At 43.5% G+C, this 469,174-nt stretch overlaps 1 protein-coding gene and 1 long non-coding RNA gene across 5 annotated transcripts; both read left to right on the top strand.

Moving 5' to 3' along the window:
- Positions 1-57,995: 57,995 nt before the first annotated feature.
- On the top strand, positions 57,996-416,977 carry NEDD4L (NEDD4 like E3 ubiquitin protein ligase). Of its 4 annotated transcripts, XM_073006275.1 has the most exons (31): positions 57,996-58,302; positions 58,333-58,384; positions 182,194-182,267; positions 260,558-260,639; positions 264,002-264,040; positions 267,070-267,123; positions 335,554-335,604; positions 341,921-341,982; positions 342,380-342,482; positions 344,160-344,326; positions 348,155-348,287; positions 349,930-350,106; positions 353,319-353,393; positions 360,607-360,738; positions 361,258-361,377; positions 362,484-362,681; positions 369,236-369,313; positions 370,689-370,743; positions 376,897-376,955; positions 383,941-384,006; positions 385,659-385,888; positions 387,410-387,531; positions 390,010-390,080; positions 392,805-392,900; positions 402,898-402,971; positions 405,183-405,243; positions 407,079-407,138; positions 408,754-408,861; positions 410,615-410,711; positions 411,453-411,525; positions 416,448-416,977. In XM_073006275.1, the coding sequence occupies exons 2-31, from the start codon at positions 58,337-58,339 to the stop codon at positions 416,548-416,550; spliced, it is 2,868 nt and encodes a 955-aa protein (XP_072862376.1). In that variant the 5' UTR covers positions 57,996-58,302; positions 58,333-58,336; the 3' UTR covers positions 416,551-416,977. The 4 variants fall into 4 exon arrangements, with proteins under 4 accessions (XP_072862376.1, XP_072862375.1, XP_008012155.2 ...); XM_073006274.1 differs by having other exon boundaries at positions 57,996-58,384; XM_008013964.3 differs by lacking the exons at positions 57,996-58,302; positions 58,333-58,384 and adding an exon at positions 59,542-59,705.
- A 42,518-nt stretch (positions 416,978-459,495) lies between these two features.
- LOC119620524 (uncharacterized) lies at positions 459,496-464,829 on the top strand. Its single transcript, XR_005237012.2, has 3 exons — positions 459,496-459,570; positions 462,875-463,106; positions 464,374-464,829. It is a non-coding gene; the product is annotated as an uncharacterized lncRNA (long non-coding RNA).
- The last annotated feature ends 4,345 nt before the right edge of the window (positions 464,830-469,174 follow it).

The raw sequence follows: 469,174 nt of genomic DNA, 5'->3' as shown, positions 1-469,174 counted from the left end.
CATCCAACCCCTGACTAGCTTGTCTTTCAGTGCAGCAGAGGCCAAGAAGCAGAAAATGACAGGTGAAGCCAGGTCCCCATGTGTAATTTAGTTCCTGCCAATCAAATGCATTCATGTGAGACTGATTATAGACTGAGCTACAATGGGCAAAAGGCAAAGGGCAAGGCATTCATTTTGCTAGAGTGGATCTTGGTTTTTAAACTGTCACAACAATCTCCTCAGTCAGACAGATCTATCTAGTGTGTAGTCCATTTATATTTGTAATGAAAAAAGAAAAAGAATGAATGTAATAAAACTGCCCTCTTAAAGGTTGTTTGTTAATAACCTCCAAGACTCAATTTCAATTTCCATCCACTTGACTTGTTAACCATGACTCTCTTACTTTTTCAAAGATACTAGGTTGTGCATTGCCGCATATTTAGATCAGAAATTCTTTTAAATTTGTCAAGAATTCCAGCTATTAGAAAGAGAGTGGGAAATAGCAATGGAGAAAGACAATGTAATCAAAAGGAAGGATTACTGCTGGGCAGCAAAATCCAAAAATGTCCACTGAAGGTTTGGGCATGGTGGCTCATGCCTGTAATCCCAGGATTTCAGAGGCCAAGGTGGGGAGGATCACTTGAGGCCGGAAGTTCGAGACCAGCATGGGCAACATAGGGAGACATTGTCTCTACAACAAAAACTAAAGAGCTAGCTGGACATAGTGGCACACGCCTGTAGTCTCAGCTACATGGGAGGCAGAGACAGAAGATTGCTTGAGCCCAAGAGGTCAAGACTACAGTGAGCTATGATCTTGCCACTTGTATTCCAGCCTGGGAGACTGAATTATATCATGTCTCAAAAAAAAAAAAAAAAAAAGGAAAGAAAAAGAAAAAAAATCCACGGAATCCCTCAAATCAAACCAAAGAGGCAGGAATCCAGGCTTGCATACAGCACTTGGCCTTATCTTTTATTTGTATGTTCTTTACTACGTATCTCTCCACTTCTAGGATTCTGTGCATCTACAATATCTCTGATGTACCAGAAAACTGTAAAATGCACAGGAAAGCCCCTGTGGGGAGCAGAGTGAAGAGTGAGTAGGAAGTCCTGGTAGAATTTTATCAGTGAGGCAAAGGGAGGCTCAGGGATTGATTGGAGATCTAGTGAGTTGGCGACCAAAACTCAGGCAAGTCTCCTGACACCCGCTCCATTGTTCCTTTACTGTGTTCTTTATAATTGACTTCTCAGTAACAGCTGACAACGGCCATAGCAGGTGCCCCAGAACCAAAAAGCTGAGTCTCATGAAAACCTGCCCAGCTCCAGGGGCAGTCAGATGGGGACTGGGAATGATAGAGGATGGAAAGTTTTTCATCACAAGGGTTTTGGTGCATCGTGATGGGCAGTGGTGCGGAGGACGCATCAACAGTTGAAAGAAACTTAGTTTAAGAATTGCGTAGGCTGAAAGTGATTGGTCCTTGACAGCGCTATACCCACTGCTAAAAATAAAGTCTTAATTTTGAGGTGGTGCCAACAGTTTGCTCCACTAGGATGGCAGGGAGCGTCCTTCGGTTTAAATATTTACATTGCATTTTCGGCACCACTCTCAGCCTTACTGTAGCAGGCAACCACTTAGTGGGTGTTTGAAGATGACGATGCCCCCGCACTCAGCCCTTCTTTAGCATTAATGGACAAGAGCAAGCTGTATGGCTTCTTAAATAAAACAGCAGCCTTTTGTGACCTCCCCTTTCGCAGGCAGCACCAACTCAATTATTCACTCAGAATTGCAATGAACATTTCAGACGTTACTCAAGTATTCATCATCCACCTCCACCCCCACAAATGATAGAAAGGGAAAATAATCAAAGACATTTAAATAATCACAATTTTTTTAAAGTATAAAGCAGAACAGACAGTTTTATTTTAGATCTTAAGTGAAAGTGGATTAAGGTTTTCCTTAGAAAACATTTATTGGAGAATTTCGGGTGAATTTCAGTTTTGCCACCTGGTGTCGAATCCTGCTTTTTAAACTTTGTCTCTGCAGAGTCACCCCTTTTTCTCCAGTCCCGCTCTCACTGCTGTTGGTCTGACCCTGTATGTCTGTGATTGTATAGACAGCAACTGTCCCTAGGGAAGGCGTAGCATGGGAAAGTGTGGATGTCTCAGTGTCCCTCCTGAAATTCACCTCTATGACAACGACTGCATAGCCACCACTATGGCCAAACCGCACCCATCCTGCAACACCCAGCCCCTTCCCAGGCCCTCCCATCAGCACCTGGGGCTGCCCATTCTCCATTCATGGCTTCCCCATTGCCTGGGTCTTTGCTCCAAGGTCTTTGCTTTTCTTACTAAGGACTTCGCTTTTCTTAGGCGCATCCACATTTTAAAAGCAGGATTCTTATCCAAATAAATAAAAGGGAACTATCCAGAAATGTATTGAATTATAGAAGTAATGAGTTGGTATAAAAACGAAAGTTCAAATGTTGTAGAAGGTTCTTATATAAAAATAAAATGCCCTCCTCCCTTTGCCCCTCCCAGTCTCACTCCTTAGGCAGCTATTAATACTTTTGACCATTTTTTTGGTAAATTATAAGAAAGTACCCCATAACTCTAAATAATATGATATGCCCTATTTCTTGATTTCTCTCTTTAAATAGTATCTCTCCACTTTTTACCATGAAACTGAAGAGTTTGGTTCATCTTCTCCCTTTTCCCTCCTTCATTCAATTTTTGTTTATTGTATTTTTATCTTTTGGTCCTTCTATGAGTCAACTATAAAAATAAATAAAGACCAATCACATGAGCAAAGTAAAGGCTATTTATTCTGAGCTTGCTGTAGCAAGGGAGTCGGCCACCCACCGTCACTTACATTTTGGCAGAGACTCAAAGGCAGGCAGAGGAGTAGGAAAGCTTTAGATTAGAGAACAAGCAAGGCTTCAGCCACGGTTGGATTGAAGGCTGCTGGAGCGCAGAAGCTACAGGTGGACTAACTAGAAGTAGGGTGTCCTATGTGACTAGGTAGGGGTGCATATTTGGCCTCCTCTGGTTGGTCCTAAGTTGGAAGCAAGGATAAAAATTCGGGAAGCTCTAACAAGTCCTGGCCATTTGGGGCTGACTTATGCTGGCTGGCTTCTGTGTTGTTTACGGTAGAAAAGGACATTGGTTTCCTGGGCAGGTTGCTGCAGATCATGGGTCAAAGTTCATCTACATACACATGGCCTGGCCATTGCCTGCTTGGATATTCAGTCTCTTACAACTTCGTAACTTTAAACAATAGAGTTAAACTTCTATTTCGTGATCTTCCAAATGTAAACAGTATTTCTCCCCATTCTGTAAGATACCCACCTTTACCACCAGCTAATCTCCCTCCCTCTACCTCTCAACTTCTTCCAGCCATACCATTATTTTTATATATGAAAACTTGCTATCATATTATCCCTTTGGCATATGTAAATATTCCATGATGTGTCTATAGGTCAATTTTGAAAATCAAGAGCCAGTAAGCAGCATTTACAATATCATAATTGTATAATATAAATATAAGTAATAACATAATTTTTTAAATTTTATTTTATTTTAAGTTCTAGGATACATACATGTGCAGGACATGCGGGTTTGTTACATAGGTAAATGTTTCACGGTGACTTGCTGCACCTATCAACCCATCACCTAGGCATTAAGCCCCTCATGCATTAGTAATAACATAATTAAATCATACAAGTGTTATTTACTAGTTGAAAAAAGCAATGAGATTTCATCCATAATTGAACTTAGTGAAAGTAACTTTTTGTCTGTAAGCCTGTACCACTGGAAGCATAATATTTTAAACATCAAGGTAAAATTGGTTCTCCTTTATGATACGTTTTTATTTTTTTTTCCTCAAAGGCCTACATGTCAGATAAACTGTCTTGGTCTTGAATATCTGAAAATGTCAGTGTTTCTATTTCACATCCGATTGATAGTCTGGTTGGATATTCAATTCTAAGTTCCAGGTGTAGGACTTTGAAGACATTGCTTGATTGACATCTACTATCCAATATTGTGGATGAAGTCATCTGATATCAATCTGATTTTCATTCTTTTATAAGAAATTCATGGTTTTCTTTCTAGAAGCTCTCAGGATTGTCTTTTTATCCTGTTGTTCTAGAATTCCACGTGGATGTATCCTATGGACTAAATCTTTGTGTCCACCCACCTCACCCCCAGTTCACATGTGGAAATCCTAACGCCCAGTGGGACACAATTTGGACGTAATATTTGGGAGGTAATTAGGTCTTGCAGGTAGAGTCCTCCTTAGGGGATTAAGGCCCTTATTAGAGAAGACATTGGAGAGCTTGCTCTCTGCCGTCTGCCATGTGAGGAATCAGTGAGAAGGCAGCTGTGTATGAACTAGAAGGAAGGCCTTCACCAGGAGCTGACCATGCTGGCACCCTAAGCTCAGACTTCAAAAACCATGAGAAATACACGTTTGCTTTTTAAGCCACCCAGTCTTTGGTATTCAATTATAGCATCCCAAATTGGCAAAGACAAGGTATCTAGGAAATTAATTTTGGATAAAGCCCTGAAATCCTCCTACCAGTTATTCCACCTGTGACCGAGGTTGGCTGTCTCACCAGCATTGCTATAATCTCCTCCCCTCAGACAAGGAATCTTCAGATATTAATTGGCAAGCTTGTCTTCTAACTCCACGCTTCAACTATGCCAATCCTATTTTAAGTAACTCTTCGAGAGGCAGCTTGTTATATCAGAAGGAGAACCCTGTGTGATCTCGAGGGAAGGTTATTCAACCTCCTAAAACCTCAATTTTATTATCCATTGGATCAGCAGTCCCCAACCTTTTTGGCACCAGGGACTGGTTTTGTGGAAGACAATTTTTTCCACCGATGGGATGGCAAGGGAATGATGGTTTGTGGATGAAACTGTTCCAGCTCAGATCATCAGGCATTAGTTAGATTCTCATGAGAGCATATAACCTAGATTCCTCACACGTGCAGTACAATAGGGTTCGAGCTCCTGTGAGACTCTAATGCTGCTACTGATCTCTGAGGAGGCAGAACTCAGGTGGTAATGCTTGCTTACCCCACTGCTCACCTCCTGCTATGCAGACAGGTTCCTAGCAGACCACAGACCAGCACTGGTCCATGGCCCAGGGGCTGGGACTTCTGTGTTAGATGGACATAACAGTACTACCTCTTAAGATGTTTGTGAAGCATAAATTAGAGTAAAATTTGAATACAACTCACCACAAATGATAGGAGTTATTAGGAGCTAATGAAGCGAGACAACATACAAATAGATATGTATATATAGATGGTAACTGCGGTGTGTGTGTATGTGTGTGTAATAAATGTTTGTAAACTACCATCATATACCCTTTCCCCAAAACAATGTACATATAAGAAGAAAAACTGTCCTTGTCCCTATATAAATGGAAGAAAACTTAAATACAGCATTTTTAAAGTGTAGAAGAAGCTTATTAGAGTGGTTTTCAAAAACATAAATGAGGCCAGGCATGGTGGCTCATGCTTGAAATCCCAGCATTTTGGGAGGCCAAAGCTGGGAGGATTGCTTGAGCCCAGGAGGTCAAGATGGCAGTGAGCCGTGATAGCACCACTGCACTCCAGCCTGGGCAATGAAATACACACACACACACACACACACACACACACACAAAGATTGTGGAGCTCCAAAGCAGATATAAATGGACAAGAGAACCACATACAGGCTAAGCTGCAGAAACTACTATCTGGGCCAAGTGTGAGCAGATAGTGTCTGGGAGGGTATGCAGACCCTCTCTAGGAATAAAACAAGTGCAAGAAGATGAGGGAAGGGGGCGTTGAGAAAGAAAGTGACCTGGGAGAGCAATAACAACTTCTAAGCTGACAACAGCTAAGATAGAGAACATAGCAAGTTTGTGTGTGCACTTGTGTGTGTGTTTATCAGTATGTCACAGGCCATGTCAAGGGAAGAGAGAAAGAAAATAGCAATGAAAGTAGAATGCAGTAAAATAAACGATGGCAGATAAAATGTGAAATAGATTTGGTGTTTTTGAAACATTGTTGACAAAAAAAAAATGACTAGTAGCCTCTAAAAATTTTGTGTAAAGGAACATTTTCAGGCCGGGAGCAGTGGCTCAAGCCTATAATCTCAGCACTTTGAGAAGCTGAGGTGGGCAGATCACCTGAGGTCGGGAGTTCAAGACCAGCCTGGCCAACATAGTGAAACCCTGTCTCTGCTAAAAATACAAAATTAGCCAGGTGTGGTGGCACACGCCTATAATCCCAGCTACTTGGGAGGCTGAGACAGGAGACTCACTTGAATCTGGGAGGCGGAGGTTGCAATAAACCAAGATTACACCACTGCACTCCAGCCTGGGCAACAGAGTAAGACTGTCAAAAAAAAAAAAAAAAAAGGAACATTTTCAGCATATACAGAATTATAGAGAACAGTTCACCACATATATTCACCACTCAGCTTCAAAAACTATCAACTCATGTCCTGTGTCAGCCATCATCCAATATTTGGTCTTTTGTGACTGGTTTATTTTACTTAATTTAATGTTATTGAGGTTCATCCATATCATAGCCTGTGTCTGCATTTTATTCCATTTTAATTGGTGAATAGTATTCCATTGTTTGGAGCTACCAAATTCTGTTTATCCATTCATCACTTGATAGATCTTTGGGCTGTGCCTGGTGTTCAGCTGTTACGAATAATGCTACTATGCACATTCATGTATAAGTCATTCCTGTGGACATATGTTTTCATTTCTCTTGGGTGGATTTTTTGGGTGGATTCTTGTGTAGATTTGTTGGGTATGTTTGTGTTTAACATTTCAACAAGCTGTCATGCTGTTTTCCAAAGTGGCTGTACTCTTCAATATTCCTGCCAGCCATCTATGAGGGTTGTAGTTTCTCTCTGTGTACTTTGCATTCTCTCTTTTATTGTAACCATCCTAGAGAGTGCAAAGTGGTATCTCAATGTGGTTTTAATTTTCGTATTTCTAATAATCAATGATGTTGAGCATATCTTAATGTGTTGATTAGCCATTCCTAGGCTGTCCTTGGTGAAATGTTTGCTCAAGGATTTGGGTCATTTTTAATTGGGTTGATTGTCTTCTTATGGAGTTGTAGAAGTTCTTTTTAGATTCTTGATACAAGCCCTTTATCAGATATATGATTTGTAAATAGTTTCTCCCAGACAGCTGTCCATTTCCTTCATGATATTTTTTGAAGTCAAAGTTTTTTAATTTATTCAACTTTAATTTATCCATTTTTTTATGGCTCATGGTTTTAATGCTGAATCCAAGGATCCTTTGCCTAAAGGTCACAAAGATTTCCTCCTATGTATTTTTCTAGAAGTTTTTACTTTTAGCTTCTACATTTTGGGCTATTATCATTTGTGTATGGTGGAGGTACTTTTTTGTTGTTGTTGTTGGTATATGGATACATAATTGTGCCATTTGCTGAAAAGAAATCCCATGGAAATGTTTTGACACCTTTGTCAAAAATCAATCAACCATAAATGCCATGAATGCAAGGATTTAGTTCTAGACTCTAAACTGTTTCATTGACCTATTTGTCTATCTTTACATAAATACCACACTGTCTTAATTAACAGGGCTTTGTAGTAACTTTTGAAATGGGGCAGTATTGCCGGGTACCGTGGGTCACGCCTGTAATCCCAGCACTTTGGGAGGCCGAGGTGGGCAGATCACGAGGTCAGGAGTTCGAGACCAGCCTGGCCAATATGGTGAAACCCTGTCTCTACTAAAAACACAAAAATTAGCCAGGCGTGGTGGTGGGCGCCTGTAATCCCAGCTACTTGGGATTACTTGGGAGGCTGAGGCAGGAGAATTGTTTGAACCTGGGAGGCAGAGGTTGCAGTGAGCCAAGATGGTGCCATTGCACTCTAGGCTGGGTGACAGAGCAAGATTCCGACTCAAAAAAAAGAAAAAAGAAATGGAGTACTATAAGTTCTCTAATATTGTTTTTTTTTCCCCAAAATTGTTGTTTTGTGATAAGTGATTATTTATACCAGAATTTCAACTTGCTTTTAAATTTGGATGCCTTCTCTGAGACAAGCACCGTGTCTGTCATGATTGTAATTCAGTCTATCACCTCAGGCAGAGACATACATGTTCACAAATAGCACGGCCCTGGTTCAGCCCTCAAGTTCAAGAGCGCACAAGTCACACATACAAGATGCCATGGCAGACAGGGCTAAGAACAACTCAATCTGCTGGAGTTCGTTTTCGGAGACTTCACGTAGGAGACGGAGGCTGAGAGGGGCCTTGAAAACTGGGTCATCTTCATTAAGATGACCTGAAGAAACTGATCCAGGGCTGGGAAGGAAATGGGAAGAGGCAGCAGGGCTTGAAAGCAGATCGGGGGGTGATTTTGGAGAAGTGGCTAGAGGGAGAACACAAGACTGGAAAAGTAAGGTGTGTGCCTCGGGCTCAGAAACCTCAGGCAATATTTGGAGCAGCTGAGGGAAGCAGGGACCCAAGGGGGTGAAAAGGCAGCCAGGTCATTTTTCTGCTCTATGTAGTGGATACATCTTGCCAGGTGCAGTGGCTAATGCTTATAATCCCAGCATTTTGGAAGGCTGAGGTGGGAGGATTGCTTGAGCCCAGGACCTCAAGACCAGCCTGGATAACGTGGTAAGACTCCATCTCTACAAAAAATAAGAAAATTCACTAGGTATGGTGGTACATGCCTGTAGTCCCAGCTACTCGGGAGGCTGAGGCAGGAGGATCTCTTGAGCCCAGGAGTTGGAGTCTGCAGTGAGCTATGATCACCTTGCTGCACTCCAACCTGGGTGACAGGGTAAGACACTGTCAAAAAAAGAAAAAGAAAACAAAAACAAAAACACATTCTTTGCCCCTAACCCTGTTCAATCCTCTCAAAGAACACTGTATTCTGGTAGGAAGGGGACAAGGAGGGAGCGTGAGCCACCCACTCAAATCTTCTGCTCCTACAGGAAGAATAAATAAAACCCTACCAATGTGAGTCACCAATACCATCTTCAGCCGTAAATGACAAAGCATTTTTATTGTTCTTTACCCTGCATGCTTGAAACCTGGCAGGTCTGAGGATTAACACGAGCCACTGTCCTGCCTGAGCAGAGGATGATCTTTGCACTACCCTGGCAACTCCTATTAAAGCCTCAAAGCTGATGCCCTTCTCTTGCTCCTTTTCCAAGTTGGCTGGGTATTTTTAAAAACTTAACTTTGCCTCTAGAGCCTTCCTATCAACCCCTGGTATGGGCCAAAATGACCACCATAAATGTGATGTCTCCTTTTTGCTAAATTTTCAGACTCTGATCTAAAATGGAATTGATTTGTGTAATGTCTGAACCCTTGAGACTATTTCTGCTTGGAATGGAGATTGACTCCTTTCACGTTTTGGGAATGGCAGGCTCCCAGAAATCCAACAGTGTCCTCGTTATAGATTCCTGCCAACATGGCTCTGCCTAATAAATACAAACCCAAGCGCTGGAGACCATTGATCCCCATTTCAGCCTTCTGGGAGTCTCAGAACATATGTACAAGCAAAGCACCCGCATCCTGGTGGCTCTGGGTGCAGTGTGTTGAGATGGGATTTGAGTGAGATGTGTAGGGAGAGGAAGTGGGGCAAAGACAGAGAAATCCTTTCTCCATTTTTATCAGATCTGCTACCTTTCGCTCCCTTGGAGATTCTGAGAAGATATAGTTAAACATTTTTGAGTAGTCAAGAGTTATTGATACACATGGTCAATTGGCCAACACACAGCCACGCCAGCCTCTTTCTGTCATGAGTGACATCCTGTAGCAAAGCTGAAAAAGTGAGTCCTTCCTCACCCAGCCTTCCTTGCAGCTAAGGACAGCTATGTGACCCAGTTCTAGCCAATGAGATATAAGAGGAAGGGTGACAGAATCTTTTGCAAAAAATGTTTTCTTTACTGATGAAAGAAAAGAGGCATTTGAGGAAAAGTTATTTTGTTGTTAGTTCAGGCCCCTCTCCCACTACTTCCTGTCTTGGAATTCTGTTGCAATGTCTGAAGCTGTACCAGCCATTCTGTAATCAAGAGGCCTCAAGCACAAAGATGAAAAACCAACACACGGAAGATGGTGGAGAAGAAAAGATAGAAAGAGCCCTGCTCTTTGATGCCATCCCTGAGCTGCTAGTCCAGTGCTGGTCTGGATTCCTCCAGACTTCTTGTTCGGTCAAATAACAAGATGCCATCATTGTTTAAGCCATGGTTAACAGAGTTTTCTATGGCTGGCAGCCAAATATATTCAAGATAGTGTAGATTCTACTACTTTCTCTCTCCTAACCTCTGGAAGTTGCCTTTACTTACACTGAAATGTACAGAATTTTCCTGGTCCCTGCCCAGAAAATCAATTTAGTAAAAAGAATGGCTGGACTTCCAGTAAAATGCCCTAGCAATAGATGACTATTAGATGGATGATGATATAGTGGTGGTAGTGAAAAGGGCAGGTGCATGGCTCGGTGTACAGCTAGCAGGGTGTCCCCCAGAGTCTCAGCCGTAGCGCCTCCCGCAACCTGTGTTTGGAGGGTGAATAGGTGGGTAATAGTGTAGCACCAGGAAAGGCAAAGTGCAAGCGGAGTTACAAACAACGTGGTCAATGATTCAGAGCTAAGGAGAAGACACTGAAAAATAAAATGGAATTAACTATGTCAGTGGCAGGCCAAGGGGGAGCTTTGGGGAGGGGGCCTAGCACCTCCATAGTCCCCACCACTTTGTTTTTTGTTTTGTTTTGTTTTTTGTTCTTTTTTTTTTTTTTTTTTTTTTTTTTAGCCAGTGTCTTGCTCTGTCACTCAGGCTGGAGTGCAGTGGCACAATCTCAGCTCACTGCAACCTCTGTCTCCCAGGCTCAAGCGATTCTCATGCCTCAGCCTCCCAAGTACCTGCGACTGCAGGCACCCACAACCACGCCCGGCTAATTTTTGTATTTTTAGTAGAGACGGGGTTTCACCATGTTGGTCAGGCTGGCCTCAAACTCCTGACGTCAGGTGATCTGCCCGCCTCGGTCTCCCAAAGTGCTGTGATTACAGGCGTGACTCACCATGCCTGGCCACTTTATTTTGACATGGGCAGTTGACTGATGTCTCACATCATGTAAAATGATCTATATATTCAGCCTTCAACCTTGAGGCACAGCTGGTTTTCTTGGAGCAACCTGTATTCCAATCTGTATGCCAGAGCTTCCATAGAAAAATTCCACAGACTGGGTGTCTTAAACAACAGAAATAAACTTTCTCACTGTTCTAGAGGCTGCAAGTTCAAGAGTAATGGGTCAACCAGTTTGGTTTCTTCTGAGGTCACTCTCCTTGGCTTGGAGATGACCACTTTCTTGCTGCACCCTCACATTCCCTTTCCTCTGTGCACACACATGTCTGTGTCCTAACTTTTTCCTCTTACAAGGTCACCAGTTGTGTTGGACCAGTTGAGGTCACCATGTGACCTCATTTTACCTGAATGACCTCTGGAAAGGCCCTATCTACAAATCTGGTCATATTCCAAGGTAGCGGGAGTCAGGACTTAAACATGTGAACTGGGGCAGGACACAATTCAACCCATAACACCCCTCTAACAAATTGCCACAAACAGTGTCTTAAAGCAACACCAATGATTCTTACAGTCCTGGAGAACTGTATTAGTCTGTTTTCATGCTGCTGGTAAAGACATACCCAAGACTGGGCAATTTAAGAAAGAAAGAGGTTTATTGGACTTACAGTTCCGTATAGCTGGGGAGGCTTTACAATCACAGTGGAAGGCAAGGAGGAGCAAGTCACATCTTACATGGACGGCAGCAGGGAAAGAAAGAGAGCTTGTGTAGGGAAACTCCCATTTTTAAAACTATCAGATCTTGTGAGACTTACTCACTATCACAAGAACAGCACAGGAAAGACCCACCCTCATAATTCGTTTATCTCTCACTGCATCCCTCCCACAATTATGGAATTATGGGAGCTACAAGATGATATTTGGATGGGGACACAGAGCCAAACCATATCAAGGACAGAAGTCCAAACTCAGTTTCACCAAGCCAGAATCAAGGTGTCAGCAGGGCTGCACTGCTTCTGCAGGCTCTCAGGGAGATCTGCTTTCCTGGATTTTTCCAGCTTTGAGAAGCCTCCTGCATTATTTGACCCGGGACCCTTCTTACATCTTTTAAGCCAGCAGTGGTTGGTCAAGTTTTTCTCACAATGTGTTACTCTAACACTCCTGTTCTGTAGTCAAATCTCCCTCTGCCTCTCTCATTTAAGGATGACATTTAAGGCCCACCCAGAGAACCCAACATAATCTGCCCATCTCAAAATCCATAATTTAATCCCATCAGGAAAGTCCTTTTTGTCATAAAATAATATATTCACAAGTTCTGGGGATTCAGAAATAAAACTTTTGGAGGCCATTATTCAGCCTATCATGTGTCATAAATCCACATCTGCCCCCAACACCCCACAGCCAATCTGCTTCCTTCCCCTAAGGACCGTCCACACCTTCCAGAGGTGCCACTGGCATGTTCTTGAGGACTGACCCAAATGAGGACCTTCAGAACGTGGCAGCCAAAGAGATCACGTTTAGAGCAGAGAGGTGTGGGTCCAATGACTCAGATGTTTACTTAAACTCCATTTGGCGCTGTGCACACTGTAGCTGTACCCCTGAGCTGGCCTGGTGACATCAGAGCTGGTGCCGCTGGTGCTTTCCCAATCACGAAGAGAAGAATCTGATGAGTGTGTGTTGTGTTCTGGGGGGGTGAGGCTGAGACTAGTTAATAAACTCGATTCCTCTAGTTCTATAATCCCCATACTTGTGAATTAAGTGGTTTAAGGAACTCCTTTAGGTCCCTGGAGCCCACTAAATGGCACTCTCCTGAAGACCCCGGAGATTAAAAAGTAATGAAGAAAAACAGTGAGGAGAGGGGGGTTTGCTTGTCCCTAAAGAATGAGTCACACAGCTCAGCAGTCAGCAGTCGTAATGGAACACCGAGAATGTAGCACTTTGCTGAGTCAGCATCCGCAAATCTGAGCTGAACTGCTTCTCCAGCAAAGACTAGTTCCCAGGGTCCATCCATCCACACACTTGTTTTAGGACCTCATTCCTAGGTGTGCCCAGGACCAAGGGCAAGCCACATGCATCTTTATGTTGATGAAATTGGGTGAAAATGAGAGAAGATTGGGAGATGCTGAAGGTAGAGGAATAGGCTCGTTTGCTTTTCTTTGATGATAGAGAACTTTTGAAATCAAATGTATATATAAAACCCCCATGTATTTTTTTAAAAGTTTCACCTAAGAGATATCTATGATCTTTTTCTATTTTAAAATATTTTAAGCATTCAGAAAATTTTAGAGAATTATTAAACACAGATACACTCAATCCAGCTGTCAGACCTTAACGTTTTGCCATACACAATTCATATCTCCCTTCTTTTTAATAAATAAAGTATAACAGAAGATTTTTGGAGTAGTTTATTCTATATGATACTATACTAATGGATACATGTCATGATGCATTTGCCAAAACCCATTGATTATATGACATTAAGATTGATGCTAATGTAAATTATGGACTTTGAATGCTAATGATGAGTCAATATAGATTCATCAGTTACAACAAATGTACTACTGTGGGGCAGGATGTAGATAGTAGAGAAGGCTGTGAGTACCTTGGGGCGGGGAATATATGGGAAATCTCTGTACCTTCTACTCTATTGTTCTGTGAACCTGAAAATACTCAAAAATAAACTTTATTTAAAATATATATGTAGACCGATCATGGTGGCTCACACCTAAAATTCGAGCACTTTGGGAGGCCGAGGCAGGAGGATCGCTTGAGCTCAGGAGTTGGAGGCTGCGGTATGATCATGCCATTGCACTGTAGCCTGGGCAACAGAGTGAGACCCTGTTTCAAAAAATAAAATAAGATAAAATAAAATTATATATATATATATTTATATATAGTGCATACACACACATATAAAACAGTTGAAGTACCTTGTTTACCTTTCTGTGATATCATATTCCCCTAGAAGTATCTGAATTTGAAGTTTATTATCCCTATTTCTGTCTTTATAATTTTACCTTATGTATAAATATCTGTAAATAATTAATTGTATGTATACATATACACTTATATTGTATATTTATGTTTTATTTATTGTATAATTATGTTTTGCATCTTGTTAACTTTGTTTCAATGGTATACTGTACTTCACTGTATGACAAAACCACAGCTTATTTATCCACTTCCCTACTGAGGGAAATCTAGGTTGTTTCTAGCTTCTGTGCTATCGCCAACCACACTGCAAAAAACAATGTCGTACATTTCTGCTTCTCTGACACAGACTCTTAGGAGTGAAAATGCTGGATTGTAGGAAATGCACATCTTCAACATTAAAGATGTGACCAAATTCCTTTCCAAAGTGATTGTACCAATTTACAGTCCTGCTACCAGTACATGATAATCACCATTGCTCCACCAATAGACCAACACTTGCTGTTGGCACTCTTTTTAGTATTTACCGATCTGTTCAAAATAGAATGGCAGTTGGTTTTAACAACCATTACCTTGGGTGTTAGTGAGAGTGAGCATCATTGCTATGTGTTGGCCACTCATGTTTCTTCTGTGAATTCCCTGTTCTTGTCCTTTGACCATTTTTCCCCATTGGGTTGTTTTCCTTTTTCTTATTGATTTGTAGGAGTTCTTTATATAATCTGGATATTAATCCTGTATTAATTATATTCATTTTAAATATTGTATTCTATTTTAAGGCTTGTTTGTTAATTTTATTGGTCCTTTGTTGCACAGAAGCGTTATTTTTTTATGCATTGAATTTTATCAGCAAGTTTATTTATTCATTTATTTATTTATTTTTAACAATAGAAGTGGGGATTTTACTATGTTGCCCAGGCTGATCTTGAACGTCTGGCCTCAAGGGATCATCTTGCCTCAGCCTCCCAAAGGGCTGGGATTACAAGCGTGAGCCACCTCTCCCAGCCATGTTTATATTTTTTTAAGGATTATTTAAGAAAGCTCTCTTGGCTAGCATGTCTTAATGATGTCCTTTTAATTTTGAAATGATTTTTGCTTTTTTCATTTAGATGTGAATCTCCTTGGATTGATTTTGGTGTAGGGTTAGGGACCTAGTTGTATTATTTTGCTTATGAAAAACCAATTGTCTCAGCATCATTTATTAATTTTAAAAAATATTTCTCCAGTACTATTTGTTAATTTTTTAAAATCCCCCAATTACTTTAATGCCCTGCTTCTGCCATTTATCAAGTGGCCAGAGCGAGCCTATTTCCATGCTGATTCTGTTCCATTGGTCTATTTGCCTGTCCCTGCCATCACGTCTTTTATTTATTGCTGTGGCTTTTTAATGTCTTATCTGATAGAGCAAATCTCTCTACCTTGTTCTTCTACATTTGTCTTTCTTTTTTTGACCCTTGTTTTATCAAATAAATTTTGGAGTTGGTTTGTTAAGTTCCAGAGAGAGAAAAATTATCTGTTGGGATTTTAAAATTAATTTGGGGAAATTTGCCGATAAATTAGGGGAACTGTGATACCTGTACAATACTGAATCTTTGCCATACTATCTTACTCTTTAATTTTAAATTGTCTTTTTATTAACATGAGTCCATAATCATTAACTGAAACTGTTAGGGTAAGCATGTTTCAGAATTCAGAAATTTTCAGATTTAAAAAAGGCAAAAGGTAGTATTATCTCTGTATAATATGTTACGTATTATCTCCCAGTGTCAATGCTATTTACAATTTTCCTCTTATTTTGGTTGAGCACATTCTCAGGTATAGTGCTGTGCAATAGAAATTCTGCAGTGATAGAAATGTTCTGTATCTGCACAATCAAATTAATGCTCGGGCTGGGCGCAGTGCCCTGTAATCCCAACACTCTGGGAGGCTGAGGTGGGTGAATCACTTGAGCTTAGAAGTTGGAGATCAGTCTGACAAAAATGGTGAAACCCCATCTCTACTAAAAATACAGAAATTAGCTGGGCATGGTAGCATGCACCTGTAATCCCAGCTACTCGGGAGACTGAGGCACGAGAATCTCTTGAACCCAGGAGGTGGAGGCTGCAGTGAGCCAAGATCTCACCACTACACTCCAGTCTGGGCAACAGAGCAAGACTGTCTCAAAACATAAACATAAAAATAAAAAAATTTGATGCTCACTAGCCACATGTGGCTATGGAGCATTTGAAATGTGGGTAATGTGACTAAGGAATACAATTTTAAATTTCATTGAACTGTAATAAATGTAAATTTAAATAAGCATCTATGACAAATGCCTACCATATTAGACATCACGGCACTAGTAGTTTCCAGAGAAAGGGTTCATAGGAGGGAATGTTTTGAGTCCTTACACTCCAAAAATATATTTATTCTACCCTCACACTTAATTGATGGTTTGGCTGAGAATAAAATTCTAGGCTAAAAATAATTCTACCTTAAAATTGTGAAGGTATTGCTTCATATCTCCCTAGCTTCCAGTGTTGCTTTCTGCTTTTTTTTTTTTTTTTTTTTTTTTTTTTTTTTTTTTTTTGACAGGGTCTCTGTCACCCCCAGGCTGGAGTACAATGGTGTGATCATAGCTGGCTGCACCATTAACTCCTGGGCTCAAGTGATCCTCCTGCCTCAGCCTCTGGGGTAGCTAGGACCACAGGTGCATGCCACCACACCCAGCTAATTTTTCTAAATTTTTTGTAGAGATGGGGATCTTGTTATATTGCCCAGGTTGGTCTCAAACTCCTGGGCTCAAACATACCTCCCACCTTGGCCTCCTAGAGTGCTGGGATTACAGGCATGAGCCACTGTAAGCAGCCTAGTATTGCTTTTGAGGGATCAAAAGAACATCCTAATTCCCTGTTGCAGGATTGTGATCTGCTTTTGGCCTCTGAAAGTTTTAAGGTTTTATCTTTGTCCCAAGCATTTTTGGGCTTCCTGATGCCATGCTTTGGTTGTGGGTTTATTCTCAATCAGTGTCCAGGGCATTTGGTGGGCCTTTTCAATCTGGAAATTCATATCCTTCAGTTCTGAGAAATTTCCTTGAATTATCTCATTGATGATTTCTTTCCTTTGTTATCTTCTGTTCTCTTTCTCTAGAACTTCTGTTATTCAAATGGTGGATAATTTTAATTTTCTTATATTTTTCTCCTCTTTCCAGCTATTTGTTTTACTCTGCTTCCTGGGAAAATTTTCAGCTATATTTTCCCAGACTTTTTATTGAGTCTTAAATTTGTGTCCTCATATTTTGAATTTCTAACAGGTATTATTTTTGTTCCCCAAGAGCTCTCTTTTTATAACATTTTTTTCTTGTTTCATGGTTGTGATATTTTCTTACCTCTCTAAGAATACTGGTAGATTTTTAAATGTTTTCTTCTACCTGTTTCCTCCTTTTCTGTTTATCTGCACTGGTTTCTATACATCTAGCTTGAGGCTTTCCTTGACAGCTGGTAATCCTTGGTTGTCAACTCATATACATAAGAGTTGGGGAAGGCAATGTTCTTAGAAAGCTCTGGGTATGTGCCTGGGGTTTGTCACCCATTAACCTCACTGTGGAATGATCCGGCTACACAATTTAGTTGAGAAACCTGATGTCATCTGTGTCTTTAGGTGTTTCCTCCTTGCCTGGTGAGATTCTTCACAGCCAATGGTTCCAGTCTCATGCCAGGGAGGCATTGGTCCAGCTGCTATTTTTCTGTTACTCCAGAGAAGAACGAGGACAGAGGGCTTCAGCATCCAGTACATATGGCTTACTAAGTCCTCCCTCCCCTTTCCATTCGATACTTCTGTACTTACTCCAGAGACTATCTTGAGTGGAAAAACCTTGAATCTTCTGCCAGCATGAGGGGATTGTAGGGGAAGATCTATGGATCTGACTTTTTTTTTTTTCTTTTCTTTTCTTTTTGAGACAGGCCGTCACTTTGTTGCCCAGGCTGGAGTGTACTGATGCAACCATGACTCACTGCAGCCTCCACCTCCCAGGCTCAAGCAATCCTCCCATTTCACCCTCCTGAGTTCCTAGGAGCACAGGCATGTGCCACCATGCCTGGCTAATTTTTAAAACTTTTTTGTAGAGATGGAGTCTCACCAAGTTGCCCAGGCTGGTCTCGAGCTGCTGGGCTCAAGTGATCCTGCCACCTCAGCCTCTCAAAGTGCTGGGATTACAGATGTGAGCCACCATGCCTAGACACTGATTTTTAAACAGCCTTTCAGATAAACCTCTGTTCTTTAGCAATCTTTTTTTATTCCATATTCTCAAAGGTGCCTGATGCCACCTATTTTGGGGTCATTGGGTCATTGGTGTTAGAGGCCAGGTCTCAATTTTATCCAGTGCCAGCTTTGAATTCAGTTTTTTGTTTTGTTGTTTTGTTTTTTTGAGACAGTCTTGCTCTGTTGCCCAGACTGGAGTGCAGTGGCACAATCTTGGCTCACTGCAACCTCCGCCTCCCAGGTTCAAGACTGAATTCAGTTTTTTCGGCTCTGCTAAGCCTATTTATAAGCATTTCTCCAATTTCCAAAATTTGGAAATTGTTATCTTCTATTGTTGTCTGTTATCTTCTCTTCCATGCTCTTCATCCTTATGGGTTTATGTCTTTTGAAAACAATCTCTTTATTGCCGTTTTTGCAAAGTTTTGAGAGGAAGAAAAAGTCAATGCATTTGTTTCCCGTTTTGTAAATGCCAGATGGCAAACCAGTTTCCTTTCTTCCTCCGCCCTGCAAAATTGGCTGATTCCACAGCACAGCATGCTTAAATGCACAAACATTTTTATTAAACAGCTACTATGGGTCCGTCCTGTGCTTGTCACTAATCAGGGACAAATGAATAGACATTGAATAAAAGGTTGCTGCCTCATGAAAGTTCTAAAGCAAGACATTTAAGCTGACTGTTGGAGTCTCCTGACTCCTGAGGTCCCCCTGACTCTTGTCCACTACCCTACGTGGCCATGATTAGCTCTTCTGGGATAGCAGCCTGTTCCAGGTTCTGAGCTGGTAGGGATCAGACACATTTTATCTAAATCTTATCAACACTCTGCTCTGACCAAGTGCTCCAGTGAAAAAGTATAGACTTTTAATTCTTGCTCGCCACAAATATTTCCCACAAACATCAAATGAAAGAAAAGCGCAGAAGCAAAGTATGTTAAATATAAGTCTATTGAGTCACTCTCATTAGTCACCCGGTTTTTTGTTTTTGTTTTTGTTTTTTTCATTTCAAACCCTATTGAATTGAACTGAGTCTTTCTAAACCAAAGTAAGCCATAGGGTCCTAAGGACCCATTGTGTGTAATTCATATGAAATGTTGACGATTCACTTGTTGAAATGGCATATTCAATGTGACATAAAATATAAATGAACTTGAAACTAGATCGATTGCTGCAGACTATAGGCCACTCTGAATGGCTGTTGTCTGAAGTCTATTTTTAATATATTTACTCTATATCAGGCAGTATTTAAGTACTTTACCAGTGTTGTATTACCTGATTCAATCTCTGTAACATGATGAGAGAAGTACAACCAATATCCTCATTTTACATATTTAAAAAACCAGGCCCAGAAAGGTTAAGTAACTGCTCAAGGTCACACAATTAGTAAGAGAAAGAGCTGGGTGCAGTGGCTCATGCCTATAATCCCAGCACTTTAGGAGGTTGTGAGGTGTGAGGCTCGCTTGAGGCCAGGAGTTTGAGACCAGGCTGGGCAACATAGAGAGACCCTGTCTCTACAAAGTAATTTAAAAATCAGCTGGGTGTGGATACACATGTCTGTAGTCTCAGCTCCTCAGGAGGCTGAGGTGGGAGGATCACTTGAGCCCAGGAATTGGAAGCTGCGGTGAGTCATGATCATGCCACTGCACTCCAGCCAGATGATAGAGAGACCCTGTCTCTAAAAATAAAATAAAATAAAATAGCTGAGATTCAAACCTTAGCAGTCTAACTCCAAAGCCTAGAAATGTATGGACTCATGTGCATTACTCTAAGCTAATAGTTCTCAACTGGGGACAATTTTGTCCCCCAGGGAACCTTTGGCAATGTCTGGAGAAATTTTTGGTTGTCACAACTTGTGGGAGGGGATTCTACTTGCATCTAGTGGGTAGATACCAGAAATGCTGCTAAACATCCCATAATGCCCAGGATAGTTCCCCACAACAAAGTGTCTGGGCCAGATGTCAGTAGCGCCAAGGATGGGAGAGCATGCTGGTGTGCTAGTCACTGATGCTCTTCTCCCAGTTTTACAAGTTCTTCTTCCAGGCATATGGTATAATTTGCATTTGTTAAAGTTGGTATAGGAATATATCTTGCTTTAGCCAATATAAAGTCGCTGCACTTCTGGACAAAAATTTTAAAAGCCAGGGCATAACACTCTGCATCCTTTTTTTGGACTTTGGCCACTTTGGAAATCTTGGAAACACAGAGATGGGACTTCCGTCTGCCTTCATCCTTATGTGAGGATAAAGCAGAACAGAACCTTAAGAACGACCCATGACAGAGAAGTTGCCTGAACTATAAATACGTTGTATTAATAGTTTTAAGCCATCGGGATTTGGAGTTGTTTCTGCAGCATGACTCAGGCTACCCTGTCTGACGAGGACTCCATCCTCATATAAGTACATATGTCCCTGTCTCATGTAACCTGACTCAGGTCTTTCTACTCACTTCCCACGTTCCTCATAAAGGTGAATGATTTCCTGCTATAAAGCCTGCGAGGCATCATTTCTCCAGTTAGAAGTGTTGCTTTGTCATTGGACTACATATATCTAGATACCATGATGATAATGGACTTGCTTCCCTTTTAATTTCATGGTAAGCCTCCGATGGAAGTTGCATAGTACTTGTTGTCATAACAACCATGCAACTCAGATTTTCCAAAGTAAAACACATACTTGCTAGTCTCACTATACTTCAACCAGAATTATTGACATCAGAATTATTGAGGTCAGAATTATTAATATCATCAAACCTAGGATTACATGAACCTTAAATCCCAGGAGGTGTGGGCAGTCATTAGTCACAGTATTCAACTTTATTCACAAAAGTTCTCAATGCTTAAGAAATCTAAGTGTTCTGGCTGTTTGCAGTGGCTCACACCTGCAATCCTAGCACTTTGGGAGGCCAAGGTGGGTGGATTGCCTGAGGTTAGGAGTTCAAGACCAGCCTGGCCAACATGGTAAAACCCTGTCTCTATTAAAAATACAAAAAAAAAAAAAAAAATAGCCAGGTGTGGTGGCACACACTTGTAATCCCTGTTACTCAGAAGGCCGAGGCAGGGGAATGGCTTGAACCTGGGAGGCGGAGGTTGCAGTGAGCTGAGATTGCACCACTGCACTCTAGCCTGAGTGACAGAGCAAGACTCCATCTCAAACAAACAAACAAAAGAAAGAAAGAAAGAAAAGAAACCTAAGTGTTCTGACTTTACAATTTGTAGACCTTACTTCATATATCAAATGAATCTACCTAGTGATGAATTGGAATTTCACTGGAGTTTCACCCAGTATGATTGATGTGAAATGAATGTATGGCAAGCTGGCAACATAAATTAATAAATAATCCATATAACAGTGTATTGTTTCAACTAACGAAAAATCTCGATACTCAGTGTAAAATGTATCTAGATTATAAAATTGGTATCAAATGGATATACAAAATTTGTGGAATCCAGTAGCCATGGAAAGATAGTAGAAGAAAAAGACCATTGTTACTACTTCTCCATGGAAAAAAAGCTTCTGCCAGGGGTGTCTCATTAAGGTTCTTAAAATGCCAGTCTTCTCCTCTCTCCAACCTCTACATAATTTTGTCATACTGTTCTTCTAGTTTGAAATGTCATCCTGTCTCCTCTCCTCTCACCCAAATCCAGCAAATCCCCCCTTAATGTCAAGTTCACGTTCCTCCTCTTCTGTGAAGCATTTCTTTCCTTAGCATTTATAATATGGACCATGTATTTTAGTACTGGACTGTAAGTTCTTTAAGGGAAGAGTTCTTAGCATATAAATCTTTGATTTCCACACAGCAAGATAACTTATATTCATTCATTCCACATATTGAGCATTTATATCCTGAGTTAGACCCAGACTGACAAAGGCACTGACATAGAGGAGCTCATGGTCTGATGGGGCTAACAGGTATGGAGGTGCATAAATACATTATGGCAAGTATATAAAAGAGCTAAGGCTGTCTTGTGGCTGCCTGAATTTTACTTGTGTTCCAAGCATAGTTCTGTTGGGTCAAAGTGGGAACAGCATGCAAAGTATGGGACACCACCCAGAAGCCTGACAAACATAACCAAGGGGTCCTGAAGCCAAAAAGCAAGAGCTGATGAGTGATCAGTGTCAAGAGGATAAAAGCCATCATCAAAAGTTACAGAAAGTCAAGGAAATACACCAGGAAAGGCAGGTCAAGGTGGAAGCAGGTCTGGGAGCTTACCTATACCTGTTCCAGTTACCGTGGCTGCATAACAAATTACTTTCAAAATTTAGTGACTTCAAACAACAGATTTAATTTTGCCCATGAGTCTGCAATTCAGACATGGCTTAGTGGGGATAGCTTGTCTCTGCTCTTCTCAACATCATATGAGAGGGCTTGAAGGCTGGGAACTGGAATCATCCGAAGGCCCATTTACGAGCCTCGTGGTTGATGCTGTGGAGACTCAAACAGCTGGGGGCTGGAACAGCTTGGACTCCTGGAGCTGTCTCTTTGTCACAATGTGGCCTTTCCAGTGTGGTCTCTCCAGCATGGCACCATCAGGGTAGCCAGGTGTTTTGGTTCCCTGTAGCTGCACAGCAAATCACTACAAACTCAGTGGTAAACCATGCACACACATGTCACAGGTCCCGTGGGTCAAGCTTAAGCCATATCTTTTAACTGGATCTTCTGCTTAAGGTGTCACAAGACTGCCATTAAGGTATTGGCTGGGCTGCATTCTCATCTGGAGACTCAAATGGGGGAAACCTGCTTCTAAGCTTTTTCAGGTGCTTGGCAGAATTCATTTCCTTGTGTTGTAAGGGTGAAATGCCCAGCTTTTGCCTGGTTGTCGGCTGGAGGTCGTGCTCAGTTTCTGCCCAGATTCAAGGGAATAGACTATAGATCTCACCTTTCAGTGGAAGGAGCATCCATCGTGTCATAGGAAAAGCATATGGGAGTGGGAATCTACTGATTTAGTTACCTTTGGAAAAGACAACCAGTCACTGTTTGCCCTTTGGCCACAACAATCCACATCACTCCCACATGCAAAATATATTTATTTCCTCTCCCTCCATCTTTGATTTATCTACCGAGATATGGTGCAAGGGAGTGCTGCTATAAGTTAAGAGTCAAGTGGAAAAGTTTTACTACTACAGTCTGGGAAAAAACATTTCAAAAGAGGATTTTTCACCTGAGTTGAATTCAGTTAGTGCTATATAGGAAGGAGTTTGTTGAATGAGTGATATTCACTTTAGCACCATTGTTTGTAAGGTCTGGTATTGCTCTCTGCTTTATTTGTGTCTGTTTTATCTCCCTGACAAGACTATATACTTTTAGAAAATACAGACATTGCATTTTGTGTCTTCTGTACTCCTTGAGTAGTGCTAGTCCCAAGGGAGCGACTCAGCTCGTTCCTACAAAATACGTGAATTCCTCAATTCCCTGAGGCCCCAGTGTATAAATTACTGCCAATCCTTGGAAAAGTCTAACTTGAAAAGGCCTCTATTTATCAAGTCCATGAATCACAACAGCCCTGTACATCAAGAAATGCAGTGTGATTTTTCAAGTGTCTGTATGTCCAGTGAAATTTCTTCCTTTTTGAATGTCTCCACAAGGAGAAGAAGGAAAAAAGACAAACATAACAAGGAATTTGACTGTGCTCACACAACATTTGGATAGCTGAGGGGAGGTTTAGTCTTGCAAAATGTCTTCAAGGACCTCCCTTCTCCCATCCCACCCCATCCCCAGTGGAGATAATTTGCAGTTTGAGGAGGTGAGCTGGTGAGGTGACTTAAAGAACAATTCCATTTGTTCATTGTACAGAAACATCTTAAAAGGGATGTTTAGAGTCTTAGATATCTTTAAAGAAGATTTCAAATAAAAGCTAACCAACCGTGAGCAGAGCTTTGATGAAAAAATTTTCCCAGCTGCCATGGTGGCTTACGCCTGTAATCCAAGCACTTTAGGAGGCTGAGACAGGAGGACTGCTTGAGCCCAGGAGTTTGACATAAGCCTGGCAAAACCCAATCTCTACAAAAAACACAAAAATTAACAAGGTGTGGTAGCGTGCATCTGTAGTCCCAGCTACTCGAGAGGCTGAGGTGGGGGGATCACTTGAGCCCAGGAGGTCAAGGCTGCAGTGAGCACTGCTGCATTCCATCCAGCCTCAGTGACAGAGCAAGATCTTGTCTTTCCTCAATGCATTCTACGTTCTCACTTGTGTTATTTTTTTAAAATCTCACCTCTCCCCAAAGTCACCTCTTCCCAGACCTTACAAAATACCCTTCTGGCTGAATGCGGTGGCTCATACCTATAATCCCAGAATTTCAGAAGTTCGAGGTGGGAGCTTGAGGCCAGGAGTTTGAGACCAGCCTGCCCAATATAGTGAGCTCTTGTCTCTACAAAGAAAAAAATAAATAAAGTTAGCCAGTCTTGGTGGTGCACACCTGTGGTCCTAGCTACTCCTGAGGCTGAGACAAGAGGATTGCTTCATCCCAGGAGTTCAAGGCTGCGGTGAGCTATGATTGCACCACTGCACTCCAGCTGGGGCAACAGAGTGAGATTCCATCTCTAAAACAAAATGAAAGCAATCAAAATATTCTCCTAAATTTAACCATAAGTTCTCTTCTTTCTTCCTCTTAAATATGTACAATCTATAGTAAGGAAAGAACTTGAATTTTATTCAGGTGAAAGTGGGAATGACTGCAAATTGCCCTAAGTTATATTCTCAAACTCAAGAGTGTCTAAGAATCATCTAAGCAGCTTGGTAAAATCACGGGTCCCTGACCCTACCCCAAACTCCTGAAGGAGAATGTGTGCATGAAGGACCTGAGGAATATGTGTTTGTTGTTGTTGTTTTTGAGATGGAGTCTCACTCTGTCGCCCAGGCTGGAGTGCAGTGGCACCATATCGGCTCACTGCAACCTCCTCCTCCTTGGTTCAAGTGATTCTCCTGCCTCAGCCTCCTGAGTAGCTTGGATTACAGGTGTGCACCACCACATTCAGCTAATTTTTATATTTTTAGTAGAAACAGCATTTCACCATGTTGGGCAGGCTGGTCTAAAACTCCTGACCTCAAGTGATCCGCCTGCCTTGGCCTCCCAAAGTGCAGGGATTACAGGCGTAAGCCACAGCACCCAACCAGGGATATGTGTTTTTAATGATCACTGATCTAGAGGTGGTCTTCTTCTCTGTGTTTTCCCAGGGTCACCACCAAGTCTGAGGGGAGTAGCTTCCAATGCTTGCATAGCTAATTTTCTTTTCCCTCCTCCACATCCTAAGTTTGCCTATGAGAAGAACAGAAAACAAAGGGTGAACTAATTGACAAGGATCCTTCCTGCTCTAACAGCTATGATTCTATTAATTATATCTGCCCACAATTCCCAGATGTTCATAGTCTCCCCAAAAGAAGGGATTTTTCTCTTGAAACCAAGCTAGGCAGCTACAAATATGTTCTAAATTTCACAGGCCCTGTTCCCTATGGAAACACTTCTGATTAAACCCAATTCCCAATTCAAATTAAAATTTAGCATTAGGGATTGAAATGAAAACTAAAGAGAATGATCTCAAAGTTGCTGATTTTTCTTCCCTCCCAGGGTCCTTAACACCATTGCCATTTTGCTAATAACATCCTTTCCTGACTCATCTTGCATCCTGGGTAATCTTGGCCCTATAAGCATCCAGGGGATAAAAACACTTTTCACTGCCCCTCTGGTCAATAGCTTCTGTGCTGTCCACTATAGACCCATGTGTTACAGCTCCTGGGCAATCTCATCGACAGCACTGACCTCAATGGATCTGGCTGTTTCCTATTATTCCTGTGGTACAACAGCTCATTCATTCGTTCATTGTGCCAACTATTCAAAGGATGACAAGGGAAAGCTGGAATAGCAGACATGCCTCTGTTCTTCAGGAGTTCATAAGTCCTCTATCCATAAGAATAGGGGGCATGGTTGGGGACCCACTCCTTTCATCATGGGTAAAGATCAGGGACAAATGAGAAAGGAAAGCCAGGTTCAAGAAATTTGTTAACTGTTTCCATTTATTATATGGATCCTTAGTACTAAAATAGAGCATCAGTCTCATCATTTTGCAGATGATGAAACTGAGACTCAGAGAGATGGAGTAATTTGCCCAATATTACATAGCATGTATCTGCAGCCTTCTAATGCAGGACTGCTTCTGCTATAGCAACAGGCTAAGAGAAGCCAATAGTTGGCTTATATTTGCCAGCTGTTTTCATCAAAATCTTCCTGGTTACCCAAAGGGAAAAATGGCTTTCTACATTTTGTGGTAGGTCAATCTAGAAAAGGAAGATGCTAATCATCACCAACCATAAAACAAGAAAGTAATAAGTCTTCCAGATTATCTCTTCCAACCATTCTCCTATAGATCTGGACTATGAGGCCTAGAGGGCTGGAGCTTCAGCTCTCAAAGCTATGTGGGAGAGGCAGAGAGATTGGATTCCAGGATCCCGATCCTTACCAAATGACCACTACCACACTGCTTCATCTCCGAAAAACATATCTTGGTGTTGACCCAAAATATATTTAAAAGCTTTGTCACATTTTTTAAATGTCTGTATGTGTACACCAATGATTGCACAATCAATACTGTGCTTTGATCTGTCACACTTTGGTCCTTAGTGCTGGTACATATCTCAATGGTGGCAGGCGTGACATTCAAGGAAAAATGACTCAAAGATGCTTTAAAGTTTCCTAAGAAGATGCTCTATAGATGAATCGCCTTCGCATTACTTCAGAATTCAAGAACTTTAGCAGATTTCATATTTAATATAATGTCACCACTAGTTTAAAATCTCTGTATCATAAGATAGAAGAGGGCACCACCGGTGCTGAAAATGTCACGTTGAAGAGAACAATGGAAAATACACAATCATCTACAGCCTTCTCACTCAGCGCAGTCAGGAACCAACAGCACTGGCACTACCAGGAGCTTGTTGGAAATGCAAAATCTTGGGTTCATCCCACATCTGCTGAATCAAATCTTTATTTTCACAAGATCCCTGGGGACTTGCATGCAGGTAAGGTTTGAGAAGCACAGGTCGAAGGTATTTCTCTATCAATGTATGGAGCTATGGGTAGAGCAGATGAGAGGCCCAGAAACTCAGAGTTCTGATGTTCCTTGCATGGCCATTGAAAACTGTCCCTCACCTCTCTGGGTAGCAGCTGCCTCAAGTATAAACTGAGGCTCTGGTTGAAAAGGCTGTTGTCATAAGCTGCTGGCACAGAGCTTTTTTCAGTCCCAATTGTGTAGGACAGCCTGTGTGATGAGAATTGAATGACATGCATATCACACACTTGGTATGCTCAATGAATGCTATTAATAAAATTAATCACAAATGTTACTCCCATTTCCTTCCCAGCTCAGGGAAGAAATGGTACGCATGACATGATTCACTGAACGGGGCAGCCTACATCTAGTTTGCCTCCTGAGAATATCCTGAGCATCAGGCCAGGGTTGGCTTCGCCAGGAATCCTGACTCAGGTTTTCAAAACAAAATTGTTGCTGTTAAAAAGGTGACATGGGATTTTTCTGTTTCCTCATTACATTGCTTTAGTTTCTCCCTGCCTGAAGCTTCTTTAATCTGTAGGCTTTGGGCACCACCTTTAAAGTTTTGACTCACATTATCTATCCCAAAGTAAATAATGACTAAGGTGGTGGCAAAGTCAACACATTCTTTGAAAGACAATGAATCCGGGTGTTGAATGAAATCAAATGCCAGGAATATATACATTTTTATTATGATGCTATTACACAACAGGCCTTGGAAGAATTCCCTTTCTCCAGGTAACAACTACCCCCATACCAGTTACTCTGACTGAGGAAAGGTGTCTATGTTTGGCAAGGACTAAGGAATATTTGACTTCATGAATCAGTAACTATTCTCAAAGCTGCTATTGACCTCTGATCTGCAAATCTGTCAGCAAAGAGAGATTATGGTAACCATACCACTAGTAAAACGCAAACCTGTTGGTTAAACATTTGCTGAAAGCCCTGCTAGTGACCCCTGTTAAAGTGAACCAAATTTGGCCATGTGTTCTTGCAATGTTCTGGAACATCAGAGAAAAATAACCGCCTGACCCAGCACAGCTTAGCTCCTGGAGAGCTAAGAGATTTCTTTGGGCCAGAAGGGTTGGCAGGGATCATCCCTTTCTCAGTCTCTCTCTTCTACCACTGGGCCCAAGGTAGTGAGATCTGTTAGGAGGTTTTTGAATAATGATGACTGTTCTTAACCCTTCTGAAGATTCTCAAAATCAATTTCTTCTCAAGAGTGCTTCTACCCCACACAAAGAAAAGATGCAAGAATGTTTTTCTTATTCCTTCATCTCCCTCAATGCCTATCATAGTGTTTGGCACACAGTAGGTCTTAAACACTTTAAAAATGAACAAAGTGTTCTTTCCACTGTGCTACACCTGTACATTGTACAACCATCTACTTGAACACTTGCCATACTGACTTATGTGGCTTATTTATATGGCTATTTCACTTTTTTATTTTTATTTCTCAAGATAGATTCTTGCTCTGTCACCCATGCTGGAGTGCAGTGGCACAATTATAGATCACTGTAATTGCAAACTCCTGGGCTTAAGTGATCCTCCCACCTCAGCCTCCCAAAGTGTTGGGATGACAGGTATGAGCCACCATGCCAAGCCAGCTATTAATCTTTCTGTGTTATGTCTTTCAAAAGAAAGATTCTTTGTCCTATTCATCATTGTTTCTCCATCACTTGGTATAGATCCCAAGGGTTGTGGGCTTGGTTCATCCTTTTTGAGGAAGTGGGGTAGCAGATGATAGCAAGACAACCCTGGTTTATAAATATCTTAGTGATGGACTTAACAATCTCTTCTTTAAAAATATAAGTGCAATAAGACCTTGACTAAAAGAGTAAGGTTCAGAATTTCCTCATAAAAGGTTCAGCTACATGTTAAAAGGAGAATTGGATTCCAAAGTTTAAAGTGATCTACGAAAGCCTTTATTAATATTTTCTGTGTTCACTGAAGGAAAATGAGCAGCTGAGAGCATACTAAATAAGAAGATACCAATGATGCATTACACATCTTTAATTAGTACTAATGCATGCTATGTAATTAATCCAATTTAGCATCCCTTCTCCACTGGAAACATCTCTCTTCCCTGCAGTCTCCACAGAATGGTATAAATGTGTCCTGATTTACTGCAAATAAGGTGCTTTCACTTCCTCACAGTGGTTCCCTGTCATGCAAATGCTTGCCACCTTCTGTTCTTATGAGCTGGGGCTGGTCCCTTGGGTCACCTACAGGAGACCCAGATGATTTGGGGTAACTTTGGTTTCCTCTAGTTGGCCTAGTTCAGAAGACATTTCTCAAGTTCCTTTTCCAAGATTATGCAGATTCAACTCCATCCCTGCTAACTTAAAAGTCCAGCTACAGAGGCTACCCGTTCCCCACTCGTATCTCAGCTCCTGCCTCATACTAGACACCAGAGTACACTCCAATTTCTGGCCTCATTTTCCTTCAATATAATTAGCCCCACATAAATACCCTTTTTTACCACTAGTTCCCATTCTGAGAGTTGTAAATGATCTCAGCTTGAATTGCCCCTCTTTCATAATATTTCAAGTTGAGCTATTAACCAACTACCATCCCTTATTCTCTAAAACCCAGGCAATATAACATGACAGTTGATGATATAGTGAATTCCTCGTTTGATCAGGGACTTCAGATAATACAGCATACAAAGTTGAGCAGTGACTATCTTTTGGATATAGTAGTTAAAAAAATCACTTCCATGCTTCAGAATGCAAAGCAATGTGCATATTGCGTTACATACTCTGCTAAGATAAAAAAGAAGATGAAATTCCCTTTTCCACCCCAAAATGTATTCAGGAAGGAAGAGAAAAGAACAAAAATGACTCTAGAAGAAGACAATAGCAGAGTCTAGATCAAAGACTAAAATTGGCTATAATCAATCTCACATGAAACAAAAACAAATGTATGTTAATTGTTTCTTAGGAGCATGACCTTTTGGTTGCATATGGAGAGAAAAGTCTGGAAATCTGACCCTTGGCAGAAAAGATGAAAAACTGATCTAACACCATTTTTCTTTGAGGAAAGCTGTTCTCTATACTACATCTGAAGAGCAAAACTTGAACTCCCCTATGTCAGGGCCAGGGCTGTGACTAGCCATATAACTTTTCTGTGGGAATTTTTTTTAAAAAATTGCTTTCTTTCTTCCAGCCAGATGCAACCCCTCACCAGGCATGTGGTCTGCTAGATTGAACACAAGCCACATTTTAGCCCCTTTATCCCTTCAGCCAAAAACCTTTGAGCAGTGACTAAAATGCACCATCTTTCATAACAATCCCCATTAATGTCCTACTCAAATTCTTTCAGTGTTTTTTTACTGCTCTCAAGATAAAATTCAGGTTTCATATTGCAGCCCCAATCTCACTCTCCTCACTTCTGGAACTCTGACAGACAAATGTGAGACTTTTTAATTCTGTGTTTTGTATCTTATCATGCCCCCTTTATATTTTTCATCTCTATGTGCTGCATTCTGCATAATTTCTCCAGCCCTGTCTTCCAGTTCATTAATTCTCTCATTAGCCATGCCTAATGCTTAATATACCCACTGAGTTTTAAATTTCAATCATTTAATTTTTTATCTCTGTAAATTCAAATTTTAAAATCTGCTATATCATTTTTATTATTTTCTATACCCTGAAGATATTTTCCAGCTTGTCTATTTGTTTATCTGTTTCTGAAGTAGTAGGTTTAGTATTGTAAGAAATCTTTTTTCTTCTTCTTCTTTTTTTTTTTTTCTTTGAGACAGGATCTTGCTCTGTCACTCAGGCTGGAGTGCAGTGACATGATCACAACTCACTGCAGCCCTGACCTCCCTGGACTCAGGTGATCCTCCCACCTCAGCCTCCTGAGTAGCTGGGACTACAGGGGAGCACCACCATGCCCAGCTAATTTTTTAATTTTTTGTAGAGAGAGGGTTTCACCAATGTTGCCCAGGCTGGTATCAAACTTCTGGGCTCAAGCAATCCACTCGCCTTGGCCTTCCAAAGTGCTGGGATTACAGGCATGAGCCACCATGCCTGGCTTTAGGTAATTTCAATATCTAAAATTTTGTGGGTCTGTTCTGCTGTGGGTTGTTTGTTTTTCTTTTTAGTGTTTATTCATTCATTAATTTATTACTGTGAGCTATGCATTTTCCTTAGAAAATTATTTGAGGGAATTGCTTGAGGCTTCAGATGAAGATGGGGTTCTCTGATATTTACATTTGCTTCTGCCAGGTTCCTGAAACTATTACCAGTCTCGGACAACTCTAAAATAAGTTTATAGCTTGAGGTTTTCTGGACTGCCTGAGTGATGTGAATTTGGGCTTCTAATCCATGAAAAGACTTGTTTTCCATTATAACGTCCTTGGGTCAGAGGATTAATTCCTCCTGTTGTGCTCAGGTGTGAGAAGACTTTCCTGGAAGGCAAGGCTTTTTCTGGTTCATCATTAGACATGAAGGGTATAGTCCTTTAGGACCTCAAGGTTTTGTGTGGAAGATCTTATATTAGATTCTTTGCCTGAGCAAGCTCTGGGCTTTGTTTTTTTGTGCTCCTTCATCCAAGGGACCTTGACAACTGAAGTTCAAGTTCAGAAAGCACTCTCCATGTTCTATATATTTTGGAGGGTTTCTCCCTTTATATACATTTTTAAACTACTAGTTCTTTGTTATCATGTCATGCTTTCAAGAAGGAAATCTCAAAGTGAGACCTTGGGCAAGTTACTTAACCCAGCACTGCTCAGTTTGCTTCTCTGTAAAATGACAATAATAGCACTAGCTCAAAGAACTGTTGTGAAGAATATAAAAAAATGGCAAATGTGAAGTGCTTAGAACACTTCTGGCACATAGTAAGCACTCATTTGGGGTTGATTTCTACTTTTTCAACCTGCAGTAAGCCCCTCACCACTGTCAGCTGCTCTTACTTGTCACTCTACTTTCCTTCTTGGCTTTTTGTCACAGTTGAACTTAATAGTGATCTCTGCAGCAATTATAGAACACCTGTCTTCTTTCCAGCTGGACTGTAATCTTCAGGAAGAAGGGACTGTAACTGTCTTATTCAATCCTGTACCCTAGTTTCTTCATATATGATATGACATGTGTTAGGTACTCAACAAACATTTGCTGAATGAGTGGTTATGTATATCTACATTTTTAAGAGAGCACAAGCAGAATGTGGACTCTCTTTAGGTGGAGAGGGCTCAGTGGGTAATTCCTAAGCAAATAAGTTCTGGAGTTGGGTCAGGTGCAAAGATACTAAGCTTTTATATCTCAGTTTTCTTTTCTATAAAATGGGGACAACAATAGCACCTATTCATAGGTGTCTAGTTAACAACTTGCCCAAGGTCTCATTTTGAGATTTCCTTGCTGATACTAAGGCTAGCTAGAGGTTTTGACTGCCCTCCTGGTGAAAACAACCAAAAAATACACCGGATTAAATTATACAATTTAAATAATAGGTTAAATAAGAAAAAACTACAAACCACTTAGTACAGTGTCCAGCATGTGGTAAGAACTCAATAAATGCTAGCTGGGCCTGGCACAGTGGCTCATGCCTGTAATCCCAGCAGTTTGGGAGGCTGAGGCGGGAAGATCTCCTGAAGTCAGGAGTTTGAGACCAACCTGGCCAACATGGTGAAACCGCATCTCTACTGAAAATACAAAAATTAGCCAGGTGTGGTGGTGGATGCCTGTAATCCCAACTACTTGGGAGGCTGAGGCAGGAGAATCACTTGAACCCGGGAGGCAGCAATTGCAGTGAGCCAAGATTGTGCCTCTATACTCCAGCCTGGGCAACAGAGCGATACTCCGTCTCAAAAAGAAAGAAAGAAAAAGAAAAGAAAATAATAAAAATAAATGCTAGCTGCAATTATTTCTACTTTTTTTTTTTTTTTTTTTTGGTTACTCATGAACACAGTCTACTTTTAAAAAGCACAGGCTAAAAAAAGAGGGGCTAGAGACTATCTGGAACAGTAAAGTATGTCGATGTTTTAGCTTTTCTTATTTCTGAAAATGTGTGTGATGTGTTTAGATGAGAACCAGAAAAAGGCTTTTCACTGTGTCTGTACTGTTATTCTTTTCATTCCATGGAGTGTTACTTTAGCACTTAACTAGAGAAAATGTACACACAGTTATAGAAAGAGCTCGGGGCTCCTCATAGCCCATCAGATTCCACCATTTGATTTACACTGAGTGAAATGGAGTATAAACATTTATAAAAGTCACCAGAGCAAAGGAATAAAGTGTCCTGAGGAGCACAAGGAAAGGAATCAACCTTTTAGGTGGGAAATATGCTCACAAAGCATCTGGGCAGTAAAATGCAAACCACAGTATGTGCAGTTTGGAAATATTGTATTTGTTTTATATATCAGCCTTTACACAGGTCTTCCAAACTTGCAGACCTAGGCTTTAGTTGATTTCCACTCATGCAGGCCTTATTCATCATCATTTCACATATTGCCATCACTATGTATTACCATCTTGCACTATGACTTATACATGATGCTGCCTGGATCAGGGATGTTATGGAAGTGAGTTTGCTCCTTCAGTGGATTTCAGGCCAACTTTTCCCATCTCATATCTAAAGTCAAAAAAAAAAAAAAAGGAAATAATGTTATAAAATGGGTAACACTTCCCTATACTGATGCTGCAGTATGGTAGTTATACGCATGGAAAAAAAAAAAAAAAAAAAAAAAACTGCAACAAAACAAAACAAAAAAATGAAAACTTGTTTTGTTCCTAGTGAGGTAATGTCCCTGGGCTGTGTCAGTCAGCCATGGCATAACTGCCAATGTGCTGTCAGTCACATCTGCAGGGAGAAAGAGCATGCCTTTGTTTATCTGCATGACTTGGCTATTTTTTAAGTCTCCTCAGGTTATTGTAACATGCCGGAAAGGCTGAGAACTGCTAACATAGACTCTCATTATTGTGGAGTAAATTTTAATAGCCCTTAGGCTTGACAAATCATTTTTCTAGCTGATAATAGGAGAGATATTATTATCCCCAACTTACAGATGGCAAAGCCAAGGCTCAAGTTATTTAAAGGCCTATTAGAACTTAAGATTAATCACTGCTTAAGTACCAAATGAAATTAATGCCTTTGAGGAGAGCACACTTCCTTAACTTTTCCTTCATCTTAAATAAAGGGCCCTGGAATCAGATACGCCTAGAGTAGGGAAGGACTTCAGCTGTAATGAGGAAACTGGGAATTAGAGAGCCAGAGCTTATCTTGCCCATCTTTATGTTCCCTGCACTCCCTTGTCCCATGAACTCAATAAATATTTGATACACTAAATGAAATGAGGCGACCAAGGTCACACAGCCCCCACACCTAGCTTCCAGTCACCAATGGAGCTATACCTGCTCCATACCTGCTCCCCCTGCAGAGGCCATCTGTCCCTGTGTAGCTGTGGAGACCATACCTCCTACCTTGTGTGGGTGAGTCAAGGTTTTAAATGGTCTGTCTCTTTCTTCCCAAAGTACACTTGTTTTGCTTTTCCAGCATGTGCAATGATTTTTTTATTCCAGAACTATAGTAGCTGTCCACGACAGAAATACCTGTCACTAAGTCAGGGTCTGGAGTGCCCACACATCGCCCTCTCCTTCCATTATAACACTTTTTAAATATGTAAGAAAAGCAAGCTGGCTCATGTTTGTAATCCCAGAACTTTGGGAGGCTGAGGTGAGAGGATAGCTTGAGCCCAGGAGTTTGAGGCCAGCCTGGGCAACATAGCAAGACCTTATCTCTACAAAAATACAAAAAAAAAAAAAAAAAAATTGCTGGGCATGATGGTGCATGCCTGTAGTCCCAGCTACTCAGGAGGCTGGGTGGGAGACTAGCTTGAGTCCAGGAGGTTGAGGCTGCAGTGAGCCAAGATTGCACCACTGCACTCCAGCCTGGGCAACAGAGTGAGACCCTGGCTCTAAAATAAACAAATAAATGAAAATTAAAAAGAAAAAAAAGAAAAGCAAGTTCATAAATACTCTCGGTTTTGTGCAGGAATTGTTTACTCATTCACACGGACCTGTCACTGCACCTGTTGCAAAGAGCCATGACCGGGAATATCTCTGCGGTTTTCTCATGTACTGTCAACTTTTTGGTTTCTTAGGAGTTGCGCTTCTCCTCAGGTTTCACATGTTATTCTGTTTCTCCAGCCCTGTCTGCAGGCAATGTTATCTCTCATTCACACTTTTGGGCTCTTAGGCACTGTGCAACATCATCCACTGCCTCCTCCCATACCTACCACCACGTTCATCCCCTACCCAGTCCAACTAGTTCATCTCCGAAGGCGATGGGAGTGAAGCTGGCCTGGGGTTTTCACTGTAGTAGACGGGAGAGTCTCTGAAATTTGGGCCACAGGAAGAGTGAGGAGTGGGGCAGACAGAAACCAAAGACGAGGAGAGAGATGAAGACTGTTTCCTAAGCTGTGGGGAGCTGCCAGGGCTTTGGGAATGTAAGGAGAGCTAGAATATTCTGTTGCTGTTGTCCTTGAGTGCAGCGCCCTGGGTAGGAGAGCCATGGGGGCGTCATAGGTCTGGATGACCCTGCCACCATCAACTAGAGAAGAGTCAGCCTATCGAGGAATCCAAAAGAAAGTGGATTAGCAGGCGGTGCAGACAGACCAGTCTTGAAGAGAGGGAGGTCTCTCAACACCGAGATGGCATTCATGGACGGTGCATGTGCCGCCACTCACCCTCCAACACAAACTCCCAGAAGACGACCACTGCCTTGGTGCTGGGCACACAAGCTCAGAATGTATGGGGGGTGTATGTGGCATGGAGTGCAGACACTCTATTGTATAGACACGGAGATAAAAACAATCACAGTGCAGACTGCATTAGGAGTATGGAGTCAGGCTTGCTTGGGTTCTAATCCTGGCCGTGTGACCTCAAGCTAGCTCCTTCATTTCTCGGGGCCTCAGCTTCCTTCTCTGTAAAATACTGCCTGCTGTAGAGCGTGATTGCTGCTGCTATGATTTTATACAAAAATATATTAAATTCCCCGGTATAGATTTTTGTATTTGGTACTAAGATAAACAAAAGAGATTTACAAAAAATATCACATTCTGTGCATGTAACAAAAACTCACATGAACCCCATGAATAAGTAAAATATTATATATGAATTTAAAAAAGACAAAGTAAATGTTCTTTCATTGTCCATTTTGTTATCTGGAAATCCATAACAGAATATGAAGATATTTACTATTAACTATAACCCTTAAGAATACTTTCTGCCAGGTGTGTTGGCTCATGCCTATAATCCCGGCACTTTGGGAGGCCAAGGTAAGAGGATTGTTTGGGATCAAGAGTTCAAGAGCAGCCTGGTCAACATAGTGATATCCCATCTCTACAAACATTTTAAAAAATTAGCCAGGCATGGTGGTACATGCCTGTAGTCTCAGCTACTCAGGAGGCTAAGTTGGGAGGAGCGCTTGAGACCAGGAAGTCAAGGCTGCATGCAGTGAGGCATAATTGCACAACTGCATGCCAGCCTGGGTGACACAGCAGCTCTATCTCAAGAAAAAAAACCCTTTCTGAATTGTTAATATAAAGAGTAATGTATTCAGTATAGTTTACTAATTGTTATATTTCTACTGAATTCTCATTTTTAGAAAATTAATAATTTGAATATGTTATCTAATGTGTTTCTGCTTATCTAAGTGTTTAACCAGAAAGTCAAATTTTGGAGCTGTGCTGAAGAATTCATAGTTGCACATGTGGTATTATGTCCTAAATAAGTAAAAAATTGAGTGGGAGCAAGAACTGGTATCAGACCAGGGATTCTGGTGATCTCCCTGGAAGACTTATAGTGTACTGTGGCTTTGTGACTGATGGAGTGTGTATACGTATGTGTGAGTTGCTTAAGCTAGGATTCAGGAGATACGAATAAAATAAATTCAAAATGACCTACGGCTACTAAATTTTAGAAGTAAGAGCTAAAATCCATAAATTTCAGGCACAATGGAGACAAATAAAATTTTGTAATATTTTTTATTTTACTACTTCAAAACACCCTTTACTAACATGATCTAATTAATCCTAAAATGACTCCTACATGAAGTTTACTATTATGATCTCTATTTCCTGCTGGGAGAATGGAAGATAGAGTGATTAAATTATATATTTAATTAGGATCCAAGAATTTTTTATATTAATCCACAATTTTAACTAATAATTAGAAAATTATTTGGGTTTTTTAAAAAGTTGTTGAATAACCTTTTTGACCATTATTTGTTTCAGAATGGCCTGATCATAAAAAGAATTCTAGCGTTTTCTTGTCTTAATAAAAAACTGTTGTCATGGAAATATTTCAGATCACTCTATCCTCCAATTGGCTGAATCTGAACAGTACATAAACAAGCAGATTAACTGAGGCTCAGTGAAGTCCTTTATGGTGGAAGTGAGGTCTGGAACCAGCTGTATTACAAGCCTTTCCAAAGTCCATCTCCCAGGATAGGGAAGAGAGAATAAAAGAACTCTTTTGGAGGTTCAGCTGTACTAACAATGGCTTCTTATCCCAACTTGCTAAGTTCTCTCACACTATCTAAATCAAATACACTAAATCAATTACTGTTTCTTGTGCAGAAGTCTTGTCTATTTTGATTGGCAAATAAAATGAAGTTGTTTACTAGGAATACTGTGGTATGACAATATTTTCCAGGCAGTTTGGGCCTGGGGCTTGCATTTAATTTTATCAAGTGATTTTGTGAACTGATAGTGCCATTCATTTCAGTCAGGTTGGGGGACCTGACCAATGCATGACTTTATATTCACAACAAAAATATTCTCCTTCATTCCCTCAATACAGGAACTCTGCATCAAATCGCATTCCATGAATTTGTTTCCATGCAGTGGTGTGGAAGAGCAATTATACAACTTAATTCAGAGCAGGAATGTTTTATATCCTGAATGAAGAAGAAAGGGGAGATTGGAGGTGCTACCTTAATGTGTGCCTGGATTCATCATTCCTGAACATACTGCTGTTTTATTTCATTCTGATGTGGTGTTTCTCCAAGCTTCTAAGCTCCTTTTGGCATATATCCTTTTGTAGAACTGGAAAAACTTGCAATGAGAAAAAATGAGTTGTGGGTGTTTTTTGTTTTGGTCGAAATGGGGTTTTAGCATATTGCCCAGGCTGGTCTGGAACTCCTGAGCTCAAGGGATCCGCCGGCCTCAGCCTCCCAAAGTGCTGGGATTACAGGCGTGAGCCACCACACCCAGTCTAAGAAATGGGTTTTGTTTTTAGATTTCCACAACCATACCAGAAGTGGCTGACATCCTGAGAGTGAGTGTGGAAACTTCAAGATTGGCTTTTGAGACCCTGAGTCTAGGAAGTGTATCTGGTGCTTCTTATGTTTTCATGCTGGCTTGTGTGGGAAGACAAGATATAAGACAAAAAGACACACATAGCTGCAGACACACACATACATATGTATACACTTTGCTGGTTTAGAAGGCCTTGAGCTTTTGGGAGACTGAGGCCAGAGGATCACTTGAGCCCAGGAGTTTGAAATCAGCTTGTGCAACATAGTGAGACCTTATCTTTACAAAAAATCTTTAAAAAATTAGCTGGGCAAGGTGGTGCACAGCTGTGGTCCCAGCTACTTGTGAGGCTAAGGTAGGGGGATCTCTTGAGCCTGGGAGATGGAGGTTGCAGTAAGCTATGATCATACCACTGCACTACAGCCTAGGCAAGATCCTGTTTTTTGTTTGTTTGTTTGTTTTAAAAAAAAAAAAAAACGAAGAAAGCAGCTTGGAGTAACATAGGAAAAGGATTATATTAATTCTTCAAGAGAGAGACAAGGACGGTTTGTCTAAACTTGGAGCACTTATAATTAATATGAAAAATCATTCATATAATTTCCTTTATAATGCTGGAGTTGAAGAACTAGAACAAATAGCTCATCCTATGAGGCCAGGCTGGTGGTGAATCAAGCCAGTATTCTGCCAGCAGCATGAAAGGGGTATGTCCTGGGACATCATAATTACCCTCATGCTAAAATGCTAAAACCTCAAAAGGTTAAAGGGCCCTAAGTGAAATCCCCAACACCTTGTGGCTTAATAAGGGTTTGCTGTAATGATAAATGATAAAAGCTGTCTCTAAATCTGTTGCTCACTGACTTAACTAAACTTTTTCTAATCTATTTTCATGCTGAGGCTTTTATCTGGGACTAAGTTTCATAAGCTTGCAGTCCATGGTATAAAGTATAAAATAACTTATTTTAAGCTTCAAAGGATGTTCTCAAACGTGGGTGTTCAAGAATTTAATGAACAGACTGAGCCTGTCCCTCATGCGTGTTTATGAACGGATAGAATTGCTTTATTTTAACCTGATAAACCTGGAGACTCATCATTTTCAAGAGTTTGTCTCGTGTGAAAACACATCTATATCAAGCTTTTACGCAATGCAGTTATTACATTTTGGGGAATGTGGTTGTATGTGTATCATTAAGCATATCCTAAAGTCTACCGAGTATTTGGAATTTATAAATACAGTCAGCCTTCAGAAATATCATCTAATTTACTCACATACCCATTTTGTGAGGCAGGAAAGGGTAGGCTTATGTGAGTATCCTCATTTTCCTTACTGAAGTGGGAAATTCATCCTGGAGGAAGGATCTACATGAGAGAGACATTCATTGCCTTCCAGTGAGTATCTTTGAGTCATAGAAGAGTTATTTGCCTTGAGGGGCCTTATATTGACTGAGAAATGGTGGTGGGGGGATGACGCATGCTGACTTGAAGTCAGACAAAGACAATAAACTCACTGACTTTTGTGATCTTCAGGCCTGTTTTGCTGTCGAGAGAGTACATCAGAATACTGTTTGGAAGCCCCTTAGTAAGTGCAAACTGGATCAGAATTTCAGAATGACATTTGCCACATCAGTTGCCAACATAATAATCACTTATTGTGTGATTATTTAATAGGTACCTCTTATGTACAAGGCAGAAGCTCTAAGCCAGGGCTACAGTGGGAAACTTAATCTCCACAGTCCCTGCCTCCTGGAGCTTACACACTGATGTTCCAGGGCACAACGAAAACTAGTATATATGTGCAGCTTAATCTCTATGCAAAGAGGTTCTTCTTTAACAACTACTAGTTTTCCCCTACAATCCCAGCAATTTGGGAAGCCAAGCCAGGAGGATCACTGAGGCTAGGAGTTTGAGACCAGCCTGAGCAACATAGTGAGACCCCTGCCTCTACAAAATATAGATATATTTTTAAATTAGCCAAGTGTGTTGGTTCATGCCTGTCATCTTAGCTACTCAGGAGGTTGAGGTGGGAGGATTGCTTGAATCCAGGAGTTTGAGAGCAGCTTTGTCAACAAAGTGAGACTCTAGCTCTACAAAAAATTTTAAAAATTAGCCAGGCATGGTGGTGCACACCTGTAGTCTCAGGTGGGAAGGATCACTTGAGCCCAGGAGGTTGAGGCTGCAGTGAGCCAAGATCACGTCACTACACTCCAGCCTGGGCGACATAGTGAGATCCTGTCTCCTAAAAGGACAAAAAAAAAAAAAAACCAAAACCAAAAACAAAAAACCCTGCCCCTCTGTGGTCTGATCTAAGGCCAACCTTTTCCCTTAATAATCTCAATTGGGAGATCCTGGGAGAGAAGTGGGGCCAGCAGGGGATGTGTTTATACCCTGTGGCTAAATGCTGCCTCTCCCACGCTCTCTCCTTGAACTCTACTCTTCATTTGTCTACTAGCAAACAAGACCAAGGACATCTCAAGTAACTCCTTGAGTTCATTAGAGCAGGCCAGAAGAGCTCAGAATCCAGGATTCCAGGAGCACATGATCGTGGAGGGTGGGCGGGGGGAGCTCTATCTGTGTTTCCTCTTTTGAGAAACTACAGGAATTGTGATAAGAGATAAAGAACTAGGACAGTGTCAATAGAGCAAGGGAGAAGGGTATAAAGAGAAGATAAACATCACGGGTATTTTTGTGGGGGATAAGGAAGGTGAAGTATCTAAAATGATTCCTTGCTTTCCATGCAACCGTAAAATAATGGAACTGATTCATAAGGAAACAGGTTTTGGGTATGATAAATGCTTGATTTATTCTGGCTATGTTTGCATTCACATGGAAATGTCTAATGATTGTTGATATATGAGTCTGGAGCTTCTAAGAAAAGCTTGGGCTGGAGATTACAAATTGGAGATCGCATGCCTCTTGCTTCTCCCTACCGAACTTCTGTGATACCTGCCATTTATGGTTTTTCTTCTATCTCATTGGCCACTGCTTTCCATTTTCTTTCATGAATGCATCTTCTAACACCTTCATTTACACGTTCTTCAGGCACCAAAACCCTTCAAACCCATCTATCCAAAATTAAACCAAATCATCCTCCATACCACTCCCAGGCCACTGCTACTGGCCATCTACTGCTTCCATGTTCCCTGTCTCGAGAATGACATAATAATCTGCTTAGCCAGCTGATCCAGAAAACTGGAAAGGGTCCTCATTCTTCCTTCTCTCTTGTCTCCAACTAGCTCCTTACTCTTGAGAGCTTACCACTCAGATTACCTTTCAGATATTTCCTCCTCTTTCTGGATCTTCTATAGCGATCTTAGTTCAAAGTCTTTACCTGGGTCACTACATCAGTCTATTGCTTTCACTGTCTTCAGTGGTGATCTTTCTAAAATGCAAATAGAATCTTATCATGCTGATATTGCCTTCTTAGGTACGTCATTCCCATGTGGTGGTAAAGATGATCGCCAGTAACACTAGACTTGCAACCTATGTCATCATCTTTGGAACCTCAGTGGAAAAACCAAGCTATTTAAACCGTATTCCAGTAAAAAGTTCAGCGTATGACTCTTACTGACCCACTTGGGTCATGTGCCCCTTCCTGAACCCATTACTGTGGCTGGGAGTCTGGAGCTCTGATTGGCCATCCTTGGGTCCAGTACCTTTCTTCAGGGAATGGAGTCGGCCCCATCCAAATCAAATGGATGGAGAGAGAGGAAGGGTCGACTCCCTCTACATAAAGAGCGATCTGGCTATGGAAGAAATAATGAATGAAGGGTGGGCCCAAATCACAGAGGTTTCAAAAATCTTTTATTTCACTTTTAAGAAAACCATTCCCCACATGTCTACCCTAATAGAGTCACATATGGCTCCTAAATTAGGCTTCTCACTCAGACTTTATGTGTCTGATTATACTACTTGTTCTGTCTGGAGTTCATTTGGGGGATAGCTGGGTGGGAGAGAGAGGATAGTTTCAATTGAGGACATACTGAATTTGAAATGCCCAGGCATGGCTATGTGGTCAGCTAGCTACATACACACTAACTTGGAGGTCTGGGACAGAGACATGTATTTCAGAGTCTTTGGTGAAGACATAGTGGTTAAAGACAGAAGAGAAAAGATTCTCACAGGAGGTATATAAAAGATAGGAAGAGAGAAGAATCTAGCAATGAGGTCCTCAGAGCTCGATGGACAGAGGGGAAGAGTCTATGATGGAAACCGAATAGAAGAAGCCAAAAGGGTAGAAGGGAAAGCAGGCAAGTGTGGCATCAGTGAGTGTAGGGAATACAATAGAAAGTTTCCAGAGAAAAGGGATCTCTGTGGTGGATACCATTAAGAGAACAAATCAAATAAATAGTAAAAAGCATCCCCTGGCTGAAGTGGCATATGTGTTTTCATTGAAGTTAATGAAAGAAATGTCAGGGGAGTATGAGAACCAGACTGAAGGTGAGGGGATAAATGGTAGTGAGGAAGTATAGACATTTGATTGTGAAGAGAAGAAGCAAAATAAGGTGATTATTAGAAGAGGATGTGAAGTACAAAGAGGGCTTTTTAAAATTTATTTTTTTAGGTTGGAAGTACATATCTTTATTTTCAGTTTTTAAAAATTTAATCTTTGCAAACTAGGGAGGCACAGCTTTCCATGTGAAATGAAGGTGAGTTCCCGGTTAGAAGAACATTTAAATGCTGATGGAAAGGATCCAGTGGGCAAGAGACAGCATGCCTGGGAGAGAATGCGTTCTAGGTTTCCTTGGGATGACTGAGCTCTAATAGGAAAAGGACAAAAAAGGAAGGAGTACAGGGTGTGGATGAGGATGCTTTCTGGGTGTGGCTGTGGAGATCTGTGTGATGGTTTCTGTTTTCTCCTGGAACTAGGAAGCAGAGTGAACTGTTGAAAGTGCAGAGAAGGGGAGGGAGCTAGGGATGATGGAAGCCCAGGTGAAGTTGGCAGTTGGGAACTCACAGGGAGTGGAAACTGCTGAAATCCTTTACTTTCTTCAGTGAGTCTCGGCTACTCAGATTCAAGCTTGGATAAAGCAGAAACAGCAGAGGACAGAGGGAAAGGTCATTTGGGAGTAATTTCAAGAGAAAGACTGGAACACAAGACTGTGGAATAAAAGCTCTATAAGAAAGGTAGTGAAGTTAAAACCAAGAGATCTCAAAATTAGGAGAAAATGGAGGGGATCGTGCTTTTGGTGAAGTCAAAGACCATGTAACACTGGTTGGGGCATGAGGAATCTGTGGTGAGTAAGCTGCTATTTAAATCCCCCAGTTTGGGCTGGGCGGGGTGGCTCACGCCTGTAATCCCAGCACTGTGGGAGGTCAAGGTGGGTGGATCACGAGGTCAGAAGTTTGAGACCAGTCTGGCCAACATAGTGAAACCCCGTCTCTACTAAAAATACAAAACATTAGCCAGGTGTGGTGGTGCGCACCTGTAATCCCAGCTACTTAGGAGGCTGAGGCAGGAGAATCACGTGAACCAGGGAGGCAGAGGTTGCAGTGAACCAAGATCACACCATTGCACTCCAGCCCAGGCAACAGTGTGAGACTCTGTCTCTAAATAAATAAATAAATAAATAAATAAATATCCCTGAGTTTGAAGGTAGAGCAGTTTGGAGTGTTGATAAGGTCCAGGGCATAGAGAAAGAGAGAGAAGGTCATTAGACATAAGGAGGTCAAGGACCCGAGAAGCCAGGAGGGTTCATTATATCATAGGTGGATTCTACGCCAGAATTTGAGGTCAATAGAACCTCACGGTGAACCAAGTACCAGTCTTCACCCAGTATAGCTGTGTTGAGGGAGGGGGATCTGTGGATGCCAGTGGCAAGAAAGGAAAAGCATACATGACATGAGTCTCCAAGAAGTACCTTACAGTGTCAAACAAACTAACAATAAACTTAAAATTAAAAAGAAAGGAAATGAATTTTCAGTGTGCTGCAGTTTTAATATAGGGTAATCAATGCTATAAAATAACAGACAATTTCTGATTAAAAACATGTTTTTAGAACAAGTGTTCTAGCCTGGAGTGCAGTGGCTATTCACAGGCTAAATCATAGCACTCTATAGCCTGGAACTCCTGGGCTCAAGTGACCCTTCTACTTCAGCCTCCCAAATAGCTGGGACTACAGGTGCACACCACCACACTTGGCCAAGATATCTGAGTTTTTAAAAAGTATGAGTTTGCATGATTACGAGAAATTTCTGCTATCAAAAAGCATAGGAGTTTTGCCAGGCACAGTGGCTCACACCTGCAATTCCAGCATTTTTTGAGGCCAAGGCAGCTGGATCATTTGAGCTCAGGAGTTCAAGATCAGCCTGGGCAACACTGTGAGACCCCGTCTCTACTAAAACACAAAAAATTAGCCAGACATGGTGGCATGAACCTGTAGTCCCAGCTACTCCGGAGGCTGAGGCAGGAGAATTGCTTGAACCCGGGAGGAGGAGATTGCAGTGAGCCGAGATGGTGCCACTGTACTTCACCTGGGTGACACAGGGTGACTCTGCCTCAAAAAACAAACAAACAAAAAACAGGAGTTTTGTTTGTTGTATATTAATTGGAGTTGAGGCTTCAATTAGCAGATCTTGGGGACCATATAGAATAAGAGGCCATTAGCTAGCAGGGCTTACTGGAATGATCTATGAAAAGGTAACAAGGCCATTTCCCCAGGCTCAGTTTCAATCATGAGAGACAGAAGATATCTCTAGCCATGGTCCAAAGATGTCCGGTTTTAGGATAAAGAGAAAGAAAGGAGGAGATATTATATTTGTAACAATTTATAACAGTAGTTGGTCTTAGAAGTCTTCATGCTGAAACATGCAGGAAAAATGTATTATTATAGAAGCCTTCATATTGACTGGGCATGATGGCTCATACCTGTAATCCCAGTGCTTTGGGAGGCCAAGGCCAGGGGATCGCTTGAGGCCAGGAGTTCAAAACCAGCTTGAGCAACATAGTGAGACCCTGTTTCTATTTTTTTTTTTTTAAGAAGAAGTTTTCATACTAAAACAGGTGGGAGCCTCCAGAAAAATTAGACTTTCTTAGCCATCACAGCCTTTCGGTGCCCAGAAATTTGCTTTCGTTTGGATGCTTTTGCCCATCTTCGAAAATTCTAAGATTGAGCAGGTGGCCTGGGTGGACAAGTCCAATGGAAGCGTCTCTGCCTCTCCCAAAATGCTTCTAAGGCCATTACTCTCCTTCCAATAAGCCATACTCACTGCTTCCTGGCAGATCTTCATTACAGCTGACCCCGGGGAATTCCAGAGGCAACCATGCTGGGGGAAGCAAAGGCTGAGCTCTCTGGGCATGAAACATAACACTGAAAGCTTTTTGTCCTAGTACAGGCGTGAGTCCTGATGTTTTTATTGCTCCTTTACAGTTCAGAATTCACTTTCTGAAACTCCTGCTTTGTTTCCTGAGGATGGACTTCAGATTCCCTTAAAAATCTAGTAGGCACATTGGAAAACCCAGAAATAAATTATAATACAACCCCTAATTTAATTCAATATATTGCGATGAGTCATTGGATATGAAGGATTAAGAAATGTTGACAGCTGCTTCCATCTGATACCCTGAGATAAGGAGGCTCATGGTGCCTAATATCTTACATATTTTATGTAGAAACGCGATGTCTGGACAAATGCAATAATCTCTTCCTATTGTCTCATTCTCAAAGGTCTCAGCCTGGACTGGGCATCTGTTGCCCTTGTGTGTTCAGTGCCCTCATTTTATCTGGAGACCTTTTCTTCCCTCACGCTATATGATCCCTGTGGGGCTGTCAGCTACTCTACCCGGTTCTCTTCTCCCCCGTGCACAGGAGTAGGCCGGTGACCCAGTCTACACCTTCCTTGTTTGGTCGAATAATTTGGGAGGAACCGGTTCTTCCCAGCACCCCCAGCTTTAGTAAGGCGTACTTAACAAAAACCAGGTTTTGTTTGTTTGTTTATGTTTTTGTTTTTTTTCAGGGAGTGGAGGTAGCTTGGGGTGCAAGTAGTCTCCTTATTTACTGTATGGAAAGAACCAGACTGCTGAATGAAGTCAAGCAGAAACACACGGAGCTGAGAGACACAGCCCTGATGATATCAGCTGTATTTCTAGACTCAGCCATGCTTTTCCACTTGTATACACATGGTAGCCCAGGATAAACGTGGTTCTGCACCTTGCTTTTTAAAAATTATTATTTAACTTGATATACCCTCAAGATTACTCTACATCAGTGCAGAGTGAGTGTCCTCATGGAGTTACACAGTGCTTCACTGGCTGGCTATACCAATAATTGATTCAACTACTTCTCTGTGGGTGGGCATTTAGGGTTGTTTCTAATCTTTTGATATTTCAAATGCACATGTCACTCCATATTTTGCCAGTGCAGACAGTCTTAGAAGTGGGATTGCTGTATTAATTAGGAATTACCAGTGTAATTTGCTAGACACAGACAAGTGTCTCTTCACAGGGGTTGCTTTGCATTCTCACCAGCAAGGTGTCTTGTTTCCCCACGAATTTGCCAATTAGGTATATTGTCAAACCTCTGGCTTTTTTTGATCTCCTGTATTTTAATCCTGTTCTCTTAAGTTTTCCCTTCTTGAAAAGGCAGAGAAGCAGCTCGGCTCCAGCCACAGTACCACCGTGATAAGATGGGAGCACTCCCAGGGAATATGTTCAAGAGACGTCGGTGAACAGAATCTAGAGTCTATGGAGGAATAATTTTGACATAGTCAGTGATACTGAAAGAATAGTTCATAGAACTAGAATATTATTATTCCAAAAGGGGTAGGAGTGGAGGGCGGACAGTGAGCATGATGGGGGTTGCATTGGGGGATGGGCGTTGGAAAAACTGTAAGGAAAAACGTAGATGTTTGTTTGCCACTATTAGCTGAAGGAGCTGGTTTTGTTACCTCAACTGCTAACTCATAAATTGTGAAGTCGCTACTGATCATTAAAGAGATTTTCCACTATGTGAATCCTCTTTCTCTTTTCCAATATGCACCCCCACCCATCCCTGGCACACACACAGCAGAAAGCAAATTCAATATTGTTGGAGACATCTTTGGAATTGCTAGTTGAGTCATTTAATAACTTTTTCTAGGTCTTCCTGCTTTTAAACAAACCATAAATTTAGAGAAAATCATCTAGAAGCATGCTTTGAAATTTTATTAGTGGAGTACTAAGTTTTAAAATGAGAAGACACATTGGTCACCTTTTAAATTAAGTAGAGATTTTTCAGACTACTAAAGACATTGCTATTTTAAAAATAAATAATCACTAAACTTGTCAAAATTGTTTATTAAAGCTGCTATTTTAGAATGTCTACCCTAGAGTTGAAGGACATCATTTATTTTGCTTTTCGGAAAATAAAAATGCAAAGGAAGTAGGAAAAAACCCAAATCATTTCCCTTATCTTGCAAAAATTGAACTCATATAATTGAGCATTTCTGTGGCATCTAGAAAAGTATAGACTAAAATTTGCCATCACACTTCTTGTAATTAGTTGAATAATGGCCTCCAAAGATATCCAGGTCTTCATCCTTGGAACCTGTGAATGTTATTATGTGGCAAAAGAGAGTTCGTATATGTAATTAAGGATCTTGAGGGGAGAGGGTATCCTAGATTATGTGGGTGGATTCCAAATATGATCATGTGTCCTTATTAGAGGGAGGCAGAAAGATATTTGACTGCAGACAGAAGAAAGAAGGCGATATCATGACTTCAGCAGAGAGAGAGCTCTGAAGATGGTACCAGCTTTAAGATGCAGGGAGGGGCTATTAGCCAGGGAATACAAGGAATCCAGCTCTAGAAGGCAAGGACACTAATTCTCCCCTACAACGTCCAGAGAGGGCCTTGTACCTTGGCCTGGTGACACTGATTTTGAATTTCTGGGCTCTAGATGCACAAAAGAAAAAAATTCTGTTCTTTTATGCCACCAAATGTGTGGTATTATGTTACAGGAGCCAGCCATATGAATTAATTAATGCTCTTCCCAATTTCTAGGAAATAGGAACTTGATGTCTGACTTTAAAATTCAGTACATGTGTTAATAGGGATGAATTAGAATGTAAAGGTATGATTTTAAAAAATGATAAAAACAAACAAACAAATATTTTAGGCTAGGCACTGTGGCTAACACCTGTAATCCCAGCACTTTGGGAGGCCGAGGCAGGTGGATCACTTGCCATCAGGAGTTTGAGGCCAGCCTGGCCAACATGGTCAAAACCCATCTCTACTAAAAACACAAAAATTAGCCAGGCATGGTGGTGCATGCCTGTAGTCTCAGCTACTTGGGAGACTGAGGCGGGAGAATTGCTTGAACCCAGAAGGCAGAGGTTGCAGTGAGCCAAGATCATGCCTCTGCACTCCAGCCTGGGCGACAGAGTGAGACTCTGTCTAAAAAAAAAAAACAACCAACCAACAAACAAAAAACAAATTTGGCTGTGTCTCTTTTAGGAAAAAAGACTTAACTGCATTAAATCTCAAATGCATCATTAATAAAGAACATCACCTGAGTTTCCTCGGCTGGCATTGTGGTGGTCTAGCTGTACTGAAGGGTCTCCCTGTTATAAGCCAACCTAACTTTTTAAATGTGTTGCTAGGCTTGCAGTTCATAAGGGAATTCATCCCTTAAGGTCCCATATATTACTCAGCTTTGGCTGTGATAATGATGTACAGCAAAAATTTCAAAATCTGAATGTTTACAACAGTAAGCATTTATTTCTAATTTGCATTGTATGTTGGCAGCTGTTAAGCTGAATAACACTGCTCCAGGCTCCAGGCCAGGTTCAGGTCTGTTTCATGGTTCTCCTCACTGATACTTAAGGAGCAATGCTCATCTAGGATGTGATGTTCTCATGGTGGAGGGCAGGAGCACAAAAGAGGTCACAGAATCTTGCAAACCTCTTATGATGTCTGTTTTGAACTGGCCACACTGTCATTTCTGCTAAGATTCCATTGGCCAAAATAGGTGCAATATTACTGGGGCAGGGACATTTACTGGGGGTGAGGAAGTGAATATTTGCCAAATAGTAATACGGTCTATCACATTCCTCCAACCTGAAAAAAGTTAGCTAAAACCAAAGAATGATGCCGTAAGCAGCAAGTAAATGCTATTAATATATGAATATTGCAGTTGAAGGGAGACTACCCCTCTGGCTGGTGGCTGAACCTGAGACTTCTGCACTAAATTGAGACTCTCAAATGGGGCTACAGTGGTCCTAGAGTGGTAGGGTCCCCTGCTTCTTAGCAGAAAGAAACATAAATCCACTTTGGATTCCCATAGACTAAGACTAACCAAATAAAATCTCAACCAAATGAATTCCCAATCAACACACATGGAACGAAGTTACTATGAGTAAGAGTCAGCGGAAACAATGGAAGACACACGCCAAGCTTTTAGATACGAGAATTAACAAAATAGAAAATAACTAGTTATGAAATGTTTAATGAAATAAAATTTGGAGACATAAGAAACTCAAGAATTGAGAGGCTGATTTGAAAAAGAATTAAATAAAACTTTTATTTATAATTCATTCATTAATTAAATTTTTTGAGACACTCAGGCTAGAGTGTAGTGGTGTGATCATAGCTCAGACAACCTCAAACTGCTGGGCTCGAGTGATCCTCCTGCCTCAGCCTTCTGAGTAGCTAGGACTATAGGCATGCACCACCACGTCTGGCTAAAAACCTTGAGATACAATTACCGAGTCTAATTGTTGTATTAAAAAAACTCAACTGATGGGCCAAACAGAACATTAGACTAAACTAAATAGTTATTTATCAAAGTAGACGGGAGGTTTGAAGAAATCACCCAGAGTGTAGCAGACAGGGAAACAGAATATGAAAAAGGTTAAGAGATACAGAGAATAGAATGAGAATGTCTAACATATAATTAATTGGAGCCCTGGAAGAACGGAATATAGACAATGGGGAAAACAGAATATATGAATAGATTAGTAGCTGAGCATTTTCCAGAAATAAGATTTAAATCCGAGATAGAAAAAACAAAAAGTACATTAGGTAGGATGGAGGAAAGGAAAGCCACATGTAGACAAATTATAGAAAGTTTAGAACACTGAAAACAAAAAGCAGCTAAAGATAAGGCAAATGACTTAAAAGGGACAATAATTAGACTAAGAGCTGACTGTTCATCATCAAATGGAAGGCAGAAATTCGAGGAGGAACATCTTCAGAGTGCTGAGAATGAAACAACATTATACCTGGGATAAGACTACCATTTTTTTCCTGAAGGGTTGTTCTGTCCCCCAGAACACGCCCCCGCCTCCGCCCTGCCAAAATAAGCTGATTATAAACCTGAGACTTCAGAGTGATAGGGGTTGGGTAAAACCAATCAAGGACACGAATCACATTAAGAACATTTATTTACATCCAGCCGTGTTCCACAACAGCTTTGAGTCTATTTCTAATATATAATTTCACCCTCTCTCATGGATGTGGATAGACATTTTCAGGTAAACAAAAACTGCAAGTTTATTACCAATGGATCTTTACTAAAGGAATTTAAAAGGATGTTCCTAGGAAGAAGGAAAATGATCCCAAAGAAACATCTAAGAAGCAACAAGGAATCCTTAGAAAAGAAACTGCAAAACATATTGGTAATGCTAGAAGAACTTGTATAATATAATAATAGCATCTAATTTGGTGGTTTTTAAAAAAAGACAGGAGGCAGGCATGGTGGCTCACACTCGTAATCCCAAAACTTTGGGAGGCCTAGGCAGGAGGATCGCTTGAAGCTAGGAGTTTGAGACCAGCCTGGGCAACACAGCAAGACCTTGTCTCTACAAAATATTTCTTAAAAATAAAGAAAAAACTAAAAAAAAAAAAAAAAAAAAAAAAAAAAAAAAAGCAGAACAAAACTAGACCTTGATCAAAATAGTTTTTAAGCTTCATGTTCAGATAGAGGATTAAGATACAAACTTTTGGTTTGCTACATTAGGCATTGTTAAAACAAAACAAAACAAAACAAAATGTCAGGCATATTAAATTTAACAGATTTTAATTGAGCAAAGAACAGTTTGAGAATCCAGCAACACTGTGCTTCCCTGGAACCAGAATAGGTTCAGAGACCCTGATGCTGCTGTGTGGCCAAAGACGGTTTATGGACAGAAAACAGGAAGTGACTTACAGAAAACAGAAGTGAGGTACAGAAATAGCTAGATTGGTAACTGCTCAGTGTTTGCCTTATTTGAGCACAATTTGAAGAGCTGGCCCCTTTAATTGGCCAAAAGTCAGTGATTGATACAAGAGTAAGTTACAGTCTGTTTATACCTCTAGTTAGGTTATAGTTCATTATGTATGAAGAAACCTTTAGGCTGTTAAACTCAAGTTAACAGCATGCATGTAAAATGTCAAGTGTAACCAGTAAAAGAAGAGAAATGCAGTGATTAACATCCCAACCAAGAGGAGGAAATAAATGCAATAAGAAAACAAAGAATACTATCATTACTCAATCAGAAGACTAATTAAAAGGCATAAAAAAGTGCGTAGTAAAAATGTGAAAACAAAGCCAGGTATTTTAGAGATGATGATTTTTAAGAGGTAAATCACTATTAGTAATAAACTAATAAAAGATATTTTATTAGTTTTAGAGCTCTAGAATAAATAGCACATAGGTATTCAAAATGTATTTCTTTTTTTTTTTTTTTCTTTTTTTTTTTTTGAGACAAAGTCTTGCTTTGTTGCCCAGGCTGGAGTGCAGTGGCATGATCTCGGCTCACTGCAAGCTCTGCCTCCTGGGTTCACGCGATTCTCCTGCCTCAGCCTCCTGAGTAGCTGGGACTACAGGCGCCCACCACCACACCTGGCTAATTTTTTTTCGTATTTTTAGTAGAGATGGGGTTTCACCGTGTTAGCCAGGATTGTCTCGATCTCCTGACCTTGTGATCCGCCTGCCTCAGCCTCCCAAAGTGCTGGGATTACAGGCCAAAATGTATTTCTTAAAAAGCTTGGCTATTGATATGATTTGGATGTTTGTCCCCTTCATATCTCTTGTTGAAATGTGACTTGCAATGTTGGAGGTGGGGCCTGGTGGGAGGTGACTGGATCATGAGGGTAGATCCCTCATGAACGGCTTAGCACCATCCCCTTGGTGATAAGTAAATTCTAGCTCAGTTAGTTCATGTGAGATCTGGTTATTTGAAAGTGTGTGGCACCTCCCCACCCACTCTTGCTCCTGCTCTCATCATGTGAAGTGCTAGCTGCTCATCGCCTTCCACCATGATTGTAAGTTTCCTGAGGCCTCCCTAGAAGCAAATGCCAGCACCATGCTTCCTGTACAGCCTACAGAACCATGAGCCCATTAAACCTCTTTTCTTTATAAATTACCCAGCCTCAGGTCTTTCTTTTCTTTCTTTCCTTTCTTCCTTTCTTTCTCTTCCTTTCTTTCTCTTTCTCTTTCTTTCTTTTTTCAGGGTTTGGCTCCGTTGCCCAGACTGGAGTGCGGTGGCGCAATCTTGGCACACCTCAGCCTCAGCCTCCCAGGCTCAAGGGATACTCCTGTCTCAGCTCCCTGAGTAGCTGAGACCGCCCCAAGCCACCAGGTCCAGCTAATTCTTGTATTTTTTGTTTTTAGAGACAAGGTCTCACTATGTTGCCCAGCTGGTCTCGAACTCCTGGACTTGAGGGATCCACCCACCTCGGCCTCCCAAAGTATTGGGATTACAGGTGTGAGCCACTGTGCTTGGCCTCAGGTATTTCTTCATTAATAGCACTGTAAGAATGGCCTAATATAGCTATTTTTATACAAAAAGATGAGCTATTTACAAGCCATTCTTTGCTACCCACCTCTGTATTTGTCAAAAATTTGAAGCATAATATAGCTTTCTTACATAATCATAAATGGCTTAAATTTGTTACATTTCTGTGCGTCAAGGAATGGTACTGAGTTCCAAGATGATACCAGTTTTTACAGGTTCGTGGCCGTCTTCAAAGTGTCTGCTTAATAGGCCTTCTTTTTAAAGAAGACAAATCATCACTGAAAATTGAAGAGAAAAATCGAGTGTTATTTATATGAAACTTAAACATGTGACATTATGTATTCTTCTTCTTTGGGTACTTCCCAGATGTGATTATGATCTACGTAGTTTTGCTAAGACAACTCAATAATTTGTAAAGAGGCTTAGCATTAAAATGTTCTCTATTTGTGATTACCCATTGTACTTTAAAATTGTTCTTGCTAATTTTTCGTTTCTGATGATCCAAGTGAAGAGTATTTGCCAAACATCCATAGTATCAAATCTAAGATGCTAAAGGCAGCCTGCAAAGGGAACAAAGGAAAATGAATTCTAGAGGAGACTCTACAAGTTAAGGTTCTACATAATTGTTGGGTAGATGCAAAATGGACTGGAGGAAACATTGCTTTTGATACACCTGCTGAATAGTTTCCTTTAAGAGTTGTCCTCCCTCACCCCCAAAGAAATTGGATTACTCATCTGAGACTGGAGAGTAGATGATGGGTAAACTGATTGATGATGCTAGTCACCTAAGTATGTTTGTTTACCTCACTCCCCAAAAGGTTTGAGTGTGTTTATAACCTGTAATTTCCTCTAAGTTGAAAAAAAAAAAAAAGAATGAGAAAACAGAGTGGTGGAAAATATATAAGGAAAACGAATATAGGCTGGACTCAGTAGCTCATACCTGTAATCCCAACACTTTGGGAGGCCAAGGCGGGAGAATCACTTGAAGCTAAGAATTCGAGACCAGCCTGGGCAAGGGAGACCCCATCTCTACAAAAAATAAAAAACCTTAGCCAGGTACAGTGGTGTGCTCCTGTAGTCCCAGCTACTTGGGAGGCTGAGATGGGAGGATCATTTGAGTCCTGGAGTTTAAGGGTACAGTGAGCTGTGACCATGCCACTGATCTCCAGTCTGGACAACAGAGCAAGACCTTGTCTCTCGGGAAAAAGGAAAAGGAAAAGGAAAAGAAAAAGAAAAGAAAAGGAAAAGAATAGTAATACAAATCTAGGCCAGATGTCTCTAAACTTGGCTGTGGTGCATTAGGATCACCTGGGAAACTTTTAGAGCTCCTGATGCCCACGTGGCACTCTGTACTAATTAAATCATAATGCTTAGGAGTGGAGGCAGAGAGGAGTAGTAGTAAAATTTCCCAAATGTTTCTATGTGTAGCAAAATTTGGAAACTACTGGCCTAAGCTGAGGTTCTTAGCCTTAAATGCACATTAGCATCACCTGGGAGGCTGTTGCAACTACTGATGTCACAATCCATTAAATCATAGCCTCTGATGCTGGTTACTGGGCACTTAGTCTATTTGAAAGCTCCCCAGGTGATTGCAATGTACGTGCAGCGTAGCGAACCACAGCACTGGGGAAAAGTTGGTATATAGTTACAAAAGGGATTCATTTTTTTTTTTAAATGGGTTCTTTCATGGCTTAAGGCTATGAAACTGGTTCTGAGCTTCCTGGTGGCCAAAGTAGATAGAAAAACACAGTCAGTTTTAATAATCTTGGTCATCTGCCATGCAAAAGCTTACCAGTTTCTTGAAAGCAAAAGAGCTTTTCTTCGTAGATCTGAAATAAATGTCTAGTTTATTAGTCTTCTTACAGAGGATGTTGATGTAATGGATTACGATTTTACAAACACCCCACAATAAGTGACATATGGCAAGCTTCATATTATAGTTCCTAATAACCATCCCTCAGGGAAAGACAAGGACATGACCCCGAGTGCAGGATTATAGGCTGTTGTGGTGGGTGTGTGGGAGTAGATGATAAAGGACAGGAAGATAAACTGCCACACCCCTCTACAGTTTCAAGATAACATAGCCTTACCCAAAGGCGAAGCCTGGAATTGTGTACCTTCAGGATGTGGAAGGAGTGTCCTGTGTAATTAGAAATTACAATTTTCTACCAGCACATTTTAAGAATTGATTATTTATTTATGTATGTATTTATTTAGAGACACAGGGTCTTGCTCTGTCACCCAGGCTGGAGTGCAATGGCACGATCATAGCTCACTGTAACCTTGAACTTCTGGGCTCAAGTGATCCTCTAGTCTCAGCCTCCTGAGTAGCTAGGACTATGGGCCCATGCCACCACACCTGGCTAATTTTTAAATTTTTTTAATTTATTTTTTTGTAGAGACAGGGGTCTCACTATATTGCCCAGGCTGGTCTCAAACTCCTGGCCTCAAATGATCCTCCTGCCTCTGCCTCCCAAAATGCTAGCATTATTATTCAATTACTTTTCTTCCTTTATAATATAAACTGTACACATTTTACAAAGGCTTGGCTAGTGAGGGTAGGTAGAGAAGCACTGACTCCTATCCATGAGGGTCACAGGCTAGGGAAGGGCATCTGAGAATGTGTGTGTGTGTGTGTGTGTGTGTGTGTGTGAGAGAGAGAGAGAGTGTGTACCTTTTGTTTATCAAAATACTTTAGGGTTTTTTTTTTTTTTTTTGAGACGGAGTCCGGCTCTGTTGGCCAGGCTGGAATGAGGTGACCCCATCTCGGCTCACTGCAAGCTCCGCCTCCTGGGTTCACGCCATTCTCCTGCCTCAGCCTCCCGAGTAGCTGGGACTACCGGCACCCGCCATCACACTCGGCTAATTTTTTTGTCTTTTTTAGTAGAGACGGGGTTTCGCCGTGTTAGCCAGGATGGTCTCGATCTCCTGACCTCGTGATCCGCCCGCCTCGGCCTCCCAAAGAGCTGGGATTACAGGCGTGAGCCACCGCGCCTGGCCAATTTTTTTTTTTTTTTTTTTTTTTTGGATACAGAGTCTTGCTCTGTGGTCCAGGCTGGAGTGCAGTGGCGCAATCTCGGCTCACTGCAACCTCCGCCTCCCAGGTTCAAGGGATTCTCATGCCTCAGCCTCCCCGAATAGCTGGGATTACAGGCGCCCGCCACCATGCCCGGCTAATTTTTGTATTTTTAGTAGAGATGGAGTTTCACCATATTGGCCAGGCTGGTCTCGAACTCCCGATCTTGTGATCTGCCCTCCTAAACCTCCCAAAGTGCTGGGATTACAGATTTGAGCCACGGCGCCCGGCCTTAAGACTGTAGGTTTGAAAGGTCTGAAAAACCTCAGTACTGAAAGAATGGACAGAAATCTGACTTTTAAATAGTCCTCCATAAATAGTTTTCATTCGGGGTTTTGCGGCCTGTAAGTACTGTGGACTTCATGGCACAAGACTTCTAGAGAAGGCTTCTGAGTAGAGTGTTGACTCCATGGGGCTTAGTCTTCAAAGGAAACCCATTCTGCGGCACAGGTTTTAAGCCAGTCATGTTGCAGGGAGGCAAAGGAGAGCTTAAGGTAGGATGGGTGTGCTCTTTTGAAAACCAACTAGCAGGCAAACAGCAGATATTTAGTTATGTAGCTGGCAACGAGGAAGATGATTCTTTCAGGTCACGCGAGTTCTCTCTTAACTTCCTTGAATGAAAATCCTAAATGCATCTGGTAATACCCAAGTAGGCACTTTGATGTTTCCTTTTCAAAGGCAAATGGAATGTTCTGCGTCTGTTTCTTTTTGAACTCACAACTGCACTTAACATCTAAATTTAAGGAAAGGCTTCCTGAAAAAGTAGACTGACTAATTTCTTTCACTTATTTAAAGTAGTCTCTTGCAGTCCTATAAATCGGAAGGATTAAATGAACTGCTTGCTAGAGAAACAGTAGCTGGGACGTGGGAAGAATCCTACGGTGGCTAATAAGACGTCTCGATCGTTTGCATATGCAAAGGATAACCTTAAGCTTGAGTTTGATATTTCACGTTGCGGCTCAAAAATGAACTGCCTTTTATTCAAAGAACCATGCTGTATGTTTTCGTGTGGGTGGGTGTGTACTCGGGGCGGGCGCTATGTTGGTTTTGTTCCCTACAAGGTTGACACAGGCAATGGCGACTCGCGGCCACACTGGGGCAGCCTCTCCTCGGCTGGCGGCCGGGCCGGGCGGCTGGCTCCCGGGAGCTGACAATGTAGCCAAGTCCTGCTCGCCGGGGCTGCAAAGAATTTAAAGGGGTCTAGAAACATCCATCTTTTCCCCTTTTCACAGTTAGCGAGCTCAGGGCTCTTGGTAAAAAGACCACCGGGAGGAAGAAACGCTGAGGGCGTTTTTGTTATTGTTCGCAAAAGCCTCTATCGCCCCCAAACGTCCAGTGCGCCCCCTCCCCAAAGCGGAGGGAACCCGGGAGGGGAGGGAGGGTCGGCGGCGCCGGCCAAGCCCGCCCGTACACGCCCCTGCGGACCCGCCTAGCGGCGGGGTGACCCCCACCGCGCCGCGCTGGAGGCCCCGGGCCGGGGTGGGCGTGGGGCTGAACTCCGCCACCCCCGCAGCCCGCGGCCCTCTCCCCAGCCCGGCTTGTGATTGGCTTGGGGGGCGCGTGCGCCCGCCCCGACGAGCGGGGAGGGTCCCCTCGCGGCGCCGGTGGGAGGAGGCGGAGGAGGGGGCGGAGAGAGCGGGGGCCCGGACGGCGCTAGCGAGGAGGCGGGCGAGCCGGGTCTCCCGGAGCGCAGAGGAGGCTCGGAGAGGGGCGGAGAGCCGCGGGGCGGGAGGGAGGCGCGGGCCGCAGGGAGGGAAAGCCCGGCGGGCTCTGCGCCGCTGCCGCGCGCAGGGAGAGGCGCCGGGGCTGCAGCTTGGTGCTCGGCGCGCTCTCGGGAGCCGCCGGCCCGCTGGTCCCGCAGCCTTCCGGGAGGAAGCGGCGCCGGCAGCGGCCGGGGCGAGCGCTCGGGCACCCTCACCTGCCGGCGCCCGGCCGGTTCCCCGGCAGGGCGTCCGCAGGGCAGGGTGCGGGACCGGGGGGACCTGGAGGCAGAGGGGAGACCCGGCCGCCCGCGCCGCAGCACAGCCGCCGGGAGCGCCTCGGACCCTGCGCGGGGCGCCGGCTCCATGGCGACCGGGCTCGGGGAGCCGGTCTATGGACTTTCCGAAGACGAGGTGAGTGGCACCCCCTTCCTGCCCGGGACTCCCCAGGGAGTTCCTGTCCCGCGCCGGCAGGGGGAGGGGAAAGGAGCCGCCCCCGGGGTGCTCGTGCCCGGCGTCTGCAGGAGCCCCAAAGCGGGAGGGCCCCGGAGCGGGATCGAGGGGAGCTTGGGTCCTTCCGCATCCCCCATCCTCCGCAAGCCGAGCGCATTGTTTGTAAATAAAGCGGCGCGACGCCCTTGGAGCTGGGGGTTCACTCCGCCGCTCCTCGCTTTTGGGAGGGGAGGGAGGGGGCACGCGCGCCTCTCTTCCCCCTTCCTCTCTTCCCCCTTCCTCTTCAAGCAGCGTCTCCTGGGGCTGTTGGGCAACTTTCCGCCTCTCGCCCCTGCAGCCCGGGAGTCCATGATGCATGTCACGTCTGGGTCGCGCGGCTGGAGACCCGGGGCTGCGGAGGAGCCGGATCATTTCCCCCTGGAACTTTCTGTCTCATGATTGTGTGGATCAGCAGGCGCTCAGAAGCCTGTGCGTGCTTATCCCGCCGGGAATGGGGGACACGCTGCGTGTGTCCCTCCCCTCGTTTTGCAAAGTCTACGGCCAGGATTGTGGATTTCGGAGCCTCGGTGGGGGAGGTGTTCAAGGCTGGTGGCAGGTGCTCCTGGAAACTTGGGGAGGAAGCTTGCAGCCCTGCCATTTTTTTCCTCCCGAGGATTCAAAGCCCGGCACCTCCGGGGTGGGTGGGGAGAGGAAAGCTCAATTGATCTCTTTTATTAATAAAGCGAATGAATAAGCCACGCCTTCCAGGCGGTCGGTTTCACTGGAAAGGGCTTTGTTTTTACCTTCACGCTCTCTTCCGTGCCTCCCACTCCCCGCTTTTGAAACAGTTTTTCTAAATCACTGCCTAGTCCTCTTTCGACCAGCCACCCTCGGCCCTTACTGGTATGTTGCTCTGCCAAAAAGGGGGGTGGGACCCTTGTCGCGGGCGCGGCGTGACAGGCAGGCTGGATGGAGCAGGTAGGAGTGGTTTGCCATCTGGCGGGGTGCGCGCTCAGGTCTGGCTACCCTTTGGAGAGGTGAATTTACAACCCAAGAAGCATTACTCAGCAGGGAGGTATTTCCTATCCTGGTTGTGCATTTCATGAAAAGTTGATGCCTGGAAATTCAGGCTTTCTCGATTTCTCTTTCTTTCCCTCCCTCCTTTCTTTTCAGAGGTTCTCTCTTTCTCTCGTGATGGGGGTGGGGTTGGAAGAAAGGCTATTATCTGAGACAGGCTCGCGTTATGGCTCCGCTCTCTGCAGTTCTCCTACTCTGGCATAGTGTGTGTGTGCCTGTGTGCTACGTAAGTGTGGAATGAAAGGTATTTTGGGGTGGGAAGGGTGTTTGGGGTATGAATTGTTTTCTTAGCGGTGCTAGGCAAAGCTTGATGTATTTATTTGATCAAAGAATGATCGCAGTGCAAATAATGTGTGATTTGTGTGTTTGATTACTTTGCCTCGCTGTGCTTTTGTAAAATAATTTCCCGTTTTGTGTAACTACCTGGGGATAGGTGAAAAGTAGCATTGTTTCATTGACCCGGGGGGATTCTCCTCTCCCTCCTGGCTTCTCTCTCTGAGGAGCTTTCGCTTGCATCCTTTACTTCTCCATTTAATTAGTGGCTGTAGAGGGCAGGCCCTGAGCTCTTAGAGTTGCAGAGACACGGACATTCCTAAACAAAGGGGCTACTTGGGTTGACGTATTGCGGGGGCCGGGGCGGAGGTTTGGACAGCTGCATTTCATCCTAGGTTCTTTTAAAAAATGTTTTAATAACATGATGATTTGTAAAAACTCCCCGAAAAAAGGATTTTAAGAGTGTTTTGAGAAGTGCAACTGGATAAATAAAACACGTTAATGTCACTGTTGTTTATGCTTTATTTACATTGGCAGTGAGTGTCAGAATCTACCTAGAGCACATCTTGCCACTTTTGTCTACAGGAGTCACTACTAATCATCATAACTGGTGTCTAGTGTGAAAGTGAAGCTTGGGTTGTAAACAGAGTCCGAGTGTGTGTTGGCATGTGACTGGGTTCACTCCTGCATGTTGCTAGAAGGGAATTTGGGGCTGTATAGGAAATAGCAAGAGGTGATGAAGACACCTTTTATTATCTATTTATTGCCATGTCGCTGGTAATATTTAGTTCCATACACATTGTATTACACAAGATGAGTCTCATCTGTCTTCCTTTTTCAACTTTCTCCTACCAGTGAAAAAATCAGCGAGGGCAGTTTTGATGACTTCACATTTCAGTGGTATTTGTTTTTCATGGGCGGTTTCATGCTGTCAGGTTGCCCTTCAGAGAATCAGGGAATGCCTTCGTAGAATATTAACGACAAATCGTTGAATTTGCACAGCTTGTTTTGTGTCCCTGAATTAGTATGTGTAAGAAAAACCAATGGAAGGTTTTAGCAGGCTCTGAGAGTAGAATGCCGGCTGAAGCAAACGGCAGGATTGTTCTTCCAAGGCGTATTAAGTATGGGTGCACTTCAGCTCGTAGGCCTGGTGTGCTGCAGAATATCCCATATGAAGAGATTTTGACCGCTATTTAGACGAGTGACCTCATAAACCTTTTAGCAAAGTAGACACTCATACCTACCACATTTCTTAAAAGTAGGTTTGTATTTTGATTTGAGATTGATGAAAAGCATGGTATGTTTGGAGTGCACCTAGTTATGTCCCAGCTCATAAAGACTGTTGAGCCCTCTGCACTGCTGTTGATGAAGCATTGCATGAACCCAGAAAATGGGGATGCCAAAGCAGAGGCTTTGGTGCTGTTCCCTGCATTATCAGCAGATGTCTGTCCACTTTGTAGAAGGTAAGGGGTTGAGATGTGGGCTGTGTTTGTGTGAATGTATGTGCTATTTAATTTTTGCTGTGTGTTTCAGGCGGAGGTTTCTCTGGTGCGTTACAATTCATATTTATCCTGATTTCAATCATGTCATTTTAGGTAGCCAGATTTAAAACCGTCAGATAAAGCACTTTTGGTGTTGGAGGGATTAGCAGTTTACAAAACTTCTGATCCATGGCCCAAAATCACATTTGGTTTGGAATCAGAACACTTTTGACTAGTTTCTGCATCTGGCTTGAGTCCTTGGTGGATTTTTTGTTTTGTTTTATTTACTTATTTTCGTCAATCTGTAGTGCATTTTGGCATAGTTTACTTATGAATGTTACTGCTAACTTTCTGAAATCTTTAATCCATTTTAGAAAGGGATAATTTATTGAAAAGATTTTTCTACTGATCAAAATACTGGGATTGAATGGCAGCTTCTTATCACATTAGATATGACATTAAGTAATTTCATTAGTAGTTAAAATGAAGCAAATGGCATACAAATGAAGGCCAGGCTGACATAGGATAAATGACACCTTCTCTCCTTATCCTATACAAACACGATAGTTGGCTACTTTTGAATGCCTCTTCTATACCAATGGTAAAAATCCGGCTTCATTGAGGCCACATTCTAGCCTAGTCACAATCAGTGGCTGGCATTATGTCCTTTGAGATGTGGCAGATCTGCTTATAGGTGCCAGTCACCACAGCTCCCTGCTGGCTTGCTGGCTTAGGGGTCTTTCTACTCATTTGCATATAATTATCTACTTCATCAACCTTTGAGGTTAACTTTTGGCATGGATACCATATGTTTTTCACTTTAAGATACTGTCACTTTTAAGGTGCGCCATGAGAGCAAAGTGCTGAGCCTTGTCACATACTGTGTCGCTTAATTCTCATGAGAACTGTATGAGCTGGGCTGTGATTTACAGATGAGGAATGAAAGCTCAAAGAGGTTACGTGACCTGGATAAGGACACAAAACAAATAAGTTATGGAGCCAGGTGTTTTGAATAGAAAGGCCTAGTTTTTAACATGCTGGATAATCCTTCCTTTCTGCCAAATGCCTGGAAAGGTCTTAATATCTAGATTATTCAAGATAATGTAAGAGAAATAAACACCACTGGTTGCAAACTGATGGCTACTGGACCAGATTTGACCAGGAGCCGTGCTTAATGTGGTCTCCAGAGTGTTTTAAAGCTTGGAAATTTCATGAAAATGGTAAAAATCTGGCTTAATTGGGGCCACATTCTAACCTAGTTACAGTCAGTGGCTTGCATTATGTCCTTTGAGATGTGGCAGCTAGTTGTGCTATGGTTGCAGTCACCACTACTCTCTATTGTCTTAGGGGTCTTCCTACTCATTTACATATAATTATCCACTTCATAACAAACCTTTAAGGCTAACCTTTGGTGTGGATACCATATTTCTTTCACTTTAAGATGCTGTCACTTTTAAAATAATGCCACTATTTCATGTACCACTAAGAGAAAAAATTGCTGTCAAGTTACGACATACTGTTCATCCTTATTTCAGAGAAGTTGAAATATGAAAACAAGGATATTTTAGAATTGATGAATTACAGTGACTAGAAACCTGGGAAAACTCCAAACCATCAGTTTCAGTAGCTCCAATCATTCAATACTTTTAAGTCAACGAGTAGTCAGATTTTTGCTTTTCTGTATTTGAGAAAACTGCTAGGAAAAGAGAAGTGCTCTTAAATAGGCATTAGCAAAGAAGGAACTGGGGTCCTAGATGATAGCCAACTGGATAGCCATCTGTAAGTGATTAAGAATAGTTGTTAGTTTTAAAAAGGGGGCCTGTGTGTATTTTCAAGAGATGACTTGGGAAACCCTATGTGCCATCTTTGCAGCTGTGCAAAACGGTGAGGACAAGATTGCTTTCAGAAATTGTGGTCTAGATTTTGCTTGGATCTCAAGGTGAATGCTGACAGGCTGTTTTCTGAAGAGAGAGAAGGCTTGCCCAGTCATGCCAAGTCCAAGGCCTGTGTCGGGTCTAGATGCTGGAAGGTAGACTGTATACCCAAGACATAGAGGTAATGTTTGAGAAAGAAATCTTAAAAGGGCCTAGTTTTCATGGTGACATTTAAAATCAGTTTTAAAAATTCTTGAATATAATGTGTTGTTTTAAAATTTGATTCTAGGGACCGGGTGCAGTGTTCAGTCCTGTAATCCTAGCATTTTGGGAGACCGAGGCAGGTGAATCACTTTAGCTCGGGAGTTTGAGGCCAGGCTGGGCAACATGGTGAAACCCCATCTCTACAAAAAATAGAAAAGTTAGCTAAACATGGCAGCATGTGCATGTGGTCCCAGCTACTTGAGAGGCTGAGGTGGGAGGATCACTTAAACCTGGAGGCAGAGGTTGCAGTGAGCCAAGATCATGCCACTGCACTCTAACCTGGGCAACAGAGTGAGACCCTGTTTCAAAAAAAAAAAAAAAAACACTACTGAATATAATTTATTTTCTTCACAGATGTAGTGTCTGTGGAATTTGTAGACATTGACATTTTAATTTTCATTGTATTTAGTTTTATTAAATCAGAATGTTATGATTGTTTATTTCATTATTGAACATCAGTTTCCTTAATTTAAGGAATAAAAATAATTTTGCTTAGGCCAGACTTAGTGGCTTACATCTGTAATCCTAGCATGTTGAAGGCCAAGGCTGGTGGATCAGTTGAGGTCAGGAGTTTGAGACCAGCCTGGCCAACATGGTGAAACCCTGTCTCTACAAAAAAAAAAAAAAAAAAGAAAAGAAAAGAAAAGAAAAAAAATTAGCTGGGCGTGGTGGTGGACACCTGTAATCCCAGCTACTCTGGAGGCTGAGGCAGGAAAATAGCTTGAACCCTGGAAGCAGAGATTATAGTGAGCCGAGATCGCGCACCATTGCACTCCAGATTGGGTGAAAGAGTGAGACTCTGTCGCAATAATAATAGTCCGGGGCAGTGGCTCATGCCTGTAATCCCAACACTTTGGGAGGCCGAGGCTGGAGGATCACTTGAGGTCAGGCGTTTGAGACCAGCCTGGCCAACATGGTGAAACTCTGTCTTTACTAAAAATACAAAAATTAGCTGGGCATGATGGCAGGCAACTGTAATCCCAGTTACTCAGAAGGCTGAGGCAGGAGAATTGCCGGGAGGCCGAGAAGTTCAGGCCATTGCACTCCGGCCTGGGCAACAAGAGCGAAACTCAAAAAAAAGAATAGTAATAATTTTGCTCCAAGGGTGAGGACGGTGACAAATGGTGATCCTCAGATGACTGCAGTTTATTTGCCATTACAGAATGCAATTCAAATGAAAACCATTGCACAGTATTCAGGTGTTTCTTCAGTGCAGTGTGTGTCCACATCACTAGGAAGCTTAGTTGGGAAAGCTTGTTTTGGGATTCTGGGGTACCTCAATATATCTGGTATATTTTCCCCAGAAAAATGAGTAATCTTCGGGGGCTGAAGTGGACAGATTGCTTGATGCCCAGGAGTTTAAGACCAGCCTGGGCAACGTGGTGAAACCCTGCCTCTACAAAAAATACAAAAACTTGGCTGGGTATGGTGGCACGCACCTGTGGTCCCGGCTGCTGGGGAGGCTGAGGTGGGAGGATGGCTTGAACCTGGGAGGTTGAGGCTGCAGTGAGCCATGATCATGCCACTGCACTCCAGCCTGGGTGACAGAGCAAGACACTGTCTCAGAAAACAAAGGCAAACAAGCCAAGATCACCCCAAAGAAGAATTCCCAACATATTAAAAGTCATTGAGTTTTGTACCCTTTAAATGGATGAATTGTGTTGTATGTGAATTACATCTCAATAAAACTGTTTGAAAATATTAAGAATGATTGACTAGCACCTTTGGGAGGCCGAGGCAGGCAGATCACGAGGTCAGGAGATCGAGACTATCCTGGCTAACATGGTGAAACCCTGTCTCTACTAAAAATACAAAAAATTAACCGGGTGTGGTGGCGGGCACCTGTAGTCCCAGCTACTCTGGAGGCTGAGGCAGGAGAATGGGGTGAACCCGGGAGGTGGAGCTTGCAGTGAGCTAAGATTGCACCACTGCACTCCAGCCTGGGTGACAGAGCGAGACTCCATATCAAAAATAAATAAATAAATAAATAAATAAATAAATAAATGAAAGAATGATTGAGTGTGACATTATTGCAGCAGTACCTTGGAGTTTCTGCTAAATTACTTTTGCACTCATTTCAAAAGGAAGGAACTGTGCTCATTGCTAATTTAATCACCTGTCTGCTTGTGCAGTGTTTAAAATGGCATCATGAAAACATGGCAGTGTGTGATAGATTAACAGCCAATTATATTTTTTATTTTAAGTTACAAGATCTGTATTAAACAGATTTTATTGTTGCCCTTAAATTTCCAGTCTTAGATGAGTAGCAGCAGTGAAAAAAAGAGATCCTAACTTAAGAGTTTTCAAGCTTTTTGATGTTGCAGGTATTTGAATAAGTGGGTCTGTCTTACTGAAATATTTGTTAACTGGCGATAGGGCAAACTATGTGTTGATCTTTTGGTAGTCCATGCTAAGGAGGATTAGAATAATATATAAATAATATAATGGTGACAATAAGTATTAGGGCAGGAGGATTAAAGAAGGGTGGGAGAAGTATGACAAAATGTTACTTTCTGTTTTTACATTGTTTCTCTTCCAGGTCACGATATAAACAAATGTATTTCGTTTTCAGACTATAGGTGGCAATGTTTGTACTGTTCACTGTTTAATGTTACTGTTGGCTTGGGTGTTGCTTGTTGCTGGAATATGGAAATGAGAGCATAATTTAGAGTTGAGAATAAAGAAACTAGATTTAGAAAACTAGAAACTAGATTTAGATTTAGTAGAGACTTCCTAAATAGTCCTAGTTCTGCTGTGTGGACCCTTCCATAACTTTCTGTTACTGACTCTGAGAAGGAGCTGATGATTATGACAACTACTGATGTTTGATTAGCAGAGACATTCTTGATTCCTGATGCAAGACTGTGGCTGAAGTTTTAGCAGGACGTTTGGTGGTCGGTGGTGTAAAGATCTGGGCCTCTTATTTCATGAATAGTAGAATCTCACTGTGATTGGAATACTTCGTTTTGAGTGGTGATTATTGTAATGCCTTTAGGTGAGAAAAGCCTTATTATGTAAGTGTATCTGGGGTAACTAGCTTAAATTTGACACCCCAGTCGACTTTTTGTCCCTGACTTCAGTCCTGTATTGATTCAAAACTCACCAAGTTAAATGGCAAGGCTCTCGGATTCCCTTGCTGTCATCACATTCAGTGTTTCGTGACTTCTTGGCAGGCAGACATCTACCAAGAGATTTTGTATTCTTTTCATACCTCCTATTCACCAAAAGAAAAGGGCCATTCAAAAGTGAGTTTTTCTTTTTTTTTTTTTTAAGTTTAAAAAGCTGTGATGTGGCCGCCTATGGTGGCTCATGCCTGTAATCCTATCTGTTTGGGAGGCCAGGGCAGGCAGATCACTTGAGGCCGGGAGTTCAAGACCAGCCTGACCAACATGGCAAAACCCCATTTCTACTAAAAATACAAAAATTAGCCGGGCGTGGTGGCATGCCCCTATAATCCCAGCTACTTGGGAGGCTGAGGCAGGAGAATCGCTTGAACCTGGGAAATGGAGGTTGTGGTGAGCCGAGATTGCGCCTCTGCACTCCAGCCTGGGTGACAGTGAAACTGTCTCAAAAAAAAAAAAAAAAAGGCTGTGATGTGAAATCTATCCTGTGAAGGTGGAACTTGGAAGGGCTTGTAAGGATAGTGGTCCCATGAAGAGCATGAACAAACCGAGGGAACTGTCCTTTTGCTGGTTTGGGTGACGTCCCATCACCCGTCACTTTGTTTGGGCTGCAGTGGACCAGTGATTTCCCAGGCACACTGAAGTGACATGTAGATGGCTTGTTTAAGTGGCTCCGGCATGTTTCCACCTCCTGTCTACCAGGCAGAGACCGTGTGCCCTGTCTTGAGGGGACCCAGTGGTGTGGTGACGAGGGCCTGATTTGCATCTCCACCCCCTGGACTTGCCTGTGTTAAGAATTTTTTTTTTTTTTCCAAATGAAGTCTCACTGTGTCGCCCAGGCTGGAGTGCAGTGGCGTGATCTTGGCTCACTGCAAGCTCTGCCTCCCGGGTTCATGCCATTCTCCTGCCTCAGCCTCCTGAGTAGCTGGGACGACAGGCGCCCACCACCACGCCCAGCTAATTTTTTTGTATTTTTAGTAGAGACAGGGTTTCACCATGTTAGGCAGGGTGGTCTTGAACTCCTGACCATGTGATCCGCTTGCCTCGGCCTCCCAAAGTGCTGGGATTACAGGTGCGAGCCACTGCACCTGGCCAACAATTTTTACATTCTAATTAATTTCCAGTTTCCACCCTGAATCAAGGCTTAGCTCTTGGTCTCCTTGGGTGCAATTTTGGATCATATCTTATAATGTGTATTTAAAAGCGTGTAGTAAAGCTGGAATTCCCATTGTGGGTAAATGCTGAGATTGTTGTAACAGTGAGAAGTGCACTTGGGAACCATGGCCAATGCTTCTCTAGCTGACCGGAGGTCACACTGAGTTGCCTCTGTTGAACTTCTGTTATGAATGAATGTTGGAAAATGCAAAGCTAATCATTTTTTTTAACCTGATCTCTGTGATGTTAAGTTTTAGATTTATGTTTTGGCAAGTGAGTGTTGGATGTCACTAATGTGAGGAAGCCTGTGAGGGCAGACTTTGGGTCAGAGGTAATATAGGAGATGAAGACCCTTTCTATCAATTTTTCTTGTTTAATTGAAGATGTTTGTGTTGAATGGGTTAGTTTTATTTACATGTGTAAGTTCTTTTTTTCTTAATGCTAGAAGTTACTTTGGTTTTTCAGAAAATGCAAGTAATCCTAATCTATTTAGAGAATTACTTTGCTTAGTAAGCACTCAGTACTATTTAGTAATGGGGAAACATGTGTTTGTGTCCCACAGCGTGACAGACTCCACAAACTTACTTACGAATCTCCTAACTACTCCGAGAACCTGAAGAATGGGACTTTGCGGAGAATCTTCTGCTTTCTTTGCTAGTCTCTATTTTTCCTTCTCAGTTATTAAGTGAGTTGTCTTTGGGTGTCCTTATCATGCTGACTTCATCTTGCCCAGTTTGTTTTGGGTAGAGGAAGGAGTGCAAGGTTTCAAGAAAAAGCAAAGCCTGTATAACATGGTGAGACCCCATCTGTACTAAAAATAACCAAAATTATCTGGATATGGTGGCACATGCCTGTGGTCCCAGCTACTTGAGAGGTCCAGGTGGAAAGATGATTTGAGCACAGGAGTTCAAGGCTGCGATGAGTAATGATTGCACCACCGCACTCCAGTCTGGGCAACAGAGGGAGACATAATTTCAAAAGAAAAAGAAAAAAAGACAATCAGTTCACTTCCTATTCTTCTTCTTGCTCTTATTCCTTTTGTGCTTCGTGCATTGTGTGTGACAATTGGATGCAGCCATAACTATTGTCAGTAACTTGGTTTGTAAGTTTCAAACTGTCTGTATTTCCTCCCCACTTGTTAACACCGGAAGATAAATGAACGTGGCTCTTGGATTGAGCTACATCTACAGGGAGCTGAACTTCCCCTGTTGACTTTGAATTCTAGAGTATGCTTATGCTGATTCTTGAGAAACTGGCATGTGCCGTGCCTTTGGAATCGATACCTTAATTTTCAGTGAATATTATTTGTGTTATTACTAAAGAGAGCACTTTAAGCCAGGAGTAAGAGCTTTTCCTCTTTTCGAGAAGTGAGGTACAGAAGAGTATACTGCAGCTGTGGGAGTGATGAGTGGGGTGGGGCAGTGTTGAAGAATAATACCATGAAGATGTCAGCAGTATCATATTAAATAGAAAAAGTAGGTTATAAGACAGTGGATGGAGTAGAACCCTATTGTGGGTAACAGTGTTTACATGTAGAGAAAATGACTAGGGACTGGGCGCAGTGGCTCACGCCTATAATCTGAACCACTTTGGGAGATAGAGGTGGGAGGATCACTTGAACCCAGGAGTTCAAGACCAGCCTGGGCAACATAGTGAGACTCTGTCTCTACAAAACAAGAAAAAGGAAAAACTGACTAAGGATATATTCCAGCATGTTAATGGAGGTTATCTTTGAGCAAAGGGGATTATCGGTAGTTTTTTATTGTCTCGTGTTTTGCTTACATGTGTTTTCTATATTTCTACAATAAATCTTTTTTTCTTAATATAAAAGTTTAAAAGTGAGTTTAAAAATCCCCGAAAGGCATGTACTTCAAGCTTCAAGTGAAAGGTTATAGTACTTGTTCAGTACAAATATTGATATGGTGTTTGTTCAGTGGAACATTTATTTATTTAGGGTCCGCCTTGTGTTTTGTATCTAAGGATCACAAGGTCATTTTCATGTTAGGAGCTCACCACTACGTTGGGAGTTGGAGGGATAAAGTCAGGATTATTTTAAGAAAAAAATGACTGGTAAATTGTATTTCTTTTTCCCCACTTGCAGTTTGCAAAATAGATATTTCATTTCTCTCCACTGTGGACACTTGAAGTTTGAATTTCTGTCCTTCTGTGCACTTCAGTTGCATGAAAGTAATTTACATTGCTAGTAGTGTTTTGGGTTCTCTGAAATTTTTTGTGTGTGCTATGGAAATTGTCTCCTGTAATCAGACTCAAATCCGTTTCTCCTTGTTTTTGTTTTCTTAGGTTTTGAGTTAGAGACCATCTCATGACTCTATTAGGTGTTGAATAGTTTTAGGTGTCAAAGTGATAGCTTTGCATACATAGCAATACTCACCTGTGAGCAGTCAGCTCTTCTTTGTTTCTTTCCACTGACTTGTAATATCCAGCCACTGTTGGGTGTGACCTAGAGTATATCTCTTCCCAAACAGAAGGGTGGAGTTGACAAACACCATGTTACATTTAATCAGAGACTTGTCCTTGTCCCCCTTCCCCCAGCCTTTTAATAATTCTGAATTCATGTTATAGTTGGTACGTGTTTAAAGTGTTGGTAGATTTCTTGTACTCACACCATCCTCCTCCACTCCCGTCACCCCCAAAAAGTGACAGCTGACAGTTGATGGCGTCTTAGAATTGTGAGACTTGAGTTGGTCCTTCTCAATTCATGTTTTATGGTGGCCTATAAATTGTGAAAGATAATTGATAGTTGTCATGGGAACTGGTTATGTTGTTTAGTTATGATGTCTCAATTAGGAAATGTTCACCTAGACAGTAAGGAAATGGACCAGCTCAGGGATGTCTTTAGGAACCAGGTTCATTGTTTTTTCTGCTTTCGTTTCTACAGCCTGGCTCTTTCCAGGGCTTCTTGGTCCTAGGCTGGCTGCCACTGACAGAGCTATGCATTTTTAAATTTTTTTTACTTTTTTTCGAGACAGTTTCGCTCTGTCGCCCAAGCAAGAGTACAGTGACACCATCTTGGTTCACTGCAACCTCCGCCTCCTGGGTTTAAGTATTCTCCTGCCCCAGCGTCCCGAGTAGCTGGGACTACAGGCATGTACCACCACACCCAGCTAATTTTTGTATTTTTAATGGAGATGGAGTTTCACCATGTTGGCCAGGTCGGTCTTGAACTCCTGACCTCAAGTGATCCGCCTGCCTTGGCCTCCCAAAGTGCTGGGATTACAGGTGTGAGCCACCGTGCCCAGCCAGAGCTGTGCCTGTTTTTTTTGTTTTTTGTTTTTTTGTTTTTAAGTAGGTACTTGGAAAGAGAACGGCCTCCTGTGCCTTTCTCTTAAAATTAAGGAAATCTTCCGTTGTGTCTCAGGGCCCACAGACGCTGAGATCTGTTCATCCTGCAACCAGTTGCCGTGGCAAGGAGGAGATAGAATTACCTTTTTTTCCTTACCTCTTGAGCTGGGGGTAAAATAGGCATGGTGACCCTGCATTCCACACCTTGGATAGTATGTCTACCTTCAGAAATGCCCCTGGCTTCGTGAAACGCACATGCTCCCTTTCCCCAGGGAGGCAACCCGAATATGCATCTACATATTGCGAGGATCTCTGGGTAATATTACACCTGAAAGGAGGTTTTTTTTTTTTATTATCTGGTGATTTATGACTAAATAGGTTATGTCTCTCAAAACATTGAACCTACAATGGGCAAGAAAGAACAGGATGACTACAATGAACCTTCTGTTTGGAGAAGGAGAAAATAAGACACTCACGGTGGGCTTGCTGGCTGAACAGGAACAGCTGGGAGTGTTTGCTTTGGTCAGCCGGTCTGGCAGCTTGCCTCTGCTGAAGTCTGTCCAGGGTGAGAATCTCCCTTGGGCATTGTCCTCTGCAGCTGCACCTGGATGGGGTAGGCACTGGCAAAGTTCCTTTTCTTGGGTGCTGCTTGGCATTAGTCTGGGGCTTCACGATTGGTTGTCTTGGGGTTGAATAGCCACAGGCTTGTTCCAGCCTTACTGAGAATGTCTTTGGCAAAACTGCTCCCAGGAAAACTCAGGCTCTGGGTTTTGCGTCTAGTCAATTCCATGGGCTGGTAATGGCAGCCAGTGATCTTACCTAGATGAAGTCTCTGGTTCTGGGAATTCCTGGGTCTTAACAGTAAGTCCCACAGCCCTGCTAATCCCCACCGCATCTGCCTTGAGGCAATTTAAAAATAGCCTAGAATGAAGAGCCACACAGTTTGGGTCTAACAGACAAGAGGGGCCATTTAACCCACTCTGCTTTTGCTCTCTGGTGTATCAAGAATGAGCAACTTCCCCACACTGGGATTGTGGGACTCTGAGTACCCACTTCCCTTCACTCAGCCATTCCAATTTCTTAAAGCAATTTTTAAAAAACAGTAGTAAGGCCGGGTGCAGTGGCTCACGCCTGTAATCCCAGCACTTTGGGAGGCTGAGGAGGGTGGATCACGAGGTCAGGAGATAGAGACCATCCTGGCCAACGTGATGAAACCCCGTCTCTACTAAAAATACAAAAATTAGCTGGGCATGGTGGCGGGAGCCTGTAATCCCAGCTACTCGGGAGGCTGAGGCAGGAGAATCGCTTGAACCCGAGAGATGGCGATTGCATTGAGCCAAGATCGCGCCACTGCACTCCAGCCTGGCGACAGAGTGAGACTCCGTCTCAAAAAGGTGGTAAAATACACATGACAAAATTAACTTTCTTAGCCACATTAAAGTGTATGGTTTGGTGGCACTACATGCATGCACATTGTTGGGCAGCCATCACCCCCGTCTAGCCATAGAACTCTTTCATCTTGCAAAACTGGAAATGCCATACTCGTGAACCAGTACCTCCCCATTCCCAGCCATTCCAGTTTCTTGTACCACATCTTCTCTTTGATACAAAATCTTTGATAGGGTTTTGATTTAAGGCAATAGCAGTTGAAGCTGATGAATTCAACAGAGAAGGAATCCACTGAAGGAATTTGGGGTAGCACAGGAGTACTTGTCACACTGAAGAGACAGGCCTGGACAGGGGTCAGGGACCAATGAAACCTGGGCATCCAGAATCATAGCTGTTAGTGCATTTGATTGTTTTTATGTAAGAGTCAGCTCAGAAGTCACTGTTCAAAGCTGGGCACTCTGTGTCTCCAACTATCCCTCTTCACATCCCAGACTCAAAGGCACCTTCCTGCATGGTTGCTTCTACTGAATACTTCACTGACAGCAATGAAGGATTATTTGTTTGTGTTCCTGTCTCATATAGATTAGGCACCTCTTCAGAGCAACAGCCACATCCCAATGATTTATCTCCAGTCCCAAGCACTGAATCAGACCCCTTGATGGTTTACTCCATTCAAGTGATGATCTCAGGTTAGACAATCTTGAGGTCAGTTGGTCACAGAAAAAACATCTTTTTAATGTATTTTTGAATTCTAATTTGTTTGTGCAATATAGATTACTCCTCCTATTTTCTTTTTCTTTCTTTTTTTTCCTTAAGAGATGGGATCGCAGTATGTTGGCCAGGCTGGCCTCTAACTCCTGGACTCAAGCACTTCTCCCACCTTGGCTTCCTAAAGTTCAGGGATGACACGTGTGAGCCACCATGCTCAGCCCCTCCTCCTATTTTCTAGTCTGTGTCATTACTGAGAATTTTACTCTTTATTCTTTCCTCAAATTCTAAGTGAAAAGACTCCCCTCCTCTCTAGGCCCCAAGAGAGGCAAATGTGTTCCACAGAAGAAGGTCGCAGACTCATGTTTGATTGCTTTATACCATTTTTTCCCCCAGAGGCTCTTGAAAGGGCAAAGAAGGTGTTGAAACTGCCACTACCAATACCAGAGCATCTGCTTGAAACTGATGTTTCTTTTGTGACTCCAGGATCCATGCTGCCTGGCTAAGAAGGGCAGTGTCCTCCTTGCCCAGGTGTTAAACCACAGCAGACCTAGAAAACTGAGATGTCACTCCTCCCCTGGAGTGACAGCAGTGTTAGGAAGTTTGGAATCTGCCAACCCACCTCATCCCGTCCATGAAATTGTCACTTGGCTAGATGTTGATGTAAATGTGCTGCACAAACAAACTCACCTCTTGTGGGACGTGTTGACTCTGGTTAGTAACAGTGTATTCTTCAAAATTGCCAAGAGAGTAGATTTTAAATGTTCTTTGTATGCAAACTTGGTAAGTATGCGGGGTAATGCATAGGTTAACTAGCTCAAATTAACCATTCCACAGTGTGTACATATTTCAAAATAACATGTACATGATAAACAGATACAGTTTTCATCAATTAAAATAAACATTTAAAAAAACTAACATAAATCCTCACAATAGCCCTTTGAGGTAGGTGCTATCATTTTATAGGTGGGGAAACTGAGGTACAAGGAGGTTAAATAACTTGCCCAGGGTCACAGGACTACTTAGTAAGTGGCTGAGCCAGAACTTGAACAAGCAGTCCGCATGTAGACACCCCGAGTGGAGCCATCACACTGTGGTGTGTCAGGGAGTGCGTCAAGCAGGGGTTGGTCGGGGGTGGGGTTGGGGTGGGGAAGGCACAGCTGAGGCCTGAGTGGCCAGACCATAAAAGCCAAAGGAAGAAGTGGCTGGATGTAAACAGCTTTGTGGACCTCATCTGGGTCTCAGTCTGGGACTATATTGTTTGAGGTACACGGAGAAACCTGTTGAGGTCTGGGCTTTTCTTATTAGTAAGTGTGTTGCCCAGACTGGTCTCGAACCCCTGGCCTCAGACAATCCTCCCATCTCAGTCTTCTGAGTCGCTGGGATGACAGGTGCAAGCCGTTGGGCCCGGCAATCTGGGCTTTTCTAAAGCTCACTGTGCAGCTTCGGGGAGATTGGATTTGAGTTGGACAACCCTAGGCAGTTGCACGAGCTATCCAGGCAGAAACGGAGGTGATGATGGTGAAATGTGCCAGGGGATGAGGCAGGAGGTATTTAGGAGGCAGATTCCATTGGATTTGGTTATGATTGATTAGGTACAGAAAAAGGGAGGTGTCTGGAATAATCCCTAGGTTTCTTCAGAGGACTAGGTAGATGGGAGGAGGGCAAGAAGCCTATCTCTATTAAATACTTAGTAAGGGGCTCTAAACTGGAGCCTGTCTTGCACCCTTCCTTCTCCCCTAGGGGACATTTGACAATGCTTGGAGACTTTTTATTTTTTATTTATTTTTATTTATTATTATTATTTTTTGAGACGGAGTTTTGCTCTTGTTGCCCAGGGTGGAGTGCAGTGGCGCGATCTCGGCTCACTACAACCTCCACCTCCTGGATTCAAGCGATTCTCCTGCCTCAGCCTCCCGAGTAGCTGGGGTTACAGGTGCCTGCCACCACGCCCGGCTAATTGTATTTTTAGTAGAAATGGGGTTTCACCATGTTGGTCAGGCTGGTCTCGAGCTCCTGACCTCAGGTGATCCACCCGTCTCGGCCTCCCAAAGTGCTGGGATTACAGGCATGAGCCACTGTGCCCAGCTGCCTGGAGACATTTTGACTGTCACAACTTAGGAGATGCCTCTGAACTCTAGAAGGTGGAGGCCAGAAATGCTGCAGAACATCTTACATGGCACAGTACAGCTCCCACGACGATGATCTCGCCCCAAATGCTGCCGAGGTTGAGAAACCCTGCTGTAGTGTAGTATCAGTTTTACAGGGTTATCTAATTGGATCCGTGAACCCGTCATGTTAGATCCGAAATATGATTTTTCCTGTTTTTCAGATAAAAAACTGAGGCTTAGACAGGATGAGTCACTTGGCCAAAGCTCTGCGGCTAGTGTTAGAGCCAGAATTTGAACGCGAGTCTTCCAGATGTCAAAATCTACTCCTTCCATTTACCCTGCTGCTTCATGCCTCACAGTGATGCCAAGGAAGATGCACATTGGACTATGGGTTTTTTTTTTCTTTCTGTCGTGGTGGCTCCAGACTAGAGGAGGCAGGAAGGAAGGTGGCTATTTATAGTCAGCTGTGCATAGGATCGATTTTTTGCAATCCTGAAGGACTTGCAGCGGGTAGTTCGAAGAAATCTCCTTTAGACCTTGGCTTTCCCTTGCAGTTATAAATATGGGAACATTTACCATTCTTTCCTTTAAAAAAAAAAAATACTGTTATAATTAAGATAAGGTAAAATGTAAAACTTACAACTTAAACACTTTATTCTCTGTGGATATTAACTATGGCAAGCTTCTCAAATTAATTACTATCCCTTTGGGAAGAGATAAGAGGCAAAAGGAAATTTGGAAGATCACGTAGGACCACTCTGGATTTAGAGGTAGCTGAACTATTAAAAGTATTTTGATTTGCTGGAGGTAAGGAGCCCTTTTGAGAATTAGTTTTAGTCGAGAATGATTAAAGGGCTAGAATGATATATAGCTCTAAATAGGAAGGTTTCTAATTCTTTCGGCTGCTCTCCACTTTTACTGGTTATTGTCCAGTTCTGGGAAGAGTCCGCATGTATGTAGCAACCTCCCTTGGTGATCCATGGTATTAGAGCTCTAGGGACAGAGTTCTCCCAGTTGAACTCTTTGTAATCTCTCATTATTGGTATTTTCAAAGTTATATGTGTATTTTAAGATAGTCTTTGGATGGTGTATTTTAAGATAATCTTTGGAAGGCTGCTTTGTTGAGATTGAGATAGTTGTTTTGCAGTTGTGATTTCTCTTTGTAAAAAGAAGTCTTTATGTCGGTCCCAGGTCTTATTTTTTGCTTGACCACCCAGTACCTGGGTGCACTTGGGCTGTTAGGACCATCTGGTGGGTGGTGAGGTCTCTGTACTTCACCTATGGAGTCTGTTGTCCTGAAAGGTGCCAGCTCAGGTGGTGGTGCTTTGAGGGGAACTTGTTTGCTGCACCTTCCAGTGTGCTAGAAAATAGATGCTAAGAGGGGCATTTCGGGGTGGAATCTGTTCTTGGAGCTTGGTAAGCAAACAGGGCCTCAAGCTTTATGTTGTGAGAGACAAATACTGAGTTTGTGTTTTAATTATGGCACAGATTAATACAAAATCAGATGAAAAATGGAGAAAAGGAGACCTTAAAACTTTGCTGCTTGTTGCTGTCATCTAAATGTAGTTGGTAGCCAGCCTAGGTGGGACCACAGCATGGCACTCAAGCGCGGCTGCTGCTTTTCAAATCCTGTGTTCATATTCACATGTGTATAGCATGAAAGTAGCAATGGAAAATTTTGACAAAGAAATTGAAGGGTTCGGCCAGGCACGGTGGCTCATGCCTGTAATCCCAGCACTTTGGGAGGCTGAGGCAGGCAGATCACAAGGTCAGGAGATTGAGACCATCTTGGCTAACACGGTGAAACACCATCTCTGCTAAAAATATTAAAAATTAGCCGGGCCTTGTGATGGGCACCTGTAGTCCCAACTACTTGGGAGGCTGAGGCAGGAGAATGGCATGAACCCGGAAGGTGGAACTTGCAGTGAGCCTAGATTGCGCCACTGCACTCCAGCCTGGGCGACAGAGCGAGACTCTGTCTCAAAAAAAAGAAAAAAGAAAAGAAAAAGAGAAAGAAATGGAAGGGTTGATTGTTATTATTATTTGTTTTTTGAGACAGGGTCTCACTCTGTTGCCCAGGCTGGAGTGCAGTGGCATTATCATGGTTCACTGCAGCCTTGACCTCCCAAGTCCAAGTGATCCTCCCACCACAGCCTCCCAAGTAGCTGGGACTACAGGCACTTGCCACCGTGCCCGGCTAATTTTTTATTTTTATTTTTTGTAGAGACAAGTTGTTGCTGTGTTGCCCAGGCTGGTCTCGATCTCCTGGGCTCAGGCAGTCATCCTGTCTCAGCATCCCAAATTGCTGGGTTTATTGTCATGAGCCACCACACCTGGCCAGGGTCAGTAAGTTAGAAGATCTCTTCTAAACTCAGCCCAATATTGAAGAGTAAACATAAAAATACATGTTTTGTCTATTATACTGATGTTACTATTACTCAGTGCTTAACTGATTGTGCTTATATTTTTTTCTTCTCCAAAATTTCTCTTCAAGGAGCACGTTATTCTGATATTGCTTTTCTTGGGAAGAACAATTAGTCATGAGATAGTACAGCTTTTTTGTTTTTTTAAAAGATGTGATCTTGCTGTGTCACCCAGGCTGGAGTGCAGTTGTGTGATCTTGGCTCACTGCAACCTCCACCTCCTGGGTTCTAGCGATTCTCCTGCCTCAGCCTCCTGAGTAGCTGGGACTACAGGCACTCGCCACCATGCCCGGCTAATTTTTGTATTTTTCGTAGAGACGAGATTTCATCATATTGGCCAGGCTGGTCTCAACTCCTGACCTTGTGATCCTCCCGCCTTGGCTTCCCAAAGTGCTGGGATTACAGGCGTGAGCCACTGCACCCAGCTGTAGTGCAGTATTTTTAAGCTTGAATAAGGTAGACCCCCTTTAGAGAAAAAACATCAGTGAGAAGCCATGTTGCCTTATTTTTACTATAATATTTCTTAAAATACATCCAAACATAAAAAGAACAAGGATGTTTATAGCTGCTATATCACCATAGCTAACCCTGTAACACCATAACAAACATACAAATTTGGTACAAATCTAATTCTCAAATGAATACCATTCAAATTAACAGCATGATTTTAATGTGACAGGTGATGCTATTTTATTAAAACTGTATTTATCATCTGTGCTCAGGAAGTCGTGGCTGCTAGGGTAAGTTTTCCTTTCCTGACCAATTATGTGCCAATTGGTGGTAACATACACTGTTTTCCTTTGTTTCGTTTATTCAGACTTCTTTTGTACTATGTGCAAGAGCATGAAGACATCTTTGACCTAAAGTTATGTTAGCTGGAGACACAGCAGAACTATTACTGTCATCTTGATCCTGAATACAAGGGCTGATGGAAGCCCCAGAAATCATGGGGGAAGTACTCATTTACATAAAGTGGTCATGTAGATGATCTAAAATTTGCCCGTTAGTGTATTAAGACCATAATTGCCTAAAGCTTCCTGTGCCAGGAGTGGTCTTAGCTCTCAAAGAAGTCATAGCCTGGCCAGGCATGATGACTCATCCCTCTAATCTCTGCACTTTGGGAGGCGAGAGGATTGCTTGAGGCCAGGAGTTTGAGACCAGCCTGGGCAACATAGCTTGATCCCATTTCTTAAAAAACGGAAGTCATATTCAGGGAGGGAAACCTTCCTGCTATAGTGGGGCCTCTTCAGATGGCTCATACATTTTGCTATGTATTGATACATACATAGAAATACATAGCTCTGATTCTTCAGAATATAAATGACTATCACCTGACCCCAATACCTTAACTATATTGAGATTGTACATTAGATCTAAAACATCCTGTGCATTTCTTGCTGTTTAATCATGCACAGACCTTGCCTTTACTTTCAAAGACAGTTTGGTACTGGAAATTGCCCTGGTAAAGTAACACAATTTATTTAATCTCTGATCTTTCCAATCTTTAGCAACCTTTTTTTCATTGTCACCATCAGATGACCTTGCTGAGCTTCCAAGTGGCAATTGCTTTTGTTGTATTTTTTAAAGGCAAACAGAAATCAATTATTACTGGCTCTAGAGTGCCTGGCGAGGTGGAGCTCAGTTCTTTGTGCATTGCTTGCTGTGCTGCTGGTGTCTCAGCTGCCATGCTTCGAGTTGCATTACTTTCCTGTCTAGCTTTGGTATTCTTGCCTTTAAAAATTTCTTTTTCCGTTTGCTTTTCTTAGCCAGCGATGACAGTAAAATAAGGAACGACCTGTTTATTGTTTAAAGAGATATGCTGGATGGTGCGCAGGCAGATGGGCATTGCCATTCAATGTGGCCTCTTGATAGACTGCGTTTACTCCGAATTGGGTGCCTATAGGTCAGTACATTTCTTGATCATCCTTACTCTGTCAAAGCTGCCTTGTTAGGCAGGTTAGTAGCCATACTAGTCTCATTACCTTACGGTAACACCTCATTCAAATGGCCTTAACCAAGTTGAACACTTAGCTTAGTCACTATGGTTGGCTTTGAACGTTTTCTAGAAGTTAAGTTTATTCCCTGGGAAAAAACATGTTTGCCACCACATGGAGTGCTGGGTGTACCGGGAACCCTGCTTCAAAGGTAACTACCCCAGTAGGGAAGGTAGAGGAAGGTGTCAAATCACAGCTCACTGCTGAAATAAGTGTTTAGAGTCCCAAGGTGGCTGTAATGGCATATGCAGTTCCTAGTGTTTAAAGAATATTCAGAAATAAGCAGTCATACTCTTTAATATTCATATCTCATAGAGTTAACATCGGGAAGGAAACTTGGTGGACTGAATAAAATAGCTGAAATTACTGCTGGATTTCTGTACAGTAGAAATGTATGCACGTTTTTCTCCCCCAATAGTCACTTAAGTTGCATATCCATTTCCTGTTACATCTCATGACATTTTTTTGGGTAAACCCATTTTGGAAGCCTCCATTTGCATAGAAGTTAGGTGGTTCTGAGTTTAACTTTGGTCACAGTTCCAGGCACAAGGAAATTAAATAACTGGCTGAATGAGAGCGATCTCATTGAATGCTGAGACTTGCTTGGGGATTGGGTTTAGTTTTGTGAAGTTTGTAAATTTAGATCTGCTCCGTGTTAGTCAATTTTTACACTCCTATAAAGACATACGTGAGACTGGGTAATTTAGAAAGAAAAGAGGTTTAATTGGCTCATGGTTCTGCAAGTTGAACAGGCTTCTGCTTCTGGGGAGGCCTTAGGAAACTTACAGTCATGAGGCAAGGTGAAGAGGAAGCAAGCATGTTGTACATGGAAGAATCAGGAGGAAGCGGGGTGGGGTGCTACACACTTTTGAATAACCAAGCACAGACTCACTATCATGAGAGCAACACTGAGGGGGAAATCCGCCCCCATGATCTCATCTCCTTGTACCAGGCCCCTCCTCCAACACTGGGGATTGCAATTCCACATGAGATTTGGGTTGGGACACAAATCTAAACCATATAACCCTCATACACATCCACATTGTAATTCAGAATTTGTCATTTTAAAAATATTTTTTAATATTAGCTTATCAATTTAAATGTTTCCAGCCCTGAACTCTCAAAGTGAACTTTAATGAGTTTTGATTTTTGCCAAGAAAGATCAACAGCAGAAGAAAGGAGAAGCATAAGAGAACTTAGCTCCACGGGAGCAAACTGGAGAATTAGAGTACTGGTTTATGATTTTGATCAGTTAAGCAGAATGCAGTCCTAGTTTAAATAAGACTGGATAAAAGTCCAAATTCAAATACCATTCTTACAAATGTTTGAATTTAATTTTGTCAATGTACATACATATCTAATACCATAGTGACCTCAGGCTTTGAAGAATGAAAAGCAAAAGAAATGATTTAGAGTCCTGGTCCAACCACTCAGCTATCTGATATCCTTTTGCTGTTCTCATTTAAGGGGTTATCAGGGAATGAGCTAATTTGACATTTCTGCCTAAAGTAATGGTTGGGGCTGGGTTGGGGTGAAGAGAGCTGCTCTGAGGAGGTGGTGTGGGGGGCCTGCGAGGACACACTTGGGTTACCTGGTACATCTGCAGTTTCCATGGAATTGGGTCTCACAACTGAGAAATGAAAGTGTGAGCTTGGAAGTAAGAGGAGTAGCTTAATGGGGACTTTGCCACACTTTTAGTGCTTCATAGCTGCACACATGTTGCTCTTTGTAATGCGTGATTTGTGTCCCAGTGGAGCACTTGAGGAGTGGGAGCTGGAGAAAGGAATGTTGTACAGTGTTGTGCAGATGTGGGTGTAATGAGGTGATCTGGGAAGCTGGCAGTCTTAGTTGGCCCGGGAATGCCAGGACTTGAGATGACAGCTGCTGGCAGCAGCAGGGAATGCAGCTGTGCCTGTGTCGAGGTTGGGAGTTGGGCTTTGAAGGGCTGGGACTTCCAGAAGGTGAAATGGAATTACACTGTTTGGGAGTAGGGTTACAGATTTTTTTGTTTGCTTTTGAGATAAGGTCTCCCTCTGTCACCCAGGCTGGAGTGCAACGGTGTGATCATAGCTCATTGCAGCCTCAACCTCCTAGACTCAAGCAGTCCTCCTTCCTCAGCCTCCTGAGTAGCTGGGGCTACAGACATGTGCCACTTTTCTTAGAGATGAGGTATTGCTGTGTGGCCCAGACTGATCTTGAACTCCTAGAATTCTTAAACATGAAGGACAGAAACATCTCTGTTCTTAATCATGATTTGCTTTTAGTCTCAGCAGATGGAAAAATGACTTACTTGCAAAGTGAGAGAGCTAGATGAGGAAGGAAAGAATATGATTTTGTACCTCTCAGAGAAAAAAGTGAGCACATCTCTGCTGTCTTGGGTTGGTTATTATCCATTAGTTCAAAATTGCTCTGCAGGAGACATTGGAGAAGCTTGAGAGATGTCAGCGGGTGGCCATGGCCCAGCCTTGACCCTCAGTGGGTGGGAATACTCTGTGAATGGGGCAAAGTGGAACCTCCAGGTCCTTCATGCTCATTTTGAAAAGAAGGGTTCCTGGCCAGACATGGTGGCTCACGCCTGTAATCCCAGCACTTTGGGAGGCTGAGGCAGGCAGATCATTTGAGGTCAGGAGTTCAAGATCAGCCTGGCCAACATGGCAAAACCCATCTCTACTAAAAATATACAAATTAGCTGGGTGTGATGATGTGCACCTGTAGTCCCAGCTCCTCAGGAGGCTGAGACACGAGAATTGCTTGAACCTGGGAGGTGGATGTTGCAGTGAGCCAAGATCGCACCCCTGTGCTCCAGCCCGGGTGACAGAGTGAGACTCTGTCTCCAAAAAAAAAAAAGGAAAGAAAATATGTGTTCCTTTCTGTGGCTCCCTGCTATACCCTCTTCTCTTGAATAGTTTATCAGAAGGGACGACCAGCTCCTTATGCCCTTCCTCAGCAAGTGTCAACAGTGTGTGAGTGCAGTTGTTAAAGCTTGATTTTCACAACTCTGCAAGTAGCTGAGCTCCACCAGTGTTAGAACTGAAATGGAGGTTATCTCACCAGGAATCAACTTTCAGATGTTGAAGCCAGTGGAAATTTAGTAGTGTGGGAAACTGAGAACTAAAAGTATTCCAGATTCTAATTATTTTGTCAGCTCAGTTTTAGGAAACAGTCCTAGGGATTCCCCTGGAAGAAAGTTTGACTAGATAGAGGGCAGTGATTGTGAATTTTCTAGATCCTTCGTGGACTGCTTCTGTTGTTAAAAAAGCAGCAGTGTCTCAGCACATGAATGGGAAGTGTTAATGCTGTAGCTGAGTGAAAGTGATACTGAGTTTAAAACAATAGTAAATATCCCACTGAAATTTCACCCCCGAGTACAGATTAGGCCCTTGGAATTCTGGATAGTGGATTAAGGATGTCTGAAAATCTCCTTCATCAAAGCAATGAGAACATCGGCGAAACCTATTAATTTCAAGTTTTTCAGAACCGTGGAAATTAGTTAAAGATTTCTAGCAATCTGAGGAATGATTGTTCAAGGAAAACACTGGGATCTCAGTAGGAACAGTGAACCTTGTGGTGTTTTAACCTGCTGCAATCCCATTCCCTGCCTCTGACCACTTCTTTGGTGGCCTTGAAAACCAGCAGCCTCACAACCATGGCAGCTGTGAAACTCAGAAGTCTGTGAAACCACTGGAAGGGACAGAACAGAACTGGAGCTCTTCAAGGACCATCCTCAAAGAAATGTCACAATTTGACCGTTTGGCAGCTTGCTTAAAAGGGCCTTTCTGAGGGCTTTGTCTTTGTTTCACCCAACACAGCTAAGCTCACATTGTGCAAACAGCTCTACCCACTGAGCATTTGTTGAAAACAATCAGTGGTAGTTGTTTAATCACAGCTGTCCGAGGTGATGTTGCTAATTGAGGCCAAATGGCTGACCAAAAAAATTTTTATTTTTAATTTAAAAAATTTTTTTGTTTTTGAGACAGGGTCTCTCTCTGTCACCTAGGCTGGAGTGCAGTGGTACAGTCATGACTCACTGCAGCATCAACCTCCTGAACTTAAATGATTGATCCTCCTACCTCAGCCTCCCAAGTAGGTGGGACTGTAGGTGTGTGCCACCATGCCCAGCTAATCTTTTAATTTTTTTGTAGAGATGGAATCTCCCTGTGGTACCCAGGCTCAATTTTTTTAACTGGGAGTCTAGAAGGCTCTGAGCATTCTGAGAAGGCTGTAAGTTCTCTGCTGTGGCTCATCTTGAGGCTTTATGCAAGCCTCAAGGAAGATTAAGGTAGAGTTATAAACCATTCAGCAGAGCGTTGAAGGCATGCCCCAATATCCACACCCACGCACCCTCTCACCTACCCACCCACCCACCCACCCTACTATTAGTAAAGGCTGGAAAATGTATTAATCGAGGCCTATCAGGAAATCTCTGTCCAGTTACTAGTGAACCACTAAACTAAGTGTCTTAGTGGCCATACGTGGCAAGCAAAAAACAAAACAAATGGACTTTATAGAATTTGTTCCTGAGAATCACTAATCAGACAGCAACAAAACAAACCCTGGGGTGGGGGAAGAATTTGATTTTTAGAATTGACACATTGTATTAGATAAAATTTCTAGTCTTTAACAAAAATTAGAAGCTATCTGAAGAAGCAGGAAGATATGTCCCTTATACAGGTTTAAAAAAAACAAAAACCTCAATTTCTGCCTAGTTTCTAGGATAGAAACTGTCCTTGATGAAGCTCAGATGTTGGGTGTACTTATAACTTAAGTCACTATGAAAGTTATGGTCAAATAACTATAGGGAAGCATGTCTAAAGAATCACATGAAAATGTGCTTGGGAGGTTGAAGCCAGGAGGATTGCTTGAGCCTAGGAGTTCGAGGCTGCAGTGAGCCATGGTCGTGATCAGGCCACTGTACTCCAGCCTGGGTGACAGAGCAAGACTGTATCTCTTAAAAAAAAAAATTGGGTGACCAAACAGAGAATGGGAATAAAGAAGTAGAGATTATAAAAAAAAAGCACCAATAGAAATTTTGGAGTCGTAAACTCAAGTAACTGAAATGAAGAATTCACTGGACGGGCTTAGCAGCAGGTTTGAACTGGCAGAAGAATCAGTGAACTGGAAGACAGGTCATTTGAGATAGTTCAGTCTGAACAGCAAAAAGAAAAGAATAGAAAAATGAACAAAGCTTTAGAGACTTGTGTGACATCATCAACCATACCCATAATGGGAGTCCCAGAAGAGGAAAGAGGTAAAGGGAGAAAGAAGGTATACTGTGAATAGTTGTGTATTTGTTTGTTCTCATGCTGCTAATAAAGACATACCTGGGACCGGGTAATTTATAAAGGAAAGAGGTTTAATTGACTCACAATTCCACATGGCTGGGGAGGCCTCATAATCATGGCCGAAGGCAAATGAGGTACAAAGTCATGTCTTCCATGGCAGCAGGCAAGAATGGGAGTTGTGCCGGGGAACTCCCATTTGTGAAGCCATCAGATCTCATGAGACTTGTTCACTACCATGAGAACAGTATGGGAGAAACTGACCCCATGATTCAGTTATCTCCACCTTGCCCTGCCCTTGACATGTGGGGATTACAATTCAAGGTGAGATTTGGGTGGGGACACAGAGCGGAAACCATATCAAGTTGTATGCCAACAAATTAGATAACCTAAATGGAATTTACAAATTCATGTAGATGCAAATGGCCATAACTGACTAAAGCATTTGAAAATCTGAATAGGCCAATAATAGGTTAAGAGATTGAAATAGCAACCAGAAAACCTTCCACAAAAAAAAAAACACAAAAAAACAAAAAAACAAAAACTGGGCCCACATGGTTTACTGGGTAAATTCACTGGGTGAATTCTATCAAGTATTATTTTAAACTCTTTCAAAATTTTATAATCAACCTGATACTGAACCAAAGACAACACAAGAAAACTATGGAACAATATCCCTTATAAGTGTAGAGGCCAAAATCCTCAGTCCAATACTAGCAAACTGAGTCCAGCAACATAAAAGAGGAATTTGTACACCATGTCAAAGTGGAATTTATCGCAGGAATGAAAACCTGGTTTACCAAAACCACTCAATGTAATAGGTCATATTAATAGAATAAAAGACAAAAACCACATGATCATCTCAGTAAATGCAGAAAAATCATTTGATAATGTTCAGTACTTTTTCTTGATGAAAACAATCAACTAGTAATAGAAGGAAAATTCTAAAATTTGATAAAGACCATCTATGAAAAACTCACAGTTAACATCATACTTTATGGTGAAAAATTGCATGCTTTCTCCTAAGATTATGAATGAGACAAGGATAGTCATTCTCACCACTTCTGTTTAGCGTTGTACTGGAGATTCTAGCTAGGACAATTAGTAAAAATAATAATATAAATAAATAAAACCTTTGAGATTGTAATGGAGATTGGAATAGAACTCTAGAAAACTATCTGTAGTTACAGTTGACATGATCTTGTATATAGAAAATCCTAATGCATCCACACACAGAGACACACACACACACACACACACAAAACTTGAACTAATAATTGACTTTAGCAAGCTTGTATGTACAAGAATATTGAAGCATCCAGAAATGAAATTAATAAAACAATTCCATGATACAGTAGTATCAAAAAGAAAATACTTGGGTATAAGTTTATTAAGTTTATGATTTGTACACAAACTATGAAACATTCTTGAAGGAAAGTAAAGAACACCTAAAAAAAAGAAAGGACATTCCATGTTCACGGATTAGAAGACTTACATTGTTAATATGGCTAATGCTCCCCAAATTGAGCTGCAGATGGAGTGCAATACCTACAAAATCCCAGCTGGCTTTTTTTTTTTTTTCTCAGAAATTAACAAGTTTATTTTAAAACTCACATGGAAATGCAAGGGACCCAGAATAACCGAAACAATCGTGAAAAAGAACAAAGCTGGAAGACTCACGCTTCTCAATTTCAAAGCTTTGCTACAAATCTACAGTTATCAAGACAGTGTGGTACTATTATATGGACAGCCATAGAGATCAATGGAATCGAATTGAGAGTCCAGAAACAGACCCTTACCTTTACAGTCAGTTGTTTTTTTGACAGGGGTGTTAGGACATGAATGGATAAAGATGATGTGGTATATCCATACAGTGGGATATTATTCAGCCATTAAAACACAAAGCTCAGATAAATGCATGGATGAACCTTGAAAACGTATGGTAGGTGAAAGAAATCAGATACAACAGGCCACACATTTATTTGAAATGTCCAGAATAAGCAAATTTGAGACAAGAAATAAGAATTAATATTTGCTGGAGGCTGGTGGGAGGGGAGAATAGGGTGTGATGGTAATGGCTATAGAGTTTCTTTTGGGGTGATGACAATTTTCTGTGATTAGCTAATGGTGATAGATGCATAGTTTTGGAGATATATTAAAATCAATGAATTATACATTTCAGAGGGGCAAACTTTGTGGTATATGAAATCTCAATAAAACTTATTTAAAAACAATATATAGTTAAGAGCACATCCAGATACACCTAAGGTATTAATAAAGCGGTGCATTAAGCTGAAATATCTGGCTTATGCAAAGTTGGGGCATTTGTACCTTACGTAGAATTCCAGAATCTACGTAGGATTTTCCCTGTCCACTGGACTGCCGCTGGCAGGGTCTGCTTCCCTGTGCCTGGATTGAGGGAGCAGCACTGGAACATCCCTCAATTCCTGAATGAGGAAGTTGTTTGAAAGGGTAATGTGAGCTGTAGGGCCACGAGTGCTCATCTTATCTAACAGGCGAGCTTAAGTTTCCATTGATGTCAGACCTGCCAGATGTTTCTTCCCATTCTCTCTACTTGTATTCTGTCATTTTGCTCTTATCCTCCCAAAAATCATGCTTTTTTTTTTTTTTTTTAAAGACAGAGTCTCGCTCTGTCCCAGATTGGAGTACAGTGACGTGATCGCAGCTCACTGCAACCTCTGCCTCCCAGGTTCAAGCAATTCTGCTGCCTCAGCTTCCCGAGTAGCTGGGATTACAGGCACGTGTCACCACGCCTAGCTAATTTTTTGTATTTTTGATAGATATGAGATTTGACCTTGTGAGCCAGGATGGTCTCCATCTCCTGACCTTGTGATCTGCCCGCATCGGCCTCCCGGAGTGCTGGGATTACAGGCGTGAGGCAGTGTGCCCGGCCGCTAAGAATTTTTAAAATAAGTAACACAATGAAGAACAAAGCTATAGAGATGATCTTGGGCAATTTGAGGGTATCAAAAAGTGCCTGATTGATGGCCTGAGACACTAAAATTGAGTAAATGATTACAGAGTAAGGAATAATCATTTGTTTTGAAGAATAAAACAGATTCTTGTCTCTGGTGGTTAAGTAGAGGGATACAACCGATGCTGTATATTAAGACAAGAAGATGAAACCCAAATGGCAGGGAAATGGAAGAGAAGATACAGGGGTATCCAGGCACAGGGTTGGCTGTGAAAGTTTTAATATGTAAAAGAGGATGGGCTCAAAGGAAGAGGACAGTGGAAAATACAAAAGAGGCATTGATAATTCAGGAGTGTGGCGTGTGAGAGAAACTTCTCCATAGGTGAAGAGTTGGATGGACAGTGGTTGTTAGGTCAAAATAACAATAATAATAACCCAGCACATATGTCAGATACCTGTTTGGGTTCATCTTACCCACCATTGTCTTGAGAGGGAGCATGCTTTGAACAAATCCAATTTATGATGGAGTTTTAGGACCAGAGAGCATGATAGTAGCAGAGACTTCTTGTCCTAGAGAGCAGAAGGAAAGTCATTTTTTAGTTTGTTTTTTTAGACAGAATATTGCACTGTTGCCTTCGCCTCCTGGACATTCAAACAGTTCTCCTGCCTCAGCCTTCCGAGTAGCTGGGATTACAGGCACATACCACCATGCCTGGCTAATTTTTGTGTTTTTTAAGTAAAGACAGGGTTTCTCCTTGTTGGCCAGGCTGGTCTTGAACTCCTGACCTTGTGATCTGCCCGCCTCAGCCCCACAAAGTGCTGGGATTACAGGCGTGAGCCACCGCACGCACCCAGCCTTAGTTTGTTTTTGAGATAGGGTCTTGCTCGCTTCATCACCCAGGCTGGAGTACAGTGGTGCGATCATAGCTCACTGCATAGCTCATAGCTCTCAAACTTCTGGGCTCAAGGAATCCACCCACTTCACCCTCCCAAAATGCTGGGATTACCGGTGTGAGCCACTGTATCTAGCTGGGAAGTACTTTTAAGAATTTTTTTTTTCAGGCTGGATGTGGCGCCTCATGCTTGTAATCCAAGCAGTTTGGAAGGCTGAGGCGGGAGGGTCACTTGAGAGAAGGAGCTCGAGACCAGCCTGGGCTAACATAGCAAGACCCCCATCTTTACAGAATTTTTTTTTTAATTAGCTGGTGGTGTTGGTGTGCACTCATAGTCCCAGCTACTCGGGAGTGAGGCAGTAGGATCGCTTGAGCCCAGGAAATTGAGGCTACAGTGAACCATGATTGCACCACTGCACTCCAGCCTGAGTGACAGAGTGAGACCCCTCCAGGTGATAGCTGGAGATCATGTTATGTTCTTACTGATTGTCCCCTGGCTTAGTCATACAAAAGTGATCATTAGGTTGGCACAAAGCATGATGGAAAATAACCATTGTTGGCATCAAGAGAAATCTCACACCGTTTGATAAATAGAGTGAACTAGATTACTGAAGAGCGATTTCCCTGGATTGCTTGAACCAGGGCTCAGTGAAAATGTTGCTGTTTGCTTTTTCTGTGGTCAGGATTTTTTGATAAATTGAGAAGCCCACAAATATGCACACTAGAAGATGTTGTATTTTGGGGTTAAGCCAGACTGTAGTAGGATGTTAGTAATTTGAGTTGTATAAACTAATCTGGGGAGGCAGAGTGAGTAGCTAATGTCACATGAAGAGCAAACCCTTGATTTCATTCATAATACGTAATAGGACACCTTCCTTTCTAAAACTGGGTGCAGTAAAGGATAAAAAAACCTTTAGTGGCCGGGCGCGGTGGCTCAAGCCTGTAATCCCAGCACTTTGGGAGGCCGAGATGGTCAGATCACGAGGTCAGGAGATCGAGACCATCCTGGCTAACACGGTGAAACCCTGTCTCTACTAAAAAATACAAAAAAATGTATTTTTTTTGAGGTGAGGTGGCAGGCGCCTGTAGTCCCAGGTACTCAGGAGGCTGAGGCAGGAGAATGGCGTAAACCCGGGAGGCGGAGCTTGGACTGAGCTGAGATCCGGTCACTGCACTCCAGCCTGGGCGACAGAGCGGGACTCCGTCTCTAAAAACAACAGCAACAACAACAACAAACCTTTAGTAGCTGATGAAAGATTCTGCCTCAGGTTTGGGCCGGTTAACAAGAAAAACTAAAACAAAATTAGGCAAGGTGGTAAGTTTTGCTTTGTTTTAGTGGAATATTAGGATATGCAGCAAATAGTAGCAGGACCACAGAGCGAAAAGGGTCAAAAGACTTTTTAAAAATCCTGTTTGAGGTTTAGATCCATTTTCTTGCAGTTTTAGACTTACCTTTGAGTAGCGGGTAAACTGAGAGCTGAGTGAGGTGAGACTGTGTCTGTCAGCGTGGGGTTTGGGGGGTGGGGTTGGTGTTGGAACTCCTGTTTCAGTGGTTTTCAAATCCTGCAGATCTTCAGAATGGCTCCAGTTCCCACACCCCTAATGCTTTATTATGAAAAATTTCAAGCCTGCAGATAAAGAAAGTACAGTGAGCACCCGTATACCTACCACATGGATTCTACAATGAACATTTTAATATATCTGGTTTTTTTTTTTTTTTTGAGATGGAGTCTTGCTCTGTTGCCCAGGCTGGAGTGCAGTGGTATGATCTCAGCTCACTGCAACTGCTGCCTTCTGGGTTCAAGCAATTCTCCTGCCTCAGCCTCCTGAGTAGCTGGGACTACAGGTGCATGCCACTATACCTGGCCAATTTTTGTATTTTTAGTAGAGACGGAGTTTTGCTAACAGGCCAGGCTGGTCTTGAACTCCTGACTTCAGACGATCTGCCTGCCTCAGTCTCCGAAAGTGCTGGGATTACAGGCATGAGCCACCATACCCAGCCTCATACCTGCCTTTTTTTTTTGAGACAGGGTCTCACTTTGTCACTCAGTTTATAGTGCAGTGGTGTGATCTCTGCAGCCTTGACCTCCTGGACTCAAGTGATCCTCTGGCCTCAGCTTCCCCAGTAGCTGGAGCTACAGGCATGTGGTACCATGCCCAGCTAATTTTTGTGTTTTTTGTAGAGATGGGCTTTTGCCATGTTGCCCAGGCTGGCCTGGAATTCTTGAGTTCAAGCAGTCTACCCACCTCGGCCTCCCAAAGTACTGGAATCTCTTTTTTTGGAATACGTTTCAGAGTGTGTGATAGGCATCGGTACAGTTCAGTCCTAAACACTGAGTGTGCACGTCGTTAACTACAGTTTAATATTTGTTTTGTTTCTTGATCTTTTCCAGGCATTTTTTTCAAGGTTAAATTCCAAGCGCCATCATAGAGTTCCTGAGTTAGAAGGATGGGGCAGGCCCAGAAATCAGTACTTTGAAAAGCTCCCTAGTGCTTCTTGTGATGAATCGGGTTTGGGATCCTCTGCCCCAGGAAGTGCTTCTCGGTGACTTCGTAGCTAATCCTCACCTACAGTGCAGAGGTGGGCAGTTATCTTCAACTTGACCATAGAGCTCCATTTTTGGTTTTCTTGGAATCTTTTGTTTCAAACAGTGGTTCTCAACCAGGGGCAGTTTTGTGCCTCGAGAGACACCGGACAATGTTTGGGATGGTTTGGTTATCACACCAGGGGGCATCTAATGACGAGAGATCAGGGATGCTGCTGAGTATCCTGTAATGCACCGGACAGCCCCACAAGATGGGGAGTTATTTGGACTGAAATGCTAATAGTGCTGAGGCTGAGAAACGTGTGTGTGTGTGTGTGTGTGTGTGTGTGTATATATATATATTTTTCTGCCTAAAAGAAAATCGCTTGCTCCAAATGACTCCAGACAAACCAAAAATAAAAATAAAAAGTAAAAAATGAAATGACAACATGAAATGAATTTTAAAGAGCCAAATGAGACCTTTAGAGACAGTCTCATCACTGCCTACCTGGTTTCTGTCAAATACAGGTTTATGCTCCAGAAAGTACCTAATTTATTAAAATAAACTGATTTCTGAAAGCTTATTAGATGGTCAGTAATCTCAAACTCTGAGTGAATTCACTTGAAAACGTAATGTTGCTGGTGGCCTTTAATTTCTTTTGATTTATCTTAAATATTATATCAAAGAAAAATAGAACATGATGCTTTGCGATGAATGTAATGAATGCAAAGCAGGATTCTTTTGCAGGTAGCTGTGTTCCAGGCCCTGTCCTGCAGGGTGGCAGGGATGTGCTGAGCTGGATGAGGGGAGACCACAGAGGGCTTCTCTTGGTAGTCGCTCCGTGTAGAATTTTCTGAGTGTCTTGATGGGGTTATTTTTCATGAAGGTCTCACTTGACTCCATAATGAATGGCTTTACCTGTCTCTTGATTAAGATGCATTTCTAGTAATGCTGTGACCACTTAGTCCACATTTTACCAGTTTTTAGGAAAACAATATGTACAATGGAGCAGAAAGAGAGCTTAAAAAAAAAAGGTCAGGTCTTTTCTTGAGGTGAAAGTGATGTGGGGAGCCAGTGGGTGACAGGATTTGCTCTGGCCCTCCTAGGGAGGAGGAAGATGAAGGTGAAAAGTGCTATTGGTCAACGCATTTCCTACTTGGTTGATTTCAGGGACCTGATGAGACATTCTGGTGGTGAAAACAGACTGCTGGATTGCATTGGGTGGAACTGGGCTTAGTCTCTGGATGGGTGTCAGTTCACTTCATATCTGTCATTGAGGAAAAATAATACCTGTATGGCTGTTGGAAGATTAAATGAGACTGTGAACGGGAACTGTGTGGATAAAATGTACCGTGTACTCCCAGTGCCAGAAGGTGCTCTTGTTACTTCTGGGTGTGGTGATGTGTGAAGACACCCGTGCCTGCAGGGTGTGTGTGAGCTGCAGATAACCAGCAAGTCCTGCTGATGAGGCAACCTTCTTGGGAGTCTTGGCTCAGCTCCGGGGTTTAATTACGATGTATCCTTGGTCAAGTGGCTTAATGTCTCTGACTGTAATTTCTTTCATTTTTTCATATCTAAAATGAAAGAGGTACTTGGATTTTCCTAAGAGTTCATCTTTAGGATTCTGTACTTCTGGTGGGAAGCTTTCTGGAAAAAGCCTTCTGGGAATCTGAAATGGCGGTAGTGATGGGCGTGGTAACAGCAGTGTGCATACACTTCCTTAGTAATTTTATGTAACAAACACAGTGTACTTACTGCCCCTAAGATCTTAAAAATACTCATTTTCAACTTTCATAACACCCTATAACTTAGGTACTGCTAGTATCCCCATTATACAGATGGGGAAATTGAGCCTCAGAGAGGTTGGTGATTTGCCGCAAGTCATAGCTGGGAAGTGGCAGACCTCGATGGCATGCAGGCACCCTGCCCTCTCTGGGATCTGAACGCTTGGCCACCTCCCCGCATGCACAACATGGGCTGTGGAGTTGGAAGCATTTGTGGGCTTCAAGAATGAGAGTTGGTGGGGAGTGTGTGTGAGGAACCAGAGGGGTCACTTCCCTGGGACTGGGATCCTGGAGGTTTTGATTTTGCTTTTCCCTTTTTAAACTGGGTGAGGTATGAGCATGGGAACTCTATATGGAATGTGTCATTGGAGAGGGAGAGCAAGGACAATGAAGGTAGTCCCCAGGGAAATACGAGGAGCTGGCATTCAGTGTTCATGCAGAATTCTCTGTTTTAATAATAATACAAATAATAACATTAATGTTATTTTTGGAGACAGAGTCTCACTCTGTTGCCCAGGCTGGGGGGTAGTGGCATGATCATAGCTCACTGTATCCTTGAACTCCTGGGCTCAAGCCATCCTCCCACCTCCCTCAGCCTCCCGAGTAGTTACCATGCATAACATCATGCCTTGCTAAGTTTTAAAGTTTTTGTAGAGACTGGGTGTCACTATCTTGCCCAGGCTGGTCTCGAACTCCTGGCCTCAAGCAGTCCTCCCACCTCAGCCTCCCAAAGTGCTGGGATTAAAGGTGTGAGCCACCACACCCTGCCTAGAATTCTCTTTAGATGGGGAGCCCACCTGGGCGAGACGCCAGACACCTGACTCTGGCATATGCACAGTGGTTTCACACGAGCGTCTCTTATTCAGGTTTCAGAGTTCTGGTCAAAGCCTTAGATTTGCATCCACCCTTTGAGGTTTTTGGTTCTCACATGTTTGATAACTTGAAGCTTGTGGGTTTGATACGGGCAGTAAAGTGGGATTATTTCTGTTAGAGATCCTTATTCCCTCGAGACTTTTCTGGTCTGGAAAGGTGGGAGGCTTTACATTCATTAGCTGGAACCACCGTGTAGATCATTTGTTGGAAAAACTGTTAGGAAGAAGACAGATGCTGCTATGGAGAGAAGGGCCAGATGAGCGAGAAGTCAAATGTACTTCATTCCTGTACCTGCAGGCTTACTAGGGACGGATGCCCCCAGGTTGAGATGTGTAGCCTCACTTGACTGCTCTAAATAAGGAGCGAGAGGGTGGTACGTGTGTTAACCATGAAGATTAAGCAAGCAAGAAAAAGACAAAAGAAAGCCATTATTTAGTAACTGGTGGAGTGAGTTGGAGCCTGGGAGCTGCCCCAAGAAAACTGTTATTTCTTTGATCTTCCTGAAACCCTACCAGGAAGCGAGGGCAACAGTTCCCTACAGCAGCCCCTTCAAGCTTTTAAGAAAGCAGTTTCGGCCAGGCATGGTGGCTCACACCTGTAATCCCAGCACTTTGGGAGGCTGAGACGGGCGGATCACGAGGTCAGGAGATTGAGACCATTCTGTCTAACACGGTGAAACCCCGTCTCTACTAAAAAATACAAAAAAACTAGCCAGGAGAGGTGGCGGGTGCCTGTAGTCCCAGCTACTCGGGAGGCTGAGGCAGGAGAATGGCGTGAACCCGGGAGGCGGAGCTTGTAGTAAGCTGAGATCCGGCCACTGCACCCCAGCCTGGGCGACAGAGCGAGACTCCATCTCCAAAAAAAAAAAAAGAAAAGAAAAGAAGAGAAAGAAAGCAGTTTCGTTGGGAGTGGGGAGAGGTAGAATTGGGAGGTGGTAGGGGGCTGGGGGGTATGAAATGTGAGGGCCGAAGTCCTCAGCATCAGAACTCCAGAAATAAAAAGTTGTCTGGGTCTTTGAAAGCCTCCTATGTGATAATGTTACAGTAATAGTGTTCTCTGCTACTTTCAATGAATAAAAAACCTAGGGTTTCTCAGCTACATTGTGCATTAAGGGACATTTATGGTCTAGTTTTGGCACTTCATTTCTGTTTGGGAATATGCATTCCGAGTTTTAGACAACTAGCTTCCAAATGAAATTTTGTAACACAACCCATTTTTTAAAGCAGAGAATTTATTGTTATTTGTACAAAGGGACGTTTGAACACTTTAGGAAATCTGGATGCTGGAATTAACTCGGTCAAAACAAAGCGAAACACACAGAATCTCATATCTTTTCCTGCCCTGATGCTGAACTGCAGCCTTGATTTGTGTTTTGTTTTTCCACTCTTGTTTCTGAACCTGTGTGGTGCAGGCTGAACCCTTGTCCCTGCTTCAGAGCACTTACCTTAATTATTATAGAAAAAAATTAAGAGTTGGCTGGCTCTGTGCTGAACTTTCTGGTTTTCTTCCAGGCAGTTTCTCCATAACAAATGTGTTTTGCATAGAACTGAAATTGCCTATTTACCTCAGTGACACCATCCTTATAGTTGGTGGTAACTACCTAATCTAATAATCCCTCATTGTGCGTGATAGGGCTATTTATTGTATTTTAGAGTAAAATGATGCATTTTTTTTTCATTTTAGAAAGGAATGGTACAGGAAATGATTGTGATCTAGGACTAAATGTAGTTTGCCATCTTTTTATTCTAATTGTTTTCTAATGAATTATTATTTTTTTTGGGCGGGGGATGGAGTCTTGCTCGTATCGCCCAGACTGAAGTGCAGTGGCATGATCTCAGCTCACTGCAACCCCTGCCTCCCGGGTTCAAGCGATTCTCCTGCCTCAGCCTCCTGAGTCACTGGGATTACAGGAGCCTGCCACAATGCCCTAATTTTTCTAATTTTTAGTAGAGACGGGGTTTCACCATATTGGCCAGGCTGGGCTTGAATTCCTGACCTCGTGATCCACCTGCCTCTGCCTCCCAAAGTGCTGGGATTACAGGCATGAGCCACCGTGCCCGGCCTTCTAATAAATATTCTTTTACACATTGAGATAGTACTGTTTATGCATTTGGTATGCTGCCTTTTAAATCTATAAGCATTTTCTTTTCTTAAAAAAAAAGCTTTGGGCCGGGTGCATTGGCTCACACCTGTAATCCCAGCACTTTGGGTGGATCACCTGAAATCAGGAGTTCAAGACCAGCCCGGCCAACATGGTGAAACCCTGTCCCTACTAAGAACACAAAAATTAGCCGGGCATGGTGCTGCATGCCTGTAGTCTCAGCTACTTGAGCGGCTGAGACAGGAGAATTGCTTGAACCTGGGAAGCAGAGGTTGTAGTGAGTGGAGGTTGCAGTGAGCCAAGATTGCACCACTGCACTCCAGCCTGGGTGACAAGAGCAAGACTCTATCTCAAAAAAAAAAAAAAAAAAAAAAAAGCTTTGGTAAGCACTGTATATGATTGCAAAGCATCCCATTATGTGGATGTTCACTTAGTTCTTTGATACATATTTTTGTGTTCTTGGGCTGTTTCTGATATTTCTATATTACAAATAAAGTGATGGGAAGCAGTTTTATTCATCAATCATTCTTTTTAAATGTCCCTTCCTATCAGTTTCTGTTAATCAGTCAAAAGCATATACGTTCTTAGCAGGAACTTAAATTCTTAGTAGGTATCTTAACAGGTTAAGATTTCTAAGGGTAGAGAGGGTACCTGTTTTGTTAACCGGTGACTTAATAGCAGTTAATACCAGTAAAGGCTCAGTAAATGTTTATTGACTGAATGAACATAAAAGATCAGTAATCATAAAGAATGTCCCAGTTAGTGGTATATATACAGGAAGGAAGTGCTGCAGTGGTTCACAGTAACATGACAGTAACTAATTGTGTAATGATTTAGCACCAGGTACTGATCTAAATGATTTATACATTGTTGCATAGGATTTTGGAAGGGGAGGGAGTATACCTCTAAATCAGTTCATGCTATGGGACGGAAGTAAGACTTTAAATTTAGGTGGGCTCAAAAAGCAGAAACAAGTCAGGGGCCGGGTGCGGTGGCTCACGCCTGTAATCCCAGCACTTTGGGAGACCGAGGTGGGTGGATCACAAGGTCAGGAGATTGGAACCATCCTGGCTAATACAGTGAAACCCCGTATCTACTAAAAATACGAAAAAATTAGCTGGGCGTGGTGGCGGGGCCTGTAGTCCCAGCTACTGAGGAGGCTGAGGCAGGGGAATGGCGTGAACCTGGGAGGCAGAGCTTGCAGTGAGCTGAGATAGCACCACTGCACTCCAGCCTGGGCGACAGAGTGAGACTCCGTCTCAAAAAAAAAAAAAAAAAACGGAAACAAATCAAATGTTCATCAGCTGGTGAATGGATAAACAAAATGTGTTATATCCATACTGTGAAATACTATGCTGCCATAAAAGGGAATGAAGCATTCATACATATTGCAACACAGATGAACCTGGAAAACATTGTGGGAACTGAACGAATCCGGGCACAAAAGACCACGTATTGTGTGATTACACATATTCCACATATTGTGTGATTACATGGAATGTTTGGAACGGGCAAATCCACAGAGATGGAAAGTAGATTAGTGGTTGCATAGGGCTGGAAGAGGAAGGAAACGAGGACTAACTGCTAATGGGTACAGAATTTCTTTTTCCTCAAGTGATGAAATATTCTTAGATTATGAGGATGCTTGGACGACTCTGGATATACTCAAAACTATTGTATACTTTAAATGGGTAAATTGTATATAAATTATATCTAAATAAAACCATGAAAAATGGGGTGAGCTTTAACATTGTAGAAGGAAGGATTGGGGTGGTAGTGTATTAGTTTTTGAGGGCTGCCATAGCAAAACACTACAGACCGGGTGGCTTAAACAATAGACATTTATTTTCTCACAGTTCTGGAGGCTAGAAGTCCAAAATCAAGGTGTCAGCAGCTTTGGTTTTCCCTGAAGCCTCTCTCCTTGGCTTGCAGGTGGCCACCTGGCAACCTTCTCACTATGTCTTGTTGTTGTTTTTTTGTTTTGTTTTGCTTTTTTTTTGAGACAGGGTCTTCATCTCTCACCTAGGCTGGAATGCAGTGGTATGATCATGGCTCATTGCAGCCTCAGCTTCCTGGGCTCAAGAGGTCCTCCCACCCCATCCTCCAGTGTAGCTGGGACTACAGGTGTGTGCCACAGTGCCCAGCTAACTTTTGTATTTTTGGTAGAGACTGGGTCTTCCTATGTTGCCCAGCCTGATCTTGAATTCCTGGGCTCAAGTGATCCTCCCATCTCAGCCCCTCAACATGCTAGGATTGCAGGTGTGAGCCACTGCACCCAGCCTGGTCTTGTCTTTGGGCACAGATACCTCCTGGCGTCTCATTGCATGTCCACATTTCCTCATCAGCCGTATTGGATTAGAGCCCAGTGTAATGGCCTCATTTTAACTTAATCACTTCTTTAAAGTCCCAGTCACAGTCCCATTCTGGGTACTGAAGGTTAAGGCTCCAACGTGAATTCTGGGAGAACATGGTTCAACCCAGTGAGAAAAATGGTTATCTGTTCAGAGTGAGAACTGATATGAGTGGCGATGCATCGGTGAAGGTGTGTGGGCCACAGATGTGACGCAGCAGGAGGTGTGCACGGAGGTATGGGATGGGGTCAGTGTGGAGGGCTGTGTGCCAGGCAGCAGTGTGGACTTGGTCCTCTACCCAGTGTGGGGGGTCATTCTGGGGGCTGAACCCAGGGTGACACTGTAAAACCATGCTTCAGGAAAATTCATCTCTGCGCCCTGCAGGATGGACTGAGGAAGGAAGAGGCTGGAGGGAAATGAGTGTGCAAGATCATGAGGCAATCTCAGGGCAAGTAAAAGGATTGGAGGCCTTGCAAAAGCAAAGTGAACCCAAGCTTCAGAACGGAGGCATCTGAGATGATGTCACAGTTTTGAACCTTATTTATAGAAGAAGGAGGGTGAAATGGGGCAATTAGATAAATGAAAATATAGGTCCCATTGTTGGTAAGATACATGAAATGTCATTAATTCTGTATTTAGTATGCTTTTCTTTATTTTAAACAGCTTTCATAACTTACTTCCAAACTGTATTTTTGCAACCAATTCTTTTTCTCTGTCTATTAAAAAGAGAATCTTTTATTTTACACTAATTAACTGCTGATTCTCCTAAGAGAGTTTTCAGGAACCTAAAGCTCAGAGTTAGATGGAGACGAGTGTCTTTGTTAATCATTTATGTTGGGTCGGATTGTACAATTTGTAACAGATTTGACAGCTGGTTTCGTGATTAAGGGATGGGTAGGATTCCTGCTAATTAATATTTTGAGTTTTACTTTGTTTTTAACCATTGAAACATGAGGGATGTACTCTTTGGTTTGGGTAGATTTTGCTTATAGATATTGAAGTTTCAGTTGTTGAATTTCATACATATTTTATTTTGACTTTTAATCCTTTAAAACATTTGACTCTAACTCCATTGAGCTCTGTAGAACATCTGTTATCCATATCTTTTGCCAGAAAATAGAGCTTTGATTGAACGCCTTGCCAGCTAATTTAAAGGTTCCCGAGATGCAAAATACTGTGTAAAATGTCCTACCTGTTGTGTCAGAAGGGAGAAAATAAGATGAGATTTTCATATTTGCTTGTGGATCCATAAGAAACTTGGGAAGAATTCCTGAGAAACTAGTGGTAGTGGTTCCCTGCAGGGTGGGGGCTCTGATGTGGGCGTGGCAGGGGGTGGGAGAGACTGGCAGGTTGAGGAGCAGGGTGAGAGACGGATGTTTTTATGGTGTACATTCTGATATATATATTTTGAACTATTTGAATGTATTACTCATGTAGGAAAACAAACCTTTACTCTCCAAAAATATTAGGGAAAAACTTTCAAGCCCCTCGTTTTTAGCCTTTTCGTTGTTCTGATATTTCCACACAAGACAGATGGTCACATGCCTGATATATTTTTAAGTATCAACAAGGCTGTAAATTGACTTTCTTCACTATTTTCTATTCAAAAAAGTACTTTTGAATCCAAGGGAATTAGACGAATAATCTTGAAAAAGATTATGTTTTAGGGAAAAATATATTATTGATATATTAGTTGTCTAATGTTGTATAACAAATTGCCTCAAAATTTAGCATATGAAAACAATAAGCATTCATTATGTCACACATTCGTTCTTTCTTTTCAGTAAAAGTTAACCTGTTTCCATCTGAGTAGATTTCTCACTCTGTATCCTGCCAGTAATAATTTTGTACTGTTTCTGTGCCTTTCAGTCCAAGAGTCCAACCTGATGAGGTTCTGCTGGTGTAATTCTTTTAAAAGCGTTGTGGATGTCCTATGAATCTCATTGGAGTTCACTTTTTAAACATTGGACTTCTGTGGAGACTGCTGAGGGACAACACCCTTACTTCTTAGGGCCTTTGGTTTGCCAGAATTGTTCTCTGAGCCATTGCTTTGGATTTTTTCCTGACTTCTTTTTTTTTTTTTTTGAGACGGAGTCTTGCTCTGTCGCCCAGGCTGGAGTGCAGTGGCCGGATCTCAGCTCACTGCAAGCTCCGCCTCCCGGGTTTACGCCATTCTCCTGCCTCAGCCTCCCGAGTAGCGGGGACTACAGGCGCCTGCCACCTCGCCCGGCTAGTTTTTTGTGTTTTTAGTAGAGACGGGGTTTCACCGTGTTAGCCAGGATGGTCTCGATCTCCTGACCTCGTGATCCGCCCGTCTCGGCCTCCCAAAGTGCTGGGATTACAGGCTTGAGCCACCGCACCCGGCCTTTCCTGACTTCTTAACAAAGGATTTCATAGGTGGGACCTTCAACACTCTGGAAATTGCCTTAGCTACATCAGCCATCTCCTTAGGTACATTTTCCATCTCCTGCACTATAGCAGGCAACAGCGTTGCTAAACTTCCCATCAGGAAATAACAAAGAACTCCTTTTCCAGTTACCAGTAACATTTTCCTCTCTACACCATCATCCACAGCCTCCCGAAAGGCCCTCCAGGTTCTAGCTTTTCCAGGACTCTTCAGGGATTTTCTAACTCTCTTTTTACAGTCTCTCTAGCTCCTGCCCATTGCCACGTTCCAAAGTCACTCACGGATTTTTTTTTTTTTCTTTTTAACAAGCATACCAATTCCAGTTACCAGAATCTGTTAGTTTTTGTTATATGTTGCAGTACAGATTGCCTCAAAGCTTAGTGGCTGAAAACAAGGAACATTACTGGCCAGGCACAGTGGCTCATGCCTATAATCCCAGCACTTTGGGAGGCTGAGGCGGGCAGATCACCTGAGGTTGGGAGTTCGAGACCAGCTTGACCAACATGGAGAAACCCCATCTGCACTAAAAATACAAAATTAGCCGTGTGTAGTTGCGCATGCCTGTAGTCCCAGCTACTCAGGAGGCTAAGGCAGGAGAATCTCTTGAAGCCGGGAGTCAGAGGTTGCGGTGAGCTGAGATTGCACCATTGCACTCCAGCCTGGACTAAAGCGAAACTCCGTCTCCACACAAACAAACCAACCAACAAAAATGAGCATTTACTGTCACACATACTTCCTGGGGATCAGAGATCCCAGAATGTCTCCGCTGGGTGAGTATGTCTCAGGTTCTCCTGAGGCTGCGGTCATTATGCCCGCTAGGGCTTGGGTAGGACTGGAGCACCTGCATTTAACTTGCCTCACTCACATACCTGGCAAATTAGTGCCGTTGCTGGCAGGAAGCCTGCGTTTCTTGCCAGATGGACTTCTCTGAGGGCTGTGTGAATGCCTTCACTACAGGGCAGCTGGCTGCCCTCAGGACACATGATTCAAGAGACCAGGGGAAAGCTGCAGTGTCTTTTTATCACATAGTCCCAGAAGTAACATTCTGTCATTTCTGCAATATCCTGTGGGTTACATGTCAGCATTATACATTGTGAGAGGCGACTACTGGATGGTGAGTCCAGGAGGCAAGAATTATTGGGGGCTATCATGGAGGTTTGATAACATAATTGGTATGAAATTCAGATACACCTCAGACTTGATTGTGGCATACCAGTGTGTTGTAAAACTTGTAAGAATGGCTTCTCTTTAAAAGACAAGCAGTCCATCCAGTGTCTTATTCTTATGTTAAATTGGGATTGCTATTTTGTTACCCTTGGGCCTCTATATACAAAGCCTCTCATAGTAATAGATCTAACTGGGTTGAAGTTTAGTATTATGTGTATGCCCTCTGCTTTTATTAATGGATTTTACTTTCGTGAAAGGAACATATAAACTTCATTATTGCATTTTTGTATAAATGCAGCTGGGGACATGGTTTTTATTACTCAATATCCATTTTGTAAATATTTAGAGAACATTTTTTTTTGCACCATAAATCAGTATAAATAGAAGCTTGGTTTCCATTGTTGCCCTGGCTATGAGGAAGCTGAGAGTGAAATTTGTCATTCAAGTGTGGCAATTATGTTGATCCTACTGACTGGCGTATTTGTATTCCCCTTTACTTGGTATTTTGCTATGAGATGTTCCAGTTTACCGGTGGGAAGAAAAGCCAGGTATTCTTGAATTCAACAAATATTTATTGAATTCCACTTGCTGGCCAGACACCACTCCATGTGCCCTGGATCTGGCACTGGACAGATAGATAAGGTCCCCACTTGCTTACAGCTTCCAACCTGCTCATAAGAAAATACGTTAGCTTTTGCTCCATAATGTGCAAGAATTGGCCTCAGAGAAAACCTAATTCGTATATATCGCCGTTTTACCCATTCAAATTTTATTTCCTAATTCTTTTTTTTTTTTTTTGAGATGGAGTCTCGCTCTGTCGCCCAGGCTGGAGTGCAGTGCCGCGATCTTGGCTCAGTACAACCTTTACCTTCCGGGTTCAAGCGATTCTCCTGCCTCAGCCTCCTCAGTTGCTGGGATTACAGATGCACGCCACCACACCTGACTAATTTTTTGTATTTTTAGTAGAGATGGGATTTTGCCATGTTGGCCAGGCTGGTCTTGAGCTCCTGACCTCAGGTGATCCACAGGCCTCGGACTTCCAAAGAGCTGGGATTACAGGTGTGAACCACCACGCCTGGCCATATTTCATAATTCTGTCTTTCCATAGAAAGAATTGGCTAGGGCAAATGTAACTAATGTGAGTTACTGATTTCAGAGGAAGCTTTTGGAAGTGGTTGATAGGCACTGAATGGGATGGGGTGATGAGTGGTTTAAAATTACACTTGAACCTTTGGATTCAAATGATTTCAAATGCATCTCAGAAAAGTGAAAGGTGAATGGGAGAACTGCATCCATTGAGAGCAAGGGCTTGTCAGCTATGGCTATGGCTTAAACTAAGCGGATATTCTTTCCTGGCAGTTCTACAGGCCAGAAGCCTGAGATCAAGGCGTCATGAGGGTTGGTTTCTCTGAGGCTCCCAGTCAGTCATCTTCTCCCTGTGTCTTTATTTTGTGTCTGCGTCCAAATTTCATTTTCCTTTTTTTTTTTTTTTTTTTTGAGATGGTGTCTCACTCTGTTGCCCAGGCTGGAGTGCAGTGGTGCTATCTCAGCTCAATGCAGCCGCCATCTCCCGAGCTCAAGTGACTCTCCTGCCTCAGCCTTCCGAGTAGCTGGGATTACAGGCATGTGCCGTCATGCCTGGCTAATTTTTGTATTTTTAGTAGAGACGGGGTTTCACCATGTTGGTCAGGCTGGTCTTGAACTCTTCACCTTGTGATCCGCTCGCCTTGTCCTCCCAAAGTACTGGGATTACAGGCGTGAGCCACTGCACCCGGCCTAAATTTCCTTTTCTTAGAGGGTGGACTTTATCTGTGATTCTTGGTTAGCCTCACCTTCATTCTTCTTCCTTTTGATGTTATGGTCTTGCTTACTGCTTTGGGGATGGATTTATTGAAACTGTATGTGACTGGTTTAGGGACCCAGTAGGAAGTTTTACTGTAAGTTTAAATTAACATGTGCCTTGGGGGGACCTTAAAAGTTTTTGTCATTGGGCCATGAGATCTGAGTGCAGCTGGTAGAACCTCCTTGTTTTCTTTGGTATGAGAACTCCTGGGCTTTTGTTGGTTCCTCTCGTTTTCTCTGATGTATTACATCACAGTGATATTATCCAGATAACACCCATAATTTTTTTTTTTTTTTTAAACGGAGTTTTGCTCTGTTGCCCAGGCTAGAGTGCAGTGGTGCGATCTTGGCTCACTACAACCTTCACCTCCTGGTTCAAGTGATTCTCCTGCCTCAGCCTCCCAAATAGCTGGTACTACAGGTGTGTGCCACCACGCCTGGCAAATTTTTGTATTTTTAGTAGAGATGGAGATTCGCCATGTTGGCCAGATGGGTCTTGAATTTCTGACCTCAATTGATCCACCCACCTTGGCTTCCCAAAATTCTGGGATTACAGGTGTGAGCCGATGCACCCAGCCACACCCGTGATTTATTTTATTGCTTTTGAGATTTCAGACTTTGTCACTTGTTCTTTCGGTAGAAGATTTTTCACAGAAGTATGCTGTTTCAAAAGCAACCTTCAAATAGTAGACTTAGCTTGGATGAGAATCTGTAAGTCTTTGAGTCCAACAACCAAGCAGGTCCCCTGTCCAGGAAGTGCCTTCTAGCTGATGTTTGAGTATTCCTCCTGACAGGGAACTCACTACCTCCTGAAGCACCTTACTTCATCCTTGGTATAGTAACAGAGATGAAAATATCCTTCTTTAATTTGAGGTGAAATCTGCCTTCTTGTCCATTTTACACACTGACCTTCCTTCCACCATGCAAGCTGAGAGAGAGCCAGGTTGAGCCTGTGTTCCTACAGCCTTTCTCAGACCTGCTGCCAGCTACCATACACTTGCTCTTCCCTGGCTAGGTTCCAGTTGCTCTGTATCTTTTCTAAAGTGTGGTGACCAGAATTTGGCACAGTGAGGGAAGGCTCCAGCGCCCTTTAGTGTTATCAGGGTCACAGAGCTTGGGTTTTGGAGTCGCTCAGTTCCTGAGTTCATATGCACTTCTTTGTCCTTGGGCAAATGATTGAACCTTCTTGGACTCTCAGTTCCTCATGAATAAAATGAAGATGAAACGAGATGAGATGGGATGTGCACATTTCCTGATGGGGGCTGGTATGTGCTGGTGCCCAGTGCATAGTGGCTGCTGGCAGAATGGTGAATCGCCAGTACCTGCTCCCTTCACTGAGTGCCTCCTCTGTGCCTGGCACCATTGCTCAGTGCTTTACATGGACTTACGCATTTCGTTTTCACTCCAACCTAGAGTATAAGTAAGTATTTGCTTTATCCCCATCTTACGAATGAGGCGTTTGATTCTCAAAAAGGTTTCATAGCTTGCCCATGTTCTAGCAGCTAGTAAAAGGAGGAGCCAGAGTGTTCATTTAGGTAGGAGTCCTCTAGAACCTGCTTTCTTAACTGCTGTGCTGTGATCTGCACTGTGGCATGAAGTTTGTCTTAATGTAAATGCACATATAATAGCGTTATTCACGTTGCCTGAGACTGTAGAAGCTCCTTTGGCAACCAGATACCACAGGGGACTCATTCCATGCTTTTAGAAGACTCAAGCCGCTACATGCCCTGGGAACTGTGTTGCTTCCCCACTGCCCTTCACTCTTGCTTTTGTAAGGGATGCCACATTCAGCCATTAAGTGTCATCTCTGGAACTCATGACTCTGTTATTCCACATATTAGGTTTTCTTCGTAGCTTTGTGTCAACTCCAAGCCAAGTAAATAAGCCCTGGAAGAACCAAGTTACAGATGTGAGTAAAAGAGGGGATGGCAGGGGGCAGAAGTTGGGGCAGGCCCTGTGACTTGTCACCAGCATCCTCCTTTTTTGGGGGAGATCCTTTCATCTGGACGCTAGCTGGAGGAGTTGGCAATGTAGGAGATAAAAGTGTAGATGCACCAACTGCACGTCTTGCTCTGTTTCCCATTTTACATGTAAGATGCGTGACGGCATGCTGCGTTCAGATCCCCATGTGTGTATTCAGGATTTGGGGTGGGGGATTGTGTGTAGAAGGCAGGAAAGATTGCCCAGCAACTCTCATTTGAATTGAGGGTGGAAGTGGTTCTCAGGCATAGTATGCCCAGGCCCGGGGCATCCAAGGGCCAGAGCAGAGATCACAGACGCTGAGCGGGTGGGGAAGGAGCACTAGGCAGGGCATTTCTGGTGAGACTTTGATTTGGGAGGTACGAAAGTTGTTTGAGGAATGTTGATAAACTGTTTAGAGTGAATGGAGATGAGTAGGAACCACTACCGTTCACGTACTGGCTCTGCAAGCCACTCAGCACAGCTCTGCACCTGCTGTTATGAAGGGGAAGACAAGCAGAAGACAATGTTCTGATCTAGAAGAGTTCATGTAGGAGCATGAAGGCAATAGCACTTGAGATGTGTGCACACAAGCAGAATTTCAGTTTATGTGGAATTTAAGATTCACAGATTAAAAGGTAAAATTCTTTCCCTGGTACAAAAAAAAAATAAAATAAAATCCATGTATTCCCTGTCTTGACTGATGTTTCAGCAGTTTTTGGACAGATTCTTTTTTAAGGTAAATGACCAGGGGCTTGTAATGTGAGTGTCACTTAGGCAACGGGACATTTCAATGAAGTGGTGATGGAAATAGGTTCTTTTTGCAGATTGTGAGCTTTTGGGAGCATGGATTTTGCTAAATATACTGATTTTTAAATTTTTTTCGACATGTAGCATGGTGCATTTCACATAGAAGTTTTTCAAGAAGTACTTATTTTACAGGCATTTTGAATGATAGATGTTTGGTGAGAAATGCATAAGACAGTGTATTAATCACTCATTCTCATTCAGCCTCCCAAGCTACCATAGTTGGTTAGTAATAACATTTCAAAATTGTATTTGTCCCTTAGGCTACCAGAGAATACTGTTTAACAGGTTTTTCTTGAAAAGTAGGAGTAGGGAACTAGAGTTGTCTCTAGGTGGGGTTAAAAAAAAAATCTCCCACCCCACCCAAATTGAAGCTGGATACCTTGAATTCACTACTGTGCACATATTTGTGTTTCATGCTGAGCAGTTGAAACTTTCTCATGGAAAGAAGTGCGGTACAGTTGGTGCTAGTCTTATATTTGCTACGTGCTCATGTGTTGTCTGATGATAGAATGCAGAGGTCAAACATTGCACAATTTACACCGGAGGAGGAGAGTTCTCATCAACTCTCCAAACATGATAAATACCCTGTTCCACAGAATAAGGAAATTGAACTTTTCAGAAGAATGATATAGAACATCTAAAATAGGTTAAACTTGGAGGAATTATACTGTCCCTTATAAAATTGGAGCCACTCTTTAAAAATGGCTACATGCCCCGCCGATTGCTAGAGCAGGACATGCAGTCCCAGCTCCAGGGGCTTCCAGAGTGATCGAGGCAGTGCTGTGGGCTGGTTTCCTGAAGCCTGACTCTTTTCTTTCCTCATTACACTGCCACAGATGGTGGCAGATACAGCATGGATTGGCATAAGTCACTTTCCACTACCTGCGGAATAAAGGCCCAATTTCCTGGTGCAGCTTGCAGAGTCCTTCTCATCGGCTACCTTCTTGCCTTTGTGACGTCTCCTCCTGGGACTCTTGCACCCTTTTTTTAAAAAAAATTTTTTCTTTTCTTTTCTTTTTTTTTTTTCGAGATAGGGTCTCAGTCTGATACCCAGGCTGGAGTGCAGTGGCACGTTCATAGCTTATTACAGGCTTGACCTTCTGGGCTCACATGATCCTCCTGCCACAGCCTCCCAGATAGCTGGGACCACAGGCACATGCCACCCCACCTGGCTAATTTTTTGTATTTTTTATGGAGACTGGATTTCTCCATGTTGCCCAGGCTGGTCTTGAGCTCCCAGGCTCAAGCGATCTGCCCGCCTCAGCCTCCCATAGTGTTGGGATTACAGGTGTGAGCCACTGCGCCTGGCCACTCCTGCACCTTTACCTTTTACCACCCTAGCTGGCTGGATGACTGCACCCATTTCAACTGGCATTCTTGTGCCTGACTGTGCCCTGGCCATTTCCTGTGTCTGGAATACCCCCATTCTCCCATGCTCAGCCCCAGTGGACTGTGCTCATTCGTAATCACACCTCAGAGCCCTTCCCCTTCTCCATGGACTCCACCCCTGCTGTGTAGATGGCCCCACCATCATTTTGCTGAGTGGAGTGCCTCTGCAAGGCACAGCATGGAGGAGCCTGACTGCATAGGTGGCTGCACCTTGAGGGCCTTACAAACCCCGCCGTTGAAGGTATGGCCTGGAAGACAGATGATTCCAAATTACAACTAAGAAATAGGTAGGCTGTACGACTTTATTGCCGTGAATGCCTCTAGAAAAAGCACTTTAAACAAAACAAAGAAGGGATTTCCCTGTTCATGGCCTGTGAGTTTAAAAACAAGCCCCCATGTCGTTAGCCCTTTGCTCACCACTATGCTGACACATCAGAGGGTCTAGGTATGTGTCTAAGGTTTTGGATGCCTGTTGATTGTGTATTCACTTAGATTTTGGTGCTTTTCTAGATGTTTCACAAGATGTTGTTAAGAGGTTCTCATTGTTTTATTCCTATATTCTTTCCTTCCACTCCCAGCTCACTCCAATGTCACTCATCTGGGTTCTTCTGCTCATGCATGGGCTGCTTGTCCAGTATTATTTATTGAGCTGCACACTGTGCTTGGCACCCAGGGCCATGGAGGCAGGCAAAGGGGGGGATATTTATTCAGCAGATTCTTACTGAGGGTCTGGGTGCCAGGTGCTTGCTCTGGGAAGGTGCAAATGACATGGATGATGGCTGAGCCTGAAAAATTCCCGGGTGAACAGCTTGGGGGAAGCCAGTTCAGGCTGAAGGAGCGGCAAAAGCTGCTGCTTAAAGTTGTTGCTCCCACTGCATGGGGAATAATTGGATCTGTCTGCAACAGAGAGAGGCAGTGAGAGACGCACCGAGGCCTGGATAGGCGGATGGGACTGGAATGCAGAGGGGCCTTGCACGGCTCAGTCGGGACCAAAGGGCAGAGGGGCAGGGCAAAGAGAGAAGCTGTGGCCGCCTTGCTGGGTCCCATGGAATCCTTGACCGTCGGGGTTGCGGGCATCGATGGACACTGTGGAGCTTGGAATCTCACCAGGTGGAAACATCTCTGCCAGCCCTGTAATCATTTCCATAGTTTCTTCTAGTTCTCTTCATGAACATTTTCCAATATTTTTATTTGAGCATTAATAAAAGATGTGCCTGTATACTCAAAATTCTGCCAGAAAGCTTTGACTTCCATGATCTAGAGCAACCTTGTCCAACCCACAAGCAAGTCACATGCAGGCAGGATGGCCTTGAATGTGGCCCAACACAAATTCGTAAGCATTCTTAAACCTTTATGAGCCTTTTGTGTGTGTGTGTGTGTGTGTTTTTTTTTTCAAACTCATCAGCTATCGTTGGTGTTAGTGTTTTTTATGTGTGGCCCAAGACAATTCTTCTTCTTCCAGTGTGGCCCAGGGAAGCCAAAAGATTAGACACCCCTGATTAAGAGTTTTAGGCCTTAGGTTTTGGGAATGCCAAATGTTTACATGGAGAGGCGCCTTCCATTAGGATGAGCATGCTTTTCCTCATGAACTCCTTGGTAGACCCTAATGTTAATGTGTGGCTCTTTTCACTTTATGATTTTCTTCTGTACAGGGTACTTTATAACCAATAGCTCTTTCTGAAAATATGGGAAAATTGTTTTTGAATATTGCATCAATTACATTTTCAGGGTAGTTTGATAAAAGGCATTTTGTGGTCATCTTTATCTAAAATGAATCCTCCTGGCCTTAGTGTGATTTATGTTATGTTATGTTATGTTATGTTATGTTATGTTATGTTATGTTATGTTATGTTGTGTTGTGTTATAGACAGAGTCTTGCTCTGTCACCCAGGCTGGAGTGCAGTGGTGCAATCTCAGCTCACTGCAACCTCCACCTCCCAGATTCAAGCGATTCTCCTGCTTCAGCCTCCTAAGTAGTTGGGATTACAGGCGTGTGCCACAATGCCTGGCTAATTTTTGTATTTTTAGTAGAGATGGGGTTTCGCCATGTTGGCCAGGCTGATCTTAAACTCTTGATGTTAGATGATCTGCCTGCCTTGGCCTCCCAAAGGGCTGGGATTACAGGCATGAGCCACCCCTCCTAGTCTTAGTGTGATTTTGTATTTTATGTTACGAGTTTTGTTTTAAAAAAGGAACATCAGTAAGTTCAGAAACCAACTCCATGCTTATTTACTGTAATGAATTTTTCCCTTACATTGGAAAAACACAATTCCATCTGCCCTGAAGGCCCATAAATCGCAGAATGCAGTGTGTTGGAATGTGAAATCTTTTCAGCCTTGCAGAATCTTTATCATTGTGCTACATTGACATGTGGAAGAATGGCAGGTGGCAGTTAGAACTTAGGGCTTTCTATTTATTCTCTATCTATTTTGCATTAGCTAGTTAAGGTTCTGATCTTCAGAGCATTAAAGTCAGTGCTTCATACCATTTTACATCAAACTGTGGCATCCCAAGAGGCAAACCATTTGGAATTCTTCCTTAAGTTACAAAAAGAAAAAATAAGTGAATGCATGAAGGCTCTTTTGTTCCCAAGACTTAGGACACAGCCCTCCAGCTCTGTGACTTTTCGTTCTGATGGGAAGGAAATGAGACCATTGTAAATGACTGTTCAAAATAATATTTTAATGCCAGCTCCATGCCGAGTGCTGTGAAGAACATGGAGAGAGCATTCCAGTGTTTGCCTCTGAATTTTTGCCCAGGCCATAGTTCGCAGTTGGCTAGCAGGCTGCAAGGGCCATTCCAAGTGGGAGAAGCATTCCATCCCTGGTACAAGTAAACAGAGAACCTAAAACAAACACATGTTTACTTGAAGAAATACAGCACCAGGCAAATTGTTCTACTTTTAATAAGTGAAGGACATCAGAAACAAAGGATCAGAACCCCCATGTTGCATTCTCAACTAATTATAGCACAATAGCAGGAATCCTTGGCCCTTTATCTGGAGTGAGTCAGAGAGTATATCATGCCTTATCTAAAGTTAATTGAGCCCAAGGCCCTTAACTTCTGAATAGACACATGCTGGAATCAGATGTACAGATGGAGTGGGAAGAGGTAAATGGTTTTAGATGCCAGCCTGGTATAGTTGCATGCTGGAGGGGACTTAAAGGAAACAGTGAGAAGTATTAAAAAACTGTAGTTTACCAGGTGTGGTGGCTCGTGCTTATAATCCCAGTACTTTGGGAGACTGAGGCTGAAGGATCAGTTGAACCCAGGAGTTCAAGACCAGCCTGGACAACATGGCTAGACCCCATCTCTACAAAAAATAAAAAATTGGCTGGACTTGGTGATGCACCTATAGTCCCAGCAACTTGGGAGGCAGAGGTGGGAGGATTGCTGGAGCCTGGGATGTCAAGGCTGCAGTGAGCCGTGATCACGCCATTGCACTCCAGCCTGAGCGACAGAGTGAGATTCTATCTCAAAATAGCAACAACAACAGAAACCAAAACTGTAGTTGCAGAGAATGGCTTTCCCTGCTTAGTTTTATCCAGATAATTATCAGAATAGTGGAGAAGAATCTGGCAAGTGGCAGAATGCAGGGCCACGGAAAGGGGGAGAGTTCATGCCTAAGGTCGCTGAGCAGCGGAGACTTGGAGAACTGAGAGGGGATCGCTCTCCTGTGTTTGTTGGAAGGGACAGAGCCTGTTGCCCAGCCTGCAGGTGTGGGAGGGACTGCCAGAAGTCCCTTTGGTCACCCTCTTCAGGCCTCACATTGCCTGATGAGGTTCAGACTCCCAGACCTCTAAAGGGTAATAAGGCCTGTCTATTCCTGCCTTCACTTTTCTTCTGTCAGTTTCTAAGCACTCTCAGCCTCCGGGCCTTTGATCGCGGAGCGCGCTCATATAGTGGCATTGTACTGAATGGTTAGGGGTGTGAATTCTTGAGGCCAACTACCTGAGTTTGAATCCTCGCTTGGCCACCTTCCAGCTATGTGACCTCTCTAGGCCTCCGTTTCCTCATCCGTATGATAGGAGTAGTGGCAGAACCTATTTCATGGTGTTATTGAGCTGTACAGATGCTAGCTACTGCCATCATCATTGTCATTTCTTCATATCTTTTAGACCCAAACTCTCACACTTTCCGGCCTCATTTCTGGAGCCCCGCAAAAGGAATTGGTCTCTTTTCTTCTAGATTCCCTAAGAGGCACAGAGGGATGCTAGGGTGAGAAGACAGTGGTGGCTCACAGTCATCACTCTGTACTTACCAGGTTTGAAAATGTATCAAATTGCTGACGTCTCTGAGCACCCGTTTCCCAATGTGTTCAAGAAGGATGGTGATACCCAACCCATCTCACCGGGTTTTGTCAGTAAATGCTAAACCATGTGGTAAGCAAATGTTCTCAGCGAGCACCAGGTCACTATTATTATGTTGCTTGTCACAATGAGTTTTACTTGCCGCCTTGTATTATACTTGTATGACTGTTTTTTCCAGCCCCACATTGGGACACATGAAATGATAGAGTTAAATGAACTCATTTGTAGATATTTGGAAATTGCAATAATCTTTGAATATCTGTACCTGTTTGTGTCCAGATTCTGGTTATTTCGACTTCCTTATACCCCAGTGCCTGTTTTTCTTTTTTTTTTTTCTTAGAGACAAGTTTTTTCTCTTGCTCAGGCTGAAGTGCAGTGGTGCCATCGTAGCTTACTGCAATCCTGAACTCCTGGGCTCAAGCGAATCCGAGCCTTATAAGCAGGGTTCCTCAAGGCCTGTTGTCTTATTCATCTGTATCTTCTTCATAGCATCTAGGACAGTGCCTTGCTTATAATGGGCATTTGGCAAATGTTTGCTGAATGCATTTATCATTACTTAGTAATAAATACTAAACTATTTTTTAATGGGAAAATAGGCAGGTTTGGGTTCTCCTACACATGACCTACATTTGTCGAATGTCTGCCGTGTACCAGCCAGCAGCTTTCTTCCTGTAGTGCTATTTCCTGTTAGAGTGGGATAGTGATATTTCAGGTCATCTGATGACCATTTAGGCCAATCACGTGTTAATGGGAATTGAATTTATGCATTAAACACAACACCAGCGGGTGCTATCCACATTAAAACCAGGTGGTCCGCTTCATTGGTTCTTGAGTATATTGAAAGAGTTGGAAATCTGACCTGGGCATTTCAGGTAGACTCTAAGGGGTGTAAGACGGCCCTTTGGTTTAGAGATTTAGGATTGGTGTGAGTGACTGGCAGGGACTGCTTTAGTGCCCAGACGTTTAGTAGCACACATGCAATATAGGAAAACTCTTCAAGGAAAACCAACTCCAAATAAGATAGTAGGTAATGTTCCACTTCTCTTGCTTTATTTATATTCTGCTTGCTTTACAAAATAATCTGAGATAGCTAATAATAAAAGTGCAGGCCCCCCAAAATGAAAGTGATTATCATAGAACCAGAAAAGAAGGGATAAAATACTGATTTCAATGACTCCTGAAGCCAGTGGCAGCTCTGAGTTTCCTGGCAGCCAAGACAAAGATAGAAGCATGCTGGTGGGATGATGCATCCTCGGGCTCTGTAAAGGAAGCCTGGGTCCTGCCTGCCGCTTTGGGCTCAGGGAAATGGTTGCTGTTTTCCCTGCCTGGGGCGGGGAGGAGCACTTGTCTGTGGTAGGGTGAGGAGGACCACTTCCTTGGGCAATCGGTCATTAAGGCCTCTTAACATCATGACCGATTCTGAAATTACCTCTGAAAGTTGAGATTTATGTTATATTGTAGCTCTCAAGCCAGTTCCCTTGGAGGCCAGAGTAATGACAGTGTAATTTACCTGCCACCTGCTTGAGAGACACAATTGGTGGTTAATGGAGTTTCCCAAGGTGATAAATTGTTTTAGCAAACAGATCCAGAGGACAGTTCCTTTCCCTTGGTCTGTATATGCCTTTTGAATGCCAAGACCTTATCCTAAACTCAAGTTTCACGAATAGGATTAAAATACCCTTTGGGGACCTTTCTCACATTGAGAACAGAGGCTGGGCCATAGCTTGGCTAAAGCATTCCAGATCTCTCTTCTGAGCAAGAGATTTTGACTTTTTCATAAACCAGGCTCTCTCTAATAGGGGGCAAGGCCTTAAAAACAAACAAACAAACAAACCTGCAAAACCTGAGGAAACATCTTCCTCCTACGTACTTAGCTGGTGTAGGAGTTGATAGAAATGGATATTAGAGTGGCAGGCTCCTTTTAGGGGGCAGAAAAGAAAGAATGTTTTTATTTTTAATTAAAAAAATATTTTTTTTGAGACAGGGTCTTGCTCTGTCACCCAGGCTGGAGTGCAGTGGCGTGAATATGGTTCACTGCAGCCTTGACCTCCTTGCTCAAGTGACCCTCCAGCCTTGGCCTCCCGAGTAGCTGGGACCACAGGCCCGCACCACCCTGCCTGGCTAATTTTTGTATTTTTTGTAGAGGTGGGGTCTTGCCGTGTTGCCCAGGCTGGTCTCAAAGTCCTGGACTTAAGGGATCCTCCCTGCTTTGCCCCTCAAAGTGCTGGGATTATAGGCGTGAACCACCGTGCCTGGATGAAAAAGAAATAACTTGATTATGGGTTATGGAAGTTTGGCAACGGCTTCAAAAAATGTCAGCAGGGAATGGATGTCTTTTTCTTTCAGATGAAATTTCAGTATTCAACTGATACAGCCAACCAGGAGAAGGAAAAGTACTAAGTGGAAAAGACTCAGATAAGTGGAATCGAACATCTCTGGGCTTAAAAGGAGCATCACTCCTGGCGTATTCAGCGTGGCCCAGCTGTGTTTCTCTGAGGGCGATGTCCTCTCAGGGTCTGTGAATGGCTGAACTCAGAACAAGGCTTTTGCAATCTGCGCCTTCTGAATACAGTTTTTGTTCTGTTGGTTTAATTTGCATTTGGTGTCTGGAGTGCCTGGTCATGGAAAGAGCCCGTTCTTTGTTTTGGGTAATGAGGGCTGAGGTTTCCAATAAGTATTTCTCGGTTCTGTCCGTGTCGAGTGTCATTTGAGTAACAAGTGACTGTTGCTCATTGCACTGGGCCTGCGAGCCTCCATTTGCACATTAGATTTTTGCATACCCCGCAATTAGTAAATTACAGAATGACATCATGAAATAGAAAACTGTATTCACAGATGGAAATGCTTTCCGTATTCTATGCATTTTTATTCTAGGGCAGATGCATTTTTAAACCTCTTTGGATGGTTGTTCTGCTTTTGTCAGTTACTTCATAGCAAATGTCAACTGTAAACCAAGAGAGAATGAGCCAGGATGGAGAACTGTTTTGTTTAATTGTGTCATCTTGGGTGCTTTTTGGAAAGTGGGTGAATTATTCATGAAGAAATGAATGGGGGTATTATTTTAAATTAGTGTAGAAGCAAATGGTTCACAACCCGTTTATGAAGACCCTAATGTTGATGTGGCTACCAAGAAGCTTTACCAGCAGGGGCCAATGTGTTGTCTTCCTTGGTTGGTTGGTTTTTCTACGTGCACTTAACTCCTAGCCTAATTTTATCTTTTTTTTTTTCCTGTTTTTCTTTCCCTAGATGTTGTTTTAAACTCTGATAAGTCATTTTCAGTGAAGGTCGGGTATGTAGTTTCCTTTCTTCTCATCTTCTTCCGCCTCTATTACTGCCTGCATTTGAATACATTTCCATTGTATGAGAGGCAGTAATGGTACAGAGGGGTGGGAGGTGGTGACTGCTTGGAAAACTGTGGCCCACTTGTCTCCAGAGACACAAGCCCTAGGAAGACTGATTAAAAATCAACTTTTAACTACTAGAACGGCTCACTTTCCTGAAACTTGTTATGCTGTAACCCCACCTATTGAAGACATAATCAGAACCAGAAAGTGAACAAAATTGACCCTGGAAATATGTGGCAAAAATTCTGTGCAATAAATATAACACTTTTCTTTCAGTGAATTCTCTCTTAGGGCTCACTCACAGAACCAATTTTGAAATCAAATTTTCTTCCTTTTAAAATTACAGTTAACCCCCACCCGTATCTTCGGGTTCTCCCTCTGCAGATTCAACCAACTGCAAATTGAAGATATTCAGAAATTTAGAAAAATGAAAAATAGATAACAATATAACAAAAAGTAATGCAAATGAACAATGCAGTATAATATTTATGTAGCCACCTGTGTTGTATTATGTATTATATGTAATCTAGTGATGATTTAAAGTATATGAGAGGGTTTGCACATAGGTTATATGCAAATCCTGTAGCATTTTATATCAGAGACTTGAGGATCTGTGATTTTGCCATCCTCAGATGTCCTGGAACCACTCCACCATCAACACTGAGGCACAACTGTATATAATATAAAATAAATAAAATATGTACTGTAAAATTGTGATCTTGAAAGTTTGATCCTGTGGCAGTTGCTATTTTCAGGCAGCTCAGCCTTTGTTTGCATGCTCAAAACCAGCTTGTGATTTGGTTTCCTTGATCACGGCTGACTTGTTATCTGTGCTGGCTCATCATGGCAGTGGCTCGGTGTTACGGACACAGTGAGCGTTTGGTGTCGATAGTCCCAGAATGAACTGAGTAGAGTGGATAGGAGACTGACCCTTATCTATGCTCTGTGTAGCAGTAATGCCACTAACTTGTTACAATGCTCTTTATCCTCGAACTATTTGCTATATATAGTATGCTTAAATTACATATATTATATATATGTGAATATATTATTACATATACACATATATAGATGGTGCTGACTTTGCACAGTTCTGATATGCATGAATTTCAATTACCATGATTTAAATAATGCCAGTTCCCCAACAACTCTAGTCAAATCTCGGTTACCCCTGTGTGTTAACTGAATTGGGTAATTGCATAAAGTACACAAGCTTGTTTCTAGTGCTTCAGTATACAGCGCACCATGTAAATAACAGATGCATGTCAGAATCCGTGGCCAATCACAGCACTTCTTTCAAAGCCTGTGGGTGGTTGGTCAGTGTACATGTTCCTTAGTTCATGCATAGACAGCAGAGGGTGTAGTTCTGTGGCCTTCTTGGCTCTCAGGGATAAACCAGTGTGACGTTTTACAAAAATATCAAAAATCGAGAGGGAATTGGTGAACAAAGATAAAAGTGCAGCCAAGAAGCTGAAAGTGATAATGCTAGAAGTGAAACCAAAACCTGCGTGGTACTATAGAAGAAATAGCTGACTGTGGGAATATTGGCAGTACAGCTGTTGGAGAGACCGCCTGTGCAGAATGCAGGTTTATCCACATAAACAAGGAAAGTGGTTGTGAAGAAAAGAATAAAATTGTCTTAGAGGAAATGACCTTGGCAAAACAAACAAACTTCACATTAAAGGATCTCTCGGAACCATTTCCCAGCGTAGAAAATGCAAAGGATGAAATGTATGCTTATTCAAACTTACGGCTCCTAGCAGCACTGTTCACAATCGTGGAAAGGTAGAAACAGCCCAGATATCCATCAGTGGGTAAATAGATTAACAAATGGATGAAGAGATTAAAAAATAGATTGTGGTATATTCACACACTGGAATATTGATTTAAAAAGGGATGAAGTACTGATACCTGCTACAATGCGGATGAACCTCAAAGATACCATGCTAAGCGAAAGAAGCCAGATACAAAGGTCACATATTATAAGGTTCTGTTTCTATGAACTACCTTGGTAAATCCATAGAGAAAGAACACAGATTTGTGGTTTGGTTTCTAAGATCACAGCAAGCTTATTTCTTAGATCAGGGGCTGGGGTGCGGTAGGGGAATGAGGAACAACTGCTTAATGGGTGGAGATTCCTTCTGGGGCGACAGAAAATGTTTTGCAACCACATGGATGTGGTGGTTGTATGACATTGCGAGTGTACTAAATGTGCTTGTTTCAAATGGTTATATGAATTTCACCTTGATTTTAAAAATGTGACATTTCACCATGTCATAGAAAAGATGCTTCTCTTGTATAAGTTATGTGACGAAAAGACAAGCACTTTTAAACATTTCTTGATAAGGTTTTTGTTTCCAGGGTTTTAAATGGCAATGTGCTGAATATTTCACTATTTTTCACTTCCCTATACATTTGTAACTGACAGTAATAGATTTTTAATGCTTTGACACAATTTTTAAGAAACTGTAGAACAATGGCCTTTTTTCTCTTTCATCACTAACATTGTTTTGCACAGTTTCAGCTTCTATGGGCATTTTTATGGTTTCATACTGAGTACTGCCCGTGCACATGTATTTCACTACACACCCCCAACCCTGCCCCACTCCCGCCCCCACCAACACATTCCATACCCATTACAACACATTGTTGCAGGGAGGATTCTGAGATGTGTCTTCTACAGTAGAAAAAGGTGTTCTGGGCTTGCTGTGAAAAAGCAGAGGAAGTTAGAGGTGGGATATTCGCAGTGAAGCTGTTGGAACCTCATCTTCTTCTAGGGAAGAGGGAAGGTAAAGTCAGCAGGCATTAGGGACCAGGGGAAGCCTGTAACTTATAAGGTATGGTAAATATTAGAGCAGCTTGTGGGATTGGCTAGCAGCTGTGTGGCCAGTAGCTAGAAGAACCAGTGGTCTGGACATGTCCTAGTTTCGGGAAATCTGACGGAAAGGAGAGCACTAGGACTGAAGGTATGATGCCTGAAGCCCAGAAATGCATAATGAGCTGTGACAACGCTGTTTCACTTGAGCTTATTGGATGCTTTCAAGGATTCAACTCATATCTCCCTGTTCTCCCTGCATTTTGACACAGGCCGTGCTTGTGTTGCAGCTCGGTTAGTGTATTCCCCTCTCCACCAGAGAATTGGGAGGGGCGGGAAATGTGCCTTAGTCATTCTCGAGGCTCCTGTGTCTGGCAGTGCCTAGCAGCAGCTTAATAAATACTTGTTAATGAACCTAATTATTATGAAATTAAGATTTTAATCTAAATCTTCTCAATGACTATGGGAATCTGTTTATTTTTGCTTAGGATCATTGGTAATGTTTTCTGGCCAAAGCTGCTTTTTTGTCTGAACTGTGTGTTTATTTTTCATTCCCATCTCTTATTTATACTGTGAAAATGATTAAGAAAAATAGGTGGTATGGCTCATCGTCTGTCGTCACGAGTCAATGAGTTGTTGTGAAGCCAACTCCACACGTAATGGTTCAGGCCCTCTGACTGCATCTTAGTTTTTAGTAAACTAAAATAGAATAACTCCAGATTTTCTCCGTCAATGTTGCTTGCATTTTTCAGTGGTACTTTTTGGAAGGAAGGAATATGAAAGCCAACCTGCAAAAGATCACTGGGTGGGGGTCATAGTCTGTGATGGTGACCGAATTATCTGGTCAGGCATATTTTTGCCGTTTCCAGGGGCCAGCCTTCAGCGTGATGAGATTCCAGAAATTGTTTTGAAAAAAGAAACCTTAGGTTACCCAGCAGCTAAATGATTACTGCATCAGCTAGCAGCTACGAAAGGGCCATTTAGCCCTGTAGAAACATCATTCCTGGGCAGGCCGTTGATGTGGAGAGTGAGAAGAGCAGCCGTTCTTTTACCTGAGGCCTTATCTGGGTAGCAGATGGTCCCCAGCTAGGCACGAGCCCTGTGTGGGGACATCCGTGCTGCCCAGGATCTTGGGACACTGCCCAGATCAACTGTCAGGCTGGGAACCTGTGTCCAGAACTGTAGATGGCATTCACTTTGGGGTTGTGGAAGTTGGTTTGTACCTACCCTTAAGTCTTGCCCCTTCCACTCCAGCTCAGGCTTTTTAACCCTAGTAGAAGCTTACTTATCTGTAGGTATTTAAGATAATTTGGAACCTACTGCTCTGTGGGAAGGTACCAAAAACGCCAAAAGCTGCGGCTCCTGGGGAGCTTTCAGGCTCCCCCTTGTTGAGAGTCTCCTGAGCGCGAGGCACTGTGGGTTTAAGGGAGGCCCTGCAGTAGTCAAAAGGGTGCCTGGTGAGGGGGAGCCGGTTCCCATACTTCTCACATGTGACTTTGGGCAAGCCACTTGCCTCCTGCTGCTTCTCTTTTTCTCGTCTGTTAAAAGGACTAGTGAAAGACCGTTCTCATAGGGTTGTTATGAAGATTAAATGATTTAAAGTATGCAGAGTGCTAAGAACAGTACCTGGCAGATGATTAAAAAAATTGTTACAGAAATACACTACAATAACATTTTTGGTCACATTTAATCCTTGCAGAATGGGTGGTTGTCATACCTATTTTGCATGAGAGACTCAACCACTCGCCCAGAGTCACAGTGCTAGAAAGGACTTGGGCCAGGATCTGAACCTGTCCCCTGAAACGTTCACCTTCTTTGCTTCTTGACACGGCAGGAGAATGAGGAGGAAGTGGGCTAGTCTGCTAGGACTGCTGTAACAACTGCAGATGGGTGGCCAAAACTACAGACATTTATTTATTTATTTTATATAATCTTGGATGTTGGAAGGCGAAGATCAAATTGTTGACAGACGTGGGTTCTTCTGAGGCCTCCCTCCTTGGCTTGTAATTGGTCACCTTCTTGCTTCTTCACATGGTCTTCCCTCTGTGTGTGACTCTGTCCAAATTTCCTTTTTATAAGGACACAGCCATATTGGATTAGGCCTACCCGCTTGACCTCATCTTATTTACTCCCTTAAAAACCCTGACCTTATACAGTCACACTCCGAGGTACTGGGGATTAGGATTTCAATGTCTGAATTTTGGAGGGGAGAGGACACAATTCAGCCAATACCAGTAAATGATTAGTAATCAAACACAGGGATTGAATACCCAGATATTAAGGATTGGAATGAAGCCAGAATTTGGAAGGACTAGAATTGATGGAGGCAGGTGCTTGGTCTGGGTGATTTTTGAAAATGATTTTCGGGCCAGGTGAGGTGGCTCATTCCTTGTAATCCCAGCACTTTTGGAGGCCGAGGCTGGCAGATCACTTGAGGTCAGGAGTTTGAGACCAGTCTGGGTAACATGACGAAACCCCATCTCTACAAAAATTAAAAAATATCAGCCAGAAGTGGTGGCTTGTGCCTGTAGTCCCAGCTCCTCTGGGGGCTGAGGTGGGCGGATCACTGGAGCATGGAAGGTCAAGGCTGCAGTGAGCAAAGATCTTTGCCTCTGACCCCAACCTGGACAACAGAGCAAGACCCTGTCTCCCGGGAGGGAGTGGGGAAAGCTTTCAACAAAGTCAGTCATGGACAAAGAGGAAAGGACTTTTTTCCTCCCCTGCAGCCATGACCTCCAAGGCGCATATGATCCTCCCACTCCAGCCTCTCAAGTAGTTGGGACTACAGGTATGCATGCCACTCTGCCCAGCTAATTTTTTTGTGTTTTTAGTAAAGATGGGGTTTTGCCATCTTGCCCCTGCTGGTCGTGAACTCCTGGGCTCAAGCAATCTTCCTGCTTTAGCCTCCCAAAGTACTGGGATTACAGGCATGAACCACTGCACCCAGCTGGAAGGTACTTTTTGTGTGGTGAGAGGAGGATCCTCAGAATACGGAGATCTGGGATCCGCAGACCCACTGTGGGACGCACATTGATTTAGTTAGATCTTGAGTGAAGAGGGACTGTGTTAGCTGACTGCGTGATGTTAGCCTGAGAAATCAGTATGTTATTTTGATAGGCATTTGAGTCATTTATTGAACTAATAACTGTGGGGTGCCTCATGTACTAAGCACCAAATCACAATACAGTTCTTATCAGGGGAGAGATCATTTGGGTGTCAGATCCCTAAAAGTAGCTTTTAACTCCAAAATTGTTTTAATCTATGTTTGTAGAGGAATATCAGGAAAATATTTTGAAATTAAATTTCCTAAGTGTACCTTACCTTTATACTGTTATTATTTTATTTCATTTTTATTTTCATTTTTGTGAGACAGGTTTCACTGTGTTGCCCAGGCTAGAGTGCAGCGGTGTGATCTCAGCTCACGGCAACCTCTGCCTCCCAGGTTCAAGCGATTTTCATGTCTCAGCCCCCCTAGTAGCTGGGATTACAGGCGTCTGCCACCATGCCCAGCTAATTTTTTTATTCTTAGCAGAGACAGGGTTTCGCCACGTGGGCCAGGCTGGTCTCAAACTCCTGAGCTCAGGTGATTCACCCACCTCGGCCCCCCAAAGTGTTGAGACTACAGGCATGAGCCACCGTGCCTGGCCTACTGTTATTATTTTAATTAGTAAATTGTGGTATAATAGATACTGGATGACTTAAGGCTATCTGGGTTTAAATCCTGGCTCTGTCACTTAATAATTTTGTCAGATATACCATATGACATAAATAGGCAGAGTTTCCATTTTATCACCTGTGAAAAGTGGATAACTGTACACATCACATTGGGTTGCCACGTGCAGTAACGGATGTCTAACATTGTGTCTTTCCCATGATAGGCACTTGTGATAATGCTATGCAAGAAGCTAGAAAGTTGAAAGTGGATAGTTAAAAGTGGAGGGAGGCCGGGCACAGTGGCTCACTCTTGTAATCCCAGCACTGTGGGAGGCTGAGGCGGGTGGATCACGAGGTCAGGAGATCGAGACCATCCTGGCTAACACAGTGAAACCCTGTCTCTACTAAAAATACATATAAAAAAATTAGCTGGGCGTGGTGGCGGGCACCTGTAGTCCCAGCTACTTGGGAGGCTGAGGCAGGAGAATGGCGTGAACCTGGGAGATGGAGCTTGCAGTGAGCCGAGATCGTGCCATTGCACTCCAGCCTGGGCGACAGAGCGAGACTCTGTCTCAAAAAAAAAAAAAAAAAAAAAAAGTGGAGGCAAATTAAGGGACTTCTTAAAATATATTTATTTAATAGAAAAAATATATAGCAAGAAAATTTGGATCAATTCTTTCACGCATTCAACAACTGAAGTCTGAGAACAGCCGTGGTTAGGTGCTCCAAATTAGAATAAGGCAAGGCCTCTGCGCTCACTGAGCTTCCAGGCAGGCGGGAAGCCCAGGAAGGCGTGGTAAGTGCTGCCATCCAAGTGTGTTCAGGTTGTCATGCAGGTATGGAAGAGGGCTACTTTTGAATTTATGCCGCGGGAAGAGTTTCACAGTTTCTGAATTTGTGCCCCAAGATGGGAGCAGGCACTTGCATTAACATTTGAATTAATCACCCAGAGAAGAGTGGAAAAGTTATTTCAGCTAATGGTAACAGCATGTGCAGAAGTCTAGAGGAATGGGAGAGGCTGCATGGCATGGATGGAAAAATAGCAGTTCAGGAATCCATTTGCTGTGGGGGTGGTGAGTGGAGGACTAGATTTGTAAAGGGGGACAGATCACACAGGCCTTGGGAACCACTAGGAGATTTTTTTTTTTTTTTTTTGAGACAGAGTCTCGCTGTGTCACCCAGGCTGGAGTGCAGTGGCACGATCTCAGCTCACTGCAGCTTACACCTCCCGGGTACAAGCAATCCTCCTGCCTCAGCCTCCCAAGTAACTGGGACTACCGGCATCTGCCACCGCATCTGGCTAATTTTGTATTTTTGGTAGAGACAGGGTTTCACCATGTTGGCCAGGCTGGTCTCAGACTCCTGACCTTGTGATCCTCCCGCCTCAGCCTTCCAAAGTGCTGGGATTACAGGCATTAGCCACCATACCCGGCTGACTGGGAAGCGATTTGATGATATTTACAGTTTTAGGAAGACCAGACTGATAGCAGCTTGGAGGCTGATTTGGAGAGAGGCAGAGCAGAAGGCAGGGTTGTTGAGGGTGGAAGTTTTAGAAAGATTTTGTGATGATTCTGCTGAGACTGAGGTTCTGAACTTGGGCTGCCCTGCAGCAGCCCAGGAGGACAGATTGCAGAGCTTTGAGATAGTTCTCATCAAGATGGGTGTGTCTGGGGTGGGCATGACTAGGTTTCTAGCTTGGGTGTCCAAGTGGATAGAGAGCCCTTCATATGGAGGCTGTGGGCATGGGCAGGTTGAGTATATGTCCTTCTTTCCCATAGGTAGCTGGCCAGCCATGGGAGTCAATCCACATGGGATGGAAGGATGGAGAATGCCGGCTCGTCTTTAAAGACTTGGTCCTGAAGAGCTTGCAGTTTGGTATCTAGGGTAGTCATTAAGATCGGTCACACGTTTGGATCTTTAATCTCCAGAAGAGAGGGTGGGGTGCTCCCTGCTCCCTTGAGCCCAGGTATGGTCACGTGACCACCTGTGACTAGTCAGGCGGTGAGCGGATGAGATTCATGTGGCTCTTGAGCTAAGCATTTGAAGCCAGAGCGAGACTCTCTGGCCCTCATTATCTCAACTGTGGTGCTTGGCATGTCCCAGAAGGCAGCCATGCTGTGGACCTGGGTCCCTGAGGGAGCACTGTGCCACGTCTACCCGTGATGGACCTGCCCTGAGAGAGAAGCCTTTGTTTCAGGCTCTTTAAGATGACATGGGGATTTTGGTGGTGTTTTTCTAGCCTAACCTAGCCCCTCCTGACTCAGGTTTTTGTGTAAAAGACCAAACCTTGCTCATTTCTTTTCCTTAGCTACAAATCAGTTTTGAACTTACTTTTCTTCAGTATATGCCTGTGCATGTGTGTGCCTTTGTGCACAGGCAGACAGATATAGCTAGAACCAAAAGCATTTCTGCTGTTACCATTATCCTTTTGTCCAAGGTATTTTTTTAATGAATTAAATGTCAGAAACACACATGCTTTCTTTAAAAAGCAGCTTTATTAGGATGTAATTCACATACCTTATAATTCACCCATTTACAGTGTATAATTCAATTACTTTTATTATATTCAGCGTTGTGCAACCATCATTATGATGTTAATTTTTTTGTTTGTTCCTTTTTATTGAGACAGAGTCTCACTGTCACCCAGGCTGGAGAGCAGTGGTATGATCTCGGCTTACTGCAACCTCTGCCTCCTGCATTCAAGCAATTCTCCTGGCTCAGCCTCCCAAGCACCTGGGACTACAGGCTCATGCCACTATACCCAGCTAATTTTTGTATTTTTAGTAGAGACAGAGTTTTATCATATTGGTCAGGCTGGTCTCGAACTCCTGACCTCAGGTGATCCACCTGCCTCGGCCTCCCAAAGTGCTGGGATTACAGGTGTGAGCCACTGTGCCTGGCTGATGTTAATATTTTTATTACCCATAAAAGGAAGCCTGTACGATACAACCATCACCCCCTAATTCTCCCACACATCCCTCTCCCCATCCCTAGGCAGCCTCTAAACTACTTTGTGTCTCTGTAGTTTACCTGTTCTGGACATTTCATATAAACTGAGTCATGCCATATATGGTCCTTTGTGACTGACTTCTTTCAATTAGTGTAGTGTTTTCCAGGGTCATCAATGTTATAGCAGGTATCAGCACTTCGTTCCTTTTTATTGGTCAAATACTTGTCTATTGTATGGGATATATTGTGTTATAAAACCATATGGTTTCTAGAAATGGAAGCCATGCTGACCCCTGTAGAGTTTTGTTTATCCATTTATCCATTGATGAACATTTGGGTTGTTTCTGCTTTTTGCTGCTGTGAACCTCTATGTAGTACATTCTTGTACAGGTTTTGGGTGAATATGTTTTCATTTCTCTTGGGTTTATACCTAGGAATGGAGCTGCTGTACTGTTTTCCAAAGGAGCTCACCTTTTGACATTCCCCCACAGCAGTGCCTGAGGGTTCTGGTGTATCTGCGTCCTCAACAACACATGTTGCCCGTCCAGTGATAGCCATCCTACTGGGTGTTCCTGCTGTTTTATGTCATTTAACACCAAACCTAGATCACATTTCTGCATTACTGACTTTGCACATACCGTCCCCAACTTGCAACTCGTGCTGTCGTTAACTTGTGTAGATTTATCCACGTTTGGCTGTTTATGAGGATTTGTCCGTGTCAACATGTATGTTATGTAAGGACATTCTTACCATCCATTGCCAGACCTACATTCTCAGTTTAAGATTTGATATTTTTTCAGTGTTTAGGTTTTCAGTTGAATCAACTGACAGGTTAGTGGCTTAAACTTTCAAGCTTAAACTGAAATGACAGTCTTGTTTTAGAGCGAAAATTACATCCTGTCTCTTAACTGAGGAACTTAGGTGGTGGTTTCTATTTGTCTTTATTTTTTATTTATTTATTTTTTGCCTGCTTCAGTTTGGTTGGTAAACAATCAAAGGTATTTTCAGTATGGATAGATAGATAGGTAGACAGATTTTTATTTTATTTTATTAATTTTTTTTTGAGACAGAGTCTCACTCCGTCGCCCAGGCTGGAATGCAGTGGCATGATCTCGGTTCACTGCAACCTCCACTTCCTGGGTTCAAGTGATTCTCTTGCCTCAGCCTCCCATGTGCCACCATGCACAGCTATTTTTTTGTATTTTTAGTAGAGATGGGGTTTCACCATGTTGGCCAGGCTCATCATGAACTCCTGAGCTTAGGTGATCCGCCTGCCTTGGCCTCCCAAAGTGCTGGGATTACAGGTGTGAGCCACCACGCCTGGCCCAGTATATATACATTTTTAATATAATGTGAAACCATGTGGTTTCTACTATAGACTGAATGTTTGCGTCCTAACCCCCAGTGGGATGGCATTAGGAGGTGGGGCCTTTGGGACGTGATTGGGTCCTGAGGGTACAGCCCTCATGAATGGGATTAGTGCCCTTATAAGAAGAGGCCCTTATAAGAAGGAGCTTATTTGCTCCTTCTACCATGTGAGGATATAGCAAAGAAGGTGCTTTCTGTGAACCAGGAAGTGTCCCTAGTGAGACACTGAATCTGCCAGCAGCTTGATCTTGGACTTCGTAGCCTCCGGAACTGTGAGAAATAAGTTTCGGTTATTTATAAGCCATGCAGTCTATAATAGTTTGTTAGAGGAACCTGAACTTAAAGGCAGTTTCTAAAGGGGAGCAATGCTGACCCTTCTGTGGTTTATATATTTGGTCAACACACTTTATTGAGTGATGAGTCTGAGTTTCATGCTTGATTGATGATAATTGGTGACAGAGTAGACAAGGTCCCTGCTGTCTAGTTGGGGCAATAGACCTTTAATGAATGAAGGCAGATGTGATTACAGATTGAACAAGGACTGTAGAAAGAAAGGGATTCCCAAGAGAGAATAAGAGGGACTTGTCATGTTGAGTTTGACTTTCTCTTTGGTGGGGGATGTGTCAGGAAGGACCTTTTTGAAGCAGGAAAAACTTTCAGCTGAGACCTAAAGGAAGGGGAGGAGCTTGCCTGGGAAGGACACTGTGGTGGCTAGAGGGGGTTTCCCAGGCGGGGTCACTCTGGCAGGTTAGAGGAACTGAAATAAAGTCTGTGTTGGAGTGCAGAGACTGCTGGAAGAGGGGCCCATAGAGGCCAAAGTAGGAGGGCTGTATGGATAATTTGGGCATTATTCAAGGTGGAGTGATATGTCATTGAAGGGTTTTAGCAGAGGGGAGGCAGTATCCAAGTTTAAAAAAAAAAAGGAAAACCCACTCTAGTTGCTGTGTGGCAGATGAATTGGGATTGGGGGCTTGGGGTTGGTGGCAAGAATGGATGCAGGGGGACAATTTATGAACTGAGACAGGGACCTCATGGGTCTTCCTGTCCAAGACCCAGATGGGTGGGGGTGGGGTCTGCAGCTGGGGACATGGGGCTTCAGTGCCCACGTTTTCTGTCCTCTGTCCGCTGTGAGGGTATGTGCACTCTCATACCAGCCCCCAGGCACTTTGGCTTGCTTGCGTTGCTGGGAGAGATCTCCTTTAATTTTTCGTGTGTGTTTTTAAAATACGAACGTAGCCCCTGGTAGAGACAAGGCAGAAACCACTTTTGAGTTTTTAGGTCCGTGCATTCTTAAACAACTCTCTGAGTGACCCGCCCTTCATTACAATTTATCAACTGAATTAGAAAACGTGCTTTCACAAGTTTCTAGTACTTGGGCAAATTTGTTATTTACACTCAAGATGAAGTGTTGCTTCTAGTGACAGTTTTGCTGTTGGGCAGCATTTGTAGGGTAAAGGTGTTTTTGCTTTTGGAATCCTTTGGGAGTAAAATATATATATACTATATACACACACACACATATACATATATATAAAAATTAAAAAGCAGGAAGTCTGTGTATGTGCCAGGGGATCTCAAACTCTTGGCCTCCAGCAGTCAGGAGATTTTTTAAAACCTTTATCTTTTACCCTCTTGCTTTTTAAAATCCAGTATGTCTTTCTATAGCACTTGACATACATGGGCAGAAGTCATTCTGGAACGTGAAGATGGAAGCATGGACTTTCTGGAGCATCCCAGGTGGGGTTCCTGTGGCTGCTGTAACACAGGACCACAGACCAGTGGCTGCAGACAGCGTGGATTTGCTATTATATCTCACAGTCCTGTAGGGTAGAGTCTAACATGGGCTAAACTCAAGGTGTCGCCAGGGCTGTGTTCCTCCCGGAGGCTCTAGGAGAGGATCCCTTTGCCTTTCCCAGTTTCTGCAGGGCATCTACGAGCCTCAGCTCATTGTCGTCCCCTCCCTGCATTTGCAAAGCCAGCAGAGTAGCATCTCTGTGGCATTCCCACCTGGTCACATCTTCTCCTGGGATGCTCTCCTTCTGCCTCCCTTTGCACTTTCATTGTGCCCTTGTGATTCCATTGTGTCCATCTGGATAATCCAGGATAATCTCCCTATTTTAAGGTCTGCTGATTAGCAACTTTAATTCCATCTGCAGCCTTAATACCCCTTTTCTGTGTAACCTGACCTAGTCACAGGTTCTGGGGATTAGGACTTGGGCATCTTGGGGGACCGTCATTCCACCTGCGGCAGTGGCAGGCTAAACCTTAGGCGTCTGATATTGTGAACCTGGCTCACTGGCCTTTGTTTTCTTGCCGATCCTATTGGTATTCGCCTGAGATGTTTTTCTTTTCTTTCTTTTTTTCTTTTTTTTTCTGTGCCCACAGTAGGTGCTTTAGAATCATGGAGTCCAGTTGCCTTCTGGGAATCCACTGTAGTAAGTGGTCGAGGTTTTTAAAGCAGCCGTAGGGGAGATGCAATTCCCTGCTTATGTTCAGGTTTTTCAGGAAGACGAGTCTGTTCAGGAAACATAGGAGGTTAGTTGCATTTTCCTCATTAATGCAGGATGTTGAAATACTCAGAGGGAACCCAGTAGTCCTCTCAAGATGAGTTTAAATTTCTTATACTTGGAGAAGTTGTTGAGAAATACTGGATTCTAATTTCCAGAACTCTGGTGGGGAAGGAGCCTGGGAACCTGGTCTGAATTGAGAATGAGGATTGAGGATTTTTGGACTTTTGAAAGACTGACTCGTGCTCTCCTGTTAATTCTGTTGAACTGCTGCCTAAATGGAGGGAATGTGTGTCCTGTCTTGTGTTGTGCAGCAATGCAGTGGGGACACCTGGGACATGAGCCAAACGTTGACAGAGGGGAGCACTTCCAGGAATATTATTAATACATAGTTAGTAAGTTTTAACTTCACCTTTTGTGCAAACTTGACATTATAGATGTTGGAATAGGATTATTTTTCCCTTGCTAAGAGGTTAGCAAAATCAATACAGTGTGTCTGACAGGCCCTAGAGAACACTCTACGTTTGTTAACTTGAAATTTGGGTTGGAAATTGATGTTGTTGGAGGAGCAAGGCATGTTTAGGCCTGATGATTTTTGGATAGCTTGACCAAACCCAGTACAGCCAACTTTTCCCCAAAACTACTGTGTCCTTCTCAGTGGTTCCCGTGCCTGTGCAAGGACCCAGCACTCACCCCAGTGTGCCTCTTTGGGCTGTGGCTAACTTAGGCTGACATCGATAGAATGCAGTGACCACCTGGTCATTTGATTACAGCGCTTCTTCCAGACAGCACGCTCAGAATTGCGTTTCTTACTTCCAGTCTTCTTGCCCTGTAAGCATTTTCTGTGAGTCGCCAAATCAACCATAAAATCATTTAATTTTTTGGAAGTGGAAAATCAGACTTATTAAAATGCTGTGTTTTTGTTTTAAAGCTCAGAGGTGTAGAGACCCATGAATTTTTTCCATGCCTTCTCATAATGTGGTTTTGGTTTAGCTGCGGTTCTTCCAGGTGCCAATTTCTGAGCCCTCTGCAGATATGCTGCGTCAGAATTTATGGCCTGGGTCTGAGGAATTTGCAATTTAAAATAACCCCTCCAGGTGAGTCTAATGCACCCTAAATTTGGGGCCAGCTCATGGGTTGTAAACTGTACTGCCCTACACAGCAGCAGCGCAGTTTTAGGCTCAAAGGACTCAAACTTTTGAGTTTTTACTGGTCCAGTAAGTACATTTCACCGGAGAAATAACAAAAGCATTTGCAGAGGGAGACCAGAGCATCATCTTTGTTAGTGCAAAGGCTTAACATAGGGGAATGTGGCTTCTATGGCCAGGCCAGTGGGCTTCCTAACACAGAATATGGAATTAGGCAGACTTAACCTCCCCCATGCCCGCCCCGGTCAGTGCCAGCATGGGCTTGAGCTGCGTCTTCACACTGATGGTCCATCCTTTGGACTGATCTCCTCATGGAGGATAAAATACAGCAAGGGGCGGGGCTTGGCTTGGCATAGTCAATTCTTTCCCCAAACTCCTGCCAACGCTGGCCCTTCTTTCTTCCCCTGGTTGGAGTGCGTGAGGGTGGGAGAGGCAGGAAGAATATGCTGGACAGAGCTTCTTCCATCTAGAAGGGAATTTCAAGAGTAAGAAAGCAGCAGCTCCTAACACACCTAGGAGAAAGCAAATGCTTAATCAACAGTTGAGGAATGAACTAAGAATTTTCAGACAGATTTTCCTCGTCTGGAGCATTTGCAGAACCGCCTCTTCTTTGCTCGAGTGCTTTGTTTTTTACGGATTCATTTAAGGTCATGGTTCCAGACACTAATGTAAATCAGCACATATATTACTGAGGATGTAGAATCCCTCCAGGCCCAGCTGCCTTGGAGCAGGAGAAACAGTTCATCCTCATTACCATCCAGAATATTTTATGTTCAAGATAATGCACAATCAATTTACTTTTTATCATCTTCGACTTTGATTTGAGTACACTTTTGAGTTTGGATGTCAGCCACGTTGCTTCTGCGTGTTAATCTTTATTTACGGGAATAAATGGGAGGCAGTCAGCCATTTTTCATTCTTTACTGGGGAGCCACATTATAGTGGAAAAGGTAAAATTATAAGCTAATGAGACCAGAGGTCTGTATGTAGGAAAACCATCCTCATCCATTCACAATTGTCTTTGAACCAGTTTCCCTGGGATTGTTTGAAATGTAGCAAACATGGCTCATGGTTACCCCAACAGCTTTGACCGTGACACAGAGCATATAGAATGTTTCCCGTCTTCCCTGTCAGTGCGGCCAGGAGAAGTCTTCCCTCTCCTGACCTCTGGGTAGTGGCTGCCTCTGCTGTATTCAGGCATTGCTTTCGTTTAGAACAGCTGCTCCAGTGTGGTTAGTGTGAATGACAGCCCAGCAGGAGGAATGGACTTGACACTGGAGACTGCACCACCCCACATTTCTTTGTCCCCTCAAGATGATTTAACTAGCTCCCTTCCCTTTTTCTTCGTGCAATAACCCCAGAAGCTTGGCCGGCATTGCCAAGTTAGAGTGAACCTTAACCTGTGTATGACTCAGAATTCACATCTGCTGTGTCAGTGAACACACAGATCTCTTTGCGAACACATGGTTATCAAGATGCACACGCTCTTACGTATCCTGCTGGATTCTGGTAAGGCGCTGCTTGCGCAGTAACCACTTGTCAGGTGCTTGTGATGCCTGTGACGTGAGGCTGTGGATGCAGAATTTGTGGTCTGAACGTTTATGAGTAGATAAAAATGGAAACTGAAATTGGTGAAGCAAACTTGTGGCTTTTCCTATTTTCTCATCTCGTTTATGGTTATAACTAGAAGGTCTGCTTCATCAGTGATTGTGTTATAACAATTTGTTTACAAAATCCTATTTATTAAAATAAAAATCGTAAGAACCGCACTGATGCTTTTCAGTGTTTGGCACTCTAGGGACCTGTATTCCTCCTCTCTCTTCTTCATCCTCCCTTTTCTTCTTTTTTGTTTTGTCGTCGTTGTTTGTGTGCGTGTGTGAGTGTGTGTATGTGGCGGGGTAGGGGTTGCCAAATCTTTTGCACCGAATCTTTGAAAATGTCCTGAAATACTTATCAAATCACTAGAGCGAAGAGAAGCCCGTCTGATTTCTTCATCTCCCAGCTGAGGAAGGACACACTTTCCTCCTCTCTCCAGGGAAGGCCTCTGTGTCCCAGCGGGTAGGGGAGCTGACGTCGCACTCAGTGCTGACATTTCTTGTTCCCTGGGTGAGCGCTGATTCCAGATCCTCTTCAGCCCCTCAAGCTGAACTGGGCTTCTCTTGAAGGTCCTGACCTTAGCTCACACCACCTGCTACTACCTTTCTGGGTCTTGGATTTTGTTCTTACCCAGGTCCCAGGGTCATCCTAAAGGCTCTTGATAGCCCTGTGGCTGTGCTTGCTAATACACTGTCCTCGTATTTTGTCAGTGAAGTAAATGCAATAATGTTTCCTTCTCTTTAATCCAAACCACTGTCTTCATTGAAGATACTTCACCTCTGAGCTCTTAGTCTCTGCAGTCTGCCCTCTCCAACCTTACCCCTCACACCCCACCTTCCTGTTGTCCCCATCTTTCCCTTCTGTTCCAGTCATTCTCACGGGGCGTGGAAGCCTGGGAGGGCTTTGCCAAAGTCCAGTCGCCTGCTCACTTTCCCAAGGGCCAGAGCAATGGGGGAGGTAGGGGGAGATGTGGGCACCTGTATACATTTGTGTTGAAAAAGGCACCCAGGCTATTGTGAGGTCCTTTCCTGCCCCCAGCCTGGTTTCTGGGCCTCCCTGGAGTCTCTCTGGTGTTTTGTGTTCCGGAATCGCTTATCAGCCTGGACTCCTTCAGCAGCAGCTGCTGCAATGCCTTTGTAGTCATAGCACACACGTTTAACCCGATCCACTGACCTGCTGTCCCAGATGGCCCTGGTGTGTTCTCTCTGTTCTTAGCTGCAGAAATTGCTGGTGAATATCACTAAGTTAAGCGGTGTAGCTTTATAACAAGTGGATGCAGCCAACTGGGGCTGGACCCTGTGTTTGCAGCCCCTGCCGTACCCTGTGTTACTGTTCAGTTCCCCTAGCTGTTGGTTTGGCTCAGTGGTTTTCAATTTGGGCTATACATTAGAATCACCTGGGGGAGGTTTAAAACCCTAGCTCTGCCCCCATGCCCTGGGGCTCACACCTGACTTCACTGGTCTGGGGCTGGCAGGCCTGGACATTGGCGGTTTGCTTAGAAGCTGCCCGGGTGGTTCTCATAGCAACCAGGGTCGAGCACCAAGGCCCATTCTTATCTGGCTCCCCAGGCCCCCTTTAATCTCCCTCTGCAGCAGGTTGGCGCATATCGCATTGTGAAGCAAGCCATCTGATAATCTTCCTTAATCGTCTTTGAAGATCTTCCCTCTGCCTGTTGATCCTTTAAGGAAGAAGTCTCCTTGCCAGGATCGGCCTCTCTGGTCTCTGGATCTTTCCTCGCCTGCTCTCTTCAGAACCCATGAACCCTCTCTGGCTGCCTTGACGTCTGTCAGATTGGACTGCCCAACTAGAAAGGTGGAAATCCATGTTGAGGCCAGACAGCAAGGATGGAGAGTGGCAGGGGGTGAAATGAAATGCACCAGGAAGAGTAAAGACAAGGCCTTCCGATGTCAGCCAAGAGCAGGTGTGGATTAGGCAGTCCTAAGTTTGAGTCCTGGCTCTGCTATTCATTGACCAATTGTATTCTCCCTCCCTCTATGATGAGGTTAATTAAGTTACCTCACTGGGTTTTGTGAGGATGGAATGAGGTAACAAAACATAAAATACTGTCAGTACAATGCCCAGCCTATAATGAGTGTTTAGCAAATGTTCACCCTTTAAAAAATGTCCCTTCTGGGCGCGGTGGCTCAAGCCTGTAATCCCAGCACTTTGGGAGGCCGAGACGGGTGGATCACGAGGTCAGGAGATCGAGACTATCCTGGCTAACACAGTGAAACCCCGTCTCTACTAAAAATACAAAAAAATTATCCGGGCGTGGTGGTGGCGCCTGTAGTCCCAGCTACTCGGGAGGTTGAGGCAGGAGAATGGCGTGAACCTGGGAGGCGGAGCTTGCAGCGAGCCGAGATGGCACCACTGCACTCCAGCCTGGGTGACAGAGCGAGATTCCAATCTATTAAAAAAAAAAAAAAAAAAAAAAAGTGGCTCTCTACCTTCAAATACAGGAAAATTTTCTTTAGTCCAACAGATGTAATCCACCCCTCACTCCCCCACCCCCTCTAGTATGTTTTTGTACTCGGGTGATTATTACCATATTCTGCTTGGGCTGTTTTTATAAATTGCAGATAAGTTGAAGATACGGACTTAGGTCGGTTTTTAGATTTATAATGGATAATTAAGTGATATTTTTCTATCAAGTGATGAAAATATCAACAGATATTTGTTAAAATTTAGTTTAGCCAAAGGGAGACAGGCGGTTTCAACAATATGATCTAAGTGTCTTCTCCTCTTTTTTTTGGTGGGGATAAAAGAGAGTAGAATGATGTTAGAAAGATAGAGAATTGATGACCAAACCTTAAATGCTAGCATTTTAGTAGAGGACGAAACAAAGAAAAGATCCTCACGTATTATTAGGATCTTGGATGAGAGTGGGGTGTTATTTTAATTTTGGCCCGTTGTTGGAGCAAATTACTCTTTGGGGGTCCTGTTTTCCTCAGGAACTACCTATAGAATTCAGTGAGGTGGATTTTGGAACCCTTGTGGATGCTGCTGGTTTGGAGATTCTGTCTGTAGCAAGTTTTGTTCCATCGTTAATCTTTCTTTTCTTTCATTCATTCATTCCTTCTTTCTTTTTTTGTGACAGGGTCTCTTTCTGTCACCCAGGCTGGAGCAGTGGTGTGGCCCTGGCTCACTGCAGGCTCAAGCGATCCTCCCACTTCCACTGCCTGAATAGCTGGGACCACAGGCGAGTTCCACTACAGCTGGCTAACTTAAAAAATTCTTTTTGTAGAGATGAGTTCTCACTGTGCTGCCCAGGCTGGTCTCCAAGTCCTGGACTCCAGTTATCATCCTGTGTTGGCTTTCAAAAGTGCTAGGATTGCAGGCATGAGCCACCACGCCTGGCCAACTATATGTTTTCTATGTTTATTATATTTTCTGATTTGTGATGTATTTTAAAATTATCCCAATAATATGTGAATGCAATCTGGAAGATACTCAGCATAACCTTTCGGCTAAAAAGTGAAGGTCTGCCATTTCTCTGCCTTGCCCCATTCCCTTCTCATGTCTTATTTTCCCCAGAGATGGGCCACTGTTACCAGGTTGGTGTGAAGCCTTTGAGACCTTTTTCTCTGCACACCCATATACGTGTTTTTTCTATGTTTTTATAGTATTATTTCATTTAAAAAAATAAACTAGGTTTTTGAACTTGAGAAATTTTAACTCGTTCTGCTTAGAGCTTTGCTTTATTAAAAATCAGTGCCTGGGAGTTGTTCAAGTCTTTGGGCTGTGTCGCCCTCTAGTGGTAGCCCTTTGGCTTAAAGCTGCTATTTGGCCCTAGGGCTGGGGTGGTAGCGATGGTTTTGTGCCCACAACCAGATGGCAGGGTTGGCAGTCTTCAGTTGCTGACAAGTGTCTAAAACGCAATCTGGGCCGGGGGCGGTGGCTGACGCCTGTAATCCCAGCACTTTGGGAGGTCAAGGCGGGTGGATCACCTGAGGTCAGGAGTTCGAGACCAGTCTGGCCAAAATGATGAAACCTTGTCTCTACTAAAAATACAAATATTAGCCAGACGTGGTGGTGGGCGCATATAATTCCAGCTACTCAGGAGGCTGAGGCAGGAGAATCGCTTGAACCCAGGAGGTGGAGGTTCCAGTGAGCCGAAATTGCGCCATTACACTCCAGCCTGGACAACAGGAGCGAAATTCTATCTAAAATAAGATAAAATAAATAAAATAAAATATAATATAAAAATCTAGTGAGCCCTGGAGTGGTGTTTGCCTTGCTACCTCCAACTTGCCCTTTTTAAGAGACTTAAAATTTGTGGTAACTTTTCAAATGATGTGTATTTAGATACTGCTGAGTTAATGAGGCTATACCTGGCTGATTGATTGTTTGCTATCAAAGCAGTTGTCAAGTAGTGTCCACTCGTCCCACTGATGGATTTTTTTTTCTTTTTTTTTCTTTCTTTTTTTTTTTTGAGACAGAGTCTTGCTCTGTTGCCCAGGCTGGAGTGCAATGGCACGATCTTGGCTCTGTGATGTTTGCCTCCCAAGTTCAAGTGATTCTCCTGCCTCAGCCTCCTGAGTAGCTGGGATTACAGGTGTGTGCCACCATGCCTGGCTCATTTTTGTATTTTTAGTAGAGATGGGGTTTCGCCATGATGGCCAAGCTAGTCTGGAACTCCTGACCTCAAGTGATCCATCCACCTCAGCCTTCCAGAGTGCTGGGATTATAGGTGTGAGCCACTGCATCCAGCCCCACTGACTGTTTATATCTATTATGCTGTTCTTTCCTCTGTGCCTTTTGGGTACCCTGTCATGGCAGCATCCTTACATCCTACATCACCTCTGAATATTCCTGCACCTTCTCTTTCTAATGGAAGCCTGGCCGGTCCTTGAAGACACCGCCAGCCCTGCTGGTCTCTTCACGGAGTATCCCCTCAGCAACCTGACCTGTCCATTCTTGACCTCTTCTGGTCCAGCTGCCTTTCTGCACCTCATTCTAGTGACCTTTTTTAGATCTCATCCAGGTTAGCCTCCAGAACCCAGGTTAGCCTCCGGAACCCTGATCTCAGGCACCCCACTCTGCGATCTTCCGTTCCTAGCCTTCTCACTTGAAATTGCCTTGGAAATCCCGGGCTTTGCCAATCTTCAGACCCACCACCTTTTCACCCCCTTTCCAGTGCCCTCAGGGGACTTTGCTGCAGCCTGAACCTCATGGTCCCTTCCTGTAAACAGCCAAACTGCTTTGTACTCCCTGAGGAGACCCCAACTGCGGTTGGACACCCCACCCTGATTAAACCCACTTTCACAATTATTCCAAAACTGCCAGCTGGATTCGCATCTCTTCAGATCGGCGCTCATCATTCACTGTATCAGGAATCTTATACTTTTCCAGCAGTTTCGTCAGTTCAGAGAAAACTCTTTCACACCTTCTGCTCATCAGTTCTCCACACCTCCCATCATTCTCCTAGCTAATGACTTTGCTGCTTGTCTCATTGAGGAAAAAAGCCGCTCGGTCAGTGAGACCCCCTGTCTCGCCTCCGCCTTTTCACCTACTGCAGCAGAGGCTACCCCAGCTCCTGTCCCACTCAGGCCCCTCGCCAACCTCAAGGCATCTTCCTGCTTCCCAAGGATGTCACTCCTGCAGTTAACCCTTTTTCCTCCTGCATTATTCGTTTCTTCCTTTCTTCTGCATCCTTCCAAAGTAGCTTAAAAACAGGCCTTATGACATTTCTTTTTAAAAATGTCCTTACCAGTGCCACGTCCCTCTTAGCCACTGCCCCTGTTGCGCCTCACTCAGTAGAAAGAAGTGACCTGTAGAGACCAGATCCTGTCCTCTCTAGCGCCTGCCTTCTGATTGCCCGTTCCAGTCTGGTACCTGTGTCTGTTCCTTCACCAGTGATCAAGTAACAAGCTGTCCCTTCTGAGAGTGCCAGAGGGTGTTTCCCGGGTGGGAGGCCGGATTTTAGTGCCAGCTGTGCTGTCCTGGGCGAGCCTGTTAGGGACCACATCTGGTCAGACTCGTGCGTGGCCTGCCCTCATCTTCCTCCGCCTGCGGTGAATTCGAGAGCTTGACTCCTCCACGAAGCCCTGTTTCTGTGTGGCGTGTAGTCTGTTCTTCCCCAGCCTCCCCGATGGCTCCTCCTTGGTCTCCCTCTGGCTCCTCTTCTGCTTCTCCGCTTCCAAGTGCTGCAGGCTCTGGGGTTCTGCCCCCATACTCTGTTTCCCTTCTGCGCTCCTCCGACTCCATCCGGCCCACTCTCTGTGAGTGGAATCTCACGTTGATGCTGCCAGCCCAGCCTCCTCACCTCTGCACTCCACCTTTAGAGAGTCGCCTCTCTGTGTGGTATTTCTGCTTGAGGACCAAGATGATTCTCCACCTTAACATGGCCCGCATGGGCCGCTGCTCTTCCTGCCAGATCTGTCCCCACTACCACATCCTGCTCACTGTCACTAAACAGTACCAGCTCTTACCCGGTTTCTCAGTAAAAAAACAAGTATCGTCTTCCCTCACGTTCTTTATTCAGTAATAATCACAAACATTTATTGAGTGCTTACTGTGTGTGTGACATCATTCTAAGCATTTGAAAAAGAGTGTGTTAACCTGCATGAGGAAGGCTATTAAAACCTATTTAATTAATGAATTAATGGACGGATGTGTGGATGAATGAATGTCACCCGAGCTGGAGTGTAGTGGTCCAATCATAGCTCACTGCAGCCTCAAACTCCTGGGTTCAGGCAGTCCTCCCACCTCAGCCTTTTAAGTAGCTGGGACTACCGCTGCTTGCCACCAGCTAATTTATTAAAAAACATTTTGAGAGACGGGGGGAGGGATCTCATGATGTTGCCAAAGCTGGCCTCGAACTCGTGGCCTCAAGTGATCCTCCCACTTTGACTTTATCAAGTGTGGGGATTACAGGTGTGAGGCATCGCACCTGGCCTGTAATAACCTATTTTGTGAATGAGAAAGGTCAGGCACAGTGAAGTTAAATAATTTGCTCACAGAAATGTCCTGTGTTGGAGCTGAGACTTAAATCCAAGCAATGGGATTCTAAGCCTGGGCTCTTAACTGTAACACTGTCCTCTTACCCCCACCAGGAGGGGTGTGTGTGTGTGTGTGTGTGTGTGTGTGTGTGTGTGTGTTTTCTGAATCTGACCAGTTGAGTTCAGCAGGCTTTCATGTCGTTCTGTCCGACCACTCCATTCTTTGTTCACCTCCAGTCTTTTGGAATAGTCAGAGCGATGTGTTCATGGCAGAAATGAAATCACATCAGGTCCTTAGTGGCCCATCACATTTAGAACTAAAGCTCACCCTGGTCTCATGCCTCTGAGCCCTTATATGATCTCGAGTCACCACCCCACTGCCAGCCTCTCCACTCTCTTCTGTGTGCCTCATGCAGGCCAGAAAATACAATGTGGACCACAAATGTCAGCCACCTATGTACGGTAACTTTTCTAGTAGTCCCATTAAAAAGTATAAACAGGTGAAATGAATTTTAGTACATTTTAGTTAACTCATGATATCAAAAATATTTCAACATGTAATCAATATTCACACAAAGATTAATCAAGTATTTAATGGTCTTTTCTTTTGATCCGGGGTCTTGGAAGTTTGACCCACCACCTCTCAGTTCAGGCAGCCACTTCTCCAAGTGCTTGGCAGCTGTTTGTGGCTACTCCATGCACAGGGCAGGTCCCGCCACCGGGGCATCCATTTGCCTGGCGTACACACCACACATCTGCTGTTGTTCCTTTTGGTCGGAACGCCCTTCCCCTGCGTCCTCAAGGGGCTGTCTCCCTTTAGCCTTGGAGGGGACCATTGCTCCAAGAGGTCTGAACACTCCCCCTGCAGCTTTCTCTCCAGTCATTGTTGAGATAGAATTTACATCTCTTACAATTCACCCATTTAATGGGCGATGCAGCACAGTGACTTTTAGTATATTCACACCCATGTGCAGCCATCACCATAACCAATTTTAGAAAATTTTCATCAACTGAAAGAGAAACTTTCAGTATGCTTTAGCTATGACTTTGTGATTCCCTGTTCTCCTGAGCCTCTGGAGAACCATGATCTACTTTCTGTCTCGTAGGTGTGCTGATTCTGAATATTTTGCATAAATGGAATCATAGTTGGGGGTCTTTTGCTTGGGGCCTCTTTCACGTGGTGTGTTTCCACGGCCCTTCCCGTGTGATAGCATGCATCAGTACTTCATTCCTTTTTATGGCAGATAATAGCCCATTGTATGGATATACCACCTATTTTTTTTAAAAGTCCATTCATCAATTCATGAGCATTTGGTTTGTTTCTACTTTTTGGTAGAATGATGCTGCCATGAACACTTGTGTGCCAGTTTTTATGTGGACATAGGCTTAGAAGTGGAATAACCACAGAGTTATGGTAACTCTGCATTTAAGCGTTTGGGAGGCTGCTGGCCTGTTTTTCATTTGCATTCCCACCAGCGTCAAGCGGGAGCTCCAGTCTCTCCATATCCTCCCCAGCACTCAGTTACCCTTTTCTGTTGCCTCTGTAACACTTTCTGAAACATGCAATGAGCTTATTTCTTTGCAGGTGTCTCTTGCACCTGCAATGTCAGTTCCCTGCGGACTCTCATTCTGCCTTGGTCACCCCCACCCCAGCACCCAGGGGTGAGGTGCCTGCCTGGGTGGCTCTGTCCTCACTTGAGGTTGACTGACCAGAGGACCCTTGTGATACTCTCTCTGGGTTTCTGTCTGCGTTCCTTTCGGGATAGGTGAGACTAGGGTGACGGCTGCTCGCTGCTTGGTCACCTTTTTCTCTGCTTATCTGTTCATGTTGTCTTGCTTTTCTCTTATAGCAAACCCTGTTTCCTGTCATCCTCCCTCCTGGTGGACCAGAGCTATACTGGCCCATAAAGGAGCGCTGGCCACACCAGGCTAGATTCCAGTTGAGCTTAAATAAAAGAAATAGAAAGGTCCTCCGTGGTATTAGCTGTATTGTAGGTGCTCCGTAGACACATGCGGCTAGTGGTCGCCCACAGGACACTGCAGATGTGGACATTCCCGTCATCACAGGACGACGTTCTGTGGGCAGTGCTGTATTTGTTTACAAACATAATTCTTTGGATGTGTGAAGGTTCAGAATGATACCTTTGCCATTATGATTCATTTATTCATTTCAGGCTAGACAGGGTGGCCATGGCCCACACCTGTAATCTCCATACTTCGGGAGGCCACGAGTTTGGGACCACCCTGGGCAACATGGCGAAACCTCACCATTATTTAAAAAAAAAAAATCGGCCAGGCGCAGTGGCTCACGCCTGTCATCCCAGCACTTTGGGAGGCCGAGGCTGGTGGATCACGAGGTCAGGAGATGGAGACCATCCTGGCTAACACGGGGAAACCCCGTCTCTACTAAAAAATACAAAAAATTAGCCAGACGTGGTGGCGTCCTGCAGTCTTAGCTACTTGGAAGGCTGAGGCAGGAGAATGGCGTGAATCCAGGAGGCGGAGCTTCCAGTGAGCCAAGATTGCGCCACTGCACTCCAGCCTGGACGACAGAGTGAGACTCCGTCTCAAAAAACAAACAAACACACACAAAAAGTCAACATTTATTTATTTATTTATTATTTATTTTTTTGAGACAGAGTCTTGCTTTGTCACCCAGGCAGGCACAATCTTGGCTCACTGCAAACCCCACCTCCCGGTTCAAGTGATTCTTGTGCCTCAGCCCAGTGTCACCATGCCCGGCTAATTGTTTTTTGTTTGTTTTGTTTTGTTTTGCTTTGCTTTGTTTTGTTTGAGGCGGGGTCTCACTATGTCGCCCAGGCTGGAATGCAGTGGTGCGATCTCGGCTCACTGCAACCTCTGCTTCCAGGGTTCTAGCGATTCTCCTGCCTCAGCCTCCCATGTGGCTGGGATTACAGGCTCCCGGCCCTGTGCCTGGCTAAGTTTTGTATTCTTAGTAGAGATGGGGTTTCAACACGTTGACCAGGCTGGTCTCTAACTCCTGGCCTCAGGTGATCCGCCTACCTCGGCTGGCCTCCCAGCGTGTTCATTTATTTATTTTAGCATCTCTTGTTGTGCCTGGTTGTAAAGTTCTTCTTATCCCAGGAAACTTAATAGGTCAAAGAACCCTCCCATTGAGGCAGTTTGGATGGGACTGGGTGAGAATTGGTATGTCCAGCTGCCCATATTGTGACCTCTGAGTCAATTATACAGGCATCTCAGCAACTTGAAGTTTTGAGTCCAAAACAACAGATTCCATACCATAAACAGTGCAATGTAAGTCCTGTCCCTTGTCCCTCTTCCATTGGATACCCTTGTTTGTGTTCTCTCTGGCAGCTGCTTGTAGCAGGGACGGATGCTGGAAACCCTGGCGGGGCCGCGTCTTTCTATGTTTTGTAGGCAGCTACGGCTGGATGATACTTGCTATTTCTGTGTGTAAATGTTGGGATTTTTAAAAGCCCTTCCCCACTTAATGCGTTGTGGTTGAACAGCACATTTAAATGCCTGAAGCGTAAGATGAAGTCTCTTGGATGCAGAGGGCAGTGGTGGCTTTTATTTTTCCTGGTTGAACTTGGCCTTTGGATTGCTGACTGCGATCTCACTGTACTGTTAATGATTTTCTACCTACAGTCACCTGCCGTGCTGAGCACATCAAATACAGTGCGGTTAGTTCCAAGCTGTGAAGTGCCTGTCACGCGTGTGTAATAGGCCGACCTCATTAGGAGGGGGCCTTGCATAGGGGTCACATTTTTCAGCGTTTGTTTTCAAAATGGAAATCCAGATCATGCATTTGAGATTAAAATAAAAAAGCGACCTGTGCTTTATCGTTTTCTTTAACTTACATGCCTGTTGGTCCAGCCCAGATTGCTGATAGAGGAAGCCCTGAGAAAGTTGCCCAGCTGGTTGCCTGTGCTTCAAGGTGCAAAAGGCTCACTGAGGCATCCATGCCTACCCTTGGCTGCTGCTGCTCAGCCTGCTTAAGTCTCATCTGTTCTCAGTTATCAGTGGTGTGAGAAAAACACAACAGTGGATTCAGAAGGAGAAACCAAGTCATGTGTGTTTGGACTCAGCGTATGGACTGCCCTGAAATTTGAATACAGATGTGTTCATATCCTGGGATTAGATAAAAAGAGGGGAAACACACAGTGAATTCTTACGACCTGTCATTTCAGTTGGCCATCTTCTGCCCCTCTGTTCTGGAAGCTTCTCCACTAAAATAGAGCACCCAACTTGGTTTTCTAGTTACTTTCTGGCCCATCTTGAGTTGGAAGAATCAAGTGTTTAAGAACTCTTGCTGCTGGTGGGTGGGGGATCAACAAATGATTTCATTAAGCTGTGTGTTCTTAATAAACTTTGGGAAGATTTGTCGCAGACAAGCTCAGGGACCTTGTGATCTTAGCAGTCGTGGTTCATCTTGTCCACACGCTTAGCTTCATTGGGATTTGGTTGGTTGTGATCTAGCGGAACTGTGGCAGTGTTGGGCTCTGTTGGGATTTGGTTGTGATCTAGCGGAACTGTGGCGGTTTGGGCTCTGTTGGAGTTTGGTTGACTGTGATCTAGTGGAACTGTGGTGGTGTTGGGCTCTGTTGGAGTTTGGTTGTGATCTAGTGGAACTGTGACGGTTTGGGCTTTGTTGGAGTTTGCTTGACTTGACTGTGATCTAGCGGAACTGTGGCAGTGTTGGACTCTGTTGAGGTTTGGTTGACTGTGATCTAGTGGAACTGTGGCAGTGTTGGGCTCTGTTGGGGTTTGGTTGTGATCTAGTGGAACTGTGGCAGTGTTGGGCTCTGTTGGGGTTTGGTTGTGATCTAGTGTAACTGTGGCGGTGTTGGGCTCTGTTGGAGTTTGGTTGTGATCTAGTGGAGCTGTGACGGTTTGGGCTCTGTTGGAGTTTGCTTGACTGTGATCTAGCAGAACTGTGGCAGTGTTGGGCTCTGTTGAGCTTTGGTTGTGATCTAGCGGAACTGTGTCGGTGTTGGGCTCTGTTGGGTTTAGTTGACTCTGATCTAGCAGAACTGTGGCAGTGTTGGGCTCTGTTGGGATTTGGTTGTGATCTAGCGGAACTGTGGCAGTGTTGGGCACTGTTGGGGTTTGTTTGTGATCTAGCAGAACTGTGGCAGTGTTGGGCTCTGTTGGGGTTTGGCTGTGATCTAGCGGAACTGTGGCGGTGTTGGGCTCTGTTGGGGTTTGGTTGTGATCTAGCGGAACTGTGGCGGTGTTGGGCTCTGTTGGGGTTTGGTTGTGATCTAGCGGAACAGTGGCAGTGTTGGGCTCTGTTGGAGTTTGGTTGTGATCTAGTGGAACTGTGACAGTTTGGGCTCTGTTGGAGTTTGGTTGACTGTGATCTAGCAGAACTGTGGCAGTGTTGGGCTCTGTTGGGCTTTGGTTGTGATCTAGCGGAACTGTGGCGGTGTTGGGCTCTGTTGGGTTTAGTAGACTGTGATCTAGCACAACTGTGGTGGTGCTGGGCTCTGTTGGGATTTGGTTGTGATCTAGCAGAACTGTGGTGGTGTTGGGCTCTGTTGGGGTTTGGCTGTGATGTAGCGGAACTGTGGTGGTGTTGGGCTCTGTTGGGATTTGGTTGTGATCCAGCGGAACTGTGGCGGTGTTGGGCTCTGTTGGGGTTTGGTTGTGATCTAGTGGAACTGTGGCAGTGTTGGGCACTGTTGGGGTGTGGTTGTGATCTAGCGGAACTGTGGTGGTGTTGGGCTCTGTTGGGTTTAGTTGACTGTAATCTAGCAGAACTGTGGTGGTGTTGGGCTCTGTTGGGATTTGGTTGTGATCTAGCGGAACTGTGGCGGTGTTGGGCTCTGTTGGGATTTGGTTGTGATCCAGCAGAACTGTGGCAGTGTTGGGCTCTATTGGGGTTTGACTGATCTAGTGGAACTGTGGCAGTGTTGGGCTCTGTTGGGATTTGGCTGTGATCTAGCAGAACTGTGGCGGTGTTGGGCTCTGTTGGGGTTTGGCTGTGATCTTGCGGAACTGTGGCAGTGTTGGGCTCTGTTGGAGTTTGGTTGACTGTGATCTAGCGGAACTGTGGCGGTGTTGGGCTCTGTTGGGGTTTGTCCGTGATCTAGCAGAACTGTGCCAGTGTTGGGCACTGTTGGGGTTTCATTGTGATCTAGCAGAACTTTGGTGGTGTTGGGCTCTGTTGGAGTTTGGTTGTGATCTAGCAGAACTGTGGCAGTGTTGGGCTCTGTTGGGTTTAGTTGACTGTGGTCTAGCAGAACTGTGGTGGTGTTGGGCTCTGTTGGGATTTGGTTGTGATCTAGTGGAACTATGGCGGTGTTGGGCTCTTTTGGGGTTTGGTTGTGATCTAGCGAAACTGGCGGTGTTGGGCTCTGTTGGGGTTTGGTTGACTGTGATCTAGTAGAACTGTGGTGGTGTTGGGCTCTGTTGGGGTTTGGTTGTGATCTAGGGGAACTGTGGTGGTGTTGAGCTCTGTTGGGGTTTGGTTGACTGTGATCTAGTGGAACTGTGGCAGTGTTGGGCTCTGTCAGAATTTGGTTGTGATGTAGCGGAACTGTGATGGTGTTGGGCTCTGTTGGGGTTTGGCTGTGATCTAGCAGAACTGTGGCGGTGTTGGGCTCTTTGGGGTTTGGTTGTGATCTAGCAGAGCTGTGGTGGTGGATCCCAGGAGCTGATGCTCCTTCTGTGCTTCAAAGTTGAATTTTGTGTTATTTTGCACGCAGATGCTTCTTGGAATCTTGCATCGCTGTATACCTGTATACCTGGAAAGTTGTGGGAAGAACAATTTAGGGTTTTGAACCAGTTTTCTCAACAAGTTTATTTCATTTGAGACATGTTCTGGTGTAAATATATTCTGAAAAAGTGAGATCAAACATCCACTTTTTATTCTAAAACAGATCCCCTTACCCCTCTCTGCTAGTGCATTCTCTTTCCTTTACAGCTCCTTCTCCTCCTTTCTGAAGTAGAGGAATTAAGCCCGAGTAACTTAGAAAGTGACAGCGTTAACCCCAGGGGATGGAAACCACAGACCCAGGGCTGAGGGATCAAGTTTTAAGTTCTGTTATTCTCCATCAGTGCGTTCTAGTCTTTTGATCTTACCCTGACTGGTATTATTACTTGAAAGTTGTTGTTGTTTTGATGGTAGTGGTGGTGGTTTTTTGCCACCCACAGGAGAGAGGGGATTAGAAGAAAAAGACCAATGGAGTTACCTCGGGATGAATTAAATGTGGGGCTGCCACACAGGAATGGATCCAAGGGCTGCTGTATTTAAATAACTTAATTATTTTGCAGAGGCGAATTTAACCTAACGTGTACTACTGTGATGGAGTAAACCTTTTCCTGTTTGGAATATCACAAAAGGCACTTCAACAACTGAGGGTCTTCCTTTGAACCCTCCTGTTGTCAGGTGGGGTAGTGAGTTCCTTGTTCCAGAATGCTTTTAGCAGGTTGATTAATCTGTCACGTACCCCAGTTTCCTCATTCATAAGGTGCATAATAATAGGACATAGAGTTGCTGTGAAGTTTAGTGAGTTGATGAATGTATGATGCTTGGCAAATGGTAAGGGCTCAAGCCAGTCATCGTTGCCTTTCTGAGCTTAGTGGGCCTTGGACCTGCTGAGGACTTTGAACTGAGCATTCCGTATTCTCTTTTTTGGTTTTTGTTTTTTTTAAGGGGGTGAGAGTGTGTGTGATAGAGTTGAGTTCATGAAAGTATTTTAAGAAAATTGTCAAAACAAAGTTCAAATGCAATGGATGCAAAGTGATTTTAACATATGGGGTAGCTGGAGATTTGAGATCAGACAAATCAATTAGGAGATCACCAAACCCAAATAGAGAACGTGAGTAACTCATACTTAGGAGATGAATGCTGGCTTTGAAGACCATAGCATGCATTCTCAAACCAGATGGAGAGGCCTCTTTTCTCTGCAGATTTCAGTTATTCGTGGTGTTAAATGGCTTCGCTTCTCTTACTTGCCTGGCATGTGGAACTGAGTAAATTCTGTCAAAAGAACTCACTGAAGGAATGTATAACAGCTGGGAATTGGATGTCTTTTCAGATTGGGGAGAGCCTGTGTTTTGACTCTGATAGAATTCTTATGGTTTAATGTGCTTAAATATTACTGTTTAACATTTTGACGTTTTTGAGGACAGGGATAATTAGGAGAATGCACTTACAAGTTTCTATGCCAGCTGTTTCCACTGCTCCCCTGTTTGCATGGTCCCAGGGTTTATACAAAGCTCTCTATAGCTCCACAATGAATCTTGCCCCTGTGAGCGGGCTCTCACCTCCCTTCTATAGATGAGATTGGAGCTCAGAAGAACATAGAGAAACCTGTGCATAGTTATTACGCCAGATTTAGTAGCTGGAACAGGACTGGAACCTAAATCTTTTTTTTTTTTTTCTTTAGATAATATGTTCTTTGCATTAATGAGTTTGTGGGTTTTTTTGGGAGGCGGGAAATATATGTAAATAAGAAGTAAAACTCCTAAATTGCAAGTTGATTTTTTTTCTTAATATAGTAATACTCATAATGCAGCAAACATATCATTTCCCCTCCATGCTTGCTAGACTGGCTTATGCGCACATCATGATGATAATGAAGGAGCTAACATAGCAAGCACTCATTCTCTGTTCATTCATAAGGCGGCATAATAATAGGACACAGAGTTGCCGTGAGGTTTAGTGAGTTAATGAATGTATGGTGCTTGGCAAATGGTAGATGCCCAAGCCAGTCCTTGTTGCCTTTCTGAGCTTAGTAATCATGGAATCATGCTCTAAGAACTTTATGAAAATGAGCTCGCTTCATCCTCATAACAACTCTAGGAGATAGGTGTTACTTTATCTCCACTTTAGGGATGAGAATGTGAGGTATGAAAGGAAGTGAACTTAATATTCCTTATTTTTGTTTTTCATTTTTATTTTTTGAGATGGAGTCTCACTCAGTGGCCCAAGGCTGGAGTGCAGAGGCATGATCCTGGCTCACTGCAACCTCTGTCTCCTGGGTTTGAGTGATTCTCCTACCTCAGCCTCCCGAGTAGCTGGGACTACAGGCGCGTGCCACCGTACCTGGCTATTTTTTGTATTTTTAGTAGAGATGGGGGTTTCACCATGTTGGCCAGGCTGATCTCGAACTCCTGGCCTTAGGTGATCTGTTCGCCTTGAGCTCCCAAAGTGCTGGGATTACAGGCATAAGCTACCGCAACTGGCCTAATATTCTTAATTTGGCTGTCGGTTGTCACCCAAATCAATTAAAGCAATTCCATTTCCTAAGTGAAAATCAGAATTTCTTTTCTTTTTTTCCTCTTTCTTTTTTTCCTTCTAGTTTTTCTTTTAATCTCTTTTTTTTTCTTTTGTCTTCAAGCAATTTTCATTTTTTTTGATATGCGGGGAACCTGAGGTGAATGAAGGGGAGGTACCTGGGAGCTACTGACTGTGATTACAGTGGATATTCACAAAGGAAGACCTTTAGTACAATGTGAAGTAGTGAGGGAAAGGTTGATGGAGTAGGAGGGATTTAAGTAAAACCTTTCAGGTCTAAGGTCAATGGAAAGCAAAGGAACGTTCTAGAAGGACGTTAGATTTTCCTTAGAGTGACATTACAGTTTCTGTGATTGAACTATACCCTTTAGTGCCTCAAATCAGGAGTTTCACATTTTCTTTTTTTTTGGAGGGAGGGGAATTGCCTGCTCGTGTATTTCCATCTCCTTAAAGGCAAGCGCTGGCCACCTTATTTGGCTGATATTAGCCTCCATGACATCAGCCTGTCCAGTGGAAGTCCTGAAACAGTATATGATGAATGGATAAATAAATGAATGAATGAATGAAATGAAATGAATGAGGGAAGAAATGAATATTGCGCTTCCAGAACGAGGAGAGAAGGGACGATGATGTGGCAAATTGGCTCAACTAAGATATCTTAAGATCCGTATTGACTTTGGCTTCATGTGGTAGTTTGGTGATACTCTCTCTTACTCAGGGAGTGTGCCTTTTAAGCTGTGGTCTGTGGTCAATGTGTGCACATCTCTGAGAGCGCCGGCTGTGTTGTGTTTGTGACAGCTCCCATGTGTGGTTTGCCCTTGTATCTGATTGTAAATTAACCTTGACATGTAGGCCACCTGACCATGTATGGAGAGAGAAAAATCACTTTCTTCTCTACAAGCTATGTGAGTGCAGACTGAAGTTCCGAGTTGTGATCTCAGGCAGTCTGCAGAAACTAACCTTTGGCATACTTGGCCACAGCCAACTTCTTTCTAGTAAATTCCCACTGGTTCTTGGCTTTTCTTGTAGAATTAACACATTTGCAAAGTTTTCTTCATTGGTATTCCTGGTACATGGACTGGAATATTCTTCATCCCTTGATTTGTGGGATCGTTTTGTCTTTGGGCCACACTTGTCATGGGGGGAAAGTCACAGCCAGACTGGGTATGGAAAGAATGGAAGTGTGTCTCCTGCGGGGAGAGCCCAGGTTATTGAGATAGTCTTGGCCCATGTTTCTTGAAGAAGACATGGGATTTTGTTTTGCTCATTGATAGCCATACGCCTTGTGTGGTTGGCCAGGAAGCTGAACGCTTGCTCCCCCTTGTGGTTAAATACAGGTAGTTCTGCTGGCAAACCCAGTGGTCAATTACTGCATCTGCTAGGGAATAAGAAGATTATAAATGTAAACCCAGCTTGAAACTTTTTGTGGCTTAGAGGTAAAGCAAGAAAATAATTAAGATAACAACTCACATGCTGAGGGTGTTTCATGTGTTATTATTGTGAACGTTAATAACAATTTGGGCTGTCTGGGAAGCTATTTCCTTCACTTGATCAGTTGGCAAAGAAAATACATCAGGGAAGATTGTTCACCCTGAGCCGAGAAAGTGGAGTTTCAAGTAAGAACCCTGCTCCTCATCCTGCCCCTGAGTTGAGATCATCTGTTTGATTTAGCTACTGATAAAGTGTTTTTAATTACAAATTGTCTGCTTGCTTGGGGACTGACACAAACACTTTTGTTTTATTTACAAAGTGCCTCCTCTCCCCAGTGTTGGGTTTGGAGTAGGGCAAGAGTAACACAGAGGTTGCAGTCAGTGTCTTCAAGCAACTTTCATTTTGTTTGATATGTGGGGAATGTGAGGCTAATGAAAGGGAGGAACCCAGGAGCTACTGACTGTGACTACAGTGGATATTCACAAAAGGAAGACCTTTAGTACAGTCACAGGTAGTGAGAGGTTGATGGAGTAGGATGGATTTAAGTAAAACTTAGCAAGTTTAAGGTCAAAGGAAAGTGAAGCAGCATTCCAGAAGGACCCAGAAAAGCCGAGCAAGTCAGGCCCTGAGATCTTGGGATTGAGAGGAGATGCCGGTTCAGACCCAGCACTGTTCTGGAACTTTCTTTTGGGTACTCTTTTGTTGTTTCATCAACTCCTTTAAAAGGTACAATCCAGAACTGAACATGTTATTCCACAAGTGGCCCAACCAGTGTTGTATACACTGGCTGGATAGGTTTTGCCACTAAAATGGAATAATAGTCTATTTTCCTAATTCCAAGGAAGGAAAATCAAGGAATAGATTTTTTTTTTTTTTTTTAAAAAGCATTTAAAGAATTTCTCCTGTAGACATTATCTTAAATTTTTGGTCCCTGCCATTGTATGTGTACCTTGAATCCAAGGGTAATGCGATATGCAGTCCAGCAAAAGCAGTCATTTTAAATGATTGAGCAATATTTAGTGACTTTCAAAAAGCAGAGAGCACAACTTGGCTACCATAGAAGCTTCACCATGATGGGTGCAGGGTTCCCTCAAGGCTGAAAGTTGTGTTCTGGTGATCTTGTGAGAGAAATGCATCCCGTGTGATTTATGTGGATTCGTTTATTCTTTTAGAAAATTAGATAAAAACTGTATTGTAAGGCCCAACTCATCTAAAAAGACAATAGAAATGAGTTCTGTGTGTTTTTCAGCAGGGCCTCATGGGCACCACATATGAGTCCAGAATCTCTTGCAAGAACAGGAAGTTTCTGGAGGGCAGTGGAGAAGGGGAGTGAGGGCTCAGCTCTGTGAGGTAGAGGAGGGTGTGAGGACCAGCACCAGCGGGGAGTGGGTTTGTTAGCTTGGAAAGGCCCTAAGGGCGAGGAAGAGAAGTTTGCATTTGAGAGGATACCAGGGAGGAAAAGTCTTAGAGCCCAGAGTGTGTGTTCACTGCCTGCTCTTCAGGGGCAACCGCTTCCACCTCTTTTGACTGATTCTTTCAACTCATCCTCCCGTCTGCAGAACGTGATTTTGGTGCAGCTGCTTGAATTTTCAAACTTGATTTCCATTTTAGAAGTTAAGGATTTGCTTTTTTTCCACCCACACACCCTGTGCCCACCACATCAAATACAGGTCTCTCCTACTGTTGGTCAGCTCCGTTTTCTGTGTTGACCTCTGATACTCTGTAAACGCTCTTGACACATGAGCTGGGTGGTACATACACCACCATTACTTTTCCTGCCCAACTTTGTCATTTTCTTCCTTGTATTTTATTTGTAAAGATTCCCCAGCTTGTCCCCAGTTGTATCAGCCTCTTTTTAGTGTGCTCAGACCTATTAGGTATAAGGCCTGTCCATATTCCTCAGGAAGTCTGGCTCAGAGCCGTCCAGGTGGTCTGATCTGGGTCCCAGGTCTGCCATCACCCAGTCTGTGCTCTCCTGCCGCCCTGCTGAAGTCTTCCTTCACCTCTTTCGGACATTAGGGTTTCTCTTTGATGGCTCCTCTCTTTTTCTGGGTTTCTGATATTTTCTGGTTGAGTGGTGCTACTTTGTTCTAACCTATTTTTATTTCATTAAATAAATGTGATCCACTAAATGGATTTCATACCTACGGGTTGTGTGACTTGCACTTTGAAAGGCACTGGGCTAGATGACCACTTTGAGTGATGCTGAGGCATTGCTGGATGACTTTCTTCTTTCCTTCTTCCCTCCCCTCCCCTCCCCTCATCCTCTCCCCTCATCCTCTCCCCTCCCCTCATCCTCTCCTCTCCCCTCCTCCTCTTCCCTCGTCCTCTTTCCTCATGAAGCATGTGCGCAGGTGTATCCCTGTTGTTTTGATCAAGTATGGCCTGAAAATCAAGCCATTTTAGTTAGTTTTGGATACGTTACGAAGTAATGTTGGAAGTAAGCATCTTCACCTGTCTCCCTTCCCTCCTTGGCTGAGGGATAGAGTCCTAGTCAGCTCCAGCTGCTGTGACAGAGTACCATGGGCTGGGTGGCTTAAACGAAAAACATTTAATGCTCGCAGTTTTGGAGGCTGGGAAGTCCATGATCAAAGTGCTGGCAGATCTGGTCTGGTGGGGACCTGCTTCCTGGTCTGCAGATGGCGGTCACCTTGTTGCATCCTTACATGATGAGAGAGAGAGCAAGCAAGCTCCATTGTGCCTTTTATGAGAGTGTTAATTTCATTCACGAGGACACCATCCTCATGACCTGATCGCCTCGCAAAGGCTCCACCTCCCAATACCGCCATCTTGGGGATTAGGATTTCAACACATGAATTTTAGGGGGACACAAACATTCAGTCCCTGACAGGGTTAGGCACTGTGTGGCTGGCAATCACCAGGATGCCTGGAGCCCTGCCAGGACCGTGCTGGCTCATTTCAGCCACCCTGGATGAATCATCCAGCCTAAGGCCCATGCCTGGGCATTCTGGGTCCTCAGTGCTCTGCCTTTATTTTACCTGATATAATCCTTCAAGCGAAAATGCTCATACTTATTTTTGGTTACTTAATATACTTGGCCATTTAACAATAGAAATCAAACTTGTGTTATTCTGTTAGAAAACGGATAGATTGTTTTCTATAGCTTTGACTGCTGTGCATAGTCTAGGGCTGGACTGGGGAGGGGAGGATAATTTGGCCACAATAGGATTCCTTATTATCTGTCTCTTCCCCCGCAACCCCTCCCCGCACCTCCACCCCATACAGGAGACCCTCAGATACATTTCTGTCAGTACCCTCAGTTATATCATTTGGGGGACGTAATACTTAATGAATCAAAACTCTGTTTTGCTGGCAGAGAAAAAATTGGGCTGATACAATCAAGATAATCCTATCTTTAATGGATGCATGTTTGCTAAAAATAACCAAACAAAATACAGAAAAAAGCAAAGTAAAAACGGACAACCCCCTAACTCTGGTGTTGGTGGTTAGGAAGAAGAAGGGTGGAGGGTGTCTTTTTTCTGTGTTACATGATAACAACAAAAGTCACTCTTCACTCTGGGAGAGCCATAGAGATCTGGCTAAGTGGAGGCAGCTCTGCCCAAGGAGCCTGACTTCGGATCAGCTGTGTTCATCCTTGCTAACCTCCCAAAGGGAGGAAGCTCAGGAAACCACCGTAGAACCCCCTAAAAGGGGAGGGTGGCTACAGCTAAGCAGGTGGGGGCAGGCAGGAGTGGAGAGAGGCAAGGATGAGTCATGCAGGTGGGATGGGGGCTTTGTAGGTTATGTTAAGGCTCCTAGACTTAGCATTTCGAGCAGGGATGTGACCTGATCAGATTTATATTTTGCGTGCATTGCTGATGGACATTGGTTCAGTGCTTGTTGTACTGGAAGGGTCAAGAATAGAGGCAGGGACCCAAATTTAGGGGGCTTCCCAGGGAATCCAGGGGAGAGGTATTGTGGCCTGGACTAGACTTGGAGCATCCAGAAGGGGACTGGAGCAATGACATCCCTATACCTAGTCCCAGAGGGCCTCGATCTAGCTAAGGACAGAGCTTGCAGTCTTGCAGCTGCTGGGCTGATGACATGGCGGGGAGTGTATACGTGGGAAATTCTGGTTCAGAGATCAAGGAACTGCTCAAGCCTCCACCTATGAATTTGCCTTGTGATTAAAAATCATACTTCCTAAGGTTTATAGAAGCCCTCTGTTTGCCCCATAAAGGGCCACCAGCACAAGGAGATACCTAGTGTGTTCGCTTGTCATTTGGTAAAAATGTAGACTAGTGCTGCCTGCTGTGAAAATGCCAATCGGGTTGCTTCCTTCATAGTAATCAGTGGATTCTTTTGTCCATTTCTGAGCGGAGGATTCCTTTCCATAGCGTGGTGTATCTTCAGTGTTTCTCTCAGAGGAGGAGTGCCTTTCTGGTGTCATCCGTCCCATTGGTAGCAGAGTTCTGCTGCTGAATTAAACCTTTGTGTCGGCCTTGGCCACTTGCATGGCTCTGCTGGAGGTAAAGCTGGTGGAGTGGCCTTGTGGCATTTGCTCCGAGTTGTCGCTCATTTTTCTGAGATTATCAGAGGCCTTAGAGGAAGCATTGCGGATTTCACTGTGCTCCGATAACCATCCCGTTGTTGATAATATGGTTCTGATAAGAGTGATGGGGGATGGTGGGGTTTTGTGAGTTGACAGACCTGGGTTTGAGACCCAGCTCTCCAGTCAGAAGCCGGCACCAGGCCTGTTTCTCTTCTCTGAGTTTTAGTGTCCTCAGGCGGAGGGGAGGATAATATTAATAACACCTTCCTGATGTGGCTCCACTGGGCTGGCCACACCATGGGCACCCAGCACGGGGCGGCTGCCCTGGTTCATATTAACCATCAGCAGGGTTGGAGAGCTCCTGTGGGAGGTCATTACCTGGCAGGGGATGTGGTAGATAAAGCACCTTTTATTGTCCCTACACAAGGCAGCTGTGGGGTAACACAATGTTAGTTACTCAGATTAGAGAAAATTTGAACTCTAGTTACAGGGTTATTGCAGACGGGCAAATATGGTTTATCAGGATGACATAAAAAATAAAGTCATTTTGAGTTACAGAATAAAATCAAACAAGTTTCCTTTAATCACCAGGGCTGGGATGGAAATAAGGCAAAATGTTGACTCCTTTGAAAGATTTTTTTTTTTTTTTTTTAAACTTTGTGCGATGATGGTTTACTCTGGTCTAGTCATTCCTACTCCTATTCTGAAAGCAGGCTTTGAGTTCCTGATTGTGTACAGGATTGTGTACAAACAATCAGGAATTCATCATTCATATGAAGAAGTTCCATTTTTCCCTCTAGACTAGTGTCTTGAATACTTTTATGTACGTATATGTTATGTGACTAGTGTTAGGAATGCATGTATTATATATGTGCATGCATCTCATTTACATTGAATGGAGCTAAAAGGCATATTTGAAAGGTATCCCTTGCCTGTCTCCAGTTTCTGAATTTCAAGTTAAAAATGGAAAATGATCTTAGGACCCATGCCTGTGGTTCATAAGCCTGGCTCAGCTCTTGCATTCCCAGCTACTGTCTGATGAAACTCACAGGAGCTGTGAAAACAACGCTGTCTGTTCTGTGAAAGCCAAGTAGGAGCTTAGGGTCACGGCAAACTTCAAAGCAGCGTAAGGGAGCAGGCTCTGTGGGTTTGTCTACCACCCCCACCTTCCAAAATTGCTTGCTCTCTTGCTTGCTTGCTTTCTCTCTTTCTTTCTTTCTGTCTCTCTTTCTCTCTCTTTCTCTTCTTTCTTTTCTTTCTCTCTTTCTTTCTCTTTCTGTTTCTCTTTTCTCTCCCTTTCCTTTCCTTTTCCTTTTCCTTTCCTTTCTGATGGAGTCTCGCTCTGTCACTGCGAGCTCCGCCTCCTGAGTTTACGCCATTCTCCTGCCTCAGCCTCCTGAGTAGCTGGGACTACAGGCGCCCGCCACCACGCCTGACTAATTTTTTTTTTTGTATTTTTAGTAGTGACAGGGCTTCACTGTGTCAGCCAGGATGGTCTCGATCTCCTGACGTCGTGATCCACCCGCCTTGGCCTCCCAAAGTGCTGGGGTTACAGGTGTGAGCCCCGCGCCCAGCCCCAAAATTTCTAATTGAATTTTAACCTTCCACTTTTAAGTTCTGATCCTGATTTATAAAACCCTGTGTAATTTTCTTCAGCTTTCAGAAGGAATGTTTTGTATCTTCTGATGGGAGTGTTGGGGGAGCTGATACTGACAGAGATCCTCTGACATTTCATTGCCTGGCAAATAGGCTCAAACATGTTCCAGACCTCAGAGGATGGCTGAGGACAGCTTTCAACTCAAGCTAGATCAAAGAAGTTTTGGGAATCTTACCTTGCACTCTGTTTTGTAGTAACAACTGTGTTTAATATGTTTCTCGGCTGGGCGCGGTGGCTCAAGCTTGTAATCCCAGCACTTTGGGAGATCGAGATGGGCGGATCACGAGGTCAGGAGATCGAGACCATCCTGGCTAACATGGTAAAACCCCGTCTTTACTAAAAAATACAAAAAAACTAGCCCAGCGAGGTGGCGGGCGCCTGTAGTCCCAGCTACTCGGGAGGCTGAGGCAAGAGAATGGCGTTAACCCAGAAGGCGGAGCTTGCAGTGAGCTGAGATCTGGCCCCTGCACTCCAGCCTGGGTGACAAGAGCAAGACTCCGTCTCAAAAAAAAAAAAAAAAAAGTTTCTCATTACTGGCTGAATGACCTGTATGTGTTCAGGAGGCAGTCTCTCTATTTATACCATTTTCATGCCACATATTTAATAAGCATTCAAGCCCAGACTGTGAAGACTCTGGAAATGAGAATTTTGTTTCCCATCTCCTGTGCTATAACAAAAGCAGCTTAAAAATTGCAGTTTACAGACCTCACCTTTTACCATTTTTTTCCCGATTTTTAAATATTAACATTTTAGAAGGGTCTTTATCTCAGATGTTGTTTATCAAGTCCTCAGTATCTGGACGCTGGCAGAGTCCTTAGCAATGGAGGGAGGGAGAAGGAATCCAGCCTGCGTGATTGGATCAGTGTCGAACCTGTCCCACCTGTGGGGACGAGGCGGCATGCGGAGCAGACAGGTGCCTGTTGCGGGTCAGGAGAGCTGGCCCCAAATCCTGACTTGGAAGGAAATGGTACATATTGATGTCCTTTAGCGCCAGGTACTGGCCTAGCTACTTTATATGCGTCTCTCAAGCCCCTGGTATCACTTCAGGATAGACAACAAGGGGAATGCACATCATATCCCTGTTCACTGGTGGGGAGACTGAGGCTTAATAATGTGCCCAGGTACACACAGCTGATAAGTAACCCTGCACCCTCAATCTCACAGCATGACATTGGAATCCACCTCATTAGACAGAGCTCAGCTGCCTGTTCTCTCAAAAACGTTGAGTTGTATCAACTACAGTAACTGTAGTATTCCTAGAGATTTCTGTGATTCTCATAAGTATCTTTGAAAGGGGGCCATTTAGTTTATTTCCACATTTCTCCCTTCTCTGCAGAAATGCCCGCAGGCTCTGGGACAAGCTGTAAAGCTGGCCGTGTTATGGTGTGTTGTAAACCCAGTGCCAGTAATGACGCAGAGTGCGGTGTAAAGATAAGAAAGCAAGCTCACTGAGGGAGAGTGCAGCAGGATGTTTATGTTTCAGAAGCATAAACGCACGACCTGTGCCCATCCCGTGTTCTGCGTCCAGGTCCCCAGAGAGACCATGGATGGGATGGTGCAAGAAACCAGCAGGAAGCAGAATTAATCCTTCCTGCGGCCGGTGGTGTGACGGACAGGCCGCAGCTGTCGAAGGAAAGGAGAAGAGAGGGACTGAGGGCCAGCAAGAGGGTTTTACAGCTACGTGCTAGGTTGTCTCACATCTAGGAAAGAAGATTGTTTATGTTATATATAAATGGGCATTGTCCCTGTGGCCTGATATGAGATATCCAGAAGATTGCTTTAGGTATTAAGTCCTAGGTTTCTGTTTTGATAGAAACCGCAGGTGCTTCAGTTAGTATTTTTGTTGTTGTTGTAATGGCAGCTCAGATCTCTTTTGTTTTTGTACTCTTTGGCCAAGACAGAAAATATTCTGCCACACACATTACTTCATGACTCTGGTTATATATTGAGAGCAGCATTTTTTTTTTTAAAAAGTCCAATTTAGTCTGTTAGGCCATTCTTGCATTGGTATAAAGAAACACCCAATACTGGGTAATTTATAAAGAAAAATGTAATTGGCTCACGGCTCTGCACACTGTACCGGATGACACAGGACGCGTGATGCTGACATCTGCGCGGCTACTGGGGAGGCCTCAGGAAGCTTCTAATTGTGGTAGAAGATGAAGGGGGAGCAGGCATCTCACGTGGCCAGAGCAGGAGCAAGGGGTTGGGTCACACAGTTTTAAACAACCAAATCTCATGAGAACGCACCATTACCAGAATAGCACCAAGCCACGAGGGATCCGCCCCCATGACCCAAACACTTCCCACCAAGCCCCACCTCCAACACCAGGGATTACTGTCAACATGAGGTTTCGGGGACAAACGTCCAAACTATGTCATAGCCTTAAGGGGGGGTCTTACGTCTTTGGAGCATTGTAGAGTTCAGAGAGTAGGACGGTTTGTCTACCGTATTTTAAAATACTAAATGTCCTGATTATAAAAGTCAGTCCTGGAGAAAAATAAAACAAACAAACAAACCTGAAACCATAGAAGAAAAGAACAAAATAAAAATTACCCACAGTCTCCCTTGCGTGTACTGCACAGTTCATGTTTTAGTGTGTCTACACACCATTTAATGCAGGTGGACAGACTCAGGGGCAGGTGTGCCTTGCTAGTGCTATGTCTCCATCACCTGGCAGAGTCCCTGGTACAGCATAACCGCTCAGCAGTTGGGTGCTGAGTAAATATTAATACATGTGCATGTGGTACCAGTCAGGGCCCAACAGAGGGACCTCAGGTGAGGAGTTGCTCCACAGGTGTGGAGGATGGAAGAACAAGCTGGGGCGACCCTGAGAGAGCCCAGAGACAAGCTCTGCAGGAAGCAGGCGCCACCACTGGGCTGGGTGACCTGAACCCAAGGGACACCCTCTGCTGCTGATGCCGGGACGGTGCTTCTCCTCCCCCTGAGGCTCTCCTACCAGGGCCCCATCTCATCAGGCCCCAGCTGGAAGCCAGCTGGAAAGGGAGTCGGGGAAGTTTCATTTGTGGGGTCCAAGTGTCAAGGGGCAGATAAGGGAAGGGTGGACTTGCAGCTGAGAAGATAGTAAATAACCAGACTACATGGCAGTCTGAAGAATCAAATCTGCGATCAAATTCTACTCTGCTCTAAGGTGAACCTGTATTTAACTGTGAATGATATACCATGGGTATCTTCCTTGCTTGATAGATACAGCTCCACATAATTTTTCTCAATGAAACAGATTCTGGAGCAGGCAACGTTTTCGTCTTTTGTAAAATACACCAAATTGTGAGGATTGAATGAGATAATGTCTAAGTATTAGTACTTTACCCTAGCTGATTGACAGTATCCAGTGATAGTGATAATAAGGGTAATTACTACTCTAGCCAATTTTATCAATCCTGTGGATGTTTAAGGAATTGGGGTTTTTTTCCCCCTTGATGAATACTCCTGTAAATACATCTTTGCCTGCTTGTCTGAGTCTTTCTGTGGGTTTTTAGAAGTGGACTACTAGCAGCAAAGTCTCCACTACTTAAGGCTCTTTGTATATTTTGCCAAATTGTGGTCTAGAAATACATCAGTTTCCAGTCCTCCTTCCCTCAGACCACCTGTCCCTCACATTTTCACCAGTTCTGGGTCTTGTTATTCTTTTTACTCTTTGTCAATAAGGTGATTGAAAAATATACATTTTTAATTGACATTTATTAGTGAGCCTGAGGATGTTTTTCACAGAGTCAAATGGAAACAGTTCTTTTTCATGATCAAGACCTTGGGGCCACATACTGGCTTGTTCGCCTGGATACATTTTCTGAATCTCTCTCAGAATCCTTTTTATCCCTGAAAAATGGGATTAGAAGTATTAATAGTAGTGCCCATCTCACAGGGTCATTGCAAGGACTAAAGAGAAGCTACATAGATGTATTGAATCGGTGCTGGGCCCTAGAGCTTATTCGCCATTTGATGTGCTGATCCTCAGGAAGATGGGCAGGAGAGACCTGGACATAGCCCTGGAGTTGAGGTTTCCAGAAATGAGGTGGCGCGTGGTGGCCCAGTCCAGCACGGCTCTGGGTGTGAGCACAACGTGGACAGAGGTGTGTGGGGCTCAGGGAGTCATTTGTGGATTGAGGGTGCTATGTGGGTGTGGATCACGGTGATCCAGGATGATGCCGAATTTGGGCTGGGGAGGAAGATGGCAACCCAGGTTCCATGCCATCTTTAAAGAGGGGATGGTTACTGGGGTGTCCAGTGACCAGCCAAGTGGTCTGTAGATAATAGGGAGGACTCTTCACTACGTGGAGGCTGAGGTGGAAAGTCCCAGAGTAGGGTTCAGCCCTGGCCCTAAAATGTGCCAGAGAACGTGTAGCCTCCTGGAACCTGTCCTGTGTGCAGAGCCAAGCTTCAGTGTGACAAGGAATGGTGGGAGCAATTTGGAGAAGAATGAAGACTTGGTGCAGTGGCTAGGGAGGCAGGCAGGGTGAGGACGTGGAAGGGTGCAGAGCTGCTCAAGGTCACCTTCCTGAGCCTGTGACCGGTGTGGTCACTTGCTTCACACTCAGAAGGGCCCGGTGTTTGGTTTAATGCTCTTTTTTCACCATCTTGAAATTCTTGATAATTTTCGAACAAAGGGTTCATGTTTTCATTTTGCGTTGGGCCTGGAAATTATGTCGCTGGTGCTGAGGGGATGTGCAGAGCAGACATGGGCGGAGAACTGGCGAGAAGGACACGTGGGTAAGGGTGGGATTAGCTGGCCTCAGGTTGTTGAGCAGAGCCCATGTAAAGGTGTTGGGCCCAGGATGCGTTCTCAGGCTGTGGTGGGAGGCCTGATGATGGGAGATTTCTCTGATTACAAACAGCATATGTAGCAGAGTGTTCATAGCTTTGTGTGTCTGTGTGTGCGTTGATAAGTTTTTATTTTGAAACTAAAATTATTTCAAAATTAGAGAAAGGCTGTGAGAGTGCGGTTGAGCTTGTGTTGTTTCTGGAGCAGGGTTTCCCAATGCAGGCGGCACTGGTGACTGTGTGGCTTGGATCATTCTTTGTTGTGGGGGCTGTCCTGTGCCCCCTGGGATGTTCCCTGCTCCCCTGGCCTCTGCCTACTAGATGCTGGGAGCACTTTCCCTGGTGTAATATTTAAAAATATCTCTCCATGTTGCCACATTTGGGGGGCAGAATCACTCCCCTCCCCGAATTGAGAAGCAGTATGATTGGAACACAGTGTCCTGTGTCTAAGCTCAGCTGCTTAGAGCTGCCTGAGCTTGGAGAAGATACTTGTTCTCTCTCCTAAGCTTCACTGTCCCTTTCTGTACATTGTCAGGACGGCTGTTAATGCCACTGCTCTGAATGTGCTCAGTTTTGCATAAACAGCAGCTAATGTTAAAATTTTAATCTCTGCTAATATAAGAGGCATCGAAGTATATGCGAGTTCAGTTTGCATACGGTGAGGAGGGAGACGGCCTCGTGTTGTATGTGTGTATTTGCCAATTCTGTATTGTGGGGTTGATTGCTCTTGCCTTTGTTCAGTTGTTTCATTCTGTTTTCCATCGGGGCTTTGAATGCTCTTTTCATGCCTATGGCCTCTCTTTACTATGCCTTTTCTTCTCTGCCAGCAAATCTCATCCGTTCTTCCAGGGCACCTCACTGCCCCCCAAAGCCCCAGTGAGTGCTCTGTCCACAGAGCTTGGTTTCTGTGCTCTGGCTCTGCAATGCACTGTGGAAGGGGCCGGGCTCAGAATGGGCTTGCTGGTCAGGCCATGTGCCCAGGGGAAGGACACAGGACCCAAGGAGTCCACCCCTTTCTCCCCCTTTTTTTTTGGTCACTGAAATATTTTCTTTCCAATTCTCCTAGCCCTGCTAGAGCTGCCATAACAAAATACCAGATTGGTGACTTCAACAACAGAAATTGATTCCACACAGTTCTTTTTTTTTTTTTTTTTTTTTTTTGAGGTGGAGTCTCGCTCTGTCTCCCAGGCTGGAATTTAGTGGTGTGATCTTGGCTCACTGTAACCTCTGCTTCCCAGGTTTGAGCGATTCTCCTGCCTCGGCCTCCCAAGTAGCTGGGACTACGGGCACATGCCACTGTGTCTGGCTAATTTTTATATCTTTTAGTAGAGACAGGGTTTCACCATGTTGATCAGGCTGGTCTCAAACTCAAGTGATCTGCCTGCCTCAGCCTCCCAAAGTGCTGGGATTACAGGTGTGTGCCACTTTGCCTGGCCATGATCCCGCACAGTTCTGAAGGCCAGAAGAAGTCAAGAGCAGGGGGCCGGTGGATTGTTTCTACCGAGGCCTCTGTTCTTGGCTTGCAGGTGGCCCCTTGCCGTGCCCTCACGTGGCCTTTGCTCTGTGTACACGTGAAGCCCCGGTGTCTCTGTGTCCAAATTTCCTCTTCTTAGAAGGACGCCGGTCAGATTGGATTAGGGCCCACCTGTATGACCTCATTTTACCGTAATAACCTCTTTCAAGTTTCTGTCTCCAAATACAGTCGCGTTCCGGGGACTAGAGCCTCAACATGGAAGTTTTGGAGGGAGGCACACTTCCATCCGTAACACCAATGTCATGTTAAGCTTTGTGGGAGAATAGACCAATACGTGGTAGATTCTAGAATCTTAGAAGAAAAGTGAATCCATATATTTGATACTTTACGATTTCCTTATTTGCTCTAAGCAGTTGGTAAGAATTTCAGTGTCACTTGGCTGAATGATATACTCCTGGTGCTCCCAGACTTACGAGGAGCCTAATATTTTTGTCTTGGTTGAAACAATGCAGATCCTGGGTTTTGGAGATGCTCACAGCCAGCTGTCTGATTACATAAACTGAAAGTGGCAGAGAGTAAGCTTTTGCACGGGGAAAACACGAAATATACAAGGGTTCCTTTAAGACAGAGTGTACTTGTGAACGTTTACTGAAGGTGGAGGGTCCTGGACAACTGTTACCTTATGCGGCGTTGTCTGGGTCAGATTCATTGCATTTCCTGAAGAGGTAACTCGGCGGTCCTCAGAGAGGCTGGACAGGTTCGTAAGACACCTGTGATTTGATGTGAGCTGGTCACAGAGAAAAGCCATTTCCAGAGAGGAACAACCGTGTGGTCTGCATTCCTGGGAGTCAAGTTAAAAACTGCTCTCCTGTGACCTTGTCACCTGGCAGTGGAAAGTTACCCTTGGCTGCAGCCACGACTTCCGCATACTCTTCAGAACTTGCTCTGCCCTTGAGTTTTCCAGCTTTCCTTTAATGCACTAAACCTTTAATATTGTACTCTTCTAAATGAGACATCTCGCATTTGAGCAAGTAACACTCGGTAAGACTTTGCTTGGTGGGGGAGGAGGTTTTTACCTTCCTGTGGCATTCGGAAGCTCTGCAAATCCACCCACAGCCGTGATTGTGTTATAGACCTCAAGATGCTGGAGCTGTAAATTCATCTTTAACATAATTGACCTGATTACTTCTTTCTTGAATAATTTTGTTCAAACCTCAGGGTTTATTTAGGAACAAGTCTCACCAGGCCTGATTGGTTTTCCTAGGTAGAGATACAGCTTGGGAAATAAATTAAGAAAATGAGTGGATTGAAATTGTAGGAACACCATGACTGTTGTGAATTTTTCTTATTGAGGGAAAAAAGGGTATCTGTGAATATTTCTCTTACACTGTGTAGTGAGAAATGACCCTCTACTGTGAATGGTAATTTATTTCTGTGTAATTGCCTGAGTAAGGCTTTCTCTGACATTAAATACTAAGTAGAATTGTTAGGTTATTTTTGGAAGAATTATGGATTTTCTCTTAGGTTTTAGAATATTTTTTGTTTGCCTGTTAAGAGAATTTGATGAAGATTTCAATGTAATTAACCAAATAAAATGGTATTCTGTATCCTGGGAAGGGGCGATGCCTTTCAGTTTTAAAGTCAATTCATCATTTACCTCCTATCTCTCTTGCTGGCTGAGCCATCGACCCTTCTGTTTTTCATAAATTTTGTTGTTGTTGTTGTTGTTTTGAGATGGAGTTTTGCTCTTGTTGCCTAGGCTGGAGTGAAATGGCACAATCTCGGCCCACCACAACCTCCGCCTCCTAGGTTCAAGCAATTCTCCTGCCTCAGCCTCCCAAGTAGCTGGGACTACAGGCATGCGCCACCACGCCTGGCTAATTTTGTATTTTTAGTAGAGACGGAGTTTCTCCATGTTGGTCAGGCTGGTCTTGAACTCCCGACCTCAGGTGGTCTGCCCGCCTCGCCTCCCAAAGTGTTGGGATTACAGGCATGAGCCACCACACCCGGCCTGTTTTTGATAAATTTTAAATGTCTTGTTTGAAACTTTTGTTTCCTGTACTTAAAAGGAGACAGTGAAAAGCACTGTGATTTGGACAGAATGTGTTTTAGATGTTAGATAGATCTAACCTTGAGTATTTATTTGCAGAGAAGTAGCAGGGAGGACTAGGAATGACTTTTTCTTAGGAGGTGCCATGCATTCCTTCAGGTGACTTGTCCCTTCGTGAGCTGTAGTGGTCAGTCCCAGGACGGCCCACACTTGTTGGCTGTCTTTGCCATGGTGGCTGTGGTTGGTGGGTACCTAGCCAAGGGTTTTCCATACTGGGGGCCTTGGTCCATTGGAGGGGGGTGTTGTACCACGACCCCCTTCTCCTGCGATCTTGCCTCACTGGCCCGGGTAAATTGATGGACGTCCTTGACTCCTCTACTTCCAAAAGGACTTTGACAATGTTGGGAGTTTAGGCTACACCTCAACCAGGCAGAGATTGGGATCTAAAAGCCCTCTACAGGGGATTTCGTAACTTTCCTGAGTGTTGGGTTCTGGTGATTAACAATCTTGACTTTTTGGAGCCCTTCCTTTGCCAAACATCCATCCCTCAGGTGCTCACTTAAAATGATGCTTCACAATATGCCTATAGTTGGGTCTGCCTGGTACAGCATCCTGGAGTGGGGTCGAGGGAAAGACGTGTGCTGCTTCTGCCACAGACGGACCATGCATGGGAAGAAACTATTTGAGAAAGGCTCTCCAAGGGGCTGGTCGGCCTTGTCTGCCCACTCCCTCTACCTTTCTTTGTTCTGTTTCTTTTTCTCCAATGTCGGTCCATTTTCCTTTTTTCACTGTTGGGTGTTAGCTCATCATTGCTCTTATCTCCATATATTTGGATGTTTCCTGCATCATGATGAGCTTCAGTAGCTCATGGATGAGTTAGTTGTTCTCATTCCAAAACGTAAAGTTTTGGTGTTTAGTGGTTGCTCAATAAAGCTTGAGAAAGATGAAGGTGAGGGCCCAGAACTAGTGTAAAAATATGGATACCACCGTAGCATGGTAATTAAAGGGGTGATTGTGAAGATGAGGTAGCTGTATGTGGACTTGTGTCCGCGTTTGTGTGTGTGTGTGTGTGTGTGTGTGTGTGTGTTGCCTGGAGAAGGTTTACCAGTGGTGCTGGACATGTGGGGTAGAGTGTTAATAGTGACTGAATTTGGAAATAATCTATGGGATTAAAGAGCAAGGAGGTAGCTGTGTAAGAGGATGGGGTGGGGTGGTGTGGGCGATGGAGCTCAAGGGCTCAAGGTGCAGGCCTGGACTGATGGCCACCAGGACCACCCCAGTGGCTTCAGGGTCAGGACAGGAAGGGAATGTGATTATTGCAGCAGGTAGTAGAGCAGTGTGAGTGTATTATTCATATATGTTTGATGAAATGGAATATCAAATAATACATCCCGTAGGATAGAAAGGCACAGTTAGTGAGTTTGGGTTAAAAATTCGATGAGCTAAAGTGGTTGTACCCCTTATGAAAGCAATTTAATTTCTTATTATGAAAGCGTTGCTCATGTTCTTTGGAAAAATTAAAAAAAAAAACAAAACTCAGTCATTATAGACAATTGTACTCAAGAAGAAAACACCCTGTACTGTCGCAACCCTGAAGTTCCTCTGTTAATGTGTGTGTGTCTTCTCACAGGGTGATTCTTGATCAGAGTTACTGAAACAGCAAGGCTTGGGAACAAGAGGCATGAGAGCAGCACTCAGGACCTGTTCAGTTTTCTGCAAGATCCAGTTGCTCTTCCAGCATTGCTGGCTCCAAGAGAGTCAAATATTCAGGGCTTGCATGCTGGGGAGGGAAAGGGGTTAGGGTTGGAGATACAGATCTGGGAGATCTACAGATACAAATCATCTGCATGTGGAAATTTTGTTTGCCCTTCTCACACATTTCCATCCAAGATTTCTTTGGGGAAGAGAGGATCCCTGCAGAGGAGTCCAGTTGCAAATGTGAAATCTTAAAAATGTATGCAAATAGTATCTTTCATTCCATGATACTTCCTTGTTTGTTTGAGTAGAACACTGTGAAATTTCACTGTGCTTCAGAATCAGCTGGGTGCTCACAAACATAGATTGCTGGACTCTGGTTCTGGAGATTCGGATTCTGGAAATCGGAAGTGGGGCTTGGGAATCTCCATTTCTTCCAAGTTGCCAGGTGATACGCTGATGCTGGTAGTCGGGAGTCCATACTTTGAGAACCACTCTTCTACCTACCAAGACTTCCAGAAAAATTGGTACTCAGGAAGATGCCCTGTGCCAGTCCTGTGGTTTCTTAGGCACATCTTCCAGCATAGACACTTGCAGAGATCGTAGTACCTGTCCAGTGTGGGAAATCTCATGACAGGCATCAACATTCCGTGACGGTTGACAGCCACCTATGGGGTGGCTGATGCCTTTCCTTGTGTCTTCAGGGTTTTGGGGGAACGAGAGTCTAAATGAGTTGTTCCAGGTTATGGGAAGAGCCTGGCTTTGATGTTCAGACGTCTGGCCACAGGCTGCATCGCCCAGACGTCCCGTGGAATGGTTATCATGAGAACTGTTGTCCTGTAGGTGAATCGTTGATTCCTCTCTTTGCACAACCTCTCATTTGATGATAATTTTTTTAAAAAATGATTCTTGGAAACAGAGCACTCACTTTATAGAGGGACCTACAGTACAGCGGCAGCTTTGTGGAAGGATACAAAATGTATCTGAGGCACTGTAGTCTAAGAGATTTAAATTGGAAGTGGGAAGAGACTGACTTTTTTTTTTTTTTTTTTTTTAATTAAAAAGACAGAGTCTTGCCCTGTGGCCCAGGCTAGAGTGCAGTGGCACAATCTTGGCTCACTGCAACCTCCGCCTCCCAGGTTCCAGCGATTCTCCTGCCTCAGCCTCCTGAGTAGCTGAGACTCCGTGTGTGAGCCACCAGGTCCAGCTAATTTTTCTGTTTTTAGTAGATACGGGGTTTCACCATGTTGGCCACGCTGCTCTCGCAAACTCGTGACCTCAGTGATCCGCTTTGTGTCTCCTAGGGAGCATGTTTGAAGAGTCAAAGGAAAACCAAGTCTGTTGTTAGCTTTGTGAAACATTGTGGGGTTTTTTTTGTATTTTTAGTAGAGACAGGGTTTCACCGTAGTCTTGATCTCCTGACCTTATGAACCGCCTGCCTCGGCCTCCCAAAGTGCTGGGATTACAGGCATGAGCCACCGCGCCCGGCTGCTTTAATTTCATTTCAGTTGATTATTGCATCCCTGATATTTTGAAACTGTTGTGAGTAGAAAACATTCTGATTTTTGAACAATCTGCTTTTCACTATGAAATCGATGGGATTGTAATTATTCCTGTGCTTTGTCTTAGAGAAGTTGCATACATGCATCAGGTATTGTGTGGTCTTGTATGGTTCTTCTCAGATTGAGTTTTTGGCTCCTCGTGTGCAGGCCTTCTAAAATCACAATGTCCCTGAGTTGGGAAGGAACATCAGGGGCCTCTGGTTCATTATCCTCCCCCTCACCGCCTCCCACGCCCCACGTTTCTGGCCGCCTACCAGCCTTTGGTCCCTCCCCAGTGCTACCTGGCCAGCTCTCAGCCTCGGGAGGCCACCTGCTCGTGTTTGACCTGGGTTAATGACTGCCAGTTCCTTCACCTTAATATAACTCATCTGCTCTCCTGCGTGCTCACTCCTTGGGTGAGAGCTGCCCTCTGCAACCTCATAACGGAAGATGACTTGACTTCTGCCACCTCTTCCTCCTTCCCACTGAAAGAATCTGGTCTTTTCTAGCTCTCTATTATTTTTACAGTCAGATTAGGTTGATGGTGGCTCACACCTGTAAAAATCCCAGCACCGTAGGAGGCAGAGGTGGGCAGAGCTCTTGAGCCCCGGGAGTTTGAGACCAACTTGGGCAACATGGGGAAATCTCTGCAAAAAATACAGAAAAAAAAAAAAAATAGCTGGGTATGGTAGCACACACCTGTAGTCCCAGCTACTTGGGAGGCTGAGGTGGGAGGACTGCTTGAGCCTGGGAGGTCAAAGCTGCAGTGAGCCTTATCACTCCGGTACACTCCAGCCTGGGTAACAGCAAGACCTTGTCTCAAAAAAAAAAAAAAAAAAAAAAAAAAAAAAATTGAAAAATAAGAAAAAACACATTAAACATTCCTAAGTCATTCTTTTTGTGACTTTTGCCTCTTTATTAACTATCCTGGGCTACTTAAAATGAATTTTTGAGTTATGAATACATTTAGATGGTTTTAAATTCAAAGAAGTCTTTTTTTTCTCAGTCACTTCCATCCCTAGCTAAACAGTTCTTGTCCCCAGAGTCAGGCAGTGTCACCAGTTTCTTGTGTCCATGCAGTTTGTTTTACGCATTTATATAAGCAAATATTCGTACACACACACACACACACACACACACACACACACCCTTTCTATCTTATGGAAAGGCTGGCATATCCTCAGAATGTTCTCTCTAATCTATGAGTCTGTCTTTAATTTTTAAACCTGTACATACAGAACACCATCATTCTTTCTTAAGGTTACATAGTGTTCTACAGTATGGAATTTGTCTTATTTACTTAAAGCAAAGCCCCAACCTCCCTCTTTAATCATGCCACCTGGGTTTGTACATAATGCTATCCCAGGGCGGAGTATGATGACATTACTTGCTCTGGACTTTTAGTAACACAGGTGGTTTATACTGTCATATTGTTGAGTCATAATGAATTAGAGGTAAAATCAAACCCCAAAGATTTCTTTCCCTACTCTTGACGTTCTCATTGTCATGTTTCTTGCATCCTGTGTTGTTTCGGGCATCCGAGTGTACATACCACTATAAAACCCCATCCTATGGGACTTGGCCCGCCACCCAGTCTGATGAGATCTTTCAGGATTCTAATTTAGTCATCTGACATTTTATCCAGTTGTGTAGATCAGCTACAGATTGGATTAGCCTGCCATCGATATCCTCATCCAGATTTTCCTGGCTCAGAACGTTGCACAGGATGCAGCTAATAATAGAGCCCCATGACATAACCCTCTGACACTTTCCTGGAGTTTTCTGATTACACTTTGCTTTTTTTTTTTTTTGTGGAGCCACACACTGTTGCCCAGGCTGGAGTGCAGTGGTGTGGTCTCAGCTCACTGACATGGCCGCCTCCTGGGTTCATGCGATTCTGCTGCCTCAGCCTCCCGAGTAGCTGGGATTACAGGCACATGCCACCACCCCTGACTCATTTGTTTTGTATTTTTTAGTAGAGATGGGGTTTCACCATTTTGCCCAGGCTGGTCTGTAACTCCTGACCTCAGGTGATCCGCCCAGCTCGGCCTCCCAAAATGCTAGGATTACTGGCGTGAACTATTGCAGTCGGCTGGATGATTACACTCTGGATAAGAGTTAGCAGCTGGGTGCAATATCCCACCTAGTCTTACCATTAGTTCATCTTCACATGATCATCTTGCCTAGAATAAATAGGAGTGTACTATTGGTGTTCCTGGCTGGTTGGCTGAAGTCTGTGTACCCTATCCAGGCAGCATATCTGGAGCTAGTAACCTTATCAAAAAAGGAAATAAGTTTGTCTGCGTGTCTTAGTCTTAGTGAACCTTAGCTGTAGATTATTCTCCTTTTCTAAATGCTCACAAACTATTTAGTAATTCTCTCTACAACTTTGGTTTGGATTGATGTCATGTATTCACTTCCCCTAAAATTATTTGGGTGCCCAGCTCTTTGCCAGAGTCTAGGAAGTCCATGTTGAGCAGGGTGAGGGATTGCTCTGTGGCTCTCTGGCCAGGAACAGTTGCAGATATCCTTTATCCTTGTCATTCCCTGTGATCTGCCCTGCCTCTGCCCTCCAAGAGCTCCATCTCCAGGTGTGACAGCTAATTTTCAAAGCAATGACAGTAAAGAGCAAGAAGAGAGCTATAGGGTACTGTGGGGCTTGTTGGAGGAAGACTTAACTAGTCCAGGAGCCCTGGAAAGGCTTCAGATAATGTGATACTTAGGCTGATCCCTAAAGGACAAGTAGGAGATCTGAGCAAAATTAGCAAATTGGTGGTTCTGGTAGAGGAAAAACCTATCATACGCTCCGTCTGTGTAATTTATAGAATCATTTCTTTCTGAGTTGGAACATTTTCCCATCTCTGATCTTTCTAATTCCTCTGAGATGACCAGCAGTTTCTCTCAGTCATTGCAGAATGTGACAGATGGCAGAACCAGTTGTAGAGCTTGGATATCGGGCCATCCTGGTTCCTCGATATTTCAGAGCCTTGGTTCTCCTAGTCACTTTCTTCCAGTGGCCAGTAAATGTTAGTGCAGGGGGCATCAAACTGTAGCTCAAGAGTGAATACTTAGTAGCAAGAACATCATAGCTACCCAGGAATGAGAAATAGTTATCTGATGAGGATTGGGCTAGTAGAAAATAAGGTATTGGCAGGAAAGAACCAAGAACTTATCTGTAAATGCATGGCTGAAGCATTTGGGAACATGCAGAGTTCCAGTGGAGGTGGTCACAGGAGGCAGGGTTGGGATCTGATTGCTGTCGGCAGAGGGGAAACCTTGTCAGTTCTGTGGCGCTGTCAGGACAGAGCCTGGGAATGGCAGCCTAGAGCATAGTAAATAGAAGCCCAGAGAGGATTCTGTTTGGCAGTGCCCTTCAAAGGCCTGTCCAGGGTCCAGGAACTCCAGCACCTGGGAGCCAGCAGCAGGAAGTCTCCCTGTTCGCGGAGACGGGCACAGCATGTGTTTGAATAATCAAGCTCAGCCCTCCTTCTGAGTGCATGCTCCCCATGCAGCCTGCTGATTGGTTAAAATTTGCTTACAGAGTGAAAATGCTAGTCATTGGTCCTGAGCCCTCAGATCCATAAAACAGGCCATTTTCTCATTTTAAAATTTACAACTCATTGCTTATCTTGTGTTTCTTAAGAGTTTTGTTCAGGCCAGGTGCAGTGGCTCACACCTGTAATCCCAGCACTTTGGGAGGCTGAGGCAGGTAGATCATTTGAGGCCAGGAGTTGAGACCAGCCTGGCCAACATGGTGAAACTCCATCTCTACAAAAATTACCTGGGCGTGGTGGCACAGGCCTGTAATCTCAGCTACTTGGGAGGCTGAGGCACGAGAACCGCATGACCCCGGGAGGCAGAGGTTGCAGTGAGTTGAGCTCATGCCACCGCACTCCAGCCTGGGCAACAAACAAAAAAGGGTGGGGGGAGGGGAGGACTTTGTTCTTGTGTGTCTTTAAGATGCTCGAAGCTATTCTGAGCCTACCCAGTGAGATCTAGATATGAAGCGACAGAACTCACCCCAGAAATGCCTTCTCGGGAGCCCTTGGCAGCTCCTACCTTGTGAAATCTAGACCTCTTCTAGTCCAAACTACACTTCCCATCCAGAAACCCAGAGCTGACTTTATGGAGAGAGGTCAGGGTTATGACTGCCATGAAAAAAAATCTAGAATTTTAGATCCTGAGCTATAATTCTTGGCTTTCAACAGAGTGGCATTGTTTATATGATCATTTTTAGAACTATAAACACCAGATAATGCTCGTCTTTGTCATCTTGGTGGAATTTAAAAATGTTTCCTGTCTTATGATTTAGAGATTCAGAACAAAAGAACCATTGATAAGTGGATTCTTTGAAGGCCTTTTTATGGGAGTTTTACCAGCTATTCTGGTAAAAGGAGAGTTTTTAATTAGCGGAAGAGAGTGACTGTGTCCTTTAAGCTGGAACTCTTGCCAGCTTATTTATATCACGGACCCTGCTCAGTGGCAGCCTCCTCCCCTCCCCCTAATCATTGAATTACTGCAGGTTCTTGGCATGCGAAGATCTAACATTTTTAATTGAGAGTCACTCTAAAAATCTGTCCACACATGGAAGAATTTGCATTTTGACCGAGATGCACACTTGAGTCATGGTAGATGTGAGGCTCCTGGGGGTGAGCATGCCCATGACTATGAAACTGATCCCAGCCTCCACCCACAAGTAACCCTGAACCTGCCACACCCCATAAACCCACCTGCTTACCTGCCTCTTCTTCAGTGATGCCTTTTATGGGCGAAATGACGGCAGAATACTGATACCTGCCAAGAACTCGGGAAAAACAGCTCAAGTGCTGTGGCCCTGCTCTGTTCCCAAGTCAGAGACAGACGCATCAGATGTCACTGAAAGAAAGAAATGTCATGCCAGCACTTTTAAGGCATGGATCAAAATACCCCTTCACATGCGTGCGGTTCAGTGCAAGCCATGTGGAATCAGCACTGGAATGGACAGAAACCCATTTGGGGCCTGAACGCAGTGCCTTTGGCATTGGCCTCCTGCAGCAGGAGGGTGTGGTCACGGCTCTCTGCCAGCCCCTCACTGGACAGATGTCCTTGTTAGAAGACCTCCTTCTTCCATATGAATCGCCGTTGGCTTCTCCCACAGAGCATCCTTGGGGACTGATGGATCACCACAGGGCCCCCAGAGGGAGTTTTCTAGATGGTCAGCCACTACCATTCCTTCAGCTCTTCTCCTTTAACTGAATTTCCATTTCTTTTTCCTACCAGCTCTTCCTCTCCGAAGATCTTCCAGTTCTCTTACAGGGACTGGGAGCCTTTACTGGGATTTTCTGTCTCCTTGCTTCCTGAGTACTCTACCTGGTAATGCTGTGCAAGATTTGTAACCTCGTTAGGATGCTGGCCTGTGCTGGACCCATCAAAGACTCCCAGATCTTTGTCACACTCTATCAAGCCACCTTCCCTACTGTTTATTTGCACAATGATTTTTAAAATGTCTTTGCAAGAATATATTTCTGCACTATTCAGTATTTGCTTTATTAGGTTTCATATTAAGTGCCTATTAATTGATAGGCACTTAATTTGCATACCAGTCTTTAATATTGCAGGTGAAATATTGATGTTAGAGCGTGTGGTTATAGTGAAGCCTGTATCATTTCCAGACAGTCATTTCCTGTGTCACTATAACTACTTCAGTGGAGTGACGCTGTAGCTGAATTCCAGTGTTCTCAATTGTTCTCAATTCCATAATGTTCTCAGTTATAATTGGGTGAAGTACAGGGGTCCCTCCCCTTCTTCTTTTCCTACCTTCTTTCTTTCCTTTCACAAGGGGTTATTCAAATCCTGCTGCACTCTTGAGCTGTGTTAGTGCCCTTAGAGTGGGGTTTTGCTGTGGAACTTTCTGGATTATGGAATTGTTCTCTATCTGCACTGTCCAATACAGTACCTGCTGGGAATGGGTAGAGATTGAGCACTCAAAATGTAGCTAGTGTGACCAAGGAATGGAATTTTAATTTTAATTAATTTTAATTACATTTCAACAGCCTCACATGGCTAGTGGATACTTTATTGGACAGTGCAGCCTCAGGGTCTAGTTGAGGAAATAAGACAACCTGTGAGAGAGAAGAAAAAAAAGACTCTACTGCCTCATTACTTAAGTACCAGAATACATGATTGGTCTGAAGGCAGTCACGAGCCAGGCCTCCCACACTGGGTCTATTTCTGATCTCTCGGTACTGAGCTCTGGTTTCTGACTTCTAACTGCCCTGCTGGCCCACTGGGAAGACAACCTCAAATCCAAGAAACCCCTATTCCTTTATTTCCCTTACCCTAAGTCCCACCGCTCCTCTTTATTTTCTACCAGCTATTAGCAGCAGCCCTCACTAATAAGAAAACTGCAAACTTGAGCACATTCCTTTTCTCTGGCCCTGTAAAACCAGTCTGTCACCCAACCACATTCTTCCCCCAGCGGGAGCATTGGAACCAGTCCCCTGTCCTCCATGCTTATCTGCCAGATGGTGGAGAAGACCATGTAATTAGCATCCCTGTCCTCTCCCTTTCACATGCCCTCTGTGCTGTCATCCAGGGTGATGGCACCCCCAGCCACCACTCAACTGGTTACTGTGTTTGCCCTGCATCCTGCAGAGGATGGAGCCAGGTGCAGGCCACACTCACTTCTTGCACCTGCCCCCTGCTTCCCTGGCACACCAGCTCCTCCCAGGACATCAACTTTCTCTTCTCCTCCCTCCTCTTTCCTCATTCTTGAAGGCCTGGCCCAAGCAGTCACTCATCTGCAGCTTTCTCCAACTTCCCCACCTTTCTCCCTCTCCCCACCCCTTGTGTGTATGTTACTTTCTTCCTTCTCCAAGTTCCTGAAGAATATTACTCATCACATTATTGAACATATCTCTTATGTGGTTACTCTCCTTATATGTAATAGAAAGTAAATCTTGCAGGCTTGAGCTCTGTGTGAGTCATTATTCCTTGTATGTTTTCAGCACAGAGCAGGCACTTGGGGTTGAGTCACTGTGTGGACTCATGCAGAGCGTTGGGGAATAGATGTTGGATGGGCAGGTACCAACTGGAAGAAAAGAATTGGGTCCCTGTGCAGAGCACAGGCTGTTCTTACAGCAGCAGTGAAGCACTGAAGGCTCATGGTGAGCCTTCAGTGGCAGGCCAGGCAGTTTTAATTAGATTCATTTGTTCCTAGGGAGGTCTCACCAGAGCAGTGGAGAGGGACATTTTAAGAAGACTGAACTAACGTGGTAGCAAGCAAATTTGGATGCAGAAACGCTGCCTCACACCACCAGCAGCTATACAGAGCATGGCACATAATAGGTACTCAGTAGGTTCTGAAAGAATGAACAAATGAGCTTAAGCCAACTGGTGTTGGACCATCCTGCCATTAGCGATAATGTGCATTGAGGCTGTGGAGTGGAGAACAGGGGTGAATTTAGAGTTATTTCAGTGGCACATGTACATATCTCAGCATCTCTTGATTGTCATTCTTTCTGGATTTTTTAAAATTTTATACTTATAAATGATCATGTATTTTAAGTTTTCTGAAGTAGCCTTGGTTTCACATTTTGACTGTATTTATTATGGTATCAGGTTCCATATTTTTTTAAAGGGATACTGCTGCTGCACTTATATTGAACAAGTCACCAAGCTCTGTTAATTTTGCCTGGAAAATGCCACTGCTTTGACATGATAGAAAACACAGGCAATAGTCTTTATTTCTCACTCTTGTTTTTTTCTTATTTTGAAGAATCACCCTAATACATAGGAAAATTTTGACTTAGCAAAGAGATAAATGAGACTCTAATTATCGCATTGGGTTTTTCACAATGTATGTTAGTTATCTGTTGCTACATAACAAATTAGTTTTAGAGTTGGCAGCTTATAAAGCAACAAATGTTTATTATCTCACAGTTTCTGTGGGTCAAGAAATCAAAAGTGGCTTAACTGGGTGGTTCTGATATGTGCCTTTGCACAGTGACTAGTGTGTAGCTGGCAAGGGTCTCTTATGAGCCTGAGTCAGGATGTCAGCTGAGGCTGCTGTCATCTGAAGGCTTGACTGGAACAGAAGGACCCATTTCTAAAATGAGTCACTCACATGGCTGGAGGCAAGAGGCCTCAGTTCCTTATCACAGAGATTTCTCCTTGGGGCTGACTGAGTGTCTGCACATCATAGCAGCAGCCGGCGTTCCCCAGAGTGAATGATCCAAAAGAGAAGAGGAAGCCTGATGTCTTTATGACCTAATCTCCAAAGTCACACACTGTCACCTCTTCCATATTTTATTAGAAAGGAGTCACTAAATCAGATACCCATGGGAAATGACCCACCTCATGAAAGAAATACTGAGAATTTGTGGACCTGTTTCATAACCACACAGCATCATTTCCTGAAGGTAGAGTCACCCTTGAGCATTTAAATTAGAGTTCTGCTCTAGAAGTCTATCCCTGTATTTTTTCCCATTTATTAACCCTTTTTCTACTTGGCATAATAGCAGCCACTACCTAGTAGGAGTTGAGAGATTTAGGTTGCACAGAATCCCGCAGTCTTTTCAGAAACTCATATCCTTGGGGCGTCTGCTTGTTGACAGCATTGTAGGACTGAAACTTGACCGCATATTATGTGTTGGGCTGCCAGTGGTGATCAGAGATGCCAGTGAGTAGTCCGGTGAGTTAGGGCTGTTTGCCTCTGTCGGTGTCATCTGAGTTTGAACTGGACGTGCAGTCCTGGTGGGCTGCTTTCATTTCCACTCTAGGTCTTTGTTCTCACCACTCACGTCTTATGCCTCTGTTCCACCGCTGTAAGAGGGAACTGTGCACACACCTCGCCTCTGCCATTGACTGTAAGCTCCTGAGAGAGAGAGAATGTGTCTAGTTCAGTTTCGTGGCCCTCCTTTTTGCTAGCACAGTACATCGAACATAGTATCATTCTGCATTTTTGTTGAGTGTATAATTAGATGGTCAATGTGGAGAACTCAGGGATTTTAGGAGGGGGTGGCAACAATATAAGGTTGTGGGACCCAACCTGAAGAGAGGGAAAGGTGTAGTGGGCTGGCGTTGGTGTGAGGAGGGAGAAGGTGAAGAGGATGCAGCCTGGCAAGAGTTGGAAGTGACAGGAACGTGTGTGGGGCGGGGAGGCGATAGGACAGTGTGTGTTTTTGTTTTTGGTTTTTTTAAATGCAGGCAGGGGAGGGATGAGTAGGCAGAGCATCGAGGATTTTTAGGACAGTGGAAATACTCTGTATGATACTATAATGGTGGATACATGTCATTATACATTTGTCCAAACTAATGGAGTGTACACACCAGGAGTGAGCTCTAAGGTAAACGATGGGCTTTGGGTGATTTTGATGTGTGAATTGTAACAGGGGTACTACTCTGGTGCAGGATGTTGATCATGGGGGAGGCTGTGTGTTGCGGTAGGGGGTACGTAGGAAATCTCTGTGCCTTCTGTTTGATTTTGCTGTGACCCTAAAACTACTCTAAAAAGAGTAGTCTTTAAAATGTATGAAATAGGGTCCTGTCTAAGGACTGCGGCAAGAGCAGGTAGGAATGGAAAGAGCGACCGTGGCTGCTGTGTAGCAAGCACACGATGGGCACGGTCCATATGCTGGCTTAGTTATTTTTTAAAGCAACTAAATTTAAGCAATGTATATATAACTTACATATTTATGTGGTCCAAAAAAATGTTGGTCATCTGTTTTAATCCAGAGAGTGTTTACCCTAAGCCTGCAAGTGTGATGGGTAATAGCTAGAACTAGGAAAGTACTTTAGAATATGGAAGGTAAATACATGAATTAATTTAGGTAAGAGTGACCGAACTGTGGAAGTCCCTGACTTAGAACTTACTGTCCACTTGGACAGCTGGTGTAAGTGATCCTGAGGTCACAGTGGCTCCCTGTGCAGGAAGAACACTATTTCCCAGCTCAGATATCATCTTTTTAGGAGAGTACTTTTTAGGAGAGTACCTGCCATTGTGGAAAATAAGGATAAAGGATAACAAGTTACCTCCTTAAGACAAAGTCATAGGAGAAATGGTAAATTCCAGTATCTCGAGTTTTGAGTTGGAACTTGAAATTTATTTTACCACAAGAGCACTGTTGATGGGTTATGTATTTTATAAGCTTTGTGGGTGGCCGTGGGAATCTAGTAACTGCTTATGCACAGTTTATATGAGTAGGCCTGCTGAATTTCCAGATGACGCTCTTGCAACTGAATCTTCAGGTTACCACCTGTTTCTCAGTTTGGACACTATTTATTCGTGTGCTGCTGTCACTTATGGCTTGGGCACCTTATCTTGTTTTGTGTCTTGATGAAGGATTAGAAAATTCAGTGTAAAAGAAAAACATATGTAAAGCTTATAGAATCACCCGTTACACAATAACAATGCAGACCAATAGATTAATAACAGGAAGAGACACTGAAAGTTCTCTTCAGCCTCGTTTCTACTCTGCTGTTTCTTCTCTGCATTGTACAATCTATGAATAATATTTTCATTGTCTAAGCAAAGCCACCTTAGCTAAATATTTAATTCTACTGGAGTCATAAACAGGGTTCAAAATATCACATAGATTTTATGAAAGTAATAAAATGCTTCAGAAAATACAATGGCTCAGCCTGGGGCCACTGCATCCGATGATTTGGTTACACACCTTGTCATGTGCTTCCTAACAGAATGACGATGGCTGCTTATCTGTGTTTAAGCTTGTCATTTTGAGGAAACAAAGATAAGACATTTTTGCTGTGTCTTTAAAATGCATGTGTAAACTGTTTTTATAGAGTAATGCTTCAGAGAGGAGTAAAATTTCCTGCAACAGGTGCTTGTAAACAGTGATTGCTCAGTAAAGGCCACCTCCCAGCTGTTGCCTACATGTTACATAAGAGAACCCCTTCACGTCTTCCATATTTGCAGCTCTGTACCTTTGTGAGTCACCTAAAAAATAACTCATAGGGTTGTTTATCTTTCTTTCTTTCTTTTTTCTTTGAGACAGGGTCTCACTCTGTCACCCAGGCTGGAGTGCAATGGTGCAGTCTCGGCTCACTGCAACCTCCGCCTCCCTGGTTCAAGTGATTCTCCTGCCTCAGCCTCCTGAGTAGCTGGGACTACTGGCATGCATCACCACATCCAGCTAATTTTATGTATTTTGTAGAGACAGGGTTTTCACCATATTGGTCAAGCTGGTCTTGAACTCCTGACCTCAAGTAATCCACCCATCTTGGCCTCCCAAAGTGCTGGGATTACAGGCATGAGCCACCGCACCTGGCAGGTTTGTTTTTCTTATGACAAAATCAAGCCTGGATGGTGTTGTTAACGGTGAAGTTAAAATTTTTCTTTTGTTTTCCTTAATATTTCCTTTTTTTTTTTTTTTTTTTTTTTTTCCCCAAACAAAAGTCTGGCTTCTAAACAAAAATATTTAATGATTCAAAAGGAAAAAATTCCAAATAAGCCCAAAGAAATGATTCATTTTCCAGAGGTAATTACTACTAACATCAACCTTTCCTGGTCTTTTTCTATGCAGCTATATCATTGACATTTTTTTAAAAATGAGATTACATTGTACTTGAGGGTAGACTGCTATAACAACTTTTGGTTTTGGATGGGAAAAAACAGAAAAAGTCTTATCTCCAGCTCATTTCTGGAGAGGGTTAGCAGGTGGGGGGTGCTTGGCTCTACTCCCTTCATATGGTTTTTGCTTCTTTATCTCCAAGATCTTCCCCATTTCACAGAGAGACATTAATGAGAATGAAGGCTGCTGAATGGGAGGGGCTTATGGGGCCAGTTTGGAAGAGGCCTCATCACTTTTGGCCACGTTCCATTGGCCAGAACTTAGTCACATGACTGCACTTAACTGCAAGGAAGGCTGGGAAATGTAGTCAAGTTGCGTGTCCAGGTAGAAAAGGGACCCTTTTCTGTGGAACAACTAGCATGTTTGTAACTCAATTGTATAAACCATTTTGAAACTTTTTTTTAAAAAAAACCCCTTATTTCAGGCACATTTTTATATGATGAATCTGCTCACCTCTCCATTTGTAACCTATTAAAAGCTCTTGCCAGAATCTCTGCCCAATTGTTCTCCCTCCTTCTACCCTGTTCCCTCACAGCAGCCACAGTGGTTCTTTCAAAGACTGAAGCTACATTTTGTCACTCGCCTGCTTAAAACTTTACAGTGCTTCCTCCCACAGTGGTCGGGACAATGTCCACCCTCTCCTGAGGCTGGCCTCTGTGGTCCTTGACCCCACCAGGTCCCACGGTGCCTTACATGGACTCTGCCATCCTTCACCAGCTTAGCCCCATCACACAGGGCTTGCTGTCAGCCCTTCCTGCAATTCCCAGCCCCGTCACACCACTCGGCCTCCTTCCTTCAGGCTTCAGCTCTGGTGTCTTTTCGCCAAAGAAGCCTTTCCTGATCACTCAGCCATAAATGTTCCTCTCCCCAGTTACTTTTTCCCTCTCCCTCTACTCAGTTGCTTTTGTTTAACTGTCATATTGTCTTTGGAGTACTTGCCAGCATCAGAAATTATCTCGCTTGCTGTTTGCATTACGTATTTTTAGTCTGCGTTCCGCCTACTAGATGGTGGGTTGCTTGAGGCAGGAACTCTGTCTTGTTTACATCTCAATCTCCAGATAATGTGTGTGGCACGTGATGGGTACTCAGTAAATACTTGTGGAATAAAGAAATGTCATTACAGATTCTCTATGCATTAACATTTTTTAGAAATGGGGTGTTGCTGTCGGGCGCAGTGGCTCACGCCTGTAATCCCAGCACTTTGGGAGGCTGAGGTGAGCAGATCACCTGAGGTCAGGAGTTCAAGACCAGCCTGGGCAACATGGTGAAACCCCATTTCTACTAAAAATACAAAAATTAGCCGGGCGTGGTGGCGTGCGCCTGTAATCTCAGCTACTCGGGAGGCTGAAGCAGAAGAATCGCTTGAACCTGGGAGCCGGAGGTTGCAGTGAGCTGAGATCCAGCCACTGCACTCCAGCCTGGGTGATAGAGTGAGACTCTGTCTCAAAAAAAAAAAAAAGAAAAAAAAAGAAAAAGAAATAGGGTGATGCTGTGTTGCCCAGGCTAGACTGCAGCAGCTATCCACAGGCATGATCATAGCGCACTACAGCCTTGAGCTCCTGGACTCAAGTGATCCTCCTGCTTCAGCCCCTCCCCGAGTAGCTGGTACTATAGGTACTTCAGATCTTGAAGCATGTGTAAAAAATACTCTTAGCAGTGACATCATTTGAGCTGAGCAGGCCATGGAGGCATCAGATGATTAGCAGCAGGGTACAACTTGTTGTGAGAACCAGAAAAGAGCCTTGGCCTACATAACATCCTGTGCTAAAGAAAGAACCCTGACTCCCAGCCTGTGAGTGTTCCGGAGATGGGCAGAGCAGTCCTTGCAGTGTTTCAGGGAACAGGGAAGAACAGCTAACCCCTGATGCTTCTGTAAGCACTTTCGGACACCCTTTGCTATAGTAGGGTATTGTTTTAGTTATCCCTGACTTGCCTGGTATTACTTTATATCCCTTAATCCTCTCATGAAGACTGGCAAACACATTCAGTCCTGCCAACTCAAGTAGGCCATGTTTGAAAGAACATTGGCACAAATGAGTTGAGAATGTCATCTTTACTATATTCATGTTCTTTACCATATTATGAGGACACTGTGCTTGCCACATGGGCAGTCTTGTGTTGGGGATTTGTGGTTGGATGGATGGTTAAGTGAATAGAAGACTCCTGGAGTGTGAAGTATCTCAGTCCATTGCATGGATACATGTTCAGTCTATGCAGCTAATTGACAAAGATCCACCATCCTATACCCTCCATGTTTTATTTTTGCCCTGCCATTGTTCTCTTCGACATTATATAATCATTGAGGTTTTCTTGCCCTCACTTAGGTCTTGACTAAACATGTAGGGTAGATGAATTCCATATTACTTCTTTCTTGCTCTGTCAGCTATTGTGTTCTTGGGGACTCCATCCTGAGCCTTTTTTTTTTTTTTTGAGACCGAGTCTCACTCTGTCACCCAGGCTGGAGTACAGTGATGTGATCTCGGCTCACTGCATCCTCTGCCTCCCAGGTTCAAGCAATTCTCCTGCCTCAGCCTCCTGAGTAGCTGAGATTACAGGCGCATGCCACCATGCCTGGCTAAATTTTGTGTTTTAGTAGAGACAGGGTTTCACCATGTTGGTCAGGCTGGTCTTGAACTCCTGGCCTCGTGATCCACCTGCCTCAGCTTCCCAAAGTGCTGGAATTACAGGCATGAGCCACCGCACCCAGCCCCTAAGCCATTTTTTCATTCTCATTCTTAGGCTAGGTTTCCTCAGACCTTGGTTATAACTGCCAACTCTACATTGATAACTGCTGAGTGTCTAACTCAGACCAGATGTTTCTCCCCATTTAGTGATACATGTTTTCCATCCGATTGCTTCACAGACACCTTGGACACAGTCCTCTATTTCAATTAATGTTGACAGTTCATGATCCAAACTAGAAACCTGAGTTATCCTGGACTTCTGCCTACCACCTTCTCCTAAGCCATCTCGCCTGTCCTAAATGTCATAGCCCTTAACTAGTTCTCTAAGCTGTCATAGGGTCCTATACTGCTGGGCTGCTTGTTGCCTTCAGTAGAGCCTGGAGCATATTCATGTCTGTATTTCAAGGCCCCGGGCATAAGAGCTTCTTAGGAAATATTGGAATAAATGATGAAATGATGAATAAATGAACAAATGAACAGTTGATTGATTTCCAAGACACTTTGGGGTGGTTTTCATTTAGAATGGTTTTTATTTCTTTTTACTGGAACTGAGGAATTATTTTTGCTTGTCGATGCCAACATTTTAAAAGCACTATAATTTTGAAATGTTTTACCACATTAAATTCCTTTCTATTGCAGGTCACATACAAATATGTCAACTTCAGAGGAGGAATTATTTGTTATATTTATGCAAACTTGTGGCACTTGGACATTTCTCTAGATGGTTTTACGTGTGTGATTGTGTTCTTGGTACAGCTGGAAAACCTAACTTTCAATGGCAGGAGTAATTGATCTTAATGACCTACTTTGAATTAAACTTGTGCTTAATTAACTTGGATGCTGTAAGTTTAGTCTAGAGTCATAGACTTTTAGAGCTGGAATATTGCTTTTTGAACTTCAGTGTAAGGAATAATTGCTTACGTTGAATTGATTTGTTCTGTATCCCAATACTGGACAGTAGAAATCAATGACTTTAATATTGGATGAGAGAGTGATTCATTGAAGATCAGTTTTTTAACCTCTTTTTTTGTTCTCCTTCTCACAGGGAGAGTCCCGAATTCTCAGAGTAAAAGTTGTTTCTGGAATTGATCTCGCCAAAAAGGACATCTTTGGAGCCAGGTATGTTGGCTTTGTTTTTATTTCTGTGGATTTCTAAAAAACGACAAGCAGTTTTCAAATTCAGACACGCATCAAAATCACCTGGAGGACTTCTTAAGGCAAAGTTGGCTGGGCCCCACCTGCTGGGATTCTGATTTAGTAAGTGATGCTGGTCCAGCTGGTTGTAGGACCACATTTTGCACAGGGCTTCTGGACTTAGCATCACAACAGTAGTTAACAGACTTGTTTTTCACATGGGCTAATTTTGTGAGATTAGCTTCTGGTGTTGTCTTGTTAATACAGTTTGGGACTGTGGCTGTGCTTATTTTAATACTTTAAAAATATTTCTAACTTAGGGAAACGTGAAAGTGTCATTTTGTTTCTAGGAGAACTGGATATTCTTGACATGTATAATCTGATTTAAGAGACTTGGTGATTTGGGGCGAATGTGGTGATTTCTGTGGCATTTCTAGAAGCACCAGCAGGGAAGCCGCCAGATCTTTCTGTGTGTTTCGGCTTTTTTATTTTCAGTATTGCACTGGATATTCCTGTATCTTTAAATCAGCCCTTTTGTTCCTGTTGGCTCTCAGTGATGTGTGGTATGAAGCTATTGGACTGAGAGCAGGGTGAGGGTGGAGCCACCTGGTACTAGAATTTAACCAGATTTTGGAGACCAAAGATCTTTTGAACTTTAGACCTAGAATGGACATGAGTGATGTTCTAGTCCACTGTTCCATTTTATGGTTGACAAAGCTGAAATGCAGAAAGGTTAAACCACCCGTGTAGGTCACGTGGGCCAGTGATGTTTGAGGACTGATGGGAACACTCCTCCTGCCTCTACCCAGTACGTTTTCCTTTGTGGCACGGTGGCCTGAAAATACTGTGGGGTTTAACAATTAAGGGAGGTGACTGGTGAGGAGAGTTCCACCTGCTGGATTCTCCCTGTCAGTCCCTTGTGCTGTGGCCCTTGGTGACCCCTAGATATCAGTGCTCCTGCGTGACACTGGAGACCCTCTATAAAGAGGCCCCTTTCTGGCCCGGTGCGGTGGCTCACGCCTGTAATCTCCAGCACTTTGGGAGGCCGAGGTGGGCGGATCATGAGGTCAAGCAATTGAGACCATGGTAGCTGACACGGTGAAACCCCGTCTCTACTAAAAATACAAAAAATTGGCCGGGCGAGGTGGCGGACGCCTGTAGTCCCAGCTACTCAGGAGGCTGAGGCAGGAGAATGGCATGAATCCGGGAGGCAGAGCTTGCAGTGAGCCCAGATCGTGCCACTGCACTCCAGCCTGGGCGACAGAGCGAGACTCTGTCTCAGAAAAAAAAAAAAAAAAAAGCCCCTTTCTAGCTAGCTAGTTGTTCATCCTGCACACCCCCACAGAAGCCTTTTGCTGCCATTAGTAAGCGCACCTCTATTTTCTCATCTGTGATAGATCATGCATGATTGAGTTTTGTCTATTAAAGCAATTGATAAGTTACTAGAATGGCACCAAAAGAAATTAGAAAAAAAATTGTTGCAAATGTCAGTTAAATCTTCTAAAAACCTATGGTACTTAGAAGTGCCTCAAGTGACTAACGGAGGCTTCGGTCTCTGAGTGGTGTCACAAGGAACCTTATGCACGGGGACAGTGACATCAGCCTGTGCTGGTGGTAATGTCAGGGGGAAGCAAATCCTACCTGAAGGTGCTCTCTCGCTTGACCGTGAAGTCACACTGAGTGGTTCACCATGTGCCTGCATTCATGCAAGGGTAAGCCAGGTCTCTGGGCATGGGCAGAAGCATCCCTGCTTCCCTTCTCTTCCCTTTCAAAGCAACACTTGCACCTGTTTCCATGAGTCTGGGCTGTTCTTACCCAGCTAAATACTGTTTCCTGAAACTCAAAAATTTGCTATCTACCAAAGCCCACCTTATGCCCTGCCTTTCTGTGAAGCCTTTCAAGAAAATTTCAAGAAAGAAAATTTGGTATTCCTATATCAAAGCCTGTGTGTCTTTCCTCTCCTAATCCTTCTTAGCTGCCATAGTAGGTGCAGTGTCATTTTAGCATTTGCAGATGCATTACCTGGTGGTTTCTAGTATTTCTTTCACTTGCCTCTATTACTAGATTAGAAATGTACTGGGGACAGACATCTTTTTAATATCTTTCTCCTACTACTTAACATATAGAGCACCAAGGACAAAAAAACCCAAAAATTATCTTTTAAAAATGTAAGCATTTGCATGCTGACTGGTAGTGGATTGTGCTCTTATGTTAAAAATATGTATTCTCACTCTTTCCAATGAAATTTAGAGTGTTGACGGAGGAAGTTGGATTTAGAAAATTTTGGTGATTTCTTTTTAAGCTTGATTGGGTTTTTATTTTGTTTTATCCAAACCTTTTCATTAAAAAACAAACAAACAAAATTGATTCACATTGTGTTTCTAAGCCAGTTAGGTAGATTTAATGTTGAATTTGTAGTGGAATTAGATTCCAAATCTTAGAAGAGCAAATTTTAACCTTAAATTTTTACTGTTTAGATACTAACAGGTTGGGTCATTTCTAAGGGACATGGTGGAAAGGGATATTTATGATGTTAATTAGAAAGATAAATAATATTGTGGCCAAGTGGACCAAGTGCCAGAAAATGCATCAGAAACTCTGAACCCTGGTCTGGTCTTCATTTTCTTAGATTGATAAGTAGGCACACACATCTCTGCTTTCCTTCCTCCTTTGAAGTGCTGTAGTTCATCTGAGAGTCTGAGATGGAATTGTGAGGTGACAGTCAGGTTAATGCTATCTTGGCATATCCCTCTGGAGTGGCACTGCTTATTGCCTTAAAGTTTTGCCAGATGACCTGCATTTTCTCTCCGTGCTATCTTGGGCAAATCCCTTAAACCGACTCATGCCACCGTATATTAGTGTACAACAAGGATAACAGTTTCTTTGTAACTGGCATGTGGGGAAGAATCCCAAAGTGACTCTTGTTGGCGGCAGCTCTGTCGTGTTTTAAGGTAGCAGTCACAGGGTAGAGGTTTGGTAGTGTCCTCTCTGGCATCCACCATCTCCTTCAGAGCCCTGGGCCACTGGCAGGACTTTTCTCCAAGTCTCTTCTCTGAGTATTCCCCTAACCTCTGTGCCTGATCAGGCACCTCATTCTCCCTCTGCACCAAAAAGGCCGGGTAGGCATTGGAGCCCTTGCTATAGACAGGATAATGGGTGGAAGAGGAAGGGCATTTTCATGAGAGGCATTTCAGAGCCTTTAAAGTGGTACAAATCCTGTAGACACTGATGTGTTTAAAATCAGGGATTTGCGTCTCTGGGACTCCAACTCCTTTGTTTCCAAGGGAGGTTCCCTGGGTCACTTGGCCTGAAGTGGGAAGGAGTGGTGGTTGAGGGGCAGAATGTGATGTTTGGAGATGCGGGATGGTCAGGGGCGGGTGATGGTGGGAGGAGTGGAGCATGACAGCATGGCATCTCTCCTTGCCCCCCTCCGAGGTGGTGATGGAAACTGCCTACAGCTGCAGCTCAGAGGCCGGGGTTTCTGGGGCCCTAGGTGTGGGGTGGGGCCTCCCTCCTAGCTGGAGGTGGTCCCTTCACCCTTGAGAGGCCTGTGCCTGAAATGCCCTTGTCCTTTTCGGCCCTTTCTGCCCCAGTCCAGTGCTTAGGATCCTAGATCATTTTCAGCTCCTTCCAGCCAAGTCTCACTTTATTAAAGGAGCCTTTGTTCAGAGTGGATTGGATAACTGAGCTGTGACTCCACTTGAACGTCTGAGCAGTTGGCCTACATGGGAAACGGCAATGGCAGAGAAAGATGCTTCCCTTTGGACTGTACCTTGAGGACAAAAAAGGGCAGTCATATAATCTGTCATCTAAACTGGAACGCTTTTGTCTGGAATGAATGCGACATTGAATGGGACGTCAGGGCATAAGATGTAAATTGAGACTACGGTCATCCTAGGTCAGAGACATCCAGCCTTTATTATCCATACTATGGGGGAAAAAAAATGGAATGTGATTTTTTTTTTTTTTTCCAAAACAGCTTTTAAAAAAATGCTAAGAAAAAGAAAAAGCACCTTTTAAAAAACAAGCCTCATGTAAAATGCCACTAAGACATCAAAAGAGAAGTAAAACCCTGCTCAGAACAAGCCCATGTGGGATGGCCACAGCTCACCGTTGTGTGCCTGCATCCTGTTTCCGCTGTCTCCTTTCCCAGGGATGTACCCTGCCCTAACCTCACCCCGATCCGGTGACTCCTCCAGTGGCTCATCCTATGTTCACCAGCTGAGTCCTCATCTCCTCCGTCACACCGGCTGCCGCTGTGTCCCCCAGCAGACCTCTCCCTGTCTCTGGGGTGCCCATGGCCCCTGGGAGGTGCTTTGCATCGTTCTATCAGTGAGGTTGACTTGTTGTTTTATACTTAGAATTGTTTCTTTCTCCTGAAATTAGATTTTCCTCTTCTGATAACTAGGATTCTAATTTTTTAATTTATTTTTATTTTCTGGGACCTATTATAGCACATAACAGGTCCTCAGGAAGTATTTACCAAAAGATTGCATGAAGTAGCCTGTTCCTCCTCCGTCTCTCCTTCCCTCCCTTTCCTACCCCTTCACTGGAAACTCACATTCACTAAATGTGCCATGAAGTCACTGCCTTTTGCCTTTGCCTGTGTTTTCCCCTCTGCCTGGCATCTGTTCACATCCTTTCTGGCAGCTGCCCTCTCATCTGTCAGGCAGTTTGGGTGGCAACACTCCTGCTGAGGCCCCTGCTCCCCCCATCACCCCAGCCCAAGAGGACAGAACACTACAGCCCCCCCCATCACCCCAGCCCAAGAGAACAGAACACTGCTGCCCCCCCATCACCCCAGCCCAAGAGAACAGAACACTGCTCCCCGCCATCACCCCAGCCCAAGAGAACAGAACACTGCTCCCCGCCATCACCCCAGCCCAAGAGAACAGAACACTGCTCCCCCCCATCACCCCAGCCCAAGAGAACAGAACACTGCTCCCCCCCATCACCCCAGCCCAAGAGAACAGAACACTGCTCCCCCCCATCACCCCAGCCCAAGAGAACAGAACACTGCTCCCCCCATTACCCCCGCCCAAGAGAACAGAACACTGCTGCCCCCCCCATCACCCCAGCCCAAGAGGACAGAACACTGCTGCCCCCCCATCACCCCAGCCCAAGAGAACAGAATGCTGCTGCCCCCCCATCACCCCAGCCCAAGAGAACAGAACACTGCTCCCCCCCCATCACCCCAGCCCAAGAAGACAGAACACTGCTGCTCCCCCCCATCACCCCAGCCCAAGGGAACAGAACACTGCTCCCCCCCATCACCCCAGCCCAAGAGAACAGAACACTGCTCCCCCCCATCACCCCAGCCCAAGAGAACAGAACACTGCTCCCCCCCATCACCCCAGCCCAAGAGAACAGAACACTGCTCCCCCCCATCACCCCAACCCAAGAGAACAGAACACTGCTCCCCCCCATCACCCCAGCCCAAGAGAACAGAACACTGCTGCCCCCCCCATCACCCCAGCCCAAGAGGACAGAACACTGCTCCCCCCGCATCACCCCAGCCCAAGAGAACAGAACACTGCTACCCCCCCATCACCCCAGCCCAAGAGGACAGAACACTGCTCCCCCCCATCACCCCAGCCCAAGAGGACAGAACACTGCTGCTCCCGGGGCTGTCAGCGGGTCTACAAGTTCCCTCCTCCTACGGCCCCTTGTCTTAGCGGACTTGGGAGGCTCGGAGGCTCCAGCCCTGTCTTATTGCTGTTTGCAGGTCCAGAAATCTTGGCACATGACAGTCGCCTGATAAATTGCCTTGAATTCATTAAGTGGAACACAATATGGTGTGCTGTGGCACCTGATGGCCAGCCTGGAGGAAGGGGTACTCTTTTCTCATTGTCATGGAGGTATCATTGGCTCTTCAGGCGTCTCTCCTAAGCATCCAGGAGAGGTGCTTATTTCTCATTCTCACAAAGGCTCTTTGTGGACCAGCACAGGATGCCTGCCTAGGGGTTGGATGAAAAGTGAGCATAGAGAGAGGCGGTTAAGGGAAGCAAGCTCAAGACTGGGCTCAGAGAAAAGAATCTGGGGGAGTCAGTGGGGTGGCAGGCAGGGAACGGTCTCCATTTGATGCTGACGTTTGTGCAGAATGACTATACTCTGCAGGAGCACATTCTCTTCTTGTGGCAGGTCCCAGAAACTTCTACTTGGGGGTACATGAGGCCCGGCTGGGATTGGGCACAGAAGGTCATGGCTCTGCACCTGACCCTCACCTTAGGGGTCAGGACAGAGCCAAGGACACGAGTGATGGGTTAGGGAGGACACAGGCACCATGGAGTGCCTTGGCCATCCTTCTGTAGAGGAGAGGTACAGGTGGCGAGGCAGGCACCAGGCAGCCGCCGACAGGGTCAGGAACCAAGGCAGATCCAGGAAACAGAGGCCAAAACAGCAGCAGGAACCTCAGGCTCGGCAGACCACTGACTCTTCTGGATGTCTTTTAGACACTCTGTGGGGGGCGGGGACAAGTCCTTGGTGTTTGGCCATGGTAGGTAGACTCACCTACCATAGGGTAGGCGAGTCGTGCTTTCTTAACATGGGTGTAAGGAAGGGAGGTGGTGAGTTTAAGCAGCTCGTGTTTCTTGAGCACTTGCTCTGTGCCAGGTGTAGTTTAAACTATTTACATGCGAGTTCATTGTGTCCTCCAAGCAAAGTCCTATGCACAGGCACTATTGTTCTTTTCCTTTTGCAGTTCAAGAAACGGAGGCAAGAAAGGTTTAGTAAGTTGTGGAACTAGGTATTGAGCCAGGGCCTAACTTCTTGATAGAAGTTAGTTAGAGGCTGTTACTCGAGCACTCACAGGTTGGCTGGCAACGTGTTTGGAACCCAATGTAATGTCATCAGATTCTGCCTAAATTTTGTGAAGAGGGGATTTCCATTTGATACGTAAGAAAATTGAGCGGTTATCATCAGCCCAAGATGAAACAAGGGTATAGGGAATAGTGGGACCCATGAGGTTCAGATTTCTGTGACTTCTGATGCTATGCTCAGTGATAGATCAATACTCTTCTTACGGATAAAAGTTTGAGAATTGAGTGGGACTAGATGACTATTAGGGTTCCTCCAAAACCCTGAGATTTCATTTTTGGGGGCGGCACCTTTTTGTGTTAGCAGATTTAAAGAGCTGGCCATTGTATTTGATGGTAGCTGAGTAAGCTTTTTGAATTGGAGAATCATCAACTATCGTTAGATTTAGAATAGGTACATTTGGCTAAGTAAGATCTTAAAGTTTTTCTTTTAAACTTAGGATAGCTTTTCAAATTTCAAACTTCTTTTTCAGTAAGCTCAAGACATTTAACCTTTTGTCATAGACTTAAAGCAGTCATTAAATAGGGTCATTTTAATGCAACTTTTAAAATCTAACTCCCTTCCCTTTTTCTCCTTAATTATGATCAGTGGCTTCATTTGAGGTTACGTAGGATGCATTTGAGATTCTAAAGCTGCTTTCTTAAAACTTAGCAATATTGGCTGAGACAAACCAACTATAGAATCTCATGCTTTCATGAAGAAGTTTGCAAGACATTCATGCGCAGCTCCTTCATTGTGTGTGATGAGCCATTGGCATCGATCCTGCTTGGGCTGCTATCAGGTTTTCTTTTGGGAGCTGGTGACTTGAAATTTAAAACACACATGGGCTCAAGAGTATTGGGGGACATGGCAGAAAGTCCTTCTGCCGCCTAGTGATTGAGAGTGATGGGGACCTAACTGTGGAAGGACAGCTCTTTGACACAGTTCACCCCTTTACCTAGGTTTAGGTTGTTAACATTTTGCTGTATTTGCTCCATCTCTTTTTTCCCTGAAGTATTCAAAAGTGAATCACAGACATCATGCGTTTAGTCCCTAAATACTTCAGCCCAAACCTCTAAAAAACAAGAACATATTTCTATATAACTGTAGTACTGTTCTCACAAAATTAAGACTAATTGCCTAATGGACTCTATTACCTGATCCATTATCTGAATTTCCCCAGCTGACCCTAAAATGCCTTTTACAGCTGAACTGTTTAAACCAGAATTCAATTGAGAATTCTGTATTGCATTTAATTGGTAGGTCTATTAAGACTCTCTTAAGCTAGAATAGTGATAAAAGCTTTTTATTCTTGGTCTCTTTTCAAGCTGGGGACCCCCAGCCAGCAACACCCTACCTGGGTCTCACTCTACCATGCTGGGGTGCCCCAGCTCACCTGTGTTATAGCTTGTACCCATGTTCGGTGGTTCCTGAGTTCTTGCATGGCACCCAGGAAGAATGAGGATATGCTGGACATTGAAGGGTGAGGAGGGTAGAGTGGAATTTTACTGAGCAATGGAATAGCTCTCGGTGGAGAGGGGCTGCAGTCAGTTGCTTCTCTCCTTCCCATGTGGCTGGGCCTAGGGCTTTTTATGGGCTCAGAATAGTTGAGGGGCAGGCTGCAGGTAGTATTGGAAAAGGCAACATTTGATTCATTAAAAGGCATTATTCAGAAAGAATCAGTCAGGAAAGGTGGGCAAACAGGAACAGAAGTTCTTACTCTGAGTCGTGGGTTTCATCCAGGACCAGCAGTCCAATCTTTCAGCCTTCAGGCTGTTTTTGGTTCGAAGATGCGGTTTCACCAGGGACCTGTCCCTATCTGCCGAGGCGTTTGGCTGCTTCCTATCACTGTCAATAGTCCCTCCCCTTCAATGACTTCTAGGAGGGTTGTTTCACTTACCACATTCCATCGTGTCCTGGTGGCATCATCAATGAGTGAAGGTGTTCTTTTCTCCGTGTTTCTTGTACGTACTGTATATTAGAAATTGAACTAAAGGCTTGATCAAATTTGAGGCAGGAATGGGTGAGGCTGCGTGCAACTGGAGGGACACAATGACTGGTTCTGCCATAATCAGTGATTAAAATTGATCCCTGGGTTAATGTGGGGGTAGTCTCATCCCTCCACTGTCAAAAATTAACATTTTTCCCCCCCAGGTGACCAGCAAGCCATGAGGGAGGGGATGTTTTGGCACTATATACATGCAAATTTTAAATATTTATTTACTTTACTTCCAAAGGATTGGAAATTTTGTTTTTTTCTTTCTTTGCCCTTCTTTGAAAACATTGTACAAAGTAAATCTCCTCCTTTTCCTGATGGAGAAACTTTGGAAAGAGGCTGAACATACGTTGAAGTCCCTTTGCTCAACTGTAAGCCCTTCAGGATCAGAGGTCACACCAAAGTTTGCAGACACTTGGTCCCTGTGGACCAGGCTGAATCCACACATGTGTTTATTTGGCCTTGGAACACTAAAACAAAAAACTACAAATCCTGAGCTAACATTTGGGAGATCCCATATTATAATACAAATCCAGGTTTGTATTATAATACAAAGGTCTTGGTAATCTAGCCACACTGGGCCCGCATCTGCGTGAGTCTGCATGGCTAGAGGTGTGTGCTGGGCACGCCCATTAGGTGGGACTGCGCCCTTTTGGCCACCAGGGACCGCACACCTCCTGTTGTTTTCATGCAGCTGGTTTCCCTTGCTGACACATGTTCCGTGAGGTCCCTCGAGGTACAGGCCGGCATTTGGACTTGTCCTCTACGCTGTTTCTTTGTTAGTATGTAGAGCTGACTTCTCCTCTTCCTCCCCCATTGAGGAGCAGCACCTTACTCTGTGCAGACTGTCTGTGGTCAGCAGGCTCTTTGCAGAGCTACATTTCCCTCCGGAGGCCTTGCTGAGCAGCCTTTGCTGTCTAGGGCATTGCTGAGAGTCACAACACCAACACTAATGGCCCTTGGGCCAAAAAGTGTTTGTCTTAAAATCCCTGCACCAAATAGCTTGTTCATTTACTCCTGTGAAAGCCCCAGAGGATCTACCTCTTAGGCTGTTTGTTCTAGTTGTATTCCTTCCACCCCGCAAACCGAAATGACATTAAAGGATAGTAACTCTCTCCCTCAAATATAGATAAAAACCTCTTTTTTTCCCTAACAACCACACAACTGTTTACATTTTTGTGTTTACCTCCTAGTCTTTGCATGAATGCATGCAGCATCCTTTAAAAATATGTCGATCCTAGCCTCCATACCACCCAGCCCACCAGGTTTCCCAGAGGGAAGCATTGGAAATGGCAGATGGGTAAATGCACAGGGCTGGCAAGTCTCCATTCTGCGAGAGGCTTGCTGTGCTCATATAGCCAGTGCCACAATAATGGATCTTTCTAATGATCTGGAATCACTAAGCAAAGACTGTGCCATGTTCAGTATACACTAAGTGAGCATGCAGGGAATATATCATCAGTTTACAAACATTTCCACATAAGCTTTTCTCTCTCCCACTCCAATTTTGGTAAATAAAAGGGCAAACTAGACTCTCTCTCTCTCTCTCTCTCTCTCCCCCCCCCTTCTCCCTCCCTCTCCCTCCCTCTCCCCCGTCTCCCTCCCTCTCCCTCTCTGTCCCTGTCCCTTTCCCCTCCCTCCCTCCCTCCCTTCCTTCCTTCCTTCCTTCCTTCCTTCCTTCCTTCCTTCCTTCCTTCCTTCCTTCCCCCCATCTGTCTCCCCCCTACCCTTTTTTAAAAGAGACAGGAGTCTTGCTCTATTGCGTAGGTTAGAGTGCAGTGGTGCAATCATAGCTCACTGTAACCTCAAACTCCTGAGCTCAAGCAGTCCTCCTGCCTCAGCCTCCCCAGTAGCTGGGAGTACAGGCACACTACCATGCCCAGCTAATTTTTAAAAATTTTTATAGAGATGTTGTCTTGCTGTGTTGCCCAGGCGGGTCTCAAACTCCTAACCTCAAGTGACCCTCCCACCTTGGCCTCTCAAAGAGCTGGAATTGCAGGTGCAAACCACTGTGCCCAGCCAGACAGGTCACTTTTCCGTACCATTCTCTGATGTTGTGAGACTAGTGACAGTCCCTACTGCGGAACCTTGTCCCTGACTCCTGATGCATGGACATTTGCTGTTACCAAAGACACCTCTGCTTTACCAAATGTTTTGTCAGAGTGGAAGGAAAACCATAAGACTTCCTGCCCTCATTTTCTTCAGTCTAGAATGATGCTGGGGTCACTGAGTCTGTAGGGCAGAGAATCTGATGTGTTTTTTAGGAAGCGGAAGGTGTCAGACACAGTAGATGTTTGATAAATTTTGTTAATCTGGTCAGAGTGGAGCCTGAGAAAATTAAAAAATTAAAAAGCTGCTGAGGAGTGCTGGGGTCGCATTTTGACATAAATACAAAGGCACCAAAAGAGCCAAAAATATGAGGCCAGTCCTAGGGCTGGTGAAGTTTGGATCCCCTGCCTGACATTGTGTCCTGAGCCCCTGGCCCCTTCCTGCGCCTCTCCCCCAGCCGCCGGCCCCTCCTCAGTCCTTCCTCTCCTTTATCCTCCACCGTCTTTGCCTGTGCCCTCACTCCCATGCCCTGACTCTGGAGTCTTTGTCTTAATGCATTCTGTTTGTCTCACTGTCTTCCTCTGTTTTCCTTTTCTTATGGGGAGGAAGGGTAGAAAGAGTGTAAGAAGCTAAAGTATGAGGAAGGGAAGGTTGCCAACTGGAGATGAGTCAGAAATAAAAGCAGTTCTGAATGTGTAAGACAATGAGGAAAATATTTATTTTACAAAAATTGAACTACCAACCAAGCCTTCAGGAACACAGCCAGAAGGTGCTATGTAGGGAGAGGTGTGCATTAGGATGCTAGAGTGTGGCTGCTGGCGTCCCCACCCTAGGAGGAAGGGACTCGTTTCTTGGAACCCTGTGAATGGTTCTCCCCATTGTAGACAGTGAGGACTGGCTCTCCACCCCATCCTCAGTGGGTGCAGCCTTGGGGAGGCCGTGAGGCTGGTGATCATGGGACCTGCGTTATTGAAGGTAACAATGTCCCTTCTACTCAAAAGTCATGCTTTTAAAAATGCACAGTCTTGAATCCATTTGGGAAATATCTTTGGATCTCTAGACCGTTGTCTTTCTCAGATATGTATCACCTATGTTGTATTACTTCATTTTCTAAGAAACATTGTCATCGACTTTATAAAATTATTGAATAATTCTATTTAGGGGAGAAGCCTGGAAGCTAAGATTTTAAAGGTTGTTTATAAGTTAAGTGAACTGGCAAATTCTTAAATGGTAAATAAAACCTTTCCTACATGCTGTAGGTAGTTATCTAAATCAGGACCTAGCAAGCCTTTTTATTTATTTTCCTATAAAAAGTCAGATACTAAGTGGTCGAGGCTCTGCAGGACTTATGGTCTCTGACATAGCACTAAAGCAGCCGTGGGCAATATATAAACCAATGGGCCTGTCTGTGAGCTGATCGTCCGTGGGCTGCAGCTTGCCAGCCTCTGATGTTGTAAGCCATTGATTTTTTACAACATATATATTTAGAACTGGGAGTGTCAGTGTTATTTTGTCATGATTTCCAGATTAAACTCTTTCATAGACTGCTGGTTGGTCAATGACAGACTAATTCTGCTAGTATTGACTTCCTGGGCCAGGGAATGGGGTTCCTAGATAGTGCAGTAGCTTTTTATTTATTTTCTTTTCCATTCAAGGGCAACATGCTTAAAATACAGCATATGAAGCTTTTGGATATCTACTGTAAATTTTAAGGTCTAAAAATGAATGCAATTGTAAAATGTTTTTGCCTTAGAGAAAATACTCTCACTGCTTTGTGTTATAAATACATGAAAGATAATGATGAATTAAATGCATACAAGCAGATGCAGACATAATTTAAATTAGTGTATTGCAGTTAAAATATTGCCCATTTTCCCTACGGAATATTCATTAGACTTATGACCTTAGTGTAAGTAATGTTTAGTAAGGAATCTGCAATGTGTAACTCCTCCGTAAATTATTAAAAGGATTGGCATTCCTACTGTATAATATCAACACAAGGAATAGAAAATATGCCTGGATTCTTAATGAATGTGTGCTAACATTCCTTCTGGCATAGAAATGTGTAGTAAATCCACTTCAAGGGTTGTTCGCAGTTTTATCCTTCATTGTTATAGGCACGTTATTGTGTGTCTCCTGTTGAAGAACTGACTGATCATTATTTTAAGCTTCTGTGACTTCTAGATGCTTAAAACTAGGCACTCATGGTAAGAAAGTAGAGAACATTTGAAAGAAATACTGCGTTTCAAATTTGGGAGTGGCTGATAGAAAGACCAAACTAGGCTAGTCTTACAGCTTTATCACAGTTTTGGTTTTTTTCCTAGTAGGAAAATGATAGTATTGGTTGTATATTACCTCAAAGCATTCTCTCTCTCTGACACTGACTCGAATCATGTGGGAGTTCATTGAGAACAGTGATTTTAACTTGGTTAGGTGATTTTAAACATTATTTCGCAACTCTGGAAAACAAAAGAGAAATTTTCGAATATTTTTCTTCCAGGGTGGTGTCCTGGCTTTCTGGAGTGTGATTTCATCTTCTCTTTTTATTACATATGTAGTCAAACCATCATGTTCTGGAAAGGAGACTTCATCCACTAGATAGAGGGGCCATATAATTCTGCGTCTTTTGTTTGTCCTTACATAGTTTCTTGGCTTGGAATGTCAAAATATCAGAAATTGTTCTTTCTCTGGAATCATCTGTCTCCGCAGTGGCCTCGCCATCTGTACTGGCATCCAAGCTACGGACCCAAGAGTCGTCCTTTACTCTCTCACCCTTCCGGCTGCTGTGTCTGGCTTTCGGTGTTTGTGTAGAGCAGGGATCTCCAACTCCTGTGGCGTGTTAGGAGGTGGGCCGCACAACAGGAGGTGAGCCATGGGAGGGCAGGCGAAGCTTCCTCTGTATTTACAGCCGCTCCCCATCATTCACATTGCTGCCTGAGCTCCGCTTCCTGTCGGATCAGCCACTGGCATTAGACTTTCATAGGAGCATGAACCCTATTGTGGAGCTTCTCATGTGAGGGGTCTAGGTTGCATGCTCCTTATGAGAATCTAATACCCGATGATCTGTCACTGTCTCCCATCACCCCCAGATGGGACCATCTAGTTGCAGGAAAACAAGCTCAGGCTCCCACTGATTCTATATTATGATGAGTTGTATAATTATTTCATTATCTATTACAATGTAATAATAATAGAAATAAAATACCATAAATGTAATGCCCTTGAATCATCTCCAAACCATCCACCCCACTCCCCCAACCCCCGAACGAGCCTGGAGAAAAATTGTTTTCCACAAAACCAGTCCCTGGTGCCAAAAAGGTTGGGGACCGCTGGTGTAGAGGACTCCTCAAGCAGTGTCCATATCTGCCCTGTTCTCTCTGTCCCTCCGCCTAGGTATAGAATTCTATCTCTAAGACACAGACGGACCATGTACCTGCCCGGGCAAACACTTCAGTGATTGTGCATTGCCCTGGGTGAACGGGGGCACAGGGGTCTTTGTGACAGGTTTGTGCATTGCCCTGGGTGAACGGGGGCACAGGGGTCTTTGTGACACCCTGCAGTGCATCCCTCTCTGAGTCGCCGTGTGCTCCTCCTCCTCTGTGCCTTGCCGGTGCCCAGAACTGCTCCCTTCTCCCGCTTTGTACAACGGCCTTGCTCTCGTCCTTTCTCAGGTCAGTGCTGCTGATCTGTGTGTGTGACCCGGGTGCAGAGTCCTTGGCTCTGTGCCTGGCCCTGTGCAGGTCTCTGTGGTGGCACTTAACACATGGTGCTAAGATTCTCCCCGACAGGCCTTCAGCGCCCAAGGGCCAGAACCGTGTGCCGTACATCCTGCTGTAGTCCCACATCAGGCCAGGGGCACTGAGCTGAGGACTGCTCCCTACCCTCTTTCTGTGCTTGGCCGACTCAAGCGCCCGTTCTTCTGCCCCTCCTTGGCTTGGCCACCCCACCCCTTGGCCGAATCTCTCCTCCTTTTGTGCTTGTTCTCCAGGTGACTTATTCAGGCCTCTATTGTCATTACCCTCGCATTTCATTAATTTTCTTATTTATTTTATTCTGTAGGTTTAAGACATTCGTTAAAACATGCAGGTTCAGAATTTTAATAATATTAAAGTCCTCTATGAGTGCTCCTCACATTACTTTTCTGTCCTCCCTACATTAAAGTTAGCGCTGATGCCTTTATGTTTAAGGAAAGCCTCCCCCAGAGGGGCTCTGCCCGTGTCAGTTCATTCGAGGGTAGGTGTGCAGCCTCTGTCACCTGAAGGCCTCTTCCTGAAGGCCTCTTCCTGCTCTGGCTCTGTTGAGGTGTATTGGGGGGGGGTTACAGCACCCTCTGGTGGCCATATTGTCAGGTGCATTTTTGTTCTAGCCAAATAAAATGATACACAAATTGAATAGTCAGTCGATTGGAGTTCTTTTTCAGAGGACATCGTTAATTCACATTTTCTGTGTTTCAGCAGGTATTTAAGCCAGTCTCAAATAGTGACACTGATGCAGAGGAGAGAATGATTTTACTTTTAAGTATAGCTGGTTTTAAAGTAGATAATACATAGTGTTAAACTTTATTTCCCCGTTATTTCTTTCTTTTCTGTCAGAGAATTTCTTAAACTTGTAGAATCATTCAAATAAAATGCCAGTCACTAAAAAGGAATAATTAACTGGTAGTGGGAAAAATTAAATTCTTCAAATGCAGAGTACTGTGTTCATTTCAATATGGTCCCATAGACAGAATGTTTGGGATTCATTTTTTGATTTAAATGTTTATGAATCAGAACTTCACTCTTCCAGGTTTCTTTAAGAAAAGAATTTATCTATCTATGAATTAATTAGCAGGGTCTCTCTGCTAATTAAGGCTGGAGTGCAGTGGTGCAACTGTAGCTCACTACAGTCTTGAACTCCTGGTCTCAGGCAACCTTCCCACTTTAGACTCCCAAATAGCTAGGACAACAGGTGCATGCAACCATGCCTAGATATTTTTTTAACTTTTTTTTTTTTTTTTTTTTGGTAGATACAGGGATCTTACTGTATTGCCCAGGCTGGTCTTGAACTCCTCAAGGCCTCAAGCGATCCTCCTGCCTTGGCCTAAGAAAGGAATTCCTCTTGTAGAAAAATATTGTTATATAAATAGTTGTCTATATCCATGCTATTTATGGGTACAACTAAGGTTCATCTCAAAAGTATTTGTATTTGGCTTTGGAATAAAAAGAAATTTCCCCTTTCATAGGGTTCTGAGGTTGTAGGAGATTGTAGTATTACAAAAGAGTTAGTGGAACAATCTGTGATGTGGAAGAGACTCAGAAGAGGCGAGAGAGGTCTTTCACACTTTTTTTTCCTTGTATTGTCATCCCTTCTCTATCGCTAACTTGTCATCCCTTCTCTATCGCTAACTTGTAAATAGCCTTGTTTTTCGGACTGATGATCGTGACCCTCAGAGAACCACAGCAGCAGCAATTTTTAATTTAAATTTTTTAAAATGCAAGGTTGGGTGATTTTCTCTCTGGATGCTTGAGTTTTGTTTTTGATAAAAATTCTACCAGGGGCAGGGGAAAGAGTCCATTAAGTCTTGGTGCAAGAAACCCGGGCAGATTGCCTAAGCGGATATGCGCAACAAAGAACTGAAAACAGAGTAGGGGGTGCTGAACATACCCACAGAGGAAAATGGGGTGGGGAATGTATCTGCTCATTTCGTAATAAAGTCCTTCCTTTCCTTTAACATCTTTTAATGTTACAAATATTAACAAAAACCATGTTTTCAGTGGGACAGAAAATGAGGGAGGCACTTAGGGAGAAAAAGTGTCAGTTGAGATGATGTTAAAGTTTATTTTCTTCGCAGTTGCAGACATTAAGATTTATTCTCAGGGCTGTTAGGACAGTTCCTGCAGCTCTCTCTGGTGACCTAGGCATTGATCCTTTTTTTTTTTTTTTTTAAATGGAGTCTTGCTCTGTCTTCCAGGCTGGAGTGCAGTGGTACAATCTCGACTCACTGCAGCCTCCACCTCCCGGGTTCAAGAAATTCTCCTCTCTCAGCCTCTGAAGCAGCTGGGACTACAGGTGCCTGCCACCACACCCAGCTAATTTTTGTATTATTAGCAGAGATGGGATTTCACCATGTTACCCAGGCTGGTCTCAAACTCCTGACCTCAAGTGATCCGCCCACCTCAGCCTCCCAAAGTGGTGGGATTACAGGCATGAGCCACCGCGCCTGGCCTGTGCCTCTAATGTTCTGTGCACTATGCAGGGAGGTCCTGACTGCTCAGAGCTTAAATTCTGCATTCCTTTAAGTGTTTGGCCAACTGCAAGGGAAGCCACCTTGAAAGATACTCCCTCTTCTCCTTCACCGCTGGGTCCCCTGGCATAGGAGACCTGGCTCAAGGAGGCTTCTTCCTGGTAACCTGGGTTGTCACTGGGACCACATCTTCCCATAGGAGTAATGCTCCAGGTTGGATGGGAGAAGCATCTAACAGTGGTAACTTCAGCACACTCTGAGAGTGACCCTTATGGCAGACATACCTGACAGCAGTCGCTAAAGAAATGAGGGTTGCCACGTGGAGGTTGCTGGGAGGAGGGTGCTAAGTGAAGGTGCTGTATAAGCTGTATGCTTTTTACAAGCAGTTTAAGTTCTGCTGTCCAGCCCGGTGCCACGGGGCCACCCTGGAAATAAGTTCCTCCAAGTAAACCCTGTGTCTTGTTTGTTAGCTCTGGGTCTCTTCTTTGGCCTCTTCAACTTGCTGCTGTCCCTGGTGAAGTTCATACAGGTCTGGCACAACACAGGAGTAGACAGTTACCTGTACTGTGCCAGCTGTCTTTGCTACAAACATTTGCCCAGAGAGTGGCATTTGTGCCGGTTCTTAAAGTGTTTCTTGAGCTGTACGTTCACAGGCCATATCCTCTTTCAACCTGCTTCATGGCTAGGTAGAATGAACACTCCGCCTGGGCCCTGAGCCAGCTGGTCACCTGCAGCACCCCCTCCTTGGAGATAGATTTTCATGTTGCATCTTACCGAGTTGATTGAGTATTCACTTCCAAGCTGCATGCTGCACACACGGGCCTGTAAATAGCTTTTTCCTGTACTTGTGGGTGTCCTTTCAGATCGCTTCATCGGATTTCAGTTACCCAAGTTTTATTTGGTTCACCATAAGTTTGCAAAAAAACACTTTTTGTTATCCTGAACATTGCAGGTGGAAACATGATTAATTTTGAATTATTTTTGTTTAACTTCTACCCTCTTTCCTATTTACAACCTATTTTGTTCATTTTAACTTCTGCTGTTTAAAGACTTCTAAGGCTGGGCGCAGTGGCTCATGCCTGTAATCCCAGCACTTTAGGAGGCTGAGGTGGGTGAATCACATGGTCAGGAGATCCGGATCATCCTGATTAGCACAATGAAACCCCGTCTCTACTAAAAATACAAAAAAATTAGCCGGGCGTGGTGGCGGGCGCCTGTAGTCCCAGCTACTCGGGAGGCTGAGGCAGGAGAATGGCGTGAACCCGGGAGGCGGAGCTTGCGGTAAGCAGAGATCGCACCACTGCACTCCAGCCTGGGTGACAGAGTGAGACTCCCTCTCAAAAAGAAAAAAAAAAAAGAAAGTGTTCTCCTAAGCGCGCTGCTCACCCTTTTTCCCAAACAGGACCTAACCCTGTGAGGGAGAGCGAATTAGGCCATTTGTTTACAGTTTCATCAGCACCAGGCATGCACGCCATTAGTCATGGTCGTTGCTCTCAAGGCACTGTACTTGTAGCAGCAGGATGGTGCAAATGTGCAGCTGAACAGCTGGCACAGGTTCCTGGTTAGCATTTAGTGCTACAGGAATGACAGGGAGGCCTTAATTGTGATCAGACCGTGGGAGCTGGATTACCCCAGACTCTGGCTCACTTCTCTGTAAGCTTTTGGTAGGGAGCTTGGAATTAGCACCATTAGTAGAAACAGGTTTCAAAGGGAATGATACCTGTTCCGTATGAAACACTTTAAAACTACCGATGTCCACACGTCTTAAGTTTTTAAAAAAGAAGCTTAAAGCAGTTTCATTTCATCAACCCCAAATTGGAGAAGCTATGAATGACCAGACTGATGAATGTCTTAAAATGTATGTATATTATATAAAATGTAAAAACAGACAAGCAGGAACGTACTGCCAGTTTCTATGACAGCTACCCTTCAACTATCACTGTAGGGCAATTAAGTGGGTACAACCTCTAGCCATTTGGAAATATGTATCAAAATGACAAATACCTGGTCGGGCATGGTGGCTCATTCCTGTAATCCCAACACTTTGGGAGGCCTAGGCAGGTGGATCCCCTGAGGTCAGGAGTTCGAGACCAGCCTGGCCAACATAGTGAAACCCCATCTCTACTAAAAATACAAAACTAGCCAGGTGTGGTGGTGCATGCCTGTAATCCCAGCTACTCGGGAGGCTAAGGCAGGAGAATTGCTTGAACCCAAGAGGCAGAGGTTGCAGTGAGCCAAGATCATGCCATTGCACTCCAGGCTGGGCAAAAAGAGTAAAACTCTGCCTCAAAAAATAATTATAATAAATAAATAAATAAAAAGTAAAAAATAAAATGATGAATGTCTGTACTCTTAGACCCAGCACTCCCAGTTCTGCCAGTTCATGCAACAGATACATATGCACATGCGTACAGAGAAGGATACATATGCACACGTGTACAGAGAAAGATACATACACACACATGTACAGAGAAGGATGCACAAGAACACGCATTCCCTAGTTGATGGAGTCACAGGAGATTAGAAACAACAGAAAAGGGTGCATTAAACAACAGTTTGAACCTGTGTTGAGACATCAGCATCCCTTCTTCTCTCCCACCCTCCCTCTGCCCTCTGCAGGTTTTATTCTCAGCCTGGTTTTCTCCATTGGATGTCAGCCCTAGGCTGGCATTTACAGCAGAGAGATGGTGGCTCCTGCAGAGCTTACAGCCTGTATTTTATTAGGCTGTGTTGAGTTACCCCTGATGTGAGCAGGAGAATGGGATGTTCTGTAAACTGGCCTCTAGCCCATCATGAATTCGTATTTTTTTTATAATGTGTGAGTCACACTCCCTTCTGTCTTCATTTCCTTTTCACACTCCCAGCAGATCATTCTCTCTCTTCTGATGGGCATTTTATAGATGAAGCAGCAGAGGCTGAGACCTACTGTATTTTGAGACACTGTAGCTTCATATGGCATAATTAAATCATAGTCATCAATCAGTTTTAGGAGGTAGGGATTATTACTGGCATTTTCCAGATAAGAAGAATGGAGGATGAGAAGGGTTAGGCGTCTTGCTTAAGTCACAGCAGACTTAAGTGCCAGAGTTGGAGCTGCATTCCAGTGTACTTGCATAGACTCTCTTCTCATGCTCACTGCACGCCAGTCACCTGGTATGCTGAGGCCCTGCCTCCAGGCCTTCGGATTCAGCTCATCTGCAGCCCTGGCATTTCCAGCTCCCCAGGTGACTGGAATGAAAGCCAGAGCTGGTCTACACCACCAGTAAATGATCAGGTTCTCACCTGATCATTTCATTAAGAATCTTGGTTTTCTGCTTTCAGTCTGAGAACTCTTGTTCATGCTCTCAGGCATGACTTCATGCAGGAAAGTGATCTTTGCAATTAATAGGTGCTTGGAAAGCCTTTAAGCAGCAGGCAGTGGACAAGGCCACTCAGTAGGAAGGGCCGGGCATGAAGCCTAGTGCACAGGCTTTTGAAGACCCCTCGGAGGGTCTTCAAAAAAACAGTGGGCTTCCTTTGTCTCTGTGGCTTCCAGACCTTGTTGGCCAGCAATTGTCTGCTTCAAATGAGCTGGCTCTAGAGGGGCCTGGAGAACCCAGAAAAACTTTGTGACAACCTGACAAGTTTATTTTAATCTTCTGGGCATTGGCTTTCTGCACTTATTGCTCACTGAATCACTGAACCAGGCAGGTGGGGGACTGGAGGGCTGGGAATGGGTAAGAAGGGCAGCCTTTGGAAGGAAAATCAGCAGAGGGTGGGGACCGGGGAAGAAGTAGTAAGAAGGGAAACCTTTTTCTTAGATTCTTATAAATCAGAACAACAATAAAGAAAAAATTTAAATCTAAAATATATATGATTAGGATTCAAATCCAGTATGCTTCAATACATATAAACCTTTGACTTAATATTTTCTGTAGTAGATGAAAATAGGACTTTTTTTGTTTCCCTTCTCTTCACATGTATTGAGATTTTTTTGTGTGTTCTGCATACATTTTAAGATTAATTATGAAAATCAAATTACCAGACACTTGAAATAGAAATATAAAATTAGTAATATTCAAAGATGATTAAATGCACGATTTCCTTTTCTCATAAAAAGAGAAGCAGATGGAACCTGTATTCTGAAAGCAAATATGGAAATCACATTAAAAATCAGAAAATCGTCACCACTGCCCCCACCCCCATGTGCATGTCGTTTATCTTTGGTCTGAGTTCAAGGGAGAGAGAATATGAATGTGCTGCTAGCTCAGGGAGCTTCAGTTCTTGCTTTCTGAAGAGCTGGGCATGTGCTTGAGTCTATATTATCTCTTGTTTGCATTTTTCGCGACTTTGCCTCCATTTAATCCAGGGAAAACTTCATGGTAGGGATGTGAGATGTATTTTGAGGGCTGAAAGAAAGGAGTTTGAACCAAAGCAGGACAGTGTTCAGAATGTGGAAGCAAAGAGTCCTTGCAAGGGAATGTGCGGCCAAGGCCTCTGTTCAGCGATAGTCCGGCTGAGATCAGGACCTGTGCCTGACGCCTGGGCCAACCCACAGGACAGTCCTCCAGCACCGCACTTCTCCTTTCATTAGACAGCTCTTCATTAGCCTACTGGAAGAAAAAAACAGAGATGAGTGAAAATGTGCATACAGAACGCAGGGCTCAAAGGGACCCTAGCACCAGTGGTTCTCAACCCTGTCCTGGCATTAGCATCACCTGGGAGCTCCAGCAACATATTGGCTGCCAAGACTTGGTCCAGAGCAAATGACTTCCTTGGCCTGGGGTGAGATGTGGGTGGCCAGGGTCAGGAACCACTGAGTGGGTCCACCGCTGCAGACTGGGAAACTGAGAATCTGGGAGGCTGCTTGTTCCCTCAAGGACCTGAAGTGTCATGGGGAGGCAGGACTAGGCTTCGGGCTCCTGACTCTGTCCTAGCCTGTATTCCAGTGTGCCGTGGGGCGCGTGCAATTTGAATCTGGCCCCTGTGCACTTTGAAGCCCTGTGTTACTCTGGTCCCAAAGCCCCTGCCCTTGACTTTCCATGTAACAGCATATTGGTGGCCAGGGCTTTGCACTAACCTATGTGCCTCCAACATGGTTTTTGAATAATGGAAGCTAAGCAGATGCATATTAATGCCTGCATTATGGAGAAGACTGTCTCTTTGCAAGTAATCTGTAGTTATTCGTCTTGAAAGTGAGTTAATTCATTGTCTTTCTAACGAAAGTGATTGCATGGCCTAATAGTCTTTCAGTCGGTCTGTGTGGCAAGGTAGAAGCTCGGAGTGGATTCTCAGCTCCTGTTGAGTGAGCTCGGAGTGGATTCTCAGCTCCGGTTGAGTGAGCTCGGAGGAGTGGATTCTCAGCTCCGGTTGAGTGAGCTCGGAGTGGATTCTCAGCTCCGGCTGAGTGAGCTCGGAGTGGATTCTCAGCTCCGGTTGAGTGCTGCTTTCCTGCATCAGAGATCTCCTCTCCCAGGCCGCTCTGTCATGAGCAGGATTCTGAACCAAGACCTTTTCTTCACCTGTCTCGGGTGCCCTCACCGTGAGCTTTGCAATCCCCTGACAGCTCAGAAAGCCTTTATCCTCATCCAATATTTGGTGAACAGCTGACACCTCCTGGGAATCTTTAAAATTGTTCTCTAAAGAAACCGTTCTGCCACAGGTGCCTATTTTTAGACTTTATAAAGCCCACGTCAGATTGTCGCTGCCTTTCTCTCTGTCTGCTAAGCCTGCTGTTTGAAAGGCAGCAACAGGATCTTTTGTGTTTAAAAGTTCAGCCCCATCTGGTGCATTCCCCACTTGAACTCCGTAGCCCTGGTGTGCTCTGGGGTACATCTCTTCCAAAACCCAAACCACAGGTACTGACCTTTACACCCCAGGAGTTGACATCATACACCTGGAGGAAGAAAATAACTTACAGACAATGAGCCTAGAGTATAAATGGCTATGTTTTAAAACCTTCGATTTGCTTTGGGTGTATTTAGCCTGTACGGCTAGACTGGTGTGAGTTTTGGGCTCTCTAGGAGGCTGTCCAAGTTCAGAATAAGTGCATCTGCTGGCGTCTAGCTTAAGGAGTTAGCAGCCCTCAAGTCCAATAACGAACGTGTAAATCAGAATTCAGGTGTGTTGAGGTGGGGCTTTGCACACATCCTGGTCAGCCTGGGGTGATTTCCTCTCTGGCCAGTGGTTTTGGCTTTTTTCTTTACATGAACTCATCTATTGTAAGTAATGGTCACTGACTGACTTCAGAGGTAGTGATAGCTCATAGTGAAGCCTGTGGCCCACAGCGGTGGTGGGCACACCTCGATCCCTTCGCCTTTCCTCCATCCCCACCTTTCTCTCCTTACTTCAACCCTTCCTCTTTCCACACTGGGCCATCCAGCAGAAGTCAAGTATCTTTTATTTCTTATCTTTATTGAATGAGAGTTTTATGATTCATGTTATTAAATTTAAAGTAGGTAAATGGAATCTCTTATGTGGAATTCTCTAAAAAAGAATTAAAACTCCAGTAAAAGCAAACCAAGTATTCCAAATCATTTTTAGGGAAAAAAGATATAATTAGAAAAGACTGGAGAGGGTATGCAAACTATTAACATTATGTTAGGGTGGTAGGAGTATAAATTATATTTCCTTTTTCTGAATTTCTAAATTTTCTTCAATTAACATATTGTTTAAAGTATCAAATATGTAGAAAAAAGAGCATGCGTGCCTGTTGATCTAGCAAACACACTTCATTCAAAGGAACTCTTCCTAAGGAAGTATTGAAGTTATATTTTATCCTTATGTATCCAAAGAGAGTATGTGTGTATCGTATACCTAAAGAATTAGCTATTAAGATGAAGCATTGCTTATAATGAAAAAGTTGAAGCACCCTAAATTAGCTTAATAATGGTTTATCTTTATAATGGAATAGTATAAAACCATTAGAAATGATGTTGCTGATAAGTATTTAATGTTATGGAAACATTTTATAACATAGAATGAAAAGCAAGTTGTAGATTGGTTTGTATAATTTGATCTCATCTTTTTACAGGAAACACATAATGCAGAAATATAGATGAAGGTCTGAAAGGGTATTAAGGCCCTAATGTATTAGTAGCATTATCTCAGAGAAGCAGGCTCATGAGCGTTTTCTTTTCTTGTAACTAAATATATATATGTGTTCATGTGTCTGTATACAGGATATGTATATACACTTGTGAAGAACCTGTATTGCATTTACTACTGGAAGGGTTTTTTTTAGATTGAGATATTAAAGTTACCTCTTTGAGTGAGAACCTATGATTTATACTTCTTAGTTTACCTTTTACCTCCATTATTTAAATCCATCTTTTTCTACCTTCAAATAGAAGATGTAACAGTGATAAAAAGGCTGGGTATGGTGGCTTCCACCTAAAATCCCAGCACTTTAGGAGGCCAGGAGTTCGAGACTATCCTGAACATAGTGAGTGACATAGTGAGACCCCATACCTACAAAAAATTTTAAAAGGTTAGCCAGGCGTAGTGGTGTGTGCCTGTAGCCCCAGCTACTCAGGAAGCTGAGGCGGGAGGATTGCTTGAGCCTGGGAGGTCAAGGCTGCTGTGAATCGTGAATACACCACTGCACTTCAGCCTGGGTGGCAGGCAGAGTGAGACTCTGTCTCTAAAAATATAATATTTTAAGAGAGAAAAACAAAAACTAGTGATAAAAAGAACTTAAACTGATTTTTAAGTGGACTATTGATAATTATAATGGCTGAAATTTTTAATTGCCATTTGTATCAATGAATAACCCCACTGTCACTACATTTTCTGATGTGTTTGGTGTATCTGGTTCCTATAGGAGAGACAGTAATGCGATTTGACATACCATATTGCTGATTAGAAGCCTAATCTCTGTAATGGGAAGCTCAATAATGAAGCTTGTTCAGAACTGTGTTACAGTCAGTTAACGAAGCTCTGAGATCAAGGGCCTGGCTTTTGGTGGCCTCTACTTCAGAATCCAGAGGTTTGTTTCTATTTATTTGGGTTTTGCAGCTAAGTTCCCTGGACTCAGGTGACCTGCAGGTTGGCTCTGCTGTAATAGGTAAATTGCTAAAAAAAAAGACATTGGCCTTGGTATGTACAACTTAACATTTTATCGGCGACATAGTCTTATTACAGAACAATCACATTAAGCTAGAACTTGGTGTATAACCAGCATAGATACTCCTGCCACCCTCAGTGTATAACCAAAGTGCTAAATCGCATGCACAGATAACAGGCATATAATTGGTTATTTCAGAAAAGTTATACCTGGTGGGCAGTGAGAGGTGAGCCCTGATCTGAGAAACCCCAGTGCTTCAAGGGGAAGCAATCTGGGAAACTCCAGTGTTGGGATTGGGGTTCAATCTGGGAAACCCCAGTGCTGACAGGGTACGTGGTACAAGCTTGATAAAAACTTGCTTAATGTCACACCTGTAATCCCAGCAATTTGGGAGGCTGAGGCAGCTGGATTACTCGAGTTCAGGAGTTCGAGACCAGTCTGGGTAACACGGTGACACCCTGTCTCTACAAAAAATACAGAAATTAGCCTGGTGTGGCAGCATGCTCCTGTAGTCCCAGCTGTTAAGGAGGCTGAGGTGGGAGAATGGCTTGAGCATGAGAGCTGGAGGTTGCAGTGAGCTGAGATCGCGCCATTGCACTCCAGCCTGAGCTACAGAAAATAATAATAATTTTTAAAAACTTAATGACGATAGCATTTGAGTTGGCTTGTCAATCCTGGTCTCCTAAATATGTGAGCCTGGACCATTAAACTGTGTGACAAGGAGCTGTCATCTTAACATACAGACATTCAATGCATTGTTCAAGATCAGAAATGATTTATTGGTTCTGAGGCACTATTGACTGTGTGTAAGGTGCCATCGTTAATTTAGTAACAAGGGGAGACGGTGGCAGGGAAGTTCCTGTTGCCTGTCTTGTGATAGGCTTGCTGATTTCTCAAAGGTTAAGATATTAAATTGTCTTAATCAAAGAGGGTATTTAAGGGCATCATTAGGGTTAGTTCTCAGGTCTCCTGACTCCTAGCTTCTCTAGTTTAGTGATTCGTGTTTGCCTTTTGACAGTTTACCACTCACTTTAATGGTTTTTACTAGCTCTCTTGACATGCTTTTCACTGCTTACATGGTTGGTTTCCTACCTAGCTGAACGCAAGCATCTGTGCCTTCTGCTGTGTTAGCTGGTGGTGATGCAGCCCACAGGTACTTGTCTCTTTCTTTCAGGAGAGTTCAGCAACCATCTATTTTATGTTGAAAGGCACTGTACTGGGAGATGAAGAACACGGAGTTCTAGGCTTCCAGGAATTTATCATCACTTGCTGATTTGAGCTGAGCCTGGCACTTGAACATGGGCCGTAGATTTCCAGATTTCCAGATGTAAAAAGAAAGAGAGAGAGAGATCCTTGAATGTGTAGACTTGTCTTTCTGCCTGCTTGCTTCACTTCTTATCATTTTAAATTGATATTTAAATTTAAAATATTTAAATATCAATTGATATCCTGGTTTGATGTGATCATGTTCCAACACAGCACAATAGCCTGTATGGCTTTGGGCATGCACCTGTGGCAGTTGCAAAGGTTTTTACAGTGAGGTGGCTAAGAGGAGAGTAAGGCCAGTGTATAGAGTGTGGATGAGGTCAGATGTGCGACTGTATTTCTTGATTTAAGTCATTTGATTTAGGAGCTATTTCTTTGGAATATTTTATATATGAGAATGTACATCTGATTGGAAGACAGAAGGTACTGAAATGTACCTCTTGAATTATTCTGGTATAAAATTAAACTAAATACCAGGCATATACTTAATTTCACAGACTTGCAAATAATATACTGGGGTAATGGAAGAGACAGGACCTTCTATGTGGTATGAAGTTCTGTGATAATTCCTATCTTCCTTTGTACCTAAAAGAGGCACCCTCTCCTGTCATACTGCAAACAGATGCCACTACTATGTGTAGACACATTTGCCAGCTGTGGCACAGCTGGTCACCCAGGCCTCATCACAGCTGCCTATAAAACCCACATTTATTCTCTTCCCCCTAGATCTTCTTTAGAAATTACTGGTATCATTTTAGGGAGTATCCTAGTGACACCACCTAAATAATGAATTTTCCAATTTCTTCTTTTTCCACGGCCTTCACGTCATCTGGTAAATATTCCCCTCAGGTTGGCATCTGCTTCTGAGACCCTGCTGGACATAGATATATTAACCAGGGATGGACAAAGGTCTTGGAAGATTGAAGTGATTAGGAACATTTCTTCCAGTATCTCCTGTTCATTGTTTTTGACTTCCCTGATTTCCAATATATTATCTACTCCGGCCACACAGAACAGCTTGCCTGAGCTCAGCTAAGTCTTGCTCTCCAGTCAGGGACCAGCCCAAAGGCTGTCCCTTTTTTTACTTATTTCCTGGGTCTTCACCTGGCCTCTTCCCTGCACTCGGTGGAGATGCCTGCCCCATGCTTTTCAGTAGCGTTGGCTCTTAGCTGTTCCGTTCCGGGGAAGGATTGGTTCTTTGTTTTCCTGTTCTCCATGTGTGTTGTGAATTTCATTCTTTGTCACTGTATCACGTGAGGTGGGTAGGGAAGAGAACTTTTACGCTCCCCGCTGTTGTTAGTGGCCTGATTACGAGTCTGTGGGAAAGAGTGAAGGCTGGAAAGAAGATCTGGTGGGAAAGAACGAGAGTCGTCCTTGAGCAGCCAAACTAAGTCGTCAGAAAGTTAATGTAATAAAGCAGGAATTCTAATGGGCTGCCTGCTACAGCGGAGATGGAAGGTGGTGTAGGGCTCCTGACTGTAAAATGCAGGAGCCACCAGCAGATGGTGATGCGACTTCTCAGCCCAGGTGGGACTCTGCATCTCCCCCTCCCATGGACAGTCACTTGATAAGTGTTGTGCCGGTCACCCATGCCCTGGTCATTCTTATCGTATCGAAGAATGGTAATATAAGTATGCCGTAAATTCCCATTGTAAGAAATAATCGCCTTTTAAAAGGAAGCATTCAAGAAAAAGACCTTTTGGCTCAATAAAGCCTTTCTTTTCCTCAACACTCTTGACTCTTAAAAGGGGCCTCGAAATGGGAATTTACACGGAACTTTAAACAGAAGAAACTCCCTCTGCCTTGGGCTGCAACTTGTCCCTGGCAGGGTTTGGGCTGTGGGGTCATGGGATCTGTCTCTTTGACCATTGTATGCAAAAATGATTTTAAAATTGGCCTCCCTAACCTGTTGGAGACATTAGTTTTAAAAAAAAGAGAGAGTAAAGAGGAAAATATTTTGCTTTTGGGTATGCACTGGATCCATTTTTAAAGTGAGAGAAGGTGAAAGGGGTGACTGGTTGATTTAGGATAATACTTTTAGAGCCACGGGCAACTGTGAAAGGCAAGGAAATGTAAAAAGGGCCAAAGCACGTTGATTGCAGGACCTGTGGTCCCAAAGCAGCACGTGAAGGAGGTTTCAAGGCTGTTTCTAGAAACAAGAACCACGAAGGTGGCATAGGTCGAGAAGCTTGCTGGATGTCACGAAGCTAGTGGAGATGGGATCCAAAGCTAGTTTTGGCTGATGAGAATACAGGCTCATGCCTTGTATGTGAGGACAGTGGGACAGTTGTTTAAACGGAAGTATCTAGAGGAGTTTCCTTATTGCCTTGAATATATTTCTTTTTAACATTGCTATGGACATTTAGGAAAAGATGCCACTGATACTCCAAAAGGGACATTCCATACACCTCAGATGGATCCCGGAGGCTCCAGGGTCACCTGGGCCGGGCCAGGTATACACACGTCTCATGGCAAGCTGGCTGTTATAACTCCCCTGATGTTGTTTTGCTGCAAGGGCAGCATTGTGGGGCTGTGGTTTGAATTGCTTTTTTGTGTCTCTTGAATACACGAAGTTCCTCCTATAGTCATTGGCTCTGCTGCCTCTGATGAGGCACTTCCTTGTTCCCCACATTTGAATTTGCTCCCGATTCGAGAGAGGCAGGCATCAGCGGCAGCAGCTTCCAACCCAGACAGGCTTCAGCAGCGCGAGGGTGCCTGGGTGGGTGGCTGCGCGGGGCCCTACCTGGACGGGAGCGGCTGCAGAGCCCTCCCCACGCGGTGCCTCCCGCTCCAGGCTGTTGGTTACCTGGCAGGGAGCTGGCAGAGACCAGGATTTCTCCTCACCGCCGCCGTTGCTGTTGTTAGGGGAAACAGACCATCTGCATCTAGACCTGCCTCTCTCTCCTCTTCCTACTTCAGACGAGCTCTTCCTGCCTGGAATCTGGTAAGTGCCACCGAAGGTTCCATTCCCCTTATTACTCGATTCGTGCCCACAGCATCAGGAGAAGGTTCTCTTATCGTGAATCCCTTAGCTTTAACCCAGATGTGCAGGATTTGGGGAATTATTTGAACTTGCTTGCTTTCTTTTTAAAATGTCCATTAGACATTTTTTGCATGCTTCAAAATCAAAAGGCGGCACAGTGAAAACATTTTAATTATTTATGTATTTAACCTGTGTCATCTTGTTTGCAACCTCTTTTCTTCAGGGTGGTGCAGCGAAAAATTACGCAGATATTGCTCTGGTGCTTCTCCCCCCCTTTTATGAATAAATTACTGCATTTGTCATCACTGTGTTCCTGAAATGTCAAAAATAGACACTGTAAAGGAATCTGTCATGTAGAGTTCAGAGATTTTCAGATTTCTGAGTTCAAAACCTCAGGTGAAGCGAGGACAGATCTTTTATTTAAAATTTGATTCTTTTTAGGCTTCACTGTGAATTAAGTTCAATTTAGAGCATAGCTAATGCAATCAGCCAGCTCATGATGGGACAACATACTTCTCTATTGTTTTAGATTCACCTCCTGGGATACACACACCTTCTCATTTGTTTTATAACCTTTACAGGAAATACCTGGGGATGAGTCACATGACCCCTAACTTGAATTTTTACATGTATTCACACAGATGAAATGATTTTGCTCTTATATGGATAAACGTGCAGTTAGGAACTTTAAAAAATTGTAAATGAGGTGCTTAATCTTTACTCATTGTCTTTTCCCACATTCTTCAGCCCTCAAACATACAAACTTTTTTTTCCTTTAACAGAAAATAAAACTGGCACTTAGTTTTAATTTACTCTAAGTTAAAGACTACCCATGTTATGTGCCATTAAAAATGACATAGAAATTAATCTGTCTTTCTCTTTGACCTAATCTTACTAGCCAGGGATATTGGGGCTCTACTTTTCTGTTCTCTCTCTCTCTCTTTTTTTTTTTTTTTTTTTACATCAGCCACAGGTAATACTCTCTGGTAAACATATAACTTGAGGAAAATTGGATTAGGCTAATGCTGGAATAGAAAAGCAGGGCAGTGCCTGCTCTGTTTGGATGATTCTATATAAACAGTGAGAAAGTCTCAGGCTGCCATAGACAAAGGCTGAGACGGGAGCTCCTGGTGATTTTTATGAGGGGGAAGAGGAGATGGTGAGGAGGAGGGCACCGAGCATGTGCAGCAACTTGAAGCATGTCGGAAAGAACATTTGCCAGAAATCTTCAAAACCGTGGCCGTTGGTCATGTGTGAAGTGGAACTTCTGGCCCTGTTTGCTTGATGGCGACTTCTTATTGTGCTTGAGAATTGTGTGGCATTGGGTCCTTGGATGTGGGAGGAACGGCAAAGTGGTTTAGTGAACAGGGAAGTGCCTTCCTTTTTGGGTGGGACTTGCCGTGGTAGAGCCTGGGCCATCACCTTAAAAGGAGATGTTTCTGTTGAGAGATGGAAAATTGGCAAGACAAATGCCATAAACTTTAACCTGTTTATAATTCCTTACCTGTAAACTGCTTTGCACGCAAGGTAATGGTTCTACCCCATAAGGGACAAGGAAGAACAGCACATAAACCTGATGGAATGGAGTGTGGCCGTGGGTGGGAGCAGCTTTGCAAGAAGGAAATGGGACCCCTTCTTGAGACACCCCCGTTTGCTTCTGCTCCTTCTTGCCATTGACGTGCCCTTCTCCTGAAATTACCCAAACCTGTGTTCGGCAACAAGAGGCTGCCCCTTGATCCAGATGCATTTTTCAGCTTGTAAACGCTCACCTCTTGCCAAGGGACCCAAGCACCTGGTTAATGATCTTAAATGTGAATGATCCTTTGCCTTGATTAACATTGAGCTGGGTTAGTATGCACAGGCCAAGCTCCATGGTCCTTCCATGTGATCCCTTCCCTGCCAGCCACCTGTCCACCTGTAGGAACTGGGCATGGCCAGTTTTCCCTTTATATGCTCTCTTTGCCTTGGATGGAATTTGGGCTGAGACCGATGGGGTGGAACCAAAGCTGTTCAGCAGAAGAGAGCAACCACAGAGCAGCCTGTTGGGTGGAGGGCTTGAGGGTTCCTAAAACCCAAGGACCTTCTGGAGAGCCTTTCCCCTAACCCTGCTTGAGGGAAGGTGCTGCCTCACACTCTCTCCAGTGCGTGGGGGTGGGGTGGCAGCGGCTGATCAAAGGCTGTCACCTGCAAGTGATAATGGCCTGGGTCTCTTCAGCACCGACCTGCCTTCTTCACCTTTCTGCTCGGATACCCCTTGGCACCTGTCCTTAAAGGAAAGAGCTGTCTGGATGGCCTAGTAGCTGTAGGCTAGGTAATGTTAGCCCTTTCTTCTGACCTAGGTATGTGATGGTGGTATTTCTACCTGTTTATGTTGAGACCTTTGCAGAGATGAAAGAAAAGCTTCCAGAGCTGCAAAAATGAGAGGTGGCCCTTTTTTAAAATTTATTTTAAGAGACAACTTTTAAAATTGCTTTTTAAAAAATTTGGCTGGCACCATCCTGCAGCCTATCAGATTTCCCTTGAGAACTGTGGATTATTGGCTTATTTCTTGCCACCTCCAATCCCAAATTAAGCAGAGTGACATATGAGAAGCTGGGGACATCAGCCTAAAGCGTTTATCAGGCATGTCCTTCCCATCTGGATCTTTTCTCTCCCTGGCCCTAATTTTATTTTAAGGAATGGGGTCTGTTTAAATTGCTGGTGGCAAAAGGATCCCTGGGCAGTGTTTCCATGGTCCTCTAAGGTGGAGTGTGGGGGAGCTGGGGACATACAGTAGTCATGGGTTATCCATCTTGGCCTCTTTCCCAGACCAAGTTCTGCCTCATGCTTATTGTTTTAGCTGCGAGTTATAGAATCTGATGTTTACCTTAGAATCCTAGGATGGAAAGGGTTAAGAATGATTTCTGATTTGAATTCCTTGTTTCTATGGAGTTCTTAAACCTATACATTACACTTATTATTTTACAAAGCACTAGTTCATAACAGTTGACAGGAACAAGTATGATTTGGCTTCTTTGTTTTTTGTTTGGTTATTTGAGACGGAGTTTCGCTCTGTCACCCAGGTCTGGAGTGCAGTGGCACAATCTCCGCTCATGGCAGCCTCTGCCTCCCAGGTTCAAGCGATTCTCCTGCCTCAGCCTCCCAAGTAGCTGGGATTACAGGTGCCGGCTAACGTTTGTATTTTTAGTAGAGACGGGGTTTTGCCATGTTGGCCAGGCTGGTCTCGAACTCCTGACCTCAGGTGATCTGCCCGCCCCCGTTTCACAAAGTGCTGGGATTACAGGCGTGAGTGACCACGTCCAGCCTTTTTTAGTTTTCATATTGATTATATTTTCTAAAACACATACTCATTTATATAGTCTAATAAAAGGTTTTTAAAAATAGTTGTTTAATCCATGTTGACATCTTCTTACGTTGCTGTAGAAATTTTGTTGTATTTATCCATATTATGAATTGCTTCAAGCCAGTGGTTCTCAACCAGTGGCAGTTTTGCCTTCTCTCCTACAACGGACATTTGACTCTATCTGGGGACAGTTTTAGTTGTCGTATTCGAGGGAGTGGGGTGTGAAGCTGGCAAGCATCTAGTGGGTAGAGGCCTGGGTGCTGGTCTGTTTTCTACACTGCACAGGATGGCACCTGTCTCACAGCCTAAAGCGTCGGTACTGGCTGACCAAATACGAAATGCCGTGGAAGACCAGGTGTGGTGACTCACGCTTATAATCCCAGCACTTTAGGAGGCTGGGGCATGAGGATTGCTTGAGCCCAGAAGTTTGAGACCATGTTTAAGTTTAAGTCCTCTAAAGTGGTGATTCCGAGGCTATGCAGATGACGGCTGGTTTGCTGAAGAGCTGACTGGTATTTCATCCAACATCTGCATTTTTCTTTTGCTAAGAATGCCTTGAGAAACATTTTAGCCTTTTAGGCCTGAATTTGTTATTAGCTTAATAGCCTTCCTATGGTTGAATTTAAATGGAAAGAAAATTGCATCTTGCAACAAGAAAAAGAACATCAGGGAAAAACTGAGAAAATGGAAATAAAGTGTGGAATTTTGTTAATAATAAATCAACTTTGATGCCTTAATTCTGAGACATGTCCTGAACCAATGTAGTTCTTAATAATAGGGGAAACTGGCTTCGGGGGACATGGGGACTCTATCTTATCTTTGTAATAATTCTCTAAGTCTGAAACAAAGTTTATTTAAAAAGCGCAAAATTGTTGCCATTTTGTTAACAGATATAGTAGTCAATCTTACTGTTTTCTTTCTCTTTGAAATAGGCTGCTGCAAAGGTATGTTCTTTGTTATCTCAGCTCTCTGCTCAGGGTAGCCATGAAATGGCTCTTTCAAAAATGTGCCCAGATAAATTTGAACCATTTCAAACCATATTATGTGATTTTAATTTATTTTCTATTGCACTCACTAACTCATTTCTGGGTGGTGCATTTAAAAGACTAGACAGAATTTTCAGGTTTAAAAAGTTACATTAGCAGAAAATGTATTTGTAGGTACCAGTTGAAATACTGTCAGCTGGAGATGCTACCAGCAATGTGCTAGTTGGACAATGGGACTTGTCCCATTTTTTGCTGGGTGACAGCTATCACTGCCTCAGGGAGGCTGGTGCCATTTAACGCCTCTGATAATCAGAATAAGTCATGTGGCTTCTGGGTCCATAAAGCCACACAATACACATGCAGGCCTATTTTAATTGATGATAAGTCATGAAATACACTGTTTTCATATTAAGATAATATGGATACGTTATGGAACGAAGTTAAAAATTAGCATGAATTTTTAAAGTACTACTGGAGATTGTTGGCTTTAGGTTCGTGAACCCTGCCCCACACTCCTGTTAGTGGGGCTACCAGAAGGGCCAGTATGAAAAGCACTGGACTTGCAGATTAAAGAACTTGAGCTGGAATCAATTTGAGTCACTTCCCTTTGCTACAGGTGGGCAGAGTAGTTATCCTGCAATTTTGTTGTGAAAACAGAATGAGATAATATAAAATGTATTTGAATACAGTGAGGTCTGTACAGATGCTGAATCTATTACTTTGCAGTAGGAGTCAGATGTGGCCCCACTTCCCCACCTTCTTACCTGCTTGTATCTTAGATCTTACATATATTGATATTCACTTTTGGTGGACTAAGGTTGTCTTCGTTGCAAACCTCGTATTCTTGTTCAGTGTGTGTATGTTAATGTTAGATAAAGAAGATTAGGCTGGTGCATTGACTCACGTCTGTAATCCCAGCACTTTCAGAGGCTGAGGCGGGTGAATCACTTGAGGTCAGGAGTTCGAGGCCACCCTGGCCAACATGGTGAAACCCCATCTGTACTAAAAATACAAAAATTAGCCGGGCATGGTGGTGCCTGCCTGTAATCCCAGCTACTTGGGAAGCTGAGGCAGGAGAATCGCTTGAACCTAGGAAGCAGAGGTTGCAGTGAGCCGAGATCACGCCACTGCACTCCAGCCTGGGTGACAGAGTGTGACCCTGTCTCAAAACAAAACAAAACAAAATAAAAACAGAAGATTATTTGGAAAGCTATTTTTAAATGATTCTTCAAACATATACTAAAATAGAGAAGATAACATGAGAACCAGCAGCATAATGAAACCTCATCACTCAGCTTCAACCATTGTTAACAGTTTGCTATCTTTATTGCTGCTAAAGTCAGTTAAATATTTCTTGGCAGTCCTTTTTTATTTAGCATATACTATCAGGGATGATGATAAAAACAAATTTCAAAGTCAGGTGAAGTAATGTTTCCCTATATGAGTTCACCACTAACTTGATACATAGTATATGTTTATGTTTATGTTCTTATTACGTTCTTGTATTAAAGCTACCTTCCATCCCTGTCCCCTTATAGGTAACTGTCTTTATTTGTTCTGAGGTTATCCCTCCTCCGTTGCCCTTTTTGGAAAGAGTATGGATATATTTGTATTCTCACTTAATCATAAAGCAGTACGTGGTATATACTGTCCTGAGCCCTGTTTTTTTTTTTTTTCCACTTAGTGCTGTATACTGGAACTCACTCAATGTCAGTATACAGAGAATTCCCTTGTCTTTTTATAACTCCCTGCTGTGGACCAACGGAATTTCATTCAGTCAGTCCCCTATTGATGGACACTTGAGTTATTCCCAGACTTGACCATTATTTTGCAAAAATAGCCCTGGGCATAAGTCATTTGGTATTTTTGTCGAGGTATTCCAGTAAAAATAAGTAAGTTCTTCCTCTCTTGCCTTGAAGACGTGCAGCTCTTCAGTAACCTTTTATTCTCTCAAGCTCTGTCCTCATCTTTAATCCCTGATTTAAGAGGTGCACTCTTCAGGCCACAAACCTTTCTTCCTGCCTCAGGTTTTTAAAGCTACAAAGGAACCTAAGAGATCTCTCTTGTTTTACAGCTAAAGGACCTGAGACCAGGAAATAAAGGGAGAGCCAGCAGCCCAGGTCTCCCGTTCCCTGTCTGGCAGGTGATATTCTTTCTGTTAAACTCTCTTTCCCTCTGCCTGTTACTGGCCAGGCTGTCCTCCAGGACAGTGCTTCCCAAAGTGTGGTCTGTGGGCAGCAGCGTCCCTGGAGCTCATCAGAAATGCAGGATGTCAAGCCCCGCCTCAGAGGGGCTGAGATAAGAGTCTGCCAATTACTGGATGCCCTGGGTGACTCCTGCACAGTCAGGTTGGAGAAGCGCTGGACTGGTGGCTTTCTCCAGAGGAGCATGCAACAGCGGTTTGAAAACAGGGGTGGCGCAGGTTCCTTTTCAACACGTGGATTTGCACTTCCTCTTGGTGCACTCCTCCAGCCTGCCTGTCCTGTTCCACACCAGTCTCCCCCTGGAAGGGGTTCAGACTTGATCCTTTGGGTGGTAGAGTCTTTCTTGGATAGTGTTGCCTTCCATTCCTGCTGCATACATTCAACACAGCCTTCTTCCTTCTCCATTTGTCTCTGATGTGTCATACTCCTTTTGTCTGACAAGTGCCCTTGCTTTATTCATTTTCTCATCATTGATGTTGAGGGCCTAACATGCTTGCTAGTATATATACCACCATGTAAGAGTTACTAGTTCAGGTTCTTTGCTTTACTGCTGCTGTGAGGTGTGTCTGTGTGTGCACATCTACCTATGTTAATAACTGATAATATTGGGCCTCAGTGCATCCTTTTTTTTTTTTTTTTTTTTTTTTTTTTTTTTTTTTAAAGAGAAAAGGTTTTACTTCGTCACCCAGGCTGAAGGACTGAGACGCAGTTGTAGCTCACTGCAGCCCTGGTCTCCTGGGCTCAAGTGATCCTCCCACCTTAACCTCCCGAGTAGCTGGGACTACAGGCGCACACCACCACACCGGCTAATTTTTTTTTATTTTTTTGTAGAGACGGAGGCTTACTGTGTTGCCCAGGCTGGTCTAGAACTCTTGGCTTCAAGCCATCCTCCCACCTCAGCCTTCCAAAGTGCTGGGATGATAGGTGTGAGCCGCCGCGCCTGGCCCTCAATGCATACTTAGATATACTTAAATAAAAACTTAATTGCAAATTACTTCTTAAATTATCCACAAACTGACTTGGCAGTGAAAGTAACTACAAGTAGTGAAACCACTGTCATAATAAAAGTAAAATTCTTTATTGTTAGATTTAGTATTTCTAATCTCTTACATTTCAGTTTTGGAAGGTAAATTTTTGGGAAGTGGTGTTAATAATCTAAGTAAATCTAGATTCAGTGTAGGAAAGATTTTAGCATAACAATATGGAATGTTGGTAAATGTATAGGGGTTTTCTTTTTAAGGACAGCTTTTTATACAAAGAAACAGATGATCTTTTTTTTTTTCCTAAACTATGTTAGCTATACCCAAATTAGTAAATGTTAAAATAACCATGACTGGTAAAAACGTTTTGCAATTTTTTTTTTTTTTTTTTTTTTACTTTTTATATAATTAAATGAAATTCTCCATTTGGTAGTTGATCTCTCAGATAAATTAAGTCTTGCCAGACTGTCTGAGAAGACTAGTGAATCAGACCCTAAAAACTTGCAGCATTTGAAAAATAACAACTGTGTACTGCAATTTATAAGGGCATAATTAGAGAAACTTTTTCAGTCTGAAGATTTGTACTAATCTTATCACCCTGGTTTTAGAGAACCCAGTTCAATCCAACTGCTGTGAAAAAGCCACTGCTTTTAGCCATGGAAAATAACCAGCTTCATAGAATGACTTATAATAAAAATTCAACCATTTTGACTCCAAAAGCCTAGCTGGCCAGGCGTGGTGGCTCACGCCTGTAATCCCAGCACTTTGTGAGGCCAAGGCGGGCGGATCATTTGAGGTCAGGAGTTTGAGACCTGCCTGGCCAACATGGTGAAACCCCGTCTCTACTAAAAATACAAAAATTACTCAGGCGTGGTGGTGTATTCCTGTAATCCCAGTTACTCAGGAGGCTGAGGCAGGAGAATTGCTTGAACCTGGAAAGCAGAGGTTGCAGTGAGCTGAGATTGTGCCACTGCACTACAGCCTGGGCAACAGAGTGAGACTCTTTCTCAAAAAAAAAAAAAAAAAAAAAAAATGCCTAGCTGACTTTATTCATAGATCTGTCTGTACTTTGTAGGCACAAATACATTTACAAAATAATTAATGATGATTTACTTATTCACAATAAGCACTTATTTTGCTTTTGGTATATATGTGATAAGGTGGTTATGTGGAGGACATAAAGGAGTAAAGTAAATCCCTTGATTTCAAGGTGCTTACAGTCTAATAGAAACCTTGAAATTTCCACTGGGCAAGGTTTTCTTGGGATTACTCCAATCAAATGAATGAGCAGGTGTCTAAGTAAATGAAAATCACTCTGGTGACAGGTCACGACACATGGGAATTGCTTATGTTTCTGAGCTTTAATCTTTTAAAAATAGATTTAGATATTGCATCATGTTCATCACATTAGACACTCATTACATAAAAGGTTTTATATATATTTTAGATCTTTCTGAGGGTCACCTATGTGAATGTTTAAAAAGAAACAAGAAGGTGCTATAAAAAGCACTAGAGGTCAAATGGTTTGCGAGACAAAATGAAACTCCCCAATTCTGAAATCCAACAGAGTATGATGAAGAAAGGGAAAAAATAGATCAAAAAAATGGCAGGGGAGGAACTCGGCATCCTACCAGTGATAAAGCAGAATGTGGATTAGATCCAGACATCCAGTAGTTTGTGAGCAACTCCATATGAGATGTTTGGGTTGAGAGTTCAACTCATCAAATACATTTTATCAATAACCATAAGATATTCTAACATCGACCAAGTAGAGTTAGCAATGTAGAATCAATTAAAGGTATCATCTTTATTATGTCCTATTTGTGTTTCCTGCTTTTGAGGTTATTAGTCCTTTTAATTAACTCCTGATGAACTAATATAGTTTCGTGGTCACCAGCTTCTAGCTAGTACAGGCACAATTGTGGGTTGGTAGGAGAATGAGCAGTAAAGCCATGAACTAACACGCCAAGTAATCTGTTGTGTTCACAGATGGCCAAAAGAATAACAGAGATTAAAGAAAGGTAAATATAGCCACCTGGCAAAAATATTTACCCTTTTTTAAATGATGGAGGTTATATATAGAAGAAATGTTTTTGGTAAAAATATTTGAAAGTTTGTTTTATAATCATAAGTAGCTTGGGCAATTTTGACTAGAGGGGTGTGTGTGTATGTGTGTGTGTGTGGTTGGCGGGGAGAGAAGGAGGGAGGCAGGCAGCTGGTAGGGACTGTGGAGTGTGTCAGTTGGGAGAGGGAAATGAGATGATTAAGTTAGTAAGAATAGAAAACATGTAGGAAGGCGGATCTTGAAATTTCAGGGCTATTCATTAGTCATTAGTTGAAGATTTCACAGAGAAATGGTAGAAACCACCAGTAATTAAGAAATAGAATTACTGTTAAAAAAAAAAAGGTCCCAAACCCTTTCCCTGGCATTCTGGTAGAATATAGTTTTGATCTGACCCAGGTCCAGGTCCTGTCTCATTTCCTTTCACACCCCTTTGGTTCTAGCCACGCTAGACTGCCTAAGTTGTCTGTTTATGCTCTGACGTTTGTTTTCCTCTGTGCTATTCTTCCGGCCTCAGAATCCTAGTGTCCTAGTGCCTCCTGCGTATGTCTGAACTTTGCTTAGCTGATGAGACCAACTCTGTACAGATACCTACTCTGTACAATGGCTTCCTTAATTCCTTTCGTTCCCCTTAATTGCGATAAAGCTATTTGCAGAGGAATGAAAGATGCTCCCCTTTGCACTGGGTACAGGATGCATTGAAACTTTCAGCACGGGGCGTGGTGGCCTGTAATCTCAGCACTTTGGGAGGCCAAGGCGGGCAGATCACCTGAGGTCAGGAGTTCAGGATCAGCCTGACCAACATGGTGAAACCCTGTCTCTACTAAAAATACAAAAATTAGCCATGCATGGTGGTGTATGCCTATAATTCCAGCTATGAACCCGGGAGACAGAGGTTGCAGTGAGCTGAGATCACACCACTGCACTCCAGCCTGGGTGACATAGTGAGACTCCATCTCAGAACAACAGCAACAAAAACCCCCCAAACTTTCAGCAGGAGAGTAGCTTGGTTCAGCCCAGCAGCATCAGTTTGAAGATTATGCCAGGTTTTCCAGTCAAATGTGACCAGTTTATGGATCTGTGTTTGCACGGGGTCTGAACCTGCCCTCCTCAGGTATAAGCTCTTGGAGGACAGCCTGCTACTTAAGGTGCAGGAGAATTCATCTTTGCTGGACGTGGTAACATATCCATAGAGATCTGGCAACAGAACTGGCTCTTCTGATTAACAGAGCTGTATATAACAAGAACTTAAGATATGTGGGAGAAATAATGTGCAAAAAATGGAAAGAGCACAAGTCAGAGAAGAGAAACCCGCAGCAGTGAGAAGTAACAGAAATGCTGGCTGAGGTTGGAGGCATTAAGTGTGTGGGTGTTTGTGGGAGGCGTGATGGTCTCCTTGACCTCTTTGGGCAAATATTACAGCACAAACATACAGGTAGGAATCAATTGCATTCCTTCTGGGTACCTTCACAGGCAGTTGGGGTACACCACTTGCTATAGTGTGATGGAATAAGGGACGATCCACAGGCGCTCAGTTCTCCCACCCATCCTGTGCACAAGAAAAAGCCCTTTGAGTTGTGTCTCCCGTGTTGTCCTTTGCATTGTGAAAACACACATTTGTTCTCACATCCACTCTTTTCTCTTTAAGCTTTAGCATACGGTTGTTTGCTAAGAATGGAATCAGATAGAATATTTTCACCAGGAAGTGAAATTTGAAGTGCTTGAAAAAGATACAAGGGTATCTGGAAGTTCCAACCAGTGCTGTATTATATTTTAACCATGACAAGTAGCTGTATATCATGGAAGTTTGGAAAACAGAGATTGTTCCATTAGATTTTCACAGATGAAAACCAGAGTGCTGTATGGGGGTCAGGCAGAGGGAAATCAACCAAATACCTTATTTTAAAGATTTTTTGGTTTTTTTCTGGGAAATTGGAAAGAGTGCTTGTTTAAAGCCAATGCAGGGTCCTTGAAACTCTCTTACTTGCAGTTCTGGAGTTGTAGTTTCCTCCGTGAAGAATGGGTTAAGGCAGGCAGGGTCATGTGCATAGATGTGAGTGAGGGCGGATGGCCTACAGGGTTGTTACCTCTAGTGCAGCAGGAATATATGAAGGTACTTGGGCTGCCGGTCCTGTGCAGACCAGCCAGTAGGTTTTAAGAGACTTGATAGCCGAGGGTCCCTGGGCCCTGTTTCACCTTTTTAACATTTCTGTGACTTAGTAGCGGCAGTGCCGTGCCCATTCCCCAGTGATGTTTGGTGTACAGTTACACCCTTGGCCATGCCTCTGCGCTCGCTCACCTGTGTCATCTGACATCTGGCTCTTGATCAGGATCTGAGGTTGCTTAGGCAGGATCCAGTTTGGGTTTTTTGTTCGTGGAAGATGGAATTTTGGACCTTTCCCCCCAAAAGTTGACATAACTTAAAGAGAAGGGAGGTATATTAAGACCAGCTTGGCCAACATGGTGAAACCCCACTTCTACTAAAAATATAAAAAAAGCTGGCATGGTGGTGAGCACCTGTAGTCCCACCTACTCAGGAGGCTGAGGCGGAGAATCGCTTGAACCCAGGGGGCGGAGCTTGCAGTGAGCCAAGGTCACACCACTGCCCTCCAGCCTGGGTGACAGTGAGACTCCGTCTCAACAACAACAACAACAAGAGCAGAGTGATATTATTATTTCCTTACTGGTCTCAGAAACCCTTGGGAACATTAAATGCTTCCCACTACCAAAGAGTTCCTGTTATAATGGGGGTTTAATATAATAGTAACATTTTATTCACTGGGGGGATTCACTCGGGGGAAAGTATTCAGGAACAAAGTGAAAAAATTAAATATAGGACATACGAACATTGTCATTTTGGTTCTGGTTCTTACAAGGACTTATGGTAGCAACCCAAATAGAAGTATTTGCTCTAACGGATAAATTATTAGCACGTTGATTGTTTACATGAGTCAGAGCCTCTAAAATTTGTTCCCATAAGTAGGTTGAGCCTCCTTCTCAGCCTGTTGTCATAGGGTCTAAAAATGGAAACGTGAGTCCAAACTCTTTCCAGATCATGAAAAGAATTCTGAATTAGTAGAGCATAAATGAATGTGATTTTATTCGAGTGTCATTTTCAAGTTCCCCAGGCCAGGTTGAGACCTTTTAAGTCATCTAAAATTCCCTGTAGTGAGGATTAAGAAAATAGTAGCAGCTTTGCTTCTGGCCTTAGACAGTTTTCTAATGAGGTCAGAGCCTCTCACCCTGGGAGAGGCAGATTCACTTTGCCCCTTCAGCATTGGATTTTGAGAATTGCTGTCTGAAGCTATTGCATAGACAAGGTCACTTCTTAAAAGGGTACATTTCTGAACCGGGAGAAGGAGTGGGTTCTGAATGACTGGCTCCTCTGATTAACAGAGCTGTATATCAAGCTGTGCTGAAAATACTCCTCAGATATATTAGGCCACACTTCTGCATGAGTGAGCTCACGGTCGTGACATGGGAGTGAATCTTTGCTGATTCAGGATCCTGGGGTACCTTTGCTTTGGAACGCTGATTCTAGATATTTAATAGCAGTTTTTAAATTAGGCTAAATGTAGTCTGACTGAAGGATTCATTCTGGTGGGAATTTTTTGTTTGCTTGTTAGTTTTTTAAACCTGAATATGAACCCAAACATTTTTCCCAAAATGTGAAACGAAGAGTGAATACCTAACAATGGGATAAGAAAGATGATAGATAAGAGATTATTTAATGTTCAAACTCGGCCTGCACTCAGGGAATGGAAGCAATTCCTCCCCTTCCTCCTCCCCCTCCCCCTCCTCCCCCTCCTCCTCTTCCTCCTCCACCTCCTCCTCTACATCCTCCACCTCCTCCTCTTCCTCCTCCACCTCCACCTTCTCCTCCCCTACCTCTACCTCCTCTCCACCTCATCCTCCTCATGTCCTCCCTACTCCTCCTCCACCTCCTCCTCCTCTTCGTCCTCCTCCTGTCCTCCCTACTCCTCCTCCACCTCCTCCTCCTCCTCCTGCACCCCTACCTGCTCCCCTCCTCCTCCACTTCCTCCTCCTCTACCTCCACCTCCTCCTCTTTCTACACACCCCGCCCCTGCCCCCACTAGGGACAGTTTATTCTTCCCCCTCCTCTTTTAGAATGCCAACAACTAGTCTGTTAGTTCCATTGCTTACTTGCCTTGTGACTCCTAACATTTTCATCTGAGGTATTTTTCTTTCTTGGTCTTTGTAAAAATTCTAAGCATCGTAGAGCATATCACCTGGAAAAAAGAACTATCATTATTTAATGAAGGTAAAAAGTAAAGAATTGAGTCTGCATCCTAAGAAATTAGAAAAAAGATCAACTAAGGCAACAAAAAAATATAAAAACTAGGATGGAGGAATTAGGAGATGATAAGATTTAAAAGTTAAGTAAATCCAATAGCTGGTTATTTGAAATGACCAATAAAGTAAACTCTCATTATCCTAACTCAGGAACAGAAAGAAATCATCCTTACTTAGAACTAGATAATAGGAATGAAAGGCTGGGCATGGTGGCTCACGCCTGTAATTCCATCACTTTGGGAGGCTAAGGCGGGAGGATCACCGGAGGTCGGGAGTTTGAGACCAGCCTGACCAACATGGAGAAACCCATCTCTACTAAAAAAAAATACAAAATTAGCCGGGCATGGTGGCAAATGCCTGTAATTTCAGCTGCTCAGGAGGCTGAGGCAGGCAAATTGCCTGAACCTGGGAGGCAGAGATTGCGGTGAGCCAAGAGCACTCCATCACACTCCCGTCTAGGCAACAAAAGCAAAACTTTGTCTCAAAAAAAATAAATAAATAAATAAAAGAGAAAGAAATAGATGATAGGAATGAGAAAGGAGACACAGGAGGTATCAGTAGACTTTATAGAAAAACATGACATACAGCCCTGTGGCAACACATTTGAAAATATAGGGCTGACTGCTTAGGAAAATACAAATTACCAAAGTTGATCCAAGAAGCATGGAAAAGTTGAATAGACCAATTACTATAGAAGAGATAGGAAAGGTGAATAAAAGTTACCATTGCGAAAGGCACCAGGAATCCGTGGATTTCTGGCTGCAGTTTTTTGTTTTTGGTTTTTTGGTTGTTTTTTGTTTGTTTGTTTGTTTGTTTGAGATGGAGTCTCGCTCTTGTTGCCCAGGCTGGAGTGTAGTGGCGTGATCTCGGCTCACCGCAACCTCCACCTCCCGGGTTCAAGCGATTCTCCTGCCTCAGCCTCCCAAGTAGCTGGGATTACAGGCATGTGCCATCATGCCCAGCTAATTTTGCATTTTTAGTAGAGATGGGGTTTCTCCATGTTGGTCACGCTGGCTTGAAAAAATAGAAAATTTGAGTGTTTTTACTCTTTTAGGACATAGTAAAACATGGAAAGGTTCCCAGTTCATTTTATAAAACCAGCAAAATTTTAATTTAAAAATCTGATGAATTAAAAAAAGTCAATATTATTTATGAAAGTAAATGTAGAAATTTAAAATAATTTATTAACAAATAGACTTTTGAGTGCATCAGAATGCTAATGCACTATAATCAATAGGTATTTTCCAGTAATACTAGGGTGATTAAATATTAGAAACTCATCACTATCCTCAGTTGTTACACAATCTCATTGAAGGAGAGGAATATGTGAATAAGTTAGTAGAGGCTAGGAAGCTGTTTGAAAAAGTTTAGTAGCCATTCCTAATATAGTACAATCTGAGAAAACAAACTAGGAATAAAAATAAATTACTTAAACATAAAGGCCATATGTATGTACACAAACACATACACACACACCACAGCAGATATTTCCTAAAAGACAAAACACTAAAGCTATTCAATTAAAATTAGGAATGAGAGAAGAATCTTATCTTTTACAATTGTTATTTAATATTATCTTAGAGCTTCTTGTGAGTGTAGTAAGACAATGAAATGTTCATATGTCTAGAAATCGCAAGAGCATCTAGTAAAAAATCTAAAATCAACAGAAACAATCAATTGTCAAGGAAGCTGGATAAAAATTAGGTCTCTAGAAATGATCTTTTCTGTGTTTTGAAGACAAGCACCTAAAAATGGAAGTTAAGTATTTCTGTCACAATAGCAGCAGATAACCCAGGAAAACATTGAACTAATTCCTGTAACCTTCTTAGTCAGGAATGTGAAATATAATCTAGAGAAATTAAAACACGTAATGCCTGAATATATCTTATTACAAAATTAATGAGTACAATTCTTGTGATTCCAGTTGGAATTTCCAAAGTGGTGGTGGGTTTTCTTTTTAATGGAATAAAATAATCCTGAAGTCTTTATAGAAGAATAAATACGTACTACCTGAGAGGAGCCAAGACAAATATGGAAAAGAAAACCAGTGAGGGCAGATTTGGCTTACAAGTGATGACAACATGCTAAGAATAAGAAGTCTTCGTGATCAAAGCAATGTGGTATTGATCCAGAATTACATAAATAGTTCAGTAGAACAGACTAGAGAATCTAGGACTGTGTCTCATTAAGAGAGTGAATGTATAACAAGATGATAGCTCAGTACTGTTGAGGATGGTACTGGCATAACCAGATCTTTATCTGGAGAGGGGGTTGGGGGACCAGCACAGACCTCTATCTTATATTATAACCAGTAATAAATCCCGGAATCTTCAAACACTTAAATGTAAACAAGCAATTCAACTTTTACAAGAAAATTTAAGAACCTATTTTGTGTCATCTTGGAGTGAGGGAGAATGTTTAAGCAAAATTTGATACGCACAAGCCATAAAAAGAGGCACACTTTGAACATATATTTTCTTTTTGTTTATTTTTTGAGATGATCTCACTCTGTCAGGCTGGAGTGCAGTGGCGTGATCAGGGCTGACTGCAGCCTTGACCTCCCAGACACAGGTGATTCTCCCACCTCAGCCTCCCACGTAGCTGAAACTACAGGCAAGACCCACTGAATTAGTTCTCATGCTGCTAATAAAGACATACCTGAGACTGGACAATTTAGAAAGAAAGGAGGTTTCACAGTTTCACGTGGCTGGGTAGGACTCACCGTCATGGTTGAAGGTGGATGAGGAGCAAAGTCACATCTTACGTGTGGCAGGCCAGAGAGTGTGTGCAGGGGAACTCCCCTTTATAACCATCAGATCACATGAGTTTTATTCACTACCATGAGAACAGCATGGGAAAAACCTGCCTCTATGATTCAGTTACCTCCCACCGGGTCCCTCCCATGACACGTGGGGATTATTACAGTTCAAGGTGGGATTTGTGTGGGGACACAGAGCTAAACCCTATCAGCTACCACACCTAGGTAATTTTTTGTGGAAACGGAGTTTTACCATATTGCCTAGGCTGGTCTTGAACTCCTGGGCTCAAGTAATCTGCCCACCTCAACCTCCCAAAGTGCTGGGATTAACAGGCATGAGCCACCACGCCTAGCCTGAATATATATTTTAATATATTTTAAAACTTTTCTATGGCAGAAGTTATGTGATTAAGTCATGGATCAAGGAGGGATGTTTGAAACAGACAAGGGGTTACTATCTATAATAAAAAAAAACCTTACAAATTGTTAAGAAAAGCACAGAGGAAAAATGGATAAAGAATATTAATATGGAATCCACAGATAACAAATGCAGACAGCCGGCAAACCTATGAAAAATAGTTCACTTTTGCTAGGGAAATGCAGATTAAAACAATGAAACATTACTTTAAACCCATTAGATTGGTAAAAATAGAGAAAAATAACACTTTTTGATAGCAAGGCTGTAATAGAAGTGGTGAGTGGTAATATTTCTCATAATACTGATGGAAATGTGAATTATCATGGCTTTATTTGAAAAGCAGATGGGCAGTGTATATTAAAATAAAAAACTATTACACCTTTCTTCTAGGCAGCCTTTGTCCTCAGTTATCTGTCTTTTAGAAATAAAAGTATGTGCAAAGTCATATGTATAAGGATGTTTATTGTACCATTATAGTGGCAAAATACTGAAGACTTGAAAGTCCATCAGTTGAAAAACGGCCAATTTATGGACTATTTGTACCATGTAATATTATGAGAGAACTAGAGCTGTATCAGAGTTGGCTTTGGAGAAGTTTCTATGAGAACTTGATGAATGAGAAGCAATGTGTAGAAAAATATATAATATCCAGTTGTAAAAGACACATTCCTCCTGTGCCCACATGTGTAAATGTGTGAGTGTGGGGACAAGATGAAAATGTTCATTCTGTATGTTAAGCAGGGAGTGGGTGGAGGTTAATGTGGAATGGTGGGAGAGTGGGGGGGCAGGGATTTCCAAGTCACCCACCAGTGATGAGTGTTAACCACATCCCATTTTTTTCCTATAAAGGAAGCTACAGTGCTGTGGTTTGAGGTTAAACATGCTGGCTCCTTCTCTTAGGTCTTGATTTGGTTTTTTTGTTGTTGTTGTTTTAATTCTAGTCTGTTCTTGTTTTGCTGCACTGATAATCCTCTTAGATTTTACGAGCATATTAATTGTGCATATTTAACATTCTTCTTTGGTTTATTCTGAGACCCCATTTGCCTGCCCCTTTGGCATCATCGGCGGTTCTTGGTGGTCTGCTGGTCTTCGTCTTTTTTCCTCCCGGTCGCCCTTTGTTCACTGGAATGAGCCAGGTTGAAGCAATATGTAGGGCCTGGTGGGATGGGCCAGGAGGTGGCCTTTCAGGTGTGCTCTGCATGGCCCTATTTGCTCTCTTGAGCTGCCTGCACCTCAGTTGTGGGACCACATTCCTGCTTCGGCCTGCATGAAATGCAAGGTAGCAATGGGAAAAGCAGAGAGGAAGTGAAGTTTCCTGATAAATCACCTGATTGCTGCCCCAGGGTTAGTCACTCTAGCCCCTTGGATTTCTTGACTCCATCTCTTAACTTGTTTCTTTTGAATTTCCAGCATCTGGAGAATACTGCTTGTACAGCAGCAGTCCCCTGGTTTTGTTTTTCTTTCAACCCAAGCCCATCCCACATCTGTTCCTTTGATGATACTGTGTCTTGTTTTCCCAAGATTCTTATGGATGTGATATTTAGTCTGAATCAGAGAAAGAGAGAGGTAGAAATGTACACTCAGAGAGCCACTTGGATGGAAACTTCTATTGATCACTCCAAGTCTTAGTGGGATCATCTTTAGAGCAGGGATAATAACAGTGCCTATCTGTTACTGTTAGGGTTACTGCGAAGATTAAAATAGGTGGTGCTCTTAAAAGACTTAGAACAGTGCTGTCATATAGTAAGGATTCCGTAAACATTAGCTGCTTCGGTTTTGTGTGTGTGTGTGTTTTGTTGTTGTTGTCACTGTTGTTTTAAACGAGATCATGCTGGAAATACTAGATTGCAACAGAGCTTTGGGGTTTTTTCCCTAATTAATAGATCTAGGATGTTTTCTGGTGCTTGTCATGTTTTTAAAACTCTGTGGTATTTCTTTTTCTTTTTTTTCTTTTTTTGTTGGTTGTTGTTGAGACAGAGTCTCACTCTGTCACCCAGGCTGGAGTGCAGTGACGCCATCTCAGCTCACTGCAACTTCTGCCTCCCGCGTTCAAGTGATTCTCCTTCCTCAGCCTCCCAAGTAGTTGGGGACTATAGGCATGCACCACCATGCCTGGCTAATTTTTGTATTTTTTGTAAAGACAGGGTTTCACCATGTTGGCCAGGCTGGTCTGGAACTCCTGACCTCAAGTGACCCATCTGCCTTGGTGTCCCAAAGTGCTAGGACTACAGGCGTGAGCCACCACACCCAGCCTGGTGTTTCTTGATGTATCTATGTGTGAGGGTTTCTGTAGCTAAATTCCCATAGTTGAATTCCTGGATCAAAGGACAAGAACATTTACAATGTTTATAGACATTGGGAAATTGCCTTCTGTAGTACTGCACTAGTTTCTTTTCTTTTTTTTTTTGAGACAGAGTCTTGCTACTAGTTTCTACTAGCTGTAGTGGTTGATGAGAGTACCACTTTTTCCCTAGTTCAATATTAACCCATTTTATCAGTCTTTCCATCTTTGACCTTATGGAAGGTAAAAACATCTCATTTTATGTCTTCAATCAGTGAGGCCAAGTATCTCTTCTTGTATTTATCGTTCCATTTTTATCCAGTGCCAACTCACATCCTTCTGTCAGTTTTTCCTTTGACCTATTAATTTTCATTAATTAATAAGAATTCTTTGTAAAATGGGCAGTTTAACTCCTCATCTGTCGTATGTCTTTCTCATTTGATTCATTGTGTATCTTGTATAGCACCTTTTAATCTTAACATTGTGCTTTTAAATGTCTTTTCTGTGTTGACTTGGAAAGCTAACAACTACTTACAGTATAATTTCCTTCTGTTAAAAACAAGAGGGGATTTTCCCACTCTAATTGTGAAGATTATACATTTTTCTAAGTCTGAAAAAAAGTTAGAGGAAAAAACAGAAAAAAACAACAGAAAGAACATCAGTCACTCTTAATATTTTGGCATTTTCCTTTTAGTTGTCTTTTAGGAGAGAATGTATATTTACACTTAGCATCATAACATAGATATAGTCTGTTTTGGTCATTTATTCCAATATGTAATATATAACAGTTTCTGAATGTACAATATTCTATTTAATCATATCTGTTGAGAGAAAGGTACTGGGAATATCTTTGTGCAAAACGAGAATTTTTTTTTTTTTAAGTTGGATTCTGTTCCTATGATACCTCCCTGGAAATGGGATTACTGAATCAAGGAATATTAGGATTTAAATACTTTTGGTACAGATTGCCAATTTGCTTTCCTAAAGTGTGGTACTAGTTTATGTTGCCATCAGCACAAAGACTCACTGTGCTATCATCAGAAGAGAAGATAGCTGCCCTGAAGATTTGGGGGAGGAGTGTTTGTAGAGAGGCACGTGAAAGTGAGTTTGAGAGGTTTAAGAAGTAGCCAGGAGGTCAGTGGGGCTAGGGATGGGAGAGAGTTCATGGGGGAGTGCTGGAGATGAAGGTAAAGGAGCCATGGCTCTTTAGGGCTGTGTGGGTGCCAGGGAATGTGCATTTCCTGCTTAAGGTTGTAGTAAGTCAGCCTGGAGAGTTGCAAGAAAGGAGTGGCTTGGTGTGATATATTGTTGCAAGTGAGAGTGGCCCAGAGGCCAGTTAGGAGGCTGCTGCAGAGGCCTAAGTGAGAGAGGATGGTTTAAACACCAAAATGGTAACATCCAGAATGGAGAGGAGGAGATAGTGGGTCATTAAATGTGGGGATGGAGCCCTTAGGATCTATTGATTGACTGGATGTGTAAGAGAGAAAGGGAAGAGCAGAACTGAGGAGATTTCCTATTGAACTGGCTGGGGGCCACTGAGATGGGACAGATGCGCTGGGGAGCAGTGCGAAGGTGGGATCACTGCTCCTTTTAGGTCTAAGACATCCCTTAGACCTCCAAGTGGAGGTGTAAAGATGATGGTAAAGGAGAATGGAGCTCAAAAGAGGGCCAGAGTCATTTGCATTTAGATGGTCTTTATAGCCTAAGGGACTAGAAGATTTCACTAAGGTTGAGGTCTTTCTTTTCCTGTGAAATGTGATCAGGATCCTAAGTAACAGCCCTAAAAATTAAACATTAGGAACACAAGGTTTCATAAATTAGGAATTGTCTATAAGCTGCCAGGTTCTAAATGCTTTGAGGATATAAATCTGGGTCTTGTCAAATGCTTTGAGCAGAAGAGGTGCATCATATTCTGTTTACTGAATGGTGTTTAAAGATTCAAGAGACCTTTCCCCCTTCTTGACGAAACAATTTGCCTTTCAGATGCTTTGATATAGTGAGTTGATTGTAGGACCTTATGAAGCATGCAAACCACACATTGTCCTTTTTTGTAAGGCATTGGAAGAAAAAGCGAACGTGAGTTAGGAGGGGCTTAAGACCGTGTGAGGAAATTCAAGCCTATGTTGTTATCACCAAACCTTGTTATGTAAAGATTTTTGCCTGTGTCATGTTATCTTTGTTTTGTTCAATTTATTCCTCCCCCTCCAAGTGTCCTAGTTTCTCCTCTACTGTAGCTGGTTTTGAACAAAATAGAGAAACTTGGGTCTCCTCCACCCTCAGCATCTGAATTCTTCTCATTTTGTTACTCACTGTGTTAAAATAAGTGATATAGTACATTCTTAGCAGTTTGTTTATTTTTAATTTTATTTTTTATGGAGAGAAGGTCTCGCTCTGTCACCCAGGAGTGCGGTGCCATGGTGCAATTGCAGCTCACTGCAGCGTTATAACTCTTGGGCTCAAGCGATCCTCCTGTCTTAGCCCCCTGAGTAACTGGTATTATAGGTCCGTGCCACCATGCCCAGCTAATCTCAGCAATTTTTATTTTAGATATTGGAAAAGATAAAACATAAAGCATTAATCTACCTGGAGAGCCACATAGCCACAGGGATATAAATTGGTTACCATTTAATTTTATTTCTGTCCAGTCTTTTGGCTATATTTATATTTATGTGTATGGAAATAGCTTATGAATTTGGAATCATACTATGATATTTTTTAGAATGATGCTTTTCAAACTATTTTATGGTAAGCATTTTATGATAGCTTGTAATGTTATTTTAAAAAACATACTTTTCGAAGGCTACAGAGTATGGATAAATTCATGATGACTTTTTAGAGGAAAATATCAAGATGATCTTACTAACAAATCCTAAGATTAAAAACAAGAGCAAACAAAATACAAAAACTGAACCATCTTTGAAATACTATGAAATTCAAATTTTATGTTCTTAATAAAATCCTGTTTTGAATGAAATCAGTCTTCATGCTTTTCTTATTCCTTTTGGCTGTGTTGCCTACAGTTGAGTTAACTGTTTTTATATACTTCCTTTGCTTTGCATTGGAACAAGCTGATCCATTGTGACCCTTTGTGGTATTTCATAAAACCACACCCTAAAAACCGCCCAGTCTTTTAAGTGTAGTCAACAGTATTGAGCAATTTTTTGAGTAATATTGTTGGAAGTGTTAGGTGCCATCCAACGATGGCTTATTACTTACATTTAAGTGTACGTAATATACAATTAAAGGAATGTCTTGACTTTTTAACTTCATTTTGAAATTTGAGTTTAGAAAAAAATCCAAGGGATAAGAGCAAGAATGAAAGTATCCTCTCCTACTGCCAGACTTCTGGGAGACCCACCCCTGGTCTTCCCAGGTGTCCCTTCAGTGACCTTGTTGGTCGGCGAGGGCTGTGGAAAGTTCTAGGGAGGCTGCTCATCCCTCCTCTCCTTTTGCTTATTGCATTCTGCCCAGATTATAAAACTGAAGTATCTGTCTTAAGACACCAGCAACTTTTTCTTCATCAAATCCAGACATATCGAATCCCCCACAACCAAGAATTACCCAGCCATAGAATATCAGTAGTGCCCCAGTAAAAGAAAGCTTTAGTGCCCAGTAAAAGAAAGACTTACTCTCAGAACCTGGCCATCTTCCATGGGTTATCCTGATATCTGCATCCTTGTCTCTTTTCACTATAGCCTGGTGATCATGGCAGCAGTTTTCATTTTGGGACACTGGTGAGGTTAGCATAGCTTCAGTCTTCCCTCAGTGAATAGTATTGTGGGGGCAGGGGTGGTAACACTGTGTTGGAGCTGGTGTGAGGGTTGAGTCCACTCTCTAGCCTCTGTCGCTAGATCATGGCACTGCTTTGGTTGGGCCCTAATTTTCTCCTCTAGACAAAAGGAATTGAACGAAGACTTCCAGCATTCCCTCCAGGCTTACCATGTTTTCATTTGGTACTGATAGTCACTGATTCTTTTCCAGTTGCATTGTTAATGCAAGTTTGGCAGAAGCTGATTTCTCAGGGTTAGAGAAAATGACATAGGTGGCAGGGAGGTGGATGTACACCATTTGTTTGATCAGTTTGCCTAGAATGGACGTGGCAGAATTGGAGACGGAAAGATCAAATGTAGCCTTTTCTTCCTTCTAGAATGAGGTTTTTTCCATGCACTTTTTTGAGGCAGAACCTCATGGGACAAGGCAAAAGTGAGCATACTTAAGTGAAGTGTATGGTGATGGGGGAATGGTTATTAGAAATGTCAATTGTCTCAATTTTTTAATATCAATTTTCAGAGGGAGACAATTGTTTAATTAGTGTTGTAATTGTTTGCCAGGGCTGTCATAACAAAGTAGCACAGATTGGGCGGCTTAAATACTACGAATTTGTTTTCTCAGGGCTCTGGATGTCCAGAGCCTGCGATGACGCAGGGTTGGCTTCTTCTGCGGCCTCTCTTCTTGACTTGCAGATGGCTTCTCTGGGCCTTCCCGGGTCATCTGTGTACCTGTCTGTGTCCTAATCTCCTGTTCGTATAAGGGCACAGTCATATTGGATTGGAACCCACCTACTAACCTCATTTTAACTTAATTATCTCTTTAAATACCCTCTCTCTAAATACAGTCACAGTCTGAAGTGTTGAAGACTTCAACATAGGAATTTTGGGCAAATACAATTAAGCCCATCACAGTCAGGTAACATTTGGTAGGACGTGTAGATGCTTTTTATCTTTAAGGGAATAGGCAAATTGTTAAAAATAAATAAAGAAAAACTTGTTCAACTTGTTTAGGTACATTTTCTTATAGTGTATTGTGGTTCTTATTTTTTTAACCTTCCAGCTAGTGTGTAAGTTGGAAACATTGTAGCTTAATTTGATAGTTTTAGACATAATCAAAGATGATGGAAATCCTGTTCAGCACTTGTGTATCCTCAACTGCTGAAGACTAAAAACTTGAGATGTTCCTCTTGTTTTAAGAATTTGACTGAAAACAGGCTGGGCACCATGGCTCATGCCTATAATCCCAGCACTTTGGGAGGCCGAGGTGGGTGGATCACTTGAGGCCAGGAGTTCCAGACCAGCTTCGGCAACATGGCAAAACTCTAAAAATACAAAAATTAGCGGAGCGTGATAGCTCACACCTGTGGTCCCAGCTATTCAGGAGGCTGAGGCACAAGAATTGCTTGAACCCCAGAGGCAGAAACTGTAGTGAGATTGCACCACTGCACTCCAGCCTGGGCGACAAAGCGAGACCCTGTCTCAAAAACAAAAAAAGACTGAAAATGGTTGACACTGTTCCCCTGTCTCCAGGAGGGTGAATGTTTCTAGTTGAACCCTGGTGCCCACTTGCTCCTCTAAGCCTTCAGCAATCCTCCCAACCTCTAGGGGAGATCCGTTCATCTTCCCCCCACCTCTGGAAATCCCAGTGTTTGAGCACTGTGGGGAAATGCAAGTCTAGTTTACAGGGTTTCTCAGCTGACATGCCAGGAACACTTCACGAGTGAGCATGCCACCAGATTTGAGCGCAAGTAGAAAGTGAGCTGTTTGCTACAACTGGGGACACTTCCTATTGGAGCCACATCTGCTGGGGCAGAGGGCTGCATGCGTTGGAGAGTAGGGTGTGACTTCTTCCAGCAAGAGGAAAGAGAAGTAGCATAGTGCCCGTCACAGGGAGAGAGCACATGTTTGACTTGCTCTTGGAATTTCCATAGAGTAAGGGTGGTCAGGTTGCCAGACTACCCCTCAAACGAGGACATGATGCTGCTGGGTCCCAGGGTAGAGCCCCGCTAGCACCTTCAGGGCCCTGATTTACACCTGAGGGCACACAGCTGGGATCTGAAAACTGGGATGCAGAGTAGAGACTGCGGATTTGCAGGGCGGGGCTGCCTCTCATCTGACACAGAATCCTCTGTTGATCCTTTTTGGGGCTGTAGTTCGTATCGTAGTTATTTTTTTTCCTGCTTTTTTCCCCTCTTCAAGACTTTAAGCTTTTAGAGGGCCAGGAAGTTGTGTTCCCATCTGCCGAGTGTGGGGCCTCGAAGGCCAGAACCTCAGAATGTAGAAGCTGAGTTAGTTTGTGGAAGGGTGAAGGGCTGACCTCTACTGTTGGAGATGCCAAAATCTCTGATCTGGCTTTAAATAAGCAAAACAGCCCCACCAGACATAGTCATCCTCAAAACCTCGTGACCTCTGTTATTGCCCATCCTGTGTGGTAAGCCCACTGAGAACTTCACTTGGAGATGCTGCAGGAACAACTGCGGGGAACCTGGAGATAAGGCCCCGGGTGATGATGTAAGCTAATTGCTGAGCTGGGTGGAGTTACTTAACCTTATGGTAGGGGGTGGAGCTTGACGCAACTCCCTCTTCCACCAACAAGCATTTATTTCTACCTGTCATTGAAGTGAATCATCAGTATAAGTAGCGAGCTGGGTGCATTCCTTCTCAGTTGTGTTAAAACTTGCTGGTATTCCCCCGGTATCAGCAGAGGTGTGTACAGACACCGCTGTAAAACTGGGAAGGAGGAAGACGAGGCCAGGGAGCCGGAGGGTCACCGAGGTAGATTTCGAGCAGCGCTAGCCCAGCTGAACACTTTCCAGCCTTGTTTTTCATCAGCCTTGAGGAAAAGTATAGGTAAGAACAAAGACACCACTGTATGTTTGTTATATGAATGCGTAACATCTGTTCTTGGTGTGAGTTTGATGTTGGTGTAATACTGTTTTTATGTCAGCAGCATAGTTCTAGCACATACCAAGATTTTCCATTTTAAATGCTTTTTGGTGTTCGGAGTTAGCTATAATTGGTCAATTTTACTCTCCTTATGTATAAAAAGAATGACAGGCAAAGAATGAGCCTTGAAAAGAATTGGGATCTGTGTTCTGATCCCCTATTCTTTGCTTCTTATCTTTCTTGACTATTTAGAAAAATGTACAGCCTTTCTTTCAAAAACCAAAGCAATAATACTTTTATTTTTGAAAATAATGGAAAATAGAGACCACTGAAGTTCTATGAATGCTGTTTTCTGTTTTAGAAATCACAGGTTGAGGAGGAAACAGTTGTATTTTCCTTCCTGTTCTGTTTTGAGTCTCAGTATTTCTGACTTAGAAGCCTCCTGGAGAAGAAGGAGATACCAGCTCTACTTGGTTTCAAGTGAAATACCATGTTAGGCCATAAAATAGTTTGCTTGGAGAATAATTCATGTCTTATATCTGAATTTTTGGTTGGTAGCAACAGAAATCTTTATCTTCCTCAGTATGAGTAATTTGGCTTACATGATTTAGACTAAATTTTATTATATTTTTTGTTTGGGAAAACAAAAGTCAAAGCCCAGAACATATTCAACTGAGTTTTTCCTTCAGGTTTTCTATCGTTTTCCCACCCTTCCTACTCACACATGTAAATATGCTGAATGATTAACACGTGATTTTTGTTTCTTTACTGTCTCATTTTGTGGTGATTCATGAACTGTTAGTTAACTGGTTATAGCGTATCCATATGTTGGCAAAGCTTGAAATATATGAATGCAGGCCACACCTTCCTATTAATGAGCCAGGTTACTTTCAGTCAGGTATTTCTGATGTCATTAAGTGTTAAGATGGCTGGAATTCTAAGACAATAAAAATGTATCAACAATATGAAATATCAAAGCCTACAGTCAAATCTGAGTTATTCTTCAGTACTTATTTCATAGCTACTCTTTAATATTTATTCTTTAATACTTATTTCACATTGAAAAGTACTTTACACATGTTTGAATGAGATATTGCCAGTGAAAGAAACAAAAGGAAACAAATAACTCTGTAAGGGAAGAGGGATTTTTTTTTTTTTTTTTTTTTGAGACGGAGTCTCGCTCTGTCGCCCAGGCTGGAGTGCAATGGCGCAATCTCGGCTCACTGCAAGCTCCGCCTCCCGGGTTCACGCCATTCTCCTGCCTCAGCCTCTCGAGTAGCTGGGACTACAGGCGCCCGCCACTGCGCCCGGCTAATTTTTTCTATTTTTAGTAGAGACGGGGTTTCACCATGGTCTCGATCTCCTGACCTTGTGATCCGCCCGCCTCGGCCTCCCAAAGTGCTGGGATTACAGGCATGAGCCACCGCGCCCGGCCGAGGGATTTTAAAGTACGTTTGTGCTGGCCCCAGGCTGATGACTTTCAGTAGTAATGACCAGGAAGAAAAAGAATGGCCACAGTGGTGGGTGCTGACCTTTTTTTTTTTTTTTTTTTTTTTTTACTTTTTTTAATGTCTGTAAGGAGCACAAGTTGAACTTTAATTCTTGTGGGAATCTAGTAAGATGATGGTGAAGTCAAGAAGAGAGGAAGAAATGCTTTTTATTTAGTTAAGAGGAAGTAAACATCTGTATTAGTTACAGATATTATGCCTTAACCTTTTTCATTCCTATCATTTTTATGAAAATTTATTGCAACTAAGTGTTGATTTAAAACAACACATTTGGGACATTTTCCTATCACTGTGGAATATAATGAAAAGATATAAAATGAAGGCAGGTATGAAATTATATGAATTCTGCTACTTGAGTATAGAAGTTTTATTCCAAAGTGGTTTGTTTGGTGGATGTGGTGATGGTGGGGGGCCTCTATGTACTTATTAAGGCAAGTGATGGGACAGGAGCTTTTGTGGTCTGACGGTTCTGTTGCGATGGGAGGCTTGTTTGGGATTTTTATGTTTCATTCCAGGCAATGTTTTGTTTTTGTTTTGTTTTGTTTTGTTTTTGCCTGTACTTCTTAGGGTTTTACCAAGTCAATTTTCATGTGAAGCCATTTTCATATTGTTTCTTTCACCTTGATGGAAATCTTTTCCTTCTTATGTGCTTTGAGTTAAGTATGATGTAATGTGCTAGTAACATAGACGGGTCTTTCCTTTCTACAGGTGGGCTTGACGTGAGCCTGCCACTCACTCACCTTGAATCACGGAGGTTTCAGAGGCTGTTGGCCTTCAGGGCATGGCAGAAGCACGTGTTCTCAGCTGTTTTCTGAGTCTATCTTGACTGCCTTCCCAGTGGCCCAGAATTCCCCAAGGGTCACTCAACATACCCTCATCTACAGTAAATATTTGTGCTTCCTCTGTACCTGGCCTGGTTTTCTCAGTACCCAGGAGCACAGGTGGGCAGTGGGATGTGGGCAGGCGGTACCCAGATGCCCTCCCACAGGGGTCACAGGGAGCACCTGGGCACTTCCTGCTGAGACCCCCCTGCCCTTCAGACTAAGTGGAAACAGAGATCTGGGAGTCCAGTGGACTCTGGAGTTTCATAGAATACATGGAAAATGCACCGCTTTCAGTGATGTAAGCTGTCTTGTTCACTTCACTATTACTCATCTGGCCTGCAGCAGGCAAGAGGATCACATGCAATTATAAACAGCCTCCTCTGACTAAGGCCAGTGACTGGAAACCCTGTCATGTTATCAGAGGTCATTTGGTCATAGATTCTTGGGCAGAAGCCATTGAAAGTCCTGTGGGTGTGATCTTTGAGCCTTTGCCAATGCTAGGGTTTGACCCCTTTTAGCTCAATTAACTGGATCCAGGAGTTTATTCTGGCCGAGATCTGCCATGCTAAGTTGACAGGCTTGAGACTGGAAGGAAGTGTCTAACTTCATTGGAGGAAATGGCATGGCAGACTCTAAGGCATTTTGATACACTTCACTTTTTCTCTCTTGCCCTGTTTTGTTGAGGTTTTCAGGGCTGTAATTGTACCTGAGGTTAATCAATGAGGGATCTATCTGAAAGGAATTTGTTCTCTTTGGACACTGTCCTGTGTGGTATCATATTTGTGTAACTATTTAGTTTAACTCATTCAAAAGGCTATTTAAGTCACTTGCTCTGTTCATTACTTGAAAACAAGTTGTCTTCTCTTTATTCTTTTAGTCAGTTACCAAATATGTCTTAAGTGTCTCTTGTGCTAGACATTGAGGGGTACTTCCTTCTCCCTTTCACTTCTCTGTTTTTGTTGAGCTACATTTTTCCTTAAGGCCGATTGTTCTTTTCCTCTTACTTTTGTTTTCGTTTGATTTGTTTATTTATATTTAAATATGTACTTTAACAGTCTTGAAGCATTGGACTGAATGAGGATGGTGATCAAATTGGGAAAATGCCCCTTAATTTTGGTTTAAAAAATTAATTTTCATTAAAGTATTTATGTATTGATAGGGGCCACCCACTCCAGGTGAGTGGTTTCACTGTGTGTATGGCAGAGGAATGCTCTGTGTCTGGAAAAAACAAGTAACTTAGCTTGAAATATTAGGAAAGCTGAAGAGTTCAAGTGTCAGAGAGAAAGGGGTATTGGCGGGGAAGAGAATAAGAAGACAAGACACAGTCAGGGCCCTGTCACCCATGTGGAACTGCGGGTCCCTGGAGAGATGATGCATTTATCCCTTTTTAGAGATAAAATTTGCCATTAAAATTTGATCTTGAGCATGACACAGAACTGAAAGCTTTGATGACAAAGCCAGCATCTCAGTTTAGCAATAACCAGGTTAGGGGAAAAAAACCCAGAAACTCAACGGTGAGATTCAGCTCAGCAATGTGGGCGGGGCAACCCACTATCCCGCTTGGGCGGGGAGCAGCCCCAGCCACTTCATCTGCCGGATCCTCGGTTTTATCTGCTTCACAATTCAATTTCCTTTTTGTTGTGCTTGTGCACATCTATATTTGGCTTTGCTTCTTATTTTTTAAGAGAGAGGAGAAGTGTGGGCAAGGTAAAATGCAGCTTGCAGGCTCCCAAATGGCAAGTGCACCAGTTAGAGTCTAAGTGGCCTCCCAACCTCACGGTGAAATTCATTTATTCAGCAAATATGGACCAAGCCCCTCAGGGACCACTGCTCGAGATACCAGTGCAAATAGAAGAGGCCAAGGGCACATTAGGACCTGAGCCAGTGGCCTGCACAGCCATCTGTGACCACTTACCTCTCTGCTTGCAGGGAACTTCAGCCTGGTGGAGGAGACCCATAATAGCCAAGTCAACTGATAATAGAATTAGTAGTAGTGTTGGGGGACATAAGGAAATCAGGGTAAGGCCATCAGAATTGCATGGGTGGATCATCTTTTGAAAGACAGCACAGTTTTGTTTTCTTCTGCCATGGTATCTCCTAACATTTTCCAGTGTGTCTAATTTTGGTTAATAGGAAAGTCGTGGCTAACACTTGGTTAGTGGCTAAAAGAAGAAAAAAAAAACTTTTAGAAACCTTTAAAAATATCATTCTTATAGAAAACTATAAACTCTTATGTCTAGAAGGGTAAGTGGTCATTGATCTTGGAGCAGAATGAATGGATATTTCCTGGAAAAAAAAAATATATCCACTCGTCAAAGACACTCAAGTCTCTTCTCATCTAATCAATATTGGAAACTAGGAATATCCACGCCTATGAAATATCCTCAAAGAGAATTAATTATTCTGCCCTCTAAGAGGTATAGCAGTTTAGACATAGAAGTAAAGGCCTGAAATTGCGACTGCACCATTGAGGGCAGAAGTGCCCTTTATCTCCTAGTTTTGTCGTTTGCCAAATGCAGTTGTGTGAGACTAAGTGACCTCCAATAGCAGAGCTCTGTGTTTTCTCCCCCACCCCCAAGTCAAAATTGATTATAGCAGCCCATCAAACCAGGCCTGGCAAATGATTTTTTGCATCTATAGGATAAATCCTGAGGGGGAGGGATGAATGTGAACGCATATGCAGAGCAACACAGTCATGACACCATTCTATTACTTCTTAATTTCTTAAACTTAGCACCACTGAGAATAAAGCTGTCTTTTCTGAACTTCTCAAGTGAGCAGGAGCATGAGTTCCTGTGCTGTGCTTGGGCACAGGGAAGGCTTGGGGACCTACTGTGGTCTTAAGTCTGAGCAGTGCTGATAGCCTCGGCTCACCGAGGGCTGGGCACTGTGCTAGAGGGTGTACAAACCTCGCATCTCATGAGGCCTCACTGCTACAGCTGATAGAGATGACATCCTGTTGTTTTTAGTTGCACATGGCAGAGCTGGAAAACAAACCAGGGTGTGTCAGACTCCAGAGCGCATGCCCTCCGTGATGCTACTGTGTTACCCTAAGTCAAGTCAACCAAGGCATCCATTTAAAAAAAAAAATCTGTTCTTTGTCAAATATTCAATTGTTATATTTCTGTTAGAGTCTGCCTTTCCAGTGAGCCATAATATATTTCCTTCAAGCGGCTACTCACAGATGTCACAAAATCAGGTGCTTGCCCTGCAGCCTGTATCTGCCTCCACGTCCCCACATCAGTCCTCCTTGCTGTGCTTCTTGTCTCTTTAGTTTTTATCATCTTCTAACACTGTGAACTTTAGTAATTTATTCGGTATTGTTTGCTACCTGTCTCCCCTTGGTAAAATGTAGGCTCCACAGAGGTAGGGAGTTTTGTCCTTTTTCTTCCCTGGCACATCTCAGATGCCTAAAACAACCATGCCAGACATGTAGTGAGAATTTGTTGAATGAAGAAATAGGAGAAGAGAAGCAGACCGCGGAGCCTTAGGAGGGTCTGTGTAAGGGAGTCTCCAGGTGGTCTTCCTGGGGGTGTCCTGAAGGACCGCATGATCCTAATTTTGGTCAGTGTGGAGGCTGTGGTTTCTTCTGAGCTGTCAGTATTTGGAGGTGAGTTGTCCACAGGTCACCTTACCCCACCTTTACGCATTAGTAAAATGGAATTCGCTGGGTGGCTCGTAGGACTGTGCGGTCAGTCTAATTACCAGACGTCTCTGCATGCTCTATCTAAGGGCTGGAGTCTGCTTTCCTTGCCTCTCTTCTAGAAAGAGGTCCACAAGGGATTAGCCTTGTGCAGTTCCACCTGTTGTTCATTGACCCAGTGAGTGTTTTACCCACTGTGGGTTTTTCCTACCTAATTGCCCCTCTTGTTTTCAGTGTTCAACATGCTGCAGTTACATGTTCTGTTGTGATTTTACTTAGCTTAATCCTTTATTAATTGCCTCTTGTTCAAACTCCCTAAGAGCAGATTATCCTTCTCTTTCAGCTTCTGCTCCATTGCTATTGAACTTCTTTTTTTCAGTCATGACATCAGAAAAATAACCAAGTGAGAGTTTGATAATAGCAAGTAAGGCTATTTTATTTCTATCCAATTTACCCCAAATTTAAGCAGTATTATACCTTAAAATAATAGAGCTGGCTCTTGCCCAGCATATGAAAGCTATATGCTTCATGATAGACAGATATTTTCCAGTATCTACTTACCATAAATCTCAAGATTTACCCTACCCCACTCCAGCCATTACCCCCTTTCCCATTTGCCTAACCTGCTCTAGGGCCATCTCAGTGCCCTGTAAAGCAATCTTTGTTGCAGACCCACTGCACGACTGGAATGTGATGCACACAAGTGACCAAGGCATGGCCCTGTTCGCAAGGAGCTTCCAGACCGATAGCAGAAATGGACACAGAAGTAAACAACTGCACCACTGATAGGCTTCTGCCAACAGGAGTGGAACTTGAGGGCCAGGAAGCCTTCCCAGAGGCACTGGAGCTTGTTTTAACATGACGTGCATGCCGGGTCGGGGCAGGGCATTTCTAGTGGAGGAGAAAGCATGCTGTGCTCTGAGAACTAAAAGTCATAGTCGCTCCACTGGGCAACATGTATAAGGCACATGGAAGATGGCACTGGAGGGGCCTGCAGGGGCCCGAGCTGGGCAGACCGTGTATGCCACAATAGTTTGTTGTAGTTTACAAAGAACCAGTGCAGAGTGGATGAAGCTTAGGCTATTTGGTTAATAATTTGGCTGCATTGACAAGATATGGAAAAGAGGAGATTGGGACTTTCCGTGATTTTTATCCTCAAGGTGCTTAATCAATGAGGTTGGGATGGCCGGAGGGGCCCTCATTTGCTTGCCTGGTGCTCAAGCCTGAGGTCCTGGTCTTTAATAGTCAGGGAGGTGTGTATGGAGGCAGGGTGTGAGCTCCCTCCAAGGAAAGCTGTTGCGTGAAAAGAGGCCCAGGATGAGCGTTGGGGAGTATCCACATACAACTTGATATTCCTAAGGTCTCAGTTCTTTATGGGACAGCCCATGCACCCTTCCACACTTGGAATTCGTTGCAAAGTGAGTGGTATTCGAGCTTCTTTAGAGTCTTGCTACTCCCACCAGCTGTATTGGCATCACCAGGGAGCTTGTTAGAAATGCAGGTTCTTGAGGTGCAGCTCACACCTACCCAATCAGACTATATTTTAACCAGATCCCAGGCAATCCCTGTGCACATGAAGTGCTAGAACACTGCTCTGAGGTAAAACGACTTTGCTAACCATGGAAGAGGGTGATTTTTTCCCATTCTCCTTTTGTGTTTTTTTGTAGGACCTATTTACCTGTTAGAATTTTTTCAGAATTATAGACTGCAGAATATATACAGTGTCAATGTATTAGCAATTAATAAGTGATGTTTGGCTAGAATACATAGTTGTCTCCACGCAAATGCCATTTCTTACATTGAGACGACACGTGTCTGGTTACGGTTTGGGCTCGCTTGTGAGGAGCCATGCAGCAGGCAGACATGCTCCCAGGACGTTGGTTGCTGAGGTCTCAAACTGCTGCCCAGCATAGCGGATGGCACGGTGACAAAATCTCCCTGTGCACCCTCACATTGCCTGCAGTAATCTATCACACTGTTCGCCCCCTAATGACCTAGTTTGGGGGGCACTCATGTCTCCGTTTGTGCTGATGCTCGCTGCATCCCCAGGTGGCACTTACTTAATATAATTGTCATTGCTCTTTAATATTATCTCGTTCCACGTCAGCTGCACAAAAATTTGAGGTTAATTACAACAAATGTTTTCTCAATCATTATTATTGAGAGCTGTTTAATAGTTTATTTGGTATGTGAAGATTCACATCTAGATTGAGGCTTATACATCTTCATTTAAGGAAAGCTTTATCGGGCCGGGCGCGGTGGCTCACGCCTGTAATCCCAACACTTTGGGAGGCTGAGGCGGGCAGATCACGAGGTCAGGAGATCAAGACTATCCTGGCCAACATGGTGAAAACCCATCTCTACTAAAAATACAAAAATTAGCTGGGCATGGTGGCGGGCACCTGTAGTCCCAGCTACTCGGGAGGCTGAGGCAAGAGAATTGCTTGAACCCAGGAGGCAGAGGTTGCAGTGAGCCGAGATCGCGCCACCACATTCCAGCCTGCACGACAGAGTGAGACTCTGTCTCCAAAAAAAAGCTTTTCAGGTTGGAAAAATATCAACAGCAGACATACAAAAGCATGAAAAATGACACTAAGAATGTAAGCAACTGGAAACAAAAATTATAATGGTGCATAGTGAGCTGAAGATTCATTTTTAAATGTGAACTCTGCTTTCAGTTTGTAAGTGATTACCAACAGCCTCATCAGGGTTTCTGGAATTAAATGTTTTATTATTTTCTCCCAAAGTTAGTCCTCAAACATTAGTATTTCTTGTGTCCTTTTGATTTGAATATTTGTTTTTAACTAAACACAAGGGTATCAGCTCTATAAGTCAGTTAATATGTTTATGCTTTTAGTTAATCAAAAGTGACTCATGATTTCAGTTTTTGGTGTCAGGTAATGTTGCAGAAATGAGGTTCACTGTGAAACTTCTTTTTTTTTTTTAATCATTTTGTTGTTTCTTTGAGTGTATGTGAGTTTATAACTCAGTACACTATGCAAAATGACCCTGTGTTTCCTATATTATAGAGAGAGGAAAATAAAACAAATTCAAGAAAATTTGTGGAAAATAAATTCTGCATCTAGTTATTCATTATCAGGTATGAGATTACAGGCATGAGCCACTGTGCCTGGTGACCTCATTTGAACTCAGTTACCTCTGTGAGGACCCTGTTTCCAAAGAAGGTCAACATTCTGAGGTGTCATTGTCAGGTATGAGGTAAACACACTGAGAGTACCACATTTTGGCAACTCAAGACAGGACTGTTTTCCAAACATGTAACCCTGGGAAGAAGGTAACCTATCATAGTGTTTGTTAATAAGTCAAGCAACCAAGAAATGTTCATTGAAGGCCTGTTTTGTACAAGGTTGCATGGAAAAGACACACTAGCGTAAGACACGGACAGTGGCCCTGAGTGATGTGCAGCCGGTTTAGGCGAATTAAGATTTACATACTTGAAAAGGGACAAACAAGTCTGGACATGGTGACTCATACCTGTAATCACAGCACTGAGGGAGGTGGAGGCAGGAGGATCCCTTGAGGCCAGGAGTTCACAACCAGCCTGGGCAACATGGGAAAACCCCTGTCTCTACAAAAGTTAAAAAACATTAGCCATGTATGGTGGCATGGCTATAGTCCCAACTACTCACAGGGGCTGAGGTGGGAGAATCGCTTGAGCCCAGGAGATCAAAGCTGCAGAGATTGTGCCGCTGCACTCCAGCCTGGGTGGCAAAGTGAGACCCTATCTCAAAAAAAAAAAAAAAAAAAGAAAGGAACAAACAACACAGACACAAGAGTCCATGGAAAAGGGAGTGGTCTAAGTATTCAGACTGTAGGAATTCAGAAAGTGGAGAGGCTGATTATTATGGGGGTGCTTCATCCTGCAGAGATGAGGGAAAGAAGGTGCTGGCTGCCTAGAGCCTGGGAAGAATCAAAGATTTCCAAGGATATGGGGAAAAAGCGTGAAGGATGAGCAAATAGACACCAGTGCTGAATCCCCTGAAAACTGGGAAGATACTAGATTGACCTATGTGGAAAACCAAACAGATGTGGCTGTTATTGACAAGTGTTTTTTTGTTTTTGTTTTGTTTTGAGACAGAGTCTCGCTCAGTCGCCCAGGCTGGAGTGCCGTGAGTTGATCTTGGCTCCCTGCAACCTCCACTTCCAGGTTCAAGCAGTTCTCCTACCCCAGCCTCCCAAGTAACTGGGATTACAGGCATGAGCCACCACGCCCAGCTAATTTTTTGTATTTTTAGTAGAGATGGGGCTTCACCACGTTGGCCAGGCTGGTCTCGAACTCCTGAGCTCAGAAGATCCACTTGCCTCAGCTTCCCAGGGCGTTGAGATTACAGGCATGAGCCACTGTGCCTGGCCGACAAGTGGTTTAAATTGGATTCTCCATTTCCCGCCTAATAGAAAGTCAGAAGCATAGGGCAAAAGTAAAGGAAGGACCCTGTGTTCTGCTGGTTAAATATTACAGAGGTCTGACTCCATGGCTATTACAGGAGAGGTGCATTTTCTTCTATGTAAAGTCTCTTAATGTGTCCCCTGTGCCTTTACCCCATGATTATTTCGCACTTTTTTCTCCAGGGTCACAGGGACAGGGAGAAACATACACCTATAAAACAATGTCATCTAGAGGCAAAGACTTGCAATGCTCAAGCATGCGCCCTGTCGAGGTGGGGCAGGGTGTGTAGGAACAACACTCTACTAATTATTACAGAGCCTGCCCTGAGCTCTCTGTGGAAGTCCTTCGATATCCAGTCTAACACACACAGTAACTTAAGAGAGGATTTTTAAAAATCAAAAGGCCCTCAGCTTTGTATTGGATTTAACCCGGCTGAGATCCCCTGAGGTCCTAATATAATAACATGTCCTTTTTGGATGAATCCAACACAAGGAAAAATCTCCAGTGTGTGTCCAGCTTTAGAGATGCAGTAATGGATTCCAGAGTTCACATTGGTGGGCCAGCCAAGACTTTTAATGCTGATGTGGGCTTCATTCTTTCTATAAACTCCCTTTCTTCTTGACAGTGTGTGGGCCCAGGGGTTCCAAACATGGGTAGCCGTACATTGATCTGTGTCACTGGGGAAAATACACGTCCTGTGGCACCCATGTGTCAGGATATAGGGGCATCACCGTCATATAGCCCTTTTCCTCTCGATTACAGTTTTTTCTTTCTGTGATCACACAATTGTTTTATCCTCGCTTAAAAACTTCATTTTAAGAAGTCTGGGGTATAGTGCAACACTCAGAATAACAGAAAAGTCAGGTGTCTGGTGGTTTGTTTGCACGTTTAATAGGCTTGAAGATAAAATCTCTAAACATTTATTTTGCAAGTTGTTTTTCTGAGAGTTGAGGGGAAACTTTTGCCCCTTGGTCTCCCTGAGGAATTCTAGGATTTCACAGGTAGGCGTGTGTTTTGGACTGCAGGCTGAATGTGGTTGGCAGGGTGGCATGAGGAGGGCACATATTTTAAGCCTTCTTAGGGCAGGTCCATGATCCCTTACCTGCCATTCCAAAGTCCCAAAAGCCCTGAAAACCAAAGACATCTTTGTAGGTTTGTAGGAAATTGATTTGAGAGCAAAACCTGATGTGAACAGATTTGAGAGTATTCTAGGCATCATGTATAACACTTCATTCAACCCTTTGTGCCTCTTGCTGCACAGATATTAACATTCACTTATGGGTCCTCCCCCAGCCCCTACTGGGGATGCTATGCAGTAATTGGAATAATCAAAATAATAATAATAATAATATTTGGAATAATCACTGAGTCATTGTATTAGTCCATTTTCATGCTGCTGGTAAAGATATACCCAAGACTGGGTCATTTATAAAGAAAAAGAGGTTTAATGTACTCAATTCCATATGGCTGGGGAGGCCTCACAATCATGGTAGAAGGCAAAAGGCACATCTTACATGGCGGCAGACAAGAGAGAAATGAAAGCCAAGGGAAAGGGGAAACCCTGTATAAAATCATCAGATCTCTTGAGACTTACTCACTATCACAAGAATGGGGAAAACTGCCCCCCCCATTCAATTATCTCCCACTGGGTCCCTCCCACAACACATGGGAATTTTAGGAGCTACAATTTAAGATGACATTTGGGTGGGAACACAGCCAAACCATACCAATCATCTTTCTAAAGTGAGAAAAAAAGTCAGAATTCTGTAACACATTTGTTCCCAAGGGTTTCCAAAAAAGGCTGGCTTTAATGGAGTATTAGTTTGCTAGGGCTGCCATGACAAAGCCCTGTGAACTAGGTGGCTAACAACAGAAATTTATTTTCTATCAGTTTTGGAGTCCAGAAATCTGAAATTAAGAGTCAGCAGGATTCTGCTGTCTCTGAGCCCTACAGGAATATCCTGTCTTGCTCTTCTAGCTTGTGAGGTTTGCCAGCAGTGCTCTGTGTTCCTTGGCCTGTAAATGACCATCTTCTTGTTGTGTCTTCACATCATCTTTCTTCTGTGCCTGTTTGTTTCTGTGTCTACCTTTCCCCTGTTCATAAGAACACCAGTCATATTGGATCAGGGCTCAACCTAATGACCTCATTTCATTCATTCATTCATTCATTCATTCATTCATTCATACTTTTAAAAATGTTTTTTTCTTTTTTTTTCTTCCTTTCTCCCTCCCTTCCCCCCTTCTCCTTCCCCTTCCTCCCTCCTTCTCTCCCTCTCTCCCTCTGTTCCTCCCTCCCTCCCTCCTTCCTTTCCTTCCTCAGGGTCTTGCTCTGTCACCTAAGCTGGAGTACAGTGGCATGATCATGGCTCACTACAGCCTCAACCTCCCTGGCCTAAGCAATCCTCTCACCTCAGCCTCTTGAGTAGCTGGGACCATGGGTGTGTGCCACCATGCCTGGCTCAGTTTAAAAAAAAAAAAAATTCGTGGAGATAGTGTCTCACTATGTTGCCCAGGCTGGTTTCAAACTCCTGAGGTCAAGGGATCCTCCTGGTCTCAGCCTCCCAAAGGGGCGAGATTACAGGCATGAGCCACTGCCTGGTGACCTCATTTGAACTCGATTACCTCTGTGAAGACCCTGTTTCCAAAGAAGGTCACATTCTGAAATACTGGGAGGACATGGTTCCCCATCTTATGAGATAGAGAATGGGTCAAGATGAGCTGTTCCATTCTTTGTTTGTGTTCAGGCCAGTGCCAAGTTCAAGATCTTTGCTTCAGGGCTTTCCTGGTGCCCCTGGGAATGTATGTCAGCAACAGCTGTGTCACTGAATGGGTGTCACCTGGGGCTGCCTGTTTAGCTATTAGAAGCGGCCACATCCCCTGTTAACTCCATGTGAGGGAGGAATCCCTTCCCTCCGACAATTTTGCCTGTGAGAATCAAGTCAGATTTTGCAGTGTGAACTGAGCTGAGTATAGAATAAGTTCCCAAGATACTTCTGGCACCATTGTTACTCCCCCACCGAGAAGCCTAGAAGGTGTTCAGAGATTGTACAGGAAGGGCTTAGGACAGTGCTCGGCTCATATAAACACTCAGTGGCAAAGAGGTTGATGCTTAAGTACACAGGAAGTGTTTACCAGTGCACGTAATTGTACACCAGTGAGCTCCACCATGCAATTTACCGTCTGTCCGGTACGCTGACCCTGTGAGGCCCACTCGGTGTGGCACTGCTAACAGGTTTTATTGTTGCTTACTCATTTGAATAGTGTCTCCTTTGGCTAGACCTTTGTCCTGAGCACTGGACACACATAGGTGCTTAGCAGCGTCCCTCTCTGCAATGCAAAAGGAATACCGTGTGCCTCTGTATGCCCAGCTCTAGTCCTGGCATCCCAGGAGCATACGATGACAGAAGTGAAGTCCTGGGAACCAATGACTGCCAGAATTAATTAAAAGTAAGCATCTTTTTTTCCCTGGTTAGTTAATCCAGGCTGAATTCCCTGAGTAGTTCCTGCCGTTAGAACTTGCTCTCTTTTTCAGTTAGACACAGCTCAGTGTTGCCTCCATTTTGACATCATGATCATAGTTCCTGGGCTTTGGCCAGAACTGTTTTCTTTTTGATCGCAAGGACATGAGTGAGACTGGTCAAGGAATTGACCTTCAGGGTTCCAAGGGAATAATTAGTTCAGAAGTCTGTCCCTATACTTGTTTTCCAGTGCAATCTGTGTCTCTGTGGGTGTTTTTTTTTTTTTTAAGGCTGTGTACTTTATAAATTGGAAATAGAAGGAGCCAATTTATTACAAAAAGAATAAAATATAATTAAACAATTAAAAGTATGTGTTTATAGCCGGACGTGGTGGCTCACATCTGTAATCCCAGCTACTTGGGAGGCTGAGGCAGGAGAATCACTTGAACCTGGGAGGCAGAGGTTTCAGTGAACCGAGATTGTGCCACTGCACTCCAGCCTGGGCGAGAGAGTGAGACTCCATCTCAAAAAATAAATAAAAATAAAAATAAAAATAAAAATGTGTCTTTGGGCCGGGCGCGGTGGCTCAAGCCTGTAATCCCAGCACTTTGGGAGGCCGAGACGGGCGGATCACGAGGTCAGGAGATCAAGACCATCCTGGCTATCATGGTGAAACCCCGTCTCTACTAAAAATACAAAAAAATTAGCCGGGCGCGGTGGCGGGCGCCTGTAGTCCCAGCTACTCGGGAGGCTGAGGCAGGAGAATGGCGTGAACCCGGGAGGCAGAGCTTGCAGTGAGCTGAGATCCGGCCACTGCACTCCAGCCTGGGCGGCAGAGCGAGACTCCGTCTCAAAAAAAAAAAAAAAAAAAAAAAATGTGTCTTTGGCCAAGTGTAGTGGCTCACACCTGTGATCCCAGCAGTTTGGGAGGCAGAGGCAGGAAGATCGCCTGAGGCTAGGAGTTTGAGACCAACCTGGGGCAACATAGTGAGACCTCGTCTCTACAAAAAATTTTTAAAATTTAGCCAGGCATGATGGTGCATGTCTGTAGTCCCAGCTACTCAGGAGGCTGAGGTGGGAGGATTGCTTGAGCCCAGGAGGTTGAGGCTGCAGTGAGCCATGATCTTGCCACTGCACTCCAGCCTGGGTGACAGAGCAAGACCCTGTCTCAAAAAAAAAAGAAAAAGAAAAAAAAAGAGAATGTTTTATGAAGTGCTGGTTGGCTTAACGTTTCTTCTTCTAACCATGAGGGAAGTAGGTGGGCTGTTCTGGTCACTCAGTGTCCTCCCAGACTCACTCTTGAGAGGAAACATTCACTGACTGACGTGATTGTATCTTGGAATTTTTTTCTTTGCCTCTTGGTTTCACAGCCATTCCTTTTCTTTCACACATCCATGAAAGGGAGGCTGTAAGATCCTCCTTGTCAAGGTTGTTGTAGGGATGAGCGATGATGTCTCTGAGGCACCAGGCACGGTGCTGCCACCCAGAAGCTGCTTAATGATCCTGGAAGTTATGACCATTGCTCATAGTTTTTCGTACATTTCAGATAATCCTTAAATAATTGTCATTGGCTGGGCGCTGCAGCTCACGCTTGTAATCCCAGCACTTTGGGAGGCCACGGTGGACAGATCACCTGAAGTCAGGAGTTCAAGACTAGCCTAACCAACATGGAGAAACCCTGTCTCTACTAAAAATACAAAATTAGCCTGGCGTACAGGCGCATGACTGTAATCCCAGCTACTCGGGAGGCTGAGGCAAGAGAATCGCTTGAACCTGGGAGGCGGAGGTTGTGGTGAGCCAAGATTGTGCCATTGCACTCCAACCTGGGCACCAAGAGCGAAACTCCATCTCAAATAATAATAAGAACAACAATAGTAATTGTCATTTATCAGCTTCTTTGAGCTCTTAATATATATAGCCAAGTTTCACAAAGGTACAATCTGCATTAGAAACACTGTTGTCCGATTTTGGTTCCTCTGGAGGAGGGGTAGACGGCCTCTTTGTGGGCAGGGTCTGTGTCTGTTTATCTCTATTCCCCGCCCCACACTTTGGTGCCCACCACAGTCCGTTGTGTATGGTGGACACTCCTTGACTATTCAAGGAATAAAATCAATTGTGAAACAGTTTCCAAAAAGGGAACAGTTTTTGTTTCCCTCTTTCCTTATAGCCTTATGAGTTGCTATCTCTCTTGGCTCTATTATTAATAGCATAAAAGAAAGAGCTGTTTTCTTAACCTCTGGTAGTTGCACATATATGGAGAAAAGGCACAGTAGAATATGCTGGCAATAAAGACAAGTCACAGATTGTCATTTTCTTTGGTGACTGAATGGATATTTCAGTAATTTATAGGTGAAACTTTCCTTTTTGTAACTTCCACTGAACAACATTTTTACTACCAAAAGATAAGGGAACAAAATTTTTTAACAAACTATTTAAGCTTAAATATTTAAATATTTTTATTAGTCACCACATATTAGCAAAGTACATATTTTATTAACACATATTTTATTAGTCAACACATGTATACACAGCTCTGATGATCTCTATGTAGATGCCTACATAGATAGCTATATAGTTATCATCAGAGCTATGTATATATGTGTTAGAGATAGATGCACATACAGTTGCTCCCTGGCTCCCAGGGGTCTCTGTGACCCAAGGTTGGTACCCTCAAGTGACTAGTTATGGATGGCAAGGGGGCTGCAAGGCCAGAGTTGGTCCTGGCTAGAGATTTCAAGACTTGAGTGGCCGGGAAGGTTTTAGAATGCAGGTAAACCACTAGTTGCTCCAAACAACAAAACCATCATAATGGAAGTATCCAAAAGTGTGTTTTTCCAGCAGCTTCAGAGACTATGCCTGAGCAATAAAGTTTAATGTATTTTTTAGCTGCTTAGGTGAAGAATGCATTTGACTGTAATCTAACCCATTAATCTCTTATATTTGCTGGAAAATTGTACATACTTAATAGTGGCTCATTGCCAGTATTGGTGATTAGTGATGTATTTTAAAATACGCTTCTGCCTTTCAGTAAATCTTGGGCTGAAAGATATGTACATTTTGTTTTCAAAAATTTTCAGTAGTCATCTACTTAAGTCAATTTTCTGGGCAAACAAAATATTTGAAGCCCTTTAGGGTTTGTTATTGAGATGTGGGTTGGCCATGAAATTACAGGGTTCAGTACCTCATTTAAGTGTAACTATTATTAGTTTTTTTGTACCTTTTTTACGCTCATAAAAGTAGTACTTGCTCACAGTAGAAACTTAATACAAACCATAAATGACAAAATAATTTGTAAACATGATCTAGAGAGAATGACTATTAACATTTTAGCCTTCTTTTCTTTAATTACTTTCATATATATGTATATTTGAATTAATCACATTTTTAGATCCTGCTTATTTCTTAATGTTATGCCATGATTTTCTCTTATGTTAAAATATTATTAGAAAACATGGTTTTAGTGGTTTATAATATTCTAGTATATGATTGTCCCATAATTGATTTAATTGTTTCCCAATTATTGGCCTGGAAGTTTGCTTCTAATTTTTTCTTATTATATGTGATGCTGTAATGAGTATCTTTTACCAGTAAATATTTTCCTGCCTCTCTGGTAAAGATTCCTTCTTTGGGATTCCTTCTTTGGGATTAATCCTTAGAAATAAATTTGATGAATCAAAGGGGGTCCACCCTTTGAATGCTTCTGATACTTTTGCCATGTTGTTTCCCAGAGAAGTTGTAATAATTATTCCTTCCGGTAGTAGAGTGTTAAATGTCTGCCTCTCTTTAGAAAGTATTACCTTTTTTTCAATCTTTGACGATTTGTTAGATAAAAACTTCAGTTTCAGTATTATTGCATGTATTCATGTATATTTTTCTTCTCACACACTCTAGATTTTTTCTATATTGTTTATAAATGTTTTGTAAGTGTTAATTGCTTTATTGAGGATATACATTATTATGTAACACTTGATAGTAACAGTAAAAGTGGAAAAGAATGAGGAAACCTTCAACAAAACAAGTTGTCATTAACAAACTGGGTTTTGCAGTGCAACTTTCTCTGGGTTAGCTAAATCTTCAGTGTGTCAGGTAGTCAAAAGAAATTTGCTGTATGGTGCTGTGAAATAGTTGCATCCATGAGCCCTCTGCTCTTTACCCATAGGGAGCAAAGACACAGTCTTTTTGCAAGCTGTCCCAGTGCCATATTGAGCATCTTCCTTTTACCGCAAAGAATTATTGCTTCCTTTGGTTAAGGTTGGGATGCCCCTCAGGAGGCACAGTTGAAAAATGAAGACCTTTCTCGTTGTTCTTCTGATATCCAAGTATCTTGCAAGAACACCTCTATAGCAGGTAGACAAGGCAGGGTGTCATTGCAATCTGGCCGCCGACTGAGTGTAGCAGACTGAGTGTAATCCCCTTTGACGTTTTGCCCCTTGGAGGCAACTCCTGCCCTCCCCTCTCCCCTTACGACCCTGCCCCCTTAAAATATGTGGAGCTCAGCAGACTGTTTATGCTGATAAAAATGAGCAAATAATAGGCGTGAAACAACATGGAACACTTCAGTGAATCAAATGGAGAGGGTTAAGCATTACCCCAGTAATGACTGGACGGGAGGACTGTCCTTGTGGAGTGTGTCCCAAAAGGGGTGAGCAATGGAGCAAACCCAGAAAATCTCATTCTCAGCTCTCCCTGACAGATGACCTCGTCTGCACTGTCTTTTGCTTCATGGTGATGAAGGTGGAATAAGACCCTTGAATAATATTTCCATCTCTGAATTCTTTAAACCCACTTGAGATCAGTGCGGTCCTGCAGTCTCTCTATTAGAACTGGAACAGAGGCCCAGAGGAGAGAACTGAATTTTCAGCACTGGATTCCATGTTGAGAATGAAAGAGACAATAATTGAAAAGCTTTTCTTTTGGAAATTTTGCAAAATCAGAGTGGGTTTTTGACCAGGATTTCTTGGTGACCTCTCCTGAGAGAGCAGGTGCCTGAGGATTTCTTGCTGAGTATCTTGGCATCTGTCAGACTCCTTATGACTTCATTTTAGTTCAGGGAGTCTGTTTCCTAGCCACTGATTTCATGCACAGTTCCTGGCATGTCTCATATCTCTAAAGCGATGTCACCCTTGTATTTTTTTTTCAGATGTAATCTTTTATGTGACAGTGAGGTGTCTTACTTGTAAGTAAACAGCTATAACCTCCCAAGTGGTTTTTCTTCTGGATTTTATTTACTCAGTGAAAAATACTGAGGAACCTGAGATCCTTCCGGGTGCATTTTGGTGTCTGCCTAACCTTGACATGGATTTGGAGGCCAGGCTCAAGGCTCAAACTTCTTGTTGGAATAGCACTAAATCATTAGGATCCCCTGAGGACAGACAGTTCCGGCCATCATTATTTGGTAGGCCCTTGCACACTTCCACACAAATGCATTGTCATGAACGTGGAGCAGAAGAGATTCTAGGGCTCCGTGTGTAACGGCATAATTTGTCAAGAGGCCCAAGACCTGGAGCTGGCATGGACTCCCTCTCCTCCTGACCCAACCCACCTACCTGCCAAGACCTGGAGTTGGCATGGACTCCCTCTCCTCCTGACCCAACCCACCTACCTGCCACATCAGTTGGCCACCTTGTTCTTTTGAGTCCACCTTTGGATGAGCAGTCAATCCTTTTTGATTTATGCCACCTCTCCATTCAGAGCTTTCTTATTCTTGGGCTCAGAGGCCTTCCAATGGGTCTCGCTGCTTGCTGTCTTACCTCCTTCTAATGAATATGATCATGATTCTTCTGTATTTAGACAACTCCACAATGAGGATGATGATGGTGGCAGCTAACATGTATGTATGTATGTATGTATGTATGTATGTATTTAGAGATGGATTCTGACTCTGTTGCCCCGGTACAGTGGTGTCATCTTGGCTCACTGCAACCTCCGCCTCCTGGATTCAAGCGATTCTCACGCTTCAGCTCCCCAAGTAGCTGGGACTACAGATGCACGCCACCACACCCAGCTAATTTTTGTATTTTTAGTAGAGACAAGGTTTTACCATGTTGGCCAGGCTGGTCCAGAACTTCTGACCTCAGGTGATCTGCCCACCTTGGCCTCCCAAAGTGCTGAGATTACAGGCGCCTGCTTCCACGCCCAGCCAGCAACTAACATTTATTAAGTGCTGACTATACTCCTGTCAAGCACTATTATAATTTGTCTTTCCAATGGCCTTTTTATAAGGGAAGTACCACTATTATACCCATTATGTAGATGGTAAAACTGAGGCACAGAAAGGCTATGTAAGTTTCCCAAAGTCATGTACTAATTGATGAAGAGCCAGGGTTTGAGCTCTGCAGGAATAGCCGACTCCTTGTGGCCATTGAGCCGGGACTCCCTCTCCATCTGCCTTTTCTCCCTTAGCCCTCCTGACTGCAGCCATGCCAGGCTTTTTAATGTTCGGAACCCCAACTCCAGCCAATCACTGGACCTCTGCCTGTGATCTTTCTGCCTCGTGCCTCCCGGTTCTGTGTGTGCCTTCAGACTCCTATCTGGCAGTGGTATCTGGATGGACCAGTGCATAGAAATCACATGAGACACTCCATAAATGTAGACTCCTAGGTCCTGACCCTGGAGATTCTGATTAGCAGATCTGAGGTAGGGCCAGGTGCCCGGATTTGCACAGGAAGTCAGGGACCCCTGCTGCTGACTGCTGTTTTCCCAGATGCTTGGCACACTCTGTCACAATCATGTTTTCAGTCCTCTGTGCTCCATTCAAATGGGTAGGGACAGTGTCTTTTGTTTCTGGAACCTCTTTTCTTGGCATATAGTGGGCACTCAGGAAATAGAAGTTTGCTTGAATCCTAGTACCAGTTTACTGTCTCCTTGGAAAGGCTGAAAGGAAGAATATGATGTCTAAGCAGCTTCACTAAGAGAAAACAAAAAGTTTGTAAAATAGAATTGGCCTTCTAATCTACGTATTCTCGCACAGCATTGAGCTTCCTAGAGAGTCATATTCATGCTAGCCCTGAGTTGTATCAACAGCAGCCACTAGAATGGTAACTTGATGCCACGAATGAATTCTGGTGAGCTTCATTGTGAGTAAGATTCCCAGTTTGACCATCTCTACCCAGATCCTGTGGGACCTCCATATGAATAATGAGGAGGCATGGAATATGTAGCATGCTGCAGTTGCCTGGCACCCAGTGTGTACTGTGAGGTCATCAGTGTCAAATCAGTCATTGTAGCAAGAGTTTGGAGTCAAAAGGAGCAACAGAGAACCTCAAACATCTCCTAAGAGAGGAAGCAGAGAACAGTTACCTTGGCTGTCATTATGGGGCTTTTGTATTTATGTTTGGAATGGTGCTGGGTTCTAGTATTAATACATGATTTTCTCTGATCTTTGCAAAACCTGCCTGAGTTAGGAATTGTCATTCCCATTTCATTCATGAGCAGGCTGAAGTTAAGAGTAGTTAAGTACCAGCTGAAAGGGAGGAGGAGCCTGAGAGCAATCTGGGCACCCGTTTCCCCCCTCCTCTTATTGATGAATAAATGAATGAGACAGGGTCTGACTCTGTCGCCCATCCTGGAGTGCAGTGGCACGATCTCGGCCCACTGCAGCCTCCACCTCCCAGGCTCAAGCAATCCTCCCACCTCAGCCTCTATAGTGACTGTGACTACAGGTGCATGACACCACACACAGCTAAAATTTTTTTATTTTTTTGTAGAGATAGGGTTTCGCCATGTTGCCCAGGCTGGTCTTGAACCCCTGGGTTCAAGCGATCTGCCTGCCTCAGCTTCCCAAATGATTGAGACTGCAGGCGTGAGCCACTGCACCCAGCCCTCTCCTTCCCTTGAGCTTACATCCTACTGTCCTGTAGCCAGCTCCAAGACGTTGGCCTTTGGTTCTGTCTTCGGGCTGAACTCTATTTCAGGAAGTTTCTTAGTCGTTCTTTCATAGAGTTCTTTCATCATACCTCAGTACCTACCTGGATGAGCACTCAAGATGTTACGTATTCCCACCTGACTTCTTTATTACTGCTGGAAGATATGGTGTCCCACACCCAAGGATCCCACCCACAGTCCCCAGCTGCATGTGTCAATTACTGTGAGCTATTCAAGGGATACAGACTGAGGTAAATGAACCACCAGTGGAAGAATGTGGATGTTTTATTACAGGAAATGCTTAGCTCTTTATTGCAGTTATGTAATAGCCGGCAATCATGATAGCTGAGAGGCATAAAAATGAGAGGTAGCAGCAGAGTTTATGGCATTCTTTTTAACTGGGGATTCTGTATGTGCATGTGTGTGCATGTGGGTGCATGTGTGTGCATGTGTGTTCTGCACGCATCTCCACAGCACATTCTCTGGAGGTAACATGACCATCAGGCCTCGAACTCTTTTATAAGCAATAGATTGTGGCTGGACATTGAAAATTTAGTTTCTGTAGCTAGAAAAGACTCTTTTCAAATGCCATCTAGAACAGTAGTTCTCTGAGTGCGGTTCCTGGGTCAGGAGCCTTGGCATCAGTGGGAACGTGTTAGGAATGCAGATTCTTGGGTTCTACCTTGGACTGAATTCAGATTTGGGAGCGGGGCCCAGTTATCTGGGTTTTAATCACCCCCTCCATCAGGGGAATCTGATATGCTGAAGGCTGAGCCTCACTCCCCTGGAAAGTGACTCCTGTAAAATGGCAGGTGCTGGGTCATGTGAACAGTGGCTGTTTTACTTCCACTAATTACCTAGATGCTAGGAGTAAGAATATGGATAAGACCTAAACTAAATTTTCTAGCTGAATTTTGTAAAGTCTGAACAAAGTCTGTGTGCCTTTTAATCTTTCTTGTAATCTTTTCAGAATCTGTCTTTAAAATTATATATATATTTTTGGCTTCTAAGTAAACATTATTGGCACTGGTTTTGATAGGAACTTTACTCCAAGTGTATTGACTTAGTAGATATGTTAAAAAGGTTATTGCTTAGTTTGTGGAAATAATACAAGCTGAGACTTTAACTGATATTGCATTTTCATTTAGGTTCCACTGTTTTCTCTTTTGAATGAAAAGTATAATCCTATTAAATCTGAAATATTTTCTTACAGTGATCCGTACGTGAAACTTTCATTGTACGTAGCAGATGAGAATAGAGAACTTGCTTTGGTCCAGACAAAAACAATTAAAAAGGTAGGTGTCGATTTTAACCAAACTTCATTTAAGTCATAATTTGATCCAATTATGCACAGTCATGTGCTGCATAACGCCCTTTTGGGTCAAGGATGGAGTACTTACACAGTGATAGTCCCATGAGATTATAATGGAGCTGCCATATACAAGTGCATCACTTTTATCTTTTTTCTTTTCTTTTCTTTTTTTGAGATGGAGTCTCGCTCTGTCGCCCAGGCTGGTGTGCAATGGCGCGATCTCAGCTCACTGCAACCTCCACCTCCTTGGTTGAAGTGATTCTCCTGCCTCAGCCTCCCGAATAGCAGAGATTACAGGCTCCCGCCACCATGCCTGGCCAAATTTTTTTTTTTTTTTTTTTTTAGTAGAGATGGAGTTTCACCATGTTAGCCAGACTGGCCTTGAACTCCTGACCTCAGGTGATCCACCTGCTTTGGCCTCCCAAAGTGCTGGGATTACAGGCATGAGCCACTGTGCCCAGCCCACTTTTTATCTTTTATACTGTATTTTCATTTTAAGCATCTTTCAGTATTAAATCTAGAAGTTTTCCAAGACTTTTCAGTACTAACCCAAGATAGCGATTCAGGTTTTTACTTAAATGCCTACAAAAGCAGTATCCTAAAAATGTCATAAGTTGTAACATTTTTTCTTGCACAGAATACAGCAAAAGGATTTGTTTTTGTCTTTGTATGTTTGAAACTTAAAGTAATTTAAAATATATTTAATGAAATGGAGCTGTTTGTGGAATTGGTAGGCACATGAGGAATAGTTTAACTTGAAACAACTACTTCTAAAGGAAGCAAAATACTTGGTTAGCTACATGGAAACAGAGAAAATATATTAATAAAGCTATACATGTATGTATATATGTTATTTTCCTAATTTTTATGTACATGATTTCATTAAAAATTTGTTTCCATAGGTATGTCTTTTAGTTATTTTTTATTTATTTTGAGAGGGAGTGTCACTCTGTCACCCAGCCTGGAGTGCAGTGGCACAATCTCGGCTCACCGCAACCTTTGCCTCCCACGTTCAAGTGATTCTCCTGCCTCAGCTTCCTGAGTAGCTGGGATTATAAGTGTGCACCACTATGCCCGGCTAATTTTTGTATTTTTAGTAGAGGCGGGATTTTGCCATGTTGGCCAGGCTGGTCTGGAACTCCTGACCCCAGGTGATCCACCCGCCATAGCCTGCCAAGTGCTGGGAATACAGACGTGAGCCACCGTGCCTGGCTGATAAGTACGTCTTAATTTGCCTATCTGCATGTATTCATAGACATATGTAGTATATATATGTAAATATTTTTACCCTATATTTGGAGGCTTTATTGAAGATGCATGTTCTCTATTTAAAATACTTGGCTGGGTGCGGTGGCTGGTGGCTCTAATTCTAGCACTTTTGGAGGCCGAGGCTGGCAGATCAATTGAGCCTGGGAAGTTGAGGTTGCAGTGAGCCGTAATCATGCCACTGCACTCCAGACTGGGCGACAGAATGAGACCCTGTCTCAAAAATAAATAAATAAATAAATAAAACAAAACAAACCCCTTTCATCTGTGCTTTAGTATTATTCATGGGTTACTATGATTTTTTTCTTTACCACCTTTAGAGGCGGGTACTCAGGTAGTCTAACACTTTGCTGAACATTTTCTGGACAGCATGAGTGCTTCAAAAAAATTGTAACTGTCTTGCTGCCATGCAGGCGGCCAGGTCCTTTTGTGTAAGGAACCATAACTGCAGTGTGTCCTCCACTTGGCATTGGGACTGGCATTAAAAATCTGTTTTGCAAACAGGAGCCAGTATTTTGATTAGCAGGGAGGATGCCTGCGAGGGACGGAGGCCATTGTTCCCTGTGTTAGGCGTTGTTGCTGGTTCAGTTTCTAGGCGAGTGGGGGCTGTCTAGAAGGCTCACCAGGAAGGCAGCTGGGAAACTTGATTGCCTGCTAGATACGGAGCCAGGACCAAAGCCGGTGGTGATTGGGGCTATTGCAATGTATTTCCTTCGAAAGGGAGGTCCTCCTTCTCTCCCTTTCCACGGTCGAGGGTGTAGCCCCGTAGCTGGGTTTGCTCTGCTTCTCCTGCTGCCCACCTCCTGGTTCGTATGCCTTTGCTGCATTCGTCATCCTCCTCTCCTTGTGGTGTTGTGACTGGTTGGTTCTTCATTCGTTTTGTGCTCTCCTGTCTTGTTGCTTTCCTCGCCTGTCATTTCCCATGTGCATTCCATGAAGCTGCCCTCCGGGACTGCAGCCCGAGGCAGGCCAGGCCTGCTGCTCCACTCCCCTCCCCTCGCTCATTACCATCCTTGGCTTCATTCACACAGGAGAAAAGCATGAACCCCATTATTTAGGATTGAATTCACTGTGGAGTTGTGGGTGGGGAAAGTGCTGAATTTTTTAAAAAGCCGGTTCAGTGTTGTGTGAGCTCTGTGTTTCCTATTTTTATGTTGCAATCTATTGATTTTTTTTCATCTCCCTGAACTGATCTATTAAAGGAAATAGATTGATGAAGATAAGTATCATTTTGACTAAAAATATCCGTCGCTGTTGGTGAAGTGATGATTTTTCAGTCTCCGATTTTTACATACAATTTTTAAGAGCTGTGTTTAAGAGGCTTATGCATGTGCAGATGCACAAACACACGTGTACAGTCTTCCTTCCTAGAACGTGCATCCTCTTAGTTTTGGGGGATATCTGGTAGTCCTTTCTTCCGTGCTGAGGACAAAGGTATCCTTGCCATCTCCTTGTGAGATGTATATTTAAGGAGATTGATAGAAAGATGAACAGATGGATGAATGAAGAGGAAGACTGAAGACAAGTAGTTTTTAACCTGGTTATTTTTGGAGAAAAAAAAATAATTCACTTTTGGTTTATATTTGGTCTTTTTTTTTTCTTGTTATAAAATCTGATCCTCAGTATTGCTCTCTATAAAATGTTAAGATTTCAATATTTATATAAACAATGAACATGTTCAACTTTCCCTCACCTGCTTCATTACTCTGCAAAACAGATTCGTAGCAGGTAGAGGGAAGTCAACAAAGTTCATTTCCTTCTTGGTAGAATAATCATATCAATGCTAATTTCTTGAAGGAATTTTTTATATTTTCACAATGACTCTTTCCAGGCCTCTGATGTTTTTCCTTCTGGTGATAGAAGCAGTTTAAGGTTTCATATCTATGAAGCATCTGTTTCATAAATACATTCCCTCCCGCTCCAGTTTGGTTTATATGCTAGTCTCAAATAATTGACTAAATGCTTCTCTTAGCTTTCTTTAATAAAAAAAATGTTTAAGCAAATATGTAGACTGTATTATACTAGTAACTGCTAATGTTTGAAAGCCTAAAAGATACTACAAGATAATTTCTTTTCCAGACGCTGAACCCAAAATGGAATGAAGAATTTTATTTCAGGGTAAGTTTTTCGTTGTTTGGTAATAATTGTTATTGATACGTCCAGGTTGACTATCACAGTCAGTTCATCTTGAGGAAAAGCTCTTAAATTTTTAATGAGAAATTCCTTTTAGGATGGAAAAATAGGTAGCCTCCTAATGTGTCCCAAATTTTGAAAGACTAGAAGTAGTGGTCACATAATCCGGACTTGTTTCATTGAGGAGTGTTTTGGAGATGTCAAAAGAAAATTATCCAAACACCATGTTTCATCTTTTGAACTCAAACCTCTCTTTACGAAACAACATAACATATCATTTATGGGAACGGTTTAATTCTGTGAGATGGGTTATGAAATATTTTAGAGTAAAACACTAGAGGCAACATGATTAAAAAGAAACATAAAACTTACCAATTATGTTCTAGTTAGGAAAATTTTGGTAATTGAAATATTGAGTGCATATATATGTGTATAATATAAAATTACTTCTGGAATCTAAATACGGTGGAATTAGGTAAGATTTCCTCAACCTTTTATATTTAATATTTAGAATAGGTATATGTCAAAATGACTGAAATATGTGAATTAGCAGAGATTTGTGCTTATTGAGCATTTGTGATTGCTGTGTTTTACTACTGAAATTTTGGAAATATTAGACTACTCAGCTATTTAATTGAAAGAAAAGGCTTTCTCTTCAAAACGAAGGTATCTTAATTGTATAGTGGTGATATTAAAAACTGCTTGCCTCCAGAAATAATCCAGGTCTTCTGATTAGTGCAGATTTCCAAAGGCCAATATTGCCATGAGGTCCATTATAATTGGTCCTGATTTCTTCCTCTTAATCGCAGTAGTATTTTTTTGTGCTCCAAACTTAGACTACTACATACAGCATCTGCTTTCTATTATGTTCAGAGCTGAAATATGGCACGGATATTTTCATACTTGGTGAAATCCTATGTACAGCCTCTACCAGATGTATTTGAAATTACCCTGTGGAGGACTGAAAAAAAAAGCTAATAGGGGCTGACAGATGCTCTTGGCCTTTAGTTAACTCTCAAATACAGCTTTCCACTTGTGAACCTCTAAAGTGTTTAGACTCCTTTCAGTGGAACACTGGCCACAATTACATAAATGTTAGTACATCCCATACTTTTTTCAACTAATCTTGGCAGTAGGCACATTTAAGTTTTATTTTTGTTAGTTTTTGTTAAGGTTTTTTTTGTTTGTTTTGTTTTGTTTTTTGAGATGGAGTCTCACTTTGTCACCAGGCTGGAGTGCAGTGGCGCGATCTCAGCTCACTGCAACTTCTGCCTCCTGGGTTCAAGTGATTCTCCTGCCTCAGCCTCTCCTGAGTTGCTGGGACTATAGGCATGTACCACCATGCCCGGCTAATTTTTGTATTTTTAGTAGAGACAAGGTTTCACCACGTTGGCCAGGATGGTCTCGATCTCCTGACCTCGTGATCCACCCGCCTCGGCCTCCCAAAGTGCTGGGATTACAGGTTCTTAACATCTTTATATTTATTCATTTTATAAATCTTTATTGGGTGCCTACCATGTGCTAGCTCCTGCCTATAGCCTGTGGTCGCATTAGTGAGCAGTGCGACCCTTCATAGAGCTTCTAAACAGAGAGCAAACTCCGTCTGCTTGTTCTGTCGCTAGGCTGCAGGCAGACCACAGGACCAGAAGCACAAGTTGAGCTACCTGTGCTTGTATGGTCAAGTGTTATTTCATGCGTTCTCCACCATGAAGCAGCGAGGGCCTAGGTCACCTCTCTGGCTGTACCATTTAGAGCCTTAGTGACCCTGGAAAGGCCAGCTGAGGACTCTCAGTCTCCCTGGGATCCTTTATCTCTTATGTAGGAGAGAGAATGCTTACTTGGAAGGGTTGTTTCCAGGATTTGCATGCAATTATGTAAATGAGAACATGTAGCTCTATGTCACACACATGGTTGGTGCTTAGTAAATGATACCTGAGTTTGGAAGATGATATGGGCCATTTTGGTGAGGTTTTGGTAAAGAAAAGGAAGCAAAAAGATATTGAAAGCCCAGTAGCTCTCACATTGCCCCACAGTTCCAGGTCTGTCTCATGGTTCACAGCCTAGGCTCTGGAGACAGGCAGGACAGATCTAGTGCAGGTCCTGGTTGCCCTACACATTAGCTGTGGGCTCATGGGCAAGTTACTTCACTGAACCTCAGGGTCTCAGCTCCTCATTTATAAAATTGCGTGATAGTTATATACCGTAGGATTGCTGTGAAGATTAAAGGAGATCATAGATTGTTGATATTCAGTAACAAGACAGTGCCTAAAAAATAAGCACACAGGCTGGGCACAGTGGCTCATGCCTGTAATCCCAGCACTTTGAGAGGCCAAGGCATGCAAATAGCTTGAGCCCAGGAGTTCAAAACCAGCCTGGGGAACATGGTGAAACCTCATCTCTACAAAAAAAAAATACAAAAATTAGCCAGGCATGGTAGTCCAGGCTACTCAGGAGAATGAAGCAGGAGGATCAATTGAGCCTGGAAGGTTGAGGCTGCAGTGAGCCATGATCATGCCACTGCAGACCAGCCTGGGCAACAAAACAAGACCCTGTCTCTGTCTGTCTGTCTGTCTGTCTCTCTCTCTCTACACAGACACACACACACTTGTAAGCTATTACAATCTTCTTCATTATTTTTATCATTACTATTACTGCTATCAGGCCTAAGAAATATCCTCAGGAATAGACATTTTTTGATCTACAGTCATGAGAATGCCTTGTATAGAGGTTAGGAACTCTTTAAAGCTATTTACAACTATCCTTTCTTATTTTAGAAAAACAGCTAAGAGTCTTTTCTTCTTTGCTATGCCTAAATTCGGGGCAGTATAATATAGAAATCAGTAATAGGAAATTTTATGTAGTACACATAGAATTTCCAGAACAGTAGGATAATTGTTCACATTATACAATTGAGCTGGGCTCATTGTAAAGCAGTATTTTATTCTTTCTGTTCCTTACGTCGCTATTCGAATGATTCCTGCTCATTTAAAAAACACTATTTATGTTCCTTATAGGTAAACCCATCTAATCACAGACTCCTATTTGAAGTATTTGACGAAAATAGACTGGTAAGTGGATGCCTGTATTTGAATTTTGCTTCATTTTGTATTAACTGGATTTTCAGAGCAGCATCTTTAAAACTTTTGTTTATGTTGCACTTATGACAGTATATGTGCCCAAAAAGAAGACTGTTTTTGTCCCACTACTAGTTTGACGTTCAAAATCCTAACAAATACTTCTATGTTGCTAGGATACAAAATGTATTTGTGTGTGTGTGTATTTTTATTGCAGTTAATGTTAACGAAAGTCACTGGTGATAGTATCAGCCCGTATGCTCATGCTGTAATGTTGGGAGTGCAGAACGGTAGGCAGATCTCCAAAGAGGCCATCAAGAATGTAAACAAACTTTACTCAGTTTTTAAATGAAAGCCAGACCCTAATATTGGGATGCATTCAGTAGCAAATCTATGGTAATTCTCTCTGGGAAAATAACAGTCTAATTAATTGTGTATAGCAAAAAGTGAATCTACATTTAGCAGGTAAAGTCAAGCTGTATTTTAAAAGTGGTTGCTTTCTCAAGAGAGAACCTTAGAACGTACCTTTACAGAACCAAAGATATGCCTGAGGCATATAACAGATACAAAGTAACATTTTATATATAGATTTATATATAATATGTTTATGAAGATCGATACATAAATGATATAAAAATGATTTCATTTTGTTTTTATTTTTTATTTTTTTTAGAGAAAGGGTCTCCCTCTGTCACCCAGGTTGGAGTGCTGTGGTGCAGTCATAGTTCACTGTAACCTCAAACCCTTGGGCTCAAACAGGCCTCCAGGATAACTAGGACTACAGGCATGAGCCACCGTGCCTGGCCAGATTTCATTTTAGAAATGGACTTTATGAAGCACATTTTGCTTTCTTAACTAAAACGTGTACATCAAGTAGCTGCGAACCAGGTGTTCCAACTATGAAAATGAGCACTACCATGTTAAGTCCCTAAGGTACCTTCAGAAGTGATGCTATAATTCAGTGCAGTCAGTCATTCTCAGATTTACCCTCCCTGAAACTTGTATGGTATGTTGACTGGTTCAAAGGTGTTCTTAAGAATCCTTTCTGCAGAATTCAGCTGAAACTCCAGATTTTTTAATAGCTGGATGTTCACAGAATATTTGAACTGGAGGAGCCTCATACAATAACTCATTTAACTCCTGTTCTTATAGATGAGAAGAACCAGGTCTAGAGCCTTTACATAAACACATCAGTCAGTGGAGGTGCCAGGGGCTGACCTGCTGGCCTCCTAAGTCCCAGCCCAGTGGTGGCTTGATTGGTATTATTCTCCAAAAGAGAAAACAGATTCTGGCCTACCATCCATCCTAGTATATTTTCCATTAAAGTAAGGGATGTTGGGTGATGAACAATCCTACAGTGTCACTAAACCACTTTTGTTGTATGCATAAACCTACTTTCTTGTGAGATTGAATGAGAGATTCTGCTGAGGGTGCAGTTCTTGTCTCTCCATCTCTCATCCAGTGAGGACCAAGTGAGTTAGACAGTATTGAGTAGTACAGCAGTACGTTCCTGGAGACACGGGTGTGTCTGTAGACTAATCCTTATTCTCCAGTTATTGAGTATAATATCTCTTCTTTAACATGAGGAAGGGGTCAAATTTGAGGAAAAACGGCTTCTTGTTTGATGTGTTTTAGTTCATTATTTTCTTCTATTAAGAGAAATTTACTGTTAAAAAATTGTTTCCCATTTCCGTATCTGAAATAATGACTGTAGTTGAGGTGATCTTGCCCTGGGTCTGAAATTATGCTTCCAAACCAAAACTTTTAAGAAATCTTGTATGAATACAAGCTGTATCTGAAAAATTGTGTTTTATAATATTGATGCCTAGTTTTGCCCCAGGTCATCTGCAGTGTGGTTACTATGCAAAGAATGCTGGTGTTGCTGTTTTGTTTTTCTTTGTTGGCTATTAACCCAGCGGAGACAATATGTGGCTATGGTAGTACTTGGAAGTTCTAGCATTACACAGACTAGCTTCCATTTCTCTCTAGAGGTCATTTTTGGCATTTAAAACACATGCTTTTAGAAAACAGATTTGGATGTATGTAAACACAGGGTTAATCCACCACACCCTGGATGCTAGAGCTATTGACAAAGTCATGCTTTGCAGATTTTAAAATAAACTTTTTGTCACTCTTGCAGCTTGGTATTTTCCCCTCCTATTTTTTCAACCCCTCTAAATAAACCTCTTTGTTAACTAATTGGTGTTTCTGGATCATAGAAAATAGTGAGTTTAAAATACAGCATATTTCCAAGCTAACCACAAATCTGAGGACAGTTTTTCGACTGTGCACCTTTCCTTCCATTTCTTAAGTCTTTTTTGGTCCTTTGCAAACATGGCAAGATTCCGTATTTGTGTCCCAACTGTGGTAATATTGCTGACTTCGTACTGGAAAGCAGTCAGCTCTAGGCAGCATTTCTTCTGTATGGTATTTAAGTTAAATTATTACCACAAAAAAAAAAAAATCCACATGCACTCCCTTCTTCAATTTTCCTTTTGTTTTTTGTTGTTATTTGTTTTTTCGTTGATGTTTTCTTTCGTACCTGGCATATGGGAGACAATGTTTTCTCCAGCTGGGTTCCTTTTCTCTGGTACTTTGGTGTCTGCCAGTCATGTGTGAGCTACACACACGTATACACCTTTTAAATGAAAAATGCTGTGATAGCAGGAGGCCAACTGGGTGTGTAGCACTTCACGCTCCCTCCCCTCCCTTTAGCTATTTTGTTACTTGTAGATCCTGGTCTAATTATTTAGCATTAAACGGACACTAACTCTGTGGGGTGTGTAATCGTATTTATAGTACTGTTTTATTAGTTTGCATTCCATCCTGGTAGTGTAGTGATGTCATAAATAACAGAAACATGGTATCCAATGCTTGGGAAGGGGTTTACCCGGTGGCCAAGCCGTATTTTACTTGTCGTTATTCCATGTGTGGTGGGAGGTGGGGAAATACCGTGTGTGCTGTTAAACATGCCAGGTCCCTGCACAGGTTAGACAGAGTCCCAGTGCTGTGCTCCATTGGGAAAGAAATGCCCTGTGAATGTGATGTGGTTTAGATTTATAGCAGCGTGGCTTGCAGTGTGTTTGCTGCCTTAGTCAGCTGTGAGAGCGCCCTGCTGGGGCCACTCCTTTCTGATGGAAAAGCAGCAGCTGGGAAGGTGCTGTTTCAGGCTCTTGCCGTTTAAAAAAAAAAGAGCGAGTGGGGGAAAACTCTCTCTAAGTCCAGAAGCTGGCATTGGAGGGGGAGAGCGCGGTCATGTGGTTCTGGCCACCCTACCCTCTGTCACAGTGTGGATGAGAGCTTTTTGCTCTTATCCAATCATGCCTGGAATGCCGCTTGCCACTTGGGTTATTTCTGCTATCTGTCGCTCCTGGTGCCGCAGTGCTAACAGTTTGGCAGATGGGACACTTTTTCTTGGAGTTTGTGCCTTTGGTTTGTGACTTCTGGCAGTGCCGGGCCTGTTGTTGCCGCTCGCCCTCGCCCTCCTGGCCCCCCTGGTCACCATGGCCCATCGGCTTCGGTTTCATTTTGGCTCTGGTCGCAGCAACACAGCCCCCGAATCAGAGATCCTAGACCAGGAGAGAGAAGACGACTTCTTCATGGCATTCCACACCCTACCAAGGAGAAGCAGCCCGCACCCCTTCGCCCAGAACGTAGGGGAGGATGGCGACGGAGGCCTGCAGGGAGGCGTGGGCGCGCTCAAGCGGAGCTCGTCCATGTTCATCCCGCAGCTCCTGACCAGCATCGACGCCCGCCCCACGTGCAGCTCCTCGGTGCAGATCTCCCTGCAGCGCAAGGCTGCGGATGGGGCCACGGATGGGTGCGGGCCGCCCGAGGGCGCCGACGATGGGCCTCCGTGCGCCACGCCGGACCCCGGGGACCAGGCCTCCGCCACCGCCACCACGAGGGCCTCGCCCCAGAGCGGTTCCCGGGAGCCCTCGCCGAGGGACACCCCCGGGAACTCCCCTCCGAGGGCAGCCCGGGACCCGGGGCTCCAGGTCAACGGCACGTGCGGCCGCCGCCGCGTGCGGTGCCCTGGCCCCGTGGACTGCCCCGAGGAGGCTGCCCCGGGCCTGCGCATCCAGCACCGCGCCTCCAGCGCCGATGTGCGCCAGGTGAGGCTGCTGCCCCTCGGCCCGGATGGCCAGGGCGGCCCAGCGGCAGCAGAGCCCAGGCGCTGGTCCCTGCAGCACGTTCCAGATGCTTCTGGAAGCTCCGGGAAGCGGTGTTTTGTCTTCCAGTTGCAGCAGCCCCAGCAAGGCGCTCTGGGGTCAGGCAGTGACCTCAACTTTGGCTTCACGGGCACAAAAGGGGACAGGTTGGTGAGGTATCCCCGCATTCGGCTGGAGAGGAGCACCTCGTACCCCACGCAGCCCCGAAGCGAAAGAGGGAGCCCCACGGAAGATCGGGGAGCCCCGGAGGCACCGCCTCGGGCTGGCAGGATGGCTCCCGAAATCCGCAGGACGAACTCCGCAGAGAGGACTCCGCAGGGCCAGGGGTGCACATTTAAGATCAGGCAGGATCAGAACGCGGGGCAGCAGCATTTTAGAATTCTTGTAACCCGGGGGCCGGAAGAAGCTCCCCAGAATCCCGAGGAGAAAAGCGCCAAAAGCCCTGTTTCCACGGGAGCTGACGCCACGGTAAGTTCACGGCTTGTTTACATGTGTTTACTGATTTCAACTTCGATGCTTACTCTGCGGCGTAACCAAAATAAACCTCACCCTCTGTCCCGGGAGTTTCCCTGCTTCAGGCCAGCGGATCTGAATGTTTGGCCGAGTTCTGGCACGATGATTTGTGGTCCAGAGTTTGGTGCGCAAAACACCATTTCTGCAAATGCCTTCTGTAGGTCCTCAAAGTCAACGAACTTTGTCTGTTTGGGAAATCCAAACAGAATACCTTCCCCCTGCTTTTATTTTTCTGAATAGAAGAATTTTGAATAAAATTTATTACTTTAATCTGCCAAAAACCAAGTCAGTGCCCCAACATGTTGATGGTGGAAATGCATTTGAAAAGCTGCTTGCAAATATAACCTGCGACAATACTTTAAAAACAATCCGTTCTCGGAAAGGTGAGGATATTGCAAAGGACCTGAGTTTCGTCTCTTAATAGTTAAAGTAGGTGAATGTAAAGTTTGGTGAAATATGATTATTTGTCATGGCCTTTTTGCTGAGGGGGTCAGGTCAGTCGTTGTTATATAATTCGCTTTGGGTTTTTGTGGTGTTTTTTATTTTTTTGTCCCATTAAGTAATACTGAACGAGAGTAGTGTCACTTGTGGCATAGCGACATTACTGTCCCACAAGTGACACTACTAAGATACTAAGAGATGTGTTTTTAAAACAACTGGGTTATGGCCCAAGGCTAGGGGAAACTGATGGGGACTCATTAATGGTCAGATGGCATGCCGTGCAATTTAACACTGTCCACTTGAGTGTCCAAGCCGGGGATGCTGTATATAGAATAGTAAGTACCCTGTCTCCAGCTGTGGAAATAGACGCCTTAGAACAGATTCTGGCCTTCCTGTTTCTGTGTTCCTGATCGCTCCCTTTCAGTGAAATGGAGTACAGAGAGACAGCTGCACACTCCATCCGACCAGGCATATGATGACTCTGCAGCTTTCGTAGAGTGGGATGAAAAGTTTAATCAGTTCGGTTTCTTTTACTAGTAATCACTAGCCAGTGAGTGCTTTCTCTTAAAGAACAAGCTCCTTATATTTTGAATTGGATATTTTTTTCTCCTGAATTTCATGTGACTGCCAATTTGAGGATATGATTAGTAAATGTCTAGGGGACTTTTTGTTTGGATTTCACTTGTGAATAGTGATTTAGAAAAGTGAGTGTCTGAGTATTACTCTAGAATTGTATTGTCTTTTATTGCTTTGTGTTCAGAAATACGTTTCATCTTTTAAGTAAACTTTGTCACTCCTCTATCATTGGTTGTCATCATTTTGAAGATACAATCAGATGCTTAATGAAAATTTGTTTTTCTTCATCTCTTTCTTTCCATGTATCTCCTTTCTTTCATTATCTCAAACTCTTCTGTTGGGAAATAGCTAAGTGCTTTGCCTTGGTCAGAACCTATACCATATATTACACAATGGTACAAATTTTGACAGAGTTTTGATATTATAGTTGCCTTTAACCCCCACCCCAACAAGTTACCATCATGACAGTTGTAGGTTTTGTTCGGTAACACAATTCCATGCTGAACTTGGACCACTTAACGCATGAAGATTGACAAAAATATATTTCCTAAAGTTTGATAACTATTCAGTTGTATTATCAAAAACTGAAATCACTTTGCAGTTCAGATATAGAGGACAAAGGGATTTATACAATTAAACTCAAAAAAGTTCAAACTCATTTGGTTTAAACTTTCAAATGTAATTAGAAAACAAATTGAATAAACTAAAACTTATGTGTACCTTGCTTAAAAGGGCTATTCTAACTTGCAAGGACTATGTAGTGAAAAACAAGTTTCTACACATTTGGAGAATATAAATTCTGGAATAAAGAGCTTTTCTTGGAGAGTAAGTTCCAACTAGTGAGCAGTAGTCTGCAGTTTCATATGTGTGTATTTTTGTGCACGTACATACATTAGTACGTGGTTAGTAAGCTGGTTTTCCTTTAAGCAGAATGATTTTTCTTCAAAAAACAAAACCAAAATTGGTCACAGAACAAAACTTGCCTGCTCCATTCAGCAACTTTGTACGCATTTCAGATGGACAGGGGTGTTAAGTTTAGGCAGCAGCTGCCACCGCCTTACTTATCTTGAAGGAAAACATTCACTTGGGCGTCTACAGTCTGGCTGCCACCAAGCTTTTTTGGCATTTCAAATATCCACTGCTTTGGTCTGAAGGACATTACATTAGTAAGTTTACATGAAAAAGTAGCTAGAATCTGTTGCAATTTGGTGTTGGAATGATATGGAAAGTCTTCCTGGATTTGGAAATACCGCTCGGGATTGATTTGACAATGTGCTTATATTTCATAAGCTATACTTTAGACCTTATTACAAGATTAAGTTGTTGAGTACTTTTATCTGTGACTCCCAAACATCCTGCCACGACTAAATCTAAAATGTAACATGACTCCAAAAAATGTTAACCAACTAAATTATTAGAAAAAATACAGAGGAAACCCTTGTGATGATACGTTTTCCACCTGGTCTGTCGCTGTCTGTAGACAAGAATTCATCCGTATAGTCATCAATTATAATCAGTTACAAATTTTCAGGATTGTTAGAATTGACCAGTTCAGTCTGTGACAGTCATTAGCAGTCATTTAGTGAGTAACTTAGTTATTTTCTTATAAATTAGCTTTTGGGTTATTTGGTTTGGTTCCAAGCCTCTTAAACTGCATTATTCTGAGGAAGTCGGAGCAACATTTACCAGCATTTGTGCCCCCTTTGTATGCCACTTTGTGCATAATAACTGTGAAACTCTGCATTTTACAAGCTTGAGGAGCCAGTTTTCTAATCTCATTGGTATTACGAAGTACTCAAGGTCTACTGTGTATATAATATTACACCCGTTACTTGGAAAGTTTCAGGGACTATCTGAGTGTCTTGCTGACACAGTTTGTAATGTAAACAGAGGGAGGAGGGCCCACCCGGACAAAAGCAGTAATTCTAACACCTACTTCATATGCTGTTGAAGAAGAGAGCGTTCTTTCATCTCAAGCTGTCTGGACTTTCCTCTGTGTCCTCTCAGTGGACATATACTTCACAGAAGTAGTGTAGTAATCTCTTGTGATTAAAAATTCCTTTTATTGAACAACAAAGGAATATCTAAATTCTTTTCATTTGGGGGAACTTTAGTTTGAGTGTCTTTTACAGAAGATGTTTTTAATATATGGACATTTTTTGACATTAATATTAGTTGATGTCCCTTTTTTACCCTAAAAATAACTCGAGTATCCAGTGTATTAACCACCCCTTTATTTTAAAACATTAACAACACAGGAGGCTAAGGTTGGAGGATTGCTTGAGCCCGGTAGTTTGAGATTGCTATGTTTCTGCCACTGCTCTACAGCGTGGGCAACAGAATGAGACCTTGTCTCAAAAAAATAAAAATAAAACATAATATTGTAATGGATAAGAAAAACAAGTAGCATTATTTTCATTGACTTGGTTTCTGATCGAATTCTATCAACTTTCTTCTCTCATGTATAGTAATGCTCTCTCTTAATGTGGTTTTATATGAGAATAAACCAATATATAGCTTAAAATGTCACCTGTTTTCAGGGGTGTTTTGAAAAGTTGGATAGGCAATGCACAAGGTTGACACCGATATGTTTGTAAACAGAAACTGTACATGGCTTGCAGCGTAGCTCATGTTTCTGTAGTGCTTCACAATTTGAGGAATGTTTTGTTTATTTCACTTAATGTTTATGGCTGTCCCATTGTGGAGGCATTATCTCACTTGACCCTCCCATGTGAAATAGTGTTATTTCACTGTTTCAGATGAAAGGATGTGATACCGTTGTTAGGTGTAATAACATTATGTGTATATCATAGTGTATACTATGATATCACTTTGTGCACCTAAAATGGGAATGTGTATTTATGTGTGTGTGTATATTTGTACAATTAAAAAGTATGTGTTAAGTCAAAAAGCAGTTTAATGCTTCCTGTGATGTGAGTTTTGTTGAAAAGTTTAGAGATGATAACTTCATTTGGTGCCTTGCAGCACTGTCCTGAAGGCGAAAGAAGGCTTCTTTGGGGACCCAAAGAGCCATCCTCTGCAGTTTACTAGTTTTTTTGTCCTGGAGTACTTAGACTCCTCTCTAAGCCTATTCCTCATCAGTAAGTTTGAGGATAAAAACGTCCAGCTCGTAGGTTCATAGTTAGGTTTAAATGAAAGTGTCCCAAGTACCTGATTCATGAACCAGATATCTGTAATATACAAGTCTTTCCCCTAGGAGATTAATTAGGTTAATTGTGAACAGTCATTTTTTGATCAGCGTGGCATTTAACACAAGGCCAACATCCATTTATGGCATACCTGGAAATGTTTAATAACTAGCTTTGATGCTCTTTCTGCTGTCATCTCATCTTTCCTAAGTATTTGTCCCTAACACCAAATGCAGTCTTGGAAAATAATTGCTTCCTGAACTATGCATTATAGAAAAGGACTCTTAAGTATATTTACTGTGTTGATTTTGAAGCCTTATAACATTTTGGCTTGCATTTGTAGCATATTTTTTACCATGTCATTTTGCTGCTGTTACTTTGGTATAGACTGAGGCTTTCAAGAAACAATATAGTGTTATCTCTACAAAATTTCCACATTATGTGACTTTAAAATGAGGGAGATATTTGGGAGTATGTCTTATTTTAGATGCTGTCTTTTAGAGAGTTTTCGTAAATGGTGCAGCTGCTTCTTTTGGCTAAACCTGGTGGCAAAATTCCTAGTCATTGAAATAAATCTCTAATTTTATAATACATATTGATAAGAAACTTGCTATCTTTTCATCAAAGTTCACAGTACCAGAATAAATTTACTGTATGTAAAAACTACCTTAAAATGTAATATATGTTGGATAGTTGATGGTTTCTGGATAGTTGATGAATATTTCTGTATAGTTGAGGCAAATCTAAATGGTAATGCTACTTGTGCAACTTGCAATGATCTAGCATGTTTTTCAATAAAAATAATTAACTGCATATTACTGTGGGCGATACAGGTTAGCTATCCTAAATACATTTACCTTTTTAATTCTTAATTATATTAAGCCATTTGCAAGAATGGGAAAAGGCAGGAAATTCGTAGGTGGTGTTGAAATTGCTGATTCTACACATTGGTACCAGAATGTCTACATTTCCTCTGTAAATGTCAAAGGAAACTTTGGAAACCCACCTCAGAGTTGACTGGTGATTATTCGGACAGGTTATCATCCTGTATGCAATCTTCGAGTTCTCTTAGTTCATACCAAGCAGCATGATATTCCATGTCCTGCACAAGGGAGAGCACCAAAACAGCCTTCACCTGCTGCATATGCCCCACTCTGGATCCAAAATTAAGAATGCCAAAGGATGGAATGTGTAAAATATTAGCAAAAGCAGGTATTGCAGAATGTCTGTACATTTCTGGGCAGGTGGAGATTATTGAAAGTTTTTTTTTTTTTTTTTTTTTGAGACGGAGTCTTGCTGTGTCACCTAGGCTGGAGTGCTGTGGCGCAATCTCGGCTCACTGTAAGCTCTGGTTCCCGGGTTCACACCATTCTCCTGCCTCAGCCTCCCAAGAAGCTGGGACTACAGGCGCCCGCCACCACGCCCGGCTAATTTTTTGTATTTTTTAGTAGAGACAGGGTTTCACCATGTTAGCCAAGATGGTCTCAATCTCCTGATCTCGTGATCCACCCGCCTCGGCCTCCCAAAGTGCTGGGATTACAGGTGTGAGCCACCGTGCCCGGCCTTGAAAGATTTTTAGAAATAATCTTCGCTTACCACATTCCAGTGCCAGACCCTGGACTTTTGTCTCTATTTGTGATAAAATGGTTTTAAGAAATGCTGGCTGGGCGCAGAGGCTCATGTCAAATCCTAGCACTTCGGGAGGCTGAAGCAGTTAGATCCCTTGAGCCCAGGAGTTCGAGACCAGCCTGAGCAACACGGCAAAGCCCCATCTCTACAAAAAATACAAAAGCCAGCCAGGCTTGGTGGCCTGTGTCTGTAATCCCAGCTACTTGAGAGGCTGAGGCGGAAGGATCTCTTGAACCTGGGAGGCGGAGGTTGCAGTGAGCTGAGATCGTGCCACTGCACTCCAGCCTGGGCGACAGAGTGAAACTCTGTCTCAAAAAAAAAAGAAGAAAAAGAAATAATCTTCTCTCAGTGTGCATGATGAGTGCGTAAAGTTTTCACTGGCGTTCTCCTTTGGAATCTCTTGATTATTCCCCTGTGGCTTCCTTGGGCCAATTAGGATACAGAGGAGGATAAACGAGTAACGCAGTGAGATAGGTGGCCTGATGTGAGTGGGCCTGAAAGTTAGCCCCTGATGTCCTGGCTGGTTTCATGCCATGTCCCGAACGGGCACTTTCCTGGTCTCTAGGCATCACCATGTTTTGACAGGAAGTTTAGTTTTTTTCAGGATGGAGGATGGAATCAATTGTATTTCAAGAAACCTATTTTTTAATGCCCTGACAATTTTAGAACCCCTCGCTTTTTTACTCACTTTTGAGTAAAATGATAAATCTCTGTGAAGGTCATGAAATCAAATAAAAGGATGGATCATAAATAGAGCTGGAAGGGGGCCCTCCTCTCTCTGATTTGACTTGTTGCTACACTTTAGTATTCAGAAACTTTGTACTGGTTCTCTTAAGTGCCTGCACAACCTCCCTATTTCTGGAAACCATTCGGTGTTTGTTTTAATGTTAAGCGTTATGCCACGTATCCAGTGAGCAGAGCAAATTCCTCCAGGTAGCAAGAGACTGGAATTTCCCCAGGCAGATCAGCTTTTCACAGGTTCCTAGAGTTTACACAGCCTTCTTTTGTGACTTAATTTTTATAGATGACAGTGAGTCAAGTGACTTTTACTTCCCTATATAATAACTTTGAGGAGCCTACTTTCAACGCACACCATCATTCATTATCTTGCTTGCTTCTTTCTAGGGGGTTCAATGGGCTGGAGTTGTTACTAAGCATGTTAAATACTTTGAAATTCTAATCATTTCTGATAGGTTTAGTTTCTCTTTCTTCTGTCGGTCAATCGAGAGCTGGTAGACTTTTAAAATACATTTAATGACTCGTACATGTCATAACTCATCCATTTCCTTGACATTTTAAAACGTGATAATCCTACTTCTTGGGCTCTTCTCTCATGTTCTTTTCAAATGTATGGCTAGGTAGTTACCTCGTGAAGGGAAACAACTGTTTTGGTCCAGATTTTTTAAATTGAGTTGAATAGAAAAGTTGGGGTGGAATCAGAAATACTGAAATATAATAATGTATATTAAGCTCCCACCAAACAATCTAGCACTTCTTCAAATCCAGGAGGTTTTCTTCCTAGGAGTTACACTGCAGAACTAACATGACTCTTGAACTTTGTAAGGAATTAGTCACAGTTGAACACTGAAAACGACCAGCGTACCTCTGGGCTTCTTCTGTATAGTCTTCCTCATGAGTTAAAATGCATTAAGCATAGTATCTTTTCCATAGGACCTTACTGATTGTGCTTTTCCACTCGAATAAAAGAGATATTAAGTTGTAATAAAACTTTAAATATTTTAATTTAGTTTGAATATTTAAGTTGATTTAACCTCTTACTACAGTAATTATCTTTTTTGCTAACTTCTTATTACAGTAATTATCTGCTTTTATAAAATCCAAAAACGGATGTTGTACACATTAGCATGCATTATTAGGTGCCCAAATGCCAAGGCTAAGGACACAGCAATGCTAAGGACACAGTGTGCCTCATGCCTGCCTGCACCCTCGGTTGAAATTATATCACCAAGAGAAGCTCCTGCGTTCTGCACTATGGCATTTTTCTCCAGCTAATGTATGCAGGGGTCATTTTTAAATTTTAGATTCAGAGATTTACAGAGCTGTGAGTTGCCTTGGAAATTATGCAGACCAGTTCCTTTAATTTTAAAGATGAGGAAAGTGAGAGCTTTACTTTTTAAAAATTGATACATAATAGTTGTACCTATTTATGGGGGTACATGTGATATTTTGTTAACATGCATACAATGTGTAATGATCAAATCATTACATACTGAAATATTTGAAATATCTGTCACTCCAGACATTTGTGGCTTCTGTGTGTTGAGAACATTCCAGATCTTCTCTTCTAGCTATTTTGAAACATATAGTAACTTCTTGTTAACTATCGTGCTGAGAACAGGGACTACTGTGCTGTTGAACACTAGAACTTACTCCTCCAGCTGACTGTATTTTCGTACCCATTTACCAACCCTGAGAGCTTTACATTTGCAGTCATAGAGAATATTCTTTTTCTCTCTTGAGTATGAAATAATTAGTTTTGAATAGTCACTGCACGGGAAGCCCTGTCCTTCTTGATGTTGGAAATATAAATACTTAGGGAGCTTGGTTTATAGAGCTTTCAGTTTCGCAAACAGATGGGACAGCTGAGGTGAGGCCTACCTAGCAGAAGCCGCCTCGCTCCCGATAGCGGGCACTAAGCAAGGCATTGGGTGACAATCGCTTATGCACAGGCTGGGAGGGACAGGAACAGTATCATGGAGGGGCGGTACTGGAACTAGATGCTGAAAAGTGACCAGATTTGTCTCCGTGGGCCAGTGGGAGGAGCCTCATTGAAACACTGAAGGTAGATGTGCCTCCCGGGGATGTGGTGGTCATATTATCTCCGGATTGCGTTGTTCATGATTAGCAGGTTTCAGCAAATTATTTTTCATGTGAAACATTGCTGAAGATTTCTTGGGTGTGGCTATCATCACAAACAATTCCTCTGTTTTTCCATCACATGTGGAGTTGAATGAATTCCTTCCTTGCCGGCCTGCCTTCCACATAGCTGTTCTCTGAACACCTGCCAGGCCATGCTGAGGACAAGGAAATACCAAGGCACAGTTTCTGCCATTCAATAGTGGTAGCAGAGACCCAGGAACGCAATAGATTGTTGTCACTTTCATTGTAACATCATAGTGTAGGATCATAACTGGAACAGAGAGGTTAAACTTTCTTTGGGGGAATTGAGGGAGGGAGATGGGGTCTTGCTCTGTTGCCCAGGCTGGAGTATGGTGGCATTAAGATGGCTCACTGCACCTCCATCAAGTGATCCTCCCACCTCAGACTCCCGAGTAGCTGGACCACAGGTACATGTCACCACACTCAGCTAATTTTTAAATTTTTGTAGAGATGGGGATCTCACTATGTTGCCCAGGCTGATGTCAAACCCCTGGCCTCAAGTGGTCCTCTTGCCTTGGCCTCCCAAAGTGCTGGGATTACAGGCATGAGCCACGGTATCCAACTAAGTAGGCTTTATTTATGGAGTTTATAAAGAAACTGTTTATATATACGGTGGAGAATTTATCCTGAAGAAAAACTAAAGAAATGAATATTTTAAATACATCTCTGCATTTCTTTTTGTTGGATATGACATTTATGTAAGAAAAATGCTAATCTGTATGATATGAGACATGTTAACTATAGTACATATATTTAAATATTTTATGTATTTAGATTTAGCAACCAAAAAGAAATATAAATCATATTTCCGCCATTTGAATACATTGTATTCAATTATATGTGCATATAATCATTTGAAAAAAGTATAACGTTGATTGGATCTACAACCTAAACCAAGTGCCAAATTAAATTCAGGATAAATAATTTCATATAAAATGTTTAGCATCATAGAATAAGAAGCACTGAAAATTGAGTAACAGATCTGTGAAGGATGATACATTTCTAACCTTAGAAGCAGAAAAGGAAATCACAGAAGTTGGACAGATTCAGTCATATAAAAGTATTAAATTTCTGAACCATGAAAAAACTAAAATGAGGGAAACACCAGATGTTTTTCTTAGTGATTCATGTAAGTTCTCATATGTATATTTTTTCAGTGTCTGATTATGTGCATATTTTGGCCAGTGGGTTTGTCTCTCTCTAGTAAAGTTCTAGTAAATACTGGAGAAGTACTGAGGTTTCCCCCCCTCCGACCGTCTCCTCCGTTAGCGAAGTAGGTCTTGTAGGTGAGTCACACAAAGGGATTAACAAGAAAGATAGAAAAGTCCAGCTGCCAAGTTCTTCATTATACTGTTGTGTTATGCCAGTAGAGAATATATCAAATTGGAGAACTTGTGGTTGAAAATGATATACGCAGATTGTTGGTGGCAGTATTCATAGATGTGACTTTGGAATGATTTTTAAACACTTAAGTATTTTTAAATGATAAGACCAATTATAAGTACTAAGATTCTTGTGTTTTGAAATGTTGGAGTTAATCCAGACGAAGTTACAAATCTAAGCAGACACCTTATTAAGAGATCACTATTCTCTGCTTTTAAAGTGGACTTGCTTTCTATAAAGTTATGAAGAACAGATAGATAGGAATGTTTTAAGATTACTGGCTACTGTTAAAATAATCTGGTGACTGCAGTTATATCTGGGTCTAAGCCATTAGACTTTTTGGAAAATGGATGTTTTTCATCTTGCCTTCCGTATATTTGTCACCCAGAATTTTAAACTTTGGAAATTTCATTCATTCAGTCAAGATGTAGAATTGATCAATTGGCAATTTTGTTATTTTTCGCTTGTGAAAAACTCTAGGGTTACAGGAATATGCTCCTGAAGTTAACATGATTACTTTTAAAATGTCTCAGTTCTAATGGTTAGGTATTAGTCCTCTGAGTTCAGATTGCCCCTTAACTTGGATCCTCATTTACAATTTACAGAAAGTGGTTCATATTTCATATTTTAAAATCACGTACTCTAAAACCCTATTATACTTGAAGTGAAGACCTGGTATGTTACCTTAAAGGGTAATACTAGAATCTCTCATGAAAATATAACAGTTCCCGAGGAACTTTGTTTCTGTCTCCAGGGACCACACTGGCTACTGTACTGGATGGAGGGCAAGGCAGGAGCTGAGAGGCCGTTGCATTGCCTTAGTATATGGCAGATCCTGGTTCCTGGCCTGTGCTGTTTCCCTCCACACCCTTTCATTTCTCCGAATACCAGGAAAGATCATGAATTGTTTCGGGAGTTAGTCTTCCCCTTAGTACTTAGCCTGTCATTTTCATGTTGCAGTGCCTAGAAAATGGGAGGCTTTTCTCCTCCTTAAAGAAGTGTTATTTCAAGATGCTTTCTGCTGCCTGTGTCATGCCGGGGCGTGGGTGGATATATTTTTGCACTTTTGCACCAGCGAGTCTGCTTCTGATTTGCAGATTGCATTTATTATAAGGCGTATTGTCCATTGATGAATAATGTGTGGGCATCAAAGCAAAGCTGATACATAGCTTTTAAAATAGGTCATTTATCCTGCAAGCTGCACCCCCAGAGAGAGGCAGGCCCTTCAGAAGCATTGTCCAGGAGCAAGATTTGTGCATGTTTCCCTCAGTTTTGGAGTTTCAGAGTCATCATTTTTTGCCCCTATTGTAGGGGCCAAGGGAAAATTTGCCCTCTGCCCTCTGGTCCCCTGAAAAATCTGTCAAAAGCCCGATTAATAGGAGAAATGACATACAGATTTATTAATGTGCATGCAGAGTGATTACCTCAACCCCCCAGTAGGGTTCAGAAGCTTCTATACCATCCTGAGGTTATAGGAAGAATGGGGCTCAGAGCCTGACCAGAAACAGGATACAGTGGCCAATCAGGTTATGGTGGCAAGAAAGATTCTTAGAGGGAGAGAAGAGGAGGCCTGGCTAGCAGAGGTGGTCCTGTTACGTAGGTGAAACCTCCTAGGCAGCAGCCCTCCCAGAGAAGAGAAGGCAGATGTTTCTTTCAGACCTTTAAAGGTGTCAGACTCTCAGTGAATCTTCCCTAGATCTGGACGAGGGAGGGCCTTAGAGAAAGGCGGCCTCCATCAGCGCAGTTTCCTCCCCAGGCACAAATCTCCCCTCACAGACCTGCCCTCTGAGTCGGCATTCACTTTGTATCAAAGGGGCATATTCTGGGGTGAAATATATTTATTCCCTTCACCTCCTAGTTTATCATGTGTTTCCTTAATGGGCTGAGGGCTTGATGGATGAGCGGATAGACAGACACAATCTTAGTTCATGGAAAAGGCAAGAATAGAGATGGGGGCGGAGAGTTTTTAAGTTGCTTCTGATGAAATAGGCACTCCTTTGTCTCAGCTACTGAAGGTTTTCTTTAGAACGTGGATTTAAATAAAGAAATAGGCATCATGCTTTGTAATGAAGTCCTGTGGTCATCGTAAGTGGTCACAGCCAGTTTATCCTCAGGCTTCTTTAAGCGGACCAGTTAAGGTTTGTGCAGAGGTTCTGTGTTTGAGGGAGGAGAGGAAGTCCTTGGGGCGGAGGGGAGCCTTCCATGGGAGACAGTGCTCCTGGAAGCATTCTTTCAACCTGATAGCCATGCAAGGGTGATGGCACGGTATGGCCTTCAGTGACTCAGAGCCTCCTGCCTTCCCACGCCTCAGCCCTGGAAGTCTGGTGATCTTCCTTGGCAGAAACCTCACTGGGGATCGTTTTTTCCTTTTGAACAAGTTTCTTACTTTGCCTAATGTGTTCCAATCTTCTGTCAGTGGCCAGGTGACATCTGTTGGAATGCTGGTGTGTGTTGCCAAGCAAAACAGATGTAGGAAGACTTGCCCAAAGTGGGGGAAGAGAGGGAGGAAAAGTGGGAGGTAGAGTGTGTTGGCTAGGGGAGATGGGATTGAGCAGTATTTATAGAACAGATATCAAAGATTGGATAAATCATGGCTTAAAACTCTCAGAAAAGCGTTCTGGGGTCTTGCAAATCTTTGCAAGCCTACTGAATGGCTCATTTTTGATTTCCCACCCTGCATTCAGAATGGTGTTTAAATGGCTTACTGCAGCAAAAAAGGATTAGGTATTACCCTTGTGCTCAACACAAGTCTGTGGTCTGCAGATTTTTTACTTTATCATAGTTTATTGATATTTCTGTCAGTGAACAGGTTTAACTCTTAATGGAATAGAATCTACCAAGGATAATGCAGACTGGATAAAAAGGTTTTCACTGATTTTGATTATTTAGCACATTAAGGGGGACCTCTGGCCAGAAGTAGATGTGTTGCTTGGGGGAGGAGGGCATGGTACCCAGGTGGTACTTCCAGGATTCTGATTTTCAGTGTTGAGAATAACTAATTTAAGAAGTTAATGCTGCTGACAGCCTAAATCTGGGTTTCCTTGATAACCCTCGGTGTAAATACTGATTTAATACATTTTTGTCTCACCCACTTTTCCTTCATCACCCCAAATCTATATTGTGTTCACATGGTTCCTCTTTCTGGAGGTGGGAGATGTCCTTTTATGGCTCAGAGGTTCACAAAATAAATTTCCATTCAAGCAAGGTCGTACAATACCTATGCATTAAGAGCATTCCAGTTGAATATTTGCAAAGTATATATAAAAGAGCTTATCTCCTAAAATAACTGAAATGAAAGGATTAATTTTCTCTCAGTTTCTACTGCAAGAAGTGAGTGAAAGTGGAATTCCAATTCTAGCCATGGCAAGACCGGTCTATCCTGTTATGTCTTGTGTGCCAATACCACTTTTCTCCAGGTAGCTAAAGTATCTCCCTGCTGTAAATACTAACTGAATGCATTTTTGTGGCTTTTGATAACTCTGCTTCTTGAAAGTGTTGGCCTGTTGTCAAATTTTCATGAATTTCAGAGAAGTGGTTAATAGGTGGTTTCTTTATCACAGTATTTAAAGCAAAGTAGTAAAGAGGAAAAGGACTGAAAACGTAACCTGGATCAACTCATTTTTTAGGGCGCACACGAGTGTGGTAGCAGAGCCTGGACATCAGGTGACCTGAAGCCCAAACCACCAGCTCCCCCGGCACAGGAGAGCGCAAACTGTAGCTCAGTCTTGGCCATCTGGGGTCTTCTGCAAATGAACTGCCCATGGTCCGGCCAGCAGTTCACACTGTTGTATTTCTGTCTATTTCTGTCTTTCAGTAGAGCATTCTGAACATACCTGAATAATTTTTTAACACACTGTCACCTTCCTAGCCCTGGGTTATTTTATGACCTAGTCATTCTTTATATAAATAAACATTTATCAACAGTGCTGTCTGGGCCTAATAAGGTGTATAGCACGCTTTGTTTCTGCATTAAAGTTCTTAGACCACCATAATCTTTGCTGCTTTGCAGATGTTTGCTGCTTATTGTTTCTTTCTCACTTCTGTTGCTTATCAGTTACCATTTCTTGTGGCTCCAAGGATAGAGACCAGTTCCCTCTTCTAATTTGCTGCTTCTCATCTGCTTAAAGTTTAGGTGTTTAGTCAAGCTCACTAGCTTTGTTTATAAAGCAAGAATAAATAGGTTGAGAGTGAGGACTTAGGGTAGTTACCTTTTTAATAATGTATATGATCTATCTTTGGTCTTTTTCCCTCATATTTCTGCTGATTTTACTCTCGTCCTCCTGGAACACCTCTGGAACCAGATAGATTTTTCTAAGACTCGGATATAAGAATTCAGTGGGATAATATACACCAGCTGTTTAGCCTAGTGCTTGGCACATATTAATGCTTAATAAATATTAGCTCTTATTATTATTGCTTTTTCTCTGAAAGAGAAAATGTTAATTCTTCACAGATGTTTAGGAATTGGATATGTAGCGACCCTATCTACCGAATTAATATCAGCAAATACATTTTTAGTTCATCTTGATTTTTATCTTTATTGGATTATGCCTTTATCCCTTTAGGGTTAATGAGTTTCCTACTGTACTGTTGTGGAAGAACCCCGAAAAAAAATTAATAAAATGTATCCTTAAAAAAGATTTTATGATTCACTTGACTACCAGGTGTCAGCAACTTTTATTCTTATTAACTTAGAAGGACTTTGAAGGCTTTTGTGGTTTATTCTCTTCTTTTTTAAAAGCCAAACCAAGATCCCTTTTTGGTAACGGCTACCTCAAAAAGTTCTTTCTGGTTTTTATTAAACCCAAACAGTTGTTATAATTTAAAAGTTACCCTTTTAGAGTAAGATTAGCTAGAAAAGAAATGAAGGATTATTTTAAGTAACTCAGCAAGTAACCTTTTCCTGGAAGCTTAGATTATAAATTACGAAAACCAAATTATAAACCAAGATGTGTGGTTGATTGTGGTTTAATAATTTTATCAACAGTTTTGCCGTTGTATGTACCAGTCGTATATTTTACTACTGAGTAGGAGAAAAGTCTAAAAATCGAGTGAGTAGCTTTTCCCTCGCTGATTATCATGTTTGTTTGATCATTATATTAAAGTGCACCTTTTATTTTTCGTTTTGTATGTTTTCCCAACTTAATAATGAATGTGCTTCTCTCTAATCTCTGAATTTCAGGAGTCTATTAATAAAGTGTGTGTAAAGAATTAGTTACTAATTTTGGATGTGCCTGAAATTAGATTGTCAGCAAATTACAACTTCAAACCTAGCACTGCATTGTTATGGATTGGACCTCATCCTTGGTTATTGAAGATATATTCAAAATTTATGAAAAATCGAAAAACCTTATTACTTCTGAATTTTTCCACATGTTAGACTTTCCTTATACTTTTAAGATAGTAAAAGTGTTATTATATAAGATCATGGAAAGTTTGTCTTTCCAGACCTATTTTATGTTAGGATTTTACAATATTAAGTTCATAAGATAATAGTAAAGACTAGAAAACAAATCCTTACTGATAATGAATTTCCTCACTAAGTAGTAAATACAAATGAATATTTATTTGTAAACCTGGGTGAGTAGGTAATAGCTCTTCAGTGATATTGATGGAAGGAAATAACATTTAATCCAAAGGCTGGGCGTAGTGGCTCACACCCGTAATCCCAGCACTTTGAGAGGTCAAGGCAGGTAGATGGCTTAAGCTTTGGAATTGAAGACCAGTCTAGGCAACATGGTAAAACCTTGTCTCTACAAAAAATGCACATATTGGCCAGCATGTGCCTGTAGTCCCAGCTACTCAGGAGGCTGAGGTAGGAGAATCACCTGAGCTTGGGGAAACTGAGGCTGCAGTGAGCCGTGATTACACCACTGTACTCCAGCCTGGGTGACAGAGCGAGACCCTGTCTCAAAGAAAAAAAAAAATTAATTCTGACCTTCCTCCAAAAAAGAATAAATTAAGTCCAGAAAGTTTGGTGATTCACTTGCCGTTGCCGCCTTTATAAAACATAAAAGTCAGTAAGGCTAAGGGACACTTCAGAGTTCCTTCTGCAATCCAGGTACTGTGCCAAGTTCTACAGATGCAAGTAGTACGTAAGACAGATGTGGCCCCTGCCCTTGTGGAGACTGCAGACCATGGCTCTTTTTTATGAATGGTAGAGACACTCATAAGTCAAATACCTACTATTTTCATGAATGTGCCAAAGGAGGCAAACAGGAAGCTGAGACAGGAAATCATGGGGAGGCCTACTAAGGAAACCTCCCCCTCAGGAGAGGCCTGTAAGCTGAGGCCTGGGAAGAACCCCTGTGGGCAGGGCCAGTGGAACCGCAGTGCAAGCAGCCGCTCGCCCAAAGGTCCTGTGCTGGGAAGAGAGTCGGAGATGCTGGAGGATCAGAAAGGGATCATCCAAGCGAGTGGAGGAGACAGTGGTCCAGGATGAGCTTAGGGGAAAGCAGGGGCCCCTGAATTGTTCACGTTGTAGAATACCGTCACACATCTGATATATACATAGCAGGGAGGTACCCCTCAGTAGATGCAAAACTCAAATGAGCTCAGCTGCTCTGAAGCCTGGGAAAAGAGTCAGCAATTTTTAAAATTATGACGTATCCACATTTTTACAGGAAAAAACAAAGACTAGTATCTAACATCTCCTTTAATATTTACAGAGGATCCCAATCTCTCATTATTCATCTTACAAATGATAGGAGGCCACTTTTGTTTTCCAAATTCTGTGCCAGGTGTCTTGCCTTTCCTGAGATACAGACACAGCAGAGTCAGGAGTGTGTGTGAGGCCATGCAGACTTCTTTTTATGTCTTTGGAATCCTTCTTCACTTTTGAATCCATGTGGTCCAGGAGTTTAAGGCCTTTTCGTTTGGTCTTTGTTGTTCATTTGTTGAACATAAATAACTGTGTTCATTATACAGACACTGTGTCGTTGACAATTTGGTGGTATAGATTAAGGCATCGTGACCATGTAACAAGATGGGCAAATGCACTTATCCGTTCACTGAGCTCTAACCTACCAGGTGTTTTGCTTCAGATCAAAATGGTAGACTGCGGAACCTTCGGTGTGGATTTTAGGTCCATCTTTAAAACCATAGGTAGAGATTGTATCTGTGTATTCTTCTTTAATTAAAAATGGGAAGATGATGCAACAGAGCAAAGATGGCCATGGATCCTTTTTATCTCTCTCCCATCCACACAGAGAGTTTATCTCCCCTCCCCTGGAGTCCAGGCCGGCCTTCTGGTTGCCTTGAAGTGATGCTGGGCCCTTTCTACACATAGCCTTTCAAAGGACTGCAGCTTCCACTTCCTGCCTTTTGGAATAGCTTGCTTTGGGGGTCCAGCTGCCACCTAAAGGCCCTGAAGTGAGCCACTTAGAGAGAAGTTCCAGCTTTCTAGCCATCTCCAAGTGTCAGGCAGGTGAGTGAAGTCGTCTTGGATGCTCCAGCCCATCACCATCCAACTGTAGTCACATAAGAGGCCACCGATCTGCCCAGTCTCCACATTCCTGAGAGATAGTAAGTGGCTGTCGTGTTGAGCTCTGAAGTTGTCAACTAGTTTGTTAGTGACATATAACCAGAAGAGACAGTGTCCTTAACATTTAGTCCTGGGAGGTTTGAACTTTGCCTCCTCCTGTAGGTGAGCTCCCTGGAGTGTGGGATGGAGGAGTGCTTGGCCCAGTTGTTTTCCCGGAAGCTGGAGGAGGGCAGCCACGCACAGGATGTGTAGACCAAACAGTTCAGGGATGCACTTGGCTTAGACAGCTGATAAACAGCTGCAGTGCCCCAAGCGAGTTGCAAGAGTGGGTGTTTTGTTGTCAGGAGTAGAATCATTCAACTTGAAGGACAGAAGATTTGTAGTTTAAGGAAATTCACCATATTCTTAAAAGTTGCAGAAGGAGAAGAGCTCTTAGCCTAGACCTGCACCAAGATCCAGTACTTTTTAATCTGATTTAATAGGCAGATGATGAAGGACTTATTCCCAATAATAAAGAATGGTTCAGTAGGAGGTTGGTAGTCTTAATTGTCTTCCTTGTCAAATCCTAGTGAGTTTCACATCAGATATTGTGTCCTGTGGGGCTCTGTCACCTTAGCACTTGGTAATAAGTTTTTTATGTAGTAGGTGCTCAGTAAATGGGTTTTCTATAATAATTTGATTTCTGTAGCATCTGATTTAACTAAGTTTGCTATAAAATGAAACCCGCTATTGCATTCAAAATCACAATAAGCAGTATCAGTTGTAAATCATACCTACATATAGTTGACCCTTGAACAAAGTGGAGGCTGGGGTGTCAACACCCTAACACATAGTTGAAAATCTTTTGACTCCCCCACAATTTAACTAGTAGTAGCCTACTGTTGACAGAAGCCTTACTAATAACTTAAACAGTTGATTAGCACATGTATTTTATGTTATAAAAATTGAAAACTGTATTCTCATAATAAAGCTAGAGAAAACGTGTTTAAAATCATAAGGAAGAGAAAATGTATTTGCTATTTATTAAGTGGAAATGGATCATTGTAAAGTCTACATCCTCACTGCCCTCACACTGAGTAGGCTGAGCAGGAAGAGGAGGGGTTGGTCTTGCTGTCACGGGTGGCAGAGGCGGAAGAAAATCCTCATATAACAAGTGAACTCATGCAGTTCAAACCCATCTTGTTCAAGGGTCAATTATACTTGAATGGATTTTTTTCCTTGTCGTGATTAACCACCCACACACATCTTACTAGACCAAAAAAGAAAATTTGACAAGCAAATAATCTCCCATTTCTTGGGTCATTTGAAGAGGTAACACGGGCCAGGTTATACGTCCTGAAGATGAGTGTGTGAAATCCCCAGAGAGTCTGATACGAGGCCTTCTTGCAGGGGGTAGTGGTCTGGCTGCTGCATCAGCCTGCCCCTGACTCACCTGCACGTCTTGGGTGCTGCTGATGCCCAGGCTTCATGGCTGAGCATGGCACCCTTAGCATCCCTCACCCATTACCCCGTGGAGACTTGTGGGTTGGAGGCATTTCAGTTGGAGAAGGATGGCATGGCTGAGGGCAGGAAAACTTAACAAGCAGCAAGTCTGCACCCTGGCTGCACATGAAAATCCCCTGTGGGCATTGAAGGTAAGGGGAGCATTGAAGGTAGGGGGAGCATTGAAGGTAGGGGGAGCATTGAAGGTAGGGGGAGCATTGAAGGTAGGGAGCATTGAAAGTAGGGGGAGCATTGAAGGTAAGGGGAGCATTGAAGTTAGGGAGCGGTCAGGTCCCATTTCCTAAGCAGCTCTGCAGGCCCCTGAGCTTGGCAGTCATCTTTTTGGTGCTGTGTGGACTAGTGCCAGCAGGAACAACTGGATCATTTAAGTCTTTGGCCTCTTCTCACACTTTAAACCAAATGGTTTATTAAATTCTCATTCAAGGTAATAGCAAAAAAAAAATTACTGGTTTCATGTTTAGGTCTTATTTCATACATAAAGTACTCGATTTAATGTTAATTTTCTTTTTGGGTTTTTTTGTTGTTGTTGTTGTTGTTGTTTTCCAAGACAGAGTCTCACTCTGTCACCCAGGCTGGAGTGCAGTGGCGCCATCTCAGCTCACTGCAACCTCTGCCTCCCAGGTTCAAGCGATTCTCCTGTCTTAGCCTCCTGAGTAGCTGGGATTACAGGCACCTGCCACCACACCCGGCTAATTTTTGTGTTTTTGGTAGAGATGGGTTTTCACCATATTGGCCAGGCTGGTCTTGAACTCCTGACCTCGGATAATCTGCCCACCTCGGCCTTTCAAAGTGCTGGGATTACAGGCGTGAGCCACCATGCCCAGCCCTAATGTTCATTTTCTGACAAATTCTATGAAACCTGGTGACTTAACTTTTCTGAATCTGTTTCCTTATTTGTAAAATGACAATACTTGCAATAGAGTTTATGTAAGGAATTAATGAGGGTAACTTTAAGATCTTTGTAAATGCTAATGTGTTTTACAATTGTGATCAGCTATATTGTTATTATTATTATTAATAAAATGCTTACTAGGTGAAGTTAATAGCTCCCATCCATTCCCAAACTACTTAAGGAGGATTTTAAGCTGGAAACAGTGAAGGAAAGCCTCGCGATGCACTGAGCAAAGCCTTCCATCTGAACTGGGCATATTGCAGGGTCTGTAGCTGCTGGAATGCCTGTGTCCCTGGTTACGAGCTTTGATATAATCGTGCGAAGGCATTTTGGTGGAGTGGACCATGTCCTGCTGTTGATCAAACATTTCTGTGTGGAGAGACTTTGTTTTTCCCTTGGGGAGTATTTATATTTTAGTGCCAGGCTCCGGGTTGGCTGTGCTACCCTTGGCTTTTCAGTGCCAGACATAGAGCCATGTCAGAAGGGGGACTGCGTGGCAGGTCTCAGGAAGAAGGGCCAAGGAAGAGGAGAAAAGGAATTTGGCTATGGATGGGGAATCCTGTGTAGCTTGGCTTCTCTGAGCCAGCTGTGCCTCAGAACTTTGATTTGATCTTTGTACCCCATGGGTCATGCCAGGTGAGGGGCACAATGGAGAAGAGAAAAAAACAACGCTCTGCTGAAAACATAAGCAACAAATAAAATAGAGGATAGTAATCCTAGGATAATCCCCGAGGCAGCAGAGAAAGGCAGGCTCTGGCTTGTATGTCAGGAGCTCTCTTCCTGGGGACTGGAGGGAGGGTAGTATAGTCCCAGATGAGAGCGTAGTGGGTTGTTTAGAGCCTGGTAGCAGTGAAAAGAAAAGTCCACCAGGCATCTTGTTCATGTGGTAGATCTTGACTTGTAATTGTGGCAGTCTCCCCAGGCCTCTCGGCAGCTAGGTGACAGTGGCGTGCTGGTTCATGGGTCACCTTCTCACCCTCTGGCTTGCTTCTCAGTGGGTATAAATGGTGTAATTAAAACCTGTGGTTTCAAACTTTGCTCCAAAGTCTGTTTCTGGGGTTCCACAGATATTGACCTGAAATTTATTTTTATTATTTTTAACCAACTATGAAGATACTATACATTTAAAGATATAAAATGTATCATATTAAAATAGCCTGTGTATTTTACGTTTTGAGATTCTGTTTATGCTGTTTTTTAAAGAAATGCATTGGCTTGTTCTGCTAGCTTATTTTTAACTACTTCTACATTGTTGTAATATCATAACGGGTCGGACTGGCTAGGCTATGGTCAGAAATCGCTTATCAGTGTTTTATACATGCCCAAGGGATTCCAACACAGGGTGTCCATGGTCCTCTTTGAGAAGACTTTGCCTAAAAGATATTGAATGATGCCTCATTAAAAACTGCCTCAGAAATATTTTCTCCTAGCTTGTTTTCTCCTTCCAGGTCATTGTTTGAGAAATATCTAAGATTCCTTCTTTTTCACAATTAAAAAAAAAATTGAAGCACGTCCATAATCCCATGTAGTTCTTCGATAGAATTAAACTTCACATAGGCATAAGAAACTCAGGAGTCTTTCTCTCCTCTGGAAATGCATGCCTTTCACAGTCAATGGTGTACAGTGTGGTCGGCTCTGGAGTCGGGCTCTGACCCTTCAGCATGGCCCTCGCTATCTGAAGATGAGAAACCCTGGAAGCCCCTTGTCTCTTTTTCATCTTCCACGTCTGTCTGGTGGCCAGGCCCTGCCCCTTCTGCCTCTTCGCTGCCACGGCTGTGGCCAGTCTCTTATTCAGAGGAGTTTCCTACCTGGTTAGAGACTTAACCACCTCCAGACGGACCCCTTCTAATCCATTTCCCACATTATAACTCAAAAGTGTGACATTTACAAATCTTATTCTCTCCTCTTCTGCCAACACCCCATACGGTCCTCCATTACCAATCAGGTGAATCGACTTGCATTTCCCAGCATGTCCCCACACCCACAAACACTCCATGATACCGGGCCCGTCCCTGCCTTTATTCCCTGTGGTCCCTCTGTGCAGGAGCCTTCAGCCCCTTCACTCTGCCCCGTTCCTACCGCCATCATTGTGCCATCTATGTTTGCGTGTCTGTCTTCTCTGTCATATCTGTCTCAAACTAGGTTGAAAATTTTTTGAAGATGGAGATTTTCAGAATAAAATTGTTCACACAGTTATATATTTGATTATCTTTTTCTTTTTCTTTTTCTTTTTTTTTTTTTTTTTGAGATAGAGTCTCACTCTGTCGCCCAGGCTGGAGTGCAGTGGCGCAGTCTCGGCTCACTGCCACCTCTGTCTCCCAGGTTCAAGTGATTCCCCTGCCTCAGCCTCCCAAGTAGCTGGGATTACAGGTGTATGCCAGAACACCCAGCTAATTTTTTTGTATTATAGTAGAGATGGAGTTTTGCTATGTTGGCCAGGCTGGTCTCAAACTCCTGGCCTCAAGTGATCTGCCCAGCTTGGCCTCCCAAAGTGCTGGGATCACAACAATGAGCCACCGTGCCCAGCCGATTATACTTTTTTAATGCGTTAGTTAAGATGAGAGAGTCCAAAGTGATACAGCCCCTGCCCCCACAGAGCTTCTAGTCTAATGAGAGAGGCAGGTACTAAAAAGATAATGCACATAACAGAATGGACTGAACTAAGTAGTAGAAGTTCAGTTGAAGAGGAAGACACAAACGGATAAAAACTGTGGATTCTCAGAATTGAGGATGCTGAAAGGCTGCATAGGATGAGAGGTGTGAACAAGGGTCCTGAAAAAGGCGTAGGATTTATATTTGCAAAGAAGGACATTTCCAGCAAGAAGGCTTGGAAATGAGAAAATCTCAGGAGAATAGGCCCGTCTTAGAAATTCAGTACCCGATTGAGAGGAAAAGAAGTACCACTGGGGAGGTGTGTTTAAGCAAGTATGCAGATGTTCTTCCCGAGGCAGTGGTGTCAGTAGGATTTTTTGTTGAAGTGAGGTCTGGGATCTCTTTGTAAGCCGCCTGAGAGCTGGGACTTTGCATTGATCACCTTTTTGTTGCACATGCTCTGTGATGTAATTGGCACTGCATGATTTGACAAGAATGTGTTTTATGCTCTAAATCAGGAGTTAGCAAACTTTCTGTAAAGGGCCAGATAGTAAATATTTTGGCCTCTATTTAGTCCGTTCTGAATGTACGTTACACACAAGTTTCTAAAGTACATTCACAAATAAGCATTATACACTTAGTTGTAACATACACGGATGTTGAGCAGAGAAAAAGCTCTCTGATTTTTGTGGTTCTGCTCTAAGCTAGGCTAGGTGGTGTTGTCAGGGTTCCAACCCCTTCCATCCCTGAAGCACGCTCAGCAAACCATCTAGTTTATAAGCCACGCTGTGCTAGTAGGTACTGTGTGTATTTTCTTGGGGGAGGGAGGGGTTATTTGTTTTGTTTTGGGGATGGGGTCTCACTATGTTTCCCAGGCTGGTCTTGAACTCCTGGGCTCACATGATCCTTCTGCCTCGGCCTCCTGAGCAGCTACTGCACCTGGCTGCATCGCTTTTAAAGGCAGATGATGCCTCTGGCCTTTCCCATTGCCTCCGAGTGTGTGGCCCATGCCACTGTCCAGTCCATGCCACTATCTGTGTGTTCCATGCCACTGTCCACCTGTGTAGGGAAGAGAGCACCAGGGGCTGGCCTGGTTAGGAGAGCTTTCTGGGCAGGTGTTGAGGGAGGCACACTTGAGCTGGACTTTGAAAAGAAAGAAAGGAGAGCCATGGAGCAGACCGGGCGAGGCTGGGTGCGAAGACCAGATGTGGCAGGGATTTAGGAGGCAGAGCGAGCGCAAGCCTGGGCATATTGGGCAGTTCTGTAGACTTGTCGGTTGTGCAGTGGATTCATGGAGCCTGTCGAGGAAGCTACCTGTGTGCTTCTACTAGGAAAGCACCGCCACAGAGAGAAGATGAGGGGCAGGGAAGCAGTATTGTGGGGAATTCAGAGAGAGGGCTGAATCTGAGAAGCATTATTTTAAAATTATGTTAAAAACATTTTTTCTGCTGTCTCCAACCATCATTACTATGTTCATTGTGGAAATATTAAGAAAGTCAGTATGGCATATAGTCGCATCACCAAGAAATTCATTCGTTGTGACCTATTTGAGGGTCATTTAAAAATGACCGATGTAATTTAAAAGATTAATCAGCAAAATGACCTATTTTATAATTAATTACTTTCCACTAATGTGACATTTCTCAAACTCTGCTGTATTTCCTTTTCTTCTTTTGTTTCCTGAGACAGATCTCACTCTGTTGCCCAGGCTGGAGTACAGTGGCGTGCGATCATCGCTCACTGCAGCCTTGAACCTCTGGGCTCAAGCGATCCTCCCGCCTCAGCCTCCTTAGTAGCTTGGACTACAGGCATGCACCACCATACCCGGCTAATCTTTTATTTTTTGTACATAAGGTGTCTCACTATGTTGCCCAAGCAGGTCTTGAACTCCTGAGCTCAAGCAATCATCCTGCCCTGGCTTCCCAAATTACAAGTGTGAGCCACTGTGCCCAGCCTATATTTTCAAGTCTCTCTCTTTTTTTTTTTTTTTTTTTTTAAACTGGAAAGGATAGCTGAGATGGAAATGGAAGACTTTCAACAGAATACCTTAGCATTACTGTGTAGTACAGGATGTAAAAACCTGTTGAAGTGGGTGGCCTTTTGTTATCGTTCTGTGTCTTTCTGCCCATCCTTTGGCACAGTTCTCACCATATTTTCTGTCAACTGCTACCACATGGTCCCCTTCTTTATGTTATAAAGTCTCTTAATTATTAGGTAATTATTTATTGTCCTAGCTCTCCACGCCTATCAAACAATATTAACAAAAGCACGGTATTACAAACGAGTCAATAACAACTTCCCAAACCTTATGGCAGCTGTTTTGGAGGAAAAAGAAAAGAAAAAAAAACCTGCCCTTTTTTTTTTCTTAATGCATTACATCTGGTTGATCAGAACAGTTTTAAAACTATAAAATGTTGGCCAGGTGCGGTGGCTCACGCCTGTAATCCCAGGACTTTGGGAGGCCGAGGCGGGGGATCAAGAGGTCAGGAGATCAAGACCATCCTGGCTAACACTCTGAAACCCCATCTCTACTAAAAATACAAAAAATTAGCCGGGCGTGGTGGCGGGCGCCTGTAGTCCCAGCTACTCAGGAGGCTGAAGCAGGAGAATGGCGTGAACCCTGGAGGCAGAGCTTGTAGTGAGCTGAGATGGCACCACTGCACTCCAGCCTGGGTGACAGCAAGATTCCATCTCAAAAAAACAGAAAAAAAACTATAAAATGTTTAATAAACATTTTTAAATTAAAAGGTAAGATTGTATCTAGTTATTTATACAGTTATTTTTAAAAGTCAGGCTGGTAAAGGTCTCTCTGAATTTCACAAAATATCCGCGTGAGTGATGCATAGTTTGTGCTGGCTTATTTCCATTTGTTCGTTGTGTTTATGGTAACCAGGAGCGTTTTCTAATTTGGTTAAAATGCTGTCATTAGTTGGTAAATGTAGTCCTGTCACCTCAAAGGAGGGACAAGAAGGAGCCCTTTCTAGAAAAGGAGGGATCGAATGACTCCTCATCCTCATATCTACTTCTCTATCTGATTTGAAGACACCGCTGAAATTTATACTGCGAACAATTTAAATAAATGCAGTAATTGATTGCAAAACGTGTTTGTAATATCAGTGACTGAAATTAAATAAAAGATAAGTTAGTACCTTTTGGATCAATCCAGTTGACCTAAAAATAAAAAGTAGACACCCACTGAATGCTTGAGTAAATGAACAAATGAATTTTGGCTTATGTCAGTGAGTTGGCCTGACTGGGCCTTGATCTACATGGCTTCTCTTGCACGTTTTGTTGCCCCAGCTGAGTTCACGTGTTTTCAGTAAGCAGGGTAAATCAGCGGTATGGATGGGTATAACATTCTACATTTAGTTTTGTTACTCTATATGAGCTCATGAAATGGACTTCCCTTTCCTAATAATATAGAGAAAAGAAAAACCTAAGAAAATATAGAGAACACATTCAATTTGGGAAATTCCCGTCTGTATCAGTCAAGGATAGGCTAGATCATGTTGATCATGCTGCATAACAAACCATATCTCAGTGAATTCACCCACAAAGGGTGATTTTCTTACTCACAATACACAAACAATGTGTGTCAGCAAGAGAGCAGAATTCTCTGTCGTCACCAAGAGTCCCCAGGATGATGACAGCTAATCCCATTGTGCCTTCACCATCACTGCCATAGGTGAAAGGAACGTGGTAAATTGCACACTGCCTTATTTATTTATTTATTTATTTATTTATTTATTTATTTAGAGACAGGGTCTCGCTCTGTCACCCAGGCTGGAGCGCAGCGACGCGATCTCAGCTCACTGCAACCTCCACCTTCCGGGTTTAAGCGATTTTCCTGCCTCAGCCTCCTGAGTAGCTGGGACTACAGGTACGTGCCACCACGCCCAGCTAATTTCTGTAGTTTTAGTAGAGACAGGGTTTCACCATGTTGGTCAGGCTGGTCTCGAGCTCCTAACCTCAGGTGATCCACCCACCTTGGCCTCCCAAAGTACTGGAATTACAGGTGTGAGCCACCGTGCCCAGCCCATACACTGCCCTTTTAAAGCCTGTGTTCGAAAGTGGCACACATCACTGCCACTCATATTTCACTGGACAAAGCAAGTCACGTGGCCATGCCATTTCAGATTGGGAAGTACATTTTTACCATTACCCAGAGGAGGAGAGAGATGCAATATTTGAGAACAGCACTAAAGACTACAGTATGATCCCTTAGTCCACCTTAATGATCCTGAGGCTTTGGGGCAATTAAAAACTCCTTACTCTTCAAAAAAGTCAGGCAGTAAGTCCTGAAGCCAGCTGCTGGTGGTACACAGCATACCCTTGTCTTTTGAGAAATCCCTTTTGAAAAGGTAACTTACCTGGCCACCCCATTATTGCTCATTGCTACAGGTTGAATTGTGTCCCCCAAAAAAGATATGAAATCCTATCAGTACCTCTGAATGTGCACTTATTTGAAAATAGGGTCTTTGCAGACCCTCTTGCAGATGGAGTCAAGTTAAGATGAGGTCAGGAGGCCGGGCGCAGTGGCTCAACGCCTGTAATCCCAGCACTTTGGGAGGCCCAGGTGGGCGGATCACGAGGTCAGGATATCGAGACCATCCTGGCTAACACGGTGAAACCCCATCTCTACTAAAAATACAAAAAATTAGCCGGTCATGTTGGCGAGCGCCTGTAGTCCCAGCTACTCGGGAGGCTGAGGCAGGAGAATGACGTGAACCCGGGAGGCGGAGCTTGCAGTGAGCCGAGATCCCGCCACTGCACTCCAGCCTGGGCGACAGAGTGAGATTCCATCTCAAAAAAAAAAAAAAGAGGTCATGAATGTGGACCCTAATCTGACTGGTAGCCATATAAAAAAAGGAAACTTTAGACTCACAGACAGACATGCACACCGGGGGAATGCCATGGAAAGATGAAGGCAGAGATCAGGCAATGCTTCTACAAGGCAGGAACTCCAAAGATTGCCAGCAATCCTCCAGAAGGCAGGGGAGACCACGGAATCTCCCTGCCCGTATCTTGATCTTGTACTTCCCGCCTCCAGAACTTTAAACAATTAATTTCCATTGTTTAAGCTACTCAAGTTTGTGGTACTTTGTTACAGCAGTCTTAGCAAACTAATATGCTAATCAGTATGTATTTTTATCATCTTCTTTGGGCCTAGCAAGGAGAACCACTTGGGAAATTGAAACAAAGACCCGCTCGGGAAAGTTTGGTGAAATCCTGGCCAACATGGTATCTAATGCTGATTGCGGTGAAATTGAGTACTGTTGTTGATTTTTTTTTCCTCAAAGTAGCTTTTGAAAGTGAAGAGTAAAATGTGTTAGTGGGAGCTCAATATTAGCAAGAAGAGAAATAAGGGACTGTGCTAGCAAAATGAATAGTCTGTCTTTGTTATACTGTCGCAGTGGTGATCAAGATACACTTTTTGTGAGACAGAAAGCTTTGTGGGGCTGGAGTTGCTTTTGATGGTGGTAGCAGAGGGGGAGTTATATGAATAGAAGTGCTGGTAACTTCTGGTAGTATCTTCATTGCATGTGGGTACACCCAGTCTTATGAGCAACCTGATTTTATATCATCTTGTTCTTTTCAGTAAATGTTGTATATCAGATATTTAATGTTCTTTGAAAAACTTTTTAGAAAAGTGACGTTTGCAGACTGAAGTGTATTGAATCACGTATCTGGATATTTTGTTTGATTATAAACCCATTTTTACACCATGGCCATAGAGAATGGTGCCATAGGCACTATCAGGAGTGATGTCATTAACCCCACAGGGCTATGTGGAAAGCGGGTGGCTGGGACTGCTGTATGGTTGCCACTAGGCAGTGTGGCACACGGGCCAGCTCCTGTACTTTCCTGTTTGTGGCTCTCGTGGGGCACTCCTGCTCTCCCCGTCCTCATCCATGATACATACTCTCTCTCATCTACATGCTCATAAATTTCAGCAGCAAGAACTGCATGATTTTTAAAATTCTGAGTAGATGCTTCCAGCAGAGGGTTTCCTGACTGATCACTGCCAGAGAAGGAGGTGCTAAATAGTTACCAAGTTACATGCTTTTTTCCCCGAATGAAGTACTTCCCCCGCTACTGCTTGTAAAGCCAGATTGTGTGTGTGCTCAGAACCCACATCTGGTGCCGGAAGCCTGAGGACTAGTGAGTGGTCATGTGGTTTATGGCCCCTATAAAAGGACCCATTCTAAAAGTCTACAAGAAGCTAACTCCACGATGAGATGATTGTGTGTGTGTGTTTGAGATAAGGTCTTGCACTGTCACCCAGGCTGGAGTGCAGTAGTGTGATCTTGGCTCACTGCAACCTCCACCTCCCAGGTTCAAGTGATTCTCCTGCCTCAGCCTCCCGAGTAGCTGGGATTACAGGCATGTGCCACCATACTTGGCTAATTTTTGTATTTTTAGTAGAGATGGGGTTTCAGCATGTTGGCCAGGCTGGTCTCGTACCCCTGACCTCGAATGATCTACCGGCCTTGGGCTCCCAGATTGCTGGGATTACAGACATGAGCCACCACACCTGGCCTACAGGTGTGTTTTGAAACATGCTGAATCCATATGAATCTAATGTATTCTGGATACTATTTTATGCCTAGTTTGGGTGTGCCGTGAAATGTAAAACTTCAAAGTTGTAGAATTCCTATTCAAGTCCAGACATGTTCTAATGGTGTCTTGGCTTTCTTTGTATGTGTGAGGAGTTTTATTTATTTATTTATTTATTTATTTATTTATTTATTTATTTTACTGCACCTTAAAAAAAAAAAAAAAGCAAGTAGCATCTGATTAATGTTTGCATGATCATCACAGTAAGTGTTTTTATTAAAGTTAGTAAATTCTGGTTAGATACATGTACTGTCCTGAAGTCCTGTGCTGTCCAAATTGTTGAGATACTTTACATGTCCAGATTGAGGAAATACTTTAGACTTTATTTCTAACCACCAAAGAGGTGAATATATAGCAAGTATAACTTTTTGAAAACTTTTCTGTTCCAGGGGTGAAATAAATGCTACAGATTGGTTCATCTTTTGCTAAAGAGTGGGTGATAACAGAAGTTAAACTCTGAAGAGAGGATTGTAGGCAAACACAATTATCCTGCTATTTGAAACTTAATTGCAAAATATCTTAAGGCTGTGATGTTACAGAACTCACTTTAAAGATTTAGTTTGAGATTTGAAGTGGCAAAATGATAGTTGAAAGAATCAGTGAGCCATTTCTTTGTAATTTTAGTTCATCTTTTATAGTTTTTATAGCTAAAATGAAAATTGGTCTGCAAATTGGTCTCTGGCTAGGGGGTTTGTTTTTTTTTTTTCTTTTTCCTTTGAGGCAAAGTCTGGCTCTATCACCCACGCTGGAGTGCAGTAGCGCATTATCAGCTCACTGCAGCCTCCACCTCCCAGCCTCAAGCCATCCTCCCACCTCAGCCTCTTGAGTCGCTGGGACTACAGGTGTGCACCACTATGCCCAGCTAATTTTTGTATTTTTTTGTAGAGATAGGGTTTTGCCATATTGCTCAGGCTGGTCTTGAACTCCTGAACTCAAGTGATCTGCCTGCGTCTGCCTCCCAAAATGCTGGAATTGCAGGTGTGAGCCACCATGCCCAGCTTGGTAGTTCTCAACACAAAAACTCAGCTTCTGGATTAATGGGGTCTTTCTCTATCATTGACTTAATCAGGGAATTGTGACTTTGGTTGCTTAGGGGGAGGGAAAGTGAAAAAATTTAATTCAAGGATTCTAAAATCTGCTTTGAGAAATAAAGAACTTGCTCGTCTTACATTGTTGCGTCATTTTCTTAGGATGTCATCGCATTGCTTGGAATTTAATATTTAAAGAGTTCTCACGTGCTTCTTTTTGCAGATATAATGGTTGGCACCAGACAGGCATGTGTATTACCAACCCTTCAGAATCATCCTCTTTCCTTATGGGAAGCTTGGATTATTACTTCTGGCATCACTTTCTTGGTTTCCACTGAGGCTGTGCCTCTGCCTCACATCTTAAGAGGATTAATAGGGGTTATTTTCCTTTAAGTAGATGACTACTTGCGTATACTGCTGACTTGAGTTTTTGTTTTTTCCTTGTTTATTCCCATCGTGTCATCACCCAGTGGAGCTATCTCCCAGTTTCTAAATTACTGTTCCCCAGGAGCACGCCCACAGGTGATGCGTGTCACTGCTGCAATCATGAAAACGACAGCAGCTTTAGAGCTGAAGGCATCATCTGCTCTAGATACTGACTCAGAGAAATGTGCGTTGTTCCTGAAGTTTTTCCTTCTGTATAACTTTTTATTTCACTTTGGTTTAGAAATTGTGTAAATTGGTCTGGATAGCAGTATGGTGAGGAAAACTAAATAGAAAATGTAAGCTGTTAGAAATACCATTTTGGATACAACGGATTCCAGCTTCACATGACACACAGTGCATTTCATATAGAAGTCATGAACACTTAAATATTTGAAATATCATTATATGTGTCTGGCTTTGCCAGTGTCTGTGATGGGGAATTTAAGTTGGAAAGATGGCCTCTGCACTCAAGAAATACACATGCTGTTTGACAAGGTAAGTGTGGCCAGATGCAGTGGCTCATGCCTGTAATCTCAGCACTTTGGGAGGCCAAGGTGGGGCAATCACTTGAGCCCAGGAGTTCAAGAGTAGCCTCGGCAAAATGGTGAAACTCCACATCTACAAAAAAAAAAAAAAAGCAAAAATTAGCCAAGCACGATGGCACAAACCTGTACTTCCAGCTTCTCAGGAGGCTGAGGCAGGAGAATCGCCTGAGCCCAGAAGGTTGAGGCTACAATGAGCCAGGATCATGCCACAGCACCTCAGTGTGAATAACAGACTGAGTTCCTGTCTCAGAAATCAAAAAACAAAGTAAATCTTCATTTTTTGAATTCTGTGAAAATGAAGGCTAATATATGTATACTCCCATGTTAAAAAGCTACATGTGAAGTGTGTTGAAAACAGCATGTGAAGACATGTCCTATTAATATTTTACATTCGCAATGAGAGTAAATGTTGCTCTCAAATCTTGTCCAAACTCTGTTGCTTGCTTAAATAATGGGGGGTGGGAAGCTAAAACCTAACAAAAGCATAATAAATTATCAGTGACCTATACATAGTTAACCTGACAGCTATACATTTGGATTTTTGAGTTTGCACTGATTTAATTTTTCCTTTAAGTCTGTGAAAGTTTCCTTAGAATGTGACCATAGCAAAATTCCTCTGTAAATCTTGGTCATATGTAGAAATGTCTTAAAGGTGTAATATCCTTGTATGGTTTGCCTTTTGATGTTTTAATCTCCGTAGGTAGCTTTCTTTCAATTAATTTGTTGGTCTTATGCAGAAGTCCTAAAGCCCAGGTGTGTTGGCTTCTCATGACTGTAATCTCAGCACTTTGGGAGGCCAAGGTGGGCAGATCACTTCAGGTCAGGAGTTCAAGACCAGCGTGGCCAGTATGGTGAAACCTAATCTCTATTAAAAATATAAAAATTAGCCAGGTATTATGGCAAACGCCTGTAATCCCAGCTACTCGGGAGGCTGAGGCAGGAGAATTGCTTGAACCAGGGAGGCAGAAGTTGCAGTGAGCTGAGATCGCACCACTGCACTCTGGACTAGATGATAGAATGAGACTCCATCTCTGAATGAATGGATTAATGAATGAGAGAGAGAGAGAAAGAAGGAAGTCTTAGAGAAATCTTAAGAGGATGGTTACTTGGGTAATTAATTTTTAGTTAGCTGAGTTTTTTACTAACTTCAATTCTTACTCTTACTGTATTGGATAACTCCTTTTAAGGTACCTAAAATTTCTTTAGGTTTATCTTAATTTCATAATGATGTTAATAGTGCTTCTTGTTTTTGCCCATCTTATTCTGTGCTCCTTAAATCTCCAGTCTTGCTGTGATCACATTATTATTTTAAGACATGGTGGAGTCATTTTGGTGAACTCCGAGTTTCTTTCTTGTAACTGAAGGCATGTTTCTGTTTTTGTATTCCACTACACATTTGGAAAAAGTAAGTCTGCAAGTGGAAAGGGTGTTTGTGAAGATACCTAGTAATTTCCTGGGTTTTTTCTTGCTTTTGTGTCGTGTTCACGCATTCCACCTAGTATTATGTATTGAAGGTAACAGACAATAAATACTTGTTGACTGAATGAATGTTTTAAATTTGCCCTAAGGTACTTAACAGAAAAACCCAAACTTTATTGTTATTTGTTCCAGGAAAAATGGCCTTTTAAGTTTCAAGTTTTTTTGTGAATACCTAAATTTTGCCATGTTATAGAAATTAATATAAGTTGGAACGGGCGCGGTGGATCATGAGGTGAGGAGACCGTCCTGGCTAACATGGTGAAACCCTGTCTCTACTAAAAATACAAAAAAAAAAATTAGCCAGGCGTGGTGGCAGGCGCCTGTAGTCCCAGCTACTCGGGAGGCTGAGGCAGGAGAATGGTGTAAACCCGGGCGGCAGAGCTTGCAGTGAGCCGAGATCGCACCACTGCACTCCAGCCTGGATGACAGAGCAAGACTCAAAAAAAAAAAAAAAGAAAAGAAAAGAAAACACACACACACACACACACACACACACAAGAAAAAAGAAATTAATATAAATTATTCTGTTATTTTGTTTCGTTTTCCAGGAAGGTCAAGAGTTGACATCCTTAGCTAGTACTGTTTACTCTTCTAAATTGTCTATTAGGACAGGTTGGAAAACACACAAAAATCTACCATGCAAAATGTATATCCTTTCTTTTTTGGATTTTTCTTCCATTGAGGTTTTTCCCATGCCTTCAGTCAGGACTTTCCCTCAGACCGGGCTCTGGTACTACTCTATTCTAATAGAAAGCAATAGATAACAGAGATTATTTATAAAAGCTATAGGATGAATGGTCAGCTCTCATGCACTTAAACTGGCTCTTTCTAACTTGAATCTAGGAGAAATTCTAGACTAGTCCAGTGAATAAAACTGGCATTCTCACTCCTAGAACATAGATGTTGATATAACCACCAGACGGGTTCTTCCTGCCCATAGCACAAATAAAGACCATAGTATTGCAGTAAAGAAAGTTTAATTGACCTGAGGCTGGCCATGCCATGTTTGAGTGTGCATTATTATCAAATCAATCTCCTTGAAGGCTTGTAGATCAGAGGTTTTTCACAGGCAGATTGGGAGAAGGGACGGGGATGGCTAGAAATGAGTGCTTGCTGTTGATTGGTTGGGGCAGAGAAGAAATCATAAGGAGTCTAAGCCGTCTTCCTGAGTGGAGTTGCTTCAGGGTGGGGCCACAGGAGTGGGGTTGGCAGGACCATGTGGAGCCATGGGTATCAAACATGCGAAAAATCTGAAAAGATATCTCAAGAGGCCAGTCTATAATAGTGATGTTATCTGTAGGACATATCTTGTGACTAGTCTACACTTTAGCAGAATTCAGATTCCTCTCCTACCCCTAGCCTGATGCCCTTTAATTAGCTATACAAAGGCTGCTGAGTTGTGGGTTAGGCTTATTATCATTTAAACTATAAACTAAATATCCACCAAAGCTAGCCCAGCCCAAGCCCAGGAATAATCAAGGCAGCTTGAAAGCTAAAAGCAAGAGGAGACTGGGTTAGATCAGCTCACTGTTATAATTTTTGCAAAGGTGCTTTTATTGAAACCTGTTCTTTTTTGAAAGCTGGCTCTTTCTAACAGATGCTTTTCATCAACCTGTTTTATGGAAGCAGGATATTGAAATTAAAGTAAATATTAGATGAACTTTATAGCCAGTTGTTTTCCTCATTCTTCAACTCTTTACCCTACAAATCTTATTTAAACAACATGTTCAGTAAGCTGTTATCTTGCTTACACAATGAATTGGACATTATGTTCTAAGACACAGTTTGCTCACCTATGAAAAGAATTTAACCTCTTTTCTAAGTAGCTATACACAATTTTCATACCTTAAGTTCTTATTTAGACACACTTCAGAATATTAGAGCATTTTGCAAATAGATACACGTTCTTACCTAATGTCAGTGTTTCTAGGCAGACACTCACCGTGGGTATATTTAAGTCTAGGGTGCTAAGGAATATAAATGTAATTTATTAAAAACCTGAACGTAGCCAACTGTGAATTATTTGTGTTAATGTAAATGTCAAATGAGCACTGCAAACATTTGATGTTTGAATATTTGCCTGTAGAAGTACAGTGCTGTGTTCTATAGAATATAAGTAGATGCCATCCCAGTCCTCAGAGTTTCAGTGAGGTCATCATTGTGTCAGTAAAGGTGCCAATTTAAGATGCTAACTTGACACTGGAAAAAATTTGCTGTCCTATTCTGAAAGATGAGTCTTATATAAAGTGTTTTTTAAATACTTTATTGAAACTGCCATGTTCTTTTCAATTTTGGTAGCTCCCCTGCAATTAATGTAGTCATAAGCTTCTATATTAGTGGGTGTTTTGAGGGCATCCTGTGAAGACAATAAATTATATTATACTTATCTAGTCTGCACTCTTTATCATGTTGATAAAATGGCCTTTACCAGTACAAAAACTGTTTCAGAATGTGTAAGTCTGTCTCAGCTGACTGAGGGCTTCATCATTTTCATGATAATCCCGGCAGCTTGAAATGTCAAACTGATAGCTGATCCATAGCACACAGTAGTGCTAATTGAGATAGGTTGGTGTGGAAAATTGAATTGAGTTGAATATTAAACACCAGTAAGTGCTATGCTAGGTATTGGGACCGCAGTGATGAAGATGACATTGTCCTGACCCAGGAGGCGCTCCTTATGTGCGTAAACTGCATTTGGAAATTTTCATGATTTGAGAGTCATCTATGGTGGCCAGTAGAGATTTTCCCAGAAGGCCAGGGATATATGGGGACATGTGATTGTTCTTTGACCATAATAATATAACCTTTTCCTTTGCCCAGAATGAACAACTGCAGGGTAACATTTACACAAAAGGAATTTAGTGCGCTTAGAGTGTTGATAATACTTGAGAAACTAGGAGAGCTGTTTTAAAGCACTTCTTTCTTTTTCTTTATTTTATTTATTTGTTTGTTTATTTATTTATTTATTTTTGCTGGGCTCTTAGAATTTGACATTGTTCAACTTTAACTTTGTCCTCATTTAACTTTATCCTGCTAAGGAGCTAAAAGGTCCATATGATCAAAAAGGCAGCTCTCAACCCAGCATGAAATTCCAGGCTCATTCATTTCTGTTTACCTGCTGCCAAATAATTCAGACAACTGCATGCTTGCTCTACAGATGACTAGAGGGCAGCATGTTGTTCAGTAATTGCAGTTTAAATAGTATATGTAAGATAAATGCCCAAGAAGAAAGCTAGAGGAGCATACCACTTCTCTTCGAGTGTAGGCCTCCTGCCCATGGAGTCCATAGAGTAGAATTATGTTGCATGCGCTAGAGACCAACCTCCCTCCGGATCACGAGTTCACCTCTGCACCACAGCTCTGGGCAGCGTGGAATTAGACAAATTAAAGTAGTTAAATTCTGACTTTATGGAGCAGAATCTAAACTTTTGTTCATACTGCTTTTGTGTTCTTGGGCCATCTGAAAACCTTTTCTGTATAAATATTTCTGTAATATGCGGCCTTACAGAGGTCTTGTCATGCATATTTCCCTTTGCTTCCTTATGTGTCATGTTTTTTCAAGAAGAAAACATTCAGCTTTAGAGACAATGCAGTCATTGTGTTGTGGCTTTAATTCAGGTCATTGTCCTTTTGTGAGCTGCGTGTGTGCGCGTTGTGCGCGTGCCTGTGTGTTTTGCTTGGAGGAATAGTGAGTAAGCGAGCAGAGTCCATTTGCTTTTTCTAACAGAGGGTGGGGCAGATTCTCTCACAGCCGTTAAAGAAAAAAATAAGATACCAGCGATAATGATAATCAGTCATGCATATGTAATCGTGTGTAGTTCATACTTCAAATTCGTATACAGCTGAGCACGATCTTGAATGTTACAGGAAGCAAGCTTTAAAGTCAAGTAACAGTAGAACGTTGCTAATTCATGCCTGACTAATTTGCCCACCCAGTAATTCCCACTGAAATTTTGCCATTCCTCTACCAACTTTCAGAAAAATTTGATAGCAGGCTGTGGAGAAGTCTCATGTTACTTCTGTGTCAAGGTATAAACAAAAAAGAGCACAAATACCTCCATTAGACCACATGAAGTGAAGAGAGAGAAAACATCTGCTGAAAAGCCAGGTTCTCTGTTTTTTTCCTGCTTTTTAATTGTAATATTTATGCAACCCATAGAAAAATTGTGGGGGAATTTTGTTTTGTATAGTGAAAAAGAACAGTGAATGATTTAACTGAATTTTATAGTTTAATTTTTTTTTAAACTAAAATCTCTGGTTTGCTACTGCAAAATGAAAGAGAAAGGAAATTTTGGTTAATATTAACTTTATTTCCAAAACCGTGTGATGGATGCTGACCAAATGTGCCTCAATAGTGCCATTGAGGGCTGTTGCCTTTTTTTTTTTCTTTGAGGTGCTAAGTGAAATGTGTTTTGAACCTTGAATGTTCACTATGCAGCGTTCTCTGCATTACAGGTAGATACTACAAACTTGCTTCAAAAAAACTAAAAAGTTCAAATAACTAATGGTTCCTATTTCTTCCAGTTAGTAAATATCACAACAAGGTATTATAGTCATCCCATGTTCTTAGTATAGATTCAGCTTCATTTCTTACACCACACACCCAGCGGCGTAAATGGAAGTACACAGACCAAACGAAAGGCCTGAGTTGAAACATAGTTACCATGTTAAGTGTTCCATGTTTTATTCTGAGAATTTAGGTATTTCTACTACAGTACCACGAAGTCAATTCTACATGATACTTTAACTAGATCACTTGTAAAAATGAATGAATAAATGACCAGTGATGGTTCGGTGACAAGAGTGCCAGATGAGTCGTGAATGTTTTCACAAGTAAATTTGATAATAAACTGCTAAGTTTACTGTATACTCTGTGTGTAAATGAGCTCAGATTCAAGGTTTTTGCTCTAACAACTGAATGCTCAGTTGCATCTTTAAACTTTTTGTTGCATGCGAGAGGCTGAGGGGCAGGTGGGAGGAAGTCAGCAGGTTTCTGTCTCGGGATTGCTGATACCCCTGCATGCTGCTGGGTTGCAGCCTTGGAGTATATGGCCTATGAGACATGGCACGTCTAATTTGATGGAAAAAGCAGCGGAGAACCAATGAACCAAGCTATTCTGTTTATTGACTTTTTAATATGTTTACTATAAGAATCTGGTTTTTAAAGTGCTTTTAAAATAAGGTTATAAACAGAAGTGTGTTTTGGACACAGCCTGCAGCAAGCATGCCTCTCGAGGTGTAAGATGAGTCAGCTACACATGCTCAGGGGCCCGTTCCACCAGCCACAGTAGCTGCAGAGGGTGAGAGCAACTGAAGCAAGAGAAGCTCTTAGTAATTAGGGGAAGGAAGCCTCCACTTGACACCTCATCACCACCAAGTATTTATTGAGTGTCTTTGGTGTCCAAGGCAGGAGAACGTCTTCTATGGATTCTACATATTTTAGGGTCACCAGAGTTATAAAATCCCTTGAAATCTATATGCACAAATTATAAATACATATGCAGCTTTTTATAAGTGTTCAAATTCTGCCTTAATTGCACTCATGAATCAGGGTCTTACCCCAGCATTGTATACCATTGATAGTCATGATTTCCTTAGTGAAATTAAGTAAATTGACTTTCAGAGACTTTATTTCTTATTCATCAAGTCCCCATGTAGCCATGAAAAAAGATATGTTTAATAATACTCATCTATTTGTATGATTAAAACAAAATATCCATAACTACTGACTGTTCAATGATCAGATATTTTACTATAAATTAATATCATTATAAACTCCTAGACATTAGACTTCAGACATTCAGAGTTCACTCTGCTTGGCACAAAGCAGGCTCCAAATACATATTTATAGAATGAACGAACAAATGAAGGAAGAAACAAAGAAATGACTAATGCACCAATCATTTATCAGGAAGTTTAACAGGGAAATTCAACAACCAGATTTGTTTTGCTAATCTTATTAAAGTGCAACGTGTTTGTTGTAAAAATAGATCCATATTCGTCATTGAACTGGACAGTCTAAAATAGATCCAAACCCATTGTTTGATTATATTTCACAATTGTAAGGTGAAATAGATGATACTGTCTGTCACTTGCTTGATGCTGTTGGCAAATCTCACTCTTGGCAAATGTGAAGCAGTTACCAGCGTGAAAGCTTGGAGGTTACTCCGAATGTATATGAACAACAGTGCTAGGCTCACAACTGGGAGAGCGTCTAAAAATAGGTAGGCGATCCCTTATCTCGTTGCATTGAAAATTGTGTTTATATGAAGTGATATTATTAGAAATGATGTGTGAGAAAAGAATTTCTGCAACATCTCCTACAAATTAGAGTGAGAAAATGTATCTCTATGCAGCTTTGAAGCAAAGGATTATTATTGCTGGACTGTGGACCAGAATTTTAGTCAAGTTTTTTTTTAATGAAAAGAAACTGTTCATTTATGCAGGCATACAACTTTATGTCCTATAGAGACTTGTGATCTGCTCATAAAGTTAGCACCCTATTTTTCCTCTGGATGTCCACCGAGAAACCCACTGGTGTGATGGTCATTAAAAAAGAGAGTTGTGTCAGAATGCCCTAAAATCTTAGTGGCTTAACACATCCCAGGTTTATTTCTCATTCATAACTACCTGTCAACATAGGTTGGCAAGCATTCGGATCCACATGGTCACACAGAGACCCAGGCTGACTGACCCACCCACATGGTCACACAGAGAACTAGGCTGACTGAAGTTTGCGCTGGAGCTTTTCATGGCCTCCACTCGGAGGTGAGACAGGTCACCTTTTCTCATCAGCTGAAACTAGTAAGATGGCCTTCCCTGATCACAAGGAGGCTGGAAAGTGTAGTCGTCTTTTCTCTGTGCCTCGAGAGGAGAGAGAAGTGAAAATTGGCGAGCAATATTTCTATATTAAAAGTGGTTAGAGTGTAGTGCGATGAATCTAGCACCATGAGTTCAGTTTTAAATGCACTGACTCCATTTGTCTAATTCTGTGTCAGTTGGCTGTTTTCTGACCCCTGAGAATAATTTAGTCTGGCTGATTCCCCCACTGTACCAATTGCCTGGCACACGACAAATGCATTTTTGCCTGTAAGACAATCTTGGCCTAGGAAAGACAGCCCTAATTTTTGTGTCTCGTATTTCCCAGTGAGCTAATCTGGAGTATCCGTTTTTAAGACTGATACACAATTAGATGAAACTAAGGACAAAACATTTGCCACTTTTAACTGCTGATAAGTGAAACTGGGATTCCCCCCCACCCCATGGACACAGTGAACATTTGCCAGCAGCTGGTAATGGCTGGTATAAAAATGTATTCAATTTTCCCTTTCCTTCCTCTCCTTCCACCCTTCCAGCCACCGCCACCCCCACCCCCCACCCCGCCAAACACTTACGCTCTTTTAGAGAAAAGCAACCCCAGTTCTCTTACCTGGGATCTTAACCAGTATAAAAAGCACATTCCTATAAACTATCTGGCCTTTAATTACCTGTAACCCTGTAGGAAACCCCCTGGGAAAAGTAGCACAAAAGTAAACAGCTCTGGGGGTCTGTGAGAGGCACCCAGTTCACACCCCTAAAGGACAGAGTGAGCGCTCAAGCGCACAGCTTTGGGTGCCCTCCGAGGCGTGCCGGAGGGACTGGCTGGTGACAGTGGGTATCAACCATGGAAGTTCATGGAAGATTAAACCGCAAGTTCCCACGCTGGGCCAAGTGGCTGCCAGGACTCCTTGGAGGCGCTGACCCTGAGTGGTCCTTGCACCTCAGCGTCCACTCTCGCTGCTGCCTCTGTGGCTTCCCCTTTCCTTCCAAGTGGAGACCAGATGCCTTGAGGCGCTCCCCACCCCACCCCAGCCAGGTTGTCCTCTGCTGAGTGGCATTTTCCTTTGTGCTTTCTGGGGCTTTCATCACCCCACTGCGCGTAACACTCCACAGGCTCCCCTGGGAGGGGTGCCCCCACCTCCCCCGCTGCCTCACTTCTCAGCCCCTCTTCCCATCCAAGGGTTCCCTGGGCCGCCCCCACCCTAGTCGTGGTCTCGCTCCTCTACTCTCTCGTAGTACTTTATTTTTACCTTACTCCTGGCTCGCATTGCACTCTATCTTGTATTTATAGATAGTTCTATATATGTCTCCTTTTGCATCCTTTTCTCAAAGCTTCTTTGAGGCCAGGGATGGTTTTATGCCTTTTCTCATCCCCTTCTGTTCTAGTATAATGCTTTACACATGATTAAATTCTCATCAGATGTTGAATGAATGAGCTTATTATGCATTACTTCTTAGTACAAGGAAGTATTTGGAATGTAAGCTCTGAAACGTTGATATTCTTTGGATGCTTGGATTACATACAATGTCCTAAATAAACTTTTGCCTGTTAAGTAGAAGTCAGTCTGGAAAGTGATACCTTTAGATCCATACAGTGTTTATAAGGCACATGAATGGACAACCACACTGTTTTTTGCTCTTTTATGTGTTTAGGTTGCTGACAGCCCAAAATATATTAGCTTGCCTTTGGGCTAGGATATACCTAAAGTTGTATTTTTCTCTCACATCATTTTCCTGGGTTTTTATCATATCCAACTTCGTAATGTCCAGGAATTTGAGATTAATTCCTCAAACCTGTCAAATAATACAAGAGGAAACTTGTATAATACAGAGCAAATTTGGTTAGTCAGTAGCTGCTACAGGCCATACATGGATTTGTTTCTTCAGGTAGGGGGATAATTGTGTCCATGGACTCTTCTTCATTAACTGACGGATCAAATTATTTTATGAAGCCATGATGAGAAAGGGCTTGTGTTCTTGGGAAAATCAATGCCAGTGTAGTTAATGCACCAAACTAGCTAGGTTTTTAATTTAAAGAACAAATTATCTTCTGGAATAGTAATAAATCCCCCTTTGGAATACCAAGAAGACATCAGCTCTTGGATATGGGCTAATTACCATATGCTTCGATGTCGTAAAAAGGCACAGCAATTTTAATAACCCAGGTTGTGTACAAGAAAAAGCTCTTGCTTCTGAAGAATCCATCAACCGTGCGCTATGATCACGTAATAATAAACTGCTGTTTACTTAATGCTGTTTTTTATTTAAAGTTTTAATTAACATAACCTAGTCTTTGCAAAGCATCTGATTACCTTTGATGCATATGTTTTCTGGTGTATAATAATGGGTTCTCATGAGTTGTTTATTTTATAAGATCTCCTGTTTACTCAGAGTAAGGAAGAATTTTTTTTGAGGTAAGGTCTTGCTCTGTGGCTCAGGCTAGAATGAGTGGTGCTGTCTCAACTCACCACAGCCTCTACCTCCTGGTCTCAAGCAATCCTCCCACCTCACAGGGACCACAGGCACATGCCACCATGCCTGACTGATTATTCTATTTTTTGTAGAGATGGGTTCTCACTATGTTGCCTAGGCTGATCTCGAACTTCTGGGCTCAAGTGATCCTTCCACCTTGGCCTCCCAAAGTGCTGGGATTACAGGCCTGAACCACCATGCCCAACCAGGAAATTTTGGTAGTAGGAAGTTTTCCACATACCATTTGTCTTTGGTGCCATGAACACCTATTTTTTCTAATTTTTATACCAACCTTTCACTTTGACACATGGGAAATCTGATAAGGAATCTATATCACGGAAATACACATCACAGTTTCTGCTTGCCGCTTTCTTCCAAAATAAACCCAAGGATTCCCCTTTTCCACCACCAACTTCATTTAGATAACCAAGATAAATGAGAAGGTTTTCACACTCCATGGTGGGATTTCTTATCAAGGCTATTGAATTTGGTTTGGCACTGAATAATTTTGGTATCCATGTTTTTTTAGAGTAAGTTGTAGCTAGGGTGGTGGGGTGATGGGGAAACTCTCAATGAATGGCTCTAAATTCAGTATTTTATTCTTTAACCAAGCAGCTGTTCACACACATTTCTTGGGAAGTGGCTAAATAAAAATATGGCAGCTCTGAAATGAACAGAAACTGTTGCTCTTTCAAAAACCAGCAGCTACAAATATGTGATTTTTGTTCTACAAATACTTGTTTTTCTGTGATATTCTCATTGTTTTTATTCAGTTAAACTCCCAGACCACGTTGATTTTTTTCCTTTTATTTTTTGAGCTCAGAGGTAAAAGGAGTTGAAGTGATTTTCTTTTTTTATTACTATTATTTTTTGTAGAGACAGGGGTTCTTGCTATGTTGTAGCCCAGGCTGGTGTTGAACTCCTGGCCTCAGGCAATCCTCCTGCCTCAGCCTCCCAAAGTACACCCAGTCTCAAGTTTTTTTTCACATTATATATTTGTGTTCTTCCTGTTTTTAACTAATGGTCTCCATTATTTAGGCTATATTAAAATAACAATAAAAACACAGGCGATTCAACAGAATTCATTTGGTTGGCCACTGGAGCTTTTTTTTCCTTTTTCTTTTTAAATTGACTTTGTTTTTTTGGAGCAGTTTTAGGTTCAGAGCGTAATAGAGAGGAAGACACAGAAATTTCCCGTGTATTTCCCCCATACGGGCACAGCCTCCCTCATCATGACCATCCTTCACCAGTGTGGTACGTTTGTTACAGTTGATGAGCCGACACTGGCACATCATCCCCTCAAGTCCATAGTTTACACTAGGGTTTGTTCTTGGTGTTGTACACGCTGTGGGTTTGAACATGTATCCACTATTACAGTGTCATACAGAATAATTTCACTGCCCTAAAAATCCTCTGTGCTTCATCTATTCATCCCTCCCATGCCCGTAAACCCTGGCAACCACTCATCCTTTTACTGATTTTCACAGTTCTGCCTCTTCCAGGATATCATGCAGTTGGTGGAATAATGCAGTGTGTAGCCTTTTCATAGTGGCTTCTTTTACTTAGTAATATGCTTTTAAGGTTCCTCCGTGCCTCTTCGTGGCCTGATAGATCATTTCTTTTTAGTGCTGGGATAATATTCCACTGTCTGGAAATGCCGCCGCTTAGTCAGTCATTCATCTACTGAAGGACATCTGGGTTGCTCCCAACTTTTGGCAATTATGAATAAAGCTGCTATGAGCTTTTAAAAAAAATAGTTTAAATGAAATTTCAATACTTTAATATTTGAAATAGCTTAGTTGATCGTATAGCCTCAGAAAGCACAGTTTTCTGAGCTGGGTGTCATGTGGAGTAGTAGTAGAGTGCCGTGCTGCGTGCTCAGGTGCTGTGCTGTGAGAAGGGATGGTAGGAGCAGATTCTGTATAAGCAGATACACGACCACTCACAGCTGCACTTTGGCACCCAGGGCAGGCAAACAAAAAGGGGGCAAGATTTTTTTAGGGGAAATTCCTGGCAGAAAGTAGAGATTTTCTTCAGAATGTACAGATTTATTTTGGGGGAGTGGTTAGGGGCAACAGTTGTTTTAAGCAGACTTTTGAAGGAGTTTGGTTTGGTGAGTGAAACAGTATTTCATTTTTGATTGCCTTTGTTTTTCCAGCAAGAAAGCTACTCCTGGTGTGTGGGCACAGACCAAAAGGATTTGGGCAAGTCAGAGGGAGCTTGTGTGTGCCCCCAGACCGCAGTCATACCACAGTTGTCAGATCTCTTCAGGGCAGACCTTCAGACAGTCTCCTAATCTCCCTTGTGGAATTTAAGTTTGACCCACAGGTAGCATTTTTAATTTTGGTGGTACCCAGATGTTCGTAAGGAACCTTAAGACACTATTAGGAAGGAGATTGCCCTATGCACTTCAGCCTTGCAAGAGCTTCCTGGTTGATCCAGGGATGAGGTATATCTATCACTCTGTCCTCCAGGTCTTTTCTTCCTAAAGCAGGCTTTGGAGTAAAGCTAGATTGGTCTTTGCCTATGTCTGAGTTTCCCAGTGTCTGCTGTACCAAACTACTACCAGTTCGGCTGAAAACAGCAGACATTTGTCCTCTGACAGGTTTGGAGGCTACTTCAAAGTAGGTGTCACTGGACTGAAGTCAGGATGTCCGCAGGGCCTCCAGAGCCTCTAGGAACGCATCTGCCGCTTGCTGCCTCCAGCTTCTGTGGGCTGCTAGCAGGCTCCAGCCTAGGTCGCTAGGGCTGCCTTGCCGCCTCTGCTGTGTCGGATCTCCTTCTGCATCTCTCTTAGAAGGACACTTGTGGGCCGGGTGCAGTGGCTCACACCTGTAATCCCAGCACTTTGGGAGGCCAAGGCAGGTGGATCACTTGAGGTCAGGAGTTTGAGACCAGCCTGACCAACATGGTGAAACCCTGTCTCTACTAAAAATACAAAAATTAGCCGGGCGTGGTGGTACATGCCTGTAATTTCAGCTATTTGGGAGGCTGAGGCAGGAGAGCTGCTTGAACCTGGGAGGTGGAGGTTGCATTGAGCTGAGATCGTGCCACTGCACTCCAGCCTGGACAACAGAGCAAGACTCTGCCTCAAAATAAAAAATAATAATTATTACCAGATGTGTTGGCACTCATCTGTAATCCCAGCTACTTGGGAGGCTGAGGCACAAGAATTGCTTGAACCCAGGAGGTGGAGGTTGCAGTGAGCCGAGATCACACCGCTGCACTTAGAGACAGAGTGAGATTCTGTCTCTAAATGGATAAATAAATAAATAAAAATAAACAAGGACACTTGTGATTGCATTTAGGGCCCAGGACAATCCCCCATTTCAGAACCTTTCATTTAATCACATCTGCAAAGGCGTTTTCATGTAAGGTAACACTGATAGGTTTCAGGGGTCAGGACCTAATAAATTTTGTGAGCCAGTATTCAGCCTGCTGTCTCCCAGTTTCAACAAGGGTGGGGCAGCTTATGGATGAGAGTGTCAAAAAATTCAGATTCTGTCCTACAGGGATCATCTTACCCTGCAGCTGAGTTGAGTGCTTATTGAGAACTTACTACGTGTTGATGCTGTTGCTTAGCACTGTGGGAGATACAGAGATACATAAAACTCTGCTTGCCCCAAGGTTGCTTGTGGTTTTGTTGGAAGAGAAGACGTGTGTGTAAAATTAGTCATAAGAAAAAGGTCGTGTTTGATCCTGAGAGCCAGATAGTGGTACCAGCAGTGAGCATCCAAGCCCGTATCTCCCAAATAGGAGACTTTGTAGGCTGAAAACTGGCTCACAGATTTATGAGGTCCTGACCCCTGGAACTTGTCAGCTTTGCCTTACATGAAAATGCCTCTGCAGATGTGATTAAATGAAGGATCCTGATATGGGGCGTTGTCCTGAATGAGCTGGGTGGACCCCAAATGCAGTCAACAAGTGTCCTTGTAAGCCCCTGCGCCTGTTCTCTTGGTAGGTATCTCTGTGTGTTGGAACGTTTGACCAGAGACAGATTTCGGTGATCATATCCATATTTGACTGCTTCCTGTTCCATAATGTTTCACTGTCTCCGAGTCTTTTCCTGGGAGCCCCCTCTTACAAGTGTACCTTTCTGTGTTGATTATTCTTCCCTGTTGTGCTTTGATGATCCCTTTTTCTGTTCTTCAGTGGCTTTTTCTCCAATAAAATAGCAATTTTGAAATTCTTGAAGGGAAACAATTAAAAAATGATGTCTCAGGGTTAACAAGTATGATTAGAGTCATCTAAATCAGTGATACTAATTGAGGATAAAATCAAAGAGACTTACATTTACAGTAGATGAATCTCTGATAATATGCTGTACCGTTTTGGGTAATTTAAATTTGTGCTAGTTCACCCTGTCTACATGAATGTGATATCTTAGTGTAAATTATAGAAATATCCCTATAAAAGAAAAAAATAATTTTTTTTCTGTATCTGTTTTAAGGGAACCTGAATTTCTTTGGGTTGTAATGCATGATACTGATAGTATTCTGGGAATTCCTGATGTTCAGCTTATCCCTGGAACCCTGGTTATCTTAGTAAAATCTGCAGCAATATAGAAGACAATCCTGAATTTTCCACTGCACAATTAGGGCTTGATTCACCATATGACTTGGGCAAATTACTTAACATTTTGAACCCACACTTTTCTGATTTTCGAAATAAGACTAATAATGGTTTCTGCCTTAGGATTATTGAGATGATTAAATGAAATAATGCATGTGCAGTGTTTAGAACACTGCCTTAACGTTTGTCTTTTCCTTCTCTCTCCCCGTTTTTCCTTTAAAAAAAAAACGACACGTTTGTGGGCTGGGTGAGTTTATGGGTTCCCTTTAGTGCAGCACTTCTAAGTAATCACTGTTCTCTCGGGTTCATTCCATTGAGCACATGATGACAAACATTTCTGGGGATATCATGTCACCTTGGATATAGAACAGACTCCTAAATTACATTTTATATGACAATATCTCACTGTATTTTTGTCCTCTTGAATTGCAGCGTAGCATATTATTTCTTCCAGCAAAAAGCAAAATTAAATAAATAAGTGATTAAGTTGCTGGCTGTAGCTAATACTGACTCATGACATGACTGAGGATTACTTAGCCATCGCATTGAATTGATGACAGTTGCCTTCTAAATATTATCTTTAGTCACATCTCTCGAATGTTTGCAGTGACTTTCACTCCTCAACTAGAATATGCACATTTACATACACATGTGATAAGGCTGAAGAAGGCTTGTGGCTCAACACGATTTGGTCTTGTATGCACAGTAACCATTCTGGAGTTTGTGATTCTGTTTTATTAGAAATTCTCACTTGAATTTCAAGAGAATAAAAGAGGATTCCTCCTACACAAAGCTGCTAGTTGTTCGCACACTGTGTGCATCCTGCATGATAAGCGATTTGAGAAGGTGCCACATCAGTGCCTTTATCCGAGTGTCACCTCCTGTCTTCAGTTCCCTTTGCAGGGTGAGGGGAGAGAGATGCTTGAGCTTGGCTGAAACAAATGTGTTTTTGTCCCCTTGATTTCTTGAATTGCAGCTTAGCATATGAATAGCAGTGATCCATTTCTTGGCTGCTAGACAACAAGGTATTTCTTTGACAGATTGATGCCTGAAAAGAAAAATACAGTATGTACTAATGAATCAAAACATTTTTTAGTACCTTTGTGTATACTGAATGTATTTTAGTGTCTATTTGGAGCTAGTTGCCATTTACTATGGGTTTGAAATGCCCTAAGTTACCGTCTATGGAGGGGTAGAATAAATTCACCCACACATTGACAGCTTTTACAGAGAGGTCCTGTAACAGATATGATTAAGTTGAATTTCATAAGTAGATAGGCAGTCTCCTCCGCAATCTTGGTCCCTTTGGGAAATGAATTGGGGTTGGGGTAATGGAGAGTTTCAAAAAGGCTTTCTGGTATCTTTTTTAAAAAATAAAATTTTAAGAGTTTCACAGTCAGCTGTTCGCAGTTTTTCTCAAGATAGTATCCAAAGTAAGGCTCAAATTTATAGTTTATCCTCCAAATGCTTAAATGGTCCATTTATGATCTGCCAGATGTTACAATGACTAGCTCCTCAAGGAACGCTCAAGAATGTGCCAATGTCTGGGCAAGATTTTGATCCTGCAAAAAAAGAAAAAAAAATAAGAATTGGAGGTTTTACTTTGAAAAGTAAAATCAGCCACGTTCGTGACTTCAGAAACTGTACATCTTGTCATGGATGAAAATTTAGATCTTGGCTCCATTGCTTACTCACAGTGTACCCTGGACAAGTTACTAGGCCTTTCTGTGTTTTACTATGCTTGTTTGTAACACAGGGATAGATAGCATCTACCTTATAAGGTTGTTGTGAGGATTAAGTGAACTAACTTGTGCAAAGCTCTTAGAATAGTGCTAAGCACAGAGTGGTGAGTGCCTTGTATATGCTAATAGTTGTTGATTTATAGCTTAAAATTAATTGTTTGATGCAAATAGGAGGGTTACCACCCCAAGCTTAAATGGAAGTGTTGCAGCCCTTTGTACTCTTGAGGATGTATTTGGATTTAATACTACGTTCCATCTAGTGCACCAGTCCTCTCCCAGGCTCATCCTCCTGAACACCTCTCAGTGTTATCCCCACTTCATAATTGTTATCCCCGCTTTGCAAATGCAGAAACTGGTCTCAGAGAAGTTAAATAACTACACCAAGTCACCATCCAAAAAGATTGCGGGGCCAGGAATAGAGCAAAAGACAGAATACGGAGCCACGCTCATTTTGCTGTCTTTCCCAGCACTCAGTTCTCAGAATTATTCAGGAATGGGAGCAGAGAAACTCTGTAGAGGCCATGCTTGGAGTTTTTTGCACATGGCAGTCAGAGAGTCCCAGCCCAGTTCAGTGCAGTATTACCGAATTCCAGTATATGCTGAGCTCTGTTAGGTGCAGGGGGTTCCAGGATGAGTGAGTCTGTGGCCCAGTGGGCAGGGTTTGCCGCGGTGTGCATTTCTGTCTGCTTTACTAGATTTGCTCCTCAGTTTCTAAATTGGAAGCATGTGCATATTGCTTGATTTACAGATTATTAGATAATTTTTTTCAGTTAAACTTTGTCCAAAATAGACACTAAAGGCAAAGGAAACTGGTATTATTACAGCAAGGTATATCTCATAAGCTCTGAAAACTGTACACGTGTAAAGAATCTTCAAGTTGCCGAGTCTTAGCCCCACGTTTTATACAGCACAGAAATACAGCACAGAAAGTTTACATGATTTCCCTTGGGTTCCATAGTGTGTTAGGCACCAGGTTCCTTTAACTCTCTCAGTACTCTTTCCTTTCAACTATGGAAGAAGAGCTCAAATGATTAAATCGATAAAAGAATGACAACCTATAGAGCTCATTTAAGTGTCTGAATATATCAGTTTAGCCCCAAGTATCTGAACTCCTGGGCCATTGCTGTTCACTCATCCCTTCTCCTCCTCGTGTTCTAGTAAAATTCAGCCCCTGAATATAGCCATCGGAAGCTGAATTTTAATGAAATTGGGCGCTTTGATCAATGGGAAGGTTAGAATTTTGTGGGAATCGTCTATATAGCTGTGACTATGTAGGCCAGCTCCCAAGTACCCCCTGCAATGTGTCACTCTCTCTAGTTTTCTTTCCAGGAAGGTACCCTGTAGAATAACAGTTCAACAGTTTAATTTACCTCTCAGCCATCTGCTCTCTTCTAGGCCTTATGCTAGTTTAGTGCATATCTTCATGATTCCTCTAATAATGCATTGGATTATAAACTATTATCTCCACTTGAGAGACACTCAGGAGGCTGGGGAGCTTACTCAGGGTCAGAGTGAGCGCAGCCGAACATTTCTGCCAGGATCCCTGTGACTGTTGGAGCAGCCTGTGCTTTTCAAGCAGTTGTCTGTGAATCATAAGATAGAAACGTGGTGGGTATTTCTGCGGCCTTAGTTCTAGCCATTGAAATATCATGGAGTTCAATGCAGAATACCTATTAATGTTTAGGATGACCAGGAAACTGTGCCCAGGCCCCAAGCCCAGCTCTGTCATCAGAGGTGAGTTACCACTGGTGCCATGCCCTTTGGTTCCCTACAGGCGCCCTATAGAGGTGCCCACCTGTGTGCACTTGGAAGTGTGATGGGACACATCATGTTCCCTTGTTGCCCCTGCCCCAGTGGTTGGGGGATTCACTGAGAACCTCAGCATGGCGAGAGAATGTCACTGAAGCTCCTGGATTCATGCTGGTTGGTGTCCCAGTTACTTTGTAGATTCCAGAATCTTTTGTAGTCTAGCCTGAGGAGATTACTATTGATGACACAATTTTCTTTGGGATTGTAGGCTTTATGTTTCATACAACCGGTATATACATAAATCGCCTCATGAGGGTATCATGTCTGTGCATTGGTGAATAGCCTCCCACTAGATAATGTTTTAAAGGAGAAAAAAAGAAGTCATTTCTAAAATTCCAAGAGAGTGTCCCCATTTTGAAGTTAGACCAAGGTTTTTAGCCTTATTTAGTCTTGCATGTTGCTCCTTATGCTACCTTTTACTGCTTCATGAAGTTATTTTTTAAGGGATACTTTCTAACATTCCATCCCACTTTTTAAAGCTCTTTCATATACTTTGTCCTCACAGAATAGAACAGGTTTCTCAAATTGCACACACTGAACTCTGCAACACAATAGTTCCTTCATTGGAGACCAGATGAATTGAACCACTGGCTTTCTGAAAATAACTGTATGCTTTCCAGTTGGCCAGCCTTGGCAGGGACCCACTACTCCTCCTGTTTCTCAACAGTCAATTTAAAATATTCACTAACAGTAGCTTAATAACATTCAATAGTAACTTGCAGCAGCCTTTCATATACCCTAACATCTGAGATATGTACCAGTTTATGAAATAGAACGTGCAGATGGTCTTAGCCCCGTTTTCCAGATGAGGACCCTCGTCCAGGGAAGGATTGGTGCCTATTTAGCTAGCTCTTTCCCAACAAGCAACAGTCCCAAGACTCCATGCCCCAGGCCTGGGAGGACCCCTTCCACGGCGTACTTCAGATCTCCACCTGTGACTTTGAACACATGCATCAAGATGATGAACTTCTTGGAGATAGTGCTTTCCTTGTCTCTTCTACCTTGTAGTCATCAGTAGAGAGCAGGCAGTGCAACAGAAGCGGATTTCAGAACTGGCACTAGGGTGAGGCAAGAGAGGCATCAGAGTGCAAAAGTGAAGTAGACAGTTGCCATCAGCACTGGGCAACCCTGCTCCTGGGGCCTTACTTAACTCATCCTGGTGGGTTTTCCAAATGGCAGCAGGGGTGCACAACCACTTGCAAGCATGGGCACTTGAATTGTAGCCCATGTACACAGTGATTCTTGGAAAAAGTTATGAGTAATGAATGGAGCTTTTCTCTCCCAGGTCGATCTTGTGTTTTGAGACATAAAGAGTCAAAGGTCGGTGCCTAGGATGCTCATTCTTATTGTCTTTGGTAGTTTGATTGTTGAAGGCTTTTGATGCGACATTGAAGTTAATATTGGGGGCATTTTGCTCCTCTGGGATTTTCTCTAAAGCACGCTCACATTTCCCCTGTCATGTTCCTGGACTTTCTTGGCTTTGATGCTAGCCCCACTGTGTGTTCCCATTTATTGCCCTGTGTGGCCTGGCTCCTTGTTCTGGAAACTGTGTAGCTTTTGCTCTTGATCTTAAACACAACTCAGTCGTGCAAGGAGCTCCGCCTTAGGTCTCAGGTTCTTGGGGATTTCCCTGGCAGCCACGTCGTGAACTATGTCACACTCGCTGTTTTACCCATTAATTAGGAAATACTCTGGTACATGCAGCTTTGCTTGCTGATCTTTTTTTAAGTACTCTGGGGGCAAAAGGAAAAGCAGCTGGAGGATAAGGACATAACTTTCTTCAAATTAAGCCATCCTGACCCGTGGTAGAGATTAGCCACTAAGAAACAGTGGAAACAAATAACTCTTTCACTCTTGAGTGTTAGAGTAAAAGAGAGTCTGGTTCAAATCCTAGTCCTGCCACTTTCTAGTTACAGAAACTTATATTACTTTTATTTTGATGTTTCAAGGAGATCGGAGTTAAAGAAAAATGAGCACCAGATTACTAGAACATTCTTATAGAGTTGCCCCAAAATGGAATGGACACCTTCCAGAGTGGAGGGGAGGGAGGAGGATTGGACAGTAGTCCTCAACTGGGAGCACTTCTTCCCCCTGCCCCCACACCTGACTCCCAGGGACATTTGACAGTTTTGGGTTGCACAAAACTGAGGGGTGGCAGTTGCTGCTATATCTAGTGAGCAGAAGCCAGAGATGCTTCCAGATACCTTACGAAGCACAGGATGGCCCTTGCAGAAAGAATTATCTAGCTCCAAATGTTAATAATGCTAACTTTGAGATACGCTTGTCAGAAGTAACATTTATTGGCTAGGGGCAGTGGCTCATACCTGTAATCCCAACACTTTGGGGAGCCAACGTGGGAGGATCACTTAAGCCCAGGATTTTGAGACCACCTGGTCAAAACCCTATCTCTACCAAAAAAAAAATTATAGCTATCTATATGAGCCTGATGTGGTAGTACATGCCTGTAGTCTTAGCTACTCAGGAAGCTGAAGTGGAAGGAGTGCTTGGACCCAGGAGTTTGAGGCTACAGTGAGCTATGTTTGTGACACTGCAGTTCAGCCTGGGCAACATAACAAGACTCTGTCTCAGTTAAAAAAGAAAGAAAGAACATTTTTTGAATCTAATTGTCCCATTTAGTATCAATGACTGTGCAAGATAAAGTGGTTTTTATGCTCACTTTGGATGAGATTGACCTTTGGTGATTGAGAAACCTTCCTTTGGTTGTTCAGCTGCTTCTAGATAGACATGGGATTTTAAACTAGCCATCTATATGTCCAAAACCCATCCCCTTTCCACAAACCCATTAGGTAGGTAGCTATCCAATCAATGATGATGTTCAGAGCTAAGCAGGGTGAGCACCCACTTGAAAGCAGGGATGGATGAGGATACAAGCCTAAGATATATGTTGCACTAAATGACTTTTGAGGTCCCGCCTAAGGATCACATTCTCTGATTCTATTTTGAAATGGGATTTGTTTTTTTAGCCCCAGTATTAGAGTGGCAGCCAGATATCCCTTCACCGTGACTAGTGAAATCCCTGTGCTTTGTACACCTGTGAATCTTACTCCTATTAATATCCCAGCCCTATCAGGCCAGAGCGCTGGGGTTCCAAACAGGGGCAGCCAGAAATGCACCGTCTTCTGCATCTCATCTGCATTCTGGGCCCAGGCAGTTATTTTTACCTCCATGTGTAAATGGGTCCAGTGATTTCTCATTTAGGAGAACAACAGAGGCACAAGTGAGGAGAGCTGGAGAAGGAGGGGAACCTATTGTATACTCTGCGATTGCAATTTAGTATTAGTTTGCTGATCAGTGTCACTCCACTAGTTTAATAAGTAATTATAGTTTCTCTTTTGTGAACAAGGAAAACAGGTAGCTTCACCCAGTGGTAGTCAGCCCTGGCCAAAAATTAGAATAAGGTAGAGTGCTTTTAAATCACACCTACAACTGAGCCCCTCCCCCAGAAATTTAATTTTCTGAGGTGAGGCCTGGGTACAGTGATTTGAGAACTTTGCAGGGATTCCAGTGTCTAAGCAGCCCGGGCACCTCTGGTTAACGGCACACCTCAGTGCTGCACATTCTGCCCCAGTACCTGCTGGTGTTACTCTGTCATCAAGAGACTAGAAAAAGAGTGAGTTGGGCCCTGTTTCTCAGCGTGTCTTCAGTGGATTGTAGGGAGGAGGCCCATACTCTGTGCCTAAACAAGCACCTGCTAGACTCTAAAATCTAGTTAATGGAAGTGTCTCCTCATCCTTGGACATCCTTGTTTTATATGGTATACTTTCAAAATACGTATAATCTTTGGCTTAATTTGCTTTACAGAGCTTTGAAGTTTTCCTCTACACACTCTTCTCATCAACCTGATGTGTGGAAAGAAGGAATTTTTCTTTTCCATTGTTGTCATCTAAAATTGTTACGTGGTGTGGGGCGGGGAGGGGAGGGAGCGGGGGCACTTGGCTTTAACTACTTAGGAGTTTTCAGGGAAATGTTTTTATAACAACCTAGTTAATGACTTGACTTTATGATAGATTCCGTTCCTTCATTCATTTTGTCCTCCAGAGGCTTTTATACCCAGCAAAGTGGACCATGGTGTATGATTCAAGAAGAGTGAGGAGTACGTCTTTCTTTGGAAAGGCAGGGATGGAAGGTTGTGGTTTAGTTTAGAAAGGGGAAGCAGGAAAGGAGAGCCGCAGAAGGTAAGCAGTATTCTCAGGCCAGATCGGTTTCAAGGAAGAGGACATATGGAAGGATCTAGAAAATGATTTCTTTAGAATTGCCCATGTCCGAGTCCCCTGGAAAGTCTTTGTATATCCCTAGAACTGTGCATGCTCCAGTTTGAAGAGCTCTGCTTTAAAAGATATCGGGTGTGGGCGGTGGGGGGTAGGGCATTAGGGGAGTGAAGTAAAAGAATAAAAACTATTCTGTTCCATTTGTTTTCTCTTTCAAACTTATATGTTACTCATTTCGTTTTTATATTAAAATATAGATGAGGGAAGAAGGGCACATGGCAAGATTTGGCAAGTGTAATTCATGATGGGATATGGAGTTGGGGATGACAACATAGCATACTAGGATTTTTGAGCAGGGATTGGGGGAGCCTGTTCATGTTTTCCTTACAACTCTGGTGCATGAAGTACAGCTTCTGCATCACAATGGAAGACTGCCTGGGTTCACGTTTTGGCCACTCCCTACTAGCTCTGTGACCTTGGGCAAGTTTCTTTCTTCTTTTTTTTGAAATGGAATTTCACTCTTGTCGCCTAGGCAGTCTGTGAGGCAGGAAGCACACTGGCAGGACTCCAGCTTTGCAGAGAGTTCCTGCTTTCCTTTTTTTCCTTTTTGTCCAATAAGTCCCATTTTTCTGACCCTTTAAATTGTGAGCCTAATTTTTTGTGGTCATGTGACAAGGACCCCTCTTTAGCTGAACTAAGGAGAAGTCCTGGAACAGATCTAACTAGGATGCCAATGCTTGCATTGAGGCTGTTTAATGGAGACTTTATGAAAAGTTAGCTAGTGTCCTTGCATAAACCTATATGACTCTAGTTCAGAGCCTTCAGTAATTACAATTCAAGAATAAAACCACACAGCACTTCCATTGCCATGTAATGTGTTGTTGCTGGCTTGTGACATTCCACATATCCCAACTATGAGCCAGCCAGGCAGCGGGATGGACTGTGAGGTTCAGATGCCCTGAGATATGTGAGGAAGAGCTTTTAGCAATAAATATGAAAATGAAATCAAAGTAAAAACTGGCATTGAACCACTGGTGTACTTAGGGTTACTTTTACCCAAATCCAAATCATTTCTTGACACCGCGTGGTTACTAAGAGTGTCTGTCATTCAGTATTTGAGATTAAGATCTGTTCTTTGGTAGTTAAGTTCAGAGAAAAAATATAGGATCTAGAAGTATCATTGCTATTTTTTCCTTGATACGTTTAATCTGGTATTAAAATTGCTTGCAGAAGATTTGATTTTAAAAGAGTAGAAAAGTGACACTTATTGTGGTAAAATTATCCTGAAATCTTGAGAAATTAAGACAAATTGCACCATAAAACCAGAAGCACAAAATTAAACAATATTATAAAGAGAACCCAGTGACACATTTTCCTTCTAAATTAACTTTCAAATTAACTTTTAAATTAAGTTCAATCTCATGTCAGTTTGCTTTGTAAGAAGTAGAATATATGTAAATGTTTGCCTTATTTTTAGTATATTATATTCATTAAAATGTTTCAGTTTATTCAGCAAATACATTTAGCATTTCTTTCACAAGAAAGACAGTGGAGGAACAATTAATAACAGGACCCCAGTATTACCTGAGGGGTTTCTACATCTGCATTTTTTGCAAAAATAAAATAACCTTGTAAGAAGCTGTCAGTGGCATTGTGCAACTGGACAGCTTTGGAGTAGATGTAACAGATAACTGTGATGCCAGGCTGTGCCCCAGAACCGGTAAGCATGACAAGCTCTGGCTTCTTCCCTCCTCTGAAAAAGTACAACATTCAAGAGGCAGTTGTTTCCCCTAGATCTGTAACCAAGCATGTCTGAGTGAAAGGAGAAGACATCTCTTCACAGAGAGGAGAATAAAGGTGGTGACTGTCAGGGTGACAGGCAGTATGGACTGTGCTGCAGGCAGCTTCCATGCCTGGATGGTGGGATAGCCAGTCCTGCGCTCAGTGCGAGTCTCAGGCAGTGACCTGGCCACACCTCCCTTGGGCTACTTCTTCCTCCGCCGTCTTCCACGTTTGCTTTGTGTCAGTGTCAAGTCAGTAATGCTGGTCTGCAGTGTCAAGTCAGTAATGCTGGTCTGCAGCTCGCAGCCCTCCTGATGGGCACTGCACTGAGGCCTTAGTGGGCATTACCTGATGCCCTCATCACCCAGCGAACAAACACCTGCTGACACGAAGCATCCCTGAGCGGAACCCTTATGCGGGAACACCACACCTTCCGTGTCCTGAGTGGGCCGCACCCTTGTGGTGCTCAACTGGGTGACTTCACGCTGTCCTCAGCGCTGTCCTTAGTGCTCTCTCTCCAGTCAGCTCTTCTGCTCAGGCACCTTTTTGGGACACAGTCCTTGCCACTTATTCCCTGTTTAATGTCCTCATGCGTCTTCGCTTGCCCCAGGAGACTGTCCTCTTGAGAGAGCAAGCCATATGGGACCCTGAGGCCCGGCCTCAGCTTCCCTCCCCGCCACGCCTCATCGGTGACATGGACCTTTTGGTCAGCGAGCCCTCAGCCGGATGCTCCCGTGCTGGCCACTCCTGTCCTCCCTGCTCCATCCTCCCTACATACTCCTGCTCAGGACCCTGCTTGAAGTTCTGTCCTGCATGGTCATCCCTGGCCTTCCCTTGGCAGAATCTGTTGCTCCCCCAAGGTGTCCCTGCAGCACTCTGCTCGTGCCTCTGCTACGTGGCAGAACTGTGTTGTCCTGTCCTGTCCAGAGCTCCAAAGCCCCCAGACCCTGTGGCTGCTGAGCACTTGAACCGTGGACAGTCCAGATGAGGATGTGCGGGGAGAGATGCCTCCTGCCTGTGGCTGAGCCCTGCCTGAAGGAGCTGAGGAGGAAAAGCTCCTAAGCACAACAGTGCTGCTCACCTGGGCATCTAGTTGGCAGAGTCCTATCCCAGTGTTCGCACCCCCAGTTTCCTGGGTCTTAAGTTCAGATTATCAAGTGCTCCTATTGCAAAAAAAAAAAAAAAAATGGTAATTCTTGTGGCCATTAGTTGACCCCACCCCTGGGATATGCTTATATTTGGAGTGGGGCAGAGAACTGAGTGTGCTTGAACCACCTCCACCCACCCAGAGGGAGGTGGGGACATCAGGCACACCTCATCCTCTGATGTCGTAGCTGAGTACCTGGAGCCACCAGGACTCCCTCTGAGCCCTCAAAGGAGTGTCTTCTCACCGCCCCGATTATACTGGTCTAGTTATGCTTTGGGGTTAAAGTCAGGTGCTGTTGCAGGGCTGCTGCAATCTCTGCAAGCACAGTTGTTCTTCGCTTGTGCTCACTCTCGCTCTGAGTCTTGCTCTCTCGCGCTCTCTCTCTCTCTCCAACTTCAGTTGAATTTTTTAAACTTCAGTAATAAGTGTTCCTCAACATAGATGGCCTTCCTGGTTGTAGGTGCAGCCAGCAGGGTTGAGTTCTGCTGCCTTCCAGCATGGTTTTCCTCGGACCTGTAAAAGTCCTGCAGATTTGCTCTGACACTTTGTTGACATGGAGGTCTTGTGTGTTGTTATAAATAAGAACCAGTGTCCCTAGGACACACCATACTCTGTATAACAGAATGGCAGATTTTGTCCCTTACTTCTTAAAAACTAAATGGCAGAGGAGCTGGCCATGTAAAATCCCTGTGTGTGTTTACCAAAAAGTACTTGAATTTTGTTTGGGTTTTGTGTTCTGGTGCATACGAAGTGAATTTTGGTAGGATATGTGCATTCAGAGAATATGTCATCACACTTTTTTCTTTATTTGAATACCACTTGGCTCTTATTTAAGGTAATTTCAGTGACATATTTTGAATCTATTCACCTTGAAAGGCAGAGGCACCACCCAGGTGCAGAAACGTTCCTTGGGTTATGCAATGCCTAGTGTGGGTGGAACCACACTCAACATTTTACCTCTTCCTGAACCACAGCCCTGCTCTGATTGTGTGATAGAAGCTGATGTACCTGATAAGTGGAAGGAGGAAAAGGAATATTCTTCCTTCCTTTTCTCTGTAATGCCAAAGCTGGCGTCGTGCTTTGCTGAGGGCCTCTGTCAGCACTGGGGTCAGCCTGCGGAGGCCTGTGCTTGGAATGGAGCAGCTCATGGGTTAGCTGCACTCACTAGTCTGCTGGGAAAGCCCAGGTTGTTTTTCTGGCTTCGTGTTGGAGGCAGCTGTGATATTTACCTCGACCTGTAACATACAAAGATCTGATCATATGCTGTCTTTGCTTTATGCTTACATTCTGTTATTGTCTGACCTATGTTCTAAAATCTCTACAGTTCTCTTCCATTTGTCTTAAGAAACTCTAAACTTCTTTTTTTTGAAATCACTACGAGGTGGCGGGTGCCTGTAGTCCCAGCTACTCGGGAGGCTGAGGCAGGAGAATGGCGTAAACCCAGGAGGCGGAGCTTGCAGTGAGCTGAGATCCAGCCACAGCACTCCAGTCTGGGCGACAGAGCGAGACTCCGTCTCAACAAAAAAAAAAAAAAAAAAAAAGAAACCCCAGACAGTTGGTAATAGTGGATGGTTTTCATTTTCAGTAGTTGAGTGGCTTTCTAATTCTTTTGATGGCACACAAAAAGAAATTAACCTTAGATCACAACTTGGTACACACATTTATGTATGTATATAACTGAGATGAGTTCCTCAAAATAGTACATACCTGTGTTTTATGTGAGGCACTGATATTTTCTGTTCTATATTATGCTTAACTTTAAAAAATACTTCCTGTGTCCCATTTGTGGGATTGTAACTCATAACTTAAAAATATTACCTTGGTACATAGCTCCAGGAATACACATGGGTCATTTTACCAAGAATCACCAATTCTTTTGCTCTGTTACCCCAGCTGGAGTGTGGTGGCACAATCATAGCTCCTTGCACCCTCAACCCCCTGGGCTCCCAGCTGGGGGTCTTTAGGACCCCAGTGTGACCTGTGGGTAGCCCTTCCTTCTTTTAATGCTTGTCTTTCTGCACAGTCAGATGCTCTCCCTTTGAGCTTCCATGTGAAGTTCACTGTGCACCTAACCCTGCTACCACCGCCTCTGTCTTGAAAGGAATAGGGTGAGGTGGTCATTGGTGTATAGTAAGATTTGAATCACATCATCCAAGTACAGTTCTGCCCTAAGGATAAGAGTTCCTGTGGTTTTGGTTTTTTTGTTTGTTTGTTTGTTTGTTTTTTGAATAGATGTGTTCTTTGAGAAATTGAGTCTTGAGTATTTTGTGAGGACATCTAAGCCTGGCGTCCACATCAGTGCTGACAGCTTTGACCTAGTGTGCACTCACATCTGGGGAAATGCCCACAGGCTATAATCTCTTCTACTGGAGTGATTATAATAGTCCCCGGGCCTCAGGTCCTGGTGGCATCCACCCTCAGTGGCAGCATACCCCTCTGCATGAACAGGGCGCCCACTTGTCCCCTTCTTCTTACTTAATAGTGATTTTTAAAGGGGAGGGCGGCAGTCCTGAATGTAGTTCATCAGTATTTACCGCACAAGCTCTAAAAGAGACAGTGTTTTATTTGTGTATGTAACTTTTCCAATATCAGAATATGAATTTTTGTTTTACCTGATAGGACACGTTTCAGGGGCTCCATTCTACATTGTCGTTTCACTGGGAAAATATTTGATGGCTCATTAGAAGGGAGCATTTATTATTTTGTTACTAAAGGGCGCATTTTCAGCCTTGAGAGTCGTATGGCAAGTAACGGCTTGGAAATTGACAGCATTTTACCACTTAAAAATAACCACAAGAAATACCAGTGTTCACCATAGGGGTTGAAGTTAATTTGGTTTTGTAGGCTATTATAGTTAACTTGATGCTGGATGGAAATAATTTTGTATTGGAAATCATGAAAAATTGATTTGATTAATGCTTTTATAATGTTGGTATGAGATGTTGCACTGTGGTGGTGATGACCTAAGGGTGCTGGGATGGCCTCAAACGTTGTCCCTCCAGGGCCCACAGGCAGAATCCTGCACACTAGCACACCTCCCAGTTCCTCTTACATCAAACAGAGGTGTTCCTTCAGCGTGCCTGCTCCTCCCCGTGGCATAAAGGCACCAGGAGGTTCTCTGATCCCGTTAGATCTCCTCTGCGGTGCTGAAGACATTTTTGTTTGTTTGTTTGTTTGTTTGTTTGTTTGTTTGTTTGTTTTTGAGATAGAGTCCTGTCTCCCAGGCTGGAGTGCAAGTGACGGGATTTCAACTCACTGCAACCTCTGCCTCCCAGGTTCAAGCGATTCTCCTGCCTCAACCTCCCAAGTAGCTGGGACAACAGGCACTAGCCACCACTCCCGTCTAATTTTGTATTTTTAGTAGAGACAGGATTTCGCCATATTGACCAGAGTGATCTTGAACTCCTGACCTCAAGTGATCTGCCCGTCTCAGCCTTCCAAAGTGTTGGGATTACAAGCGCGAGCCACCATGCCTGGCCATTTTTGTTTTTAATCGGTGTAGTATCCCTAACCTAAATATTTTACATGGCCTGAACTTTCTGTAGTTTTGGCAACAGTGGGATCTTTTGAAACCTAGATCTCTCAACCAACTACATCTTCCATTGACTGGTGAAACACTAGTTTAAACCAGTTCATTTTGACCATGTGCATTTCTGTACTTGATCCCTATTTTGTTTCAAAAATAATTTCCATCTCTTCATGTAAACAAATAAGAGCCTTCTGTTTCCTTTAATGGCAAATTGCTTCATCTTTTACTGTTTTAAAAAAATTTTTTTAACATAATGAGAACCTGTGATAAAAGGTATAAGTGAAGTTTCCTGGCTTTGCAGTACCTCAGGGAATTCGGTAAACTGTATTCCATTTGAGGAAAGGAACAGTTGGAGTAGGAGGTAGTGTAAAGATAACATAGCAAATAAGCATTTTACCAGAACCCTCTGAAGTCTCATCAGACTGTGCCATCATCAGAATCCCTCCCTTCTCATCCACACTGTTTAAAGCCAGCATCCAGTGGGAAGCCCAGAGCTGGTACCGCCTTGCTTTCCTGCCAGTTGCTGACATACTGCACGCAGTGCCAGTTAAGGGCACAGGCTGATGGGCACCTCAGCCACACACCTCTGGTTTCCCATCTGTAAAATGGGCACAATCATTGTACCTGCCTCTGAAGGTTATTGCGAGGACTAGACGCAGCATTGGCACAGAGCCCACAGAGAGGGAGCACTGTATAAAGACCAGCTGCCAGCCGTTAGTACTGGGTGCCTGTCTTTTGGTGTCTGGGCAAAGCTTTAACCTGTTTTATCAGTTTAGAACTCAAATGTCTCCCTGGCAAAACAACATGGGCATGTAGATATTTTGTGAAGTTTCGTTGAAATGCACTTAGGTTAATGGTTCAGGGGCAGCCTTTCAAAGCTATCAGGTTGTGAAACAGCTTTGAATAAGATTGTCTTGTCCTTCTGCTGATTGTCTTTTCTTTCCCATGTTAGCAGCCGTAGCAGCAGGAGGAGAGGTGGCAAGTGGCCACACTACTCTGCTCACATTAAGCAGACAATTTATGGTCAATATTCAGTGAATTTCCTTTTTTTAATAGTACAGTTACTGATATTTATATTAGCTTTAAAATTATAGCAAAATCAGCCCAGGCGTGGTGACTCACGCCTGTAATCCTAGCACTTTGGGAGGTCGAGGCAGGCAGATCGTTGTAGGTCAGGAGTTCGAGACCAGCCTGGCCAACGTGGTGAAACCCCATCTCTGCTAAACATACAAAAATTAGCTGGGCGTGGTGGTGTATGCCTGTAGTCCCAATTACTCAGGAGGTTGAGGCAGGAGAATCGCTTGAACCCAGGAGGCGGAGGTTGCAGTGAGCTGAGATTGCACCACTGCACTCCAGCCTGGGTGACAGAGCGAGAGACTCCATCTTAAAAAAAAAAAAAAAAAAAAAAAAAAAAAAAGTGAAATCAGCCAAATAGAGAACTAACAGGCACACTGCCTAACTCCTTGTGTAACTGTCATTGGTGTGAGTCACTGGGGCAGCGTGATTAGGTCTGAGAGCTGGAGAGCAAGGCTGTCATTATTCTCAAGGCCTTCTGCTGACTGCTGCTCTTGGTAAGACATACAGAATCTATGGGCACTCTCTTTACCGCTTTATGCTAGATGAGGCCTCTCCATGTTGAGTTGTAGCAGATACAGCTAAGAAAGTAAAAGAAGTGAAAATCTCATCAAAAGGATTGGGACTAGTCTCATTCTTCATGCATACCCAAACCGTGGTAACTTTGACTTTTTTGTTATCCTGTATGGATTGTTTAGAGGAGACAGATGGCTTTCCAGTTCATCACATTTTTTCAATTATCTAAAAGGAATTCCTAAGCTTGGAGCGAGTCATTTCAATAAATCTCATTCATATTTACCTGCTGCTTCCTTTTAAATGGAAGAAGAGAATGCTTTTCAAGTACACTTGAAAAGTAGCATCTAATTAGCATCTGTGAATTAGAAACTTTCTCTGTAAACTAGCAGAGTAGAAATAAGAGGCCAGGATTCAGCACGAGGTAGGCTGGATTCCTTCTTGGGTGGCTCAAGCTAGCTATGGGGTTGGTCTGATCGCATCTAAAGAACTGCCAGACTTTTATGCATTTTGAATGTGGTGGAACCAGCTGCATATCTTTATATGAGAGGAGCAAATAGTCATTGTGTCCCAGTTTGCTTCTTGGGTCATCTGAACATCAGAGGCCATGCCACAAGCACCGTAACTGAGGGACGTAGTGTGACTGTGGTCTGTTGGACACCCTGTGGTCCAGGCCAGTGACCCCTGGAGCTGGATCATGACTTCCCAGATGACTCCCAGAGCCTGAGAGGGAACTAGCGTGTGTCTCCAAGTGATTTGTCACCTGGGCCTCTTTGAAGTCGGGAGAGAGACGTGCAGTATGGTAGATGTGGAGAGGGAGAGGCGTGGTGTGTCCAAAAATTAGCAGGACCTGATCCATAAACGTGGATTCTGAAGCAGTGCACTTACTACATCAAAAAGCAGTGTACTTACTGGATTTAAAAAGTGTATGTGTTTTTTTGTGAGATGCAGTTTGTACGATGCATTCATAACTAGGCCATACACTGTTTCCGCTGGCTCTCAGCTCTCAAGGAGCTCTTTAGTTTTTAGCATTGGATCAGTAAACACTTGTTAAAATGTTCCTAGCATTTCTTTGCCATCTTCCCTTTCAGCTGGACCCAGCTGTGCCCTCTGTGGCCCTGCCTGTCTCTTCCCTGACTGATCATGTTCTCCCGGCTTCTACAGAGGCTTCCTTAGCATTCTGCTTGGTAGCAGACACCAAACAGAATCTCAGCCACCTCAGTCCAGGCGCACAGGCTCCTGGTCTCCTGGGGCGTGGTTACTCGTGTCTCCTCGGGGCCTTCCACCCTCCACATTCCAGTGCCAGGCCCTGGACCTTCGTCTCTATTCATGATAAAACATTTTTAGGAAATGCTGACGCTTGGTGAAGAGATGGAAACACTAACTCTTTGTTCTCTTCCTAACAGACACGAGACGACTTCCTGGGCCAGGTGGACGTGCCCCTTAGTCACCTTCCGGTAAGGACAGTCTCATGTTTGCTGCTGCGTGCTGGGGGCGGGGGTTCTAATTGTTTGTAGTCAGTGTATTTTCAGAGTGGTATTTCTTCACCACAGTGGAGAAGGCTGAAATGAAGCATGTGTGCTGTGGCCCTAGTCCTTTGTGGAAAGTGGTCCTGTCAAGGGGATGGAGGAGAAGCTGGCTGTAAGAGTCAAGGGTGCCTGCGTCGTGCACATGCGTTCCCATCCACCAGCTCTTCTCTTTTCTGCACTTCAGCTGCTCCACCTTTGTGTATCACATCTTATAAAACAGACACCTCCTTCACTCAGGCCTCCCCTCTTGTCACTTACTGTCTCTGCTTCCTAATCCATCCTCCGGGTCCCATCAGATGTTTGCGCTCTTTGTCTGGAACTGCACATGCCGTTTCTCTTGGATACCTCTGCACAAGCCATAATAGCATTTCCCAGATTTTGGTGTCTGGCTTTCTCAGTCAGCATGGAGACAAAAGAAGAGCCTGTTCATTCTGAGTGAACTTGTCAGCTGGGAACACCCACCCTCGCTGGAACACGCACTGAGTTAGCATGTGTGGCGCTGCCATTTCTCTCTGCTCCAAGTAGCAGAGCAGTCGAGGCTGTTGACTAGTGACGGGCATGAGAGCTGTCACCTGAAACAGGAGGCCGGGCAGACAGAATGTGGGGGTAGGACCTGGAGAAAGGTGGATCCCTAGCTCCTATTCCAGCTTCAGTTTTCCAGCTTGTCCCAGCCTTCCTCCTGGCCTTCTTCCCTGGGCAGCATGGCGTGATAGAAGTAGCAGCTGAGAGAGGAAAGGCGAATGTTTCTGCCTTACAAGGGCATTGTGTTATTTTTTTAAATGCTTTGTGTGAGCAAGTAGCATAACTAGTCTATAAACTAAAGTGACTGAACCCCCTAGCATTAAGCTTCCTGCTGTGTGGAAATTATGGCTGTTTCTATATGTTAAATACCAAGAAAGATTGTATCTTACCAAGGAAGCTTTGAAGATGTGTTGTGAAGGAAGGTGATAGCAAGTAATTGACTCTTACTCACTCAGGGGAGCTGTTAAGGAAGAAAGGTTGCAAGGTTCCAAAGGACTGGAAGTGAAAGTGATATTCTTAAAATAGCTTGTTTGTTTCTTTCTAAAAATCGGAAGCTCCAGGGTGCCACGGGAGGTGCATGCGTGGGGCTTCTGTATGAGACCTATTCCATGAGCCATCAGAAACCTGACTATTCTTTTCAGGTCACATTAGGAGAACGTGACTATTTCACCTTTTGTGAGGAAAGGCGTCACATACTTCTACATTGAGAAGTGTTCTGTGTATGTTCTTCAAACTGAAGCTGCGATCCTCTCACACTTTTGGACAGTGTTGGTTGATGGGCCAGCTCTTCTCTGGACATCTCCAGCGACCCTTTCCCTAATGTAAAAACCACATCTTAGCCAAGGGAAATTATTTTCTGAGAGGCACATATATTCTAATATTCTCTAAGAGGCAAAAGTGACATGTTTAAAAACCTTGCTCCGACAAGCTCTTGTTTGAGTGAGTGAGTGGTGCTTGGTGTTAAAAGGTTGAGCAGGGCTCCCAGAAAATAGAAAAAGGTTTGTCCTCCGAGACCAAGTCAGCCGAAAGAATAGTTTAGCTTTGGATTCGGAGTGGAGGCAGCGTCAGTGAGCCTCCAAAAAGGAAGCAGTGCGGAGGTGCAAGGCGGGAATAGAAGCCAGCCGATTACAGAGGGTAGAGCCGTGAATGCCAGAGAGGACCGAGTGCCTCTAGTTACTCGTGTGCCCAGAGGGTAACTTGCAGTGGAGTGCTTCACCTCCATACTTAAAACTCACTAGTTGTTTGCAGCCAACTACAGTCGGAGATGGACCACAAAGAAAACAAAAGGAGAGGTGTGAAGGTATATTATTTATTCACGTGGCGGTAGAACCCAAGTAGCATGTTCTGAATGCACGTGGCTTTTGAATCTGGTATTTCAAGCGTTCTCGTGTGTGTGTTTGGTCGTGTGTAGAGGACGCTCGTGGGGAAATTACAGTGGCATTCTTTTTTGTGTGATAGCACACAAGTGTGAGTGGAGAGGGTGGGAGCATATGAGTATTTTGTGGAGTGAATTATGGATGCTATGTTCTTGATTAGTATATGACCATTGTCAAGGTGGATTATTTACAGTCTACAGATTCAAAATTTGTCAAAACCACCAAAGTTTAGATAAAAGGAAGTAGGCAGACCAGGCGCAGTGGCTCGTGCCTGTAAGCCCAGCACTTTGGGAGGCCAAGGCAGGAGTTTGAGACCAGCCTGGGCAACATGGCAAGACCCTGTCTCTCTAGAGAAACTTAAAGATTAACCCAGCATGGTGGCACATGCCTGTTGTCCCAACTGTTTGGAAGGTTGAGGTGGGAGGATCACTTGAGCATGGGAGGTCATTACTACACTGAGCCATGGTTGTACCACTGCACTCCAACCTTGGAGACAGCGAAAGCTCTCCTTTTGCTTTTACATTGAGAGACAAGAGCAAACTTAGCTTTAATTGTACCATCGTTGACTTTTTTCAACTACCGTTTTCACATTTGTCTGTTATATTCAGTGCATCATTGCCTAAAAGTTCATATGATATTTGATAACTTGTATCTATTCGTTATTTAGAGGTAAAGAGAACTGCGAGATCTGTATTAACACAGAGTGAGATTTCTGGCAGGTGTCTGTCTGTTGCACCTGCCTCTTGACTTGTCAGCTCTGTCTCCCCTTCCCCTGGAGCCCTCAGCAACCCACCTTTGCCCAGCCACAAAATATCTTTGTCCCTGGGAAATGCAGTGGGGCAAAGAGAGCTATTTTAAAACATTAAGTTTTTCTAAATCCCGGTCATGTACCACTTAAGACAACCATGGCTCACTCTGGAATTTAAATTTTCATAGATGAGGCGTTTTCAGGGTGGTGGTATTATTTGATGCCCTGCCTGTGATCAACATCCTTTTACCCCCCTTGCGTAAGTTTATGGCTGGTAGCAGGTAGCAGGCTGATGGTTCCCTCTCATGAGTGCAGAATTCAAAGTCATGGAGTTAGGAGGGACTTAAGAGACACTGATTCGCTCCCAGTATATTCCAGGTGAAAAAGCCTGGGCCCATAGAGGGAGGGGACTTGCCCAGCAATAAGCAGGTCATTGGTGGTGCTGGATCTGACCCTAGGAGTCCAGCATCATTGTGAGCCTGTGGTGTGGTCAAGGATGTGGGCATGGGGTGGATTCGCCCAAGGCTTACATGCTTGCGGTGGTTGCATCCAGGTTTCGAGTCTAGGGACCCGCAGGGCTCTCTCCTTCCGTTTGCCTGCAGAATCCTTTATTTCACTCCATTCCATAGTGAGTACACCTAGGCTGAAAGCAACTACTCTCTTTCAAGATGAAAGTACTGTGTATCCAGATTTTCTTCTGAGTGCTTTTACCCTGGAACAGGGGCAACATTGTGGCTATTGGGGCCAATAGCACTGTTTGCAGCAGTCTGTTGAAGATGGCTTTCCCCGAGGAGCACCCTCAATGCCATCCTGGGAGTCTCCACTCGCCTCTGCTCCAGGGAACAGGATCAGGTTGGAACCTGGATGAATGCCAAGAAGAATCTTGTAGTTATCTATAAGATCATCTTCTAATTCAGGCTAGAGAATTTCCATGAAGGTGAACTTTCATTTTTAATGCCCTAACTGTTACTGCTTGGCATTGAGTTGGCAGTACTGACAAGTGACATGAACATGTAGAATTGGCCAATGAACATGGCCAGTGTTTGCTGAGTGTGCCAGGTGCCCTTGAGAACTTTATGGAAACCAACTCAGTTGATTGGTTTGATCCTCACAACAGCCCTGTAAGATACGGTTACAGCCCCATTTTATAGATGAGGACACTGAGCCATGAGGTAAGGAACTTGCCCTTAGCCACTCGGCTCTGTAAGTAACAAAGCCAGGACGCAAACCTGGGATATCTGCCTTTTGACCTGTGTGGCATCAGTCATTCAAGCTGCACAGGGCATGGACAGACTCACGTTCAGAGTCCCTCCAAGCTCCATGGTTTTCCCTCTTCACTCTCTTGCATGTTCTCTGCTGCTCTTAGATGGCTCATGCCCACTGGTGATCCTGTAGGCTTTGTCATATTGTTTGATTTCCTATATTTAAACTGTCCTTTCTCCCAATTCTCCACCTCTCAAAGCCTTCCCGTCACCCTGTATCTGACTCCACATCCAAAATCATTTTGATTTCCAAGTCAGAGTCAGCGTCTTCACTGTACCCCAAGTCTCACAGAATGTCACCTCTCTATGTCAGTGAATTTGTTCTGCCTTAGCTTCTAGTGGATTGTTGACACAATGGCTCTTCCCTTGTAATTGTAACCATAAGGGCTGGTATACCATGTTGTATCCACATGTCATTCACATAATATTGCTCTCAAATTATTCATTGGTTGACAGGGCATGGTGGCTTATACCTGTAATCCCAGCACTTTGGGAGGCCAAGGCAGGAGGATTTTTTTGAGCTCAGGAGTTTGAGACCAGCCTGGGCAACATAGGAAGACCCCCATGTCTATAAAAAATAAAAATATTAGCCAGGCATAGTGCACACACCTGTGGTCCCAGCTACTTCGGAGGCTGAGGTGGGAGGATCACTGGAGCCCAGGAGGTCGAGGTTGCAGTGAGTTGTGATTGTGCCCCTGTATTCCAGCCTGGACAGCAGAAGAAGACCTGTCTCTAAATTAAATAAATAAACGTTGGCTAAATAAATGAAAAAAGAAAGGAAAACCAGCAATAGTTTTCTTAATAAATTTTCCATTTATTTCCTTATATATATTTACAAACCTTTTGGTAGAAAATATTTTCAAAATGTATGCTTATTACTGCCTCATAAGAACAGTCTAGAAAATATAATTTACTTCATTCAACGATAGTGAATTTTGAGAACCTCCGTAGTTTACTACAGATCAGTTGAACTGAGTGCTTACATGAGTACCTACTTTGTGCCAGGCAATATTCTTGGCACCAACGATCCAACGGTGAGCAAATTCAAGTCTCTGTTCTCATGGTCTCTTCACATTCTGGAAGTGATGGATGATAAACTAATACGTCAAGAAATGAACACGCACTTTCAGACAGTGATACGAGGAAGCTACAGCAGGACGATAGGCTAGGGGGGTGATAAGGGTGGCTGATGGTGGGAACTCTGAGGCTGTGACCTGGGATCTCCTACTTGGATGCCAAGAGGAAACAGCCATGCCATCTGGAGTCAGAGTTGTCCAGCAGAGGGACCTGCCTGTGCATCGGCCCTTCTGCAGCACATACAATCTGCATCCATGGCAGATGAGGACAGGATGGTTGGGAGTACAAGGAAGGAAGAGAGAGACTGGTTCCCAATGAGATTAAAGGTGATTCAAAGCCAGATTATAGTTGGCCTTCTAGGTCACAGGAAAGAATTTCCAGTTTATTATGAAAGGAGTAGGAACCCATTGAGAGTTGAAAGCAGAGAATGACATAAACAGATAACATTTCAAATAGAAGCGCATACGTACATACACATGTGTGCATGCATGCACACACAAACCTGATATAGTAAATCACTGGACTGTGGTTTATCTCTTACTATAAAAGTATTTGAAATTGTGTTTAATTGAAGGGTCTAGGTATTTGAGGTTTTACTGCATATATAGTATTTTAAGATTAATGAAATAGTCACACTTATTTTTCCAGTTTCCTGCTTTGGTAGGCCAACCAACTTCGCGCAATCAAATGAACACCGATTTCTTTAAAAATGAACAAATACCCTACTTGTACTCATAGCCTCATGAACTAAACCTCAGCGGAAGGTCGATCAGTGCTGCTTCCTGGGGTGATCTCTGTGCAGGAGATAGTCTTTCAATTCTCTTAGGCTGATGATGTGAGATTTTAATGCAAAAAACAAAGTTGCCCTCAAAGATTAAATCTTGTATATTCTTCTGTTTACTCCACTCGTATGTGTCTCGAGTCACAGGCATATAGCAGGGTACCCACCAGTGACCGCTGGTTCTCCGAAGTTAATCAGCTCTGTGCGACTGAGGCCACACCCTGCAGTTAGAAATTATAGTTGGCAATGACAGCTATAATTTTGTCATTTGTCTGTGGCTGGGGCTGGCTTCTAAAACCCGGTGTGGATAGTGACATCTAGTGGATCTCCAGTAGATCAGTTCCGTGGACCGTCAGGTACCAGGTGAAGAACCACATTCTGTGGTGCCACATTCGAAAATCCAAAATCTATTCTCTGGGATCTAAAACATGAAGTTATCGGGAATATTGAAACTTAATTTATTGTTTTTTCCCCACAGACCGAAGATCCAACCATGGAGCGACCCTATACGTTTAAGGACTTTCTCCTCAGACCAAGAAGGTGAGGCTTGTGGGTATGGGTGGGTGGGGATGCCTGCCCTGCATGCTGTGGGTATAGGTGGGGATGCCTGCGCTGCGTGCTGTGGGTGTGGGTGGGTGGGGATGCCTGCCCTGCGTGCTGTGGGTATGGGTGGGTGGGGATGCCTGCCCTGCGTGCTGTGGGTATGGGTGGGTGGGGATGCCTGCCCTGCGTGCTGTGGGTATGGGTGGGTGAGGATGCCTGCCCTGCGTGCTGTGGGTATGGGTGGTGGGGATGCCTGCCCTGCGTGCTGTGGGTATGGGTGGGTGGGGGTGCCTGCCCTGCGTGCTGTGGTGGTTGACTGTTGCTGAAGACGATTTTAAGTGTAGCCTTTCAAGTCACACCCCTTCTTACCAATTTTCTTCTGTTATGCATTCAGTCATAAGTCTCGAGTTAAGGGATTTTTGCGACTGAAAATGGCCTATATGCCGAAAAATGGAGGTCAAGATGAAGAAAACAGCGACCAGAGGGACGACATGGAGGTACGTGGATGGCGTCAGGCCTCTCTCCTTGCCTTGAGATCATATTCATGTTTTGCTTTCAAACTTTATAATGGAAGGAAATAAAAGTTTAGAAAACTTAAATATAAAAAAAGTACATATGTCCGCAAATTAGTCATTGATAGTCTACCAGTGCATTTATTTGTTTTGGTTAAAGTTGAACTTTTTGTGTTACAGCACGAATCTTCTGAGAGATTTCTCTTTAGACAATGCCATGCCCATTCCCCAATGTTAGCCCCCCAGCTCCGTGGAAGTCGCCTCACACATTGAATTCTGTTATTGCTGTGGACTTGCAGCTCTTTGTAAATTCCTTTTAGCCATTGAAGTCGCTTCAAAGTAGGTGAAGGAATTCAGAAAATCACTTTTTTCCAAGTTTCTTACTCATTTGGCCACAGGTGACAGCCTGCAGTAGAAAAACCCTCCTCTAGAAATGCCATTCTGGAATGAGCTGACCAGAGGATGTCCCTTTTTTCCTTGCCGACAGAGCTGCTCATATTTACCTTGTCACAGACTGATGCTGTGGGTCCTAGCGTACCTTTTCAGCACACGCCTCGGACAGTGCTGTTTTGTTAGACAAATTCTCATATTCTCAAAGTGTCCATTAAATGAGACCTCTCTAGGGCTTATTCTCACATCTGTTTGCAGCTGTTGCATGTATGTGATATGTGAATACTGTGTGGTGGAGAAGTTACCCGAATACCCCTCCGCCTCAGCGATCATATTTCCAGGCATTATTTCATTTCCAAGCCTTCATCTCTATATATACATGAAGAGGAATAATGTGGGTGGTAGAAATTTATGAATGTTAACATTTCTTAAGCACGTCAACAGATTTTCATCTCAAATCCAAGGAATTTTTTGCACTCTTCTTGCCTTCCAACTGCAGTAACCAGTGAATTACTTAATTTTCCAGTGATTTTAGCAGAGGATGTTAGGAAGCAAATATGTAATGCCTAAAATATGTGCTGTAAAAATGGAACTCAAATTTTGGTACCATGAAACCCATTGGTGTGGAGTGGACACAGCCAGTATAGAGGGCCTGAGTAGAAAGCGGCAGCTTTCAGACTCCTGGCTCCTGCAGTTGTTCGGGATGCAAAGAGGAGGCTTCTCTCTCAAAGCCCGCCTCCCTGGGGAGCAACAGGGCTCCGGGCCTCTGGTCCCCTGCGCCATGATTTCTGTTAGAACACAGGTGCAGCGCAGCTCATCTTCCCTGCTCCCTTTACCTCATGGAGGTGTTGAAAAGATGACAGCTGTAATGTGACCCGCATCATTGGCAGGGCTTTGTACAGCCTTGGAGGCCCTCAAGTCAAAATAACAAACATGACATATAGGAAGAGTACGATGTGACTTAAGTAGTGTCACCAGCTGTGCAGATCCAAATCATGTTGTCCTGCAATGTAGTCATCTTAGAGGGCAGCACAATTAATTGGCCATTACTCAAAAGATTTTTGAGGTGTTTCTAGAATTGATTATTTTTTTTTTTTTTTTGGCCTTCAACTGGGAATTTACTCAAATGTGTCCCCGAAGCCATGGCTAGAGCCAGAGAGCCCCAGAGCAAGGAGAAGGGCACACAGGGCTTCTCCTTGCTGCCCTTGTGTGACCTCTTCCTCACAGCCAAAGAACCAACCTCATAATCATCCCTCTCACTTTATTCCACAGCATGGATGGGAAGTTGTTGACTCAAATGACTCGGCTTCTCAGCACCAAGAGGAACTTCCTCCTCCTCCTCTGCCTCCCGGGTGGGAAGAAAAAGTGGACAATTTAGGCCGAACTTACTATGTCAACCACAACAACCGGACCACTCAGTGGCACCGACCAAGCCTGATGTGAGTACCATGTGATGGTCAGGAACACGTGCACATGCACAGCTAGGGACAAATATGGCGGCCCTCTGGGACAAGGCTGGGAAATAAATCATATGTCAATAAGAGCAGATGGTGGTGTGGTACGAGGTTCCTCTCCATTTATGTAAAGCATGCAAGAGCAGTCAGACCTTGTATATTGTAAGCAATTGCCTTTGAGTCACATGCTGCTATTTTCAATGTGAGCTGATTTATTTTCTATGTATTCTTTTATGTCGATTCCTGAAATACAAAGCAGAGGTTGTTTTTCTTAGACTTATCTTACATTTGTTGATTATATTGTTTTCTTCTTCACGTTTCTCTCCCAACTGACCCAGAACAGAACCAGCAAGCAAATTGGCTTTGCAATTTTCTGTTTTCTCTAAGTTTTTGGATTTTTACTCTCTTCAAAGTGTTGATTTGGAAACCTCAGAAAAAAATTTTTTCTTTTTTTAAGGAAATGTTACCTTCTTAATATAATCAGAAACACATGGCAGAGTTGCAAAATCAGAATTAGTAATTACTGTGTATTTTAATCCCTCACCAGCCTCAGGGATGCAGTAAACCAATTCCTGTTTTGTTCCCTCAGCAATTTGCGGTTTGATTGATAGCAAATAAACACTGGTTAAAACTCATGGACTTTAAAAATGGTTTTGTAGCAGCTTGTTTTTAAATCATTTTATATAACAAGATCTAAGTCTATTGATAATACATCAAAGGGCAAAAACAAAGTCTTAAGGAAAAGGAATTTTATCCTAGAAATTATGAGCTGCCTGGCAGCCAAGACAAGGAGGTAATTATCAATGAACTATATAACTTTCAGTATGTAATAAAAGCAAGTCTACAGGATAGTATAATTTTCTTGTCTACTCGAACTCTGAAAGAAATTGGCTAATAATGCATTTTAGACAACAAGCAGTATGAGGTATCATGTTCTTAAAAACCTTTTATCTTTAGAAATTGCGAAGATACTCTACATATGACTGTGGTTGGGGAGGGTGGCCAAGTCTTCTGGTCTAGGTGTTGTTTAATTTAGAGATAAAGCTCACAGAATCTGGAACAACAAATAACCTGTCTTCCCTGAGCCCCCAGGTGGGTTCTCGTGAATATCAGCCGTTCGTGATCAGCTTTAGACAACCCAGCGTGGGCATTCGCTCAAGACAGCACAATAGTCTCAGGACAGCAAAAATATCAGAGCAGCTGCGTAATGCTGAACTATCTTTTGTTAAAATTTTTTTCCATGGAAATAGTTTGGTGGATTCTTTTTGTTTTTTATATTATTGCTTACTATTTCCTTTTGATTAATGCCCATAGCTATTAGAATTGTTGTAATCCATCGTAGCTATTTGTAGTAAAAATGAATTTGGACCCACCTTGGGCTTGGTTACATGTAGTGACTAGAAGAATCTTGGCAGCAATATCCTAAGCAAAGCACCATTATCTACCTTTGCTCAACAGCATGAGAAAGAAGTACCTGAAAAGGTAGGTCCTTATGCGACCTCTGCAGAAAAGTGGCTAGGAGCAACTCACAAAGGAAAAAATTCTGACAGCTAATACATATATGGAAAAATATTCAACTTCATAAATAAGGATCATGCAAATTGGAGTTTGTATTCTGGGGACAAATGGGGATAATTGCTACTTTCTCTACCTCACTGAGTTGTGAAACTAATGAGGGAATTCTGGAGAAAACACTTCCTACATTTTTAAATATATACTATTTTTTTGATGGCTCCACAGGTGTATACATGTCCCCACACTCATCAAGGGGTGTGCATTAAACATGAACAGCTTTTTAGTGTGTTGACAAGACCTCAAAAAGGGGTTTAAAAGAGAAACCATCTTTGGTGACAGTGTCCCAGAAACTAAAACAAAAGGTATAACTTGCTGGCTCTTCACTAGTCTAGAGCAACAAGGGAAAAATGCAGTTCTTTTTCTGTTGTTTGTTTGAGACAGAGTCTCAGTCTGTCACCCGCAGTGGTGCCATCTCAGCTCACTGCAACCTCCACCTCCCAGGTTCAAGCAATTCTCCTGCCTCGGCCTCCTGAGTAGCTGGGATTCCAGGCGCCCACCACCATGCCCGGCTAATGTTTGTATTTTTATAAAGATGGGAAGTTTCACCATGTTGGTCAAGCTGATCTCAAACTCCGCTCACCTGAGCTGCCTAGCAGCCAAGACAAAGCCTCCCAAAGTGCTAGGATTACAGGTGTGGGCCACCGTGCCCAGCCAAAAAATGCAGCTCTGAATCCAAGTTCGGGTTCACATGTGGTTTTGGGAGAAGGCAGAGGCGTAACTGCCCTATCAGTGAGGCAGCAATGTCAAAGGGAGAGGCTGAGCCAGAAAGGACACAGCAGGACTTGGCAGAACCTGAGGAGCGCCTGCTTCCAACGGGCATGACTTCTAGAAGGCAAGAGGAAAGTTAGTTAAGGAACAAGAGTTTCCACCACAACCTCTGCTGGCAGGCTCTTTATTGGGATATAGTATAAGTTCATTTCAGATGTGTGAGAAAACTTTAAAATTCGTGTTTTAGAAAGAGTCTATAATGAGTGTTCTTGATAAGTAGTATATTTCAATTAGTCTGAAATAAAGATTTCAACTTTTGAGATACTAACTTGTGACATAATTTTTGTTAATGGGATATACTGTCTTATTGAAAGTGTCTGTGAGAGTTTTCCCTGAAAAACTTTTTGGCATTTAAACTTGTACACTAAAAGCCTCTGACTAGTATTTTCCCCCAAAGTATGATTATGATTGCCTATAATTTAGTGCAAAAAAAAAAGTTTGTGTGTTTTTTTTTTTTTTTTGAGAAGGAGTCGCACTCTGCTGCCCTGGCTGGAGTACAGTGATGCAATCTCAGCTCATTGCAACCTCCACCTCCCGGGCTCAGGTGATTCTCCTTCCTCAGCCTCCTGAGTAGCGGAGACTAACAGGCACACGCCACCACACTCGGCTAATTGTTGTATTTTTAGTAGAGACGGGGTTTCACCATGTTGGCCAGGCACGTCTTGGGCTCCTGACCTTAATGGATTCACCCGCCTTGGCCTCCCAAAGTGCTGGCATTACAGGCATGAGCCACCACGCCCAGCCCAAAAAAGTTTTCCAAATTGAATCAAAACTTTTAGATCCTGAATTGAGAGCATCATGTGACAAAAAATAGGGTATGATGTTGCAGTGTTCAGACCCCGGCTGACTAGAGAGGTTATCTCCTGATGTTATTAGGATTTTTAAAGTAGGGTAAAGGGGGGAAATGCAGTGTCACGATTTTGAGATTCTGTCAAAATGAGCTAGAAAGCAGCTGAAAAAAATTCATGTTGGATCAGGTATACTTCCCTCCAGATGACAGCTTTGAATTTGTACCTTTTGTAGTCTTTGGTCAAATTGCTGGTGACCAAAAGTAGCTGCCTTATGATTGCTGGATTTCTAGAAGGATTGGGACTGCCCAGCTGCTGTGTGAACTCACCTGTCACCTCTGCTCCCAGAGGCCTGACTTGTCACTTTGGCATATGGGCGGAGGACTTTGATTTCTGTTTTTTATTAAACACTAAGGTATATTTTGAAATCCATACCTGGAAGATGCTCAGAACGGTGTGACTAATGCGTTTTAAAACTGCATGTATTGGATTGCAGTGAACCTTCACCTATTTTAGCCATGATGTGGTGGCAGAATTCTCACATTGGATGACCTGCTAAGTTGTCAGTGTTTGATGCTGACACTTCAGTGGGCATCTGGCCCTCCATGCGCATTGGACTGTCATGAAGGGCCCGATCTCAACCGCTTCTCTTCTTCTCCTTCCCCCTTTCCCGCGTGCTCAGGGACGTGTCCTCCGAGTCGGACAATAACATCAGACAGATCAACCAGGAGGCAGCGCACCGTCGCTTCCGCTCCCGCAGGCATATCAGTGAGGACTTGGAGCCCGAGCCCTCGGAGGGCGGGGATGTCCCCGAGGTACGATGTCACCAGAATGCCGCAAAGCCCGGCAGCTCCTTCTTTCCATGTTCTCCAGCTTGATTTTATATCATAATTTCTTCTCTCAGTAAACATTGTTGAGAATGTAAAGATTACAGTGACGCAGTGAATTAATTACCAGCTGGATATTAATTAACTTGAAAGTGACTCTAAAAGTCGTATTTGACAAGGATATGTGGTTCTATATTGATAGAAATGGAAATAACATTATTTTCATTATTTTTTTTTTAAGACAGTGTCTTGCTCTGTCTCCCAGGCTGGAGTGCAGTGGTGCAATCTCAGCTCACTGCAAGCTCTGCCTCCTGGATTCAAGCAATTCTCCTGCCTCAGCCTCCTGAGTAGCTGGTATTACAGGCACGCACCACCATACCTGGCTAGTTTTTGTATTTGTAGTAGATATGGGTTTCACCATGTTGACCAGGATGGTCTCAATCTCCTGACCTTGTGATCCGCCCACTGCCTTAGCCTCCCGAAGTGCTGGGATTACAGGCACATGCCATCACACTGGCTAATTTTTTTTTCTTTTTTTTTTCTTTTTTTTTTTTTTTTTTTTGTATTTTTTGTAGAGACGGGGTTTCACCATGTTGGCCAGGCTGGTCTTGAACTCCTGACCTCATAATCCACCCACCTCGGCCTCCCAAAGCGCTGGGATTACAGGTGTGAGCCACTGCGTCCAGCCCACATTATTTTTCAGTATGAAAATCTTAAGATATTTTTACTTTGTAATTTATTTTTCACCAGGGTCTAACTATGTCTCATTAAATGACAACTTGTTTTTATCATAGTTGAGCTATCGAATGAGCCCTGTAACTTGTTTGGGTATCATATGCATATTTTTATTGAGTCGCTTTGACACTTGAAAGAGATTTGTTACCATGAAAATATAAATTTAGGTGAATAGAAATGTGTAATTTTCCCTTTAAATAGTTACGGTATGTTACTTAAAACGTTATGAAATAAACAACAGATTAGCCATAATCTTCCATGCTGTCTTATCAGCTCTGTTTACATACTAAAAATCCATTCTTCTTAGACATTGTGTTAGGAAGGTCATTCACAAATGCAGTGATTCAACTTGGAAAAGCAAAAGTAATGATTCCATAATACGTTCACTCTAAGTTATTTTATACCGTTGTTTAATTACAGCATATAGCTTCTATACTGCTGTCATGGTGAATCCTCAGTGGTTAAAAGTAAAGAAAATCCATGACAATTGTTTGTAAGCTCCCGAGAAGCATGTGTGTGTGTTTGGTTTTTTTGCCCACACATATAGTAACAAGTGCTGGAAATCAGTCACTGTTCAGAGAGGCAGTGTTATAAAGTGGGTAAGAGCACAGCCTCTGTCTGGAACCAGGCCTCTTTGATTCACATCATGGCCCTACCACTTGCTAGCTGTTACCTTGGGCAAGTTATTCTCTGTGCCTCAGTTTCCTCATCTGTTAATTGGGGGAGGAGTCATGTCTTCCTCATGATGATTGTGAAGGTTGTGTACCTCATGAGAGGCACTTAGTAGGTGTTAATTGTAGTTACCACCATGGCTATTGTTGTTACATAGCTTTGTTGGGGAGCTGGGTGGATTCCCAGTTCCTAGCGTTTACCCCAGTGTCTCTTTCTCTGAAAGCCTTGGGAGACCATTTCAGAGGAAGTGAATATCGCTGGAGACTCTCTCGGTATGGCTCTGCCCCCACCACCGGCCTCCCCAGGATCTCGGACCAGCCCTCAGGAGTTGTCAGAGGAACTGAGCAGAAGGCTTCAGATCACTCCAGATTCCAATGGGGAACAGTTCAGCTCTTTGGTTGTAAGTAGTGGCCTTGTTTGAAAGAAAAGCTGAGCAATGTTTTATTGTTTTTTGTTGCTTTAGGAGAATCTCTTATGTAAATAGTGACCAAGGGTCTTCCAGCTCCCAGCTAACTCTGACATTTTCCAAAGTTCCTCCTTCCCTAGGAGAAGCAGGACTACACTAAAATTAGCCCCAGCAGGTGAGAATCTTTCTTAATTTGGAAGGCAGCTTTGCTCACCCCTATACCACTAACACTTTCTTGGTTTATAAAGAACGCAAAGAAGTAAAACTTCATGATGTCTGTAATTATTAGCTTTGACCTTGTAGAATTCCTTTCCCAGCCAAAAGGCTCATGAAAATAGTACCTTTATCACAAAGGTAGTATTTCACAGTAACAGTTAAAAGCCATCAGGCCTAATCAGTCCTCTTAAGTCATATTCTGCAGGATTTATCATTCTCATTTCGCTGATAAGGGCATGATGCTTAAGTGGCTCATCCAAAACAAGGTTTGAATGGGAGATAGAAGACATCTCCTAAGTCCCAGAATATGAACCTTGAGAAAGGTTGTGAAATTGTGACACTGTCATCAAGGTAGCATTTTAACTTGGGCTCTCCACCATCAGAAACATACTTTCTAGAAGCTTCAGATGGGCTTAATGCCTGAGCCCAGTGGAATCAGTCCCAAAGACTTCCATGTTTGACAGTACAAAACTGTGCAGAAATAACCCATAGAAAATCCCTGCTTATGCTTAGAATTAAGAGCAAATGAAGTCTCAGTGTTTCTCAAGAAACTGAACTTAAAGGTGTGCAATAAGGCCGGGCGCGGTGGCTCAAGGCTGTAATCCCAGCACTTTGGGAGGCCGAGACGGGCGGATCACGAGGTCAGGAGATCGAGACCATCCTGGCTAACACGGTGAAACCCCGTCTCTACTAAAAAATACAAAAAACTAGCCAGGTGAGGTGGCGGGGGTGCCTGTAATCCCAGCTACCCGGGAGGCTGAGGCAGGAGAATGGCGTAAACCTGGGAGGTGGAGCTTACAGTGAGCTGAGATCCGGCCACTGCACTCCAGCCTGGGGGACAGAGCGAGACTCCATCTCAAAAAAAAAAAGGTGTGGCAATAGTAGATGATGGTAGTCACGCCACTGAAAATAGCATCCTAAAAAAAGTAATCATTACTGTGACCATAACCAACAGAAATGATAGCACTGCATGCAATGTAAAAGCAAATAAGTACTCACAAATTGTTACTTTTGATTATGGTGTTTTTATTTTAAAAGACACTATAGGCCTCTATTACATGAATTGCATTTGTCATTCAGTTAATGTGATTTCACATTAAAATTCTGTGACTTTTTCAAAAAGAGATGTGTCGCCAAGGTGAAAATGTAGTACTAAATGGACAGGATAAAAGAGATTGCATATATATGGGATATTTGAATTGGTAAAACTGTTGTTATAGAAACAACATAAACAATGAAGCCCTGTTTTTAAGACCTGTAAAACCAAGGAGGTACTGCAGAATCCATGGCAGTAACACACCTTTAGTAAACCAAGTAAACATCGTAATTTTCTTCAGCATTAGTAAGTTAGCAATTCTAGTTCTTTGAATGGGGAGCTCCTGCATTTAATTATTCTAGATGCATGAAATATCCTTAAGACCCAAATACAATATCGTATTATTTTCACATCGTGTTCACTGTTAAATGAGAGTCAAATAGGATATTTGCTTATCGGGATTACTCTGTATTCAAGGGCAAGAACTTGAGCTTTGGCTGGGCACAGTGGCTCATGCTTGTAGTGCCAGCACTTTGAGAGGCTGAAGCAGGCAGATCACCTGAGGTCAGGAGTTCAAGACCAGCCTGGCCAACATGGTGAAACCCTGTCTCTACTAAAAATGCAAAACTTAGCTGAGTGTGGTGGGGTGCACCTGTAGTTCCAGCTACTCAGGAGGCCGAGGCACAAAAATTTCTTGAACGCGGAAGGCAGAGGTTGCAGTGAGCCAAGATCACGCCACTGCACTCCAGCCTGAGCAACAGTGACACTTTTATTCAAGACTGATTCTTTCACAGTAACCAGTGTGGAAAGATGTGAATTGTCCCCCATCCCTACCACAGAGTCTTCTTGTACCATTTACTTATCACAAAATATTAAAAATGAGTGAATACTAGAAATTGATACCATGGATAAACTTGCTGATAAGGAGACTCTGGCCTCTGTGTGTGACCTGCTGCTAATCTTCATTCCTGTCAGTTAGGCTTCATTTAACCACATAGACTAATACAAACAAGTGAGAGGAATATTAGACACTACACACTGTATCTTTTTTTATTTTAGCTTGATCTCACTATTTTTAATTATTCCTGTCTTTGCTACTTGAAGTCCGCTTAGAAGCTGAAATTGGCTGAGCATGGAGGCTCACGCCTGTAATCCCAGTACTTTGGGAGGCCGAGGTGCGTGAATCACCTGAGGTCAGGAGGTCGAGACCAGCCTGACCAATATGGGGAAACCCATCTCTACTAAAAATATAAAAAATTAGCCGAGTGTAATGGCGGGGGCTTGTAGTCCCAGCTACTCAGGAGGCTGAGACAGGAGAATCGCTAGAACCTGGGAGGCAGAGGTTGCAGTGAGCTGAGATCACGCCACTGCACTCCAGCCTGGGCAGTAGAACAAGACTCGGTCTCAAGAAAACAAGAAGCAGCAGCAGCTAAAATTGTAAATACCAGATCTTTCAGAAGTAGGCCAAGATGGTATCTGAGCTCCTCTGAATATAGGATACAACTGACTCTTTGTCAATTGTAATAATCAATAAATGTGGGTAGCCACATATCACTATTTCTTCCTCTTTTTCCCTCTATTCACATCACATTAAAATTTACCTGGAGGGTGCCTCTTAAAGCAAACGACAAGACTGCTAGCTTCTTCCTGTTTGTAAAGCAGCATTCGAGTGTTGCAGAGTCCTGTTGAGTCTCCTTCCGAAAGTTTTGGTCTCCTCTTATTTTTGCCATTAATTCTAAGGACTGATCAAAATTCCAGTCTGCTTAACTGAAAATTAAAGTGGAAGATGACTTTTTCAAGGATGACTGTCCTTGCTCTGAAAAGATGTTTCGTTTAATTACCTTCTAATATCGAAGAGCGGTGAATATGGTTGAGTGATGTATTTGTTAAACCAATGAAAGTTGCTTTTAAGAATACATTTCTTGATGCTTCCTGTCTTTTCCTCTCCTTCCAGCAAAGAGAACCCTCCTCAAGGTTGAGGTCATGCAGTGTCACCGATGCGGTTGCAGAACAGGGCCATCTACCACCGGTAACCCATGCTAATTTCCAGTCATCAGTTAACTTTTTGGGCTTTCATTTACAATCATCTGGGCTGCTGCAAAAAGAGTTTTTCCTGTGTAAATTTATTTACCATATAAATGAGATGTTTTTAAATTTCCTGGCAAATTGCCCTAGGAAAGTGGATTTCCAGTACAGAGAATTGTTACTGCCACCCATCTCTAAAATGCTGGAGCCTTCACTGCTTTAGTTGTTCACCCAAATTTATACCAATTTTGATTTGCTCACTTAAACTTCTTGGTACATTCGTAATTCCTCTTACTTTACTGAGTTACTATAGTTATGCTCTAGTGATCTGTACTTTGAAAACACGAGTCCCTTTAACCGGGAAGAACTCTTCTGGGCGACCATCCACATGTTCCTTTCCCTTCCTAATGACCTGAAGTCTGAACTCTACAGAGCCTCTGTACCTTCTCTTTAAAGGCAGCTCTGCTCACCAGGAATTGGCTATAATTCTTTCCAACTCTCTCATCATTTTAATAGCTGTCAGCAAATGTAGAAGTGTAGGGAATTTTGTAACATCTGATGTATGTAAAAATAAATATTCAAGTTGGAAGGTAGACTAGAACTGCCTTGAGAGATGTTTGATGTATACATTAAAAATAAGAAATTTTACATAAATTTGTTTCTTCTTTTGGAGGTGAAAATACGTGGTTTTAACGTGTTCAATTTGATATTTTACCTTGACAGTTTTTGTCTGTTGCTATAAAACCTTGATCATTTTTAAGACTAATAATGTATTATGTATGAATTTGAAGGGGGAAAAGTGCATTTAAGGTTTTTGAAATCACAGTGTCTTCCCTCTCGTGTATGTTTTTTCTTGACTTCAAAGGATATTTCGGCCTAGGTTTTCATTTTTTATGTTTGAGAAAAAATTAATGACTATACTAGTCAAGGAAGCAGCCAAAATAATCGAGTCATTTGTGACTTATGCTGGAGAGGCTTAATAATAAGCTTGAGAAGAGCATCTTTTCTGGGATGGTTTCAGTACAGGGCCCCACAAACAAAATAATTAACTGAGGTGGACTGGTGGGATCCTTCTCAGCCCCATGATCTGTGATTTTCCTTGAACGAATGGCACTTTCTCTCCTTTTCCAAATCAATGTCAATTTTATTTCCCAAAGAGCTCACTTTCCTGGAAACTGGTGATTCCTCCCTCTTTCTTTGTACTTTGTGATGCTGTAAACTCACTGATCACCAGTGGCCTCTTGAGTTTTGAGTGTTGGCGGATTTTAGAATCTGCTAATTATTTGATAGTGGGGGGCAAAACCAGACCAGCTTTCCATTTTTCTCTAAGGCAGCTCACTCTTTTGAGGTTGTCATTGTTTACCCAGATCAAGGATGAGCCACCTCGGGTGGCATAGGGGTCAGCTTCCTTTGTGCTACTGGTCATCAGCGACTGCACGGCTTTGTCTGGACAGAGTGGGTTTCAGGGATTCTGATCTCATGTCACCTGCCTTACAGCGCTGCCACAGCAGTGGTCCCTGATTCAGACAGCCGTGGGTCATCCCCTAAGTGCATTTTACTGATGTAAATTATCATTCACAGCCCAGTGCCCCAGCTAGGAGAGCACGTTCATCAACTGTCACGGGTGGTGAGGAACCAACGGTAATGATCCACTTTATCAGACATCAATGGCAAGAGGCTGTGGGGCAGTTTTAATATTTCATGTAGTGGTGAATATACGCTCTTTTTAAAAATAAGATTAGCTCCTTTGTGCTACAAAGCTGCGCACATTTCTTATTTTAAGCTTCTCATTTTGGGATTATTTAAAGGTACTGGGTAAGATAGAATGATTTTTTAGTTCCACATAATTTTCTTAGGAATACTATCAGGCTTTGGTTAAGTGCGTTTAACTTGACCATTTAGAAGATATTTTTGGCTGTAAGTGTTTGTACTCCTGATAAGCTTTTCCTTTTCATTAGAATGCATGGTCAAAATAATTTGGTTGGAAGATAATCAGAAAAGCTACAGGAATTGCATGAGACTGAGTGTGATTTCTGGGTGTGCCCAGGGCCATTCTCTTTTCTGTATCTCCCCTACCACATTTCTAACAGGGGGTTAGACTTTTCTTGTCTCCAGAATGTACCAGTGACCCTTTCTCTGCCACCAGGGGATCTCCTCACAGGAATGAACAAGTTTCCATACCAGGGGAGCATAATTAAGATATATGTGATCTAGAAAAATTGATGTTTCTGTAAGCCAACCATTCTTATTCATTATTTTGAATAATTTATGGTATTCTTGTTTGTGGGTGACTTAGATTTGACCATGTATTTTAATTGCCTGTTTTCTACTTGATCCCTGAAGTTAGGCTAGCTTGTAGTTTATGCTTTGCACTGCAGTTGCTGTTTAAAGAATTTCCTTATTGTTTCACCTGTGTTGTATTTTGCTGTAACTGCTCGTTACTTGTGGATAGCTTTACGTATACAATTGCTGATTTTCTAAAAGATGTTGATGACTTCAATTTAATGCTCAGCATTGTACAGGGGAAATTCAAACTGGCAACAGTCAGCCCCAGAACACTCAGCTCAGGTTAAGGTATTGAGCTACAGTGGTTTACGTGAATCATGTGTTGAGTGAGGCAGCCTCCAGTAGAATTCAAGAAATTCTACATGAACTATTTCCCACTGTGCACTTACAATTTCTGTGGGAGTAGTGGAGCTTCGAGGGGGACAAGATCATTTTGTGAAGTAGTTTTAGTAGAATTCAGTGCTGATGAACATCATCTGTATATCACCTATTTTTGTATTTTGTTGGCCTTGCAACCTGCTTGTAGCTTTGGAGAGTTGTGGTAGCTGATGTAGTAAATGAAGTGTGAATGGAATCATTGCAGTACCAAGCTCCATGGCAAGGGTCACCTGGCAGGACAAGGTGACCCCTCTGAATGAGATCACGGGTGGCACTTTAGACTGCCCTTTTCTTGCCTTCTTGCCTGCACTCTCCCCTCCCCATCACTGAGTTTCAGCATGGGTTGGGTTTTTTCTTCCCGCAGGCTTGGCAATATTCGTTCCTAAGTGTTTCATCTACTCTGGTAGAAGAGATAGATCTCCCTACCTAGTTAGGTTTGAAAGGATCACATCCGTTTCTCTTCAGCTGTATCCTGCATGTTTCTCTTCCACAGGTTAATTTATGGTATTCTTGTTTGTATGGTATTCTCTTCCATCCTTTGTCATAAATGCCCTTGACTTTCTGTCTTGCAATTCTGTCTCTTCACCCCATGTTTCCCTCTTCGGTATCCCCTCTGTTCCTCTGCCCGTCACTCACACTGAAGTGTATTGTCCTGGGCTGGAGCCACCGTGGGATTATATCATCTCACTCCGCGTGTGCTCTCTCAGACATATGGCTGTATACACATAGGTACACATTGTGCCACTTTATTTTATTTTTTTAAAATGGGATGTCGTATATACATTACTCAGCAACTTGATTTTTTTTTTACTTATGGTCATTCTTCTGGGACATGTTAATAATTACACAATATTCAGTGATGTGAAGGCACTAGAATGTTAATTTCCCGAAATTCAAGGACTTTCCGCTCCCCCTACCCTGCCCTTTTGACTCCATACGCTGTGCTGAAGTAACCGTCCTGGTATAGCTTTCTTTCTATGATAGTGCTTTCATTCCTGTAGTCTAATAAACAGGCACTGATTCTCAGCCAAGAAACCACAGCCCTTTGATTTAAGGCAAATAAATGCACAGTGGTGTCACTTTCTGGCAGACTAAGCCAGGGTCCTCCCCATGAGATAAAGGAGAGGGATATCACAGTCTTTTCAGTCTTTGTTGTATATATTCTAAAAATACACAAGGCCACCAGTACAGGGTTGGTGCAAGTCTTGGCAAATCTGTGATGGTCAGCATCAAAATGGTTATTTTTAAAAGCATATTGAAACTTCTGCAGCTTACAATCATGTTCTTTATTTTAATGAAAGAGCCACTAGGAAGTTCTAGCTAATGGCTTTTGGGCATCACAAAGCAGTAGTGTATTCAGTCTACGATGAAAAGCTGTGAAATGTTAAGCTAAGTCGCAATTTCTAACTGGTTTCTTTTTTTTTTTTTTTTTTTTTTTTTTGAGACGGAGTCTTGCTCTGTCGCCCAGGCTGGAGTGCAGTGGCCGGATCTCAGCTCACTGCAAGCTCCGCCCACCGGTTCACGACATTCTCCTGCCTCAGCCTCCGGAGTAGCTGGGACTACAGGCGCCCGCCACCTCGCCCGGCTAGTTTTTTGTATTTTTTAGTAGAGACGGTGTTTCACTGTGTTAGCCAGGATGGTCTCGATCTCTTGACCTCGTGATCCGCCCGTCTCGGCCTCCCAAAGTGCTGGGATTACAGGCTTGAGCCACCGCGCCCGGCCTGGTTTCTTGATTACTTTTTTGTTAAGCTAGTGTGGCACATGCTCACAAGCATAGAACAGCAGGAGGCTGGTTTTGGCTTCGTGGCGGGCCCTTCCATGGTCTGTCTGTCTATAGAAGCTGAGTCCTGCCCCCTCAACTAGCCACGCAGGGTGGGAGGCAGTGTGAGCTACAAATGAAATCATCAGCACAGGTTGTTCTTTGTGGTCATTTGGAAAGAACACTGTAAAGAAACATTTCCAAATGGCCCTCTCACATCAATGTAACTGAATTACAGGTTGCCAGTTCAGTTCTCAATAGAAGAGAGAATGAACATTTTAATCAAATTCAGTGTTCTGTACTACACGCGTAATTTTCCACAAACTGATTAGTGCTGTTCACTGTGGCTGTATGAAAGTAACCTGTATGGCCGGGTGCAGTGGCTCACACCAGTAATCCCAGCGCTTTGAGAGGCCGAAGCGGGTGGATCACCTGAAGTCAGCAGTTCGAGACCAGCCTGACCAACATGGTGAAACCCCCCCTGCTACTAAAAATACAAAAATTAGCTGGGCATGGTGGCGCGCATGTGTAATCCCAGCTACTCGGGAGGCTGAGACAGGAGAATCACTTGAACGTGGGAGACAGAGGTTGCATTGAGTGGAGATTGCGCCACTGTACTTCAGCCTGGGTGACAGAGCGAGACTATGTCTCAAAAAAAAAAAGGAAAAAAACAAAGTAACCTGGTGGTTAGAATTCATACAGCTTTAGGATTCAGTTCTGAGACGATCTGTGACACATCCAAGTGCGTTCAGTTTATCAGTTGCCTCCTCAGTGTCCTTTCCAGAGATTCAGTAACTGCAAAAATATCCTTAAGGTTTCCAGAGCTGAGTTTTCCAGGGGCAGGACGGGGGAGTTGTGGGGGAGTTGTGGGAGGGAAGGGGCCTGGGAGAGGGGGAGGTGGATCACTGGAAGGGGAGGGCTCTGGGAAGAGGAACCTGAGAATGTAACAAATTCCATTTAGTATTTGATTGATTGGATAAACAATAGTAAGTCAAAACTTGATAGCACATACTTTGCCAGATATACTAATTGACCACGAACTTGGGTTACAACTTAGCTCAGCAGAGAAGTCCATTGAGGTGCCCAGATCCACGTAGCCCTTTGTGTTGGCATCCCTGCTAGAGGGGAGGGGAGGAAGGAGCTTCACTAGGACTGCGTGCTAATTCCTTGATGTTTAATATTCATGAAAGGATTAAGTCAGTGTTGATGTTTCTTTTGCTCCTGCTGAGTCTCCACACCTGGATCCAGAATGCTCTATGATCTGAGTCTTTCTGTCTTTATAAACTATCTTTATGGAGCTTTAGGACTTTATCTCGGGAAATGTTAAGGAAATGGTTGCTACATTTTTAGCAGAAAGTTTTCTTAACGCATAATCTAAAATCAGCTGCTTCATGATCTTACACAGGTGCTCCTTCTCTGAATTGTGCTTTTAAGCCTGTGAGATTCGCATATTGCTTCTCTGTAGATGGGGTTTCCAAATTACTTGGCAGCGTCCTTGTTGGTGCTTTCTCTAATTTGAGATCCTGGGGTCCACCAAGGAACTCCAAGTGATCATCTTCACCAAGACACATTGTTGGTAGTGCAGGGAAGAGGTGGCATAAGCACAGGAAGAAGTTGGGTTCAGAGGAAATTTGTATCCTCAGCCTAATAGCAAGAAAATGACACCTGCTAAAATATCTGGAGGGACAGGAGAAGATCCTGGCTAGAGAAAGGAGGAGTACGCTAAAAGAAGCAGCTTCCTTTTGTAACCTCACATGAGAGGTTATTCCTAAGGCATGGGTTCCTATACTTTTAGATTCTCCTAGGAGCCGTGGTGTAGCTGTGGTCGGCTTCTGGTTTCTGAGCTTTTCCCCACTTAGAGCTGTTTTGCAGGCACAGATCTTACATGCATCACCTACGCGTTCAAGCCTTCCTGGGACAGCTCTGATCTCCAGCATCTGTCCCAGTGCCTCCACGCATCGTCAACACATCCTTGTTTTTCAGCGTTTCTCCATCCACACTGCATTTCTTAGACTGTTTCTCAGGGATCTTCTTGTGATCAAATGTGGACTGTCTAAATACAGTCACTCTATGTTGGGCAGGTCTCTAAATCCAGAGACTGCCAAGCTGTGTTCGCCTTCAAAGAAACACACTTCTATCAGCGGACTTGGGTGCACACAGCCTCGGGTGTGAGGCTGGGTGCTGGGAGACTTCCTGAGCTGGGGCACCCAGATGTCCTGCGTGCTACTCCAGATTATATGCTACTGTGTGACCGTCAGCATCCTAGAGAAGGGGCTGTGTGTTGGGATTTTAAAATTTTGCCCCAAAAGGTACAGTGTAAGGGTCCTAAGCTGATGGAGAAATTTAGGACTAAGCTAGAAGAGCACCCCATGGGAGCTACATCGAGGAGAAACTCAGAGCATCCCTCTCATACACAGTGACACTGGGCAGTTTGAAATACCTTTAAGCTCTACCTGGTTTGCCAGTGGAATTTAGTAGCCAGAACAGATGATAATGTTTTTCCCTTCCCCTATGATCACCTTAGCAGCAACCCTTTACATTTAAGACTATGGGGGTGTTAGAACCAAGTTCTGTAAGAATTTGGATCTGCAACTGTGTGGGGTTCATTCCACAGTAGATTTGAAGCTATTGGAAATCTATTGCTGTTTTCCAGACACTTGGAAGTATTTTCTATGTAAATAGAACTAATTAACTTTGTCTAGAGAAAATAATTATCTGGGTGTACATTATTTTATTAAACTGATCAGAAATCAAATGCAAGGTATTAAATAATAATGATTTCTTGCACAAACAGCCATCAGTGGCCTATGTACATACCACGCCGGGTCTGCCTTCAGGCTGGGAAGAAAGAAAAGATGCTAAGGGGCGCACATACTATGTCAATCATAACAATCGAACCACAACTTGGACTCGACCTATCATGCAGGTACGAAGATCGCCATCCAACTTAAAACCGCAGGCCATAGAAGCCGAAATGTACATGACCAACCTCCCTCCCTGGTGTTTATATATTGTTCTGAAAGAGTCATATTTGTAAAAAGCTTTCTCACAAAGAAAATGCATTACTTTAAATACAATAATAGCCTAAGGAAGAATTTGCTTTTCAAATCAGTTTATCACTGAATACATTTTAAAAATGTGAAGTGAAAGATATTTTCAAAGTAAGAGCCTATTACAGTGTGTAGCTTCTTCCCTGCCCCACTCCCCCACCCCCTGCCTTTAATCTGAGGCTAGTTTTTATGCTGGGCTAGTGATTCATTTTTATTTCCCTTGAATGTGTTTCCCCATCCTTTCCCCCATCATTATGTTTAATTATTTCCTCCACGCTTTAAATAGGCCAGACCTCTTATTATTGCTGTTTGCGTTGTTGTTTGGGTTCACACTCCTAATCACACACACAGGGAGATCCTCCTATGAAGCTAACTTGTTTTTGCCTCCAAAATAGCTTGCAGAAGATGGTGCATCTGGATCAGCCACAAACAGTAACAACCATCTAATCGAGCCTCAGATCCGCCGGCCTCGTAGCCTCAGCTCGCCAACAGTAACTTTATCTGCCCCGCTGGAGGTGAGACGGCTACCTCATCTAACTGGACTCACTCTGTCCTGTGACTCCCATTCTTTCTTCTCTCTTAACTCTGCCTTCAGTTTGGCAGCCACCTCCTCTCTCTGATCAGTCGTTGTGTTGGTGGTGAAGGGTGTTCTTGTGCAGCCTTTCTACCTGCTTCTCTGTCTCGCCCAGTTAACATTCCTGGACTCTCTCACCTGATTCTCATTCTCATTTGGCTAGGGCCGCAGTGACTTGTGCTGGACGTGGGCACTCTCTTTTCAGGACTTCCACCGTTCTTATTGTGTTTCGCTTCTTTTTGCCTGTTACCTCATTAGAATTGCATAATCTGTCTTTCAAATACCAAGTGCTGATATTAAGTTTTTAAACGTAGCTATTGCTTTGATCATTTTTTTTCTTTCGACTGTAGGGTCTTTCATTCTATGGGCATACATGTTTCTGATGCATATTTGCATATCTGCATCGTGGCTGGGCATCTGCTTGTGCTCTCTGTTGTGTTTGTATTGTTTTGGTGCCATCCTTTAACATCGCAAATGTCAGAGTTAGAGAAGCCAAAGAGCAAAGGTTTGAGGTCCTAAGCTTGACTGTGTCTTAGAGACAACTGTGGGCTTCTCCATGCCCTGGGTCCAGATGCCGATAAGTGGGAATGGATGCTGTCTCTTCCACACTCTGATATGAATGTCATGGGTAACAACTGTGAGATTCCAGATCATTGTCTTTATTGATGTAGGTTTTTCTTTTCTGTGCTCTAAAACTTGCCAATCTATTCTTCATTAGACTGTGAGCTCATTAAGAGCAAGGGCACGTTTTTCTCTACTCTGTAAAATCTCCATCCATAATGCTTAGTACAGAACAGTATTTTTGGTACATACTGAGTAGCTACTGAAGGATGGTGATTATAAGTACTTAATATTGTTGTGTGTTTATCCAACAGAGAAAATGTAAAGTTAGATTGATTTAAAAGTAAATGAATGACAGAAAACAGGTTTTGGGAATCTTCCCTCTTATCCGCCTCCAAAGAGAAGCCTCCTACAATACCCAGGTACATTTTGGCACATTGGAATCGCAGCTGCTGAAGAGTTCTAATGCTAATTGTTATTCTTTAGGGTGCCAAGGACTCACCCGTACGTCGGGCTGTGAAAGACACCCTTTCCAACCCACAGTCCCCACAGCCATCACCTTACAACTCCCCCAAACCACAACACAAAGTCACACAGAGCTTCTTGCCACCCGGCTGGGAAATGAGGATAGCGCCAAACGGCCGGCCCTTCTTCATTGATCATAACACAAAGACCACAACCTGGGTAAGGCTGCTGCTTTTATTTGGCTCCATTTTCATCGTGACGTCTGGCATTAATTCCTTGATTTCCTTACTCAGTGTTTGTAGTTCTCGCGGAGGAATTAGACTGACTGTAAAGGGTGTTTCCAGAGGGTCTCCTCAGCCTGCATCTGGTCCCTACACAAATGGGTGGGTGGGAGTGGGTGGGCCCAGGCTGATAGCTGTCTTTGGTACTGGTGCTGGGACTGCCTTTTCTCCTGGGAAACTCTAGTTTAGACAGTTCACCATGCTGGATGGAAAGGTACTGTTCTGTGCTGTTCAGATTTTGTTAATTGATCGCATCTTACAAAATAAGGAGTTATAATCATTTTCAAATAGGAGTTATAATCATTTTCAAATAATTTTTTCTTTTGTCAGTTTCTTTTTGCACTTTTATTGGCATTACCCACCTTCTTTTGATTTGTCACTTTAGTTTTTACTGTTCACATCAGATCAGTATTCACACGTCTGAGCTACATTTCCGTGCCCTTCATCATGGGATAGGGGATGTACGGAATGACTTTGGTTGATAGTCATTCCGTACTATCATACTAAATGATACTCCTTTTTGTGATCATTTTGTCAAAATTGATTTTTCCTACCATGCAACTGTTTCATGTACTCCTCAATTGTACCCAAGAAAGAATCTGTGCATTGCATTATCTTGAGCAAAATGAGATTAATCAAAGGTGAATATGCGTATCTTTGTATTTCTCTGTCAGTTCTTTATTTCTTGAGCTGAATCAGTGGGTGGCTTTTTCAGTGTAGTGTATAGTTCTTTTGAAAGTCAGTTGGTATTTTTCTGCTGTATAATCTCTATACCTGTAATTAAACTGAAATTGGTTCCCTTATTTCTGGCTATTTTTGATGCTGCAGATGGTTTTTCTTCCTGTTATGTCCCCATCGAATTGTCTAGCTAGAGCTAACTCAGAGTTTAACTTGGTCCTACTATTAGCTGTGCTACTTGTTCAAAACTGATGTTATGGGAATGCTGGTTGGATTTTGGTGATTGTCATTGGCCCTAGGTCTTTGGTCTTGGATCAACAATAAACATACACCATTAATTCCCATTTCTAGTGATGGACATTAGGTGTGTCCGTTTGATAGGCCACCAGTCTTAGATTCAAGAACAAGCCCTGCTCAAGGGGAGTTGGGCTGTCATTTTATGCCTTGCCCATTGGGTGGTATCAGTTCAGTCCAGCAGGTCTAGAGGGCGTGCTCCTAGAATCCTTTGACTCGTGGGACACTGTGTCTTCAAGGGCATTCTTGGCATTTGGGGCAGGGACATGTGTGCCTTCAGTTGCAGACCATTTAACTACCTTGGCTCCTGCCACCAGGTGCTGATGGTCACCACTACCCCCACCCCAACGTAGTGATGACCGGAAATGCCCTACACATTTCAAAACAGCCCGAAGTGAGAACCACTCTAAGAGCTCTTTCTATTTTGAAATAAGGGAATGGCCTGCCAAGAGAATTTCTCATTTAGATCTGGTAACATTCATTTGGTAAACTGATAACTGCTTCCAAGGCATATAATAACATGTAGGTTTGACTCCCCTACTAGTCTGCAGATCATGTTACAGATTTGCAGGTGAGCCAAGAGTAAGAGACAGACAGCTCGTTGGAAAATACAGTAATGAAGGGGTTTTTTTTGGTGTTTTTTTTTTTTTTTTATGTCTTTTTTCTTATTACCATGGAACCCCTGGCTGTCCTGCCAGTGTTCTCATTTACTATAGCACTGCTGTAATTTCAAGTCCTTAGCCAGAAACCGGCTCCAGAAATAAGGGCTAACGAATATAAAAGTAGATGGATTAGTGTAAGGAGCCACTGTGGCTTGCCAACATAAGCTATGATTTTAGTAATTTCAACTAGCTTAGTAATCAAATCCCCTAACCTTTTCACAGCCTTTCAAGCCACAACGGCAGTGTAATTGCAGCTGGGCAGATTGTATTTTAAATAAAACAGCGCTCGCTTTATTTATTGCTTGCAGCGTTGCTGAATGAAACCCATTTTTAATTTCCAGTTGTCCCTTTTTACCCAGATACTTGTTATTGACTAATTTACTGATTTAAAATTATAATCTGTTAGAACAACATTTTGTTACTGCTGCTAGTGTGGAAAATCCTCAAGGTAACAACTGGAAATTCCGCAAGTTACTCCCCTTCTTAAGCAAATTCAGATGTGCTGACACAGCTGCTTTACTGCTTCTAAACAAAGGCCTAGGCAGGATTCTCCCTGCGGGAGACACGCTCTAAATTGCCTGTTCATTTTGACAAAAGATGAAGAGCCAGAGAGAAGCATAAAGATAATTTGCAGCTTAAAAATCTGTCTTGAGTTGGTTTGGGGGTTTGCTTTGATTTTTATTTTTAATTTATTTATTTTTCCATAGAGGTTGTACTAATTTTTATTTTCACCAACAGTGTATAAGCATTCTCATTTTGAAAGAGGAAGAGAACAAATGAGAGAACAGCATAGCTATCCTCAGATTTGAGCATTAGAATAGAAAAAGGAAAAAAAACTGGTAGTACAGGTTGAAAATGATGACAATAACACTGCTTCCCCCATCAGCCTGGGCACTATTGATTCTTACACCAACCAGAAGCCTGAAAAGTATCAGGACATTTCCCCTCTATACATTGAGAAATTTTAAAAATTTATTGAAATATGTCATAAAACATGACCTTTTACAGACAGACACACAGATAAAGGCAGTATGCCATCAGTGTTTGGATAAAGTTTGGCCTTATTCTCTTTTTTTTTTTTTTTTTTGAGACAGAGTCTCACTCTCACCCAGGCTGGAGTGTAATAGTGCAATCTCAGCTCACTGCAACCTCTGTCTCCCGGGTTCAAGCAATTCTCTTGTCTCAGCCTCCTGAGTAGCTGGGATTACAGGCACATGCCACCACACCAGCTAATTTTTGTTTTGTTTTGTTTTGGTACAGACGGGTTTCACTGTATTGGCCAGGCTGGTCTCGAACTCCTGACCTCAAGTGATCCTACCGCCTCAGCCTCCCAAAGTGCTGGGATTATGGGCATGAGACACCCTGCCGGGCCAAGTTTAGCCTCATTCAAACAAACAAACGATGATTGGCTTTGTTCCCCGCTTGGGTCAGGCCTTTCAGGGAATGCATGCAGGAGACTCGGGGCTTGGGAGGGATGTGCCGAGGAGGGATGTTCTGTCCTCAGCAGCTCAGAGCACGTGTATACAGGTTGAGTATCCCTAGTTTAAAGATTCAAAATCCAACTTACCCAAAGTCTGAAACTTTGTGAGCACTGACATGACACTCAGGCAATAAATGCTTATTGGAGCATTTCAGATTCTCAGATGAGGGATGCTGAACTGGTAAGTATAACTGCAAATATTTTGAAATTCAAAGCCCCTCTGGTCCCAAGCATTATGGGTGAGGGATCCTAAACCCGTGTTAGTGTATATATGCCTTTCACAGGATGAAGCATGGGCTTATTTTTGTAGCAAGAAAGATTACACCCTAGTTAAGTTGCAGATTTGTTTTCCATCCAAGTTCAAAGTAATGAAACTCATTACCCTAGGCATGGTTGCTGGTCTCTTCCAGGATGGAAAAGATAAAGAAAAGAGGCACATTTTTTAAAATCCCTGTGTTTTACATATTTTGAATTAGGAAAGCCCTTTTTAAAAAGATACTGCTCTTTGCATCCTGTTTAAAAACACTTTGAACTTGATGGAGGGAAGCAATTTTATATTACACATGAAAGAGTTCCCGTATGACACTGAAGAAAGGAAGAAACAACCAAGCATGCTTTATGCATTGGATCATTTATTTTCATGGCATCTGAGACCTCGTTAGTATCCTACCTTCTCATCAGCCCTGAAGTTGTCCATAGCTAATAGAGAGCATTGACCGCCACTTCACATGTCCTGTCAACTAAAGAGAGATGCCTGCCTCCTTGAGTGGCTCGGTGGGAGTGGGGGTTCGGGGGTGACCACTAGCCTTAGCCCTCAGAGCTGATTCGTGGCAGCTGCTGCCATTATTTTTATTATTGTTGATATAATGAAATAATATTATAAGCCTCAAGGCCTCTGGCCCTCACAGTCCGTGAAGTCTGGGTTTCCATGCAAGGCCACTTTAGCAGACCTTTGAAATTCAGCTGACTTTATACTTCATGCTCTGCCCCTCACTGCCCCCCTGACACTTTTCTCTAATTTCAGCTTCTTTTTGCTCGCCTCCACCTTTAAATCACCAGGCTTTTACCAATAGGGCTGATTGTCTTTCACGGCAGCGTACGTGTGATTCCAAGGCCAGGCTGGCCTTGTGTGTGGCATTCAGAAACCCTGCCCTCTTCCATGTAATAGCCGTCCTCAGCTTTCTGTAAACCTGGTGTGGTCATTGGCTAGGTGGAAACCCAAGGATCCCCCGCTGGTTGTGGCGTTACCTGGTCCAGATCAGAGTTAGCATTGAGTGGGTAGCTTTTGAGAAATTCAGTGCTTTCAGTTTTTCCTCTGTTTGTAGTTAACCAGTCACAAATGTTTACCAGATTATCAGCTTCCTGGACCTTCTCAATCCTAAATCTGCTTAGCGTATTTCTTTATGTTCTGTGTATGTCAGTGTACTGCAGAATACTGGATTATTTTGTGCCTCTGCTTAGCCTTTTAGAAAAGTATATTGGGTTCAGGGTCAGTATGTATCACAAACTGCTAACATGATTTCTTTCGTCATTTAAAAGTTCACCTAACTAGCAAGAAGCAAAGGTTGATTTTTGTTATTTGTGGTCTTTTTTGATTCTTGCCAGTTCCCAAGATCTATGATTATGATTCAGTGATACTATGACTTACATGGTTGACTTAGGAAGCAGAAAAATCTAGCAATTTGGCAGCAGCAAAGGCCCTATTACAAAATTAAATGAAGCTGATATCAGATGTCTTAACAGTTTACTTTTTTTAACCTTAAGCTTATTTGGTTGACAGTGTGTTTTTTTGGGAATGTAAAGATATGGATTCTCCTTTTTATTTTCTTTATTGGAGGCAAGACTCTCTGCGTCACCCAGACTGGAGTACAGTGGCACAGTCACAGTTTACGGCTCGCTGCAGCCTTGACCTCCTAGGCTCAGGTGATCCTCCCACCTCAGCCTTTCAGGTAGCTGAGGTAGGCATGCACCACCACACTCAGCTCATTGTTTATGTTTTTTGCAGAGATAGGGTTTTGCTTTATTGCCCAGAATGGTCTCGAACTCCTGGGCTCAAGTAGTCTTCCTGCCTTGGCCTCCCAAAGTGCTGAGATTACGAGTGTGAGCCACCACATCTGGCCTTAACAGCGCATTTCTTTTTCTTTTTCTTTTTCTTTTTTTTTTTTTTTTTTTGAGACGGAGTCTCACTCTGCTGCCCAGCCTGGAGTTCAGTGGCACATCTTGGCTCACTGCAACCTCTACCTTCCAGGTTCAAGCAGTTCTCCTACCTCAACCTCCTGAGTAGCTGGGACTACAGGTGCATGCCACCACACCTGGTTAATTTTTGTATTTTTAGTAGGAATGGAGTTTCACCATGTTGGCCAGGCTGGTCTCAAACTCCTGACCTCAAATGATGTGCCCACCTGAGCGTCCTGAAGTGCCAGGATTACAGGCGTGAACCACCGCAACCAGCCTACACTGCATTTTAACTGGGTCTCCATAAGTAAGAGTCAGCTCCTGGGCTCTGGGTCATAACCTTTGGGCAACTTCTTGTTCTCTCTGAAACTCCATTTCCTCATCTAGAGAAACAGAACATGTGCCCAACCTCCTAACAAGGGTCTGTTGCAAGATCATACATGTGACCATGCCTTGTAAATCATGCAGCCTGACCCAAGATGTCAGAGTACATGTTTCTCTTTTGTTGATTCTCTGTGGTATCTTATGAAGCCTATGCTTTAAGAAAAATGTTTTGTAAACTTTTAAATATTAAGGCATAAATGAGAACTTAATCTGCAGAACTTGGTCAAGAATCTCAGTAAAGTCGTATCATAACTTTGTGACTTTGCCTGAGGAAGGCGGCTCTCCCTGGAGTAGCCACGTGACTTCACGGACCGGATTCACATTCTCTGCTGAGTTCAGGAAGGAATGGAGGGGAACACAAGTGCTGAAGCGGGGCGTGGCAGAGGGACCTGTTCCCTAACGTGTTAGGCTGGCTCCCCTCACCGGGGACGCAGGACCCATGGAGAGATTTCGAAACCATTGTCCCCACTCCCTCTTTGTGCTACATTCACTGGCACCCTCCATTCTGGTTTCCCTAGTAACATCACTGCTGGGACTCTCTTCCCTTTCCCCTTCTCAAGGTCTTGGGGGAAATGATTAACCTTTCATGTAAATATTCTTACTCTCCTCCTTCCACCAAGTACAAGAAGGAAGAGTACAGTCTGTCTCAAGATACAGTCAGCCAGGCTTCCTGTACAAAGCAGAGATGGGACCTATCTCACGCTCCAGGCATGGACAGTCTGGTTGCCTTGAAACAAACAGCTCAAGAAGAAAAGCACCCAGTAACTGCACACAGATACTTCCACTTAGCATCTACTGTCTTTTACATTTTTCTTGCAGGAAGATCCGCGTTTGAAATTTCCAGTGCATATGCGGTCAAAGACATCTTTAAACCCCAATGACCTTGGTCCCCTTCCTGTGAGTACACTGGAGACACATGGAATGGTCTGAAAATGTTTGTTCCTTTATCCGCTGTATGTTGATGGAGAGGCCCTGTGGACCTTCTCTATCTCCAGGCTTCGTGGATCTCACTGGTTTGTGTTTCTTAATAGAATTTAAGTGTTTAGCTGAATTGTAATCGTACATTATAGTTTGTGTGATATCCAGTACTTATGAAAGAGGTTTCTGAATTGTTAACTTCTAGTGGAAGATAGATCTTGTACACAGGATGCTCAAGAGACATTCTCTGCAGGTGACAATTTAAGTGGCACTCACTTATTTTGTAACTTAGCAACCACTGAGTTCCAGCCATATTGCTGATTAAATCATCAGAACCAAAGTAATGAAAATAGTATGGCAGAAGAAGGTCTAATTAGTCATAGAAAGTTTCTATAAGTCATTTAACCTGCAGATTTTTTAAGTTTTTTTCTCCCTTGTTGGTGACGGCTCAGTAGGAGTTGAGCTATATACTTAAAATTGGATTTTGAATGAAACTTTCACATACATCCTCCTCAACAACTCACTCTCAATTTGAAAAAGCCATAGGGGGTGACAGGGCAGTGGATGGACTCCAAGGCTGTTTTTAAATGGGAATTTTTGTGGTTGTTTTCCAAGTGTAAGAACCTTTTTGTTGCCTGGTATATTAGGGCAACATTTGAGGCTACGAAGGTTAAGGTTCAATCATTATTCATTAGGTCATACAGGTATCCCACACCAAATCTGTTTGGTTCCTGGGTTCAAATAGAAAGAACCAGAGCGTGAGTTTAGAAAACAAAAGAAAGCATTTTTTCTGAATCTGTTGGATTCCTGAGGTTCAGATAGCAAATACGGATAGTTTAGATAATGAGGGCATACCAGCTTTATCTTGAAAAAATTCTCCAAATCTGTTTAGTTCCTGAGCTTGACTAGTAAAAGTTCGTGGTAGATAATACCAATACTAGATCATCAACTGCCTGGACAATATAAATACAGTAACCGTGTCTAACATTTTTATATTAACCCCCTCTTCCCTTCCTTTAATACTCAGTATTTATTTAATTAAATGGTACTCAACTTCAGACTCCACTGTTCCATGGAATGCTACAGTTTCCCTTTGAAGCTTTTGAGCTGGCAGCCCATTTCCTGTTCTTCATACAGTCAGCACATCTGAGACCTGAGCACGTGATAAAGTGTGTTGCTAGACATTGTCAGGAGTTAACTTGAAGTGTTCATATTTAGTTCATGCTCAATGCATAAATGTACCCTAGCAGAAAAGAGAACAAAGGTGTCCTGTAGTTTTTAAATGTTGCCTTTGATTTTGGAACTCCTAGCTAATGTTTATATTTTCTGTCTCCCTTCCTTCCCCGGATACTAGCCTGGCTGGGAAGAAAGAATTCACTTGGATGGCCGAACGTTTTATATTGATCATAGTAAGTAGGCGCTGTTATGGACACACAGGTGTTGCGGGTTAGAGGGAAGGGAGTAATTCAGACATCACAGTGAAAGCTTTGTCATTTTACTCTTTATCTAGGTAGCCAGGTGTTATGTGGAGAAAATGATACCAGAGAATCAGTGCCTTCATACGGTACTGTGCATTAACCCCAAGATTGCTTAAAGTAGCCCATCAAGCTTTCACCCAATCTGATCTTGTGACCTATTAACATGGTTTTTTTTTCATTTTTAAACCACATTTTGATTGTTGATCCCTTGACTTTTGCACATTTAATAAATACACTCTGGTAATAGAAAATAAGATTAGAAATGATGATTTAGTCAAAAATCTGTGAACAGTGCTTGAAGCAGCATGTAAGTTTTTTAAGACACTGCCTTCAAGGGTCCTATGGCAGGATGCCCTCTCTGACCTTATTTTCTATTCACAGCATGTTTCCTTGCACCCACAACACTAATATATATGTATTTTCTAGAAATTGTAGTATATTTGCTATAGACATTTGCTCCAGCACCTATGAATAAATGTGTGGTTTCTCGTTCCAACTAAAAGTTCAACTAATATAAGTTTGCTTTTTAGCCAGTGGGATTTTTTTTCTCATTCTTTTTGGAGGTGCCACGTTCTTCATGGAATCATATTTCTATGTCCCTTAAAATTTCTGAAAAAGTATATTAAAAAGAAGCCTTCAAATAGATGTCAAGTTTCAACCGTGTGTGCCATTTGGTAGTATCTTGGTCTTTGCTTTCATTTGGTTCGTGAACAGAAAGTCCCACCAGGTTTCCCGGGCTTCACACTTTCATAACTAAATGAAAGCACATTGATGAGCCACCTGCTGAGAAGTCTGGCCACAAGTAATCCTCACACATGTAGGACTGGTCACTATCTCACAGGCATAGTACGTTTTTCAGATGTTACTAGGAGGCAGAGTACATTGTGAACAGAATTTCACCTTCAGGCCCTGGGGGTTCAGGGCTTATTATAAATAGAATTAAGCAAGAGTACCAGCAGTTTACAATTCAACTAAAAGTAGAAGTCGTAGGTGTATTTAGAAGGGTGGGCTACCCTTTGTTTAAACCAGGTATTTCAAGGTGCAGAGACTTAGTTTTTGTCTTTTATCAAAAAAATAGGCAGATTTGCCACCTTTCCAGAATTTCATAGTAAACATAAAGTATTTTTCCTGCTTCCATGTATGTGTATACCCTACTTTTTTCCTTAAAATGCTATTTATTATTTTATTCTTAAGAGAATTTACTAAAATGAGAGAGAGGCTACACCTCTTTTTCCCACGAAAAACAAAATAATAGCTTTCGGCTTGGTGCAGTAGCTTATGCCTGTAATCCCAGCACTTCGGGAGGCCGAGGTGGGAGGATCAGTTGAGGTCAGGAGTTCGAGGTTGGCCTGGCCAACGTGATGAAACCCCGTCTCTACTAAAAACACAAGTAAAAACTAGCTGGGTGTGGTGGTGTGCACCTGCAATCCCAGCTACTTGGATGGCTGAGGCAGGAGAATCGCTTGAACCTGGGAGGTGGAGATTGCGGTGAGACAAGATCATACCACTGCACTCCAGCCTGGGCGACAAAGACTGTCTCAAAAAAAAAAAAGAAAAAAAGTTTCCTTTGTAGTATTTTTTATACATCACAATTCCAGTTTTCAGACAGGTGTGAATAATACTGATCATTTTACTAAAACAGGTCTTCACTGGTAACACATCTTGGTCTGTGTGACACATGGAGAGCATTGCACACAATATTGTGATGGTTTTCTGGCTGGAGATCTGGCTTAGGTCAACCTAAAAAGAATGTTGTGAATGTGTTTAGTATACTGCAAGGAGCCAAAAACCGAAAAACACGATTGCAAAGGGCTATCCTAGCGCACATTAAAATAGTAAAAATCACCGACTATTTCACTATTGCTGTCATAGACCTAGTATAATCTATAGGAGATGCTTGATACATGGTGACTTGAAATCAGGTTCGTGGAGGGTCAGTGGTGAAACTCTTAGGAAGTTGCTGTGCTTGATGAGAAAGTGAAGTGAACTCACCTGAGGAGCAGTAGGTGCCCCCTCCTTCCAACCCCCCACACCCACCGGCCTGAGGCTGGCCCAACTCTGGCTTACTGGAAGGTGGAAGAAGGTAGCTACCTGCTAGATGCCTGGGCTTTTCCTTACTTCTAATCAGTTCTGCAGTTACTCCAGCGCTCTGCCCAAACATTTCCTCATTTCTCTTGACGAGAACAGCATCCCCGAGGCTCCGTGTATACTCTGTACAGAGCCTGATGCAACTGAGCTGTGCCAATATGATACTTGTGGCCATTGACTTAGAGATTAAAATTTATTTTGCCTTTGCATAACCATATTGAAAGATTCTGTTAAAAAGATATAGCATAAATTAAGTGACCAAAAACCATTTAAGAAAAGGATTTATGAGTGCTGCCTCCTTAGCTGTTCATGCTACATTTCTACCATAATTCATCAAGATTTACTCAATGGAAAGCCGTAGCACAGTACACATCAATGAAACAGTTCAAGTCATTGGCCTTTCCGCAAAATTCAGTGTGTGAAAACTGCAGAATACCTGTCTTTTGAAGAGGCTTTATCAGGCTGACACATACATTCCAAATGGGTTGAATTACCTGGAAGATAACATTTAGAAATGTCCTTTCCATCAGAATAAAGCCTCTTTTTCTAAACACTCTTCTAGCAAAACTCAGCATCTGATTCTGCTGTCATAATGCCTACAGGACAGGAACCAGGTTGCGCCTGCGTGTGCCACAATGCTGTGAACGCCGTTAACTTGTAAATTGCTTAGAGTCCTCCTGCCTTCCGGCATGCCTGGCACGTGGGTCCACGTGGAATTACAGATGAGATGATGAGACGCACTTGTCTTTTCAATAATTGATTATTTCTGCTTTGTAAGTTTTTCCTGAGAAGTTAGACATTTTCAAGATTAACAATACTCAGCCATCTTAAAGATTTAATTTCAAAAGCAACGAATGATCAAGACTAACCTCTTTAGACTCCTTGATTCCTTTGGTTGCTGTCTATGGAATGGCTCCTGGCTCTCAGGCCTAGGGTGGGAGGTTAAGGGAAGGTCTTGAGCTGAATCTCTTATCTTGTAGGAATGATGTCATTCTTCTTAAAGACCAGACAGACCCAGCAGCTGAGTCATTGGTCACAGGTATCCTGTCTACAACATTAGGAGAGAAAATTGAATTCCAGTGACTTTGTAAAGTCCTATTTTAGTCTTTCCTATCAACAATCTTACTGGACCTGTTCATCGTGACTAAATTGAGTTTCTCATCCTTCCACTTCCTTCTTGTCCTTTTATTTGAAATATAATATCTCAAAGAGGAAAAGCAAGTTTAAACTCCAAAGTTCTTAAAAAAACAAAAAAAACAAAAAGAATAACTGGCTACCCCATACTTTCATACGCTGACCATACTTCACTGCAGGATTCTTCATCATAACCATGTAAAAACTTGTGTTGTTCCAAAAGCTTAGGCTGTTTTTAAAGGGACTTTGTTTTCACCATCAACTTCATTCAGTCATTAAAAAAAAATAATGCACTAAGTTCCTGTTACCTGCTGGGACTGGTCTTAAGTGGTAGAGAGGGGGTTGCAAAGATGAATAACACACAGTCCCTGTCCTCGAGGAGCTTAAGTCCAGTGGGAAGTAGCGGGAGATATTTCAAGTGTCAGAGGAGTGGATCAGTTGTTACACAGAAACAGAAGAGGCAAGGACTGCATCTGCTTGGGAGGTGGTTGGGCACAGGGATGGGCCCTGAGGGAATGGGTCACTTTTTAGATGGTTGACAAACACTGAGTAGGATTGAGGCAGGCAAAGCCCTGGGAAGAGTAATCCTAGGATGTGTGGAGGTGTGTGAATATGTGCAGATGCTGCCACGTTCTGAGAAACGCAGCATTGCTCCAAACAGCTAGTGTGCCGCAGGGGCCAGCGTGGCACACAGGCCAATCCAGAGGGTGTCTGCCAGGTGTGAGGACTCGGGCTCAAGCCACAGGCAGTGGGGAGCTCCCAGGGGATTTCCCAGAGGGGAGGGACGGGATCAAAATCGTTCTTTAGAGAGATCCTTTTGGCAGAGCTGTAGAGGATGTCTTGAACCAGGGGGTTTGAGACAATTCCCAGTGATGCCCAGAGAACAGTTCAGAAAAAGAATGAGCTCTCTAGCAAGAAGCTTATCAGGGAGAGGGAGGATTGGTCCAGGGCCACCAGAGTGAGTGACACGGCCAGGTTCCTGATTGGGACAGTGAGTGGATTGTGATACTGCACATTGGAATGAAGGTCACATTACCAATTTTGGTGTTGGGTGATGAGAGGTTTGGTTTTGGTAGAGTTGAGCTAAAGTGCTTATGGGAAACCCAGGTGCAGATGTCCAGGATGGAGCATGAAGTTCGGGTCTGAGGACTTGCGAATCCCCATGAGTCAGGAGTTGTTAATTTATTTTTTGCTTTGATGACAATATCCATTGATACGGTTATAATCCAAGTTGGTGTTTTAAGGCAGTTTTTACTCAGCTGTATTCCGTTTCCTTTATTTGGTTTTCTTTTCTCTTGTTTTCCATCACAATAGCAGTTTTTACTTTCCAAAGTCTTCCGTGAAAGGTAAGGGACCCAAAAATGCCTTTTGCTTCCATCAAGATTCTCTCAAACAGTTGAGATTTTTCATGTAAATTTTCTGACAGCATGAAAACAAAAGAATCTGGAATCATCACTTGCTTTGGTAGCTTTTTTTTTTTCTCTCTTAGCTTTTCATCTGCTTTTATTAAAATAATGATAAGGCTTTTTAAAATTCCTGATATAGTCGTTAAAACAGAATTCACTAATTATTCTTATCAGCCCACTTACAGTGTATCCAGAAAATAAACAGAATCAATATTCTTCCCCCGCACCCGCCCCACCCGGCCCCCAAGACAGGGTCTTGCTCTGCAGATCGGGCTGGAGCATAGAGGCACAATCATAGCTCACTGCAGCCTCCCCCTGGGCTCAAGCGATCCTCCCACCTCAGCCTCCCAAGTAGCTAGGACTACAGGTGTACACCACCACACCTGGCTAATTTCTTTTTTTAACCTTTTGTAGAGATGGGTCCTCACTATGTTTCCCAGGTTGGGCCTGAACTCCCTGGCTTCAAGTGATCCTCCTGCCTCAGCCCCCCAAAGTATTGGGATTACAGGCATGAGCCACTGCTCCTGGCCACCTTTTACTTTTTGAATACTTTTCTTCTTTTTTTTGTTTTTTTGTTTTTTTGTTTTGTTTTGTTTTGTTTTGTTTACTAACCTAGAGATCCAAAAACTCCAGAGAACCTACTCTGCCCAGTCTGCCCCTCCGTACTTTTCATGTGAGTCCACCGCATTCTCCCTCCCTCCACTCCACCCCAGTATACACACAGGAATCCGTAAGGTCTTTTTAATTATGCACGGTTACAAACCCTGAGCAATATCACCTACACAAGTAATGGTATAGATAGCATTGAACAATCTTGTTCACATTAACTCACTTGGAAGAAAGCAAACCACCTTTTGCCAACATGACCAAACAGAAACCATGCTCCGTAATCTTCCTCTGCTGCATCTAATTCTCTTTCTTGGACTGCCTCAGCTGCTTTGATTTTTGTGTGCATATGAGTGACGCATGTAATAGATTATTCATTTGTTCGATGCAGGATTCTTAATTGAAAGCAGTTTTTCAACACCATAAGTAAAGAGAAAAGTATTTGAAATGAGAAGAAAATCCTGTGTTTGTTAGCCTTTTGGGAAGCTAAGACTTTTTAAATGTCTTTTTTCAATTAAGTGAAAATCAAGATCAAGTTATAAATCCTTGAAAGAACAGGGGTTTATAATTCCCATTTTAGCAAGTTGTTTGCCCAAAACAGTATGAATAGCTGGTTTCTCTTTAGTTGTGCATTTTTGATTGAGTGGTTTTAACTAAACAGTCTGTGAGAGGGGTTGCCGTATAGCGTATAGTTACCTGCTAACTCTGAAATACTAATTTGTCTTTAGAACACAGGGTGGGGGACTGGACAGCTTTTGAAGAATCCAGAAATACTTCTTTCTAAAGCTTTCTTTACATAGAATAGATTTGAACTAATGTTCTGATTTTTTTTGTTGTTTAACATTTTCAGATAGCAAAATTACTCAGTGGGAAGACCCGAGACTGCAGAACCCAGCTATTACTGGTCCGGTCAGTATTTTCAAATTCTGCCTCTTCAGTATAAGACTTTGGTTACATGTTTACATGGTTTTTGTGTATTACTGATAACAATGGTGTCAAGGAACTGGTGTGATTGAGTAGTTGACTAGAAGTGGAGTACTTTGCTGCCATCTCCTTCTTACTGAAGTTTCCAGGTGAGGTACAGCTGCGTGTGCCTTTTCAGACGGATTTCATTATAAAGGAAAAGAAAATAGCTTGATAATGACAGCAGAATTAAACATTTTTTCTTCTCCTTTATAAAAGGGTGGATTATAAGTATAATAAAAATTTCCTCCCTTCCTTTTTATATGAAGCAAAACCAAGCCCTATCTTCATAGAGTGTTATCATTTCTTTGGGCCAGGAGTAATAAATGCATGCCAATAAGTTTAAATCTTTTACAACTTTCAAAAATCTGTAGAAGTTTTGGTGAGATTGTAGCTAAGTTCAGGAGCTGTTTTGAACTCTGCTGACCCAAAGTGTTCTCATGGTCCCCTCATACACGCCGGGTAGAAAAAGAATCAATTCTGATGCAGGCGTGATGACCTCTGAAAACACCGCAGCACACTGTGTTCATAAGGCGATGTGAGAGCCCCACTCCCCGGGGCATCAGGAGACACTTGGTATCTCACACTTGTTGACAAGTCTGTAGAGTGGAACCACACTCATCAGCAGAGAGCACACCACCAGCTTTTGTCAGTGGCTGTATGAGCGCAGGGAGGTCATTTGGAATTACAGGAGATGTACTGCGATCAGCAGAAGATTGCAAATTTGGGATTCTTAGACTAGAGGAGCAGAAGTAACTGAAGTTTGTTATATCACATGCTGGGCTAAGAGGCCAGTTGGTAGATTTAAAATTCCAATTTCATTGCTTTAATCTGATTCCATTCAAATTATGTTTTGAATTAGTAAGATACGTCCATTTGAAAACTTAAAAGATATTACATTGCAAATGTGCCCTGGTAACTGACTCCCATTAGTTATTTGTTGGATTTGTTCAGTTACTTGGGTACTATTTCCTAGGCAAAGTGCCCAGTAATACCTGGGTAAAAACAGTCAACTTTTTTCTCTATGTGCCTTAAACACTGCTTTACTCTGATGATTCGTTTTGATATATATATTCACAGTCACAGTTGTTTGTTAGAATATTATATTCTCTTCTACATCATTAGAACAAGGTAAATTCAAGAAACTATTCTTTTTAAGTGGCAGAAGACTTTTGACATAACTTTGAAGCCTTTTCAAATGTTTTTATCACTTATCAATTACCGACCGTCACTCAAACACTGCTAGTCCTTATTAAATCTTACTGAAAATTGCTTAGCATCATAAAGCCAAGTAGATTTGCCCCAAGAAAGAGCTCTCTGTTTTCTATTAATAGAAGAGCCTTGTTTACTCCTTCGTTTATATTATTATTATTCATTATATTGCTTTCAATAGGAGAATGTGTATTTAAGTAATTGTCAACTTAGTGTAGACATTTGGACTTTGCTGTCATTCAGTTGTAAATATTTGGCAGTTTTCATTTGATTTTTCTTCTTGACTTATAAATTATTTAAAATATGCTTTTTAGTTTCTAAGAGTATGGGAGGATTGTGCCTATTCATTTTTTTATTGAGTTTTAATTTTATCGCATTATGGTCAGAGAATATTGTCTATAGAATGTTTATTATTGGAAGTTGAAGCTTGATCACTTTTTGTAAATGTTCTTTTTCTGTTTAAAAAGAACGCGTATTGTGTCTCTGGTTGAATATAGAGTTCTTTATGTGTCCATTAGGTGAAGCCTGTGGTGTTCAAATTATCTACATTCTCTTTGCTGTTTTGCTGTTGGATCTAATCAGGATAGTTGTGTGGGTCTCCGTGGTGATTGTTGCTCTGTCGATGTTGTCTGAGATGTATGTAGCTACATTCTCTTTCTCTCTCTGTTCGTATTTGCTTAGCATATCTTTTCTCTCGCGTGGTATTTTATCTTCTTTCTTGCCTTTTATTCAATTGATAGAGTACTCTCTATTTGATTTTCTCTATGTGCTTGCAGGCTGTACTTTCTATTTCTATTCTTTTAGCTCTCACATTAAACTTTTTAACCAACATACTTGACTTAGGGTTAAAATGAATCACTGTCTGCTCTCCTTGCCATCAGGACCTCAGGGAACTTGAATGTCATTCTTCCCACTCCCATTTGCCACGTCATTGTTGGGTGGAATATTAAAACTACCTTGTCTTTAAACTTTCCTAATAGGCACATACTCATTAATATATTTTATTTTTTTTCTCCCTACTGTCCATACTGATTTAATTTTACCAAATGTAAACAAATTTCTTTGCCCACCATTGGTTCTCCCACCATGGGTCTTCCATCCATTTTTTTTCTGGGGTGAGTTTTGATCTTAGTGAAGTCTAGTACAGTTTATAGTTCTTAGTGTGTGGTCTGCGGACCAGAGTATCAGTATTGCCTGAGAGCTTGTTAGAAATGCAAGTTTTCAGTTCCTACCCCAGACCTACTGAATCAGCACCTCTGGGGGTGGGACAGCAGTCTTTGTTTTAACAGCTCTCCCCGGGATTCTGGTGCCCCCTCAGGTTTGAACACTTCTGCCCAGCAGCACTGCCAGTGACAGTCTGAGAGTGGTAATGTCTCTTAGTCTTTGACTCAGAAAGTGTCATTTGACCTCTCTGTTGAAAGTTCAGCTGATGATAGAAATCTTGGTTAAATTATTTTCCTTCAGTGCTTTGGAGATTCTCCTGCATGTCTTCTGGCCTCCATAAATGATGATAACAGGTTTGCTGTCAATCTCATTGTCATTTCTGTGTAGGTAAATGGCTCTGTTCTCTGGTGATTTTGAATTTTTATTTGTGTCTTAGATGTTTTACAATTTCACTATCATCATGTACCTATGTGTGGAGTCCTCTTAACTTGTCTTGCTTTGGACTCAGGCTTCTTCAATATGGGGATTGTGTCTTTCCTCTGTTCTGGAAAATTCTCACCTATTATTCCTTCACATATTGCATTTTTCCAATTCTCTGTCAGTATCTGTTTCTGTAACTCCTGTTGGACATTTACTTCTATTTCACATTGTCTGTTTTATCTCTTTTGTGTTTTCTGTCTCTCTCTCTCACTGCTGTATTGTGAGTTATTACTTAGCTCTTCCAGTTAATTCTTTAAGCTTTTTTGTAATCTGTTTATCAGTTCATTGTGTTTATTATTTCAGTGACTAAATTTAATCACTCAAAGTTTTATTTGGTCGTTTAAAATTTGCTTTTGTCTTCATAGTTATTCTGTCCTGTTCTCTTTATCTCTTTATTGATTTTTTGATGCTTTCATCTCTTTGTTATTTTTAAGATATTTATTTCTTAGCCTCTTTCAGATTATTCTATTATCTCTGATCCTAGGAGCATTAAATCTCCCACTACGTCTATAGACTCTCCTTAAGAGTGTAGATTATTGCCTAGTTCAGTTTATAATTTGTGTGTGTGTGTGTGTGTGTGTGTGTGTGTGTATACATGCATGCAAGAGGGAGAGAGAGAGTGTGAGCAAGCTCATTTTTTTTTCCTATGAGGCTTTTGTAAGTCCTGACCTGTATTTACTGTTAACTTCTTAGCTTGGGTTCATGCACCCCCAGTCAGTATAACTGTGGACCTCATACCCACTTTGGCACAGGCTTGGAGTATGGATTTATTACAGGTCTGTTTCTTTTTGTTTTTCTCCCATTTATGGTCCTGGACAGAAGGTAAGCTTCCTTGCAACTTCCCTGGTCCGGTGGGTAGAGTTTTATTGTCCCCTTTCCAGATGTTAGGTTTTAAACAATGACTGTTCTTTTCTCCATCATGTAGACCAAAGGCCAAGTTCTGTGTCCCCACGGGAGATTAAAACCAAAGATTAAAATCAGTGCCCACTGATTTCTCTAATTGTGAATCTTTCTGGTTACCTAGTACCTAGAGTTTCTCTTCCCACGTTTTAAAAATATCAGTGCTAAGTAGGCCTAGCATTTCTACATGTTTTTAGGGAAAGGGGACCCTTTCTGTGGCAGCTCAGTGTTACAGCATTCCTGTAAGTTAGCATGCTCTGTGTATAACAAGTATCACTAGTAGTAGCATTTAGTAAGTGCTGTTGGCACATGTTGCTGTCATGAACACTATCTCATGTTGTGTAACACCTTCATTTTTCCAGTAACTTTATAATCAGCTGATTTGAAACTCGCAGCCGTCCCCTCAGGTAGGCAGGGCAAATGTTGTTATTTCCAATTTGTCAGAAGCTCGGAAAGCTGATTCTGTTGCTGACAGTCCTTGCAAGGGTCGGAATCAGGACCAGAGCCCCAGATGCATTGGTGTCACTGATGTCCCCACAGCGGGCACGAGCCCTTCTGTGCAAGGAGCTCCAGTGTCACCTGGACAGTGATGATGTGAAAACATTTAGAACCGACTTACACAATAAGGCAGATTTTCATTCTGTACCCAAAACACGAACACAGATTTAATGCAGAGCAAAAAGGCTTTGATCAACGGACATGTTCATTTTTCACATAGACCTATTTTACAAGCTAAATTGTAAGCCAGAAAATGACATTCCAGATTTTCAAGTGAGAACAAATGATTTGGTCCACTTAAAAAAAAAAAAAAAAAAGGTACATGTAATCTCTTCAGAAGCTGCACTGGGAGGATGTTTGTCCTGGTACATTTTTAGAAACTTTTTAGGAAGAGAATGTAAAAACTTGCTCTTCTTATTCTATCATGAGAACTACCTCTGGAGAGGAAAGATAATGAGTACAGGAGGAAGACAGTGATTTTTCAGCTTTCACACATCATTCCCCAGAAGGAGAAAGGCCTCGACATTTCCACCCACACCTCCTCAGCCCCTGCCAGGAGACAGAGCAGGCGAGGGAATGGGCATCACAGGCCGAGGGCCACATGTTGAAATCTGCTCCTTAGGGAAGCTGTCATTTAAGACAGTCGAACTTGCATACATAGTGATGACTGTTTAAGCTTTTTTTCCAGCATTTTCAGGAGTAGGGGGAACTGTGATGTAACCATGATGTTTGGAGAACCCTCACGAAAACAGGAACAAACAAAAAATAATTGCTGGGAATCACAGACTTTCAGAAATAGAAGAGCCGAGTCACGTTTGTTCATCCAGTCAAATCCTTCCACTTAACAGTGAAGAAACTGCTTAGTAGAGAGAGTGTGTTGCAGAGCCAGCTGATGAGATCTACCTGAGAGTTCAGGCGTTCTAACGCTGGCAGGGGCAATGGAAGGAAGTCACTTTTTTAGTTCCTATGGGATCTTTTTTTTTTCCTCATGGCACTACCATGGTTTATTCATTGATTTCCAATTACGTGTTGCTCTCAGCAGCTTGTGAGCTCCAGGAGGGAACTGGGAAAGCTACCTTTGCTTTATGTACTGTTATTTTTCTGGCACCTAAAATGCCTTGCACAGAGTAGGTGCTCAAGAAGTGTCGGTTGAATGGATCAGAATGAACACCAGAAAGTGGGAAATAAACGAGAGAGGAAGTCTTAGTTTGTGACGCGATGTACTGTTGGTAGAGCAGAAAATATGATCTCTTTATTGGCTTATGTTGGAACATTGTATTCTTTTTCTTATTTTGGTAGTTGTCCAGTTATTAACAAATTTATACCTTGCCTAGACTCAGAATTGCTATGTGATTTCATCAGACTAAACACTGCCTAAAATAAATAGCATGTGAGGTCAAATCTGTTGTTCAGTGGAAAATCAAAGAAGACTGGCTTAAAAACTAAGAAAAGACCATAGGCAGTATAAATTGTCTATGGATTGCTCCTAAGCTATATAAAGATGATGTATGTATTGCTCTTGAATTACAGAGCGAAACACTGACATGTTCATTTTCTGGAAGAGTGGTTGTTTGTGGTGTTTCGGGTTAGTTTTTTATATAAACATGTCTTAAAACTATAAAGAAGGGAAGTTCATGTTCTTCATTTCTTCTCTTTCTGGTCAAGATAAATGTGGTAAAAGTGTAAGGTTTGGAGTCTGGAGATTTTAGACTAAGCATCAGTATATTTTGTTAACTTAGGCCAAAATGATAACAGCAGAAGTATTCTCTGCTGAAATTCATACTAGTGTCTAAAAAGCAATGAGTTGTTTTTGAGGCTGTCATAGTTAATATCTGTGTATATGCAAAAACCAGTCCTTTTTGCTTCATAAAAATATCGTTAAGCTTTTTCAGTAGCCAAAAGTCAGGGCTCTGACTCTAAGATACTATAAGCCACTTTACAACACAGCAAATAAAGATTATTTAAATGACTACATTAAGATGTTACTCCTTTCCCTGAAGAGAGATCACAACTTTTGAATGAGCATAGTTAATTCCTGAGCCCTCAACTGTGGTACCATCACTCTGTTTCATAGATAAAGCATTTGAGATTTAAGAAATCCTTGCCCAAGACCACTAAATATTAAGGGACAAACCTTCTGACTCCTAAATTGAGGATTTTTTGAGAATGCCATCTGCCTGATTTTATATTCCTTGATAAGAGTGTCAGTTCACTTCCCTTTCTGCTCATTGTACTTCCCCACAAAAATTTGTTAAATCATAACGAGACTTTTCCAAATGCCAGCATAGGTCGTTCTGGAGTTGTATGTTAAAAGTATCTATCCAATAACTCTTACCTAAACCACAGCAAAAAAGAAAAACAGAAGCACCCTGACTCACATTCTGACAAAAGTCACTTGGAAACCGTGTTTAGTTTGTGTAGCATATCCCTAAATGGTTTCCCAAATGCAGTATAGCTGTTTTCAGGGGTGAAAGCCACACTCAAAGCTGATTAGTCCTCATCAGTTCTAGGACTTTCCCCTGTGCTGTGTAGACATGATCTGATTTTTCCATGGATAATCTGAGAAGTGAGAATTTACGGTTTATGATTCATGAAATTCTCTTGAATGTTGCCTAAGTATACATAAAATTTCAAGTGTATTGTTTGCATTATCTATATTCATAAATTTATCTTCCAGGCCGTTCCTTACTCCAGAGAGTTTAAGCAGAAATATGACTACTTCAGGAAGAAATTAAAGAAACCTGTGAGTAATCATGCCTTCCAAAAATGCTTTGTGTTAGTCATTTGTAAGTTACCACAGTTACTTCAGTGAGAACAACTTGGTTGTTACTTTTATATGAATGCTAAAAATATTACCTTCCTTTTCTCACTGCACTTTGATCCTCCTGGTTCTGAAATCTGAATTTTCTTTTTAACAGAAATGGTAAGTGAAGATTAACTCAGTATTACGTATCAAATCACCTAAAGGGTAATTTCGTATGTCATACATAAAAAGACAGGAACGATTTTTATGGGATATGAAATAATTCAGAACCCTAGTCGCAAAATCTGGGGAAACCCATTCAGTTATGCACAGTTATCATATTTAATAAACCTGGATCCCAGTTAGAAGAATGTTCAGGTCCTTCCTTGCAAATGCAAAAGCTTAGTTTCAGCTACAATATTTATAATATAAAGTTGTATTTAATTATAATAATTGGCAGTACTAGGTGCAAATGTAATTTTCTGCTTGTAATTATCCCTGGCAGCTTCAAACCTAGAAACTCTAAACATTTTTATGGACAGTGTTCTAAATTATAACATTATATTTTCTAATGACACACCACCCCCAAATTGTTCAACATTGCATCTTCTGTTTTACTTTCCAATTCCTCCTTAGCAGTTTTCTCTTTGGTTTTCTCCATCACTATGGTTACACCTCTAGGGAGGGGAGAGAATCAGCTGCAGCTCAGACCCCCTCCGGTGGCCTGGGCTCTGTTGCCATTTCTCCCTGCCTCCTCCCCTCAGCCGGTTCTTCCTGCCCAGGACATCTCTGGATGGGGCACAATCTCTGATCTCATTTAGGAGTTTTGGTCTCTGTTCCGAAGTCCTGATTCAAGAGCTCATGGATAACTACTATTGAAATGATTATTTGCCTTCAAAACTCAGATGAATACCAAAAATTCCACAATTTTCTTTGTGAGTCACGTCCCCTGGTGATGATAATGACTTTGTGGTCATCACCCAGGCTCTCTGACTCTCACATAGCAATGTCTGCTACCCGGAAACCATCTCTGCAGATTCATTCTTAGAGCCAGACCAAGCCTGGATTGCCTCTTTGCAGGAGGCAGCTGCCACAGCCTTGGTCAAGTGTTTTGTTATTTTCATGTCAGCAAACCATGCTTTGGGCTGCTTTCCCCACACTTGGCATAATCAGGGTCCCACTCCCCATGGCTACAAAATGGACTTGAGGCACCGTGGATTATATCTACCACCTCGCAGCCCTGCCGGAGTTGAGCATGGCCCCAACCTGGCCAGGTGGGGATTATTATAGGTTTTGATTACCTGGGCTAAAGTCTCTTGAGAGAAGCAACAGATACAGTTGACTGCCTTTCAGTTGCCATATGCTGGAGGAGTGCCCACAGTTGTTTATGAAAGGGGGTGAGGAGGCTGTTCTCCTTCGCAGCAGAGCTTCTGACTTTCCTGAGCATCGCTAGTGGATGCTGTGTGTCCATCGTGACACAGCGAGGCTTCCTGTCTGCAAGGGAAAGCCCCTGAAGGAGAGAATCTCAACTGGAACCATTTGTCACTGCCCGTTTCTTTGAGGACTGCCAACTTTCCTACCCTTGGTGGTTGTTTTTATTGGAAAACAAAGTGTGTATTTACTGTATGTGTTTTCTTTTGTCTTTTGTGTAGGCTGATATCCCCAATAGGTTTGAAATGAAACTTCACAGAAATAACATATTTGAGGAGTCCTATCGGAGAATTATGTCCGTGAAAAGACCAGATGTCCTAAAAGCTAGACTGTGGATTGAGTTTGAATCAGAGAAAGGTCTTGACTACGGGGGTGTGGCCAGAGAATGGTTCTTCTTACTGTCCAAAGAGATGTTCAACCCCTACTACGGCCTCTTTGAGTACTCTGCCACGTAAGTATATGGCCACACCCAGAGTGTGTCCCCCACTGAGACAGTTGTATGAATTTAAACAGAATGAAAGAATAAGCAGCTCACCAGTTCAAGATGCAGTAAGTCTGTTGAGTTTATTCTCTCCTCACCCCACAGTCACTTGCAAGTCTAGAACAGGTTCTGACTCTACATGGTGAAATAGTGTACTCTGTGAACATCTAACGTTGATTTTTTTTTTTTTTGTTACCTAATGGGTTCATGGAGTTGAAATTGAAAACGTGGATAATTATGATAAGGAACAGGAGGCAGTTTTCATTTGCAGTGTTCAAAAGGAGTATTTGTCAATGTTAGAATTCAAAAAAAAAGGAGGTGTTTTTGGAACAAGAGTTGTTTCCGCGGTCTCTGTGTAAAGGCAAATTGTAAGGACTTTGAGGACCTAGGACCATGCCCTGCTCCTGTAAGGAAAGAATCAGGTTTCCCCTTGCATTAGGATTTCGTCATTGCCGGGCTTGGAAACTGAGGCAGACTAAATTGCTTTCTGAGCAACCAAAGGCTGGCTACTTCCAGGCCAACCATTCCTTGTTCTGAATCCTCCAAGGGTTAGGCTGGACCCAAGCCCTCAGTAGAATAGTCATTGACCTTGCTGAAGGGCATTTATCATCACTTTAACCCTGGGCTCTAAGGGGATGTGGGTTCCCCCACATGTCCCACGTGGTACCAATCTCCTGGGGCCTCATTTGGAAGGCAACCTCAGTGCATTCTTCTCAGTTGCTCTAGCCAAGAAGTGCCCAGTTGGTCTGTTGTTATTATTTCTGAGTCCCATGAGAAAGCCCACTGTGTACAATTTATCCAACTACTGAAGGTGGAGGGCAGGGTGGGGAGAGACAGGATCTGTACCTGTCCTCCACATTTTCAAAGATACCCCCCTGGAGGAAACTGTCTGTGACCCCAGTTTGAAAACCACTGATCCGCATGATTGTGAACCAAGCAAGGTCATTTGGACAAATCTAAACATTTGCAGGTTTGCATCATTGAGAGAGCCATATCCTGTTCCTAATCGCCTTGAGGCCTTTTCAGGGCAGAGTAGTGGTCAGAAGACAGACCAAGGGTTGGGCCCATAGCAGTCATCTTATGGCCAAGCCAAAAGCCTCTGGAAGGAGTTAACCTTCCCTCATCACAGACACGACCTAAAGTACTCACATCATTGGGAATCCCTGCACAGCCCCTTTATTATGTGGAGTTTCTTATCTCCCCCAAGATATTTGGCTGAACCATATGAAATAGACACTTTGTGGGTCAAACACAGTCAAACATCAGCAGTTTCTTATGGTTTAATTGACGTTAGAGTACACATGCATCAGCTTCCATGGTGGGTCATGGTTGAGCATGTGGTAAGTCAGGTCCTCTAGCCCACACCTTTTCCCACTAGGTACCGAATGCTCGCAAGGACACTGTGGAAATTGAGTGACAGGTGGCAAAGAAATATGCAAAATCTTGCATTTGAAAATATGATTGGTCTTTTCTTCTCTTTCTCCTCAAAAGGGACAACTACACCCTTCAGATCAACCCTAATTCAGGCCTCTGTAATGAAGATCATTTGTCCTACTTCACTTTTATTGGAAGAGTTGCTGGTCTGGCCGTATTTCATGGAAAGCTCTTAGATGGTAAGTCTTGAAGTAATAAAAATAGGTCAGTGCCGCTTGTGGTTTGCTGGTGTCTTATCTTTCGCATCATGAGTTTTTAAGCAAAAGCTTCACTGGTTTACTCATAAAGTATTTTTATGTTTTGCCCATAATGGATGTGCTTTTCTCTGGTAGCTTATTTTGGGCACTGAAGACATAATGTCTACACACAGTTAAAAACAAAAGTTTTCTTTTTAACTTCATTGTAAAGCACAGAACATTATGTATTTATACATTTGTATGTTTTCTGGAATAACTTTACTGAAAGCAAGATTTGATAACAGATGGAAAAACTCGTTGAAAAGTTAATTAAAATGATCTCATCCATCTATATTGTGTGATTATTGCATTTGTCCCCAAATTATTTTTTTAATTTGAAGGGACTAAATAGTTTCAAAATAATGTTGCCACTCAGCTAAGACATTAACCCTGAAACAAATAACACAAAATAATTTTATTCTTATATAAAGCATGTAAATCATGGAAGAATTTCAAGATACCTTGAAAGTTAGAAGTCAAACCCTCTACCTGGCATTATCTATAGGCTTGGAGACTTCTAAAAGATTTGACCAATTCAAAATAGTGTCCTTAAGAAAACACTACAGAAATCATCAGTGAGGAAAAAGCATCAGAAATATTTTTTAAGAGCTTGGAGGTAGAGTGGTTGAGGATGGGAAGAGGGAGAGTAGAATTTGAGATTAACATTGCAATAACTTACAAGAAAGATATTTCCAAGGGAACTGTGTTCATTGCATTTATGGAGCCCTAGCTATTCTAATAAATAATTTGTATACCCTCTGTACTTTTCCCATGAATATGTTTTTACTGTTAATTGGTAGCTGATATTGATGCTGTGATTTTAATGCTTTATTTGGTGGGAGGGTGACAGTAAACACTTTTTTTCCTCTAGAAGGAAACTAAATCACATACTCTTTCCATGTATGTATAGTGTGAATATATTTTAATTTCCAGCTTTGTAGTCTTGCCACAGATTATTTCAGCCTGCTCAAATTCACTCCAACTTTCTCAGAAGGTCAGTTTAGTCACCATTTGCAAGTGAGAAGATGCTGTTAGTTGCTACAGCGTCTTTAATACTCTCTGTAACAGGGGGTATTAGAGAAGCACAAGATACGATCCTGACCTTAGTCAGCTTATATTTTAGTGGGGGGAAAAGAGATGAGAACAAAACCAGAAGAATCACAGTGATAGTGTCCGAGCAGAAGGGAACACATTGAGTCCTCAGAAGAGAAAGTGACTTGGCCGGCGGCTCAGGGAATCTTTCCCAGGAAGAGCTACACCTCGGAGGTGGGGTAGCATTTGAGCATTCAGAGGCTAGGATCATTTCAGATGAGTGAGGACTGGCCCAGAGTCAAGGCTCTGTGGAAGGAGATGGGCAGAAGCAAGAACCAGGGTCTCTAGGAGCTGGCTAAAGTGACCCCCATGAGAGTGATCACGATATAAACCTGGAATTGCACATTTAAGCGTCCACGTGCGCATAGATGGGCCTAGTCAGCAGTGTCTTCAAATTTCCCACACATGGGAATGTCCCTGTCGGCAGGGCTCATTCTGCACATCTGTCCACTGCGCCCCCTGGTCGGCTTCATGCTTTTACTTCCCCAGACACTGGAGTCTATTGGAGCCTTTATGGGGCCACGCTGAGCCGGGGAGAGTTGGCCTGTGCTGCAGAGGGTTGGTGCCTGGTGGGGGGATAAAGGAGCAGAAGCAGGAGCCTGGGGTGCCAGGTCTGGTGTGGTCAGGGCCCCCTTTGAGGAGGCGTGTGATGCCTTTAGATCAGGTCAAATGGAGGCCCCTGCAGGACGCCTGCATGGGGTGAGGTCAAGCTCGCTGCTGTTGCCTCCCTGAGGCCTCTGCCGTCCCTCCCCGGGCGGTTACAGAGGCCCTCTCCGTGGCCTCCCCGATTTCCAACCTGTCCCCTTCCTGTGCTTTCTCCCCATCGCTGCCCGAGCAATGATAACAAAAGACAGATGGAATTTCACCTGGTCTTTCATTGACACACCCACCACTGCCCTCAGCACCCCAACTCTCCAGCACCCCATGTGGGCTGTGCACTGCCAGCCCCTCCTCTGGCCTGTCTACCCGCCCTGGCAAACTGCTGGCGAGTCCCCAGGCTTGTTGCTCTGCTTAGTGTACCCTTTTCTTCCCCAGTTCCTATGCCTGATTTGCACTGTGGACTCTGCTTGACCTTGAAGCTCATCTGTCACCTTCCAGAGGCCTTTCTGGCCCCACTCTGCTGCGCCGTCTCTCTTAGCGCAGCCGCCCTCCTCTTGCCACTCTCCCCCTGATCTCGCCGCCTCACTTGTGCGATACTGCAGAAGGCCCTTGGTTACTCCATCGTGGTTTCTCATTTACATTGAAAGCCAGTTAATCTTTTCTTTCGTGCTCTGATAACGTAGCAGTATCAAAGACCTGAAATTAAACCCAGTGTTTACCGTATTTTAGGTTTCTTCATTAGACCATTTTACAAGATGATGTTGGGAAAGCAGATAACCCTGAATGACATGGAATCTGTGGTGAGTAAATGCAGGTCACACAGTGGCCGTCACCAGGCACTTGTGTCTTATGGGAAGGTATTGGAGAGTCATGTTTGTAGTCTCAGCCACTTTTATGGGTGTTGCATTCCATGTGAACAACAGGAGACATTTAATTGCTTGAAAAGTTCATTGATCTGTCTAATTCTTGTAATAAGTAAATATTATTGTTCACATTTCCTGGGACCATGGTACCTAGGGTGGATACATCCAAATCCCAGTTGCCTCTGCTTACCCAGCACAGGACTCGTGTGAACTTACTAAATCCAAGAGACAGCTGAAGATCTATGGTAGCCTGTGTTTCCCATAAAAACTGCTGCTACTGAATGTTTAGAGCTTCATCCGCTCTCCCTCTGTTTCCTGACCTCATAAAAATGGCAGAGGCAAAGGTCAAAGCAATAGGAAGAATATCAGGCAGACATCCTAGACATGGATGAGTGACGCCACAGCTCAGACAAGTGAACACTTGAGACGTTCTCCAAGTAGTGATTTGGGTTTTCATGTTGCATTTAACATTAATTTTACCTAGACCATTTTAGAGTTGGAAGGATTTTTTTTTTTTTTTTTTTTTTTTTTTTTTTTTGAGACGAAGTCTTGCTCTGTCGCCCAGGCTGGAGTACAATGGCGCGATCTTGGCTCACTGCAACCTCTGCCTCCCGGGTTCAAGCGATTCCCCTGCCTCAGCCAAGTAGCTGGGATTACAGGCACACGCCACCATGCCCGGCTAATTTTTTTTTTTTTTTTGGTACTTTAGTAGAGACAAGGTTTCACCATGGTGGCCAGGATGGTCTCGATCTCCTGACCTCATGATCCTCCTGCCTCATTCTCCCAAAGTGCTGGGTTACAGGCATGACCAACCACGCCCAGCCAGGATTTTCTGTAAAACAAAAATTGATGTTCTTCTTATAATATACTTCTGCTTCTCTTTTTCTTTTAATATACCTATACCCCACATCCTCCTCCAGAGTGTATGGGTGTTTGCCCACACACCAGCGCACACACGGGCCACTGGGAAGCGTGTTTGTCCATTTGGGGCATTTGCAGCTCATTCGTGTTTGCTCACTTGAGTTAAAAAGCCCCTGCATGACGTCACCTGGCTGTGATACCAACTATATCTTGGGCACAGTTGGGTAGATGAGCTGTGTCCTCGGCCCTGACCAGTGCTGACTCAGTGTTTCTGTTCCTCCTCGTATGAAAGGAGAGGAAGAGGCCAGCAGTGCCCTTGAATCCGCTACTGGTTTGCCAGTCATGGTGGGTTGGGTGCACACCTGTGATTCCAGTCTCCACTTTCACCTTGTATTTGTGCTTTCTGCTGCTTCATCATACAGTGATGAAGAGCATAGCATACATCATACATCATAAAGAGCACAGCAGTTTCTCTTAATGTCTAACTTTATACCACATGCTGACAGTTAGTGCCTAAAATACAGTGCATGTATTATTTTTACCCTCTTCACAGCCCATCGTGTCCCCAGCAGGAGAGACCGTGGAGGGACCAGGGACAGGCGCTTAAGCCTGTGACTGCTCCTCTGGATTCTGAAACCAGAGCGGCCACCCTTTTTGCTAACATTAACCTGGAGAGTGATCAAAGCGCAGGAAAGGGGATAACTTAAAACTATTGGTGTTTCTTAGTTGGAACATTATTTTACTTATTTATTTTTTTGGAGATAGAATCTTATTCTGTTTGCCAGGCTGGAGTGCAGTGACACAACCATAGTTCACTACAGCCTCCATCTCCTGGCACAAGCAATCCTCCTGTCTCAGCCTCCCAAGTAGCTAGGACCACAGGCACACACCACCATCCCTAGCTAATTTTTTATTTTTTTGTAGACATGGCGTCTCGTTATGTTGCTTAGGCTAGTCTTGAACTCCAAGCCTCAAGCCCTCCTCCTACCTCAGCCTCCCAAAGCCAAGGATTGCAGGATTATAGGCATGAGCCACCAAGCCCAGCCTAGAACGTTCTTTATCCTTCCTATTTTCCTCAGATATTTTCACTCTTTTTTAAAACTTTATTTATTTTTTATAAAGACAGGGTCTCACTATGTTGCCCAGGCTGGTCTCTTTAACTCCTGGACTCAAGTGATCCTCCCACCTTGGCCTCCCAAAGTGCTGGAATTACAGCCATGGTATTTTCACTCTAAAATGATAGAAAGTATATTGACCAGCCTGGCCAATGTGGCCAAACCCCCATCTCTACTAAAAATACAAAAATTAACCAGGTGTGGTGGCACACGCCCGTAATCCTAGCTACTCAGGAGGCTAAGGCGGGAGAATCACTGGAACCCAGGAGGCAAAGGTTGCAGTGAGCCAAGGTCACGCCACTGCACTCCAGCCTGGGTGACAAGAGCGAAACTCCATCTCAAAAAAAAAGAAAGAAAGGAAAAAAGAAAGTACACTGATGTCTGTATGTTAAATTTTGTAGACCAGTACAGCAGCTCCATGCACCATCCAGAGTAGATACCTCCCACTGTGCATCACCAAGGACAGGATTTAACTGCAAGCCCATTACAACTAAAGCAGTTTGTTTGTTTATATTTCAAACTAAAGAGGAAGGTTTGGTTTAGGTGGAGCAGGAAACATTGCATTAGTAACATATTTCTTGAGCATCCTGCACAGGATTACATTAGAATGTAATTAAAGAAGCCAAACAAGTTTGTATTTCGGGGAAAAAAAATGCTGAATTTTCACTCCTGTGTCATTCTGTAGGATAGTGAATATTACAACTCTTTGAAATGGATCCTGGAGAATGACCCTACTGAGCTGGACCTCATGTTCTGCATAGATGAAGAAAACTTTGGACAGGTACGTGTGGGTAACCCTGGGAACTCTTCTTTCGCTTTCAAGGGGCACTTTCTTCTTGACAGATTGTAACACAACTTTGCTGGACAATCGGAAAGAACCAGCAGGAGCTGCAGGTGTTGATTTTCATCTCATTGCAGCAGCACCTTCTTGTCATGCCAGGAAGCCACACTCCAATTACAACCATTTCTCTCTTCCAGCAAAGTTACAGAAATTCCAAGAGGCCTTGGGGGCCTGAACCGGCACCTCTTCTAATCCAAAGCAAATGTGAATGTTTCATTTGTACCTCAGTTTTAGAATTTAGGTACTTAAAAAAATAGTGCGATTGTTGACTTAACAATGTAAATACATGACCAGGAGTGGATGATGTTGGAAGGGCCATTGGTTTTTCTCTCTGTTTTATGGTTCTGTTGTGATGGCGACATTTGTCTTGTAGGGCTCAGCATGGCATGCTCAGGTTTTTCTACCATTCCATCTGCTTTGCCCCCACGCTGTTACTCAGGCTGGATTAATCCTCAGAGTCAATTTCAGACTGGTCAGCAGGGATTTGGATGGGCCACTAAAAGTGGATTTCAAAGATCAAGTTGCCTGCTTGGAATTCTCTTCACCCTAAGGATCTATACGATGTATCTGTCTCAAATCTGAAGCCTTTGCTTCGTCTGCCACTCAGTAATAATGGTGCAGCTTGGGAGGTGTTCTCAGGATATTCTCCGACCCTGGTACCTGTCCTTCCACAAAAGCCCCGAGGTGTTTCCCATCTCTTAGACTAAATCTCCATGGCTATGAAATTAATTAGACCATAGAACTAATTGTGATGGTTGCCCTCTGAAAAATGAAATAGACGTGTTCTTTATTGCTAGATGTCAAAGATTGCTAGAGAATCTTTGAGAAAAGTAGCTGATGCCACTAGATATAAAGGATTTAATGACTGAGGGTAAAAATTGTTGGATAAGAAAATAATCACATGAATATCACAATCACTTGTTATTCCCATGTCCTGTGTTTGAGCCAGGAAACTTCAGTCTCTAGTGTGAGTCCTGGCATGGGTGGAACTTGGGGAGTCCATAGTGCCCCTCAGTGGCTGGGCGAGGCTCAGAGAAGGACTTCAGGCACCAGAGGCAAGAGACCTTGTGGCTTAATGTAAATGATCAAGTCCTTTAAAAGTCTCCTTTTGTCCCGCCTCCCCTTCCACCCCCCCGTGTTGTGCTTTATGCCTAAGAATCCTTACAGACGGACGGACACTGTTCTCCTGCACGGGGACCTTGTGATGGATCAGGGAGGGGTCTTTTCAGCTATTGCCCCTCTGGGTCTCCAGCAGCCTCCCCAGGACCAAGAACACTGGGTGTCTCCAGCCCTGTCTGCCTCCTTCCTCTGCTGCCTTTGACATGAATGGCTTACTCCCCTCAGAGACGCCTGCAAGGCACAGTGCCTTTCACTCGGGGCTCTCACCCCTCCCCTCTGGTCTGTAGTCCCCTGGAAGTGCATGGTCCTCTGCTGGCCCTGTGGATGCAGGTGTCACCCTGCCAGCTGTCCTACACCTGCTGTTTTTTTGTCTTACCCTTGCCATCTGGATGTCCTCATCCTGCCCTTGGCTCCAGCTGCTTCCGTCTCCGTTCACCACCAGCCTCTTATCTCAGGCCCACATCTGCCTTCCAGCCTCCAGAATTCCCTGGACTAACAGCCTCCTCATCTGCTTCTCCTGAGAGGTTCACAGGTCCTAGTGCTAAAGCCACTTTTTCCTCCCCAGCCCCCACGTCGGTTATGGTCTCATCAGTGCCACCACTGTCGCCTCCCACCTGACCCTTGGGCGTCCCCTCAGAATCTCCCTCTCTCCTCATGCCATCTCCCCGTGCCCAGGTTTGCTGTGCCCCGTGACTCCCTGTCCTTGACACGTCCCTGTCTGTGCTCTCCCCTAGCCCATGCCCCGATCGCTTCTTGACGGCTGTTCTCACAGCCTCCTGTCAGCCACTCCCTTTCCTGCTTTGCTGCTCTCTACCCTGTTCTCCAATGCCCCCACTCCAGGTGTGAGCCCCTTATGGAATATTTCTGAAATGCAGCCCTGCAAATGTCCTTCTTCTACTTGGTCATCTTGTGACCTTCAGCATAAACGAAAACTTGTTAGCATGATCCAGACCTGCCCTCCTCTGGCATTACCCTCTGACTCCTTTCTGTCAACCTGTCAGCAAACAGTGTGCCTTCAACAGTGTCCCCAGAGATGCCTCAGTGCCACATTGCTGCCTCGACAGTGCCGACTCTGTACTGATGCACTCTCGTCTCTGTCCCATCACTTCTTTCCCTGCTGTCCTCGAGGTATTGACTGATGTACTGTGTGCCGTACACCCCCTGAGGTCTTCTGGGTCTCTCCAGTGCTCAGCATGTAGTTGATGCCTACTAAGTGCTTATTGAGCAAACGAATGAGGAGTGCTAATCTGGCTTATTGAAAATGTGAATAAGGTTCTAAGTGATAGAAATCCTAAGTGTGAGAAAACAAAATCAGTTGAGTCATAGTGGCCTTTTTTAAAAAGCCGGACCTATTGAAGGGTCTGAAACTGCCAATTTTCAAACAATTAGACATGGTTAGTCACCCTGGAAGTATCTTCCTTTCATTTTTAACGTATGAAGGAAGGAGTGGAAGTAAAGAAGTAAGGAAGATTTAAAATCAGTCTTGTGTGTTAAATGCATTAAAAAAGTCTTTTTGTGGATCCACTCATAGAAAACCATATGACCAAATTAACCCAATTCAGAAAACTATTCGCAATGCCACAGTCAGAAGCAAATGATCTGGGAAACCTTCCTAATTACATTGAAGTGTAATTGTTTCCACCTCATAAATGGAAATCAAACACAGGGTGTTGGAGTTTTTAAGCAGGCCTCTAATGAAACTTCGGATGATCGTTCAGGCTAGATCTTCATTAAAAACAGTTCTCAGACCTCCTCGTTTAATGTTGTGAATTCTTCTGACTTTGGGGTAGGATCAAGTAGAGTAATGCACTAATCAAAATAGACCCACGAGATGAGTAAGATAAGAATTAGGTGCCCAGTTTGTTAAATTACTGCCTTGCCTTTTTAAGAGAGCTATCCTTTGAACAGGGAACTTGTGTATTTATTTTGCACTCTGGGAAGGAATTTAGAGCGAGTTAAGCAGCTGCGAATGGATCTCATCTCCCGTATCCAGTCCATCAGCGAGCCTGTGAAACCTTTCTTACTTCTGTGCATTCTCCCGATCTCTTCTCTAACTCACACCCAAGTCCAAGCTCCCATCTTCCCCACTAGACCCCCGACTGGTCTCTACGTCCAATTTGGCTCCCTATAATGGCAGAGTGGTCTTTTTGGAATATAAAAATGAGCGTGTCCTTCCTATGCCAGAAACCTTCAGGGGTTTCCCCTGCCCTTGAGATAAAGACCCCAATCTTACTTTGTCCCACAAGGTCCTGCATGGCCTGGCTCTCCCCGCTCCTCCTCCAGACTCACTGTGAATCAGTGTGTTTAGCGCCTGTCTCTCCTGCGCAGCTTCCTCTCAGTGATGGCAGCTGCATCCCTGCCCTGTGCTCACTCACTGTCATGTACTTCCCACCAGCACATTGCGTGGTGCATGGTGGGTACTCATAGTTGTTAATGTGGAAATCTAGGCATTAGCGTGATGCCCAGACAAGCCTCTCGCTTCTTTGGCCCTCTGCAAAACTGTTGACTCTGACCCAGAAGGAAGCCCATTCCTCCCTAATGCCAAACAGTCAAGTCGCTTCTGCAATGGGGCAAAGCGAGTGCATTTGCTATGGGTTGAAACAGACATGCAGTCAGCCTTCCACGGTGTTTCAAGCTTTTTTTTTTTAATTTCACAGTTAGAAATATCAGACCATGAAGTTTGGTAGCTGTTCCTTCATGTAATGAAGCTGCAGCTGTTGCCATTATTTTGCAATTTGTTTTCTTTCTGATTGGTAAGAATCTGGGACTGCTGGTTTCTAGGGCCTAATATGAAAGTTTCTACTAAAGAAATGTCAGTATTTGAACTATGATCCTGTGCCAAGCAGGAAGAAGAAACCATACCCCCATTCACTGCTGTGCACACATACCCGCCCCTACCAGGAGGAGGGACCCTTTTAGGGCTGTAACAAGTGAAAATTCCTGATTGCAAGTTCAGCAGAACATCGTCTGATTTGGTTATGGGTTTGTTTGTTTTTTGAGATAGTCTCGCTCTGTCACCCAGGCTGGAGTGCAATGGCAGGATATCGGCTCACTGCAACCTCTGCCTCCCGGTTTCAAGCAATTCTCATGCCTCAGCCTCCTGAGTAGCTGAGACTATAGGTGCATGCCATCATGTCTGGCAAATTTTTGTATTTTTAGTAAAGACAGGGTTTCACCATGTTGGCCAGACTGGTCTCAAACTTCTCACCTCAGGTGATCCACCTGCCTTGGCCTCTCCAAGTGTTGGGATTACAGGCGTGAGCCACCACGCCCAGCTAATTTTTGTATTTTTAGTGGAGACAGGACTTCTCCATATTGGCCAGGCTGGTCTCGAACTCCTGGCCTCAAGTGATCTGCCAACCTCAGCCTCCCGAAGTGCTGGGCTTATAGGTGTGAGCCACCATGCCTGGCCTGATTTGGTTGTTTTGAAGAGGCACCAGAAGTTTCGAGAGGCTGTGCAGTAGTTGGAGGGAAAGCATGGGCAGCAGCCATATAGGAAGGTTCTTTAGGATCAGGCCTGGATCACGTTGAGCCAGTCTCCATAGGAATGATCACCCCAAGGGGACAAAAATGGATTCTTGGAGGAGATCATGTCAGACATTAAAGTGGTTTGTGGCCCTCCCAAAAGCCACAGCACATACCACTGGTGTACTGTGGATCTCCCTGTTGAGATTTCATGGAGAGAGATGGGCCATTGGCAGAAAGAATCTAAAAAGGCTCTTTAGGGGGCAATAATGAATTAAAACGTGGAGAAACACTTGGCGGGAGGCAGTGAGTGACAAGGCAGAAACGGTCAATATGAGGGATAGGGCAGAGCATGTCCTGGCTGAAGTCAGAAGGAGCCAGACCGAGAGCCCAGAGCTGGTGGTGGCTCCCGGGAGGGCTGAGGCCCTGGCCCCTCCAGGCCAGTGAGGGACACAGAGGGATGACACCTGGGGAGACGGGAAGTCGGAAGGCTGGTGTGGACTCACTGCCTCCCTGCTGTTGGTAGTTGTGCTGATGTCTGCTGGAGAGGCTGGAGAGGATGAGGAAGGCCTAGTTGGTGGAGTGATGGGGGTGCAGGGCACTGACTGCCCCTGAGGCCATGCCCTGCAGGATTTGTGAGCACCCACCGATGGGAGTTTGCCCAGCAGTGCTCGGTTTCCAAGAATGGAGTCTGACAAGCAGACACGCCTTGTTCCGCCGAGTTCAGCATATTCGATGTGATCCAAGCTGTTTCTCAGCAGCTTCCCAGGCAGCACAAAGCATCTATGGAGAGTCAGGGAGATGTATGGGAATCGGGTTGTTAACTGGCAAAGGCGGGGAGTCCCCCAGAGGTTCCTCTGATCTCTGTGAGGAAGAGAGCCAAGTTTATGCTGGGGCCAGTAGACTTAAAGAGGAATTTTTCTACTGCAGTGTTTTCCCGTGAGCCCTTGCTGAGCGCCTGCTGTGGCTGGGCACTGTGTTCTTTGTGTGGGGTCCTCCAGGAGCCCAGGCACAGGAGGGTGATGGCCCAGAAAGCCCTGGGAGGGCGGGGTGCGCGTTTCATGGCTGAAGGTGACAAGAATCCACCCCACAGAGGAGGCTCTGCAGACTGCTTGCCAGGGAGTAGGTCCCCTGGGTGCCAACACCAGCTCCTTCTGCAGTTTGGTGTTTCTCCTTGGTCACCTTGCTGGGTCTCTGCCTCCTCCGGGATGCTGTCCACCCTCATGACGGGGCCAGGGTGCTGCCGCAGCACCTGTAGGAGATGTGCAGGGCGGAAAACAGCCCCTGTGTGATGCTGCCCCGCCTTCTCCTGCTTAGGGCTGACACTGTCACGGTGCCACCTGGCATTCGGTGCTGATGACATACAGTCCCTCCCCTCCTGTGGTGGCAATAGCTGACGTTAAGAAGGGACAGATTTGGGGGAAGGGAGAACACAGGCTGTAGTTGGAGTGAAGGTCAGGCAGGAATGGAGGCCTGCGGGGAATCTGTGTGCCCGGAGGCGGCGAGCGTTAGAATCAGACAGCCCTGGCGTGGTCCCCGCTTCTCCAACTCCCGTGGAGCCTCGTGCCCAACCAGCAAGGGCTTGGGGGCACTGGCCAGTGGCAGTGAGGCAGTGTAGCGGGCTGGACAATATACCTGCACTGCAGGAGACGGTCTCACGATCAGCCCCTGACAACCGGTCTCAAAAGTGGAATTTGAAGAGTGGTCATTGCTTCCAATGAAAGTGTCACCTGTAACTCATGAAAGTGTCACCTGCAACAAACCCTAGAAGGATGTGTTTCTGTACCACTGAGGGCTCGAGCCGGGAGGAACCAAAATCTGGGGACTTGCCCCCTAACCTTGTAGCTTAGAGAGCAGAATTATAAAGCCTTCGTCCTGTGACCCTCCTTGGGCCCTCCCCTCACTCTCCCACAGAGAAACCTAGGGTCAGAATCAACCGGGAGACTTGACGCCTGCCCACAGGATGATTTACTGCTGTGACCTCATTTAGCATGGGTAGTATGGGCCCATTTTTTCGTTTCTTTCAAAAATTATTAGTTTATCTGATTATAAAATATTAACCTTAAAAATAAAGCCAGTATAGGCCGGGCGCGGTGGCTCACGCCTGTAATCCCAGCACTTTGGGAGGCCGAGGCGGGCGGATCACAAGGTCAGGAGATCGAGACCACGGTGAAACCCCGTCTCTACTAAAAATACAAAAAAATTAGCGGGGCGCGGTGGCGGGCGCCTATAGTCCCAGCTACTCAGGAGGCTGAGGCAGGAGAATGGCATGAACCCGGGAGGCAGAGCTTGCAGTGAGCCGAGATCTGGCCACTGCACTCCAGCCTGGGTGACAGAGCGAGACTCCGTCTCAAAAAAATAAAATTAAATTAAAAAAATAAAAAAATAAAGCCAGTATAATAAAAATATGTAAAATAAATAAATGTCACTTATTCCCAGTATCTCAAGAAAACTCAGGATTAAAACTTTTATTTACATTTTCCAGAATTATTCTTTGTAAGCACAAATACAGATTTTTTTATAGAAGTGAAATTCTACTCTGCATACCATTTTCTTTATTATTAATTAATTGATTATTTTGAAATGGAGTCTCGCTCTGTTGCCCAGGCTGGAGTGCAATGGCGTGATCTCGGCTCACTGCAACCTCTGCCCCCGGGTTCAAGCGATTCTCCTGCCCGAGTCTCCTGAGTAGCTGGGATTACAGGCGTGAGCCACCACTCCCAGCTAATTTTTGTATTTTAGTAAAGATGGGTTTTCACCATGTTGGCCAGGCTGGTCTTGAACTCCTGACCTCGTGATCTGCCTACCTCAGTCTCCTAAATTTTTTTTTATTATACTTTAAGTTCTGGGATACATGTGCACAATGTGCAGGTTTGTTACATAGGTATACACATGCCATAGTGGTTTGCTGCACCCGTCAACCCATCATCTACATTAGGTATTTCTCTTTTTTTTGAGACAACTCTTAATGCTATCCCTCCCCTAGCCCTCCACCCCGTGACAGGCCCCAGTGTGTGATGTTCCCCTTCCTGCATCCATGAGTTCTCATCGTTCAACTCCCACTTATGAGTGAAGCTGGAAACCATCATTCTCAGTAAACTACACAGGAACAGAAAACCATTTTCAAGTTAATATATCACACATACCTTTTCCTGTCACTAAGTATCAGTCTATAGCATTCTAATAACTATGCTGAATTTTATTTTGTAGACGTGCCATTTATTTTTATCCATGCCCTGTTGGTAGACGTTTAGGCTATTTCAGTATTTTCTATGTAAACATATATATATATATCTGTGAGAAAGGATATGTAGTTTTTAAATTGGGATGCCTATTGCCAAATTATAATATCTTCAGAAAAAGATTGAACCAATTAGACTCCCTCCCACAGTGAAAGTGAGAACCAGTTCCCTGCGTTCGGCGACACTGGCTTATTTTCTCTTTGGGTGCTGCTTTTGGAGGAAGCAGAGTGTTTTCCTGCTTAGCCCTCCCCTCCCCACTTTGTCTGTGGCTGACCCGCTCATTCAGTAGCTCTCTGGAAATCGCAACTTTCAGGCAACACCAGGGAAGCCTCTATGATCAAAGAAAGAGGGCCGGATGAGTGCTGGAAGGAGTGTATTACAGGGATCGTGGATGCTTATGTACTTCACCTCCTTCCCTTTCCATGCGCAGGGGGAAAGGGTGGGAGGAAAGATTTGGCTTGAGTGTAGCCGAGCTGTACCAAAAGCCTTCTCAATAGCAACGCCTGGGCTGGGATTTATTAACTTGTCATTGATGTACATCTGATAAGAAAACTGTTACTGAAGGAACAACAAGGCTTTCTGGGGAGGAATAAATGGGGGAAAAAAGAAAAGCCAACCTGGGTTATTAACACGTAGAACAAAAGGTATGAATGAGCACTGTCCGCGGACCTCTGAGAACAGCCACGAACTGCGGTGTTTCACTGTGGAAACATCCCCACCCAACCCCCGGGTGGAAACCATTTGGCATCCTCCATCCCCGACACGGCTTGTACGGGGCAGGAGCAGATGACCCCTGGGAGAACATGGAATGCACTGGGAGGATGGCAGCTGGAAAGGGAAATGGAGAAATGAAGGATGTCAGCAAAACCGGAAACGCAGCAATAGGATTAAAATTCACATTGGGCACAGTGAAGACTTCAGTTGACTTTGCAGAAATGGAAAGTGTAGTGGAAAAATGAGATTCCTTCCTGAATAAAGAGAAAGAATGTAGAGGGACTGGATGGATGATGAATGTGTTTTACATTGAAAAGCCGTCTCAGTGTGAATGGGAACAAGAGCCAGTGCATGGAGAAGCCCATGAGAGACACAGGTGCGAGTGCTCGGGTCGGAGGGGCTCAGGATCTCCTGGGTGCAGGTGGCAGGACCAAGGAACCCCTGGAGGCAGCCTCTGCCAGAGCACAGCATTTATCACAACGTGGAACCTCCATCCCTCCTGGGTACCACCCTAACACTTACTCTAGAAAACCCTTTCCCCCAGCTTGGTTTACTCTGCAGGCAGAGGAAAAGAGACTTACAGGGAATCCCACCAAAATAGTGGCATGGCTTTCTTTCAGTAGGAGAGGTGTAGGTGGTATATTTTTCCACCTTTTTTTCCCCAAAATTTCTACAATGAGAAAAAAAAAAATTTATTTTAAAATAATAGGCCTTTCTCCCTTCCCTCACGCTGGTTACTGCTATATAGGGCATTATGGTAAGCTAGATCTGGGTCAGAGCATAGGAGAAAGGGCTGCCCTGATTGCAGCTGCTTTATTCATGTTGGTGGGTGGCACTAAGGGAGGAAGCTTCGGGGCAGATGAGCAAGGAGAAGGCGTCCTATGCAAATAAATGTCTTCAAAAACCAGATAAATCTATCTCTTCAGCCTGGATCCTTAAGCTTCTTTCTTGTCTTTAAGTTTCTGTTTGCATTTTTGAAAGAAATACCATGTATCCTTTTTTATAACTAGAAAATTTTCAGAAACAGAATGCATTAGAATTTGGATTTCTGGAGTCTTGATGGGTGTACCCTGTTCTTTATTAAACATAATTAGTTTACTGATAAATGAATAACAGATGAAAAAATGTTGCTCTTCGTTATTGCTAATACATGAAGAATAATTAAAAGTCGTAAGTAACCATAAAACAGTTTGCCTTTAATGATAGCATCTTTAACTGTGTAACATCCTAGCAATTTGAAAGCCTCATTGGACATTCTCTTATGCACAGAGCCCACTTGCTGGGAAATATTTCTGAATACATGTTGTCTTCCTTTTTTAGTAAGACATTGTTACTCAATAATAATATGCAAGATAACTTCGTGATAAGTAATTGTTGTTTTATCTTTGTAATTGCAGACATATCAAGTGGATTTGAAGCCCAATGGGTCAGAAATAATGGTCACAAATGAAAACAAAAGGGAATATATCGAGTACGTATACACATATTTACTGCCTTTTTTTTTTTAATACATTGAACAGCATGTTTGGTCACTGTCCCTTGCTGAAACAGCTCATGCATTTATTATGGGCATGAGTTTATTGGTCAGTTTTCAACAATATGAGTTCTTTTTTGGCTTGGGCTCATGGGAAGTTGAATATGGGATGAGATGGAAAGTCTATCTTGTATCATGACTCCATTGAGCTGCCTATAAAGGAGCAGAGGAGGGAGAAAAGGTCTATATTATTGAGTAATATGGCAGATACTCTTTTGGAATATGTGGATATCAACTAAGATTTAGAATTGCAACAGACGGCCACGGTGTCAGTGACCAGCGGAGCAAAATTGGGACCAACGAAGAAAAAATACTTTGTCTCTCTCCCAACTTTTTTTCCATAACAGATATGTATAGAAATAATTAAAATGGATAGGAAGAATTCAGCATGTGCAACCCTACGGAATTGTTTCTGGTATTTATAATATTCTTAATTCAATCTCAGTCTCAGAGTGGAACAAAACGTTGAGTCCTTTTGGAAGTCTAGCTCTTAAGTGATTCTAAGACATTTGTACCAGGCAGAAGTTTTTTCTCTGTTGGGCACATTACATTTTCTTTTTTAGTGTATATGTGTGCTTCAAATGCATAACTCTGGGATCTTCCAAGGAGATCCCCTTGTGCAGGGGTGAGGTGAGCACTGCAGTGTGCAGTTTGTGGCTCCCTTGTGGGTCGCCGCAGTGGCCTGAGTTCCTTGTTTGCATTCAGTGCTTCATTTCAGCAGGCTGGGCTCCCTCCTTTCTTCTCATTTGGAATTGGTCAGAGGTCTTGAATTCAGACAGCTCTTGAATTGACTGTGGGTCTTAGCACCTTTCAGTGTGATCTGCAAAGAAAAACCTACTGTCCTTCCTAATTAGGAAGAAACGGAGCCTGTTAGAGTCTCTAGTCAGAGATCCCGGCAAGGACTGGAGCTATTACATGGCAGACTTTTTTCCACTCTCAAGTTGAAAGTGAGAGTGGAAAATTCAAGTTACGCTGAATACATAGGCTAGAAATAAGATACATCAGTTCTTACCTGGCCACATTAATTGGCACGCTTGTTCTGAATTTGAACAATCTTAGCTGATGACACCCTGGCAGACACCATTGTCTTCCTTCAGAAAGTACAGACTGTGTGGGATTTAAAAAATATTCTAGCCCGGGGTGACCCAAGTCTCAAGTCTGAGGACTCTGACCTGTGTGGTATGTGTCTTGCACCATTCTTTGCAGTTCTTTTAGGGTTCAAACGTAGTGGGAGTCAGGGCCAGGCAGGGTTCCAGCTAGCTTTACTTTTAAAAGTGTAATCAAAATCACCAGCTGCTCCCTGATACCTCTGCTCCCCTGGTGCCAGAAGAATGCTGTTGAGCTGATCATTGTATCCCAGGAGGTGCCGCCTGAGAGGCCGCACAATGGTTGTGCTGCAGGCTGGTCCTCAGGGCCGTTACCATGGTTACAGTGGTACCACTCCAAAGGTGAGAGCCCTTCAGAATGATGGAATGCCTCAGATGACATCCAGAGTAGATTTGCCTTGTGATCAGTTATGCTGTGCATTGAACACTGTCACAGGGAACTTGGTTTTGGTGAACTTCAGTTGCATAAGGAGGTCTTACCATTCATCTTCTAAATTTTGGCATTAAATTATGAGTGCAAATCATTTTGCTGATAAAGCTTGTATGTTATTGTTGAATATTAGCACATTGGATACGAGAATGAAATATTAGATAACTAAATGCATTGTCCTGAGTCCTCTTTACAAATACATATACATATATGTGGTGTGTATATGGGTGTGTGCATCTTATACACATATACCTGTGTGTTCATACCCCATGAACTTTCCCCTTTTCTCTGTGTTGTCACATTTTAAAGCAGTTGAAGCATTTAAAGCATTTTAAAGCAGTTAAGCATTTAAAGCAGTTTAGGTCAGCCAAACCTTGATGTGGGGGAAGCTAATTATTCTTTTGAAATCTCCAGTGAGATTTTAGGTTTTTCACGGGTGTTCCAGGGAGTCTTGAAAGAAGCCATGAATAAACTAAACAGTGGGGGCGCAGAGGAGACCCTCCCCTCTGCTCTGCTGTCACGGATGGAGGAGAAGCACTCCCTGTTGTGAAGAAAGCAGTGAGCGCTAGTGATGACAGAGGTGGTTCAATATTGTCCTCTTTTCTCCTGCAGCTTAGTCATCCAGTGGAGATTTGTGAACAGGGTCCAGAAGCAGATGAACGCCTTCTTGGAGGTAAGCCTTGCTGGCCAGGGTTCTCTGCCGTGTGCCTCTGGTCCTGGGTCGAGCGGGGATCGCGCTTCTCCTTTGGCTGGTGTGGTGGAGCTGATCATGCACTGAGAGACAGGGGCGAAGCTGGGAACCCCGCAGGAAGGCTGGGATCGCACAGCTCACACCGCTGGCCAGTCTCCAGCACGAGAGTGTTCAGCTGCCATGCCACTACCTCTTTTTCCTTTTCACGGGTTCTCCTGCTTGACTTCTTATTTTTATATTTGTCCTGTTTAAAGAGGATATTTTACAAACTTGATCTAGAACCACTGTCTTGAAGTTTCAGGTGGTACCCAAGAGAAGTCTGTCTTTTGCTGCAGTGACAGGTTCCAAGAAGCCCGAGGGCTCAGAGCTGAATGATAAAGCACAGTCCCCGCAGTGCCTCACCACCCTCCATGGATCACTGCTGCCTGGCTTTTTTTTTTTTTTTTTTGAGACAGAGTCTCGCTCTGTCACCCAGGCGAGAGTGTAGTGGCGTGATCTTGGCTCACTGCAGCCTCTGCCTCCCAGGTTCAAGCAGTTCTCCTGCATCAGCCCCCGAGTAGCTGGGACTACAGGCATGTGCCACCACGCCCGGCTAATTTTTGTATTTTTAGTAGAGACAGGGTTTCCCCATGTTGGCCAGGATGATCTTGATCTCCTGACCTCATGATCCACCCACCTCGGCCTTCCAAAGTGCTGGAATTACCGGCATGAACCACCGCGCCCAGCCCTGGGCATTTTTTTTTTAATCCCCTGCCCTTTTTCTTTGTGGCTATATTAGTAATCCATTGCAGATTATTTTCTATACAGATACATGGAAAACAGATTTTCTTAAGCTTAGTTTTTATTTTATACCCAGCCACCTCATGACAACTTTTACCCTGATACAGAGCAAAGCAGGCACTGCCCCGATCCAACTTTTTAATATCAGGGATGCTCCCAGGCCCCTAGCAGAGGGTGAGGGATTCATCATTTTAAACAGTATTCCACTTGGACCAAAAGTGAAATTCTTTCTTAAATCTGATAGTATCCATTACCTCAGAGATCACACAGGAAACGGCCTCGCGTCCGCGTGACTGGTGTTCTCTGCACTGAGGCAGAGCTCTCGGGGTGATTATTTCCCTTCACTCAGGCACCTACACAGGATGAGTGAAGCCCGGGCAGCACACTCAGAAACAACTCAGGGCCTTAGGAACTTAAAATGGGGGGGGCAGAATGTCAGGTTTCATTCTTTATTTAGATAAGAAATCCCAGGAAGCAGATTCCTGGGCCCCACCACAGGCAGTCCACACCTTCAGAAACACGACTTTGGCAGTGCGCAGGGCCCAGCAGAGCTGAGCTTGTCCTAGATCACGCCACAGTTAGTGGTACCCTGGGAACTGGAGCGTGGTTTTCTGGGCGCACAGTCTGCACCGATCACCCGCCTCCCTCTGTGTTTCTTCTCCATGCCTCCAGGACGTTATTTTTAAGTGTGTCTTACACATCTGTGGCCTGTGCATTTTAGGGCGCACTGACTCACAGCAGTGCTATAAATGGCTTTTGGAATCCACCTGCCTACAGTATCCAGTATTCTCATCAGGTTTCAAAAATTACTCCACTACTCGAATCTTCTAGATTCTATGATTTTTCAAAACTTTTGTAGTGACTGTGCTGTTTTTACTGGAACTATAGTTACTTGATACTGTCTCTGACGTAGGAATCGTCAGGAGAGATTGCATTTTTTTCTGGCTTACCAGAGAAGTTTGTTTTTCCTGTGAATTTGTTTTTTTATTTTTCTTCAAAGCAATAGGTGTTTAAGATGATTTTTTTTTTTCTTTCAGGGATTCACAGAACTGCTTCCTATTGATTTGATTAAAATTTTTGATGAAAATGAGCTGGAGGTTTGTATTATAAACATTATTTTATGTAAAGTGGATTTTTTAAAGTATTTCTCATTACTTTACAAGTAATATTTTAATATTCTTGGATCCATAATGTCCTAGAGGGTAACTTTAGATGAATTCTATTACCTGTCTCTTATGGGGCTTGTTTGCCCATGTGGTTCTATTACATGTCTCTTATGGGGCTTGTTTGCCAATGTGGGAGTAAGGAACAGCAAAAATAATCAGCGGTAGTTGCCTTGCCCATGAGAGGGCAGTTCTGGAACATGCCTAGTGAATAGAGACCACTGAGCAGAGCTGGGATCATGGCCCTACGCACCAGGCGAGGCAAATCGCCACAACAAGTAGAAACACGGTTTGCAGTAGCCCTTTGGACAGCAGCAACCTGCTTACACTCCCAGACTGGCCAAGTATCCTCTGCTGCATCCCCATCCACGCCCCCCCCCCCCCCGTGGCAGCCAAATGGGGGTCTTGGCCACAAGGTGGCCATAAGCATCTACTTGGGCCTGTAGAACAGATGTCTCGTTGAACTTGAAGTGGTGTATGTTGAGTGAGGAAAAATACCAGAAGGCAACAAGGTAGTATCAAAAGGTAGTTTAATGATTGTTTAGTTCAGCTTCTTGTGTGACATAGATGAGCATGAGCAACAGCCATTTTAAAAACAAAGGAATATCTCGCCCTTTGTTGTGTCGAGAGAAACAGGAGGAAGGCTGTGTCTGTTGAGAAGCTGTTGGTGGGACTCGGCTGTTTGTCCCATCCACATCCAGTGAGCGTTTTCCATAGACTGGCTTTCTGTACTTTTATCTCAAAACGGAAAGTTCAAAATCGATATGTCTGTGGAAATCATATACCTCAAGCCTTTCCTCTTATAGGTGGGAAAGTGAGGCAGGGAGCAGCTGGGTTTACCCAGCAAGGTTTTGGCACAGTCAGGCCTAGGAACTGTATTTCCAGGCTTCTGGCTTAGTTCTGTTTCCGTTTCATTCTGGTACCTTTGCAGGAATTTCTTCCATTCGTCCACAGGAAACCTCCCCTGATGGAGAGTTGAGTAATAAGAACAGCAAACCTTAGACTAAATGCTAACTCGAAGACCCAGTGATGCTTTAGCATTGGCATATGTTTGCCGTTCTTAGGCCTCTGGACAGATCAGATGAGGTGATTTGTCATCACTGGAATTGACTAGCCCGGAGGAGAGAAGTTCTTGCTGTCATAAGCACTAATTCTTTTGTGGGTAGGGAGATGCTTTCAGATAAGAGGAGTACCCTCTCAGGAGGAAAAGCAGCCATGTAATGCGCAGATGCTGCTGGAGCGTGAGAAAATCCACGGGTCCCATGCGTAAGACTAGAGGGGTAGAGAGGACGACTGTGGCATTTTTATATCCAATATAACATGCCGTGGCTTGCACGGGGTTCGAGTTGAGCCACCCTCGTGACTGCTGCCTCTGTGATCGCTATGGCAGATGGAGCCTGGAACAGGTGTCTGCCTTCCTCTGTTATGATTTGGTAGCTTACCTTCATGGCACAGCGACCACATGCTGGCACTGAGGGTGGTCATTTCTCAGTGTGTGGTCTCGCAGCTTTTACATCCTGCTTTTACATCTGGTAAATTTTCTTCCTAGTTGCTCATGTGCGGCCTCGGTGATGTGGACGTGAATGACTGGAGACAGCATTCTATTTACAAGAACGGCTACTGTCCAAACCACCCTGTTATTCAGTGGTTCTGGAAGGTAACAAACTCCAGGGCCCGGCCCTGCCCCTTGTCCTCCACCTGAGGCAGGATTGAGAGCTGTGTGGTGCCCTCCGTGTGGCCTGACTTCAGGACTGATGCTGGCTTTGGGGTCTGTTAGAGCTTGGACTGCTGGGGGAGGGAAGAGGCAAACTGAGCCGGCAGCCCTGTGGCGGCTCCTCTGTAACTGGAGCAGACAGCTAGACTTGAATGAATTGGTCACTACAAAAGCACACTGGCCTTCCTTGACCACCTCGTGAAAGCGACTTTTATTTGAGGGACTGGTCCTCCAAAGTGTAAATAGGAACGGGGAGCTCCTCAGGGCAGAAACAGGCTTCAGGGTTGGCTTTGCAAAGTGCCACTTTCTGTTAAGAAATCGTTCTCTCAATTTTTAAAATACATTCCAACAAATATTTTGATCTGTGTATCTTTCAACCAATGATAACACAACTTTGATTTATTATCTTAGGGCCAGTGTTTGTATCCTGTTCAGCTTAGGAGGGAAGTAAAATAGGAATGGAGGAGTCCAAGTCCAAGGGAGATGCAGTAAACAAACTTAAAAAAGGAACAGTTATCCCCAAAAAGACTGATTATTTACTTCACCCAAAAAGGAATCATTTAACTTTTTCAAATTTCTTTTATTTTTATTTATTTATTTTTTAAAGATGGGGTCTCACTATGTTGCCCAGGCTGGTTTCAAATTCTTGGGCTTAAGCAGTCCTCCTACCTCGGCCCCTCAAAGTGCTGGAATTACAGGCGTGAGCCACCATGCCCAGCCTTTTTCATGTTTCTAAATGCCTATTACTACTATTTCAAATGCCAGCAGGAATAGAGATGAAAAAAGCAGAGTCCTGGGTGTGGTGGCTCAGGCCTGTAATCCCAGCACTTTGGGAGGCCGAGGTGGGTGGATCACGAGGTCAGGAGATCGAGACCATCCTGGCTAACATGGTGAAACCCCGTCCCTACTAAAAGATACCAAAAATTAGCCGGGTGCGGTGGCGGGCACCTGTAGTCCCAGCTACTCAGGAAGCTGAGGCAGGAGAATGACGTGAACCCGGGAGGCGAAGCTTGCAGTGAGCCGAGATCGCACCACTGCGGCCACTGCATTCCAGCCTGGGCAACAAAGTGAGACTCGTGTCAAAAAAAAAAAAAAAATGCAGAGTCTTCAAATCCTAGTCCAGGTCTCACTTGGCTTGTTTTAAATAGTCCCAGTGACATTACCAGAAAAGCCACCTGGATTCCTGTAATAATGCAGTTATGTAAGATACACAGATTGTTTTAGAACCCCATCTTTGCCTTTGTTTTTTTGTTTTGTTTGGCTTTTTTTTTTTTTTTTCATTTGATAAAATGATGTCTTCTAGGAAACATGTCTACAGTCTGAAATCCCATCTCATAACCTGGCTTCCCCTTGTGATGACAAATCTTAAATACTGTATATTTATCATTGGCTTAGGGGGAACTGGTAAGCCTCGAACACAGAAACATGAGCTCGGTGCCATCAGAGTTTGCTTTTTATATCGTTTATTTTGGCCTATTGTCAGAAGAAGAAAGAGATGGACGTTGTGATCACTCAGTCTCTTAGATTAGAGAGGCCAGCTCGTATTGTGGCCATAAAAAACTACTCAGTTTTCAGAGTCAACTGTCTAGGTCTTACACTGCAATATAAATAAGATGAAGTTCTGCCTGCCTGCATGACAGCAGCATGTGCCATGGGTCACGTGGGGGATATAACGAGCTTCTGCCTCTGTTCATAGGCTGTGCTACTCATGGACGCCGAAAAGCGGATCCGGTTACTGCAGTTTGTCACGGGGACATCGCGAGTACCTATGAATGGATTTGCCGAACTTTATGGTGAGCAGGATACCATTAGGTTCAGTTGTCCTCCTGGGAATTTCCAGCCAGGCATGAACTCTGGCCCAAGAACCCAGCTGCCCAGGCCTCTGCAGAAGGCTAAGTTTCAGGACAGTGCGCCATGCATAGGTTCCGTAAAAGTTCAGTTAAAGTGCTGTTATCTGTACTTTATATAGACAACATGGTGCTTCTACCTCGAGGGATTGGGGGGCGGTTTGTGAAGAGATCCATAAGGCTGCTCTTTTTTTTTCCTGGTTTAGTTTTTTAGAAAATCGTTAAACACTAGGGTTTTGCAGGGTCATTTATATGGTGTAAACTGATCTATGAAGTCACCTCCAGTAGGCAGAATTTTTCCATGTTTACTATAGATTTAAAAAATCACTCTCTACTTTGCATACTGAAGGTCACATTTCATTCACCCTCCCACCTCCAAAACTAGTTTGAAGTTTAAATTGCCAGGGTCCAGCTGAGAGGCTGTAGCTGCCTGCCTTTCCACGTAACTGTTGTGGTTGTTAAACTTAGTGCAGTTCCATTCTGGAGACAATGCGATCTTTCTGTGAGGTTGTGCAGACCTCTGGCTTCCCTCAACATTAAATATCAATGTTGCAGCAGAAGAGAGTGTCTTGGACCTCACCCTTGGGGGCAAACCCTGCCCTGACAGTAGCTGAACTGCAGACCACGCCATAGCTTCATTCTTCTACCCCAAGTACTCTTAACATTTCTTTTTCTTTTCTTGTCTAGGTTCCAATGGTCCTCAGCTGTTTACAATAGAGCAATGGGGCAGTCCTGAGAAACTGCCCAGAGCTCACACATGGTGAGTGGCAAAAACACACGCACGTCAACAGCAGTATTTGAACTACTTAGCTGGGTGTGGTGCTGGGCTCGAGGCTATGGATTGCTCTGTTTCCTGTTTATAAGTAGCTTAGAGAACTAAAGGACAGTGATGTGGATGAAAATAGGAATTGTACAGTAGTGCTATTAAGACGTAATGCGGACCAGGCGTGGTGGCTCACGTCTGTAATCCCAGCACTTTAGGAGGCCGAGGCGAGCGGATCACGAGGTCAGGAGATCGAGACCATCCTGGCTAACACAGTGAAACCCCATCTCTACTAAAAATACAAAAAATTAGCCAGGCATGGTGGCGGGTGCCTGTAGTCCCAGCTACTTGGGAGACTGAGGCAGGAGAATGGTGTGAACCCAGGAGGCGGAGCCTGCAGTGAGCCAAGATTGTGCCACTCACTGCACTCCAGCCTGGGTGACAGAGCAAGACTCTGTCTCAAAAAAAAAAAAAAAGGACGTAATGCACTCAGTATGTTTGGCACATAAAGGACTCAGGCGTCCCTGCCATGGGGAATTTCTCCCCTGAGCCCAGTCTTTCCCTCATTATTCTAGGTAATGCAGCTTTCGCTGTTCACCATATATGTATAAGGCAGCTCTCAGCCTCTATAAACACATTAGGTTTTTACTCCAATCTTAAATTGGTTGAGAAATTAGGACAAAATACCCTGTGGAAACATCCTTTTTCAAAGGCCTTCTATGCCTATGAATAACCCGTAATTCCCTGGAATTGAGCAGTAATGTGACTGTGGTTGGAGGAGAGTAAGAGGGCTGACACGTGGCCGGGGATGCCCGGCGGGGAGCGTGGCTGCCCTCAGAAGCCCCTCTCAGGAGACACAGTGAGGCAGAAGGGTCCGGTTGTTTTCTGAAGAGTTGCATGAAACCCAGCACAAATGCAGACTGGACAGGATCGATTTCTTGAAGCCGGGTTCAGGGAGCTCTTGCTAACTCATACTCCCATGTCCCTCATGTTGGTTTTTCTGCATAAAGCCTTCATTTCTTGCTCCTGGGGAAGCAGCGGAAGTGGGCCTTCTGGAAAACGGTGAGCAGCGTAGCCCTGTGTTTCTCATGCAACAGGGTCTGCAAATCCTGCTCTGGCCGTACTGAGCTAACACAAGCAACCGCACATTCCCTGCAGGAAACGCCCTCCCTTAAACTACCAGTGCTGGCCAGGAGAGAATTCTCATGCAAATATGTTTGCGAAAACACATTTTCTACTGTGAAATGTTTTTTACCTCTGTCGGATACCCTTGCCTCTCCAGAAAAGTGGGGTTTTTTTTCCATTCATACCATTCACGTGAGTCTCCAAATGGAAAGAATGTGGTCATTGCCTGTCAGAGCCTTGAAAGCAAGCTGATTCCAGCCTAAAATTGATGAATATCCAGAGCAGTCATTGTCCATGGTTCTCTGGCTTTATTCTAAGGGAAGAATGCTTGAGTAGTTCAGATCTTTTATCCAAACAGTGTCTGAGTCATATGTGGTTTTCTGGATTCTGCTGGCCTCCATATGAAAGGCACTGGCGTTGAGCCAAGCCCCAGGACTGTGGGTGGTGATGCGGAACTCAGGCTGATAGTACTAACCAGGATGAAGATTAGGAAAAGCAAAATTATTGGGCACAGTCATCATCTGTGGTCAGGCACTGCTTAATCTTTATGGCAGCCTTATGAGATACGTTATTCCCTTGGGCTGTCAGAAGGCTGGCCCAGGGCTTACCTGAGTCACAGATTCCCAGATCACAGGATTTGAACTCAGGTCTACCAGAATTAGAGCCTGCACCCTTAACCACTACACCAGATACACTGCCTCTGTTGATATAGCCACTTTCTTTTTAGACTTTTCCAAGGAAACCAAATTAGTGAGCCAATTTCGTGTTCATTCAACCCATGTTTCTCCATGACTTCAGGGACACATATCTTACTGTTGAGCTGTTTTTTTTTTATTTCGGAGCCCACATGATTCTGCCACAAGTAGAACTTCCCAGATAAGACCCCTAAACTCAATGGTTCTCAACCACAGCTGCATGTTGGAACCATCTAGAGAACTTTAAAGAAATCACTGATGGCTGGGATTTGGACTTCGTTGGTCTGGTGTGTGACCCGGGCAGTGGGATTTTCAAAGCTCCCCAGATGATTCTTATAGGCTGGCAGGGTTGAAAATTCACAGCTCTTCCCTAGGAAGGGCAAAGATCTACCTACAGGAGGGGAACAGCCCAGCTGGCTCTTACCAGAACTTATCTTCCTCTTTATGTGTCATGGAAATAAAGCAACTATGTAGTTTTCCCAATGATGTTCTCTCCAGACTAACTTGACCCGGACTGGCAGTTGCAAGCAACACTGGCTAGCATGAGTGGGACTGTTCTGCTGTTTCTTCGAAAGGGCTTTCCTCCCTACCTGACCCTGCCTGTATTTTGACATAGGAAACAGGAACTTCACTGGCTGTTTCGTGGCAACAGTTCGGCCCTAAAATTTCGCCATACATAGGTTTGATTTTTATGATACACAATTAAAGTTCAAAATAAAAATCTGATTTCCTAGAAGAGCAGAAGCTGAAGGATCTGGTTCTCTGTGATGAGGGTGCCTTTCATTAAGCTTTCCAATGGTGACCATTGAGTGTCTGACATTCAAAGGACGTCATTTCATTGTTCTGTAAAAGGTCACTACTCAGACATTTAAAATTACTCTTCATTAAGAATCACAGGCTCACCTGCCCTTTTAGGAAGACTCCAAACAAAAATCATCTCATTCAGCCCGTGCATCTTCCACACGAGGACACTGAAGCCCTCTGAGGACAGTGAGCTCCTTAAGGTCATCCAGCTCATAAGTGCAGACCAAAGCCAGGTCCGTGTGTCCTGACCTCTGAAATGATAGGAACTCACACTTACCAAGCACTCAGTTCATTCTGGGGATGGTGCTAAGCATGTGATGTGATTGACTCATACCATCATCACAGTGGTCCTAAGAGGTGCGTGATGTTGTGACCCACTTTTTTACAGATAACACGGAGATGCAAAGTGATGAAGCATTAAGCAGCATGATTCAGAACCTCAGATCTTGACCTCCCGTCTTTGCCTCTCTCTTCATCATTCCAGTGTTTCTCAAACCTGAATAATCTATGGACCTTTTTTAAAGGGAAAAAATGGTCACAGATCTCAAGAATGGGTCTGAGACCCTGATAGGGATTGCAGGCCCAGGACTGTGAAACCCCAACTGAAAAGCCTGAAGCCACTTTCCGTGAAAGCCTCTTTTAAATGCCATCTGTAGACGTGAAGTCCTGTCTTTATCAATATGATAACAGAAAGTGAAAAGCCTCTATTAGTACTTACTCTTTTAGGATTCCTGGGTTTCTGAGAACCCCAGTTTGAGAAGCACAGTGTTATTCTCTTGTCTTTTAGTGTTTAGGGGCTGTTGGAGAATCCAAGTGGAACTCGGTGGGACTTACTCAACATTTAGGGGTTGTTAAAGGGCCCTCTACAGTATTTGTTTCTTTTCTGTGGCTGTGACAATGGTTAGCTTTTAGTGTATGTGCAAGTGCTGCTGAAGCGAGCATGTGAATGGTTAGCTTTTAAAACCTAGGAGGTTACTTTGCTCATTCTTGGAATCACACATCAATACCTGGAGGGGGCGGTTTTAAACACAGACAGTGTGAGCACTCACGGCAGAGACAGCACAAGTGCACTTCAAGAGCTGGGCTTTGGAGCACCCCGGGGCTGTACCTGGCCCCGTGTGACCTTGGGCAAGTTACCTAACCTCACTGTGTCTCAAGCTTCCCCTCTGTGAAATAGGGATGAAGCATTACCTGCCTTACAAGGTGATTGCCAGGGTTCATAACATTGAGACAAGGCTGGTGGGGCATGGTGAGCACTCTGTGAACTTGAGCTCTTATGTCATAATGAGCTATGGCAAGTGTGCGTGCCATTTTCATGACAGATACACGTCAGCAACCACACCCCAACACATACACACACACACACACACACAGAGGTGCAGGTTCTGTGGCTAGAGGCTCTGGTCTTGAGCCCCATGTAGACATTCAGTAAATGTTGAAAGGTGTTCACACTGATACCATCTCTTGAGTAATTGAGCATTTGCTGTATGCCAGGCCCACTGATCCGATCCACTTGGCACCCCTGTATGCAGTTTCCCCATGTCACAGAAGCACAGAGGTCATCCTTTTGTCTGAAAACCCTCACTATTGCCAGGGCGATTTGCAGTCGCCGCCCCCATCTGAAGCCTCCAGATATGTAGGGACTTTTTCTAACTGCAACTTTGCATAGCAAATGTCAATTTTGCCTGACTTTGATGAGAGGAGGTAGCTTAGCACTGGTGTTTTGGAGCCCCAGACAGCCTGGGTTCTATTTGTGGGTCTGCCGTATGACAAGGACTGTGACCTCAGGAACCTTGTCTCTGCTCCAGGAGCTCCTGTGCAGAGTAGAGATAACATGACCTGCTTCATAGGGTTGTGATGAAAATGAAGTGAGTTAATAGAAAAGCACTTGGCTTGAGGCCTAGTGTGGAATAAGTAATAGTGTTAGAGACAGACACAGTCTTAATTCGTGGGTAACTCCAAAAGCATCAACTCTGTGGTCCAAGGGTTTGGAAGTGTTGCCAGTTACTTTGCTTTTCATGTTTCCCTTCCCACCAGGATTGTTCCAAGATCTGCATCTGACTATAGCAAAGGTTTCATGGACCATTCAAAATGTTCTTTCTCTGTAAATTACAAGAGCTTACTTAGTGTCGATGTTTCATAGCTAGAGGTTTTTGGGTTGTTTTTTTTTTTTCCAGGTAATCAAAATTGTTGGTTAAGGCTTTTTTATTCTCTTACTCAAACACCATGCCCTATTAACCAGATCTAGGAAGTGCTGTTGTGGCTTTTCACCTATACTTTTTGTTCCTTTTGCAGCTTTAATCGCCTTGACTTACCTCCATATGAAACCTTTGAAGATTTACGAGAGAAACTTCTCATGGCCGTGGAAAATGCTCAAGGATTTGAAGGGGTAGATTAAGCACCCTCTGCCTCGGGGGTGGTTGTTCTTCAAGCAAGTTCTGCTTGCACTTTTGCATTTGCCTAACAGACTTTTGCAGAGGCGATGGCAGAGAGCAGCTGCAGGCATGGTCCCTGGAGCCGAGCCTTCGCCATGCACTCGTCCAAGTTCGGATGTGGGAACCTGGTCCCAGCTTGAGTTTCTGCATTTCCCACCACAAATTATCAACTGGTTGATGTGTACACTAATTACATTTCAGGAGGACTTACGCTATTTATGTTGTGCCTCTGCAGGCAAAGCCCTTAATAAATATTTTACATCCTTTCTAATGACAATGAATGGAATTAATCACTCTACAGGTATAGTATTACAACTCATGTTTACTTTTTAAAATGATTTAGACCGATTTTCAGATTTTATTTCGTTATGATTAAAGATGTCTCATGTAGTTGGAAAAGTGAGCTTTTTTTTTTTTTTTTTTTTTTTTTTTGTATTTCACTTTCATACCAGGCTTAATGTCAATGACATTTTTATTTTTTAAGTCTCTGACACCTCCACCCTCTACTTTATTAGAATTGGAAGGCAAGTGTTTGTCCAAAAACCTTCTACAGACAAGTACTTTGAGAGAATTTCCAGTATAATATTAGACATAATAATTTTTTCCATACTCAGAATGAAAAACTGGATATTACATTTTTGTTTTGGGATTTTTTTTGTACAAATTTAGCTAATAGCTACAGGCTGAGAGAATTGTAACATAGCATGACAAATTTTGTGTTGACTTGAAAGGAATCACACCATTATTCCTTAGAAGTAATTACATGTGCTGTAACACATTTGAGACAGGGTTGGACTCCCATTTCTCATCAGAGAAATTATTTAGCCTTTCCTGGCGCTGTACAGTCATCTTTTATTCTATTTCCTCTTTGCTGTTTGTAGTAGAGACACTTTGAATGAAACTTGGCACTGCTTGATTCAAAACTGTGGAAACCAGATCTGTTTAGTCTCCTGTTTGTATGCGTTTGCTAATGGTAGCTAAATAACCAGTTTTTGTTGTAAATGCACCAATTCTGAAGGCACTTTATGTACTACATGGAGGTCATGTCTGGTTTTGTTTTTATTTTTTTATCATGAACATTAAATGTGATGATGATTTCTTTTCCCTGCACACATCTTTCTGGTGCAATATCTATCCATTGTGAATCTGGCTGCTGGTGTATCAAAACCTGGATGTAAAGCTGAGCCTACAGACCTGTCCTCACCAACTGTTTTGTGATTTCTACTCAACTACAAAGATTTATTTAATGTACACTTATTCTAACTGAGTTTTGTTACCAATGGCCTGTTGCATGCTTCGATACCGTGTACTGCCTGAGTTGTGTCTGTTGTGTGCTAGATTAAAAGTGAGACAGAGACTTGACTTGATCCTCTGAGCTCAAGCTGTTGAGCTGGTAGTGGCAGAGGACTGAGGGTACCTGCATAGTTTGAATCTTTTCCACGTGTAAGTCTCCATTGCAGAATTGTCGTGCTTTGAGAAAACTCCTGAGGCAGTGTGGGAGTTGAACGACCCAACTGTCTTTTTTAACAACTGTGTTGTCCTAGACCCTGTCGGGGCAGTTAGGGGATGCTAGAGATTTGATCTCATGCCAGTCATCAATAGGACAAAAGAGTTGTGGTTTGGGGATGTCTGTCTGTTACATAAAAAGGACCTTTCGGTGTAAGAAATTGCCATTTTTACCGTGCCCTGGGCGGCATGTGAGAAGCCATGGAAGGTTGTCGTCGTAAATGAGTTGTCTAAAGGTGCAGAGGCCTGAGGTTTCTAAAAGAAGGTAGATTTCTACAGAGCTGAGTGTTGGTTCCTTTTTCTTATTGGTTGAAAAGTACCCGGTAGTGATCAGAAAACTTAGATGCTATGTAACTTAAAAAAAAAATCCTGCTCATTGGTTTTGACTGTTGGTGAGACGTTTCCCCTACAGTTAACATAACAAATGTCTCAGTGGTTAAAAAATCCCCTTTTTGTAAGCCCCTGTAGTCTAGAGTCAGTTTTCTTTTTAAGAATCATGCCAGAGCCTGAGTTGAGCAGTATGCTTTCTTGGTTTTTGAGAGTAATCGTGTAATTGTAGAGGGAGAAATCCAGTTCTAGCCTAAGAACTGGTATACTTCTGTCGTCTTGTAAACTGTGTATTGAAAAAAAAAGAATAGTCACTAAATGCATATTAAGTCAAGTATTGGAAAGTATAAAAGAAAAATCATTCTGACAATTTCTAAGCCAGAAGCAAACAAGAATTACTGAAATCCACCCCATGAATTCTTGGAAGGCAGTAATTGTGAGTGACACCTCAGTTCATCAACCCCTTAATAATACCAGCTTGATTTAAATGACAACTAAATATTGCTGAAGTGGGGTTTTAGTATTTTTTTAAAAAAAGCAAAACAAGGTTCACTAGTCCTCAGCAATTCCCGAAGTTTCTCTCTTTGCCTAAAATGGTCATAGATCTTGATTCTTCTGAATCATGATGACCACACCCCGTCATCTTCACAGCATAATTGCAGGTGGCAGGAAAGACAGTGTGCTCTGTGCTGGGTGAGGAGCGGTTGCTGGGCCATTCCTTGGGCCCCGACCTGCCCTGTGAGTAGCCCTGGGGCAGAGAGGGCAGTGTTGCCTATCGCAGAGGTCGCAGCAGCCACACTGCTCTGCAGGCCGGACTCTCTTTATAGCCAGAGAAATCACCTTAATGCAGTTTCTTGAGTTGTCTGCTGAAGCTGTAGTAATTATGGGCCACTTACATGAGGCCGAGAAGTACGTGCCAGAGTTCACGCACTGCCTGTTGCAGGTTTCTTAACATCAGTTATCACGGCTGCCTGTGTGTCCCGGCTATTTCCATTCCTGCCCCTTGTTGGCCCGAGGAAGGACGTGGAAAGAGCGCCTGGTGGGATGAAGGTCCAACAGCCTGTGCCTCTCCGCCGCTGGTCCCGGAGCCAGCAGCCATGAGGCCTTCATTTTCTGTGTTACAGTGTACTCCCAGCTTCAGTGCTCTTTTCCTTTTTGCCTGAAATGTTTATGCTTCTCTGTAGCCAGTCCTCTAACAAATCACAAGAACAAAGGTAAGACACTTGACTTTTGTTTCCAGGACCCTTCAGCAGGTGACATCAGCTATTCCCTAAATTCAGACAATGAGGGATACAGAGCGACTTGGCGTGTATTATTTCTCCCATGTAAGGACAAAGGGACAGATTCTTATTAACATTTTTGAGACAGAGTCTCGCTCTGTAGCTCAGGCTGGAGTTCAGTGGCTCGATCTCAGCTCACTCTAACTTCTGCCTCCCAGCTTCAAGCGGTTCTTCTGCCTCAGCCTCGCCGAATAGCTGGGATTACAGGCACCCACCACCAGGCCTGGCTAATGTTTGTATTTTTAGTAGAGACGGGTTCACCATGCTGGCCAGGCTGGTCTTGAACTCCTGACCTCAGATGATCCTCTTACCTCAGCCTTCCAAAGTGCTGGGATTACAGGCATGAGCCACCGCACCTGGCCTCACAGTGATTCTGAGAAACAGCGTGCAAAACATTTGAACCATTTTCTACATCTCCATTGTTGCATAGACAGTGTGCACCGCTGCTAACTTGCCAGAGCCACAGTGGCCCTCTCGAAAGCCAGGTTCATACGCAGCAACTTTTTAATCGTTCTAACAGTTACCCATTAACAGTCGACTCCTGTATTTCTAAGAGTCTTGTACTCACCTCTGAAATTTAAAAATGTATAAAGAGAGCCTGGGTTCATCAGTTCTGCAGCCCCTACCCACTGTGCTAATTCTCCTCTTCTCTCTCCTCCTTACCCTGCCCCTGCACCCCTGTACTTACAGGGAGAGGTGGGAGGTGCTGTCTGGTATCATTTTCTGCCTTGCCAGTAGGGGGTGCCGCTGTGCAGGGTAACTGCCTGGCCTGCTCCCTTCCTGACCTTCCCCGAGCCCGAAGATCACACGCTACCTCTGTCATTCAGGCATTGGGGTACATCCTGATAAGTCATGTCAGAACTGCCAATTTCAGGACTCAGATGTGTTTTTAAAAAACAAATCCTTATAAACTCCACTCTGTACTTTAGATTTTAAAACTGGGGAAAAAATGTGATATTCTTTGGACCACTTTTTTAATTTATATAAGCCTTAATGAACAGTGTCTATACATTTGCATACGCACACCCCCACCCCAGAGTGTTCTCAGTATGTCAGAGAAAATGCTGTAGCATTCAGACAGGAGCTTGGAGAATGTTTTCTAGAAAAGGGGTAGCTTCCTGTTGGCATGAAATTTTCCAAGCAAACCTCTCATTAAACATCCGTCGTTTGTTAAAGATGTTCCACTCAAAGCAACACATGTTTCAAAGGCATGTCTTTCTGTTCGTTGGCTTTCTGTGTGTAAGGAGTAGCATTGCTGTTGGCACCTAACCTTGCGTGCACTGCATTCTCAACCCCGTACCGGTGCATCAGAAGCCTTCCTCGTGACCGTACCTCTGTATAACTCCTTGTCTGCAGGTATCTGTGTTCCTATGTAAGCCAGTTTTCCCCTTCCACTCAGACTAATTTCACCTAGATTGTCACGGTTTCCTTCATGTTAACTTTGCGTGACTTTGTTCTTCCTTTACTACTATGTATGTAATATATATACATATATACGTACATATGCTGTCCAAATATATTTGTATATATTTGTATAGCATTTTTACACCTTTATCGAGTAATCTGGTTTCGAAAGGGGGTGAGAGCTTAGTCCCTTCTACAGTTTTCTCCAAGCTGTGTCCTCCGAATTTCGACCCTTGGAGCCTGAGAAAACCGTAGGAAGATGATGTGAATTTGCTGTCATTTCTTAATTCAGGATCTATCATCAAATGAAACATGAAAAAAGCAGTGACTTTTAAGGTGAAAAGTTTCAAGCATTCCACATAAATTCTCAATGTTTCATAACTTTTTATTATAAACCCACCACCTAATAGGAAGCCAAGTACTATTTGATACAGTGGTAAAAACCAAACTACCTTGAATTTTTTTTAAGACAACTTATGAATAATGCTCATTTTCACAATCAGAATAGCTTTAAACTATGGTTGAATTTGATACACATAGAAAAAGTTTTCTTGAAGAACAAATCCTTTTCGCTTTTCTTTTTTCTTGAGAGATCTAAAGAGACACTGTAGATTGTTTTCCTGACAGCAAAAGACTAATGTGACAAAATGAAGTCATTGTAAAGAAGCGATGCAACTTGTCAAATATTTAATAAAGAATTATGGAAGCTGGAACATTTTCTACATCAAGTATTACGGGTTGTTTGATTTAAAACTTCTTTGTGAATGCACCAACTTAATTGTTTCAGAGGGGTTTAAATGCCTGCAGATTTATAGTGCGTTCATTTCCTTCATCTCCCTAAAAGCTCCACCCTTTTAAAAACATTAAAGTCTGGCAGGAAATGGTGGCTCACGCCTGTAATCCCAGCACTTTGGGAGGCTGAGGTGGGCGGATCACTGAGGTCAGGCATTCGAGACCAGCCTGACCAACATGGTGAAACCCCATCTCTACTAAAAATACAAAAAATATCTCTATATTAGCCAGATGTGGTAGTGCATACCTGTAATCCCAGCTACTCAGGAGGCTGAGGCAGGAGAATCACTTGAACCCGGGAGGCAGAGGTTGCAGTGAGCCGAGATCATGCCATTGCACTCCAGCCTGGGTGACAGAGCGAGACTCTGTTTCAAAAAAAAAAGAAAAAAGTTAAAGTCTGCCCAAAACACATGGCTTAAGCCTACTAAAAGAATGCACATTTATTCTTATCCGTCTGCTGTTTTGTTCTTTTATTAAACTTGAGAATTACTGATTTTATGTAACATTTGTATAATCCATGTTAGTCTATTCCTCAAAAGGCATCCTTGTATGCCTGGCCCTCAACTTGTGTGAGAGTTCATGAGATTCAATAATGAATCCCCAAGTTGCTTCTCAGAAAGGTGCTGTCAAAATCCTGACCATCAAGAGATCAAGACCATTGACCATCCTGGCTAATACGGTGAAACCCTGTCTCTACTGAAAATACAAAAAATTAGCCAGGCGTGGTGGCGGGCGCCTGTAGTCCCAGCTACTCGGGAGGCTGAGGCAGGAGAATGGCGTGAACCCAGGAGGCAGAGCTTGCAGTGAGCCGAGATCTCGCAACTGCACTCCAGCCTGGGCAACAGCGACACTCCATCTCAAAAAAAAAAAAAAAAAAAAAATTCCCGACCATGTGTCACTGCCCTGTGCAAACCTGGTGGCATTTTCCCTCATGGCATTTCATTCTGCTCAGATCATGTCAGACTCCTGGAGAATTTTCCCTTTTTCTTTAGTACTGAGCTTCCTCTTGATGTGCTTAACCCATCCCGTAGGGGCAGAGGAGATAGCGGGGAAGCAGGACATCATTTAGTCTTTGGTTTCTTGCAGTTTGTCTTTTTCCATTAACAGTAGATGGCATCTTGCCAGGAAGCTGTCGGCAGTACCTGGAATTCCTGCCTCCTCCTCCAGAGTTACGAGTACACGTGGGAGGCACAATTGGACAGAGCCACTGTGAATATTTGTATGTTCTTTCTTAAAACCACACATGGTGGAACGAATTATATCAATGACACAGTCACTAGATTAATAAGCTTTTAACCTGCTCTGAAGTCCAAGACTCATTAGGCACTTGTGAGATGGTGAAGCTCCTGGTAAAAAGTGTTTGTGGTGAGCATGGGTGTCCTGAATTCTGACACTAGCTTTCCCGGGGTTGGCCGTCAGAGCCGTGTTCAAAGGGGTTCCTGAGGTAAGAACGCAGAAAACACTTCCTGGGAGAGAACGCTTCTCAAAACAGCTTCCAGAGAGCTCAGGCTGTAGACTCTCTAAGGAATCAGTTATAGGACTTGAATGGGCTGGAAAAAATTTGAGCATGAGTTTACTTACAACCCAAGACACAGTCCTTGGTAAGTAGGCCGCAGTGCCCAGCTGTCACCCAGTGGGGGCTCAAGAGAGCAAGAAAGGAGAGTCCCTGTTGGGAACCTTTTAGGGCTGAACTTAGACCAGATTGGGAAAAAGGTCAGTCTCCCCAGTTAGCCTGTTGCTGTGTTCCTTCCTGCCCAGCCCCCTTCACCATGCCCCGTGCTGCTCGTATGCCCCCTCCGCCTTCCTCTGCAAAGTTCCCAGCTGGGCTGCAAGTCTCGGGTACCTGGAGTGTTGACAGCGTGGAGCCCTCACTTCCCAGGGGCCTCCTGGGGACAAGGCGTCCTGAGCCCTCGGTGCTTCCCGGTGAAGGTCAGAGACTGTCCCTGTGCCACCTTCTCCCAGGCCCACTCAAAGCACAGACTCCCACAAGGGATTGTGGCTCTTCCAGGTCCTCTGCTGGTCTTACTGCCTTGGTGTTTGAACTGGCTGTGATAACTTCATCCTTTTCTTGGCCAGGTGTCCCCAGAGACTACCTTTTCAGATGTGCCTTTTCCCAGGGCTCCAGGCCCCTCCCTCGCAGCTCTGCAGCCTTGCTGCACAGTTCCCCTTTGGAACCGTGAGGGAAGACCGTGTTTCCTCCACCCATTTTTGCCCACTCCCCACGTCAGTTCTTGGAGTGAGCCTTTTTTCCTCTCCGAGGAAAGGGCTTACTTGCAGACAAATGAGTTTGGAAGGGGTGTACGGTACTAGAGCAAGCACACCTCCAAATAGAGCAGGCTGAAACGGAAGAGGGCCGAGAGGGATGGGCGAGAGCAACATTCCTGTGATTAAAGGCAGATGCGGGTGGTGTCTAAGCAATACGCTTCCTAGGGAGTTTTAAATACTGTTGCAGGAATCAGGGAGTCGAGTTCTCAATCCTGTTTGGCCTTGTCCAGACAGTACCAAGGCTAAAGGCAGAAGGTTCTGCGCTGCGGAGTGCCCTGGTGTCAGCGGCTCGAATCACGTGATCGCGGAATATGTGGCCCTGCAGGGCCGGCCTTGCTTTGTCTAACGCTCTCCTTTTCCATGTGAGTCCCGGGGTTCTTGCCCTTGATCAGTCCAGATATGACCAGTATTGTGGGCCTGGAGGGCCAGGTTTTGTTCTCATGTGTGGCCCTGGACTCTGCTGGGGCAGCCCTGCCTCCTCTCTACAGACCCAGAACAGCCGCCCCATGGGCGCTTCTCCCAGCTAGAAACCTGAGGGCTGATGGGCAACAGTGGTCGGCTTCCTCCTGCCCCCGTGGGCTGTGGAAGTGGGCGGGACCTCATTCACCCACCACCTCCACCCAGTGGCTTGTCTGCAGCAGAGGGGCTACTCAACACTGAGCTCAGGAAGGGAGGCCAGGAAGCCGCACGAACGGCCCAGCTTGGGCAGTTGGGGGCAGCGGGGAATGGACAGACCACCTTGGCCTGGAGGTAACCCCAGCAGAGACACGGCCGGCAGGGTTCCATCCTTCTGCTTCCCAGTTCAGGCAAAAAAAAACCCAGGTTTTCCCAGGAAATCTGCAGGCACATTAAGCTGGTCTGTCCTTTAAAAAAGTGCAAGGATGGAGACAATCCTACCCGTCCTGAGCAGGATGGGCTCTGTGCCAAGCGACCAAGCAGTAGCAGCCTGGCACTATAGGTGGGGAAGGAGCCAAGGAGCCCCAAGAGGAGTTGACAAGACAATTCAAAGAGTGTAAGTAGGCCAGGCACGGTGGCTCACACCTGTAATGCCAGCACTTTGGGAGGCCAAGGTGGGCGGATCGACTGAGAGGTCAGAAGTTCGAGACCAGCCTGGCCAACATGTTGAAACCCCATCTCTACTCAAATTATAAAAATTAGCCTGGTCTGGTGGCATGCGCCTGTCGTCTCAGCTACTCGGGAGGCTGAGGCAGGAGAATCGCTTAAACCCAGGAGGCCGAGGTTGCAGTGAGCCGAGATTGCATCACTGTACCCCAGCCTGGGTGACGGAGCAAGAGACTCTGTCTCAAAAAAAAAAAAATAAAGAGCGTAATCAACCTCCTGGAACACATCATCCCAGCATGGGAGTGTATCTTGGCAAACATCTGCAAGAAATTTTGTCTTTCAGGATGGGGACCGGAGCCCACCATGCCCTCTGGGTTATGCCTTGTCTTCCTCAGAATTGAGAAGAAGCCCTTGATCTTGCCTTGATCGAGGCAAAATTGAGAAGAAGCCCTTGATCTTGCCTTGATCGAGGCAAAATTGAGGAGAAGCCCTTGATCACTGAGCTTGAGCAAGACCCAAAAAGCTGGAGCAAAGAAGCAGTAGGTGGGAGTTAGGGCCCTCGCACCCTGAGCATGCTACACTCTTCCGTCCTCAATCTTTGAACAGTGAACCCCGGCATGTGGAACTGAGGGAGCTGGCCCTGAAGGCCGAGACAAACCTGCACTCCACAGGCGCAGGCCCAGGACTGCCCACACCTGTTAGATGGGCACAAACGGGGCCTTTGCTGCCCAGCACCAATCTTCTTTTGCACTGGGGCCCTGTTTCCATGCAGTGCCAGGGGCTTCAATTGTTAGCTCTTTCAGTGCAATTTGCCTCTTTTGGTTTAAAATAGTCTTTGGGGAATAAGTATTCAATTTCTAGATCAAACTCCTTGTTGAGGCTCTTTCCTCCGGGGGTCCCTGGTGGATCCTCATGGGACAGGCTGGGCCGGGCTCTCTCCTCGGGCCTAGGGTGTCGTCCTCTGTCCCCTGAATGGGGTTGCAAGTACTCCAGGGCCATCCTCCAAGGACACCTTGATGGCCTCTGCGATGCTCACCCAAGCCCCAGCTGGTCGGTCAGCCCCGAGGCCCTCAGCCATGGGGTCACCCTTCCCTCGCCACAGCCCCCCTTTGTGGCACTCCAGTAGGGCCCTCAGCCCTTTCTGCCTCTCTGAGCTGCTTACCTGCACCTGAGTGAGCGGCCTCCAAGCCACCTGCCACAGCCTCCCATGGGGCTGGGAAATACCTAGTGGCACCCAAAAGAAAAGGGAAGGAATTGGGAACAGTAAGCCAAGCTGCCGTGGAGAGTTTATCTTCAGCCTTCAGCATCCTTTTACAGAGACAACTTTCCCTAGGGACAGTGGCCTTCAGTTTACTCTCTTACAATATTTCCACACCAGCCTAAAGAGGTAGATGTTATTAGCACCAATTTACATACAAGGAAACAGACTAGGAGGTTAGGAGACTCGCAGAGTGGTTCTCTGAACCCAGGTTGTCTGGTTCAAAGGCATCATTTAGCCACCAACCCTACTGCCCATTCCCTGCCCCTGCATCAAAACCTCCTGTCGGAGAAACCAGAGTGTCGAGACAGAAGAAATCATCGGTAACACTGAAGGCAGCACACTAAAGGGGAGAAAGAAGACTGGAAATTGGTCGTTAGATGTGACCATCTGGAGATCTGCCATCCTACTGCCCACACATCCTGGTGAACAATAAACTCATTTGTACTAAGATGTGAATGACTGATAGGCTAAACACGTGACCCAGAAGAATTTTTATTTTAACAAATACCAAAGGTGATGCTTGGTTTATATCAAAAGGAATAAAGGTCAAATTTATGGCATTTATGTCCCAGAAAATTGGGGAGGTTTTTGAGGGTAGGGGGCCTACTTAAGTTTACAAAATCCACTGACGCCAGTGAAATATGGGACGCCAGCACAGTGTGAAAAGACAGCCTGATCTCTGGGACAGTCCTAGTTTCAGCACCGCCTTTCTGGCTGCCACAGGGCAGAACCCCCAGCCTCCCTCCAGCCTCCCCCACACCACAAAACAAGCATCTCATATTTTCCAGGGAGCATCCAGGGACAACATAAACTTCCCTTTGTCCGACAGTGTTGAAGGACTAAAGGGACCAGAGACTGAGGACTGGATTTTCTACTCCCAGGAACTCTTTGATGAAGCTCTGAGATGCTGAATTTTTTAGAGTTTCTGTTATTAAAGAATTATAGATATTAAATTGTAACATACAATCATGCACCGCATAAAGACATTTAGGTCAGCAATGGACCCCATATACGATGGTGGTCCCGTGAGATGATAATGGAGCTGAAAAATTCCTATTGCCTAGTCATATTGCCTAGTGACGTCATAGCCTTCGCAACACATCACCCTTTCTATGTTTAGCTACGTTTGGATGCACAAACCCTTACCATTGTGCTACAATTGCCTGAACAGAACAGTCACATGCTGTACAGGTTTGTAGTCTTGGAGCAATAGGCTGGGCCATATAGCCTAGGGGTGTAGCAGGCTGTGCCATCCAGGTTTGTGTGAGTACACTCTGATGTTTGCACAATGATGAAATCGCCTAACGACGCATTTCTCAGAATGTGTCCCAGTTGTTAAGCAACATATGACTGTATTTAATATTGTTTATAGCAGAAAGTTTGAGTTTGGGATTTGTCTTTTGAATTCTAGTTATGTAGCTCTCTTAGCAATTCCACGACTCTGCCACTGGGGTCATCATGCTCCCTCACAGTCCCTCTCGCCATGACCTCAACCCCCATCCTGGCCCCCTCTTGCCTCCGCTGCAGTCTATATTTACTTAGAAGATCCTTGCTTGTTCATCTGTTGAGGTTGTCAGGGGAACATGCCCTCCCCAATGCAATGAGTGTGTAAACAACCATCAGGCCTTTGAACCCCAGGCTCCAGTTAAAAAGTAACAGGCTACATACTGAATCAATAGGAGGCAAATATTAGCTACGGAGGCTGAGAGAGACCGAGTTGGGAAACACTCACTGCTGGTGACATGCAAACAGGAATGGCCATCCCCACCTGAGATCCAGGAAGCCCTGGGAGCCCTGGGACCTTGGGCCTGTCATTGTCCTGCTTTACATGTTGAACATTGAAGCCACCAGCCCTTAATTAGCTTCTAGACCTCCCTCAGTCTGGACTTCTGCAATATCCCACTAAAGGGTGTCCATTGATTTTTCCCCTTCCCAGCCATCTTACACTCGTGTGAACCTGCTTCCCGCAAAGCTCTGATCTTGTCAATCTGCTGCTGGAAAATTTTCCATGACTCCCCATTGCACTGCTGACTCGTGCTCAAGGGCATCTACCTGCTCATCAGGACATGTGGGCAGTAGGATGGCAGATCTCTGGGTGGTCACATCTAACCACCAATTCCCAGTCTTCTTTCTCCCCTGCAGTGTGCTGCCTTCAGTGTTATCGATGATTTCTTCTGTCTTGATGCTGCATCTTTGGTTTCCATGACATTTAAATCTTCTGGTTACTCTCTCACTCTTGAAATACTCCTACTTTTTTTTCTCCTCCCCTAAAGGTAGGTGTTCCCCAATAATTTGTTCTCGGTGAGCTCTCTCTTCTCTCTCTCTCTCTGTGTCTGTCTCTTTCTCCTCTTCCTCCTCCTCCTCCTCTCATGGCTTAAGTTAGTACCTCCATGTGGACAATTCCCAAGTCTATCTCTAGCCCCAGCTTCTCTCCAGACCTTTGTCTCCAAAAGCCCAATGGACTCATCATAGAACATTCCTCAAGTCACCCTAACTGTAAATGTCCCAATCTGAACTCACACTCCTTTTAAACCTCTCCTCCTCTGTGTTTCCAAATCTCTGGGAGTTGTTCTCTTGTATCTTCCAGGCACCCACATTGGAACTTCCTCAGTGACCTTTCACATGGTTTTGCTCCCCAGGTTGAAAGAGTGACAAAGTTCAGTTTTCTATTCATGCATTCACTCATTCGTTCAACAAATATGCATTGAGTGCCTGCCATGTACCAAGCAGTTGTAGGGGTTAGTAATACAGCAGTGAAAACAAAACAAAAGAAAGATCACTTCCATCATGAGATATATATTCTAGTGGAGGCAACTAAATGAGAAACATATAAATAAGTACAATATATGGTGTGTTAAATGTTGATGAAGCCAGGGGAAAAAATAAAGCAGACAAAGGATCTAGGTAGTATGGGAGGGTGCAGTTTTGGATGGAGTGAGTTAGGATGAAGAATGCCGGGAGGTGAGTGAGCGAGCCATGAGGCTTCGGGCAGAGAAACAGCAACTCCAGAGGTCTTAAGGAGGAACAGGAAACAAGATAGAGCCTCTTTGGGACTATACCAAGGTGAGCCATCTGTTAGCCAAGTGAAGGATCAAGTAGAAAGTAGGAGGAACATGGACGTCAAGGAGGTCCAGGCTGGAGCTAAAGCATCATCAGCGTGTACGTGGTGTTTAAAGCTGTGACACTGAAAAGGAGGGGTCCAAGGATGGGAGCATGAGATGGATCCAGGAAAGGAGGAGGGGTCAGAGAGGTGAGAGGAAAACCAGGAGACAGCGGTGACCCGGGAGAGACTGGGCTGGGAGCAGAGAGTATATTTATGAAGAAGGGCAGATCAAGTGTGGTATGGCCTGCTGGTAGGTCAACAAGATGAGGACTGAGAAGCCATCACTGGAATTATCAATGTGGATGTCATTGGTGGCCTTAATAGGAGAGATTTTGCTGGAATTTGGGGGCAAATGCCTCACTAGAGGAAGAAGGGGAGGAGGAACTGGAGACAGGGACACCCATGACAGCTCAGGCATCTGGATTCTCCCCTTCATTTCCACCCCCTCTCCACCTTGCTTGCCTCTGTAACTGCTGCCCAAGTTACGACAATAATGTCCTGACTGTACCTCCCACTTGCTCCCTTCCCAGTTCCCAGTCCAGTTTGCACTGGTGCAGCCCAACTCCAATATCTACATTCTCCTGCAGAAAGCCTTCGAAGGCTTGCCTGTATTGACCAATGAAAATGAAACTAAAATCGACACTCCTTATGAGTAAGCTCATTCAAGGTCAGGCTCCTAACTCACCTCTTCTCTATGCTCCTAGAGTCTCATCAAGGGAACTGCTCCATCCCATGCAGCCCTTGCATTGCTACCTTCTTGCCTTTGCTCCCACCACTCTCTCTACTCGGAGTGACCTTCCCATGCATCCAAATCTAGCCAACCTTCAGGGCCCATCTCAAATATCACCTTCTCCATGAAGCCCTTCCTGATTCACCCCACCAAATGAAGTTCCAACCCTACTCTGAGTTTACAGTACTTTTTTCCTTTCTGTCTCTTATTGTGGCTATTTGTATGACTATCTCCATCCTATACATCACCCGAAGCACCTGAAAGTGTGGGGCTAAATCAATGCTCTCTGTACCTTGGATGCTCAATAAAACTGGATTACAGTAAACTAGATGGTGCTGGGGAATAGGTGGGGGTGTTGCTGGCTATAGGGAAGTTCGGGGTTGTCTGTGGATTTGTGTTTGAAGAGCTTTGCTGTTTCCTGCCTGTGTGCGTTCCTGAATAAACAGTCAGACACTGGCCAGGCTGCCGAGGATTGCCCACCTCACAACCCTCATGGAGGGGCCGGGTTGACTGTGAGGCAGTCATGTGGGGCTGGGCACAGAGGCTCACACCTGTAATCCCAGCACTTTAGGAGGCCAAGGTGGGAGTATTACCTGAGTCCAAGAGTTCAAGACCAGCCTGGGCAACATAGTGAGACCCCCATCTCTACAAAAAGATGTTAAAAACTAAAAAATTAGCCAGGCATGGTGGTACCTGCTTGTAGTCCCAGCTATTCCAGAGGCTGAGGCAGGAGGGTTGCTCAAGCCCAGGAGTTGGAGGCTGCAGTGGGCCATGATCACACCACTGCACTTCAGCTGAGGGACAGAGCACAACCTTGTTTCTAAAAACAGAAACAAAAGTCATTTGGAGTCTCTGGCAAGAGAGCAAGAGGGGAGGCCATGCGACAGTCGCGAGGACACTGAAACTGCAGAAAATGATCTGAGACAGTCACGCCGCCTTGGCCTGAGTGTTGCAGTGCCTGTTGGCTCTCCTTGTTTCCTGCGAAGTAGCAAATGAATGAGCTACGTTTTTGCTCTGCCTCTCATACTTGTCTTCCAATTTCCAAGCTTCCTGGTCTCCGCAACAATTTGGTTCTCCAGAGATGCCAGTTTCCCTGGAGGCCTCCAGGCATCCAAGCCACACTTGGCTGTCTATGCAGAGGTGCCTGGCAAACGACTCCTGGTGGCTGCTTAGCAATCTTCTTTAGGTTTTCACTGAGGACACGATTAAGCGACCTTGTGTTTGGGAAAGGAGGCAGCCCTGGAGGAGGTGAGCCTGCCCTGCTTCTTGGTGTGGGACTGAGAAACTGCAAATGAGAATAACAGCCCCTACTTTGGGGTCCTCGCAGCTCAGAATGGCGGGAACATTTCAGACACTCAGAGGTGGATTTCCCAAAGATCATGACGGGAGAGCACCCGAAATGTATGGAGGGAACGGTTGCAAAATGGTCGATGGGTCCCAACTCATCTTTATTTGTCTTTCCTATGAATTTTTAAATGGGAAATTTTCACCTAAAAATCAAGTTTTCTGGCTTCTTTTTAAACATCAGAAGACACCTCAAAGGGCAGAAGATGGATGTAAAAACAACAACAAAACTTAGAACACCTGGCATCCGTCAGCTGGAGCTGAATAGGTGAATAGGCGCTTCCCTTTTTAGATGGGGCGTGGACCTCCCGGTTGGCCACACTCCCCTGCACTCCGTGCTGTCACGTCCGTCCGGCGTCACTCATTATCTGCCTGGCCCATGCAAGTGTTTGAGTTTGCAACCTCTCTACCTGGTCATAGGAAATTAGGATCAATGTGAGATTTGAATGTAAGTTATCCAAATAATCATTCCATTTCTCTTAGAATGTGGCTGTTCCCTCTCCTTGTCACAATACATCCCAAGGTCTTGGGGCCTATTAACTCATACATCAGGCACTCAACTTCTTATAACTTCCTGAGTCTCTCCATCCCCCTTCTTCTAATAGCTCAATTGGGTTGGGAGCTGCCAACGTGCCTTTCCCAGTTTCCCGTCCTGGAGTTCTTGCCTTCCTCCAGCCTAGGAGGGCTGGGCCTAGCGGAGCATTTCCCCCTTTTGATATTGGATGAGTCAAGCTTTATCATACATAACAAGAAGAAAAAGAGAATCTCAGAGATGAAGCCTTCAACTTATTCTCCCAATCTCAGAAAATTCTTTTATCAAAGACATTCTAATGCCCTAGAAATGCTTCCTCTTTTTCAAAACCCTGCCCAAAGAGCTGTTTAAAACATCATCTTCCCAGGAAGTCCTATTTACCCCAATTTGGGAACAGCCTACCCAAATTTCAGGCCTGGTTCTAAGGAGGCAAAACCAAACAGCCATGTGAAATTAATTCCACAAATCCTACGTGAAGATTATGGGGTGGGGGTGGGGAATGTGACAGAGAATGGGGAAGACAGACGCAATTTCTTCTGCAAGAAAGAATTCATTCATTCAAGAAACAATCGCTGATCATTGTTTGCACCAAGGATTGTGCTAAATTCATGGTCTTTGCTATTAGGATTTCCATTTAATGTTGAGAAAGAAACTAATCAGAGTAAAATGTGCCAAAGATGTGGGATTCAAAAGTCTTTGGTCTAGATGTATTATGTAATGCAGGTTTGTTTATTTTTGTTTTAGGAAAGTGATACATTGTATATACCATCCATTATGTAACATCCTCAGCAGAGTCTGAGGCAGCACCTTGTCAGCAAACCCATTAATTTTCTACAGCAAACATGAATAGTCACACTAAGTGGAATAAATAAAGACTATCAACAGCATGTCAGTTCAGGTCAGGTTTTTGCCATGCATGTGGTTCTTGCCACAAATCAGGTTGCTTCATATTTACAAAAAATGAGTCTTGGAACTGAAGACAAGGGCTTGTGTCCTTTCCCAGAGGTTCAGGGCCAGATAAAGAAGGGTTCATGGAGGAGACGTTGCTCAAGCTGAAACTTGAAAGATCAGCTGGACAAGGTGCAGAAGAACTTTCCAGGCTGATGAGCCACAACACACAAGACCACAATCTGCAAGGATTCTAGCAACCCACCGGGCAACTAGGGCCAATCCTGAGGGACACAGGGTCCTGCTGCTCCCAGAGGGTCGGGGGTATCCAGGCACAACAGAGACCATGTGGTACTGACTATCTGTGTCAGCATCACACAAGTCTGGGCCCTCACTGTAAGCATCCAGGGAACCAAGTCCTACAAATTGCATTTAAACAAGTTCTCCAGGAGATTTATCCCTGCTCAAGTTTGAGAACCACCAATTTTTTTTTGACACATCCTAAGTGTCAGGCATTGTTCTACATTGTTTTAGAAATATGAGCACATTTAATCCTCCTAACAGCCTTACTAGGTAGATGCATCATTCCCATTTTTCAGATGCAGAAATTAAGATACCAAGAGGATTAAAAAACTCATCGAAGATCCCAAAGCTGTGAGAGATAGACCAGGTAGTCTGGTTGCAGTGTTTATGCTTTTAACCTGAACGCTGCCTTTATACTGCTTCGGGCACCCATCCCAAGTGACAACCTCCCTCCACCTACAGCAACAGTGAACCTGGGGCCTTGCTTCCTCCGCAGTCCCGGCTGTGTTCCCTGAAGGTGCAGATCCAGCCCCATGTGTCCCGACCCACAGGGACCAGGACCCCTGTACAGAGCAGTCCTCAGGAGGAGTGAAAGTTTGATCTTTCACCCCTGGGGTTGGAAGTGACAGAGAGAGGTTGACAAGAGTTTGTGATAAGCCTGTTAGCCTTGGGTTCAAAGCCCATGTTGCTCTCGTTTTTATCTATGTTGTTGATATCTGATTCAATAGCTTCTGTTTGAGGAGGAAAAGCCAGAAAGCAGGGGCAGGGGTTGGAGTCTGCTGACCGGATGGTCAGGCCTGGAGAGCAGTGTGCTCTCTTCTTGTGTCAATTCCAAAAGGCAGGGTTTGGAAACAAAGTCAACAGAGAGCTTTTCTTCATCTCCACATAAACAGCCGTTCAGCAGTGTTTGGGGAGTTGGGCAATGCTAGATGGAGCTGGGTCAGGGGAGAAGTCAACTTTGACTTGTAGGTCTTCTAAGCTGGCCTAGGTTTCCGTATTTCTATCAGCTTGCCTCCAGCTCACGTCAAAAGGGAAAAATGCTCCAGGCTTTTGTGTAGCCCCACCCACCTACCATGGAATTAGTACAGACATGGGAGAATGTTCTGAAACATCCTGTCTTCTCCACTCACACTGGGTACCTACCATTGGTGTGCGCAATCTCTCACCAAGCAACCTCTTTTTGATGGCCCCAGAGTTCTTCCTTGCTCAAGGACAACTGCTTTCTAGCATAAGCCAATTCTGAAAGGACTGGAATTAGGCCCAGGGTGAGGGGTAGGCATAGCAACCATCTACTCTGAGAATTTTAAAAATAGAGAGGGAACCTTAGAGATTATTTGCTCCAGATTCCTTGCTTCGTAGATGAGGAAACTAAAACTCTGAAAGGAGAGATTTCTTGCCAAAATTACCCAGTTAGCAAATAGTGGGGATACATTGAAGCCCATTCACTCAACCTCCAGTACCATGGTGGGTTGAGTTTTTCCCATCACACTATTTGACCTCTTATCATTTGTCTTCAGAACTTTGCAGTTCATATTCTTAATCATCCGTTGAACCTCTTCTTCATTCGTTCTGGAGTATCTTCTAGAGTCAAGTGACAGACTGGCACCTGGGAGGAACTCATAGCAGAATCCATTCCTTCCTTGGAGAGGCCCCGGAGGGGGTGCCTCACCCCTCCTTCCCCTCTCCCTTCAGAGCTCTCTCCTGGCTTTGGAGGGAAGGGAGCAGAGGTGTCTGAACCCTGTCACAATCCTCGTGTCCCCTCATCTGTCACCTGTGCAGGCAGCTCCCAGCAAAAGCCTTTGCCGACTGAAGCCACTGAAGTAAAAAGAATGACCTCTGCCGTGAGTGCCTCTAAAGGAGAAGCAGCAAATGGGTTGAGGAAGTTACAGAATCTAAAGCAGGTGCATATGGGAGTCAGTTCAGTGGGAAGAGTTTTTCCCCTAAAAGGACCAGAACCCACAATGTGTTCAGTCGCAGCTCTACTGACAGGAGTTTCATTGATCTGCTGAACGTGTGATGTGCTGTCAGAACGCCCCAGACAGCTTCCTGAATCACTGAGAGGGTTTCCGAGAGTCAATGGAACAAAAACTTAGAAAAGGAATGGTGTTCTGTTGAGATTCTTGCACCCCCTTGAAATGCAATCTGTCATTCAAAACGATTCACTCACCAACAAGAAAGACTAAAAATATTTAAGCATGACATTTGCCTTCATTAAATAGTCATTTTGTCACACATGGCTGGAAATTGAGTTTTCTGAAAGATTACTGGGAATTGTCTGCCTCTACTGCTCGGTATTTGTGGCTTCAAAATGAACTCGAGCATGGGGGACGTGGGGTACATGTTCAGAACAGATCTCAGAACTAAGTCCAAGCCATCAATTCATGTATTAGGTTGGTGCAAAAGTAACTGAGGTTTTTGACATTACTTTTAAATTAAAAGTAATGCACCAACCTAATATTAGCAGTAGCAATTGGATTCAACTCCTTTGACAAAAATGCAAAGGGCCTGGTGGTGGTGCCTGCCCTCAGCCTGCTCCGTGAAGGACACCCTCCTGTCCCGCCATGAGTGAAGCTGCTCTATTCCAAGCTCTGGAAAGTAACTGAGTCATTGAGTTTGCCTCTAGGTGATTCGGGTGCATCAGGCTTCATAGTGGTTTCACAGATGGTATCACCCAGGACCCATCTGTGAATTTAGAGACCCTCATTCTGTCAGTCAAACCCACGGTGTTTCCGACCCAGGTCCATTTCACAGGCAAGGGCTGACCCTCCCACTCTGTGATACAAGCCCTCAGCTGCCTTGTGTCTAATCTCTCTTGACTGTCCTTTAATGACAACTTGGGCAGATCCTGCAACTTTCTGTAGTTGGAGTATGTCCAGTTTTCTGTAAATTCCAACCTTGCTAATGTCCAAGGAGCCAGAACTTGACCTGAAAGGGAACAGGAAGGAGGATTCTGCCCCCAAAGGATGGGGAAGGAGGAAGAAGCCACCGAAAGGACAAGAGTGGGGCGCTGGAAGAGAGGCCCTATCTGGAGAACAGAGTACGGAGAACACATTTCCCTTAGGGTGAGGTAGGCCTGACCCTCATGAGCCATGCTGAGACAGCTGAGCCCAGACCCCCAACAAGGTAGGGCAGCCTGGCTATTGGGCACACAACTTCAAAAGAGTTTGAGTTTGAGGGCAGGACAAGTCTTCAAGAGGCAGAGGATGTGTTCAAACTATGAAAATATGAGGCTCAACTCTGAATAATATATCCCCAAATTGATTCAAACAAGAGACACCACTCAAGGTCAACGTGGAAAGCTGCCTGACAGCACTATTTTTGAACTAGCAGAAGACTGAACCAATCCGAGGAACAGTTTAAACCAATGATGGCCCCTTTTTAGAGCTGGTTGTCATGGCACCTGGAAGGAGTTGATTGAGAAGTCTCAGTCCATGGAGTGTAAACATAAAGTTTCTTTTCTGCCCCCTAAATTGCCTTTGTGCCCCCTAATTTGCCTTTCAACTGCCTTGTGTCTAATCTCTCTTGATTGTCCTTTAATGACAACTTGGGCAGATCCTGCAACTTTCTGTAGTTGGAGTATGTCCAGTTCTCTGTAAATTCCAACCTTGTTAATGTTCAAAAGCTTCCCCTCCCCAGCAGCTGCCGAGAGGTCACCTGGGCTGAGCTCTGGGGTCTCTCCTGATGTTGGGGGCAAAGAGGGAAGCCAGATGGCTGAGTTCTTCCACTTGCTGGTGGCCTGTTGGAGGCAGGAGCTCCCTGGTATCTACTTTGGTGAGGAAGGTTCTGTGGGATCCTGGTGGTCTCTGAGGTGATGGGTGTGGCTTTCATGGGAGCAGTGTTTGGCTCCACCCCAGGCCCTCTGTCACTGGAGACCTGCCACAGGAAGGGGCCTGGTCTCCTTTTGGTCCAGCCTGGGGAATGCCAGCTCCCGAGGCCCACTTTAGGCACTCCTGCAGCGCTCTGGAAAAGCTCCCGTAGATCCTCTTGGTACTGCTGAGGCCCCAGAACTGGGATGGCAGGGCCATCTCTGGCTTCCCAGCTGTAGCGTCCTACACCCCACAGATCCCTTCTGCCCTCTAGCGCAGGCAGCCAGCGGGCACCCAGCCTCTATGGCCACACAAGTTTCCTCTTGGCTGTCTCACCGCCCTTCTTCCATAGTGTGCGCTCAGGTGGACCCTCGATTCCGCAGCTCAGCGAGCATCCGGCTGGAAGGCCCGCTGTCTCCCCTTCTAGCAAGACTCCATGAGTGACTCTCCAGGATCCCTTTCCCAGCCACCTACATGATGGGAATCTTTTTGGGAGGAAAGGAAGTCACTTCTCCCCAGGCACAGAGCAGTCCCCACAGCTGACTTTCCACCTCCTCCCAGGCCTAGTGTGCTCCCCACAGAAACCTGCCTGGGTGATTGATGCATAAGGGAAGTTTCCAAGGCCTCTTAAGTTATTTGCGGAGGCGATGGCGGCCTCAGGTCAGGGCTCTCTGTAGAATGCAGGAACACCTAGCATCTTTTGTTTACATCATCGACCCTTGGCTGTAATTCCAGAACAAGGGGAAAAGTCCCACATCACGTCCTATTACTCATCCAAAAATAAAGAGTAAAGGAACTCTATGTGTACTGACACAAAATGACCTCAACAATAGATTGTGAAATGTTAAAAGCCAGGTTCGGAACACCATATGTAATGGCCCCAATTTGTAGGAAAAGGTAGGCTACAATCTACACATACGTGTCCACGGTTGTAGTCTGTTTCTGAAAAGGCACAGGAAATGGGTAACAGTGGCTGCTTTGGGGGATGGGACCTGGGGTCCCACTTTTCACTTTAGGCTTCTTTCGATGGAGGGTTCAGAGCAGGCACCAGCTGTGATAACAAGCTGGGAAGACAGAGAGAAGGACCAATTAGACCTGCCTTTACATCCATGAAGCAAAGGCAAGGAATGGATGATAGAGGGAAAAGGTGGCATATGTGAAGCAAAGGAAGAGGGGCTTTGGTGCCCACGAAGGAAACAAAGACATACTACTTTTATTAAATTTACTAGCCAGGCACAATCTGCTTCCAAAGAGGATAAGAGGCAGTTTACCAGAAAAGGCACCAGAGACTTATTAGTCTAAAAACAGGAAAAAGAACAGCCAATGGAAAAGCAGTGAGGCGAGGGAATAATTATTTCTAGAACAAAGGCACAGACTTTGCTCTTCCACCCTCATGCGAAGCATGTGCTCGCACACTGTCTCATTTCAACATCACCGCCACTTAAGGAGATGCTATGATCAACCCCACTTTGCAGATGAGGAAACTTCAGTCAGAAGTTGCCTTGGTCGGTGTAGGTGGCACAGGGGACCAGGCTCCATTTTTTTTTTTAATTCCAAGTGTGATTCTTTTTTCTGTATATGCTCCCAGAAGTCTAGTGCCCTAGATAATAAGAATAATAATGGTACTTTTGTACATGCATATGAGAAGCCCCTGACATGTGTATCATCTCAATCCATCCTCTCACCAACTGTTGCTCTTAGTCCTGTTTGCACCTTCACTCTACAGAAGGGGAAACCGGTTCAGAGATGTTGGGTGACTTTGGTAGAGTCACAGAATTTGAGATCGGTTGAGCAAGAATTGAGTCCTGGGTTCATCAGCTCCACCTCCCTGCCTTGAAGGGGCCAGCACACCCTCTGGCCCACCAGAGAATTCTGCCCAGTGGCAAGTACCATGACCATTGGCTCAGCATCCTCTCTGAAGTTTCTGACTTCAAATGCTGCAAGCTGAAATGCAAAAGGGACAATTTAAGTTTAAAACAAACTAGTTTTGACACAGTAAACTCTTCAGATATAGAATTTACTTCTAAGATAAATAGTAAAATCCTACATTGCAGCATGGGAAAGAAGGAGCTTCCCTGAAAGTTTCATCAGATAATGAAGTATCTCACTTCAAGTGCTCAGTATATTACATAAAACACTCTTCTAGTTTTTCTTCCCAATCGCATGGACTTGTCCCACCTACTAGGCAAGTATGGGAATAAACCACGAGCATCTTGAGACCTGGCTTTACATTCTTCATCTACATTTTTCAGCAACCCAGGACAAGACCTGGCAAACAAGGGCCTCAAAAATGTTGGATAGATGAATGTATGGAGGAATGGATGCATGGTTGAATAGATGGATAGATGGATGCATGCATGGATGGATGGATGGATGGATGGATGGATGGATGGATGGATGCATGGATGCCTGGATGGATGCATGCATGCATGCATGCATGGATGGATGGATGGATGGATGGATGGATGGATGGATGCATGGATGTGTGGATACCTGGATGTATGGATGAATGGATGCATAAATGGATGGATGCATGGATGAATGGATGCATGGATGGGTGGGTGCATGGATGAATGGTTGCATGAATGAATGGATGCACGGATGAATGGGTGTATGGATGAATGGATGCATGGGTGGATGGATGCATGGGTGAATAGATGTGTGAATGAATGGGTGCATGGATAAATGGATGCATAGATGTGTGTATGCATGGATGTGTGGATGCATGGATGTGTAGATGCATGGATGTATGGATGAATGGGTGCATGGATGAATGGATGCATAGATGGATGCATGAATGGGTGGATGCATGAATGATTGGATGCATGGATGGATGCATGGATATGCGGATGCATGGATAGATGGATGCATGGATGAATGGATGGATGGACAGATAGACAGATAGGTAAATGGGTGTATGGATGAGTAAATGAATAAATTTTTCCTGCATGCCCACTTCTATATAAGCCCTGTTGGGAATATAACATTTAACCCCTTGAGTGTTCTGGGTACCCTCACCCATCATAAAAGCTTTGAGATTTTCCTCCCCATTATGCCCTTAGGGAGCTGCCGAGTTTAAAAGAAACACAGTTGCCAAAAACTAAGGATAAATCATCTGCTTTCTTTATTCTTAAAAGTGTTAACCTCTTCCTGGTTAATGATCCCTCTGGTCCATGACATTGCAGGGATCCTATCTATTTGGCTTACTCTTGTATCTCCAGCACCTAGCAGAATGACTGGAACACAAGAGATACCCAATCAATAGTTACTCAATGAATGAATACACTCACATCTCTCTCCCATTGAGGACCTCCTTCACCTGCTTATCCACTCTGGCTCACCAATTACAGAGAACATCAGAGGTCATCAGCAAGGTGGACTCTATTCGCTGTGGTTCAACCTTGTCTCCCAAACTGTATGGTAGGCATCTCTACTTCTGATGTACCCCTTGCAGCACGGTACAGCACTGGGAGCATAGCTGATAATCAATACATGCTTGTAAGTAGCATGAATGGCCTCCCTACTGCCCTCAGAGGCACTGAATCAAGTGGTTATAAACCCACCAGTACATGCAAAGCAGCCCCTGCTCTTTTCATGAGCCCCGGCTCCTCACCCCACCTCTGTTTAAGAGCTCTGGATGTCTCCGTTCTCATGTGTTTAAGTGTATTGGCATCTGTTCTCTATCTGGACGTTGCTCATATAAAATTTATTTATTTCCTTTACTAGTGACCACTAAACATTATTGAGTGTGTGTGCCTATCCAAAAAAAATGGACTGTCACTCCCAATATATGTATATGTTTACTTATAAGTTTTACAGATGCTTGAATATATTGTATACATTAACATCACATATAAGATACAGACACTAAAAAGGATGAAATAAATACTGCGGTTCTAACACTTTCTTGCAGCACCCTAGAAGACCCCCTGCATCCCTCCAGGAGAGCTTGGAACCCATCTGGAGACTCCTGGCCGAGCATGCAGGAACGCCACTCACTCAGCTCCTCTGTTTGTGGGCTACTTGTGCCTGCGTAAGGTGAGGAAGATAATAGTAATAAAAACAACGTTAAAAGCAGCTGCCATTTCTTAAGTATTTATTACGAGCCAGACACTGGGCTAAGACTTTTAAGCCAATTATTCTCATTTAAGTGGGTACCATAATATTTCATAATATATTCATATATTCACAGATTGTAGCTTACTTACCTATATGGTGAGGAAAAATGGCAATGTTTGAGAATCCTCATATTTCTTTTTTTTTTTTTTTTTTGCCACTGAGATGGTATTTTAACTTCTGTCTCTCTCCATCTACAAGTTTCATCTATGTTGTTCTCTGGGGCCTCAAAGATCAGCCATTGGCCAGGCGTGGTGGCTTACACCTGTAATCCTAGCACTTTAGGAGGCCGAGGCAGGTGGATCACTTAAGCCCAGGAGTTCCAGATCAGCCTGGGCACCATGGCAAGACCCCATCTCTACAAAAAACACAAAAAATTAGCTGAGCACCTGTAGTCCCAGCTACTCGGGAGGCTGAGGTGGGAGGATCACGTGAGACTTGGGAAGTTGAGGCTGCTGTGAGCCATGATCATGCTGCTGCACTCCAGCCTGGGTGACAGAGTGAGATCCTGTCTCAAAAGTAAAAAAGATATCAGCCATCATTGCTAATATTGCCTACATGGAACTGCTTCTCCATTAGGCTTGAGTAATAGCAAAGACAAGGCTTAGTGTTTTGTACAAGGAACATTATGTCTCCTCTTTGATTCTGGAAGAAGAATGAGGAGGGAAAAATGAAGGAAGAGCTGACATTTCAGGCCGAAAGAAGGACATTCCCTGTAAAGAACAACTAGTAGCCATAGCTGATAGATACTAGAGAAGGCAATCCCGGAACCTGATAATACTTTGCCCTTGGGCATGATGGGTGAAAGGGATACTGGTTGAAGCCAGGAAGACCCCAGATTAGCCATGGAAAAGTAAGGTTTCTCCAAGAGGCTTCTCCCGCCTCGCTTTGCACACCCTCACGTGGGTACTCTTGCATGCCATGACTCAAGTGATTGTCGGCCGGATGGAACGCTTTGCCACACACAGGTTTAATGCTTTGCAGCATTTCCTTTCACTAAATCCTCATGATAGCACTACAAAATGCCTAAAAATATTTCCATTTTACAGATGAGAAGAGTGACATTAGTAACATGAAATGCTTTCAGGAGGCTTGCTTAGCTCTGAGGAGCCAGACTGGGATTCAAGTCCACATCTGTTGATTCCAACGGTTCTCACTATGTAATGGATGTGAGCATGAAGCCGGCTGAGTCGGTTGTGTCAACGGAACCTATCAGCAGATAAGGATGCAAGTTTTATTCACTGTCTCCTAAAACGTGTTCATTTTCTAGTTCTTTTCAAGTTCAGTGCCAGTTTTATCCCGCACCCCAACCCCCACATCAGCAGGTGCTGAACTGTAGATGAAATTTGTAGATGGAGAAAGACAGAAGAAGTGGGCACTTTTTTAGAACAGGTATTCCAGGAATGGGTACAGGAAAGACAATCATACATTCCCATCAACGTGCTTTCCAAACAATGAATTTCTAATGGTGAAATTTCAGGCACCAAGTTAGAATATATGTTGAGAGCAAGGGAGGGAGAGAGAAGGAAGGGGAAAATGTTTCTTGGGTTTTTCAAGTTGCTCTAGAAAGACGGCACAACTGTTTGTAAGATCAACCTGTAACAAACACATGTTCTCCCTCCCTCCCTCCCTCCTTTAAGCCTTCCTCTTTTCCTTCCCAGACTATGAGCTTTCATGTATACAGTAGCCATTATTTTGCACTGGCTGCTATTTTCACTAGGAAACATGTGGGAACTACATTCTTTTTTTGTTTCCTTTTGAGATGGAGTCTTGCTCTGTCTCCTAGACTGAAGTGCAATGGTGTAATCTTGGCTCACCTCAACCTCTGCCTCCTGGGTTCAAGTGATTCTTGTGCCTCAGCCTCCTGAGTAGCTGGGATTACAAGTGGCTGTCCCACCATCCCCAGCTAATTTTTATATTTTTAGTAGAGACATGGTTTTGCTATGTTGGCCAGGCCGGTCTTGAACTCCTGACCTCAAGCGATCCGCCCAACTTGGCCTCCCAAAGTGCTGGGATTACAGGCATGAGCCAATGCGTTCAGCTGCCAATAAACATGTTTAAAGGTACAGTTTTAGTGGTAATAAAAGAATGATAAAGTGAGATGCCACTTTTATTTATCAGATAGAAAGATATTAAAAAGATAAAATAGTTTGGGCACAGTGGTTCATGCCTATAGTCCCAGCACTTTGGGAGGCTGAGGTGGGAGAATCACTTCAGCCCAGGAATTCAAGACCAACCTAGAGAGACACTGCCTCTACCAAATTAAAAAATAAAAGCAACCCAGCATGGTGGTGTGCACCTGTAGTACCAGCTACTTGGGAGGCTGAGGCGGGAGGATCATTGAGCCCAGCAAGTCGAGGCTGCAGTGAGCTATGACTGCACCACTGCATTCCAGCCTGGGTGACAGAGCAAGACTCTATCTCAAAATAATAATAATCATAATGACCAGCAAGGGTGCAATGTGGAGCACATCATTGATTAAAGTACAAATCAGTATTGATTTTTTTCCATAGCAACTTATATATACACATGTACACATCAATATATGTTCCTAAATATATATATTCTTTTCACATAAAATTAAGAAGCGACTAGAAGGAGAAACACCACCATAGTCATGTGATGGAACAGTGTAAGTGCTTGTGCTTGCTTCTACTTTATTCTAAGCTTCCAGAAATCAGAAAAAAAAAATACTTTCAAAATAGGAAATATTATAAAGCATTTCAAAGCAAAACAAAAAGTCCTATATGCCAGCAGCCCCACAAAGAGAGGTTTTGAGTGCCATGCTATATTTTGAGTACAGCTGCTCAAAGCACATCGAAGGAATTTCTCACATTAGTTAGACATTAGATAGATATGAAATTAGCTAATACATTAGCTAAGACAAAAATTAGCTGGGTGTAGTTGTACATGCCTGTCATCCCAGCTGCTCGGGAGGCTGAGGCATGAGAATCGCTTGAACCTGGAAGGCAGAGGTTGCAGTGAGCTGAGATCATGCCACTGCACTCCAGCTTTCTTTTTTGAATGATCTTTTCATATTTTTGCCCATTTTTCTACTGAGAGTTTAGTATTTTTTTTCTAACTAATGTCTAAAAAAAATGATTATGGGGGATTCTATTTCCTTTCCTAGAAATGTGTAGAGAACTCCCCCATAACAGTGAAAACTTTGCTGTGAATTACTCTCTTTTGGATTAGGAGGACCTAAGGGCCAGAACTTGAAGGAAGTGGGTTTAGTCTTGGAAATCCCAACGTGGAGTTTCTCTATCTTGGAGTCAAGAAAACCCAGCTGTGACCTCCAGGCCTGGAATGTACGAGACACCCAATGCCACTGACTGTCCCGTGGACGTCCCAGCCACAGAGTTCACTCACTGAGGCGTCGTCTCCTCCTCCACCATAATGATGGCTCAGTCACTCTCTCTGTCCGTTCTGCCCCCACTGCCAACTGCCCAAGCCCTGGCAGGTCTCAGCATTCAAACCGCTGGAGAGAATGGACCTGACCGGTTCAGCTAGCCATCATTGTCCAAACTAAGCATTCTGACAAACCACTCTTCAATACAAACATTAGCCAATCACCTGGGGCTAGAGGAACTGAATGAGGCCACTGGGGAGGGCTCCTTTCTTTCTGGAAGCCTGAGACTAAGATGGTTTCCCTCAGAAGAGATTGGGAAGATGAGAGGTACACCTGCCCATTTACAAAGAGTGGCTGGGTCCCAGATGGAGACCATGGCTTAAGGACCTTTCCCCTAGGGTGTGGGAGTCCTTGAGCAAATGACTTAGCTTCTCTTCTGGAAGCTTCTACTTTCTCATTGATAAAGTGAGAATCTTAATTAAGCCTTTTTCATAGCGTTAGGAGGATTTCATGGGTAATGTACATTCAGCACTTATCACAATGCCTGGCACATGAGAGACACACACTAAACCCTAACGGTTCTCACTGTGTAATGGATGTGAGCATGAAGCAGGCTGAGTCTGTTGTGTCAATGGAAGCTATCAGCAGATAGGGGTGCAAGTTTTATTCACTGTCTCCTAAAACGTGTTCATTTTCTCCTCCAGATCTTTGCTAACACCTAGACAGGGCGAAATATAACTGATACTCTGAAAAATGTTTTTTAAAGTGAGAATCTGCATTCCCTCTGAGTGAGTGATAGCTCACTCAGAAGCAGCATATTCTCTGAATTTAACAAGTCTCAAGTCCATCTCATCCCTGCTATTATAACCAACTATTGTATATTGTTGATAATATTATTGTTGGGCTTTCTCAATGGTTCAGTCAGGCCTGAATTCCAAAAATTAGCTAATAGCAAACACTAGCATCTTTCCAGACCCAATAAACATTATTTTGACATTCTAATAACAATAAGGATGCACTTATCACACACACATTTTTAAATATGTGAAAACAAATTGCAGACCAGGTGTAGTGGCTCACGCCTATAATCCCAACACTTTGGAAGGCCAAGGTGGGAGGATTGCCTGAGCCTAGGAGTTCAAGACCAGCCTGGGCAACATAGCAAGATCCCATTTCTATAACAAATTTAAAACTTAATGGATCATCATGGGACACATCTGCAGTCTCAGCTACTCAGGAGGCAGAGAATGGAGGATCGCTTGAACCCAGGAGTTACAGATTACAGTGAGCTGTGATTACACTACTGCATTCCAGCCTAGGGACAGAGTAAGACTCTGTCTCTAACAAACAAACAAAACAACAACAACAACAACAACAACAAACAATGGGCTGGGCGCACTGGCTCACACCTGTAACCCTACCGCTTTGGGAAACTGAGGCGGGTGGATTGCTTGAGGCAACAACCTAGGTTGTTCAAGAACTGAGGCGGGTGGATTGCTTGAGGCAACAACCTAGGTTGTTCAAGAACAACCTAGGCAACAGTGAAATCCCGTATCTGCTAAAATATATACATATATACACAAAAAAAATTAGCCAGGCATGGTGGTGCATACCTGTAAACCCAACTACTCTGGAGGCTGAGGCGGGAGAATCGCTTGAGCCTGGGAGGCAGAGGTTGCAGTGAGCCTAGATCACACCACTGCCCTCCAGCCTGGGAGAACGCATGAGACTCTGTCTCAAAAAAATAAATAAATAAATAAATAAAGACCTGACTTGGTGGCTCACGCCTGTAATCCCAGCACTTTGGGGGGCCAAGATGGGTGGATCACTTGAGGTCAGGAGTTCGAGACCAGCCTGGTCAACATGGAGAAACTCTGTCTCTACTAAAAATACAAAAATTAGCTGGGCATGATGCTGCACACCTGTAATCCCAGGAGGCTACTCAGGAGGCTGAGGCAGGAGAATTGCTGGAACCTGGGAGGCGGAGATTGCAGTGAGCCGAAATCACGCCACTGCACTCCAGCCTGGGTGACAGAGCAAGACTCTGTCTCAAAAATACATAAAATAAAATAAAATAAAACAAAAAGAGAAGAAAGTCCTGCACACAAATGCAGCTTATAGATCGGTATCAGGCACTAATGGTTAACACACTGATGCTATCCAGTATTGACATGTTTACTTGGAATCATATTTTATTATTTTAGCAAAAAGTTATAATTTGTCTTCTAATCAAGCTATTTAAATGGCTTCCTGCATTCTGCCAAAATATTTCCTAAAATTCCACCAGTACAAATTAAGTCCTTTGTGTTCATATTTTCCCACCCAGAGGCTCCTCTTTCAAAATGCCTGAAGAAGGGAAAGCACGATGTTTCTAGGTGTTAAAACTCAAACCCTCTGCAGCCAAACTTATCTTCTACTTTAAACCAGCTTTTCTCCAGCATCTACCAAGTAGAAGCAATGAAATCCAGAAACCATGGCTTGCCCCTCTCTGTCGCTCCCTCTTCATCCTCTACAACCAAGCCCTGAAATGCACCCACTGCCCTTCCTTCCTTCCCATGGCCCTCCCCACCCCCACATCTGCTAATTACTGCCCTGTGGCAGTCAGGGAGAGCCTCCTAAAACACAAATGTAGTCATGCTGCTCCCCTGCTTCGACACCTTTCATGCTTCTCACTGCTCCCAGGACAGAGTCCAACCTGCAGCGTGGCCCGCCAGGACTCGCAGGAGCTCTCCCAGCATCCCAGCCCAGCTGCACGCTGTACGCTTCCATTCCAGCTCCACACTCCAGTGTCATCAGTCGCTCTGTCTCCCATGCCACACTCTCTCATCACAGGCCTCTGGCATCTTGTTTCCTCCTCCTAGGACACAGCCTCCTCTTTTCACAGCTAGCTGCAATGACTACTTCCTTGTCTTGGCTCAGGCACCACTTCCTACAGGAAGCCTTCTTAGACCTTTAAGTGTCTTGCTATGTGCTCCCATAGTATTTATCACATGGTTACTAATGCCTCTTTATACTTCACTTGTATTTCTCTCTCTCAGCAGGTTAGGGATTGCATCAGTTTCATTCATGAGTATCTCCAGAACTTAGAATGGTACCTTGATCATAGTAGGCACACAATTACTATTGAATGATTAACACATTAACAACTTACTAGGCCAGATCCTTTGTCCTAGACTAGCAGTTCTTAACTATAATGAACCATTGTCAAAACAAAACAAAACAAAAAAAATCTGCAGACTTCCCCACATAATAGCAGGTTATACTTTTAAAATCAATTGATTAAGAAAATGCCTAATGACCAGAAGTTATATTGAATTCAGTATAACATTGAAAGAAATTTATATTTTATCAGAGGTAACAGTACCCACATATATTCAAAGGCTTGGCACACAAGTGGAATTTTCAGGCCTCTGCAGTATCTCTGAGGCGTCCCTCCCCCATGGTGCAGCCTACAGGGAATGAGGTTCTAAGGTGGGAGAGAGCCTTGAAAGGGCCAGGGCCTCAGCTTGTCCTAATTCACAATTTTACCTAGTGATGGACCTGTATTTGAGGAGGAATGAAAACCAAGAATGAAACTGAAAAGGGGAATAAGAACGTCATTAGTATCTGGAAAGTAAATTGGTTTTCCCAGAACACATAGGTTTTATTCTAGTGGCTAACCAGTGTTAAAAACTAAAGCTGATGCAGGAAATTAGTCATCTTCATATACCCCAATTCCTGGGAGTGGAGGGATGCCCAGGAGCCTGGTGGGAATCGGGGCTGTAGGCTGTATTCTTACAGAGTATGGGGTTCTCACGACTGGTGTTCAGACCTGTGGATCTTTTTCATTTCTTTTCACTTTGGGCCCTTACCCCCCACCAACAAACCCACATTGCAAGGCAGCTCAGAATGGACACTGTGCCAGCTGGTGTGGCCCTTTTGAAGGAGAGCTCACAAGAGGCACTCATGAACCCTCGTCCAACCTTACCACCAGATCTCCTGTCCCGCTGTGATCATCGCTCATGTGGACTTCACTAAAGCCTCTTCACTTCCACTCTTACCCTTCTCCACCCTCCTCTTCTCACTGATCCTTTCAGAATACAAATAACACCCTTCAATAGCTCCTGGGATAAAGACAGACCCCCACCTTTGTCCCCAAGGTCCCACAGCACAGCACCTTGCCTACCCTACTACATGGTCTCATCGTGGGCCTTCTCCCACCCCTGCATCTGCTCCAACCACTCAGACTCATCTTTCATTCCCCATTTCAGGCCTTCACAGATGCTGTCCCCTCTACCAGATAGATCTCCAGCCCTGTCCCTTTGCCTAGACACTTCCTATCCCTCATCCAGAGCTCAGGCCCAACCACACTTCTTGGAGGAATGTTTTCATGACTCCACTACTAGCTCAGGCCCCCTCATTGTATCCACCTAGTACCCCAGGCACCTATACTGCAGCACTCCGAGCTGATCCTGCTCCCTACCAGGATCAAGTTAAAGCTCCCCTAACTCGCACTCAGTCTGGCCTCTGGACTGCGGAGCGTCAAAGCCCTCTGCCTCCAAGTGGAGATCACTTGTTGGTGCTTATAGCTTCACCATGACCTTTAACACCAAGCCAGCCGGGCTTTCGAGCAGAAATTTTAGTCCTTTGATGTCTTGCTGCACTTGTCCTCAGCTTTGGGAAGAGACACAAAGTCTTCCTGCGTCTGTTGCTAGGTTCGGAGGCTGTGGAGCTCTGCTTCTGGTCATGCTTCCCAGCAATGAAAGAACAGTAAGATAAAACCCCAAATGCAAAAGTCTGCCCTCCCTACCTCCCAACCACCAGCCCACTCCTCAAAGGAACTACCAGCAATTATGCTGTTTGTATCCCTCCAGGAAAAAAAAGAAAAAGTATGCTATTCCCACCAAATAAGTGCATGTACAAATAAACACATGCACATAAGTATGTATTCAATTTTCTTTTCTTTCTTTCTTTTTTTAAAATTTTATGTTTGTTTTTTTTTTTGTTTTGTTTTGTTTTTTTTTTTTTGACAGAGTCTTGCTCTGTTGCCCAGGCTGGAGTGCAGTGGTGTGATCTCACCTCACTGCAACCTCCACCTCCGGGGCTCAAGTGATTCTCCTGCCTCAGCCTCCTGAGTAGCTGGGATTACAGGCACGAGCCACCATGCCCAGCTAATTTTTGTACTTTTAGTAGAGACACGGTTTCACCATGTTGGCCAGGCTAGTCTCAAATTCCTGACCTCGTGATTCACCCGCCTCGGCCTCCCAAAGTGTTGGGATTACAGGTGTGAGCCACCAGGCTCAGCCTAATCTTTTATTTATAGCCAATGTATTCTGATAGATTTTTGACTGGGAAGTCATGGGGTTAATCATCATCCTTAACTCCAGTTCCTGATCTTGTCTTTTTCTTTCTCTGTTTAAATATCGGCACAGTATTACATTGGATGGCTGTATTATTTACTAAACCAGTCTACCATACAAATATTTAGTTTGCTTCAGTTTTCTCTTACAAACAACGCAGTAATGAATATTCTTACGTACATGTCTTAGTGTACTTTTGTGAATATATCTATAAATTCTCAGTAACGGAATTGCTGGGGCAAGAGGAATGCACATTTCCAGTTTTGATAGGTATTGTAAGGTAGACCACTTACCACTTCTGGTAATGTTGATAGTGTTGAAGAGTGGCAGATCCCCACAGCAGGGACAATAGCAAATATTAACAAGCTTCTAAGTTTCACTTATCTGTTAATGGAGAATCGATATCTCATCTACTTTTACAAATTAGGAGTGAAGTTAACTATGTTTTCATGTGTTTATTTTTCTGTAAACTTCACATTCACATGATTTCCAGATTTCCATCTTGAGTTATTCAATGTGATTGCATTCTCTATTGCTAATTTTTCCTTGGATTTTTTTGTTTTCTGTCTTTTGACTTTATTTATTTGAATCATCTAATGTTCAGAATTTTTTTTTTTTTTTTTTAGACGGAGTCTCACTCTGTTGCCCAGGGGCTGGAGTGTAGTGGTGCGATCTCGGCTCACTGCAACCTCTGCCTCCCAGTTTCAAGTGGTTCTCCTGCCTCAGCCTCCCAAGTAGCTGGGATTACAGGTGCCCGCCACCACACCCAGCTAATTTTTTGTATTTTGTTAGTAGAAACAGGGTTTCACCATGTTGGCCATGCAGGTCTCGAACTCCTGACCTCATGTTTTGCCACCTTGGCCTCCCAAAGTGCTGGGATTACAGGTGTGAGTCACCGCACCCAGCCCAGAAATTCTTTATTTTAGGCTTTTCATGCTTAAGAACGCATTTCCTGGCCCAAAATTATATCCATTTTAAAATCAATTTTAAAGTTCTGCACAATTGCCACAGGCTGTCTTGAAGATTACGCTGAATTTCTACAGCCCCTAATCCCCACTGAGACATCATAGCTTCAACAAAATGCTGACAGTTGATCTGCCTTTTGCCAGTCCTAGCTGAAATTTCCCCCTACTCACAAATTCAGCCAAAAAAAGAAAAGCCAATATACTTGAGGTTAATTCAATTGATTTTTCCCCCTGGTTCCAAATTATTGCCTGGGTTATTGATTTTTTTTAAAAACATCTTTATACAATCTGGATTGAAGAAGACATCCCATCAATTCAGACATCCAGTTCTAATTAAAATCTTGCTCTTAAAACATGAGAATCTATTTGAATGCTTTTTCTAAAGCTTTCAGAGAAACTGATTTCCTTGATTGTCTTTGGCCTTCTGTGTGCAGCACCATCAGCTGACCGATTCCTAAGAGTAGCTGGGATTTTTCTGATAGTTTATGAACTAGCTTATACTTTATGTGTGTGTGATGCAGAGGAGAGATGGGGCAAAATGGGGGTGAGCTGCACAGGTGACTATTAAAGGGAATTGCAGCAGTGTAAGCCTGAAGAAATTCAGTATTTCTAAAACTCCCAACATCATGGGACTTCTCTCCCTGATTTTGAAGTAGGAGTACTTGGAGTTTTGCTGTTTATAACCCTCTCACATAAATTAGCCCATTGCTGTTTTACATAGCAATATTTAGGGATATCAGGTAATTTTGTTGGCAACTTTTTATGCAGACAAATGGAGGCTCAAGGGGAAGAAAGTGACCTGTACCGAATGATAAGGGAGTGGTTCGTGAGAAAACTCTCCATCAAAGTGGGGACTATGAGAATCACACTCAGAGGGACAGGCACACAAGCCCCGTGCATCAGAGAAACAACACCCAAGACTTACAGCTGAACTTCGCAGCCTAACACTGGACTTACAGGAAGACAGAGGGAACATTATTACAGTGACCCAGGGGCTCAGAATTTCCTGCCAAGTCCCATTTCAAAAACCCTAAGCAAGGAGCTATGTTGGTTTGTGAACTATTTCACAGAGCTGACCTTAGCTTGCAAGAAAATTATAGCAGAGACCACCAACTTGGGGTGCATTTGAGATTGTCCAGAGTATGTGGCTCCTTTAACCCTTAAACATCCTAGGTGACTTTGAGATTACCCTGAAAAGCCTCATGAGGCTCCTGGGGATCTGGGGAGAGGGGAGGGAGAATTATGTGATACTAGCCCAAGTCCTGGTAGAGAGCTACCTAGGATAGAGCATGAACAAATGATTGAATGCATCCAGTAAGTCCTTTCTTCGAGTGGCTTTTCACAAAATGACTTTGCTTTTTCCAAATGAGGTCTCTGATGATCAGGGAAGAGGGGTGCAGTCAGAATTCCTTTATTTTAAAAAAAAAAATTGTATTTTAGAGACAGGATCTCTCACTCTGTCACCCAGGCTGGAGCGTAATGGCATGACCATAACTCACTACAGCCTCAGGCTCCTGGGCTCAAGCAATCTTCCTTCCTCAGTCTTCAGAGTAGCTGCGACTACAGGCACTCACTACCATGTGCAGCCCAGAATTCCTTTTACTTTTCGTTTCGTAGAGATGAGGTCTCACTACGTTACCTAGGCTGGTCTTAAACTCCTGGGCTCAAGTGATCCTCCTGCCTCTGCCTCAGCCTCCCAAAGTGCTGGATTACAGGCGTGAACCACCCTACCCAGACCAGAATTCCTTTAAAGTCATGAAGGGTTAGAAGAAGAACTAAGATTGGCCCCTGTCTTCTGAGAATCTGTGGGCTGTGGCTCAATCTTTGGCCTGGGCATTGGGTCTTGTTGTGTGAAGGACTCTGTATTTACAAGGTAGCTCTCACTTCTCCTTCTCACGACAGGAGGCCCAGAATCTTGCTGCTACAGAGGTCTGTTCTCAGGGGTCCTGCACGAGCTCTGGCAGAGATCTGCTCTCTCCTTCAGTGTTCTTATGCTCACTTTGAGCAAAAATGCTCAAGGTGATCAGTTGGTGATTTGTAGAGCACAATGATGGAACAGCTGGGGAAGAACACGGACAAGTGGAAAGAGGAGAGGCTCTAAAGTTTGGCAATGGAGCCCAGAGTTTTGAACTCCTCTTGGAAGAGTGAGGTCCTGGGCACTGGAACCTGGCTTCCTTAGCATGTGTGTGGCAGGGAGAGCTGCAGCGGGCGGTGAGTTGCCTTTAGAAAAGTGTCCTTCCTGGCTTGACACATGGTACCAGCTGTGCCTTGACCTGTTTGTTTGTTTGTTTATTTGAGACGGAGTCTCTCTCTGTTGCCCAGGCTGGAGCGCAGTGGCATGATCTCGGCTCACTGCAAGCTCCGCCTCCCGGGTTCACGCCATTCTCCTGCCTCAGCCTCCTGAGTAGCTGGGACTACAGGAGCCCGCCACCACGCCCGGCTAATTTTTTTGTATTTTTAGTAGAGACAGTGTTTCACCATGTTAGCCAGGATGGTCTCAATCTCCTGACCTCGTGATCCACCCGCCTTGGCCTCCCAAAGTGCTGGGATTACAGGCATGAACCACTGTGCCCGGTCGACCTATTTATTTATTTTAAAATTGGAATAAGAATAATCAAAGATGTTTTCAGGATTTAATAATAATAACACTTAGTGGTGTTTACCCTGGGCTGGACACTATTCTAAGTTTATGTATATTAATTCATATAATCCTCATAGTGACCTTAGGAAGCAGGTACTACTATTAATACAAATTTATAAATGGAGGCACAGATAGTTAAGTACCTTGTTCAAGTTCCTACAACTAGTGAGTGGCAGAGCTGGGGTCTGAACCTAGACAATCTAGCTCCAAGGTCGATGCTGTTAACAACTAGCCAGTTGTTTGTCAAATACAAAGGGGGGCAGAGAGTAAGGGGCATTCAAGTTATATTTCATTCATTTTCAAACAAATAATTTTCCCCACATTTTAACATCTCTATAATCTGCATACACGTTTTTGCTATGTTAGCCAGGCTGGTCTTGAAATCCTGACCACAAATGACCTGCCCGCCTCTGCCTCCCAAAGTGCTGGGATTACAGGCGTGAGCCACTGCACCTGGCTGGTTTACTTTTTAACCTCCTCTCCTTTTTTCTCAAACCCTGCCTCCGTGGGACCTTGTTTAATCACACTATCTGGAGTCTCTTCCCAAACCTCGCTATCTGCTTCTCTGCTTTTCTTTATTTTGTGGATTGATTGTCTGCTGCTTCTGGATGTGAGCTCTAGGAGGGAAGGCATTTTAGTCTGGTTGTGTTTCTTATTTGTTAGTTCTGCTGCTGTGCACCCGGTATCTAGAATAGATATCAGACACCACAGACATGGTGGCCCCCAACAAGTAGTTCTTAAATGAATGAATAAATGAATGAGGAATGAGGACTCGCTGGAGATTCTTGTTTGGTGTTTAAAGAAGGTTCACTCTGAGATTATTTGCTCATCCTTAGAAGCGGGAGGCCGTGGAGAGAGGGAGACGAGGTGGAAGGTCCACGGCCCTGCATTCTAGGCCTTTGCTCATTAGAAATCCAAGGGCAGTGGCCAATCTCTGGAGAAACTATGACAGAAAATAACATTTGACATAATGCCAGAGAGCATCTAGATAAATTTTGTCAATTAAAAAAAATGAGAAAAGAAAAAAACAAATGCAAGCACGAATTTTTACTAAATCCTAAGTTTAAAAAACAAACAAACTGCTATTAAAGAGAATTGGGGCATAATTGGGAAATTTGAAACTAAGCTAAATGGGCCGGGATGGTGGCTCACCTGTAATCACCTGTAATTCCAGCACTTTGGGAGGCCGAGGCAGGTGGATCACCTGAGGCCAGGAGTTCGAGACCAGGCTGGCCAACATGGGGAAACCCTGTCTCTACTAAAAAATACAAAAATGGCCGGGCGCGGTGGCTCAAGCCTGTAATCCCAGCACTTTGGGAGGCCAAGACGGGCGGATTCTGGCTAACATGATGAAATCCCATCTCTACTAAAAAAATACCAAAAAAAAGCCGGGTGTGGTGGCGGGCGCCTGTAGTTCCAGCTACTCAGGAGGCTGAGGCAGGAGAATGGCGTAAACCCGGGAGGCGGAGCTTGCAGTGAACTGAGATCCGGTCACTGCACTCCAGCCTGGGCGACAGAGCGAGACTCTGTCTCAAAAAAAAAAAAAAAAAAAAAAAAAAAAAACAAAAATTAGCCAGGCATGGTGGTGGGCACCTGTAATCCCAGCTACTTGGGAGGTTGAGGCAGGAGAATCACTTGAACCCAGAGGCAGAGGTTGCAGTGAGCTAAGATCGTGCCACTGCACTCCAGCCTGGGTGACAGAGTGAGACTCCATCTCAAGGGAAAAAAAAAAAACAAAGAAAAAGGAAATAAGCTAAATAGTAGGTGCTATTAGAGAATTACTGTAAACTCAGCTCTGATAATGGTACTCAGGTTAAGTAGAATACTCCTAAATTCTTTGGGGATGTGTGCTGAAGTGTTTAGGGAAGAAACATCACCATGTGCACAATTTATTTTCAGCTGCCTTCTAAGAGCAGGCGCCGCTCATTCACGTGATGGCTCTCTCCCATGATGGCTGCCATCAAGCCCCTGCCCCGCTGCACCACCAGTGTTCTGGACGTGTTTCCGGCCGTAAGAAGAGGAACTTTCGTGGGAGAAGGTGATGCGTGTGTGAATGCAGAGATGAAACCAGGACTCGCTGTCAACATTCCATTTTCACTTGGGTCCTGACTTGTGACATTGAGTTGAAAGTGATTTTGATTCTCTTAATAACAGATCTGAGGCTGCAGCAACCCAGCTTCCTTCCAGCCCCACTGGGCTTGGCCTGGTCCCTGCACATGGCAGATTAACCTCCTTTGTTCTCTTTACTGGTAGAGTAAATAACCAGTTAGTCCGTACAGCCCATGCCCTTTGTCATTTCTCTATATCCAACTTTTTTTTTTTCTATTTACTTTTTTCTTATTTTTAGAGACAGTGGCCTCGCTATGTTGTCCAGGCTGCAGTCAAATTCCTGGGCTCAAGGGACTCTCTTGCCTCAGTCAACTGAACTATTCACGATTAAAGATGAATTCATCTCCTGTTTCACTTGAGGTTTCAGAGCAAATGACGAGCAAGTATTACCAGCTTTACTACACAGAGAGCAAACTAAAGCCTCAGAAATATGAAGTTATTTTTGTCCAAAGGCAAAAATCCAAATGGCAAAGAGTCTTGAAGGAGACCCAGGATCCCCAGTCCCCAAACTTCAGCATTCCTCATGGCAAAAGTTTGACATTCTTCATTGGAAATTATCAATTTCTTTTTTTCCATTTGACGAAGTCTGCAGCCCATGGCAGGAAAATGAGAAAATCATGGAGCAAATCACCCACAATGATTGGAGCCTGCTTCCAGCTGCAGCTACTGGAAAGGTACCTGATTTTGGTTTTCACTGTTGGTGAAGCCCAATTTTGCAGCCTGTATCTGAATATACACATTAGGGATCTAGACTTTCTAAGTTAAACTTCAACCTTCCAAGACTCACATCTACCTTATTTTTTAAAAAGGCACTCACCTTTATTTCTTAAAAAAATAAAAAGTCACTTTTTTTTTTTTTTCCAGGACAGAGTCTTATTCTAGTGCCTAGGCTGCAGTGCAGTGGCACGATCTCGGCCTACTGCAACCTCCACCTCCCAGGCTCAAGCAATCCTCCTGCCTCAGCCTCCCAAGTAGCTGGGACTACAGGTACATGCCACCATGTCCAGCTAATTTTTGTAGTTTTTGTAGAGACAGGATCTCGCTGTGTTGCTCAGGCTGCTCTCAAACTCCTGAGCTCAATGAATCCAGCCACCTTGGCCTACCAAAGTGCTAGGATTATAGGTGTGAGCCACGGTGCCTGGCCAAAAAATCACTTTTAAAGGCAGCTGAGGTAGAGTTGTGTGATTTGCCAGAAGTTTGATAAACATTCATCCTGTCTCTGAAATTCAGAATCCTTGCAAGTACCGTGGCTGGGAATGTAAAGAAAATCATCTGAAAGCTGAACATCTGTCTTCATCCTGGTTTTCTAAATGAAGGGAAAACCATCTCAGCAAAAATGCTGATGAAAGGGACCTGGACAATGTGGGACGAGGCCTGGGGGTGGAAGGGATTTGTCCTGCCCTTTGAAAGAATGTCTTTGAAAGAATATCTTTGAAAGAATGTCTTTCTTTCAAAGGGCAGGACAACGGGGAGCCCTGAGGAATCTGTTTCACTTTAAAGGAGAAAAAACAACAGTGTTTTCTTTAAAAAAAAAAAAAAAAAAAAAAGGCACTCACCTTTATTTCTTAAAAAATGAAAAGTCACTTATTTTTTCTTTCCCAGAGTCTTATTCTAGGGTCCAGGCTGAAAAAAAGTACTGTGCACTTTTCAGAATTTCTTTTCAGAATCAGGATGGCTGAAATCAGGTGAAGCAACTTAAAAACGAGAGTGCACAGCAAGCTTGCAAAGGCAGTGCCAACACTGCAGTGCCAGAAATGCGACCATAAAAAGAAAAAAATCCCATTGACACCATATTTATCTACTAACGCTGGGGAGCCCAGGACTTTGGCGATTTCCAGACGGCCCTCGGGATGTTTTCCTCGCTTCGGGGTGCCCTGTTTGGGCTTTTCCCATAGGAACTGGAGGCCCATCCCTCAGCCCTGTTGGAGGGCCCTGACTTCTGTAGGACCAAGTGTGCAGGATCTCTCGGGTGGTCACAGGCAACCTGAAGGAACTTAGTCCCCCCAGGAACCTAGGGAGCATGCCAGGAACAAACAGTGGTACCCACTCCCTGGGCTCATTTCTTGAGTTCAGCTCTTCGGCAAGGAAAAAAAAAGGCCGTTAGTATATTTTGTTTTTCATTTTTACCCGAAAAGAAATATGACAACTTACAGGAAGTATGACACTAGCAGGATGACAATACCTGCTAGTGAAATTAAGGCCACCCAGCTCCTCAGATCATCATCAACTGGAATGACCAGACCTCACTTCAGGTTGCATTTGTGTTTACTAGAGAGAACAACGAGGAGTTTCCTTTTAAAGAATAAGAAAGCAAAATAGCAAAACCTCATCTCTACAAAAAAGTACAAAAATTAGCCAGGTGTGGGCACCTGTAGTCCTAGCTACTGGGGAGGCTGAGGCAGGGGGATCACTTGAGTCCAGAAGGTCGAGGCTGCAGTGAGCTGTGATCACGTCACTGCACTCCAGCCTGGGTGACAGTGAGACCTTGCCTTAGAAAAAAAAAAAGAAGAAGAAGAAGAAAGAAAGGGAGGGAAGGAAGGAAGGAAGGAAGGAAGGAAGGAAGGAAGGAAGGAAGGAAGGAAGGAAGGAAGGAAGGAAGGAAGGAAGGAAGGAAGGAAGGAAGGAAAGAAGGAAGGAAGGAGAGAGAAAGAGAAAGAGAGATTGAGAAGGAAAGAAAAAGAAAGAAAGAAAGAGAGAGAGAGAAAGAAAGAAAGAAAAGAAAAGAAAAGAAAAGAAAGAAAAACAAAATAACAAAACGACCCTGAGAAGGAAAAGAAATAATCAGAGCATAAAAAATAATCGCTGACGGCTGGACATGGTGGCTCATGCCTGTAATCCCAGCACTTTGGGAGGCCAAGGCGGGAAGATCAACTGAGGTCAGGAATTTGGGACCAGCCTGGCCAACATGGCGAAACCCTGTCTTTACTAAAAGTACAAAAATTAGCCGGGCGTGGTGGGCACCTGTAGTCTCAGCTACTCAGGAGGCTGAGGCAGGAGAATTGCTTGAACCCGGGAGGCAGAGGTTGCAGTGAGCTGAGCTCGCACCACTGCACTCCAGCCTGGGTGACAGAGTGAGGCTCCATGTCAAAAAAATAAATAAATAAAAAATGAAAAGCAATAATAATAGCCGACAACAGAATACAGCTAGGCCGAGCAGCAGCCTCCTCTGCTGTCCGTGCGCTCGCATGTTGCCTGCTTCACTGCCTGACTGTGGGCTCTGTTTGTCTTGGTCCCCGTGGCATTACCAGAGCTTAGCAGATAAGGAGGAGCTTCATACATTGTTGGCGTGAACAAAGGAATGCATGGTAACCATGCATTCAGAAATGACCAGTTCAAGAGGAGAATGAGATTGGCTTCCAAATATTGGTCAAGAGCTCTACATAGCATGAGCTAAGGATCTTAGTAGGCTCCTGTGACCGGTGACTCTTCTGGCTCTAGAAATCTGGGGAGGTGACCAGGTCATACATGGCAGTCTTCCTGTGAGGAACGTTAAACTGGTTGGAACTTGGGGTTCTGAGGGGAAGATGTACTCACCAGGTGACCTGCCTGTTCTGCCTCGGTGGCCTCCATGGCTGCCTGCTGGCCGCACGCCCCCACTCAGCAGAGGAACGGACTTTCCAATCTTGCTGAGTCTGTTTGACCAAAGGTGATGCTGACTTAGTGGCCTAAGGTCGTGCCCTCCCTCCCCCACTGAATCGATAAATAATGCGACTTATCAGAAAGAGAAAGAATTGTTTACTTTTAAACCCTGGATCCCATAAAGGGAGAGGGGAGAAGCCTAAAGCCACAGAAGCTGTAGAAGGCGCCATCCTGCCTGTCACAGGAGGGCCACTGGACTGAGAGGACCGGAGCTGACTGGGGGTAAGTGCGGCTCTCCCCGGGCGCAGGCCGACCCCCCTGAGTGATCAGGCTGTCCTTTGGGGTGGCCGCTGACTGAGAAATGATGGGAGGCTGCTGAGCCCAGTGTCGAAAGAGTTGCCACCCAGCACCTGAGCAGCAGGTGTTGAACACACCGTCACTTTGTCTTCCATAATTTTTCTGATTCTTCAGAAACCCTGAGGGAAACTGGAGACTTTCTTTAGAGAGAGTAACAAATGGTTTCCGTTTAAAGAAAAATAACAAAATGGCTTAAGGAGGAAAAGAAATGATCACCCTGCAGAGGGAGAGAGGATGAGGCTGGGGAGGAGCTGAGGGCTCAGGGACGGTGTGGGCTTTTATTTCTGCCCTTGGAGTGGCTGGACATTAAGCCAGTTCTTGTTTTTACGATGGCCTGATTGAACAATAACACCAAACCTTCACACAAAATGCCGGCATTCGAGTCATTCCTTTGGCATGCCTCTGTCCAAGTCATATTGTTCCCTCGACAGCACTAAAAACAGCCGGACACCTGTGCAGAAATGAAACAGCTCCTTAGGAATCCCCAAGTCCCAGCAATTCTCTTTAAAAGGAGTCCATGGAGCCCCCAACTTGGCCAAAAATGTACCCAGTGATTCCGTCTTCCCCACTGGTTGGTGAGAAACACAGGCAATTACAGGTGCCTGAATAGGGAACTTCCCAGATGTCCCTTCTAGATGGATTTCAGTGAGGAAAGAAATGCTGCTTTGCTTTGCTCCCTGTTGATAAGAACGTTCTATTTTAAAATTTCCATGCACTTTCAAAATGACAACTCAGAAGTATAATACTGACTTCCTTTGTCATGCGGACTAACAGCCTAAAAGAATCAAATGAATGCATTTAACACATCTATTTTAAATGGCAGTAAACGTGAATGCAGAGTAAAAAGCATCTCCATTTATCTTTCACTTTTTGAGAAATCTTTTTTTTTTTTTTTTTTTTGGTGCTGATGGGTTAGGTTTGCAGCAAGGTGACGCTTCATAGTCCCCAAAGCACCCAAACCCCAGCGGGGTTGGCCCTAGAATGCTCTTAGCCCCTGGGAACAACATATTAAAGCAAAGACAAGCTGCTCGTGCCCAGATCTGACCTGAGAAAGAATAGGGAGTGTTGCGATATTCCTGGTACTTGTGAATCTAAGACGTCATGCTGGGAGCTGTGGGGCATACAGAATGCGTACAGAGTGATGAATTTGCTGGAGGGTCTGGCTTTGTAAAGGCTTCCTCCTTAATGAGCTTTTTTTCTCACTTATGAAAAGAAATGCAGGGCATTAAAAGAGTAGCAAACCAAATCTAGCCTGTTTTTCATACTCACAGGTCCAATGGGAAAGCTGCATTCTGAATTGGCCACAGCAGCTAGAGATGCCTAGAGTTTTCATCATGGTTGGGAAGACGAGGGCAGGAACATGACAACGCACAGAAATTTTGTGTGTGTGTTTTCTTTAGAAATGGGATCTCAAATAACTGGGCTCAAGGGATCCTCCTGCCTAAGACTCTTGAGTAGCTGAGACTCCAGGAGAAATTCAGGATTAATAGACATTCAGGAATGGCTAGCACTCAGCCTTTCTCAGGGAGATCTCAGGAAGTAAGGCATAAAGAGAGATGGTGGGAGATTTATGTGGATGGGATCAGGGGCCCGGGGAAGCTAAACATATTCCCTCAAGGCCTTTTCTACACTTTGGAAAATTGTGCTGGCATTTGGACAAGTCACCCTGATTAATATCCAACATCTTTGCCTTAAGCATTATTTTTTCAAAGGAAATAATGTGTTAATACATCCCAACTTGTGTATAATGTTTCTGTTTGTTATTAGCTCGTACTATTTAAGTTCAGTTGTTAAATCTGAAAATACTAGAACATTAAAAATTTGCAAAATGAGAAATGATTATGTGAATTTTTAAAGTATTCAGAAGTGGATCCTGGCATTAACCACTTTTAATTTATTTTACTAGCGATATATTATTGGATGACTTTTTTTTTAAAAAAAGAAGCCTTCTGCTTGCTTGTTTAAACTGCTTTATAAATTGATAGTTTGACCACTTCTGCAGAAACAAAAAAGTAATAAAAGATGATGGCCATTTTAGCAACGTTTAAAATTTGCTCACAAGACAAAATGATTGGCACTCAATATGTGTTTAGTGATAGATGCAATAATACCGTAAAATTATTATACTGCATAATAAAGTATTTCACTAACAATTTGCTAAAAAATTAGCCTGAGGCCTGCCACTCAGCACAGCACTAACTTTTCATGCTTGTGACCAATTGTCTGTGAGTAGGGTGGGCTCCAACCTTCCCAATTTCAGGAGAGTATTTTGCAAGAAGGAATTTGTATTGAGAGTCCAGAAAGAAAATTGCTTAACATTTTTAAAATTCTCATTTTTCTCATTTAAAAAGTGCCACATGAATCATAAATTAACAAATGCACACAAAAGGAGAAAATAAAAAGAAACCATAATTTCTCTACTGAAAGATAACCATGGTTAATACATTTGGTGTTTTGGCCTCAGGCATGTATGCATTTTTTTTCACAGAAAGGGACTCATACTGTGTATATTGTTTTATAAACTGCTTTTTAATTCAATAACATAGATTGAATTTCTCTCCAAGTCTACCAGACTTTTCTACAGAATCAATTTAAATGATCATGGTATATCATAAATATATTACTCTTCTCCTATAGCTGGACGTTTAGGTTGGTTCCAATGTTTTTTGTTTTTTTTTTTTTTTTTGAGACGGAGTCTCGCTCTGTCGCCCAGGCTGGAGTGCAGTGGCGCGATCCCGGCTCACTGCAAGCTCCGCCTCCCGGGTTCCCGCCATTCTCCTGCCTCAGCCTCCCAAGTAGCTGGGACTACAGGCGCCCGCCACCTCGCCCGGCTAGTTTTTTTGTATTTTTCAGTAGAGACGGGGTTTCACCGTGTTAGCCAGGATGGTCTCGATCTCCTGACCTTGTGATCCGCCCGCCTCGGCCTCCCAAAGTGCTGGGATTACAAGCGTGAGCCACCGCGCCCGGCGGTTCCAATGTTTACCCTTATAAACAATGCCACTATGAGCAACCTTATAGGTAAATCTTTTTACAAATTTTTGACATTTTCCTGGAGATAGATTTCTGGGCCATAGAAATCGAGGTTGATTTGGGGCGGGGGGAGTTGGTAAGATTTACCTGTAAAGGTTGATTTGGGGGGTGGGGAGCTGGTAAGATTTACCTGGAATGCATTAACTTCCTCAACTCTTTTCATCTTCCATCTGTTCCTTCCCTTTTCTGTCTTTTGCAGATCATTCAAAGCCAAAAGCCAACAGAGCCCCCATGGAGAAGTGGGGGGATGCTCAGATGCTGCTATGGAGCCCTGAGAAGTGAAATGGACCCAAGCCCTTGCCCAGGATAGAGCGCTCCAAGTGCGTCCTCCGGGGACCCTTTTAACCAGTGCATTGTTCACCTCTCACTGTTTCTTCCCAACAGAGCTAAGAGACTTCTAGAGCTTCTTGTGATAGTCAGCGATAGCCCTGGTATGACCAGGAGGTGGGGATTTCTGTTCTAGGTCCCTCAGCAAAGATTAAGCAGGCCAAGCCTGGCTACTGCGTTAGAGGCGCTGTAGGGAAAGGGAAGGACAAAATGGGCCACCACACACCTGCGTCCACTGCTGGGCGGCACCCAGAGTGCTGGCGGTTTGTGGCAGCGACTGGGGCCACCTAGAACAGTTCTAGGGTTCGTAGTCATTCTCTCTGAGTCATGGAAGACTGCCCAGGAGGTGAGTCCCACCTAAGAGAGTATGTCTAAATTTAGGCCACTGGCATGGCCTGCTGCCTTGCAAATGACGACATTTCATGAAAGAAAGCCAGGGCCACAGACAGGAATCAAGGAAATCAGTCACTTAGTGGAAGATAACGAATCCACAGAGTGAAAAGGGGAAAGAAAAAAAAGAGGCAACTTCAACACTCCAAACCCATGGGAGCAGACCGACTTTCAGCTTTTGCAGGGGGATAATCACAGCTTGAAGAGGGTGATTTCATGATCTACGTGAGAATAAGGTGCATGTTTTTTTCTGAAAAATACGAAGGGTTCATTTTCAGCTGTTAAAGATGGGTCAGTTTTAGGGCTAAAGCAAGGCTCTGGTCAGATGTTAACAACTCAGTTATCCTGGGGAAAAAAATAACTGGCTCCCAACTCTTTCCCTTTTCAGCATTTGCAGGAAAAGAAGGAGTAGATAAATGCTTTATTTCCTCTCATTCTCCATGGTGGGCAGGAGTTCACATAATGATTAGAAACCATTTTTAACAGGAAAGCCAAGTAAATCCTGCAGGGATTTATTTGGAGCTCCCTTTTTGCTAGAAAGTGAGTATCATGAACTAAAAATGCACTCATTTCCTCTCTCTCCATCTACCTCCCTTTCTTCTCTCCCCTCATCTCCCACCCACTGCTATGGTGGAAAATGACTGTGGTCAAGAAGATTGAACATTTGAGCAAGACCGGGTGCCTTTATATCCAATAGATGCACGGAGAGTAGATCACAACACATCTAACTGCTGTATCCCCATATAAAATAATTTTAATTTCCTAGACTGCAGAATTGATCACATTTACTGATGATGGATTGGGAAGTATGTGAGGAGGTAAGAGTTGGAGAGTGTTCATTCATTCGGTCAGATTATTCTTATTTATAATGTGGTCTTCCCCTAAATATTTATTTCCGGAAATCTGTTCCCTCTAGAGATTCTTTCTCTCTCAGCCATTTTAGAAAATTTTTGCAAACAGAGTTCCTGTCCATTTTCACAGGACGTTTTTGCAGAAGGGGTTTGTTGGGTGGCAGTGGAACACAGGCAGTGGACCCCTTTACTCTACTGTTCCAGAACACAGAAGCCTTTCATCTGTGAGTCTTCAGCTCTTCCCATTGCTCAAGATGCTTGCACCTGTGATGCTTCTTTTCTCTGCTCAGGTCACAATATGTGGAGCTGACAAGGTTCCCCTATTTTCAGTGACAATGGTGGAATGTGGAGGTGAAGTTGACACCTTCGTGGCTGCAGATTTTCCTTAGCAGAGCTGTGGAGTGTGACAATGGTGTTTGTGTCTAAACTATCAAACGCCATTATCACACTAAATAGCTACTACTAGGCAATCCTTCCCTCGATAAATGTCCTGGCATCGTTTGCTTTGAGCAAGAAGGTTCATCTAATTGTTCCCAATCTTGTGTACTTACTGAATAAAGTCTGGTTCTCTTGCACTCATAACCAATATGATTAGCTGAACCCTGCCTCTCACATGCTGTTGTTACATACCTTAGCTGGTGATGAATTTTCTTGTTTTCCCAAGTCAATAACAAGATTGCAGACCAGGCGCGGTGGCTCACGCCTGTAATCCCAGCACTTTGGGAGGCCAAGGCAGGCGGATCACTCGAGCTCAGGAGTTCAAGTCCAGCCTGAGCAACATGGTGAAACCGTGTCTCTACAAAAACTACAAAAATTAGCCAGGCATGGTGGAATGTGCCTGTAATCCCAGCTACTTGAGAGGTTGAGGTGGGAGGATCAATTGAGCCCATGAGGTCGAGGCTGTAGTGAGCTGTGATGGCACCACTGTACTCCAGCCTGTGTGATAGAGCAAGATCCTGTCTCAAAAAATGAAAATAAAAAGATTGCAGAGTCCCTCAGAGCACCCAACACAAGGCCAGGCACCAGGTAATCATTCAACCCATGCTTAGAGAGTTAAAATGAATAGTTAGGGAAGTGTTAGATGCAGAAGGCTAAGACTGGGCTAAATCTATGTTATGCAGACCGCAAGCTTATAGGTACAAAATTAAGGTGTATGGGTCCTTCTCTTTTCATCTTTAAAAAATCCAACTTTCTAATAAACCTACACATGGCTTCAGTGACCTTTCAGAAATTCTAGAACATGTTTGATTTCTACTGATTTCAATCAATTACTAGGCTGATTACTGAATTCGTACACTAGGTCTTTCTTCCTCTTGCGTCAGTGATTACCATCAGAAAATTTTTTATGAACCATGTGTGAGCTGCCATGGCAAATCTGGGACCCATGCAGTTTCTGGGACAGTTGGCCCAGTCAGGTGCTCTGGTTAGGAACCCATTCTGTCTCTGAGAGGCATCTAAAGTCAGGAGTAGGTTTCATCTGTGCTGGACTAAAGCTTCCCTCCTCAGACTTGGCTAAATGGAGTAGTACATGTTCAATCAAATTGACAGGGTTAAATCAACCATCAGAAACAAATTCAATCATTCAACCATTCACTTATGAAATAAATATGTGCAGAGGCTACCATGTGCCTGACACTGTCCTAGGCATTGAGGACACTTTTAAATTAAATGTGTCTGATGCTATTTCCAGAGATGGGCATCCACTGGCTCACATTATATTTCGGGACCATTGTAGTTCTTCCAAATGGGAGCGAAATTAGCAAAACTTTGTGAAATAATTCTGAATCCCTTGCTGGAAAGCCTCGCTTGAATGCAGCCCACACATTTATGATACACTACAAAGGCTTCAAGGTCATGAGATGCCTCTGTCCAAAGAAGAGGAAGGGCACCCTTGCCTGCCCCGCATCTCTTACCACCTGTCATTTCTTCCCTCCTGGCATCATCTACTGTCAAGAGGAGAATCAGACTCCCTGAAATAACTGAGGCACTGACATTCCTTTTTATGTGCATTTTTTCTGGCGAAGGCTGTAATTGAACAGGCATTAATAGAGGGCTGTACACAGATCATGCTCATGCACACTGTGTTAGTCCGTTTTCACACTGCTGACAAAGACATGCCCAAGACTGGGAAGAAAAAGACGTTTAATTGGACTTATAGTTCCACATGCCTGGGGAGGCCTCAGAATCATGGCGTGAGACAAAAGGCACTTCTTACATGGCAGCAGCAATAGAAAATAAGGAAAAAGCAAAAGGGGAAACCCCTGATAAACCCATTAGATCTCATGAGACTTTTTCACTATCATGAGAATAGCACGGGAAAGACTGACCCCGATGATTCAATTACCTTTCCCTGGGTCCCTCCCACAGCACGTGGGAATTCTGGGTGATACAATTCAAGTTGAGATCTGGATGGGGACACAGCCAAACTGTATCACACGCCATTTCATTTGATCCATACAACACAGGGCAAAGATGATGGGTTTGACAAACAGAGTCTAAAGGGTTCTGGAATCATCTGGTCCTCCAATCACAACTCAACATGGATCTCTTATGTCTAAAGTTCTGGCTGGGCACGGTGGCTCACGCCTGTAATCTCTGCACTTTGGGGGGCCAAGGTGGATGGATCATGAGGTCAGGAGATCGAGACCATCCTGGCTAACATGGTGAAACCCCATCTCTACTAAAAATACAAAAAAAATTAGCTGGGCGTGGTGGCGGGCGCCTGTAGTCCCAGCTACTCGGGAGGCTGAGGCAGGAGAATGGCATGAACCCGGGAGGCAGAGCTTGCAGTGAGCCGAGATCGCACCACTGCACTCCAGCCTGGGTGACAGTGCAAGACTCCATCTCAGAAAAAACAAAAAAAAGTCTAAAGTTCTATCCTTTACCTGCAGCCTTCTTTGGCCTGGTTATTCTGTGAAATCTCATGCTTCACAGTTGAATCTGTGGAAAGGCTGGGTCAATAATACGATCAATATCCTCATCTCCCCATCTGTTTTGTCAGTGGATTCTGAGGGAAAACCTGTAAATTAGGGAGGGATGAGCCATGTAAGAATCTCTCTTTGTGAGTGTTCATCATGCGGAGAAAGCTGAAAATTGCAAAACCCTGTAATCATGAAATGAAAGAGAAGGAACATCTAAGTGGTAGCTTTGGGGTCAGGAAGAGGGTGGACAAACTGTCCCAACACCAAGCAGCCATCTACATGACCCAGCCACTTTATGTGGCACCAAATGACCCAGAGTCTTGAGGTTCTGAACTGTTCCCATACTCGGGGACAATATGAGGACTGGGTCTTCCATATTCCTTCTTTTCACTCCCACTCACTCTGAGATTTTTCTTAGGTGGAATTAAACAGGGAGCCCAGTGAACAGCATTCTGTGTCTTTTCTGCTAGGTTGGCTCATTTAATGGCTTATTATAATTGCTGCCTGGATTCGTTTTGCATTCGGGGTTGGAGACCTGTCATTTCTGTAGATCTCTAAGGAGCACACATAGAAGGCAAAGCTTCCCTCTCCCTTTTCTACCTCTAATTACAATCCTGCTGCTCCAAATCTCTGATGATGGCATCCTTCCCCAGACTAGCTTTTATCTCCCCTTCCCTCCCCAGGATGATTACTGCCAGTCATTTCCAATAAAGCATTCCTGGGGACAGCTATTGACTCTGAATATGGTTTGCAAGATGAAAGGGTTCACTTGGATGTGCAGTTAAAAATCACACTCGTGCTGGGGAGGCAGCAGAGAACACAGTCACCTTGACATGTTTTCTTCCCCAGGAGACAAGCCACTTGAGTCTAGCTTTGCTTTGTGGATGACACCATGGAGTACCGATGAATCCTTTCATCTTAGTACAATGTGTACTTTGAATGTGAAAGTTGCCACTTGCAGGCTGTCCAGTGTTGCATCCAGCCACAGAGGAAATTTTGTGAAACAACATAGCAGTTAGCATATATCAATGGCTCATCTACATATTTTTCTGAACTCTTCTTAAAACTATACTTTCTGATTCAATACTTCCTCGAGTCAGAAGACAAAGGAATGCTAGAACTGGAAAGCAGCCTATGCTTTGTTCTGATGAGAAAATCGAAGCCTAGGTCTTCTAGAATTTACTGGACAGGTCCACGTTCACACTCCCCTCCCCTGCCTCATCAGCCATTCCCTGAGCAGACATAGGGTGTGTGTTTCTATGTGCCAGGTGTTCTACTGGGATCTGGGGATCCAAAGAAGAATGAGGTCAGGTCCTTTCCCTGAGCTATTCTCAGTGTAGGAGTTGGACAGAGGCTTAAACAAAGACATGAATGCCTCCATGTCCTAGATGCCGGCATAGAGGCAGGGACAGCGTGCCAAGAGGCTTTAATTATGCCCTTCTTTTCTTTCCAGGTGAAGAAACACAGAGTCTTTGATGTTATGATCCTTTTTGTTATTGTTGGGAAAACTTTCCTTCTGGTTTATTTTGGTGATTCAGCTTCTAACAGGTTATGGATAAAGGGCGTTTCTTTGTTTTGAGAGACAATGCTGTCATAGCATTGTCTCCCAACATTTTCCTGCTTTCGCTTTGCCACTTGCCAGCATAATGAGCAGTTCAGCATCTGTTGAGGGACTGGGAGTGGATGGTATACTTTCCAGTGATGTTGTGGAGAATTTTAATTTCTCCAAGGATCTGGGAGAAATGTGAGCTGGTTGTTCTTCAAAATGCAGGCTGGATTAATGCTGTTTACTCCGTTGCTGCCTCATAAAAAGCCTCCTCCAAGGTCACCTCACTGCTCCTCAGTTTCCCCTCCTTTGGGCCAGGTTCAAGAAAGCTGCTCAGTGTAAATCCATGGCAGAAGCCCCCAGGTCTTGTGAAGAGGTAGCAAAATGGGGGCATCTGCTTTCTTCTATTCAATATCCAAGTTTCTAAAAGGAAGAAAAGGGAGAATTCAAAGCACATGCAAGCT

The sequence above is a fragment of the Chlorocebus sabaeus genome, chromosome 18 (assembly GCF_047675955.1).
Source record: "Chlorocebus sabaeus isolate Y175 chromosome 18, mChlSab1.0.hap1, whole genome shotgun sequence".
NCBI classification, from domain to species: Eukaryota; Metazoa; Chordata; class Mammalia; order Primates; family Cercopithecidae; genus Chlorocebus; species Chlorocebus sabaeus.
Note: the sequence above shows the minus strand (reverse complement) of the source record. Positions and strands in the feature narration are given on the sequence as shown.

Excerpts from the sequence above, each read along its gene's own strand:
- NEDD4L (XM_008013964.3), top strand. The coding sequence starts at position 59,646 with ATGGCTCCGCTCTCTGCAGTTCTCCTACTCTGGCATAGTGTGTGTGTG. Across the intron at positions 390,081-392,804 it reads TGAATGACATGGAATCTGTG|GATAGTGAATATTACAACTC; the intron begins GTGAGTAAATGC and ends GTCATTCTGTAG. Across the intron at positions 405,244-407,078 it reads AGATGAACGCCTTCTTGGAG|GGATTCACAGAACTGCTTCC; the intron begins GTAAGCCTTGCT and ends TTTTTCTTTCAG.